The 480469-nt window shown below is 39.5% G+C and overlaps 7 protein-coding genes and 2 long non-coding RNA genes across 22 annotated transcripts; 3 read left to right on the top strand and 6 right to left on the bottom strand.

Moving 5' to 3' along the window:
- Positions 1-278: 278 nt before the first annotated feature.
- Positions 279-25939, bottom strand: tweek (transmembrane protein KIAA1109 homolog tweek). Of its 9 annotated transcripts, none has more exons than XM_033334869.2 (50): positions 25797-25939; positions 24801-25111; positions 24570-24713; positions 24162-24481; positions 21812-24087; positions 21464-21750; positions 21091-21394; positions 20689-21012; positions 19856-20228; positions 19282-19785; positions 18944-19202; positions 18518-18865; positions 18365-18441; positions 17958-18294; positions 17705-17883; positions 17402-17627; positions 16942-17330; positions 16704-16865; positions 16505-16630; positions 15390-15528; positions 14437-14679; positions 13731-13987; positions 13162-13465; positions 12680-13075; positions 12094-12603; positions 11595-12010; positions 11072-11513; positions 10747-10994; positions 9985-10679; positions 9745-9905; positions 9463-9671; positions 9026-9255; positions 8712-8930; positions 8557-8628; positions 8330-8485; positions 8077-8256; positions 7797-7998; positions 7294-7676; positions 6817-7226; positions 6404-6733; positions 6026-6334; positions 5746-5938; positions 5428-5657; positions 5060-5344; positions 4791-4979; positions 4494-4700; positions 4277-4300; positions 3494-3624; positions 3211-3407; positions 279-3139 (listed from the first exon to the last, which is right to left on the bottom strand). In XM_033334869.2, the coding sequence occupies exons 2-50, from the start codon at positions 25051-25053 to the stop codon at positions 2920-2922; spliced, it is 15075 nt and encodes a 5024-aa protein (XP_033190760.2). In that variant the 5' UTR covers positions 25054-25111; positions 25797-25939; the 3' UTR covers positions 279-2919. The 9 variants fall into 9 exon arrangements, with proteins under 9 accessions (XP_033190760.2, XP_076478095.1, XP_076478094.1 ...); XM_076621980.1 differs by having other exon boundaries at positions 9475-9671; XM_076621979.1 differs by having other exon boundaries at positions 18530-18865.
- Positions 25940-27019: 1080 nt separating this feature from the next.
- On the top strand, positions 27020-29979 carry LOC117156965 (uncharacterized). Of its 2 annotated transcripts, none has more exons than XM_033334536.2 (9): positions 27020-27207; positions 27414-27584; positions 27722-27966; positions 28025-28251; positions 28318-28581; positions 28657-28848; positions 28928-29169; positions 29267-29581; positions 29651-29979. In XM_033334536.2, the coding sequence occupies exons 2-9, from the start codon at positions 27502-27504 to the stop codon at positions 29769-29771; spliced, it is 1689 nt and encodes a 562-aa protein (XP_033190427.2). In that variant the 5' UTR covers positions 27020-27207; positions 27414-27501; the 3' UTR covers positions 29772-29979. The 2 variants fall into 2 exon arrangements, with proteins under 2 accessions (XP_033190427.2, XP_033190426.2); XM_033334535.2 differs by having other exon boundaries at positions 27020-27222.
- A 665-nt stretch (positions 29980-30644) lies between these two features.
- On the top strand, positions 30645-35922 carry LOC117156963 (ATP-dependent DNA helicase Q5). Of its 2 annotated transcripts, XM_033334531.2 has the most exons (13): positions 30645-31677; positions 31799-31923; positions 32046-32210; positions 32293-32469; positions 32547-32726; positions 32827-32932; positions 33014-33125; positions 33203-33430; positions 33505-33699; positions 33786-33909; positions 33980-34252; positions 34332-35544; positions 35619-35922. In XM_033334531.2, exons 1-13 carry the CDS (start codon positions 31590-31592, stop codon positions 35666-35668), a joined length of 3036 nt encoding a protein of 1011 aa, XP_033190422.2. In that variant the 5' UTR covers positions 30645-31589; the 3' UTR covers positions 35669-35922. The 2 variants fall into 2 exon arrangements, with proteins under 2 accessions (XP_033190422.2, XP_033190424.2); XM_033334533.2 differs by lacking the exons at positions 30645-31677; positions 31799-31923; positions 32046-32210 and having other exon boundaries at positions 32347-32469; positions 32527-32726.
- A 1414-nt stretch (positions 35923-37336) lies between these two features.
- LOC117156964 (scavenger receptor class B member 1) lies at positions 37337-54817 on the bottom strand. Its single transcript, XM_033334534.2, has 8 exons — positions 54039-54817; positions 43964-44219; positions 43494-43635; positions 39862-40062; positions 39391-39615; positions 38991-39153; positions 38281-38525; positions 37337-38069 (listed from the first exon to the last, which is right to left on the bottom strand). The coding sequence occupies exons 1-8, from the start codon at positions 54250-54252 to the stop codon at positions 37722-37724; spliced, it is 1794 nt and encodes a 597-aa protein (XP_033190425.1). The 5' UTR covers positions 54253-54817; the 3' UTR covers positions 37337-37721.
- A 10431-nt stretch (positions 54818-65248) lies between these two features.
- LOC117157107 (uncharacterized) lies at positions 65249-68217 on the bottom strand. Of its 2 annotated transcripts, XR_013059386.1 has the most exons (4): positions 67500-68217; positions 66965-67129; positions 66720-66878; positions 65249-65677 (listed from the first exon to the last, which is right to left on the bottom strand). XR_013059386.1 is itself a non-coding variant. In XM_033334843.2 (3 exons), the coding sequence occupies exons 1-3, from the start codon at positions 67879-67881 to the stop codon at positions 66793-66795; spliced, it is 633 nt and encodes a 210-aa protein (XP_033190734.1). In that variant the 5' UTR covers positions 67882-68217; the 3' UTR covers positions 65994-66792. The 2 variants fall into 2 exon arrangements, 1 of the variants encoding a protein (XP_033190734.1); XM_033334843.2 differs by lacking the exon at positions 65249-65677 and having other exon boundaries at positions 65994-66878.
- A 265-nt stretch (positions 68218-68482) lies between these two features.
- On the top strand, positions 68483-77741 carry LOC117157110 (uncharacterized). The gene is made up of 5 exons (XM_076622271.1): positions 68483-68848; positions 69587-73140; positions 73228-73282; positions 73338-75356; positions 75710-77741. Exons 1-5 carry the CDS (start codon positions 68483-68485, stop codon positions 77558-77560), a joined length of 7845 nt encoding a protein of 2614 aa, XP_076478386.1. The 3' UTR covers positions 77561-77741.
- A 718-nt stretch (positions 77742-78459) lies between these two features.
- On the bottom strand, positions 78460-422001 carry Fas3 (fasciclin 3). Of its 3 annotated transcripts, XM_033334474.2 has the most exons (11): positions 421675-422001; positions 99567-99893; positions 98567-98701; positions 98287-98475; positions 97747-97931; positions 96131-96272; positions 94027-94140; positions 83076-83106; positions 82622-82720; positions 81085-81253; positions 78460-80599 (listed from the first exon to the last, which is right to left on the bottom strand). In XM_033334474.2, the coding sequence occupies exons 1-11, from the start codon at positions 421757-421759 to the stop codon at positions 80399-80401; spliced, it is 1677 nt and encodes a 558-aa protein (XP_033190365.2). In that variant the 5' UTR covers positions 421760-422001; the 3' UTR covers positions 78460-80398. The 3 variants fall into 3 exon arrangements, with proteins under 3 accessions (XP_033190365.2, XP_076478579.1, XP_033190368.2); XM_076622464.1 differs by lacking the exon at positions 82622-82720 and having other exon boundaries at positions 78462-80599; positions 421675-422000; XM_033334477.2 differs by lacking the exons at positions 78460-80599; positions 81085-81253; positions 82622-82720; positions 83076-83106 and adding an exon at positions 83423-90695.
- On the bottom strand, positions 142299-228306 carry LOC143303293 (uncharacterized). Its single transcript, XR_013059443.1, has 3 exons — positions 228138-228306; positions 174843-174921; positions 142299-142467 (listed from the first exon to the last, which is right to left on the bottom strand). It is a non-coding gene; the product is annotated as an uncharacterized LOC143303293 (long non-coding RNA).
- Positions 241791-242798, bottom strand: LOC143303246 (uncharacterized). The gene is made up of 2 exons (XR_013059366.1): positions 242351-242798; positions 241791-242266 (listed from the first exon to the last, which is right to left on the bottom strand). It is a non-coding gene; the product is annotated as an uncharacterized LOC143303246 (long non-coding RNA).
- Positions 422002-480469: the final 58468 nt, after the last annotated feature.

Genomic DNA, 480469 nt, shown 5'->3' with positions numbered 1-480469 from the left:
GATATGGAATATTTATAACATCAAAGGATATATTGCGACTAAATAGTCTCTAATGACTTCTTAATCCGTTGAGAGCATGTTTTATTCTATTTTACTTAGATGCGCATAAAAAATTGAAAGGTCCGTAAAGCTAAAAGAAGTAGAGAGAAACGGACGATGTATAATTAAAAAGAATAAATTAACAAATGTAAGTTTCAAGTAAAGGAAATAATTGAAATACTCCCATGATCGAGGAACTGCAAATTCGATAACTTTAATCCATGTACGTATAGCGATAGTTTCTTTTTTTTTTTTTTTTTAATATTTTTATTGATTTGTTCAAATAGAATAACAAATGTACAAAGAAAGTAGAACAACAGTTGACAATTCAGTAAAAGCAATTATACGTCGAAATGAACAAAGACTATACGCCATAAATGCTACGGGGAGAGATGTTAAACATATCGTATCTCAGGCACATTAATATATTTCTTCTAACTTGGACATGTACCAATTTCACATCTATAGATACATTATTTTACGCGCTGACACATTTGGCTAATGAACGGAAACATTTTTAGTACACTGAAAAATTAACTGTTGATTCAGTTGCTTTGTAACTTTCGATATCCTTTACTCGAAGCAAATTTTTATCATTCGAGTATGGAAATAAATAAAAAATATTTATACAAATACACCATCTGTTTTCGTAAATAATACTAGTGTTGTAATGTAAAATCCACTATTCTTGTACTGGCTGGATCTACGAAGTCTTTATACATATATGTATATATATCTTTTTTATTAAATAGAGAATGTCACGCGCGAAAAAGTCGTAACTGTGAGCAAATATACACGCACGCGATACAAGTTCCGGTGAAAATTTATATTTTTTAAATCAATTAACGAGCAACGTTCGATACGTTGGATTAACTAAAGAGATTATTACATTTGCTAAATTTTTTTCTATATATTACATTTAAAGGAACATATTTTCCGTTACTTGAACATTTTTTTAATTAAGTCAATTCAACTATATAATATTTCAGGTGCAAATATACACGATAATCTTACTTAAATCTATTAACTATGTAGAAAGTTTCTATTAACATTGTAAATGTCAAAGTCTTATAGTATCAATATAAGAAGTTAATACTTTCAATAGAATTACGTCATTGCCGGAACTTGCATATAAAGTTATACATATATTACGATACGAATTCAATACGTACATAATATACATATACATATGTTTTACGACAAATTTTCTGTAGTAAATAGGTATTATTGCGATATCAGCGGTCGCGAACAATAACAAGCTCAGAATCACTATTTGCAATTTAGGAAAAACGTTTTGCTTTCTTCCACATTTCATAGAAATATATCGACATATGCTAAATATGCATTTAATTTTATGTATAGAAAAATTCGGCTGATCAACTTAATTATTGCAAGTGATTGAATTGCGGTAATTTGCACTTAAAATTAAATAGTGCTCTAGGAAGACTGAACCGAAGAAACTAATCTTTGTGATTACATCGGTGGGTCTATAACGTGTACACGCTCTCGAATGAAAAAAGACGCTTGAACGACGATACAGCGATTGTTTGTTCTTTGCATACCCTCTACGTTACATTTCTAACCGATTTTTACATTTCATTTAAAATACAGTATATGTATACATTGAAATCCATTATCCTATAGTAACAACTTAAGTCTAATATGTACCACTTTTGTTATTTTATCGTTTTAAAGTGCACATTGCAATTACAAGTTGGCATCAATATGTATATATGTATATATCAATATGTACTTATACGAAAAAAGTCGGGCGATGTATACACAAAAATATATTACATTACATTACAGTAATAGTTTAATATGCACAAAAGCGGTTCGTAGATTGTAGAATTAAACAAAGACCTTATTCCGCCGTACGTTAAAAGATAAATTATCGTTATGCATAGGATTCACGTAAATTATCCTGAAAAATGAGCAAAAATGCCGCGACTGGTATCGATTAACTATATATAAGTTTTAACATCCTCCCCTCCTATTCAAAAGAAAGGAGAACAGGAAAAGAGAATACAGATTATAACTACAAAAAAATAATTTCAAGAATCTAAGCGTAATCCCGTGAGCAGTTTGTAGAAAGACAATTCTTTTGAAAGTAGTACGTGCTAATAAAGCTGCAAAGTTTCAAGCTAGGAAAGCATTCTGCTTCCATGCATAGATTTCGATATTTCTAACACGTACAATCGTTTCAGTTTTCATCTAGGCTCGTAAGTCTGCTTAAAACGCTAATATCTACACATAATACGTAATTTATAAAATTCTAAAGCTGAAAACTCGTTAAATACTTCCGATATACTATAAACGTCGTACTCGAAACGCATATCGATACGATGATATATATAGATTGCGATTGCGAACGGCTTTTGCGACAAATTTCCATTTCCTCGAACAAAAATTCTTTTGTATGACTTTATGAAAATATAACGAAGCGTTGTTGAACGCTGTTAATACACATATGTTTCCTAACGCTCGTTGCTGTGCCCTTGGCGTTCTGTGCAATATTTAACACGTTCGAACGAAATATCGATGATGATAAACCTTTATCTATATATCTTAATATACAATTGCTTGATTACATGTTGCACATTATTAACACACTTCTTACAAATGTCCTTTTAATCATGCACTCTCAAAATATCAATTTCACGAGTAAGAGTTTTTTCCGATTCCTACACTGAACTGATCTGATCTGATCACTATAGTTTATCCTTTTATTAGCAAATTTATATTATTCAACGTTCACTTTATACAATATAAAGAAACAGTGATTTTATTGATATTACCGCCTACCAATTTGCGCAAAAAAATTGCGGACATTATTATGTTGGACGATTATTGTACGATTCCACTTTCTATTTGTGTTAATTATTTTTCTCGTTTATGTTCTTTTTGCTCTTCCGACGATTCTTCTCGAACGGCTAAAACCATCCTTAACATTAGAATGGCCAGTAATTTGTCTAAAGGATCCATAAAACCTCGTTGAATCCATTTTGGTATCGTTGTACGAGCATGAGAAAATCCTAACTTTTGCAAAATGTAATCTATTCCATAAGGCTCAATGCTTTTACCAGCCCACGAAAGTAACCTTTGGTATCAAGAATAAAGATTACATCACACATAACTTAATAGTAAAATAATGACAAATGTCATCATTACCTTACAGTTGGTTCAACATGCCACGTTTTACACCTGTACGATCGCCAATCTTTTATGAACATTTCTGCTGGATCAAATTGCTTACGTTTCTTCTCGTCTTCGGAAGTAATCGTTGTTGTAGCGGAAGTACTGCCAGTGTTTGAAGTTCCGCCTTTCTTTTCTTGAGGATCTGGACTGTGCGCTCGTGCACCCATATTCTATAAATGGTTACACAACAAATACGATTGAGAAAATACATTTTCATAACATGTAATTGCTTCGAAAAGATATAAGATATATTTACCACTTTCTCTTTTTCTTTTACATATGAAGTAATTAAATCATGAAGGAAGAAAAAGGCCTCTGCGTCTACCGTAACAAAAATGTGGTCCTCAAATTCCGTTATGAAACTACATTCAACTAGTGGTTTTTCACCTGTTAAAAAGCGATTTTTATATAATAAATTTTATAGAATATTCATCTTGTACTAATTTTAACATTGCATTTTAGAATATGGATTAATACTTCCATGATGATATACATATAACTTTTTAAATAGTCCAAAAACTACGTATCTATGTGTCAATACAAATTCGTCAATTACAGATTCATCTAATTTATGTAATGAATTCTATACTACATTACATGATTGTAACCTTTATGCTTTTCTAATATAATACTGAAATATAATATTTCACAATGAAGATGTTTATAGAATTATAACCTGTTATAATATTGGACGGCATTAGTCTTATCCTTTTATATTAATAAAAACTATATACTACAACTTCATTATTGTAAGAAATGTATATTTAAACATTAATACCGCATTAATAATTTTATTTTGTGCGGATCATGCATACTTAATATGAATTTGATCATATAGATTAGCAATTACAAAAATTTAAGTCTAGTCTTTAGCACTTATTGAACATTTCATGCAAAATAATTTTTAATATAGTACTCTATATGTTAATAAAGCATTTAATAACCTGGCATAGTGTACAAATCAACCCATGTTATTAATTCCAAATTAAGAATGCTTCTTACCAAGTTTTATATAAATCAATTCTCTTTTTATACTTACTATATAATATATGTTTAGGTGCTCCTAAAAATATACAAAGGAAACAGTTGCAACACATAATTTAAAGAGAAAAAGTTCCTACTGCAGCTTTCATATTTATAAATACAATAGTATTATATATTAAACATGTGTCATCAGACACATATTTTGTTATATCATTAGAATTCTTAAATATTTTGACTTAAGTTGGATAACAGTAAATAGAGATGTTACGTACCGACAACAACTGGAGTTTTTGCGGTTTGCAGATGTTCCGTTTTTAGATGTAACTGCAATGATGGTAGAGCAAATATAACTTCTCTTCCATGAGAATGTTCTTGTAATTTTCCAGAAGTTGTTGATGTACTTCTCCCACGAGTTATATTACTACTATCAGATGTACTGTCTGTTCGTTCTCTTTCAACACACGGAAACCGATCTACAGCTGTACATTAAAGTGACAGACATTAAGGCACTTTCATTTATATTCTACTACTATTAAAATTAATTTATTTTCAATACATTTATAGCGTACCATCTATTTCACTACTAGCAAACGCATAATGAAACCATTCTTGCAATGATTTAAATTGTGGTGGGAATAATACACTACGACTGAATCTGCAAACAGTAGCCATAGAGTGGTGTCTTGCATGTTGTTCTTGTTGTTGGCCTAAGCTGATGGTCAATGTTTGCACAACATGAACATCACGTGTATTTGGGGCTGTCAAAAATATCATTATTAAACCATTTTGAACAAAACACAAATTTTAGTCAGTTATACTTATATAAGATATTTCTTACATTCAACGCTTGGAATTTCTTGAGCTTCAGTAGTGAAACTAATACATGGTTCTTTTAGTGAGAATAGTGCCCAACTTTTACTTTTGAAATTAATTCCATGGAAACACGCTAAACTAATGTTGCAGCCATGAAGTTCCATTGTTCCTCCAAGTACAGTTCCTGTTGGTGGTAAAGAAAAGCTTAAACTACCTAACTGCAGACCAGCTACTTGGGCTAATACACCTTGCCAATGTCTGTGATGACGAGCATCCGTCACTGTAGTTGTTTGATTTGTGTTCCATGGACCTGTAGTATATGAATTTAGAAATAATTCCATTATATTGATTTGAAATACACATAGCTCAACTATATTAAATATGTAGATTTACCTTCATTAGTAATTTTCCTTCTTTGAGTTCTTTTTCTAAAGCTACTATTATTTACTCTTTGATGTCTTGGTTGTAAGGAACTAAACACTCGTTTACTACTTTTAAATTGTTGACTGAAAAACTCATCTAATTTATAATACATTTTTAATAGATCTGCTGTTGTAGATTTACTAATCATAATCTGCAATTGATCCCAACCCAAGTCTCCATGCATAAAAATTACCGCAGGTCTGTTAGGAGTGATATTTAAATAAAAGATTATATAAAGATCTGTTTAATTATTAACTAGTAATTATAAAAATATAGATATAAAATAACCTTCTCGTTGGCATAAAGGCATCTCCATTATTGTTGCGATTAATTTTCCATTCATCCCTTAATGTAACATCCAGTGAAGATACTCTAGACATCAATACACTTGTTCCCATATAATCCAATCGCAATTCTAATGCAAACAGTTTTAAACCTACAGTATGATCAGGTTCTATACCAGGTTCTTCTCGTATGTGTACTACAAGTATATACATACATAAGTAATACAATTAAATTAGTAAAACTAATATATTTTTTAGTATAAATTTGAATATCAATAACATACTGTATGTATCAATTTCACTCAATTCAATGACACCACCAACAATACCACCCTTTGCATCCAAACTAGAACCTCCTAATCCAATGCCTATATATAAATTCTTATGTCCAGTGCTACCTATAGACAGTCTTCCATCAGATCTAAAATCCTTTGTCATCCATGTAACATTGCCCATGACATTACCCATGTTCATGTGAACATTCAAACGTGTGAAATTTATGGCAAATAGTACTAATGTTTCCCATGCAGATTCTCTTAATTTAAGCTCTGACGTTTGTTTATCAGAAGTAAAACTCCATCCTCTACCGATATCTAGTATTAACATATGTATATTGGTATTAAAAATTATTAGAAATGATTGTTAAACATTTTATAAAGTACCTTTCAATCGTGCATGTTTCGGTATATCACTTTCTAAGCTCAATCTTAATTTATCCCTATTCAAAGTTGGACTTCGTTCTGGAGCACTTTTTGATAGTACATCAGTACCGTGTCGATCATAGTGTTTTAATAAAGAGCTACCCATAACTGCCTCTTCTTGATTCAGAGAAGGACTACCGTCACCCTCAGAATATGCTGTACCTGAACTTAAATCTCCTAAAAATAATCGACGTACTATACTACGTCTATACCACGCTTTTGGGAAAGCCAATATTTCACTTAATCTTCGCATATCATATTTAAACGAAGCAGATCCAATGTCAACAATTGCTGAAAAATTATGTAGAAATATTTCATTAATCCCTTTGGCATGTGTTAAATAACATTTGGATATAAGAAGAAATGATACATACTAGAAAACCGAATAACTGCACGACTAGTATCTGACATCTTCTTCAATTGTTCACTTTGAAAATTTAATTTACGACTTCTTGACATATGAAATTTTACAAATGCGACATTAATACTTAAAGAATCTTTTCTTTCGCTATCCGATAAAGGTGACCATTGTGCTTCTTTTAACCCAGTTTTCTTCCCACCACCATAAGGATGAAAAATATAAACAGAAAAATCAGCAAGACATCCAGTAACTGATAATCCACCAATCGCTGAACCAGCTTCTTTACCAGTAGGTTGTGTACTTGGAGATTTGTACTCTCGAAACTCTATGAGCTCTTCTTCTGCTCGCTTGGACGAAAACACTATATCAAGGGACGGCAATTGCAAAATACATTCCACCCGAGAAACCGGTAAACAAGAGAATCTGAAATGATGAAAAATTATAATGACTAATAATTATAAATAAACTAATAAAATTATTTGAAAATTACCTAAATGTAGAAGGTTGCATATGAAAATATACTATCACATCGACAGGGAAACTCGCATAAACGTAATTGCTGTTTGCTGCAGTAGCAGCCCAAGATGTGCTCTCCGCATTTTCCAATGGAAATACTGTATTTGTTTGTGCATTGCTATGAAAATGGGTTTTACTTGGAATCGGTTCTAACGTTTGTTCCAAAAATTCAAGGATATGTGGACTTATTATAGTTTCTTCTGGTATACTTTGAAGAGTCATCCAAGCAAATAAACTAGCCTTCTTAGTACTAGACTTTCTAAACGCAGTTACTGATGAAGGATTAAGCAAGCTATTGTCTGATGATACACGGGGAGACACAGATTCTTCTGGAAGTGTTTTAGATTCATAATGTACCTGTAATGAAATTAATTTAAAAAAAATTAATTTAGAACATGTAAATACAAAAACACGTGTACATATGTGTACATATATGTACCTTTAACATCTTATATATATGCAACAACATATTTTTACCTTTACATCTAAGCCAGGAATATGAAAAATTGTTAAATCTACTAAAGGTACATTCGTGTGTTGTAAATATCGTAGTCGAGATGTACTTGCAGTGGATGATTTTTCTTTGCTACTTAAATGTTTCCTACTACTACTAGGACTGCTTGGTTGAAATTCAAATGTACCTCCAGAACACGATCGCTCCTTCTTCATTCGACTCATACTGTAAAAAGATATTCATTTATATCAAATGCATAAAACACGCGCAATAAACATTAAATTAGTTAATAAATATATATACATTTTAATTTCATCTTCTTTTCCTGGATCTTTTGTGTGGAGTACACATTTGCCACTATTAATTAGAACTTTTACATCAAGTTCAAAGTCTATATTAGGTTCTTGAGTTTTCTGAGGTGTTATGTACGGTGACGAAGTTGATGAGGATTGTTCTTTTCCAAACGAATCAAGTAGTGGTGCGCTATGAAAATTAAAACTTAGAAAACATAATATATTGTATTCATATCTTATCTATATCACATGCTCATACATACTTTCCTTCCATGCTATCATAACTCGATGTGTAACTAATATCTCTGCTTTTTTTTCTTAATTCAACTCGTTCTCCGTCTATTTCAATAGTTTCTGGCCACTCTAATTCTCCTTCTGGCAAACTTAACTCAGAACCAGCACTCGGAAGCGATGATTGTCTACATAACATCATTATTTTAAAAATGGTTATTTTAAAAATAAATATATTAGAATTATTTGATAAACATACCTGCCCATTGTATGTGTGTCACTAAAAGTAACACGTGGTCCGCCTAGTCCTCTTACACGAAGGGAGGCAGATCTTTAAATTAATATATATCACCACATAAAATTTTGCGAAAACAAAGATAAAATATAGCTTTTATAAGTGAAAATATACGATACCGGCTTGGACCGCTTCTAGGACTACTTTCATAACTAGCGGAATTTGCTGAATTGACTTCTAGATTCATATCTTCAGGACTTTCGAGCTGATTTTCGAGTGTTGGTGAAGGTACAATAAACGAACGCGATCGATACGTATTCGGTTTTCCACCCAATCCTAATTTTCCTTTTATTCCTGAAGCTTTAACCGACTGTCTCCTTAACTTCTGGATCATATCTCTATAAAATTTATATAGAAATTTTATTTTTACGTACTTAGTAATGTACTGCATTATATTTCATAGCAATCTAAAATGCGTTTCACAAGTTTATACCTTCTAAAATCTTTAAAAACCATAGCTTCCAACTCATGTAGACGCTTCATTTCTTGTTCTATTGTTCCGTGAGAAGCACCCAGTGACCGTAGATCGTTTATAATTTTTGCCTGTTCATTCATCTCTTTTTCTATTAATTTTGATCTCTTCTTTGCATCAAGCGTAGGATCAAAAACAAACGCTGGTAGACTGTCTGTCCAATTTTTAGATTTCTTCATAAGTATACTCTCCTACAAACATACAAAATTCGATTAATGAACAATACACATACCATTATGAAGCTTTAAATAAAAAAAATTTATGGATATAAGAAAATAAAAAAATCATGTATTCTGTGAAAATAGTCTTAATAATTAATATCTAATTTCTAATACATTACCCAATAAAAGGACCGAAAAAAAGTACTATAGGATGAAATAAATATAATTAAACCATACTTTTTTCTTAACCTGGCTAGTACTATTATCTGGCTGATCTGCATCATCGCTATCATAATCTGCAGGTACATGAATATCATCTTCTTCAGAACCAGTCAACATTGTTAGTGTATGTCCAAGTGCTGACAGTTGTTGTCCTACATTAACATCTAGATGAATATCGACACCTTCCATTTGCCATTGTACATTTAAGATCCACTTGGCATTATCTGAAAATAATTACATTGCATTATCCATTCCCAACAAAAGAACAAACAACAAATAAAGTTTTATTCTTATTACCAGACTTATCTTGTTTTTGTGCAATTGTTCTACTACATACTTCATAAGTGCCTTCAGATACCATACATAAATTCATTATACTACTATCAGTTACATCTGGTTTCCAATCATCCAGGGAAGTTTCAAAATCATCAGCAAATCTTAAGCACAAACCCATAAATCTGTAAAATGATAATGTATTCATAATCAATTCGTTCATAACGTTTATTAAGAATTGAATAATTAATAATAATATTATACCTTGCTTTACTAACTAAGCTACCACTGCTGCATGCTGATATGCTTGTATTTTCTAATGTCACTACTACAGCACCCCTTGATTCGCCATCATACAGTCCCCTGTTCATACCCCAAGTGGGTGGCAAGGGATTAAGTGGTAAACAAATACCCATATCATCTACAGTCAATTGCAAAAACAATGTCCCCAAATGAGGAGCACTTAATTGACTCGTTATTTGACCAAATGGAACTTTTTCAAATACTTGCTGTGTGGCGGTCAAAACCTCTTTATTTAAGTTAGCTCTCTTCTCGTTCCAATATTCGTACGCGTTTTTATAATTTAGCCAAACAAGTATAGCCTTATCAATAGCCATTGGCTGAATATATATTAATGGACGCTTTAGCGTAATTAATACTACTTCCTTATCTTCACCTTGTGCCGTTTCTTCTTGAAAAGCGTTTCTTAATCCTACTCTGGTATTAAAAAAGGCAAATTGCTGAAATTCTGGTTCTGCTTCTTCAAATAAAACATTTTTTAATAATTGTCCAAGACTTAAATTAATGTCAACTTGTGCTTTTCCAAATAGCTTCATGTATGGATTTGGTTGTGTAGCACCAGAAACATTTTGTACTCTATTAGATAATTGAAGTTCAACAGCTCCAGTTTCCAGTCGAACTGCCGAATTCGTTGGGGTTGTTGCCGTCAATTGTATCCTCTATATATAATACGAAGAATATTAAATATTACAAATTTCAAATTATTGATATTAATATAACACTGACCTTAATGCGAATAATTAAAGTAAATAATATCCTTTTTACAGTCGCATTACTTGGCTCTTCATCTTCTAACCACAAAGGAACTGGTTTCTCTCCACCATAAACTTTTTGTACAACTTCATTTACTTCTTTCATGAACACTTTTTGTACGAATACTAAATGATTAAGGAGATCTGTAGTCAATGAATGTTCAAAAACACCGATATCTGCCGTTGCACTAAGATAGCTGCCTTGTCTTAATACAACACCATCTACAAATTACAAGAAATTCAATATATCTGTATCATAAAATGTATTACACAAATCTGTAAAATATTAGATTACTAACCAGCTAATTTACTATCATTCATGTTACTGTTACCATCTTGAATATATTCTGCAGATACATGTACTTTGGGAAGTTCAATGCTAGCTTCGGAAGGTAAATTTGCTTCTGTCACTTGAAGTTTCGTCGTAAAACTCAAGGTATGGTGAGGCAGATCTATCGTGAACTTAGCTTTACTACCAGTTATACCAGAACTAGTTACCTGATCCATTTTATATTGTGCTTGTAGAGATGGTAACAGCGCTGCTGTTATACTCAAACTTTGAAATATTATGTGAAATTGCATTACGATTGGTTCTAACAAACTAGATACAACTTGTGGTTTTTCTAAATCAACTGATGGTGCTGGCGCATAATGATGTGGACTACCAGGTACTCCAGTATCCACCTCGTCCTGTTGTTGACCTCTGGACATTCTTGAGGATGTTCTTGTTACCCTAAGTTCCTGAACATTTTTTATTATTTAGGATTATAACGAATTTAATTACCATTATTATCACTATAAAAGAGGAAATTATATATTTACTTGTAAAGTCGATGATAATTGTTTACTACCTCTGGTCATCATACCATGTAAAGCTACTGGATGTTGTGGAATATCTATGTTGACAGCGCCGACAGTCAGTAATCCACTATTCTTATCTTTTTGTCGTCTGCTAATACTCGAATACAAAGCTTGTGATTTGCCCACAGTTACTCTAACAACCGTTTGTTGATTAGGTGCAACACCTTCTAGTAAAACAATCATTGTTCTACCAATTTGACCAGTCAAGCTACATTCTAAGCTGGCAGGCCTTGATTTCTTGCGGCATGTAAAACTTGCATGAAGACTCGTTATTTCTGCTTCAAGTTTCAATCCACTGAGAGTAGCTAATAATCTGGTCCTGTGTATTCGAGCAACTCCAAAAATAACTAATCTTGTCCGTTCTCCCGTAACAATATCTATAATATATTGTTATGTACATACAATTAATAATAAAATTTAGTTTTAAGATAAGTATTAAATAAATTAAATTAGTATTAACTTAATTCTCGTGGAAGTGGCACAGGTGTTGAACTATTTTCAGCATTCAGTCCTTTCTCAATATCTGCATCTTTTGTTTCATTTAATAATTCATATTTTCGACCACTTTTATAATGTTCTGAAGCGTCCGCTGGTATGGAAAAACGATGTGTAATAGTCTTAGTCTCTGGTCGAGTAGCATATAAATCCAACAAATAGTAGATCGTTTTCCAGCATCGTGGCGTTAAATGTGTTGTATCTTTACATTTATCGGGAAGTACACAAAATTTGTCTAAACCAGATCCACTTGGACTCGCTCCAAAATTGGGAGTTATTACTCCTTCGCTCAAATTAATGTATCCTTTTACACTTTTTCCTGTACTACGTAGTTTTTGAGCAAAACTTTGCGGTCGAGATCGAATACTCGCACCAGGTGATATAATTTTCGAAAGATTGGGTTCAAAACTATTACGAAGTAATGGAACATCTATCTTTTTACCTTCTAACAAAAGTTGCTCTTGTAAATCAGATGCTGTTAAAAAAATAAGAATATGTTACATTCATATTTAAGCATGTAGTTAATAAAAAATAAACAAAATAATATTTACTTGAAGATGATCCATTTTTTACTGCTGTATCATTAACAATTAAATTATTGTTTCGTTTACTTTCTGGTTGTTGTTCTTTTAGTTCCATTTGTGTTTCTTTAACATTTTGATACATATTACTAATTTGATGCAATAATCTGAGAAGAGGCATGTTTACTTGTTGACTAATGTATCGTATATTTAAACTAAAGTTCACAACTGTACTTGTATGTTTCTTCAATTGGCCCCGAGATATATATAATACAGTTTGCTTCTGAATCATATCATCTACCGCCATATCAGCCATTTTCTTAACATCAATATCAATGCCGATTTTTTCGCACAAAAATGCTGGTGTCTCTGGTGGTATATCCAAATGAAATTTCGAATTTCCTTTCTTTGTTTGGTACTTATTACCTAATACATTGGTTTAAATTCGCGATCATTCCCATTTTGAACAATATTTGAAATTGATTCTCAAGCAAATATTCTTTTTTACATACCCTTTCTTTTATCTGTTACTTTTCCAAATTCACTGACAACTATGTCAATACGCATAGTTTCCATATTCCCTACTAGAGATAAATTTGATCCTAATGAGTCTAAGGAAGATACATTGTTTATATTTCCTGACCCAATGGCAGATAACATTTGTTGTGGCATAACAGATAAGGAAGATAGAAGTGGTTCAAAAATTAAATGTGCATCTAAAAGTCTAAGTGAATCTTTCATAGGATAAAGAAGAGTACCACTTTGAACATCAGAATCTTCTGTGTCATCTGTTGTCATTGTATTGATCTTAGAATCCTGAAAACATATAATCATTATATTAAATAAAGAAACAAGCAAGTATACCCTAAAAATAGAATAAAAATTCTTAAAATAATTCATATAGTAATATATAAAATAGAGCTTGTTAAAGGCAATACATTCAATTCTACAATAAACTTGAAGTACCTTTAAAGACTTTTGCTCTGCACGAAAGACCTGAGATGATAGGAGTAATGAAAATGTATTGTATTATAAATATCTTTTCTTGAACCTTTTATGTGTAATAGGAGATTTTGCTTACCCAATTTCCTTTTAAATTGTTTTTATCATTATCCTTTATAAATTCTTGTTGTTTAGCCATCCAGCTATACAGATCTTCACCAGTATTTAAAGGTTTATTGGAATGATGACTTGTAGGAGATGTAACTTGATCTAAGCTTCCAGTACTATGTTGACTACCATGTCCACCTCCAGAATAGATACTTGGATTAGAACCCAATTGATGAGAATGGGAAATGTGAATTTGTGGTGTCTTCTCTTCTCGCAATGTGCCATAACCTAATGTAAAACTCTACTTGTATATACATTATTTTTATGCTATTAAAAAAGTACAACACACTAACTGAGAAAGTAAAGCACAAAATACTGTTAGAGGAATAGAAATTCAGAGTTAGATAAACAGAAACAAATATAAGATAGATACTTGATAAGCGCTACAATGAAGTAAAAAGCAATACACGTGAGAAACAAACAAACTGATATGATATGATAGTGCTAGTCATATAGTGTTAAAGTTGAAGAGCAAGGCGATACAAACTACAAAGAAAATTAATGATATATATTTATTGCAAACAAAACAGTCTATTCACTAGAATATTCATTTCAACCATTTTAATCTTTTACTTTCTTTGTCCAGGTAAACCTTTCATCAATAAACTTCCAATTTACTTATATCATACTAATGTATAGACTGTTTGTACATAATCATTTAATCGTCTTGCACTTACTTATATTATTTGGTTCCCGAGTTTGATTGAATAACCCACCACTTGCAAGCAATGGAAAAACAATACTCGCTCGTGTACTAGCAGGCATTTGCGTGGGTTGAAGTGATTTTCCTTTCTTTAGACGAACTACTGGTGGAGAAGGGGAGGTTAGTGAATCTGGGCCTGGATCCGGTGTTGCTATGGGGGTTGTATCTTTTCCCCGAGGAGAACTTACAGGAACCGTCAAACCATCACCACAAATACCTGGTCATTCCATATCAAGCCATGATTTTTGTTTAGAAAGCTGATGACTATACTGTTAATATATGTTTGAAGAAGCATATTGTAACTTTAATATATATAGTGCTATATTTATTACAGAATGTATTTGGTACTTCAGTTTCTACAAATAGTATTCTAAAGACTGTAATTAAAACTTAAGTAGGAAAAATGTCTTATATGCAAAGACTAATAAGGACCAGTATACTTAAAAATTTGATAAATATTTGATTTCAAGAGTTTTTTGATATTAAATATCTAAATAACAATTATAAAATAAATAACTTGTCCTACATGTAAATTAAGAATTTTGATAATAATATTAATGAAGAGAGAAAATTGGACAAAAGTAGTATAAGCAAGCACATGTTATACATATTATACATGTATACATAATTAATATGTAAATATCATACAAGTTTTTAATAGAAGATTAATGCTGTTGTGTGAATACTTCACAATCACTAATGCTAAAGACACATACTATAATGTGTCTATATGAGAATGCAGATTAAGATATTAAGCAATTATTAAAATTATTATTTAAAGCAGATGCTAAAAGCTGCAGGTGTATTAAATTGAAGTTTTGCAAAATATCAAATAATCTAATAAAGTTATATCAATAAAAAGCTACTATACCAATTATCTTCATAGATTATATGATTAGAACCTTGTTTTAATTTAACTTATAGTACCTGTACTTTTATCTTGTCCAGTCTTGGCATGTGTATGCTTGTGCATATGGTCTGTGTGAATTAACATAGCACATTCATCTGTGACTTCCTGATCATCAACTTCTCCTGCGCTACCCTCACCATCAGTCAGCAAATTTTCCTGTACATGAATAAGTCAAGTCCAAAATGTTTATTTAATATCTTCAATAATGAAAGTCAAAATACTTTATTTGATCATAATCAATGATAAATGAAATAAATATCAAAGTTTTAATTTCCAATAAATCAAAATATAAAATAGTTAATGGATAAAGAATTGTGAGAATAGTTTTCAGAAGATTTTGGTTTCAGAAGTTTTGAATTTCACAGGAAGTCTTAAAATTATAACATAATTTTTACATATATATAATATTTTCAGTTAAATATTGCATAAGCCCTGAAGAAACCTCCACCACTTAAGATTCATACTGCCAAATACTACTAATTTTTACTTACAAGACAAAATGAACATTATCTTATTTAAACACAATATAAATTAAGTAAAATACATATGTCCATGGCATACATATATAAGTTCTGTTAATAAACACATATGCATCATTGCAAAGTACATTATATTACATTAGCACATTATATTACATTAAAATAGAGTTAATAGTTATTAGACAAAGCATGTAAGTATAAATTTATTAAAGTGAAAGTAGATTTTTATATAAAAATAGTTTGCAAAGATATTGTGTTAGAGCTACTTCTTTGAATATATTTTGAAAATTCTTACTGAATTTTACATTGCAATCATCATCCTGTACATCCGTGTTTATTTGCTGAAAAAAAAAATTCTCTACCAAATTATGTTCCCTATAAAATATATTATGAACTTCTGAATGAAATAGAAAGCTTCCTTTTTGATGTACTATAATGCTATTAATATAAGAACAATTATATTTTAAAATTATTGCCTAATAAAGGATAAATAAGAAATATTACATATTAGAAAAGTAAAATGTTAATAATTGTTTGAGGAAAAATATTAATGTAAGAAATATAAAAGGAACAAAGTTATATGAAATTCCATTCCCATTCTAATTTAATTTTTAATAAAGACATTTAAGTATAAAAACAAATAATATCCATACCTCATCTGGGTCTGAGACTGCAAATGTGACATTCAATGGTTTAACATGTTTGGTTTTGTAATTATGTTCCAATAATAGTGGAGTATAGAGAACATTCTTCCATTGTCTGCTCAATACTATAACTCCCTAATAATATATAGATGAATGCATATATGAAATAGCTTAAAAAAGATTAAAGTATATTTATAATATAACTTACTTGTCGAAGTGTTGATAATAAAGGTAAATCTGACTCCTTTAAGTTAGCTTCAATGCTTTTTAATTCATTTAATAAAACATAATTTTGTAAAATTGTACATAATTGACAAGATGGATCTTCTTGTAGTGTTTTTGCTAATGGGGTTAATCTTCCGTAACGACTCTATAAAACAAATAATAACAATTTTGCTAAATATAATAAATTTAGTTAAACATACAACACATAAATAAATACATACTTTAGTGGGCATGTGTGTCGCTTGAACATCTAATGCTTCTGCCATGAGACAAGCAACTATAGCAGTTGATCTTCGATACATAGTTCTAAACATATGTACAATTCGAATTGCAAACTTATTGCTAGGATTCATCCAAGCATTTATAGCAGGTGATGCAGTACTTAATAGATTCCAATCTAATCGAGTATAATCAATTTTTCTTGTTATGGGTGTACGGGGTGGTGCTGCAAAATTAAACCATACCGTTTTTAATTCTATAATACAAGAAACAGTATTTCCATTTCCTGCTTTTGAGGCGAGACTAGCACATGTTGCACTAGTATTTATTTGTGCTCCATTATGCAAGTTTGTCGAAGCTGTTTCTGGATCACCTATAGGTGCAGTAGAAGCTGTAATATAATAAATAATGTAGATATATAATATTTATTAAGAATCATTTAATTTACAAAACTGAATATACCAGCTGCATTGTCTAATTCTTCTTGACTCTTTACACTATCTGTATAAAATATTTCGGCATCGACCTTTTTACTATCGTTTCCGTTTTCTCCTTTTTCAAATTGAGATCTTTTTACTACTTTCAATTTGACACCTTCTAAACCACATTCAAACATTATAAAACCCAATCTATCTTCCCCGCTACCGAGGGTAAATTCTTCTGTTGCTTGTGGAGATCCAAATTGTTTCTGGAATAAATACACTTCTGATGAGTTTTAGACAATATATAGTACTAAGAATAAATTAGAAAAGATAAAAAACATACACTTTTCTCTTTGTCATCTGTAAATTGATGTAAATAATAATCAACACACTTTAGTGGAGAAGTTATTCTAGTACATGTGAATAACACTCTTGAATAATGAGCAGGAATTGCTGTTATAACAGCATCTTTTAATATTGAAGATTCATTTCTAAGTCTGCGTAATTGTGAATGAGCTTTCCCTATTATATCAATTATTTAAATTAATGTTATACGATAGTTTACAATTATTACAGTAATATGTTACGTAATTTACCTATATTTAGTGTAACTACAATTTCTTCTTGCTGTTTCTCAGAGGTTTCTATGTATACTGTTTCACCACTTCCAATATCTGCAACCACAGCAGCAGTTTGATGCCCAGGTAAAAATGCCTTGCTAATTTTGTTAACTTTCTTTTGATTCGGCAATACAACTGGTTTATGAAATGTTTGAACTACTTCTCGGGCTTGTTTTCCAATATAGAATCTTGCTGTCACATCATCAAAACAGATGGCGAATAACGATACACATGTTAAATCACGAATGTTTTCAAGAGCAGAAAAAGATATAATTTCTTCAACAACCGAGGCTTGCAACAAAGTTATGCTCATCTAAAATTAGACATTAATATACGCATAAAATATTTCATAGAAAAATTATATATTGTAAATTATTAATCACCTTTGGTAAAATAATACTGCCCTGTACTTGTGTCATAATACTTTCTTCATATACGTTTGTTTGCAATGCAATTTTACCTGTTATTAAACAGTATGAATGTTAACAAATACACATTTATGCATTACAAAAGGAACTGAATGTAATAAAACTAACGTTTATCATCACCTTGACCATTTTTTATATTTCTTTCAGCAGTGGATCGTTTTGAACTAGTTTGTACTTGACTCCAATAAGATAAACTTTGGTCTTGTTTTAAAATATTAGCATCTTCAACCTTTCCAATGCATTCATGATGAAGATGGTTTAGAATAGTTAGTGGGTGTAAAGTAGCTAATGTTGGTATAATAGCATCAATGAAACGTTGTAACGATTCGAGTATCATAGGACTTAACATGATATCTACATCTCCCTTAAATTTTACGATAACCGTTGTTCGTGATCCATTTTCATGTTGCACAGTTAATAATTCTTCCTTGTTATGAGTTGTATGATCTCCTTCTCCTTAATATAACAATACAATCTTCAGGTATACATATATGTCTTTAAGGTAATTAATAACATAAAGCTACTGTTTATTACCTTCCATATGATTAATAGTTGTATTATCCCAAAGGTATGGATGTGTAGGAGTTTTATTAGATGAGTTGGCTACAGGTGAACCATCAGATCTTGTGATCATTTTTAGCGAAGTAAATCCTTCAGCAACAGTTTCAAATTTCGGTACATATCTGCCACCAACATAAACTAGCCTACCATCTTCAGTACGTTGAAAAAGTGGTGTAGTAAATGCAGCACTTCCTGCTGGTATTGATGATTGACTCCAATTTGAACAACGTATCTAAAATTGATTGTATATCCCATATAAATTGCATCTCTCAGACACATTGAAAATTTAAAATTCACAAGTTTCAAACTACCTGAGTTAAATGGCTAACGTAGCTTGACATGAGAAGTGGAGAATCAACAATTGGCTTATTTACTTGCATATGTAAATTAACAAGAGTAACATCTTCTTGCGAAGATACAGCTGATATGAAACTAGTAGAAGAAACAGAATGGCTATCGGATGAATCACGTAATCCACCATTTCCACTGTTTGAATCAGTTTCGTTTTGAAAGCTAGTATTTCGATTTACTCTAGGACTACGTTTCGTACTTATTGCCTGTGGTTTTGCTCTCTCTAAAGTATGTGCTTTTTCCGATACGGTAACATTCACATTTGTTGAACTTTCTACAATAGACAAGTCTGATGAAAACTTTTTTTTCATGCTATCATTACGATTTAATACTGAGCCAGATCCAACAATAGATTGACGTAAACTTGATGTGCGACTTCCGCTCAAACCGTGACTTGTGTCCTCATCAGCAGAATAAAAAGCTTCTGAATGATTTTCTGAAGACATAGATATTGTCCGTTGAACCTGTAAACATATAGAAGATTTAAAATATAATTAAAAATATTATTTAATTATATTAATTTATTAATCTCACTTCTTGTTTTAATTTTTCTTCAGACTCTGATTTTACATATAATGAGTGGCGAGAATCAGAAATGTTGATACTATCAACAGTTTTTATGCTTGTTTGCATCGATTCAGAGAAATTTATTTCTGTAGATACTACTGGTAGTGATTGTGGACTATTTGATTCAAATGGTTCTACATCTGATGCATTGAAATAGTCAACCGCTAATTTAGAATCAGACACACTACTTTTTGGAGCAGTTTCGATTTCAGGAACACTTAAGATTGATTTGCTGCGTTCTGTATGCAATTTTGAATCTGAATCTAATTTTTGCGGTAGCTGTACAACAGGACTCGCGTCAACTAATCTAGAATATGGAACATCTTTTACACTGCTTCCACTGCAATAAAAAGTTAAAAGTTAAAATTTATTAATATATAATAAAATAAAAATTAAATGTCTAATCTGTGAAATTTGGTAGCAATTTTTATATTTATTTTTATTATTATATTATTAAATATAGCATATTAGAAATAAATATTAAAAAATAAGATATTTTCTATGTTAAAAAGATAAGCTTGCACGAAGCAGAAAATTTTCATGGAGACAGAACCCACTGAAACATAAGATACATTAAAAAATTACATTAACAAATAGCAGCATAAATGATATATAATTTTTATATTTTTGTTTATTATTACGCAAAATTTTTATTTGAATTTTTATTATTTTTATAGTTATTCTAAATATAAATGAGCATATTGTAAATTCAAAATTTAGCGTATTTGTGCAATCATGCAATATTTAAAGAAATTAATCAAATTATTAAAAAGCTGCTTCAAAGCTATTCCAAAGATTACCGAATCGATGTATACGAAAATCTTCTGCCCAGTAGTTTCCGTTCCCCACTGCATGCGAATGGACTTGCTGATGCAGTAATTAATTTTGTACTACTAGTTTCTTCGATACCGGAATCTTTATTATGATCTGTCACAGACCTTGGTCGTTCGACACCCTTTCTCGAGGTTTGTGATCCATCCTGCGTGGCAGTTATTTTTACTCCAGTAACAGGATAATCTTGTAAAGATACATCTTGTAAATTATAAGGTGATGTATGGAACACCAGTTGACCGTTGTGCAATATAGATTGTCCAAATCCTTTTTCTTTTCCGGATTCGTTAATTCTACGATAATATATGAAAAAAGTAACAAGTAGTTCGCCGATAAGTTAATAATTACTAGAGTAATTAATAGATTTGTACCTGTATGCAGCAACATTTATTCCATCTTGAAAATCATGGTAGCTTGGTTTAAAAAATCTTAACCCATTTCGATTATTTCCAAAAAATGCGCAGCCGCCTATACAACCACATCTTGTTGCTTTCACGCCACTTTCTCGAGGCCATAAAAACCACAAACGTTTTGTGGCCTCATCATGTAGTTTTAAATATTTATTTTGTATTAAATGTAAATTATGTTCAGGAGTTGGAAGTGAAATAGCAGCTTCTAAGATTACTGGTCCTAAAGCTACAGATCCTACTTCTAACCAAATGTCAGATCCATCACCTAAGATATATAAAACAAATAGCATTATCTTTAACTTTGTATTTCTAAAGTTACATATATTTGTCATACCTGACATACGACTGCTTGCATTATTATGTGATCTGCCACTACCAGCTGTGTTGGTATTACTTGTATTTGCAAAATGATCAGCAGCTGATACAAATTGTCTTATTAATATTCTTGGTAAAACACCAGTTACCCCAGATTTTACTTGTTGACCATGAAGATTACAGGTTGACATGCGAATTGGAGATATCCAGGTATGGATAGTAGTTCCTACTTCTTGAAAATATAAATCAATTGCATCTACTGCTACTCTAGTCATTCTATATTTTATATCTTCTGAACTAGGACATCTGTAACAATATTATAATATTATTGTCTTTAAGTCTACAAGCATTAAAAATTATTGCATACCTGTAATGTTTGTCAACATCACTATCAGGACATTGTAAAGGTGGAATACCATGATGGCAATGATGTGGTAGATCTGGAGGACGTAAACTGTTTTCATTATTTTTTACCATTAATAAAAATGTTTCCAAAGATATAATAAGATGATGCAGTTGGGGTGAACTCATTTTCCCAGTCAATTTTCCTAATTGCACTTCGATTAACCATGCATACTCCAAAGTCTCTTGATCTAAACTTCTTCCTTCGTTACTGAACATTGCATGCCCCCTAACCTGCAATGCACTTAACATTAAATGTCCCTGATTTAAATGACGTTCTTTATTCGAACGAACGACGTTATCAGTGACTAATGCGATCGCTGGCGATAGGAGCAGCTGAAGCTCTGTTTCCTTATATTTCTTTTTCATTTCAAATCCAAATCGTTCCAAAAGTATAACTGGACAAGGAGGATCATTTTCTCCACAATTTTTCACTAAATGAGCTTGAATATCATGCATAGTAATTCCAACAGTTACTTCTAATGGTCGATAATCTCTTGGATCAAATGGTTTTGATTTTGCATCCTCATCTTCTACAGATTCAACACTACTATTTTGCACATCTCTGTCTTTACTTCTTTCTGTACTTATCGATGTAGGATTTGTTCGACTCTGTTGCATATCGGTAAACGTTTGATAATCGCCAAACAAGTTTTCTTTTAAGTGCATAAAATTTTTTAAAAGCGATCCATATAAAATTAATATAGATGGGCCAATCTCAAGATCTAAACTAACTTTATCAGGAGCTATAGACTGTGGATCAAATTTCTGATTACCGTTTCTTGTCCAATGAAGACCTGGTGATTTCCTGCATCTAGGAATTCTCATTGGAGATAAAAGAATTTCTTCTTTCTCTGGTGTTGTTATATTTGCTTGTGGCGTAGGTCCCAATGGTGGACATGGATGATATGTATAATTGATACTTAATGCCACAATTGGTACAGACCAACAGTCAACCCAGCCTGCTCCTTTCTGACAAACATTTCTCCACTTTTTGTTTTTGTTCAATTCTGACAAATATATATGTGATCCATCACGTGTCATAATCTTTGCATTTTTATTCAAAGCTAACAAAATTGTACGACTTGTATTGACTTCAGGTAGATAAAACGAAAGATCAACACTTTCACCTTGAATCCAGAAACGCAAAGGTATTGTAATGGGCAAATAATCCACAAATGGAAGATCAAATGATAGTTCAAAAAATTCCCCACAAAAAGCAATGTGCGCATTTTCTTGATTCTGTGATGAACAATCAATCCAATTATATTCATTACATAATGTAATTATTTCAAATTCTTTTAACAATAAATTGAACTTCCACGTATAAGGTACAAAATGTAAAATGTCAGGTCTGGCTTTACTGGCCCAATCATTAATCATATCTTGAAAAAATTCTTTGTGCGAATAAACTAAGTTAGCTGTGGCTTTACATCCAGTTAAATTTAACATCCATTCTTGATGATCGTTCCACTTTATTGGGTAATGACACTTAACACCAAACTCTAGCGTTTCGCTTTCAACTAAACTTCGATATTGCAAACTTGTAGTGGCTTCCAAGTGTAACAGTTGACCTGTTATTTTCGTAGTATATCCATCTTGCAAAACTATCCATGGCATAGTGATCTCCAGATATGATCCAGGTCCTACATTTATATGAACTGCATTTGTTTCCCTGTTTTTACTAAAAAGTATATCAATTGTAGCTTCATTTAATGTTGATAATCTTATATCAAATGATTGAACTTGTCTTTTCTCTCCAGTAACAGGGGTTTTTGTAACTTTCAATGGTTGGTAATCATTAGGGAAAAAGAATTTAAATAAATGTTCTCTTTGTCTATCAGCCCACGGTCCATAACTGAAATCAGTGCCCTTTCCACATTTAATATCAATGCCCCAGATTGGTGGCATAGCTTCAACCATGTCTCCATTTACTAATTGAATCATTTGTGGCTGTTCAGGAACAAATCCAGGTTCATCCATGTAGTAATAAACTTCTATGTTGTTTGAACTTAATATAACAAACCCTTCACCCATATATCTAGGTGGATCATCTACCATTCCTGTATACTTTGGACTAGGTGCTAAAATAACTTTGAAATTCTCTGCTTTACATTTTGTAAAATGCATGAAATGATCGTATCGAGATGCTGCCGGTTTCGTAGAATATACAAAATGCGCTTCTTCCACAGTTATTGATAAGGTTGTTGGTATTAACCGATTACCAAATACCAATCTGCCCTAAAATAACAGAACACTTTAAATAACAGCAACCGGAGATATATTGAAAAATATCAATTAATTTATGTACTAACTGTGCAAACATCTAATTTAATAACAGGTATTAAATCTCTCCATGTTCGAGCTATAACATGAGCTTCTTTTTTCCTAATATTATCAACGTGACGTGAAACATCCATTGCATTTATTTGTTGACGTGTTTCATGAGTAGTATTACTAAATGATTCTGCATCATGATCATCACTATTAACATTGTGATTTTCCTCATCAGGAAACATTTGTGGTGTAAGACCAAATGTTTTTTCTAATTGTGCATATAGCTGACAGCGATTATAAACATGCAATTCAAAGCCATTTAACATAACAGAAAGTCGTGTATCAGAATGTGAAAGATCTAGAAGAAAATTTATTAAAAACTTTAACACAAATTTATATGTTATAATTTCAATCAAACATAATATAATTGTTTCTATATAAAATACCTTCAGATACATCTTTGGGAACATAACTCCGCCACCATCGAAATATAAGCCATCCATCCTGTACTCTGATACTATAGTCTGTTGTGATATAAACTATATCTCGAAACATTATTTTTCCACTTAGTGCACTTAAAGTGAAAGAGCCTAAAAATAAACAGTACATATCACAATTTATAATGGTATGTATATTAATATAAAATAAATTATTCTTAGTATTTTTTAGGGACTTACCTACTTTAACATATCCATCCCTAATAACAAATCGATTTAATAATTTTGTTAATATATAACCAATGACTCTGCTATTATAGTAAGCTATATAAATAATCCATGAAATAGCAGATACTAATGAACAAAGTAAATATATAAAACTGCTATCCATCTTAAGGTCATCAAGGATGACATGATCAGAATAGTTCCAAAAGGCTGGTTCAATTCCAGAGAAAGATGGAACTGTAACATTATACAGTTCATTCTCCTCCATGGTGATATTGTTTCTTTGTTACAGAATCAAGAAATATTAGTCATTTTGTAATTAATCACTGAAACCATAAAACAAACATATTTATAGAAATAGTGAAAATACAAATATTTCTGTTTAATATACTTAAAATGCTTTGCTTGGAATTTCGAAAATATAATCTATAATTTATCATAACTTACTACTTTCATATTAATTTCTTTCATTATAATGTTGTTCAATTTTTATATATATTCAAAAGTTATTATGTACATAATTGGAATCAAAAACTTAAAAAAAAAATTTGTAAACATAACCTAATCAACTGACTAATTAAAAAAAATTTAATAATTTATTCAGTAATCTCTGTAAACATATTATTTCACTATATTTAATACCTGCTCCTTACATATGATACTGTTAGCAGTTAACAAAATATTATCTACTAATGAGTAATAAAGAATAATGAGTAATAAAAGAAATAAGGTTTAAAGATTTGTTATCAACATAAAATAGTGACTATCACAAAAGGTAAAAGATAAAATATGTACTTTGTTATACATTTATTGATACTTCGGGTTATTTAAATGATTATCTACTTATCAATGAAAGCAAAATATCTATTGTATGTGTATGTATGTATGTATGCATGTATATATGTGTGTGTATATATATATATGTATATATATATATAATACAAACTACATATTTTAAAAAGTACTTTATGAATAAATACCAGGACAAATTAATTTATTCAACTAATTTACCTTTATTCGATAATTATATAAGAATTACACTCAATTTTTGTTGTGTCACTCATGGTTTTGTGTTTATCGGTACATCAGTTTTAATAGATGTCACAAAACTGTCATCGATAGACAGCGACACACATAACCATACATAACCAGTTGATTACCAGCACTAACTATAGATTTGGTAGCGACACCATAGATAAGGCACAAGATAGAGTTCACATCAGATAGAGTTAGTAATGTTCTAGTTGTCCCTTAGATGGCATGAGCTGTTATAAAAACAAAAGTTCGCGGGAAAAGACAGATGCTTTAAAATACTGAAGTATTAAACTCCAGTATTTATCGACTTTTTTATATTTACCCAACTTTATCGAAATAAATAAGAATTAAATAGATTTAGAGATTGCTCTATATCTTATTCGTATCGAGACTAAAGTGATTGTGGGGATTCTCTCCGTTTCTTCGTTACAATTCCTGATTTAGCAAAATGTAAAATTCAGGAGGTTCAATTTAAAGGATAGTTCCCTTATTCAAGGAGGCATCTTGTAAGGATTCCAATAGAGAATGTGCAGTAGACTCCCTCCTCCACGTTCTCAGATTTGTGACTTGATCGAGGAGGCGTTATCGAGAAGAACCTTGTCAAAAGATCCTTTTCTTATCGCTGTCCTCGATTAAGAGGATTATAAAGTTTATAAGTTTCGAAGATCCATTTGAAACATTACAGTTGTCCCCTTTTACTGTTTCTAACTGCATTCTTGTTTGTGAATTTTTTTCTGCTCAAGTGATCACTTAATCTAGTGGAGTATTTCACCAAGAATGTCTTTATTATTGTTGAGTCAAAAGCTAAAAGCGATTCTCACGTTCTTCAAATATTTAGATAATGAGCGCTATTTCGACGATGGAAATTATTAAGATGGCGATATCACGTACCAATCTCCAAAAATTCATAGTGTTTTTTATACCTCGTCAGTGTTTTTAAAAATTATACGTATTTAGGCCAATAGTCGAAAATGATAAAGTCTATGGTAAAATTTGGATTGCAAAAAATTCAGTATTGATTAAGATAAATCATTTTTATACATTTTTATAGTAAAATAAGTGAAATAAATAATTTGTCGGATTTAATTTTAATTTCAATCACTGCTAATGCTACCAGAGATGCTATAAATTTTTTGTATGGTGAATCGATAACGTTGGAAATTGCATAAAAGTAGCAAGATGATTTTCTATCTTACAGTTTGTCTATGGGCGTAAAAATTGGGGCTAATACTGCGCCGTTAACTAGATTTGAATTAAAAAAGAATTAATTTTTCTACACATTTTTGTTTATACGTTATTTTAGTGATTTGTGAAGTAGTTCATACTTATTTAATTCATATAACTTGTTCTATACTCACAAAATAATGTATGATCAATTAAATGTTTGGTAAAGATCTTACGGGTAACGGTTTAAATAACTTAAATTTCATTCAGTTTTAACAAATTTTTTATTTTTATATAACACTGAAAACAGTTAGAAATTATTTTTACAATTCTATTAGGTTTTGCATATTAAATAATATATTTATTTTTTATTTTTATTGTATCTATTTCAAGATTCAGGGTAAAATTATATTTATATTAACTTTTCAGTTCGACGTAAAGGTGTAATTCCAATTAAATTTCTTTCGGTTATGTTTATAATATATTTTATTGTGGATATAATTAACGTTTTATAATTATGGAAAAATCTATGGATGTATTTACATGGATTTATCAATTAGAATGTCCACCTACAATATTCAACGATTCAGTAAAACAAATGTTTGTATAAAATTTTATAAATTTATTTTTATTTACATATAATGTGTCTTATAACTTTATTCTTGATCATGTATGATATTACTTAAATTATGATTATATACATATTTCAATTTTAAATTATTTATTATTTGTGATAGATTGTACTCAGGCCTTGCTGGATTGATGTGGGATGATTTAGCTGAGGTTATATTTAGTGCTAAAGAAGCAAAAACAATAAGAAAAAATGTCTTATTATATCATTTAAAACAGAAAACATCTAATAAAGCTGTTCAATGTATGAAAAATTTATTAGAATTAAAATCAGAAAAAAATAATTTAAGGGATCAAATATCTAAGTTAGAGGAAGAATATGAACAACAAGATTTTAGAGTTAGGCAAAAAGGTATGTTATTACCAAAAATATGACAGAGAATATATATTTAACAAATATTTTTATTTAGTCCAAAAACTAAGAGATATTTCATCTAAGCGTTCTGTCATAAGAGCAAGAAGAGATTTACTTCAGATGAAATATGATCAAACTAATACACAACTTCATGATTGTAATAATATGAGATTAGTTTGTCAACATTTAATGCCACAAACTTGCAAAGATTTAGATCATAAAGTACTAATGGAAATGTCAGATGTAGTGACAAGTCTTTGGACCGGAGCAAATAAAAGACAAGTATGTATCTATATAACATTGAAGACAATGACAATTATATCTATATTATTTAGATTATATTTATAGGTGTGGGATATAGTATCAAGTAATCTTAGTCACATTGAAGTATCTACATTATGGCATTATTTATATCAAAGCTTAACTGAAGATCTGGATATATTAATTAAATCAGAAAATATGAAATCTGTGGAGCCAAATGGAAAACACATAAATATTGGTATTGCTAAAACATATGGACAGCATATTTCCATAGTCTCCAAACGATTATTATATAATGCAAGAACAAGTAATCATCAACAAAATGTTTTGGAATATATAGAAAAGATTGAGGTATGTTAAATATTAGTTAAATATAAAAAATTAAATATTAAATATTAACTTTGTTAATTTTAATTCTAATTTTAGACAGCTTCAAATAATTCTTCAGATATAAGTGAGTGGTTAGCATTAGCATTAGAAGTGCACAAATTAGAAAGTGAGCAAAGAAGTTTACAAAGAGAAATTGATAAAATTCGGGATGATTTATATGAAAGTAACACATTTGCATTTGATCTAACACAACTAGTTCTAGAAATTCAAAATACTAGTGCTGAAATTGTATGTTAACATTTTATAATTATTGTAGTGTGTATATGTATACATGATTATTTTTGCATTAATTTTAAATTAATTCTAGGCAACATGTATACAAGATATACAGCAATCGTTAAACCTTTTGAAATCTGCACCAATGTTTCTCATGAAAACAGAAGAAAAAATAAATGCGGAGTTACAAAAAATAATAACAATGCGAAATGATGGTTATGACTGTACAATGTTAAAAAATGATTTATCTACTGAATTGGATATATTTCATAATGTTTTAGATCTTAATGCTTTAAAGAAAGTCATGTTAAAAGGAGAAATTGGAATTTACAGGTCAGACTTCTTCCATATTGTAAAAATTTATTACTTTCTATTTCTAAATCTAAAATAAAAATTGTAAATTGATTTGTATATTATGCAAATGTTTTAGGCATACGAAAAGTTGTTTCAGTGAAGCATCTGTTTCAATTACTAACTCCCAAATTTCAAATCTTGCGTCATATTTTCCATTGATTCAAATTCCTATATATTCTTTAATAGAATGTTATAAAAATCTAATTTCAATGTTCATGTATAAAAAATTAGAATCCTTAGAAACTGAAGAATATCTAAATACATTTCATTTACCCCCAATAACATATGAGGAGAATAATTATAATACAGTGGAACTTTTGAAATTATCACAAAATATTAATACGCAAACGAGGACAGAAATTGATGAATTTAATGAAATCTTAAATGATTGGTAAGTATATCAATTACAATTAATATTTTGACTGTGGATGGCTATTAACGTTTGTATTATTACTAACAGGGTGAATCAACCGGTTCAAAAAGTAATGGAAGTTATTGAAAAAGCTGTAGATGGTGCAACTTTCCCAGAGTGGATCGAATTTTATGATTTATTATTATATAGGTTACAAAATCCTACATAGTTATGTGTATAAATGTATTTTATTTTTTATAATCCAAAATTTTTATGACATAGAACTACATATGTATAATAGAATAATTTATATATTTTGTTATTAAATTTTGTAATATTAAAAATATAGTTATTATTTACTGGGTTGGCAACTATGTGATTTTAAATAAGAAGGAAAATTCAAAATTTTTGATTAAAAATATAACTTTATTCAATTAGGTATTGTCTGTTTTTGTTGATGACCTTTTGCCATCTTTCAGGCAGTGTCATAATTCCATGTACATAAAACTTCTGATTTGTGCCAGCAAAAAACTGAATTAATTGTGATTTTACATCAGCGTCATTAAAAATTTTACCATTTAAGGAGTTCTGCATGGAACGAAATAGGTAATCTGAAGGCACAAGGTCAGGGCTATATGGTGGATGTGACAACACATTCCAACCTAGTTCCAATAATTTTTGGCAAGTCACCAAAGATGTGTGGAGCTTTGCATTATCATAATGGGCTACCTTTCTTGAACTGCATCTCTCAGTTTGGCGAGTTGTTGAACGTACATGTTTGAAATAATCGTTTGGTTTCTTGGTAAAAGTTCAAAGTACAGAATTCCTTTATAATCCCACCAAACTGACAGCATAATCTTCTTTTGGTGAATCTCAACTTTTGGTGTCGTCTGGGCTGATTCATCTTGCATCATCCACGATCTTTTCCAATTAATGTTGTTATAAACTACCCACTTTTCGTCGCCAGTAATCAGTCGTTTCAGAAATGGATCAATTTCGTTGCGTTTCAAAAGCGAATCGTAGATGCTAATGCGTTGCGTCAAATGAATTTTCTTAACCTGATGAGGGACCCATAAATCGAGTTTCTTGACATAGCCAAGAAACTCGATTTATGGGTCCCTCATCAGCTTGAGAAAATCCATTGTTTTAATTTTTTTTCAATGCGTGTATGCGATACATTGAGCTTCTCTGCAATCTCACGCGTTGTGCTATGACTATCTGAATAGATAATGGCCTTGATATGGATCTCATCAATTTCAACTGGACGGCCAGATCGTTAAACATTTTTCAGTGAAAAATCATCAGAACGAAATTTGGCAAACCAATTTTGACACTGCTATTCTTTCAAGGTTTCATTCCCATATACGGCACGTAACTTCTTGTGTGCTTGCGATGCGTTCTTGCCTTTTCGGAAATAATACAATAAAATATGTCTGAAATGCACGTCTTGCTCTTTCATTTTTAAATTGGGGTAAAAACGAAACTAAATAACTAATCGATACAATTTTTTTACTAAATTAAAGGTGGAAGTCCAAACAAAATAAACGCAATACAGGTTAGGTGCTTTGAACACGCTGACAAAACAAAAAAATGTGCTAAGACCACCTATTGACAAAATCCGCATACCACTTAATTGCCAAACCAAATTATCATAAAAGAACATATGAATCCTCTAACGTATGCATATACAGTCTGTTCAACGAGACGAGGCATTAAACTTAAAATTTGATTGCTACGACTGCAATAGCTGCCGACTAGTGATTAGTAACTAGCGTCGACAGAGTTTCACTAGTCGGCAGCCAATAATTGGAGTCACAACGTCATATTTTGTTTAAGTTTACTCTGGTCTCGTTGAATGGGCTATAGTATTCTAGTATTTATAGTGACTTTATCTATACTCATAATCATGGCGGGTTTTGTAAGTAGCGTATTTATAAGTTTAGTCTACAAGGATAAAAACTAAAAAGAATTATTTTGCATAATGTACAAGCAATAATTGTATCTCTGCACTTTTACGATTAAAGAATTTAATTTATTGTGGGATAAAATGCTGTCAGTTGTTCTGAAGTCTGTATTTGGTTATGATGATTTTAAAAGTGATATTCAGAAACAAGCAACCACTGCTGTTTATAAAGGTTGATGTCATTTATAAATAACAAATATGTGGAATTTACTTATTTTTTTATCGGCATTAAAATTTGTTGTTATTCTTAATATTTCTGAATAAATCAACTACAATAAATTAAACATTTTTAGCCAAACAAGATGTATTTGTGTGTATGCCAACTGGATCTGGGAAATCACTTTGTTTTCAATTGCCAGCTTTAATGAAAGAAGATAAAATCACAATTGTTTTTTCACCATTACTAGCTTTAATAAAGGTATATATATATATATATATACACATATATGTTACAAATATGTATCATACATGAGCATCATATAGAAATGTAGAATATCCAAAAACAAACTGAATCTATCATATAATGTTTTCTTATTGTAGAATCAAGTTGACTTTTTAATAAGTAAGAAAGTTAATGCAAACTCATTGAATTCAAATACATCCACTAAAGAAAGAAATGCAATAATGAAAGATTTGGCATCTAATTCTCCAAAAATCAAATTATTATATGTTACTCCTGAAATGGGCGCACAGCAACATTTTCAAGTAAATGACTAATTTACAATTGTGATAGAATTTCCAATGGCTGTATGCATATTAATTGATTATTCAAATTACCTTTCTACAGGCCACAATAACAAGATTGAACAAAATAAAAGCATTATCTTATTTTGTTGTTGATGAAGCTCACTGTTTGAGTCAGTGGGGTCATGATTTTAGACCTAGTTATAGAGAATTAGGAAAATTTAAAAAATTATGTCCTAATATTCCCATAATTGCATTAACAGCTACTGCTGCAAAAGAGGTAAGTATGTATACTTTATAAACTTAAGGTATTTACAAAGGTTTAAAATTTAAATAGTGTGAAATATATTATTATAGGTGAAAGATGATATACTCCAATGCTTAAATATGAAAAACCCTGCCATATTCTCAGTTCCTGTATTTCGACCTAATCTTTATTATGATGTATGGTTTTTAGAAATATTAGATAAGCCATTTGAACATTTAAGAAATTTTGTTATAGAAGCTCTTGATTCCCAAGATAAATCCATTCCAAAAGTAAGTTATTGTGCATGATAAACTTATAATATATGTAACATATGTTAGGTAACATACATAAGTACATAATATGTAACATATATAACAAAATTAATTGCAGGCCAAAAAAAATTGTGGCATTATTTATTGTAGGAAAAAAGAAGCAACTGAAATAATTGCACATAAATTATCCAGTTCTGGTATACCTGCTCTAGCGTATCATGCAGGTAAATGTTATTATTATCCCTAATACTCATGAAACTAACAATGATAAAATAACTAGTAATATCTAATAATTATTTCTACAGGTTTAAAAAATCAAGAACGTAATGAGGTTCAAAATAAATGGACATCTGGTGAAGTACCTATTATTGCAGCAACATGTAGTTTTGGGATGGGTGTAGACAAGGGCTCTGTTAGGTAAATTATTTTATTTTATAGGAAGTGTATGTCACTTTTACTGACATTTGATAGTAATATTGTAATTTTATGTGCAGATTTGTAGTGCATTGGACAGTTCCTCAAAATATAGCAGCATATTACCAAGAATCTGGTAGAGCTGGCAGGGATGGTAAACCAGCATTTTGTAGGATTTATTTTAGTAATAAAGAATATTCAGCTATTGCATTTCTTATTAAAGAAGAAATTACGCGAAAAAAGTCTGAGCTTGTAAAATTAAATTGGAAAAATTTTGAAAAAGCTGTTTCTTACTGTCTTGAAGCAAAGTAAGAATTATTATATTATCTATGAATATCCTCTTATATACAAAGATTTAAGTACGGTTTAATGGATTCTACAGATGTAGACATGCCGTGTTTTCTAAATATTTTGGAGATAATCCACCTCCATGCAAAGATAGGTGTGATGTATGTAAAAAGAAAGATGCTGTTCAAGAAAGAATATCAAAGTTTGAAATGTGTCAAACTAGATCACAATCTCAACCTAAGTCCAGTAGCAATTTAGATGGTATTGCTTTACCAAAGTATGATGTTGAGTAAGTAATATACTTTAAAATGTTACGGTTATATATATTTTTTACTAAATTATAATTATCTCAGTCTTAATTATTTTTATCTACAGTGAAAATGAATATGGAGGGAGATTAGACTCAAGGGAAAAATTATTAGCTGAAAGTAAACGGGAAACAAAAGAATTAATTGAAAAACAGTTTGCTATTCGGAGAAATAATAATAAAAGCGACGAGGTAAATATATCTAAAGGGTAGACTTATATCTCTTTTATCGTTTTTCTTATCTGTATTTTTCCTACTTTAGTTAAAAAAACAAAATCGTGAAGATGCTAAACAATCTCATGTACGTGCACCTGAAAGTACTGATATAAAAATAAAAGGTTTAGCTGTGCAAATTCGTGAACATTTCTACAATCAATTGAGATCAGCCTTACTGGATAATTATGAAGCGGTTTTTCCTGAATCTAAAGGACAAATTCAAGAGACTGATATGCATGATTTAGCATATGATCTTGAATATAAAGAGTTATGCAGCAGTAAAATTGCAAATAAATATAAATTTGATATGTATAAATTGGTATGTAATTTGGCATTTTATATAATTCATTCATACTTTATTCATGATGTTTAATAACTTGAGTTTTTGGTAAATACAGATTTCTTCGATACGGAAATGTACCAGTTCTAATACGTTACATGAACATTTACGCGATTTTAACGCAAAAAGTAAACAAAATAAGCGACTAGAATATTTTAATGAATATGATAAAGAAAGAAATAATAGTCATTTAGAACATGACACAGAAGATAAGTTAAGTAAACAAGCAAATAAAAATATTTTATGCCCTACATTTAAGACTGCTCTAGAACTAAAAAAAAGCGAAAAAATATTGGAAAACAAGCCTATTAATAAGAAAAATATATTCGAGACAAGTATTTTGCAAGACGATAATAAAGATATCAATATGATAGAATCAAAAGACAATGTTAGTAAAAATTGCTTCTCTTTTACTGAAGATGTGGTTGTTAAAAATAGTTATCTCACAAAAAAAGACAGTGAAAAAGCTATAACACAACACAAGACTACTGACTTTCAAGCATTAAGTGGTTTCACATGCGCTCGAAAGATTCACGAAGAAATGTTACTAAAGGATCACAATAAAAAGTCACGAAAATTTTCGAAAGAACCCGCAAAGGAAAGTCCCAAAACTAAAAAAGCATCTCCCGCAAGTAAATCAGTTTATGAGCAAATTTTGCAATCTACAAAATCAAATTCTGTTGTAGTTATAGAAGATAATGAGAGTAACGGTAGTACTAATATCGAGGTTGAAAAAGAATCAAAATGTCAAAATAAAAAGAAACGTAAAGATGTAAATTTATTTGAAAGTAACGTAAATACAAAATTGAATAAAAAGGTGAAGTTTGAAGAAAAAAAATGTTCTGTAATTAACGAGGAAAAGGTTACCAATACTGAAGACATTGAAATAAATGAAATCTTTAGCGATAAAAATAATAAAATTAATCATGAAAAAATTGAAACCAAAGACATTAAAGATAAAAGAATATTTACAACAATAGAAGATATAGAAAGAAAAGAAATGTCAGAACAGGAAAGCATAATAGTTGAACATGTAGAAATAAAAAAATGTTTGCAAGAGAAACGTGATAGGAAAGACCATTTAAAGCAATACACAGATAAAGATAAAAAGAAACTTGTACCTGCAGATAAAGCTACACAATTTAAAACTGTAAAAATTTTAAAATCATATTTAATGAAGTATTACCCATCTGAACGTATCCCTGATCGAACGGCATTTTCAAAAATATGTAGAGAAATGCATTATACTCTCCTTGGAAAAAAAATATTTGGTAATGTACAATTTTAAAAAGTTTTCATCTTTTTATGTTATTCAATTACTTTGAATTGACGGTAAATGTTTCAGATAAAGAGGGAATACAACAATTTGTTGCAAAATATATGACACAGAATTAATAGTCTTTGTCACAAGTGTCCATTTGAATATTATAAACAATTACACAAATTTTGTATATATACCTGTATAGATATGAAATCATAATTTGATTTAAGAAAAATTTTTTATTCATTATATATATTTATATCGGTATTGTAATTGTAAATTAAAACTCGAATTTCTTAAGTGTATCATTAAATGTATCTTTTTATTGAAATTTTTGTATTTGTAGAATCGAACCGCTGTAGTTTTTAATAAAGTATTTATGAGCCTATGCTTACAGTTTCTTATTTTTGCTTATAGAATATGTTGGCATTGTATTACAAAATAAATTTGGGGCCCTGTGTTAAAAACATTATTTATTGAGCAATTCTTACAAATACTTATATGTATCATTAACATTTCACTGGCAAGAATTCAATATTTTTGTAAAGAACATAACATTATTCCCATTAAATTGTGCAGAATATATAACTCAAGGAAATAGAATTTATGTATACAAAAAATTGTTATTGTTTTAAAGCTAAACATGATTTATAGGAATATATTTATTTGCATATTATAAGAATACTATTTCCTTAGTTCACTACAATTATTATTTAGATCTATAAATGAGGCAAGAGTGATGAAATATTTAAAGAAATATCCATACTTATGTTATGGGAACTTCAAAAATTTATACACAATGTGAATACTATATATGTTGAAAATTCGTAATTAATGTTGTTTGAACAATATTTACAAGTAGAGAATTAACTGAAATACTTTGATATAAAAGGGGAAATAGTACATTTGGTCATATTTTAAGAATAATGTAGTCCTAATCTCAGAATTATAAATTTTCTTTAGAAAACTCAAATCTTAGTGTTAGAAACGTCTTAATAATTACTTAAAACTAATGGAAGACTATCACAAATTTAATTGTACATACGTGAAATTACGAAATAAATGAATATGTGATAACATTGCAATCTGGTATCATTATATCATATCATATGGATATGGTATCAACCAATTATATTGAAGTTCAATGACAGAATTTGCACTTAATAATAAAAATATAAGGATCTTTTTTATCATTGATAAAAAAGAATCTATGATGATAATATGTATATTTTACCACTTTTTATGATTAATATAATATAATACTTTTAACAGCTCTTAACAAAAGAGCAGTATATAGTTATTTAGTATATGTAATTAATAATAAAATTCTATTACTATGATATCAATAAATATGTTTTAAATATACAAAATCAAATAATCCACAATCCCCTTTACCGTTTCCTAAATCCATTTCAATTTTAATTACAAACGATGCTATTCAAACTTGATATTTTTTGTATATTATATTACATATGATAACATGATTGGTTATGTTAATGAAGTACCAACTACCTCATGTTTTTCTTTTAATATTTATATGTATTATAAATCACTTAATCACTATACCAGTCTATAATATCAGTCTTAATGCACTTAATTATCTATATAAAATTAGAAAACCCCTTTATGCAAATTATTGTATCCTCTTGTGCTTCTTTATCTATAAGTGCACCGGTCTTTGAGAAATTTATTATAAATATAAAATACCATCACCAAAATATTAATAATAAAAATTTCTGCACCCATCAACAATTTTCCAATAACAAAAGATGTTAATTATACGTAAAAGTAGAAACTAATAATTTCTGAATTAGCACCGTTTGTATTGTGTCGTTTAATCAGTAAAATTACAATTGTTTAACAAGATGTCATTATTTACCACTTTGCGATTCCATTTGAAAAAGGTTATCAATTATTTCATATTTTATACACTATGCAACTATATTTTCATTCTAAGATCACAGTGCATTAATAAATAAATAAAATTTCAATTTTACGATACTATAACCAGTTTAAGAAATATCGAAGATAAACATATTTTCTTACTTATCGATGTGGAATTCGATATTTCGTTTGTATCGACCGCAGTATCTCGAGATTGAAAATAATCTGTATGCTTCCCATTGGTTTCGAACATCAATTTTACGCGGGAAATAGCCTCTCTATAGTTTTCCCGGATGTTGATGGTTACACGATATCTTCTTTCAAAGTTGGTAAGTCCGTTGTTAGTTCGGATTCTTTGCTTTCTTCTTTTGATTCAATTAACGAACTGTAATAAGTATCCATTTCGTCGATCTTGCACGACATTCGCCTACTGTTAAAAAATTGTAATTTTTTGTTTTTCATTTGAGAGCCGAACCATTGGGTAGTCAACGTTGATTCTTTCGGATGTACGAAGATTTTGCGAACACCGAGAGCTATAAGTATAGGGCCAATGAGCAACGAAGAATAAATCATTATACTTTGAAAAACCGGTAAGAAATTTAAGTAGAACCAGAAACGAATAAGCATCGATGTTGGCAATTTGGACATTCCCTGGAAAAAATATATTGAAAATTAGATATATTTTTATGGGAAATTTTACAAAATTTATATTTATAATGTATTTATTATATTATATTGACAATATCATGGATTATTTAAATTTATTTGATAAATCCGAATGTCGAGATATCAATGCTATTGATATATTCGATATTGAAGGTATATGTTCGATACTTGCAATTCGATATTTTTCAGTACTTACGATTTCGAACCACAGTAATGGTAAGACGAAGTTTTCGAATTTTTCTACTCTGGCCATATGTCCGATATTTTGCAAAGCCATGTTGATTTGAAAACGGAAAGCAAACTCTACCGGAAGACCTGACTGTGGTTGAATATATACGAAAGATTCGTGAGCATCACGGTTTGGAGTTAACCCTTCGATAGATTCCAGGATACTTGGATCGGCCTTGTAGAAGTGTGGATACGAGAGAGCAATTGGAAATCCTGCATCATTGTGAAGGTAAGTAATCAACATGAATATATAAATTAATTTCCTTTCTTTTCGTTCTTTTAACTCCATATTCTTAATGTTAATGGTTGTACGAAGATGTCATCGATTGTTTATTATTACACAGTGTATTTACTCATGTATCTACTAATTTTTTAATATTTACTAGTATGAATGAATTATTCATTCTTCTTTGGTAATTAAAGCAATTAGAGTATATCTACGATTGATATAGGAATTTATCTCCCTAAATGGATCTTTTTTCTATCAAACTATAACTATCAATCTGTCTATTTTGACTATGTTAATTGATACTGTTAGCATGAGTGATGGGAATAAAATTTAACGACACCTTTTGATTTAATGTTAATACGATCCATACTTTGAAACATTTTTAATATTCGTCAATGTAAAATATATATTTTTTTATGCTATTTTTATAATCATTTAAACCATTTTACCGTAATAACAGTCGGTGACATCAATTAAGCCAGGTTTTAAACAATATCCATGGCGGCAGAAACATTTGTTCTCCGGAATGTAAGCACCATTATCCATTATATTTTCGACGAATGTATATTTATATGTATGCAAACCCTTTATTGTTTTTTCTCCAATTCGTGTCTGTAAAATTATGTTTTAATCTTGCTTATTATACCCTTCGATAGTAAACATCTACTTAACCTCTAATATTTTATATACTATTTACTATATTTTTGATAATAACTTTCTTTTCATAAGTCAATGGTAATTCAAAGTAGTACGAGGATCCTTCGAAGATATATTACAAGATATTATGAAATTATTTGAATATGTAATTCTCAAGTGTTTAACGTGTACGAGCATTGAGATACAACTTACCATGGTGGCACTGCGACAGAGGCTTTTTCTAAAGAATAATACGGTATCGTTCGGCTCGATGTAATTTGCATACTTTGCTCCATCGCTAGCCCCCTTCACATTTGCACATTTTCCTGTCCATTGCGGCAAATTTACATCACCATTATACTTCTCAATCAAACCTGTCCGCCGTATATCCTTCTCGCCGGTATAAACGTTTATGTAATCACCCTCAAAATCGTACATCTGTAGTAAAAAGGAAACACTAAAATCTCTGCAAAATCAGATGTACAGTCGAGATTCGAAGTGATACCTAGCAAAAGGGTAGCGACTTTCCAGAAGCTTATAAGATTGTTAGTTAATATTTTTCAAGAGGACCTGATTAAAATTTAAAGTAATAATCGTCTGTGAATTAATTTATTAATATAATTGCGAATTAATAAATTTTCAAAAGAATTGAACAGACAAAGTTGTTAAGAATTTGAAACTCACTCTGTCAATAAGACCTAGTTTGTCAAATTTGATCCACGATGGCATCATCTTATTGCCAAGTGTAACAAGAGTGGATTTGTAGCCAAACATAAATTCTTTAGCAGTCATTCGTACAAGAGGGTACGAATTCGTGTTAACGATTAGTAGATTTAATGCTAATCTGGTTAGATAGGCAGAATTCCTCATTACGTTTGTGATACTCTGAAATGAAAAAAAGAGAATTATCTCATAAAAATGTGAAAAATTATTTTGCACTTGAATCCTTTTATAAAGATTCGAAGAGTCGAATAAAATAGCTTCCTGATTATTATCAAGATATACATATAATCGGATTCTAATAAATAAATTTGACGCTAGTGTAAACATTTGTGAATGTTAGCGATGAAACAGTCTAAGCTCGCTATTAATTAGCTATTTATTTTCTTTTCTTCCATTTGTAAGCTCATCAATTTTTGTGTCGCGATATAATTAATCTTCTTTATTATGAAATGTGATTTTTCATGGTCGACGTATTCTACAGTTAATTAACGATGACTTGTTGTCGGAAAATGTTAAAGAGAACATTATTCATTCCCGTATCTTCTGTTAGGCGACTTAATTATGCCGTTTCGTTTTGTCCTCGTACCGAACTAGGGTTTCCCTCATCTTCATTTTCTGTCTGAAAGTTCATTCACGCGGCTGCATTTAATTACATGCATTTACCGATCTATGTATACGACTAGAAGATCTCGCTTTGCGTTAACTATTTTTTTTACTACATATATACATTTGTATGCATGCGCACTGGTACATGTGCTACACACGAATATACATTGATAAATTTTTTCTTTATACTTCGACTGCTATGAATAATTACTGAAATGTTCTGAAGAGGAAATTGCACTTTCGGTTTCACATTTAGCTTTCCCTCTTCGTTGTTGTACGTAACAATCGTTCTTTTTGATGTTTCTAAGAACATAATTTAGAACCGGACACTATAGAGGATGTTGTTATCCGTGTTCATTGATATAGACGTACTTGCAATAACGGAAATTGATGATTAAGTCACTGGAGAGGACTGGTCATAAAACACGTTGTGTACGATGAGAATATTGCATTTCTTGGATTCTTTGGATCTTATTATTATTTGGTTTATTTGTTTTTCTTTGATACAAACTTGTTAATAAAAAGTTTATAGAAGATACAAATAATGCAAAAAGATAATAACTGATGTTAGATTGATCGTAATGTTTGTTTAGTTTTTATGATCATGCAATAATATGCATAAGTTTTTAATTGAACGTTTTAGTCTTTTTTGATTATTACCAGTCCACTAATGGCACATTCAATATTTTAGAATTACTTCACTTTTTATAAAGTCATTGTCAATATGCAAGTAATCGAACGAAGTATGTTATTATGTTGCGTAAAGCTAAGAAATCTATTGATGAAATGTTTAATTCTCTTAAACAATTTGTATAAATTTTGCCTTAAAAAAGCACCCTAAATGTATGGTGAAACATTCTCTTGATTCAAGTACTTGATGCTTTCTTGCTTTAAATATGATGCATTCGTCAAGAATGTCTTCGTGCGTCGAATGGAAATTTACCGTGTATGCGTCGGCGATCACGGTTTTTTTCGAATGCAATACAATTCTAGGGAAACAGAGATGTGTCACGCGGAATATTTCGTTCAACCGGTATTTTTCTGTGTTTCAAGGAAATGTTCTTTTATAAACAACACATATAAAGTTGAATTTTAGTATTCATTGTAATGGAACATGATATAGCTGTAAAATTTTACGACGTCGTTGTTAGTTACAACTTGAAATTTTTCCTATCGAGAGAATAGACTTTTTTTGCAGTTAAAATTGAGTATTTTACCTTACGGCATTATTCCACCTCTCTACCTTTAGCTTTCGTGTCTTTAGTAGGACATTCTTTTAAAGGAAATGAATAGATTCGAATATTCTCGATTCCTGGTGAACCACCTTGGACCACTTTACTTAACCAAAGTTTTATTTATCACATATATCAAATATGGTACTCTTTTACGCCTCAATCTTGCTAGAGTATCTGTATGTTTTTATAGAAGTGGAGATATCAACGAATAATACCAAATACACTGATTCAATTAATCGTGCATTACTGAACAACATGTAATTTTCATGATTAGCTTTCTTTCTGTATGCAGAATTCAAACACAATATTATATAATACTTCCGTCTTTTTTGTCACGATGACCTGTAACCTGCTTTAACGGTAGACCTTGAGCTTTCTGCTTCTAATGAATATCCTATTCAATTTCTGTGACGAAGACTCGATTGGGATGGAATATATCTCCATTCCAATTATTTACATTAACCTGTTCCGTGCTTCTTTTCTTATCCTTAATATTGTAAGATATGGTATTTCTTTCATCTAATAAAGAATTTGCTTTAAGAAAAAAATATTCTTCTTCATTTCAACGAAGAATTCTTTAAAGAGAAGAAAACGGAAGTTTAGCCGTGATACTCGTGAAGGAATCGTGCTTGATGAATCATTGACCCTATTGGCAGCTATTCTACGGCTGGATGCAACTTATCAATATATTATTTCTTGCTCTTGAAATTTTACTGATTCTGAGTACTATTAAATATCTCCTTATCAAATATTGTTCTATGTTGACAAATAATAATTTCTCTGCGCAATTACGTTGCAATAAAGTTATCATTTCATAATAAAGAAAACGAGTATAATCAAATGATCTTATTTGAAAGATTGTTTTCTAATTTTGATATTTGCTGAGAACTTGCTGATACAATTAAAAATATAACACGATACTACTACAAGTTCAAATGAATTATTAATGATGGATGACTTACTTGTTTCTTAACATTTTAAACTATGATTATGCGATTATCAGATTAAAGGAAGGTACATAAAGGTTCATAAGGCTTATACATTTATACTCTGTTAGCGATGAATTTATATACTAAAGCGCAAGTGCTGAATAAATATGCTAAAACACAATGTAATTAAGTAAACTCGTAACCTTGAAATTTAATTAAGTTGAAGTGTAGAGAATGATTAGTTGTAGTTGATTCATTTGAGCCTGGTAAAGGTTATCATATGATTTAGTATGTGTGTGTCAGTTATATGCGGTTATATAGGTTTATAGGAACACCTTATAGAAATTCTTTATAGGAACAGTTAGTGAATAGAAGCTAAACAGATTTAACTGAGTGAATTATCCGATGTTTGTGCATATGCATATTATGAAATATTAATAATTTTGGAAATATTTATGAATATATATTTTTGTTTGCATTCTGTAAATTAATAGGTTTTTGTAGTCGTCATGAAAATATGAAAATTCAAATATCTGCGAATTTGACGATTTTTAAATTCGAAAATGCGTAAATTAAAAAGTTTCAGATGGAATTGACATTTAGCTTTTATATTTATCGAATCGCATATGTCGATTAATAAAACCACCGAAATTGTTCATTCATTTTCGAGATTTTCTTCGCTATGATTCAACGTGCATACACGTGTACATACTGGTGTAGATTAATCAACATTAAATAAGACTGTCTTGGTAATTGTGTGAAACATTCTCATCCGTTAGTTTCTCCTTCCCATAAAAGTATATAATTAAATAGTTTCGCTTACCAATAAGGCGATGTTCGGTAATATCATTATATCTTCTTCTGTTCCATTGCTCATATGTGGTATATATTGCAACGGGTGATGTAGATATGCCAGCACCGTACCATTGTCATTGAACTGAATATCTTTGTGCTCTAACGATTCCCTAAAAATCAATTATTTTACGACATTAAAGAAAGATATTGAGGCTTTCAAATTGAAATTAAATATCTATGTACGACTGAAAATTTTCATTTTTACGTGTAGCACCTTTAAAAAATAGTCTGTTGAAAATTTTATCTAATTAAACAAGAACGTTACAGCTTTTTAACCTTCCAATTGAACTTTTAATTTGTTTTCAACAATACTGGTCATGGTTAAATTATAGAATCGAATAATTTATAATTAAATTAACTGTATATACTTAATGTGCTCGAAATAATTTCTCTAAATCACTTAAGTTTTATTTAGGTATAATAACTTGATACACTTACCGGTAAACGTAGGGTCCAATTTCCTGGAATCGTAGCTTGCTTTCCTGGCCAGATAAATATTCCTCGTGGTTTGTTACGTTAAAAAGATAGACTTTCAGGTAGAGTTCGATATTCGGTCTTCGCCATATTTCGAATATTTCACCTCCGGGGCTGAACATCACCTTCGCGCGGAAAACTATTTCGTATGGATCGAGCGCCATAAGAACACAGCCGATGGTAATGCCAAAGAATCCCAAAATCATCGGCATGAGAATATCTGCACGGTTTTGAAAAATTAACGGAGTGAGAATTTTAGAGCATTCGATTCGCAATAATTAATATTTGATTCCATCGGATGATAAGATTGTTGATTGGATCGTTTTATCATGTCATTTGTCGACATGGGATACATAGTAGGTGTGAAAATTTCTTGATCGTTATATCGTTTTTATAATGAATTTAAAAAAATACTGATCTATTGAATACGTACAGTATCATGACTAAAATATATTATTATATTCGTCGTTAATGTATAATTTGAACTAAAATAACAATAAAATTTGATGGAAAATTTTTGACAGACTCTTTTGTGACTTCTTTAAATTTAGATAATTATAGTTGCAAATGCCTGTCGAATGTAGAAAGCGAACTTTCGGTTTGTGCATAAATACATCATTTGCGGCTGAAACAAGACTTTTTTCCCCTGTTTGGTAATCAATTGCGTCAACATGACTCTTCTGGATAAAGTACGATCATCTAACTTTTTTTTCTAGATCGTCTTACGTAATTTCACAGCAACCCGCTTTTCCTATTTTGTATGACATTGTGAAAAACACTGTTTGGATCGAGCTACGAGCCCCAGTGTAATATTTCGATTGGTGAAGTTACAACAAAAATGATTCGTATGTTGGAATCGACATTATAAAAAGTGATCTATGTCTTGATTTATCGTCGAATGAAAATTAGGCTTGTGAGAATTATGTAACCATTTTTAAAATTATGTTTTTTATTCATTTCATCATCCTTTTACTTATTAATTTTAAATTGTGTAATTATATAATGAATATTGTCCGAATATATTGCTTATCTAGAATTTAAAAGTATCGAGTATTCTCTTGCTCGCTCGGGGAAAAACAAACGCGGACAAATGTCATGGTATGAATCCTTCCATTTTTTAGAGAATCGTATCCTTCAAGAGCTTCGAATTATACAGTCTAGGACCAGAACTTCCGACTTGTTTCAAAATATTACGTGCCGCGAACGGACGACAATTTGTCGAATTTGCATGAGATATATGTACTTGGAATACACGAGAATTCATTCTAAAATTTGTCGCTTGTGCACATGAAACTGTTCGATGAATTTTAAGAGAATATTCATCAGGCCTCGAAGAAAATATTCGAGGTTTTGCGTCCTTTTTAAAGGAATTTACCTCCGTATTATACCTTTTTTCATAAACTGATGTTTATTTCGATTGTGAATATTTTTAATATCAATTGGAAAATATGTATGTACATTACGCAAATGTTCACCTATTCAGTCTTACGAAGTGGTTAAAGTGCATCTGCTGATGCAATTCAGGTTGTAACATGTACTTGATTTCGATGTTTAAGGTCTCTAACTATACTTCTGGTTAGTTTTGGGTCGATATTTTAATCATTTGATTGTAAATGGCAATTTGAAAAATTTAACAAACGAATAATTAAAAGTTATTTTGTATATTTTCTTTTGCATCTCGATAATGATAATTTCCGATGAAAAATAATTTTCGTCATGCCTAAGCGAAATCATCTAAATTAAGATATTAATTCTTTAATATTAATATAAAGTGTATATAATATTAATATAATACTAATATAAAATTCTTAAATACTAATGGATTGATATTGAAAGGGACACTTTAAAAAGTTCATTTTCTCATGGAAGGGAGCAGAGATCGAAGCATCGATGCACGATAATCAACGATCTGTTCAGTTTTATTTATTCGTCAAGCATTTACGTGTTAGCGTGATGTTGTCGGAATCCTTGGCGGAATAAATTTATTTAAACGGTATATTGTGATATATCAGGAATTTGCATACATGTTATTTATCGAGCGAAAGAAAAGAAGATTACGTAAGGCTTGATTGTTTTCGAGATTAGGAACGAAGGACTCGATGGCCCTGGATTTTGCATAAATCTCTATTTTTGTTTGATCACGTTTACGCGGCTTTGATTTCTTTCTTATCTTCAAATCAAACGACGATGGAAAAGTAGCTGTAGTAGAAAATGACGAAAACAATTAGACAGTGATTTAGGCGTGCAAATGATATGCTAATTTAATGGCTTAGTGGCCACGTGTAATATATCGCATATATGTAAAATCCTACGGATAAAGATCGTCTAGATCTTTGATTACTTTTAATTTCTGCGCATTTTCTGTTTCCTGTTTTTCTTTTTTTCTGAACTTGATCACGAGACTGACTTAGTTGAACCACCTGATTTACGTAATTGTACGCACTATTACTGTCTGTGCGTTACACACCCATGGTATTCATCGAAAAACGATGAACGTGTAACCGATTGCTTTGGTAACCGTTAAGTAATCTTCTCGTAGGTCACCAGGAATACTAATGTGTCGCGGAAATACAATCGCAAATATCGAACCCCGTGCGTTCCTTCGAAGGACGTGCATACCTGTCGATCGATATAGGTCGTCTTCAATCATATTGAATTTTTTGAATACGATTTAAGTGTAAGACTGTCCAAATATCTGTAAAGTATTATGAAATTAGATCCTGTTCCTCTATCGTTCGGTAACGTATTTGAGACTTCAGCTAATCATGGCAATTAGACAGGTTAGACTTAGAAATTGATCGTTATAAATAATCGATTGGTATAAATAACTTCAACTCGTAAGATAATCGCTCAATTAATACATCGTACGATGTTATCTCCGGCAACACGCCGTGCAATTGTCACGTAGTACGTGATAAGAGAGAAAATGTAAAAATAAAAGTAGCGAGACGCGGATTGATCATACGTCATTTTCTCGGGAGATGAAAATTTAATGAGATGTTTCGAGTATCAACACCTCGCGGCGATTGTAAGCTAGAAAAAGACAGCTAACGATAAGTACTTAATTATAAGCGTGTGCACGAGAACCTTTCCAACATCATAAAGAAATGAGAATGATTTCCTAAAATGATTTTACGTAGAGGAACGATTATTTTATGTCATCGAGCTCGTTGATGATTGGAAATTATTTCTGACATTTCAAAGTAACGAACACCGCTAAGTTCGATATATGAATACTAAAATTCTGGTGAGTGATCGAAGATTACCAAATACTCTATAGGCCTATAGGTTTCGTAGAAGGAATCGTTTTGCTCTCGACTATTGCAAGATCGCTGGCAGTGCGGCACGATGTGGTAATAATTTTCCGGCGGTAATCGGGACGCGACTGCAAATACGCCATCCAATAGAAAGTGCATATTTGCCCCGTGTCTCGTTATATTTTATATCCAGGGAATCGCGGCTCTTTTGTGGATGTTCACTTTGACGAAACATCTAGCTTCCATACACGGAACAGGAAATTACAAAATACATATCTATTCGTGGGCAACGACGCCGTCTTATAGCAATCTTCCAACAAAATGTTACAAATCATCACGTAAATTGTAGATTATTAATCACAAGACTTCACTTACTATTATATCTTACATGTTACTTTTATAAAAAACGTAGTTATTCTTTAGCAAGGTATACATTAAGCAATATGATAAAAATTAATAAGCACATATATGTAATCATGCTTCGATCTCCATAAAATTAACGTATACTCGCATGTGTTTAGTAATTGCTAAAACAGCAAATTTAATAGCAGTCATTTTCACTGATTTGGTGTTAAAATTGATATAAAAATGAAATACTATAGTATCATATTAGTGGAATCAACGAAGATTCTATTATCTATCGGTTAGAGCAAAAAGGTATATTAATATTCAATCTGATCTCATTTTCGAATTAGTTCCTTGTACATTGATTAATACGTAATTACAGCACTTATCGTCAATGCGAAATGCGAGCTCGTGTTCATTAACTAGATACATAGCATTATCGGTTAACCGACGCCTGCACGTGTGACTGCACACAATTTATTGTCAGATTAGCTGGTTGATGACTTCCATACGATCATTTGCTTGCAACGAACAATGCACTTTGAGACAAAAGCAACCTGAAGCATCGTTCGTTTAATAGTTTATGGATCTTTTTATACCGGTCGCGACTCGCGAAGTTGTGTAATGTAAATAAATCCAACGAAGGTATGGCACGTGCGAATTTTTCTTTTTTGTAGAACCTTGTTCGCAATGTGAACAAGGTAATAATGAAATGTTTTAGTTGCGTGCCGAGTCTACCTTTCTTAGGTTCCGACTTCGTACTGCAGGTACTTTTATTGTCATCTTTCTCCTCCATTTTATTTATGCAATCGCCACTTGAATGAAAGATCAAGATCGCGATTCTGAATGCATCGTACGTCTTTATAACTTTTGTCTTCTTTTATTTTTTATTTTCTTTATAGTTACGCACTCACTTGAGAGACTTCTAAATATATTCGTAACTTCATAATTTTCATTCATATGTAATTTTCATTCAGATTGCAGCATTCATTAGCGCGTGTATTCAATATTTTGATCTTTCATAGTGCGTATTTTTATATTCTTTATTCTTCTCTATTCTTATGTAGGAATTCCCATAAAATGTGCAGTAAGTATTACTCGGTAATCTTGTCTAAGAGTTAAGCTAAAATGCTAGATAAAATGGCCAGATAAAAACAAGCACTTTGCAGAGGTATGTTGAGGATATTGTTTTCACTGTATCAGAGGAGATCGTAAAATTCTAGAAAGTGGTAATTCATCTGCATGCGTAACAACGTTGTTTCGTAGTTTTGAAATATTCGCGTAATGACAGATTACGAGAATTCATTTACCGTGATCTTTCCCCTTTCTATTATTTCACAAGCGTTCGATCAATTGAAAAGTTCTATAGATCCCCTATTTCATGCCTTCCACTATTCATCATTCCTATTCTTTTCTCGTGTCTTCAGCAGGTGCATCGTGTGACCTTAGGTGAGAGATTTAGCAAGACACGTTCCATTCGCTTAATTTAGGATCTGACTTTTTTCAGTGAGTAAAAATCGTCAATTCTCATGCGTTGAATTAACATTCCGATGGGTACATCAAATGCCAGCAACGAACGACCAAATTACGAAGTCTCGCGTTGGTATTTTTAAGTGGAACCACCTTGCGCAAACGCCATGTAAATGAACTGGACGTACTTTGCAATGCGATAAATTTATGAGATAGAGGTAGTACCATATATTTTCCTAATGTAATTATCAGGTGGTAAATAATAGCTATTCCTTGACTTTATCTATCTACTTATTTATTTATTATATTTATGATTTTATGTATTGATTTATTTGATTTTATATTTCGATTTTTGATTTGATCGGCGTTCAATTTTTTATTCTTATGATGTATGCAAGATTTCTTGAATATTAATTCAATATTAAGGCGAACACTTTCGCGAGGTTGAGAAATCCGGGCACTCCTCCGTAGTAATGTACTAAACAGGGCCGGAGGGGTGAGTGGGTTGATGGTGGGCTTAAAAAAAGAAGGTGATAAATAACAGGCAGGAAAGGATATAGAAAGTGCGAGAAACAGCGTATTTGTCATTAGAAATAGCGAATTTAGGAAACAACTGAAAAGTTTTCAACAACTTCTTAACGTTATATCGTTGATATAATAGATATCTTTCTGATAGATACGCGTGGAAATTTGATTTTTAAATTTAAGCATTTCTAAATTTGATTGTTTCTTGTTTTCATATTTTTTGAATTTCAAATGAATGTTTTTACTATACATCCCGATTTATGTGGACTACTCTACAATGCGATAGGAATTCCTAACACAATTAATGCACTTATACGTATTCAAATGTATCAGAATAAAATAGCCTGTTAGAGATGGTAAATTTTTGTTAAAGATCGTAAAAAAAGAAACGCATTTCTTTACAACGATATGATTGTTATTGCTGCTGGTTGGTTCAATAGACCCAGTTGTAAGTATGATATAAATATCAAAAAAGAAAAAGAAAATGATTGATAAAGACGATCGGAATGAGTTCTTTCTGTAAAATAACTCGTCAAGAAGCAAAGCTCGATCTAAGGAGAGAATACTGTTCGACGTTAATGGTTTTTCATTCTCCGATTTTGCTTTCATCTTTTCGTCTACTTGTATAATTTCCTGCATACCAAGCAAATTGGTCACTCTTTTTATTATCTACCTTGCTAAACCGCATCGGGAAAATGGTAGATGGCAATGTTGTGTTGCACCGGTTACAAGAACAGGTTTATCGAAGCTAAGGCGATACGAAAGAATAACCTTGCGTTCGACAGGAGACTGCCTACTACATTAAAATACCAAATTAGAGAAGCAACCACTATAATAACCGTTATTTTTGAACGTGTTGATAACCCTACAAATCAAACGTTAATGCAATTAACCCAGTCATCATAAGATAGTATCTTTTTCGGCCTCGATTGGTTTTATTTTTATCCATCCATCCTTTTTTTATTTTTTATAATGTAAATATAAATGCTAATGAGTTAATAATAGATTATACCATTAAAAAATTCCTTAAGCATCGTTTATCATGCTGTTGGATAGATACGTGCGAGGTGTCTGGAAGTTTCTGATACTTTATTTTTGTCCCTTTTCGTCTCGATGAACCGGTTTTGGTGGAAGTATCCGGTTGTTCTTTTATAAACGATTTCAATACCATTGCCAAGTTATAAGAACTCCGAATCGAGGCGTTTGAAATATGTATAAATTAGTTTTTACTTTGATGGAAAAGAAGCAAGCTACCGACAGCTTCTTTAGAGATCTTTAATCTTTCGTGCTTGTCAAGAACAATTAAATTTATCCTGTGTGAATCTCTTTAGCATTTTGCATCGTTTTCGTTACCTTTTATTTCTTAAAGAAAGAAAACGTTCTCTAGAAGTTTAGTAGAAAAACAATTTTGGAATGCCATTTTATGCCACTCGAATATAGTACATAAGATATGCACCCATTTTTCTAATTAAACGTATCGCTAGTCACGCAAGGGATTGTTTATAGTTCAACTTGAGTGATTGAAAATGTTTTGACATTTCAACTATCAAGTTTGAATAAGTATTCAACAAGTAATCTTAACCACAATGAAGCTATACACAGGAAAAATGCACCATTCAGTAACGTTACAGATAACTTTATCAAAGGTTTAAGGGCAAACTGATAAGATATGAATGCACACTAATACTAACGAAGCTATGATGCATTTCTTGAGGAACGCGGCCTCATTTGTAAGTTTCTGGTAATACGTATTACATGGGAATGTGATAAATATTCGATAACTCGATTACTTCAGTGAAAAATGTTAATACCCTGAGATGAGAGTGGTCAATATTTTTGTACATATTGGTTACGTTACTACTTATGCTATCTGATTTCGAAGAAATGAGTCACGTTAAATATTGCTGCAAAAATATATGTTAATAGATTCTTGTGGTGTATCGAGCCGTATATCGAAGATCTAGCTATTACGAGTGACGAGTAAATGTTTTGAATTCGAAATAAAGACCCGTTGGATGTTCTTGTTTTTTTTTATCAGATATGTATTTTACCGTCGTTCAGTGCACTCTGAATGTTTTCATCGATTTTAAAGTGAACAGATTATCCGTTCGAATCTTCAAGAATTCGTAATTTCAAAAAACTTTATTTCGAAGAAGTTCGAGTCGTCGCCATTTGGAATGACAAATTGACTGTTATTGCCTGCTTATCTTTTACTGGCTTACTCATTTTTCTTGCCATTCTTTTTCTTCTGAATTATTAGGTATATTAAATTACTTTATAATAGCATTCAGTTTATTAATTTTTTACAGGTCAATTTGCAAATGACAATAAGCCACATAAAGTCGTTAGAAAATTTCATTAGTGAATCATTGCAGTAATTCATCAGAAGGTTTATTCTCTCGAGGAAAAGCTAGATTATCTTGTTACTTGGAATATGCATTCAGTTAAGATTCTGATTAGAAGATTACCTTAATTTGTATTGTTAAAACACCAGTTTATACGGCATTGAACGAAGAAGGAAGCTTTTCATATTCGAGGATTCTATGACGTTCTTGCGATTCTCCGACGCGTGTGTCCAGGAAGGATAATCATTATTAGCATAAAGTACGCGTGCCGTTTTTTTATTGCTTCATTGAAATCTTCATATGGAGACGGACATTCTCCTTTCTTTTTCCTTTGTTCTCAGTGAGTAGGAATTGCGATTGCTTTGTCACACGTACCGGCTATCATAAACGAATAAAGAGAGAATGAGAACCGCTCATTTTCCAAATTAAAACTTGTAACCTGTACTAGCTGTAACTCATTATGGAAATTTTGTTGTCTTTAATTGATGTTTTTTAATCTACCTATTAAGATATTTGAAAACTTTTCATAAAATTGGTTTAATATCTTCACTATTTCTACACTATTCGCTATTTTCACTCTTTTAAATAAGAACCATTAATTTTTCAAGCAATAATAGTAATTTTACAGCATTATTCTTCATTCATTTCTAATAAACGAATGATACATACGTAGCTGTACAATATTAATAGGACATAGATAAATGATGAATATATGGCGAAAATAGATTATGATTTTTAGCGTATATTTGCAACGCATCAAACATATAATCTGTTTATAAAATTATCAATTTACTAATAACCATAAAATGTTTTATTGACATTTGACACAGAAATGAAAGGCGATAGCGATATCAAAAGTAAATTCATTGATAAACTACCCGAGTGGTATATCACTCACTTCGTAGACAAATTTTTATAATTTTTTATTTGTATTCCATAGTCCGAATGTCATTTAATCTCATGTTAAAAAATGTCGAAACGGGGTTGTTAAACTTCGTAATGTCCTAAATTTAATTTTATCGTTCCTCTAGATAAATATAATCTATGAATAGATACCAGAAATCTTTGGAGTCAGAAGTTACATGAGCAAGTAACGTCCAGAATAATTGCAGTGTAATTTACGAATGAGTGACAGAAATTTTTAAAAGTTATACAAGGCATATAATTGACAAAAAACAATACGAAACGTAAAAAGCACTGTTTTTTATGATCTCTTAATTCTTCTGTCATTTAATTAGCTCCACGATATTAACATAATTCTTTCTTCAATAAACAGCTTCCCTCTTTGTTAACAACGATTATTTAGATCTATCTAAAGTAAAGGATTAGAATTGATGTGACTTTACGTAATAAATAAAACGTTGAATAAAAATCAACAAAGAATAATCGAAGCATAAATAGCCGGGGGCGAATTCTATCTCACGAATCTCACGTGTAACTGTATCAGATACGGTAATTCGATTATTTTAGGCGATAACTGAAACGTTGGCATGAAGATGTTGCACGATTATAGATTTATACTAGGAAGTAATTATTATTATATTATTATATATTATAATTATTCTATAAAAAAGAGTCGTGTCATACCATTCCATTTCATTGCATTACTTGATGTTGCATCCACTTGTCGAATAACACCATGATAATGCATAATTTACCGTGAATGCGTGAATTCACTGATATTTGCTATAAATACGTATCATTTGCACTGCGATCGTATTTTTAGTTAGATACACTCGATAATTTCAGGAAATTCTATAAATTGGCGTTTTATGGTAGATTTGTAATTGCCTGATTTGTTGCAGCTTCGATTCGTCATCGTCATTATCAGCGATATAAACGTATTTATTGTATGAAATTTAATGTCTTGAATGGAGAGTAATACAAATTTTATCTTAATACTTAATTTTATCTTATCTTATAAATTTTTCACAGAAAGATTCAGCGTGAATTAATTTTCGAATCAACAATTCAGACTATAGTATATGAACATTTATAAATTCGTCCCGTCGAATGGAAACTTAACAAAGAGACAATTACGAATTCACCGTGCAGCTTTTGAATTTACAATTTCCGCATTTAAAAGCAATTACTTACTTCTCCATCGACTTGGCCTTTTATGCGTATGCACCGAGAGAGCCGTATTAATGAAATGATTCATGACAATCGAAGACTTTCTTCTTAAATCGCTTGCCCTCCGACTCATCGCCATCTCCTCGGATTCGCTGGAGTCGCTCTGATTTTGATTCGCGTTGACGTTCGAGTAGCGTCGACCGGTGATTTTGCTCCATATCATCGTAATTTCCTTCATGGCGTAACAGTAGGCACAATCTCTTTTGTGTTAGCGAAGAAAGTCCATAACAAAAGGCACCCGCACGAGAGATTTCGTATTATATATAATTCACTTGGCGTGTTACGAAAATTGCATGATAATAATTTCAGTTCTTTGACAGAGAATTCACGAAAAAAAATTCGAACAAATCAGATGTAGAAACGAATCAACATCCACGTAACAAACTTTCGACTCAAATAAAGTTCAAGTTCAATACACTATATAACGGTTCCTTCAGTCACACTGTATGATAACTTTAACGATACTATGGTGTCCAATAGTCGATCGTGGACAGTTCTCGAGTCGATTAAAGATTCTTCTTCGTGAAATTCGACGATTTGAATTCGTGAAAACGTTACCAACGAATAGCTCGATTTGGACGATCGTTGATTGATCACTGAACGATTCTAACTCGTCACGCTACATAAATGGTCAGAAGAATCGTGCACTCGATCGTTCTCGGTCGACAATCAACTGTTCTCTCGGTCTCGGTGCGAACCGTGTGCGCTTCTGTACAAAAGTGACGAAACCATGGAACAGCAGAGTTCAAAAAATGTATTAAAGTCACTCTCGACCCCCACTTGCCTTTCAACCTGCTACTCGCGGTTCGTAGCACGTGGAGTACTGGCCACTCAGCAAGTCGTATAGGTGCCCCACCACCAGGTAGGAAAGATCAGTTGTTGCTTGAGAAAGATGAGGTGAAGGATAATGCAGCGCGACACTTACAACGTACCACTCGGTTGTACTGATCAAAGGTCAATGGAATATTGTTGCGATCGATCATATATGCCAGTCAGGGGATGTCCGGCCGTTTCTTTATCGTTCAGGGCAGGTTCGTAACGCGGGGAAAGCTATTCGACGCGCGATTTGTTCGAGATTCTATAGTTCGAGAAGTAGGCAGTTTGTATGCTGGGGTCGCTTTCCCGTGTCTCGCTTCTGAAAAGATTACAAATTGATTTTCTTGTGTTGGTTAGGCTTCTGTTAGTGTATATGCCAGATTTAGTATGAACGGTAAAAACAATCGAGGAAATTGGAGCTAGAAAATTACTGTTTCACTTATTTGTGGAACAATGGCGTCATTAGGGCAATGTTTGTTTAGCAATTGATATCGTACGTGCAACTTAGCGAAGAATGATACAATTTACGAGATCAGGAAAAATAGTAGGACTTGTTTTATTTAAAGTACATAAAGATTTTTCTCTTAAAATTTAACTTTATGCAGTTTTTACTGCAATTTTCTCAAATCAAAAATTTTCTCCGTCCTTGTTCCATTTCGTCTCCGAGTTCCTCGTGTATGTTACAAAAACGATAAAACAAAACGAAGCATTCGCTCATTTATGGCAGAACATAATGTTCTGAGAATGAAGGAAAAAGTTTGCCAAAATGTTGCGTATCGTTCCGAATCAACCCAAACGCAGATAATCTTCGTTTCGAAAGAAATTTATTTGACGCCTCGGTTGATTTTCTACTAGTGGGAATATTATCACAAATTCCACTGGCTTCTTTTCGATTAAGGATTCATAAAGATGAGATTCGAAAGAATCTTTCCGCTCGTCGGATTCCTAAACGACAACAACCGTTTCGTATAGGAATTTTTTCTCGATCGAATGATTAATATGTTTACAGGGTGTATAATGATGTATAGCGTCGCGGTAAAAGTTTTTATTGATCAGATTTCTGCAAATTCACGCTATCAGATGTAAATGATATCTACATGTATACGTCAATAATCAACTGTGGACATACCTTTTTTATAATCTAGTTTAAAGTACTGCCACACGTTGTAACGAAGACATTCATCAACGTCAAGGAATAAAGGAATTTCTATTTACATAAATAAGTCATGACACTGTCCTGTGGCTGAATTGTTTATTCAGTTACTTGGAATGAATTATTGAATGTTGATAATAAAAGACAAGGATTTTTTGCTGTAAAAAATTCAGACAAAATAAAAATTCAGGTAAACTAGATTTATATTAAACTTTCTATGAGATTGTGTTTGGCTGTTTTCGAAAGGAATAGTCTGTCGTATCTATGCTGTTGTATGTTGTATGCACTTATGCGTGTATATATGCATTTCGGTTGATCAAGTTGATTAATCATACTCATATAAGTTTATGACCCGTGATCGAATAAATAAATGATTACAATTATACGTGTCATTTGTGACTATGATCTCATGTGAATTACAAAACTTTCAGTCCAAGTTGGTTACTCGTTTAACCTTTTATGGGCTAATTTGCAAAGATTTAGTTTCAAAAAAATTTCGCCACAGCGTGCACGAATGTCAGAATACTTAAATTCTTTAACGAAAGAAATAAAGCACTCTCATAACTGGTTATAACAGCGTGTAATGCTGTGTATCCTTGTACATGCAGGCAAAGTTTCGTGAATTGTGTCATTGTTCTGTCTACCTTATTATAGTAACTCATATAATTATTAATCTATTATAATTATAATTTATTTTATATTACTACGTTAACCAACATGAAAGTCGCAAGTTTTTATTCGTACATTATTACATTTAAATATCGCAGTGGAGGAAATAATAAACATGATTAATAATACGTAACACTTGAAGATCTTTTGCGTCCTTTGCACATGATCAGCAATAATTACATTTCAAGGATACAGTAAGAATTAAATGTCGTTTCGTTGCTGGTATCCAATTACGTATGGTGTATATATATATATATATATATATATATATATATATGTACATATAAAAGATAGGATTAAAACAAAGGTGGTAGGATATGTATTTCACCATGGATAAATTTTGAAATAGACGATCGAACAAGTTTATATATGCCTGAAGTCAAGGACCTGTAATACATCGTGCACTTCAAGGTTAATCATTCCATGAATGTTCGTACATAAGAAAGAATCTTAATCTTAGTAGAAATGTATAGATTACGAAATCGATTCTACTTATGATTCAAGAGTGAGTGTAATTCTTTTACGTTTAGGTTCCTTGGAAGTAATTCATTCATTTGCTTACCTTAACGGATATAAACACTTTATGTAATGGTAAATGATAAAGGCTAAAATTAGACAAAATAAAAGAGTTAGCCACAAATTAAAGGAGAATAGCAAAAAGGAGAAATGGTAGTCGAGAATCGTCAATGATTATAAGCTACAAATAAATCGATGATGGGCTATGCGTGAACTCGGTGGAGATATTTTTGTGATCGTCACATTTCCACCTCTTCAATACTGGTTGGGGTCAGAGTTTCTATCTATGCTCTGGATAGAGAAATCACGCAGACTGTAAGTTCAGTACCAAAGAAAAGTTTCTACGCGTCAGATAAAGCAATAGCATCGTAAGTAAGAAAACGAAGATAAGCTGACACGCCAATGCTCGAGGAAAATAGCTTTAATTTTAAATCTTCGATACCCTGGTAACACATATATTCAACGTTTATTCAATAATTACATTTATTACATCATTTACCAATCTATCTAAGGGGAATCGGTATCAAAGGTTAATCGTTTTAAATCTTTGAATCAATGTTAATGTATGCCATAAATCTCGACAAAGAGCATTCTACGTTCGTAAGACTATACGTGAAAGGAGCAAAGATAAAAGTGGAAATTCTTGAAGTTATTGAAATAGGAATATCTGAGGTGTTGTGCATCGTCATTGTTTATTTCGGTCTGTCTCGTTGCAATTTACTTAGAAAACTTCTTGATTTGAGAAGATGATCGATAGAAGCTCCGTGGCGTACATTCGCTTACTGAATATTCCTTGCGCGCATATATGTATCATAATCAAACAAGAAACCAAAAATTAAAGTAGCCAACGTCGTTTGATTAATAATTAGTCACGAGCAAGCGTGCTTCTTTCGAATTGAACTCTTCCAATAAAAATTTCCATACGTTTACTGTATGTACCGAAAATTCTAGATACCAACGTTCTTCTTTGTTTCTACCCTGTTACATTAGTTCGTCTTCTTTTCGTTTGAGATGAAATTAATTCTAACTAGAAGCAACGGGCTGTTTTTATCATTCAATTAAGAATCACATTAATATGAAGGAATGGGAAATCGATCGAACATCCGTTTCCTTGATATTTTTCTGTATCTTCCCGCTTTCAATGCGTTATTATGTTTTTTTACTCGTAATATGATTGAGACCTTGTACTACAATTCACAACCAGGCTGCAAATTGTACGCGAGGTGGGGGGGGGGGAGCAATAATTCGTCATTATTCCATTCCATTTTGTACAGTTACTTTTCCCTTGATCAAGTTTAATGGTTGTTGTCCTTACATCTTACTGGTTTACCTTTATTTGCAAAACTTGATGTACGATTAATGCAGTTTAATATTATAAAACATTCTAAATTTAGAAGTAATTGATACTTTCGGCTAAAATAATTAACAATTCAGATAATAGTATCGTGAATAACACCGATTCACCATACGTTTGTCTGTATTCCCTGGCAATAGGAAATATTACGGAAATTAATACGGTTATCAAGGTACGTTTCTGTGAATAAACGAAATAGATAGCGGCATTGCTTTGGAACGTACATAATTCTGCGTATTGTTTTATTAATCGAGCATTAACGATTACCAGAGCTCGAATTCTATCTGTATTCTAGAATTGCAACGATAATAGAAGCAAATGACGAAGGACTACATTCTGTTATACATCTTCGATATTGATTCTATCTTGCACCCTTTTGTCTTTTAAAACGGTGGATTTTAATTGGTGGACGATGATACAAGAAATTTTTGGTCAATGAAACGAACAGTAATGAACAATTGATAACCATATCTATAAAGGAAAACTTATAAATCAGTACGCTTTATTATTTTAGTGGATTATTGAAGTATTCTTATCTTAATATCGTTATCTTAATGTTTATGTATTACGTACATATATTAGGAGAGGAATGACATTTTACAACTTTCGTAATCAGTTTAATTTTTCTTTTAGATCCTCGCAAGGTAACAATGATTATGATTTCTGATAATGATGATTACTTTCGATCATACCACAAGAATTTTAATACGGAATCATGAATTTTAAATAATTTTAAATAATTTTAAATAATAATTTATTTGGCAGTATTATTCTATCAATATTAATACTATAAATATTAATCCAGTGATTTGAATTTCGGGTAACTTTTGATGAGAATACAGAATGAATATTTATCTTATTGAAGAGATTGACAATTCGATAAGATTTGACTTTTTGCCATTAAATACTTACAATACAAGTAACATGTTACTTATTAAATTACAGTCCTGCGCAAAATGTTTCTCTCAATGTTTTTTGTATATCAAATTACTTGTGTAATTTGCATATTAGGTCCGGAAATCTTGAAGTTATTCCGGCGATAGACGTGACGCAAATCGTATGATCCACGAATTTAATATGAAACACGTTCATTTGACGCTTATTGCTAATTGTAGTGCGAAAAAAAGCAATGTTTGTTACATTTTCCTTTAATTGCTGCCAATTTTTTCTTCAATCAAGGAAACAACTACAAGATAGATAGACGCAATAAATAATTGCATGTTATGGACAAGAAATATGCCAGTATGCGATTGATTACTTAGAAACTGTGATTATTCGTTTTGTGGGCTATCTTTGAAGTTTTCCACTCGTAGCACGATAAAATAAATGAGAAGAACAAAAGCAGATAAAAGTATTACTAATATTTTGCATTGGTACGCGATGCTAATACAATTGCTGTAAAAACCGAATTGTCTTGAAAGCTTTTGAGTGAAACGATCGTATAGAGATATTTTAGTTACTGATTTTTAATTGCCTATTACCAATCAATGTCTCGTTCAGAAAATCCTACAAATTCCGAATAATTAATTTAATTATAATTAATTATTAAATTAATTAGATAGTTTAATTATAAAGTGCATCTCTGGTAGTTTTTATAAATATAATATAATTTGTTAAATAAAAAGGAACAAAATCATTTCGCGACGCGTAATTTATTGTTGTGAGCAATTGCACCTTTTCCGTTTATTGAAGTTGGCTACTTGCTAGTTCGCTTTAATAGTTCGTGATTAATAGGTTTTCAAGACTTTAAACGCTTGCGATCATTCATTCTTTGAAATCTCGAATATGGGATATCATAAATTATACTACTAGAATTGTGGCGCAATTAATAGTTTGTATATCATACGTAGTGTGTAACAACACGTTTGCTACTTAGGCTAGAGCACAAGTTATCGATTTTTCAAGTATCTTTAAACGAGAAAGATGGGTGATTTAAGTGAATCTCCGTCGTAACCGAATTTTTTTGCTTATTTGTGCTATTTACACGATATACCTTATCAGCGAACTGATAACACGATTTCATATTTGAATGTATGTTATTTTTATTCGTAGCGAAAATTAGGTCGGGTCTAGGTTAAATTGTAGGTTAGATCGAACAGTTTACGTATTTTTATGTTACGTATTTTATTCTATCGCTTCTATCTGGAATAGTAGTGGCAGGTTTTCACATATTCTTGCACGTACGATATTATTATGTAACAAGACCTCGTAAGTGCAATGCAGTGTAAACATATACAGGGCTGAACCTGGTACCATTTAATTGCCAACCACTTTTACCAAACGTTTAGGTCGGTATCAGAGATATAGAAACTTCATGTATATCTTTATTTTTTATCTACTTTTGTTTTTTCATGCAATATTCGTGATAATTTCGAAATAACATTACATACGCTATGTGTAAATTAATCAATATTTCAACAGCGAACGAGAGTCAGATAATAAATTTCATTATGCAGATAAGGATGTCTAGGTATATAGGATAATTAAATTAAACTGAACTACAAATTAATTGTTAATTTGGTCGGTGAATTGTTTTCTTAAATTCGTGTTGTTATTTTATTGAAAAGTTTATGGAAGAAATATTGTAATTTATAATTGTGCAATTAATGTTTCTTTAATTATCCCAAACAGCATATATCCATATAAAATTATTTTCGGGAAACATCGAATCCTCAAGATAAAAAATGTACGATGCGTTATTGCCCACGACATAATAAAGGCGTGTCTAATTTTAGATGTTTTATTCAAAGAATCTACAAAATATTTTCATATGTCCAGTATCCCAGAAGGTAAAGCAACTCGTCGCAGGTCCTAAAAGCCAATCTTTCCTTCGCATTTCTGTAGTGAAAAATTCCGATTGGTTACTATTTGCATACTTGAAGTTTGCTCGTGTCCAGTTCGGTTGCTGGCCAAGATAACGATGCAAATACCAAGTTTAGCGGGAGAAAAGGGTTTCGCCCGTGACGTTAGTGGTTATGAAGAAAAAGGAACTAAAGTGATTTTGGTGCTTATTTACGTATATATCTCGATTGCTCTTCAACCAGTTTCTCGTTATAAAAACTGTTAGGTTTTAAAAAGGAATCGCAGAGTGCAGTACTTTTTAGAGGCGCATATTCCAAATATATGTACATTCGGTTATAGTGGTTGAATAAAAAATAGCCATAAAAAGGTTGAATATACAACTTGAGGATCAATTTAAATGATAGTTGGTCAATGAAATGGAGCTTTTAAAATAAATTAAAAACAACTGTCATGTAAAAAATCTGCTGAATATATAAGCATATATTTTACTGTTGAACTACTTGAATATATCATATTTTAGGATAATTATTTTTTGGTGAATACATAATATAATAATTAATAAATCAATCAATAAATCAGCGTGAATCTATTTAAAAACATGATATAATTAATTTTATTTTTTTTCTTGGAAATATATGGAATATTATATCTTACTTATTCTATGAAACTACCCTATTTGTATATTGATTTACAATTTTTATTACAATGGATGTTCTATGTAATAAGTTGAATATTCTTTAGGGACTCGCCAAAGTGAATGAAGTTGATGCTTCGTACAATAAAAACGTGTGTTCAGTTGATATCGCAGTATATGTCTAATTAAATAAATGTGGTAAATATAAAAATTTATACGTGATCATTTGGACTGTACTGTATTGTACAAATATCATGCTACTGTATTTGGAGTGTACAGTAGCATGATATTTGTACTTTATAAATAGGTTGTTACGTTGTTTACTTTAATCAATATGGCGTATCTAAGCAGGTAATAAACGCGATCAAGTTCTAATTAGTCGAGGAATCTGATCACAGACGCATTTAATGCTAATCCATATAGATTCTGCGAAACAAATAATTAGTTTGCCGTCAGATTTTTTTCTTACAAATATCTATTATAACACAAACTTAACGAGATCTGGAAAATGTCGTTCAAGGTGTATCTTAATGATAAACAATCGTTTTGCAGTTTGTGTAAAATTGCGAATCATGTTCGTTCTAGGATAATAACGTAACTGCAAATATTATATGTTAGAAATAAAAAAGAATGAAAATTAAGCAGGTTTTGTACTATTATACTAACAGATCAACTATTTCATCTATTTTTTCCACCTGTTAATTGTATAATAATTTTACACGTTGCACGATACCACATAGTTTAAGAAAAATATGTTCTTATTTTTTTCAGTTATGCGCACCTGTCGTGTAGTTATTTCTCATTAGTGATAATGTTGAATGAGAAAGAGTTTGTATTTTGAACAAAGGTATTTGGTAAGTTATTTCTTTCCATAGAATGAATTTGCGTAATTTAAGGATTACACAATGTATGAAAATATTGTGTTTATTCTGTGGATAGAAAATTAGCTCGCATCGAGATCGTTGATTTCGTGATCTAGATCAAAACGCACGGCACTACATATGAGATTGTCACCGCAGACTATCACGTGGGACAATAATTAACTGATATGTTATACAATAAATTAGTATTCATATCACGTACGATTTACATAATACATATCCGATTCTGACGTTTTGTGGAAATACCTGTTTTCTAGTATATCCATAAAGTATGTTTTAATTGCTCCTCGTCCTATTACATCCGATCATAACACAAGTTTCATGAAATTATACTATTCGTACTTTATTCCCTTCTTCAATGTTGTCAGATATAAATTATATAATTTTACACATGCAAGTATGTCTTATGGAAATTCTTGAGTATGCAAATTTGTTTCATAAGAGAATGGAACCGAGCTAAAATAATCGATGAAACGAGGTTGTTCACAAGAACCTAGTGACAGATCGCTGTAAAAATGTACACATTTCACTTGATTTACAAAAAATTTATATACGATTATTTTTTATTGCATAAGAGCGACCAATTTCGCTATACAGAAAGCGCACTGTTGTATCGCGTTTAACAATCTATACGGAACTCTGTGAACAAGTGCGTGTTTGTTTCACCATGCGCGTGCTTTATATCAACAAATATCGAAATAACAAATTTTTGATAATTTTCTTTTCAGAAGGTATTGTTGTACTGTATTGTTGTATTGTATATTGAACGTGCATCCATTGTTTTTCGTGACATATCTTTATTGATTATTTTCGCAAGTTTGGCGTTCCATAATAATTCTAATCGTTGGCGTCAAGAATGTTTTCACGTTAAAGCATGATGGATCCTACACTTTCTAGTAATTTCACTATTGTTTACAATAACTTTTTTACGCAAGCCTGAACAGTTGTCAGTGATTTCTACACATATGTATGTTACATTATGCTACCGACTATACTATTTACTCTTTATCATTGTTATATCTCAATAATAAATCTCTACATCTCTAATATCCCATAATCATCGAATTGCAACAACTCGTTCCCTGAAGGAAAATTTCGTTCCACCAAACCGATTAATATCAGAAGTTATATACTGAGACATTTTTTTCATTCTTGCTACACCGATTTACCATTAATCATGACGTGAAAATATTACGTATTATAAGATATATAGATAAATCACACTGTTTGTTTGCACCATTTTTGTATAAGTTTGTTTTTCACGTTCGTTACTCACGCTAACAAACCTATTAATTATTAGTCCCTATTACGTTATTTACGTTATTATATTTCCTGGTTATATTTTTCCAATATATCGACGCGCGCAATGTATATTTTCTTGATCTTTCGAAACTTAACGGCCACTTTTAACGGTTACGATATTTGCCTGTGTGTTCGTTATGGTGTTATATTCTTTCGAGGCAAGATCATGGTATATACTTACATGGAAGTGTAAGGTGGAACGTTGCAAAAGAAATGCGATCGCTTTCGGGCGTAATGCGCAACGTTTACTCGTAAGACTGTTATGTCTACACGGAAGTTGCTTAACAATGTGATTTTAATAAATTGTTACCCGTGAATTCACGGTATGCGTAAATCGCGTTTAGCATAACCACTGTTTCGTTCACGTTCGGTTGACGCTATAACTCCTAAATTTGTCAAAATGACAGATGAATAGCAACACAAACTCTTTGCATTTACGTCTAAGCGATAACATACCGAATTTTTAAACTGTCTGTAAAACGATAGACACCGTAACTTACCGTGTTCTTCCTCAAGTAACTGTCAAAATCTATGGAAAGTAATTTGAGAAATCACGAACGACGTTAATAGAAGATTGAGCGATAGCGATAAATCGAAATAAATAGCAATGAATCGTGGTCATCCAAAATGTGTCGCGATTGTGCGGCAGTCGCGAAAGAGGTTGAGAACCTGTAGGAAAAAGAAGCTCTTTTCTTGTTACAGGATTCCAAAGGAATTGTACGAACCCAATTATGTCACGACGCGTCTTGTATTTGTCTCGATCCGGTGACAGGAAGATAACGTTAAATCATCTAAGAAACGAAAGCAGCTCCATTTATAAAATTTCTGTGGAAGTAGGTCTGCAATTTTATTCGAGAAATCTGTACCATCTCTATAAAAACGAAGTTGTGCGATATTTTTTCAATGGACTTTATGCTTGTTCAAATTGAATGCATTGTTATCCAGCGACGATTGAAGGTAATATGTTTCTTGCCTTCATGGTAATTATATTCGGAATTATCATAAATAATTAGAGCATTGAATATATAAATAAATGCCTTTCAGGATACGTGTGTTATCTCACATAATAAGGGAGATATAAATCTATACGCTTGCTAATGTTCTGCGGTAAGTATAGTCCACTTATTAATTTTAATAAAAGATATCAGCATAACGTCAATAATGTCGCATTGCAATAATTATTTCATTTTTACTGCGGCAATTTAATCGTATGAAACGTTATAATTTTCTTACTTACAAATTGACCTTGGTGTCTTGGTGTAGCAGAACATTTTCATGTGTCTAATCTCGTTCCTGTGATGACACTAAGTCCGATCACCATCGAATTTCGGAAATTTTTAAATATTTAGATTTAGTACCGTCTTGGGCGTCTTCGTCGACAAACGTTCACACACTGACAAAGACAGTTCAATTTATCGCAGACTTTTTCGAATCGGGTTGAAATCATCGAATGATAACTACTGTTGGTTGCTCCTACTAACAGATAAGATGGTTTGTGTGAAGACACATATTGTCTGTCATTTGACTTAGGGTGATTCGCTGCAACAAACTTGTTTCCAAGTCACTTAACAACTTAATTTTGTTAGTGGCATAAATAACCACGCCGTTTTATACGCCGATTAGTGAACTAATTAGAAATTTCTGTATCTATACTGTGCTAATACTCAACCGGTTTACGATTTGCTAGTATTTTTTTTAATTTGGCCACATGTGTAGTGCATACGCTGCGCGGATAAATATATATATATATATATATAAAGATAATAAGTCAAAGTATAATTCAATTCAATGCTTAGAGAGATAAAGAATAAAGAGAGATAAAGATTTCAATTTTAAATCTTCTTTCTTGTTAAATCAATATCTCTAACTTCTAATTGAAGATAATAAATTGGTTTCTTTATTTACAAACTTTTTAAGAAGGAAATCTCAATCTATATTATGTTTTTCTCGATACTAGATCTGGATTTTAGAACCATTTCTCCATTACATATTTCAAGGTTTGTTCTGTTAACAATAAATTTCTATCTTGCAATCTCATTATTGATCGAAGCAGTAGTAGCAGACATGTTTCTGTAGTTCTGGAACTGCTTTCAGTTTTGTTAGAATGTATCAGCCTCGTCCGCTTATTAGTAATAATCGATAATTATCGACTATTGATGTTGATTATAAGCAACATTCTTTTGTCGTGAACAAGTCGTGCAAATCGCCTAATTACCCGGTCATTCGTACCTTTTACCGTATAGTCGGATTAAACGGTTCACGGAAGGATCTTCTGCTCAGCAGAAGCTAGTGGAAACTCGTTTTACCTTTACGTATACGGTGTGTGAAATACTTTCGGATCATCAACTAGGGTTGTATCGTTACGCGTATATAAGATGTGTAAAGGGCGACTATTATCAAATTGTATTTTTGAACATTATATTCATCTCGTTATTTGTTTTTGCTAATGTATTCCGGTAAACACTTTTTCAATCCGGTTAATTAGTTTCTATGATTTGTCAATTTTTTTTTAATTTACCATCTTTGTGCCTTGACTGTTTTATTTTTTCCTCATTTGTTATGTTTCTATGGCTGCAATTGGGAGAAGGAAATTAATTCTCTGTTTTAGAACTGGATTGATGAGCTTCGCGTTGATACTTTTTCATCTCCTCTTTATCCTTTGCTGTTAACTTTACACCTAATTAGTATAATACATTTTTCGCAAATAAATACTGATTTTTAGTGTGTCGTTAATATTATTCTCTTTAATGATATCGACAATACCTGCAAGATATATGCGACTATCGCAGGAACAAATGCTGTCACATTCACTGTCTTCTGATTCCGATTCTCCTAAGGCTCTACGAGACGACCTTTCCGTACAGGATTTTGTACAGATTCTTTTCCTTCCGCGGCTTTTCTGTTGGCTCATGTAAGTCTGGCTTGTTGCTACCACAGAAATGCGTAATATGAACGAGAATTGAAATTATTTCTGTTCCTTTAATTACTATTATTGACGTAATTGCGCTAGTTTGCAAAGGAACGATTAAATGTAAATAGTCTTATGTAAAATGTAAAAGGTGGTATAAAGTATTAATAAAGCAAGTTTATTGCAAAAATGATTTGCATTCGCACAGTTAGCGGTTGAACAAATGTGCAAAATATCTTTGATAGGAACGAATGTGTTAAAAATTAGAAAAGAGTGCATGTCGTTTAAAAGAAGAATTCAGCTCTGTATATGAAATTACTATGAAAGTACCTTTGTAACTTAATTTAATTAGCGATGTTTACATTCAAAAGATCGTTACTTTCATCTTACCTGGGCTTTCCGATGTAATATCCATTTTAGATACACTAAATCCTAGGCAACCAATATGACGTGGATTAAGAAGGAATTGCCTCTCTTCTATCGAGGGTTTTATACATCCTAACACTAGCTCTGCGAACGAAACTCGTTTAACCAGTTTCCTAATCAATTTCTTTGACTTCTTTCTCTTCTTCTTTTTTCTGCATTTTCGATATTTCACTTTCATTACGGTTTTAGGCATAACTTCTTCTATCTCGCCTTCATTGATACAATCGGTTACTAGTTTTCTGCGTCTTCGTTTTTTGATTTCTTTCTTCGTTCCCTTTGATTCTTTTGCTCGTTCCTCTTTCCATTTTCTGTATTTTCGACAATCGGCTTTACGACGAAGATCCATATTTTATATAAAGGTAAGTTTATAACAATACCAATCTTTTTAAGAGTTCAATGTGTGTTGTATTGAGAAGTGGTTTGATAGGTGGATGCGCCTATTTACATCTTTGTATGGGAATATTCTGATTGATTTTTGATAATCATGATTAACTGGCTACGGTAAATCCATGTTGAGTTTTTAAGAGGTTCCTCTGGTGTGGATTTTACGTGAATGCATTTTGTCAGGTCTATGAATTTATTAGAAGAATCACGTTAAACTTTCTCGCTTGTTTTTCGTTTGAGATAGACGTAACATTGTATGCAATCTCTGTACGTAGTAAACTTCATGCTATATTTTGTATAATTTTTGACAGATAATTTACCAAGCATGGCAAAATTTTAAGTAACGTAGAAAGTACCTGAAAATGTTAAAATATTATCACTTCCTATTAGAAATAATCGTGTAAATGCACAAAATTATTTGATACAATTTTTTTAAGAAAATGTAGATTATATGCTAAATCAAGTGTGAACTTAAAATGCTACAACCTTTCTTTCATGATTCCTACTGTCTTAGAATCGTTCAAATTCCATTGTATAAACCAGTAACTTGGTAATTAAGCGCAATGGTTCAAAAAGATTTGAAATCAAAATCAGGGCTCGACGTAAACCGAAAGAAGCAAGTACAAAAACACAAACTGAAGCAACTCGCAGAATGCGACGAGATTGTTTCTTCGGAAACTGTGAATGCTATCGGTCGAGTTACAGATGTTGTTCGAGCCGCCGATGACAATGCACCGAGTAGCGATGAGCTCGACGAAGACCTCGAAGAGCAGCACAAAGACCTAAATTTGCATCTCGATTTGCCAAATGATACGTATTCCCTGACCGCGATCAGGCCAGAGCTTCCAACCTGCGTTAGATATGGTGTTCGTGAAGGGATGACTCATATTAACATGCCAAAGTTTTCACCATTGTCCAGGGGTCATCAGGTAAATAAAATTTTCGGGACCATCGTAAACTTAGCTGTATCACAATTGAGGAATTTGAAAATTCACCGAAGTTACTTTCGTTGAACGGATTGTCTTTGCAGATCTATAAACTCTTTTGACAAAATATTGGTAGCATATGAAGACTACAAAAGAAGAGCATGACAAGCAATTTAAAAATTCGATAATCAATTCCACGTAACCAAAATTATCCATTTATTTGATCAGAGAATGAAACATGTCTTTTTGCATTCTGTCAAACATTTAAAAAATCATTACTCGTTTGATTTTGCAGAAAATTTCACACATTTGTCAGTTATTTTCAGGAATCTTGCCACCAAATGACATCAGAATCACAAAATCAACAAAAAATTGTCTTGTCATGTTCATCTAATAGTATATCTGCAATTAAAATAATTTTATAGATATTAAATAATATCTGTAATTTAAGATAATCATTTTAACTATTAGGCTCTACCATTATTAAATATTTCATGACCAAAGTATTACGTACTGTGTAGTTATAATATTAAACTTGCACAACTTAAAACGAATTATCACAATCTTCATCTACTCATTTAATGGTTTCCGCTTGAAAGAGCTTTCTTTTGATCAAATTCAACGAAATCGCAGGGTTTATGCAATTTTATCTACTTAACATACCTGCAAAGATGCAATCTTAATCGGTGCAAGAGACTTTCTGTCGCAACTTATCGCTGCTACCTATTATTTCGATGATAGGGTGGAGCAACAGCGATCGCGGCGTTTGCGACAACAACAGTTTATAAATCCCGTTGTTGGAACGAGGCGGTTATCGATCAGATTATCGAAGATGGAGATACGTTTTATTGTGAATCATATAAAGACATAAACACGGACGATCGACGAATGCTGTCGATTCTCGATTTAAAGAGGACTCTATGCGTGCAAGGCAAGTTGACCGTTAACGTCAGCATCGAGGAGGCTGCATACGCTGGCAAATTTCGCTCCACAGAGGTGACGGAATTGCATCTGGTCAAAGCCTTGGATTTATTCTTCAAACGCTACAACGCTGGTATTTTGGCATCATCAGTATTGAACGTGGCGATTTGGAAAGACTCGAAGTATTATAATCTGTTCGATGGTCAGCCAAGGAAAGAGAATTGCGAACCAGCAGGTGATGGAGTCAGTGGAATAGCTAAGCTGTTTTTGGTCAAGGATCTAATAGGACTTCTTTTTATTATCCTCGAGAAGAGCAACGTGAAGAACGAGCCTTTCGTTCTCTACGCGATAGCGATTAGTGGCGTGGATCATTACACTCAACCAGTGGATGCTGAGAAGCAGGAGAGAGCCAATCACAGAGCACAAAGACGACCGAGTGGTTATAAAATGCAGGAGAAGTATCGAGCTGTGGTCCAAGGCTCTTATCACGTTACACATCCTGTAATTCCAGCCCCACTTCGTAGTCGAACATTCCTGATTATAGCTCTGGCAGCTCTGGTCTATTCGCGACTGGTGAACGCCAATAAGTGGACCAGTGCTCTGATCGATCTAATTTTTAATCAATCCAATATATATTTCGTCGATCTGGTACGCGTTCTCGATAAAGATTTGGATGATAAAGAGTTCGAGCTTCGTTTGGACGATATCATGGGTGACATCATTCTCGGAGCATACTCCGCGAAAGTGAAGATTCGAACGAACGTTGTCCCAGGTCACGGACAGAAAAAAGGTAAACTCGGGATTGACGATGGTATACGTGAGTTCTTTCAGACTCAAGTGACCGGTCTGCTCGAGATAAAGAATTTCTTCTATGCAATTTGGAGACACGACGACACGTACTATTTCATGGATCCCTTTGCCTGTGACGAAGAAGGATTCCGAAGTAGTTCGGCTGAGATAGATGGTTCAGCGAATCCTGGGGAAGCTGCCTGTGTGACGATGAACAGCTCGATCAATCAAGTGGTGGAGACCATTATGGAGAACACGGGTAGTAGGGACAGAGATCCTTTTGTGATCCACGGGGTCCGAGTCCTGTACGTGAAGACTGGAACCACACCTGGCGGTCCGTTGGAGAAGGTGATCTATCGAGAGAAAGGTACGAACCGCAGGCCGCAAGCATTATCGCCATTACCGACGGTCAAGGACGACGCGTTAAAGCTGAACGAAGTGGTCGATATGAAACCAAGAATACGACCGGATGTGGATAAAATGAGGGACGTGGAGGTCCAGGTTCCAGATCTGCTAACAGACGCGGAGAATTATATGATGACGGATGACGAGCCTACGACTTACGTAATCGTGCCACCTGAAGAGAAGAAGGAGCCAGAGGAAGAACTTTGGGGAGAAGAGGAAGAGGAAGAAGAAGAAGATATAAGGAGATTGCGGGCGGAAGCTGGCGACATTACAGAAGAAGAGGAGGAAGAAGGTCCTGAAATAATCGAAGAGAAAGAGCCTGTTGAAGAACCAGTCGTGAAGTTAGTCAAGGGTTACAAAGTGATAAATCCTAATCGTTTGATCCTTCAGGGGTCGAAGAACTGTTTGGACGAAAATTTTGACGAATGGTCGAGGGGAAAGCAAGGACTGATAGCAGCTCTCGCGGTTTTGGCTTATAGAAGATTGAAGAATCCCACCAAGTGGCGAAACATGGATATCGATCAACTGGTCGACGTCAGCAACAGAATTTTCGACGAGATTATAGATTGGATTAGAAAGGGACGTCCTAAGACGAGAGATCCCGAAGAAATAGTTGAAGAAGAAGCGGAAGAAGAGGAAGAGGAAGAAGAGAGAGAAGGTGAAGTTGAAGAGAAATTGTTACCTAAACCAAGTCACTTGGATATGACGATGTTACCCCAAAGAATAAAGATGGGAGAGAACGATGTGTTCTTTAAGACGAAGATGAAAATTATTCAAGGTGAAGCGAGTCCTTTGGCAAATCTTGCAGAGGCTCTCGAATGTTACTTCAACCGATATCCAGAATTAATCCTGGAGAACAAGAGACTGATGTATGGTATTTGGAAAGAGGGGCCGAACTTCTTCATGTTCAATCCATACGGAAGCGACACAGAGGGTTGGCGTCTTCGCGACTATCCGGCTTCATTTGCAGTAGTAGCTAGTTTGAACGAATTAACCGATCTTCTTTACGGCGTGTTGGAATTCAACGATCCTTCCTTTATAATTCACTTCGTCGGACTGGACTCGATACAGCCTGGCCTTTATGCTACTGAGGAGGAAATAATAGTTCCAGAAGATGCCGTGATCGAGCAATTCAAAACGAGATTTCTACCGATCACGGACGACGATCTAGAAAAGTTACAGGCTGAATTAAAGGAGGCAGAGGAAGTTGAGGAAGAACCAGATGTCGTAGACGTGGAGGTTATGGGCGAAGAAGAGGAAGAGGAGGAGGAAGAGGAAGAAGGTAGGAGACCTGTGAGAAAGTTATACGAGGAAGAGGAAAAGCCTTTAATCGATCCATTGCTAGAGGCTCAGGAACAAGATCAACCTGATGCACCCTATCGTTTGAACCTAATTCTACTTACGTCCAACATGAAGGTCTTTGACGAAAACGAAGAAACCATTGACCAGGTGCACGAACAGATAGCCTTAGAGAAGTTAAAGTACAATCATCCTCCTCCTTACGTTATGCCATCTAGTAAAACATTATTGAAGCTTTTGGAAGCGAAACGAGCCAAAAGATCCATTCCATCTTTAGTATCGAGATTCTCCATAGACTCCAGATTAGATGTAAAAAGGAAAGGCGGAATTTCTATGATTATCTTGGCTAAGTCGACGATGATCGTACCGTCAGGGGTATTGGAGGAAACGAAACCTTCAAAAATGATTAAACTATCTCCGAAAAAATATTTATACTCTAGAATTTTGCCAATCTGTCTGATGCCTCTGAGAGCTATTAACGACATGTATATACAAGATGAAGATCTTGCCACGGCTCTCCGATTAGAAGATCTACGGAGGTTGGAGGAAGAACAGAGGAGGGCCGAAGAATATGTTCAAGAGCTTGTACCGGAAGTACCTGTGGGAGTTCGTATACGACCAACGTTGATACCACTCGGACCGATTATTAAAACGCCGATTTCTGAGAAGAGGACGATTACTTGTATTGAAAAGAAGAAACGTAAATGTTTGTTGAGCAAAGCTGACGAAGGCGATGCTTTGATGGAGAAGGTTCTCTGCAATACGGAGGATCTATTGTTAGAACTGTTCTTCCCTGACTTTAAAACAAAGGATCAGGTTCGTTTTAAAATAGTTATTATAGAATGGAAATTTATATATCTATTTACGATGTTTTCGTCGTCGTGATAGCAGACAGAACCAAAAGTTATGGAGACCAAAATTTCTGAACTTACTAAACCGATGGAGTCTGAAACGACGACGATTAAAAGGAATACAGTGGGTAATCAAAAGAAAAGGTCTGTGCAAGATTCGCGTGGTTTAAAAGTAAGCTCCATTCTTTAAGTGAAATAATGATTCGTTTAAAGTAAATATCGAACAGGAAATAATTATTATAAACTATTGTATGAATATTACTTATTTTCATTCTAAGCTGACGCAAGATGGAATCCGAATACTTCATGGTAACATATGTTTCAAAAATCGCGACGAAGTCCAAATCTGTCACTTCAAATCTTGCTTCTTTACCGCTCTGCTGTGTATTCTGGCGAAGATCAAACTGGATCCAGATCGTTTCTCCGGGAAGATTTTAGATCAACTCATATTTCTTGGAGACAAGATCTATCAACAAACCGGGAAACTACGGTATAAACCATATCGATGGTTCCATCATATCGAAATTCTCGATACAGTTTACAACGTGATCACGAAGCAGGCTGTTTACGCGGATCCTAAAAATTGCGAGGACGACGAGCTGGAATTCGTGCTGGACAATTTCTTCGAGAAAGATAAGACCGGAATCATTGTGTTTATCAATTGCTCGTACGCCTTTTGGACGGCCAACGATCGATATTATTTGTACGATCCTTATCCCTGTGACGAGAAGGGTAATGTTTCAGAGGAAGGTTACTCCTGTCTTATGGAATTTTGCAACATGAGCGCGATGATCGATAAGATCGAAGCTAACGTCGGTGAAAATATTAAGAAACCCTATCGAATATACACGATATGTATAGCTCACATGGAGACGAAAAAGAGAGCGAAGAAGAAACGAAGAAAAAAGTGGGTTCATTGCGTGGAGAAGCAAGTCGAAGAAGTTCGCATCGAAGAGCCCTCGGAAATGGAAGTATCCACTAACGCATCAGAAGCATCTCTAATCGAGTCGGCCGACTGGGTGAAACAGGAATCGAAAACTAGTCTCGTATACGATATGACGATTCCTGGTTTCGCTCCTATTAAACATTATAACGCCTCGATGTTCGACGTAGACGTTCTGGAAAATGAAATCACGGCTCCACGATTGGCACCTTTTAAAAAATCTTCTGTAAGGGAATCGGAGAAGGTGGAGGATGAGTTCGAGGCGATAAAACTGTTGGTCAGGAGGAAAGTTTATGAAAAAAGGTTCAAGCCGCATACAGCAATCACTACTCCTTTGGATCTTTGCATCATGGCTTGGTCGTTGATTCACGATCCAGTTACCTGGTCTGTTAGGACGATAAAGGGACTGTTCGAGGCGAGTACCGACTATACTTTCGACAGCATGTTGGCCGCGGAAGATTCAACGGTCAGTGAAATGACTGATGGTTTATTACCCGAGTTTGAGATAGCCAATTACGTGTTTCGAGTGGTGTTCGTACCTCTGCACTATGGAACCCTGTACAGTATCGAGGGTTGGAATCTCTCGATGTCCTTGCAGAAAGTGTTCGACACATTCAACTACACGGGCGCGATTATAATTTGCGGTGATTCTCATATGGGTGTTTTAAAGAAGGATGAAAATCATTTTGCTTGGTGGACAATTAGAAGAACGAAAAAATTGAGGATCGTTACTTCTATAGATATGAAGGAATTTTTGAAGTTGATCGTTCAGGAGATCGATCAACCCGAGGAGACGGTTTTTATGATGAGAGTAATTACGGTTTCTTATGCCCAAAAAGTTGATCCTGATTGTAACGATACAAAAGGTCTTCATGAGCCAGTGATGCCAACCAGCTCGCTGGCGGAAATTCATAGAATGCCAGCTAAACCTTACGATCTCGAGGCAATATTCAGGCCTACCGTGCCAGAATCAAATAAACCGATCTTTATACAGGGAACGGTTGCCCTGAACAATAGAGATACTGTGACCGAACCGAGAGTTAAAAGATGTTACTTTGTCGCTGCTTTAGCGGTGATGGTGAAAAGAGATATCATTCAGAGTCCCATGCCAGGAATGATAGATAAAGTGATCGAGGTTGCTGAATCAGTTTATAGAGAATTTTCGGAGCCCAAGTTTCATACGGAACACATTTTGCGTAATGTTACTGTGATGAATAGAATCTTCGATTTTCGCGACTGTGCATCTCCTTTGGTAACGCTTACGCTAAACCCTCGAACTTTGAGAACCGACTTTTACGTTCAGGTTAGCAAATTTATGTTTTATTTATTACGTTAGATTAGCGCGTATGAAATGTCGTTTTCCCAAGATTATCCTCCAATTCTATCCTATTTTTCAAATATTCAATGTTGAAAAAACATTTCATATAATGGTTTACGAAAGTATTCGAATTTATAAAAACTTTTTATGAATAGGTATATTATGTGTATTCGAATTGTATGATGGAATTTCAAAATAATTTATATAACGCATACGATGTATATAAAAGTTTCCTATGACAAGTGTTCAAATACTTTTTTGTCAACCAATGTACGTACTAATCTAACACGTTAATTAAATCACACAATGAAAATCGCTTTTATTCCCATCCATCACAGGTAAGAAAGCATTTACGAAAATATTTTAAAACGTACGCAAGTGGAATTCTGCATTTCACCAACTGCTGTTACGGTTTCTGGTATTCGAGAGCCACGAACGCGTATTACTATTTAGATCCTTACCAGTGCAATGAAAAAGGAAGGAAAGTTTCAAACGGTGGTAAAGCTTGTCTGTGTATCTTCCCCAGTATTTGTCAAATGGTGAGAAACATGTGCTTTAATCAGTTCGAAGACACCTCAGGCTTCTTTATTCATCGTCTGCACGTGGACTCGGTAAACGTGCCATCGTTCAAAACGTTCAAGGAAGATCCTATGTGGTTGTACCTGGATTATCATTGGAACTTCAAACACGCTCCGGACATCGTAAAATCAAATACCAAGAAGAAAAAACAAGTGGAAGAATCGGAAAAGAAAAACGTCAAGCAATTCTGGAACAATTACGCTGTCGAGGTGTCTAATCTTATCTATTCGGTTTGGGGAACCATTGGCTCTTACGATTCCCGATTCGGTGATCGGGCTGGAAAGAATCAGGCAGCCATTTGCGTGGCTGTCTTGGCCATGCAGTATCTCAGTCATCCATCGAGATGGGGTCCGGCCATTTTGGATTCAGCCGTGATCTGCGGAGACTCTTATTATACGGAAAGCTTAAGAAGCTCCATCCAAAAATGTGCCAAGCATTTCAACAGGTTCAATTTACAAAGCTCTTTCAAGATCTTTCCCCACTTGTGGACTATTGACTTCAGAGATGGTATTTGTGGAATTTTATACGGTGCTCGAAATAGGATGACTCTCGCGACTGCATTGCAGAAAGCTTTCGAAGAGTCACCGAACGTTCTCATCGAGTGCAACAAAATCACGTTAGCAGCCCTCGCGGCGAAAGATGGATACTACGTCGCTGATCCCTGTTGGGTCGGACCACCCCTGTTCAACAAGGACCATGGAGCGATCTATGTCCTTCGTTGTAAGAACATGAACTCCCTGGTCTACGCGGTGATCAAGATGCTTAACACTAATCAGAGACTCGATTTCCGTTTGACTCCTATCATGTTCACGTTTGAACAGGAGGACTTTAACTTTGTTGAAGGAAAGAAACGCGAAGCGAAGAGGAAGGTCTTCTTGGATCCTATTAGAACTACTCCAGGGAAAGTCACTGACCCTGGTATGCCTATTCCAGGCGCTCACACGGCCCCAGACGGGGTTTCTTATCTCACGTATCGCAAGAATCTTGAAATGGGCATAAGCAGAGCCCACGAACTGGAGAATCCTGAGTTGCCTTCGGTAGAGCCAGTGTTGGAGAAGGATAACATGACCAGCACGCTCATTAGTACCACCTGGCATCTGAATCTCGGCCAGGCCGCTCCTTTGGAGAAATCTACGCCTGTGTTCGAACCTCGGGTGATCCAACATGTGCCGGAACAGTGCGAGGCACGGGTAGTTGATTCATTCGAGCCAACTCGCCACGTGCAAATGTCTATTACCGACCTGCTGGCAGCCTGTGACGATTATCCAAGAGTGGTAGATTTCACTGGCGAACCTGCTCCACAGCTAAGACCGCTGGAATGCACCGCCGCGCGTAGTTTTCTTAGCGACGCTACTCGTCAAGAATTTCGTGCTCATACCGCGGACATGGCCAGCGAAGTTTATAAAACTTACAAACATCGGCTTCCCAAGATAGCAAAGGACCGATCAGCCGCCGGCGATAGCGGAATACCTGTCGAAGACATTCATCCCATCACCGAGGAGGAAATGGAAGTGAAGCAGAATTCTCCTGACACCGAGGGAGAGACAGAGGGCACAGAAGATGAAACGTTTACGGAAACGGAAGCTACTGAAACCGCGGAAGACGACTAATGCACTGATAATTGTAACAAAATTCTGAATTATTGTTTTTGGGTAATTTATTTTATTTGTTTCGTCAAGGATTTTAGAGGAAGCCAGGTTAGTGCCTAGTCTCTAGCATTTTGTAAGGTCTGTTGTTTTATTACGTGATATTTAAATGTAGTCGACATTATTTTGTGGCTAATGATTTTTTGATGAGACGTCTTTAAATTCTTGTAAGTAAATGAGTATTGTGTTGTTGATTTTGATTTTGATTTTGATATAATAAATTACATGAATTTTAAACATCAGATATTTTATGTTTTATTGAATTTACGTCTCGATGTAGGTATTTGTGGTTAATAAAATATTCATAGAGAGATATTGTAAAAAATTTAGTATGATTTAATTTCGTATTCTATGCTGTTTAATGTACCATGTTTGTTTCTACAGATACTTGCTCGTTTATGCAGTCTGGGATGTAATATAGAGATGCAGAGAATTGATTTAGATACACATCTAGTTCTTTATGACTTCTCAACAGTTATTGAGTTATTGTCCTTTGTAATCCTACAATCTTCCAATTTGGAATCCAAAATATGAAGGTGGTTCACCTTGGGCTCCGTGATGTGGAATTTTTTAAAATTTCAAAATTCTGCAAGTCAGAGTTACTGTGAAATAAGTATTCAAGAAAATGAAGAGAAATATTTATCTTATGGATAGAAGCATATTTTCAATAACATACTATTTAATAATTAGATAGAGATCTACATTGATCAAGTCGTAATTTATTTGACAAAAAAGGTACAAATCAGTAAGAAGAATATTCTATGATGGACGGCAATTAACATTAAAATTACAAACTTACAACAATATTACAACATAATGATATATAAGTAATGTATATTATTTTAAAAAAATTTATTCTATGATGATAATGACACAGGTTTTAAGCTTAGAATGACACAAATATCAAGAGTTTCTTTAGTTATGATAAAATACAACTAACTTTCATAAGAAATTATACAAATATTTGTAATGTTAATCAATATTGAAATATGCGACGCAATTGGTATAATGATTTGTCGCATATGATGATCATTAATAGATATTTGTTATCGATACAAAATGAAATTAAAACAATTTATATAATATATAATATCTCATTCAAGCATACAAAAATTCACAATATACAAACGCAGTATACACCGTTTTAAAGCAGCTTGGTTCGTTTTCTGTTTGATATGATTCAAAATGACATGGACGCATCAAAATTACTATTTTACTTGCAATTATATCTTATATATAAAATGTAAAATATATTGTGCATCCTAAATCAGTCAAAACATGTATAGAGTCAAAATTTGTTATTTATTTCAGCTATCAACATTTACTTTTATATATTTTACTCTGTTTCAACTTTCGTAAAATTCGATAGATTCGATAGTTCGTTAGCATCTTGCACGTATTCACAGCAGTTTATAGGAAGCGAACTTTTCAAGCGACTTTCAAACGAACAGCACGTACGATACAAATATTACATTTAGATTACATTTAAATGCGCGATAACAAATATTAACAAGAAGATTTAAGTACGTGAAATCTCTGACTTTCTTTCGCGTTTAATGCACTTGATTTTTGATAACTTGATGCAATCATCGAAGATCTTTTGTTTGTCATGGAAAATATCGACCGAACGTATGAAGAGGCATTCATGAAATTTTACATATTCCGATAAAACGGTGCAAGTAAATTGTTACTTTTGCTTCTTCAATCTAGTAGTTGCAAGTGTAAAATTCTTATATTTTTCTATCTTTTAGTCAAAAGTAATGAAAAATGACCGTAATTTATTTTACGATTAACGTTTAATGGTCCATTGATTTTTATTAATGAGCGGAAATGTTGACCGTCGAACGCCTTCGTACTTGTTTGCATCAAGTCATATAAATCCTGACGTTTTTTTACTTTCCATAAATTATTTCCATAAATTATTATTATCCATAATACATTTTTACGGCGACCATTTTATTTTTGCACACGAGGTATTTCATTTTGCTTGTTCAACTTTGGACGTTATACCTTTTTCAACCTTCTACAGGAAATGGACGAGTATTAGAAGGCAAACGGTTTAACATTAATGGCTATGGTAACAAACGATTGTAGTATGTTGCCGGTTGAATACCGGTTCTTTGTTTCGCAAAATTATGGTAAATTAACTCCAGATGAACTCGTGGCCTCGAAAGTATAAAATTTTAACGATTCTACAAATACACTAACTCGTTAAAGTAACTGAAAGTAAGTACGAAGTTACGATTTCGGTTGTTCTCCTGATTTGTAGAAATTATCAATGGTCTTTGGAAGTTTCCTCAATTCCACCCCAAAAATGTAGTTTCATTTTGATATTCGCAAAATTTATGAAAAATCGAATCTTCCTTTGTTAACCATAGAACGACATTCCTCCGATAGATAATTACGCATTAAATCCTTTCCAATTTTGATAATCTTATCAATCTTAATGTAACCTACGAAATAATTCGTAAGAGAAGAGAGGGAATGATAAAATAATAAGTAGAACGTTGGATCCTTTTCAGCCGAATGTAATTGCACGGTGAGACTCGTTTCTGACGTATAATAATTATCACTTTTTATTATCATTTCTCATACTAAAAAATTCCCATCGTATGCTCTTACACCGTATTACAAATAAATGAGAATATATAAATTCTAGATGATAGAATGGTTTTATATTCTCGTTATTAGATCGTAAACTGAAAAGGATCGAAATCGTTTAATAATGGGTACAATAAAAAAACGTAAACGTTTGATTATTTTGTAAAAAGTTGCATCTTCTTGTACGAACGAGCGAAGAGTTTACTCGTTGGGTGTTTGTTGCTGTTCTTCTGTCGCTGGTTTCGTGTATAAGATTTCGGCGTACTCCGTTTTGTCCTCGTTTAGACGACGTGGAACGCTTTGTTGTTGCTGCGTCAAGTCCAATTCTGCATAAACTATTCCTCCTTCGCCCGTGGTAGGATTGAGTTTAGTTTCTTGTGCACCCGGCATTCCAGGTTGTAGCTGCGGAATTTAAACAATTTTATCAATTTCATCAAAAACTTGCTTTGTAGTTGTTTGGGAAATTTCGAAAATTTTACATGGAAATTTATTTTAAGCGTGAGGAACTTTTTTTGCGATAATAATTTAAATTGAAATATGGTAAACTGTTAAATTTGTTAAAATAACTATACATATATGCATATGTAATATAATTAATGAGTATATATTTTTAGAAATTCAATAGGAAATAGGTTCATACTTAAAATTAACTTTTGACATAATACAATGAATTGAATGTCAGTGATTTCTTAATTTGTTTATCGTCTGTTGTATTAAATTTGGATATAACGTAAAATTAAAAGAAAGTATCGATATCATAGAAATTATTGCATTGTCGAAGCTTCTACTATTACTTAGGAAAAACGTAAAAGGGATCAAATTTGTAGAAACGATTAGGATAAACGTAACGTTTGTTTTGAAACAAGAATATTCGAGAATGAAGTCACCTTTTCATCATCGACTGTGACGACAGTTCTCACGGTGTCTGTGTCCGCGCCAGACACTTTGTCCTTGTTGCGTTTAAAGAGGCGGGACAAGCTGATTCTCGATTTCCGTTCACCTCGAGATCCATCGACTTCTGTTCTGGAGTAACGGCCGGCACTCTCCGTATCACTTCTAATTAATACAATTTATTCCCTTTTAAAATTTGTGCAATTGTTACATTTTTATATTACCTTGTTCCTTTAGCAACGAAACAAATTTTGTGAGACGATAATTACATAGACAGTAGACAGAGAAACAAACACAAGAAAACAAATACTCGAAGTGATTATTCTGTAATCATGTGAAATTCCGATAAGCTACAGTGTAATTTCTAGAAAGTTATAAACTTATTTCACTTATTTATATTTTCTTCAAAAAGAATTGGCGCAAAAATTAATAACGACAAACGGCTCATGGAATTATAAAGTGGCGTTATTAATTGAGCGGAACGAATCTGGTGATCACGATTTGCATATCGCAAGGACATAATTGAGTCGAAAACAAGCATTATATGTTGAATAATGCACACGTATTCGATTACGATGCGCCTTTTTCTTTGACTTCAGATGATTTATGAATCACTAATGAAGCTTTAAAGAAACACTTAATAAATACCATCTCTTAAAATATAGTTTTATCTTAATATATGAAGACAGAACCAGCCAATTGATTACGTTCAACATATCTTTTTGAAAATGTTGATGAAAACAAATGAACAAAGATGAAGAAACGTGCATATTATGTACATGTTAAAGATCTGAAACAGATTGATTGTTAACTAATACGTTCAAAATTCACTTGTTCAAAAATGATTTCCATCTTATTCATTACTGTGTAATACAGACACGTACAACCTAAATAAGTAATTTTCAGTTTTTGTTGTATATAAACGTCATGTATTAGGAAATTTTTGATTTGTAAGAATTAAATGTAATTAAGAGGGCGCAGTTAAAGCTGATTAGTAATAAGCATGCATATGGAGGAAGGGGGGAAAAAAGAGAAATGATTAAGCAGACACGCAAATTATATGATAATAGGCGACAATTTTAATTATTCCGATATAATTTCCTTGAAGAACTTGTAATTACTTCAGAACCAGTAGTAGTATAGAGCAATTTTTTCTTGAATATTAAGTTTAAAGAAAGAAGGAAATAAGTGATTTAATATCAATTTCCATGTAGAATTTATAATTATTTATATTATTTTTTTTCCAAGATCTTTTTCTTATAAGTCATAAAAATAAGCGATTATATAGCCAGTAAATTTATCGGAATATATGTTTATGTGTAATTATCATTTCAATAAAATAATTTTTTTTCCTCGTTACAATCGTTGTTACCACACGTGACATGAATTATATACGAGGTACTTGTTACATGCGAATTCAATGAAAATTATCTCGGTATCTTCCATAAAATGATGATTCCACGTTTGATATTGGCGTAAGCTTGAAATTCCATGTTTTCTTTTTCCATGAGAGAAGTAGAAAAAAAAGCTTGCCTTCGCCTATCGGTTTCGTCTGCGCTTTTCGATTTCTCAAAACGAAGTAGACTAACGCTTGCTGCCGGATCCGCGAAGTCTTGGATTCTGTGCGATTTCCTGGTAATATGGTAAATACCGACAGATAAATTTGCTTTGAACGGATAATCAAACGTGTCCATTTTTTATTCGACCGTTTTTCAGCCGTTTCTATTTGTTTAAGGAAGTAGAAGACATAATTATATGTAACTACGTTTGAACGGCTTAATTAACAAATTTTTTTCATCTATCTTGTTCATTTGAATAAAGTTTCATATCAGTGTCAAGTAAACGATTGAAGTATCTCTACTCAAAGGAAGCACCAGCAGAAAAAAGAATATTAGTTACGGAATTTGGTGTAGAATATTGAAACACTGGAAGTGCGTTGTGCTACTAGAGGGAAACCACTACAAAACCTGTAGAAAATTATACTCACGACTCGCCAAGGTTCCTAGATGTCGTGTTACCTGTAAATAATCGACGAAAATTCAGATCTCGCTTAATTAGAATCTTGATATTATCGGAACAATGGCACGAATTAGAATTTCTAATTCCAAGTTAAATAGTTTCACTTGACCTGATTAAAAAAAGTATGATTGATCGATGGACAAATTAATTGAAAAACACTCGAAATATGAATGCACTTGAAATAAATTCAATCGATTCATCGTCGATGTTACAATTTCATCGTGAAACCGATGCAGGTTTAACGAAATTGAAACGCGAATTGGAAAATTATTTACGATGCGATGACGGGATGGCATATTCTCGTGTACGTTCGTGTGTATTTAAAACAAATGTTTTATTTCAAAAATCATATAATACCTAAGTATAATATCATAGCGATGAATGAACTTACAATTAATTACATACAGCTCTTCTATATATTAATTTCATTTGAATTCTTAATTAGATTTACTTCTGCCTATTGCGTTGTATCTACAAGTACAGATACAAAATGTTCATATTCTTTTCTCGTGTTCGTTTCTCACATGGTCGCAGTGTAAGTGTGGAGATGCGGCTGTGTTGGTGTAGATTTGTGTATTCGTTATTTTATTTATCGACCGTATAACATTCAAAATCTCATTGTCTTTTATCTGTTACTTCTTTTTCGTATTTTTTTGTTCGTTTTGTTAAACAGTGATTTTTTAAATTGTTTCTCTTTCTCCTTTCCTCTTCTCGTTTTTAAACTTTAACGTTTAAACTAGTGATCTCTGAAGTATTCTTAAAGTGTTTCCACCGCTGTGATGCTGTTTGCATATTGGGCCCTCGTCACGAAAAGATTTTGATAAAATCAACGTCATTGCGTCAAATTATATGGAATATCAAAAGAACTGAATTTTCCGAGCGTAATCGGTTCTTTTCAATTCTATATTATAATGTATGCTTGTGCTCGTCCTATCGATGATTCACATTCTAAAAATGTTTCAGAGAACACCATACTCAGGTATTCGCGATCGTCAATATTTCGTGATCTTTATAATCATATCTAATAGCTAGACTTAACATAAATATATGTATATATATATAATATATATATACTCCATTGTATGGCCAACGATCATGCTTTCTCATGTTAATATTACACTAAAATCTTCGTCGTTAATTTATTAGAAGTTTTACAAATCTTCAATTTCGCCATTTTGTCTCGTTTATCGGTCGTATCTTATTTAGATTCTACAAAGAGAAAGAAAAAAAAAAAGATCCAATATCAATAACCTAACAGCAGCATACTTATATGTATCTTGATACACGTATGTATACGAGTGTAATCGCAGCATGATCATCGTTGCATTTAAATAATTAACCATTACAAATAATGAACAATAGAAATGAATTACAAAATAAGTGGCTTAATATCGTTTAAAATGTACCGCAAGGAATTTTTTGTACATCAACGTATATCCGCGCGTAATATCCTTTAAAACTTCCTCCTCTATATCTTAAAACTCCCTATTTCCCTTTTTCCATCGTTTTCGCGTTAATCGATTATCGTTTCGACGTGCTTTCATTGTCGTAGTCGCGTTGTACGCGGGCCGAACAGGTCGAACACAGATTGTACCACAGACGGCAACGAATGCCCGTCTATTTCTTTCCTTTTCTTCTCTGCCATTATTCTCTTTGCTCCGCACGTACGGTAGCAAGTTCTTCGACAAATTCGTTTCTCGCGCGTAGGACTAACAATAAGACCGAGAGGGGATTCGAGCGAAACGGAGAAATCCTTCGTGTCTCGAATTATCGTGGAAAAGATTCCAGAGGTTTTCAGTGTATATTTTGGCAGTGATTATTTTCGACTCGGCTTCTCGCCCTTTGCAATCCGCTTTGTGCTGATCCTTTCTTACTCCCGTCATATCGTTCTGCTATGATTCGCTGTAAAATCATAAGACGTCCATTTTTGTTCAAACAAGATATTTCATTTTTATTTAACGTTACTGTCACCCGTTCGCAGGAATTTATACTTTGCACACGTTTTTAAACATTCGTAGAATCAGAAGAGATCGCCAAAGATATGCTTCATAAATTATAAGAAATATCCTCGTGTTCGAGCAATTCAAACATTTGCTTTTCTCTTGTAAGAAATGGTTGCCTTCGTTACAACGAATCACAAGGGAAAGATAGTTTCTTCAGATATGAATATGGTAAAATGCTTCAAAATCGTATATAACCTACGCTGTATGTGTGTATAAAAAAATTCGGGCGGCCCTGGTCTCGTTAGTCGTTTGAACGTATGATCGAATCATCCCCTCGCGTGTCTATTATGAGTTTAGATTAACTAGACGCGTGTTTCTTCCCTTTGCGTTAGGCTCTATTACATACACTAATACGTTTAATCGTTCGTACACATAATATATACCACAATAGTTACATGTGATTCGTTGGGAACGCACGAGGACGCCCATTTGTTCTACCAGACGAGACTTTTATAAATTAATTGGCAGCATAAAGTGACTTCTTTGTACAATAACCAATGGAAAGAATGCGTACGATAACTCAATTTAAACAGATATATCAGGTTTTCCCTTCCTCTCCTTAAGTTTGTCCTCAGACTTAGCGGAACAAAAGGTGTCGGAACGTGCGTTGCTCACGGCACATTGACATACGGATGCGGCTCAGCCTCTTTAACGGCACAAACAACGCTTCGACATCGCGAATACGATACAGAATAGTACTTAATTGGCAACGTACATCCACGTTTAATCGATTTACTTTTTAAATAATCCAACGCTCTAGTTTCTTTCCCGCACTGTGTCTCGTCCGATCGCGTTTCTCTATTCACGATCGGACGATGATCTTCTCTTTCGCGTTAAAACTCACGCTTAAGTTGTATATAACCTTATTTCTTTGCCCGATAATAGTCTTCCTCTCAAAAAATTCACGGATAACGACAGGTCGCTCGGCAATTGGAGTGCAAGTGGATAAATAAGTATTCAGTTAATATTTACGAGTTGCAAGCCAAGTGCCCTCGACACAGAATATATAATATATTCATTACTATTATATTCAATCTCGTATCATAATATTTATAATATATTTATATATATATATTTATTTATTTTATATATATATATTTAATATATACAACATGTAATTTTTTTCGATCGTCTTCGCCCGACCAGTTTCTTCGGTAGATTCTTTCCTTTTTCTTTTCCTTTAATTTTTGTCTGTTAAATTTATTACTTGACGCCCACTGTTCAAATTGGCGTTAATTCCTTTTATATGTAAATTAGATCGACGAGAACTCGTTGGACGAGACGATCCCTCTTTGTAAGTGAAAACACGATCGCATATGGAAAAAGTGAAGGAGTGTATGTGCAGAATTCGGAAATGTTTCGTCAACGAGTGACACACACAGGGTTCGATACTCTCGCTTCTTCTCACCCTCTCTTTTCTTTCTCTCCTCTCTCTTTTTTTTACGTTTTTTTCTATTTTTTCCCCTACTATTCTTAATTTAATAATTCATGTTTACGACGCCGTGGACACCTACGTTCGTGAACTTGTTTCTTCCTGTCTGCGAGTGTCGTACAACATATGTGTATGATTGTGTGCACGTGTATGTGGTTACGAGCGTAGAATCATAAGTTCGTTCCTTTCTTCTCGCGCGTGTCTTCTTTCATTTTCTTTTTTCTCTTTTTCGATGACGATTAAGCTAAGCAAAGATTATCCGTACAAAAGTACAAAGAACACTTATTGTCGACGGGAATGATAATGAAATCACAAAACTCACTAGTCGAAAAGTATTCCAGTCGCGGTTGATGACTTCTGTAGTTACTTTATATTATATGTATATCGTTCCATCAACTTTCAATGTTGTTTTTTGTATTCTTCAACCAGAAACGACACTTTGAGAGCGGACTAACACTCGATGAATCGTATGTACTCTTATAATCAAGAAATTCGCGATCGATAGTTTACGCGATTCGTCTACAAGAACGACTGGTGCTCGATGAATATTCCGTCAAGATTATCGTCGGTTAGAAATTTCCCTCTTTTTCTGAATTCTATTCGCACAGAGGCGAAGGTGTAGAAGTGTTAAATGATCGAACCTGTTAGAAACATCTAAAGGAAAAGAAAGGATTGTCAATGGAGAGAGCTCGGTGACGCGCGAGAACCGACGTCAGGACGTCACGATGGAGGAAGGAAAAATGGACAGCGTCCTTTGTAATCTCGTTAAAGCGAAAAATACTTGCAAATGTTGTTTTTGTCGCGAATGAAAAGGAACCAACGAGGTCTGCCTTCGCCTTCAGAGGGCACTGTGACGCTAATGAATCTGGTTGAGCTTATCGAACGTTTTTATCATCGTTACGAGTACATCCAATGATCAGATGATTCGTATCGATCGTAGAGATTCGTATCAAAAGTCATTTCTTTACATTTAAAATCAGACATCGTCTGATGGTGGGCTTTGTTCATCGGTGAATCGACAACGTGACTGTATGATATAAAATTCTGGCTGAAAAACTCTCCTGTAAAAAAGTACGATAGCCGTAGAATGCTTGCAGTGTTTGTTGCGATCTTAAGATACGAAGACGCACGATAAGTGGATGCACTTCCGGCTGAACTGAAAACGTGGCAGCGTTCGCGTGATTTATTTATCGCGTTAACCCTTCGGATAATTTTTTAACTTTTGTTTCATTTTTCCAGTACATGTTTTAAATTATACATATTTTTATAGGAAATTTTGTGTCCATTTTATTCTTAAAGAACGTATCTATCCCACTTGTAAAAGATACCTTTAACATGAAGTCTCGTTATAAAATCGTGGTAAAAAAGTTTCAGTAAAAAGAAGATTAAAAAGCAACGATACATTTTCGAGGAGTTAACAATTGTTAAGTAAAAATTCTCTTGCGAAACGTGCGTAACCATTGTTACTGAGTCACGGTATATCCGAGTATTTTAAGAGTATTATAAAGATTGTTCGTTTCGAACAGTCGTTGGATCGTCGATCGAACGTGCAATATCGATACCGCGTTTATACATAGAAAAAACTATCGCGTTACAAGGGCGCGTATCTATCTGTGAAAAAAATCGTGGTAGAACACGCCCCGCTTCGGGCCAGTGAATCGTTTCGAAACGTACAAATAATACTGTCTCCACTAAAAATATGTCTAAATTACAAAACGCGAGATACGATCCACACGTGTCAGTCAGCACGTGCACGTCCTGGATTAAAAGGGTGGGCGCGTCTAAGAACGAAAGCTACATCGTGGAATGTGTTTGTCTCCTCTTATCTTTGTTTCTGCTGTTTGAACGTGGTAACGGCGTTATTTTTAATAGATTCCGTTGCTCGTGCACGTAAAGCATTTCTTCTCACAGCGATAATTCATTCTCCCGCGTCGACCACGCCGAGTTGTTGAAAGGGACACGTCCCGGAAAGAGCTTTGCAAAAATTCAGTCGGAAGTTTAACGCGTTGGAAACAGGCAAGTTTTCATTCGTTTCCGTATACGTTTGTTACTATATCGTGTAATTCGTTAAAACGTTCGGCGTTGCATATGTTTAAAACAAACTCGCGGAAAACGAATTGCGAAAGGAAAATTGTGAATTACCAACCGTGGAAAATCTGTGTTTGTCGTGCACGCGCAATTCCTACCTACGATACCTTTTCTCCCTGCTTCCTTTCTTTTTTTCTTTTTGCTCTAGATTTTCCTATAGCCCCCTCCCGTCCCGTTTCTTTTTTTTTTATGTCGATGCGTCCTTTAGAAAAAAACCTCGACTACAAAATTTGATTTGTTCGCGCTAGCATATGAGACATTTTTCACTACTCGGAGAACTCGACTCGTCCTCTCCGTGTCTTTTTTTCTCTTCATACGCTTAATCACTTTGTTTCAATAATTGCTAGACATCGCGTTCAAGTATACGATAGGTTTCGTTCGCGTCAGAACGAGACGACAAACCGCAAAGACACAGCTCTCTTTCTCTCTCTTGCTTTCTCAAGCTCGGATCTCCGAATATCGGCGTTCTCCTCCTCTCACGCGGGAAACTCGATTACGAAGATTTTACTTAGAATAGAGTGGTATAATCTGAGGACAGCTCGCAAACGCGTGTTACCTAACAATGATACCTTAGCGATACTTCGATCTTTCAACTTCTCGAGGATACAGAACGAACGAATCAATTCTTTCTTTCAAGTAAATTCTTAAGATAAACATTTGAGATTCCTGTTACCATAATCCCTTGCTTCGTCTTTTTTCCGCTTCGTTGAAAAATCGATCCTCGAAAAGTTAACGATCGTACGACGACGTGTGTGGTTGTACAAGTAGTAACGTGTGAGTAACTCGATCGAAGCGAATTTTTCTCAATGTGACGTGTGTGTGAATGTGTGTGTTGTCGAGAAGAAAGAAAAGGCGGCGTAAAAACCGCCAATTGGACGACGGTGGATCGCGTCGCGAAATCCTATTTACAAAAGATACACGGCGACTGAGGATACCGAATGTTCGCTTTCGCGATTGCATATCGAGGCATCGAGGGATCGTTCCCGATCGTTGACGAGCGGAGAATCGTGGTTGATCGCGATTCGCGCACGGTCGTTTTTCCGGCTACGAACAGAGCTGCCATCGAAGAGACGGAAATCGTAGAAAAGTGAAAAAGCGAACGGAAAAGTGGATCAGATCTAACGTGAAATTCTCTTTTTTATACTCTGCCACGCGAACGGAGTTTCTCCGACGAAATAATAATACTACGTCACGTAAAATAAATACGCAATAATCGTGCGAAAAAAAAAGAAAGCAGTTCGTTTCGATAAACTAAAATGAGATTCGCGTATGACCAGACAGGGAGGAACACGTGTACGTACTTTTGGACGAAAACACGACAGGTGTACCTCTCTGCTGTCAATTTCAAACCCTTTGCACTTTCCGCGTATGTTTGCAGTTTCTGTGAATTTAATCCGAAGTTACTGTATCATTTAATAAGCAGTTTCAGAACAACTGAAAAACATAGCGTGTTCTTGTTCCCAAGATACGTTGGATCGAATTGACATCAATCAAGAGATTTTAGTTTCTTTGAAATAAAAGCTATCGATCGACTATTAAACTCGTAATATCATAAATTATCGTATACTTTAATGACCGCCTCCGCGGTCCTCGATAATCTGCATAATTTCAGCCGATAATAAATATCGATCTGACCCTAAGATGACTCGATCCAATTACCTCGACCTAAACGCATCGAGTATCGTGCAACAAGATATATCCCAAAGATGTTATTTTTCACGTGACTGGAGATCGATTTGCAAAGGGTTATCGAACCGAAACGAGGGGTGGCAGGTTATTTCCGCCGCAGAAGAAGGAACGACCGTTGAATGGACCGTCAAACGGATGATCGGTCTTTAAACAGGCGTGTCCGTCTTCTCGTCCTTTTTCGGCTCCTTGATGTCCGTGCGGCCGTTCACGTATTCCGTGCTCGCGTGTATTGGATTCTCCTGGCCACCCTGCGGTATTTTTTCATCGATGATACGCGGGTCCTCGTGATCCTCTTCATCTTCGTCCCCGGGGGTGATGTGCGCCTCGCTTCCGGCGCCGACACCGCTCGCAGCTTCCTCGTCGCCCCGACGCCTCGCTGCAACAAGCAACGCCACGATCGGTCAAGGCAAAAGTGCGTGTGTGGATCCCTCTTTCTTTTTTTTATTTTTTGTTCTGTTCTCTCTATTATCTTTTTTTTATTCTTTTGTATTTCTTTTTTTTTTATTTCGGTTTTGTTTGACTCGATTATTCAAGGGTGGCGTATTTTCTTTGGTTTTATTAACGGTTCTATTTTTGCGCTCTGAACGATTGTCACGGGGTTAGTTAGTGGCGTCTCTGTCGTTTCGCGTTACTCTACGTTCCGATCGATTCTCATCGTGCAGGACAGACTGTCTTTTTTTTTGAGGAATTTGCAAACGCGCGAGCTATACGCCGAGGTAAGAGCTTTTCTTTCGTTTGCGCTTTAGCATCACGATAAAAGTTTCTCATCTTGTTTAGATGATTTTTAAGCGATTAATTTTCTAATGTGTTTTTATAGTGTGATTCGACGTTTGTCATACGTACCTCCAAGAAATAGTATAGATAATAGTTTTGCTTTTCTATCTGTCTTAGTGTCAGATACGAAAAGATATGACAATTGCTCAATCTCAAACGTTAGTTTAATCCAAAAGCTGAATTAATTGTCGATCGAATTGACTATTTTCATTGACGTTTGTTGTACATCGTCGTGTGGCCGCGTTGCTCAGGCGTTTGCAATCGAGCGCGATTTAATCGGTCGTTAGAGCGGTTAATAATCATAAACATTCACAGGCAAGTCATCGCACTAATGTATGTTCCAATCCAAGCAAGGTAAATGTGAATGAACGTGAACGTGGTCAAATTTCAACACGTAACCAGCTAATTATCAGCTAAGATAAATAGTAAAAACATCGAGAATCGTGAAAGGTTCGAGATGGGGTTGGATTGTAAAAAAGGGACGAGCATGCTTGTGCGGTCATAATCTAGGAACAGATTATAGAATTAATAATATAATTAATTAATAATCACTGTTCTAATTGGGCAAAAAGAAAAAATATAGTCACGACGGAGAAGCAAATTGAAAGAAAGATAACATCGATAAAGGGTCTGGTCTGGTTTCACTTCGAACAAATGTCACCACACTTGCCTTCGCCGATTGTTCGTCGTTGCTTGTCGCAAAAAGAAACTCGCTCCTGTTTCATTTGACCCAGCGGGCCTTGAATTTAGAGGAATTCTCGCCGGGGATTTCTTGAACAACGTATCGCAACAGACAATCGTGGCCTGAGTCAGTGTTTTTCAAATAGCTTTCTTCTCCCTTACGAGCCGTTATTCGATCGCGAATGAACGCTTTTTCCCTTCAAAGTGTCGAATTAAATGCTACAGGAATACTTTTATCGAGAAGTTGAGCCAAATATCCGTTGAAAAGGAATTTTTTATCTTCGAAGTTCTTTCTGTCTTTTCTTAATACATGTCTCGAAGAGAATTTATGATTTTTGCTTTTTGGTAGGTCGGAAAGCGAAGAATTTGAAAAACACTGCGCGAATAATAATGAACGGAGCATAAATTAGGCATCGTATTAGTAGTACATGCTGTATGAAAGTCGTAAGCACGATGTGCATGCACGAATGGCAGAAATATGTATGTTTATGATTTAATGCGATCGACTCGATGATATTCATAATTCTGTATAGTTTCGGGTTCTTTTTATTGCTCTTAGTAACGTTTGAAATTTTTAATAAAGAATCGTATTCAGATCTGTTCTAATCTTTAGATTCTTTGGAATCTTAGATACAGAGGTATTGTGTTGCTACTTTAAAGAAGTATAAAAATCCGATTTATATTAAAATCTTTTTAATCGAATCATGTTTAACGATCGATTGGGAATATAGCAACTTTTAAGCAAAAATATCTTTGCCAGAATTGTGTTTATCGACTCACAAACCGATAAATGGATCATTCCGAACAATGAAATTCTGATTTGTTCATTTGTCACGCGAGTATCGATTATACGCCAGATTTCTGGCATGAATAATCGAACTTTAACTCTGTTTATTCTCTTCTACATACTATCGGAAGTTTAACCCCTTTTTTTTTGCTTTTCTAGTACACTGTGACACTGGTTCGAGCAGAATTTAAAAATAAATGGGAATCGACAAAATTGTAAAAATCAAATCGCCGTTGAAGTTCGTTCGTATTTGCTTTAAACGCATTTTGAAGTTACATACTTTCATTTTTTATCCTAATAGTTCCTAATGAAACAGCCTTAACGATTACTAGAGTAACATAATCGTTTGATTCGTTTCTAGATTTCTAAATTCTCAAAATTTGTATTAAATTTAATATCGATTATCTAATCGCATGTTAACTCTCGTTACACACATTTATCCAAGGCAAATCATCTCGTAACATCGCTTTCCATTAATTCACGGCACGTATCGGAATCTATTGCAGGGATCGAGTATTTCCACGATAATTCGAGACCAGGTAACGACGACAATGTGAATGTGTCAGGAGAGTTGATTAAAAATGGTCTGACACGGATATGAGAAAAGTGGCGAGCAGACGAGCTGATGATGAACGAGGAACGAGCAATACTTTTAAAAAAAGGGGTGTTTTGCTGCCTGAGGTGACTTACCCCTGGACAGTGTCATGCCTAGAGTACGGAATCGCAAGGTAATTGTTGCTGTTTCTCCTTATTCTTTACTTGGCCCGACTTGCATGCTGTCCTATCGGTAGCGGCACAACACACAAGACATTTGTATACATACAAATATAGAGATATAAATTAAGAAACATGTATAGTTTTACGATGGAGTACAGCTAGCGAAGGTTGTTTGCTTCCTACACACGTACAACCGCTCATGATTTCATTGGAATTATTATAGTGTGCTTATTAAGAAACCTTCTCTCAATTTTTCTAGAGTTTCATAAATCGTTTTGTACGAGTTATCCAACAGACAATTTCAGCAACTAAATTCCTTTACAATCTAATATTATGTAAATGTCTATTATTTTGATAAAGGAGATGGAACACAAATAAGAAAAATTAGATATATAGAGGACAGCTGAAAAAAGAAATTGATGTAGTGTATAAATAACACAGTCGCTGCTGATAAAAAATATCGCTAATATCCTATCCATCGATACAAAAATAATATAAGATCGATTTTATCTTATTGCGTTGTCTGTAACTCGATCGCGAGTGGCTGACTTTAGCCAATTAACTTTTATCTTCCTTCGAGTCTGTGCATCGCTCGTTTATTTACTTTCCATTCATCGTTTATTATATTTGTTATTATCCTTGTCAAATCGAAGTGACAAAAGTACACGAAAAATCGCCAAAAGGGATGGGGAATCGCGCGGTACGAACGAAGTAGTTCGTGTGAATTATTGAAAAAATAGATACTCACCTGCGAAGCACCAGCGTCCGGTCGCACGGGCAAAAATTAGTATGAAAACAGTGAGAAGTAGCACCAGGGCTCCAACAACGATGGCGATGATAGAACCGGCATCTAAATCGACGCCTGAAATTTTATAGAAAGTCAAAATGACGTTTGTTGTACAACTTGTTTTTATCGATACAAACAAATTAAACTAATCTTATCATCGACTATTTCGCATGAGATAAATTTCCGCGACTTTTGTATAATATCTTCATCGCGATTGTAGTCTGCAAAGTTTCGAGTTCGAATATGAATAAGATCAAATGCAGAGGACACACGTATATAAAAATATTAAAAATATCGAAAATTGAATTAGAAAATATCGAATTAGAAATCATGCGCCAGTAATTGAATACGAATGCACCTCTATCGTTGAAAAATGAAGAAAAGCCAGCTTAACGAAGCTTTAACATTTCCAAGACACAGTCGATCGAACTTGAATATCTGTTAGAATAAAAATCAAAGTGTCATTGTGTCTTGTATATACTCATGTTAAAAAATGCGTTTCATCGATAATGAATGTACAAAGCAGAGCGTAAATATGTTCGTGTTGGATAAAAAATATATATATACGTAAAAATATACATATATACGTAATGTAACAAGAGTCAACAAGCACTCTGAAGCCTTTGGTACATTTAATGTCTATGAAACTTATAATTCTAATGCAGAAATGTGCAAGAGAGGTCGGTGACGCGAAATCTGTGTTCGATATCGACAAAAAAGCGTTGATTCATGTAAAGGCGATCGCATAAAAATTTAGTCACGTTTATTTGAAAAATACAGATTTGCCATTCATGTTTGCAGTGGTATCAATAACAAACGTAACGTTGTATATATAACCGTATCCCGTAGCGCGGAGTTCCATTTACGTGATCCCTCTATGAATCTATCGTGTGACTTTCGTATGAATTGATGACACGGTTTGAAAATCGCGACGACGAAAAAAGAAAAAAAAAGAAAAATAAAGAAAAATAAAGAAAAAAGAATAAGATGTTACAGCTACAGTGTTTGCACGATCTTTAAACAAACAGAGAAATATTACTTGGAGACAAACAACGTTTGGTAGATTAATAAAAATAGAAGATCGTTACGATTCTGCCGCTTCGAAAAATATCGCTGTTGTTCTTTAGCATTTCTTTTTCCTTTAATTTTTCACCGAATTCCCTTCATTCGAAAGTATACACAGACCGATAAAATAAATTTAACAAAATAAAAAATATCGTGAACCGACGTAGCGTAGTAGTAAAAATATGGCGATAAATGTTTCGGCTTTGGGCATAGTTTATCAATTACAAAACGTGTCGTAATCCACTATTTTCATGGAACTTCACGCGTACGGAGCTACATCGACTACTTACTACGTATAATAATTTGAAAGAATGACATTACCTAGTGCGTGCATGTGTTCGGAGAGCTTACCATAGAAGTGACCGAACGGCCCTGCGTGAAAGCATGCGGTGAAGGATCGATATGGTTAGAAATACATAGCGCATACGGACACAATAGAGAAAAGACACGCAAAAATATTCTAATTCGTACATATTCGGTGTAATTGAAAACGTAATGACGGCCGTTGACTAGCGCGTGAAAGTGACAACGAATATGACATGAATCGGTAGACAGATGGTGAGTATGCTTGATCGGATGAAATGATGGTGACAAACACGAAATGTGAAAACTAACAGCATGATCGACAGCTACCGACGAATTTCAAATCAGTTTTATCGTCTTTCTCTATAGCGATATCGAATAATCAATATTCACCCGACCATACGAATGAAAATTAATTCTGTTGCTATTTAATACTTTTTCTCCCGTCAACATCGTTGATCGTGCATTTTTTTTTTTGTTTTACGCTTGCATGACTGATATTTTTAAAAATCTATTTTAATATTACGACCACACGATTAATGCTTGACATTTTTGCCTCTCTTCGTCTTTTATGTTTCTGTTTTCCACTTTGACGCAGATAAAAGTTCGTCGTGATTTGCACGCTACTTTGGTGCACAGTGAGATTAGGTGATTTTTTTCACGATAATTGAATTCTGAGCGTTTCCGTGGTTTTTACCTGCGGGTTCTGTGGCTGTCGACAAAATGATACGATATTCGTAAGCCCCTTCGTCGTTACGGGCTTCCAGGATATAGTCCTTCTCCGTGTCGGATTTTTGCACGCTGTCGATCGTCAGGATCACGCTCCACGCTCCTCTTCCCTGTAAAAAACAAATTCTTTGGTCACTTAATTACTCGATCTCTTACCAACCAAACGTTCTCTGATCCTAAAGGCGATTAATTTTTACCGTCATAAAATTGTAAATATAAAGATATCGATATTTTCATTTTTACTTTTGGAATGTTTTCGAATTCGTTTATCTAACGAGCAGAGGCCAGGATCACTTTTGCATTTAAACGACGCTGTAATTTCAATCTCCGACATTCTATGGTCCGACCAAATTCTACCAACTGATATTACGCGTATTTCGATGAATTTTAATTTGATCATATTAATATTATGAATTCATTGCTGAATGTTTAATTTCGTATGCTGCATTATTATGCTAAACTTTTCACTAGCTGTGGTGTCCCTGAAAAAATTTCCTTAATGGTAATTTATCTATAAAATTTCCAAGCCTTCTGCATTTAATTATTTCAACAACGAAAACAGAAAATCACTTTAATTTATCTTTTTTCGAACGAGACGAATAATTCAACAGTTTTACTTATTTTTTCCTGTTGCCTCTTTTATACAAAATGAGACAGTTTTTGATACTGATAGTCGAATTATTTCGCCAGATTTCACTGCACGAATTTTAGCATCCGAATCGGCCGGAATTTCATTAAAGCTGTTTGATTAGCGAGAAACTTTGCGAGTCACGCAAATGTATAAAAAGCGCTAAGTGCACCGTGAAAATCGATGCTCTGGAATGCGGAATCTTTGTTCCATTACCCTCACTCGTATTCTCCTCCATTTCTCGTTCGTTCCTCAATTTACTCTTTCGCTGTTTTTTCACGAGAAAGCTCCCTTGGCAACTCAAATTCTACTAGCAGCTTCAGTATCTATTCCATCATTTTCTTCATTGATAATTCGATTCGTATCTCTTTTTACGAATTAATCTTTACATACTTCATTTCTATGTATAGCTTTACCTTTTGCTTCGTAGAATTCAATGTGCATTACTATTCAGGCATCTCGAGGAACGTTCAAAAAAATATTCAACATTTATAGCTAGAATTTTCATGCTGTGTTCGTTCGACCGAGCGAATTGAGAGAACACAATCGACGCGAACCTTTTACTAGTAAAGTCTATCAGACTTTCCAAGTGGAAGAATATTTATTTATCTGATAATAGAAGCTCGTTTACGTGGAAAATTTTTTAAGACGGTTTCGTACGGATTTCTTTCGATACGTTTCTAGTCTCGAATTAATGCGTGATGTTTCGTATTGATTTATACGTATCTCTGACTTTCGATAGTATTCGTTATTTAGAATAATGTGATTCTTCGATTTTTTAAACGTCTGTTGCAATAATTACAATATCGCATTCTCCATCTTGTTGTATGTTCGATATTACATTTTTTTAAATATATAATATTTCATATTAAATAGATATGGATCATAATAATAAGAAGAAGATATATGTACAGATATTAATTTGATAGAAGGTATAAGAAATTTCGTTAATTTACCAGATCCACAGCGGTCGAGGTTTCGAGTCGATTGCTTTCGTCTGGGTTACCCTCGGTGATTATTTCATTGTTCACTCGCCATTTGAAATGCGGCCTAGGGTTTGCGTAAACGGTCACGTTCACGATACCCTGGCGTCCAACTACGTATCCAAAACGCTCGATGGTTGGTTGCGGTTGAGGAGGATCTAAAAAGAAAATTTTTATTTTAATTGTTCCGCATCTTCCACAGATTTCAATATTCCGTCGTAATTCGCGTCACTGATAGAAATTCCATGCTGAAAATAAAATATTTCGAACATCTGCATATATACCCATGAAAGATTTTTAATTTGGAAAAATAGAAATAAATCGCTGGCAAGCTTACGGTTGAGTAATTAGAATTTATTTAATATCTCCAATTAGAATTTTTATTCATTCCTTTTTTTAAGTTCCTTACGTTTAGAAAGTGTTTGTACTTTTATTAGCAAAGAAGGAGTTTCTTGTTACATTACGTGTTGAGATTTGCAATTTCGTATATCGTTCGAACAATCGATCGCTTACAGAAAACTTGCAGTTGCATAGTAGTTTCCTTAGGCCGGTCGAGTGCAATGTGGCTGGCAACGCATCGAAGGATTTTTCCATTGTCCGTCCAATCCAAGCTACGCGATGCATTTTGCACGGCCAGTGAGTTATCGTCCAGGTTCGAGTCGTAAATCGTAGGTCTTTCTTCGTTGCCAATAGGTTCGTCGTCTAGTTATCATAAAAAGGACACAGAACTGAGTACGGTATAATCTCTGACAAAAAGTTAATTAAAAATCCCTCTATTTCGCCGACTAATTACCAAGGAACAAAGAAACATTGGCTGCTGGTCGTCCGGCTGGTGCGCTGCAACTCACTTCCAATTTTTCTCCTTTTCTATATATATTTCTTCCATCGGATCCAGGACTAGCGTGAAGCTCTGGATTATTCGGCGGTTCTGAAAATCCAGTTGCAAGCATTAATTATTCCTTAGATGCAAGAACGACGTTGAATTTTCTATTGAAAGTCAAGCGTTAAAATTGCCCAGCTATGTCGATGCTCGTTAATTTTCCACGGTTCAAGCAGGAGAAAACTTGCAGATCTTTATTTAAATTCGCTCGAAACATCTGCAAGTCTCCATCATGACCCGTTTTCGTCATTTATCTTTATCGACTTTATCTGAAAATAGTAATTTCCTTTCGCGCTACCATCCCCTCCTTCTACAAACCCGTCGCGTAAGCAATTCTCTTAACGAAGATTAATTAGCTCTCGAATTCCCGCACACGTATATTCCACACTGTAATATTTTTCCCTGTACGGGGGAATACTTTTCTCAGACAACTAACGTCGCGAAGTTTTACAACGATTTTCTCATTAATTTCCAGGCTACGCGTAAAAACGACGACGATTAATTACGCGCGCTCTTTTAATTATGCTTCGACTCCTTTGCAATTAAGGATTAGCATCTGATGCATGTGACATACACTGCTGTTTTTAACTGCTATCCGTAACTCTTGTGTTAAAACGAATTCTTTAGCGATTCTTTCCAACGTATAAGGCTATGATAAGAGTAACTGCATCTTTCTGATGAACTGATTGACGAATATGCCAGAACGATCAGACGTATAGATTCTTATGAGAGAAGCTCTAACGTTCTTCGGATGTTTGGTTCGTCAGGACTCATATCAACTGTAACCATAGCCTAAGAAAGATACGAGGAAGAGGAAACTGCTACTTCTAGTCTTATTATTAATCTTAACGCGAGTTGTGAAATTAAAATTAGACCTTGAAGAGTGAAATGGATAGAAAATAATAATACATACTGGCTACGATAATTCTCGTAGATGCCTGTGCCTCCGCTCGACGTTCGGTAGTTGTCAGGGTGCACTTGAAAATTCCATCGTGACTTTCCTTGATCTTGGCAATGTGAACGCCGCATTGGCCGGCCTCCGTGCCTTCTCCGTAATACTCGATACCATCTTCAGACGGTTGTCCCTTGGATAACACCATTCCACCTTCTTCGCCAGGTATTTCGACACGGCATACCCGTAGTGGTCTACCCACTCTGCACAAAATTTGCAAACTTTCGCCCAGTCGCACGGCAGTCTGATGTTTTGGCTCGATGTCCACGACTAGGTTCGGTTTCGATGCTGGAACCAAGAGAAAGAATAATTAGATTGTCTGATGAAAATAATTTCAAAGGCATGCTATATTATATCAGGTGAAAATTTGCGCACGAAACGGGACGAATTTAAAAGAATTGCAACGCTGATGGTTTTCACAGACACTAGACATTATGAATATATTATACTATATGGCGAAAATTCACAGCGTAGTATACCTATTATATAAAAACGCGTATGTGAAACGTGATGAATTTAAAGAGATTAAAATTCCGTTAGTTTCATCAGACGTTGTTTCAAAGTCTGCCTGAATTTTTCTCCCGGCAGTTAATTTTTTTGCAACCCGCCATGCAATTGAATTATCGCGCAAAGGAACAGGGTTGAAGCTCCATAATTTTTCTTAATCTCCGCGTTACACGTTACTTCTTACCGGGTACTGTGAATCCTCCGCGTTTGTGGCACTCGCTTTCGAGAACATTCGTTATAATTTCATTGAAACGCGCGGAGATTCACGGTGCATATAATCGGCGAAGTAACGAAGATACAGTGTTTTAGCGAAGAAGTGACAATAAGTGTAGCCGTTTGTAGTGGACGATATCGTGCTATTTATATGCGAATGGAGTTCTTGCGAGGAGAGTTAAGGGAGGTGTTAAATTTATGGATACGTGTCCGCTTTCAATGGCTCGTAACTTATAATAATCAAGAAGACGCGCAATAAAAGCCTGCCTTCATCGACTACGTGGGCGACGAAGATTTAATATCAGCGTCACCTTGAAATTGCACGTCATCCCACGACGTTAATTTTAATTTCCAGTCGATTCGTTGCACGGTATAATAATCATCGTCATTACGCTCGCGGAGAGGCGTAACCATGGTTTTTCGGCTGTGCTTTTATACTTGCGTCGACTCGTGCTTTCGACTCTTCGTAAAGAAAATCGTAAAACTCATATAAGACGTTTCATTTCGAAGAATGAAACTTGCACTGTATGAAAACATTTTATACGATTTCATACTTTTTATATTCTTTGTACTTTTTTTATGACTTTGCTCGTCCTGCTTTCCAACTTCGTGAAATTGATTTCTTTAATCTTAATTCCTAAAAGCCCCTTTTATATTAGACTTTTTATACCTTAATTCCACTTCTACGGCTTCTTATTTCAAATTCTTAATCTTCCGCCATCGTTCTGTACACTTTTACAATAAACTGACGGAAGCGTTTCCTACTTTCTTATACTTCTATAAATAACACTTTCGATCGTTTCATATTCTTCGAAGATAATAACGGTATTACATTCTACGGAACATAAATAAGATTTCAGATTCTTTCGAGCGACAGACGTAGATACAAATATCTGTGTATCGTTGTATCGTTTTATCGAGTAACAAAACGACGTGAGATTACGTTTCCCATTTTGCACGGCTACCTCTTTTCCAATCGGCTTTCCCTATTTGCTCCCCACAACGTGGCTGAAACTTGCAGCGCGATCGTTCATCTAAAACAGCGCGGAAAAAAAGACGGGCGAGCTTCGAAGGAATTTCCTTTCGAACCAGCGCACCCCATCCCCATCGCTTTCCTGAAACTTTCCGTAATTGTACTGGTATGTAATGGATAACGAGAACTACCTACAGTCCGCTTGTATCGCAAATGAACAAAAGTTTCGGCGCAAAAAGCTTCGAAAGTATCGAGCTGTACCTGAGCCAGCTCCAATGTCTAGGAAATGGACGAGAGAAAGAGACAGCAACGCTTACTAGGAAAGCGAGAACGTGTAACTGCCACGTTCCATTAGTAATTGCATTGTCAAACTGGTGTTAGAGTTACAGTTTGCGTTATAAGACGCGTTATGGATTCATTCAAAGTATTGTAGCGGCACATGAGTCAATGGAAGATACGAGTCGGGAGAGACTCGTATTGTTGTGACTTGGAGCGTCAACGTTGTTTTGGTTTGCTAGGTTCAAAGGTAAACGAACTCCGGACAAAATATTATTTGTTATCGTCAACTGGAGTTACATTGGAACTTTTTATGATACCACCGGTCGATACAAATAGACGAACGCCTCTGTAGGACAATCAGTATAGCGAATCATTAAATAGCGAGTCATGCAGTCGAATAGCGAGCGTAGAGTTGAACAGTAGCATCGAGTGAGCGACGATTACGACAGGTATACAATATCTTTGTGCTTGTATTTAAAGTGATTCTAATATAATCGACTATCACAATTGTATCACTCGTATCTTTAATAAATCAACACGTTTAATAATCCATCTGAGCATCATTGAGCATTTCAACTTTCTGTGTACATATAATATATGTTTGCAACGGGGCTGTCTTTAGGAATAAGAATTTATGTGGATGACGGCTAATTGAGAATTAGAAGACCGTTTATTGTAGAGTATCGAACACGCAGTAGAAATATGCCTGAATGTATGTGTATGCATCGTTTACCTTGAGTAATATATTGTAGTTAAAGTTTTTCGTTTCGATAGCATTTGATATAATTAAATCGAAGCAGAATTCTCGTAGTATGTTTGAAATTGGGAGAAAAAGTAATCCAATAATGGGTGGATTAAAAGGCGGACTTTCAGTTTCTGTTTCCATGTTCCTTTTTCAATTGGTCATCGTTCATACTTGTTTAAACGTAAGCTGTATTATGTTCTCGACAGTGCAGTGTGTAAAAGCGGTTGCACATTAAAAGAAAACTGGATTTCCCTCGGTTTTCGGCTTAGTTCGTTATAAACAGTCACGCGTGCTCTTGTGCGCGATGCTCGTGAGCAACGCCGCAGTGAAAAACGAGAAACAGGCTTACGAGCGACTGTTCTGCAACAAATTAAATTTTAGAGAAAATTGGTTCATTATCCGTGCGAACGTTTCACAGTGTAACGCAGTTTGTTGCTATAATTGAATCACGAATCGGGCGGTAGCACCGTTGCCTTGTGAATTTATTGTATAGAGACAGATATAAATTTTATATTCTTCGTTACATTTGGAGAAAATTTATCCTATCCTCTGAACAATTATTTTGTAAGTCCTTTTATTTCTTCTCTTCTTGAGAAACTGTCTGTTTACTACGATTTACAAAATTTACTGTCACTTGAACGCTGTTCTTAAAAGAAATATGAATGCAAATTGTCAGCTATTTAATTAAAGTATTTTCTAATATTCCTCCCAAGCGCTTCTCTGTGTAAAGTTAAGTATGTACAAACACAATCTTCCGTTTCTTTATCGCCTTGAAAATTATACTACGGTTGGTATATCGTTGCATAAAGAAAAACTAACGAGCATCTGATTTGTCGGCAAAACAAAGTCCCGCGCGCGACAAGGGATGACGAAAGATGCCTGTAAGAAGAACGGCTGATACAATTCGTGGGTAGTTATTATTCGATGCGTCAAGGCGAGATGAAATATGATAATCGTTATTCGCGCCACGCCCGGTTTATCATATTTCTTCGGTCGCATTATCATAATGGCATCGTGCACGAGATCGGCCACGTTCGGCTCGATGTGAGACAGGCCGTGTTCCTAACTCGACAGATTGATGCAGCTTATGATCCCTCGAATGAAATTCGACCTCGTTTCTTCCTCAACGCATTGCCATCTAGTCAATTCATATGTCAGCGGCAACGAATTAGATGTTTAGAATTTTCTTATGTAGCAAATGTAACTGGCCACGCTTAGATCTAATTTGTATGATGATGATAGAGTCACCGTGCCTCCTATGACGCGTTAATTGCGAGAGGGAAAAGGGAAACGAGAGTTGCTAATCGAACAAGATCGCAGTTCTTCTTTTTGATTGAGTTATTACAGGCAAGTGAGCAATAAATCAGAGTGTAACGAGGAAAAAGATTTGTCGTGAGACAAAGTGGATATTTTCGGATTTTATCGATGTAATCGCGAATAGTCGTGCCTCGTTGCAATGCAAATGGAATTTTCGCAAGTTACGTATAGTATACCATACATGCATAATACAAAAATGTTCTATGGTTAGTGTTTCGTAAATAACGTTTACGTTCGCGTTTGCTGTATCCTTTGAAGATTACGCTGGGGTTTTGCATACAAGCGTTCTCTCCTACATAAACGTAACTCACGTCCACGTAAGAAAAGCTACGTCGCGATTAACATATAGCGTGTAAAACACATTAATACCGTAAATTACATACGGTAGGGCTTAAAACAGAGGCATTCTCGTAACCGATGAAAAATCATCATGAAACTTCTTCACCGGGGGGTTGAAAAAAGGTATAGAAACGCGGTACTGCAGAAACGACTTTGTTTCTCTGCTTTGATTTATTTGCACCACTTAATTAAATCCCGTCTCTATTCATTCGTGATTATAATCTTTTTACTGTGACGAACAAGAAGGAGCTTTTATTTTGTCCAGTGAAAGAACTCGCTAAGCGATTTCCTTAAGAGAAAGAAACTCCTTTCAACGTCCATTGTTCCATCAGGAACTTGATATGTACCTTAAAAACGAACATTTTTAATCACCTTTATTTCTTTAATTTTTTCTCCTCCGAGCATCTTTCATCATTTTTCTTTTTTCTCTTGATTCCACGGTGTCAATCTTTCACGTAAAATTAATTCTTATCGTTTATTATCTTTCCTATGTTCCTGTATTCTTCGTCGAGATGTACTCTCCGATGTAAAAAGAAAGTAAAAGAAGAAGAAGGAAAGTAGTAGGAGATTTCAAAAGAAATTGTCGAGCCACTCGAGGCTCTTTCAGTCTATCCTTAAGAGTCGTTATGCTTTCCTTTGTGAGAATCTTTCTTAAAACAGAGACAGTTCGCAAAGTAGCTCTTTCAATCAGCGGAAACGATACGCTCAAACCGTTGAAGCCACGATATCGCGATGCTACCGATCGATTAAACAAAGAAACCAAGTAACGATATTAAAATAAGATTTATTTCGTTACGATTCGAGGATTGGTTTATCGTAACGTAATTTCCTTTACAGCTCGGGAATTCACGAGATTATCTGCTTGATTCTTCTTTAGATCGAAAACACACGCTGTAAACGAACGCGTTCGATGCTCTCATTAGATTAGGACACCGTTCGACTATCGTAAGCACATAAATCCAATTTGATTTTCCGGCCATCAATTTGTTATACGGCTGACGTCGCGATCTAATTTGAAACACCTCCATTTCACCGTCCCGTGCCCCTACATTTGCCGCGGAGGTCCGAAAACCGCAGCAACAGATGCGATGATTTGTGGACAGTGGCGTGCATCAGTGCACCTATGAGGCTGATGCACTTTGCAGCCCCGCATAATGAATCGACACTGTACTCGTCCATAAATTAAATTTAATGAAATCCTGCTTTATCTTTTTAGAGCTTCTTATGCGATGCCTCGTTTAGGAAAGTTTATTGAATATCGATTTCCTGTCAACATTCAACGTATCGTCAAGCAATTCTACATCAGAATTTTCATTATTTCGTGTCAAAACACGTCTGTTTAGCCAAGTGATATAGAACTTAGAAATGATGTTTCACGGTAGTTGCAAAGTACGTCTGGCCATTTGCGATCTGCTTCTACTTGGCCGCTTATACGTATCCTAAGTGCAAGTATTAATCATATATCTGTGTATTTTATTGTTTCTTTAGATATTCGTCTTATTCGGAAAATTATTACGATCAACAATCATATTGAACGTCACCAAGCGTTTATAACTCATCGTATAAAGCTTCTTGAAAATTTTTTTTTATGATTCCAACGTAATTACTATTTTTCGATGCTCATTCTGCGATTAATTTTCTCTTCTACTTCGAACATTCAAATTCTTCGAAAAACCAATGTCGATTCATACAAAGGGGAAAAGAGCGATGGCAGGGCAAGATACCGACAGTCTAGCAGAATCGCGACAGAGTTTCATTGTCGAAGCGACTCGAACGATTCTGAAGTATGCCCCCAAGGTTGAGCCGCGTTTCTGTTTAAAGTTCCCTCGTAGCAAGACACGTTGAACCGCGAAGAAAGGAAAAACACAAAGCGATCCACCAATAATCATGCTCGCTCGTTCCCACGAGATACTTCCTTTCGAACTGCAGTTTTCGCCGAGAAGAAAATGCTCGTGGCGGACAAAGGGCGGAGGGAACAAGTGGACGGGATGAATCGCTGCCAGTTTGAATTTGCGTATCGATGACTGTCTCAACCCTTCCAAAAATGACTGGTAAACACGTCCTTTGTATACTGAATTCTTATTGCCGTCTATTTTTGTCGCGTTAAAGCAGGGAATCGCGAGACCTACTTGGGAACACGTGTAACCGCGAGCAGAAACAAAATGAGACGTAAGAGAAATAAAAACGAAGAGCTCAGAGTTATGAAATACGAAGGAGAATTTAAAGCGCTGAAAATAGGTCGTAAAAATATAATTCTTGGTAATTTGCGAAAGAATTAAAATTCAACTCCAGACACGTGGAAATTTAGAAGAATTCCGGAAAGTATATTTTAATAAGAAGTAAGCATGGACTTCTGCGAACAATTGCGAGTGACACGAATGATAGATAGCGTCATTATCTGGCCAAGGATTCGAACGAACGAACCTAATTCCTTCCTGAGAATATTGAATAGAGACGAGAAAAAATCAAATTAATAAAAGCATAAAAGTAATCGTTTTACCATAAATTATAGACATTTTATTTGATACGTAATGATACGATTGATAAAAGTCCATACGATGAAACAGTCGGTTGACTAATTTAAATATGGATTCAATTGAAACTAGCAATTCGTTGTGCACACGTTGACCCAGTAATTTTCAGTCGTCTGGTCGAGTAATTAATTGAAAAATATGGCGACAAGCGCAACGATGAATAACCAAAGTTTTAAAAAAATGGACAATTCCCTGAGAGAAGTAGCAAAAATGATTTTCCTCGGTGAAATAATTTATAAGGCCATCCAATCCTGACGTCGTAAATATTGTTTAACCGCGATATTTTTTAACGTAGAACATCTTCCTCGTCTTCGGCGAGCACGTCGCCACGACACGGACTCACGAAGATTTATATTCTACTAAAAAATTTATTTTTTCTTATCGTTACCATATCTGCGCTTACATACTTTCTGGGTGTGGCGTAAATTTCTTTCAGAAGAAGACGTAGTACACGACTCTTCGGGAATATCGTCGGCACCAGTGATCCGATCGCGAATCACGACTTTTAAATTTTAAAGGACGCGGTGAGATAATCTCGGTTATATGGAAATGCGATGCGCCGCACTCGTTTCACGTGTACACAATTTCCCACTGATTTCCAATTTTCTTGACTGTGTATTTTCGCCTCATGAAGTGTGCGTCACGATAGGAAATGACGGAGCTAGTTGGACGAACATATTCGGACAAAAGTAGAAGCGCGAGGGCAACGCTGGTTTCTGGAGCGATGAAGATAAGAATAAGAAAAATTAGATGTTAGAAGAAGATCGATCTATTTTGTCTACTTTATGTGGATTTTCATAGAACGACATACACCTAATTCTAATCTCTCTGTTCGTCTCGGTTGGTAATTTCTAATGAATTCTAATGCACGAAAACATGCATGAAAATCTACAGGTGGTTACAAGCAGACTTTAGATTTATGGAAAATTAAAAAAGGAAAGAATGCATAAAATGCGCGATATGTTACAAAGTATAGTACTCGTTATAAGATTCAGCGTGTGAAAGGAATGTGTGTCCAAGTTCCATCTTTTTAGCTCCATTCATAAAAACGTGAATATGCATAAAGAGCTCCAATTATAAATACTAAAGCAAAATTACAGCGAAGAAGAAAACGAGAAAGGAGAAAAATTAAAAGAATCGTACGTTTAATAAGAGTATCCCGTTTCTGAAGAAAAACATATAACGCGATATTTCTTTTCGAAAATGTTATTTTCTTAATTGTCTGGCGCAAGGGGTAAAAAACGACGAAGAGCAAGAAGCATGGAAAGACGGATACGAGGAAAGGAATACAGAGCAGGGAAAAAGAAGAGGAAGGAATAAAGTAACCGTACGAGGCGAAGATACGACAAAGTAGAAACGGATGAAGGAAAGCGGAATTAAAGGGATGCACGAGGACAGTGTCGGAGCAAACCGCTGCGGCTACCTACTATGTGCAAGCTGCAAGGGGTGGAACTAATCCCAGCCGGCACTTCTCGTATTAGATGATATTCTCTAACATTGCTAATTTCGCTCTCGGTGTGTCGCTACAAAATATGCGAAGCTACCCACTATGCCGTGTTTCGTGTTCCTGTTCCTGTTCCCTGTGCCTGGTTCACCCCATAGTTGCAGACGAGAGGACGAAACTCGATTTTCGTCGTAATCAGAGCGAAGTGCAGGCGCTGCACGCGGCTCGTATGTTAAAATTCAGGGCAAGGATGTATTTAAAGGATACGCTGACGTGGATATTAACTGCTGGCAATCCGTTGCAACGTGAAGGCCGCCCTCGAGAAAGGGCCATAATAATAAGGGCAGTTACGCGTTTCTAATTTTTATATCGCTTTAACTTGTTCGACTGCTTCTTCTTTCTACTGAATATAATGAAATAGTTTCCGACTGTTCGTGCGTAATTGTCAAGCTACCGTCGTACGATGGTTTTCAGAGTTGACATTTTTCCCTAGTTTTTCAACTTTTTATTAAATTTTCTCTTATTGCATTCGTATGCACGGGCTGCTTTATTTACCGTTGTGTGATAAAACTTGCCCGGACAAAGTAATACTATTTCAAGGGGCGCGTGCGACGTCGGATGAAATCGTTTTTCGAGATCATCCTTTCATTCTAAATCTGTCGTTACGCATGCCCATTGAAACGGGGTAACATAATTTTCATGAGTTTCTTCGTGAAACAGTAAGTGATAGAGATATGTAGGTGCCTTGTTTCTCGTGACTCATCCTATCCTATCAAGAGAAAGTAAAGTTCTTCTTCTCTGCCTTTCACCGATTACGATATCGTCGAAGATCGACAAACGAAGGGATTAAAGATCTTTCCCGAAGACTGTTCGTCTCCGCCGTTCCTCGATAAGAATGATCTTAATTCCAGTGGAAAAATCGCTGGCCTCGTTTCCTTGCTGATAAGCTGCATGGAAAGGTATTGCATAGACAGACAAGTATATGCAAAAAGAGGATCCAGCGAAAAAAGTTGACGCTTTATGGAAGGGAGAAACACGACTATCGAGTACGACGGCAGAGTAGTTCTCTATGTTTCAAATCCCTAAAGCTTTTTCCAGACCAACCGAGCAAGGAAAAGGGTACATCATTCAAGCCCGGGGAAAATAGAGCAATCTCGTGACACATGGGAAATCCATGCATTACTTGTACCGATGGAGCAGTTGCTCTCGAACGTATTGCATTTTTGTATGGTGCGTAGCGAAGCGGCTAGCGTGACTTGGCTGGTGAAAGAGTCGTCGCCCCGCGATCACCAAATGGATCCATTTGGCCATTCATCGTGGCCACGTATTTGATGGTTTAATGACGAACGTCCAGAGTTAAAAGGTCCCTTCGACGTTTTAGCAATTAGTAACCTGTGAAATATTCGGAAAGTGACCGCGGCCGAAAAGAACTGTTTCCGGCGAATGATTGATAAAAGAAAGAGGGAAAATGATTTTTTCGTCAAGCGTCGTTCGATTGCCGCGAATTAATCACGGCTGGTCAGTTGAGAAAGAAATTATATTTTGAAGGAGCGTGTACGTGGTTCGATAATACAATAGGAATATTTTGGAAGTATTTCGATAAACATCGCTTTTTCAATTTAATTGAACGTGGCTTTGTATTAAACGTTGTTTTATTTTTCATATTCCATAGATAAATATCCCCCATGTAATTCACATTTTACAGATTATTTTATACGTATAATATTTATTTATTAATATATTTTACCGTCAGTTAAATAAATAAATAAATAAATATTTAATCCCCGTTTGGAAGTTAATCATGCGCACGTTACACGATATTAAAGCAAAACCGACGTGTATAAATTTTTGGCGGGTCCACGGTCGCGCGGATCCAACCATAATTATCATCGCCTTGTAAATCGTACCTCATGCATTAACCACATAAATTATTCTCTATGCGGGGGAGGAGCAGGTTCAGAAACTGCATTACATCATCGCGTGTATGCAAATAATTAGTCATTATCGAACAACGACGAGTATCGTGTATAATCATACGGATTAACGCGACCGTAAAAGAACAATCGAGTGTTCTCTATCGACAAAAATTGATAAATATTTCCTCGATTCAGCCGTTTCGTCGCGTCGACGAAATAACCAACGTGAACAGTCGAGCGCGCCACCATTTTATTGATTTTTAATTTTAATTGCCCATCCTCGTTAGCCTGTCGCAGCGACGAAACAGGATAAACACAAAATCCGATGTAAATACATTGCTTCGACGGATCGTACGAGGGATCACGCGATTTTTTTTTTCTATAATTAATCGCGCGAAACACCTCGATTTTTGTTCATGAATAATAAAAAATTGAAATTCGAGCGTGCTACGGGAGGCGTAATAGCATCGGTATCTCGATCACAGTGATTTTAATAAATTCCTGTAACTCGACGGAAATCTCTCTGTTCCTCTTACACGGCGTTGTTTTACAGGCCGACGAGTTTTAACGTTGATATCACGCGATAGATCCGAAAACGACAAGTAAAATAATTAATTTCACGTCCCGTTCGCAACGAAGGCTTTAAATGAAACGCTTCGCAATTGGTGATTATCTACACTTTTATTAAAAGATCGGCGAGAATGTCAGTTTCGAATTAAAAAACGATTTTAATTGAAAACATTTGGGAAATACTCGTTACTACGAAAAATGGCACCATGATACGATAATCATGCAGAAATAAATTAATCTTTGGATTTAAAAGATATAATACAATACATAATGATTTACGAACATTTTTCAACGCCTATTTTCCGATCTCTGATCGAAATACCTACATGCGCTAAACGTTCCTTAACTTCTACGTATTATACATTTTCAAATTTCTTTCAAACTCTATCGACATAATCGTGGATCATAATCTGATCTCATTACTGGTGCCAATGAAATTTCACTACGATTCATGAAAATTAATCCAACGAATCGATCATCTCGTCTCGAGAAAATATCAATCTCTAACGTAACGTTCGATCAATAACGACGAAAGAAATGACACAGGGGGAAAAACTTAGATCGTCTGAAAGGTCAATGTGGTAGCCGATGGAGCTGCTTGAAGCGGTAATTTAGGTGAAATGGCCACAAATCTTGACGGGGATTAAGGTTGGTTTACACGACAGTAAATCAACTCATCATCGTTCGTCCGGTCCGAGAGCATCGTCAGCCTCGATTCACCCCTTTTTCCAGGTAGTTCGCGAACGCAGGAAGAGAAGCTCGTCTCAAGCACGATACGAAGCTTCTCTACCCTTCACGAAACTTGGCAAATCGGTTTTGCTCAGCCGATGATGGCGTCGGAATCGAGTTACGCAAAATGGATTTCGCGTTAAATAACTATCGCGTTTCTGCTCGTCGGACACGACACGGTCACGATCTTTGCATTTCTTACCTTATCCTTGTCCGTTGCTTGACTGTGGATATTTATACAAATTCATATTTTTATAGAACGGAGAAGTGAAATTAGAATAAAACTGCGTATCTTGGTGCATTCCAACGAAATTTAATACCGTTGGGTGGATGGACCGCGAAATAGAAGAAAACAAGGGTAGAGATTCCGAATTCGTTCGGCAACGCGAGTTCGTAGTTTGTTTAATTAGATTTACGCCGACTTCGTTCGAGATAGGTAAGAACAGCGTCCGCGAACTGCTGCAAATGGAAATTTAGTTTGGATGAGTGTACTTCAGCCTTGAAACTTCAGCTTTATCCCTGAAGTATCTCTTTTTCTGGAGCAAAAACAAACTGCTGGTTGGGCGATTAGTGTCAGAAGTGGAATATTTTGAAATTCCTTGGTCTTTCGATAAGATCGATCGAATTTATGAAATGGCGATCAAACGATGCCAAATTATCAAGTAATTCTGTTAAATTTTAGTTGCTTTACGGGTGGTCATATGACGATTTGTAATTAAGAAACATGGGCGAAATTGTAATTCCTATTAGACAATCTGGAAGATTAATAGAATATTAGCCACGAGAGTCTAATATTCTGAGAAACTAAAATTTACAAGAGATAATGCAACATTGCACGCGCGCCGAATAATAATAACGAAATTCCAAAAGGTGCATCGAACGTTCGATAATGGGGTAAAAGATACGCTCGACACGTTCGAAAGTTGACCGATGGAACAGACGTAGCTTGCCGCAAAGATGATTGTTGAGCGGCAGTTATCGCCGATCTGTTGTCACCTTACAATGGATCGGTTCGTAACAGTTCTCTCTCGTAGTTGCGCTTCCTTCCACTTATTCGCCAAGTTTCGTCGATTTCTACGTTGTTGTAGCCTCGCTGGCAGCGACGCTACGCCGTGAGTATTTCTGTTGCAAAAGCAACCGGTCGCACGGTTCGTTAAACTGTAACAATTAAACAGGGGAACAGAGTCTTCGGGCTTTCTGTTCCTGATTATTAACGATCCCGTGCGAAAAGAGCCTCTCTCGTCCCCCTGTCGTCCGGACGCCGACAGAATTTTCAATTTACTCTAATATTTGCTCCCCTTGTTTTCCCCGTTGCGCGTAAATGGAACACTTTAAATGGGGGAGTGGGGACGAAACGGTGATGCAGTTTCGCGAGGGTGCACCGAAATTGATCGAAGGAAATATACCAGATCTCTCCCTCGTAGCGACGACCGAGGTTTTGTTAAACGAGGCGTTCAAACCAGCGAATTTTGCATCGATGAGCGTAGACGGGTTATTTGGTCGATACGAATCGACAGACTCGTCGTGTGTCTCTCAATGTGTGCAACGGTATAATGGAGAAACGGGAAAGATCGAATCAATCAATGAAAGTAAAAAGAAATTGGAAAACGAGAGAAATTGAACGAATGGTTGAATGGCAAAATGTGATGACGACGATGACCGTGCGATCGTTTAGACACGTTTTTAAAATCTTTTTACAATATGTCGACAAAAGTATTCGAACGCTTGTAGGAACATTCGATGAATATATACGATTGTTGAGAATTTTGGATCTTAATTGCCGAAATACTGGTATAGGAACATTAAATTTACACTTAGAATTTGTATTAGAATAGTTATATATTTATTTGATAAACGATTTCAAAGATATTCATCGATACTCACTTGCACGCGCCTCACCTTCTTCCATACCAGACTGTTAACTCAACAGTTTACATTCCTTTGTTTTCGAGACGCCGCGCACACACATACTTCCACACACTGATATTCACATACAAGTGTCACTACTACGCAGCTAACCTAGTCTGGCACATAAAATTAAACATATCTCGATATACGAATCGGAAGAGACTCATATTGTTGTGCCTTGGAGTGTCAACATTGTTTTCGTTTGCTAGGTTCAAAGGTGAACGAACTCAGGACAAAATATTATCGCCGTTATTTGTAATCGTCAACCAGAGTTCTTATAACAACAACTGTAGTTGTAAACAGACGAACGTGCTCTCTAGGACAGTCATTGTAACGAGTCCTTATAGCGAATCAGTATAGCCTGGCATACGACCAGCATACAATATCTCTGTACTTGTATTTAAAGTGATTTTAATATACACTGACTATTACAATTTTATTACTCGTCTCTTTAATAAACTAACACGTGTAATAAACCACCTCATCGGATGAGAGGGAACTGGGCAACTTTTTCGACATTGTGCGTATACAGACACGCGAACAGTGCATTTTACCGGATACTTATCATGTAGATATTGCAGGACAAAATTGAGACGTCCAGGCAGGCATGGTCATTCCAGGTATTTATCTGCGAACGCGATCTCGGCTCGAATATAAAATTATGACTGTCCACGAGAGCACGATGCCGGACCCAAAGATGTAAACACGACCCGAAACATTATCGTTAAGCCCACGCAACAACAGCTAGGGATACGAAATTGCATGCAATTGGAGCCGATGACGCCTGTTGTGGCATCATTTTGCGCTGTTGGAAAGCCTGTGTTTTCTCGTAATAACCGCGTCAGTTCTTCCACGATACTTGTTTAAGCGGTTCGAAACTCGACGTTAACGTGGCGTTCGATTTTCAATAGCTGCACATTTTCTTTTCTTTTGGGTTGGGAAAAGGTACAGTTATGCTACGTACGATTCTGCAAATCAAAGCATTCCGCGAACACTTTGTTCGTTGAAGTATTTTTCTGTGCAGGATATTTAAATTACACAAACGTGTCGGGTGTCAACCGTGTAAAATTCAACATCGTCTGTAATTCAACATTGTTACGAAATTTTTCCTCAAGCAAATCCGAAACCTCTGTTCGAGAGTTGCAAAAATCCTCATTAATTGTAGCTGGAATACCGCGCCGAGTAAATTCCATGTTTACATAAACGCGTATTCTAATTCACAATTAATAGATCCAACACGATTCTCGTGCAAGCTTAAGGTAAATCTAACTAAAATCTGCTTGAGCTTTCGGCTAAGCCAATAAACTCAATTGGACATTAGCCAAAACTGCGTTAGACTTAGCGCTAGATTAATCTCTGTTTAACCAAACGAAAGCCAGATAGTCCTCGAAATAATAATGAGGTGCAATTTCTAGATCTTTCGTTTGCGTTTCTACATATCCTCGTCCTTTTTCTTTTTTAATTTATTTAACTTCTGTTTATTCATCTCCTTTATTATTTTTATCTATCTTTTATTCTTATCATTCTTTCTTATTCGTTTCGTTTTGTATCTTTTTAAATTTATTTAATTTATAACATTCATAGAAATTCGTTCATCTGTACGACACGTTATTCTACGTGCGTAGATATTTACGAGTATCGGAAATTTTGGTAAATCAAAGTGAAAAATAGTCGCTTGACTGAAAAAATGCTTATTTTCATTCAGAAGGAAACAGTTAACGAGAAACGCTCGTATTTGTCAATATGTATTTCGAATGCAAAATTCGCATCCGTCTAATTGATGTAGAATCCTATTTATCGAGCTTTTGTTTTCCAACAACGAATCGTGAATGAACATCCGCTATAAATTAAATTCCCTAGACAGAAGAATAACATTTGCTCAAGCAATACACGTATTGTGCGTAATTACCTGTTACACCGAGCCGTAGCTTGATATTTGCATGCTTTATCGGTAATGGAATTTTGGAAAATTTTGGGCGAAAATCTTAATTAATGTTGTGAAAATTATGATCGCAATATTCTATTTTGTAACTCAGCGAATTTCACGAATTAATTATTTAAAGCTTGTTTATATCATCGACAGGCAACAAGTCAAAATGCGCGCATTATCGAAACAAAGAGAATTTCCATTCAATTTTTCGTTTGATAATTTTAAAACGTGAAACGGCCAATCTATGTTTGACGCGTGTTTCGTTAAAAATAATTTATGGATATGAAATTTAAACAATTAAACGCCGTTGATATAAAATCCATCGTGAGAGATGATTTTTAAAGAATAACACGCAAACCGTATACATGAAAAGTAAGTACATGGGAAAAGATATAACGGAGAAAAAATAAAATACGAGAAATATTGAGGAAGTGGAATTTTGTCGACACCGTCGAAATTAATTAATAAAAACGATACACATGTTCGTACAGCTCGTCTATTTTATATACATTTTAAAGTACAAACTCTATTCTACTCTTTCGCGAACATGTTTCATCGTAATATTTGCTCAAATGACAGAAGCTATTTCATTTTCGACTCGACGTGTTCCTAATAGCGTGGCTGGGAACGTAAAATTGGACAGAGTAAAATTAGTCGGTGTACAACGTGCATAAACATTAAAGTACGCACAAAAGACAGGTATAATCAAGAGTTGCGACGCGACGCCATCCATGAATCCATGGTGTATTACCTTTCTGACGAGGGGAAATTGTCCGCTCGTACGTTTGTTCCCAAACTTTTTTAATAAAGAATTTGTTGCGGGAAATGAGGCTTCTCTTTCACCATAGAATAACAAAAGCTCGCAGGTTATATTACGCCGCTGATAAATTGCCACGGTTGCTAATACAAAGACAGTGAATGGATTCTGTAAAAACAATAGCCCCGTATTTGCATCGGATATTGGCGTGTTCGTTGATTGAAGTCCAAGGCAAGCACGGCTAATCTTTACACCAACGCTTCCTGTACAAGAACCACCATGAACAAGATAAAACTAATCGCAGCAACAAAGAATACAAAGCGGAAAAAAAGATGTTTCCCGATATTTCTGCTTTTATGTGCAACAGCCACGATATGTAAGATAAAATTAATCGGAGAACAAAGGATGGGAGAACAAATTTTCCTCGTGATATTTCCGCCCTTATAATTTTACAATTTCTCTCTTACGGGAAAGAATATCGAAAACGCGAATTAGACAATAATACAGAGTTATTATTTTATGAAAAAGTTTGAAAATTATAATTCAATTTCTCGCTAGAAGGATTGAAGTTTTTACAGTGGATAATTTAAGATTCAACATTTCTACAGAATATTGCCAATATTTTTGTTTTTCTATAAATAAATCACCAAGAGTATCAGAATCAATCTTTGCCTTATTTTACATGAATCAGTCGACATCAGAGATACTTCGCGTCTTAATAACGTGAGCGTCCTGTATAAGAACGTAAGAGCTGAGCCCAAGTGCCATTAATCTTCAACGTGGCTAACAATTCCTCGGTATTTTCCATGATTCCAATGGATTATGCGACAATCTCTGTAATCAATTATAGAAGCAAGTATCGGTGTAAAATACGAGAGGTATAAGCGGTCACTGCGATACTTCGATTCCCGAAGAAACCACTCGAGGCGAAAGTCAATGGAGAGAAACCAGTGAGGAGGTAATCTGACTGCGATTTTTTCCCCTCGATATTCTTTGGTTTTAATGGATGGCTCTTATACCGGAAAAAGGGGTTTGTCGAGTGTGCTTGGCTCGAGTATCTCCGTGGCCAGGAAATGAAAAAATCATTGAACGAGGACAACGAGGCGAAAAAGAAAATGGTGCACTGTCGAATGAAAGATGAACGTAGCCGAAGTAACGTACACGAATAAGACAGAAGTGACCCTTTCCCTCTTTCGTTTTCTTCTTCTTTCTTCTCTCTTGGCGATGAATTATACGTCGACAGTCCCCTTCAAGGTGTGAACAATTTTAGGCTACGAAATTTCGCAGTCTCTTCGCGATTTTCACGTTCAGAAGATTCTCCGGGGACGATACGTTGGATTTAATTTAACGAGACGATCGAAGTTGAAGGAAAGTTTGTGAAAAACTTTTATTTTATTTGGGATTTTAGTCGGTGTAGAATTTGTAGAGTGTAGAATTCAACGATTTCGTTTGGGACTTTAAAACAAGATCGTTGATTTATTGATGAAATTTCTAAATGAAGAAATAGACTTTTCAGTATTTCAATGCTCGCTATGATTATCCGAATAATATATATGTTTTTATTTCGTTGTAGCGTGAAATTGATTACACGCTGTTACACCTTATGTGTAATAGCAGCAAAAAGCAAACTTGTTGAAACGAAACAGGAGATATTTTAGAAACTGAGAAGCTATAAAAGGGCAAGAAAAATCGCACGAGCGCAGAACGTTGAAAGCTTTTTCACTTCCAAGCATTTAGGATATTAGGAAAGTGACGTTTAGATGGTTTAAGTTGCAAACACACAATCCAACACAACTTAACGCATTAAATGGCGTGAAAATACCGTACAACAGGAAAAAAACGTATGAAACCCTCTTATAGTTTATTCCCTGCGATTGTAATTAGCATTTTTATTTCTGAAAATATACAAGTAAAGACGAGTGTTGCTATCCAAAAATCTTCAACTGAACCATCCTATCTCGTTGTTAATTCAGACACTGTATATTACATTCTATTTTTCATACGCATATTAAATCGGCGTCAAAACTGTAACATTTTCGATATGATTGAAACTTGTTTTTAGGATTCGGGATAGAGTTCGACATAAATTAGTTTGATACCATAAACCTTCACGAGGCTTTAAACGTTCATATTCCACAATTCCATAAAATAAGACAGCGTAATAGAAAGCAGCATAGACCAGAGATTAACATTGTTTCAATGTGCTTTTTGCACAAAGTTACTTTTAACGAGGCACATCCACAGACAGGATCGAAACTCGATAAACAATCTCTCGTCCTTTTCCATAAATTTCGAAGTTAGCTTAACGCCGGTTTCGAGCCGTCCATCCCTCAAGCTGGTGAAAATGGCTTTTGCTCGCGAGAATCGAGAAGAATACCAGTTTCCAAGGGAACAGTTGGACATTAATTCGAAACTTCCCCGTGGAGATGCACAAACTCGCAAGAGAATGCCGGAGTTCGAAACTGCGCTTGCAGTTACACGGCTCGGAATCATCGAAGAACAGAGAACACGTTCCCTTCGGGTTCAAAGGGAGAGTAGCTGTATAGTCGAGAGCTGTGTAAGACATCCGTAATCCGCGGAAACGCTTCGGATTAGCTGGCGGATTTTCCGAAAACGCGCCTCACCCTCGTTCTTGATAATCAGATAGAGCTAAGTTAATGCCTGCTTGCTAGGCTGCTTAAAACGCAGTCGAATTTCATCTCAACCGCTCCAGTCAAAAGCGGTCACGATGCTCGTTTTAATACTTTCCTCGGGATCGCCACTTATAATCTTCTTGCTATTTCAAGAGTTGTCCAACTGACCCTAATACCGGCCTATCGTAAATCGCGACGCGACGAAAACTTTCTTCTTAATACTCTGGTATCTCTTTAGACATCTTCTATTCCTGCAACGTTTAATTGTAAGCAGCGTGCAACAGGGAAGATAGAGAATTATACTAAATACCAGCGAATATTTCAAAACTGTTAAATATTTACTACTAGCGAATGTAACATCTGTGACGGCACTTGGCAACGATGTATATCGCCGAGGCGAAGTGCCTAATGAGCTATCAATATCCCAGCGGTCCTTCCGCCGAATGTTCGAGAAGAAGGCGTGCGTGGCAACGGTCGCGGACGCTTAACAAACTGAGGGGCGACAAAAAGAAAAGAATCGAATCCGATCGACAGTTAGGTTCGAACCAGGAAGCGATAGAATCGAGTTGTAACCGGGCAGCCAGATTGACTAGAGAAATCGAGAGCGATACGCGACGCGATCAAATGAAGACACTTGTTAATAAATATATTGTTGAACATTGAGAGTTTTTCTTGGGCACTTACATCCAACTCCACCTCACATCGATTCCTGATCCAATAAATTGAACGAGACGAACAGAGTTAAATAAAGAATAGAAAATGTAACGCCTGAAAATTGATCAAAAATATTTCCAGGATCGAACAAATACTAAACGATTGCACGTGGCTAATGAAACACGTTGAAAGTTGAAACGAACATTGTATACACTTTTAATCGTCTGAAGCTTACACGCCGATTCACGAGTCCAACTTCCATGATTCATTAAACGCTGAAATACGTTGAAGGAATTTTATCCGTGGAAATCCACGGATCGCTTAACCGACAGCCGAGCGCATCGCTCTTACCTGAGCGGATTAATTCACGATCAGTAAAGAGAACGTCTTAGCAGTCGGAGGATGGTTCATTAAAATTCCATCGATACCAACCAAAAAGTGACACGTGCAGGACAGCGATGGTGAAATCGTGGAGAATATTGGATCCCTATGACGATGTCGGCGCAGGTAGTTAAAACTGCATCAAGCCATGTTCTCGCAGGAGGTGCCGCATCCATCGGTTGGCCAGAAAGCCAGCCTCGCACCAACCACGCCTTCCTAATGCTGCTGCCAACGCCAAAACCTTTCCACCGTGTCTATAGCCCGAACACCGACTCAATATCGGCTGCGACAAACCGAGAATCTTTTCCACTGCGCCGTCTAATGAAGTCCCATTTGTTCCAAGATTTCCTCTTTTTTCCTTTAATTTTTTGGCTCGTTGAACCGTGGATACTGATTCTTCAGCGTAGTATTGGGTTGGCAACTAAGTGATTGCGGCTTTTGTCATTACCACCTAATGACAAAAGTCGTGTCACTTAGTTGCCAACCCAATATATTCGACTAGCGTAGAACAAATTCAGTTACGATTGAAACCTAAATGCTAAAAGCGGCGGATTAGTTTTCGTATTTCGAGCGAATCGTGTTTGAATACGCGCTTTTGTTACACATCGTGATATGGGGAAAACAGTGGAACAGCCTTTAATGCCAGTTCTACTTTAATATGACGAGAACACGTAGCAATTATCCTACGATATTTTACTCCATGATATTATAATATTTATAATCCATAGGAATGAAATTACGCGTAACATCAGCGAAATATTAAAATCGATTTTCAATAATAATATCCCGTGATAAAAGAATATTTCATAAAGAATAATTCTCTTTCTTCTTTATCAAATACTCTGCTATCGTTCCTTTATTTATTCTATTCGTTTCAAGTGTTGGCTCGATGAAATATTTCCTCGAAAGCATTGCAGACAGGTCGGCAAGCGTTTGCAAGGCGCATTCGTATTTTTTTCAAGGATAGAACCAACGCTTTCAGAAGTTGGAGTAATTAATGCGATACTTTGAGAAAGTACAGTTCGTTTGATCTCGTAGCTCTTTTCGTAAGAAAAGTGCAAAGTAACCGGACTTGTTTTATCATCGTCAGAGTACGGGTTTTACGTTTGCGGCCGTGCTGCAGAATTATTTGCATGCCCGAAATTACCAGAGCCTTACGGGATTATAAAAAGTTTCGAGGTCGAACCAGCAATGTGGCTTTTCATATTCGTGTACGTTTCTCGCACAGACATTTAACTACATCTGTCGCGTGCTATCCATCGAATAGAAATTCGACGATATCGGCCTGTATTTTATAATAATAACGCTAACTCGAGATATGATAAATTGAATCGTTTGCTCGATGGCGAATTCGTAAGATAATTTGTAAGGGATGTAGTAGTCCAGAAATCTTTAATTTTATTATAGCATTTGAAAAATTCAGCCAAAGCATTTTTACATTATTCCTCGAGATTATAGTAATTCTTTCTCACATTTTAAAGATTACACGCGTATTCGGGATTTTTTAAAATTTCCAAGAATGAATACACCGATGATAAGAAAATTTATTTTCCATCGACGAAAATAATTCAACGAAATGGTATCACGTTCGAATCGAAAGAAAATTGATACACCAGTTCGAAATATTATTATTCGATTGATCACATGAAATTGCAGCAACGATCGATTATGAGCCCAGGAAGAGAAGACCACACATTCGAAGGTTGGGATCTGGAAGAACAGTGATCTAGAGCACAAGTTTCTTGGTAACCGCTGCGAGATATTGGATTCAGCGACTGTATCGATGTGCTGTGGCCACTTTAGTCCAAGAGGAATCCTCTTTAAATTGCTTCGTGCGCCGCGGTTGCACGGGGTCTCCGTCGCTTTACAACCTCGACTCCTCATTCTTTCCTTTTGTCCTCGTTTAATGCCTGTTTTTCCCCTTTTCTACCTTTTTCCGAACGTTATCTCGCTCTTCTTCCGACTCCTTTTTATAAATTCACGAATAGAATCCCAAACTTATCCCTTTAATAATACGGTTCTAATAATAATTTGTAATAGCTTTTATTGAATTATTCAAATGGAATCTACCCTTCTAATAAATTATACTACTTTCTGACGATATAAAATCCTGTATCTTTTTTTTGAAGATCTCAACCACTCTAAATTAATTATTTTTCAAATCGTCAATCGGATAGCGATCAATTTCTCTTCTCGAGTTTAATTATCGGTAGATTACGGATCGAAAACGATTTTCAGGAAAAAACTGTGATTTATTAGAGGCTTGTGCATCTGTTCTCTCGCGATGACATCGTCCAACGACGACAACGACGACGTGACAACTCACGAGCTACATCCGCGCGATGCAAGAACGAAGCAAGCAAACGAATATTTATACCTTTGTAGTCGCGCGAAGCTATCACAAATTACCGGCTCAATGGCCGCGCGACTAACAATCAGCCACGAGGAAAACGTTATATTAATTAGTAGGTACGACGAGACGAGGCGGACACGTAAAATGAATCGTTCTCGAAAATATCCCTGAAAATCCGCTCCCGGGTCCAGAGAGTTCAACAGTCCGAAACATATGTGCCAACGAATGTTAATTAAATCACCGCCAGAAGCGACCGATCCGCCTCCATTCTCGTCTCTTCTCGTCTGCCATGATCTCGCCATGTTTTTAATCCTCCTTCCACCCGTTTCTCCATTTCCACTCAGGTGTTTTCGTTTTTTGACGAACTATCGGTGGTAGTTGGGACACGTGACTCTTCGTAAATCCTCCCAGAGCAAGCTGCGAATTAAATTACCATTACAAACTGTTTCGCGACCGGGTGCGGAATACTCTTCAACGGCTCTTGTGAAATACCAGAGGAAAATGGATGTATGAATGCTAGGAAGGCAAGAGCACCCAGTCGTTGCACCTACCACCTTATCGCGCGTTTCCTGTTTTTCTTCTCTTCCTCTTTCATTTCTCACTCTCTTGACTTCTAACTTCCTTTGTTTCCAATGTTTCCATACCCTTTATTCTCTTTCGTATCTTTTGATATTCCGTCAGTCGCTCGAGTGTTCGATTACCGCGTGTTAGCGTTACGATAACGTGTTAAGTCGAGGGTGGTGAGGTAAAGCAGCAAGGTAAAATCAAGCCGTCAAATTGATCCGTCGTTCGCGTGAGTTGTCAAAGAATCATAATTGATATAGTAAGGGTGAACGAACGATTGTCGGGCGTCTAAGTAAATATTTCGGTCTTACAGTTGATGAACGATGGAGCGTTTAAATTGTAAGAAATTGCACATGATACGGCGAAGGCAAATTTTTGCTCGACCACGAACTCTTTTCTTTCTTTTTTTTATTATATTCAGAATAATGTTCCGCTCTGGTAGATATACTTTTTTGTCTAATTTCATCGTCTAGTGGATTAAACGCTTGGATTACCACTCACGCGTCACTAGGTCAAAAATAAAACCTACGCATATCGAAACGCAATTTTTCCAACGAAAAAGTAATTTCCTCGTACGAAGCAAGTATCAGTATCTAAGCGTTAATCCAGCCCGGAGGTTATGATAAACCTTCCCTAGGCGAAAGAGAAAAGGAAGTCCGGTCACCCGACGGTTTCTTCAAGAATTCGATAAAACGACGTCAGTCTCATTTCCATCGGGGGGCGTCAAAAGGGATCAAAAGGGATTACTTTGCGGTTGATTGGATCACGGATTTTCCCACGGATTTTCCTGCGAGTAGCAGCACCCATCGCATAAATTTCCACGGGGGTATCAATTTTACAACGGAAATTGTACGAGAAATCATGGGGAAGTCTCGTTACGAAAGCAGTATAACTGAAACGCGAGAAGAGAAGAATAAACCACCAACCGAACTTCCAACTGTATAATTTCTTCCACGATCGGCGTTTCTTTTCAAGGACGAAAATTTATCCGGTTAAAAAGAGTATTCAGCCGTTATTTGCAAACGGAATCTTCTTTTATTCAATCATCGCCACCGCGATCCTTTATATAGCGACAGCGGAAGCGTCAAAGGGTGGCAACGAGGTCGGCTACGTTTTTACGATCGATCGGATTAAATCTTTTTCTTCGCTCGTCTCTCCCTCTCATAAATTTACATCGACTGCCGATACCGACGAAAGTCGTCCAACAAGAAACGAGGATCGAGGAATAACGGCGCGGATAAAGATGAAGAGGTTAGGATCGAAAAGAGAGGAACAGGGATAGAAAGACCAGAGCGTCCTTGCAGAAAGGACGAGACCTCAAAAATCTCGACGTACGCCATTACCGGCGTCGTTGGATCCCATTTGAACGGAGCGCACCTCGGCGCTCTTGCAGTCTGGTCTCTCCTAATGAGACCGGCTTTTTCTTTCCTCCGTTCGTTCCTCTAACCCTCGTCCGGACTTTTCGCCCTTTCCCTCTCTTCGCCCCTTCCCGGTCCTCGTGGCCCTGGCACTCGTTTCTCTTTTTCTCTTTCTCTCTATCTCTCTCTCTTTCTTCCTCCTTTTCCATCCTTTTTTCTCTCTCTCTTTTTTTTAATCCCCCTCGCGCGCCGTTTCAATGAGGAGGAGGTGGCACGAGGAGAAACCCGGAGCGGCTGAATGTTATCATCGCGCCGCCAGATGCAGTCTGAAATGGCAACGAGAGGATACGCCAGCCAGACTACACCCCGGCATAATTAAAACTTGTACCGCTCCGGTAGCGTCTCGAAGGTTAGAAATACGCGTCTTTTGTGAATACGTACACAGGCTCGAAACCTCTATAACCATTCCCTGTGTTTACGCGTCAGGCATTATCGTTACTTCGTAGCGCGAGCACGTGAACGCACATGAACGCACGTGAACAAACTCGCAACCCCCCGTTTGCTCTGTGAATAAGGCGGCTCATTGAAATCGAACGTACCTGGCCGATGATGCCGCTGGCTATGTAGTAAATTAACTTCGCGTGGCTCTACCACCGAGCACGGACGTCGCTCGTTGTTACGGACACGTTGACCGTAATAGCGGTTTCGCGGTGCTGTCGATTGAATCTACGAATCTACGATCTTTGTCGAAGGGCAGTCTGTGCGCGTTTGTTGCTTCGCGAAGCTGGAAATCAACGTGGTATTGTGATGGCCTGTTGCGAGAGGTGCTCGGAAAATTCGATGTTCCCTGTCGATACGTATTGAAATTCATTGCGCGATTTTACGTGTTAAAAATCATTTTATATTTCTCGCCATTGCGAAGAGGATTTATTTTTTCCTCTTTTTTTTTTTTTGTTTTGTTTCGACATCGCGTTTCGGTTTTATAATTGCAGCGCTGCCCATGGGGAAGTGGTGGCAGAGGTGACGCCTCGTGATTGACGTGCAGCACCGGCAGTTTGGTAAATTATAGATGAAAATAATATGTTCAGAGCCGTGTGAAAACACTCAAAGGTAACGCGTGTGTCAGTCGTGCGATTCAAACAGAGACGGCACATCCATCTGGAAAAAAGCAAACCGTGAAATATTCATTTAAAAGCGACGCACACTCGTTTGATATTTTGCCGTGCAGGAACGAGCTAATGCGATTTTCGATTCGAATGTCCGATTTCATCGAGCCGTACCGCGCACCTGTTTACTCGCACCGTCACGATTCATTGATTAACACCTTCGACGTTCTGATCCTTAATATTCCATAGGAAACGTTACGCCGTTTAATTAATTCATCCTGCGATTAGATATTCGGGTAAATACTTTCTCGATTGAACCACGTGCAATGAGATCTTTATTCCACGTTGCTAATTCAATTCCACACGGTTCACTCTAAATCGATGAGTCAATCTAATTTAACTGGCACAGAATCGATGATTCTCGTCCATTTAAAGTCGCTTGTTAGAATCGATTGGTCCAATTTCATTGAAAGTTACGAGTCACCAATAAAATAGTAACATTATACGTCGCACTAATTCACACAATACAGTAACGAAGATATTTGAACACTTTGCACGTACATACAGGGTGGTTGGTAACTGGTGGTACAAGCGAAAAGGGGGTGATTCTACGCGAAAAAAGAAGTTGAAAATATAGAATAGAAATTGTTTTTAATTTTTCCATCGAGACAACGATCTACAGTGAGATCCGTTATAACGAGACGTGATAAAGTGCACGCGTACGAAAATTCAAAGTCGATTTTCTCGAAAACAAAGCCTCGAACGAAAAATTTTTATTCTATATTTTCGACTTCTTTTTTCGCGTAGAATCACCCCCTTTCCGCTTGTACCACTAGTTACCAACCACCCTGTATATATATACATTTCCAGATTTCTTGCAAATTTCACGAATCCAATCACGACAATTGCAATTCTAAGTGAGGTTTCAAAATCTTCTGTCTAACGCTCATAATAAATTCGAAAAGGATTTCTATGTGTACTAATTTGTCATAAAATTCCATTTTGATATATACATATATATATTTTTTTTTATGGTAATTCATAAATACATATATTTAGCAGTAGCAGCTTCAGAGCTTGTCGTCCCAGCTGAAACGCGAATCCACCAACACGCGCGCGTAATTGCCATCTAATTAACTCTGTTTGTCGTTTGTTTTCGCATGAACGACGTTCCCGCGCTACGACAATAAACTATTAGCCGACTTTCACCGCGTCGATTCCATACAGCAAGCTGTTTCGGTAATCTTAATAAAGTTTATATGAACCTGCAGAGTACAGAGTTCTCGTGTTTGTGCTCGCAGGCAACAGCTACTTAAGCAAGACAAGTGCGATGTAAACAGAAACGCTACCCCCCTGGGGAGGGGGCGAGGGTTCGTAACTTTCGAATGAAGGGTGCAGCCAGCCATATTTCCAGCTAACGAATCCGCGTAGGGGGAGTTCGGTCAATGTATGACACCCACAATATTTTATTGTTCGTTGAGGCGTACTGGTTTCGTATTAAGCCGACGTTTCTGATTTACGCGGAAATTAGAGAGAAGAAGGGTACGAGGGTTCGTTACCTCTCTGATATTTCATTAGCGGCCTGGTTACGTTGAAATAATAGAATTTTTCACAAAAGCACGAAGTTCGATGAAAATTGTATTTAAATCACGGAAATTTTCATTGGTAATTATACAGTTTAATGGATTTTTCCAATCTGGACGTTAACGTTGAATGGAAAGGTTAAGCTGAGAAACATGAAGTTTCAAAAATTTCTGGTTATTTCGTAAGAAGAAGTGCTGGCATTAAATTGAAAAATTCTCGAAATTATCAGGTGATTAGCTGAAGAAACTAACATATAGTAGAACACAAGGAACGAGAGAAAGATATTTGCAACTTTTTCGATGTTCGTAAAAATTAGAAAATTTGACAAAATATTGCAGTAGTCGATTTTATATTTCGATGATTTTCTCGTGGCGCAATCGCCGTTATTGTTTTAACAAATATGTCGTTCTAAGATTTTTGCGGTAAGTTTCCATCGGCTTAACGCGAAACAGCTTTTAAGCTCATATCGGCGTACGTCGAGCGAGATAAGTTAATTATAACAGCGGCAGGTGCGTTTCGCTATATAAGCCGGAGTTAATTTTCAATATTTAAAATTACGCGAAACTTAAACGGCCGCAGGCTGTTCCTTTACGTACCGGAGGAATCTTCAATAATTTATTGCATCTACTAACGACGGATTAGCTATCGCATAAAATCGTCCATAATTCAAATTGAATGACGACATATCGTCTCTGGTGTGAAACCTCGTACGTTATTCATCCAGAAATTGTTATCGCGTCAAATTCGCTGATTTTATACTCCCAAGTTTCGCTATTAATTAGATAATCTCACACACGCGTATAACATGAACCGGAGTACTTTTTTTATCCTCTAAGTTTCATACTATATTCGAATTTTTGCTGCATTATAAAATAATGTTAAGATACTCGTATCTCAAATAGTTATTTAATTCTATGAAATAGTATTTTCTTTCTATTCTATTGTATTCGTAGGGAAACTTAAGGAAGGTTCGACCAGAATTAAACTTTTTCCCAGCTGTAATTTTTCTTGAAAAATTGTCCCTTTCCATAACAATGAAATAAAAATAAAATACGAAATTCTGGCGAAATTTTCGAAGGATAACGCAAGTGAACGACTTTCGAGTACAGTTAGACAGGTGTTCCATTAAATTTAAAGTATAAAAGGAGCTAGCCGATTTCTTGGGACGATGCGCTAATGACATTTCGCAACGTAAGACAGTGGCGAATAGGGAAAGTGGCGAGCATTGTCAGGTAAAAGCAGGATAACGCTAGAAGCTAAAACGAACACATCGAAGGATAATACCGGTCTATGAAATGAATTATATATTTGTTGCTTACTTAGTTTTCGTGTCTAATGACGAGTGAAGAAGAGATAAAACAGGAAGAGAGACTGGAATAAATTTCATTGTCCAAGAAAGCTTGCATTAACGAGCACAGCTATCATGTTCTTTGTTTTCGTGGCGTCTTATCTTCATTTTTCGCTGTTTAGGAAATGATAGCTGACAGAAACGCAACTGCTGTTCCTTATGCACGGCCCTGATTCGTGTCAATAGCGTTGATTAACAATAGCGATCATTAACGGAAAATTTAACCGTGTAAATATGTACAGAACGCATGTAATATACAGAAATGGACACGTGATTATCGTGGGATCTATTCGCGGATCAGAATTGAATGTTTGTTAATTAGTTGAAATATTTCAGCTAATTGTGATCTGGTAATTAAGTAGCTTTATTCATTGGTCTTGAGGTACCAAAAATTCTGATCCCAAGCATTAGTTCGGTGAGTCGTGCTGTGTTTTATATCGCAGACTTTCCTCTGCCCACGTGCGAATCGATCGATCAATTAATCCATCAGTGTTCATTCATCCATGCTGTGATCACAAGCTACTATGTTTACACGTAGTATGAACAAAAAAGAGTAAACTTCGCTATCAATGGATCCTCAAACTCACTGAACTTCCCTACTAGAGTGGCATCAGTATAAAACTTAGATCGAAAAAGTTCTAGCTTTTTACACACACATACACGTAGACCAGTGTATTTTTCAGTTTTAAACGATTAACGCTAAATCTCCATTAGAAATTGAGATTATCAAAGAAAAAAACAGGACGTACTACGTTGCACCAATCTGGACAGTGGTTTTCTTCTTGTTTTAATTGATATCTGCTTGTTCATCGGTATGTTTTCTGGGTTACCCAGGGACGAACAAACACATTTATCAGCGGCACGTCGACCCGTATCGCACGTCCGCTGTGCTTTTAACATGGAGAATTAGCACGTTTGTACGCTCGCTCGGACTTTTCGGGCCAAAATGCAATTAACTTTCGTCCTCCCCACACCTCTTTATATAATATATTTCCTCGCTTAAACGACACGCTTTCTAGGTCACGCGTGACGCATCGGTTTCACCACAATTTACAAGCGATAGTGATGTTGCCTTCACTATCGTTTGTGGTCGTTCCTTTTCATTATAATGGAATTACATGAATTGTGAATGAAAATTATAATGAATAATTGGATATACGAATTTCTCATCTACCTGATTATCCTACGGTCGAATGTTTCATTTATTTCACCGCGAAAACGAATCTTTCACAATTTTACGAGATTTCTTTGAATCGTAATATTTATTATTGATTCATTTAACATTCGATATCTCTTCTACTACGCGTAAAGGATGGATCTGCACGAATGAAATAAAAATTTAAATTTTTGTCCGCGACAGTGCTTCCAAACGCATTTCCGTATTTACACGATACGCATTGACTCGGATCCATTGTCGTATCAGTGGCCACGACAGTTCGAAAATCGATTCCCCGTAGACGTTTTCTCCGCTTTCGATCGCGGAAACTCGAGCATGTCGTTCCGCGACAATCACGTTTCCTCGACGTGGCATAGATGTAGTCGTGGTCGTGGTCGTGGCGAAAGCAGAAAGTCTGAGGGACCGTAATGTCGACGGATGTCATTGCACCTTCGTCTTCTCTTTTTCCACTCGCAAAACAGATCGGAGCTTATTTCAATACGAATCGAGAACGGATTGCGGATATCAACGTCAGGAACCTGAATGAAATTACCATAATAAAGGGGCTACGCCCGCCAGAGAAGACGGTATCTGGACGACAGCCTCCGCTAGGATTCGGGAGGCAAATGAATTATCGTATCAAACGCAGAAAATCGCTTATCGATCCCTTACACGTCGACTTCTCTTCAACTTCCTAACCAACCCTTTCGAAGTAAAACGAACCAATTACTTCTTCTTACTCGGTTTATTTAATGCAAATTGGCCAACCGAGTCGTATCGAGAATCTTGTTACAAGATCTACAGGTATTTCTGTAGCTTCAGTTCGGTGACTCGTTTGATCGAGGCAAGTTGCAATGTTAGTTCAAGTTTGCAGATGTTTCAAAGTCATTATAATCAGAAATTCTTAAAATATTGTAACATTCAACACACTTTACTGTACGTTTTAACCGATGCAGTTAATGCGACTTTCGAGCAGTTTATATTCCATTACTAAAGCTACAAAGGAGTATGTTAAAGAATGGCCATCTTTAGACCTTCGTGCGAACGACAATGCAAATTTTTTGTCCTTCTTTTCCAAGGTTATAGTGACCAACTCACTCCCTGATTAGTTTTACATATCACACGCGTTTATCTATTTTCTCCTGCAATTAGCTTTGCATTTCACAACCTATTTTTAATTATTATTTCCGCTCATGTTTCCCTTTCGCACATCGACGATGTCCGGAGTTGCGCGACCGAATCTTCCCCGCGGCAGCCTGTTAACGCGACGAAGGCTGCAGCCAGCAGACGATATTTCATTCTCGTTCGATGGTCAGAGACGATCGCGACGAACGAAATGTAGTGGACGGCGACAGAGAGAAAGGAACCATCCTAGCGCGAGGATACGTCGATTATCGGGAAAATTCGGGCTTTTTTTCTTGTTCCTTTTTTCAACGACGGCGCTCACTCCAACTAGAACTAATCTTTTTTTCGGGCTGAACGAAACCGTTGGCCTGTGAAGAGTACCAGAAGACAAGGACAGCATGTGGCGACGTTGGTAATACGGTGACGCGAACCGGGAAAGGGGTGCTTTCTGCTCCTCTCAAAGCAATCCCCTGCGCTGTGCGTTGAAACAATGCCGCCTGTGAACTTGCTCGAGCACGGAATGGAACGGAACCTGTTGCAGCGCGCGACCACGGCGTCACGGGAAATTGGATTTTTTAGAGTGCTTTGGACCCTCAGCCGGCAGCGACGCTGCTGGCTGGATGCGATTCTCGTGTATGTCGACGCATCGTCAACCGGGTACTCAGGATTTGGCTCTTCTATGCGCGATACGCGAACGAGATACGCGACCGGTCAACTTTGTTACAGCTACGTTCAGCCGCTTCACGAAGGGGTCGAGCGGACAATACTCGAGTTATGAGACAGTGCCGGCTACGTGTCCAGACTTCGTTGACGCTGCTCTAATGAGCTTTACGCACTTTTCCCGAGGACAATGGAATTTGACCCAGGCTTCGTGTGCCTGGGGCAGGGAATTCTGTTACGATAGCACTTGGTGGGAGACGACACGTAGGAAGCGGTATATCGATTCACTGTTATTTTCGTCCTCAAAAACTTTAACAATTTTACGCTGAATTCCTACTGCTGTGTTCTCGAAAGAGTGAACGAATGTTGATTAACTTGGCTCCACGCTATTTTTCTAAATTCAAACAATAAATCCACGCGAAGCTCTCAGATCTCCATATCAACGTCGTAGCGAATATTATTTTTATTCCTCTAATGAAACATTGCCAATAACGATGATTCGCATTTGACCTGTAAAATCTGTATATTTTGTTGAAATGGTCACCACTTCTAAGAAAACTCTACATCTGGCCTTTTTAATTTTCTCAAGCACCGAAGCCATCGACAGCCTATAGACAAAAGACAAAAATAGCGTATAGAAAATAGACAAAAGCTTGGGGGTTTTCAGTTATAGGGTAACACTGCTAGCGCGCGGATCTGGACCAGCTCAAATTATATTCCTACTTGTACTTACACTTCTGTGTTAAAATATATTTTCTACTTTACAATTTATCCACGCGTTTCTCTGTTTATACATCTAATAACCTCAACATATTTCAAGCTGCATATTGCATATAACGAGGAGCGATACATTTCCATTTTCACGCGTTCGTCTCTTCCTTCTGCAATCGTAGAACGCGGTGAAACGAAGCGAGGCGAATCCGCGTAAAGGATATTTAATCGAACGAATGAACAACAGTGAAATAAGACGCGCGATGGAACACGGGAGTAATTAATGTCTCGTCGAAATGATTAATATCCGCGTAGCAGACTCAGGAGAGTAACCGTTAGCTAGCAATCATTTTGGTAATGTATAATTCCGGCGACGTAACTGCAATTATAGTTCGCGCGTAATCTTCCTGTCTCCGTTCTCTCTGTTCCTAACGATCGAGCGGCAGCCATGCTGGCATATCTCGGGCCCAGACCGACCTAATCTCACAGGCACGGCTAATAACAAGCCCGAGATACCATGATGCGTGCACATCAACAGATATTACCGTGAACGTAACGTATTTCGGTCTGCTTATCGGTCGATAGTTTCGTCTTAACGACCGTTTCTCGCCAAAGAAGACGACGAGAAGCGTACAGCTGTTTCCATCCTGTGACTTTCAACGGGGAGACTCGATTTTCCACGGGAAACTTTCCAGCCCATCTATTGCCAGCCAGAACAGCAACTTGTCTGCGTGGGTGATGCATCGCGATACGGCCACGTATCTTCGTACATAGCTCCGCGATTTTTATGTAAAAGGACTCGGCGAACTTTTGGCCCCCGAAGACGCTCTACTTTCGTGTCACTTCGTATGTATGTACTTTGCTGGATTGAACGGGAAGAACTTTTCGGAGAGCGCCGGTGTACTTCGACGTTGAGGTTCCGCAGATAAGGAAACGCGTGTTCTGGTTGTTTCGACTTTATGAGAACGGATTTCAGATTTTGGATACTCGACGCTGCTTACGCCCTCTTTCTGTTTTTCTGATACGGTTGGATCGATTCTCGTAGGAAAATAAATTCTCGGATATACGTAAAACGACGGTGCTTGCAATATTATCGATTTCTCTACTTTTCTACTTGCCGAGTTGATCGATGTGGCTTCTCAATAGCTCCATTATCGCATCTTTTATGAGAGAGAAGAAAATGCGTTAACGGAGTGTGTATTCTAATATCTTCCAAACGATGCCAACTACTTTCTTCCCTCCGTTTCTGTCGCATCAAGTCCACTACGGCACCCTAAATAATTCGCCGATACGTACGCGTTGAACTGCCTCGTTGGTAAAAACAAAAAGATGACTCGAGTCGTATTCGAACGAGCTATTCCGCGTTCTGACGTGTCCCGACGTCAAGGTGCAAACTATATGGCACATGAATGAGAACGAAAATGCAACTGAAGTCGTGGAGTTTGTTAGAATGCCTCCGACATGTTCGTAACTCGTCGACCTGATATAAGTAATACCGACTAAGCAGCAACATTGTTATTGCGGTTGGTGCAGGTAATTCTATCACGGGAGTAAGAGGGGCCGCGTCGCAAACGGAATGTGCAACCGCCGCACGCGAACGTAAGCCGCGACTCGCGGAAGCCGCTACACACAGAGGGGCAAGAGAAACGAAGAGAACGAAAACGGAGACAGACAGCGTGGAAACGAACAAACAGGTATAATGCAAGAGAGGAACGTTTTATATGCACGACGACGCCTCGTGGATGCTGTCGCGCATACCGATCGCCTTTCCACGTTCCTGGAAACGTGTAAACGATGAGTTTTTCACCGACTATACCGTTTCGATGTTCGAACTTGTGCGCGCCTCGGCCGACGACACTCGCACCTCGTCTCTCTTTCATTCTCAACATTCATCCCGCCGAATTTTCCACGCTTTTTCGTTGTTCAGTTTTGCCCGCTATTGCCATGGAGTCCCAACCAGATAACAATTTGATAGTTCCAAATTTGAGCGTGATTTTTATGTACATCGATCGATTTTGTCGTTATTGTTGTCGTCGTTCGGTTTATTTTTGCTTCCCCTTTTCCTTTTTTTTTTTTTTCAACATAGTAGATATTTTCGTACTTTCATTTCGCTGTCGCTTCAACTACCCTTTTTGTTTATTAGATATCGGTTTTTACGCTGTTTGTGTCCGAACGAGATATATTCATCTGGCGTGACGCATGCCACGAAATGATCGGCTTTGACACACACACTATTTGCTCGCCGCTGAACGTTTGAATATTTTGTCAAAGGTATACACCGTATGTTACCGTACGTGATTCCCTGGCAATGTTTCGTCGTATAGGGAATTGTGAAAATGAGAAACGTAGCGCGATTGTTTTACGATGGAAATAGAAGCTTCTGGTCGTGTATTTTAACCGAGTTACAGGATTTTGGCTCTCTGATATCTCGATGTTGCGATTTTTATTAGTTATCTTGATAAACTATTCCGATGCGTTACTTTACGAAGATATAAATTCCATTTATATAAATTTTACACGCGTTTCACGTTCTTCCTGCTCCAGGGGTATACCACGCGGTCAACGTTTTCTCATCTATTACTTCAACAGCTACTGTTTACGTTTAATTAAGTCTCACACAACATTTCTATATAAATGCCACGAAATAGATTGCATATTCACATGGTGTACCACCAAATGCTACAATAATATTCTCTGTTGATGCAGTCGCGTTACTCATTGACAGATCGGTGTCTATGCAACTCGTGTATTAGCTTGTGGCGGCACATGAGTCAACGGAAGCTTCGAATCGGAAGAGACTCGTATTGTTGTGTCTTGGAGTGTCAACGTTATTTTGGTTTGCTACGTTCAAAGGTAAACCAACTCCGGACAAAATATTATCACTGTTATTTGTAATCGTCAACCGGAGTTACATTCGAACATTTTATAATAACAGCTGTAGTTAAAATAGACGAACGTGCTCTCTAGGACAGTCATTGTAACGAGTCCTTATAGCGAATCAGTATAGCGTGGCATACGACCGGCATACAATATCTGTGTACTGGTATTTAAAGCGATTTTAATATACACTGACTATTACAATTTTATCACTCGTCTCTTTAATAAACTAACACATATAACAAACCACCTCAAACTTTTCAGCGACTTGCAGCGTCTTCACCTCGTTTCGTGTAATTTTTCATAATCGATAAGTTAAAATGGTAATCGACGTAAGCGTTGTTTCAGCTTCCATGTAATCGATCTTAAATTCTACTTTCGAACAATTAAGGATGCATTTCCGATCAAGGATTGCATACACCTCTATCAAGGATGCGCGCAAGGAAGAGTTAACGCGATTTAGAAAGAATTCTCCAAATTGTCCAATTAATGAGGTGAAATGGGAGGAAATAAGTTTGCAACGTACGATCGGATCAAACGAATGTCCACGGGCAAACCCCGCGAGTTTCTCTAATTTCCGTGCTGATATCATGGCAAATTTGGAATTCGGTTTGACGAGAAGCCGAGTAATTAGCTGTTGAATGTCGCGACGCAGTTCCGAGGATACGAGGTGCGCGTCTTGTTTGCTCGTACGGGCCGAGTATTGCACTTTGACAAGTTGCCTCGTCTCTGTGCTGAAAACGTGCTGTGTTTTAGCTTTCGTTGCCGGCAGAACTTCCCCTTAGGCGCGCTGCACTCGAAAACCCTCCTCAGAATGTTGAAACTAATTCGACTATCGAATTTTTGAACGAAACGTAGACGAGCAGTTTGATAAAAATTGTTAGTTGGCGAATTTATAATTCGCGGGAGAATTTTATTCGAATATTTTCTCTTTATTCGTAGTAAAAATATATTTGTACGTTCAGGTTGTAAAAATTCCCAGATAAATACTTTTTACGGTCCTGTGTAGACTCGATATTCCATTTTATTGCAGGATTTTTGCTTGCAATAAACAAATTGATTCAACAGAAACGAATATAATAAAGTTATTGGGCGTAAAAGTTACTTTCGCGAGCCACTGCGTTCGCCGAGTATAAATCATTCGGAACAAAATGTCATTGGGCCACAAAGGGTTAATTTCCAAGTATAAACGCACAGAATATAAAATTCCAAGTTAAAACCTTTTAAGCGTGTCGCGGGAATTAAATGGAGAAAGATCGACGAAAGGAGATCGGTTGTGTAAGAAATTCAGCGGTGATATAACCGAACCACTTGCCAGTGAATTAAGCAGAGAGGCAACGAGCAAAGCTTTTATTCCGACAAGGACGATCGTAGGAAATTAAACATCGATCGGGTTTCATGGGGAATGGCTGGCGGCTATGGCAGGCCTCGTCGCTTCTGCATTAAATTCGAAGACGTTACGGTCCAAGTCGTATAATTCTCTCCGTATAATCCATATATCCACTGCCTATCTATTCTCGGATTGTTATTCCCGACTCAGCCACCAACCAGTTCAACCTCTGTAGTACTAAAATCGAGATATTGCGCCTTGTAAACTGACTATATCCATCGGACGGATTATGTGCTAACTCAAGGAGCTTACGTGCTGACTTAATAATCCTTCTTGTAAATCAACCCGGTCTCTCTTCCACCGATTCACTGATTCACCGATATCGTTTCGCATTTTATCGCCACTTTCGTTATTACGCGTCCCCATCCGTTCTTAAACTTGTAGGTACTTGAATCTTGAGGATTACATTCGCGTCTCGAAATGACTGGCGAGATGTTTTGTCCGATCCATTCGGGATATTACTACTGCCTCTTGTTGCGTAACATCCGTTTATCCAAGAATAAATTACCGACTCAGCAAAATTTTTATGTTTTACGATCGTTCAATCGTTTTACCATTTTTTTTTATACAACAACGTTAATAAACGATTCGTGTTTTTACCAAGGTTTTATAGCCAACGAAATATACGTTTTCCGAACGATCAGACTATCGTTATTCTTGAATTTAAGAACGCGTTCCGTAGGTTGTTTAAAAACTAAGTGGCAGAGAAATAGAAATTTAAAGGAGAAAGCGAAATAAAAAGTTTAATCAACGTTAAGAAAATTCAGACGTTTTACTGCTGCTCCGTTCTATTTTTTTTCTTACCAAAACAACGCAATAAAAAGTTGATGTTTTTTAATTCACAAAAAAGGTATGCCTACTAAAGTCCAAGGTTATCATCGCGGTTCTACGCGTGTATCCTGAAATTGCACGTCGTTTTCATTTGTTCCAAAGTACGCTGGAAAATTAAATATGAAAAACGTATATATCGTTTCGCTTTCTCGAAATCAGACGTGGCTACGGAATATTTCACAATATCCGACGACATCTGTGCGGTAAAATATTTACACGCGTGTGTAACTCGTACAACTTGAAATTATCATGCAACCGTTTGTAGCCGCGCGTGTCGTTCGTCTTTCCATCTTCTCGTTTCGCTTCCGTCCCCCCTTTCCGCTTTCTCTTTCTCTTCTTTTTTTCTCCCTCTGCCTTCTCTGCCCGACGCGACGTCGCGGTTTCCGTGGATTTGCATAAGTCCACGAAAGCGTCAAATACCGTATACCGACAGGAATATCTTATCAGGTCGCGAAAGTTTCCCTCGTTACGATACGAAACACGCCGAAGAATTTTTCTTGTTGGAACGCCATCGATCTGACTGTTTTACATTGATTTCTGATTAATTTAACTTCCCTGTATATCTCGTTTCTGAAAATGCTGTGGCGTCAAAAAGTATCTGCACACAGTCTTATTTCCCAATTTTCAAAGTTTCCGAAAGTTTCTCTTTTTTCTTTTATCAGGTTCTATATTTCGTTTTCCTTTAAAACTTAAAATTCAACCTCAAAACTTTCATTAAAAAGTTATATAATTTTTTTAATAGCAGTAGTAGCCAAATACAAGCAGACAGAATTTTTCTCGTCGATAATGGTTAGCGGTAATCAAAAAAGAAATTGGAATTATTCGTAATGATTATTCGTAATCAGAGCAATCAAAAATGAATATTTTTTAGTCGTTTCTTTTTTTTACAAATTTCTTCCCAATTTATCGCTAACTGGCTTCCACGTAAATGAAAATTAATGTTTGCTCAAACACTGACTTTTTTCTAAAAAATATTTAAAATGACTGTTATTTTTCTTTATTTTTTATTCTTTACAACTACGCTGTAATTCGTTCGTTACGTCGTATATGATATAATTAAATTAAACACAATATAATTAAATAATACATTCTTTCTGTTTTTTCGTAGGGGTTGACTCATGTCACGCATTTGACCCCTTTTCTTTCTTTACCGCGTGTTTCATAAAGATTAGTCACGATTACGGGGTGGAAAATGATCCGAGAACGATAAATGGATGGCATGCTTGCGACGCATAATGATTTTACGTCGTATTAAAGTTTAATTTATCTGTCGCAGTTTCATTAGAGTATACGATCTAAATGAATGGATAGAATTTCTTTCTTTTTCATTTTTTATTGCCAACGTTATTGAAGTTAATGGGAAACGAGGGCTTGTTTCGTCAAAGCGATACGATTTCTACTAAAACATAATTTGTATATTTTGCACCGTAGCTATTGCTCATAGTACAACCGTACTTGTACTGTTAGAATTACGAAATAGAACGAAAATTGCGTGCGAATTGCTATATGAATGATATACCTTTCTGTAGTATACAAATTCGCGAGCTTGTTAATTCTAACAATTTATTTTACCAACCATAGAATAATAGTTGCTGCCTGTATGTATTATTCAGAAAATTTCATAACTACGCGGCAATTAAGTACTTTTTGATACGAAGTGAATGCCAGACTAAAGCAGAATTTCACCTATTGTATGTTCAGCCATTCAACGTAGATGCATTTAATTTTTAACGTGTGTAATTTGTAATTTCTTTTTTTTTTTTACCGTATCAATTGATTCTGTGTTTTTCAATGAACATTCTCTTGTTTTCAAGTTTGTATTTAAAATTCATTGCCGGAAGAGAGAGGTATTTCGCGGGACGCTTGTATGTGCAAACGGGGCATAATTTCCAACGAAATGAATATCTCATTAGGTCACAGAACTTGCGCATTCTTATCGTGGTTATTATCATAACGTCGGTGTCGCGTGTGCGCAATTAAGCACGAGTGCTTTCCTATCTCCCTGTAATATAACATCTCTATAATACTTTTACTGTTTTCGTTTCTCATCCGTTGATCCTACTTCCTGATTTGCATAACTCCTAGAAAATTTCACCAGTCCACATCTTTTCTTCTCTGTGCTCTGACAAAATTTATCTCCTCGGCTGGACGTTGTGGCGAGACCAAATAAATGTTTCAAATTGAAAAAGAGCGGGGGAAGATTCGAATAGAAAATTACTCGGACGATCCTTCTTCTACTATACGAGACACGTTTGCCTTAAAACGGATCAAAAGGCAAGAAATGAACTCGTCAAGAAACAAACAGAGAAATAATCTGTAGAACTTGTATCGGAATAACAGATACGTTAAAGAAGCCGACAACACGAACCGGAGGCACAAAAGGAATTTCTATAATCTGACTAGAACAATTTATCACGCAGATATGTAGAATATTTCAACTTTTTCAAACTTTATAAGGTTGTAGAATTTATATAGAAAAAGAAATAGTAAGGAAAAAGGTATTGAACGAATTCGTGGAATCCCTTTTTGGTGATCACAATATAAATGCAATCTTACGTGAATTAACTAAACTGAAATTACAAACGAAATGAAAATTCCATTCTCTAAGATATCATCGAGCGATCGATTTTCTTTCTCATAGCCATCCACTGATTTCACAACCACAATTACACTCGATCGCTCTTCGATCAAGAACAACGATATCAAACTACGATCGACGATCGTATCATTCCCGTCAGGCGCAATTAATATAGCAAACTTCCGATTCTTACAAGATGCTACATTTCTCTTCTCGTGATCTCCGTTTCCCTTTGACGACTCGCAGGTCTTTGGCCGTTTTCACGGATTTGCATAAGCCGCTGCAACGCCGGCAACCTCGAAGAACAAATACCGTGCCACACCACGAATACCTTATTAGGTCAGAAAGTTTTGATTTCGCGGGTCTGCGACGAAGGTAGACAAAGGAGAAATAAAGGCACAGAAGGAGAGAGAGAGAGAGAAGAAGAGAGAGAGAGAAGGCATGCGCCTCTTAAAACCGATCCCTGCTGAATATAATTATTCGCTGGCCAAGCCAGAGGAGGATAAATGGATTCCGCTGGCATCGAGCTGGCGACAGATGTTTGATCTGTTGGAAAGTTCAGTTAGAACGACGTTCCTTGCTTACGGTTTCGCTCCCTGTTCACGCTGAAACGTGAAACGCCTAGCGAATACTTCTCAGAGTTCTCGATACACCCGCGCACCTGTGTTTCGCGCGTTTCTTTTCGAACAGGTTTTGATTGAAGCTTAAAAGCATACGAGAAGCTCTTCTAATGAAAGTTTTCGACGATGTTGGAATTATTCGAATGGGATGTTTGGTTCAGAGGCTCGAGAACTAGTCTTCACGTTTATTAGGAAATTTTAGTGAAGATTTTAATGTCTTTCGTGTTCCAGTGCTAAACTTCTTTCCGAGGTGAGAGGTCGAAATTGATTATTTTTGTATAATCGACGTGATATGGTTATTATGCGATTGGTCATGTTTTTGCAGGTACCGTAAGAAGTAATTACGCGATCAGAGCTCGTAGTTCGCCGAACTAATAGCTGAACTATCGCTTAGCAAAGGGTTCTATTACAGAGAGTGATGATGCAACATACCTGCGCGGGGCTGATTTATAGGGTGACTTGTAACATTGCGGTCTAAATTTCGATGAAAAATAGATTCTGAATACCGAAAGTATGCGAATTGTTACGTTGGTTTTGTCCAATTACCGAATATGATTTAATACGGTCGTGTCTGATTATATTTCGTCAAGTATTAGGTTGTCCGAAAAGTGTCTTTCTTTCACAGACACGTCTTTTATAACGATGCATCTTTATACAAACACGAAACCTAATCTGTCGAACGTTGTAATCTTTATTTTGATAGAACAAAATGGATCATACGTGATTCGATAAAATAATATAAAACGGGAAATCCATTATTTCCTTATGAAACGAAAGAAACTTTTCAGACGACCTAATACATACGTATTTCCAGACTTTGGTAAGTAATTAAATACATTCGTTAAATAGCTAGTCTTCGTGGAAATACGATTAGGCTACCCGAGTACTCGTACCAATATACGTTACCATTACCACGTCTTTGAATCCAAAGCATTAAGTATGTTTAATCGATTCTAGATATGTTTGTTCAGTCTGTTGAGCATACGCTGCCGCTTATATTGGATCGATCCCGTTTACCTTCAAAGCTACCTAATATTGAACACTGATAATGGTGATCCAGCATTTCTATATATGATATTCAACCAGTTATAGTAGTATATTAATCTCAAATAAGATAGAAATAGAAATTATGCAACCGCTTGTTCGTTTTTTCATTTATATACCACTTAATCGTCCATTAGATACCAAAATTTCGTTCGAACAAATGATCTTTATATAAACGAAGTTTCACTGTACTCGTATCTTGACGCGATCTATGCAATAGAATATGCGATAAAGACGCTGTAAACTAACAACGTTTATCCAGTTTCTTCTCACTCAAGCATTGACACAACTGCATTACTTCTTAAAAGTACAAAACGCGTTTATCATTCTGGAGATCTTCCCCCCTGTCCCCTTCACCTTCTAAATTTCAATTACCAGGCTCCAAACGAGGAATTAAAGTCGGCAATCCCGGTGGCGAAGTTTCGTGAAGCATCGTCACAAAATCCACTCGGCAGTTGCATGGCGAAGGTAGAAGGCAAGGTAAACAGGCCGGAAGTTCGGTCGTCCTCGATAAGTTTCGTTTTCAATAAAGGCGAGAGTCAGGTTTACCTTGGCCATACAGCCGACAAACGGCTCGCATTATTAATTCGCAGGTAAAACAAGCGAACTCCCAAGGAGCCTGGTTCCATTCCTCTGGTTTTTCCCTCGACAATGAAATATCTCGATTACCTCGAGAATCGGCGAGTGGTTCTGTTTCCGATATCGTCGCGCGATCGGTTTCGGTTCGTCGCAAAATTCCACGTGCCGTATCGGTGGAATTAGTTTTTCCAACACGCTTGCTGTATCAAGTCGCCCGCAAACTCTGGCCGTTTTTCCTCCACGGTGTTTTTCACGGCGGCAGAAACCGCCCAAGGGAATTCCAACGGAGAGCAATCCAACTCGATACACGGGGAAATCTCCCGCGTGGAAAAACAACGCCCGGATACCTGATCAAACGCTCCGCACGATCGTGCGCCGGTTTCATCGCCGTACGTAGAATTAACGGGAATTGGAAGCTGTTTCTTGCGCTGTCCGTGAATTACCAAGTATCAGAAGATATTGTCTCTCATGGGAGAACTTTTGGAACACCCCATAAATGTGCACAATCGATTCACCAAACGTTCTGTGAATGATTGTCTCGATCGGAATTCTCGTTAAATACCGTAGCTGCAAAATGTATCTCAAAGTACATCGACGTGTTTATCGTACAGCTTACGTGTTAACGTAACGTGTAACAATGATAGAAATTGGAATGTTTCTAGTAGAAGTGGTGGTTGGCGATAAAGAAACGATAGAGAATGTGTGATGCGATAAGAGTGGTTTTTAGCGATGGACATTTATATTACCACACGGTTTGACGATTAATATGCTAAATAAAAATCTTTGTACGCTCATCGTTAATATTACTGTGAATATTCTATCGCTGCCTCTGTCTTCGCAATGAATGTTTCATAGCAATGCGTGTAGGATAGGATAAAGCTCGCGTGTACAACCTTCTAGCTTTATTATCAAGCTGGAACACAACGGAGTTACGAGGATTTCGAAATACAGACGAATGATCTACTTTATGCTCTGTGTCACGTAACGAAACGTAGACTGTTTTAAGAGTATTGTATATCACTGTAATAGCGAATGTTACGAGTTCATGACAGGTGTTCCGGTTTTAGATTCACTTACGTTATTCACGTGCATTCTATCCTCTGATGCATCTAACTTGCTTTTCGTAATTGGTTAAACGAACTCGATTACCTGAAACAGAAAGAGTTAATTAATTACGGAAACGAGATATTTTTATCGTTAGCCAGTGTTAGAAAAAAAGATTAAGAATTTTTAATAGGCTAATGAATTGAAATAGTAACTTTTGCCAACAATTTAACGCAAACTCAAAATAATACCAGTTAGGTTATTACGGGAGAAATGAAATTTCATTAAAATTTTAAACTCAAGTTCCGCATTCAGTGAAAACAAAAGGGAGGAAGAAGTATTTCTTGAAATTGTAAAATTCTTCTCTCGTCGCGCGGGAAAACTGACGACAATGATAGAATTTTCAGGTTAAGGACCGCGTTCCCGCTTTCTAACGGGCTTCATTCTTATTCCTGCAAAAAGTTTCGACCAGCCGCAAACTGGTCAATTGCTCGTAGAAGTTAGGCGAGAATAATTAAAAGATTCAACAGGGCCTGAGAGCCATGGGACGTCGAAAAGTACGCGGGATAACTTCGTGCTCCAGGCTGTTTGTTAAATATTCATAAGCTTTTTCTCGAGTTGACGTTTCAACATCGCCAACGACTTGCCGTTTTTGCAATTGAAACTTTATCACCCTTGTGAACTATGTGTCGCCGCCTTGCAGTCCAAGACCTTCGTAAAAATATCGTCAACCGCAATAATTCTCTTCCACGAATTTACAAGCCGCCAGCCACCGTGCGAAATATCCGTTTCTTTCCACCAGTTCATATAAGTTTTCCACTATTCTTCCCGCTATCATATTACTTACAACTTTTCTTTCCCTTTTCTATTTCAAGTTCACAGGACGAAAGAATAATAAATCATATCTTTCATGTTTTACTGCAGAACAGTTTTAAATTGTAATATATCGTTAATCAATTTTATATTATCAATTTCTTTTCTGTTATTTCACTTTAGCATCAAACGTACGTATGTACAGTTTTGTCAGTTCTTTGAACGTTTCAAAAATGTCAACTACGTGGATCTATCAGCTATTTCTAAACGACTTGTATCTTTCGATTTAACGAGTCTTCTTCTCAATTATTAGGTACATTAGCACTAACTTTGCCAGTTCTTCTTCTTCTTATTCTTATATTATCTGTTTAATCGATTTATCAATTTTTGTTGATATAGAAATTTACATAAAGTTAGACGAACAAAAGAAATAACAACGAATGTACAATTTTTAATTATATTTTCAAACCGGTCACTTGACCAGTCCTGGTATGGTTAACGTTAAAATACTGTCCTCTAGTTATTAAGTAGCATAAAAATTGCAGAATCAACAAGAATAATTCTTCGTCAACTTATTGAATTTCTTCCCATAGTTCTCGTACATAATTACATCATTCGTCATTTTTTATTAAAAAATGCCTTTACTCTACCTAACGTTCGCCCTGTGAGATGCAGCGCTCGCGCGCGTTTACCACTTTGCTCGACAACACAAACGAGATTTCGTATCCGCGCGATACGCTCGCCTCTCGACAATTTCCCACGAGAAGTTACGCGAGCAAGCACGCGCGATTATCCAGCCTGTTCGCTCCGATTGTGGCAACCGTATGGAGATACACGTACGTACACTGCTGCATAACCCGTCATAGCTCGGTTATGGGTGCGCCGAAGGAGAGAGAACCGGAGTCGGGGGACTACGGCATTAAGTTTATGCCTCGCGCAGAATTACGTAGTTTAACACGTTGATAACCAGCTAGACGTTGCCACGGGTCCCGAAATGACAGCAACTTTCAGCCGGCGACAGAACGGCCGGTTCAATGTTTCTCGGCGATACTTTCCATGGACGATGGAGAACGATCCTTGCCACGCTACGGAATTGTTCCGCTGTTTATCGACCCAATGCAAATCACGATAACTCGATCGTTGCTCCCGGCAACTGGTCCAACGCGATCAGCTCAGTTTGCATAGTCGATACGCGGTTTAAATACGTTGTTTAGCTATTATGCAGTTCGATTCTGACGGATCGTACGTGGACTCTTAGCAGTTGAGAAGCCTAGGTGGTTATAGGTGGATGATTTTGTGACAACGACCATAACCAAATCTACGTCATTCCATACTATCTGACAGCGAACCGTTAGGCTTTGACTTGATCTTTGTACTTGGCCCAACGTTACACTTTCCCCATTACGTAGGGCAGTCAGGATCCTCTCAACACCTACAAACGCAACGTATAAAAACCGCAAGCATTCGACCACGAGACTAATCTTGTGTGCAATTTTGGCCGTGATTTGAACAACTATTTTTAACTTCGCTACTTCATTGTAATATTATACTTAATCATTTTCGTGAATAAAAGTCTACAAAATTATAAAAGCACAGTCAAGTTAAGTTATTGCTCAGCTACTCCTTTTTTATCATTAATTTTACGTGACAATTTCGATGATGGAATCGTTTGCAAGTATTAAAACACGTATGGGAAACGATGTCTAGCGAAATTGTTGAAGCCTTTAAGAATTATTATGTGGCTTGAAACGCAGCTTATAAAATAAGAGTAGTAAGAAAAGAAATACAAAAGCGCACGTGTAAATAAAAACGTGTTATAAAGTACAAACTATCTGATCATTCTATTTGGCACAAAGTTGAAAAATTGTAGAAGTTTATTATAGCCTGGAATTTGTAACTCGTCAGTTCTCTAACGCTGTTGATTGGTAAATTATTGCGCGAAGAAACGCTGATTAAAAACCTTCCAATTCGACAATTCTCGACGTTAATAAATTCATAAATTCATCGAACCAACCGAAATGATTAAATGGTTAATTCAAATGCCACGGACTACATCTCTTGTGTTATCCTCGTAGAGGTTGCTTTGTTGTTTTCGTCGTTTAATTATGCCGTGCTGGTAATTACATACGCGATTATTGAGCAATAACTTGTTAATGGATTGCGTCGGTGATCGGCCAACTTCCGACAGAACGCACGATCAAACGTATATGTACATTATACTTCAGCACGTGAATTAGCTGTGTCTTTTCGCGTGTATGCGCACGCCATCGTACGTGGCGCGCATATGGAAACGACGATATTTCCTACTTCGTTCCATTTCCCGCGGGAAATTTTCACCGCTGCTCAGTGTAAACTCTATGAACGTTCCTCCCTTGAAGGGTCAGTCGAAACTTAATATCGCGGTCTGATAGCGGGCCATCGAGCCCGGCGTCAACCGTGAAATGCAGTTTTACGATTCTTTCTTCAGGTATCTGATCGGGGAAGATCAGTAGTCTTTGTGATATGGCTGGGGTATAAATCAAGTAGCTGTTCTGATTGACGCAGCAACGTCTTGGGTCACCGTGGTATTTTGTCTTTGTCTGTAGAGACTGACTCGGTGCTGAGAGATATCTAGGACTTCAGACTTTTATCCTCTCAGTTCTTTATTATCACAGGATATACGAGCAATAAGATAGAATATATAAAACGTAGAGTAATATTTGGCAACAAGAATCCAACGTTGCACCAGAGAGATCAAAATGGAAGGTATATGACAAAATATCATTCAAATGAAGAAGAAATAAAAATTATCAAGTTAGAAACGAGTTGTAGGTTCGTGACGCAGTTCAGTTACGATTTCAACCATCCTCGTTACTATTTCATAGCTTCATCAACGTCAAATTGATGTTTGCAATTTAAATGTAAGCGACTGTAAGTAAATACATATGTCCTGAAAATGTGACAAGCGCGTGACCATGTAAGTTTTCGAAGGATCTCGCGCGCGATGGCTTCTTCCGAAATGTAAAATGGACGATTCAGCGAAGCCAGGAGTCGACGATGCGTAAGCGGCACGAGCAGGTAATCAAATAAAGCAAAGCTTCCAGTCCATTATTCTCGTTCCACTTGCACTTCAGCCCGGAAATCGTTGACCTATCTATCCAATCGTTATAAATTGGAGCAAGAACTGTCGGTCCTTGCATTCCCTCGACAGCTGATCGATAAATCACAGCGTCGTCTACGAACAATAATTTCGTGCAAGAAACATGCGGATGATAATTCATCTATTTTTCAGAGACATTTCTCGACGAAAGTGTGCTTTAAGCAGAGATGTATTTCGTTAAATTACAAATCTACTACTCTGAAAAACTAATGGAAATTCCTGACATTTTTTCTTCCATTCACTTGCCACTATACTATTTTATTAACAACATTGAACATTCGTTGCTTTGATATCTTTCGTTTCTGCATAGCCATCCCTATATCCTGTCCCTGTACGATCCACGAAAGAATCTCGGGAAATGGCAAGATTAAATATGTCCAGTGTCCACGCTTTTCTTCATCAGAGGATGCTTTGAATATGAACAGCGAACGAAGAAAATTCTGGCGGTTTAAAGTCGTCGAAAGGTAAAACTGACAAGCTGTAGCTACGTTACGCTGTGGCTTAAAGCATCGTTAGCGTAGTCGTATACTAAGATAGTATACAAGGATTGAGGTTCGAGTTGCAACCATAACTTCGCCATTATCCGACTTGCCAACTTTCTGTCGCTCTGCCTTCGTCTCCGTCTTATTCTTTCAGCCTTTTCCAAGTGTATCTCGACAGTGTTCGTGGCTCCTTCTCTCCTTTTTCCCACCTCCCTCCTACCTTTCTCTTTCCATTTCAGACTATACTCATTTCTTGTTCCTTAGTTCATTTTCTTTTCTTTCACTTAAGTGTTCTTTCTTTCTTTTTGTATTCCTAGTTTGTCTCTCTTTTTCGCTATTCGTTTGTCCGATTGTTTGCCCGCGGTTACATCTTGGCGAACGATTTTCGCACAGGTTTACTCTGTTCCTCTAACTTTTCGTTTGCTCTCGTCCGTGTTTCTACCAACCACAAACACAAAGATGTAACAATGCAATGATGGACGGGGGATAAATATTGGTTGAAAGAGCGAGAACCGTGGGACAAGACAGCGGAACGTCGAAGAATCAGCTGCGGGGCTTGTTTGGACTGTGCGTGAGAGAACGATATGACAGATTGCTTTCGATGCTATGTTTAACTAGGATTTCGCTTCGAGAACATCCTAAGTAGAAGATAAACGCCGAGACGAGGGAATCGATCTATTTCCTGTAAGTTGTCGCTCAAGTTAAGGTGCTGTTCGTCAGAGTTGTTATTGGTTTGAGAACAAACAGGTATTTTCTCTTTCATTATCTTCCATGTGAAGTGTGTTTTTCTTATAATTGAAACAGTCATCGATATTTTAACCTCGCTGTTCTTCCCGACCTTACGTAACCCAAAATCGATGTCACGTTTCGATAAATATTATTACAAATATAAATAGCCTTTAAATGCCCGCTTCTGGTACTCGATATTTGCATTGAATTTGTGTGTTCACAAAACGAGAAAGATATTCGAAGAGACGAGGAAAACGACAGAATTGACTTGATCGATCGCTGTAATCTTATTACAACACAGTTCACAAAAATCGGAATCTTTTCTAATTATATCGAGACTCATCTTAGCAAGTCCGGTCGAACGACCGATTTCGAAATGCAATTTAAAATTGTACATTCATCGTTATTTCTTTCGTTCATCTAACTTTATGTAAATTCTTATACTAAGAACAATTGACAAATTGATTAATCGGATAACATAAGAATCTACGTAAATTTAAATGAACAAAAAAAGTAACATTGAGTGAACGATTTTAATTAAATTTTACTGGGCCTGGCAAGCTTAGCATTGAAGAACGATATCGCATGATATTGGGTTGTCCGAAATGTTTCTTTCGTTTTATAAGGAAATAATAGACGCACAATGTTTTTTATTTTATATTAGCTTATTGAATTATACACGAACATAATAATAGAAATAGAACGAAATGGATCATATCTAATTCAATAAAATAATATAAAACAGAAATTTTTGTTCGCCTATTATCACTTTATGAAACGAAAGAAACTTTTCGGACAACCTGCTACATACGTAATATGTCATCAATTACATCATCATACATACACCATCATCGTTACTGCATTAAAACCCAATCGTATTACAAAATTCCTTTTCCCTGATTAACATTATCACTAATGTAATAATGCAACGTCGACGCAATGAATTTTCCTCCAACATTGTCTCCTAAATTTCTCCATTACATATCGTGCAAACTTCCAATAGGAGAATCTCGTGACGACGCGATAAACGTTGAAAAATTGAACGACGGATTCGTCGAAAGTTTCTGGAAGGGGGTAGATATTTGCGGGGCAGGTCGTATAACATCGCGGTTAATTGAACCGGAGAGGCGAGAGATCGGCGAGGATAAGGGAAAGTCGCAAAACAGCGGCGCGAACTCGTGGGAAAGGGACGATAAGCGTCCGTTCCCTCGGAACCGTTCTCGCGGCCCGTTATCGCCCGAAACGTCAACGAAAGTTCGCCTTATCATGAGATTCGCGGTGCCTTTTTCGTGGAGGGCTCGTTACCAGAGCGAGCCTGCGGGCTCTCTGAGCAACGTCTCGAGAAGAAGTGGAAAACGCTGGATGGTCGTTGAAAGATGGAATCTCAGACGGGAAAGAAAACGAAGAATTAAGTGGATTTAAACGGGATGCCAAGCCACCGCGGGCTACGCGCAGGAAGTTTCGCCTGGAACGCCGAAAATGGAGAATAGGTACTTATTGTTAATGAACATCGTAACTACCAAGTTCTCTTGGTTCGTTCGTGATAATTGCCTAATTTGATCGCGAAGATGATAAAGTTCCAAGTCGAGTACGAATAATCGGCAATTCTTGATTCTTCATTTCTAATATCGTGTTCTTTCCTCCCAAAGAGATTTATTCGTTTAGATATTTCTCTTAGCTTGAGGGTATCCTCGCTTAACAGTTTCACTGCCACGTCGAAATCACATGTTTCGCTCAGGACGTCACGAGAGTATTTTTATTATTCAAAGCGTATAATGGCAAAATAATAATAAATTGATGATGTAAGACGACATTCTTCCCCAATGGAACGTTTACCTTATTGGTTGTCGCGGGTGACCACCGTGGCGCCTTGGTAACAGTTGATAGCGACATATCGTAACAAGGCTTCGTTTATTTCAACAAACCATTCGCATTCGTTATTTCGTCGTAAGCAAAACATGCAGGATATATTGTTGAAACACGTAGAAGATATTACTAAACAGTATTTGCTCGTTCTATATATGATAGTAAGGTATGTGCATACTTCTAATTTCAATTATACGATTATAAATCAGCATTTACGATTATTTTCTAGCTTGTGTTTATAATAATATTCGTAGATTACCCCTCAAAGATATGGACGCAAACACAGTGCACCGTTAGATGCAACGTTTGTTCTCATTTTTTTCTTTATTGATGTTCTAATAAAAGTGTTTAATTGTTCAATGGGGCACTTTTTATTTCAAAGTATCTTCTATTTGTTGATTATATTCAAAATGCCCTAACTGTCAATTTTCATTCAATTTTTACAATTGTAAGAAGCCGTAAATAGTTCTGGTTGTCTAAGGAACTTTCATAACATCGATTTGCAAGCATGTCTGACGAATACGGCCCATATCTACTTAAACTTTTCTATTCCTCGCAATTCACACAAAACGAATGTAGTATTCGAATAATAATTCGCGTTTTTAAGTTTGTATATACACACAGATTCGCATTTCTATCTGTGAAATACACAGAGGCTCAAAGAAGATGACACAAAGAAGGTAATTTTCAATCGATAAGAAAACGAGGCGTGTTGTTCCTTCTCCGCAACGTACGTCGCCGACGACACAGATCCAACGCGTTATCAGTAGTCAAGCCGTTTCTCCTTCCAGTTCGACCGACGATACCTTCAGCGCCAATAAGTGCCGCGTTATAGTTCGCTATCAAACGAACTGGCATGGTGGTACGTTCGAGTCATTGGTTACAAAAGGCGGACCACGCGATTGCTGCGGGAAAAAGAAATTTCGCGGCCGATTAGATCCCCCGCTGTAAACGAGATTCCGCCTGGAAACGAACGCCGCGGGCCATGCGATCGAAAATCGCGGCATCCAACGATCCAACTATCGTATCTGGCGAGAATCTCGAACGTCGCGATGAGAATTGTTATTTCTTTTTCTGCGCTGAATTGATAGGCTCTGTCATTAAAGTTTAGGATTACAATAAAATTCTTGCTCTTAAGTTGGTACGTGTGAAATGTTGTTTTTCTGAAACTTGATCCTAAAAAATCAACGTATATCTTGTTCCTAATCGTAAAGCACACCAATGAAGAGCAAGTGCATTAAAATCATCAAATTGTTATTGGCAATTGGGGAAATTCGAATACATGCCACGGCCATGTAGGCAATTTTGTAATATATAAAACATTTTCGAGGAAACTGTAAACGAAGAAACTTTAATAATATCATTACAAAAGTTGTTGAACTCTTGGACTAGATTTCTATAAATCTGAAACAAACAAGCAGAATAAGTCAGTTGCACATTTAAAGTTTTATTTGGAAACAACCTAATATAAATTGATTTCCGATTGCGCTCATCGCAGTTTCAACGACGTCAATTTCAATCCCTAGCGGCTAAAGTACGACGAAAGGTAACCGTAAAGAGTTGAATGGCCGAACGAACAACTATTTATTCATTAACGTCGCATTTTCTTGTCGTTACGATCAAGAATGAGAACTGGCCACGGGACAATTACATTTTATCGTCGAATTAATTCGTTCGCTTCGAATTACCGGGAAAACCCGGTAGCAATTTCGACTTGTGCAATTATACTTATCGCGCAAGGAGGAATAAGGTTCGAATTTCCGTTTCCATTTGGCCGTGATTACGGTTTTATTTTTCGGTAACGCGTATAGCTCCGGACACGACCGGGTGAAACTTTCCTCGCAAACGTTTAAAAATTAAATAATACGCTTGCGAGCGGACTGAAGCGGGAATTAAAAGAATTCCTACGAGGCACTCAATTTGTCGTGGAAACGGGATAGAAACGGACAAAGGCAGAGAGAGAAAAGCTTCTTGTCGGTAGCACTCCGTTTTATTATTAATTTCCACCGGGCAACAGATCTCACGGGAACGCGGGGAGGTGATCATCGAATTAAACCGGATTTTATCGCGCACGCGAAATTCCTTTGAATTCCCCGCAATCTTCCGTTCCGCTCGAATTACTCCCGGTGTTAGAGAGTTGAACGAAATTTGTACAGAGAAAAGCTAATTAACAACTTGATTCAATGTAAACAAGATACGGGTCTTGTGCCTGTTGAAGTTTCAACTCTTCTCGACAGGGCATTGCGTTCTTACTTTGTGACTGTACGCCGAGGTATGCGTCTGATTACAAAATACAGGAAAACCGTAGCAAAGCATGTAGTCAAACAATTCATTTTCTTGTTCACGTTTTACTATAATTTCCAGAGTGTATGACGAAAAAAAAAAATGTAGGTTTTCGTACAAATTTAAATCTTTGATCGTGATAAAGGGGAAACGGGTTAAGTGGATGCGCGGCTTGTTCCTAAAATATAAATTTTCAAAAGGGACAAAAATCTTGTGTTTCTTTTTCAATACACGCGCCGCGATTATATTGAGAAAGAAGAAGGGAAGGACGGAAAGGCGGATGCGAGGAAAAAGAAAAAGGGAAGAAAAGAAGATACAGAACGACAACGCGTGAAACGTTGAAGCGTTATTATCCCTTTAATCGTGATGATACGCGTTCGCTATCCGTGTTATTACGTAGGTCGGTGTTTAGAGGCGTGAATGAAACGCAGAGCGACAACGACGCGTGTCGTCCGATCCTTTTTCTCTGCCGTTCTTCGACCGTGGATAATGAGTCGGATGTCGCGTAAACGAATGGCACGAATATTTCACACTGACATACTTCCAACGTAACGACGAGACGCGACGAATAAAACCCCCGGCCGGTGACGTACGATTGCATTAATCTCGTGACTCGTTCCGCCTCCTGTATACGCGAATACGTTGCGTGGTACGCAAACGTGATGCACACGCAACTCGTCTCGAAACGAGTATCGATGAAAGCAAAGAGAGAGAAAGGCGAATGGGTTCGACGTGAATGAAATTCACTGCTTTTCATCGGTTAAGAAAAAATACTGATAGCGACGCACAGAAAGGGATGAAAGCGACCCTCGACGCGTTTCTGCCTAGCGAGAGCGACATCATCCACCGTTCCGTGATTATATTTTGCCCCGTCATTAGTAGGAAAATAATTTTTTTTCTCTTTCTCTCTCACTCTCTCTCTCTTTTTTTTTTTTTTTTTTTAATCACATTATGCACGTGAAACGAATGGGTGGAGTGTTCCTAGAGAGCTTTGGAGAATAGGCCGAAGAGCGGTAAGAGATTCTTCAGGTTTCAAGTGAGTCGTTTCACGTTTAATCCCTTCTGTGTGGTCACTTCTTTTTAAGGAAAAAGGAAAGAAAGACATTGATATGGAAATCAAAGGTAATTTGGCAATTCGTGTATTTATTTCTATCTCACGAAAGGTATTTTATATTCAATCTGGATGTTCCTCGTGTCTATATAATCCGAGATGGATGTTACATTTCAATGGATATTATTAAAACATAGATGTTTTTTAAATGTTTGATGTTAGTATTGAATTTTACCGTCTCTTTTATATTCCATGCTCTTTTTGAATAACGTAAAAACGTATCGCAAAAAGAACAGGAGATATCTGAACAGGAGATGCAAATGTGAAGAGGGAGCGAGGTTTCATTCTCTCTCTTTTAATAAAAAGTATTTAATATTCCGTTAAATATTTGGTCTTTTCTATAAATGAAAATACTTAAGCGATAATTGAGCGAATTTTACCGCGTCAAGCGTTAATTCCCATCGAACTCATCGACTGCAGGGCAAAACAAAAATGTCGTGGTGTATCGTAACACGAATTCGGGCAACAAACTGCCGGCGGATTTGCGGATGCAACGGTGCCGTCCACATAATTTATTAATTACGTTGAAACCAGGAACAAATTTGCCCGGACGAAATTAGCGCTAGTCAAATTCGAGATACGCGGACAAACGGACGAAATGAGCGCGTAGTTAGCTCAAACAACGACGAGTATGATCGATGCATGACTCGAATGTTAACTGAAGTCTGGAAAATGTTTTCATCTGCCCGATGCGGCACCGCGTCGTCCATGTTCAATTTCTGTTTGACAGTTTCAAACGTTTCGTTGAACCTGCTGATTCGATTCTATCATAAAGTTTCATTTACCTAGTTACATAAATTTTTATTTGAAAATAAAAAATTATAAAAATCCACTACGGAGTGCTATATATAGAATATTCACTATTTCAGAGATTACGCGTTTTAACAATTTTTTCATCAGGTCTACATATCGTGTCGATATCAGAAAGTACGAATGCAATGTGTGAATCAATGAATAACGTCATTTAATCTTAGCATTTAATGGTATTATCGATTTATGAAATTCCATCGTCTCCTTGCGATCAGGTACGTTCGTTTTGCGTCGCGTTCGTCTAAATGAAATCGAAGGGAGTTTCATTTTTAATCTTCCTATCGATAATCTCCTTAAAAAATGTTCCCTCATTATCGAATCATTCGGCTTTCTAAAATTCAATATTCTATTCCAGCATGGTCTCACGCATAATTACATTTATCCTAAAAATATGTGTCATACTAGAAACATGAAAAATTTCAATTTCGAATATTATCGATGATTGAGAATTGAAAAACGATTACGTTGGATAGTTACAGAGAAAAGCCTAGAAGGGATAACAAAATTAGGCGAAAAGTGTTGGAAACGACGACAACGTTAGGGAAAACGTAAAAGAGCTAATCGGACGTGTGATCGTCCTTTTTCCTCGATGGAAATTCGACCAGTGACGTGCAATCGGTGTGCAATAAAAAACAGTTATCTGCGAAACGTCGGGATTTGATCGACCGCGGTGTCCGTTTTTATTTTTATGGTCAATACGGGCAGAGACGTCGTTCCCTCGAAACGAATCTTGATATCGTTGATAGCTAGCGAGTAAAATGAAACGAGGACAGAAAAAAAGGAACGAGGGAAAAAAGTACAGAGAAAGAAAAAAACAGAAGAAAAGGAAAAAGAAGATGATTTGTTTACAGGTGAAAAAGCTGCGACGCGATTACAATGAGAAGAAGAAGAACGAAACCATGGCCACTAAAAACATCGGGAAACCAATTTCTTTTTCCGTGGAAAGTCCGAATTTCAAGGCTGGCCTGAAACGAACCTCGACAATGGCGTTCGAACGAACCGTGCAGTGGTGCAGGACTTTCTGGAATTTTTCAAAACTCCGATGAATACCGAGCCAGAATCGCGTAAAAACAGTTCGCTTTCTCGTGAAAGGACCGCTCTCATCGATCGATTCGCCTGAAATTTTCTGCAATATTCTGCATGATGGTCTCCGACCGACAAAATAGATGGTCCTCGAACGAATAATTACAGTGCGTTATTCGAGCTGTTCCGTGCTTTTTCCATTCGCGTCTCGCCAAGATTTTCCGCGCTTCGCCGAGAAAAATTCGCGGGTTTTAGAAGGGACGTGCTCGCCATGGCCGGCGAGAAAAATCCTGTGCTCGGCAATGTAAGAGGAATCGGATCTGAATAAGGTTTTCGTCGATTTATTCGTGACGCCAGGGACGAGCTCTATTCGTGATCTGTGCCATTATGTCGACGGATGTCCAAGTTTGTACGGCTTCTTCCGACGTAACGGCCCGGTGTACGATGACACATAACTGTATTATGTGAATCACGGTTTGCAATAACGCGACAGAATTGCGCTGAAATTTAGGTTAGTCGACAATGCCCGGAAACTGGATTTCAAGCGTATTTGATTATTGGAAGCCTCCTCCGCCATATCGGCTAATAATATTCGCGAAGATGTAAGATTATTGAAAAATTAATTAGCAGCTATTGTTAATACGTTGGAAGATCGTAGAAGAAGAGATATCATAACTTGAGAAATTAATATTTTTTAAATTTAATAAAATGGTAGTTTTATTAGGATGTGATTGGTTGAAAAGGTATTGAATTTTAAAATTGTTCTCGTATGAGAAATAAAAATATAGCTCGTCGTGTCGTTCGTCCGTGGTCCTCGTATAATATAACCATACTGATGTAGTACAGAAAATAGTAAAACGTTCTTTTTCTCTATCAGTTAACGAAGAAATTGGTACAAATAATTTAGAAAGAGAATATCACACTTAGAATTTCCTTTTTTCCAAAAATGGACAAACCTTCGATCAACGAATGATATCGTCTACGAGTCGCACGCAAGCCGGAAAGAAAACAGGGGCGATGGAATATTTGAGAAGACCAGCTGGTTACAAGACCAATTAAATTGTAAACGTATCTAGGATAATTTATTATTGAACGACGAAACGACACGATTGAAATATCTACGCGGTGGCGTTCGTGATAACACATAGCACGCAATCGAATGTGTGCACGCTACAAAAGGCAGTTAATTTAACAGCGATACGAGGCGATGTGTTGTTGAAATTTTTGGAACCATCTCCCTCTCTATACCGACGTTGCGCCGATCTTGTTTAAATTTTAACAAACTTCCGTGGAATAATTAACTTGGATTGGCCGCCGGACCGGTTAATAAAGAATGACCAGACTGTAATTACAATATGGTCGGGCGAGGACTTTACAAAAATAATCAGCATCGCCGATCGCGGTACACCGCGACTATCGATCGGCAAACGAATCCGAGTTGCGATATTCTTCGGAACACGAATTACGTGCCAACGAAAATTAAAATCGAGAAGGTGAAATAGCAGATATGAAAAAGTAAATAAAAGATTTTCTTTAGCAAAAAAAGATGTACATTGTCTAGAAAAGTATTGGTCATATTATTCTTTAGATTCTACATCTGATTTTCACAGAGTCAAATTCATAGCTCAGCCGCGTGAAATTTAGTAACCGATCAAGAATAATTGTGTATCGCTATATTACGCACTTGTAAATCCCATTCCTTTATTCGCAATATTAATTAATGTATTATAAAGGCAAAGCATGCTTCAGTCACTGTTCATCGTGACACTACAACTGTTGGGAGAAGTTGCTCTGGAACTTCAGTAACTCGATACAACGTCTCTGTGTGTACCAGGAATTTACGTCCTACCTATGCTATCTACATACACTATGAAAATTGCAATTATCAACTTTAATAATCATAGTTATAATATCAAAAAAGCCACTGTGTAATTCCAACTTCAGAAACCATTCAATTGCCATTCCATCAATGGAAAGAATGTTTATTCCAACACAAATATACATCGTGCATACCCGCGCATTATTAAATCGCCAATATTTATATAAATATTACCAAAGTATTATTCGAAGCAAATATAGTTATTGAAAAGATGGAAATCGAATATTGCGCAGTATCCGGCTATTTTGTATACTTTTGTCTATCACATGCATTATATGCATTTCCACTTTCGTATTTCCTGAAAATACCGAAAAATTCACTACATACCGTCGATACTCTAAAAAATTCACATCGTGGGCGCACCTGATACGCCTTCCTCGACATCGGCAGCCGCAATCGACACGTAGTAGGAAGCGTCATAAAGCTGGTTTCCGCCGCGTATTGGTCAGCGTCAATCTGCTTTTTTTACGGTTATGTACGCGCCTTCGCGTGGTCGGCATCGTTATGGACGAGACGCGTTAACGTCAGCCGGCTTCTCTTGAAAAACGACGGGCTACATTGGACAGTCGCGCGGATTGAAATTGTGGAAATTGCGGGTCGTCGAGCGGTTAGTCGGCTACCGATACAGATTCATCGGTTGTCGCCGCGTAAGTGGCAGGAAAACCGCCGATACCGACATAGGCTGTGATATTTAGAGACGTGGGCGCCGACCGTGAGAAAATTCTACTACGAAGAGTTGAGGGTGAAAGAGCAACGCCAGAATGGAGAGTGGAAAAATGGGATGGAAAAACGAGGAAAGTTACGAGGTAACGATAAAATAAATATTTTCTGTTACGCCCGACGTCGTTACCGGTTATGCTATGTGGCGATATTCGCCCTTTTAGTGCCTCTATAAACGGCGCAATCCGCGCGATCCGCCGTTTTACGATTCCGTAAACGTGTCGCGATATTCTTCGATTTCGCCGCTAACAAATTGCTACATGTACATACTAACGGCGAGAGCCTCGGTTTAGAGCTGTAAACTCGCTCGAAACTGTCCCGTTTCGACGGTGAATCTTTTGTGCAAAACGTTCGTTTGTTTGGCTGCGTTAGATCGTAGGGATTGGATTGAATGGGCTTTTTTTTCTGTTGGGAGGAAGTTTGTAAGCTACAATGGTTTAGCATCGCAAGTTTTTTTCGTTGACGACCGACGTACTTGGGTGTGAAGCAAGCAATCGCCGGTTTTCCTCGTTGTATGCAATGCCGCTTGCAGGTGTTTGGTCACCTCCTGACATTATATAAAAGGCGATGAATCTAGATCATCGATAAAACGACATACGACTGATCAAACAGAACTTTGTGCTCGAATTGCAGAACTGAGATTCTGTACGTGTAGCGGTAATTTAGTAAAATTACTTGCAAGAGTTACAGAAATATAATAAATCTTGTAATTTCCTATTCTAAATCCTACGCTATATCCACATAGCTTCGTGGGCCATTGTATTGTATTGTATAGTCGAGAAATGACTGAAATGTATTGCATATTTTGTTTAATTTTTCCTCAAAATACAGCAAACTTGTCATTAACGTGCAACTGTCTAACAATCGGATCTATCTAGAAGTAAAAGACTGAAGTGAAAATGAACATACTGCGGAAACGGCCATAGAGGAGAAGGATAATCTATTGGGATGTGCATCATCAGTACAGATTCATTGGGCAACATCGCGCAAATGATCCGAAAACCGCGGATACAGAGCTGGGTCGTGTATCCGAGGCACTTGCCGCCGAGTTTTCCGCTTCATCCGATTCTGCACGCGATAGGAAGCGGTCGGCGCACAGACTGCATCGTGCGCTGTGCTGCTGATATTCCCATGAGTGGGCAGTGTACACACGCACGTTCCCTGCCTTCGCTCGTCTCTCTTCCGCGATATGATTCATCGCTTTTTGCCGCTATTCAACTTTGTGCATCTCTGCAGAAGCTAAATCAAATGCTGCAGAGGAATTAGCCGCGTCCAATTCTCAGTTTAGATTTTCAGTTTCCTGTCATTGAATGCTTTGAGCCAAGGTAGGTACTGTTCGAAAGATTGTTGAAAATTATTTCCACTTTTGTCCTGTTTGCCAGATTTCATCAAACGGACGCTATAGAAAGCTTTTTCCCCAGTTTCAAGCTGAAAAGTTTCATTAAATAATATCGGATATGGATATATTGATACTCTTGTAAATAAAAATGCCGCACGTCTATTGCGATTAATAAAAGCTACGTACGATCATTTAATGATTGATTACATTTAATAATTGTATCTCAAATGTACAATAGATATCTAAGAGTAGCGTTAATTCTGCTCTTCGATTCTACGTTTAATCCTTCCGGTGTACATATAACTTTAAATAATATGATGTTTTAATCAACGTGTATTTTCAATTTGGATAAAGAAAAAGCAACTTTTTAATCATGTACCTAATAGAACTAGTCTGAAACATTCAAACGATTGTATATAACATACACACGTTATTAACAAGCAACGTTTTGATCAATTGAACCAACCAACAATTATCGCGAGATTTTGTTTAATCTACGTCTCGCCTGGTATCGCTCATTCACCAACAAGTTTTCTCTTTTCTCTTTTTTTCTACCTCGCGGAATAATAATGGCTTGTCGGTAGCGCGTGTAACGTTTCTCCTTTCCCAACATTCCGGATAAATTTGACAAGAATGAAATTTCGAAGCGTGCCAGAGAAATATACGGATTCGGTGGAAACTTGTTGGGGTAATGGAGTTTCCGTTACGTGGAAATAACGTGCGCAAAGGCAGATCCTATGGCGAGAATAAAACACTTTTTTCTAGCTACTCGTCCTCCCTTCTCTGTCGAACATTTTTAGTCATTAAACGTATACACACTCTCCGCAAACTCTAATTTCCACCGACGAAATCGTGTTAATGGTCGCGAAGCGACGGAGAATTAAAAATTGATCGTATCCGTTTCTACTGCGCTTCATCGAATCAGAACGAATCGTGAATTGTATCGCGGCTAAAACGACGAACATTGTATATACCACTGACATATATGCAGGTACTCGACGTGTCTTTTGTGGAACGTGATTTATCAAATATTTAAAAAAAGAAATTCCAGCTTTATCGATTCCCGCACGATATTCAAAGTTAAATGATTTTAATCAGAGTTTGCGCGTTCCATTTCATATCGCGTTCTACGATTTTTGTGAAAATAGAGGTTGGGTAAAAAGGTGAAATTATTTGTTTTTTTTCTCTTTTTTTTCGGAAATGCGAGAATGAAATTTATCGTGTTTCGATTAAAATTTTTATAGACCTCGTATCACTCCAACTCGATATCAAATTTACTCGTTAGTTTACAGATCATTCTCAATTACACCCAACCATGTCTCTACGCCATAGATATATTTTAAAGAACACGTCCGTATAGTTATGGGCCGGCGTTACGACGAAAACCCCAATAACGCGTGATCTCGAGATTTACGGACGGACCGGGGCAAAGTAATTGCGAGGAGAAGCCGAGGGAGGAAGGTGGTTTCGTTCGAGGATTTCGTGGCGAATTCGAGGCGTTCGCTTTCTTGCTGGCAGTGAGGCTAGGGAAACGATGAATGTATTCCTTCCCTTCTTTTTTTTTCCACCTCTTTTCGCCAGCTCGAAGGAGAAGCAAGGCCTGAAAACGACGACCCCACCGGCCCATAGAACGTTTTCATGCGAGCCCGGTTGGTGCAGCCAAGATGAGCCGGCGCCCAGCTATAGTTTGTTACGCGCGTATTGTGGATTTCCTTTTTTCCCCCGTTTTATTTCCCTGGCCTGACGGCCTCCGAGGTTCCTTCCCAACTCACCCTCGATTCTTCCCCTTCCCTCGTCTCCACTCTGCTCTTCTTTTTCGTCGACGAACGGGATGATGGCGCCGCGTTTCTCCGAGCGCTCATTTCCTTCCCATAAATTTAGCCGCGTGCGGTAATGGTCGACACACAGACGATCGCGATTCTTCGCGGTAATTTGTCGCCTCGCCGAAACTCCGGTATCGAGTGTCGTAACAGGCAATCGAACTTCCGGTGACATCTTCACTTCGCCTTAAACGCGCTCCGCTTGAAGAACGAGAAGTTACAGTTTGCTATAAATGAACGCTTTGCTGGCCGTAACTCACTTGCATTGAACGAACAATAATCATTATGGATTTTATGAGATATTTAAGGCCGCAAAGATGCATAAAATACACACGAGGTAAGAATATATAAAGCATCAGTAGAAGATACAAATCTCTGCAAAATGTTCGATTATTCGTTTTCGTTTGTCATTGTAAAGTAACCGTTATTGAATATTTTAAGAAGCAAAAATGTCTAACTTGGCCAAAGTTAGTAAGGTATTATTAAGAATTCTATGTATCTTTGTTTTAGTGATTAGGAGTAGATTTAACATACGACTGGAACGACGGAAGCGTTTTCGTGATTGAGATTAATGGCGTAAATTGTGTTTCTTTATTGGCAGATCGACAGATAGATCGATAGATATTCTGTATTCGTGTTTTATTTCGACTTTAATTCGTATATTTATGTCGTTTTCTTACAGAGTTGAATAAAGGTGTTCCTAATTTTTTGGAAGACTTTTTAAGGGTTCTGTTTACAAAGGGAATCGTGAATTCTTGGCCGGTGTGCTTGGTGGAATTTTTTACACGAAGCCAGGAAGCGCAATTCTTCCTTCCTGTAAAAAAGACCGCCTACGTTTCATGAAACTATTCTTCCTTTTTTTTTCCTCACAACACAAGCGGAAAAACTCCTCAAACTCATGGTACAAGAACGAAAGAATACCCGGTCTCCTGTGCGCGAACATTATTCACTTTTGTACTACGGTGCAAGTATTCTACGCAGTATAATTCAAAATTAACATCATTGCCTTCTGTCGTCGTGTTAAAAACACAAATAATCCACAACGACTCGACATATTTATTCCTCTTCCTCGCGTAAATCCCTGAGAAGCTTTAGAATCATCCTAAGTAGGATTGAATTGCGAATTAGGCTCGCGAAGAAAAGAAAAATTCGCTATTCGACTTTGCTGGCGGCTTTAAATTTCGCTAAAAGAATTTCATTTGATGACCAAACTGTCGCTCGATAACTTTACCGATTCTCTTATTTTGAAATGAAACAATGAAATGACAATGAAAATTAGATACCAATGATGCAACTATCCTAAAAATAATCGATGAACGAAGGAAGTTTTGTAACAGCCAAAGATATAATTATTCGGACCAAATCAAATACGCAGACAAACTTGCCAATATTGCATTGATTGACAACGCAGTAGATCTTAAAAATACTTTCCTGTATAAAATAATAAATATGATTTGTCGCGATCTCTGCCTATTGTCTTCAATTGTAAGCAATTGGAACGTCAGGGAAATTGAAAAAGAATTAAAAGAAGGGAAAAACGATGCGAAAGACGGATAGAAGGTAGATGGTGCAGGTTTACCGCAATGCATATGCGGTAAATCAGCGCAGATGAGCAGATATACGCGCACACGGGCGGTCGGTGGCCATCGGCCATCGTTGGGGTGGAAAAGGCCGGGCGCGAGTACACTGGGGTGCACGTTGACCGATAGCAGGACGGAGGAGGGTCGACGGATGCAACAACGTACCGTACACAGATTATATACGCGTTTGCATACATGAAACCCATGTACAGGGTCCCGATGGTGCGGCCGGCCTGCGCTTGGCTTATATCACTGTTACCGTTCGATGCGCCGGACCTAGCGCCGGCCTATACTACTGCCGCCCTGTCGGACGAAACGTTTCCACGAGCTTTGAATATGTACGAGCGACCATCTCCTTCTATCGGCTACCCTATATTGAAAGTCTATCGAATAATTTGCTCGGTTGGTTAACGTACATCCTAACAGTGTATTTATCTCTCCTCCTTGGGATTTCACGCGATATATCTTGTTAAGCAGAGGTATGTATATGTGCATCTGTGATTCGAATGCATCGTAATCGGAACGTTCGTGTTACCTCGTGAACGGCAAATTAGAGTTTTATCGTCGATGACGTTATTATTTTTACAAAATGTGATAAATTATAGACATACAATTATAGACGTTGTAAATTATGGACGTTTTATCGTAAGGTAGCACGCTCTTCATAGAATGAATGTACGAGTACTACATACTCGAATGGAATTAACCTTGCAGCCAGAAAGCATTGTAAATTCAAATTTTCTACTTACGCATAATCCTCTTAATAAAACAACATCCACAATAGCAAAATTCCAAATGATTACCGTTCGTTTTAATAAATTTTCAAGCTCTTCAACTTTCTACAAACATTATTCCAAACATCTGGAATTCTCGATTTATCAAACTTCTCTGAACATCATCAAACATGTTTCACGGCGCTTGTATAAAATTTTTCATTCAAACAAAGCTTCTCAAACGAGAGGATAATCGTTGTTTCTCGTTTCTACGCGTACGTATAATTTCTCTCTCTTGCTCTTACGGTCTTTTTCAGCAACTTGTACTCGATTCACGAGCGACAAAAGGGGAGCATAAAATTAAAACGGCAGAGATCGCTAATTCGACGAATTACAGTGATAACAAGGTCTCGCGTAGTATTTATGTCAGAACGCGTAGGTGCACGTAGACGTGGCAGCCGTAGAATTAATAGTGCGTGTACACCATACGCACACGAACGCGGCCAAGCGGCTATAAACTAAGTTGCTCCATAAACCGAGCCGCGAATATGCATGAGGAAGGTGTGGCTCGCGTTGTTGTTGCACCCAGCAGGGTTGATTTCGGAAACGTTATAAGTCGGCCGCGAGTGCATCATGCACGTTGCATCGCATTTGCAAAGCAAAGCACACAGACGCGTTTCCACCTGTCCCGACTAGATTAGCCGGTACTTTGTTGCCTGTTTTAAGGAACATCGTTTCCGCCATCCCCCCTCCATTTAGAAGCGCCCTTTACATGACGCGGAGAAACCGGATAATGATTCTCCGGGGCTTTCTGCGCGCAGCTTTCGACCATGTTATGAAACTCAAATACAGAATCTGATAAAACGACGTTTCATTGGAAAATAAGGATATGTGTCGCTACTTTGTGTAGTCGTTGTATCCTTAATAACGAACAATTACACGCGTAAAGAAACTACTTACGAAAGCGTGCAAAAGTCACCGTTAATTATCGTCATCGTGACTGTGGTAAAAAATGGGAATTATGAGAGTCTGTACTTTTTGTTTGGCCTGTAAACGTAGTATGAATGTAGAAGCGATTGAATTATCAGGCAGTGAATTAATGTGCTGGGAAAGAAAATGTATTCGAGAAACGCACGTAAGAACTTGGTACTATTATAAAAACATGTGAATAAATAATTATATTTGATACAACGTTCTACCGTACGACGTAAGAATATACCGCTTTACTGGTTTTGTAAGTGGTAATTCTTAAGCGGCAGCGCAATAACTTCTTTTCTACGGGACACAATGACAGCCTGTGAATGATTTAGCATTAATTCTTGAAGAAAACGGCAGGGCAACAGCTTTATGAATGCGATATCCGATGGTGCTCGAATGCAACTGAAATGTAAATTTTAAATCGGCTCCGACGAGAGAACGAAGGTTATTTACGTGGAAACGGAGACATTGGAAAACAGAATGGTAAACTACGTGGAAAGATAACGGTGTTCTTCATGCACTTCACTTCTGCGCTTTCTTAAGTGCTTAAAGAAATTCTCTTGCTACCGCATTCAAGTGGGCGTTATTGAAGTCGTCTTGGCCTCGACGATGTAATTCTTCTTATTCGATACTCGAACGATCAAATTTCAAAGACCACAACCTACTGCTACTATTGCACTGCGACTTAGGGACATTCAAAATTTGCGATATTTTTCATCTCTTTAATAAAATTCTTTTAATAAGATTTCAATAAAATAAAAATTCGCCTATAGATATTTCTCGCTAATTTCCATCTTTTTCTCATCAAAATCGGGATAATTAATATAAAAAGAAAAACGCGGGAGAAAGAAGAGGAAATGTAGAGACGTTCGAAATTCGCAGCCGAGAAATCGACGTCGCTTGGTCTAAGACGCGACGTAATTTGTTTAGGTTAAGGTTGACGAGATTGCGTAATGAATACAAAGTTGGCAGGGAGCGTGGCCAGCGTTCCAACGGTTCGAGAGCCAGCGAAATTGGAAGAAAGAAATATTTACCCCGAAATTGGTACATCAGCCGGCTAGCGCTGGATCGTTCGTCCAGAGCCAGCTCGGCTAGCTTCTTCTTCTCAGCTAGAGCCGGGATAATATCTCAAAGACACTTTAACCGGGATTTGGCTGGGTTCCTCCTGCTCGAATTAGTCGGACAGCCTTGCACGAGCTTCCTCGAGGAAAAAGACCGAGCCCGGCTCCTCCGTGTTAGATGCACGCGGTTAATATGAAAATGAAAAAGGAACCGACCGGAGGACAACCCCTCGTTATCGCTTACCAAGCTTCTACGGCAAATTTGTATCCTGTCTCCTTCCCCGCGCTATCTCGTCCTCTAGTTCATTCCGAGATAGTTCTACCACAGTTTTCGTCAATTTACGGTAAATCACTACGTTCGAAACATTTTTCAGGCAGCTTCTCGCAGCGAAATTTTAAGGATGGAAATTTTCTGGCTCGCACGTTTCCGAATAAGACGATGGTCGGTTTTGATGACGAAGAATTAGTTGAAGTATTCGAACTATTTAGAAGTAAAACTGATCAACTGCGTCGAAGTTAATCGTTTGATTTCTAAAGAATGGAGCCATTATTAAAATCGATCGTGTATTCTGACTACGAAAATCGAGAACTCTGTAGATAAATGAAATCGATCAATTTGATTTCTGCGTTTACAACTATCAGAAACTATTTTCTTTCTGTTTCTATTTTCGACTGTGGGATTTGCAGCGAAAAACCGATGAGGCGAACGGCGCTTTGGAGGAGAGTGTTTTCGTGGAAAAAATTCAATGGCTCGGGATTATCTCTCCGCGATGAAATTCTTTTTCTTCGGTGTTAGGGCCGCAAGCGGAACACGCTCTTGCACTTTCCTCCCTGATGAGACTGCGTACCTCTCGCTCAATAAGTCGATCCCTTCCGCTATTCTGGATTTCGTATGTATGTATGTGAAAACTAAGTAGAACAAGCGGTACTCTGTATTTTACGTCACCATGGGAAATTGAATTTTTTCAAAAATCTCCTCGAGCTTTTTACGTGAAAGCAAATAATCCTATAAAAGCAAATATTTATGTCCGCTACATCTTTGTCATACGAATTTTTCTAATTCTCGTAAAACCACCGCGACTAACTCTCGATTTCCGACTCTCGCGTCGGAAAGATCTTAGACGTCAAGGAATTTTTCCACTTCCGTATAATATCACTTTTCTTGCTTGTGATATTCGATAGTATCGAAGGAAAGATAAAGGCGACTGTGGATTATTTCCTATCAAATGATCTTTTTACTTTCCTGCAAGATTGATTCATCGATCCAAGAAATTACTAGCTGCCGGTAAAGGTTTCAGATCGTTGGTGGAACAATCCGCCGCTACAACAAAGCGTTTCTATCGGACAGGTGAATAATCGGCGCAGGTAATCGCTGATTTACGTGACGAGTTTATTACCTCGTGCTCGCAGGAGTCGCTTTACAATCGGCACGGGTTTATTTCAGCGAGCCACACACACGTTCTGATGATGGATCGAGCGGAAATCTGTCAAAGAACGGGGCGGAGTCGAATTTAATAGGAACTCGATTTCTTTGAAATCGACCAATTTTTGTAGAAACAAAGCCTCCTGTGATTTATCTATCTGATACTTGATATCATAAAATCGATATTATAATATGATCATAAAGCCTTTTGCAAAATTACACCTTCACGTTCCGATAATTATTTCACTGCAATATGCTATTATAATGCTATTATTCATTGTAAATAAAATCCTATTGTTGCTTGTCATTATCATTCGAATGTGATAATTCTGGAATGAGAATTTCGTTAAAAGAGCATCGTTTCCAAAGGAATCGAATGTGCAAAGTCGATGCTTATTTTTCTTACTAAAAAATGATAATCGAAAACATTTGGAAACGACAAAGTTAGCAAACTGTGATCCAATCTTCTTCGAGGATAAAGCCCTAGGGATAGAATACGTTAAGTAATTATATGCGCAAAGAGTGGAACGAAGACTCGATGTTATTCGACATAATCTCGATTCCGTCTGCAATAACAGCAAGAGTAAACATCTATAACAGATACGAAGCCTTTATTCGGTGAATTACTCACGGTCTCTTGCATCCGCATCGCTGAAACGAACAGAATGCTCGATCGATAAGAAACGACGTCGCGGGGAGAGGCCGTTCTCGCAAGAAACCCGGAACATCTTCGACAACCTTTTCCCTCTTCCATCCGACGCCGGAGATGATGGAACGTCAATGTCGCGCGTTTCGTTCGTTCGAAGAAAAATTCGCGACAGAAGAAGAATGAAACATCGGTTCCAGCATACGGACGAAAGCTTTTGAATAAGCAATACTCTCGACCGACAAGACGTCTTCTCGTTAAATGTATTATTATTCTTCCTATTCAATTCCTGCAACCCTCTCTCTGCGCACAAGCGACGTACAAAGATAGGTTTCCAGTTTATTTGAAAATAATAATGATCTCGTTTCACTCTCCGTTACGCTCGTTATCCTCAGATATTAAGGGGACATTATGACCATGAAACAATTAACTTCCACGAATAGTTATTGGCGATTCGAAATTTAGAGGAACACGATATTCATAGCATTTTCATTGTCCGCGGCAAATATTATAGAAATCGGGGAATGGGCGATGAACACGGGATTTGTATAATTCATTCGCATCGAATTGAATATAATTCGTGATAATAGCCGTAGTAATAATGCGTGAAAATAATTATTCGATCGGTAATCGTGTACGCTGATTCTTCGTTCGTTATGGGGCGATTTAAAAGTTCCCACGTTCCTCGAATCTTCGTTTTTCTAAATAATCTGCTCCAGTTTGATTAACGACATGTTAATATCCTCCTCTTCTTCGTTGTAACAACGTTATTACATTTCAAATGATTGTCATTTATTTGACCAGTAAAAGAACTCGGCAAGCCTATTTGTTCTCTTAATTCCCTTTTAATAACTAAATTACCTCTGAAGTATGATCGACGAACAATTGTAACAAAATAACCGCAACAAAGATTCGCCTGTGTCTGAAAGGCAAACCAGTTAAAAGTTGGTCGAGGAAACAACGATCCGTGAATAATGGCCAGACCAAGAAAAAGAAAGACTCACCAAGACTACGTAACAGTTCAATTAATTACAGGGCATCGTAATATCGCTAATAGTTAATTTATTTATCGAAGCCTGGTCAAAGTTGCGCCGACGATAGGAAACTTTTCATCGAGTCCCTGGTCGATCGACCGTTTTCGTTACGATCGAAATGTAATTAGCGAAAAATAAATAACCGAGACACGATGGAAAGGTGTTCTCTCCGAATATTCCTGGGCTTCTTTCTCTTTCTTTCGCTCGATTCGAATAGGAACGAAAGAAACGCCGGGCAAAGGACTTTTAAACGACGCAAAGGAGCGCCTTAAGTGCGATGCAATCGCGGATGCAATTCGTTCCGTTGAAAACGGACGATGTTTCAGGCCAGATCAAAGTCCTTCTTGCGGAAAGATGAAGGATACTCGAGAACGACCACGCCTACCCTAATTTCGTGCTTCCACTATCGACGGTTCCCTTTGAGCCTTTCATCGACTGACACCACCTTTCCGCTCACAACTTCTCCTCTATGCTGCCTGTTTTCCCATCTTTCTCTCTCTCTCTCTCTCCTTCTATCTCTTTCTCTGTCTCTCTTGTCGTCTAATTTCATTCGATCCACTTTCACAGGCCGTTCTTTCGCCGACAAAACATGAGACCTTTTATGCATCGATTTTTGTAGGTGCGTGTATCGCGAATTTCCATATTACGAACGTTTGAGATTAAGAATCTTGTTATTATCGTGATTTAAAAAGGTAATCGTGAAGAAGCAAGTAGTAAATCATCGGTGGGTCTATTAGATGAAAATAACCTGCCGTGGATGTAATAAAGCGACAGAATCGCATAATAATAGCTCCATTATATCAAATTCAATTGCTAATGACAAATTCAACTGTAACGTGCGAATATTATTAATTGTTTATCCAGTGCAGCATATGAATATAACAAATCAAGTTACTAATTCAAATTTATACAAACATGCAATCAAGCATCTCTGTTGCATACATAGATTATTTTATATTTGCTACGTGTATAATTCTATTTTTCTGATGGTATTTTCTTGTCGATAAATAAATAATATACAAGATACCGATATACATTATTGATATATAAGATAGTAAAATCCTTGGCTAAAAATTTTCAGTGTAAATGTTACGTATCAACGGGGAGACAAGTTCTTACAACTTGTCTTCCAAGTGCCAGCAAAATGTTCCAAGGTTCCTTCCCCAAATACTATAACCGATATACAAACATGAATTTCCATCAAATAAAAAGCCCAGAGAAACACCCGTACATATATTATTTAGGGAAAAAAACACACGATGAAATTAAAATGTACGATCCTATCGGGACTATGGATCTCTTATCGGATGTTTCGAAACGCGGTGTGACTTGGTCCCCTTTAAATTTCGCTTTCCCAAGGGTGATCTCCCGGCTACGCTTCAATTGACTTTGGAAATTGATCGGAACGAGGTAATGCTGTAACGAACCAGCCCTCTTTTTTCTAGGATACTGTCGCGAGCAGTCACATGAATATAAATACCGTTGATCCACCACCGCGTTCCGTTTTTTCCTCCTCACCCTCTTGCTACCCCGTCGTCGTTCTTTTTCTTTCTCTCTTTTTTTTGTTATCTATGAATTTACATACGCACGCTTCGATACCAATCGTCAATCCCTCGTCCACCCCTCTAAAGAATGGGAAATATCCATCTGCCTCTTATTGTGGCGACCAAAACTTCCAGGAGTCCAAAATTCATCAATCGTAGTCGGGCGAACTTGTTCCAGGAAATAATATCGACGATCGATGAAAGAAAAAAGGAAAAATGAAATTTGATCAACTTTTTGAAATCCTAGGATTGATTTTTTCAATACGATACATTGTAATTTTGTAATTTGGTGGTAAATTGATGGAGTGTAGAATTGGCAGGAACAACGGCTCAAAGAATTCCTAATAAACAAAGTTTGTATTATAGGCAGAAATAATATTACGCAAATTACTGAACCGATTTACAGTTTTGCCCTCTACTCGTTTAATTGTCGCGAGTGAATTAATTCGTACTAACAGTGTAATTCATTATACGTTACGCTCCACTGCATAACTAAGTTATATCATATGCCAATTAATAATGCTTGCGGAATTTCTGTAAACTTGCAACTTCATTAGCAACAACAATCATTATTTCTTTGTAACGTTATGACAAATTATTGTTTACGCAACGCAATGGGTTAGATAATTCATTCTGCGCGTTTTGAAAAACGTGTTCAGATTCTTTGATCGAACATCTCACACTCGAAATTCAAAAACGTAAATCCAAATTTTCCAAAATGAAAAATTTTACCGTAACAATTCCACTGAGATCGCGAACGTTCAAACGCAAGATGAGTTCAAAAGGTTGGCTAAAAATCGCTGGAGAAACACTATCCACGTACGTATTATCTACACCGAAGAAAATGTTATCTCTATTACACATTCCCTTCTGTATCCTTCCCAGAGGATAATCAAACGGCTAGCACGAGGTTCACGAGAGAAATTTCGGGAGGACGCGTTCTGGAACGCAAGGATAATAACGTGTAGGATCCATCGCGTACCGGAAGCAAGAGAAGTCCCGTAGGAACGCGCGTGGACCGGCAAGTTCTCTGTCATGGCAGATAGCTCGAAGCTGTCACTCCCTGACCGCACGGTCGTTTGTCTAGATCACTCCCGTTTTGCGGCCCCCGAGATCCTCGTTACGCCCGGTCCGGTTCGATTTTATCCCCCTTGGACTGAACCGCGCAGTCACCAAGTCGGGTCTGGAATTTCTGATAAGACACCAGGGCTATCCACAACCTCGGTGTTTAGCGTGACTCGACGAATTTTTCGAAGTTCATCCTTTTAAGTATCCCAGTTCTGTCCTAATTTCTTTGGCAATTTCGATCGCCAGATTGTTGATTTTTGATAACAAGCTCAATGTCCTTTCTATGGCGTTTCCTTCAGGAATTTTATCCAGACATTTGTTTAATGGATCGGACATGAAAATCGAATAAATTTACTGGTATACAAGATGAGACTAACGACGACAAGACACGAAAGTATTCAATCCTCGAGAAACTTATTTTCCATTGCAATTGATTTAGAACAACGATCAACGACCTTCAGCTATAGTCCATTGTATTGGTCTGGAAGCATTCTATCGGAAGATAAATAAAAAATTCATTCATTTCATTCAGGTTCCATCCTGTATTATAGCAGGAAATCTGAATTGGATACAGCAAAAAGTATCGCCCCCAATAAATACACTATTTCGCGGATAATTTTTCTGCATTCAGATCACGAAATCTCGATTTTTCCAAGTACCCGAAAGGAAGCGTAAAATTGTGTGCGAAGGCCGGTAACCAAAGACGATACGAGCCACAATGACATTCACTATGAAATCTTCCGAACAGCGGAACAACGATAGAAATAGTGTTTGGCCGATACCCGGTCATGGGTAAAAGGGGTTAGTGGCCGGGGGTGAGGGCCACAAACCGATTTCAAGCGCAATATGTATGCACAGGCGACGCGAAACGATTTCCAGAACACACGAGAGGGTCGCGCCGTAAAAAGTCGGTGTCGGCACAGCAGCCTTCTGAAGTAGGCATTCAAATAAACCATCTAGGCGCTGGCTTCCACTTTCTGTTATCCAGCAGCGTGGAAGCAACCCTCTTAGAATACTTCCGACGCGAGCAGTAAATTCCATCGAGGCACCGACGTTTCCACTCATCCCGCTTCTTCCTTCGCCTGTCGTCTTTCCCGTTCTCTTTCTGCCACCACCTACAACCTCTCTGCCACCCTTTCCCAGTGCACAGCCTATCTCCTCCTCCACCTATTTCTTTACCCCCTTCTGCTCCCCCTTCGCCAATCCTCTTGGTATTTTGTTTTCAACGAGAAATGTCTCCTCGCCTCGACTAAGATTCGAGTGGTCGAATCGTTATCCAACAACCCCCTTCTACCCTCAGCTTTCGTCTTCGCTGTTTCTTCCACCTTTCCTGACCTTCTTCCCCTCCCTCCTCCTTTCTTTTATTATCGTTTCTTTTTTCTTCTCGTTGCCCATCTCTCTACTTTGTCTTTGTTCGTTCGTTCATTCGTCCACGACCGACCGTCGCCATAGTAACTTTCAGTTTGGCTTCGTTTTATTCGGTGAATTAAACCGTTCCCGCTGCGATTCCCCTGTTGTTTTATTTTGCTAAATTAAGTCGACTCGCTTTAAGAGCGCAGCTGCTACGCGATCCCCTGCATCGGGACGTAAGCTCCGTCACGGTTCTATCTGTTTTGTATTTGCTCGGTTTCTATCTTTCTTTTTTTATCCTATCTCTGTCTCTTTTTTCCACAACGTTATAAAACGGCCTTTTTCACAGTGGAATTACGCGAACATGGTCGCTTAACGTCCTCCCATCCCCTGTTCGACGATGTATCTCCGTTAGTTTCATATTGGCTATTTTCCCTTCGTAAGATGACGAAACTTGCTCGAGGATTTCTCGAACGAATGGATAAGGGGGTGAAATAACGTTTTAAGTGGAAATAAACGACACAGTTGGCTCTCTGATGTGCTCTACACAATAAGAATGCTTTCAATGATAATTTACTTCATTCGTTTTTCTTTGGCTGTAATAGCACTGCACCGTCAGAAGATAAGTTCTATTAATTCGCAAACAATTCTTCGGATAAAAAGTTACGACTATTGAACAAATCATGTGTTCTAGATTATTATAGTAATTCAATATTTGTCACTGTTTGGAAAGTAAAAGTTTTAGAGCAGCGCAACTCTAGTGTGAAAAGTTTCAATTTGCACATTCATTCGTTTGCTACAAGAATGCGACTATGTATTATAGTATTCGTTTCGAATATAGTTTACGTCTTGCGAATCGGCGAACAAATAGCACGAAAGCTTCGTGCAAAAAACTACAGGTTTCTTGGTAGACACGTGTCTCCTATATGCTATTCCACGCGTTCTGCGAACAGGGTTGCTCGAGTTCATTCCCTAAGTAAACCGAATTCATTGCAGTTTCTTGTTACGGGAAGACAAATAATTTACCTGAGAATTTAATTCAATTCTCTACAGCTTCCAAACAGGACTACGAGTTTCAGGTTACGACTACGTATGTTGTTACGTGTTAGCTTTGGAAGAGAACTTCTTGGAGGCGGAAAGATATCGTTTCCCTTTTCGATAAAGTACCGTTTAAAATAACAGAAATCCAAGAACTTGCGACGTAATATCAACTGAAAAGCCAATTACTGTCAGTATTTATCAAACAGTATTATTAACCTAATATAATATAGTTCGCAGAGTTTCTAAAGATATAAAATTAATGAAGAAGAATTCATCATATTTAACAGCGGAAATTTGGAAAAATTAGAAATCTTATAACATGGAGCATATAGAATCCGATTATTTGAAAAGTTAATGTCACGTTTATCGATTAAATGAGACATTCGGAGCGACGATAAATATGGAAAAAGTCAATCGTATCTCAAATCCTTATTAAGATCCTAAATTGTTTCGTTCGCAAAAATAAAATAACAAATTCGTTGATATACAACTGAACTGAATATAATAAAATCCAATTATTTTAGAAATCAGCGACGTGCTCGACGCTTAAATAAAAGATTCGTAAAAAGAGATATTAATGAAAAAGGCAATCATCGTTCGATCAATATTAAATGAAATTGTTTATACCAAAAGTATTTCGTTTTTTACGTTCAGAATGTAATGTTATAAATTGTTTAACGTAGATAGAATAAATACGATAAAACTCGATTATTTTTAATGTTATAGTGATACTTCAAATTTAAACGAAAAATCAGTAATTTTTCGAGTATTTAATTCGTGTACAGGAAGCTCCCGTAATTTCCCAAGCAAAGTGGAACAACGACTTCTCAGCTGACGCCGTTTCGCTCTTCTGCGTCTTCCGATAGAATTCAATAATGACCTAATACCATGGTGTCGTAAATTAATGGAGAACGTGCAAGCTGGCAATACCCATCGACCGGTATTTATTGTTGGCGATCGATAAAACCTTGTGCCTGCGAGACGACGATATTGCCAATCTGTTTTGGTCGGCTATCGGAAAAAAATGACGCCATTACGCGATTTCATCGACTTCCGACATTTGCATGCTGCTGCTATATTATTACGAAAGATTTCTACGATTGTTTGAATACTTTACGTCGGCTACTTTATATCGGTCGATATATCAATTTTTATCAATCCTTCATAGCAGGACTTTAAACGTCAAGGGTTCTGTATTTGTACTAGATATTACATTTTATACGATAAATTGTTAAAAGAAGAATTGAAAAAAGAATATTAATACCAAAAAAAAAGGAAGAAAAAATGGCAATATTAATAAAACACGAATACGTCGAGTGAATACATAAATTTCGACATTGCCCGGAAATGTACCTTTACGTCCATTTTAAAATCCGATCGAGAAAAATTATTATAAACTGTAAATTAAAAATTGTCAATTCGATACTCGCGTAAATTAACTGTTAATTAGAGATGCGCGCGCACACACATACACACACACACACACGCACACGCACACGCACGCACGCACGCACACGCACGCACGCACGCACACACACACACACACAGCTAGAGATAATGTATTATTTCATTTAAAAGTCTAATTTGTTCCATTATATCATATATGGAGCGATTTATCTGTGCGATCATAAATAACGCAATATTGGATCGCACGTAACGATGCAACAATTATTAATAGTGGTTTAACATTTACTATGCAGTGGTCACGAAACTGCTTCGATTAAATTGAGCTCCCAATCGATACAATATTGACGGCTGGTAGGTATTTATGCCGCAATGTTAAACTGCTCACGCTGTAACATTATCTTAACAGTCCTGAACTCCTATGCTTAGAAATCTGTCAATATCTTAATATTCGTTTCCCATAATAATTAATCTTAGAGATTTAAATCGGAGTACACGAAATGAGCAGAAGCAATATTTCTTTAATCGCGAACTCAGTTTTTAACTCGGAGAATATAAAAAAAATATAATAATTAATTCATATCATCGTTTAAAAATTCATATCACATATTAAAAAATACTTACTTTTTGGTCGAATATCGAATGCGATATATTCGTCGAGGAGTTTATTACCTGTTTGTCGAGTGATACAATGGATACGTACCTGAAACAGAAAAGTTTACACTATTAATCGAAACGCAACGATGATGAATGACTTTACAATAAGCGTTTGAACACTGCGCGACCAATTTGCAATAAATATTCAATAAACGATCGATATTATCAATTGAGTTGGCCATTGTGAGCAAGTACAGTTTTCCAAAACGTTGAATTTCCAATAATCGCCTTAAACATTGCGCGACAATTTATAATTAATTAATTTATATTATGTCTTTATATTTATTTAATATTGTAAATTATAAATTATATTATATAAATTTAAATTATAAAATTAAATTATATTTATTTATAACGTCTACATAAATTAATGTATTTAAATAATTTATAATGTCGCAGGTAGCTGACAAACATTAATTCGAGCACAATTTTTTTCGGAATTGTTTCACAATTTCCTTCTTTACATATTACACAGTGGCTTTTTACAGAGTGGTATCTTTTGCCTTATCACGAGATTCGATTCTCTCTCGACCCTCAAACGCAAGGCAATAAAAGTCGATGATCATTTACGAAACAGCTCACAATAATCGACACCTGCAAAATTTCACTTTACTTTTGTTTTTTTCATTTTAACTCGACGAAACGTTCGCGAATCGATTCGTTTCAATACTCATATACATCTCGCCATGAAAATATGTATCAATTTCATGAATCTCGACCGTTCGAGAACCTTTTGATATACGAATGCAAATTCAATATTTAGTAATTATACAATAATCATTTAATATTAACCGATATATATCTCCTGCGTTTCAAACAGAATAAAACAGAGGGAGGAAAAAAGGGTAAAAAAGAGGAAAGAGTAGCCTTGAAATTCTCGTTTGCCAGTTATCATGTCGGTTTCTTATCGTTGAAATTTTTCGCTCATTCACGGCAAAAGTTTCTCATGGTTGGCGGGTGCAGCGTGTGCAAAAAGTACGATCGGCCTGTCTGGAGAACATGCCGGCCCATATGAGAACCGTATCTTATCCGAATGCGGATGGTGCAAGTGTGACAAAGTACCGTCCGGCTTCAGGAACCTGTCTGCTTCCACTTGACGCGCAGACACATACATACGCTCAGCTTGGGCGGCCTCGATGCCGGACGACACGAGTTATGGCTACGACAACGGAATTACTTTGGAAATGAGATGGCACGGCTGATAAAGTCGCTCCGGACGAATGTTATTTCCACCATATATTTCCTTTTACGGTGCTCGCCGGGACGATCATCGTCTCTCATTTACGTGGAGCATCTTGCGCGATGTAAATGATAGCCGACCTCTCGCAGCGTATGAACAGATCGATTGAACGAAAATAGAAAAGCCCGATGGCCAGAGTTAAAGTTATATAAATGATATGGCAAGATATTAAATGAAATTATTAAATGAGGATTCAGATTCATGTATACACGAAACAGACAGATTAATATAAGTAGATTTTTTCATTTCCTATATTACATTTATTTTATTTAAAGTGAAGATTAAAATTGTCTGCATCAGGATATAAATTCTGCGCAAAGTTTTCGCCTTGTCGAAAAGCAAATAGGACATTAAAGCACATGAGGCAATTTCAACTAAAACTGAAAGCTGTATATTTTTATAAGCAATCTTTTATAACGTATTGCAGCGTACATACGTCCAAGAGGATGCGCGACATTTCATAAAATAGGTCAGATGTTATACGAGTCTGATTAAATTTCATAACGACCTGGACAGCAGCACAAATATTGCATGCACAGCACTATAAATATAGAATTATAGTGTATACACGCGCAGATTTTTAAATATCGCCAACAGTTTCCCGTTTATGTCAGGTGGATGTTGATCCAAATCTTTATTATCGGTTATTGCTTAGAAGATATTTAAAACGTGTCTTATTAAAATTTTATAGTGACTTTCTTATCAATTTAGTCTTTCTTTCTTTCCATTTTAACTCGTTCAATGATTCTCTCTCATTCTCTTACCTACGATATTATTAAATAACGTTTAACACCGATGAGTTTAGATAGATATTTCGATGAAATCTTACTTGCGGACATTATCAATTCAAATCGCATCAAATTACGATTATAATATCCAATTTCAGCATCGCTCGAAAGTTACAGCGCCGTGAATATTTGTAAATTCGATCCCACTTTTTTTATTTTCTATAATATTAAAAGAAAAATTGACGACGTCTTTCGTATAATTACATATTATGATAGAAAACAAAACGAAAGATACAACGAACAAAGTTTTCTTCTTCCGAAGTCTGGAACAAATTTAACTTTCTGTCAAAATTATGTTTTTGAAAAAATAGAAACCTAATGTTAATTTTGTTACGTTTTCGCTCGATATTTAGTGGGTTTCTCTTTACTTTTCATTGCTTCTATTAATCTCTTAGATACGTTATTTATTTCAAATTTCGTTTTGAATATCCGTTCATACGGTTTTTATTTTTTTTTTCAAGTTTCAACGATATTCTCTTATTGGTGGTTTCTCTCCGTCGTAAACTCTTGTTAAAATTTCACATTTAGGTTCCCGATCGGATAATAATCCTATAGCGAAATCCTGAAACCATTTTTTTATAGCTGCGGCCGAATGAATAGGAGCCATTGTCTTGTTGAAGAATTGTCTTTTTGTTTTCGATTTCAGTTACGAAAGGCAATAACTCGCCACGTAATTCTCCTGATATCTTATAGCGTTCAATTTACCCTTTACAAAAATAATTTCACTCAACATGGACATCGAAGAAATAATGCAGAAACTGTGCTTGAATCTATAATTATTCGCAACACCATACCATAAATCGATAAGTATCCGACTCGAATATTGTCGAAATATTCATAAAATATTACTAATCTTGATCGTTCATAAAATATCAAGTTATTTTACCTCATTGATAGTATATCGACGTATTTGCATATTTTATCTTACATCTAATACTGCTTTCCTTTAAATTTAAATTGATTTTTAGATTTTGATTCTGGATCGATTTTTGGTAAATAGATTTTTAAAAGGTAACACAACGTTCTAAGCGGACTTGCTGTCAAATTTTCTCTCAGCTACCGTTCACTTTCCACGCAATCGTCCAAAACAGACGTATTTCGCTGTTCATATAACATTGACGTTCGAATTATCCATTTTTCCATCAAAACAAGCTCGACTTTTTTGCAAAATTCCTGGATTTTACGGAACACGCGCAGATCGCAAACTTTCATCCGCCTTTCGCCTACCATTCATCCACCTTGCAGTCTTCCAAATCTCATTGTGCATACGAAATTCACGTTCTGGCTATCCATCCTCTCAGCTCGGTTTTTCATTTGGGTAAAAAGAACCGTCGCAAGTGTCTTTGGTCAGATTTAAATTTGTTGGAAAACCGATGGGCGAGGCCTTGGCATAGAGCAGAAGGGCGCAAAGTGGAATTCGGGCTTCCACTCGAGCTTGTAAGACGTGGCAGGTGGTCTCGAGGGGCGAGCCACTCGGCTAGAGAAGGCGTCACGGCTGCAGACGAGATGGAGGCATTCACGGGTCTTGATTTAACACCTTGGATTAATTACAGTCTGTGTACCTAGCTGGTAACGCGTACGTATGCGAGTAAAGGGCCACGTTCGCGTCATCGTGCCAGAACTTGCCGCACCAATGCACCGAATACATCACTGCGTTCCATATATTTGTGGCAGTGGAAATTTCGTGTGAATGTTTACAGCGAGTGACTGTGTCCCGTGGATTAGCAACGAGCGGAGGGATCGTGTGCTTGAGAGATTAGAGTCGATTCAAATTGCATCGAGTGACGAATCAATTATTGGAATTCTACAAATATTTGAAAACAATATCGATAGATATATAAAAGCACGAAGGAAAGGTAGACTTGAGAAAGCAGGAACCAATGAACAATGTGGTGTGAGTATTTTTCATTAAAACAGCGTTCTTGGTTTGTTGTTATAAAGACTCGTTATAGTTTCCTCAAATCACGAATGAAGTTATAACTTGATTATTTCTGAAATCGAAGGCGGACGATGCTTCTGAAAGTTGACTTACACCGCTACGATTTCCAGTGCACTGTGCGTATATTGGGCGATAGCTGCGCAAAGAACAATATTTTTTTCTCAAAGCACTTAATTCATGAAAACAGCGCGGACGGTCTGTAAAAACACGTACTTAAGTTGAGTATTTAATGGCGGTTCGTAACTGGCGGCATTCCATAAAGCTAGCCGTCACGTTCAAATTAGTTTCGAAGGATCATAATCGGAAGGACTACAAAATCCACGTATTAAGTCGGCCATAAAAATGCTAATGCGGCAACGATCGAGCGGTTTTATATGCCGCGACCGTATTACCCATTTTCCGGGATTATATACGCCGGAAGGTTAACGTAAATGAGTTTTTAATTTATGAAAATCTTCTCTTCTGCCGCGTCGTTAAAACCGATACATTCACCAGCCGAGAAACCGAATTAACGCGAGCGGAAAATTTTCTTCGGGGCACAGGCGAAAAAGGAGAACTGGAAGAAACGAGGAGCGTGAAATAGAAAGAGGGAAAATCGACGGATGCAGGATAATTAATCCATCGAGTTTGTTTAGCGGCTAAATTTCGATGTGAAATTCGACTTCTATTGGCGTCAATCCGTTCGCAACTATCCTGATAATTTAACACAATAAATTTTAATTAAAGCAACGAGGTAAATCGATAAAGCTTTAATTTTACAGACAATCTGCCATTTCGCCAATCTCACATTGCCCATTCGATAAATCTCATATTACTAAAATTGTCTTTATATTTGATACTAGATTTAATTAGTAGATTCTTTTATCCCCTTTAACATTCTCGAAATATTGTTCGTCATAGTATCGGAGGTTATTTTAAACATTGCATTATTGGATTCCATAAAACCACTCTTAATAAAATTAACGTTGATTTTTACCAACGTAAGAGTAGTCTTTGGATTACAATTTCTATCGAGCGGAACCGAGAGACAAGAAACACCTTCGATCCACGAAAATGATAGGCCAGCAGGAACCTAAACATTTTCCCAACGGTCCTGTTACTCGACATCGCACTTAGCTTCATTTTTCACGTTAGAAAGGATCCCCGGAAAGCTCGGGGAAGCGCAAAAAAGCACGATGGTCAGCCGTGGTGAGTACGTTCGACGTCGAGAGACAAGGTGAAAAAGGAAGCCGACTTTCATTCTCGTGTTTACTGCTCTGTAACACGTTCCGTCCATTTTTCAATTCCACGACGACCAATTCCTTCACTCGCGCGAATTTCGATATTTTTTGATCGTATATACCCGCCCATTTAAGTATAAATCCATTCCAAGTTAATTCAGCTCGAAGATAACGCTTTGATTGGAAATTGAAAATCATTTTAGGGAATAAATCAATTGTGGGAATATTAAAATTGTTATTGAAACTATATTTACGAGACTTGATTTAGGAACGTGACAATGTTCAGTTTGGCTGTCAATCGTTGTGATGTTGATTTAATATTTGTTAACAATGTTTATTAACTTTCTAAATCTAGGAATCGTACAAGATTTCTTGAAGCTTGAAGCTTAAATCAGAAGCTCGCACAAGCTTCTTGAAAAGATCCCTATATTTATTGATCGATTCCACGTGACCGTTCGGATAATCCAGCGAAGCAAATCGTCCCACATCGTCGATTTCGCTTCCATAAAGTGAGATAATGGCACTAATGACGCTTAACGCTTAACTCAAGTGCATCCACGCCACAGTTTATGGAGAACACTATAATGGCTTGTCGGTACGAGCTTTTATCAAAACGCGTCCTCCCAGGTTTTTGATAGATACAGGTGGGCGATTTATCGCGACACCTTTATCCGCAATTAAGAACCCTTCCTGGATGAACAGAGGATATTCTTACCAAGACGGGTAATACCGTGCAAAGAAAATGACGAAAATACTCAAATCCTATAGGATAATTAATTTATCGAAAAACCGACCGTATATTCTATAGTTAGGAAAAAAATGTAACAATTTTAAAAATTGACCGAGACGCATGATTTTTTCTTTTTCACAAATGAAATTATTTAACAGCGGAAAAATGATCTTCATTTCCATCCATTGCTTGCCTCATCCATTGAACATTCGTTCTGCGACGATCATGTTCCAGCCTTGCAGGTTCCATAATAACAGGGGAAAGCAAACATCCGGCGTATTACGCGCATTCCACTGGTTCATCGCCACCGCGCATTTCAATATTCTCAAACAACGGAGTCCCATTGTCAATGAAAACCCGGGCAAACGTTTGCCCGCCACTTTCGCCTAATTAAACCAACGTTCGGCTGTAACAAAGGCGTTGCTCTTGATCGTCGAGATCGAATCTCGTGCTTTAGCATGCAAAATAATGGCTCTTTTAGCGAATTATTCGCCGATCTGATGATCAAGCCGCTGCAAACTTACGGTTGCTCGCGCATAATCACAACAGTCGTGTCTCATTACGATGCTAATGAAATTTCAAGTTGTTTTATATAACGCATCCAGTGATAAGTGGTCGAGTAATTTCCTGACCTACTATACATGCAAATATATACAAAGTAACATGCAAAGATACACGAAATATTCAAATTAGGGAACCTCTTAAAATACTTAGAGAGTGAGCAAACAATATAATGCATGTAACTGGCGGTTCGTGACGCGTTGGACATTTTTCAACAGTCGTTTTATAGGTCGTGACGAGTTCTGCCGAGAAAGTAGCGTGCTTACATTTGCGCTTAGTTTTCACCTGGAGAGAACTTGGCTGACACTGTTCGTTTTTATTTTTTCTACTGGTAGTTGTGTGAAGATTGATTAGGGGAAAGAAAAAGGCAGTTGTGTAGTTTGAGGGTTGATAATGAGTTTATTGCGAAAGGCTGGTTTTCTTGCCAGCGAAACTCGTTAGATCCGAAGAATTTTAACCGTAGATAATGGAAGACTGATTAAGCTACTTAATTAGCTAGATTATGATACGATTTTTTATGCGTAATTATTAAAATTGTACATACTCGTATTATCACGATATTACAATGCTGTGTATTTTAGCTAAAGTTTCTCGTTAAATAGAAATAAGGTAATAAAGAGGAATTAATGCGCAAAAGCTACTGGAATTATCGTGTGAACGGTACCTATACAATTAAAATGTTTCTTGTTAATGTGCCATAACGTCGAGATTTAACGAATTATTCCTCGTTTTGTCGAATTTATGATACATTGTCGGGAGATGAATAGGCACAGGACTAATTAATGAAACTTCACGTTAACTATAACGTAATTAATTCTAACTATGAGCAACGATAGTGGTGGAAAAGTTCGGTTGGGCAGAGCTACTGAATATTTGAGTGCAAATCCTCTGGAAAAGCCTTTCTAGACGAGTAACTATGCCGTTCTTCGCGTGTAACAAAATTCATCCATTTATTTCCCGACGTGGAAACTTCAAACGGTGTTTCCATTCTCGTAATATTCAGTATTCGCGCAGCGCACTTTTACTCGCTGGTTTACATCAAAATTTCACTCGAATAATGAATACAGAGAACATGCTGGTTGTGCGTGGTAGAGACGAAACCGCCATCGCTACATGTTTCTCCATGAAATATAAATTTTCACTGCAACTGTTTTTAACCGTCAAATTCAATATTTAGGGAAATGTTGTTGTTACTTCGTTGGTGCATCCGTGCCCTCTGTAAATAATTGGCGAACACACGCGGTTTCATTGCTATTTAATTGAAACACGCCTCAATTAATACGGATACCAGTTTATCATGTTTCCGTTGACGAAAAAGATTCTCGTTGCTTTGCAATCAACAGCTGGAAAACAATTTAATCGAGCTGCCTCGCTTAATGATAACTCATAACAAATTCCTGTAATAATTCCTGTAATATCGTATAATAATTAATATAAAATTACCGTTATAATCGGAAACCTCCGCTGCGATATCAGACTTCGATGCAGTTTTCAAATTTCCAATTTACCCAAAGCGAATATAACTTTTATTTCTGTCTCGCGAATGTTATTTTTTTTAATTATAAAAATTCATTCTCAGTCAGATTATCGTACGTAGCTACGCGATTGTTCTTCGAAAGCTGATATTCAAACGATTCCTCTTGGTCGCGTTTCGTCGCAGCTTCAGTAGTATAGGCTCGCTTTAGTCAGACATCCATACGCGGCGCGAAAAATAAAGTCATCCTCGGGGGAACTAACCAGGAACTGAAGAGTGCAGTACGTGGTGTAAAGATATGAAACATTGGCTAATTAGGCAAATCGCGTTACAGCAGACGCGACACATTTTCCGCGTTAAAGCTGCCGTACATGGAGGACACTGCCGGAGGCTTAGTACACGTTCGTAACATGCAAAAGATGGGGCTGCTAATGGACGACGAGACTCGACTTTAAACTGGCTGCCGTCTAATGTCCTCATAAGTGCTAATGAACGCCGCTTGTATCCGACCGACATTTATCCTTTGAGTCGAGAGTCGCGGTTACGTGAAAGGCGGTCTAATACACGAGGCTCGCGTGCGCGATGCTTTCAAAAACGAGCGACCTGTCATATGTTACCTGTCATGGATCAAACAGCGGAATTAGACTCACATGCAGGCGGAAATTGTGCAACAATAGAAGTGTAATACCGTTGTAAGTTGTATTCATTAAGTTGTAGTTGTTTCGTAACTGTTTTTCACGATGAAAAGGTAGATTTCGTTTTGTATAAACACGTAACGCAAAGACGATTCTAGCAAAAGAAGCCATAGACTGATTTTGTTCAATAAATAATTCGATCTGGTTTTATAATTATTTCAGCAATATACATTTAAAATATAAGGTTTCAGAAACCTATCAATTCGCTACGCGCCGATCGTTCTCGTGTCGAGTTTCGGGAAAGTTCTGAACGCAAAACTCTCCGAATTTATGTATGCGAAAACGAATATATTCCAATATACGATGCAATATCTATTATGTTCGATATATTACGAAATTTGTAATTATCCCCGATCATCATTTTCTCCGCCTACCTGCAATTCTACTATATTTCAATATTCGTTTCGACAGAAAATTGAACAGACGGTGATGTCTTTGGATATCGAGATTACACGAACCGAGCATCAATTTTCAATACCACTGTAGCAGCAGCGGCGACTGATAATTTCCACGTGATCAAGCCATAAGTAGCTCATCGGTTTGCGAGGAACGCGGTCTGAGGAACGCGTAGCAGCTAATAAATGTAATCGGCTCGTCGCCAGGTGAGCGTCGATGCAGTCGAACGGGAATTATCGACATAACGAGTTCAGAATAGCGACCGAACGTTCGAACTGCGAGATCACGCACTCAGACTGATCGCGTTAATTAAAACCAGCTGAGTTCTCACTCCTACTCAGGCCGCGTGGAATTTATCACTGAAACGCCGGGCACTCCACGCTCAACTTCGCCGTCAGGTAAGTAGCTACTCGACTGAAATTACCGAAACAACCTGGAAATAGTAATGGTTCTCCAGCTACATAACTATAGCGCCTCGAGGAACTAGTTTCGAAACTACGCTGTATATACCGACACACGGCTGACTATGGATTGAATTTTAACGAAAAACACTTTCGTTCGTCCTAAAACACTGCGTTCGTCCTACGTCTCGAGCGACAACTATCTCAATAACTGCAGCATTCTCGAAGGAAATTTTCGCGACATTCTGGACAAACCGTCCTCCACTCGTTCTGGTAATAGGTCGGTACAGGAAATAGTTTGGATCCCATTGTTGGATTTGTTAGAGGCACTAAGATTCGCATTCAATGGCTATTTGCTTGGGTACAAATGGCGATGAATGGCGTTTTGAATGGAGAAAGTTTGGAAGAACTGAATAGTAAATACGAGCGTATAATGCATCTATCGGCCACACTTTGCTTCTATTTTCCTTCGTCCGATCCTTTTGATAGCTTTCGGGCTTATATTCAGTCTTTGTAGGTATCAGACATGAACGATGGAAAGATTACCATGCGCCGAGCTCTCGCGCGAATTGATTATTAAATAGATGCTAAGATTTTGATGTTTTTCTATTTCCTGTTCCCTTGTAGTATCGATCTCAGGGACTTATCCGGAACGTGGAATTCTTTTAGTAGAATTCTCTGCCAACGAGACGAACAGATTCTAAAAATCTGTCTAGAATCTGGACGATGAAAATTCGCTATATGCGGAATATTGCCGGGCGGAAGAGTTGGACATAAACCGATCCAAATCACAGAAACGCGAGTGTTCCACGTGTAAAAAGCTTCGCGGGAAATATGCTGACGGTTAAACAGTAAAACGAATTCTCTTCGTTTTATGTCTGGACAGAAAATCAAAGTTTATTTCCCCACACAACGAATGCCATTAAAAATCATAATCACTGAGTAGTTGGAACGAGTCGAACCAGCCCTCTGTTATATTCTTAATTATCCCGGTTTCCAAATTACGCGGAATTAATTCGTTTTACGACGCGCCAAAGCTAGAACGTCCGACGATCGTAATTCTCGCGGTATTTTATGATCCGCGAAGTATATTAATTCGTGCGTGGAAAAAAGGCAAAGGGTAAAAAAGACGAAAAGGAAAACACGAGTGGAAACGTTAAAGAGGGAGAGTTAGAAAAAAGGAGTGAAAAGGAGTGGGTGGCCCGATGGCCCATTAGAATTCGCATGATGTAAGCGGAAATGCGGAGGCGGAATGGAGCTTGCAGGCCACGACATAAAACTGCGCGGTGGCGGGGCATAGAACAGGAACAAATCGCTTAAAAATTTTATGAGCGGTAACGTTTCTGCCTCTCCTTTAAAAGCTTTTTCTTAAACTGGCCATTAAGCTTCCTGCAGATCTACTCTGGATGTTACGCTAATGTTCTTATCCACTTATTGCGCCATCACTACGGCTACGATGAACGAGGTCCGACAGCCGCGACGTGAGCAAACTACGTGGTTTCGTTTTAACGTTACAATCGTTTCTCTTACCGTGCCAGTGTTTCAGGCGTTTCTTCTTTCGCCATCGAGTCGAGAAAAAATCCCACCTTTTTATTCTTCCAACTAAATTTCATTTTTTATAAAGCTGAACGAACCTGTGCAGGTGAACCGTTTGGATGTAAATCGTGTACTTATGCGTAAGTAGTGGAATTAAGAAGATCTTTTGCTCGTGCGCTCAATTCTCCAATTTACCACGGATTCTTGGCTGGAACAATCTTCAAAAGAAAATTTCCCTTGTCGTAAAACTAACCTCGAGGAAAATATCATCCATCTCGACCTAACTGATCAAAAATATTCCACTCTATATTCCCATAAATTAACCTCTTCAAGCCAAAAACAAATCCTCTTGGTTTCCCCATTTTTGGAACGTCATATTTGAAATGACAGCGGCGAACAATACTCCTCGACTTGGAAATCCACCGGGCGAGGCACGCTTGATATCACTGCTTCCCCGTGTAGAAAAAAGAAGGGAAGACAGCCGAGGGATGGAAACCATAGAAGGAAACGTACGCTCATTCGCACGCATTTCCGTGTCCGTGGAACGACAATTCTCGCTTGGCGTCGTCGAAGTGGTTTGCTGCGAGTAGAGAAAGAGAAAGAGGCTGCTGAACAAAGTAGGGAAAAGGGGAGGGGGCGGGAAAACGGAAGAGAGTGGAGGAGAGCATTTCCTTTATGAGGAAGCCCGCTCTTTACCGGCGCGAGCACAAAGTGGAAGATGCTAGATAGTGCTCGCAGCGAGCGCTAACAGCGGCTCACGTCTGCCTGAGACTTTTCTACGTCGGGCCGGAAGTCGTTGCTCTATCTTCGTCACGTCAACCGTCGCGAGTCGGCCGACAGTCTGCTTTCTTGGCATGGCGCGCGATTCCGCCAGGAAGAGGAAAGAATCCTTCCTCCTCTCCTGTTAGTTTTATCTTTCATGGTTTCGTCTCATTTGCGTCGCTCCGACACGAGCCAACGTAGATAAGGGAAATCTGTTCCGCGAGGGGAAACCAACTGTCTCTCGATTCTTGATACGAAGCAGCGTGATGCTCCTTTCAAGCCTCGCGAAAGGTAGCGTTGGCGATGTTTCGAGGATCCAGGGATCTTTTATTAGTCGATGCTATCGGTATGCGTTGGCTCTGTCTCTTCTTTTATCGACGGGTAACTGACTCGACATAAAGCGAGTTGAGTACCGTCGGAGCATAAAGCGCAGATTTAGCGTAGAAATTTCTGTTGACGTTTCGAGGGAAGATAATTTAACGTCAAATTTTAATATCTTGCGATATCCATTGCGGTAGATGTTGTCCAGATCGATCACGTGCCTGTATTTCTCTATACTTTTACGATAAAACTTCATTGTTTCGTCATTTAACGAGATACAGTCGACCGGTGAGTTATAAAAGCATTATGAAAGAAACGGTTGTTCGAGCGATTCGGATAATTGTTTTATCGCGATAGGACTAGGGGCAAACTTTATATTCTCGGTCTTCCTTTCAATGATCTGCTAAAAGTGTTTGATCCAGAGAAGACAGGTGAAAGTCAATGATCGTGCGAAGAGACACGGCCAAAGTGGTAGCGAAGAACAGAAAAGGAAGCGAAAAGGTAATCAGTTCGAGGGGTAAAGTAACTCGATTTATTCTCAGAGGACTCCATTTTCCTTTATTACCGTCTCAAAGCGATTTTATCGCGGAAGAGAGGAAGAGGCAGGGACAAGGTACACCGCTCCTGCTTCCGGTTTTTTCCCTTTTAAGGGATAAAATAGGTTGCACGAAAAAGAGGCGAAAGGGGTGGAGGGCTAAAAGTCGGAACGTCGTAAGATCGGCTGAGTTACGATTGGACTTCCGACTATAGAAGACACTCATAGTCGTTAAATCAGCACACATGGCGAAACTTCGTGTGTCGTGCGGGGCCACATGCTCGTTATACGGTCACTTAAATTCTGAACCGTTCCATACCGAGAGCAGAGGAGCGAGAGAGGCGGACAGAAAGGGAAAGAAGCGTGACTACCTGCTGCGAACGGCACACGCTGCACCACCGCGAATAATTACACCGTTCAACGAGCTTTTTGTTGGCTACTCGCTCCTCGCTGGTAACAGATTGTACTCGTTGAATATTTTGAGAACCAATTTGCCAGACGAACGGAGTATGTTCCGGTATAAAATTGACCAACCTCTGCGGAATCTCTGTCGTTTAAAATGCTTTTACGTAATGCAACGTTCCACGATATGTCTGCAGCGTGTATTTTGTCCACTGGCAAATTTGTCCAATTTTTGACTAATTTCTTGCGTAAATATTATACCGGCTGTACGCAACTATTGTGCTATAGTCGAGAACATACCTGTTGAAGCTTTTTAAATCTATTGCGAATCTTCAATTTTTAGTTACATATTATCATCTCGCTCTTGTCTCAATGAATAAGAAGACTGAATTTGAGATGTTTAGTATAAAATCGCATTATTAAAAATTATTCGATCGACCAATAAACAATCGTCGACGATGCTTTACACGGTGGTTTCTCTGGCAGTTTCGCGCGAAAGCTGGATCGATCGGACTTCATTACGATTGTATAGTAGCGGACTCGTGTTTATCGAAAACGCGAACACCATAGGTGGACAATAATCAATTGGTGTCGTCAGAGTTTTCGATACGTCACGCTCAGTGGCCGTGGAAGTTGCAGGATTTTCCCGAACCACGTCCATTATTCCGTATAACGGCGCTGTGATTCAATAGCGTAGCCTGCGCACGCTTGTAACTCGATTATCAACCATTATCGCCAACGATATTATTTCGCGTAATTTATGGCGGAACGCTTAGAATCGGATATCGCGTAATTGCACGGGCAACTTGCATGGAGACGTCGCAGACTTTCGCGATGATATCCAGTTATTACCGAGCCGCGTTTAGGACTCGCGGGTTCAGTTGCTTTCGACGACTGAATCGTCGTGTTATTTCTGTTTCGAAGATACCGAGAAGCTTGCTGAAAATATTCCGCCAGTTATATGGATACGAGAAGAGTGGAGATGTGATAGAAGGCTGACATAATTTACGTTGGACAATTCAAGAGCATTTCGACCACAAAAATAGATGAAATGAAAAATTTCCATTGGATAAATGTAATAGAGGAAGCAGAGATTGCGGAAAAAAGCGAAATGAAATATTAAAAAGGCTAGTGAAGTAAAATATTGAATATCTATTTTCTATGATTATTTGCAACGAATGGAAGTGACGGAGAAAATAGACAGAAAGAGAAAGGAAGCAAGAGAATATTTATGCGATGGAAAATCACTGTTGAAGATTTAATTGAGAGCAAGGAATTGAAAATAAGCGAGTAAGAGGTTTTCTTCACGTGTCCTTTATGCATGGAGCTATTGTACAATAACTTTCGCAACTTTGTATTTTGCATATGTTTGTTCGTACGGAAAGTTATTTAATACGATAGCAGTGAAAGGGAAAAATAAAATGCAGGGTAAGCGTTATTCGATGAATCGGTTCCACGGTTTCCAGAAATGCATCTTGTATGTCCAATTTTCTCTGGTTTCCCCTTTACGGTCTGCTTTCGACCGTTCCTTTGTGCAAATATATACTCTTGTATATCTCAAGTACATATACCTACATTTTCTCATATAAAGGAGGGGCTCTTTAATGTAACATAAAATTAAAGCTACTACCGTTTCAGTTCAAAATACGCTTTATACCCAAGTTTCGCACCAGCAATTTCCAAGTGCTGTTCTAAATGGTACGATATTATTACTAGGGTTAACTTAATTTATTGAGTATTGTATATCTCATTATACATTTCGTTGTAAAATTCAATATCATGCATTTGGAATTAATATCTTTCAGTGTGGAATTTTATATTAAATAGGAATTTTATACAAAACGGTACGATATCAGAAATTAAAGAATAAACGTAACGGTAAATTACGAGTTTAGTTTAATCGAGATATATTTACTGTCGAAATTCATTTTATCAAATGAATTCTTTTTAAAAGGCTTTTTAAAAGCAAAATAAAAACGGCCGGGATTAACACAATCCTGAATTTATAAACGAATAGATAGAACAGAAGAGACATAAAGGAAGGATAATGAATCGGCGATGAGACTTATACTTCGCATTTAAAAATGATTCCGTGCCAAAAAATCCTATTCTGTTCCTCCAATGAGAATTTCATTACGTACGTTCAATGTAAAAGTAAAGCAACAGGACGATTTTACATTAAATTAAAAAAAATTTGACATTCCTCTTGCCGTGTGTTTTTTGTAGTGGGAATTTTTATAATCAAGCGTAATTTTTCCCTTTTATAAATGGAAAAAAGTATATATCCGTATAAAACTGGAATAAATGAGACAAACAATAAAGAAACGATCTATCGAGAACGACAAAAAGAATCAAGAAGCGATCAACAAGTTATCGACTTCCCATTAAACTACTGAAATTTTAAACACCGTCCGTTTAAAAACCAATTTCTCATAGTGTTGAAAATGAAAACTTTTTCAAGCCACTCGATGTCGGCTCTGTTTCTGCTTCGTTTCACCAGCTTTGTAAATCAATTTCACCTTGATGAACAACGGAAAACAGAAACCAGAGGAAAAAGAAAGGAGGAAAAACTGGAGACCGAAAAGACACAACAGTTAATAATATCTCCCTTTGCCGGAGACAGAAGAAAAAGGGAAATCGATTACCCCATAACATATCCGACCCACGCAAAAATGTACGTAGGAAAACGAGTACGTCCGGCCGGAAGTTGAAGCTCGATGGACCGTCAATATTAAACCGGCGATTGCTTTTTATTCTGCTCCGATGTCGGTCGGACATGTCGTGGAGAAGAGTGAAACCCGTGCAAAACAGGAACACAAATGGGAGGATGAAAAACCACAAAACGAAGATATAGCGATCTGTGTATGTGTATGAGACGGGGAGGGGATAGAAAAAAAAAGAAAAATCAATAAATGCGAACCTTTCTAATTTCCCAAGTGTACGTGAAGCGAGGCAATTTCGCGCCAGCCATTCGAATCGGCGCAAAATAAAAATACCACTTGATCCGGAACGACGTGCAAACCGATGGAGAGTAACGACCAGAAAGATCAAGGGGAACGAAAGGGAGATTTCGCGGGGAAAGAAGATGAGAGGGGGGAGGATCCTCGACGAGTTCCAATGACGGAAGTTGGACTTAAGTTGGACGACCCCCGGGCGGAAATAGAAATTTCTTCGTCCTTTGTTCATTTTCACGGGTGACGACCCTTGTCCCAGCCGGGATAAACGCGAAACTTTCCTTAATAAATAAACATTTTTCTTCTGCCCCTACCCTTTACTCTTTACGTTAAATACAAGACACAGCGACAAGCAAAGGAAAAGGTGAGGACACGGCTGCGAGATAAAATTGAATATAAAGACGAGAGAGAAGTTTCAAGGCCCGCTAACGACAATAGATCTTTCCGCCTGTGTTCCCTGAAGCTACTTTGATTTTTATATTCTTCTGAACGGCGCTCTGCGTAAAATGAATCTTTAGTTGGCTTCTTCTTGCTGCTTGGTGCTTGCTATGGAGATCTTATTATGATTTCTCCAATGTTAATGTATGTGATTTGATTTAACTTGCGCGGCGACGAGCTTGTTAAAGAGTCTCATAGATTTGAAAATATTTATCCATTTAGAAACACGCTTGATTTATAAAGATATTAAATGAAGTCTCTCGAGAGATTAACCAAATTATCGTTGAACGATTCCACAATTTTTATCTGGCACGGATCAAAAGCTTCTCCGAGACGAATCTTTAAAAGACATTCGAGTAGTTTCTGAAATTATCGGTTTCCAAACGAGCGATTCGATATTCTGTAATTCACACTGTTCGAGCCCTTTTAAGAATTAGGGGATTCAAGCCACATTTTTGATATAAAGAAAACCATCCTTTCACTAATATTTTGTTTAATGGTAATAGCTCAGCGTAGAATTCACTAGGATCCTGTTGCATTTCCAATTCTGTCATTAAACCGGATAGAAAGGACAGCTTAGTCGGGATCAAAATCCTTTAATGCGATTGAATGGAGTCAATGGAACTGTACTCGCGGTCGTACTATACGATAAATTCGTGCGAGCTCGCGTTTCAGCTCGCGAAATCGCTCGAGTTAGTATGATAGTGCAGTTATGAAAAGAACGGTCAGTTCAGTGGAAAGTTCGAGGAAATATCGTTGATTATATTCCTTTTACGAGCGTTTACAACGGCGATTCACCGATGGACCGGGATGGACCAAGGCTGGCTTTCGATACACGAGCATCTCGTCCCTGTGTACGTGGATATACACACGTATAGGGCTGGTGCAAAGACACGGAGAGATTGAGAGTGGGAGGGAGAGAGAGAGAGAGAGAAAGAGAGTTTGCAGCGGGCGAAGAGATTATAGAAGACTGAAACGAGAGAAAACTCAATTCCAAGGGGCAGTTTTGCGATCCAATCTGGCAATTGGCCAATCTAAAATGAAAACTTGCCGGACCCGATTCCATGCTCGTTCTACGGTGCGAAAGGACGCAGAATTGCTCCCAAATAGAACGTTAATTTCACAAATGGTCCGAAAACCGGGGATACGCGTACAGGCGATCGTGAGAGAAGAACGCGAGTTGCAGAAAATCAAAGTACGCGTATAACGCTGTAAAGAGTAATTCAAAACATCCGCATGCCACAGATTCTTAATATATTTTAGAAACAAATACCTACCTGGACACAAGAATCAACACGGTAGTAGTTGAAGATTAAATTCGAAACTTGTCGTGTCAGAGAGACGCTGGAAACTTTGCGTCCTAATCACCGAATTCTGGCAATACGTGTCTCCAACATCGGAAAACCCTTTCCACCCGATACGTTTAACGAAGTACAAACAAGCCTACAACCATATCCCCGCTGATATGTATTCAGTCCGAGTCGGCGTAACGAGCACCGGCCAGGTATTCCCATTGAATGCAATCAAAATTCACACGTAAGAATTTCCAATTTAGCGCGCAGAAGCGGTTCGTTCGTGCTGGCACGTCGAAGCGGCAATGACGGCCATGCGAGGAATTTCGCCGCAGTCCTTCGCAGTGCCGGCAAAAACCAGGCCGAGAATCAAGATACTAAGAACGTAAAACGGATCCCCTGCCCTGTTGGAACGAATCGTTCTACCCTTTTGTCGCAGGTATTCGACTCGATAGAGCCGTGAAACTCGCAAACTGTGGAACCAGTCGAATTGCAGCCTGTCTCCAACTTCTATCCCTCTCTCTGTCTCTGTCTTTCTCTCTGTTGAAGGTTAGAGCAAAACGCCCTCGACGAAGTCGCAGACGGTGTTCTTGTCCACGGGGAAACACCTGCACCGACACGACGAGGTCGCACGCGCGCGCTACCGTGTTCTCATCTCGTCTAATTTGCGCTTAGGTGGGGACACTTTAATTTGGTCAGGTAGACCCGCCACCACCTAGCGACAACTTCGCCTCTAATTTACCATGCCCGCCGGAAGTGTCGTTCCAACTAGCTGCCTAATACGTTCAACGTTGTACAGAGCGTACGGGGGAGGTGAGTGCTCGATGACGAGAGAAACAGCCTGGCCACTGGGAAGGATGAGCGTCGAAAGCAAGAAACGTCGCAGTATGGTCTTGTTTGATGGACTGTGGGAAACAATTAAGCAGCTGTGTCCTTTCCGTTGGTCTCCACTGGACTGTATAGGGTAGAAGGTAGAGCTATTTCAGTCAGCTAAGCTCCCACATCTTAAAATTTAATCATCAACTTTACATGGAATAATCAAGCTTGTATATTACGTTTGTAACGACAAACTGTTAGTATTATCTCAGCCTTCGTGTATCTTAGGTGCAACAGGAAACGTAAAAAGAGATATCTCGTATATCAGTATGATACTATACATAAAAGAACTAATAAAATATACTAAAAAAATTCTTATCTTTTGACGAATTAAAGTATACGTATACTATGTTAGAAACACTGTCGTATTGTAATTTCGCGTGTAATTTCACGGTCAGAGATGTTCTGTAGCGACGTTACAGTATGCTTTTGGTCATTTCGAATGGTATAGAGCAAACGTGTCATATAATTGGTGACAAATTCGATAATAATAACAATTGATAGTTGTGAGGGTCAACGATGCCTCGTTTATCAATTTTATGTTATACGAAACTCATAGAGATAATTAATACGTTTCAGACGAAGGTATCGATTGTTTCAACAAATGGATAATTAATATTGTCAGCGGCATGCCTTCTATCGGCATAATCGTTAACAAGAAAGGTTTAATTATATAATTGTGGTTAAAAAAAACCGGTGACAAATTAATTGCGAATAACGGAACAAAATGAAACAACGAGTTAATAAGCGGTTACTTATGATAAATGTAACTGGAGGTTCATAAAAATGGAAACAGGTGAATGTGTATATGTATGCAGGTATTACGCACATTTAATCAAACTGACAAACATCAACGTGTAGATTAAATCAAAGTAACAGAAGTTTGTAATCTTTGCTGAAACATGACACGGGATATTTCGAATGTATAGCGTCGAGTTGCGCTAATTTATTACGCAAATGAAAGCTGCACGCATATCAGAAACGAAATGGAACAGACACTTGTATTTACGATTTCTATATCGGACTCTAGGTAGATGATTCAACTAAAACGGGAAAATTGTTTTTCAAATTGAAAGCAAACGTAATTATAAAATATGAATCTGAAATGATGAGAAAAGAAATAACATAAGATAATCATGTGAATTTCAAATGCATACCACAAGTTTCCGCCGCTATGACAATATTTAAAGTATCTTCCTGGGGAAAATCTAAAGCGAGTAGATTTTCCATCAGGCTGCAGACATTTTGCCTATTGCATAGCGAGCGGTGTGGTTCTTATTGCTGTCTACTTCAATCTGTCTTGAAATGGCTTATAAAACTTGCCTTGACAGCAGATGCATACGATATTAGGTTGCCCCGTAAGTTTTGCCTCTGCACTTTTTACCGGATACAAAGTAAGAATTTTGTCGCTTTCAAGCAACTCTTGCTCCACTCTCTGCTACTAAACGTAAAGCAGCTTCTCTGATATTTATCAAAATGCTAAGAAGAAATAACATAAAACACCATTTCTTCTTTTCACTAAATTTCCAAAACGAAATCACCTTATTAGCAGTTAACTGGGTTTATAGTAAAATTAAAGTAGAATTATCTCCAACGATGTTCCTCGTGGATATCAAAGACGAGCATCGTACATACGTATTTTGTATCCTATATACGTCAAAGTTGTCCCACTTTATTCTACGAAATTGGCCCTACATCAGGGTAGAAACTTTCGCCAGAAAATCTCGCTCGTCGCTCTTCATCTTCAAGGAACGCTATCCGCAGACTACGGTGTACCAGAAACCCTGATGTCGAGACGTACAGGGAATTCGCATTAGGGATCCCTGGTTGGTGTAACATATTTGTATTTTCCCGGTAATTACGAGATCCTCGTCTGCTCGATCATCGTTGCAGACGGCAACATGGGACGGACGAGGGTAAACAGATGATCGCGCGCGATCTCGCTCCACTAGATTCTCGACTAAACTCATTCTGTTCCAGCGATAATTTAATTGGATCATTTTATTTGTTCGGTCGTGGAGGTGCGACAACGACGCGCAAAGAGAAGGAAAGAAAAGAAGAAATGGAAAACGCTTGGATAACGAGAGAACGGAAGTATGTAGTTCGACGAAGGCTTCAGCAAAGATACACCAAGTGGCAGTCAACCTACTCGAATGCCACGTGAACTTTCGATTGTTTTTCGTTAATTGGACTTTCCCCTTGCCTGGATCTCTTTTTCCTCCTTTCCTGTGTCACGTGAGCGTGTGCGCGCTCGTGGGTGTTCGTCACGTGGCCGATAATTAAAGCAATTTCATTTGACGTTGCTGGCTTTCGCTCATCGGTTTATCGAATCTTCATCGATAGAGGATCGGATAAGCGTGAACGAAGAAACCGGGATCGGTACCGATCGAGTGGCAGTCTCGCGTATAATTCGCACCATTTCTTTGCGTTCAAAGATATACTCGTGGGCTTTATTCTTTCTGTACTTGTATTTTTTATTTAACAGAGTGTTAGAAAATATTGTATGAAACTGTTGCTATAGTTACACTATACATGTAGTTACACTGGATCGCAGTGAATTATAATAAAAGGAAAATTTGGCAGAAGCGAATTTCTGTTGCGATTACTGTGGCTGGTAAAGCAAGTAGAATAGCCACGGACGTTCAGACAAACGAAATACAGTTTCCAACGGATTCTACATTATTCAGCGGGCTATATTAGGATAATACGATGAAATTATGACATAATTTACAACACGATTACCAACCTTTGATCTACCGTAACCTGTTTCTAATTATGATACATACAGCTTCTAATTATGATACAGGCAGTTTCCTATCCGCAAAAAGAACAAGAAATTAAATCTTGTAAAAATGTTCAGCCTTCTAAAAATCTTTCTAAACTTCCAAAAATGCTGACGACGATAGGATACGGTCAAGAAAATTCTATTCTAAACGCGTCGTGTTACTATCAAATTCGTCCAATCGGCCGGATTTCGTCTATCTTATCAATCCTACAAATACCGGATCAAACACTTTCGGATTAAATTATCAGCAGCGGATTGAACAGCCGTTTAAGTTAAACCTTATAAACGAGCCACAATCGAGATCAAAGTGAAGTTCGTCGTCGCGGATTGCTCGACGTTTCATCCAATTTCACGACCACATCCCGTTCTCGTTATTATATCAATCGGCCCAGCGAAAACGCGTAACAATCGGCTTAGTCTCTCCGGAACCAGTCGTCCTCATGATCGACGCGAACAATGGAAAAGGTCGCGTGGGAAATACCGATCCTACATAGACCGAAGAAATTTTTACCTTTTTTCTACTCTCTGTATCTCTCTCTCTTTTTTTTCTGTGCTAGTCGAACGCGAAGAAAATTCGATTCGCATGTCGACGAGCCACGAACGGGACCTGGTAAAAACGAGAGCAGAGAGAGAGAGAGAGAGAGAGAGAGAAAGAGAAAGAGCTCGGGGAGAGCTGACCACGAAGAGAATCGCAATAAAATATTTATATCTCTATTTGCATTTTAAAAGCCGGAACTCGGTTCCTGTCCCCGATGCAGTCCGGCTTTTAATTGCGGAGGCACACCAGCGTTATCATTCCTCCTGTCCACGCTATATCGATTATAAATCCTCCTTTTTTTTCGCCCTGTTATCGCTTGAAACGCGCCAGCCTGATTTAGGGCGACGGAACTGTGTTTCAATTTTCGATGAACGTTTCCTCCTCGTTTCTTTTTCTATCTCTCTTTTCCCATTTCTTTTTTCCTCGCGCGTTTTCTTCTCTCGAACTGTCTTGTTCGCAAGTTATACGAACGTTGATATGACACGGATGGGGAATATACGGTGTAACGGAAGTTTAATATTTTATGCTTGCGAACGATAGAATGAATGGAAGTGTGAACGAATATAATGAAGTGAATGGAAGGAACGAAAATGGTATTCGACGAACGAATATAATCAAGCGAATGGGAAGGATTAAAATAAAATTGTACATTCGTCGAAGTTGATATGAGCCTTCTTCCCTAGTGATTTGCATTTTCCATTTTTCCTCAGCTTTCGTTCATTCGAAAATTAGAATGAAATCTCCGTGTATGCTAAACATGTACCGAGAAATAAGCAAGACGTACAGAACACTCTCTCGTTTACAAACAAGCGCAGATTTTCGTAAATATTTGCAGAACTTTACGCATTTACATGAATTCTACTTCTGGTTCGATATTATCCGATAAAAACCATCGTTCTCCAACTGCGGTATTATTTTATGATACACTGTTATTACCGTATCGCATGGCGTGAGAAATACTCGATAAAAAAGTCAAGAGCAACTGGAACGCGATTTGCTCTGTTAAACACACGAAACAAATATTCGTAAATATTTGCACGTTAGCTCGCGTATATCTTGTAACCGTATATTTCTCAGATTTCCTATTTTTTTCTTTCGTTTACTTTACTTTTTATCTTTTCATTCCTCTCTTTCCTTTTTTTACTTTTTTATTTTACACAAGCAAATCCCGTCTGCTTTATCGTGATCGCGGTCTGGATCGTCCAGATAAACCACGTGCGCGTACAAACGTGTCATACAAATATTTGCGAATCGTTAGATGTAATGCTTCGATGTTCAAATCGAATATGATTGACGGAAAAGTCGACTTCGTTTCGAGACCAGACATGTTCGCATTTTACAAATAGTACGTGAAATGAAATCGATGTCAAGCGACGACGATGCAATTCTCTTTGAGAAATTTAATCGAATAAAATCCATATGATAATAACGAGATATTTTTAACGTTAAGATCAGTTTCATTGACAAATGAATATATTATATTCAAATGAAAAACGTTACTAATTGATTGCTTCTATAACTGCACTATAATTTACCAGCTAATTATATTAAAGAAACTAGAAGTTACAGGTTGTAGGGCTATAAATTTCTTTACCATAATTTTACACAAAATGAAATAATTGGATAAATTGTATTAGTTCGATCGTGTGTACAAGAAGGGCAAGAAGTCTTGAAAAATTATAAAATCTAACAAAGTGAAAGAGCAGGAAGATGAAGATGGAAGATGTAGAAACAAATGGAGAGATGAAAGCTCCTGTCGTGGACAGTACGGTTATCGACGGCGAGGCAGCGAGAAAATTAAAGCATCGAGTTTCATCTGGAAAAAAATGCGGTTCAGCTCTCCGGCGCTGCTTCCTCAAATAAAATAACCAACGAAGATGCGTTTCACTCCGGCGAACTTTTAATTAAAAGCAACGACGTCACGACGGAACACCGTTACCGAAACTTTTCGTTTCCCTTAGAAATTGTTGTTACGACGGCGATTTTTCATGCAGCTGATCCCAGCTGAATATCACGAAGAATCCTCCAAGATTCTTTACCAGCCTTCCGAATCTTTTCGATCTGTCCGGCTTAAATCCGGGTCGAACTTTCGTTTCGACTTGCAGACGGAAGAATTTCACCGAGAGGAAAAAAACCCTGTCTCGCATTCCTCTTATCGAGAAGAACGGCACCGCTTTGATATTTCTCAGAGATACCAGCGAATTCTCGATTATTTCGTACGAAAATCGGATTTACTTTTTACTTCGATGGCTCGAGCGAGAGGAAACAAAGAAAAGAAGATAATAAATTTAAGGGACTTTTTTTACGCATTTAACGACGTGAAACGTGTAAATAGATAAAACCGAGAGTAAAGAAACGAGTGGAGGGTCGAAGTACACGCGAAAGGAGAAACGCTGATGTCTTTAGTATTCCGAGCGTAAGCCGAGACTTCGACAGACGGCCAAGTTCCGCGCAACTTTTGATTGCTTTCGCAATGAGCTTTGTTAAATGTTAAACAGGATGACGCGTCATTGGCCAACGTGCCCAACTTGGATTCCTCCCATTTGCTACCACGCAGACGTCTACTCGATTTTGCGAGACAACGCTCGGCTGGAAAATACGAGATCGTGGAGATGCAAACGGCAGAGTAAACGAAGGTATTTCACATAGGCGAAACATGGTTTTTACCATTTTATGGCTTACTGTTAGAACACCTGTAGATTTAATTTCTAATTTTGACGAATCGTGGAGGAAAGAAGATCGAGCAACTATGACACGTAATTAAATTAATCGACTCGAAGATCACAAGGGGGAAGACGCGACAAGTTAAAATTAAACTGAAAAAATGTAAGTTTAATATATTTATCACATAATCATCACATATTATCGAGATCTTCGAACCGAATAGGCTATTCCTCTTTTCATATTAAAATATATCCTTTCAAAGATGAAATAACATCCAACTCAGAGAATCAGAGAAATTGAACTTTTCTTATTTTTCTGCTGTAATCTTCATGCGTGCCTACATAGCTGTATCATTAAAAATGACTCGTGTATGATTAAATAGAGCATCGAAGGGAGTAATTTATCATCGCCTGAGACTAATAACGAAAGGACTATTTTACGTACGAAGAATGTTTCGCAATAGGTTTGACGGTTTGCACGTGTATACTTTGCAAAAGCACTGGTTTCAATCAATTTAACCGAACAAACGAGGCTACTCGTATTCGTGAAAACGTCAAATTACCGCGGATTATAATCCAGCAACGTGCTCGCGTGCTACGAAACTTTTAATACTCGTGCCAAAAGCGTTAAGCTTGAAAGCAAAGTAAACTTCGACCTAGCGGGCGTAATTGTAGCGCTCATCGATCTCGTACTCGGAGAAATCGTTAGTCCTGCCCAAAGTACTATTGAAACTTTGTGAAAACACTTCTCTCGGCCCACCCTTTCGTTTTCACCTGCTCTCATCGAGATCGGATTCAAAATTTCAATAAATAGAATTTCGAAAAATGAAAAATCGTTCCTAAACTTAATTCGATACTTTATTATGTTAGGATGTCCCAATAGTTTCTTTCGTTTCATGAGTGAAATAATAGACGCACATTTTTTATTTTATATTATTTTATGGACCTATGTATGATCTATTTTGTAGTAACAGAATAAAATGGATCAAACAAAATTCAGTAAAATAATATGAAACAAAAAATGTTGTGCATCTACTACTTTCTTATAAAACGAAAGGAACTTTCGGGACAACCTGACACTATTACATTATACCATAATAGCCTGAAAATTTGCAGAATATCAGAGGAAATATATATGGGACGATAGATAGTGAAATATGTATTCTAGAATATGAAATATATACACACATTCACACAAATAACGTAGCAAAGCAATGTGACGCTGTACGTTGTCGTTAACACAGGAAGCTCGTTTTATACGACCAACAATGATATCATCGCTTCGCAGCTCACGAAATTCAATCTAACAGATTCTTTCAGAACGATAGAAAATTATTTGTTTAATAAAAGATATTACTTTGTTAACCAGATTATCCCTTAACGAGAAACTTCTATGATCGTGAGATTTAAAAAATTGGTAATAAAGACAAATGAATTTTGATATAAACCTGATATAACTTGTTGTAAGAAAAATGTTGATTGTACATAAGAAGACAGGGGATTTAAAAAAAATTATTATCCGAATGACGAGTTAACTCGTTTTATCCCGTTAAAAAATTAAAAAGTCTTATATAAATGACAATATTTTATATTGGATACAATTAAGTTGACATGGTTATAGTTAAATTTTAATAGTGAAATTCCGTATGTTTCGACATGTTGGAACCTATTACTATACGAAAGTCGAAGGAAGCGGGTCGGTGACCGAATGGTAATGCGACGACGATACTATTCGATGGTACGGGCCACTAGATATCGGATCCCGAGGATATTGGTTTAATACACAAAGATGAACGTTATGGATTTTGGATGGCGGCTTTTGCCAGAGTCAAATGACCTCGTATCGCATCCCAAAGGAATCGATGCCTCCTTTCGGACCGCTGCCATCCTATTTGTCTCTCTTCTTGGCTAGCAAGATTTCGGCGACAGATGAAATCTCTGATGTTGCTACGCTACATTTAACTCTATACCACGGAAAAAGTGCCCACAAATCGTGAAAAGAAGGTGATAAGCAATAGTACGCAACGTCCATTACGAAATATTGCCAGAGCAATCAATTTTAAATGGCGAACAAACGGGGCATTTGAAGCAACCAAGTTCCAGAATAATTTAATATCGGAAATGTAGATCTTGTTGGAAATATCTCATTCATACATTCCAGTATAAATTAGTAAAGAATGATTAATAATTTAAATAAATAAAATGTCATCGTTATTAACTATTGGCTTGACTTAATTTGAATTATTAACTGTCATTGGCGAATGTAAAATCGTCATAAACAGCGACAGACATTAACTTTCAACAAACAAGAATTCACTCATAAAATCGCAACAAATATCGATACGTTGTACGCTAGAATGGCACGCGAAATCGGAATTTTCCTTCGTGTTTATTGAACGCATCTTTCCTATACTGCGCTAAAAACAGACGAGACAGAGTGAATGGGGAAAATGTTATTCGTCATTCGTCGACGATATCGTGTCTAGCGTGTTCTAAGAGACACTCGCGTATCTCCCAACGTTACATATGTATACGTAACTATTCTCTACCATTTTTCCTGTTCTTTTTCTGCTTTTTTTCATTTTTCTAGGCTTCTGCTACGTATGGCACGCGTGCAGTCAACGTATAATCTCGTCACGATTCCGTTGGACGCGACGTTATAAAATCGTAGGCACCGCTAACTGTCCGCCATTTAAACACAACGTGAATAATTAATAGCAGCCCGTTGGCCTGGTTTCGCGGGATGTACACGAGTCGCTTTTACGCCGGGACGACACGTGAGCGAACTGGCAATTTATTCGCCCTTTACTGCCTCGTAAAAAAGGCAGAGAGAGGTGGAAAAAGAGGAAGAGGAAAAAGAGTGGAAGTAAAAAACATAACGGTAACAACAACACAGAATACCGGTGGCACACGTACACGTAGTAATTCCGTGTACGTGGAGCGGAGGACGTGAATTTCCATAAAATTTCGGCCATCGTCTTGATCAACAACGCATAAATTGCCGGCTATGAAAGCGAATCTGTAGAATTCATGGGATTACGGGTGGTAAAGGAAAAGAGAAAAGGGAAATGGAAGAAGAGAAACCGTGGGGAGGAAAGAAAGGAAACGAGGGATGAAGCAAAGAGATATACTGCGAGCAGCCCTTTTAAAGATTCATCAACCGTGGCTGTAAATAGGAAAGTAAAAAAAACCGACATTTCATCGCGAAGCTCGTTTCCGCTTCGAGAAGAACCGGCCACCAAGGAAATTGTGACTCCAAGTTTGATCATATCCCTGGAATATTCTACGGTGTAGCAACTGTTTCAGTCTTCTTAGTATCGGTCTTGAGAACAGTGGACGATCTTTTTCTCATTTTACACTAGCAGCGAAAGTTTCGTATCTTACGGCATATTTTTAATATCTCAGAGTTAGAACGTATTTTGATATAATTACAAGATTGTAGAAGATCTCTCGACTAACTTTTTTAACTTAACTAAAATTCCGCTGAGAGAACTAACTACGTGATAGAAAAATAAAATCGATTATAGAGACTAATGGGTACTAAAACTGCGTAACAAAATTCACAGAGTTCATCCTCTTAATTGTACAACTTAGCAGATTTCTGTTACTCAACTTATCATTCGTTAAGTTAGATCGCTCGCCTAGTCTGAAACTGGCTGCAAATAAATGCAAAATACTAAAAGTAGAAGATTCTAATTCGGTATTCGAAAGATTTCCTCTATTTCACGGTAATCTTAAAATCCAATTTACCTTACAAAGTTCACGAGCCGGATCTCTTCACTGCATTTCTGCGCGCAAGTGGTCCGGGAACGCGCGTTTCCCATTTTTCTATGTCGACGCGACACCGATCGCTTAACACGCCGTCTTTCAAGCCGAGAAATACCCGATTTACCGGGTTTCGGACATTTTTGACGGGAATCGACAATATCGCGTGAAATAGGGGCACAATGGTCGATATAAAAAAAGAGAGAAAATAGGTGGGAAGGAAAGGAAGGAAACTCAGCTGTTTCCTGGCAGAGACGTGAACGCGCCACCAACATTTCGAATGCGCATGGGTTCAAGCATTTACGAGGGCGATAATTTCGTGGAAAACCTACGGTGTTCTGGCTTTGTAGCCCCCGCAGTTTCTTTTAAAGCGATTTGATTTTCAGTCCCTTAATCTAAAGTTCCGATGTTCCTTAAAGAAGCGAGAAAGTTATTCTTCAAAGAAGCTTCTTTATGATTCTCTCTAAAGCGAATTTTTTAATGAAAGTGTACGATGATCTCCAAGTTATATGATTTTACAAAAGAGATTAAAGTAGCTTATAAAATAACAAACAAAAAGTTTGTGTATTTTTATAAGAAAGACAGAAAGCAACGTCGGCATAACTAAGTAGCCTAAGTACATTATGTCTGACTATAACTAAGTTTTACTAATTTACTAGTAGATTTTATAGATTTTATCCGATACTTACACGCGCTATCTTCTTTTTATTCGCTAAATATTAATAAAAAAGCTTTAACGAACAACTCCAAAAATTCCACACAAATTCCAGCGGTCGCATAATATACACAAAATAGCTTCGAGTGCCAAAGTACCACATCCTATTAACATATCGAGTTAATCGAACCAGCTTTAAAGTCCAATGGTGAATCTTCTAAGTACTTTTGGCACGATTTGGAATTACGTAAATACATGATAGGTCAGAGAATCTTTTGACGGTCATGGAAACACGCCGGTCGGGGATATTTCAAACGAAATCGCGATTCAAACTTGCCAAGAGGCGTTCTCATCGACGATCATCGATAATGGTTTGCCGATTCGGAAATATAAAAATTCGCTGGCGAGAGAACATACAACAAACACCATTTTCGTGCTACTAGCGATATGGTTCGAGAAACTTTTCCTGCGTTCCTTCTTTTTTCGCATATGGCGTTTGGTTTGTGTGTAGTCATTTGTGCACTAAAGCTTTCGTCGTATCGACGCCACCGCGTTCCTCGCGGTAAAAGCACGCGAAAATGCGACAGCATTGCTCGCCTTACGGCTTTTAAACTTAAAACGATTTACCGCGATAGATATGTACCGGCGGCGATGCGCTTCTATTGAGACCTACCTATATGCGATATTAAGCTTCCTACGCAGTCGCCGAGATCCAGTTTCTTGCATTTTTATTATTCGAATAGCGTTATATGTAACGTTACGAGAAGATAGAGTTACTCGAATCGCCATCTTCGACATCTTAACATTCGGTCTGGAACTTTGGACGATATAATGAAACTTGTTGTATATTACGACGAGCGTCGTTATTTTAATTAATGTTTTATCGTTCATATCACGTTCATACTCTATATAGATGATATATCGCTGCTTATTAATCCACTATGAATTTATAATGGAGCTGAACATAGAAATGAAATTGAAAATTCCGAAGAAACGCGTAACATCTTTCAGGAAATGTAGATCGCGCGATTTCGCGGTTCATCTACGTCTTTATTCAGCAAAATGAAAAGCGGTGGCCGTCGTTTCGGATTCAATATGCGGCATTGAAAAACAATTACACGTTGTGGCTCCTTTAATTCGCCTCCGAGCGGCAGGATATGCGAACGTTCGCTGTATAAAATCGCAATAAGGAATATTAATGAGCGGTATAATGTCCACGATCAGGGGCCGTTCGACGACATCGTAGGCGCGACGTAGTTTGAAAATTGGCTGGCTAACTCAAAATCGAGCACAGCGAATTCGTGTCCGATATTCCGGACATTAAAATTTCATGAGACTTGATAACGTTTAATAACAGGAAACAGTCCACACGTTCTGCCATGTTGCAACAGAAATCCAGATATCCTTTGAACCTTTCCCTTTCTTTCTCTGCCAATTTAAGCGAGCAATTGTTTCTTTTCTTGCTAGAATTTGAAATGATATTAGTAGATCGGTCGAGAGATATGTAACGCTTTCCGACAATAGAGTTTTTATTCAAAAAACAAAAGAAAAAAAGAAAAAAAAAAGAAAAGAGCGTTGATTCACGAGGCGTTGGCTCGCACCAAAAATGTTCTCGCGTTCAATGAATCCGATTATAGCCGAAAAACAAATCGAGGCAGCGTCGCGAGAGAACAGAACGTATTAAAAGCATCGATCACCTATTACATCGATTGGTTGTTTACGCGAGCCGATGCGGGGGTATCTCGCAAGCTGGCAGCGATTTAAACGAGTCGTTTGAACGTGGACGCGGAAACTTCTTGTCGATAACGTTCGATTCGATCGAAATGTTTCAATTCACGACCGGGAACATGACTAATTTCACGCCATAAAATGGAATAAACAACGTTTGTGAGAGCTTAACGCGCGAAAGCAATTTGTCACTCGAGTGGATTATTTATTTTACAAAAAGATGGAGCGTAGCGTGAGATGAAAATAACGGAATCTGTCGAAAAAATATTCGAGCTCGATGAAACGCGAAATCTCGACGATCGAAAACTTTTATAACGTCGTAATAACCGCTACAACGATCCGTGTCCGATGTCGTTTCACGTGTTCATCGATAAACCCGTACGATCTGTTGTTTTTATTTCGTAATCTATTTCTCTCTCTCTCTCTGACTTTATTTTTTATTTTATTTCGCCGTTTTCTTCCACCAGAGAGCACCGGGTTCCATCCAATCGGATAGCGAATACCCGACACGGATAATATTATTTCAACGAGCGGGGAAAAACGATTTGGGCGTCAATGACGATTCGATTGTTGACTGAAAACAAATGACAGTGGGTTGGAAGAAGGGTGGCTGACGCGTTCGGTTGGATGGACAAACGATTCGACAGAGAGGTATAGGTACTGATTTCGAGCGTCACCGATGTCCAGTGAAAAGCGCAAACGCGCTCAATTAGTTCATAATTTCGCGCGTATCTCACCCCGTACGCTTTCCAGCAAAAGCTGAACATTTTCGTTCGACACGCGACCGATTAATCGATCGAAAGTAGGTGAACGATTTCGCACCATTCGATGCTTTGTAATTTGATCATTTGGAATTGTAGATCTGCCTCGGAGGATTGATAAATGAGAAATTTTAAATATAAATGATAAATGATAATTATTAAAATTGATGGTGATTATTAAAATTGAGAAAAATAAATAAAAAGACTGAAAAATTCATTGAAATCGATTTTCAGTTCTTGAAATAATCATAAAACGGAAGTCGATCGGTTTATGTAGGTACACCTGGAAAATAAAATTAAATAATCGAATAGAGAGAAAAGTAAGGTAATCGAATTATTTGGAATGCAGCAATCTTTTCTATTTTTCCAGTAGAGAAATAACGACTCTTCGATGGAGAAACAGGATATACGAGCAGTGCCTGTAGCTTTCCGCGTTCTCTTTTTTCAGTTGGGAGAAAAAGAAAGAAAAAAAAAAAAAGAGAAACAGTGATGCAAGGAAAAAGCTCAGGGGACTGAGTGGCTACAAGCAAACGCTACCCTTGATCTGCGGCTTTTAACTTTCCGGAAATCACTTTCCTCCATTATTTCCTAACGCTCTCTCCTCCCAGACGCTTCCGTTGAATCCCCAAGCAAGACACCGGGCATTACTTACGTTCTGAGCCTGATACTTATAAAATACTTATTTACTACCACGCATTTCCGCAAACTCTTTTGGCCTTGGCCATCTGGATTACGATCTAACTAAAATTCATATCGTTTCAAAAAAAGTGTGACGAAATTACACGCTAAATATGCATTCTTTCGTAACTACACTATCTTTCCATATATTCGGTGGTCATATTAACGAGGAACAACTTCTTTCTCTCTCTCTCTCTCTCTTTCTCTCTGTATATATATACATACATGCATCTCCGGCTTGATTTCAGATTTTATCAACATAATTACGATAGTCGTATCACATTGCAGCGTTAATTAAATTTCAAAGAGTCTCGTATAACTCACATAGCATATTCATGAACATTTTCCGTGGTAAATATTCGAACACTGTTGCGAGTCACCCGTAGATCGCCGAATATCCCCTGGAAACGAAGCCGGATCAACGAAATAAGACTTCTCCTTTGCCAAGAATTCTACGCTCGCGTTGTAAGGGAAGAATAACACGAACTCACGGCGAAAAGGGGCGATAGCCACGAAAGAAATCGCGTAACGCAGGAATCAGCTAAGAAACCAACGGCTATCTAAAGCAGGTCGTCGAAAATGAATTTGGCGTGCGGCCACGCTGTCGGAGGATCGAGATGATCCTCAGCGACGTAGAATGGAAACGGCAGCGAGGATCATTCGGAGCCGGAAGTTTTCTCGAGGACCGTATCGTTGACCTTACGTCGGTCCGTATACGTTGCTTCGATGGAATCCAAAAACAAGTTTCACGTAGCAGGCTGTTGCCGCGAAAGTTTAAATAATCCAATCTTCCTTCTGTTCCCTCGGTGTTCCGGTGGATATGGCGTCGACATTTCGTCGGGAAGAAATCTCCTCGTTGAGTTTCAATTTCATTATCGGGAAACGAAAGGGATTGGCCGTCGGTTACAACGCAAAGAGAATGGACGTGTAAGGGAATCTGTTGTGCATAGAAGCAACCTCGTTATTCGCCGACCCGTTGCTCGCGAACGGAGCACGCTGAAAAAAAGCTTTCAACCCTCTTCCTCCGACTGTCGCCGTGTCAATTCGTTTTCGTGTTTTTTTAGCGACACGAGCATCCGGGGTGGAACGATGTTTCTGCCCTATTCGAAAATTATACGTCGTCTCGATCGTCTGTAACAGGTCTGCTTCGAAATTAATTTCTTTACGGAGTTAAGAAGTTGGTCGTTTGACAAATTTTAGATAACTTTCGAGTGAAAAGTTTCTGACGAAGATAGTTGAAATGAAGAAATTGCAGATGATTTAAAATAAAATATCCGAGTGCACTTTCGCGTGGAAATATGGTGAATCATAGTGGTACGAGTCAAGATTTTGAGAACTGAAATTTAGTCACGTATTTCAACGCTGCATGCATTTTTTTACTTAGAAGGTAAGGTGAATTTTTTATAACAATGAACACGGAACATAATTTTATGAAAAATAACAGTAGACTGGTTCGGATCGTTATGATTCTCGGACATACAATTGAGTGCTTTTTAATACATCCTCATTTTTCAAGTGCAATTATACGCTGTACTTGCTAAAAAATTCCAACAATTATAGGGTCAATTAGGAGCATTTAATAATAAATTCAAACAAGATTAACGAGGCTTGGAATTTCAATTAATCGTAAAATTATGACTGTCGCGTGGATCTAATTATACGAGCACGCGTACAATCGGACATTCTTCTCTCACAGAAACAAATTAAAGAGAGTATGAAATCAATTTGAAACTCATTTAAACAGCTGGAATTCAATCTCATTTTCGATACTGAATGAGAACAAAGAAGATTTCTACTGTAATTTGACTTTTAACGTGCAACAGTGGTCCTAACCGCTAAACCTACAAAGCTCGATATGAGAAACGTAATAGTCGCTTTAAAACCTTTGTCTTTAAAATTCCTTTTTGCCATTTCACATCGCGCTTCAGATGTTTAACTTCAAATGACCGACCTTCTGGAACGTGGCGTTCTGTTTGCGAGATCGAATCGTCCACTTTTCAGATTCGGCACTGAACTCCCGATATTCGTCCTCGATTCTTTGTTTCTTCGGTGTTTGACGTTGAATTAACCTCGAATTATGCTGGACTTCCAGCTAGTTTCAAATTTGACGAACATTATCACGATAGTCGTACATCGTTACAGTGCTGTTGAAATTTTGAAGAGATTTCTACAATATACACCATATGTATACTCGTAAAAGCTTTGTATGGTTGCTCAAATAGAATCTTGAGCCACTAGAATTTTTATTCTGCGAATAATGCTATATTTTCGAAGTTACTGAATTAAAAGCTATTAGTCTGGATACATGGGGAGATTTTCGTGATTTCGAACGCGCATGTTCAAGGGATAACTATTATTTAGTCATGCGTTCGGTACATTTTTCCCCAAAGAGATTTCGTTACAACAAAGTGTCTCGGATTATCCGACTGTTCTCTCTCCAACATGGGCATAACCGAGTGAAAAATGTGCGATGTGCCTGCACGCAGCAGGTACAGGCGTGCAATAAATTTTCGTTGTTCCAATAGCCACGAAACGGCAGCAACTATGATGGACTATTTGATCGAAGTACAATGCATGTTTTCATCACGACACACGAGATCTCGATTCGTAATATATGTATTAGTATTAGTATTAGTATAAAGAGAGTCGAAACTCGAAGTGTAGCAAAGATTTTTTTACTACAATACTGTCTGTTTAATCTACGACACGCGAATGTACGAGAAAATGCGTTTTATCAGGGAATGCTCCTCGTTGAAAATTTACCATGAAAAAATATTTCGCCATCACGTAACGTTTAACTAAAAAGTAAAAAATGGAACGAAGATTGATGTTGCCTGAATGAATGAAAAATACACTTATTACTAAAATATTACTCGATACGATAAATGATACAACCGTCAGACTGTATTTTAGAAAGCCATATTTTTCCTAAATTAATATTTATTTCTTAAGTAATGGTATAAGGCGCGCTTTGAAGATACTTTAGATTTTTAATAAAATTTAAAACCGCGATAAAACAGATACGTCGTAGAGATATTAAATAACAATATATTTTAAATTCTCTATTCACGAATCCGCTGTTGTTCCAGCGTTTTATACCTCAAACTTAACCGACATTTTTCCCAAGTCTCTCTGGAGGAGGAACGTGTACAGACAGATTCTTTCAGCTTATTGTAAAAACCATGTATACTTTATGAACGTATTCAAGGAGCGTGGGTTGCATAAACGAGGCGATATGGACGCAGGTGGACTTCCGTAGAAACGACCAATGAATTCTTCCAGGGAAACTGCTGCTCGTACACGAAAATGTTCATAGACACTTTCTTCATCGTGCTGGTGTAAAAGTCTACCACAAATTTCCAGACTTATACTCTTGTAAAAATATTATTGACGGCCGATGCGCTAAAGTTCATCCAATGAAAAGTTCCGACCCACTTGTTGTTTCGTTACGAGGCCATTCTGTAATTTGTCTATTCCACGTTCTTTTCCTTTTTCTTCTTTTAGAAACGAAATATTCCGAAAAGTAGGATATCTAAGAAGACAGAAAGTTCGGAGAACAGCAGAATTAATCGTCGAAAAACTTCAAACTCATAAATAAATCATATCCTCTTTGCTATAGTACAGGCGATGTTTCATGCAACTGGATCATTCTACTGTAACTTCGAAGCAATAGAAGACAGAAAGAAATGTAAAACCGACAATGTATCTGTACAAATAAATTCAAACATTCAACGTTCCTAACTCTTTGCAACGCATCGTAGAAGCTTCTGTAAATCGAAGCTTTGCGAACGACAGCTTCCAATTTAATAACATGATCAGGATAGATAGCGCGACGAATGTTAAAGCCGCTAGCCGGCTGTTAAAGCGAACGCGGTAATTTTAAACAATTCCGTTTCACGCGTTTCGCCTTCTTCCATTTATTTTTGCGTTTTCCCCATTCGCGTAACTTGCTTGCTTTCCATCTATGTCCAACCGTTCTCTTTGTTCTGCTTCCCACGAGTCTTTTTTCGCCTTCTTATCGTTTATCGTCGACAACGTCGCGGCACGGCGCTTCCTAGTCTTTTCCGCCGCTCGAGATTGCGGACGCCTGCTTTCATCGGATGATCAAAGTTTTCCGCGCGTATATTGTTATGATTAAAGTTCGCGGATTTTTACGCGCCCTTTAAGTGCATTCTTATGTTACGCGTCGATAGAGTGGCGAGAGACAGGGAACAGCAGCTTCGAGCAACTCTTTCACTTCCAGTCGAGGATGCGAGGAAGACGTAAGCGTCTTCTGAGAACTTTTGTTAAGGTGTCGAGAAACGACGCTTTTTTAATTGTTCTTTTCTCAAAATAAATGTACTGTAAGGTAGATGTACTGTAAAGTATTCGAACACTTATACAGAACTTTTATGTTCATGTTGTACGTGTTACGTAAAATATTTTGCGATCTCTGTGTAAACGTATTTTTAAATTTGTTCCAAACTTGATCAATATACTCGTGATAGATGAGTTCAATGACGATGCTAATGAAATTTTGGAATGTTTCATATCGTACACGTAATACAGGGTGGTTGGTAACTAGTGGTACAAGCGGAAAGGGGTGATTCTACGCGAAAAAAGAAGTCGAAAATATAGAATAAAAATTTTTTTTTAATTTTTCCATCGAGACAACGATCTACAGTGAGATCCGTTGTAACGTACCGCACGCGTACCGTGCGAAAATTCAAAGTCGATTTTCTCGAAAACAAAGCCTCAAACGAAAAATTTGTATTCTATATTTTCGACTTCTTTTTTCGCGTAGAATCACCCCCTTTCCGCTTGTACCACCAGTTACCAATCACCCTGTATATTTATAAAAGGTGTCTATAAGCGTTTGACTACTTCCTTGAAGCTGTGTAAACATAGCGTACTTATTTATTGCGTCGCGTTTGTATAATAATCTCGATAAATATTTGTTCATTTGAGGCGTTCTCAATTCATTGGATAATGGAAACCCGTGGAAAATTGATCGAAGTCGTATTTATTCGCGACATTATTATTGTACGTGTTGCATCTCTTTGCAAATATCTGCGCGCTGTGTTTACAATGTCACCTCTTGAAACTTCTTTTCATGTTTTCCAGCGTTTCCACGTACAATATGCGTTTTGAATTATTATACCTCGATGTAATATCGTCGACGAAAAGGTACGGTCGAATAAATAGGTGAGATATCAAACTCTCTATGGATGGTTTCATCATCACGAACAGAAAATTAATATTATCTTTTCCGTGTGCATTGCGTATTAACTATCCAGTATCGAGTTAAATTTCTCATAGCTGCTTTCGTTCCTGATAGATCAACCTTACGATACTCTTTCTCAAACATTAATGATTCACTTTCATTCTTCGCATACGGAGCAAACTTTAAATACAACAACGAGGAAATTAGCTCCGTATTAATACGATGGCACGATACTTTGACTTTTAATATCGTTCTTGTTTCATCTCGATACTTATCCTGCCTCGTATATAATTCTAACATATTATCGCTTAGAGAGATAATCCTGACTAATTTACTCTGCTCTCAGACCTGTTCGCTTCGATCTTTCTCGCGTACTTTGTCGCTGACCTACCTCAATCTTGCTCTTGTCTGGATATTGCCTACGGTAGACGCTGAATCAGCGGCTTTTTTTCTACTATCACCAATACGTACGTATTTTACAGAAAAAAAGGTGACTCAAGACGGCTTTGATCTTTTCGATCTCCATTCACGTGCTACAAACAAGCGATACTTTCCATACGATATCCAATACTTTTACACATTGACCGTTGGAGAAATTTTATAAGTTTCAAAGGCTTTATTTGTCCCTTTCTTTAGTACTGTAACTATAAACAGATTTTATTTCGTTCCTTCGTTCAGTTTATTTTACCGTTACTTACACGCTGTCACCTTCGATTTCATCCCCAATTTTTTTATACCATTTGTTAACGTTTTGTATTCATAAAATACATCGTATCAGACGATATAATGATATTATTGAGAAAAAAGGAATACTTAAAGTAGAGTAAAATTCAGCCACTACATTTGGCCAGATGATCGCCACGCAAGTTACATTTGTCCCACGGTATTTCGTCCCTTTAAATACATTGTAATACCACAATCGAGGGCAGCGGCGATCCAATAATAATTTTATCGTAACTACCTCGTAATCCTATTGCTACGTGCGGTTAGAGTAAATGGAGAATCGTCCGGTCAGCTCCGAACTGTAGCTGAAAGTCGTAACATAGAAATTGAGGGCTTGCGTTACCGAAGTGTCTTGCAGCATTTTAAAGGATTATCCGGTGGATCGGATCGGATGTCGACTGCCGCTAAACTTCATCCGGATGGACATAAAGTTCCAATAGTGCAGTCCGGACATCCGAAGATGTTCGACGGTTTATCGCGCAGTATAACATTTGACAGGAAATAACTTGGGACAGTTTTTCCATCCGAACAGGTAAGTCCGCCAGCCTAAGTTTTTTCAGCCTAAACCACTAATGGAAAAGTACGCCAGAACCATAATTTTTCTTATGTATGATCGTCGCCTACAAACTTTCCAACTATATACACGGATATTCATTTTTACTCGAATATTCTTTTTTCTTTTACGGTCTGAGTTTCTTTCACGGAACGGGCATAAATTAAATAAATAAGTTGACTGAAAATTCTGAGTTGCAAGAATTGCTGCGTCTGGTTCTCATCTTTGTGGCTGATAATTATGTGTTAGTTTCTTTTTACGATGTTGAAATTACATTATGGTTGTACTTATAGGGTTACAAAATCAATACAATATCGATACAATATTATGGCAGACTTTGACGGACCAACGAAAAGCAAATCATTCTACTGTCTTATAAAATGATGTACCTTCACAATTATTTTATAATCAAACAATATTGAATATTTTACTTTGCTCGCTGACACGATGATATTTAGATATCGCTATGTAGGTTACAGATATTTCTTTTATGGCAGGTTCGATAAAGAAGAGTCATTTCCTAAATCCACACATTTTCCCGATTACCGGCGTAAACATATTGAAAGCATCGAACGAAAGATCCATCGTCACCCTCCGTTAATAACTACGTAACCGTGAAAATATAGCGACGAAGGGAGAGACAGAGGCTCGTACGCTATCTTCGAGCCGGATGATTAATTTCGTTGACTTTAAAGATCGATAATGGAACGCCAATCTTTGACGAAGAACGCAGTGGTTCTAATGGAGCCGGCGGATGATAGAGAAACGAATAACGAACGATGGAGCTGCTCTCGTTCCATGAAGGATGAAAAAAGCGGTCCGTAATTCTTCCGTGGAATGGATCCGACGCGAAATAGAATTAAACGGCGCTGGTGGCCGCGAGCGATGAGTCGTGACTGGGTTATTGAAACAGAAACGCAATGATCCCCGGCAAGAAGTTTCAGGATATTCTCCGGAGATTTAACGAATTCACCACCTGCTATCCAACTATAACTATAACGGGAAAGCTCAATTTCTCGATGCGGTGAATGTATGAACATTATTTTAGATCGTGCAGAGAAGCAGGTTAATTCCGCCAAGCGGTTCGATTGAAAATTTAATATCGATCGTAATTGAGATCGGATCGATCAAAACTCGAAAGGGATTCATTGTTAATCGTAGAATATCTGTCTGGGAAGAATTAAAATAATATCTATTTCATTCGTCGCAGCAATGAGTTTTAAGGATTTCAATGTTTCAACTATATTGAATTAATTTTGAAATCACAGTGATTTGGTAGATAAAATTATCAAATAATATTTCTGAGAGATTATACATCCACGATAATAGTAAAAATATAGGACACCTGTGGTTGAGAATTATTTCCTCGAAAACTGAAGAAATCTCGCAATCCATGTTGTCATTTTTTGAAACGTACCATCGCTAATTGTCGGACCAGGCTAATCTGTTCCTCAATTGATTCATTACCGTATTCCATGAGGACTTAAAGCACGAGACGATAAAGAAGAAGGACGAGGCGAGCAACACGGTAGACGAACGAGGCGTGCTGATATGATTGATGACGGATTTTGTCCGAGAATCAGCAGGTGCCCAAGAGTTTGCTGAGTAATTCATCGCGTGTACTTTTAGCCCGCGTGGACGAGGGATGCTTTCCAAAGAAGGACAAAGAGGGTAATAATTAATTGCTTCAAGGATCAACCCCTCTATTCTACTTTCTTGTTTTATCCTTTTCTTTCAAAACAACGTACTGTGTCAGCTACGTCAAAACACTGTGACGAGTGTGTATTTCGTTCAGAGGATAAAAAACTGCTGCTTGCTTTCCTCCACCTCGTTTCTTCTCCTCCTTCCATGTTATTTTTCTGTCTTTTTACGACCTCGACGAGCACACCATGAACATATTCTAATTGAGTCGTGTCGTTTGCAAAGTCGACTCAAAGAATTGCGCAGTCGCCGATTGCGTCGCGATAGAAACAATTTTTCTTTTCTCCCGACGTAATAATGATATTTTAAGACTCTTTTATCGTGCTTTGCTTTATATCACGCCGTGTCCCTGTTTATTATGCCTCATGATTAATTATGTATTTCGATCATGCAGCTGGTAATTAAATGGATTCAGACTGAAGGTGAAGGGAATTTATTTTCTTCACTTTTTACACGATGTATGATTAATCGGGAAAGCAGAGCATGAGAAAGATCGTGTGTTTGATTTAATTGCAAATTTAGGTGGGCATCGAAGAAATCTATTGAATATATGTAGAATTCTAAATCGACTAAACTTCAAGCATACCCCGCTGGATCGTATCTCTTCGACACTTGAATAAACCATCCGCGATTGCAATCCATCACTCCGCTTGAAGGTTAATATTTCTTTAACCCTGTCGAGGTGAAATACTTGCCACATAACCGATACATCAGGGTTAGCTGGATCTCGAGCAAAGAGGTGGATAGCGTTTACGAACAGCTCGCGAATAAATTCACACACACGGTCACGAAGTGTAAAATATTGATAATAGAAATTAATTTGTCCTAACAAATTTCCCTGCTAATTTTTTGAAGGATCGTCGATATCAAAGATTGTGAAAATGAGCTGACGTTGAAACATAGATTGGCAAATAAGTGATAAAGATCCGATACACAAATGAAGAATGAAAATACATCGTCCATCATTGACAAAAGGGAACATACGATCCGAAGCAAAAGCGAGAAAGGAAACCGAGGATCAAGAGAGAAAGAGGGATAAATCCACCCACCCGCATAATCAAGTTATCGTCGCGACATATCGCACATTAATCACAACTATCAATGACAGCCGCACACCAGCCATCGAGGTCCTTTAATCCCTGGCTGGCTCGTGTCTCACCACCCACCGTCACCTCGTCCGCTTCGTTTCGCCTCCATCGCATCCGCTGAACCATCCTCAATCCGCTATCTTCGCGATTAATGACTGGTCACGGCAACTTCCGTCGTTGCTGACTCTTCCGGTCTCTGTTATCGAAGAAATCGCTTCGATCTGCCAGTTTCCGAACCTCCATTGTCTCCAACAACGATAAAGAAGGAGATAATGGTAAGTGGAAATTGGCGAAAATCGCATTTATTACGATTAAATCTTAGGAAGTCGAGAGAGCTTCCGACGATGAATTGTCGGTTTCGAGATCGCGAATTTCAACGATATTATCGATAATAGTCCGACTGTGATTTAGCGAGATCACAGAGTAGAAGTTCAAAGTAGACTTATCGTTGGATAACTGTGCATAAATTTCTATTTTCACGTATAGAGCTACAGAAACGGAATACAAGCAGAGATTTCGTTCGTCTATTAAATTCTGCAACGAGTACTTTGGATATTTTCATGTATTTCTGAATATTTTACGCATTATGTGTATTCTTGTGTCTACCCATAAATTCACGAACATCCACAGTTTACTGTCTCGGTACGTTTCCACGATTTGAAAGAATACGATGGTGAATTTCTCGTAACGATAAACGTAGGCTACGATTTTATGAAAAGCAGCAGCGAGAACCGACTTATATCACGTGTATACGTCCAATTAAAAATATCCACCAAATATTCTAGAATCAACCGACGATAATAACAGGCAACTAAAAAATTCCAATTCAAATGTGAAAGAGCTGAAACTGTTCATCCAGAAGCTGGGTTTTCCGTTCGATTGCACGATTCCATGAACGATCGCGGAAGCGCGAACGAAAGGGAGCTGGTAACGAAGGGATCCTCGCGAATTTAGAAAAAGGAAAAAAAAGAAAAGGAACGTTCCGTCGCGTCGTTTCCTGAACGTTTCCTGTTCGGGCTCGCTCTCGAGAGTGAAATTCCTTTTCTGTTCGGGGAGTCACGAGCCTCGAACGCCACTGCACGGCAATTTCGTGTATCGTCCACGGTCAATTAGAGCGGAATAAGGGAGGAACGAGTAGACAGACAGTGTTTCGGTCGAGCAGAGAACGCGAGTTCGATGGTGTGGAAATCATTGGCCGCGGTGTACGAATCAACAGGAGGAGGACGTTTCGCTTCTGCTCTTCTCTAACCCCGGACCGAAAGTACAACAATGGAGTTTCTAACGGCCAATAGAAACTTGCCGATCCACTAACGAGATCGTCGGAATTCCTGGTGACTTCCGAGACCCTGGTTCTACCGATTTCCTTGCTACGACCGCATCATAAAATCTTGCTTCCGATGTAACGCAAAAGTATCGTCCTGAAGTACCTGTACTCGACGAGCTGTTTCGTTATTCTTCGATGTTCGATTATCGTACGAATCTATTTGAGCTCCTGAATTCCGATGAAATAAGAAAATGCTGGAACAATTAAATGGCATTTTTGAAATTGAAGCGTACGAATGATAAAACATATAATAAAAAAAAATAACCACGGACGTTGCTACTAACTAAACATAAATTTGACGAGAAGCGTGTTTAATCATCGACATGACATCGTAGGATATTTAGAATTGAGACAATCGATCGATGATAGGATTCAATCTTCGCTGAGGTGCAGACCAATAGGTCGATGCTAAGATATTAAATTCGTATTTGTGTACGCCGACGTGTAAATTCCATCGTGCGCCAATATTAATTATTTGCTCGATCGTGCCAAGATCGTTAGCTGACCGTTAAACAAGCCACAGATTGTTTAGGATAATAGCCAGAGTCTATTATACATATTAGCAGTTGTGTATCTGACTAACTCATTAAGCGTTTAGGAAACACTATGGGTTTGCACGAACGAGATCCCTCGATGACGTTGTTTCGTGCCATTATTTCGAGACAACATTGATTTTGAACGCTTAGAGACAAAGTTAATAAAGAATTTAAGATAGATGATCATATGTCAGTGGAATAATCTGGTAAATTTTTGATTTGTCGACATGTTAGAACTTACAGAATGTTAAGTATCATTTTCCAAAATTTCATATGGTTAACACTAGAACTACCATACCAGTCAAATCGACTGGTTTTACAATTTTATTTTAAAATTCCTACTTCACGTTATATTTTCTTTCCGCAATGATGTAATGACTTTCGCAACAATAACTAAAAGAATAATACAATGAATTTTATTTTGTTTTTTTAGTAGTCAGGCTTAAAATAATTTTGCATTAAGGCCATTTATACCAATATTAGTCAAAATGACTGGTACTTGCCAAAGCGTAAAAGGGTCCTGCAATCTGTTTATCGAACCCCAATTAACCAGTTTCCTCGTTTTGTACAACTTGCCACACGTTTTTCAAATTTTCACTGCGTATCATCCAATATGATGATATCAGTTATCAGGAAAACTCCAGATCGATGGCTAGAGCGCTAGATGCTAACACTAGAAATGCCATACCAGTCAAAATGACTGACTCTACAATTGTATAAATGTGTCAACTCCTGTAAGAAAATAATAAATCAATAAATAGAAAAATATTCTATTATTACGTATTTTTTAAAAACCAGTCAAAATGACTGGTTCTGATAAAAATAGCTTCGATAGTTCTAGTGATGATCCATGCTTAATTTTCGCACATACGATATAAATCATATTTTCCTACCTGACGAAAGGAAACGTATTGTTTGAAAATCGGACAGAAATTCTCGTTATACAACCGGCGACAATAACATGCAAGAGCCAACGAACGTCAACGACTGCAGTGGCTCGTCCAGGTCTTGAAATCCGATACCGATCAAAAGTTACGGTACGACGAGCTATCCTCCATGGAGCAAAAGTTTTCGCCGGACACTCCACTTGCAGAACACTGTCCGAAACTTTCGTCAGGAAGCCGGGATTCGATGAAACGGGACATAGATTCCTCGTAGTTTTTGTTTTTCCACCAGCGAGTAAATGGAGTATTTCGTTTTGCCGATCGAAATCAGTGATTCTTCTAAAAATCGATGCGATAGAAACGTTGGAACGTGCGAATATGTGTCCCATTACTGTTTTTATGAATTAGTTAGAGTCGCAGATATCGGCTGAAAGTGTATTAGTATCGTAAAAACAATGATTAGTCGGAACGCGAAAGTTGGAAACAAAATAAGGGAAATCCGAGAATAGGTTGGGATATGCTATGAAGGATAAAATTCCAATTATCGTCGATATTTCATACGTATTAAATTCCCAAGCTCAGCCTCTAATTTTCACTGAAAAAAACCGTGCGATCGGCTTAAACGAGATTTATCGTTTCACCGGATGTAATTGTCCGTATCGTTAAACAACCGTGTGTCGATGATTCGCACGGGCTGCAAGTATTTTAAAATAATCGCCAGAACGCGTCGCGAAGCCGCAAATAAAACATCGTAATGGGCTGGCGAGTAGCTGATCAGCAATTTAGCGGAAAGCCGCCGTTTCCACGGTAGATAATTAATTAATTATAAAATATCTGTCGCCGTAAATCGTTACGAACGATATCTCATAATACTATCCTGTAGGCATTTACAAAAATTAATGTACTTCCTCTTCGTCTATATTGGTATCGTCTTAGTATATGTTTTTCTTCTTGTCTGCTGTTCTGTACTTTTCCGTAACGAATTGTGTTCGATATTGGATGATTGTCATTGAAGCAAATTCTAGCGAAAGAACAAGGTTTTATTACTCCGTATGCGAATATTTAAAAAACGTACAAACATATCCAATCGGTTATTAAGCTATAAAAATCAAAGATAAAGTTTCGCGGTGTGCTAACGAGTAAACGTCAATTTCCGATAATAAACGCAAAAGGTAAACTCGTCCAATTTAACTCGTTTCACGAGACGAATTATTTGAACGAGATAAAAATTGAAATTGAAGAACTTCGCGGTGTCAAAATCGTTTGGTCTTAATCCAAATGTATCAGTCGCCAAGGATTACCACGTAATGACACGCGAAATTTCACTCTGGCTCAAAACAGTAATTTCGTTTCAACTTACCGAAAGTTATCGACATTTTCATTTGCGGAAAATCGCTTAGCTTCTCAGACCACTTTCGTCTCGATCCATCGTCGTTTCATGTTATTTTTCCAAGGACTAATTCGAAATAACAATTGATGGACGTGTCGCTCTATCAATTGATCACCTGGATTTTTGAAATTGATTGAAAAATGCCCGATATTTCGTCGAGGAGAATTCGTTTGGACAAATGGCCGACTTTCATCGATCGATGCTGTGCAGTTGCTTTTCCGAAGAACGAAGTCGATGAAACCAGAGGGAAGTTGCAATGGATTTTCGCGAATATCGGTCTTTGTAAACCGCCGTCCCGTCGTCGACGAATTTTTAATGAACTTGCGCGTTAAAAATGATGTTCTACGGATAATGCAAAGATCGCAAGAAATAAAATGTTCCGTGGTAATGAGATATTAAAAAAAAATTCCATCTGGTATTTGCCTGTGTCCGGTTGTACTGTTCAATAAATTCGATTCCGTGGTTATTCCACTGTCCTCGTATAATATAAAAATAATTACGCGCTGGAACTTATTTAATTGGATCAAAGTAATCAAGATACAGTCGTAGTAACAGGGAAAGAGAGAGAAAGGAAAGAGATAGGAAACGACACAGTGTATTCTGAATATAAAATAACGATCGTTTTTATATTAGACAGACGTAGCTTCATATTCAATGATAAAATGAGCCATTAGTTCTGTTTATGTAAAAATATCCGCAACTAATTAATTCGATACTATTATATTTTATTATTTTATATTTTTATAGTTGACATTTTCCGGTTATAAGGTGAACAGAACATAAATATAAAGCTCTAATTTTATCAGATGCTTCAGATTACAAGAAAAAGATTCTTTCGTGACAAATGCAAAAACAGAGGGTATATTTGATCGGTAACATTAAAAACAGGTTGAAAATAAAATTCAATTATCGATGAATAACAATATCTTAAGTATTAGCCGATGAATACGTCGTTGCAATAACTGTCACAATTTCAATCGTCAGAACAAGCGAGACGTTCGTGAAACATTATTGCATACAATATGCGTTACGATATGTTTTGCAAGGACATAGATCCAGACTGATTACTACGTTGCTATGAAGCAATTTCGATAAATAGGTGACTCGCAATGGTTCAACAGAGAAATTGATAGCAAACTTGCGTCTAATTTGAGAGAAACCTCCCGTCTGCTTAGTATCCTAATCATGTTCGACCTCCTGGGAGTCTATGAAGTAATTAAATGTGGAGTAATGAGAGTAATATCCGATAAGAGAAACTTCAGCATCCTGACGTTGCATTAAATAAAAATTGTTATCGGTACAAAACTTGTGAATGGAAATGACCGAATAATATCTGTAATTTAATCTAATTGATAATTAGTTATATTCAACGTGACAAATTTTTTACACAAATAATGACTTCTCGTTGCTATGAATTTAATAACAAAGATTTCAAAGTTAAGTTATAGATATTTTGGTATATTCAATGTTTAATAATGATGAACTAAAAACGTTAATTATTTTATACCGTGCAGGATTTCCCGAAAGCAGGGCTTAAAGTTTTCGGTAAATGTTGATAGTCACAAGACACGACGTAACAGAAATTCTATTTTTCCTCTACCATTAGGTTTGTACTCGAAAGCCACAAATAAACATGCCGCGAATAATAGAAAAATGCTCGTAGCTTTTGATGGAAGAAGAACTCGCGAAGAATATTGTTGACTCGTTGAAGAATCCGGAAAAACACTCGTAGGATGCTTGTAGAACACTTCTGCGAGATTTGTAGAACACTCGACTTGTTTGGAAGAGAACACTTGCAGAAAGCTGGTGGAATGTTAGCGGAACGTTGGACTTGTTTCGGTTCGTAATACCGAATCAACTTCCAGATTCTGCAAGAAGATAAACTTCCTTCGAACGAAGCTATGGTTCGATTCATTTTACCGCGCAGTCTAAAGACCTCTGACGATATCTAAAGACCACCATACAGGACCTTCCGGGGATGTACGAGATCATAAATCTGTGTCCAGGAGTTTCGAGAGTACGGTAATATTGCCCGAGGACCGGAATTACAAGAACTGCCAGCTGAAGCAGCTCACAAACGAACCTTCGTCACGAATAAAACATCCACGTCGCTATTTTCATGAGAATCTTCTTCTACGATGGTTAATAAAAGAAAATTGATGTATTTTTCTAATCTTGGAACGTCGAGTTTTTCTATATTGGTTTATTAACGAGTTGCGAACCCATGTCAAGGAGAATCAAATCGTTAGGAAGCTGACGATCAAACATGTGCAACGTCTATCTTCTCGTAAACCAGGCCTCAAACTCCAAACTTAATTCTCCACTTTCGGCTTATTTTGATCATAGAATCTCCTGAACTTTAATCGTACCGCGAACGTAGAACCACAGTGTATAATAGTAGCTTTAATAATCATAGCGTTTCGTGAAAAACCGAGGTAGAACAGTTTTGATAACGACTCGACATTAGCCATACTGACTAAACACGAGATTCGGGCAAAGACGAGAAGTTATAAAACGAAAAAACAAGGAAGAAAGCAGCTAAAAAAGAAAGAGAGAGAAACCTGAAGATTCGAAAACGAGAGGCAGCTAACGGTAAAAGGCTCATCGGAGGGGATGTAAGGATAATTAGAGTGGCCTGCGGATGGGCGCAACGGAAGCCTTATATTCCAAGCAATGCTCATTAAAACAACCGTTACGTACTGATAGTGGCTCATTAACGGAAGTTTCGGTTCTACGATTCAATTACCTCGCCGGTTTTAATTGCGCCTGTCTATCTGGTCAGGATATTTCCTGGAATTTCGACAGAGCGACTTTATAATTATTTCGACCAAAAATCTTTCCACACGCCCGAGCGAATACCGAGTGTCGACGAATAATTGGGAAAATAGAAGCCTCGGTCTGTCGTGCGTGCGCCTCTGTCTCTTGACTCTAGCTTTTCGCTCCTCTACCTCCTCTCCCTAGATCTAATTTGCCCGTGTGCACCCTTCTACGCTCGAATTCCATGCCATCGTGCTTCGACGATCGCCAGCTTACACTTGGTGAATTTCTTCGAGACAGGGCTGCTGTGTTCTTGAAACTTCGTTAATTCTCTACGAATTGGCAATCTTTTTCTTTCCTTGCTTTTAGAAAGAACAACGTTTCTTTAGGATCATTGTACGAAATTCTAAAGGTTAATCCATTGTGGAGTTAGCGATAGATTTTTGTAAGTAAAAATTAGCTCCAGGAATCCTACGAAGCGATGGAGATCGTACGTCTAATCATTCCATGAATTCGCTACTCTTTAAATGATTTCATTAAGAAAGAAGGTATGTTCCTAATAAGATTCCTTTCAAATCCCTAATCAATTTCATCCATTGCTCATTCTTCAGCTAGTACTCATTAGCAACGGATGGAAATTACAATCAATCGTGTCCCATGACGCTTTATCGACACGAAGATTGCTGATGAAGAGGAGGGAGGGGACGAAAGTTCGAACGAACGAACGACTTATCACAGAGGTAAATTAGAATCAACGAGTCCTCGGCTCTGCACGAGTTCCTCGTCCCCCAAAAACGGTTTGGGTCTTAAGGACAGGGCTGCCGTATAATTAAATGAGTTAATTAAGCAATTTGCCTAAGTGGGGCCAGCTTAACGAGGAAAAACATGTGACGCTTCAACCCTTTGTTTCGTAAGCTTCGCTTTTTGTCCCTGGCTGCGAGCAACAAAATGCGCCGTGTTTCTGCTGACTCGTGTCTCGCTTCCGATTTTCCTTTTTCCACCTCGTTCCTTTGTCTTCCTCCCATCCCTTCCACTTTGCTAGCCGGTTCTTTACTGGTCGAAGGCTCCTTTGAACGATAGCCTCAATAACGAGGGCAATTTGCTACACCAAAAATCAACGGGACAAAAACGCGAACACTTTTTCCTTTCCTGGAAAAGTGCCTGGCCCCTTCCACATCGGTGAACGTCTATGAGAATTATTTTTGCCAACGAAAGAAATGATTTGTTTCGTTTCGTTTAGCGTTTACTTTTGATATTCGATCGTCGTACAGAAAATAAAGCAAACTTTCGGAAATAACCAAGTCGGAGTTCGCGAATATTATATCGAGGAATCAGACGATTGGTTTCTATCGTTATATCGTTTCATCCTCCTTTGATTTATATCTTTCTGTTTGCCTCGTAGCTGTTCCGATCTTGCTCTTTGAAGAGAAATCAGAAGCGTGAAGTTACACATGTTAATAATGATTCTGTCATTCCAGCTGGACTAAAAGTAAACCAAACAGCGAGTTAGGGTTGCTGATCTATTTTTACTCGATCTTTACGTAACCAACATATCTATAAATTAATCTCTAAATTTTCTGCGTATAAACGTCTTCAAACCCTTGAAAAAAAAGTGCAAAGTGGTACTATTTCACGATCTAAACTGCACATATCAATTTGACTCAATTGGACAAACATGGACAGGAGAAAAACACCAGTTTCATGCGAATTTCGTTCGAAACCCAGACACGCTGTGTCGAACCGTTCAAATTGCAGGGACACATACAGGTGCAGTTAGCCTAGGTGCAGGTTTAAACGAGGATCGTGCGAAATTCGCATTCAACGGTCGCCAAGCAGATGGCGCGTAAACAGAAAAACGAAGCTCTTGCTGCGACTCGTCGCGCGTTTCGCAAACAGGTCGGGAATTTGGCGTCGCTTTTGCAACGGGCAAGTAAACTAATGAAAATGTAATTAATGGCGCAGCGTTCGTCGTCGACGCTGCTCCCTTCTCCGGTCATTTGCATAGATATCATTCTTTTAAACAAACGCGCGAACCCGCGAAATTATTCCTATACAATGGCTAGTCGCGCGAGATACTCCGTTCCTATGATCGAATAATTGGTGCCCTGTTACACACGGCAGCGTATTGTTCGACGAAAATGAACCATTTTATCCGCCTTCCGCGCCCCCATTCAACCCTCCTGATCATGCGTTCGAAACTAAAATCCAATCGACCCTGACAATTGCCGATTAATAATTAAATATTTGTACACGTATATATATATATAGTCCATGTTAAAAATGTAATCGCAATAAAAAATATTTACACCTCTTCCGAGTCATTCCATGGTATTAAGTCTTCTCGAAGGACAGCTCTATCTTTGAAACGCAGCACACAGTGATGAGAGTTTTCTGAAACAATAACCGATATCCTCGGTGCCGTTCGATATTTATACGGACAATTAAGTCGCTTCTCCGAACGTATCTTCGACGACATTCAAGCGTTGACACAACGTCCTTGTGTTTGTAGTTAAACTACATGCTGCCAGACCATTTCTCTTGAACCGACGAGCAGCTAGTGTGCACAACGGTCCCTTCGAGCGAAGGGTCGAAGGCGGAAGAACCGGAGGTCCTATAAGTTCCGCGTCTTATCGCGAAACGTAAGCCACTTAACGATAGGGCGGGGGGAAGGGGGCGAGAGACTGATATGGAAATCGAACGAAGTTATGGCTGTGAACGAAAGCAAGTTTAACAAGGTAAACGTTAACTGTAAAATAGAAAGGAATTAACTTAAAAATAGAAAGGAATTTATTTGGGAGAAAAAATATGACGAGAATGTATACGTGTATAGACATAATAATATATTTCTTTGGACATTTTCTCTTTTACTTCTTTCAATTTCACACTGCGAAGGTAAAAATCTTTTGTACAAAACTTTCAATGTTGCGGAGCTTCGACGTAGAAATAAAAGCAGAGACACGGCTTAAAATCGAATAAAAAGAAAGCGAGATGGGAGCCAGATCTCGAAACGAGGGCGTCAACAGAAGTGGCCATCGACGCGAGCTCTCCGCTTGAAATATTCCCAACGGATGGCAAAGGGATTGCAGTGTCAACGTAAGGGGCGGGTCTCCATTGGATTCTTACGCGCAGAACCGCGTGCACGTGCACGGCGACGGCTAATTAGTAAAATCAATACGGAAAATCCTGTGTATAAACGGGCAGACTGTGACAACGGGTACCGTTCAACCGACGTTAAATCTAATAAAACGGTATCCTCCGCCGTGTCTCGAAATCCACTCGCGTTAACGATCGCGAGAAACTCGTCCCTCGCGTTCAATGTCCTGTCATTACACGCTTCGAACGTTGTAGTTTCTGACAACTCGGAACGGTGTATATCCTCTGCCAGCGACCAGCTACGCGTTGAAAGTAAAGAAAGAGACGAAACGAATGGAAAAATGAATCTTTCATTGTCACTGGAAATTATCCCGGACCGAAGTATTCCGTTCCCAGCGGGATTTTTGGCTGATTTTTTATTGACTATACCTGGACAGTGGGTTTATTTGAAATTAGTTCGAAATTCGAATCCGATCCCCGTTTGATGAAATTGTAAGTGGAACAACTGTGATGGATCGAAGTACTCTCTTTCTCTTCCGTGACGGACAATCCATGTTAAAAGTGTAGCGTGCTGTTAGTAGAGAATATATGGTGTATTTTGAGATCCATGCAAAGGCCGAGGATTAACAAAAGTAGAATCAGATATCATGCAGAATAAACGAAATACAATGTGAAGCGAAACTATCGTTTATCGACTAAGACAGATATTTTCGATAGAAATCATTAAACGATAAAGGAAGGAAATTCTTCTCTTAAATAACCATACGTTAAAAAATATCTTTCAATAGGAAAGAAGAAAAGACAATGCAGTTATTAATGTAATAACGTAATTATCAGTACATTAATTGTAGTTGTTACGTTTCATTTTTGCACCCCATGCGCAGGAATATCAGTCGAAAACATCCCGCACGATTAGGGGTAGAATAAAAAGCCTGTTCGATTGTTTTATTTAACCGGCACTGTCGATGGTCATTCATTATTTTATCGGAATTACGAGAGATATCTCGAGCCAGTTCCGAGAGGCGGAAGCACGAAGAAGAGAGCGGAAAGGGTGGCTAGGGGGTTGCAGGTGTACGCTGCGGTGTGCGGTCAGCATTACCCACCCAAGCGCTGTCAGCACCTCCCCTAATCGCCGTTTTTGTCGTCGCACCGACCATTTCTCTTGCTCTAACCTCTTTCGACCCCTTTCGACCCCTTTCGACCCTTACCACCGATCTCCCTTTATTCCCATTCGTGCTCTCTCGGTTTCTCGTATTCGTGTTTATGCTCCAGGAAATTTTCGTTCGTTTCCTTGACCACTGTTTTCCCTACGTGTCCCTTTCTCACACCCCCGTTTCGCTACAGCTCCTTTAGTCACGCTCTTTTTTCCTTCACGAAGAACGTCTGCGGCGAGAGATCTGGTCTTCGAGCAAGCTGTTTAAGCTCTTCCAAATGGCACCCTTAATAGCTTTTATTCGTAAAAGTATTTGAAAAGGTATTTGGATATTACACCTGGTATTACACCTTCCTTTCGTTCGATTCAATTAATTAATATACTAGAATTTTTTACTGAAAGAACGATCGTCTTTCTATCGTTTCCTCTTAATAATCTAAGAACATTAATATCAGGAAAAATACTTGCGTAATTTTATTAATTGCGAAAACTAAAAATTTGAATTACCGAACGTATTAAAAGTAATACGATAGGATATCTGCGACAAGTTATCAAATACTTGCCACGTTGTATATTAATATCCTTAATATAGAACGCGGCGAAACCACAGACATTCTCAACCATCTCTTTCTTCGAAATTAAAACAAATCACGGGTCCAATAACCAACCCACGATCTCATCCCTCGGGGCTTTCATCGAATGACAAATGATCTCATCAACTTACGCGCGTCTCTCAAATCCGTGGACCGAGACATCAAAGAAGATTCGCCAGCAACAGTAAACGAGATTACGGAAGGGAAGCAAAAGGGAAGTCGCGAGTTGAACGCCTGCAGTCACGTTCTTCACGAACGACGACGTTTCTTTTTTACTCCGTTTCCTCTTTCGTGCCGAAAGCTTACCTGAAACAGAAAGGAGAAGGAAATATTAATGACGCTCGTAAAAGTTAGCGACAGCGCGGCGTGTCTCGCCACTTGACCTTATAAATCTCTTTGCACCCGCGGGGAAAGCACGATGCCGAGATCAACATCGACGATCCTCGACAACGACGACGAGACGCGACTCAAGGTAAACGGTGTATCGCGTACGGCTATCGCGTCGACGTAACGAATGCATTGTTCTTAATTGCACGTCGTCGAGCTTTACGGGGTGATATTCATCCTTGGCGTCGCGTAACTGCGAATTCGTTCCGGCCGGATGCTAATCGGCACTGTGGCTCGCTTGCGTTTTATGCTTGTCGTATAAACTAAACGACTTCGAGGTTTCTGTCGGTGAATATTAAGGAAAAGATGCTCGGTAATAGAGGGTAATAAGGCGAAGAACAAATTGTACAATGTGAGCTGCGAGAAGGAAGGTTTCTCGACTCTCAGAGAGGGCAAAAGTGTGTAGATGATCTAGTGCAAGATACCATTTCCCTTAGACGACAATTAGTATTTCCATAGTTGAGCATCAGATTTAGAAGCGATAAAATCTGCCTTTGATTATTTTAACGCGTCATTTAAATAGACTAAGTTAGCTTTTTAAATTTCTAAACGTCTTTATCTACGAAGGCATATATCGTACGATGTGGCTTTCCGAAACACGCAACTTCTGTATATAATAATTGTTTGTGTAACGCATAGTCTGGAAGTTATCGCGTATGTTTAAGTTAAGCTACAACATCCTGCACGATATATAGGGCCAGATCGATAGAAATTCGATTCTAGGATCGCTTGCAAGAACAATCGATACGTTATAAACGTCGGAGCCAACTAAATTGGTCTTACCAAATGTTAACTAGTGCATACCACAAGGTACCGAAGTGAAACTAACTCCACGAGGCTTTAACTGCAGACTTGAAGTTCCAACGCTCAAATTTTGTTACCTACAATTCGCAATTTCTTCGAAAACCGATGTAAGCTTAGCATTGGGAATATTAAGTATTATTCAAAAGCCAAGTTTCGAATATTATTCAAAAACATGTGAAGAGCATTTTGACGACCCTTTCTTCGAAGGTCGAAAATTGTCAAATCAGCCAAAGCAACGAATTCGAGTATCAACGATGAGAATCGAGGAAATAGAGCGGTGAATCGAGATAGGGAATGGACCACTTGACGCCCGACTTCCGGTTACCGTAGGAAAGGGCTAGAAAATCGGAAATCGGACGTCCGGCTGGTCCTCGAGAATTAGAGCTCGTCCAAGGAAGGAAGTCTCGGTGAGGACGTGGTCTTGCAATGCAAATCGTCGGACAGAGAGGTTGCACCGCGAAATTGCGGACACCCCTCGGCGATTCCTTCCTCTCGTCTGTCCGAGAATTGCAAATTCGTGCACGAACCAATCGAACGTTAACCCCGGAACCCGGCTCGTGGTTGCTTTCAGACGCAATTATCGATGTTCTCGGTGAAAGTAAATTGTTAATGTCTTCTAGAGAGATGGGCATTGTTCGGTTGCACGTATTTCTGATAAAAATTTAAATTTTCTGCGAACGAAATGGATATGAGAATTATATATGAAACTACAAATTTGAATATTGGCTTTGGTAGCTTGTACAATAATTCTACAGAAAAGATTTAATTCATTTGCAAACGATTCATCAGTCATTGAAATCACTTATTATCGAACAAGCTTATTTGCATATTGATACATATCATGTATCTTAGATTTCTTATTCCTGTACGTTCGTGCACTATTAAAGTTTAATTGGAGCTAGACCTTTTAATAGACGATGGTACGATATTCCTCGGGAATATTTTAAAACAACATATTCGATGAGACCAACGAACTATCGACCTGAAGAAGTCTCGAGGAAATTGCCTCAAATATTGAAGAAGGTACGTGGAGGAACGTTCGAAGTGGATAAGAATTATAAGGAAGACCATTCTCGCTAGCGAAGAGTATCATCTAGCAATTTGACCAGAAAAACATAGAGTTAGTCGTTCCTCTTCGCTATCTTCTGCCTCGGCTCGTTATTAACGCGGTGCACCTTCGTTTTTTCGTAACTCGAAAGCACTTCAACTCGTTCCACCTTTTCCACCCTTTCGAGAACCGAGTGGCGAACATCTGCAACCCTCAAAAAGAGATGGAGGGTTGCCGAGTATTAGCGTGCGTACCACTTTGTGTCTGTTGCCGTTTCCGTTCTTTTGCTTGTTCGTCCTGACGAGGAAAGCCTCGAACGAGTTTCAAGCTACGAGGGGTTTCAACTATTTTCGCTTTCCCTTCTTGTATTTTGATTATAGCCCCGGGCGTTGGTGAATCAAGAGGACTTCGAACGATCGTAATTTCAAGGAAAGGATACAAATAAGAACCGACGCGTCGCTTTGTGCACGAGTACTCGTAGCAGGTGATGCTCTTTGTTTCATTATTAAGAGGTTCATCTTCGTGTCCAGTGGTTCTTTCATTAGTTTCCAATATTTAAGCGACGCGTATATTTATTTTGATTAAGATCTTGATTTTGATCGGTGCATTAATCCTGATTAATGTCGGAAGACATTAATAGAGATTGATAAATATCTTTACCCATATTTCAAAAAGAAGATAAGATAGAGAACAATAATCTCGGTCGGAATCTTCTAAACGGAGCAGCCGGAAATAATTTTCATTCCTTCGTTACAACAAAATTTCTCTTACGTCCTATCCTGGTACCAAATTACGTACCAACTTCCTCGTACATCGCAATTTTCCCTAAATAAGCAATCAAGTTGATCGAACTCGTGCCATTTGACGAGCTCCACCGCAATTTTGCATCGTCGACGTCTAATCGAACGATTTATTTTGCGTGGTAGCACGCGTTTCCACGGGAACTCGATTCCACTTCGATTCACCGTCCAGAAGAGATCACGATGTTTGGCAAAGTTTGTTGGCGGATCGCGATACGTCGTCGAACAGGTCGCGGATGGGACGCGGCAGAGGGCGATCAAGGCCGGCCCGAACGAAATTACACGAGGCCATAAATCTCTGGATATAATGCGGCGAAATAATAATGACAATGGAAACTTTCGACAATAAGCGGCACGAGGGACAATCGTATTGAAAGCAGCGAGGGCGGCTTTCACAATGGCGGTCCGTCTTACGTGGAACTCAGCGAATAATTATTGGCCCGAGACTAACAGCCCGTGAATTTTGCCAAGCGTGTTTCCCACGGACAAAAGTTTTGCGATAGCGTTGTTTAGTGTCTTATTTCGTGGTTGAACGCGCCCTGTTTAAGGGATCGCCATTCACACCCGAAACTTTCGCACTGCCTCTTAACGAATTGCCATTCGGGTCGACAGCTGCTGACGTTATTAGACCTGATAATGAGGCTACTTTCGTCGAGGACGTTTGTGTGTGAAGTAGTTTCCAGGTTCTTTGGATTTCCTATTGCGCTTGCTCCTTTTCGTAGAACGCGGAAACACTAGCGGACATACATTATGCCTTAAAACGGAACACCAAGGGGTTGAAGTTGTAACATCGTTAAAGAGAATTATTACCTTGTGCGGTTAGCTAATTTTCATAAATTCCTGTGAAAATATGTCCACTGAAAATCCATTTGCAATTTTCACCTTATTCGCTATATTTATTTACCATTTATATCGTTCATATATTTTAGTTCACGTTAATATAATTGAAAACGAGAGAGCTTGGTCGAGCAATAGAAATGGAAAATTTAAAGGTACTCGAGACAATGCAACGTGTGGTTCGTTCGTGAAAAATAACAAGCATCGAAAGCATCAGATCCAGCAACCACAAGACTCAATCGAGAGATGTGTCTTGAGTTTGTGTATGGATTTCCCAGTCGGTGTACTAGGGTCGTTAATTCGCGCGGCGCGGAAGAGCGAACGCGTGGCCTCGTTTACGTTTAATTACAATTAAATTAAAACCAGCCGCCGCCTAATCTTTGCTCGTGCGAGCAACGTGCCGCCAGACACATTTAATGATACTCTTTTGTTGCGTCTGGGCACAATGAAAATTGTTCGAAGCACCGGCTTGTACTTCGTTAGAGATTGAAAGTAATATTTCGTGAAATAATGGCCAGCCTGTTAGAGGCCGTCGACTCCTTCTAGGATCCAATTATTATTATCTTCCCCCGCTTCTCTTCCTTTTTTATCACGTCTGACTCTCTTCCTTCATCTTTTACACCTTATCTTACTCCCTTCCTTTCTTCCTCTCACTTTTTTCTCCATCTTTTTTCTTCCATCGTTCGTTCAGCCGTCGGTCACGACGACTGCAATTCAATGGAGGTATTATCTATGCGGGACGGCGGAAAAATATCAATCCTCTTGTTTGTCCGTAACACCGGTCCAGAATCGAACAATGCGGCTCGAAGGCCGATTCAATGCAGATTCAGACGAATTGCATCCGGCCGAGTCGCAGCCGATCGAAGCGACTCTGGATGCTTTCCACCCACGAGGAACCGAGGAATATTTCCTTCGACAGCTTTATTGGCGACCGACGAGCTTCATGGGAATACCGACTGCTCAGCTGCACCGGGGTAACTTCCAAGAACGAATCCATTTTTTTCCTTTCACAGCGATCTTTCGGGGAACACGAATCGATCGGCGAGAGCGCGCCTTTGCTAAATTATCATGCAGACGTCAGAAGTTGTACGGTCAGGTACGATCGAAGTTTCCTCTGGACGAAGCAATTCTTGAAAATGTCGAGCGTAACGTAACGACGGGATATTCTTTATCGGATCGATCATTAAAAGTATGCAATGCTACTTTCAACTTTATTCCGGTGCACACCTATACTCGTCAAATTAAATCGGAATCGACGAGCGTTTAAAGCTTGCGTAGGCAAATCCATTAAAAATATAGGCGAAAATTGACATCGCTATATCACATCCGCTAATAAAACAAAACACAACAGGGAAATTGTTCCTGGCCAAAATTGATCCTGGTGAAAAAAAGGGGAATATTTTTTCATAGGCCGGCTAGGATTTATTTACCTCGATGAGAATCGCAATATTTCTCTACCAATACAATTCGCTGCTAGCAGGAGAAAAAAAAAACATCAAATTGATTTGGCATCAAGCGTTTTCGATATTGAATCCGCTCGATTATAATTATCGAATAAACGAATAGTTTAGCCGGGATCGCGAGAAGAGTCCTCGATACGTGTGATACGATGATCGTGAAATTTGCCTGTCGTTCATGGCCGCGAATTGTTGGAAAATCGGCCGAAACAACGGTACCAGCGTTGCCTGCTAGACATTAGACTGCGAACACCACTTAGCGGTTATTATTCCTAGTAATCTCGGTGATTAAAATAAATTTAGTGCCGGGCATTAATTACACCGTATGGGCGTCGCGGTTATTTCCATTGAAGGGCGCTTTACGTGGAGCGTGTTGGTAGTAGGCGCAGCTCATATGCACAAATTCGCCTATAAATTTTCCAAGTAGCGGCCCCGTTTACCCTGCAACTACGTTAAGCTACGTTCACACCTAACGTCTCTTCCGCTTGACGAATTGTACCGACTATTCGTACAATAGAATTCCATTTATCTCAGCATATTCATATGGACAAAGCAGTTTGAATAATTTCCACCATTCCTATATACGATGGTAGTATTCGCAATACTTCCGTTTAAATGATCGAAATTCATGTTTGAACAACCGAATTTATAAATGAATTGTTCTTCGACATATTGATCGTTGGACGAATTTCTGACTTTAGTCGTAGCTGTACCGTTGTATTCGTATTGTATTTATCGTGATTTTATTTGAATTTAGACTGTGTACGGATTATAAAACAATGCAACTTTATAAATATCTTATTGTAAAGAAGGTATAAAAAAAGAATCGGAACCTAGAAAATGAGAACTAAGAAATAATACACGATGGAAGCAGAGACGATTGGGAATAAAGACGAAAGCTGGGAATTTAGAGAGGAGACAAAGCCCCGAAGCGCACGGCACGAGCTGAAGCTTGAAATAAACGACACTTCAACGTCTGGTATTACAGCGAAACAGCGTCGACTTAAAATGTCACTAACGCAGGTTCAAAATGCCTGAAAGCGATGAACACGAGCAGTCAACTCAGAACCAATGTAGACATCAAACGCCGTGGATCTCAAAGCAAACTACGCGATTGTATTTTCAAAATTTGTTTCACCGGAAGGGATACGAACAGAGACAAGTGACTTTCTAAACAAGCAATTCTCATATTAAACTATAAACAAAATACGTATTTTCATTCATACAGAAACTATTATGTAGACAAATTTGCGGCCAAAAAACATTTGCTTCAACGATATTTAGAAATACAAAAGGTCGATATCTAAAAACTAAAATAAAAGGCGTTTTAGCTACGAACTTGTATTCTCGCGAGACGCGTTCATCTTTCGCGCAATTTCATTGCATGGACCAACGTAAACTTTTGCCGATATTTATCTCTTAGTATCAAGAGAAAACAGTGGCACAATAAATGTCAGCTCGTAAAACGGCAGTCTGGATTCCTTCGGACCTAAATTAAGGACGGTTCCCTGTTTTCTATGCACTTTGAGATTCTTGCGTTACTCGACCTTCCAGTATGCATGGTAAAAATTAGAATTGTCATTATTATTACTGTTCTTGTTGTTACTTTCTACTATTATTCTGTATTATCGTTCCTATATCTCGGCAAAAAAGTAAAAATCTTATCTACAGATCATTCGTCTCTCACAGACGCCCGAATTTTTATATCATTTTTATCAGCTCCAACATTTAAGTACCTTCGATAGTAAGACAGTTTCATTAAAAAATTATTGCGATCGGATTGAGAAATTTCCTTCTGTAAATCAGCCATATCGTTTCTCGTACGGTTTACGGACTATTTCCTCTGAAAATCGAGCATATTATCCTGTCAACTCGAGCGGCGTTTCTCTTTGGTGGAACCGCAAACAAACTGCAGCAAATTTTTGAACGTGTAGCCGATGTTTTAAATTTGTCTGCTCTCTGAAACCACGTGAAGTTCTGAATAAATATCGGCAGTTGTTACTTTGTCTCATGACATGTTACTCGAGAATTCGTTTGGGATTCACTTTCTCCCGAATCAACAAGTGTATCAAGCCAGATCGTGAGGATCAAGCTGCAGAGCTAATTTTACGCGCTTTCTTATCGCGGTAGGACGTTTTCCTGCGACGCGTAAAAGATGTGGTAGCCGCGATTCGCAGCACGCGATCGTAAAATTCAGATCGTTTAGGGTCGCCTCGAAATGATTTTTTTCCCCCTCACCCTTCGACTCGGTTTCACGAGCTACGAGGAAACCTGTCGGCGACGTGAAACTTTTCCCTCGGATATGAATTCCGAGAGGATCGGTGTCGAGCTGTCGCGTATCGCCCGCCGTTTTCCAACTTCACGCCAATATGGCCAACTGCCGACAGTCATTTTGCGCTTATTTGCACACTCCGCCGCGATGTTACCTCGCCTCCGCCTCCCGCGTACCTGGTCGTTCGTGTGCTCGCTCGCTTTGGAAAATGTGCGCCAAGAAAAGACGGCTGCTAGGGTTTCATCCGATTCTTACTCGCGAAATTTACCAGTGAAAAATTCGCGAAATCGTTTCCCAGAAAGAGAAAAGGGAAGGAGAGAGGAAAGTTTCGCATCGAAATACATTTTCGAACGTATACCGAGCAATCATATCTTTGTGAATGGACCATTCGAAAATAATATCTGCGATTATGTGTTCATTCAAGTTGAATCTTCGTCATTCTGTTGATAACTGATCCAGATATGTTTGAAACAAGATCAAAGTATTTTAAATAGATAAACAGTGCAACTACGTTTTTACTGCTCTGTAAGCTAACTCTGTAAATGGGATCTTGCTTCTTTCGATTAACTCTGTCATAGTATTCGGTGAACTTTTCCACGGTACTCGAATTTCATTTTCGTACTACTCGTAAATTATTCTACAGAATAAACAAACTCATGAATGATTAACATGAAACTCTATGAAATCCACGTCTTTTCACTACTATTTAAATGACGAAAGTACGTCTATGATATTATAGTTCTTAAAACCGGAGGCAAACTTCTAATGGGATTTCTAATGAGCTGAACTAGCAGCAAAATTGAAGGACCTGCCCTCGAAGGACTTGAAGCACCAAATAAATGAGGTTCGAAGGAAGCGAGGGAGTTTTCAATATTTCCTGTGGTCACGGTAGAAAGCGGCTTGGTAGGAAACACGGAGGAGAACGCTCGTCGAATGATAAGCTAGCAAGCGACGAGGGAATAAACGATAGTAACACACAACGGGCTAGGTACTAAAAGAATATGAACCCAGCAGCTTATAAGACGGCGAACTTGTATACAGGGTGAACAGCCGTTAAGAAGGTAAAAAAGGAGAAGAAAAGAAAAAGAATGAAAAAAGAAGAGGTGGAGGAGACCGAGCTTGGTAGCTTCTACGGGAAACGAAGCAGCCGCACAAAGAAGCAGGCGGGGCAAACAAGGAGAAGGAAGACGGTGTACTGGTGCACCCTGTAAAATTGAAAATACAAGTCGGAGGGGAGTTTCATTAACAGCAGCAGAGGGTGTCGCGTCGTACGTTGTCAGAACTTGCCAACTTTTAAATTACGTTTCGGCGGAAAACTGGCGCTAAAACTGCGTAGACCGATGATAGATCACCATCCTTCTTCCCTGTTTTATTCTCTGCTTTATTTCCTTCTTCGATATCCTTCTTCGCTTATCTTTTCTTGTCCTTCGAATATTCTATTTTTATAGAATCTTTTCTGAAGATTTTATTCTTCTTAAGTAGCACGTATAATACATCGTTTGGGTCTTTTTCTTTTTCAACATCCGTTGAACGCGAGCTTTCCTCCTCTGCAATACTCTACCACCCTTACTCTACCATACTTTCTCCCTTGGCTCTCCTGTTTCAAGAACTAATATCCTTTCCAAGGATAATACTTCCTTCTATCTTTTCTTCCAGTGTTTTACATGTGTACGTACCATACTTTTCTAAGATTTCTCGTCTTTTATCTTTTTCTTCGATCTCTTTCGCCGTCGAATTATCCTCTTATCGATCGCTTATGGTATAGAGGATTGTGTACGATTCCATAGACAATTCTGTAGGTTGCACTTAAGGGATGATTCGCCATGAGTATTTGGCGAGATTCGTTAATAGCGTAACAAGCTGACACTCTTGTGAAGTTTCACGGACGGTTAAATCGCGGTTACTCTTTACGCCCAAGTTTTAAAGGGATAATTAACAGCTTGTTGACCCAAGGACCGGGTAGCCTAAGTTCTGCTCGGAAGCTGCGCGTAGTAGCTGTTTACGTTGTATTCTGGATGGATTAACTGATTTTCTACGCCAGTCGTTATATGTATATTCCTGTAAGATATTTCAGAAATCAACGAATGCGATATTAAACAGGAATGAAGCATAATCAGCACTGTGAAAATTAAACTTCATTACCAACTTCGTTACCGTTGTGCAGCAGAATTTGTTAATCCTAGTAACTTGCGTCTCGTGATTTCTACAATCTTACTAAAAATATTATTAGCTGAATTTTGCAAGATAGTTCTATCGAATATGTTTGTTATTGATCTGATTATTTTCTCATTCCTGGTGTCTTCTAATATTGTTGAGAACTTGATGTTTCGTTTCATAATGTGATACTTCAACATTTTCAATAGACGTCCCATTGCTTTCTGCTGTGCGATCAATTCCTGAAGAGGGGCTTACATAATGCACCCTCTATAAGAAGAAATAGAAAACCGAAAACTAGAAACGAGATTTTTCTTACTTTCATTACATCGTTGTCGAAACCATTCTTCTATTCTATAATGTGGTGTTTCAGTATCTTCGACGGACGTTTCATTGTCTTCAGGCGTAAAATCAATCCCCGAAAAGGATGCCACATATTACGAGACGCTCTATACAAAAAGAAATAAGAAACCGAAAGAAAAAGCGAGATTTCTCTTACTTTCGTTAAATCACGACGATCGATCGAATAAGCAAATACCAATACGACCACACGAATTCCCACGAAAGAAGAGTGGGAGAACGTTTCGTCTACAAATTTTCCACCATTATTTCTCCATCTCCGTTCGCGATACGGGAGTGGTGCCATTACACAGGGCTCATAAGCGGATCACGCGACCATTTCGTCTGCTTATGAAACTTCATAACGTGAGAGCGTTTCGTCGAACAACTGGACACTACGCGTCTCCCTTACTCCGTTACTCGCTTAACCCTCGCGAGCATAAACTTTTTATCGATGCTGCAAAGCAGCCTGCTTGATATAGGGAGCATCGCAACGTCGGGAAATTTCATTATCAGTACATGCATTTAATGGTGTACAGGAGTAAACTCGGTTCCGGTCGAGACGGGCGTCGATAAATTAATTATCTAACGAGAATGAGCCCCTCGTCGACAGAACGTTGGTTGCCAAACAAAAGAAGAAAAAGAAAAGGAAGCAAGAAATAACCCACTTTGTCGTGCTGTTACGCAATATCGCGAGAAATTGGATTACCCCGTTGCCACGAAGGGCGTGATACTTTCTTGGAATAAACGGTGAGAAAGAAGGCAGATTTTCCGGCGGTTTCCTCGAGAACAGTCTCGCTGATGCTTCTTATAGACTCTAATAAGACGAGTGTAATAAACGGTTGCCATGTCAGGCGTATGTACATTACGGCGGAAAATATCTTGAATTTTGATAGAACCACAAAATGTTACAGAACATCTTTAGGACTAGTACAATTTTTTGTACTCATCGTCGACCCGAACGAAACAATTTGGCTAAAAAGCGTCGAGTCATAGTCGGATGCGTGTTCTGAAACTTGCTTTACAATATGGGCAACGTATTTATCCTATCGTTCGACTATATTCGTTCTTGAGTACTTACACGTAAATAAATAACACATTTCGGCCAATAAGACAATTAGGCCGAAGATACGATTGAGTAGAAAGAACGGTGCTACGTAACCATGCTACGTAAATAAGTAGTACAGCTCGATCAGAATTCAGGCAACGATACAATGCGATAGGAACAATGGACGTTCGATTCGATAGAAATGGAATAAAAGCGAGGTTCGATAATGAATAGGAATAAAACTCGAACAGAACATTCATCGAGGACCAGCTCTCGATCGATAATCCAACTTGAGACGAGAATATACATGAGGGAAGAGGACGTGGTTCAATCAAAGTTACCACACACATGTCTAACCACCTGTTTCTAACAGGAAACAAGATTCAATCAGAAACACGGTTCCGTTTTCAGGCACGACTATGTTGAAGATAGTGGTGTTGAGATCGGAAGCTCAAGTCGATGAAAGGCGTGCAGTCCGATGAAAGAAACAGCCCGATCAAACAGAGAGTCTGTGGTTCGAACGGGGAATCTTCTAGGTCAGAGACATGATTTAATCAAGACCGCAACTCGATTATATCCATTTGAAATACTGAATCGACTCGATCGAGCCAACGTGACGCGACGTACAGCCAGTTGTCCGTCGAACAATAGACTGGAGGAAGGTGCCGGTCGATTACCGGCACGTGAAAAATGACGACGAGTTAACCCTGTTGTCGGTGGTCGTCGACCCTATCGAGAAGAAAGATAGAAGCTTGAAAAGATCGGGGAACGTCGTCGTGGCAATTCGTCACGCACGGCGTGATGAGAAAGCGCGGAACACGCCCACGAAACAAGGATTACGAGCACTTGGCTACGCTTCTTTGTTAATGGTTTCATGGTTCAATCGGTGGATCGCGATCGCCCGTAGTAAGAGCGTGGTAACAGCTTTCGTGGCTGTCAACGAGGAGTATTGGAGATGCACGCGATTAAATGTTATTAAAGATGGCAATCTGGAGGCAAGGTGATCGTGGTCGGTCATCCTTGAAACAGGATGTTCAGGATGAAAGAAGGTAATGAACGAGTGAAAGGCGACGCACGGAGAAATGGAAATGTTGCTGGCAGAAACTGTATATCGTATAGAAATCATTTCCGTTTTTCGACAAACAGTCCTCGCAGTATGCAAATAAGTTTACAGACAGCCGTTCTACCCGCTCATAGAAATGAATTTCGAAATTTACCTCGAGATGAAAGTTTCCTCTTCCTCTTTAGTCCCTACTTTACGCTTCCCCTCCGTCTTCCTCTCATTCTCTGCACACGGCATACAGACACACTTTGCACTCTCTCATCGAGCTCAACTTTCCTCTCGAATAAGCCAGAGAGTCCCCCCTGCGGGACAAAATGCATAACTCGCTTATGTTGGTAACGCGAGTTTCCCCCGAGTGGTCATAAAATTGCATATTCATATTATACGTAACTGCCGCTTTTAGCGTGGTAATAAAATGGCGCGAATAAGACATTCCAAATAAGGCACGTAACTAATAAACCGAGTAACAACATCCTGCGGCTGATGTCACAGGCGGAATTCCGTTGAATTACAAAAATGAATGGTCAAGAGTCGACGTCTGTACTGAATTTGTAGCGAATTAAAGTCCAATGGATAATCAAGGTTCGAGAGGAGATAAGTGAAGATGTATTTTCCATGCCAAAATAAGCTCTTCGTCTTTAGAAGATCTATTTCCCTTTATAATATAATCATAAGCAAACTATAGCCTATATAAGCCTACCTAAATTTTATCTGTTTCTTCAATTTTACATTCGTTTAAAAACAGAAGAGAATCATAAACTATATACGTGGAAGCGTTTGTTATCGGTAAATGGAAAACCGTGGATAATCGTGATCTAAGTTGATCATGGATAATCGCGATTCGCTCGATCAAGATCCTACTGTAGTTTATTTTAACTGCGCGTAACACCTTAGACTAATTGTAAGGCTTGTCTTTCCATAGAGAAACGAAGATCTTGGTAGGAATTTCGGTGAAAAGTGACAGTGCGCTGTGATTCGTTCTTAAATTCATTCTGTGATATTCTTTCATCCGTATCCTAATATTTCTATGTAAATATTACAATGCTCGAGCTTATCACGCATATATACAATATATGCCAATAGTCAGCATTATCGCATATGTCACATCGATCATTCGCATACTTGTCAGCGTGATAAATGATTAATTATTGATTGTTAATTATTATTATAAATTGTTAGGTACATGCGAATGTGTATGTGTAAGTGTCAGAGGGCGTCCAGGTCTCAGTTGAGACAAAAGACGATTGGAAACTGTTAGAAGAATCTAGAGGAGTCGGTTGACAACAAACGCGCGTGCAAGAAAGTTATCGAGGTCTTCAGAGTGTAATATATATGTATAGCTATTGTGTGTGAATAAAGTAAACTATTTATATTTCCGAATCCTCTCTATACTTTAACATAAATGATAATAATTAATTTATTGATTTATTTAGTCTGGAATTTTCGTTTTGAGGTTTAGCGCTTTAGTTTATTTTTTAATTGAAATGCGGTTCTTGTCGATAACATTTGTGTCTTTCTAATGGTTTTCGGGAATTTTTTGCTGCAGGAGAGATAGGAAAAAGGATTTTTCAAAAATTCAAGCAAGATTTATTTTATTAGTAATTATTACTGATTACATATTATTCATTTATAAAATCATTTCTCGTTCTTTTGTTTTCATAAGCAAGTGGAGAAAGAACCGATCATTTATGGCCGCCTATGGTAACATGTATACACCTAATCAACATTCGTGTAAGATAATAAAATTAAATACAGGAAACGAATGATAGAGAACAAACTGCTTAACCTTGATAACATAAAATTGCGGAATAGTCAAGATAAAAGTATCTCTTTTAAAATAAAAATAAAAATAAAATGTGGTATTATGAAAAGACACTTAAATGTTCATAATTACGCTGTCACTACGATTGTAAATGTAATTATAAATCACCATAGCCGTTTGTATTTTTCTTATTAACGAAACATATAGTGCAAATAGTGCAAATATCATCGTGGCCAATAAATCACTGAAATTCCAAACATGATCAAATCCTTTGCCAGTTTTCAACAATCTACGCCAAAAAATATATAATCTTTTGCATTTTCCACTTTTTAATAGTCGTTCAAATTATTATGTGTCTATAGTCACTTCTCACCTAAAGCGAAGCTTTATACATCAAAAGTGGTATTTCCTTCGTTGTCTTCGTTATGATCCGTTCCACAGCAGCAACAACAAATTATTTTTCTGCATTTTATGATGAGGTAAACACATTTTGCGATCACAGCTATAATTACGGCGAATATCTTACTAGCAACTTGTGGGCTGATATATATATCTGGAGGCTTTGTAACAGGAAGTTGTACATTTTGGTAATCAAGTGCATTTCGCAAATCATTTTGTTTTATTTGTTCCTGACGAAGTTTGTCTAATAAATTCCATGATGAAGCATACGGCGCAAAAATGATGCAAATAACAACACTGACCAAATATACGTGATGCATGTTGGGTACTTGAATACAAACTGATCGGACTAACACGCGACTGTAAGCTATTATCGCTGTAATAAGCATGTGTTGAGCGTCGATAACACTTACGGCTGTATATGTGGCATGTGGTCAAGTGTGCGGCAAGAAGATGGAAGTCTGCGTCTGTCAATGCTATTACTAAATAGAAAGCTAGAAAATAATTTGTTAATAAAATAGTAAACGCAGAATCGCATGGCAAGAACGAACAGACGTAGTGTCGCTGATCAAAAAGTTATTTAAATGTTAATTGTTAAAACGTTGGATCCTCGAACGTTGAGGAGCGTCGTCTGAGATCCTCTATACTTTTTCTTTCTTTCTCTTAAGAAAACCAATAAATAAATTCAACGTTGTCTGATTGTTCGATATCAACGGCACCAATACGTACAACTCAGTTTCACTCAACTAATGATCTTTCCTATTTTTGGCTATGGAAGTCGCTATCAGTTAGAAGATAATCAGAAATCAATAGAATAGCCAGTTTTTTAATCATCGATCGTTTGAACGTTCATTCTTTCCACTGAACATGTAGATAATGTCCATGTCACGACAGAAACGTGAATTCGTCGAGCTGTAATCAGACCCATTGTCTTTTGACGGTGTTCAATGATAGTTAAAACGTGACAATGCTCGTTGAAACGGGACAATTAGTAACCAGGACTACGTCAGCTCCACTTGTGTATCAATTACATTGTGTGCCGATTACGACGGACGTTTACCGGGAACGTCAGCCCGTAGCCCGTAAATTAATATTTTGTAAATTAATACATTTCAACGAGAATCGTAATGATATTTGACGCGATCGTGTACAAAACGCGAACAGCTCGCGATACAACTTCAACACGAACTGATTAATTCCTCCACCGTTTAATGACTCTTTTAATGGCTGTTGCAAACATAATACAGCATTTCGCGATTCAAGTAATTTCACAGATTGATTATTACATTTTACAATTGTTACTATCGCCCCTTGTTTACCATCGTCGTTTACATTTACCCCCGTCTTTATGCAATAGTTTTACGACCCTTTTATCGCTTCGTTGCTGTGCAGTCGTTTTCCAACCACGTCTTTCTGAAATCTTCGCCACGAACGTTACGGGCTTAGAAATTCCGAGAACGAAATTCCACACTAGGAATAAAAAATAAGAATTTGTAACAGTAACTATACAACAACCATATGCTCTGAATATATTATAGTTCAACTAGACTTGCAAATCTCTTAACACAAGTGAGATTTATGACATTATATTATTAATAAAAATAATAATAATAATAATTGTAAATGTTAAATGAAGGTAAACTCTGTTTCTAAGAAAACGTATCACGCGACAGTAGCGAGCATAGAATACAAATTGGTTTCGATAAACATTCAGCGTGGTTTTTAATGACAATTACGCATCGATCGACAGCGTCACCTTCGAGGATACTTGTAACAACAGCAGCCACGCCTAGCGACTTTCAAGACGAAAAAGGAACGAAGGGAACAAGTTGAAAGTTGGCCAGTCGGAGAAAGGAACTAATTATTCAATGCCAATGCCAGAGTATTCAGTGAGTCGTGAAAAGCTGGAAATCCGCGGCGAACTTTCATCAACCTCGATGACGAACAGACGGTCCATCGAATTCCGTTCGATTGTCTTCTCGGGTCGCAGCGATTGCTTATCGAAACGTAACAATGCTTATTGAGACAGCATAATTACAGAGTTGACTGACGCGCTCGCACGGTTCGATGTTTACGTGACGTGCGTGGCAACGTGTGTCAGACGGGCCACGATGTAACACAACCCCCTGTTTCGCGAACAATCGACGAGGATAGGGGTAAGAATCAGACGCGACGCTCCATGTGAATATCTATTGCAGGCCCTTTCATGTTGTGCGGTCGTATGGCAAGAAACGACCCCGTTGTTACTTCCTCTGCTGTCTTTTCTACGTTACATCGGAGTAATTGACGCGGAAAATCAGGCCAAGGGGAGATAACAATCGCCACGAGGAAAGTCGGGGGAAACGGCCGAATTAAACAAAATTGAGGTGTAGGGGGATATTTGGTAAATTGGGTTCATTGGTTTCATTCGTTCGCTCATTCGTTTTCGGAGATTCGTTTCGCATTATTGGAGATGTAATGGCGACGAAAGAACACTTTTCGCAGGAAATTTTCGTAAAGAGAATTTGCAATCGTTACAAGATTCAATTATTTTCAGTTTGTGTTTTACAAGTTTTATATTTCGTAAATTTTGCAACGAAATAAAGGAAGAAACTTGATAAAAACAATATCATACACACACATGCCAAGCATATTAAAAAATAATTTTAATTTGCGGCGCGTCCGTTGAATGGTGTAATGGAGATTTTCAATAAAGATTGTAATCTTTTCGTAATTAAACGATACGAAATACATCGAGAACGTTGAGTAATTGCACTGTAGCGAGTAATCCTTTGCGAAATATTTAAAGGATTAGTAGATGCACAAAGTTCATCAGAGTAGCTTGACTGAGTTCCATTGATAAAGAATTCATGAAAAATGATCGAGAGTAACAAGTTTGTTGGAAAGAAACTAACTTTTTACGAGTAAACGCTCACCGAGAAACTTCGACGCTTTCCGCCATCTAATTGATTTTACCATTAATTACATGGATCAAATGGAAGAATCTAAAAAGTAAATTAAAAGCCCACATTTGTTTTTAATGAACAGAGTAATTATAGTCCGTTAATTAACGTAGCAGCCGACAAACTTTCTTAAAATCGTCTCGTTTTATGGCGGTCGAACGTCTTTAAAACGGATAACTAGAAATCGATCAAAAAGGTAAACGGTATCGTTGACTAGAGTTTCAGAAAACTGCAAGTTTCTCGTTTCCGAAGTTTTCACGGTTCGACGGACAGAGACGAGAATGAAGGAGCTTCCTCCTCGCGGCGTCGATAGCGAATAAGCAACACGGAAATCGAGGGTATCGTTGAGCTTCGATGCAAACATTCGCAGCCTTTCACCCACTCGACGGAATAAACAGCACGGCGGAAGTAACTTATTCATGCAAATTTATCACGATGCCCTCTTTTCCCTTCAAAGAAACCAATGTTGTTCTTGCTTGTGTCAGCGATCGATTCCTCACGAAAATCTTGACATTTTGCATATGATCCCGGGTTACGTGACCTCTTTATTTCGCGAACGAAACATCCGACAAACGAATATTCGTGCATAACTCGATAATTCCTTATTTCCCCTTTCTCTCTCTTTCTCTTCGAACCACGTGGAAAAGATTTATGCGTCAAAGGATTCAAGAGGAACCATATTTCATACGCGGCGATGTAATGAAATTTTGTAGAGGCGCATCGTGGCTTCCCAAACGGGACGGAAAGTAACTCGCTCACGGGTTCATGTATTAGGCGCGAAACGCGTGCAAGCCACACGCCGCGCCGGCGAAACTTTTCGTCCTTTGACGCGCACTGATTGATCGATACGGGCAATTTGAAGCTCACGCAGCCATCTGATAAAACAGCAGATTTATTGTGGCGGAACCGCGAACAGTTAGTTACCGTGCAGTTAGTTCACGACAAAGGGAGGCCCGGTGCCGAAACTCTGCCTTTGGTGCAGCTTTTAATACTAATGGCCAACTATGTGGCAACCACCTTCACCCTCCGACCCCCCGAATGGCAAAGCATGTTTCTCACTCTTGCCAACACGCATACCGTTCCGCTGCACTCCACGTGATTGTCGAACCTCCCTGTAGATTCAATTTAATCTTACGACCGGATTAAGCCGCGAGGTTAAATTGCGCTCGTTGCCGGCGATGGAGCCGCAGAAACCTTCATATCCGCTCGCCACGCTCCCTTTCGCATAAGGAATCTAATAATAATTAGATTGTTGCATGTAGAAACGAGATACGGTGTCTCATCAAGCCGTCGGCGATTCGTACAACGATTTACTATTCGTTCAGGATTGTCTTTCGTGGCTGGACGAAGGTGAGTTTATAGAGGAGCCAAGAAGTGGATTCGGGCTAGCTTTGATGAGTTTGTGAAAAATGGCGAACGGTAGATGGAAAAGTTTCGAGAATTAGGGTTTCGATATCGGGGCGTGTTACGTGATTGATGGGAAAAATTAGGCACGAAGTTTAAAGATGTTCCACTTTTTAATAAATTTATAATAAAATATTCTGTTGTCGAAGAATAAGGTTTTAAAAGATTAAGAACTTATAGTGGTCGTTAAGAAGAGATAAAAGAGAGGTAAAAATGTTTCAACGATATCGAACTTAAAATTATATATTTCATAAGGGAAAGAGTATAATTTTGTATTTGTTTGTTGCACGGTAAAGTAAGGAAGCATTTTAAAATTCGGGGATATATAAATATCCCGTGATAATATATTTAACTAAATTTCTTTATACGAAGACATCAAATGATGGCAAATTTTCCAACAGGATAGAAAGCCCGAGGAGCTAAACGCTAAAATTTTGTTTGCGCGAGCGCGAGAGCATCTTTTTTTCCCACCCCTTATCTCTTATTTTCTAGTCGACGGTACCGCGTTACCTTTCCCTTCACCGAAGCTTTCAGCATGAAAGAGTATCAACACTATCACGGTGACACGTTAATCTTCGAAGTGCCACACTTTTGAAGGAATACCTCGGTGAAACTTTTCGAAGCGCCTTTGAAACTCCCTGTCTTTTACAAAATGCTTTGAGCCACGCGCATCACCCCTTTTCAACGATGCAACCCGCTTGATTCAGTTTTTGACCCAGAAAAATATTTCACCAGATACATCATTGTCCTCCGCTGTGCTCATTGGCTTCGTGAAATCTTTTTTTCTCTGCCATACGAATTTTCCTCGAAAAAGATTTCAAAACGTCAACCGACCGTAAATTGTTTCACTACTGAAGTTTCGCTATAATTTTATACAATGTGTCATTTGCAAACGCAGCTTCGGTCACATTACGTTAAACAGCAAGGATTTTTTCTAACTAAAAACAACCGAATACGTATAAAATTTGGATCGACGATAATGACAAGACAATTCCGAGTTAACGTTCGCTCACATTTCGTATCACACTCGGCCAACGTTCTTAAGCAATTTCCAGAACGATCTCGTTCTATCCGGCTGATCCGGTACATTTCACGATGTAAGACAGAGAATCGAGAGGCATCAGGATGATGGTGAAGGCTTTTAAAATCTCGCCAGTTAAGTTTACGAGCGTACGGAAGCGACAGTCGCATCCTGGCGAGGCGTCGATATCCTTAAATACTCGTAAAACGTTAAGTAGATATTAAGCAGTCAGTAAGTCGACGAATGATCACAGATTAAGGACCTCATTAAGCTTTTCAAACAGCCACGGTTACAAGCAATCACGTCCCACTGTAAAATCCACACCTTCGTGAAACGACTTTTATATTGACGCGCAAGACACGCGCTACTTCGGGTCCGGTCCAATCTATCAATCACGAGTTTTACAATCATCTAAGCAATCTAGAAGAAAATGCTTCTTTCACGCTTGTCGAATTTACAGTGTACATAGTAAATTGTAAGATATAACGTACAAACAGGCCATATGGATACTTAGAGCGATAAAATGCTCTCATTTCCAATGAAACGATCTCAAGGTCTATTAAAAGACCTATCTACTTGAAGACAATTCAATGTAAAAGTATATCTTCGCATTACTAATTTAAACTTACAGTTGAAACTCTCTTAACGAAGCAATCCAATGAACTTCGATCATTCTCGATTCCTGTCGCAAAGCCACGATTTCTCGAATCTACTCGACCAGAGAAAGCCATTGAGCGTAGTGCACCTTACCTTTGCCTAGTGTAATTAAACCGTAAGGACGAGCAATCCTAAATGACCAAGCATTAAGAGCAGCGCTGTTGGCATATTCCAAGCGTTGCTCGTCACAACACGAAACAGAAATCCTTTACCCACGAGACTCTCCGTAATACCTTCTACGAGAACATTTATAAAGCCAAACTGCCTCGCTAGCTTCCGTTTGAACATTTTTCCATTTGTCATTCGCCGCAAGCTTCGCAAATCGGCCATGAAACGGAATTAACTTTGATTTGTTCATCGTCCCGGTATTTTCGACAGAATCTTCCATCGATCGACTTTTATTCTCGTCATCCATGCCAACGCTCCTCGATTCAGAGCACTTTTCCTTTCTATCGCTTCTGTTCCATTTCTCCGACCCGTTTTTCTCATCCCCGTCGTCCCGGTTGTCGACTGTTCCTCACTTTTCTTTTTTTCATTCTCATGGCTCATTTGTTATTCTGCCAGTTTGTGTTGTTCGCGTGCTTTCAGTCGATTCCTCTCCTCTACCCTCTTTTTTTCAGCGCAAGCTACGTTCACAGCCTTCTACTCCTTCCTCGAGCCTTTCACCCCTTTTACCCCTTTTCACGGAGCCCTTTTCTTCTTTCTCGTAAGCAGGCTTACCGTAGACAACTTCTCCGAGACGGTGATCGATATTGCGAGCGGAACCGCTCAAGGCGAGCTTGCGAGTCTTGTGTCAGCACGCGACTGCAAAACGCGAGTTTCTTCTCGCCTCCTCCGAGATCGACGACACGTGGAGTTTCTGCGAGATTTGCTTGCTTTGTCGCGAATCCAAAAGATTTCTCGCATACGCCAAGCCAATCTCTCGAACCCACGGTATAGCGTAGATATTCCCGAAATTAATCGTAGCGTTGCGAACGTTTAGTCGTTTATGGGAAATTGTAAGATGCAAAGATGTACGCGATACGCGATATTATATAAAATGTATGAAGTAAAATGCGCGTTATAGTGTTTAATAGGCGAAACGAACAAAGATTCGGATACATGAAAATGTATCTTATTATCAGATCTTATAATATCGTTGTTAATTGCCTTGTATCGGTAACAAGTGCAGAGTAGAATAGCAAATTACTTTATAATGGAAAATCTAATCCAAGATAAGATGGAAGACGTATCAAACGAGGAAGAAGAAGAATTCCTGCTATGTAAATTGGCGTGGAATTCGACTTCGGTATAATTCGAAGGTAGTTTATTTCACGGTGACATTGTTAGAAGCTAACGCGTGAAAACGAAGCCGGTTCTCCCCCGGCGCCATAATTCCACGGGAAACAGATATTTCAGCTCCAGAGCTTGGATTAACGTCGTTGTTGCTTAATAAATTTCGTACCGTTCCCGTCGCTCGACAAACAAATCGCCATCCCTAACTTCAAGGTACCTGTAGCGTCCACTTCATACCCGGCGGCCCCGCGAGAACGCGATTACATTTCAATACTTAACAAGGCGGCGGAAATTCACAGCGAAACCCGCGATTACATCGTGCGGAACTTGCTAAGCGGAAACAAGCCAGTCGTAACAAATTATTTCGCACTTCGTAAATATTTTTCTGGCGAATGAAATACACGCGAGCCCGCCAGAACCAACGTGAAAACTCTTTCAACATCGTTGTTCACGGTAGTACCGCGATTATCGTAAAAAATCTGTCGCACGATTTCACGAGAAACAATCGGGAGTGCGCGTTGAAACGGCGTTTACAAGCGAAGCGTGGCCCGATAATGCGCGGCTAGACGCCGCGATAAAATAATCCCATAAATTCACATTACGTCCGACCGGCGTGGCAACTTGAAAAATCGTGGTGTATCCTTGAAAGGTTTTTCATCTTCCATCCACCGAGAGTCCGCAGAGGGTTCACATATTGCGCTATGATAAAATCTTTTTGGCCTGAGTTATTTCACGCGATCGTCCGCATTTCGCCGCTTTTTAATCTTCGTTCCACGTTGATTTCTCATTTCGGTTTATCGCCGATTGTATCATTTTTATCTGTAGGAAAATTCGAACATGAAAATTGCTTGCTTTTTTCTTCTTAATTCGTATACTATGTTCGTATAAATTACAATATCTATATTTTAGGTATCGTGATGGACAAATTCGCTGTTTAATTTAAGCGTTTTAACAACAGATTTATTAGTCGAAACGAGCCCTTGATATTCTGTTAGGAGAGGAAACAGATGTAACCAAGTGGGGATGAAATTGAAACATAAATCGATGTTTCGCGAGGACGATGATAATCAACGCGCTCCAAGCGCTTCTTTCTTTTCAATTTTGCACCAAGTGCACTTCAGCTGTAGGACTCTTTGCGAACCGTTAAGAGGAACTACGAGTGTTCTCGGTTTCAGCAATCCGCTTCATTTCCTATCTAATTTCCGGTCCTTCCATGAGGATTATATCTTTGAAGTGTAACGAGTGTCTCTGTTAAGCCCATCCAGTGTTTTCAGATATTAAGTAAAATTACTCTTTGACGCTCAACAAACGGATATCGCGTGAACGAGACACAACTAATTGCTCGCGACATGTAATTCTCGCTTAAAAATGAGACGACTATGCTCTGGTGACGAGCAAGAGTCGAATTTTCTCTCACACAGTTCGAATCAGCAATCCTACCGTGTGATTCGATACCGTTGCAATTACATTTTGACGAATTTTCGCCGTTAGTGTCATGTGAAAACGCAAGAATAAATTAAATGAAATTTTTATTACATTTACGATGAATTCATTTCTTCGATTAATCGCGAATTACGAAATTGTTTAACGAGACTTTAAAATTCCACGAGACTCATAATCCTCATTTCTCAGCTCATTTTCCTCGAGGTTTCCACAGAACTCAGTGACCCTTGAAAATTCGTCAAGTCAATTTAGTCTTGAGACGTTCGTCCTATTTTGCGCCGTGACAAGGAACTACGAACGCAAAGAAATCCCACGACCGTGAAAAGGCTCCGACAAAAGCAACCGGAAAGTCCAAGAGGTTGAAAAAAGCTAATCCCACGAACAAACGTAATCACACTGTCGCTTCAACAAATGCACAGCTAGATTTCCCTTCCATTTCCTTCGTTTCCGTGTATTAAGAAGGAAAAAATCCCACGTAAAAGCATTCCTGTTTCAATCACACAATGCTGAGGATATTAATTTTTAAATTTCATTAATTAATTAATTTATTTATTATTTACTTTCAAGAATTAATGAATAAAAGAATTAATTAATTAATTAAAAGAAAGAATTAATTAATTTCAAGAATCTACTTATGTAGCTACATTGAGTTGTATTACGCGCATTTCGATTTTCAGATGTTTCATCTGTGTCAGTACGGCAACAATCGAAGAAAAACGGAAAAGGAATTATGACCAGCTTGAAAAGGTAACCCAAACGAAGACTGCGATTACGACTGAATTTACAGCCCAAATTGAAATTCCTATCGTCTGAATTTCGTTTTATTTCCTGACAGCCATTAAAAAGGAATTAATTAACCGCATCGAACGCATACGTTGGCCGTGTCTCGCGGAGAATAAAACGACCGCGCCCACGCAGTGTCTCGCAACTCATCCTCCGTCTCATGCAACCTTTCTGCAGATCGTCGATGAGACAGAACCAGTCCCCGGGAACAATGTTTTCCGCGTAAATCAAAAGGAACTTGGAAGGGCTTCACCGCAAAGAACACTGGTTAATGGCGTCGGGAAAGTTCCATTCGTGGAATATCGAGTTTCACCCGCGAATCAATCGACTTTGTTCGACTTGGCCGACACCAGACGAATCCGTCCCGGGGAATAACTGACTCTCCGTGAAAGTTAACGACTTTCTTCAAGACCGAATTTCCCGATAACGAAGTTTCACCCTCTTCCACCCTTCGTCCTGCTTGCCCTCTCCACCGCGACGCTTCACGAGGCCGTCGAGATTCACCGGAAGCAACTTCTTCGTCCGTTCCGTTCGGCATATCCTTCCTTCTCGTCGTTGGCCCGCATCTCGCCGATTTTCCTTTTTCTTCGCAATCATATTTGCCTCGACAAATCGAGAAGAATTAACGGCTCGACGACGAAAGTAGAATATAACGGGGATTCCATAAATGGAATGGTTGGAGCAGAGATGAAAATTGCAATAGGAATGCTTTCTACTTCGTCGATTTTAAATAAAAACTGGATCGACGAAGAAACCGAGTCATCCTTTTTAACGTAACTTAATTTTTCAAGACCTATCAGGTTATGTATGTAATTGAATGTTCTACATAAGCTTCTTTCACGTTGATATTTTCGACAGGACGACGTGTTCGATCGAGATTTTTGTGTTAGAAATTGTCGTGTATTTAGTGAACAATGGACATCCTTCTTAAGGAAGAAAGAACGTGTGACGTCTGTGTGGCCAATCCTCGGTCTTTGGTAGTGCTGCTTGATGTGTCCTGTCAAACGATAAGACTAAAGTTATTTCCGTGGATAATCGTTTTGTCGGGAATATTTTCAGGAAATTTTCCCAGTTTCTTTGCTTCTGAATTCGTTGAAAAATTGTTATGTTTCAATGTCATATGGCGATAGATCGAATCGACAAAATCATAGAGGAGAACGATCGATGTTAGTGTGGTTATCGTTGGAAATTTCATACCGCGAAATTTCATATCGCGAATTATGATGTAATCCGAATGTCTAGCTTATTCGATTTGTTCTTAAGAACACGCTCGTTAGATTAATAGTCGGACGTTAAAAATGTAACATCAAAAGTACAGTGATATTTTGCCGGTGGTTGTTGTTCGGTTGGATCTTAATAAAGGCAGGATCGTGTGTGCAGCATCCATCATGATCACTTTTGCGCCGACACTCCATTAAGTTTCATTTCTTTCTTCTTCATAAGGGTTTATTATCGGCCGCGACCAAATTACAAACACCGTTATAAAAGCGGGCCAGTTCCCTCCTGAAAATCATTCTCATGAATATAAATTGTTGAATAGCGGGGATGAGCGATAGCGTCGGAACAAAAACGATACTCTGTCTTCCCTTTCTCTTTCTCGATTCTTTTCTGTCAGCCATGAGATCCCGCTATCGAGCAACACGTTGTTCGCAAATACGTAAAAAAGATTTGCAATTTCGGATCGTACAACGTTTTAAATGGAAATAAGTTAATCATCATCGTATTTTACCTGTACTACACATTGCATATTCTACAATATTTTTGGATAAATATTGCTACTAAAAGTTAACTAGTCATCTGTCAGTGATGTATAAATAACGTTTGCATTTTGTTCATAAAAATTGCTCGTTTGTATTCATTACCATCGGAACGCTGATTAACTTTCGAATTGCAAACTGACGGAAATTTAGATTTCATAGCACGCGTCTAACGTGTCAATTTTTCGGTCCCATTAAAATTATTCCAGCAATATTAAATCTATATTTATTATAGCAATCGCTTCTATATTTATAGGATTATCGAATTTCTAAAGATAGCAGGATATATCGAATAAAGCGAACTTCTTCGACGATTATTCTGTAAAATCTATAATCTAAAAATACAATTAGCTCCTTAAAATAAATCGCATTTCTCGTTTTATCCCCCACGCGGGGACTCGTTAGACTTCCCAATTGACAAGCGGAGGGTCGTCATCTTTAAAAACACGCATAACGAAACGTACCATCGAGGTCTCGCGAGGATTATAGATTACAGCCCCGTTCTAAAAGGGTTTTCTCTTTGATGTGACGTTAAGCTGCCATCAGCGGTACGTGTTTATGTGCTGATTAACATTCACGATACACGTGCGACACGAAAGGGGTCTCTGGAAAGGCAATAGACTAGCCAGGAGGACCGAAAATGGAACGAGACTGAACCTCGCGAATGGAATTCTACGAACCTTACGTTTCGTAAAGAATCTTATTCGAAGCTATCAGATTTTCGAATAGCTGCTTATACTTTCAGACTCTATCGACTCTGACAAAAGGCTCTCGAGCCTGTGAAATTTTCTTAACCAAATTCCACGACTCCAACGGTATATTTATTCGCCGACTTCCATATTTCTCTTGCACAGTGCGCTCTTTGCATGCTACATTTAAATGCATACAATGCCAGTGAGATTGGTCAGAAAGGTTTCGAGCTTCGTGGTATCGGGAAGAAGGATCGTAAAGACAAACAGCGGGATTTGAAATCGTAAGTAGGAAATACTTTAGGACCTTTATCTCTGTCGGTAGCACGATTTCTCGTAAAACGTTATTCATGTCGTCATGGATAATTTTTATCGTCGTGGCTTGAAAGGAAATAAAATTAATTATATCCTGTTACTCGGGAATTTCTGGAAATTTCATTTTACCGAATTTTATCTGTGAAAATAGTTTCGAGCGTAAGAAATGGGAACTGTCAGCTTTATTTTTACCGAAACGAAGACGGAGAATCAGATTCTGAATAGAAAATTTCATTATTTGAAATTTTCTATGCTACAATTTTATGAATTTCCCTTCCGTGCAGGTTGCGATGAAACGAAAAATTTCCTCGTTCAGTTCGCCAGATTTCGCAAGAACTTTCGAACCATAAACTTTGGAACTTTCAGAATGGCTATCTCGTCAAGTGCGAGAATTTCGAATTCTTCGAGAAAACTTGCGCCAACAACCCGCTTAAAAATTGTCGCAGACTTTACGACCAATCTTCGTTCGTTTCATAAAAAGCCGTAAATAAAATTTTAATCGTTCAGATTGCGAATAAAAACGAATCTACGGTCTTAGTCGTTTCGTTTAAGCCCAAAGACAAAGAAAGCTTGCCACTAAAGACGAAGAAGTATAGCTTATATCAACCCTTGCTTTTATTTCAATTCATCCCTCTACTGATATCTACCAACTTTTTAGTCTGCAATATTCCATCTATAATATCCGAATAATTATATTCTACTTATTATTTTCTTATACTTGTAATGTTCCATATCCATTCACCATTAAAATACGTTTCCCAGGTTGAAAATCAGAAGTCATACGAAGTGAAATCATCTACCACGTTATTATTGTTTTGCGTAGCAATCTAATGTAGTCCGCCTTGGATAACACAACCCTTGAAGGAAATACGAAGATACAATGTCTTCTCGAGCCATCCATTCTACTCCCACTCAGGCAGTACAACAAAATTCAGTAGCTAGTAATGTTTATGAATGGAAAACATCGTCCGTGATCTTGTTACGCGGTCGTTGCAACGAAGTACCCCTGGGCGCCGCTTCTCATCCCCTGTCGTTGCCTCGAAGTCTGTGTTCTCTCCTATCGATGAACCAAATCAGCAAACATAATGGTCTCTCGATGATGTCGCTCAGAAGGAAAAGTTCGATAGTCGTGGAACGATACGACGGAGTGGCGACGATGGTATCTGAGACTGGAGGGTTGAAAAGATGGCGTATGTAAATAGGAAGGTCTGGGCACATCGGTTGGAGAATGAGGTGGCAACGATCTCTCTCGCGGGGGTTGTTCGAGTAACAGATAACTCGAGATCCGGATCTCAAGAACAGACTGACGAGTTAAGACGATCGAGAGAAAGCATCGGTGGCGTAAGTTTATCTGGAAAGGGTAGAAAAAAGGTTGGTAGAAAAATGAGAGGCACGATCGACCAGTTCCGCAATAAGAATTCCCCTCGTACTGTGACTGGATCGTGAAGGTTTTCTGTTCAGGTTATTAGATGTATAAACAGAGAAACGTGTGGATAAATTGTAAAGTATGTAGTATCGTGAGCTGCTTAGCGCTGCAGATGTCGTCGATGCTGGGTACGGCCGCTTTTCTTCTCTTTCTTTGTATCGCGGAAGAAAAATCGGACTCCGGTCGCCGGGATTCGAACCCGAGTTCCGAACGTTCGCAACCTAAGGCGCTAATGTCCGACACTTTTTTTTTTTAATGATGTTTATTTAGCCCAAGATACAGTTTTAGATACATATTGGTATTCACAATAAACGGTGAATCGTCATCCGACACTAGTTAGTGTCGAGTGATGGTATTTGCTATCGAGTGCCGCCACAGGCCTTTTTTCCACGATACTACAGGTAGAAAATATATTTTAATACAGAAGTGTAAGTACAAGTAGGAATATAATTTGAGCTGGTCCAGATCCGCACGCTTACTCTACACGCTTACGCCGTGTTACTCTATAACTGAAAACCCCGAAGCCCTCGTCGCCTGTCTACTGTCTATGGTCTGCCTTCGCCCCAGTCTTTTGTCTATACGCTGTCGATGGCTTCAATGCTTGAGAAAACTAAAAAGACCAGATGTAGAGTTTTCTTAGAAGTGGTGAGCACTTCAACATTTTCGATGGTTGATACGACTCGTGGTACATTGTTATTGAGAAGGTTGTTACTTTATACGCAAGATGAGATGGGTTCTTGATTGCTTTAATCTGCTCAGATTCGCACAAAAGAAGTTAAAAACGTAATATTCCGCGATGAATTTCTTTCTATTTTAATATCTCCATCCCGTAAGTATATATAATATAATATAATGAAATACGAGCCGAGCAGAGAGAAAGTAATAAGCTTTAAAATTAAATACCTGAGATTAATAAGAATTAATTTAACATATCCTGCTGCGTCGAAAGCTGAAGCTACTGTTCGAAACACCGGAGAAGCGTTCAACAATCGGTAGAAAAGAAAAAGAAAAAGCTTTGTTACACCGGCAAAAGAATCCATTTATAATTGCCCTGAGAGTCTCATTCCGCGCGTTACATTCCATTCCAGGATTAGTGTTCCATTTCGAAATTACATTCTATCTCGCATGCCGACTCGGCCAGAAGCAACCGGCTGCCTGTGTCTCCGACGATAAATTCACGGTGCTATAATTACAACTTTAATCTACCCACGAATTAATAATATTACATCATCGTATCGTCCCTTTCTACTTTCCCCGATAACTTCTAGCAGCATGCGTATTTTCTCGCGCCATGGCCGGATAAAATCTTCCTGCTCGTGCCACGAAGCCAACGAAAACGGTGTAAAAGCCACGACGAAGGACAAAGAACGATAATCCATTTCGGCGACCGTTTCGTTCCGCGGTCGAGGGTTAACAGAAACGGAAGTGGGAACCGAGGTAATCAAACGTTGGAATATTACACGCTACGCGAAGCTGACAGCTGAAACGCTGACTTGCCAACTGTTCGACTTAACCGTGTTACCGACATTGCCCGTTGGGCAACGGCCAGTATATGGCCAATGGGGGTCGGAACTGGGTTAATTTAGAGTATTAAATACACCGGAAGCGAAGAAGAGAACGGTTGCGAGACGGAGGGTACCGACCGATGAGACTAGGCCGCGTGAATGCGTCGCGGTTTACGTTGTACGGTAAGCTCCGCAATCTGATTTCCAGAGAGACATTCGTCGTCCTCGTTTATTACTTTCGCGCAAATATTTGCCGCGCTAGCAAATGGTTTTATTACTGGAAAGAACATTAAAACGCAGCAACCGACTAATCTCTAATTCGAAAGGTCATTCGTGGCGTGTAATTAGTGATAATAGTAATAATAGTAATAACATCGAATATCGAGGAAATATACGTGCCTATTAATGTGAATTTTTTTCTCGTAATCTAGTGGTAAATCATATGGACGAATGATAAAATTAATTAGTTTGCGACTCGTTAGACAGCGAACGTTTTGCGTAATTAATATTCGTTTCTGAGGTATAATTAACGCGATTAAAGATCATTTCGTTTCTCGATGAATTTCAATCGCAATCGTACATTGCGCCGTATAGGAAAATTAGTTTCGAATCCGAAGTATCCGCGGTCTTGCACGTTCGGATCTTTGAACCGTTAATTACGCCAATTTCATCGGTGCCTGCTCAGCCATGGGAAAACATATTTCCACGAGGCGATGTTCCGTTACTGTGTTAAAGCACACCGACGCGACGTTAAGCCTCCAAAGTAAGTATTTGAACAGAGCTGATGCGAAATTGATGCAGTTGCGGCTGAAATTTCTCGAGCAATGCGTCGACAGCCGGAGTTCCTTCCTACCGTTTCTGGTTTTCCTTCGTCCCAGGAATATTTCGCTGTCGGGCATTCGTATCGACGTTTTCTACAGTGTCAATAGTAGTTAAGAGGATGATCGAGTTCAGTTGACTGCTACTCGATCGCTCGGCATTGTTCCCGATTCCTTCGTCATCAATATATGCCATTAAGGCAAAACCAATCGACCAGCTTTCGTTTCTTTTTTGTCCAGTTTTCGTTACCACTCTATTTAGATCGGCCGCCTCGCGATCGATATCACCGTCAATCCGATTCCAAAAGTTCGATTCAATCGACATCAACTTACCCGAAGCGATTGAGAGCTTCGAGCAAATTATCCGCTCGTTTGGTAATTTTATATTCCAACGGAGCTTTCTTCGTGTTCCGCGCTGCCCCGTCGATTAGGGCAACCAAATCCTTTTCCGTTAAAAGAGAAAAATCGCGTACGGTTTTATGGTATACTACACTCTACATACCGAGTCGGAATTTCATCTTCGTTTTTGCTTTTTACATCTTTATGCCTTTATGTCTTTATACCGTCACGCTTTTATATTTTTATGCGTTCAGGAAATTCTGACTCTTTTAATAACAATAACTTTACGAAGCCAGTGAACACGTATTCCATCTGTTGAGAGATAGACGTTTCCCTGTTATGGCGAACGACTTAAGATTTTCCTTCCAGCTTTGTATTCCTGGTATGCATTCTCGCGAGTCAGAGTGCTTCATAAGGGTTTATTGCATACTACGGTCGCTGGGTAAGATTCACTCAGGAATCTCGGTACGTATCACGCTCAAGAGCATCACTTAGCTGGTTGTTGCCATTCTCCAAAAAGAGGGTACGCAATCGCGGCAAATTGACCATTACTGTTACAAATTCGAAATACTTCGATAGCCTATGCGCGTATCATATTTCCGCCAACGTGTCTCCGTACGAAATGTCTCGAGACATTTTCCCTGGACGAGTCGTCACTCACGTTTCAACAATCAAACAACTCGCTTCTCAATCACAAATTATTCACATCGCTACAATACTATCAGACGATTAACTTCGTTCAATATTCGATTAGTTATTATTATTATATTATTATATTATTATTATTAGTTAATATTCGAATAGTTTGGACATTCTCTTCTTTGTTCTTCTAATCATACAAATTCGCAGTGTATCTTGTCTAATCGTTAGTAGAAAAAATTAAACTTTAAGCGTTTCGTTAATCGATACAAGTTTCAATAATTTCAAGAATCGTAGGAGACTTTAACGTGGCCAACGTGGCGTCGATAAAAATCGTAACGAAGATTTACAACGTTCGTTGACTTCGTTTTACCAGTGGACCTGCTTCGTCGCGGCGCGTTAAACACTCCATTTACCTTGTCGCTTGTACGAGCTCGGCGTATGTTTTTTAAACGGCGAAAATGCGTTTTGCTTCTGGATTTTACGCCTCTCTAGTTTCGTCTATTAGAAGCGTATCGGTGTATGAAACGATGTTGTAGAAGGTAATTTAAGAAGCGGAGATAATGCAATTTTCGGCGATAAATGAAATTGATTTAAAGAGGCAATTCACGATGTCGGCTCGGTCGTTAAAATCAAGGTTTAATGCCCGTGGAATTGAATCGAGTCGATCAAGATCCCGTTCTCTAATTCATCTAATCGCGCCGATGGGGAAACACTTCTGTGCTCGATTTTCTAATGAACCGTTCGCTGCAGCGCGGAGAATAAAACGAGAAAACCGAGCGAGTGCGTTGTACCAGAAAGGTGAAACTTCCGTTTGCACGCGTCATTAAATCCGTTTCTCGAAATCAATTCCCGACTTCTTCTCCCATCGTCTCTAAAATTGAGTTTGCCAACAGAAAAACGGATTATCTCCGCCTCTCTTCAAACATTTTTCAAATAAAAAATTTCTAATTAAAAATTTGCAAGCAACCTGTTGATTCAAGAAAATTTCTCAGTTTATGAAGGGCAGAGCGCATGGATAAAAAACTGGGAGCAAAATCACTCTTTACGTTGCGTTGGTCCCGTCGATGGTCAGGTTCGTTTCGAAATCGTCTCAATTTGATTATCCGACTTGTCCACCTCCGTCCCCTCCATCCTCGTTCCGTCGCCACTATTTAATTTGACTCGCGATTAATTATTAAACGACATTAAAGTAGTACCGTTGACGAAGAATGACACGGTTTCAATTAGCCTGTCCAATTTCTCTAGCGCGAATGTCAGACTCGAAAGCGCACCACGAGAAAGTACTCCACGGGTACGTTTCACTCGTCGATCTGATAAACTTTCGGCAAAGATCAGCCACGTTAACAGACACTTCAACGTATTTGACAGAGATAAGGGCGCATATCCGTGCGTGGTTCCTGAAATTTCTTGACCGAGTGTTAACACGTAGCTAGTTCTCAGCACGTCTCTCGTCGCGTTTCTACGTGTTCGTAGTTAACCCGAGCGTGCAGTTTCTTTGTTATTATATTACGTAAAATGGATACTTATGCAGGTGGTGCACCTGTTACTTAACGTTTGCCGGCAGCGAATGAAATGAAACTCGCGACACTCGGCTACGAGCGAATGGTTTTCCTGAAAACCACAGCCGCCTGTAACTTCTGCGACTTCTGCGAACGACCTCCGTAACGATATCGTACGATCTTCTCATAGATTTGCATACTCCTTCAGCTCGTAGAAGGAACAAAATTTAACAATAATTTTGGGAAGAATTCGCTGAAGAAATGCAACGAGATCGTTACTTTTTGGTAAAAGAACGGAACTTCCGTTGTGTAACGATAATGAAGTTATTAACTGTGACAAGAGCGTCAGAGACTTCGAGGGATCTTGATAGAAACTTTCATTGTCCCGTAATTTCGAGACGCTCGTTTCTTGCTCTGACATCATTTACCACCGTGACCCGGTAAATTGAATGTGTTAAAGTAGCTAGATCGCGGCACTGATTTCACGCAGTTAACTAGATTATGCCGCAGTTCCTTGAATCTAATAAATTAAGTTTCAAAGGCCTGTCTGTCCTCTCTAACTAGGTATGATTAAAATATATGGAAATTTTTGAATCCGAATTAGATAATCGGTTGAATGACGCGCGAGACAATCTCGTTCTACCATTCCTATTTAACTACCATTGCACCCCGATCAACAGACATAATTTCAAACAATTTCGTGCCGAAACACGGTAAAAACACTTGCTGCATTGTTTCGTAACGATCATTGCCATCGTTCGATTAGCTTTTCAATTGCAGCCGAGCAGCGATTTAACTAGCAATACGTCGTTCGATTCCCAATGTGAAACGCGGTCGATCCATTTTTAAGATGGCCGGCTGGTGGCGGAAATGCGGCCAGCGCGTTAACGACGCGCAATTCCGATTAACTCGTACACATGACGCGCGATTTGCACACCAGCGTCCGTTGGTACTTCGAAATTGCCGATAGCGAAAAATCAAATAACGCCCGTGTCCAGCGGCGTTACAAATTAACCGCCGGATATTTTCTGTGTCTCCATACATTAAACGGTTTTCGATAATGGCGTCAACGTGAAACAATTTGTACATAATTCTACGGACCGCACCGATGTTCAAAACAATGGTCCAACTTGTTTCTTCTGTATCCTTGTTCTGGATTCGAACGAGAAACCATTATGAATAATATAACAGTAAAGCGAATGACTGGTTAGAATGGCGATCAACTTATCGTTGTTATTCATGTAAAATTGTATAGAATTTGGAAGATTAAATGAAATAGTATTAACGGTGATTGGATAATTAATAAAGTTGATAACGTTTGTCTCCTAAGTTTCTTTTAGTAATTTAAGTACGTTCAATTAACCTAACGCTAGCGCGAATAATCGTTTTTCTCTGCCCTTCGTCTACTTTATTGATTTCAATGCTCCCGTCTTTATTTTAGCAGCGTAAAAGGAAGGGAGCTAAAGAAACTTAACGATGACAAGTTTATAAGGTTTAATCTTGTAAGAGGCTTTATTTTACATGCTTTCGGGGCTTTGCTCTTACTAGCTACGGAACGCTTTGTATCGATTTCTTAAGGTGCTCGAAGCTTTATTTCTAATTTTAATTTTAGAATAAGCTTTTCTCCGGCATAACGATCCTGGGGATTACTAGTCTACGTAGAATGAATATTTACAATTCTACGCACTATGAATAATTCAACAAATTCGCTAGCAGGATTCGTAGAGGCCTTTTTATGTATTGTATACCCACTCGAAGGTTTGCTTCTTTAGACAATTAGGTATGCAAAATAAGACTTTTATTAAATTAATCACTCTTTCCAATTTAATTCACCAGTGCACTAAAATAATACGCGAAACAATTTGCGTAATGAAAAGATCAGAGCGTCTCTCGTGTAGGCACCTGCTCCAGTTGAAATCTGATAATTGATATCATTCGCCAAAGAAAAATTAATCTACGAAGAGCGATGCCAAGCTAAGAACCACGTAAAGTTTAAGGTATATGCAATTTATTCTACATCTTAGGAGTTTCCTTTAAACTTTAACTTAATATGCATTAGGGATACTACGACGAATGAAGTTGGTGTTTAACTTTTACGCTGGTCTTTACATTATGAAAGATAGTTGTCGATGTCTGCGAGCTTTTCGTAAAGTATAATAAGTCATTTAAATTGTAAGATTTAAGTAAACTATGACGACACAAATGACGTTATATCTTTATTCCACTTGAAAATTTTATTCTAATTTATACCGATAAAACAAACAATATAATAAAAGCAATCTCCGAGTCCGCTTCATCTTCCTGACGACTATATCCTCATTTAAATGTCCTATTTATATAAAAATCTCATTCGTAATTTTTCATTCGCTTTCGCCAAGCTAACGAATTACTTAGAACAGAAACGGGACACATCTAATCGATGTTCGCGGTTTCTAGCAATTAATTATTCTGGTTTGCATGTGGAACGAAAAGTAGGACTGCCGGTTCTCAAAGGAGCCCGCCACGGGTTTCTTTTATACAGGCGTTTCTCTGCCATTTATTTTATCGCTCTTTACTTCGTTGAACGACGGCACACCTATGACGGTGGTATTTCCTCACCCCATGGTCGACGCCCATCTTAATTCGTATGTGTGTTCATCAGAAACACCCCTTTAACCGCGCCTTTATTTCCGACGCAGATTAAAGAGATAAATAGCACACGTATGTAATTTATCGTTGCAAACGGTGGCGCGTCGAGTAAATAATATTATTTGTCACACACATATGCGAAATTGCGACGATTCAGCAGGTAGAGGGATGCAGATGGACGATGTTGACAAAGGACTCGCGGTTCAAATGGAATATAGTATATACGTAACCGTAAATATTTTCTCGTCTGCATAATGTGCATTTTGAAAATTTATAGATGACGATCATCTAATCTTGAATTATGTAAAATTAAACTAAACCCAGTTGTTTCGTTCACTACAATTCACAGTGGAAACAGAAATAAGATAATATTGGAAGATCGCCTCATAATTCGTATAAAACTTTTGTAGAGTAAGTTTCTCGGTCTACTATTCTTTTATCAACAAATCAACAAAATTGCCAGTAATTTTGACGCTTTTAACATTCTTTCCACTTCGAATTACATCGAAAAATGTCCCATCAAAGAACGATATTCGCGGAACAATTAATCAAAGGACGTCTAATCGATAAGATCGAAGGGCTGAGGGAGGCAAAGGTGAACAGACAAGAGAGCAAAATTGAATGGATTCTGTAAAACGATTTGTAGAGATGCGGGCCGTGGAAGGTCTTCCGTGTTCCGGCAAATCGTATTATCCTTGATAATAAAGCAAACCCGCCGTTCGTGGATGAGGTTACGTTCTTCGTATCGGTTTGGTCGGTATCGTTCTTTTTCTCTCCAGTGCCGCGGTTTCTCGGTGTCCTTAAAGGGAAACTCTTTGCTCGAAAGGTCGATACAGACGCTCGATTCTATCCGGAGAATTATAGGCGCTTTAACGTTCACTGTTCGTAACCAGTTAGAGTGGTCGAGCAGAAATAAATCGTCGGAGTTTGAGAAATTAGGTCCAACGTTTGCCATCGTTCGATTTTTTAATTTGAAGATACTCGATCTTCCTCGCCAGGTTCGTTCAAATATCTTCCTTTCCTTTTTTTTCTTTTTTTTTGCTTTGGAATTTAAGTTCACATCACGAATACTTGAACTTCAATTTGGAACCTCTGAATTTAATGTTTCAATTTTCATTCGACAACATTGAACTCCATTGGAACTATATCTAATCTTCAACGTGAGTTTTCTTTCTAAATGAAAAGGAAGCTGGCTAAATGAATACAATTTTCTGAACAAAATAATCGCACGCGTATACAAAATGAACAACGACCTATGAAATTCGAGAAAATCTTTAACCTTTCTCCATGCTCGACTGGCTTTTCCAATTTCAATCGTACGAAACGCGCAAGATAATAAAAACATCAAACTATCTAATCTATCGGATCTATCACGGTCGTAATTATATCAAGTAGCGGGACAAATTGGAAGTCAGCTTAATCCGTCGAGCTGCAACGCGACATTTCCGACAGGCCTGTTCTTCCACCGTAAATATACGGATTTCTAGCTCTCTGCGAAGACACGGCCGCGCAACCGTCGGTACCCCGGCAATTTCCGCTTCGTATACACCGCGCAAGATTTACTCTGACACGTCGCAATGTTTGCCGATAGACAGCGTCGGATATACACCAGGCTCTCTTCTACGCGAATGCTCGTCTATATGGCCAGGAAACGTCGATACGACGACGCCGAGAAACGACGCCGACGACGACGTCCCGACGATTCATCGGAAACGCGAGTTCGCGATAAATCACCTCACTTCATTCGCTTCATTCGCGATCGATTCTACGGACAAGTCTTTCAAAAGTCGTGCAAAAACCATAACTGTGATCGTAATGTTATAGAACGTGCATGAAATAAATCAGAAGATTTTAGAACTGTCCGGAAGAGAAACAGCAGCAAAGGACGAGAATCAACTTCCTGCGATACTGAGAAAATGGCAAGAAATTGTACAGACGGAATAAAAGAACTTTTCGTACGAAATTATATAGTACTTGAGTAAAAAAAAAAAATTAGTAGCGTAATTTTGATATTCAAACGAGATAAGTTCATCGTCGAGGTAAAATGGAAAACGATGTTTGCAGCAATTCGTTCAGAAAAACGTAACTTATACCATGGGATTTCTAGTTGGATAATACCCAGGAGAATAAGGCGGAGAACAGACAAGAAAAACCGCTCTCATTTGTTTTCACTATCGTGGTCAGACAGACGTCCTCGGGGAAGACGATACGAGTATTTCAATGTTGAACAATTTCTCTTTACGATTTTCTCTTTCCATTTTTTCGTTATTTTGAGTGCGTTGTTCCGCTAAAGGCACAAGGACTAACCGAAGCATACCCTAAATGAATTTCTAGTTGAAATCTTAATTGGTTGATATTTGCGGTAGCAACAGCAATCTTTTATCATTATACTATTACCATTTGCTTTTCCTTAATAATTATTAAGAACTCTCTGTGTCGTGACGTTCCACCATCCTCGAAGATTACTTTGCTAAGCATCCAACATATCAAAAAATCAAACAAAAATTCCACCCTTCAAACGTACAAACCTCTGTCTACAAACCTGGCTGATCGAACCCTCGACCGAACTCTCGTTAAACAGAAAGGGCTGGGAAATTATCCTGCAGTTGTTTACTTGCCCAAGACAACCACGCTGTGTATTAACTTCCGGAAGCTGTTTACTAATATCCGCAACAACAATTTGACTGAACCAAGAAGGGCAACGCGCTCTCCGCAAAACTTGCACCACAGATACGTCGAATCCCGTGTATTATTCCGTGCCGAAGCGTTCGTGTAAACAAAATAGTCACGTCAACGTCGTAAACTACGCGGATAGTTCGCAGTCTAATTTCCGACCAGTTTCTCGTCCAATGGTCACGTTCCTCTGTTTTATCGAAGAAACAAGCTGACCTCGTTCCCAGCACGTTTTCACGGACCACGATAATACAGCCTGCTCGTCGACGTTAACCCTTTGTCTCGATTGAATGGCTTGAGGCTCGAGAAGCCAACTTGAGAACACTCGCGTGGAATCGTTGTTCGAGGCGTCTGACGAGTTTCCGGTTGGTCAAGGGCTGGCCAAAAGATAGCGGAGTTACTGCAAGGCGAACTGTTTAGAGCGCTTCTTTATGCGGAGTGGTTCGATAGTGTACGGACATTCTTCATGCAAATTCTTGCTTAACTTCGGTCTTCATCATCCGCAAGGGTTTTACGTTACAACGACGACACGCAGACGAGATACTCTCACAGAGACGTAGAAATTGCTTATTAATTTGGACAAGTTATTAATAATAGCTTAAACTTCACGGTATTCCTTTCCGGTGGAACACGAGATGCAACATTTATGAGGGTTAATTGGAAACGCAGCGCTGTAGGATATTATTGGACGAACTGAACTAAGCTTTCTCTTCCTCGCTCTCTCCATTCTACCTTGGCTTCTGTAATTCTTTATAACTTCTACCTTCCATAAATTCCGTAATCACTTTCCTTTGTAAAACTGCTCGACGTAAGCGGAAAGGCGACGCAATATGACGGTCGAGTTCTTTTCCTCCGGAGCATTTTTTCTTCCTTCTTCGCTTTTCTTCTTTTTCTTTCGTTCGTTGCAAGTCCCAACAAGGTGATTAAAAGCTTCTTAGGCGGAACTTTTGAAACTCCACCTTTACCCTTTGCCGCGGTAAAGAATAGATACTTTTCAGTTTCCTTACAATATCAGCGGCAATGGCAATAAATTCATAGGACGTAACAATCGAGTCTTTGAATGTTTCGTGCAACGCGACGCAAAGACAGAAGAGAAACGAATCCAAACGGACGAAACACGTGCAAACGATCCTTACGTATATTATCGTTTCAACTGTGCTTACCATTCGTTGTATTACTTTGGTCCTTTCGCGTGCGAGTCATAAAGGTAGTCCACGAGATGAATGAAATTTTAGTTTGCATTATACGAACACGGGTGAAAGTATGGCTCTAGATTCTAGAAGAATGAAACGCAAGCTTGGAACCGTACAAATAGATATTTTAAAAATTCTATTGTGTGATTACACTGTTGCATTTAAAGTGAAAAATAGAGAACCATTGTTTTTATTAAACACGCGGTTACGTTGTGCGTTTCTTTCGCAGTGCACAGATTATTTAGTCTGGAAATTTTACTTCTAGTCCCGCCTATATAACCCCCGCCGTGTTACATAAATAATTAAACGAAAAAACTTGTCACCGAAAAGAAACGTAATTTAGCTGAACGTAACAAAAACAACTGTGCTTTCACTGTTAAATTTTACAGAGATTTTACGTACGAATTCTACGTACACTCTACATTCCAACTTCGTTTCAGACTTTCTTGAATTTGTTGCATAAATACATTTTAAGATAAAAATTAGTAATACAATCTGCCAAACTCCAACACACCGAATTAAACCCTTCGCATAATTAAGAATCACACCGTGAACGCGTCGAGCGAAGTATTTACGCTAGTAGCCAGGCTGTTCGATCCTATCAAAGAAATTTCCAAAGTAATTATAAGTACGGCATCACGTGAAATTACTTTCGACGATATAGTGTTCGTTACGTTGAAAAATCATCGCACGTCCTTCGTATAGACGGACTGATGAAGCACAGGGTGCGCGTTTAGGTGGTCGAACAATTAATTAAGTCCGCGGACTATCACGAAATAACGGAAATTGTTGGAGAACAAGAACGAAAATTTCTCAATATCGCGGACGCCACCACAGTATCCGCAGCGATGTAATTCAAACCACTGGGAAAAGAAGCGCGCGTTCCAAGGATGGTGGTTGGTTTCAAAAGAATACGAACGAAACGACCTCGTGACGTCTTGGTAAACGAGCCGTTTTATTAAGCCAACAAAAGAAAAATGAAACAACGCATAGAGGTTGCAACGATGCGAATATAAAAGACCTGATAGTGCATATAAGATAATATATAAAATGAACGATCTGCTTATCGTCAAACGTGAGCAGATTATCGCATCGAACGAATTCTTTCGAGCTTTGATTTCCGATTCGGATAAAATCATAGCGAACAGCATCGTCCCCAAACGAAACTAGCCTGCAATAATCCAAAGCAGAAAACAATCAAAATGAGCCAATCAATTTTCACATAAAAGAAAGACAGTAGAATTATAGCTTTTTCGAATTGGCATCTCGACCTTCGAATAAAAATATCTCCGATTTTACGAGGCGCTCCTCGATTTAATCCGGCGAAATTTTTGCTGGGCAAGCTCCCAATTAAATTTCACTCGGCTGCAGTTAAAAGCATCGTTGTACCGGCATCGGTACACGCCGACCAACAATAAATATCCCTGCGACGATGACTGGCCCTCCGACGAGAGAGAAAAAAATAATTCCATCTCGAACGATCGGCCGGTGTAACGTTGCCGTTTATTCGCGAACATTTCGCGCGTCCAGCCAACGGCAAAAGTGAATGGAGCCGGTGTGTCAAAATAGAGAATAAAAGATATTTACTGGGCGAAGGGTGGCGTTGGGTGCGGTGGCTTGATAAAGTGGAAAAATGCAGCCGGATGGCACGACGAGTTTGAAGGGGTAGCCAACGGGGTCAAAGGGGAGGGGGCGAGGGTGGTTTTGCCGAAACAACGGGACAGTCATCCCTCAAGCCAGCGAAACCCATCAGCTTCGTGCTTGGCCGGTTTTATCACGGCGCCGTTTATCACCGCTTGCGTAGACAATGCCGTTGTTGTTCCCATTGTGAGCCGCACAGAAACGTCCTGACCTACATCCGCCTCATCGAATGGCCCCACACAGAAAATCGACCGCATTCAGAGAGAATTTTTCGATATTTTCCACCAGTGGTCGACAACGATCCGGTAGAAGGTCAATCTTTTCTTACTGTCGCGTCGATATTCTTGAACTTCACGGTTAAGCTCGTTCCGTTCTGCCGTGATAAACACATCGTCCAAATGGTTTGATCTGTTCTATGATAACGGATATCGATTGGTAAGGCTATCGTCCTAATTGATCGACTATATAACGCATATTTAGCAGGCCATAAATTAAGGTGGTAATATCGATCGATGTATGTATATAGGTACATACGTATGTAGTAGTTGCACCTAATGCAATAAATTTCTTTATAACATATAGACGTAGATTACGTGAAAACGTAAGAAATTGTACTGCGAGTGTATCGTAAAATTTCCTATAATCCTAACAAGAGTGTACATCTGGCAATGAAAAAGTCATTTTTGTTTGGTGGTTGCTCGTTGGACGATTCCAGTTACGAAGAGCTCTTTTTCTCTAAATTAGCGATACAGTACGTTTACCGTTCTGTCGATAACAGAAGATACGATGCAAATAAAGCGTACCGAAGAACTTCTATCAGCGAACGTTCATCGCATTACCAAATTCGATTGCTATGAATATTGCACGCGCGTCGCCGTTCAACTACCAAAACGACCGCATAAGGTCCTTGGGACGTCAGTTCTGCTGATTGTATTGCAATTCGATGCAAATTCCCCACGCAATCTTACAACCAATAGCACGTACTATTTCCTCAATAGTATTTCCTGCAACCCTCGGATCGTGCGATGAATCGAGAAACGATCGATTCATCGCGTTTTATCGGAACTCGTGATGCCGCTCGATTATATCAAGAGATCTACGTGATTCGTAGTGCTTCTAATATTTGTTATATCGTCTGATTAAACTGACGACAACGACGAATATCCAATAAATCATTTTCACGTAACCCGTGCATTCCAATAACATACTGTTAATCTTGGAGGAAAACTATCGATAAAAGATTCATTTGCATTGCAATTTCACTTTTTCGTCGTGTTCGTCATATCGTTTTGGCGAGTGACCGAGGAACGTTGCAATTTATCCCGGAAACGGCGAGAAACGTATGCCGCTCAAAAAGAGTTATTGTAAACGACGAGAAACGAGGGGATTTTCTATGAAACCGCACGCGTCCGTTTACGCGGTGTTACGCGACTGAAAGTCGCTCGCAAGTTCAACGAATTTACGAGGGCAATTTGCGTAAAACGATTTAATGCGGACGGAAGACACCAACGACATGGCGCAGAAAGATTGCCGTGGTCGATCGATAGGACGACCTTATCGTAATTTTTTACAACTGTGATAACGACACTATCCGGAGAATACTCGTAACGCGCAACGAGCCTGGTTTCTTTGGCGATCGCGAAATATTGTCGCGATCGATCGACAGTTTTGCTATCGCGACGTATTTCTCTATTTTAGAATCTTGGAGAAACTTTTCGCGACGAGCTTAGTTCTCATTTTATGGAAGAATTTATTCCATGGCGTTTAAACGTCACGTATGCTCGTTTTATTTTCTAGATCGATGAGATCTATCGTCGAACGAATGATGTCGAATAAAATTCCAATAAATAGTAATAAAACGAAATATTGAAAAACAGAGAGACACAAACAGAGAGTTATGGATTTTTCGGGCAATTTAACAGTGTAAAAACAATGGCGAAGTTATCGGAGCATCGTATAAATGTTTGCGATATTTTTTTCACGATTTAAAACGTTTTAATGCGGGGCAAACTTTTATATGCTACTAAATTTGAAAAACTTATACGCCGAGTAAATGAAAATGTAGACGGCGAAATAAACGGGACGAGTGGACCATTTTTGCGTATATGTAATTGACATTCGTTGCAGCAAGTTGCTTAATAATACGAATAAAAGACAGAGACAGATTGAAAGATTAATACGCGAATGGCAAACGATTTAATGAAGATTCTGTTTCACCGAGTGTATTCATTAATGATGCCATTTACTTTTACCCTTCTATAGTAATGAGGATTATTAATTTGTCGCGGCGAGCGAGAGTAGTCCGTGGCGACAAAAAGGGAATCTCAAGATTTCTCATGGATTCTTTTCTCGCAATTTCATTTTCTACGGCGGAGCAGAAGACTTCATTAAAGTGGAGATTCATTAAAGATTTAATAATTATACAAAGATCAGCCGTTTCATCGAGTGGTACCGAATCAACAGGATGGCATCGTCGAGTAAGATAATGAAAAATTATTTACTTCAATGAAGTGAAAATTAAAATTGTTAACCGTTTGCATATTGAATTTATAAAGAATCAAGTAATGAAACAGGAACGAACAATAGTTTATGACGATTAAACCTTTCGCTTTACGTAGAATTACGAAACTATGTTTTTATTCAATTGAACGTAGACATAAATACATAAATGCACGTAGTTCAGATAATCTGCAATTAAATACAGATTTATTCGTAAATTTCCCTACCTCGAACTATTTATTTTCCAATTATTTACGATACTTTAAAATACTTTGCCGCCAGGAAAAACTCATTTCCTCAAAACACTCGGTATAACAAGATTACGCGTATCGACGACGATCCTATTATAACCATCCAGCGAGCACATCCCGAAATTCCATTTCCAATCACGACCATCCAACAACGCCTTTCTATTTTTCCATTTTCACACGGTCCACCCTTTCCAGCCTGTTACTTGCTCGTTTTTCCTCTGACCGTAGTCGTGGCCATCCCCGATGGTACGGCACCGATGAATCGATAATGATCGATTTACCGTCGAAAAACAACAAGTCGACTAATTGAAGGAGAAAAAGTGGGGCGTCTCGTCGATAAGGGAAGCCGGTGAACAAAAAGCGACGACCGTGGAGAAAGTGAGAGGCGTATCGAAAGAGAAACGTGTGCCAGAACCACGGTCACTTAATTGCCACCTCGAGGAGCTAATAAAAAGTATACCGCGATAGGGTGGAAGCAAGGGCGGGGGTGTCGATCGACGGCCAGCCACTCGAAGGCTGTTGCCACCCTCTGGAGCGCGCGCTCTGCCACGAACAATGCAATGCTTTTTAGTTCGTAGCTGGCGAGAACCGCTGCTGGATATCGGGAAACATTGGAGCAACAGGAACGAAATGGAAGTTGCTAACACCGGATTTTCGATATCGCAACCAGCATTCCCTTTATTACTAGTCGCGATCTTCAGCTTCGTCTACTACCCAGTGTCGATTAACGCGACTTTCCGCAATTTCTACACGTGTTCCGTGATTTCATCCCCGTCTCAATACCGAATTTCAGTCAGCAGGTATCATGCAAGAACTGATAAAATAACTTAGAGATATAAAATAATATACACAAGCCACCGAAGATATTTATTAGGTTGCAAAGATATTTATTTTTTACAACAATGCACCTTCATACAAATGTGAAACCAAGTCTGTGAAACGTCGCGGTGTTTATCTCAACAGAACAAAATCGATCGTACGTAATTCGACAAAATAATATAAAACGAAAAACGTTGTGCGTCTATTACTTCCTGATAAAACGAAAGAAACTTTTCGGACAACCTAATACATTGGACGAACTTCGTTCCTTTCGATAGATAGAAGTCAATCCTCGTAAAAACTATGACAATGTAGGTGCAAACACGATTTACTTCGTTGTTTATCACGTTACTAATAACGAATCGATAGATCGCCTAAGTATCGTTCATAACCGAATTTAGCGAATTGCTTATCTTCGTTTATCCTATTACGAATTCTACTTAATACTGGCTTAATACGAGAATTCAAAATAGATGGGACTAACAGAGTACGTGATTTCGAGAAGAAGAGCTATTGACAGGGATTGAAAAATTCTTTATCGAATGGCGAATGACTGACGAATTAACTGGCACGCGTCGCAGTAAGATAGATACGGGTAGAGATTTAAACACAAGTCTGCGGAGTTTCCAGAATACGTCTCCTCGTGGCACAAGATTGCACGTTCTATTCACGATAAATCTTGCTCCCACACATGGTTGAGTTTCGCGCAATGCACGCGAAATCCTCTTACCGTCTTCCTTCTGCCCAACGGCTGCGCCCTTTACAAGATTGTAAGCACATTATGCCTTCTGATTATACATTCGATCGGCAAATATATGGAAACCGGCTATGCGTGTTCCATTTTGCACCTCCGTGCACCAGTGCCACAAGAGTTCCTTTGATTTCGGATTTAAATGCGCTCTGTCTAATCCGCTCCGGCAGTTTGTAGAGGGTTATAGTCTTTCATTAATCGGTTTTCAACGCTAATGATAATTCCACGCGTTTGTTCCGCGCCATAATTTCACGGTACGTTATTCGATTATACCATATGGTGAGCAGTTTGAGGCACGCGAACTTTTATTAAAACTGTGGAATACTTAGCGATATAATTAATACGATCTTCAAAGATTCTCGATTTTTAAAAGTTCGCTCTAAGAGTAAATGTTTCCTCGGTGATTTTTTTATCGTACTAAGATATAGCAAATAACTGAATTGCGAATAGGAAGGAAAGAATGAATTCGAGAAATGAATTCCGATTCACATAGTTTCGGTGTTTCTGTTCCTCTCTTATGTCTTTATCGATTTGATTTGTTGATCAAAAATGTCATTCCAACCGGTTGGAATATCTTCACAGTGGCAACGAGAAGTCAGTCTGGTTGAATAATATCGGGACTCATATATGATACAGTGCAATCTGTCTAGCGGGCGCCGCAAACGAGCCCTTATTCTTCGAAAATGGCGTAGCCAGCGTAGCACGAAATTAAACCAATTTGTCGTAGCGGTGGGACGTTGGTGCGGCAGGAAACCGCCGCCCATTTATAGGTTTCTAATTACATTTAAGTCTTACGATCTCTCAGGATTAACGAAGTAAATGCAGCTAAATGAGGTTACCCGATCTCACGTTCGCGCACAATCTTCAGCTAATTTGAATTTATACTCGACCCTTTACACTTTTCCTGTCCGTTTCACGCTCGTGACCCGCATGCGAAATCGCGGATGCAACCTCTTGAAAGCTGAGAACGCCAACAAGGATGAACCAATCCGAACCAGATTTTTGTTCAAGTTTCTCGATAATTGAAGGTAATTTTCAATTTTCTATTTTCCATGTACACGAATATTTTTCGAGTTTCCTGAAAGACCTAGACTCAACCAAAGAGATTAAGCCGCGTTTTAATTTAGCCGCGTTTTAATTTAGCCCCGTTTGCGATAGAGTTGCGTGAGAGTTTAATATCCCCGATCGCGAACAAAACTGGAACAAGTTACGAAACAGAACGATCGAGTCTCGCAGCTTTATACAGAACGCTCATAAATATTTCCGCGTGACTGTGATTGAATTAAGCGTAAGAATTGTATTACCGAGGTGTTTCTACTGTTTCTTTGAATAAATGATTTTATGTCAGTTAGTCGAGGACAGGTTTCGTGAAGGAAATGCATCGTTCCGGGGATAATTAACGCTGACTCGATCGTTAGTCGAAGAGACAGACGTTTCCTGTCTTCTAGTTACCAGTAAGTAATCAATTATATTCAAAGAGGTTATTTGTCATTAGTTCGAGTACGAGCAGAAGCACATTTTTCTCTGTAGTTTTCTTCCAACGCTGTTACTTAATTATTCCGAAAAGTTAAAGATCTTTTTATTCTCCTGTAATAAAATGTGGATTCTGTACCTTCTCAGAGTAATTGCGTACTGTTTCATATTCACCTAGGACTTAGTGCAACTTATGGAAATGTATTGAAAGTCATCAAATGTGAGCGTTGGTTCAAGCGATTTACTGTGCCAGCGACTATGACCTGTTTGACGGGTCTCGAAGTGGACGACCGGTTGAATTTGATGTTGATGCTTTAAAATCTGAAGTCTGATCCGAGGTTAAGTATACAGGAATTATCAAGAAGCCTTAGGTTCACATGGCCAACTGTACAAAGGCATCTACGTGAAATTGGCAAGATACATAGACAAGGAATATGGGTTCTATGCCAATTATCCGATGCCAACAAAGATCTTCGACGAACAGTTTGCACTTCATTGCTCGCCAGATTACGTGCAGATCCATTTCTATCCAGGGCCGTCATCGAAGACGAAAAATGAATCCTCTGCGATAACATGAGGCGTTCCAAACAATGGCTATCTTCAAACAAGACACCAAAGCCAACCCCTAAACCGAGGAAAGCTTTTATTGTGTGTTAGATGGGAATGTAATGGTATAATTCACTTCGAGTCATTGAAACGGCTGCACAACGGCTGCATTCCAAATTGCTAGAAAAGAGGGCAGTTTTAGAAATGATAGAAAATGCGTAATACTCCAACAGAGCCACATGCAGTAAATCATCCAGGAAACAATTAAAGAGTGGGAAGGTCTATTGTACCCACCATACTGTCTAGACGTTGCACCGTCTGACTATCATTTTTTCGGATCTTTGGAGCACTTCTTAAGAGATAGAACTGTACTGTACTCCTCAAGAAATATAAATGTAACTGAAATATGCTTCTGTAGCCGATATAAGAACTCATCTTGAATTTTACTTTGCGTCACGGACATGAGATTTCTACAAGAGGGATATTGAACTTTTGCAGAAGAGATGGCAAACTGTTATTGACAATGACGGAGATTATACAATTAATTAAAAAATAAAAATGTCATTTTCTTGCAGAAGAGAAGCTTCTCAATGAAATAAATTTATCGTATATTCGTACATATTTATATTATGTATAATATAATACGTTAAAAAGCGATTTGAATGTTTGGAAATGTAGAAATCCAATTTGACCAATTCTATTTCCAGTAACGATCAAGCTGAAATTGTTCAGCTCGGTGAAAAAAAGCCGAGGCTAAACCTGATGATATTGTAAAAGCAATAATCGAGTCACGTCGATCTGATTGGCGAATTCCATAGATTATAATACACAGTCGCAATAATGCAGGGTATTGGTAATTGCGATTTGGCTGATTTGTCTCGTGGCCTGGTTCATCGGTTCGTTGGTTCCGAATCAGCCCCAATTACCCGATAAAAAATGAATCAATGCGGTCGGGACGTGTCCCGAGATTTACGTTGTACAGCTTGTTGCTAATAGTTGATCCTGCTATCTCTAATTGCCACGATAACCACACCTTTCTGACGCACTTGCGCATACTGAAATTATCCTGAAATTCAATAAACAACAAAAACTCGGAGAAACAGGGTTGAGGAGAATTGAAACTTGTTGAGTCATTATATTATACCGAATTATTTCCATTGCTTTGTTACGTATAGTTAAATAATGAAATTAAGAGATTTCAAAAAGTTGACTTGCTCAGATTGGTTTCCTGTTGAAGACTAATGGTGTTTCGTGCAAAGTTTAACACTGAATTTTAATCTGTTGACCCTTAGCTGATTTAAATAACCCTGCCTTACCCTATGTCTAACCTGTTAGGTTACACCTGTAATGTTTGAACTCGAATTATGAAATCCTCTAACCCCAATTTCTTACCCTAATATATAAAGACACCACCGAAAGATAACGATATCAGAGAACATATGACGCAATCTCCAGCTAAATCACCCTCGACCCAAATCAGCCACGATTCATCGCACGCCCAACGTCTCTTGCCATCACGAACTGCGCGTGGGCGTGTGGAAATTGTTTGGACGTCTCGACAGGGTGGCATTCATTTTTTTTTCTTCGCCCTACAGGCGCCGTCTGTGTTTCAGCCGCTGTAACATAGGTCGACGTAATCCTCGCCACGTAGCTCCGTCTCGTTGCGTCAATAACGTATCCCCAAAGGACAAGAATCAATGACTGATCGTTTCGCTGATCGAATCGACCCGCCTCGTCGTGTCCCGATCGTCAAACGATGAAGATTGATCGCGACTCACGAGCTCGCAAGGGTCGCGCGGTGATACCACGCTCGCGATTATCGTTTTCGGCAAGGGCCGATAATTCTTACGGCCGTATTCTGCGACTGGTAATCCTCTTATCGTTCGAGCGCGCCGCGCTCGTCGACTTCGCGGAGTAACGAGATACGCAATTAAGATCCTGGGGAAATTCGTGAAATACAGGACGGATAAAAGTCTCGATTAATCGACCGCTTCGAAGGAACTCGCTTGTACCGAGAAAAAGGGTTTCTACCACAGCAAGGTTCTGATACTGCATTCGTGAAATTTTTAACGCAAATGGTTTGTTGCGAATACGATTTTCCTTTTTAATTTCACGAAATTGTGAAATTTAGATGGAAGAAATGGTGACGTGAACAAGTTCTTGAAATTTCTTTTTAGCGGAATTTCAGTCCTTAATGGTATTGACGGATGAAACACGCGTGAGTCGATGAGGAAGTAACGTTGATTATCGTCAGAAAATTTTGTTTCACCGCACTTACCTTATTAAAATCGATCTAACACGCGTCACGCCGGTTAAGAGTTACAACGCCGGAGAAAGAAACATAAAGATACAGTATACGCGCATAAATTGGCATAAAAATATCGTTATAGGCCAACAATGCGATAATACTTGAAGCTCTCGATCCAACTCCCATGCCGTAACAAACAAGTTCATTTCCTGATGTCACCGGATCCGCCACGCGTCTTCAGACGAAAAGGGGGGAAATAGTTCTTCCACGTTGTACATTCAATTTCTTCCCATTGTCATCTGAGAGTACGGGGGTGGAAGTTCTCTCGGAGGTCGTTACGTCGTGCAAAACGACCCCGAATGAACGTTTTCTGAATTCACATGTTCAAGATCCCTGGGGTGACGTATACCGCGTTTCAAAAGAGAAGATCTAACAGAGGCACAGGATGGAACGTTCACGTTTTGCCACGCGTTTTACCGATATCGTTAACAATGTATGCAAGCCCTTTTTTATGTAGACTGACGCCGATAAATCGATGGACATTTGAAACTCGCTCAACCCTACGACGACTTTATAACCCGCTTTCGTGCGTGTTTCGTTCCCGTGTTTCGATAGCTCGTGTGCCACTTTTTATCTATGTCTCTGTCCCTTGAGCATTTGCAAATACTTTCTTTCATACCAACTCATAACGGGCCCTGCTTTACGGTACATTGTATCGTTTGATCTTCAACGTTACGCCCTTCGATCAAAGAAGAGCTTCGCGAGTCAGTATTCATTCGTGTAACGGGTAGATGAAAACCTTTTAATCATTAAAACGTCCCAGTTATACGTAGCAACGTTAGAACTAAAACTTTCAGTCGATTACACATATAGCAAGACAGCGAGTATAGAATGTTCTACATTTCTGTATATTACAAGATACCGATCCCTAGTAGCTAATGCTTCCTTACGGCAATACATCGTTCCTCTACCTTTTAATCTTCTTGTTCCCTTTCTGTCTACCAGAGAAATTATCGACATCGTCGAATTACAGCGTGTTACGCTATCCCATAATCTGATAATCTATGACAGCGATATATCTAAGTGTTCGACCAGCCAACAGCGTCTACGGTAACTTCTTCTATAATGACACGGTAATTCCAGTTTCGGGAGTGAAAAGGGGAGCTACGTGGACCGGTATCGAGCAACTTTAACTTTTACTCGTATCTCATAAAAATAACAACTCCTCCGGCAAACTTCAGACATGATAATTCCCTTAACCACGTCGTAGTCGAACTTTGCTCGCTCAACTCCGCCGCAGAAACTCTTCCACGGTAGTGAAAGCGTTAACGTGGAGTTAAACCTTCGTGCCAGAGTTCTGTCCGCTTGTACGCCTAATATTGACTGACTGACTAGACCGACGATCGATAGATTGCAGAACACTTGCCTGGCTGTGTCAAAATCGCGTGTAGTCGCGTACAGGCGAGCGTACATGACGGCCAGTGTTATAACAGAACGCGGATGAACGCGCGGTTATCGATAGATATCTGTGAATAGAGAAACGATTCGCGGAGAACTAGACGAAAGAGAGAATGGTACATTCGCGGATTAAACGTTTCAACCGCGAGATATCTTGTTAACACACGGACCAAAGCGGACATTAGTCGCTAATTAGGATACAAATCGGATAATCTCTACTGATAGATTTCAATCTCTGATAATTATTAGACAAAACGATGAGAGGTAATGGGTCGATGGTGATATAATAATAGACTGTTTGATGTTGTTAGGTAATCGCGTTTGTAGGCTGTTTAACGCGATGAATTGTGTATTAACCTGTGGGTACGCGATAGTTTGGCGAAAGGTATTTAATTTTAAATGCGACCCCGCAACCATACGCTCGGTGTTTCGATAAAACTGATTATCGGCGGGTTTATCGACTAAACGATGATTTTGTGTGTTCTTTAAACAGGTTCGTACAAAGAGAGCCGTTCAGATAGATCTGTGCGTGATTTTACAAATGGACTGTCTTCCAAATAAATCGAAAGGAATTTCGATAAACCAGATTCTCGTTAATGTCGATAACGAGTTCATTGCAACTTTCCCGTTGAGAAAGAAAAGCTGGAACTGAAAATTCAGACGAATAAGTTTCATTCAGTGAGTCACAAGCTAGAGTACGCAGCTTGAGACTTGATAGTGAAGCTAATCCTGTAAAAAGTTGGCCGCTTGTAACACGATCGAAGTGCTACCGGCGAAACTTTGTCGATTGGTTCCACGTTTCCGTATTGAGGGGAAAAATATAAAAAGCGGAAAGACAAAAAAATATATAAGGGAGAAGGAATACAGAAAATTGAAAGAAGCTTCATTATATCAAACGAGGTATATACGTACTTTTAAAGTTCATCAGCTCGTTCACCCAGAAATCGGCTTTACGATCGATATCAACATCGAGTGGATATTTACCTGAAACAAGGGAAAACGATATTTATTAAAACAAAGTACGCTAAAAGGAAATACAACGACACGAATGTAAACATTCCCGGAAATCAAATCTCAACTGAGAAATAAAAATCACGTTTTCCTGTACATGCACGTATAGTATATCTTACACGGAGTTAACAAAAACACAGATATTTATTTCCTGGTGTATCGTTCGCGTCGGAACTCGTTATGAACAATCAATTTTGATACTGATTCCCTGCTAACAAACGTTTATTAATTTTGTATCGCACACCCGCCCTACACCGTTCGTAACGGAGAAGTTGTACAATTAACGATCGTGTTGCCAAAAGTTCGTCGAACTACTTTCCAGGTCGTTTGAATGGGAAAAGTTATATTCGTTGGCGTTAAACACACACAAAAAAAAGAATTAAAATAGTTCAATTTTTTCAACTAACGGTCCTTTCTCCAACACTTCCAATAACGATGACTCTCGAATTTACAGTTCTACCAGCTCTATAATAATGCGAATACAAAACCCGATACAAAACTCACAAATATTGTGTTCCCTCGAATAAGTTTCGATTTCGGATAGAATTTCGTTATACAGGCAACGAACGTTGTCCCCACTCTGGATAATAACGTCGTGGCCCATGATACTTGTTAATATCGTGTTACCACTTGCCGAGTTAATTCGACGGTATACGTGGCACGCTCGAACACAAACCGATAGCAAATATAAAAGTCATCGATGGAATACGATCGAAATCGCAGCGATAAGTAAGGGACGAAAGCTCGGCGACGCGGCAAGGAATCATTGAACCGCAAGAAACCGTTCGCACTGCGCCGACGAGAGGAGATAATTTGTTGGTTCAGCGACTTCTTTCCCCGGGAGTCGAGCCACGCGATTTCAACTACGTGGCTTTTTTCTCTTTGTCGTCGCGGTCTCGAAGGAGGAACAGCCACGATAATATCCGAGCCAAAGGGATTCTCTCGCCCTATCTACGACCCTCTGCCAATTATTTGTCTCCGATCAACCGAAACACGCTATTTAACGTGGAAGTCGATGTCTCCGCGATGTTCGCTCAATATGGAGGGGATTTTCGACCGTTTTAGTTAAATACACGTTTAATTGAATGGTTAATTCCAGTCTGGTGCTATTCACATAACTGTAATTTAGTAATTAGACTGAATTAGGAAAGAAGCTACTTTATATTCAGAAGCACCTTTTGCAAGGTCTATAGGTTCATGTCTTAAATCGATAAACGCATCAATATTGGAAGATCTCCATTATCTTTTAAACTTAGGTGCTATTTTCTGCTCACGTTGATAGAACGCGGTTATTATATTTCTGTCTCGATTAAATTCGACTTTAAATTACGTTCATGCGAACGCTACCAAAGGAATAGTTAATAAGCTATTATCTCGCAGCCAATCCAAACCGAGGTTCTTCCAGATTCTCGCAGAAATCCTGGGCTTCGTACCGTTGTTCCGTAAAAGATGGCGGAAAGACGAGGGTAACGAAGAGAGGATGAAATAGAATGTGCTTTGCGGTCACGGCGGGTAAGTGCAATGGTCAACCACCGTCTAACCGGCCAACTCGGAGATACGTGTCCGTACGTGAAAGGAACTTCTCCGAGAACTTCTCTAATTAAACGACCGTTCCTTTCGTGATTAGTAATGTTACGCTAATGAACTCCCGCCAGTTACTTTCGGGTTTGTTTTCTGTACAGCTCGCACTCCGTTTTGTCTTCTATGATCAAGTAACCAGTAAGTAATTTAGTACCTTTTACATTTGCGATAAAATATTAAACGAATATAGAATATCTTCAAACTTTTCCTAAATTTCGCTATCAATTTTCCGGACAAATCAATTTTAACCCAAAGCTATACATGTCTGGGATTACATCCATTCGAACATTTTATACACCTTGAAAAATTCAACAGCTCACGTATATTCTAAGGATTCCCTGGTTCTATATATTAATTAAACATTTCTCGTTCGTACGTAACATATTCCTGAAAGCGATCATTTCCGAGTACCTTGCGTTCAAATAATCATACAATCTGTCCCATTTCATTTTGAAAAATTCACGTTCCATTCATTTGTCGATCCTTAAAAACTAACGTCAGTCAAAGACAATGACAGATTCACCGAACAAAGGTTTTTCACCTCTTCCGAGTATTAACACCGAATGAATTTCCGGAATCGTCGACGGGACAGATCGAGAAATTCCTGGCCGCGCAATAGCCGAGTTCGTTTATAAAAATGGGAGGACGAACGGATCCCGAGATATGCAGATATCGGTGGAATTTTCATTGTTTCCCTATTTCAGCCAGCGCCGAACGGTGCACGCGTGTGCACGACCGCGCGCGCGCGCGCGCGCGCGTTTATGCGACTCTTCTGGCGACACGCCCTTTCCAACTGAGGTATTCTCTGAGAAAGGTGAGATAACGGAAGTACGTAAGGAATGTGAGACCGAAAGGAGAACGCTTAACGGGATTAGAATCGGTCGCGTGCCGAGCATATCTTTCCGGTATTACGTAATTGCGTCGTTTTCGCCTGTGCGCAGTCGCCATCACGATTCGCTAACCTGCACACACGTCTCGAGTTTCATTGTTTTTCCACGATAACTGGAAGTTACAGCGTGAGGAAAAAGAAAACGAAATTTTGGATATTCGTCGAGAGAACGATACTGGCGGCTAATTAAAATAAAACTTGATCGACGTGGAAATATAAAATAGGATGAAATGCGGTGAGTTGCTCGCAACGAGAATTTCACTGGGTTTTTTAATTATCGAAAAGTTTGACTCGATGGATTTGAAGGGTTGATGGATTTGTGACAGTGATTCAATGAAGCTACGTGAAATTCGGTAGCATCGGGGTATTATGGATATGAAGGGTGAATGAATCGAATAGGATTGATCGACAGTCAGAATAATTGTTACGCTGCCAGTTGTTTGCCTTAGGCACACATTGTTTAAAAATGTATTAACTTTCATTCAAATGTTTCGGCAGAATCTATGGCAGAATAAATGAAATGGTTTCGAGTTTTTATATAATTCGTTAGTTCGTCAGTTCGAATAGCTGCTTCGAAAAGCGAGAAGAAACCATTGACCATAATCGAACCATAAGTCAACGTTTCGTTGGCTTCGGTCTCGTAAATCGATCACGATAAATCACGATCAAATTTTCGCTTATTTTCTCGCATAATTAATAATCTCGTGTTCCTGTTCACGTTGATTTTCTCGCGCGAAAAAGAGGTCACGATCGAAAGCGTTCTACAAGCTTAGCTCTGGATCGAAAACGAAAGAACTTAAGCACTCTTGGTGGCCACTTAGAGCCTATGGATCGGGAGCAAATCGAACGGTACGTGACATCGAGATTCCACGGGGTTGCTGTCAAAGGGGAATCGAGGGATGTGTTTTATTCCATTGGAATTTCAAGAGAAGCCCGAGGCTGACTAGGCTGCGAGAATCGGCCTGATACACGGATGAAATATGACGCTCGAGGAGTTCGTACGCCGCGAAGGAGCAATAAAATCTGTCCTGGGTAACCGAACACCTCTTGCTCCTGTAACACCCTGGAACAAGCTTCCGCCGTGTCTCCGCTGTCGGGGAGAATGATACGCGTTGACGAGACACAATGAAATTGCCCGTGGAATACGTCATGTAAATTTTCAGCCTGACATCACGATACGCGACCTCCTCCTAGCTCTTGCATTATCAGTTTGCAGCACGTAGCTTCTTGCGGATGAAGGCTGAGTTTAAGACGAAGGGTTCCTGATGGGGATATTTAATATCAGGAATATTACGAAGATTCAATTTCGTGGGTTGGATACAGGGTTGGAATAAATTGAATTTACTACGAGAATAATTCTGATAAATAAAATGAATGGTTGTATGTGATCGGACTAATGATGGATCTAGCTATAGTATGTGAAATGTGTAAGTACTACTTTAGTTGAGATTGATTTAGTTGAGATATATGTCAGAATAATTTTCAAGTAACTATAACGCTATTTCAAAGGGTTTAAAGGTTATAAATGAAGCCTCGATATAAAGTACCTTTCTATCGTCTCTGTCAATTATTGAACACTTCAAAGTAACGTGAATTATTTATCTTTCTATTGGCTGCATGTTTCCATACTAAAGAACAAGTAACATCCCTACCTGACCATACACTACTCTATAATCATGCACAACGTCAAATGCAGAACAATGCACCGCGTGCCATAATACGAAGGAGGTCATCAGTGACACGTAATAAAGAGTCTCGCGTCGACATAACAGATGCACATCGTCCGTGCAACACGAGCTTCGCAACATTCTCGTTTTAGGAAACTCACAATCCTAACGTCGTTACGCAAGTAAGGTTAACGACCTCCCAAAGTAATATTACTTTCGTCGATCGAGTCTGTGCTGATAAATCCAGACCTCTTTTGTACGTAGAGTCTCGTTGCAGATGCGGATGATGTCCTGCGTCATGCAACATTTACGACTTACGTTGGCTCCTGTCGGTTTTTACGACGAAACGCAGAGCCCTTCCATCATACTGTCGACTAAACATACGACAAGCTGTAAATTTCACAAACTTCACGAGACCGTAGTAAAAACTAAGCTCCCTTTCATAGATCAAATTCCTATTTATAGAACTCTCGTTTTTCGATAGCGTATTTTATTTTGGAAGCTTTAACAAATATCCACTGTGTTTGGCAACATTTTCGTATTAAATCATATTTATCTTTCAACGAAATAACTGAGTCCTTTGATCTGACTTTCGTCTAAATTCTAATAAGAAAATATGAAATTTCACATAGATAGACTATACTTAAAACTATACAACTTATTTATTTCAATCATTTTGGCACCTTCTTCTTGTCGACCGCTTTTTCATCCCGAAATCTCATCCCGAAAAGAGCAACTTGTACAATTCCATGGAGAATGAATGATGCAAAGGAAACGAAAGGATTTCGGTGTTTTCTTTGGGGCGAAAATGAACGACCGGCCGGGCACGGAGGAACCGCTTCCAGGCTACGGGGTCGATCCTTAAAGTTCTTCATACAAGCCGGGAGTGGCATTATTCCAAGCACACGCTCGTGGGCACGGGCCTTAAACCGCATTCTGCGCGACGCCCTGGGGTGCTTTTGTCAGATGACACGCCGGTGAATAATTCACCTGGCGCGCATACACAGCGATGACGCCGCTGGACGGAAAATCGTGATACCACAGCTACCCATAAAACCGGCCCTCCGCCCACTGTTTTCCATCCCCCCGAAATTTATCTTGGCTTATTGTGTTCCCGTTTCTTGGGTAACCTACCCATCGACCACGTACCAGCGAATTGTACAGGTTTCTCGTAACGTCGTCGAGATTTTTGTCTTCTATGTAATAACAGCTTGAACGCACGAGAACGACCGTAAGGTTCGCATTGCGTGCGAGCTGTAAAAGAAATTAAGAAATTGCAAATGTTTTAGAAGCATACTCTTTTCAATATACATTTTCATTGGAATAATTCATGGCCTGATTTAACTTTTCCCTTAACGTTGGGTATATTTGTCCGCAAGAATAAGAAACAAATGCAAAAGAAGAAACGGAATGAACTGCTCCGTGGAAAAACGTTAAAACGTAAGATAGTAATATGAAGATCTAATTCCTTGGAATTTTAGTGAATCGCCCTGACAAAATTTCCTTGTAAAGCTGCATTTACAACTTGAATGCATCAAGATTCTCATATCTCTCCTCCTCTCGCATTCCAACCACCAGTAAACCAACAAACTCATCTCAGAAACAGCTTCCACGACTCTCTTACCCGGACCCATCAAAAATGCACGTCGACCCACAGCGTGTTTTCCATTCTTCTCAGAGAATTTCACCAGTCTCGACGGTGTTATTCCACGGGAAATCCGGAAACACGGAGTGACGCTCTTTCCAGGGGAACTCTCGTGGATGGAATCGAAAGACGAATAACAGGTATTCCAGTGGAAGAGAGGTTTGCCCGATCTGTCAGCCGGCCGAGTACCAGCCAGACTCACTTACGTATGCGTTCCTGTTGAAGGTATTAAATCTCAAATATTTAATATCCTCAGATTTTTGAGCGTATCCGTGGCTGTTGGGGAGAACGCGGTACGGAGATCGCGTTGCAAACACAAACGGAAAAGGCATTCGTACCCTGTATCCTTGCGACATTATAAACTGTTGTACCCGTTTTCGAAGATCGAATCGAAGGAAGAGACAGGGAGGGAAATGTTGATCCGTTAAAGTCGAAGTGGCGCCGGATCTGAATGGTCTGTCATGAGAAGCGAGTTTGCGTAGATCGTGTGATTCGCTGGTTATGAGCGAGAATAGGATAGTACAAGCATCCGTAGACGGTCTCTCGGGTAATGGAATTTGGGAGCTTATCATAGGTCAGGATCAAGAGGAATGGCACGTGTATCATTCAAGCAGAAAGATAGCAAGTCGATGTTATTAGTTTAGCAAGTGTAGAGGATTCTAGTCTAGTTGTATTTTCGTACTTTGCGTTAAAATCGTTCAGAAGAACGATGGATTGGCTAGACAAGTTGGATATTTTTGTTCAAGGTATCGACAAGCAAGAAACGTCGAAAATTTCAGAACCTGAGAATCCCGACGGTGTATCAAAATGTTAAGAAGGGAACTTTTGACGAAACATTGCTTAACATCTGAAAGATGTTGAAAGTTAAGTATTTAAAACGTTTCAAGAAGGCCAAGCAGGAATAAGAACGAGCGCTCGGAGCAATCTATCTCGAATACGCCTGTTCTACGGGACGCGGACTAAAAGCAGAGATTCCCCGAGGAATAATTCCTTAATTCCTCTATTTAATCTTCTTAATTAACCGACTTTTCGTTTGGACGTTTTATTCAAAACGGGAGACGAACGACGATGACCCACGGACCAACGACAATGCTTTATCCGACATTATCGTCCAGAACTTGCCTCTACCTTTGAACCGATATAATTGGTTATTAGATGCCGACCGAGGATATCGATCAGAGCCTGGAACGTCACGACCACACAGAGGGGCAATTATCTAAGTGGCAGTCCGCTTTAAAGATCATTGGCGATGTATTCGTATCCGTGCTTCGCACCACTGATCGATGAGGAAACCGTTCAACTGGCAACCATCGTCAAAAGGACTCCACTAATTCCATCTCCAATTATCTATTTTGATCTATATCGACACATTTTCTGTGACAAAATTAATTTTGAGACTAAGTCTTCGAAGCGAAACGCGAACCGAATTAATTCTAGACGATAGTAGAGCATACGGTAATTTTATTTTAGCATCCAGTTTCTAGGTCCGTTTTCCACCTGTGCCTGACAGACATCCATGTGAAATTCTATCTATACCAGTTCTATAATCCTCTTACATCATCCAGATACACTGATCATTCGTAATGCAATCACGGCAACATCAAATTCGACCGATCATCGATCATTTACCAAAGTCAGAAGTGAGACGGAGGAGGATCGTCCGATAAATCTAATCCAGGCGTTTCCAATCGAATTACGACAGGGACATGAAATCCACGGTAGAAACATAGTGTCGATGGAATGAAACTGGAAAGAAAAATATGGTACCCGGAGGAAAACGTCGTTCATGGGCAGACAATTTCAAAGGCGATTCTCCCGTCTGGCGTTGGTGAGCTCCGACACGAGAGACGATACATACTTCGAATCGGCGAATGCATCGTTTAACATCGCTCAGGTTGGTCGAGGTCTGGATAGGGTCGCGTTATTCCCAGAAAAATGAATTTATATTCCCGGCAGTGCCGACACCTGCAACCGCTCTCTCTCTCTCTCTCTCTCCCTCTCCCTCGTCCCTCCTCTATTCTCTTCCCTCTTTCATTTGTCTCGAGGCAGAAGTGGGTGGAGCAGCTTCAAGAGTTGATAAATGCGAAGCCCGAAACTCATCCTACCGATTGCGTCTCGCGTGCGACGAAACAGCAGCCGGATCGCTTTGTTTCCGTCCATGCGCGTTTCAAGAACTTGATGGACAGAAAAAAGGAAGGAACGAGCTATGAGAGACAAACGGTAGAAATTCTGGGGCCGGGTCGCGATAAATGACGCTCTGACAGCGAAAAACAGGGAGGGAGGATCTAGGAATAAAAATGAAGCCTACTGTGTCGGTGCTACTGTGATTACAAGAGTTCAGAATGCAATTACTTTCAATTATTTCACATTTTGCCTGAACACCGACGTGTTAAAATAATAATGTTAGAATCTGATACGTTGAATCAGGCTGAATGTTTAGGTATGGCTATTAGAAAATTACTACGATCAGAACGGCCAGAAATCTAACAGTGGGAAGTACAGGATAAATGAAGATTTGACTACATTACAGACCACCTACTCCATATAGCTGATTCCACTCAGGTTCTATAATAATCTGTTAATCTAACTGTAATCCCACATCCTCTGTATGATCCGATTAGGTAGCCGTGCCCTCTGGGTGCTCTAAGTGCATTTTCACACAACTCCTATCGATCATAGGAATCCTATTGCTTCTAAGTACAGTCTGATTAGAGTGAGTTCAATTGCTTTTGACCGGGCCAATCGGAGAACACATAAATATACTATGGTTTATATTAGGTTGTCCAGAAAGTGTCTTTCTTTCTCAAACGTGTTTTTTTATACAACAGTGCACCTTCATACAAACGTGAAACCAAGTCTGTGAAATGTCACGGTGTTTATCTCAACAAAAGAAAATGTGTCGTACGTAATTCGACAAAATAATATAAAACAAAAAACGTTGTACGTCTATTATTTCTTCATAAAACGAAAGAAACTTCTCGGACAACCTTATACCAAATTACGTTTTCGATGACGAGTCTCGAATTTGGTATCGCGTGATTCCCAAAAACTGCGACTTGAGAAAACATTTTTGTTCTTCATAGTTGTTGAGAAATTTTCAGAAATCAATAAGATTTCTACGCGTTCCCTCGAAAATGGTATTATTATACTATAATATATATAGGTTGTTACTTCACGGTAAACGACACAGCGCTATTTTCACGTATCAAGAGTCGATAGGTCCTGCCATTAGGATTTCCGAAAATGATCGTCGTGACGTTGAACGAGACACACTCCAACTTCAATTTCTGCGACGTTGAAACTCGCCGGAAGTTTGAACGAGAGCTTTCCCGAAGCTTGAAGCTTGGACGGCGCCTTCACGCGCTTTCAACTCGTTCCGGTGAAATTGCCGTTCTATTGCTGTTCCATTCGGCCTGTTGGAAAACTGACGTTTTACTCGGTGAAAAACTTTAGCGAGTCATTGAAAAACGCTTCTAGCCCTTCGATAAAATTCCTGGCCCTGGACTTTCTAGTGCTTCACTATTAAGAAACAGACAGGAAAGAAGTGGAAGACAGACAAATAAAACAGCGCAAGGAAGCAAGAATAAAAAAGGTGGTGCGATATGTAAGCAACGGAAAGTTGTTCCGTAAACAAACGCTGTAGAAACGCTCGTAGAGAGTTTCTTCTCTCTTCTTTTTCAATTCTTTTTCCATGCTTTTCAGAAAAATTAATTGATCTTAAATCGAGAACCATCAACTTTCTCTTAAAAACACAAACATTCACATCTTCGAGACCAACGAAACAATTCGATCACGAACCCATTGAAAGAATCCATCCGCGTGTACAATGAAACCTGAGCTCTACGCGAGGTGGTTCGATCTTCCATTCCCCGAACGAGTCTCGCGGCTCTGTCACAAATTTTCCAAACCTATTTTCAACCTGGTCTCGACGGGTGCGACGAGAATGGCTCTCGTATCTTGACCAGACTCGTGGCGGTTTTTCCAAGGCGGACTTTAGTCCCCGCTGTCCCGTGAATCATAGCGGTTTGGATGCCCCAGGATGCGGCACGTTCTATAAAGTTCGCCAGAATTTCTTCGTGGGCGTAACCGATCCAACCAGTTTCTACACGAGCGTGGAGGAGGTGGCGCATTACGATATTCAATATCCGACGTCGTAATTGCGGTCAAAGTTCCGTTTCGTAGCCCCATGCATCGTCGAAATTTGCATGTATATCACGATTTAGCAGCCGACGCAGAGACGTGGCAGGCGCGGCGCGGCGCCACGTGAAGGCCCCTCAACGGTCACGAGGAATTGTTCTGCAATGCAGAGAAATCTCCTTCGAAGTTTCGATCCTGTAACCGCGTTTCGAATTATCGGCTGTCCTACAGGTAAAGTGTTACTCTCCTCGTGCAATAAGGTCCGAACTCGGCTCCTATTACTCGGCCGACTTTCAGCGTTCGAACTTTACTCGCTGTGTCACGGAATACCGTGCGCTGTTGCGACTTCGTAGAAGTTGCGAGGTCGCGAGGCAGTAACTCGTGGATTAATAGTCAATGGATTGCAAATGCATTTACGAGAATTTTAAATATGCAGACACGTAGTACTCAATATGAAAATACGTAGGAAATGCACAAAATAAAGTACTTGCGGATGGAACAAACTGTTATTTAAATTCCATCTCCTAGTTGTCATCGTAAAATTATGAATTTGCATAAAAGTCTGCAGCCCAATAGTGAGTTAATCAACGATTCGACTTGAATATCGTAATCGATAGTTCTACCTCCCTTTTCTTTCTTTCTCGAATTAATTACGCTTCTACAAATATAAAATATCAAAGTAGATAGAATGCCTTCTCGATACCAATTATCGATTATTCTACTTGAAACGTTACTTTACTTGGAATTTGCGGTAACACGAAGGAAGGAAAGAGACATTACGTAACCTTGAAGTTTACCAGAACACCGGATCTCTTATTTTCTCGTCGATCTTTCTCGATAGGGAGTTCTCCTTCGCGAACCTGTCCAAGCGTATCGATATCTTTCTGCTCGTAGTCCATACGATTCGTTGCCATGGTGGCAACCGACGATGCTTGTGGATTCCATTCTTTAGATGTCATTCAAATGCGGGGCGAAGGATCAACCAGCCGGAAATGAGACGGCCAAACACAAAAAAGATCTCTTTACCGAGCGCGAACGCAAGAGATACCTACGGAACGACTGCCCCCACATCGTCCAGACGATATCCTTTTCCTTGCAGCCTTCTGCCAACGTTCTTAAACGCATCGTCCTCCACTTATCTTTCGAAACATCTCGCAAACGATCGAACCTGATAACGAAAGCTTTCTGTAGATTTTTCACCCCACGTTCTACCGAAAATCTAAAAATCTTTGTGCCTGGAAAATCCTTAGTAAATTTTAGGATTCGTAAGTTTCGACAATTTTTAATAAATTCTTATTCTCTGCGTTTCGGTTATTTTTTCGGTAAATTTTAGTAAAATATATTTACACATTTTTCTAGCACGATTCCGTGTCTAACTTTTTAAGAAGGAAATTTTTATATTCGATTTGCAATTTCTATTCTCAAACTATGGAAAGTTAAACGCGTTGCAAAATCAGGTAAGCAATAGCTTTTTCAAAAACCAAAACTGGAACATTAACGCTCCTAATTTATTGTTGATTTTCATATAATCGATACGGCTGTCCTGTGTATGTAACGAAGTAGAGATATATTACAGATTAAACATAGCTCTTACTATGGTAATGATTTGTTGTTGAATAACAACAATTTATCACGATAAATGTTATCGTATTATAATAGCATGCCATGATATTTCATTGTGAATATTGCATATCAATGTTCTCTGGCTATGTTCGCTTCGGTGACATGGATGAAATTTTACCATAAATGAAATTGATTACGATACATCCACCCACGGCTGATGTTTCACCGTGAACTATTAAGACTAATTAAGGTCGTGCAGCTAGTAAAGAGGCGGGAAAAAGATTCCCACTCGTACATAGGCACTCGTATTCTTAGATGCGACAAATTAAACCATATGAAGTAATAAGGCTGCTCCTGAACCTTGGCCCCGCTACCATTACGTATTTAAGTGGTATGCCACGATGACGTTTGCCGCAATAATTGTAGTTCCCTCTGCTTGCGTAACTACGTAGTCGTGGTTCCTGTCTTTTAGCGTTCGCCCCCGTCGATTTCGTCGTTTAATTAATTAAAACGCAATCATTAATTAAATTTCGCGATTTAATTAGCCGACCACGTTCGTCTGTTGCAAAGGAAGATTTAGTTTTCATCCGGATTTGATATTTTGCAGCAAGAAATTATCTGAAGCGTTTTAGAATACTAATTTGAGATACTAGAATCCACATTTTGCTCAGAAAATTGCCGGGAAATCAATCTGTAATACGTTAAGATTTTTCATTCGATGATAATTGATAGATTAGATACTTTGTGGTTTCGGTAACGTGGAAAGTATTTCGGTCGTTAATGATACATACGGAATACGTTGGAATTAATATTCATGGCTTGGTAAGTAGAATATATCATCCACGATTGGACAAACGGAACCACCCCTAACTAAACAAGCAGAATAGAGACCATTCTAGGCCACACAAGTAGAACAAGGACTATCAGTGGCCGCCCAGACAGGTATTATTCGTAGTTAGACAAGTAGAATGTAGATCGAACAAGTAGAACAGATCCCATCCTTAATCAAACAAGTAAAATGAAACTGTCTAGTCGAAGTTGCATTAGGACATCAGAACGTGCAGCCTTGATATTAGTTTCGAAATGCTCGGAATAGGCTTCGAAAGCTGTCTATTACGTTCGTAAGATTTATTTTCAGCGCGCAATTGTAAGTTCTATGATACGTAAGCGGCGAAGAAAGAAAAAAATGAAAAGATGAAAAAGTGCGATGTATTCCATTTCAGCGACGTTCTTGTACGATCCGACGTGGTCGTCCACGTTCATTGAACATGGCCCTATTGTCGTGGTTCACTCACCCTCGAATTCACCGTCGATCGGCTACATTCGTGAAACGTTTTACCAAATTGGGTTGAGAGACATCGTGGAGGACATCGAAATTATATGTCCAATAGACGAACGTAGCTCGCGAAGCCTGCAGAAGCTTACATCGAAGCTATTCAACTGGAAAAAGACTCGCTGTGTTCCAAGTTCCGACAAATCCTTCTAACAATACCAAGAAAAATACCTTTTTCACCAAATCAGGTCGAAATCGCGCGGGATAATACAATTGCATTTAGAAACTGTCTTACGAAGAAACACACCGAACTGGTAAGCACCGTAGTGATAATTTCAATGAAAGTTTTTGGTCTTCTCTAAGGATATTCTTCGTAATGATATTTATCGGAAAGTTTCCACGTCGAAAGGATAAAAGTTGCCCAGAAATTTTAAAGGTAGTAGACATATTCAGGCGAATTTCGTACATTTGGACAGCAAATTGGATCACTTGAAATACTATATCCCAGAATATTCCTACTAAATTCCTTTCAAAGTTCACAAATCGTTGATATTTATCCGTATGAAGAAAACAAAAATTCACAGCGACGAAATACCATCCAATTAGCGGCATTTTACTCAAACGTATCGTCGCGCAAAGAGGACCGCATGTATACCATTCGCTATTGAATTTCGTTGATCCGCGCCAAGTATCTTCGTGCTGTGCTCGCAAAGAGGAGCAGCTCGACGGCTGTACACGAACGTACAGGTGCAGCTCGTGTCTGGCGCGCAGTGGAGCGAGGACTGCGTGAGGCAGTCACGTAGTTGGGGACTAGGTGAAACGGGTTCGTGAGACAAGGATCGGTCGGTAGTCCTGCAGTTAGGTGGCTTCTCCCTGTCGATGGGTATTGTGGGTGCATTGACTTATCGACCAGGCTAGGAAGCATGGTTCTGTCCTACGATGGATTGCGGTTACGTCTGTTGTTCCGGTAACGAGGCTCCCCCTTTGCCCGCCCACGCGTCTGCCGCCAACGGTTCCCTGTCCGTCTTTGTCGTTTGAACGCGTCTACCGACGTTCGAATGCACGTCATTACCTGTCAACGCCGGGATACCGTCGATGTCTCTGATAAGGAGCAACGGGGACGGAGAAAACTGGAGAGAACCTTCTCGAGACGCGTCGATCCGGTGAATCCCACGTCGGACGACGGGATGACGTCCTTCAATTTACGACGTGCTCGTACAGTCCATGATCTTCGCTTCTTCGAGTCTCCTCTGTCTTACTGTGCTACATTCGACGCGGGCCGACGCGGCTTTTAAGGCTTTCTCACTCGTACGTATCGTAAATATCGTTCATTGTTTCGATTTAAACGAGGATACACGTGAATTGTTCTACACCTGGCATTTTGACTTTTCTGCTAGCTGCTTGATGATTGTCGGATATTCACCATCGTATCGTCGTAGTTGATGCAAAATATCGAAACGTTGCATATAATTTGCAATTGGAAATCTTGAGGGCGGAGGCAAAATTACGACCTGTCTTTGTTAAATAATTATTAGAACTATCATCGCGAGCCAAAGGATTAGAATTTCATTGTAAATTACATTGTGATATTATAGCGTAGTTTACGTTTGTAAAATATAATCTTGACAATTGATTTAGATAATATTTATCTGAAATAAGGATGCAAAATGGGAGGTTTTATAGATTTAATTGACACATGTTCGTAACGTTCGATTTATATCTCACATTTCCAATCCAACAGTTCTTCATCTATGCCAACGTGGACATTATCATGCCTCGATCTAATTATTATACCATTATTCGTCTCTGTCATCCGTCTCTCCTTAGCAGGGGTTCGAATGCACGTCATTACCTGCCGTCAACGCTAGGATATGTCGGACATATCTAAGAGGGAGGATGACGTATGTGGAAAGGGTGAGCGAGGAGGACTCCAGAAGAGCCGCACTGACAGGATTCTGTAAATAAGACAGCACGCAAGAGATAATGGATGCCATCGGTACATGATGGATGCAGAACTATACGGTATGAGATATTGCAACTCGATGTCACAAGATATGGACGACGATAATTTTCTTGCCAGATTTTAAACTTCCTATTTCGTTGCAAATTATTGTGCATTTCATCTTTGTTAAGTCGATCAAAATTTTTAAACGTAATGAATAGCGTGATAGCCACGAGGTATTTGTATAATTTTATGATGGGTACTTAGTTTGATGTGAGCTATGATGATAAAACTTCGTATAGAAGAATCCGTAGCAGAGTATCGGAGAACAGTGATAAAAGTAAGTTAAGTAGATTTTGTTAACGACGAGGTTCAAGTACAATATTATATTTTCTAAAGAAACTTTACCGGCCATTGAACTTTTGTTAACAACTTCGTCAACGAGAAACGTTTATTTTCTCCAATTATCTAGGCCAACGAAAGAGTCTATAATAATCTTTGTTTCGAACGTCACGCATTACGGCCGAATACAGATAATACAATGAAAAATTCGAAAAAATACACCACATTCTTTCGACCATCTCGAGGAAGGAATTTGATTCGAAGGTCAAAAGCATTTCTCTTCCCGTATTCGCCATGATGCCAGATAAAATAGACAATGTTGCTTATTTTTCTTCATCCTGTAATCTTTTCCGCGACCTTACAGCTTCGCAGTCGACGAATAGCAGACGCGCGCGAACCAAGGATACCGCGATTCTGTGATCGGAATCGGCAGGCGCCGAGATGACGGTCGCGAAGAAATTGCTGAGAAAATAGAAAGAGAAGAACGACGATATTGATGGAGAGCAAGTCTCGATGGTAGCAATGGGAGGATAGTATTTTTACCTTGACGACAGCGGGAAATGAGAAATAGCGGAGGGCCAACAGAAGAACGCTCTACCATTCCTATGCATACCTCTACTTTTACCACGCCGACTATGCAACCAGAGTATTCCTCGATCGTGAAAATGGACCAATCTTATCGTGTATGAAATGTTCGGAATAATCGGACTGTGGATATTCATTCATTCGTGGGGATTTAAAATGTGTAACAATGTAGAGAATATGTACAATATATAGAAATTTACAAAATATTTCAAGTTAAATGTTTCATAAAAATGTGAATAAATATCCGCAATCTAGTGACAACGCCATAGATCGAATCGATGCGCCACTACTTCCTCTGCGAGCAAAGGAAAGAATTAAATCAGTATCCGTTAGAATTTTTCGAGAGAGCGAAGGCAATGGTGTTAAAGGACACCGTGCGACAAAAGAGCTGTTAGGCTGATGGATGTCATTGGCAGTGGAAATGGAACAGCGTTGTCAGACCGTGGAGAGTTCCTCTGGATTATGTTCATCTTCGAGAACGTTTCTCAACCTGATAGAGGATGAACGGATTTGAAGGATACTTTAGAGATATTGATTTGATTAAAAACGTGTCTGGGTTCGTTATTCTCGAGATTAAGAAAATAAGCAAGCAATTTTTCCAACACAAAATATCATATTTTGGAAGTAGAAACTTCAGACATCGTCGATTTTAGACCAATCATTCAAAAACCAGATGACTCACGCAGCCTGCAACAGAATATCACGTAACGTGACTCACTGGGTGACCCACATTGCATTACACACGTCGAACGACATGTAATCAATCACGTTCGGTAGAAAAGAATCTGCCATTCAAAAGATTACACAACTTCGTCCCACGCTGTCGCGTGACGCTTTGCTTTTTCCACCTAACGGCGAAAAAATTCGAAAAGCAACGCGTCTTATTGCAAGAACGTTTTGCTATCTGGTTAAGCGTTTGTTAAGTAAGTTCAGGATTCTATAATTTACGTACTTAACTCGCTTGATCGTGATTCGCTTGGAGAAATGAACTCTAAAAATCGACAAAGATAGCGATGCCAGTTGACCGGCAAAATCGAAGCCAATTGATGCAACACTACAAACAACAATATCGTACAATGTCGTACATCCACGTGGACATTTTTATAACGGAACGATGTCTAGTCGCCGCTCCGTCTTCCTGAAATATCATCGTCGTGAAAAGAAGCCTTTGGAGCGTGCGAAAAGAGATTGGTCCGGCCGTGGTGCTCCAACCACGCGTACGTGTGTTACGTGTAGGCGTGCATCGAATGCAAATCGATACGTGGAAGAGAAAGCGGATCGAACGAAGAGAGCTCGTCGAGACAGACAACGAAACGAGATCGTAATGGCGAAAGGAAATGGTCCAAGCAGATGCGATGTTTGCCAGCCGCCCTTAGCTCGATTCACGCCACTGCCCCTTTCACGGTGTTTCCAAGCCCGGGGGATCATTCGATCGCCGACAGAGGCCAAAGCGTTCGGAAAATCTATCGTTGATCGTTTTTGGACCCGGCCACCGCTCGATTTCACATCAAGGAAATGAGTTTCCTCGCGCCCGATCCGTGAGACCGTCGATTTCTAGCGTTCGCCACCATTTTACTCTTACCGAACGGAAAAATGGCGCGGAACATTTTCGATCTACGTTCTTACGAATATGTCTCTCCGCGTCTCTTGAACAAATATTGCTCGTCGTCACGATTCCTTTTTAGCGTCGATCGAATCGTATCTTTTTACTGCAATTCTAAATATTATTGACCATGTTACATTGAACGTTCTTCGCTTATCGTTGTGGAGGAAAATTGCGGTTAAGTTAATTTGAAACCGTATAAATGCGATGGAAAATTGTATAATGTAAAACGGAGAAACTAGGTCTTTGATTCGTTACAAAACACATTTCTTTACAAATGATTAACCGTACTGCGTTGTTTCAATAAGTTACTTCGAAAGCAGCCAAGCTTGAAATTCTGAATCCGCTGAGTTAGCTTTAACGCTAAACAGAACCGTGAAATAACGTTCTCGTGTAAAGCGCAACATAATCAATTGATTATCGCCAAATATTCAGGGTATTTCGCGTAATCTACAGTACACAGACTTTTAGTCGACGGGTTTTATTTTCGCGTTACCTTAGCCGGTAACGTTATTACGATCGTCAAAGCGATATTAAAGGTTTTACGACGCGAGGCAGGAACAGGGGCAACTGTAGAGGAGAGAAATTGAGAAAAAAGTAGGAAACCATTGAATCGAATTGTTGGCAAGCTGCCAATATACCGATATTTCGAGTACGTACGCTGATTGAAGCACGAGAGCCCGTTATCATACATTATGCGTGAATTCTGATTAATACATGCGCTGTTTGCCATTCAATCTACCGAATTTATCCATTAGAGCGAATAGAATTTTTCGTGCAATGACTCGTGCGTATTTACCAGAATCTCCATGAAGAAAAAAAGGAAAACATCGATTGTATCGTCGATCGTGAATAAAGCGAGCGCGTAATGTTGTGTTAATGCGAAGAAAGATAAAATAAAATAAAAGAGGGCCGCAGGATGAAAAATACGAAGAACGACCCTTGACAAGTTCGAATGGAAAGAGAGAAAATACATTTTCTGGCACAAAGCGTGAAGGCTAGTTAAACAAACGCCAGGGAAAATAACAGGTTGAAATTTATGTTCGAAATAACCGATCCTTTGAGATTTATTTAGCAGCGAATTACAAATTCGTAATTAAAGGTTGTACGCACGCAAGCAGGAAAAATTTTAATGGAAATGCTTCTTAACAAAACGTTTGCGCCACGCTTTTATAGATCATAACGGACTTATAATTGAATAAATCAAACGAAACGGTTGTTTCCTCAGAAACTTTCAAACGTTACTGCAGAATGTTGTTATAACAAAATTCTCCAAAAGATGTAATGTAAATAATTAAATGAAATAATTCCAGAGAGACCAGGTTAATTTCAAATTATTTTAGTACACGCTTTGTATTTTCCATTGAAATTAACGTTATTGAATACATTTTACAATGTTTTCTGCCTCAGAATAATTTCGAAACCCATTCTTTGCCAATAATTATATTCTTTCTATGTATTTACTAATTAAAGTGAATTTTCTTCGTAGCATCGGATAAAATAATTTGAAAAAATCCATCGTAAATCGCTAATTAAAAATTCTACTTCCAAAAATCTTCTTAGTCAAACTCATTAACACATCCTAAATGTACCACGAATCGTCGAAATCTGAAACATCGTGAACGGAATTCAGCTACGAATAATATTTAGAGAACGACCATACACCCGTGTGTATATATATGTGTGTGTGTATGCAAAGCCTGTTCGAGATGGTGTCATGAATTTAAATTTCCACTAATTGGGACCGCGGTTAAGGCGGATCGACTAATTGCTGTTCGATTCCCGACGAGATCTCCGCGTGGTAGTATGTTTCCTCGAATAATCCGACAATGATTCTTCGATCGACCGCTTCGATGGGATTCAACGATATCGCGGCAGATATTAATTCACGTGCAACGCTTTCCACGGTATTGAACGCGATGTTTATAGAAATATATCTAGCTGCATGAAACTAACGAGCACCGTGCGTGATCTGGCGATGTTCTTCATCGTATAAATCCCTTGAAATAATGATAACGTCTGTATCATTACTCCGCTGCAAATATATCTGCGATTTCTTCTCCGAGAAACGAATCCCCTGGATTTATGTGGTTTTAGAAAATTGACAGGATAATAACGAAGATTTGTTGAGAACCATCTTTCCTACGGTAGATTTCAGGATTTTTTCGCTGCCGGCTGTCGCTTTGTACAATTCTGGATAATGACAAACGCTTTAAACCGTTACAATTTTCAGAGGATTTCTCCACAGGATATAGCCATGATCCTAAATGAAAAAAAGTAACGCGATCAAATGCTGAATGCTTCTTTATCAAAGATCAGTCACGCCAAGTTTCTAAAAGATAGCAATCTTTTTATCAACTTCGTAATCGTCAAAGTTAAACTACGAATCTAGATGTTACCCTGCGATATCCTATAAGCTTTTGCTGCAATTAAGGCGAGTAATATAAATCCGTAATGACCCAGACGCTTCTGTTTTCCGATCGTCGGTTTTTCGGCCTTAAATTAGATGGTAAAATTGAAATGACGAGATGCGGCGCAACGCAACGGTTGGAAAAGGGAAAAATCGTATTGAAATAGGCCGTGGTGGCGCGTGATCTCGAAAGGGGAACCAAGCGAGAGAATCTCTTTCCACGTGTCATTTTCAGTTTTCGGTTCGCCGGTTATCTACAGCTCGGCTAACTAGAATTCTCGTTCAAGTGGATCTAAATCGTTCGTTCTCTTTTTTCTTCTCTCCCTCTTAGCCCGGCGCCGGATTATCCGGCCAACCAAAAAGAGCTTCACCGAATCGCTTTTAAGCCCAATTATACCTAGAAAATGGCTTCCGCTGCGTCTAATTACCAACCAGAAGCTTCCGCTCATTCGATATTTCTGATATTCGCGGTCGTTCGCGAGAAAATTATCCTTGATGTTTGCTTGCGAAACTGGCGAGATATTTTATAGAATCCATCATCTACATATGTTTTGCATATGACGATCAATGATGCCTACATCTTTTCTTTCTTTTTTATTAATTTTGATTTTGTTCTTTGAGATATTTCTCTTTACCAGCGTGAGAATCTACATCGCGCTTGGGAAAGATTAATTGGTGTCAACGTCATTCTCTTTATACTTAACTAGCAGGCTGACCGCATCTTCGTCCGCACCATATTTCTTTCTATGACAATCTTTGTTTAGCATTCTCTGTTCGAGCACCATCTGGGAATTGCATTTCGAAAAACGCTTTTATTCGCAAACACGAGTTTATTTACTTTTAATGAGGTGTTTCTTTGCCGAATCCCAAAATCTCCAGCTTCAGTGGATAAGGAGATACGGTTATTCTTCGAGAAAACAACTCACTTCTTTTTCATCCGTACAAGGACTGAATTTCAAACGACACTGAAACACGTGTTTGTTTATTTTTCATGAGAAGTTCATATGCCGAATTTCACGTTCTCAACTTTAGCAACTCCTAGGATATTGGTATCCCCTATAAATAATTTTATCCCACTTTTTTCACCGTTAGGATCCGTATTTCCAGAAATTCTTCCTTGTGTCATACCCACGTCATGAAGAAAATATAAATATGAATGAGTCAATCACGTTTGCATTTTAGATGTACGTAAATATTAAGACGCAAGTAATACGAAGGTAGAAATTTAACCTGACCTACGACAAAGCCAATAAAAAAACTTCTCTTGCTTCCATCAAGGATCATGTTACAATATTCTTCCAGATCGATGTAATTGTTTCTAAATCATTAACCACTCGAATCTTACTACGTTCTGTTCGGAAGAAATTCAAAGTGTAAACAGTATCGAGACACAAATGGGGATTTGCCGCGATAGCGCGCAATAAAGCCAAGCAAGATTTTCCTTAATCCTATAAAAGATCATGTAGTCTTATGGCAGTCATTAGCTCGCTTTTTTCGCGACATTGTCGATATAGTCTCGTCCTTACGGCCCTGTAAAATTATACAGCTGCAGTTTAGCGTACGTGGCACGTGTGCACGCATTATCGAAGAAGCATTATGCAAACTTTCTTCGAAAACAATTACCGGTCGCCCCGGACGACGATACCCTGGCGGGTGAAATTTTCCGCGAAAGCACCATGCATCTACATATAAACGCGTTTACGTGACCGCGTTTAATTTGCCCAGGTTCACGATCAGCTTGTTTCCTATCAATCGGTTTCGATTCGCCCTTCTTCCAACGTGAAATTTTATCATTTCTCCGCACCATCGTATAAATGTTTATCGCCAATTTATACAACGTGTTCCACACTTTCCTGTCCAAGCCTCGCCCATATCATCTATTATACAAACAACAATGAATGTGAACTGAAATATCGCGCAACAAAAAGTCCATAAATTCTTCGTTAAAAAACTACAATAAAAATATGAAATAAAGAAGATATCGGGTACAGAATACACTCTTCGATAGAAGACAGAAGTTTTATTAGCTTTGTCGATAGACGAAGGTGTGTTAAGTATACTTACCAAACATATATATACCATGATATGGTCTCTTATCATATAACCTATCGTCTTTGTTTGTTCCAATATCAAGGATTAAATATTGCGACACTTGTAATTAGTCGGAGCGATAAAATAATTGAAAGAACATTGGAACACCGAAGTCCTGGAAAATTGGTGACTCGTGACAGCGCTGCATAAAAGGTGTCATTTCTTCGCGGAATAATTGCGCATCGAATTTTACGACGTGGATACTTTAACAACCGTCGAGCCAATTTCGATGGTAATAAAACGTGTCATAAATATTGATTCGTCTAAAGCCTCTGGCCGATTCTTATAAAACGATGGTCCAGCAAAGAATCCATATAATCCGTTGGAAACTTTTATTTCGCTATTATTGAGCTCGCTCATCTCTATTCGCCACGACGGATTTTTATTCGTCCTGAACCAACTTTAAAAACGTTCGCAGCTTTTTCGCAGCGCTAACGTAAATTTACTGCCGGCCACCACTGTCCAGATCAATAAATCCTCAAAACGTTTGAATGCCAGGTTAATAACTAGCAAACTACCGGTACGGATCGATATTTCTCTCGCGATCGCTCGTAAAAAGTGCCGCGAGTTTGTCTACTCGAACCTCCAGTGGGTAACAATTGACCCAATTAACGGCGTGCATGGTTCAGGCTTCGTTCGAGCATGAAGACTCGCAACGAAATAAATTCTTACGACGTATCGAGGCCTCTTGCGCAAAGAAACCATCTCCGTACTACATGCGGTCGCGTTTGGTCTTCTACGTCTTCTGGATACCGAGCTTTTTATTTTCGTAGCGAGCGTTCTATTTGAATCGCAAGAAGCAACGAGAGAAATGGTAGTAGCGTTATTTCAACGATACGTTTCCGACGATGGAGATTGAAACGTGAGAATAGAAAACTTTCCAGATTCGAATTTCATTTTACTGTTAAAATGCATCCGCTTTTAAAAGTTTCAGTCGGACAGTTATAAAATTAGTTTCGGTTTAGCTTCAGCAGTTATAAAATTAGACGAGAATAAAAGTATTGTACGATAAAAGCACTAAGAGACCTTATTTGTACAATAACACGGAAATCACCGCAATGCTTAAACGCGGACGAAAATAGAGGATTCTATTCTGATATATCATCGATTTATTTAAAACTTCGTGTCTCTTTCTTCAGGTTTTTGTCCAAGTTTCGCTAAGAATAGATGGCTTTAGAATTTTGGGCAGAGGTGTAAATATCTGAAATGTTAACATATAAACTATTTCATTCGTTTCCGCCATAAAAAAAATAGACGGAATCTGAATAAAACATGTATACCGTATTAATTTCGAGTGATCGACGAGCTCCAAGCAAAACAGGAAATTTCATTCAGAAAAGTTTCATGCAGCGAAATTGGCATAAAATAGTAATTTTACGTTGAGAGCTAACTCTCGTATTCGAGTGGTTGCTGACACCAGGGTGTCGGCCGAATGACAGGCTTTTCCTGTCTTTACGACAAATCCGATCTAGCGGTCGCCTCTAGCGGATCTGGCTTAATCGTAAATGCGGCGCGTTTAGACGCTGCCGGTTGAATTACACGATGGATGCGGGTGCCAAACAAGGGATGTAACTGCTCGGATTCCTGGGATTGCAATTGCATAATGCATCTCGCCGCAGAGTGTCGATCATTTGGCGCGAACACGTCTACCAGTCCAACGGATCGTCGATGGTTCACTACTTGTGGTGAAACGAAATGGAGATCAATGCGAATCAAATATTACGAGTAGCTTCTGATCGATCGAATTATGCAAATAGATTATGAAATAGTTCCAATATTAATGCAGACCAAATTTTCGATCAAACACTTTCCTGAAATTTCACAGTTTCAAGTGTGAAACAGGCGCATCGTTCCAACTATGCTTTTTTTTCTAAAACATTATTTGTCGCCGCTTTCACACACATAAATTTTCCATCCCTTTGTTAACTGATGGATCAAATCAATAGATGATTTCTCTATCATCGACCTTCTTCCAGATATTAGCACAAAGAGAGATCGTTGAGTGAGATACACGTAAGATTTCGCAATTGCCCAGAAGATTACTCATCAAGCACGTCGATCCTTTTTTCTATCGACTATCAATTTTCCAAATGATCCGAAGGTAGCTCGTAAATCGCCTATGAGTATCCACATTCGAGAAATTTCCTCGTACAGCTCAGCCTGTAATTAGTGAAATTCGTTTACACCGCAAGACAGGTAGTTTCGTGACGGAATCGTTATAACGATCTTTCTCGACGTTTCTGTACCTGAACCTGTGTGCAAGGAGGAGTGAAATGGTGTGAACGAGGTAGCAGGCCAGAGAGACGAAGAGCAATTTCTGATGGGCCAAGACGTCGTGGTCTCTGACCACTTTAGGTTACAGAACCTTCGAAATATCGGGCACAGAGAATGCACCTTTCCCCGATCGCGTCATTTCGCGTTCTGCAGACCTATGCATCGAGTGGATGCGATTTCTGAGCGTCGACCAGCGCGCAGGATAAATGCAGTTTCGTGGGGTGGCTGCATCTAACACCGGGAGGACCATTGAGATTTATTATCCAATTTATGTCGCTATTCGGACCGACGTCGCTTGAAAGTAGAACGTTCCCGGGGAAATTAACGCTTCGTTGTAGCTAAAGACGAACGATATCGAATATTTCGAATATTTAAGATCGATATATTTAATTAATCGATATACTGATAATCGAATAATAATAAATAATCGACTAATTAATGTATTGTAAATATTTCATGTACTTTTACGTACTTCGCGCGTACTGTACACTTCTACATTTTCAAATCTCCATGTACGTTGAGAAGCTCGTAATCCTATAAAACGATGCCGATTAACACACGTACAAAGTTCACGGTGATCGAGGAACGATGCCGATGTTCGGAAATAATTATAATTGATCCGAATACACGGCAATCGGCGAAGGTCCATAAGACAGTTCGAAGACTCACACCGACACGCTCCACGAATATTTGCCGACTAACTAGAACAGATATTCTATTACCACCGATTCCGGGGCTTCCCTCGACGCATTTGAAACCTAATCCAATTTCATATCCAGCGTACGTAGCCCGAGCGTGCATCTCGAGTTCGTCGAACTTTTTCTTCTTTCTTCGCTCCACGATGGCTATATTTCTTCTTAACGGTATTTCTGTGTTAGCAATTTCTACGTAACTTACTCTTTATATATTTCTTTATATATCTTTCCTCTTCTGGTTTTCTCTTTTTTTCGGTCAAACTTAAAAATGGACAAAGTAAGAAGTATCATGGAAAGACGTCGGTGACCCAGATTTAAGTAACCGTTTTGTTCGTATGTATTGGAGCAAAGAAAGGGACAAAGAAAGAGAACGATCCACAATTTACTAATCTGCAAGAATTGATTGAGCGGTTAGCTGACTGAGAGAATACCAACTTCTAGTATTTAGCTCTTCGTATTTCTCGTTATCTTCCATCACTCTAAAAAAAAAAATTCCTCCAATAAAAGGAATTAACGGCGGCAACGTAATGTATTTACGGCCCAGCCAGACTAATTAATCCCATTAAAGCACGTCGATCCTGTCGCCCTTCTTTCGTTCGCAGAATAATCACGTTCGTAGGTATCGGGAACAAGTGCCACGACCAGCCGTCCGTTTCTTTTCTATCTCCGAAGATCGACCGATCCGCGCACCCGATGGAAAAACAATCCAGCGAGTTTGCTCTGGTCGTTAACGCCGGTGAAACGAGACTCGGGCGCAGCCGCCCGCCGGGAAAATTCATTCGATTGTCAGAAAAGTTTAAAACGACTTGTCACGGGCCGACCGACGCCCGTGCGTCTTAACTGCTTCCCTGTTTCGAGTACTTCGAAATCCTTCGAGGCAACTCGACGACATAATAACGACAATTATCGTTATAAGTTCGTGCGAGCAACTTTCAACGAACTCACCGTTTAATTTGTCGACGAGGCTCGCAGACGAGGTATACGAAATAGCCGGCGGTACGCAAAATTTTTCGTGGCAACTTTCTCATCTCGGACTGTCGAGAGAACATTTCTCCTCTTTTTCTCTTTTCTTCTCGTTTCTAATTTTTTTTTCTCTCTTCCCTTCCTCTACGTCGCAAATTTCGTGTACAAATATCGCAGTAAAAACAGGTTCGTTGAAGCACTCAGTCGCGAGGGACGCAATTTCACGTGAGAAACTTTTCAGAATCGCCGCAATTAACGAAACTCGTTTAGAGCCGCGGGGAAAATCCGCCTGGCTACCGATTAAAATTAAAGCTTCCGGCGAATTTCCGACGGCTGATTCTTCCGGCAGTTTTTTTATCATTTCGAAGGTCGAGATCGACGTTGTGTCTGACGATTTTATTGGCGCCGAAACGAGAACGATGCAATTAAAACGTCCTAGGCTCACGAGAACTGAGAAATCCGGCGCAGTAGATACGCGCGTGACTGGTCAGACGAGGAAAAAAGTATTGCATCGCGGCATTGACTTTGGCTGCGTCCACGAGTTTCGTTCTGGTACTTTTCCACTTGTACTCGTTTCAATTCACGCGTAGTAGGTAACTTTTGTCGGCCGTTCGATTGACATCGCGTTTATGATAATGTTCCTGTGTAGTGTATCTCGTTAACGACTGAAAGTACTGGAAACTCTGCTTCCTTTCCATTGCTATTTCCTTCTTTTTTCTTTTTTTCTTTTTTCGTGAGTTTCAACCAGAATTGGCCGTACTTTCTATTAAATTTCTACCATTAATGGATTAACTGGGCTACGCAGTCGCGTATAAGAATTTCGCATTAGGCTGTTTTATCGTTTCCTCGATAATTCGAGGCGTCGTTTAAAACGAAACGACAGAAAAACAAAGAGTATATATTCTTTTATTCTTGAAAGAGGTTACGGGTTTTCTTTAATGTTTCAACGTTTCCGTTTGGCAACCGCTTTCGCGGAATCAGATCTTCTTACGGTAAGAAGCTTTCTCCTCGTAGTTTTACCCATCATCCGCGTAATTAATAATTCAATTTCATTATCCGACGATCGAAGTATCCGGCGAAGAAAGTTTTTCAACCAGCGAATAAATGATAAATCGATTAGAGGTTGATTCGGTGTTTTAGGTGACATCGACTTTCAACGTAACCACAATTATTGACAGAATATAACGACGAACTTTTAGTTAACTAGAAATGATTACTTGTCTAAAATATTATGATTTATCTTTCTTCTACGTTTAACTGGAAACTCTAAGACAGAAAATATATCTCTTGTTTTACGAATATCCTACGTGTTTCCTTTCCTTATCCATCGACGATACAGAAGAAAATTGTCGCTATTAAGAATTGGAAAAGTAAAATGTAACGCGTTAGAAGCTAGAAAACGAGTTAATAGCATACGAATGCACTGGCGTTCTATCGACGTTACACGAGAATTCACCTTATCGCAGTAAATCGCTAGGATTATTCACGAGCTCAGCGATCACGAGGCAAAACAACCGCAATTACACGCTCTGAATCATCGATGATCACTGTCATTCCGTGGTTAATCGAGATCTAAACGTGGAAGCGTCTAATTATTACTCGGTCGACATTTATATCCACGTATTACTCTCGTCTCATCCATAATTACTCCTAATCTTCCTCGAAATATAAATTGCCTCGGGAATACCGCAAATAAACAGCTCGGAGAAGGCAAGATGAAATAAATGGCAAAGAAAATACAACCAGCTTTATTTCGATAAACCTACGTATTGCGAGAATATTAATAAGATAGGAAAAATTGGAAGGAAAGTTCCTTAGTACGACGAGGACTGTCAATTTTCTATCGATTCGATTTCCAAATTTACGATGAGAATGTGCAGCGGTAACGTGATTCTAGGGCAGTAAGATAATCGAAATCCCGTTCGGCAGTGACAGAGCATGAATACTTGGGTATAGGTCAGCCTGACATTATCCGCGGCAATCAGAGACACTGTGCGCGCATCACAATTTCGCAAACGTTTACGAGCGGCACGAGCCACTGTAAAATTGATTTCGCAAATGCCCGCGGAACATGTCTCTTCGCACAGTAGTACAACCATTAAAGGTTAGCTGGGTAGAATTTCAGCCGCGTATACGAAGCATTGTTTAACTTGGAAGGAGAAAGAGACCAAGAAACTGCGAGTATCTAATTGTGCTAATAGCGCTAAGAAAATAAAGTTTGCGCGATAATTGGAAACTAATGGAAATAAATAAATGGTCTTAGAACAATGGAACTTTTTTACAACAGAAATTTTTATCGTTGCTATTTAATTGGCAATGTTCTTTCCCGTTAGATATTACATTAAACATTAATCTTGTCGGATTAATTAGACGACCGTTTTATCTTATTAAATGTCTACCATTAACGATATTTTCAAAATCTTCCTACCATTATTGAGTTGCGCAGCATTATCACAGCACCAGTCCCAATTAAACGTACCATCGAACTTTCGTGACAATTCGACGAACTTGTATTGCTTCTGGTAGTGCGGGGCCCTCGCTGTTCAAGCGCGTTAATAATTGCCCCGGTACAAGCGAAAACAGTTACAGGATGCAAACCACGATTTCCAAGCAACCGACGATCGTGAACTGCGCCCGAGGAACAACCGCGACGTCCACTGTTTGAATAGGGTTAAATTGAATCGTTCGCTCGGTCGCGCCATCGTGACAAAGAAGAAGAGAAGACGTCGAAATTCGTGCAAGTTCACCGAATGAACGTCGATGAAACGAAATCCTTTTTTTTCCTGTCTGTCTGTCTCTTTCTCTTTTCCCTTCGTTGTCGCATCGACGAAACGCGATGTTCGGATTTCGCTGACTACGACGAACAGTTTGTCCGGCCGAAATTACGAGTGTTGGGCCGTGTTCCATCCGCAGTCAAGAGGAACATATCGATTGACGAAACATCGGACAGGGACTTTGCACCGTGAAATGGATCCCCGCGTTAATGGAGGCTTTCAGCGTGCGCGTAAACATTTACAGGAAATGCATCCTGATTTCCTGCGCGTCGTTAAACACCCTGATCATAAATCATAACGCGTTGTGTATTTATCCTTGCGCTAGCGATGCACAAGGACGATGCTTTTCATTAAATAATTGCCCGTATAGAAAACAACCGAGTACGCGATCACGTTCGACCGTGTGGAAATCATTGTCCGCCAGTTTATTTCCGTAATGAATTCCTTTGCCCCGTTTGGTTCATTTGTCTTGGCTTACCTGTAACAGAAAACGGAAGTTCCATTTGATTAATTAACACGATAAATGGAATACGCTGTTTTTGGGCAAAGTAGATTAAATACACACGGTGTTTCGTCTAATTCGAATGCCTTAAACATTTCGTTTGTTGACGGTGGAAGGGAACGCGAGAGAAATATGTTATTTGCTTCGAAAAGCTAAATACCGTAGTATTAAAAAGCATTTGTTAAAATATTTGTTTCAACGAGAGTTTGCAATTCCAGAAACTTTTCCAAAAAACAATAATTTCCGAAACTCTCGTATTCTTCATTCCATCGCTGAATCAACAACGTAAGGCGAATAAAATACAATCGTCTGAATCAAGAGATAAAACGATGTTCAATTCTCACTTTCGGATTTGTCAGTCAAAGGATATCGGATGAATTATGGAGAAATTTTCGCGAGTAAAAAACCATCGACAGGATGGAAATGTTTTCGCGTGTTTAGCATAACTGGAAAACCGATCGAGGATGCGCAGCAGGTAACGAGTCGGTGGCGTTAGATCATGTCCGGATGGCTCGAAAGCTACCACCGGCGCAGCTACACCGACACGGATAAGACCTGGCAGGTGGCCAGCCTTCGAGATATTGCACATGTTTCTTCGGCCGCATTTGCATACCAAAGCCCCGTAAAGTGTGAAACTATTGCCGGCGAAGCCGATCCGTAGATCGCAGATTAAACGGTTGTTCGCGGGCTGCAACCCCTTCGCGCCCATTCTGCTCTGCTCTTCTTCCTCTCTCCTCTGCTAGATTCTCCTCAATTTTCCATCCCCTCCTTATCTATCACGAAAAGAAAACCTTGACGGAATTATATCCAACGCCTCTACTTGGTTACGCGTTTTTCTTCGAAATACTCACTGCACCGGTAAATATTTACGCGTTTGCGTACGCTAGAGATATCGCACATATCTTTCTCAGAGTTTGTTATATTATCCGATCGCTTTTTGCCAGACGAGCTCGTGAATGGAGCCGATAAGAAACTGTTGGGGTTGACTGATTGAAGAACGAGTGGATGAATTTGTAATAGAAAAGTATATTGAAATAATTAAAGGTATAAGTATAAATTTATGCTGATTCAGATCCTTACTCTCTTAGTGTTACTAGAAAATGGAATGATAGGGAGCACGTTCATATATTTATAGCAAAAAGACATTACCAAAAAAGTACAAGGTACATAAACAGAAATCTGTTTATTAGTTCCTTTGTTCCTAGACTTTGCAACCCAAAACATATTGTATATTCAAGGGTACTATAATATGCACCTTTCCTTATTCAGAATATTTCTACGTAATAGCAGTCTCCAGGCCAAGGATATACATAAATAAAGACGTAGAGTTTTTCTTGAAGTAGTCACTTCAACAGAAACAAACAGAGAGATAAATATTTCAATGAATTCTATTTTTCAAAATTTTTCTTGAACGTACTCGTTGAATATACGAGATGGTGTGTACGTATCCATATGAGCTTGAAGGAGACACACGACGTTGCTCTGATATATAGTTAAAGTATATCGAAATTCTATTTCTGACAAGTACAGGAAGTTTCCGTCCTCATATATATTTAAAGGGTCGACCCTACTATTTTCGTGACACGAAACTCAAATTTGTTTATGTCTGAATTCTATATATGCTCAGAAGTTTGGTCAAAGGCGCATATTTTAGCGCCAGTATATTTATACAAAGTGAAAACACCCATTACGTTTCACGACCCATTACGTTCGATTAATTCGTCACAGTTTCGCAAGCGTTACCCGAGGCACGCCACAATTAACCACAATTAGCCCTCCCTCTTTCTCTTGGTAACCACGTTAAGAAAGGGTTACGGGATCGCGAGGTGTTGCCGAACGAGCAAACGAAAATCTCTGGCATCGAGCGAGTGCCGGAGACACGCGATCGCATAATGAACGAACGAAGCGTGGTTAGCCCCGTGTTATTCGCGTTAACACGTGAAAGTAACTCGGTGGCGCGGCCCACGATATTTCGTGGTGTTTCACGGCCAGCATATGGTCGTCTCGCCAATAATAGTATCGCATATACGCGGCGCGATAGCACATGTTAACGTTTCGTATGTAGCGAGATTGGTAGAGAGCTGTTAACAGAATTATATCAAGTCGCTGCGGAGAATCTTCGCGGTCGGCACCGTTGCTGAGTTATTAGCTGTTTCCCTTCAGAATTAGCAGTAAATTAGCATACCATTAACGCTAGGCTGCACGCACTCGGGACACTCGATAATCCTCTAATCCCCGAGTTTATCTTCGCGTGATCCCATTATCGCCATGTGAAACGGCCTGTGAGTACGTGTTGCTTTTCGAGCACGAAGAATACTTCGAATAACGGGAACGTGTGTACGTGTACGTATGATCGTTCGTTTCGCCGGAACTACCGCTTGGTTGGCACCAAGTTATGTTCTTTCCAACGATCCATCACACGCTTCATGGGCGTATCTCTCATCCGGAAGAATTTCCAACGGGTCGAGGTATCTTCTGCCCCACAAAAATTGATTTTTTCGTTCGCCATTGCTATTCCGCGTATCGTCTATTAGGTCATTCGGCAAGTTCGTTTGTCATGCTCGCGCGTGAGGATGAATAGTCCCAGTGATACGATTAGAAACGATTGAAAATCGAGCGAATGTTTATGATATGGATGTCGGAAACGATCATGAGAATACAGGTGGATATACGATGTCGCGTGAAAATTTGGCTGCCGCGTGGTAAAAATATATGTTATATATGTGAGAAAAACGAGAGAACTTTGTGTGCGATATTAAAGAATTACGACTCGTAGCAGTCCAGACTAAACTGAATTAGTTATTGGTGTTAAATGTTCTTATTGACTGCTGTAACCTCGCTTGGAATGTTCCTAAAATGGCACACCGCTGTGCTCGACAGCCGTAGGGTGGAGTTTCCCAATTTGGGGCTTTTGGCGATTCTACGGTCGTAAATTTAGTTAAGCACCCGATCCACGCTTTACAGAGAAAGATTTGAACGTAAAATTGATTAATGACTTTATAAGTAACGATATAATAACGATAAAATAATTATTTTATAAGTTATTTAATTTATTACATTCATAGAATATCGTATTTTTAATAATTCACGCGCCAAATCACGAAATGTAGGTTTCGAGGTGCACGAGGTGAAGAACATAGATCAGATGACTTTAAAAGATACACGTATGCCGCAGACATAATCTTCGCCTCTCATCTATTTCAAGATTATGAGGGTTATTTAATGTTCCCTTCTAATGGAAGCGAGTTCCTTTTACGTCTTTCGCACGAAGAAGATAACCTCAAGATAAAGTATACCGAACGTTACATCTCTCTTATACATCCTACTTGGTCTTTTTAAATTAAAAACGATATTTAGAAGCGGTTCTAAATGTCACGTTGTCCGGTGCAAGATAACAAATCTTCGAGTCTTGACAATTACGGTATTGAAATTTACAAACGCTAAACGAGATCCACGTAACTTTTCAACATCTACAGGACCATAAATATTTCTTTATCAAGATTGCAGTAGCAGACGCATGTTTTCGTGACAATGCATTATTTACTCTCACCCGCAATACGATAGACCAACACACACGAAACTGCGCAATAATACGCTTTTTATGCGGAAGACCGCCCAGCTATTTACACGAAATAGTCGCGTTTCAGTAACTTTACGATTATTGTTTCGGTTCGATGACGCTTTACGAAGCACGTAAAGACTATCACAGCGTTGAGAAACAACGACGAGGCCGCCTGATTCCCCTAAGAAAACCTATTAACGCGTTCCATTTTACAGCAGCGAGGTTATCGATTTTCGTTGCACTCGGTGACTACAGGAAATGCCGACGAAGAAACAATAGCGATCATCGTCGTGAATATCCATGAAACATTATTCGAATGGCAACAATACCTTTAAGCTTTTTTCCTCTTTCGATACTCGCCCTCTGTTCTTTCGATTCTCCTAACTTACAGTTGCGTAATAACTTAAAGGAAAATTTTGCAGGTTAGATAAGGATTTGAGCTCATGGAAGGTAACAGAAATTGCCAGCTTAATACATTTAATCCTAGCAACGACAGATCACATATTGAGATATGTATAATTTTGTGTGCTAGACTAGATTGGCCGCGTGTAGTGACACACGTATGTGAATATGAGCGTATGGAAGTATGTGTGCGCGCGGTGTCTCGAAAAACAGATGAATGTAACTGTTCCGTTGGCAGTGTGGTACAGAAGATCGTGAGACAAAGAAAGTGCTGAGACGCGTGCAAATGTACATCGACGAAGATCCTGGAAATCGTTTATTAAATAAATCTAAAACTATTTTAATATGAATTCTAAGTGTAACCTTAGTGTTCCTTTACTTTTATTTCCGCGATTAAGATCCACAATTCTCAACATCACAAATAAATAAAAACTGCTATTCTCACTCTTCCGCGTTATTGCAAATATACAGATACATTTCTCTCGCAAATGAAACTGCAGATGTAAGTCCAATCAAACATCGAAGACATCTCGAAACTTGGAAACATTTCCGTCGTAACGGGTTTACCTGGTAAAATCCCGACGGGAAACCGAGGTATTAATCTGCTTGTAAGCAGGCCGCGCAATTCCTCGTCCCAGAGAATCGTGCTTAATTCGGAAACGTCTTCCGGGAGGGCGTTTGAGGGCGACCAAGAAAATGGATGTTTCGTGGCGTTTAGCTCTCCTCGTTCACCTCGAGGTCTACGGGTTGTGAGAGAAGCACCGACGACGACATTGGATGCAATGTGGATGCTGTGGCGAGGCCGCGAGCTCGCGCTACGTTAAGCGAAAACGCGCTAATTTCGACAGGTAGAGTCCTGGTCGGGTGTATTCAAAGTTTCAAGGTCTCCGCGGGGATGTATTCTGACGACGAGTGGTCAATGCAAATTTTGACCTCTTGAAGCATGAGGTTTGCTGCGCAAGAAAAGTTCAACGAGATGAGTGCGGGACACTGAAACGAATCGACGCGACGAATGACGATATCAATGTCGAGGCATTGGCCATTGATGATGTACGGCCTCTTCCTCTTTAATTAATTTTAAAATAAGCGATCGATATTACGAAACGATTGGACTGGCATCGTACCAGTGTAGATGTACCACTGTATCTATACAATATTTCTGTCTTTCGTTATACCTCGTTACATGCGAATATTCGACAAAGATTTTCCTCCGGAAAGCTTGACAACCTCCATGTCGTGAAATTCGTGCGGTGTACTGCAGCGAGGTGAAGCGTTAATTTTATCCAGAAAGGAAGGGTGTCAGCGCGATGCTAACCCTGGGGACGTAGCCAGGGACGAAATGGACGCGTAACCTTCATCCATCTGCAACGAAGTCGTTGCTGGCAGCAACATTTAACCTGCCATTTCTCTAAACCTTCTTCTTCGCTCTACGCCTCCTCTCCATCTCTCCCTCCCACCCTCTCATTCGCTGTTACCTCTTAACTCGTTTCCGGAAATGGAGTTCAGTCGTGGGTCACGTTCGCCGCTATTTCTCTGGATTGTCGTAATTAGGATTCAGCCCAGTTCGGCTCGGCTTCGGCGAATTTATCCCACTTCCGCCACTCCGACTCTTTCCCCGGGTTTCGACTGCAAGAAACTTCTGTGCCCGCTGTTCTCCGTCTGCCGCGCTCGTTTCTCGTCTCCCTCTTCCAGTGGCTCGGTCCTCTTGGAAGGAAGAGGAGGACATCTTCCCTGAGAACGAATCTGTGGGTACCATCTGGTAAGCGAGAAGAGTCGAAACGTGTCTATTCGAGGCACACGTACCAGAAGGATTCACTGCATCTGGCTCCTTATCTCGCGAATAATCCGTGATTTAAGATTCCACTAACGATAACGATTAACTCACGACTCTGTACGTATATCCGTAGGAATTAGGAAACTTTCCGATTTTATGAACTATTCGCCAACTTCACGTGCCATCGCAAGAGAACTGCGATTCACGCGATGAAACCACGAAAGAAAGACGTAAATGGTTCGTTGCTGATATTAAAGGAAATTGTGCTAGTCGTAATCGATTTTGTCAGTCAGTTCGTGCGTTGCTGCAGATCCTATCCGAAGGAGGTACGCGTGTAATTCGATTAGAAAATCTATGATATATCCGGAATTGTTAATGCTTCGCTATCACGTATTGCAATTTAGGCGCTCCGAATATTAATTACATAAATAATTCGGAGATAGATATGAACAGAAAATAGCTAGAAGAAACGTAATATCGTTTATATAATATCGTTTTCGACATAAAACACGAATCTAAACGTCGTATTGTATTGCCGAATCGTCGCAGTTTCTAAATTTGTTAGAACTATTGAATAATAATAATGAAATTAAATCGATTTAAGGTACGAACCGAAAGTTATCTAATGAGTGTAAAAAGTTAATTCCAGAAACAAACGAAAGGCTGATACTCGAGGAGAATAGCATCTGCGTTAAAAGTATTTTCGATGTTCCAAGGAATTGTTAAGTCAGATGTGTATCTACAGATAAGGCACATGCTGCGTGTGCACGTATCGTTGTACCGTTTGTTTTTCACGAGTAAATATCGTAGATCCTGAACACGGCGCCACCGTTGTCGGGGAAATTTTTCGATCGATACGCAGATTGGAACACCGTAAAATAACGTTTATGGGGAGTATCCGCTTATCGAACATCTTACTCCGGAGGCTTTAATCAGAAACTTTAATCGCGCACGTAATTCTCGTATTCCTCGTGAGGTATGCACACGCTTTTCACTGCTTGGTGAAACTGGTACCGTCTGGATGAATGAGCGAAGAAATTCTTATGCGTGGTCACGCGATTCTCGAGTTATCACCCTAAAATAAGTCAAGCCTCGTTTGCAAACATCGAGGATAGTTGTTCATTTGTTGGAATCGCTTGATTTCTTCCGACGATTCCAAGACGAAGATGATGATCGCACCGGCTGATAGTTATTATCAAGCCGATGTTCGTTTCTTTGCATCATAAGGGTAAAAATTATTATGGTGAAAGCGTTAGAAGTGATCTACATTCACAAATATTGTTTACAAGTGTTCAAATGCTTTCCTGAGCCAGCCGTATATAGCTCACGGTGAATAATATTCGAGTATCTAAAATATACCTGGAATATATAAATATCTACATTTCCTGGATCTGTTACATTTCCTCGACGAAATCTGCATCGACCTTCCAGATTTCCCGTGCAAAAGGATACGAGAGCGTAGAGGATGAGGAGGATGAAGGTGCTGTATTTCACGCGAAATATATTATCTTTTATGGGTTGCATCTAAGCGGCGTTCTGGCCCTAATGCCTTTTATCCGATAAAGAGCATCAGGTTCGAGGAACGAGGAACAGGTTCGAGAAGCAGAAAGAGCTAGCCAGCTGCGAGCTGCCGTAAATCGTCGAATGCAGAGTCCACTTGAATTCGGAGCAGAATTTCCTGGCTGGTTCCGCGGCCGACGACAGTGAAAAAGCGTTAAACGTTTCCGAGATTTGCGAGTGGTAAAAGGCGGTTATCAAGGGGGCAAGCGATAAGATCGTCGCCGACCGATACACCAGACTCTCGTTTAAAACTGTTGGTGCCCGATGCAAATGAAAACAAAGGTTTGTATCTCTGCGTTCTAATGCGAGACGAATGCACCCCTCGGTTGAATCGTATCTAACGGGAGCTCGTCGCTTTCAGTCGAAGAAAGGTCGCGTGTTATTCGCGGATATCTTCGCCCAGAGATCTTAACAGAGGATTTAATGAAATTTATTAGAGACTGGAATCGCCGTTTTATTTTACAGATTATTTAGTACGCGATTAAAGAAATAACCGGGTTGGTATATCGTTCTTAAATCGTGCAAGTGCTTTCTTCGGTCTTCGTAAAAGAATTAAATAGCGATCGCATGAGTGGCGAATTAACTTGCGAAAAGGGTAACAATAACGACGGAATAAGCACAGGTATTTGTTAAAATTTCATACTGTTTGTATTATATTGTTATGGCGAAGGACAGATAACAAATTGATAGAAAAATATCTTTTTTAACTTGAGATAATATCAACGATACAATAAACAAATTAATCGTTACGAAAATAGGTATTGAAAGAGGTTATAACAAAAGAAATATTATCACTGTTTTATCGCGCGTTCCGGCAAAATCCTTTCGATAGAAAAGATCTAAAATTCCCTTTGCCGATAGGAAGGGAGAAAACAAAGGAAATAGATAGCGGTAGGAAATCGCAAAATCTCTGTAATTCATGAAAGAATTATTTTTTCGCTTGTCAACTAGCTTGATTATTCCGCGACACCGATTAAATCGCAATTGAATATTATCTGTATGCCAGATACCTATCGGATCCGGGAAACACAGGAACTTTTCCAAACGAATTCCAGGCGACGTTCCTGTTTATTTAGACTCAAAGCACGGAAGTTTATTTTCTGCTTTCGGTGTTTTTCCAATCTGCATACCGCGGAATCTCGCCGTGCAGATTCTGAAATCCCTGCGTTTTCATTGAAATAACAAAACGAGCCGAACCATTCTCCAAATAAACCGGATTCCAGTGTCGGTATTACGCTGATTTCTCGTGTCCTTTTCCCCGCTTTCGACCGCATGCTTTTCTTCCTACCAACGATAACACGAATCGCCAATGTTTTAAAGAATACGAGCGGAGAAACAATTGGCCTGGGATTGTAAAAAGGCTATAAGAACGATCTCTTTTGTTGCGAACGGAAACAGGCGACCTTAAGTCGCATCATGGTTGATCTTTATTACGCAAATCGATAGGTCGTAAAGCGGTTCGATCCTTCGTCGTGCTTCCTAGCCCTTTGATGGACGGTGTATAATGCATAAACACTTGATATTAAAGCACGGTACATCGCTCGTGAATAGACACGCATCGTTGGGGAGTTTTACGACCGTAAAACGAATCGTAAAGGCACGTTGACAATCAGATTAGAGGGCGGCAAAGACAATTGCGTGATTTACTGGCGTAGGTATTATCTTATCGTACGAAAAAGCTCTTTAAAGATATAATTAAACTATGAAGAAAAACAATTTTAGCAAAGTGTAATGAGTTGGGAAATCCCATACTTAACAAAGTAAGTTATGTTTGTACTATTACTTTACATTACCAAGTTTTTATTGTTAGCACAGTCGATATTCGTTAAAAAAATTGTGCACTGTTTCACTACGCATTGTAAACGGTTATGAATCAAACGAAAACCTATTGTAATAAACGAAAACCTTACTAAAAATTCCATCCGTTTCCGCATACGAGATGAATCTCTAAATGTTTTCGCATGCACGTTAACGAAATAATATCGTTTCCAATGAATGGCGAATTTCATAACGCGTTTTTTTGCGATAAGGGACTGAATTCTTTTATATAAAACTTTGGGAATTATCGCATTTTTGTTCGGTTGATTAAAAACTTGACTAGTCCGGCATAATGAAAATAGAACGTCTGTTTAAAGAATTGCCAGGAAATAAAAATCGAGTCCATCAGTACGTCAGAGGCGTGTTGTCGCGATAATTCTAGTCGAGATTAATGCCACTTCATATTCTCCGCGTGCAGTGCAATGAAAATTGCCTCCGCGTTGGTTCGCCATTGTCCCACTTTAAAAACCACGCTTACCTTCTAATAGCTACAAACAAACGGACAAATCTAATGCAACTAATGTCGACTTTATATCCTTAACATTTAACGCGATGCACACGCGAGAGTGGATTATCAACGCTAGCAGCAACGCTCGCAGCCATCGTCACAAGTACGATATCAAAGCTACTAATTACTCAAGCGAAATACCTTGATTGGGGTATAATCTCAATATTTTAAATGTCCATTCGATCTCACGACCTTTCGCTCGCGGAACCCGATTGTAATTACAACAGAGCAGAATTACAATTCGCCTCGATTATCGGCGAGTATAACGCCGCGGAGAATTTCCCCGAGCATTATCCGCGTTCTCTATCCGTTGTTAGCAATTAAACCGCGACACCGATACTACGGAAAACGCGCAACCCCCGTCGCCGGCAAACAGATATTACGTCGATTAATTTAATAGCAGACCGTATTACCGGCGTTGTTCTGCCAAGTCTGTCTACACATTGACACGGTATTGTCAGTCTCGCTAATTACAGAGATTTTGAAGCTACTGGTGTCACGTGCCCAACGGGGTAGCAGGACGATGGCAACTGGAGGATACGTCATAAAGCAGATCTAAAGGCTGCGTTACGCAAATATTGATAACTCTAGCACGCATCAGCTGCCGCGATTCCATAGTAACACACGTTCAATCGCCATAGCTATCGTTGCGTAACACGCGCTCAGTGAATTCTCCGTGACAGTCCACTCGACGGCTATCGCGCGTCCTTTTAGACCTACGGCGCATACAGAATTTCAAGGGGAACGGAGAGAGTATAGTACACACGATAACTCGGTTGTGAAACCTGCCACAGGGATAACAGAGAACCGATGCTTCTCGCTTTTTGCCTTCGTTTACCTTTTTCCTTTGCAGCTGGTATTATTTGCGTGGGTGATGGTACCGATGAGGAAGGTGAATCGAGGCAGAGTAAGATCGAGCAGGTTTTTCTCGGGATCTCTGAAAGGTTTCATTCCATTCAAACGAAACGTAGCTTGTACTATTGACTTTAATTAATGCTCATACTTGCGTACTTCCTTGTGTATTAAAGCTAACCGAAGATTCTTTATAATTCAAGAGAAACGGTTAATTAAATTCTATTTAATCGATAGCCATCGATGTTTTTTCTTGAGGATGATCTTCCAATCGTATTTATAGCCTTTTACGTTACGGGACAGTCTAATAGTTGATTCTATTAGTTGTACAATCGTTATTCAGTTGACCGGTTCGCTTAGCAATCGCAATTAATCGTTCGTCGCGTTGACGCCGAAGACGAATTGCTCTCTCTCTCTCTCTCTGCCTCTCTTGTTGGTCGATCGGTGGAGGAGATTAATCAACGATTTGCGTGCACGCGAGCACGCCGATGACTCACCGGATATTTTCAAACGCGCCAAACGCTGTCGATAAGTTTATTCTTCGTGACGTTCGCGCATATCATTTCCTCTAAGTGGTTCTGGTCGTATATCCACATAATTTCCATAAAAGGATGAAACCGATACGCTAATATTTCCATCGATGCCTATATCTATAGAAAGATCTATAAAAATCGTACGAAGAAAACGCGTTCCACGCAAAATGTTTGTTTTCATTTAATCGTTTCAAGGCGAAAAGGAAGTTATCGAAATGAGATTACACGAGAAGAGTCGTCAACGGTGTGTGTAACTTCCGGAATAGACGATGAATGATATTCTGCGCGCATCTCGCGAATACGCCTCACATAAAATCTGTTTACACAGCTGGAAAACACACCCCTGTGGTCGACCGAAGTACCGTGAACAACTAAGCACTCGTTGGCTCCGGCAGCCATCGCCTCCGGAATTTTATTAGCTGGAAGAGAGCAGGGAATTTGCATCAGATGCTCAAATCCTCTGGTCTTTTTGTTATTGCAGATATATTCACCCCGGCCTGCAAACCGGATCGCGCGCGATCCACCCCGCAACCGATCCTTCCTCCTGATATATTCAAGCGAATTTATCAGGTGCATGCACCGGTCTCGCCAAAATTTGGCGATTTACGGCCAATTGTTGGAGTTTTATTGGCCATTCGCGGGGGAAATTAGCAGCTGAATCGTGGTTGCTGCCTAACTTTTACGATAGCCCTAAAAATTGATCAGTCGCTCGCGTTTCCCGCCGACACAAATTGTCCGCTAATTCTTCCTGGCACGTGTCATCGACAGCGTGAAATTGATTTCGCAAGATCCTTTAGGAATTCCATTACGAACATGCCATTGATTTTATGCTCACGTTTTACGACAACTATCCGTAAATTTCGGTTTCACCGTGTACGCGAAGAATCTTCAAAACTATAGTTACAAACGACAAATGACAAAAGACTCGCAACGTCACGAAAATTTCACTTCGATTCGTTAAATTCTACTATTTAAAAATCGAAGTCCCAATGCGCTAAAAAGAAAAATCCCTCTGAATACCTTGCTGCACGCGTATCGTAACTCTGGTCGTGGAAGATTTAAGTAACTTAAACTTATGCAGCGAGATATAAAAGAGAAGAAAAAATGTAATAAGAGGATACAACCTACGGAATATTCGGTTTGAATTAACAGACGCGATGGCGCATAAAAAAAATGTACGAGCTGGAGGGGCAGGTGGGGGGCGGTGCGAACAACCGCAGAATCTGGAAAGCTTTACACCGACCGTAAGACGGCGCTGTATTTTATTAGCAGAAGAAGATGAAATTTGCATGAGATCTCTGAACTTTCGTCCCCGTTACCGCTCCCCTGGCTTCTCAATTCCACCTTTAAGGACTCGCATAACGCCCTCAAGTTACTTGCTAAGTTACGAGCCGAACTTTCGGCTGGTTCTACAGATTTATCGTATACGCACGTGTAATAAGTGTCGGATAAAGAAAGAAACACGACCAGCCGGTTTAAGCGAATACTTCACCGCTAGCTATAATTCGATACACTTGGATCAAATCCTTCGCAGAACGCTATTTACATTTCCTTGAACCGATGATAATCACGATGACTGTACCACGGCTGTAACAACAATGATATTGATTTTATGATTTTCGTATCGTTTGTTCTTATTGAGCTTTCGAGACGATGACGAAATGAAAAATGCATCCTGCGTTTAGATAAGAAAAAGGCGCTTTAATAACTCTATGGTTGGCTCGTAAATGTATTTATACTACTAGAGAAGAAAAAAAACGGAAGGAAAAAAATAGGAAAAGAAAACGCATAAGAAACAACAGTCATATCGTGCGTCCTCAACTTTTATACGATAAGTCCGGTTTATTATCTGAGAACGCGACATATCTACGATATTCCCGTACTCATTCGCGTATTGTAACGATTGTCCCATCGTAATTTAACATGTTCGTTATATAGCTGTGGCTCTTTCGAATGATCCTCGGAAATTCTTGCCAGTGCGACGGTAGCCGTGGCTCGTGCACAATTTATACGCGAATCGTGAAATAAATTCCGCTACACTCTCCCGTTATTCTGTTGAAAATATGGAGGATGGATTAATTTCTCTTGCATCCGGCTAAGTATTTGCAATTACGAAAAGAACTCGTGTCCGACAAGGGAAAATTCCAGTTCGTCGATGTAATTATATTAATCCGTGCCGTTCGTTACGATTTACTGTTAGGCGAATGATTTAGGCAGATGTACGGACGAAAGTTTTGCCGGAACCTCGAAAAATACGTTGTTACTTCTCAACAGCGATCATACAACAGTACTTTTAGCGATTAAACACAGTAAAGTATGTTTCTATTGCCTCTTTTTCACTCGTAACTGTTTGATATAACTCGTAACTATTTAACGTGCAGGTTGCCAAGTTGGACGATTTACAATCGGATAAGCGTCTGTAGAAAAATTAGCAAAGCGTTCTATGCCATGAAGAAGAAACTTTATTATATCCGTCTAGCAATATCGTGTAATAAAATTACTAATTTACCGCGAAGTGTAAAGTGAAAAAATTGGCAACGCGCTAATTATTCTTCCGTTGCATAAAATTGTTCGTAGCCTGGATATTTTAAAGACCCTAAGCGCAAGTGTAACCGAAGCGAAGAAAATGAAATGAAATTCACAGTGGAGAGAGATATCGCGTTCGACCCTCCTTTTTTCGTATTCCGAATGATCGTTCACGTTACGTGGGCATTCATGAGGCAATATTTAGCCCCGAAATTTTATTGAGGTCGATAAATTTATCGCATACGCACACACGCGTTGGTTAATTCCGAATGCATGGCCGAGCAGATTAACGAAATCCTGTCCGAAAGGGTGAGCGTTGGCGCGTGATTCTTTTGCATTTTCCGTCGAGTGGTTTAAGTGCCCCAAGGGCTGCTTCAGTCCGAATGGCTGCTGTGTGTACGGAACAACACTCGTCGAAACCACGGGGGACTTCCGCTTTAGAAGGACTGTTTAAACTTTCACCCCATGTCTATACTCGATTTCGCGCAAAAATCTCGCCTTCTAACGAAATTCCGATAAAGGACACGCTAAAACCGAACTACTTAAATTTTATATTAGATTGACTACGGCTATTCAAATGTTAGAAATCGGACGAAATGCAAAATGTAACAATAATTTCACGAGACTTGCGATAATACTTCATCTCGTTTCGTATTTATCAAAGTCGTGTCGAGATTCGAGTAACAGAATCGTATCGAAATTTATGCGATGTACCTATCTATATAGCGAAACAGTCATATTTCTTGCTATACCGAAAACGAAAAAGAAAATGGTTATCGTTCCATAATATTAAATCTCTAGCAGAATTCTGTGATCAGATCGTAGAGAGATCGACGTTTCATAGACAATGTCTTTTTATGCTACGCTATGGAACAAAAGAGTCAGAGTGTCAAAAGGGTGGTTAAATTAGAAAGCAATCAAGATGCCCTCTTGCGTGGTTACCTCCCGCTAAGAACTGGTAATTGCGATCGGTTTCCAAAGATTACTTGGCGAAAAACGTTAGCAGGTCAAGAACTTCTAACCAATCCCAGAACATAGGAGTTCTTTTTCAACTTTCAAACTTCGAAATGGATTACGGATAGCAATATCGAAACATAGACTAAGATAGATTAAACTGGCATGTGAGTTTACTTAATTCTTCGCCATCTACTCCATTCTACACCGTTACGTTCAACAAACAATATATCACAAGATATAATATTACCTGACAATCGTAGAAAACGATACCCTAGAAATGTTTCATTCGTTTCATCGGGAAAAATTTATTGAAAAAAAAAGTTACGTGAGAGCTACCGATCTTTGCGATACAGAGACGTATTAGATATTAAATCTACATTATCCAATTACCAAATGCCAGGTTAAGAACAAGAATATTCGTCCAGTGTACGAAAAGAGGCCAAAACATTTATGGAGGAAAACTTTTTATACGACGACGAGCTCGCTCTGTCAGGAAAAGATGTTCTCGGCGGAGACAGTTCCTTCTCTGTTGAAGACGTGGAAAAAATTTTAAGACCAAGCTTCGTGGCTTCAAATAGCGCGGTACATTTTTAAGAAACGAGGCTGACCTCGAAACTCCTCCGAGTTTCCATCCAGAGGTAAAAAAGAAAAAAAGAAGAAAAAGAGAAAAGAAGGAAAAAGGTATATCCAGCGCGTGCAAAATCTTCCTCTCGGCTTCGTACATTTTTCCTGCCACGCCATTTGTCCGCATTGCCCAAAAGTAAGGAGAGAAGATTTCAAGCCGAAAGTATCGTTGGTCCATCTCCTGTCTCCATTATACACCGTCGGATTGAATTCTCAAAGATCGTTTCGCGATCGTTTACAGCCAATTGTCTCGCGTTTATCTCGAGCGCGGACGTCGAGCAGAGACGATAAAACAGTCCGTATATCGTCTAACTTCGCGGATAACTTTCGCCTTGAAGTATCCGCTCGATTTTTACGAACAACATCGACAGATCCTCGACTTCGATGAATCGCCGAGATATCGGCAGTTCGAGTCGTTTCTGACGGTCGCGGTCGTTCCATCGACGATTGCGACACGCGACACATAATCGCGTATCTCGGTCGTTTCCCGTTTTTTACGAGCCGAAACGAAGGCGATTCGACCGCTTAGAATCGAGTTTGCAGAGTTGGTAGTCGCCTCGTAAAGCAACCTGGGGTCAGACAGTATGTAATTTCCAGTCGTGTTACTTAATAAAAACCTGCAAGCTCGCGGGTGTACCAGCTGTTTAATCTAGTGTCGGTGAAAACGATCTTTGGGAAACGATAAAGAGAAAGAAATAGAAGAAAAAAAAACAGGAACGCGAAGAAGTTAATTATCTTGGTTTAATTCGCACGAAAGTTTACTTTTCGTAATCAATTTATCGTCCTCAACTACTTGTTTAGTTCGACCTATTTCCGTGAAAATACTCATTTATTCACCGTGCAATCGAATTTTCCCGTGGTTTCCGCCAGAGATCAAAGTCTCGTTTAACTTTTTCCATATCTACTTGTATAATCGTACGAGAAAAAAAAAAGAAATATTACAATTAATACATCTTTTTAACACCATAAACGGTTCGTTTAATTCTCGCAAAAATTCTACGGGATCAGTTTCACCGTCGATTCAAAGTTTTCACGTAAGCTTGTCCCCAATTATTTTCAATTTAATCTCCACTACTGGATATTCGCAAGTTATTCCGAACGAGTCCGCATCCGTATCAATTGGTCTACCAACAAACAACCGCCACAACCAAACGGTACCAGTCGCGAACCGACAAGTTCCCATAAAACAAACTAAAAACGAAAAGCAAACATGGACAAGAGAAAGAAGGAAATATAAAAGAGAAAAAGAAGGCTTGCAAACGTGTTCGGATAACCGCTGGAAATTCTCGTGTATCCCGTTGAATTCGACGCGGGTCTGTATTTACCGTGGCGACGAACCCGTCAATATTTTAGGACAAGCTACGTGATCCGAAACTAGTTACCGGCAGGCTCCATTGTGTTACAAATGCTGGCAGGATGTCGGCGAGCTATGGGGGTGAGGACAATGTAGCGGTGCGCGAAACCGGAAGCTAAACGCCATCGCAACGGGGTCAGTTTCGCCCTTAGTGCAGGGTGCGTGCGCGCCGCGCGTGTCATATAAATAAAGTCGTTTTACATTTTTATGGTAGCACGGATATATATTGCGGCGCGTTTATTTAAGCGGCAAGGGAGGTCGACTTCTGACTGTTCTAACGACGAGATAAATATTTAAGCGGACCATTCAGTCCGATTTATTTCCGCTAGGCCCAAGACCAGAAAGGGAGATCATCGTAACAGCGATGACGTTTTCAAGTGGAAGGCTCGTTTGAGAAACGAAATGGAGCGGTACGTGACACACAGCCAACGTTATAAATTTCGTTGTTTCGTTTACACTGGTCGGCGTAAAGTTGACAAACTCGGTTAATGGACAGGCATTTTTCACGACACCGTATAAGTCGCAGGATGATGCGATAAAAAAGCTCCATACGTTTGTAAAAAAAAAAAAATGTTTCCAGCGTGTGAAAAGGTTGACTCGTAACTGCGTGTAAACGTGTTGCGTATCCTGGTGATAGAAGAGATATCAGTAGCGACAGCTGTTTTAGCCACGAAGCTCGTTGGTATGTAAATCGTCCGTTCGCGATCTACGCTGTCTCCCGTTGCGAGAACGATCGACTGATAAGAAACTGGGTAATCCGTATCTTTCGTTACTTCGTTTTAATTAGATTTACGAGTAGTCTTCACGGAACACCGCGTTAAACTAAAACTGTGCTAATTGAGCACGTGGTACTGCGATTAATCGTAATCTTAAATATCAAACCTGCTTAAAGTGCCGACGAAAGAGATGGATTTTGACTATCGAACAGGATAGGGTGGTCCATGAAGGATAATGGCATATCCGTCAGAAAAGTCATCTTCCAAGAACGATCTTATAAATTGCTCCTCCTAATTATTCTCAGAACATTGAACAAAACAATTTTCCGGTGGACTTTTTCAGCAGTTGTGCCACGCAGCCGGAAATAAAACGAGGCGTGGCGCATAAATAACTTTGGTTTACATAGAGGAGGTCCTCGGTTCTTATTTCAAAGATCGATAGAGCGTTTCTGTTCTTCGGTTCGCGGACACCGCCCGCCCGACCCACTGTCGAAAAAGGGGGGAAAATGCGAAAAGAAGGGCAGGAGCGCGTGGAGCCTGTGGAGCTAGGCAGCTCGAGAGCACGCGTGCACGCGTGCGTTGTACATCAACGAAATAACGTATAAACTCGTAGAAAGCACGAAAGTATTATTTACGGATAAAACCTCGGCGCAGAAATGGAGCGCTGGGCGCGCATCCACGGTTTCTTTATACTGGCACAATGACTCCGGCGTCCTTTTCATGGGGGAGCCATTACTATCGTCGACGGCAAATGTATCCGTGGAAGCAAACTCGCACGACTTCGCCGGAAGAATCCTGTAAACGATCCGGAACGGGTCGACGCTTTTGTGTATATACGTATATATAGCAAGGAAATGTAATTTCGTTCGCGGCACGACGAGATTTTACGCGGAAAATTAGATGCCGATGCGACGATATCGTTTCACGCGAAATTAACAGAGAACCGACGAACCCCTCGGCTTCGGGATAATTGTAATTGGAATAGAAATTTGCTGAGTGATCGAACCGAGCTCGACGATGAATAAGGTCTCGGGTCGGTCTTGGGTTGTTAGACAGGTTGAACGAATTCCTTTCGAAGATGGGTTTCCAGGTAAAATTTAATGATGATAGAATCTACGATATCGAGGATACGAGCTTACTTAAATTTTCTTTTCAATTTAAAAAAGGCAATCGAACGAAGAAACACGTGAAAGGTGGAATAAAAAGAATGACAAGAATTTAAAACGATGGAAAATTAGAAATTATCGGCGCCTCGTCGTCTTGTACCTTCGATCTTGTTGCTTTCGCTTCGTGTTTCTGCATCGTACACAAATTGTATCGATGCAGATAGATGAGAAATTAAAATGTAAATATTCAGAGTGTCGACCGAGAACGTACACGTAACAAGTGGAGAGAAAATTTCATTAATCAATCGATTTTCTTTTTGCAGGAAATCGTTAATTTCCCATCGGCCTCGGGCGAATATTCCACGAATTTCTAGTCACGGATGGGAACGTCGTTCGTTAAAAGGGCGGTCGTAAACGATGCAATTTCGCAAAACTGTAAAATCAAAATCACCAGCTAACGAAGTGGAGAAAGTGGCGTGGAAAAGGAAGGATTGCGCGAGACCGGTGCAAAGTGGGAAAATTGGCGAATACCCGTACATCGCGTTATTAACTAACCCTGAATATTTTGAGTGCTCGATCGAACGCAACTTTGGCCACACACAGTTCCGAAAGTTTTCATCGCGGGAGTTTCCTACCGGTCACATTTTACTTCGTTAATGAATTAAACTAGCACGTGGCTCGTTACCCTTTAGCAAATTATCCTTCGAAGGTCGACGATTTTACGACGCCTTGGGCGAATTCACTTTTTATTTCAGAAATATGTCAATTCAAATTTCCTTCGTAATACGTATAATAAAAATACTTGAAACTTAGAGTATGAGAACGCAATCACCCAACAGCAAACGGTTGATATATCGTAAGGAAAAATTTCTATCTGGCGTATCTGTGGACTTTACTGCGATACAACGATCCGGACGAAATAGAGTGAAACTTACGGCCCATGAAAATTATATACAGCGAGTAAACCACGAGCATCGACTCCGATCTCTTCTCTATCGTTCCGTAAAAATCTCATCTCACGAATCAAAAGCTCATTACTTCGTAATAAATGCTTCAACTATTCGATATTTGAGCTTCGTTCTCCCCGTGGAACGATCGAGTAAAATCGTATCTCGTTTAAATCGGAACGCTTAATAAAATATTGATTTCCTACCGTAACGCGCTTTCGTAACGACTTCCAGTTTTCGGGAAATCTTTTACCATTATTTCACAGAAATTCGTTCTATTATTCCACGGAATAAAGACGTTTCGTTCGTATACGAATTTCGAAAGCATTCGCTAATTCTTTATATATCGCTTTATGCATACTTTAGACTGCTTTACATAATCTATTCAATTTCCGGCTGGCACTGCTGCTAAATTGACTCGGTCCACTCTATTCTGCCAATGGGACTCGGATGCTTCGTTAAAATACAAATTCTTTTTTGTGTTCCTGTATTCCCTCGTTTCATCGAGTACGCGAGCACCACAGGGAAATTCTTGAATTATTGATTCTCCGGTACTAAGTGCGGGGATGCTTCAAAGAACTGCAACCAGCCAGTGTAACCATGCGCTACCTTCGCTTCCGACAAAGATAAAAATTCTGAAAACTCGGACGATGTAAGGAAACCTGGCTTTAATATATGCGCTTCGAACCGCAGTTCCAAATATCCCGGAATCTCATTAACCCTCGTGTATATAGATGCAAAGTTTTGTCTTGGCAAATAATTTACTTTCTTTTTATGTTCAAAGAGAAACTTTTCTTGGCCCGATACTTCGGCAATTCTTGGGAAAATCTTGTTCGATGGAAATATAAAATACTTACAGGGTCGACGCTCGAAACAACGAAAGAAGTTCGTTTAGAAAAATCTCGTTTCAGGCATATTTTTCGAGTACGAAGCAATTTAATTTTACTCTATAGATGTCTCTACCTATTTTGTGTGTTGAAACAACTGACGAAAAAAAAAGGGACAAAGGAGAGATTTTTCATGAAAACCTCGGCTAAATTCTCAAAAAACAAGGACTATTGTCGTATGTAAAACTGGATTTTTACGAAACGGATTTTCCAACGTTCCGAAACTGCAAGTGTGAAAAAGGATCGTCACGTTTGATGCTGGAGCGCGAAGAGAGAGTGGTTTCTCGCGAATTTTCCGCTGCCACAAAAACAGAATCCCGAAGCAACGCAACAGTAAATGGAAATCTTCCAGTAATCGGCTCGTGTGCCGTGAAATTTGCATCGGGAGTGACGCGAATTAACGCCGGAAGAAGTAGATTTTCACGCGTTAACACGACTAATCCGACGAATCGTGCGTGGTAAAGCGGACACTTGTCAAAGTGGAGAGACTTCACGCGTACACCCGCTAAATTAATTTTCTCTCCCGTCCCGACTCATTTCACATTCCAACAGAACGGCCAGCAGTCGACTGGTCGACGCGACACTGCGACCGCATGTCGAGTTGCGAGCGTCGTTTAAAGTGAACTCCCCCGACAAAGTGCCTCGGATTTCATAAAACAATTGAAAGCTCTCTACACAGACGTTTTCCATCCGCTCTCGCTTCTCTTCTGATTCTTCGCCGTTCCACGCCGTTGGTCTTGAGCGAGAATTTCTTACGCGTTCGAGAAGAAAAGTAGTAGATATTCGAACTGCCTAGAAATTGAGTATCTTTTTTTTTACCATGAATACTTACATTCGAACTTGAATTTAATAATTCTACGTAACTCTCCAAGATATTATCGCGCTCTGTTTGTTTCTGCATTTTGTTTACAATCTCCTCGGCTGCTTCTTAAAATACGTATCTCCACGAAGTTGAGGTTATTTGAATAGTTGAAAGTTTAAAAATATGTTGAACGATAGATCAATGCGATGATTGTGGCAATAGAACGTGTTCGGCATATTTAACTTTGGTATATTCCCGCGATATTCCTGCAAACATTCTTTTTCTAAACATTGGCTTGAGAAGTTCTCTCGTTTAACTTGAACCGTATATCATGGCGTTATGGTGCACTGACCGCTCCCAAGAACGCATTTACCCTACACATGTGCATGCACATTTATCGCCGTTCTCCTCTATTGCGAAACATGCACACGTTTAAAATGCCAGTTTTCTAAACATGTTAAACACGCTTGACACCTCTTTGTTGCCTAGCTTTCACAACAATTTTATTCGCCTTCCGCCGTCTTAACGTATTATCGTCGCACGTGTTTTCAAAATTAAAAACATTTGTAGAATATTTTTGCGAAATATATCTTAAATATATCTTAAAATACCATACCGACGATTATTCGCTATTTTTCATTAAACACATATCCTGGAAAAGATTTCGTAGTCCGTTTGTAACTTCTTACTGTTCCCTCGTATCTTTCTGCTATCTTACAAAACGATGCAGTTTTGCGGCTGCTGCGACCAGTCAAAGCTTATGAAAAGACGTAATTTTTACGCCGCTGCTGTGAATGTGACGATTCGCTTCGAATTTTAAAAAATGCGAGTAGTTTTAAATCGTTTGGCACGTGCGAAAAGAAAATTCGCAATATACGTCGAATGAAACGAATGTTTGTCGGTAAGCAGAACAGTGACGCAACAGGATCGTTTCATTGGAGAATGTTAGAAATCCCACAGGGATTTGCAAAGAAGTGATTCGGGCCAAGTGACGCGTAATCCAGCTCCATTAATTCACCCATTAAAAATGAATATAACCTCGAAACGAGGTCGGGAACCGGTGCTCGCGTTGCATACATGGATCACTCTAATCTCCGCATTATGCGTGGAAAGGTTCCAAGCCGCGTATCGACCATCGCTCTCTCGTTTCCTACGCCTCCGCCCTCCAACCTTTTCTTTTTCTCTCGCCGGTAGTCCCGTGAAAATTATATGCAGGACGGGGTTGTACGTTGAAAACCAGATAAGATTTCTGTGGCGCTTGCCGGGAAAGAAGAAACGAAAGGCCACCGCGAAAGTGGTAAGGTGACGAGCGGACAAAGCCCGTGAAAGGGATGAAAGGTGGGATGGGGCGTGATAACGGCGGCCGATTGCACAAAGGAATCCGACGTAATTCGCTGGCAAAAGTCAGCAAGAGAGGGTTGACGGAGGGTACACAGATGCTCCAAGCCGTCGCAGAAACGAACGTAGATTGGATTCCACCAAGGATTAAAACGCTCCATGGTGAACAGACCGTATTTCTATCTTCAAACATCTGACTTGACGAATCGATCGACATTACATTAATTTATAAATAAATTGCAAACGTCATATAAGACGCGTATTTCTCCTTGTACGATATGATTTTAGAATCAGGCAAATTTCAAATGCAGAGACACTTAAAAAGTAGTCCCTTCGAACTTTACTTTACTTGCAAATGTAGATTTCATTGGACTTAATAAACTCTATATTTTGTCATTAAATATTACATCAAAGGTACCGACTTTCAAAAAGTTCAACGATCCCTTATGAACGAGATTAATCTTTTTAAACGGTTTCTTGGCTCTTTCCTATCTTCATACTAAAATACTTCCAGAGAGATATCTTGGCTAAGGGGCGATAAGTTTGAGATTCAAATTTTACGAGATTTTGAGCGCTCCCTATTAAAGGATGTTTTCGAACGACCTCATGAAACCTTCGCCTCTTTACCTCTCGATACTCCAGAACGAACCTTTCATTTCTGAAACTAATCACCAGATTAATCGAGCTTGCTAATAGATAGCAGGCCTATGGGTTTTATCATAAAACCTGATTAGATTCATCTCTGACGACTCTTTTGGGTAAACGCGAATACGATATTTAAGAAAGAAAAAAGGTAGAGAAAAATACTATTGGGATATGTATAATTTTATACGTGCTAGACTAGGTCAGCTGCGTAGTAGTGATACTTGTATGTGAATATCAGTATGTGGAAGTACGTGTGTGCGCGGCGTCTAGAAAACAAAGGAGTGTAAACTGTTCAGTTAACAGTTATGGATATGGAAGAAAATGCTGAGACGCGTGCAAGTATGTATCGATGAATATCTTTGGAATCGTTTATCAAATAAATATACAGGGTGGTTGGTAACTGGTGGTTCAAGCTGAAAGGGGGTGATTCTACGCGAAAAAAGAAGTCGAAAATATAAAATAAAAATTGTTCGTTTGAGGCTTTGTTTTCGAGAAAATCGACTTTGAATTTTCGCTCGGTACGCATGCACTTTATCACGTCTCGTTACAACGGATCTCACCGTAGATCGTTGTCTCGATGGAAAAATTAAAAAAAAAGAAAAAATTAAAAAAAAATTTTTATTCTATATTTTCGACTTAACTCCAAGTGTAAATCTAATGCTCCTATACCATTATTTCGGCTATTGAAATCCAAAATTCTCAACAAATACATTCTCTTGAGAAGCAAGAAGAAACCGAATTCACGGTTTTTAATAAAAGTTTCCAAAGTTTAGCCTCATTCTATCAAATTTACTGGAAATTCGTCAAAGCTTCTTTATGAATCTCTCTGAAAAACTTTCAGAAACGCTTCCTATATGAAACACTTTTGCGAGGGCGGAAAAATCTGCATGGTGAATCGGAAATAAGCCAACGGAGTCACGTAACACCGGTTGTAGACAGAAGAGAAACGGAGTATCGATGGATTTGCCTGGTGAACGAGGTGCAAAGGGAAACCGTGGATTTAATAAAGCGCAAAAATGAGAAGTTCTCGAGCCAGTCGATTCAGTTAACGGTAATCCATGCCACGTCAATTATCGGCAGGTACGATTATAAATTGTAGCAATCGGCTTCCTGTGCAACGACAGACCGTAATTCGCGACGCGTAAAACACGCCTCGGACAAATCAGTAATTTAATCCTTCGTGACGTGGGCAAGATAAAAATTGGTGAGAATTCGTGATCGGTTGCCCTTTACGATTTTTATTTACGACAGTATCGTTTGATAATGTTGCGATTAATTCGTACGAATCCGTGTTACTTCAAGATGCACGATCTTCGTCAAACTTGTCTTCGCCATTCGAATGACGGTCTTTTCTGAATTTTTCCGTCGACGCATTATCGAATCTTCAATTTTTACGTAACGTCGACATCGTAGAATTACTAAAATTCGTAGAACGTAAGTTACTTTCTGAAAAGAAAGGATTCGGTAAGCAAAAACGCGCGAAGAACGTGGACCGTATTCATTATCGTTATGCGAATCGCTGAAATCCGTTAATAATCGCATTTTTCGAGAAGAATAAAGAAGATAGTGGATGATTCCGTCGAATCGTGTGAAGCGTGAGAATCGCAATAAGTTGGGACGGGCTGGGCAGCGCGGTGGTAAGAAATTAGCTCGGTTCGAATGCCTCGTATCTTCGCTGACCATCAACGAGTCACTCAATTCACTCGAATGACTATTCGTCATGGGCAGAAAAAACAGAAACGAAAAAAGAAAAGAAATGGAAGGAACGTCTAACGAGGATATCGAGGAGCGATCGAACTGCTCGGTTAGCTAGCCCAACTGTCCGAGCTTCTCCGAGGACTTGTTCAACCTTTTTGTCGTTTCGTAAAATTTCAGTCCGATACGTCCGCCTTTGCCGACTTTGTTCTCAATCCTCGATCGATTCATCTTGGTCGTGCCTAATGTGATTTCTACGAAGAACTGTAGTTAATTTACGCAAAAAGCTTATCCTTTTAGCCGGTTAAACGAGATCTTCGACCAGAAATGCTGATCGTTCAATTAGAAGTTAATAGAGACAAGTATACCATAATTAATCGAATAAAAAGGAAGAGCGAAGAATCGAGTTGAGCATCGAACGAACGAATTACAGCGGGAGGCCGCGAAATCTGCAGCTCATCCGTTGCAATTAAATCACGGTACAACTCTCGCAGCGACGAAATTAGAACGAACGGTGCGTCCAATTACGTGCAGGATCGGCGAATACGTGACGAATCAAGTCCATAAATAAAGCACGAAACGAGAGATTAGAAAGGAAGTGAATCGGCTTAAGAAACCGATCTGCGATTTCGCATCGGAAGAAAGGCTATTAGAGGCGGCGTCGACGGTGGTCGAAAGGCGTAACGAGGGTTCAATTTGGCTCGGCTTTCACCTTATTTACAACGGCCGTTTAATCCGCACGATCGGCACGCCGCTATTGCAGTCGCGCGATCTCGCGAACAGATATCACGATCGACCAGTTTCCCCGTGAAGTCGCTTTAATTTGTCAGCGTCCGGTCCATGACGTCGTATCAACCGTGATATCTTCGATAAAATTATGTATCGAACGGGACCACGATCTCCGGGATCGGTGCGGTTTCTCCAAACAACCAGCCAGCCTCTCGATTCGAACCTTGCAATCTGCGATCGAGAGAAATGGCGTGGCTCGATAGAAGGATCCGCGTCGGATTACAGCTTGCGCGAGGAATAACGATTCGTTGCAGTACTTGCGAGCACGGGATAACACGTACGAGCAGAATGGTGCATGCCACGCCAGCATCCTCGTTCAGGAAAGATTTTATTAAATGTAATCACGCGGCAAGCTCACCGCCGCTCGAGTGTTGGCTGTATGATCGACACGACGCGAACACGTGTATCTCGCGATACGTATTGACTCAATTGTTGTTCGCGAGCGAAGTGCTTGTATGCCTTTTGTTCGTGTTCTCGCGTTACGTTTTGCTCCTGTATCTGCTTTCACGTCCAATTGCATTTCGACTAACTGTTGCTGCTCTTGATATGTATTCACAGCTTTCTACCATCGTTCACGATGCGCGTATAACGAGCGGAAAATTTCATTTCCATCCATAATCGAAACGTTTCTTATGCCAATGATTTTTCTTTGTTATAGAAGTTTATAACGTCTAGCTTTGTAAATTCCGTCTACTTCGCGACTATTCCCATATCGTAAGACGCGTTCTGAAAAATCAGAGTTGCTCCGAGAAAATCAGCGTTAGGAAGTGCAGAGACAGACAAAGGTAGTTCGTTTTCCGAACTACCGTTTCAATCAGATTTTCCTCGAAGAGACTAGACGATCCACTAAGTTTCTCGCCTTGGGCGCAACCCGTTCTTTCCGCTGGAAAAATCCGCACTTGCTTGGCCAAATCGGGCTCCCTCTCTCGTAGCCTAGAGACCGCAGAAACTTTAATCACAGATCATATGATTCAACCGCGATTCCCATTCGTCACGCAAAACCAAGAACAAGGTTGGACCGACGCTGCCACTACCATCGCTTTCGTATAGTTTCGCGGAGTATAAAGGATGCGACCGTAAATCTTCCGTAGACCTCATTTCGCCGTGGCAACACAATAGTTGGTCGCTGCGTGGACGGGGCTGCTTGTTCGGAAGAGCCCTCGGCTAGTGGTCATTTGATCGTAATACGATTTACGGTTGAACCCTCTCATCCTTTCCTGCATCCTGTGATTCATTTACGCGTATCGTGAATTCGTCGCCAAGCTGATTTCTTCCTCTGATTAAACGAGACTCTTCGTTATCGCTTACCTGTAACATAAAACATGTTAAAATCAATTAGAGAATATATTTTTAAAATTCCAATAATATATTTAACGTACGTAACATAATATTACCATAATATTATTTAAAAAGAATGAGAGTTCAAAAGACAACAAGCGAAACGAGTATTTCAAAAATTAACAAATACACTATGATATCGGTAAAAAGGATTGCAGATGGAATTAATTTTTAAAATGAACGAGGATAACGCAGATATGCCTTTCCTAAGGCTCTTTTAAGGACCTCTCCGCACTACGACCTTAATTACAGTCCGGCACTTGGTGCGGTCTTGGGGTGGGCGCAAACCGACCCGACAAGGTGTCCCCCCCGGACCCAAGTTTTTCCTGGCACGTGGTACCGATTAAACGTAACGAAAACATCCGCGTAATTACACGCGAGGCGTGCTTCCACGGGGGCTGCAATTAACTCGAAACCTCGCTCGCGTTCCTCGCGATTCAGTAGTTAATCACTCAGGAAGTTATACGGCATTGGGCCTCTGTGTCACATCCATTCCCTTCGAAGCCGAACCCCTCTCTCGCTTCATTAGGCCAGCATTCATAAACAATCGTCGTTTCCTCGATTCAATTATCGATGGTTAGCAAATGCAAAGTAAAGAGACTGATTGAAACTCGCTCGTTAGATATATCCGATATGTATACACGGTTGTATAAGATACAGCTACGCGTTACGCATACGTATGTCAGCTTTGCCGTGGAGCCTAATTTTCCAGTTTGTTAACAGCCAATTGTCCTATTAGCGAGAATTTGAACAGCTGTATATACCTCACATTCGCTGTGAATTTTATAATTTTTCGTTTACACAGTTTTGTGTCTTTTCCTTTTTTTTTTCTTTTCTTTATGAAGGAAAAAGATATAAATTTTGTATCGTAAAGACCCTGTATAACGTCGAGTTTCTGTTACCTTCGCTGTATCGACATGCCTGGCGTTTTCAAAGTCAGAAATTTCGGTTTAAGAGATAGGTTTTACGAACAGGTTAAGCAGTTACGACTGGACGATGGATGAAACCGGTGGTGTTGCAGGTATTTATTCGAATAACGTATGTTAATGTTTCAGAGCTAGGAATGTAGAAACGATGCAGGTGAATGCGCCAGGCTGTCGATTTTCAGTTTGTAGATTACAGAACGCGATTTCAATGCGGTTCTGCGTATTTCCATCTTTAGAGAGGAATTCACGATGTAATGAACGTTGTTATAACGAAGGTTATTTTCTCTGTACGAAATGTATGTGGAAATTACTTGTCCGAGGAGCTGGAATTAATTAGAGAATCGTCGATTCCCGTTTAAACGAGACTTGATATTACTATCGTGGTAAATTCCTTCCGAAGAAATTCGATTCGATTGGCAGCAATTCCAAGTCAATTTATATCTTTCTATCTAGTTTCTTTTTTTTTTCTTTTTTCAAAATTCGTAACGATCAACATCGGTTTACGAAACAAACTTCCAAAAAAATGTATAACAACGATCTAGAAAGTTCGTTGTGCATATTCGTTTTGCAGAAAAGGACAACTCGTACACGTTTTACGGGACGGTTCGAAGCGTGCGGTTTGCTTTTAATGTTTTTATCCCGAGGGCCAAAGCGAACGCGCCACTGTAAAATTTTATGGTAGCTAATTGTAAGCGATAACGTCCGGGCATAGCGTACGAGCAAGATTTACTCCGGCGATTTGCCGCGAGTTATCGTCTCGCAACACGAAAGTAGATCGCGCGGTTCGACCGAAGGAGAGAAGGCTGAAACCCATTTGCACTCTTTAGTCGTTTGACAATTTCCTGATACGATCGCGACGTTCCATTTGAGAAACCGTCCGCGAGGATCTCGCGATTGCCTTTTGCCGGAGCATCGTTTTTTGCAAGGGGAAACCTGACGTACGTATTCTGCACGGTGCTCGCGCCAATGTTTCCTGGATAACAATCCATGATCCGCGTCTCGAACCAAACCACCTAGCAATAAAACTCTGCCTCGGCCAAGTGCTCCTTTTTCATGCAAATGTACCTCTAAACGAACTTGCACGCCCGGATTTCGCTAGCAATCCGTTTGCCAGACGAGTTTCTATAAGTTACAATTCCCAACGTTATTGCCGATGATATCTTCCAAAACTTTTCCCCACGTGTCTCCAATCTTACAATTCTCCCGGGTGTAGGGCTTTTTAATTTTCAACTTTAGAAATCTTCGAATTCGTAAATATTCAACTTCTTCAACTTTCAAATTTTCAATCGTTTACAATGTAGCATACGCTTAAATCTTGATAATTACAATTAGTTGAAAGAGTGTTAGTTGATGTTTCTTAACGACAACCTTTCGCTTGCTCGTCAGGGAAAACCTCGAGTTACTGAAACGTTGAGAAAGAAAAAGGGAACTCGTTGAACGATTCTTGGGTTAAACATAATGCGCCTTTTACGAACAGCTCCGGCATCGCGCTTCACCGCGATTTCACACCGTCTCGTTCAATGGAACTCGTTCGCGCGTTCTAAAATACAAAAAAGGTTAGCGTCGCGATCGAAAGTGGTTGCGATTCGCGGTTGACGAACGCGTCGTCCCGATATTTCCGGCTCTGTGAAAAGCAGAGCCGGCAAGGCGACGAGTCGATGGCGGCGGCTGGCATCGTCAGACCGCTATCGATGGGTTCGCGTGATCGAGTCGAAGCGGAGAAAACCGTTCCGTGAGCGCTAATGGATTAAGGCGGAAAACGCAGTTAAGCCGAAACCAATCCCTTATCTCTCATCTGGTAAGTGTATTGCGGCCGTGCCGCGGCGTAGCTTCCTTTGTGAAATATCTTCCTTTATTTTTTATCCGGCCCTCCTCTTTCCGGAGCACGTATTCCCTTTACGAGAGAAAGAGAGAGAGGGAAAAGCGATCGTGCCTTCGAAATTTCCTCGTACCGCTTTATTCCCTTCTTCCCTTATATTGCATTAAAACACGTCGATGCTCTCCCCATCAACACGTCCCTTCAATGGATGTTCCAATTTTCCGTTTGACGACGTGATTATGAATTCGTTGCGATCACGCTGCTCTTTGATCAATTAACGGTATGAATTACGGCTACACGTATTATATTTTATGTTTCCATTTCTCTCGATGAACATGCGATTGCTATTACTTCACATTTTGCATCGTGTCAATATTCCCTTTCGACGTTAAGTTTCTTCAACGATATCATCGTCGATTCTTTGCGTTCATTTCGCGAACAAAACCAGGTCCATTCGCTAAAATCAAAGGCTTGTATAAACCTATAATGCTAATAAACGCGTGTATTATTGAAATTTTACGAGTAATAAAATACTCTGAATACGTTGAAGAACGAGGAAATAACGTGTATTAACTCTAATTCCTCGCATTAAGCTTTCTGATCCCTAATCTTTCCGGGAAAGTCGAGTTTCATCAAGAGCGAGATTGAACTGGAAAGAGTTCGAATAAGACCGCGCTTTATTCTATCTTTTATTTCCCGACGACGCGACATGGCGTGTGAGGAAACGAACCGCCGTAGCGAACAGGCTTATCGTCGTGACGTAGAAAAATATTGCTTCTAAAGATATAGTTGGTTCCGACGCAGGAAAATATCACTTCTTCCATTTCTCAACAAGTGGTGATTAGCGGAGAGGAGTGGAAAAGGCGAGAATATATCAGCGAGATGTTTAACAACGAAGGGTGAAAAATTACCAACGTAGGGGGTTGGCTTTTATTCCAAGTTTTTGCTCCGTTCCTTTCGATCGAGACCATTGAACTTTCATCCACGTGACAATGCCTCTACCTCGGCTGATCGATGATGCCTGCGATATCTTAATGATTTTCCGCAATAGAAACAACTGTTTTTTTTTCACGGCTTTTTGATATTAATCGTATTTTTGTACGACCATTTCATTCATTAACTATGCTAATTTTTTCACATTAACGATAGCGTCAGAACTCAGTTTCGATGATCCAACGAATCAACGAGTTCAACGTTGATTACAGAAAATCGCTCATCAGCTTCGAAATCGATCATCAGGTTCGAGCCTTGCCAAGAATATAATATTTGCAAAAAATCTATCAATCGATCTTCAAACCTAACAAGAAACTTAAATAATAGCGTACATAATAAATTTAGATTGGTAAGAATTAAAAATTAGCAATTTCCTATTACTCTCTTTTACCACCAACGAAGAATTAATAAATTGTAATAATTCCAATACGAAATATCAACGGTTTGAAAATTGCTTTCTCCAATTGCGTGTAACAGATTCAGCCAGGAAGATAATTCCTGCGAATGTCATAAGGGTCGAAACAAGTTTCCAATTTTCACGGTTTGCGTCGTATTAACATAAACCATCAATCACGCCGCATTTACGGGGAACGTTGGAAAAGAAACGAATGTATGTGCACGTGTATCACAAGTTGGATCAACGACGACAGTCCGGGGGTTAAATTGTCGCGTTACGACGGGCCAGGTGTCCAGATTTAACGTCCCTCTCGTAACGATCCATTCTCATCAAGTCGTTGCTGCAATACCAGCAGCTCCGCCCAGCGGGATAAGAAATAGCGAGAGGCGAAAAGGAATTAATAAATTCCAACTACGACGATGTGTAGCGACCGGCGTACCCTCGTTCGAGTAATTTTTTAACGTTAATGTATCGTGCCTCGATATTGTAACTAGTTTGTCGGCAGTATGTAAATCGAATCGGCGAAAAAATTTATTAGCTTGTTGCCTCGCGATTTTCGTTATGCTCGCGTGCAGGCGAGGCGGCTTGTTAGACGCTTGAGTGAGTGTGACGGATGAAACACGTCGAAGTATGGAAAATTTCTTTCTAACGATCTTTTGGACCTGTAGTAACATGCTAATGTACACGCGTTTCTAAAGGATTTTTTCTTTCGATAAATTAGCGATATTTGATTAAAATAACGAATGCATAAAATAAAAAATTTTTCCTTTGCATCATGCAGATGGTCAAGCATCTACGATGATCGACCGCTTTGCAAAAACGTTAGACAACCAGACCACACCCTAAAAGAGCATTCTACTCGATAATTCGGTGAGTTACATCAAAGAAAGAAGCAACCCTGCCTGGGATTGTGCAATCAAATAATCGTTAGCATACATTCATCAAGATGGAATGGCGAATGCATCCATGGAATCGACCACCCTTGACGAAAATAAGTATAACGCAGACAGCAACAGCGAACCTCGGGATCGTAACCGAGATTGAGTCACTTCGGTGGCACGTATACGTCATGAAAATTCAATAGACAACGTCCCCTTGCATATGTCCGGGTTATAAGTGGGAAAGAGAGAGGTGGAACGAAGCGCGAGACTGAGAACGAAAGGGGGAGAGGAAGCGCGAGTCAAAGGGGATGGGAGGGAAGGGAAAAATCCGTCGGAGATGCAATAACGGCGCCATGGGGCGCTTATCCCGGGGATCTTTGTAGCTCGTGCGAGGCTTGCCCTTTGTGAGTCGCTGCCCCTTATCGTGATCGACGACCTCTTGGCCGCCGCGTTTCGAAATTCACCCACCCCAAAAAGCCATTTCTGGCGTGCTACGTCCTGTGGGACCGACGAAAAGGCGCGGCCGAACGGTCGTGCGTAATAGCTTTCGCCCTGTCTTTGAAACCGGCCCAAGGGACTCTTCCGTCGTAACATCGTCGAAAATAGAATTCCGTAGCATCCATCGGCCATCCACCGGTGTTATTATTAATTAATACGCTTACGTACGTTTACGTTCGCTCTACCGTTCGTTGGCTATCGAGCCACGCGCTCTTGGAAAATAGTTACGATACGATGGATAAAGTACCGTCTCCCTTGAGCTTTGTCCAAGCATCAAGATACAACGAAAATTTACGGACGCAGTGTTTTATTTTCTTTTATTGTATCTTGCGGGCACGACCAATTGCTTGCAATTTAATTCGCTAGTCCATTCGCCAGACAGGCGACGGGATCTTTCTTCGAGGAAAGATTTGTAAATTTCTTCGATTACACGGTGAAACACAGCCACTGTTGTTCTCTAGCTGATCCAGCGAACGCGGCAACTCGTTGCTCGCGGTTCGAACGGCGTGGAGAAAGAAAGCTCGCGGCAACTACGTCTAGTCATCGACTCTTTTATCAGAGTCGCCTTTCGATCGACTTTGATTAAAATCCGAACGGTCGGTAGAGTGGTTTCTCTACTCCTATGCCGGTTTAGATCGCGTGTATCGCGCGAATACTTTGTGCGCCGCGGTGCATGCGGCTTATCGTACGCGAAATTACGGTGCATTTAAAGTCCCGCATTCACGACAAATGTGAATATGGGCTCTCGTGACAGGGTTGCTCCGCGATATTTCCGCATTAACGTTGCACGTCATACATCCGGTTTTCGTTCAACGTCTACCGTCTCTTGCCTCCTATCTCTTTTTCTGTCCGGTTAAATCGTGATCCTCCCTTTTTCACTGACCGTGTGACGCGCACGGAAATTGCACGAAAAAAAAGCAGGAAAATAGAAAAAAAAATATGCGTTTCAATCAGAGAAATGTGCCTGGCGGTGACACGAACACAGCTCGACGTCGGATAACACTAACTGCAATTACGAATTATTTCATTACCGTTTTCACGATTCGAAAGCGACCAACGAATTTTTTCTCCCCCCACCTAGGCGAATAGCGAGAGGAACAAAGATAAAAGAGAAACGCGTCCGGCGGAATCATTAAGATTATTACCACGCGGGAATATAACGGATGGGCATTCGACGTGCGTCGTATCCCTCGCCGGTGTGTTCGAGGAACTGGCGTTTCATAAAATATTCAAAAGTACGAGCCTCAGTTCTCTCTGGTGGTTTTCGCCGGACGAAGTGCAAATACGAGGGTTCGTTGGACGACGGTTGTTTCTCGGGGAAAACGAAATTGAACGTTAGAACATATACATATTTTTTTTAATAGTGACGTCCCTACATATTAAGCTAACTGCGACGATAAATGACGATCTATATTCGTCAGGCGAACTTCAACGTTCTTTTACCTTTTACCGCTAAATTCTAGTAATTTTTTTCCTTTCACTTTACGACGATCGGTAATGAATTAAAATCGACTGCATTTCGATTGTATCAAAGAGCGAATACAGTTAGATTGCAGGAGGGAAAGACACTCGAAAAACGATTGTCGCAACGAAATCTCCTTCGGTTGTAAATTTCCGCGAGGCTATTCAATTACCGTGACAACATCGAAGGATGGTATCGTAAAACTAACGACGGTAAATCAAACTAATTGAAACAAATTCTGTATACGAGGTACGCGTAACCAACGAGAAAGCACGATTAATACTCTTTGTATCGGGGCTGACAATGCGCACGCGGCTGCTTTCGTAGAAAAGACAAATAACCAGCTGTCCGTGGAGCTGTACATATGGCGGACCTAAATCAGTGCACAATATGCGTTACGCGTATCCGATGGATCGTCCAATGAGATATGTTACTCACGCATACACGCTCACCATCCACCGGGAATCCGGTTATCTGTCCGTGTTCTGATTGGGCCTATCAGCTCGACGCAGCACCGTCATTCACCATTTCGTATGCGAGCCAGCGAGTTCTTTGATCTTTCGCGATTTCAATCCAGTTATACAACGGCTCGCCGATGTATGTACCTTCATCCACCCCAGGCCCTTAACCGAGTCGTGTCGTCCGTGTCGTTCATCCCCTTCTCTTACTTTTATTCCCCTGTCTTCGTGTGTCTCTCTCCCTTTCTCCCTTTCGTTCCATTCTCTTTCTTTCGTTTCTTTCTTTCTCTTTTCTTTTTTACAGAACACTTTCAGCTCGAATGCACGTGTATCTTCAGCGAGAGTTGTGTATTTGCACCGATGGGATTCAACGTAACGGGGACAACTTTATTCATTCGTTCGACGAATCCGACACGGATCGCGGCTGGCTGAACATCAGCCACGTCCATGCACCGATTCGCCACGGTCCTCGAACGACACGACACGCGTGTGCACTCGTCTGCTGCACGGCCAAGTTTCTAAGCTGAAAGGCAGGGTAGATACGCTACGAGGATCAAGGACCTGTTAAACTGCCGTAGCCCGTGACCGATACTCGCCAGATGGGAAACCGAGGATTTCTACGAGATCGGAGGAATCTCGTTTTGTCGAAGCTTCTTCGACGAGAGATTCACCGGAGAACTGGTTCCGAGAATATGTTTCCAAGACATTTTATCAAATAAAATAATTTATACGATACGGCTTAAAGTAAATTACATTAGTTCTAAAAGTTCCCGTGGTTGTATTTCCAGTCTTACGATATTATACGAATCGTGTGGCAAAAATATTCCATATTGATTTAATTACGGTCTGGTTAACCTCGTTCGAGTAACTACGGTTGCACAATATCGTGTAATAGAGCGAGAAAAGACCGAGAAGCGTATAAATCAATAATTAAAACATTACTCGGGACATACGAGAAATTCCGTCGTATCCAAGGTACGGAGAATCCTTGAAACAGCAAACAACGCGTCTCGTATATTCTATTCATAGCTCGGTTTTACCTGTGGTAACGCTAAAAAAGCATAACGATGAAATCCATCCTCGACAATGGTGGACGTCAATTCCAAAGCGCGAATAAATCCGAAACGCAGATGCTCGTCGTAGATTTTTCACGAGCAGCCGTTCGCGCGTTGAAAATTGAAAAACAGAGAACGGAATCAATTTATCTTCGTTCGAATCTTCAACACCGAGCGTGCAGAAAAGACATCGAGCGACACAAGCAGAACGCGCGAAAAAAAAAAAGAAAGAAGGGGGGCAAACGTATCCAATAAATCCTCGGAATAATAGTCGCGAAGAAGACGAATAATCGGCAACGGCATAAATCGCGACCCGGGACCCAGTGAATCCGGACGAACGTTCGAACGCGATAAGATTCGTCGCGCAACGCGTCGAGCAGATTTTCCGACGAGCCATCGTCGATCTACCCTCGCCCCCGATACATCGGATAATTGGCGTGACGATGCGTACACGTGCTTCGTCAGTTTTAGTACACAAAATCACGAGAGGGCAGACAGCGGGCCGGATTCGGTTGAGTGTCGAGTTTTCGCGGTCCGCTCTGTTTCATCCGGTTAAAAGGTTCGATATTTGGTTACCCCAACACGTTTCAACGCTGCGCACACCGCTTTGAACCGGACACACATTGAAATTAGTTTGTTTCCGAACGAGGCTGGCATTCATCAGGCTGGTCTTTTTTTTACGGGACGAGCTCTCATCGTCGACATAGCTGGACCGAGGCTGAAATATTCCGACAGAGATATTCATACATATAAGTAGGGAAATTTTATCGTCGTTAGAAATGCTGGTCACGCCGGGGGGAAATCGCTCTCGGGAACCACGGCAGATATAATTTAAATCGTACGCCGGCGAATCTGCAAATTCAGCTCGGCTGGCAGCGTTCCGCAAGGTGTGTCCGGCGAAACACGAAATTGCCAGGACGAATCGGGACAGGCCGTGCTTTTCCGCGGAGTTAAACGCTCTAGGAACACGGGACAATCATTTTGCAGCTACTAAATCCCAATTTTGAAAGTATTGTGATCGCAGTCGAAATCTGACATATTTGCAAATAGGAATTTCACTAATATAGAAGTGTGACGTAATTGCGAGGGAGGAAAAGTGAAACATATCGTTTCGACGATTTTGGTGGTCCTTTCGAGCAATGTCTCTTCACACGCTAGGGTCGCGGGCACACAATGAAGCAAACGTAATTGAATTTCGCGTGACGATCGACGCACGTTACCATTCACGTATCGACTTCGATTTACGGCCGAACTTGTGCCAAAAGGTATCCGAGAGTAACGCGTGAAACGTGAAAATTCGATGGGGGAATATCAGAACATCGGTGGACTCTTGAGAACCGGCGTGGCGCGAAGTTGGAACTCGAGGCGCGGCGAATTTGGCAATGTTCCATAACCGATATGCGAGTCGAGTTCGCTATTTGAAAGCGAGCTGTTTCGTACGTAGAGCGTGCAGATCGTTATCCAATCCCGTGCATGCGTATCCCATCCCCGTGGGTAATAAAACACTCGTCTACGCGGCCAGCTCATTTTGCCATAAAGCCCCGAACAACTAAGGATGCGCCTTTTGATTTTTCCACCCCTCGATGCTACTTATCGAGGATATACAATTCGAAATAGGCTATTTATGGTAAAAAAGGGTAGCCAGATTTTCAGACCCCGCTTCGTCGCCCTGCTTATCCCGTGATCCTCCTCTCCCCCTGTCCCTTTCTTTGCGCCCGATGTTTCCAGCTCCCTTACTCGACGAAGATCATCCTGATCGTCCTTACGTGCAATAAATCACGTCGCTTCCGTGAGAAGCACCGCTCCACACTCTCTCTGAAACGCGTCACTACGTTCAGCCACTACGTTCACGATGATAAAACGCGATAGCGTGCCCCAGATTAGGCGAGTTCCTTGACTCCGACCAATTGCCCTTTTAACGGCGTTACAGCATGGTGAGAACGCGCAAATGGAATATGGAAAAACTGGTGCTCGACGAACGAATGAGCGTAACTGGCGCTAACAACCAAGTAAAGCTTTCTTCCCTCGTTCGTATTTGGAACGGTACTTAACACGGACCACTCGAATCAACGCTTCGATAGTTCACCTATCGAATTCAGTTCGTGCTCGTGCGGCTTCGTTCGCAAATTCTTCCGGTCGACGAGCGCAGGAATTAAGCGGCGTCGCGGGAACGTATCTCGGAATCGAAGGTCAATCTTGGTGGAAGTAGGGCGGTGCGATAGAACGATCCCCAAGCCGCCGGCTCGGTGGGACGAAAATGTTTTCGCAGCGGACTATCACGGGAAACTCGTCGAGTCAGAAGAACCTAATCCGACCGAGCAAAGGGCAAAAGGGGAAAATATCTGGCGCGCGACGAAATCCCGGCTCGACTCCGCATCGAGGGCCACTCCAACGTCGGAGCGTCTCTTATTTGCGATTCTTTCGAGGGGGCGAGAGACCCGACACCCCGTGACCATTCTCGCACCCCTACAGTCGTCCTCGCTCTGCCCTCCTCCTCCTTGACTACGGTTCATCCCCTAACCGAGCTAATAAGCAACCCTAAAGAGACGTCGACCGGCAACTGTGACATGTATATACCGACGCAGGATGCCAGAGGGCAATTTGTATTCATATTCAGCATGGTAATTAGACCGAGGGCATAATAATCCTGATACTTGGACGGTACGCGCCCAGCGCCTGAATAGATTCGGAATAATCGGCCTCTGACTTTAATAATAACGCTGCGGCCCGCGAGGGGAGAAACACCCAGCCACCCCTTTCGTGTCGCTCGTGCTTCGACCCTTGGAGCGATTTATTATTTGAAACGTACGAAACCGCACGCTCTCGATTCTCGTACACCTCCTGACGTATCGACTTCGCTTGCATTGTGTACGACAGCCAATTTGCATCGAGAACATGCGATTCGCAAAGCTTTACCGGAGTTGCTTTGTCAGGGGGGCGAGGGTGAGACGAAGAAGCGAAACAGGATTGTAATATAGTTCAATTAGGTACGAGTGTTTGCTCTCCATTGAATTACATTGCTAATGCTTGCGCGTAATTATTAACCCCTCAACGACAGAATTCGTACGGATGCAGAGGTTTTAGGGGTGAAAATTATTTCCAGCTTTCAACGTGTAAATCGTTGATGGCGAGTATTCGGACGAAGTGAAAATATTGTTGTTGAAAAGCTTTCTGTACTTTAAACTAACGTAAAAGCATTGGATGATAAGAAATTGAATATTCATGAAAAATTGATCTATAGGTACGACCGAAATTTTTTATTGTATATCGAGATTGAACGACCAAGTGAATGAAAAGGCTATGTAAATCAATCTGATTTTGTAATCGGCAGGCAAAAATTAATATTACATACAAGAGAAACTTTCTTTTTGTCAAGTTACAAATATATTGTCTTTTATAGCTTACATTTTAGAAATGCCGCGTAATCGATAACAGGTGAATAGAAAGTTTGATTGTATCTCCACGGTGTTAGGCGAAACAGCGTACAAACGAAGCCCGAAAATCATAGCGAAAAGTGCAAATCGGAAACGGGGGAAAAACCGTTTGTATCTTTTGGTTCGCAAGAGACGCCATTGAGGTGCGGAAACTGAGTATTGTCCCGACTCGTTTGCGTCTAAATCCGCAAAAAAAACCGCGTTGACAAAAATTCAAAAGAACGAGCTACGAATGTAAAGCAGGATGCACAGAGTGGTTCACTACGCGCGACTGAACATCGTCGAAGCTCCGCTTACCAAAACATGCGTGCGCAGTTCTGTAAACGCGACTCGTCGACAAAAAGCGAGATCGGATAAACCATAATTTTCCAGCGTTATTTTCGCGTTTCGACGAAAGTAGCTGATCCAAACCTAATTCGATCTTAATGGATGGCAACGCGAGAGCATTCGAATATACGCGGGAAAGTTAACCAAACGTAACGAAAAACAAAAATGCGGTTCATTTTTCTCCCTTTACTGTCTAGTAAACGTAGACGCGAAGGCTTCCGTAAAAATTCCCGATCGTGTTTCTGTATCTATAAACGAGAGATTGGGCCGAGTTTCGAAATATTCGCGAAAAATCTGTCGCCATGAAAAAAAAATATTCGCCGGTGCGCAATGTATTTCTGATAACGCGTCTGATCCGCGATTTTACCACGAGAAAAAGGGCGGAAAAAATATTTCCCTGTAACGAGCGTGTCTTCAAACGAACACAACCATCGTCGAGTCACAGAGGGCACCAAAACACCGTATTCCAATAAAGCGGCAACGCGATTCGTTGAACCGAGTTTCCAAGGAAAATCGTCGAGTCGTTTCGGGTGGAACGATGGCCCTTTTATTCGGGAAATTCGTGGTTCCGCGAGCGAAACGAACCTCCGTGTGATTACTTACGGGTTAATAACGGCTTGCAATCGATGCACCATGGAGACGTAGGGATTGAAAATGTCATCGTGACAACGAACAGGTCCACGCCCCGTAGCATACGGACGTCAGAAGCGATTTAGGGTGAAGCCACGGGGTGAGAGTCAAATAGAAACCCCGTTGCTTTGAAATACGACATTAGGACATCCCACGGTACGTTAAGGAAAGAAACGGGACACGAGTCTCCTATATAGGGTGCGCTCAAACGTTGGCTAATTTAGCATGCGTGTACCGTACGGAAGCAAATATCACATAAATTACGATGTACAAGTATCCTTTACTCCATAGGGATTTCGCGTCGTCCCTCAATGTCAACTAACTAAGAAACGTTCTGACACAGGTGTAGAATCTTCTGCAACATATACGATTAATTTATTACGATATTTCTAATATAATATTTAATTTATAATACCGTGTATGACGTATAATCGATCAACGCTTTCTAAAATAAATATTTTATCAAAAGCATCGATAACTCCCTACTTTTCCGATAACAAAAAGACCATACATAGCGCGATGCGTCAAGCACATCCGCCCATCCAGGCCACCCTGTATATACGTAAATGTCGGTTTCCATCCCCGCGAGTTCGAACGGTTATAGGCACACGAAGGGAGTTCGGTCGCATCTTTGGGGGAACGTAGCCTCGCGACATTATGTATCACTTAAATACCCTGCCGGCGACAAATAGCCTGACTCATGGGATTTTATTAGGCTACCGTGGGCACATTCTATCGCGAAATAATAGCGTCTACCCAGCGTCGACGCTCAACCATACAGGATATCATGGTGTATGCCAGCGCGTATATACACCACGTTCATATATAATGTACATACGTGTATTCCGGTTACGTTAGCACACACACGCTCGTATTTGGCCTAGCACTCGAGATGAGGCGAGAGACTATCTCCGGGATACGGTGACAGCGAGAAACGGCCATTAAAAGGGAAGTTAAGAGGCAAATGAATTAGTTAAGACTTTCATTTTTTTCTCTTCTCCTTCTTTTTCATCATCTTCTTTCTTTTCTTCCTTCTTCTTCTTCGCCTTTCTTCTTTTTGTCGTTTTCTTCCTCGTTTTCCACCAACGAGTTGAACCGCGGCACTGATTTACTGGCAACGAGCGAACTAACTCGGCCGGCAATCGGACGACTGAGAAAGAACACCGGAAATGGCTGCTTTTGTACGCCACCAGCGGATACGAATTATGGGTCGCCGGCAGAAATTGGAGGACGTTTGTCGTTTCCGTGCTCCATGTAAAGCTTCCCCTTGTTACGCTAACGGCAGTTTCGTTACTCGGATTCGCGTTATTCCCGCCGTTGGGAACCTATTTTTGGCTCGGCAGCGACGAAATTACGTTTAGGTAAATGAAAATAACGAGACTATGTAATGCGGCCCTAAATTAACCATGCTGCACTCTTTGGGTCATTTCAATCGTATTTCTTCGTCCTTAGAAAGCTTAAGCTTGATGAATCGATAGAATATACGCGATCTTTCGTTTCCATTTTACCCTAACGACTATCTTGAAACGTTAAAGGCGTTTCATTTGCCAAGACGAGTACGAAGTTCTCAAGCTATAGAGTATAATATACCACTACTAATATAACATACTATTAACAGCAACGTGAATTCGAAATACGTTCGCTATGATTTGACATCGATTGGTACAAGCTAAAAATAGTAGCCTGTTCTTCCATCAGTTTCTTTTAATAACACTTATTATTATTACATATTGTACCACATTATACAACACTGTATAGAGATAATCAGAATTCGAGATGAATTAAAGATGATTTTAAGACTTACTTATTCGTTGAATAAGTAAAACTTGGTGTGAATCTAGTCGGTGAATTGGAACGTGGGCATAAACGAAGGAATAAAGTCGTGCTGACCTAGAACTAGATCATACGTTCACCGGCTATGTGAATAAATAAGTATCTATTTCAGATCGATCGACGGAAATTGGATCTCTTTTAAACGCCACGAGAAGATACTTCGTGTCCCGCGAATATTCAGTTACGCAAATATACAAGACGTTCGATGGTCTCTCGGTATGTTTCAAATCCGAAAGCTTGAAACGTGTCGCCGACGTTGACAGCGTGTTTAAATCTCCTTTCGTTCGATCGCGATTCCTATCTTTCTCGCGTGGCAAAGTCGACAGAAGAAAGAGGCATCTAAAAAGGCGGAGAGACGCCGGACGTCATTCATGATTTTTCTTGTTGCTTTTCAACGTGTCTCGACGACGTCACCATAGAACGAGATCGTACGAGAAGGTTCTTACGGCTAACCAAAAACCCCCAGCGACCTTCTTAACATTTCGTACGATGATCATAAATACCTATTAACGAGTATCCCTTTTATCCTGTTGCCGTGTTACGGAGACAGTGGCTTTTTACCCAGGCAAGTCGAAAAGTTTCTGGTCAAAGGGTTTCTCAACCGCCATAAATAACTGGCAAAAAAGAAAACGAATGCGAGTGTCCGCGGAAACTAATAAAAGTGGATGATCGATGCGGTGTGAAACGAGCTTTCCAGACCAGAGTGTAACTGCTGTTTCGGAATTGCGGTGAATTTGAATTGCGTCAAAATAATATCGCGTTGAATTTACATGAAATTTTGCGTAGAATATTTAAAAATTCGAGAGATAAAAATCAATTGTCACTTTCCAACAACTCTGCCACCATTGACAGACGAATCTTCCAACTTTAACTCTTCCTAATTGTATTTTCATCCATAGATCACTCTCTTCTTCGCACAGCTTACGATGAGATCCGACGCTCGCTTAACGCATGGTATTATTTTATATTATCATAAGGAGAATCTTGGACTCGCACGTTATCCAACACAGTCCCGCTACGGCAGGTCGATCGAATTTCAATATTTATAAGATTCTCTTGAAACCGGAACGGATGCGTCTGCGAAAGATGAGTCTAACGTTGTACCGAAAACTCGCCAACTAACAATAGACAAGCAAACAACGGTATCATCGAGCACAAAAGCAGCCACTGGGAAACGCGAGGTCACCGTGTACGTGATTTCCACGTAATAATTCAGTAACCGTGATAGAGAGGCGCGTTCCAAAACGAAATGATGACTTGCTGAAAATCTAAACACGACTCTGTCCTTGTTCGCCGTGTCGCAGGTGGTCGATCTGCCGCTGAAAGCAGAGGATTATTCAAAACTACCGGCCAATTTTTTCTCACCCTCGGCGGACCCTTTTAAAATAACGTTGGCCCTTGATTAACTCGCGGTTCGCGATATGAATATTTATGGGACGCAGAGCGTTCGCAGCACCAGGCCAGAGAGTAGCTTGTGCCGGTCATATTTTTGAGCAGAACCGACAGAGAGGTATAAGTAAGTAGAGCGCTGCCTCACCGGTCAATTTCCGGAGTCTGTCGAGACGAGTCCGCAAAAAGCTAACTTTATCTTGGCTCGCGTCCACCGACCAAACCGAACAAACAAATAGCACGAATCTACGTATCGTAAGATTGAGCGAAGTCTTTGCGAGATAACTCACAGCGAATAACGACGAGATCGAGGCGAGATAGAAAAATGTGGCACGAGAGCGGGAAAAGCGTCTTTCCGCGCTTTCTCTCGCTATCTTTGCGGATAGTTTCCAGGAAAATATACAGAATCCCAATTTTCCAATGTCGCCAGTTCAAAATCTAACTCGTCCTCGATTCTTCCAATTTTCAGAGGTAAAAAAGACATCGTTCGCCCGTGCGTCTGCGCACCTGCCACCTGCAGAGACATTTCTCGGCTACGCTCGGTTCGGTAACGCGAAAACCAAATATTTTTCGAATAAAGTCCATGGCTGAAAAACAAACGTATCGAGGAACGTTCTATCTCGCACGAGGTCCTTCGACTATTCGTTGAATAATATTTTTTTGTACCCACGGAAACTGTTTTCTTTCTCCTTTTTTCTTTCCCAGTTAGACCTTACAAATTCACTCCCTCTGTTCCTTCGCTTCCAATTCTCGTTTCGGCATTCACGTGCGCGTTATATTTCCGTCCGATCGACGTTCTCATTGCGATATTCCCGCTAATATATCGAAAATATATCGAAAACTGTTATTTCGACAGCAGTTATTTCGATGCGCTGGCCGCGATCTCTTATACATATTTGCCGTACGCAAACCATCAGGCAAATTATGCTATCCACGTGAATTAAGCTGCTCCAAAAAGCACACATATTACAAAATGTCTCGATTAAATATTTACCCTGAAACGGTCGGTCCAGTCAGTCCCCAAGGCACCGGGTCACAAGTTACGACTTTGCCTTGCTCTACCAAAATGCAGCCACCCCTCGAGCAGTGGATACTTTAATGAAAATTCGTGCACATTTGTGTCGTGTCTTGACGGCGTCAATTAAGCATCGTTAATCATTCATCGATATAGATCGATTTCCTGCCCGGACTGGGAAGGGAGGAACGCTCCATCGCGTACTGTATTTAGTCTCGACGGTTCTACAAAACGGCCGAAAGGGCTGTGAATTTTTTATCGAAAAAAGGTAGGGACGAGAGCTATCGAGATGGAATGGATGATGTAGACGGATAAAGTATAACGACGTTTATGCTGCATTTTTTGTACAAATAGGCGTGCTTAATTTGATTGTACAATAATACGAAAACGCAGGCAATCGTTAATCGCGTTAATTAAATTCGGCTTTCCTCGATCGAAGGTATTCGTGCATTCAAATCGCTCCACTCTCATTAATACGTTTTCTACGATATTGATCGGTCATAATCGCTCGCTTAATTTTGCACTAACCGATTCAATGCTCGAAATTCGTGCTTGCATTTCAATTCATATTCATGGTATATAGATAGCGAGAAGCTTTTACTATCGTAGAATATGACGGACATTGTACATTAAGGATTACTTGAAAAGAATTCTCGTTACCATTGAAAAGTAAATACATCGAAGACTATCGGTGGACTGAAAATCTGAAAAGCATATTAAGAAAGCATGAAAATAAATCTAAAATCATATTTTCTTTGGAACGCGATCACGTTCCATTTGAAACGATTTGAAATGACAAAACGCTGCGTTCTATCTGATTCTAGCAAACTCGATTTATCGATCGTGAATTTACTTTAAGCGATACCGCGTTTCGATTGAATCGTTGCTCGACTTTTCCCAATGTGTTGTACGAATAAATCGATGTTCCAACGTTCACACGCGCCTTTCAATGCCTATATTTATATGTACCGGGATTTTTTCCACGCAATACCAGCGAAATCACGAGGAGAGGAAAAAAGATGCAGGCGAAGAAGAGATAGTCGAGGGACGAGGTGGAAGGAAAAAGGGAGAGAGTGGGATTACATTTTCCATTAGCGGTCGAGCCGAGCTTTCTTCGGACTTGTCGCGTTGGCACTCGTGCTGATTATCAACCTGTTCGGGACAGAAGCTTTTTCCCCGCGTTTTACCTCATTTCCCATTCCTTTATACGGTGAATCACGTGCGCGTAATAATAAAGCAGCGAGAGCTCGTGCGACATCGCGCTAATGCATGCTATCTCATTCCTTTCCTCTCCCTGTCTCTCATGCCCATCCTCCTTTTTTAATTTTTTTGGCTAAATCGCCGAAGATTACCTTCCGAATGTACTCGGAAGTGTTCACAAAAGCGTCATTACTTCTACTAATATTTCGTTGGGAAACAAAGGGAAGCGGATTTTGGGTGAAGTTCGAACATTTCAATAGAAAATCTGTGTTCAAAAGCGGATAATTCCTTGCGACTTTATAGGATTTTAAATCCTGTTTACGCTTTAACTTTTATGAAAATCCTCTTTGCGCTTTGGCTAATTGCCCCGTGATAATTTATTTTCATTCTGAAATTACAAACAAAAAGTTACAGTTACTTTAAAAAAATGTCTAAACGGATATATCGATCGAACACGATACTCGATACTAAACCCGAACATCTATTAATTTATTTAATTACAGCAATATACTTGTAGCTGCACAATTTGTTCCACATAATCCACATCGTGATAAATTATAGATTTAGATACTCGCATGCGAACATCCTAATCTACGATAGAAGCGATCTAATTCCAAAAGCCTGGAAATATTCGGATTTTTCAACCGTCCCTATCATCGACAATCAAAATATCAAAGACCGCGCATTCCTTTAAATAGCCTCATTTATTATACAAATTTAATACGAAGGTCACGCGCGCTGGGAAATTCATTTGTTCGCGTGATAGGGCAACGCGTGTTCGTTTCAGCCCCCGTCTCGCTTCGAATCTTTAACGAAATTGCCTGCTCGTCTCGCGCTAAGATACGCGGAAATTGTTAACGAAATACCGAATGTTTATGAACGCGAATAAATTTAATCGCCGGTAGTTCGTGCGAACCGCTTGAGCCAGGCAATTAGAGATAGAGCCCCGCCAAGCGGTGCAGAAAAGACCGCGTTGATTTTAATCGGCAAACAGCGCGTAGGCGTGCGCGCGCGCCTTCAAGATCTCCCTTTCAAGATCCGCCAGAAGGCTGGTTTCCCTTGTGCTCTGAACTGATAGTACAGCCGTCTCAACACGAAGTTTCTATCATTTTCACCGGATACAATAACCACGCGATCTGTGCGAACGAAGAACGAGGAAACGACTGAAACCAGCGTCGAATACGTTTTCTTATCCGCCTTTGTTTTTCAACAGTTTTTCAGACTTCGAAATATCGCGCGACTCGACATTTTGTCGTTTACACTTTTACACTTTCACGTTTTTCATTGCACGGTCTTCTCGTGGCTGTCGTTCGAAGAAAGGATACAAGAATGATATCGCGAACGAACCTAATTTGCCTATTTACTGGATACTCGAGAGATAGTTTTGCACTGGAATATTTGCGTGCAGCATGCGTTCCGAAGATTGTTGGCGATGTTATCGCCAGCACGCTCGCAAGTAAAGGAGCTCCATGAAAATGGAGAATAAGCAGGAGGGAAATATCGGTCAGTCCGTAAGTCGTTTTTAGTTCGTTTCTTTTTATAGCACTTCGGGGAAATTATTATTTTCCGCTTGTTTATGTATATAACATATACTGTCTGGGAATTTTAGCGACGGATCCTCGTGTTCGGTATCGTTTCGAAAAATTCCCGCGTTATTAAACGTCGTGTCTGGAGCACGAGCTATGGGATTCCTCGTCGTTGCACCGTAATTGCAATTCCTCACGGTACATCTTTGCTTCGATGTTTTTACTCGAACGTCACGTACCTACGAACGCAGCTTCGTTCAACTGCTGCAAAATGGTTTTAATAAAATCTACCAGAGAAGTTACGTTACGTAATTTCTCTTTCTATCTTCCTATTTTTTTTACCACTTGACATTACGCTTCCTCCATTGTCTTTACCGTGATAACACAGCGACGTTTCCGGGGAAAATTTGTTCTACGAGTCACGCAGACTTGTAGTCGGCGCCGCGATATTTCAAAACGTCCCATTGAAAATCGCTGTATTTCCCCGATAAATTCGCGGAACACCTTCAAAAATCCGTTTGACGGCGATGCAAGATACGTACAAAGAACACGCGTGTTCTCTACGAATTTAGCACTTTCAGTTTAATCCAGAAGGGTGGCAGGCGTAGCTTGCGTAGACAGAGCATTAAAAGCTAGGAATTTTCGTTTGTACCGCGATTCCCCCGACAGAATTGAGCACTTAACCATACACGTGCGAATCTGTCGTGCGGAAAAATATCAGCGACAGGCGTTACACTCGGCCGGAATGGAATTCCGCCGGGATCGTGGTGTTCCCTTTCGTCAAAAATTCAAAATACAACCCTCGTTGCTTTCCTCTTTTCGGGCAAGCAAGCGTGCACACCGAGCGTACGCCCATCGTGCTACGATCGTGCGCGTTTAGCTTCGTTCTTGGTCTCGTTTCCGTTGAACGAAAAGGGGTGGAATCGAGAATCGAAAATGCGTCACGTGTCCCGCGTTTCAAATCGAACCGGCCTCGTATTCGTAACACGACATGAATGGAAGGAATTCGATGCCTCCTAATGCCACTGAACGAATGGAAGGGGGTTGCTAAGTTGCTACTTCTCTCGATCGCTTTATCTATTACGATCCGTACTGAAACTTTCATCCGCAGACGCCGCCAATGTTCTTTTATTGAGCACGCTTGATCGATCAATCGAGGAATTCTCTTAGGCGTCTCTCTCGTACGATAGCCGAGGCGTTCCCCTTGCTCTTCCCTCTCGGTTAAGTATTTGCGTTAGCGTTATTTATAGCGAGCTGACTCTAAACGCTTTCGTCTTTCCGTTCTCCTTCCATTTAATTTTTAATTTGTTCAATCGAGTTTCGAGAACCGAAAGAACGCTTCGTATTCTTCTTCCAAGGATCCTGTACCTGTAAAACGGACGATACTCTTTCGTCGACACGTTTTTACGCGTTGATTTCACGCGTTATGAGCTTCGTAACGGATTAATATAGAATTAATAAGTCAACATAGCGTGCGACTGGGCATTCTGTTAAACAAAGAGCGCGTAGAGTCTGTTCTCTTGATCGACGTTAAATCGATTCCGGCCTATTAGTTACGTAACGGGCATTTTACCTTGTTAATTGGATTCTTTGATGTAAACATGTATACCTATTTAATGCTTCGTTTACTTTAATCGCCGATATTTCCATCGAGCGTAGACGAGTGAAACGAACAGCGTAAATTGTATCTGAAAAAAGTGAACTGCATCGAGACAGCGACAGGGTCAAAACTCTCACGACGTTCCTTCCCCGTCCCTCCCCCGATCATAACGCCGAGTCATCGTGGTTAACTTGCAAACCAGAAACTTTCTAGCGCACAAGATTACTCGATCGAATCACAGGGCAGTCTGAAATGTAGTCTCTCGTTTGTTTATCGTTCCACGGAAGTTCGGCCAGATCGTTCGTCGTTTTATTGCGCACGGTCGAGTGGTCAGCGAGAAATGAAATTAGTCCCGTTTGATCCGCAACCGTGGAATCTTTCGCCGACTCGAACGGGGATCAGCGTATCTTCTAATACAGAAGCTTCGGATGCAGCAAGTGGCCGCGGGGGTTCCGTCTGTAAACTCCTGCCAGACGAGGATCTCAATAGAGGGGGTTGAAAGCCCGAGGGCAAAGTGAAAGCGAGTCTCTCGTACCCTATCTCGCTCGCTCGCTCGGCTGGTTCCGCGTGTTATGTAAATACATGTGTGTTCTCCGGACGAAGGGATGCACGCTCGTGCCTCCTTAACGAATATTACCAAAGTTCCGAGGGTGAATGTTCCCGGAGATGTGTATGAGCCCGTGGATTTGGATTTTCCAGCCAGGACTCGCGGCCAGAAGCACGATTGGGTCTGTGAGCACGCACTTGACAGAAGGAACGGTTCGTTGCCGAATCGAAGAGATTTTAGTTAGACAGAGGATAGCTAGTTTAGAAGTTAGGAAACGAGGATCTGATTAATTTTATACGCTGCTGTATCGATCGTCGTGTCACACGTTTTTTAGTGAGTGAAGCCACGTGATATATCGACGTGCCACGCTGTACTATGATGTATTTTTCTAATTTTCACGTTAAAAAAATATTTTAAACTATTTTGACAGTTACATGGCACATGTAAAATGTTTGTTTTACACTAGTTCAGAGAAACGTGTACAACAGAAATCCAATGCGACGTGTATCCGAAAACATCGCAGATTTCAGATAGCAAATATCAGGGGTTTCGGATAGTAAAGCCAAACTTTCGCACGCGTATCGGAACAATTAGCTTTCCAGAAGCACGAGTATTCGATCGAGCATCGCGACGTGCACACTTTTTTCCCCAGTTTTTTAATCACGAAAATAGAAATTCCCCATTGTACGTCAAACATTCCGCGCGGTAGAGAAACGTTGATTCCGCTGCCCATATTGTTACGCGTTACACGAGCTGCTTCGTGAATAGTGCCAGAATCAGTGTGTAGCTGGTGATAGAATAAAGCGACAAGCTACATATATATGCCGATGTGGCAGCGAGTATTGTACACAATGCAGCACTTGAATCTTTGAGTGTATTCGCGCACAAGCGTATCGTCACGGTGACTCGTGGCGTCAAAGCGATGCTTGATCTTTTGATTTTGCCTACAGTCAAGTGGATGCAGCTGATTATCGTCGAACAAAACACGGTGTCACGTTTTCGAGTAAACTGAAATCGAAATCACATGGAAACGTTCCTTTCTTTTCAGTTCGATACGAGAAAAATTTGTTCCTTTTACATTAATTGCCACGTATTCTAAATATAAGGATCGATAAATTTGCGATAAGATTCGAGTATTTAAATTATGACGGAAATTTCATTTTTTTTCGATTTTTCTAATGACTGCGTTCGTCGACTGCTCGCTAACGATCCGCCAAGCGTTTCTTATGGATAAACTTTTGCTGTGAAACGAAACTATGAATTACGCTTTGATATCGCGATCGAATATATTTTTAATAAAGAAACAGAAAGGAAAAATGGAATTCTTGAGAAGAAAAATTTCAATGCCGACCATATTTCTAAAACTACTATTATATTGCCATACGTTTCATCCCTCGAGATCTCGAACTTTGTCATAATGTCGCACCCGCAAAAAAACACCCTGATTTACGAGAGCCTGGCACGCACGTTTTTCCCTTATCTCGTGTACGCACAAGCCCCAGTCACGCGCCTTACGAACCGTGCGTTATCAGTACTATCGTGCCGGTCACGTGGCGATCCACCGCCATTGTCATCGTTTGCCTACCTCGAGACGATTGTTCCAACTTCGTCCTGTAAAAATTCCACCGACTCTATTTCGTATTAAATTTCTATTAACTGTGCAATCGCGCGTAAGAAAATCCAGGCTAACACCTCCAATGACATTTTAATTTGAATTATTCAAGAGTGAAAAAAAAGTGGAATGCCTCATACGACATGGTAAAATATAGTTTTAATGCATACGGTGTTAAATACATAGAAGAAGCTAAAATCTGGATTAATCGAGGATTAGAAATCTCGGGTAGTTTTTATCGAAAAACGGAGAGCAAGTGCTACTACGGCCGTAATTTATACCGTGTTTTTACGGTTACGTGAAAGTTGTACCGTCAGGAATTAGAAAACCGACATCGAACCGACACCTGCGAATATTCAGCATTTAATTAATACGATCACTTTCACATAGGCACATTCCACCGAAATGCCAATTTACGTCGACGATTCGATCATTAAACTCTATTTTAACTATTAAATCAGATCCACATACGGTATAAATTCTCTTTTACAAGTATCTTATAAAATATACAGAGTAGCTCCATCGACTGATTAGCAAGTGATTAGAAATTTAACGATTTCCAGGGGCGAAAAACCGATCGTACGACTGCTGATAGTTCGAACGCGATTAATTTCGCGTCCTGTCTCGTTTCCTCTAATGGAGTCGTTTCTCGTGGTCGTTTTAACACCGCCAGGCATCGGCGAATGAACACGTTTTACCGTATTTGCCTGTGGAAACTTAGTTAAAACCATCTATCCAGCTGTGCAGCTGTTATTCAATTTGCATTCAACGGTGTGCCGGTTAATGCGTCAAGAAAGGACTGTATGCTCGTGTTATAATGGAGGATCTGGAATATCATTACAGGTAAAGGGCTAATTTAGAGCAACGCGCAACGGAAGATGAGCGTTTCCAGCAGGGGAATGCAGGGCGTTGTCTGCGATGAGCCGCCCGGTAATTCGATCGAAATTTAACAGGATTTCGCGTAAACAGTTCGGAAATCTCGTCGAATTGGCTGGATAATGAGAAATTGACAAGATTACGGTCTATGTGTCTTGTACACAAAGAAAATAGGTAAGAACCTTGGCGAAACGTTAAATTCTAGCGAGATAAGGATACCTATATCAGAGTATTTAATCGGAGAAAAAGATCGGTGGCGCGATCGTTCCATCGAGTAATTTTATTCGCGAATAAAGAAACGACATAATAAGGAAGCGAAAAAGCGAGAAAAGTTCGCGATAAATCATCGTATAAATCGTCGAATTGCCGGATTAAAGCACGAATCTGGGTCAGCGGTCGTTCGATTTTGTCTTTTTCAAATTCGTTTTTCACACGAAGCTCTTCCAGGCTCTTATAATTGATTCGCGATGTCATCTACTCGATATCAAACGCGAGAATTCTTCGGTTATCGGTGGGAATTTTCCGCTAAACGAAAATCTAGACTGCGGGTCGAGATTCTAGATTGAAGTGACGCGACGCAACGCTCTTCGTCAAACTCAGAGCTACCCTTACGAAAGTCACAGTTTACCTTATCGATTTGCCTCGATGCCTGTGAACAATTTGTACGAGCAGATCCGCCGCTATGACTGTTAATTCTTTCTGGAAATGCACAGCCGAATCGAACGAGAGAAGAGTTCGTGTGTGCGCACAATAGAGCATTGTGAAGCCACCACTTTCCCTCGTACGATACACGCTCGATATAAAATGGATCCACGAAAAAGATCATCGTTAACGACCGTCGATTGCCAGACAAATCCACCGAACAACCAGATCGTGTTCTAATTGGCGCATTCTTGCATAGATGTTAATTGAACCATTGAAAATTACGCCAAATAGCCTCGCATAACTTTAGCACCCGTGAATGTCTCATCGTGGAATGAGAAATCCGCAAATCGCTATGGGCCATGTTTTTCAGCATGGAAATTCCCAGTCGGGAAAGGTACCGAGCTTTTCCACCTGAATGTTTCCTCGGAATGACCCAGCTTTTGTTCCCCTACGAGTTATAAATAGGCGAACGAAATGGAAGAGTTGTTTAATACATTTCATGCCACGCCAACTTTACGTGATTTGTCGTTTAGTCTGTCGTTTAGTAAGTCAGTGGTAATTCCTTGTATACTCATTATACGCATGTATGAAATAAATTATATTTCTGTAATGGTTACAAAATTATAAAACTTATTATTGTAAAGGGCAATGCCTAGCGTACGAAATATTTCAATCTGTCGTAATTCTTTACCGACAAATGATCGTAATTAAAGTATCAAGAAAATTGCTTAGAAGATTCAACGTATAGTTCATGAAGCAGAGAGTGCGTTGGAAGAATGCGAATTGTGGAACGGGATGCACGACAAAGTTTCTCCATTCTGTCGACGCGGATGCCGTGTATCATAAACTGCGTATTTCCACGTTGCGGTTTCTGATGAAATTGAAAGCGCATCATGACTGAGAATCAGCTCCATGCTGCAACGTTTATCCATCGTTTCGCTTTCGCGCGCAAGACCCTTAGACGTCGCGCCAACAAGACACCGGATAGAATTTTACGCGTACGTGCGCGGAAAATCGTTCTTCGTTTCACCGTTCCAGGTTTCCACGGGAAGACATCGGAAAAGGGGATGTTGATGCTCTTAAGACGTAATCGAATTCGAGAGAAAGTGGACGGAAGGAAACGAGAGTCTTGAGCGGATCAAATGGTGAAAATGCAGAATTTTACGAGCTCGGCTATAAGAATGGCTCGGTGCAGCGTGGGAAATGAGATTTCAAATTCAAGAAGAAAAACATGTGAATTTACCTATGCGAATAGCGAAGAGAATAAATTATCGCTAGAATATGGATGCTTTCAATTTTCTTAAGATGAAAATGCAATTTTCATTAATAAAATTAACGAAAGGATAAATTGGTATTATTGATAAAATTTTGAAAACAACTTGAAATGTGAAACTGAAAATTAATCTGGGATCTGATCTAAATTAACGTCGATAGTGAATTAACGTGGAAACTATTTGTAATATGAACGATATGATACGTGATAGCGAAGCTTAGGAAAATTTCTTGGATTCGCACGGAGCTTGCAAACATCATGTATGATTTAACATAACCTACAGCAAAGAGAGTCCTCGACGCTTTTCGCACTTTTTCCGATCTTTGAGCTCTTTCCGGCCCGGAGTTGTATTTAAAATAGCACGAACGGCGAGAAGTGCGTTACGAAAGAAAACACGAAAACGTTCGAGTAAAAAGTACGAAAATTTTGAACGACGATAGTAATCTGCCGTGAAGAACTCAAATTACAATTAATCGTCGACTGTGAGTACGTCGATTTTAATTTCTTTGAGAAACCTGCTTCGTGATTGATGACTGAACTTCAGAGCGATATAAAAATTTCGAATAAAAGAAACTGAATATAACCCTTCGCGTTATAAAATTCATTTTTACAGAGCATGGCGCTCAGGACACGGCCTCAATTACGTAATTAACAGCGTTATGAACGCGAATAGAGGTACATCAAAACGAAGGTCGCAGTTTACGAAATAGTGCCACCCCAATTCCCATTTTCAGCCCTCGCGTGTTTTCCGCCTCGAGTGTCACCAAGAAGAAAACGGTGTACATTAAAGGGAGGAAGCAAAGGATGAAGAAGGCGAAAGGGGATGAACGAGCCACCCTCGAAACTCGGACGATAAAAATAATCTCCACGGAGAGTGGCGCAGTTACCACTGGCAAATAAGGGTGTCATCTTTCTGATTGCCCCTAAGGAGAATACCGTCTGTGTTGTACGGCCAAAGTGGGGCTGTTGTTAGGCCGAAACAGGGAATGAGAGTGCATCGTAGCGCCGCGTTTAAACTGTCATCGTCTGTGGACACGTTTCACGCGACGACGACAGTGACGAAGATCAAAGGAAGCAGCGATCAGACGACGAACTCGCAATAGTTCCTTAATTAAACGAACAAGAAGAAACTGTCGACCTCGACAATGAAACATCTCGTCGTGGGAACCCTTCGTCGAAAGACGCCACCAAAGATAATCTCGACACCAGAGCACGTGTCGATTATTCGCGTTCCCTTCGATCGACGCGAGAACCCTAAATAGTTTGAAACTCTCTGAATAAACTGCACACCCTCTTTTGTATTCTAGATTACCGAGAGTATCTGCTTGTACCTTCTCTATTTGCACAAGAACCAATCAGATTGAAAAGCATCCTTTTCCTCGTAAAGGAATCGTGAATTATGGTCTTACGTCGGTTTTGAGTCAACACGCTGTTAGACCGATAAGATTTCTCTTATATCTGTGTACTTTTTGATTATTTACTTCGAACTCGGAGCTCGTCCTGTTTATTAAACATCATAACGTAAATACATCTTGCCGAAATTAAATTCCTGAATTTATAATATCTCATACTTCTCTGTATTAACCGTAAATCCTCTCCTTCAACTTTAAATTATTTAGCAACGGAAACCAACATTAAGGGATTTTTGTTCTTTTTTAAATTTGAAACGGTAAAAAGGTGAAATGAAAAGAAACATGGTTCAACATCAAAGTGAAATACAAATAATATACAAGTAATGCTTATACACAGGGTGGTTGGTAACTGGTGGTACAAAAGAAGTCGAAAATATAGAATAAAAATTTAAAAATTTAAAAATTTAAAAATTCGAAAATTTAAAAATTCGAAAATTTAAAAATTTGAAAATTTAAAAATTTGAAAATTTAAAAATTTAAAAATTTAAAAATTTTAAAAATTTAAAAAATAACGTCAATCGAGACAACGATCTACAGTGAGATCCGTTATAACGAGACGAGCGAAAATTCAAAGTCGATTTTCTCGAAAACAAAGCCTCAAACGAAAAATTTTTATTTTATATTTTCGACTTCTTTTTTCGCGTAGAATCACCCCCTTTCCGCTCGTACCACCAGTTACCAACCACCCTGTATATTGAGAGTTAAAGCTGCAAATACTCACATCGAAGGAACTGTAACCAACAATCTTAATGCAAAGTAAATCAAAATTTGCTATCGTGCAGTTGCTGCAACGACATCTCCCTATCCAGATGCAGTTGGTATGCATCTAATACGCGCGAGATTAACCTGTAAGACGGTGGTATCGGTGTCGAATACACAATTGCGCTCTCGTTCGGTGTACCGCAAACAGAAGCACGGAGAACTACATGGAACTACGTAAGACTATGTATGCCTGACACGACGGCCGAATATAAACGCGTGTGTCGGTCGTGTGTACAGAGCCAAGCCTATACACGTACAATGGACGGCAAGTTTGTCCAGTTACCATGCAAGGAAGCCTCGCGCGACACGACGATATACTCCGTCGGCTGCTGCTTAGTCGCAACGGTGCGTGGCGTTAATTCTGGCAAACACGCCAGACAGAGAGAACTGTTTGTGTTTGTTTCGTGCGCATGACGTTTGCGCGACCGCAAACTATTCTGACACGAGCGCAGAAATTCGGGAGATCCGTACAGCCATCGTCGACCAAAGGGGGATGTTACTCTTGTCACGGGACGGTTGTGTCGAACCAGTTAAGTCTCGATATCCTGGCCGGTTCGAGACGGATTCACAGATATTTACGATCAATCTTACTTCCACATGGACGATAAAACGAAAAGATTCGGTAAGCAGGAAAGTTTGGATTCAAGCCGTTTGAATTCAAGTAACACGAGTGATATGAGCGAGACTCGAAGGTTTGAATATTTCAATAACTAACATAGAAAGATGCAGTGGCTATAAAAGCTATTGAATGAATTTACAAATTTGATGTTATAAAAATGAAATGTGGATGCTTCGTTGAAAGAGTGTCGGTATCTTTTGTAGCCGCGATAAGAACGTGAAAGTGAATAATTTGCAAGCGTTGCTCAATTATGTATTTTTCACTGTGTCGCGCGAAAAATTACAATGGTGTTTTTTTATGTAGGTGCGCGTATTAATCCGATTCCTATTTTTTCTTTTTTTGACCGCTTGTCACGTCGAAGCATAAGTCGGAACGATCGCTGGACGAGCCGACGTATTTGTTCTCGATACAAATTGAATATCGATCAACATCGGCCGGTACACGAGCCAATATGAGAATACACGCGTCGCCAGGAATCGAGGTCAGAGCAACGATAAATCGTTCCAATTTCACGGAAATCGATGCCGGCCGCACTTTTATTAAAGTCGAACTCGCAACGCCGTAGACGGGCTCCACACGGCATTCATCGATCCGTGGGTGATTAAACCGATGGCAACACAACCGATGCCTACTAATTAAATAACTCTGCCCCATATAATTAACTGGACACACCGACGGTAGAGGGAACATCCACCATCGTGTCAATAACCTGCTTTGCACAATGGTGAATTCCGTTTTCATTGTTCACATCGGCCTAATTGCGGCCACGCTTGCCCTGCCAATTGTGAGTTAACGCCGATCATTTCCAATCCATCGTTTCTATCTTGTCAAACATCGACCGATAACCTTCGGAGCTACCTGCTACGTTACAAACTTATGGTATCAGGTTGTCCGAAAAGTGTCTTTCTTTTACAGACCCGTCTTTTACGACGATGCATCTTTATACAAACATGAAGCCTAATCTGTCGAACGTTGTGATCTTTATTTTGATAGAACAAAATGGATCATACGTAATTCGATAAAATAATATAAAACAAAAAATGTCGTGCATCCATTATTTCTTTATAAAACGTAAGAAACGTTTCGAACGACCGAATATTTTAAAATGTAGCAAATTCGTATCAAAGTGGGGATAATTCGCTATTTCCTATATGTATGTCGTTCTACTTCGATATTATCGCTGCTGATGGACGCAGTATACAAATACGACTATTGACATAGTATTATATCAATTCACGATCAAAGTCACTGATGTTGCAGATATCTTTAGTGCTGCGGTCGATTTATACAAGATAACCATTACTTGATAATGTTATCTGTGATAATACCAATGAAAGGATAACACACTTGTCAAAAGGCGTGTTGTCTGGAGTAAATAGTGACAGTGATACGATTCAAATATGCTGGTAAGAAGTGGCAAACAAAGGTATACAGCATGAATCATCGATAGTATACGATCACTGAATCATGCAAGTGAAATCTGCATTCCTGAATGTATAGATTAATGGTATGTATTTCCCTATAGTTAGTACCCTCACACTACACTTGTTCAATTTATTCTTTCGTAATTTTCTAACGACTCTGTAACGACTCCCTGATGACTCGCGACTCTTCATCTTCCTAATCGTACCGAGCCTAAAGATTTCATACGTCAAACACGCAATCTTGCCACGTGACATCATACACATAAATCTCCACGTGGCACCATGCATTTTAGTCTCTACTTACGTTCGAATCGTTCCTCGTTTGCATTCGAGTCGCACTTTTCCTCCATTGAAATTCGTATAAAGAGAAATGTCACTCGATGATCGATAATTAAAGATACAAAGAAATTGACACAATCAATCTCATAAAAATACTCGTAATCCACTTAATATTCAGAGATGGTATATCCTTACGAAAGAAAAACTGGCGACTACCGTGGAATTCGGTCTGATATAACCTGTCTAATATTCTTCAGCCTTCCCAACGAATATCCAGGGATTCCTGTCAGACGGAGTCGAATGTCAATCCGTAGTAGGAAGTGCTAAAGCGGAACAAGGCAGCGAATTCCAGGCAAAAGAATGCGACGTGTATGCGTGTTCGGGATTGCCGTGTACGAGGTTGGAGGGACGATGTTCGACGTAAACCGGGCGACTCGCGAGAACTCGTGCGCTCTGGTTACGTATTGGAAAAGCTCCGCGTGGAATTCACTGATTTTACGCGCGTTGCAGAAAATATTTCTGGGAATTGGCCGGGTAACGACCATGGGAAAGCTGCTATACGTCTGCCAGGGCTACGACCGCAGTTGGAAAGTAGTATAGGCAGCAGATAACGCCGAAAGAATATCAACGACGCCCTTTTCGTGGCACGCGCTATCGGGAGTCGTGGTAACGCCATTTCTTGCAGAATTCGGACTCGTTCATGAATGCATTACCGCCTTACTTTTCTGCAGTTCTTGTTTATTCTTTTCCTGCCACCTGTCTATTCTCCCTCGAAAACTTCTGGAAACGTGATATTCATGGAAAAAACGTGACAATGTTTTGTGGCTGTATCTCGTTAACGCTTGGCAAGCTCGTTGCGTCGTTGCTACGATCCTAATAACGTTGATGGTAACTATCTTAATTTTCGTTGTGATTGTAAGTTGCACCGATCGTGGTATCTTCTATTCTAATTTTAAAGGAATTTAATGGAGAAAGATGTAGAGAGATATTCGAAGAACTCTCGAAAGACTTGAACCACGAAATTCTAATTACAATATAATAAAAATGAAATTTCACGTCAATCGCTTCTCGTGCTGCCCGTCCACGATCAATTTCAACTCGCTGGAGAAAATTACATCGAGCCGGAAACCGTACCGGATAAGAAGAAGTAGGTACGAAGGCGAAGAAAGAATCGGTGATCGGCGAAGAAACGTGTATCGATCGTGTAAATGCTTGGAGTAGGAACTGGGAATTCATCGGTTGGCGGTTCGATTCGGGCTCAAAGATTCAAGAGTAATCCGAGGTCAAACTCGATTTAAATCGCGGAGAACCTGGAAAAATTCAGCCATAAATGCGGCAGAAAGTTCGCTACTATCTTTTGTAATAGTATTACCGCAACTTCAGCGGGTCGAAAGATTTTCTTCGTGGCCTATCGATATTTTCCTGTCTTCGGGCCAGAAAGTACCTACAGATTTTCACGGAAGCACACCGAGATTCGCTGGGAACCGATGAATTGCATCCGCATCGCCGGGGTAGTTCGTTGCAATGGTTTCGTCCGTCCATTTCCGAAGATTTCCAAAATACTGTAATCTCCGCCGGTATAAATAGGTTTAGCCGGATGGAAATTATCCGACGGGAAAGGGAGAACCAGAGCGGAGCCAGCGGTACTAGAGAGCCATGTTCTGGAGCGAGGTTGCCTTGGCGAAGGGATAAAACCGTTCTCGTTCCATCAGGAACCACGCGAACGACGATGTTCCAGATTCGTTGGAATTCGGCAAAGTTGAATCCGGCAAAGTTGAAATTCGACGGAGTAAGATGGAACGGGAGAGAGACTTGTTTTTCACAACTTTATCGCCGCTCTCCGGCGAAGATTATTATTGCCCGATGTACCGAGACGACGCTCGTTTTGGATATATGTAAATAGAAAATATCGTGAATGGAAGTTTCAGCAGGGCGAAGCTTCTGCCAACTAGAAAATTCTGTGCAAACTCTCCGTTCGTCTGTTCGTCGCTGCATTTCGCGTTTAGCCGCGTGGCTAGTGCGCCGTAATTGTCGTTGAATTTTCTTTCGTCAGAAAATATTTAGAAAATTTCGCGTCGTCGCGTCGGCAAGTCGAAGGTTCGTGTTTGCATTTTCTTGGAAAAAGGGAAACAGAGACTTTACGTTGATGGTGCGTGCAGAGAAATACAAGTCTCCTGGCGGAGTCGCAGACGTTGTTTTCACACGTCGCGTGCAAATAGCCCGGAGGTATAAACGTTGAGAGGCATAAACGGATGCATTAGTAGAAACGTCAATACCATATAACGATTGGAAGAGCGTTGGGGGATATAGGGCGGGCAAATTTCACGTTACCATTCACCGTTATATCCCCGGACATAGTTTCTATCTCCATAAAGATTGCGCGTCCGCCCACCACGTGCGAAGAGTTTTCAATTTTCGATAGAAATCAAATTTCTGTTGACCGATCTGTAGAAGCATACGGCAGGGCGTCAAAAACAGACAAGAAATCATTCAACGTTGTTGCGTTGACAACGGTATTTCATGGATCGTGTTTTTCCACACTTTCAAGGTGCAAAGAAATATCAAATTTTTCGAATGTAAAAATACAAAGAAAATATTTAGTTACTAAATATACAAACAGCAATCAAGTATGTTAGCATGATCGGTTAATTTAAGCTAGTATAAGTTAATATAAATAAATCGTATCTCCCTTTAAATGTTTGTACGCTACTATAAACACATTATTGGAAAAATCTTAAGCGCTACATGTTTGTTCCAATTCATTTTCCAACGTTCCACACGAGGATAAAAAAATTTGCAACACAGGATTAACTATTTTATGTTGTAAACAGATAAACGATCCGATAAATTGTTTTCCCTTCAATTCTGCGTGTATTTACGAGTTCCAATCAAAACTGGTACGCACAGATTGTTATCCGCGGGCCATAGATATCCTCCGCAACGTCGCGTCGCGTCGCATCGTTCCGAAACGGAGAGAGATTTAATCCGCTCTCAAACGTTACATCGACCAAGAACGGAATTGCGATTCTTATCGTAACCGAGTGCTTCTCCGTGGACAGATTGAAAATCTCTGTTGCTGCGTTGCGGTGGTTTCCACCACATATACGTACGTATATAACCGGCGACTTGCCGGCGAAATACCGGACATAAAAATCGCCGTCGCCGTTCAAAAGCTCGTTGTCTACCACGTGGCACGAAGAAACAAAAGCTGCAACAGCGGTGAATTTGTCTCGGCCTCGATTCGTTTTATTCACAAATTGCGTTTCAATCGCTGAATTGGTTTTAACCGTATCGCATGACGAATGTTTTCCAAATAATATCTGCCTGTTTATTCTCGTTTATTCGCAATGAAATATATTTCACATTTCTATTCCCTCTTTACATAGCCACATCTCACGATTTGAATACGAAGGCTTTACAACGCGGAGAAAATCCGATAACCCTCAAGTAGAGCCGTGCAAAACGTCGAATATCTCGTTTTAGCACCGAATATGTATGTCGGATAACCGATTCATGACCAGCGGCGACTATGTTTAATCGCAACGTGATACGAGTGCCCCACCTACGCGTGCGTTCCAACCACCGCAGACGATCACTGTTATTGAAATTTATATTAATGCCCCGTGGCTGAGCCCGTGGCCCAACGATTTTCGTAATTTTCGAACGGAAGCGGGCACGTGCGCCACGCCGATTTCCAGGCAGAAGACCCACGACAGCGTGCCGGGGGTCGTAGGTCACGTGCCGTCGAGCAACGTCGTTAATGTAAAATGTGGTACGGCGATGTAACGTTCCTTAAACGGTAGTTGGATCGGAAATACGCAAACATGGAACGTAGTTGCAGCGGTCCGATGTTATGATTGGGTGGATCGATATTGAACGCGAGATGGTTCTACACGCTGCAGGCTAAATTCGAGAACTGTTATATTTTTGGCTTGATTAATACGACCGAAGATTGATACAGGCATAGGGCGAAAGTTTGTTCGTGTATGGTAATATTCTTGGAGAGATGGTAATATTCTAAAAAATATACTTTGTCTTCCTTTAAGTACAGTAAATTTCTAAGCTCTATATTTTCAATAAATGTAGAGGCAACAAAGCGACAGAAGCAGACAAAAATGTATTGCACTACGCTATGTTACACTACGCTATATATAGTATAGTATAGCTATATAGTATTGAGTGTGTTTGTATGCAACGTTTTAAACGATGCCTCGTTCAAGTTTGCAACTGTGCAGCAGTTTTGTTAGCAATTTGATCAGACTGAGTGACAAAAAACGATATATGAGTTGTGAAAATGTTGAAACGATTAGTAATATTTCATTGCGAAGAGAAAAAGTCAATTTGTGGGGGAGCGGGTGTGTTAAAGAACAATGTGAAAAATGTTTAGAAGAAGAATGGAAACAAATCGGTGTTGATTATTTAAAAAACCTTATTTCTACTATGCCGAAAGGTTTACACCGTGTCATCAAACACGTGGAATATCTAATACAATTTTAAACTTTCATGAATAATCATTATTAGTTATAGATTATTATGTGTAATTTAGTTGTAATATAAAGTAATTTAGTTGTTGTTTAGTTTTACGCGTACGGTTAGTATTAGTGTTCGATTTTTGTGACATAAAAATTCACTCTTTTTCGGTGTTTTTCTTAATATTTGGACAACAACTTAGAAATGAAAATTACACAGTGACCGACTCGATTAACCGAGTGATTGAATCGAAATTAGGTTGTTGTAAATTTCACATTCTACGATCTTGTATCGATAGAATATTTACAGTTTCTAGACGATATAGAATCGAATAATACGCTGTACTTTATTGCTGAATCACGTTTGAATGCTGAACATAATAGAAATCGAATGAAAATTGTAGTTTCCAGCGTAATATCTAAATCAAGTGCCATTGATAGATGCAATCGTTAGTAACGAGTGGTCAGCCAACGATAATCTGTCTCAAATGTGAATAATAGACAAAATAATTAGCGAATCATTAGCATTTAATCCCCTGGAACGGATGTGCCGATAACAACGGTCATAAATGTTTTACGTCATAATAAACTGGATTATAACGTTTATCCAACGTTCACGTTGATTTGGCGCCCTAGAATATCGAACGGAACGAAATTTTCCATTGGTACGTCAAACTAAATATCCCGCATTAATTTGCATCAAGAGATTACCGTTATGTAACGACACGCCTCCCGATAATTCGTGATGAAAAATTACGATAAGTGCAGGGCCCGTGTACGTGGCGTTCGGGGTCGTTTTTGGTTTTAACGCGTTCCACGAACCGTAAAATTGTTTCAAGCGGCGCGATTAAAGTTTCTCCGATCCAAGGGCTAAATGTTAATTTAGACCACGGATTTCTCGATTACGCCAAGGATAATTAACTTTTACACCGCGTGATTGTCGTCCCTTTATTCGTACTTTCACGGCTATTGTCTCTTCACGTGCTAGGTAATAACATTTTAGAAATTTCCAGAAGAAAATCTAATGTTTCGTTTGCTTCGGAGAGAAATCGATACAGAAATAGATATTCTGTTTGTACAAAAATTATTTCGAAATTCTAAAACTTGCAAACAGTTTTCTTCCTGCTATTTTTCGCACGATGCTGCAATGCGCCAAACCACGCGGTACAATTAAACCGTTCGATTCACAGTAAAATCGGTACGAGCTTTGCGTACGTCGAGTAAGGCAGAAGTTGGAGAAAGCCCGAATATAGAGATTCAATTTAATGGCGCTGACTGATCGTAAACCGTTTCAGCGTTTCGATTTGAGTCACGCTCGCGAATTTCACAGTCTTCGAACATACTAGCAGTGAATTCGTTTCGCGAGAAAACCAAGGTGACCAGCTAAGAGATTAAAGAGATGCGCTCGAATGGCATCCTCTCGTGAGACTGAACTCGCCAAAACGAATATCCTATCGAACCGTTTGCCAATCCGTGAATAACAATATCAGATGTCTTGCAGTTTTACGTAAAAATAAATATCGTAGATACATGTAGATATATGAAAGAAATATCATAGAAATTACAGACATCTGAGCCGTGACATTAGCTAGTTTGCAAGTTGGATGCATGCAGTGTGCTCCAAATAGGTACACGAGAAAGTTTGGTTACCGTGTTAGAAGCAAAGTGTTTAAGGCTTCCAAGCTCGGGATGTAAATTCCTAAATTTCCTGACAGGCAGTTGCTGTGCAACGCCTTACACGCAGTCAACTAACCTCGAAGAGAAATCTCATCTCGCTCGGATGGTACTTGAGCCCTACTATTCCCGGCAACGACACGAGACTCGCTCGAAAAGAATTGCAATTTACGAAGCAGCGGCGTCGTTAAGCAGCTTTAAGCTCGATATGGATGGCATGGGTTAAGGGCGTCGTTCCCGGAATCATACGAGGTGCTACGGGCAAAAAGGCGTGCCAGCAGTTGCCTTCTGTGATTTAGCAGCCAACCCCTGCCATCGTCGTCGGAGTTGTCCAACTGTTGTTCAGACTGTTGTGAGCACGGCTTGCGAGCCGCGATATCAGCCCGAGAATTATGAGCCCTCGTGACGAATAGCCGTTTCGCCTTGTTGAAAAAAGGATCGCGAGGGCGGTCTGTTCTCTTTCTCCACAGCAACGTTTGATTAAATTAACGGGTTATTTATGGACTCGATATCGAAACGATTCTAAGCCGATCGTATCGAATTTTCACTCAATATCGCAATTTCTTCAATTTCTCAAATATTAAATAACTTTTGTAAATTTCTCTACAGAACTATTTTTATATTACATTACATTATACTATATCAGTATTTTAATGAGAGGTTGTTCTTCGAACAAATACTTGGAAAGCTACTTCGGTGCAATAACTGCCAAATAAAAGGAACAAAGATTCGTAAACAGCGGGAAAGCACCTTCCCCTCGACCATATGTATACACGCTAAAAAGCAAAAAAGGGAAAGAGATGTCCAGCATCGATCGTGCGGAAACACAAATTTGACAGACGAGTACACGACCAATGGGTGTCCTGGTCTCCACTTGTCTCGTTCGAAACTGGGAAACAACTATTTAATGCGGATAACAGCGACCATCCCATCGTTGGACAACAAAGAAGGACAACAACAAAAAAAAAAAAATATGCACCCTCGACGGAATATGGGGGATTTTGCCACACGGATAGTCGAACAATTTCCATTCGATTTCACGCCTCTTCTGTCAACATTAGCGAAAATACGCTCTGCGATGGCGCAGCAGATGCGAGAGTTCTGCAATGTGTACTTACATAAATTGCAGGGGAATCGGGGGTACGGGACATATGTCGTCGATGCATCTCGCGCGACGACAAAGGCGGAAAATATCGGCGGCGTAAAATTAGGGCGCGTGAATTCAGAGTGCACGATCGAGCGTGAAATGACGTAATATAAGGGGAGTGACAACTCCGCAGACACGATAGTCCAGGGAGAAGAGATATATATATATACACCGTGTGCCAGGCCTAGTATATAGCTGTAATAGTTAGGCTTGGACGCCCCCTTGGGACGAGTTCGGTCATTTCCGGAGGCGCTATATTAACCGATTAATTAGAAATCTTGGCTCGTTGGGGCGCGACTGATCCTAATCTAAGGGGAGTCAACGGCAAAGTGACGCTCGCTACTCTGTAAATTACGTCCGTGGAGAATACCGTCGCCGAAATTACGGCCATCGATTGTATCAGCCCAACCCATCGCTTCTTTTCTCTTTACCTTATTTTCTAGATATAACGCAATTTTTCTGAGAAACTGCAAGCATCCTACGAATAACGGAGTACTTGAAATGTAAATGTATAAGTTTTGAATAACGCAATGAAAGATTGTTACGTCTCTCGAACTGAATAGATAGAAATAGAATAGATATAATAGAAATCTTCACTCCTAGGATTTCATAAAAATCACATTATTAACGTTCGGATTGATGTAATAGCTTTTATGGGCGAATGTAGGATGGAAATATAGTAGTCACCTGTAAATGCAACCTAACGAGTTTTCACGATATTAGATGCTGCAAATTGCCGTGAATAATCGCGTAAGTTGCACGAAAAGGAATGGCGCTATATTCCGCTGAACAGAGACGTTGCTTTTGAACCGAACAGCAAGCAAAAACCTTGTTCACGCTCGTCCGATCGTTAAAGTAGAAAGACAGTCGAGCGCTCTTTCGTTGTTCGATAATACAGGCTGAAAGGCGAGGGGCAAAATGTTGCGGTGTGAAAAACGTGATAATTTGGTCCGTGCACGGAACAGGTGGTCGAGATTTTTTGCCCAGCGGGATCCGTGTCCTTTACGCTAGGGGTTGGTCGTTTTTTAACGTTTTAGCTTTTAACGAAATTAAGAACGTTAAGAAGCACACGCCTATTTCAACAAGACGTTCATCGTTGAATGCTATTTTAGTAAACGTGCACGGGAATCAACAGGTACATCGTCGCGGATGCCGTTCAAATGATGTCGATTGATTTAAACGTACGAATGATTAACGAAAGCGGTTTCGTTGCATCGTTTCGCTGCTTCGTATTTATTTTGCATATATTCTGCGAAATACAATTTCCGCGATGTACGGAAATTGCTATTATTACAAATCCAAAATGAGAAAGTCTTGATATGACAATTTTATGTAAGACTTCTAAAAATAACTCTGACGATCGTATCGATCGATTCTTTGATGGCGATTCGGATAAGCGACGTGAGTAAGATAAAGTTTCACGAATGATAACGCGACAGCTGAAGCTCGATAAGATAACAAACCGTTAGAAACGATGTCGATTAAACTAACCCGCATCTAGGGACCGATGCAGCTGCGTTTACAGCCAACGCGAGTGCGCTATTGACGACACCGCGTGCATGGCCAATGCATATAGCGCAATTGTACCCACGCAACGGTGCAACTAAGGTGGTCCGAGTAGAGAAGAAGTTGCAAATGTGGACCAAGGTTAGAGATTGTGCACGGTAATGCGATAACTCGGCGGTCAACGGATTTTGCATGCGTACCGCAAATCTTCGTATGCGTTTCGCCTTCTATCTACTCGCCATCGTTCGCGGTGTTCTTTCTTCGTTCGTTCATTCCGTAGGAACAATTCGAAGCATCTATTGCTTATCAATCCGATGATTTGCGCTACATAGCACTTCGTTACGTTGAACGGGACATCGAAAGGAATGGAAATAAATTCTCCGGTAGCCTGTATCCCGGCTTTTCGAAAAGGTTTCAGATCGAGGGAGTAGCACGATAAACGCATCTGTTCAAAACTTTTCCAATTTTACCTGGGAAGACGCTCCACCTTTGTTTCTGTTTCGTCGCTCGAATGGGGTAGCGTCACCGAGAACGTTAAGCATTTTATTCCGCATTCATATCGAATACGACGAGGAAATATTTTAGCCTGCTCACTTGCAAATTGCTGAAAGAACCTCGCAAGGGAGGAAATCTCCTTTGTTTTTCCAACTTGTGCAATTTTACGTCTCGCGACGCGCTACTTTCGTTTATGCCATCGTTCTCGATCGTCAAACACGCCTTTCGCCGAGGCAACGAGCTTTCTTTCCTACGAAAAAGAAACAGATTGCACTGTTTGCCAAGATGAATCGAACGCCGTTAGTAAAAACAGCGATGCCACGCGAGTAGACGGTCGATATCTCGTGATCCACGATCTCGAGACGAACAACGGAGCAGCGTCCCAATTTACGTGAGACGCGGTTCGATTAACACAAGCATCGTGGCGAACGCGCACCGTAGCGAACTTAGGAGAAGGCAGAGCTACATCGTCTATAGGAATGCTCCTTTCATCGGTTCGATTTTACAGTTAACCGAACGGGCAAAGAAACGATAAAAGGATACTGACAGAAGGAATTCGGGGGAGCGAATATCAGGCTAACGCTCGACATGCCGGCTATCAAAGCGTACAATAAAAGTCAACGAACCGTGAATTTTCCGGCCTCACGCGTCGAATACTTTTCCCGCGCGTTGCTCGCCTATGGTGAAAATATCCAGAGACGACGAAAAAGTAACTCGACCGATTGGTGTGCCCCGACTCGATCGACGCGCGTCATCCTCCGCGCGTTCAGACATGCAAATAACTCGTCGGCTTATGAGCTTTCCGTTCGATTTCGCCGAATGCGACGCGCCATCGCTTCCGATCGATACCCGCGCCCGTAACGCTAATTCGATCGCTAACGCGAGCGTTTATTAGTTTTCTCTCGATCGAAAACCAACTATCGATCGTATCGTCGATATCCACCGGGACAAGTCAGCGTCGATACGTCGAAACGTGTGCACACCGGACACCAATATTCCCTTTCGTTATCTGCCTATTTCGATTTTACAGCCGGTGATTCGCGCTCCGATCATCGTGTAGCCCTTGTATCGCGATGCCTCGAAAGTTTATGGATCGTACGTCGCTATTCCAAAGTCAAGCCTGATATCCAGACGCCTCTAAATAATCATAGAAATCGGTGGGACTGACGGGTCGAAGCAGAATGCGTATCTGGAATCGATATAACGGATCGCAGGAAGTCAGAGCCTCTGGACAAGGAACCACTTTCAGCGGATTTCGCTCCATTTTGGTGCAGAGGCTTCAACGGGTTAAAGGGTGGCGGTTACGTACGCGTTACCGTTTGAACATGGTTTTACGAGAGTCTAGCTGGTGTATATGTGTTAGCCTACACGTACACATGTATATTTGTATATGTATGAATACACGTAAGGGAAACGGAGAAGGAGCAGAAAGCCTTTGAACGGTATTACCTCGAGACAAAGCCATCATCTCAGCATTGTCTGGGCCAAACCAAGCAAATCAACCGCCAACCGCTTCTGCTGCTTACCTCTCGTCCTCTTATCCTCTCTCGTTCCTGCTCTCTTGTCCGCTCATCCTTTGCTCCACTTTCGCACCCAGACCCTGCGGACCAACCCCCTTCGGGTACCTACTAAAGAGAGCATTGCCTCCGTTGATCTACCGTGTTCAACTTCCAACCCCGTTCTCTATATTTCTCTAGTCAAGCAACGTCTTTCGGAACAGGATCAAGATTTTTGACATCTTTCTTATCGAGTCGTCAATGTCCCCTTTGTAGAATTTACATTTGTTTACCATATGGGGAAAGAAGAAATTCTTAAGTTAAAGAAGTTTATGTATTAATCTTCTTTTTTTCTTTTGGTTCAGCATCAAATTAAACGAAGCGAGATAAGAAGGAACATTTTGATTCTCAATACGAAAACGGGATAATATAAGTTTCCAATGAAAAAGATCTTATCGAATTTTCATGTATTAGAAGTGATCGACGCGTGACGGATTGCTTTCACTGCAGGAAGGAAATTTTGGAATTTACGGGTTCGTAGTTGCAAGAAAATGTGTACGTGTAACGTTCGAGTATTTTTGGCATGCGAAGAGTGCAAGGCAGACCGATAATGTGGGAGAATGACTCACGCTGCTCACGTAGGAGGAAGAAAAAATCAACTGGATGTAATTTCATCACGAGGCATCAGGTTCATCTAGATGTATATTATTATTCGCCGCGAACTCTTGGGAATCGCAATAACCGAAGTGGATGGCACACCTTCGTGGCATCGCGCTAGCAGGCACGCTAACGAACGCATCTCACGACCGCTGTTTCTAATTCATCTGCTGAAACTGGACCGCGATGCACGGCGCCGAACAAATGTCGCGTTTAACAAACGGCGTAATTAAGGATTTCAATCAGGGAACGTTGCTCGATAAAAAGCTAATTACGTACGCTTCAAGAAGCGCCAAGGTTGACAATTAAAACGCTTAAACAGATTTCATTAGGAAATGATATACACGCGCATGATTTACAGTGCAGTTAGCGCGTGTGCTCGCGATCGTATCGTATCTTCATGCTAGAACTGCTTCTTGAAATTCTCTCAAAAATAGTCGAATCGTGGAACATCGAGTCAGGAAAGTCTTGAATTTTTTCATGAGTCTAAAAGGTCTTGAATTGCACATGTACGTACCTACGTATGTTTGAAAAGTTCCAGTCTCGTGCGTGTCTTTTGTCAAAGTAGGTATAAAAGCGTGATTTGGCATTGGGCTCACGTTTCCAACCACTGCTATCGACCAGCAATAGCAGACGGTTGTAAAACAATAAAGTTTATCTACTTCTTGTTCTATTCTTTTCTTACATTTTCATGCACAACTTTCTTTTCTGTGAAACCAAGACTGCGGATACCTACTCTATAAAATCTTTCGCGTCCTTTTACTATTACGAAGATAGGAAATCCTATTACACAGATGCAAAAATACAAGCCTTTAACTTCGCGTGATCTAATATGCAAATAATTATCGTTGATAACGATCGGACGATTAAAATCTTCTTCGGATGGAAGGCAAAACTGACGATTTCTTCGTACTTGGTCGTAATACGGTAAAAGCGTGAGTAAAACGACGAGTGGCACATTAACCGGAAACGCTGACCTCCGAACACAGGTGGTTGCATGAAACCCGTCTCCACCCAAACCACCGGAGTGTTCACGCTATGTTACGCACATTCCACTTACTGCACGAATAGCGTACATTCTTCGTGTACACGCAGCTCTATCCGCATGCGTTTCAATATGCTATAAAATACTGGCTTATCAATGAATTTCTATCAGAAATTTCGAGTTATCATTGCCGTAAATTATGCAAAGTGCATATTACGATAGTTCCATGCTACGATTTTTCAGATATATTACACTGTCGTTATTAATTTCCACCGATAAACAGAATATTTATTATCGCTATAAATAAGAAATTATCTTCGATTATTTTTCACTTATCGTTACTCGTTTCCTTATATAAGATATCTCACGTGCGTCTCATTTCACACTTACGAAACGTCATTCGATCTTTACACCTACCTTACCGGAAGAATTAAGATAATAATAGGATTGAAAAAACAAGAGGAAGTAAATGTGAGACGATACAGCAAAGTACGTATAATTAATAGAGGCAGTAACTACGCGAATAAATTCAGAAGTAGAGAAAAAAAGACACCGAATATCTATACATTAAAAGCAGTCATTCGACGAATTAATGCGCTCTAATTTCATCTAAAACCGATCGATCAAACTGCTCGAAGGGAACTTTTTCGCGGAATTAAATGTAAGAAGAAGACGTTGAATATCCGAAAACGTAATTCACGCTGGCAATACCCGCGCACCTGTGCGCGCTTATACGTCAGATAGATCCGTGCGAGGAGGGAAAAGCGAAGACAAGCCAGTCGTCGACAGTTACGACGATGACTATGACGAGGTCTGCGGGTTTGCGGTTAACCCTATGCACCAGCCGGAGAGAAATAGGGTCAGTGCGTTGCATGCGAATAACAGCTAATCGCTGTCTAATAAGTTTGCCCGCATAATCGATAACAGACGTCGCCTGGAGCGGCGCTACGCTCTCAAACAGAGGGGCAAAAGGGGAGGAAACCGCGGAAGATTTCACGGTAACGTTCAATGAATGATATTCGATCGATTCCCGTTTACCACGGCGATAATCAATTTCGAAGAGCTGACAGATTGCTAACGTTGCCGAATTTATGTAGCCAGAACGCCGACGCCAGAGCGCAAATTTATAATAGGCAAACCAGTTGATTCGAGGATAATCATACGGACGAGTTTTCGAAGTTACGTAACGATAAACTCGATTAATTTCAAAGGGAAAACTCGCCGAAACTCTCGGCGCCACTCTGAAAGCTGTGCGCCAGTTTTTCGAGAGCATCGTGCTCGGAAACAAAAATGGTATACCCTCGATGTGAATCCGGCACACGTTATACGCGAAATACGCTCTACTCGTGCCACTACTCCCGATCAACAGCAATATCGACAGGGTTATACACGTGCTATCCATCGATGCCATTTGCAATCATACGTTCGTAGCTGATGGCAGATCCCGTTTCAGTTTCGACGATTATACGCGGTGAGTCTGCAATAACGGCGAACGCCACGATGTTTTCTCCCTACTTCTAGCTTCCAATAACCGACAACCTGTTACGGTTTCATCATAAAGCTCGCTCGATTACGAGTCGACATTCAGACCTTACCCTCGTTCTGGCTCGCGAGGGTTCACCGACGAAGATGCGTATTTCGATTCGCCTTAAACGCTAATGTAACTCGAATCAAATGGCAAAAGGCAGCTAAATCGATAAATCGTATATACTTTCCATCTGGAACTCGATTGACGGTTAAAGAGGGAAGGTGCGATGGAATTACTGAAAGTCGGATTGCCAGTTTTAACTGGTTTTCTTTTCTCTAAATTCCACGAGAATTATGATTTCATTAAGGGACGAAATTGTCCGATGGCTAGCGTGCAATCGTTTGCTCATAAAGGAAATTGCGGTATATTTATAAAAGAACGGGCAGACAGCCGGGTAAAAATTGAACGAACTAAATTATCCAAGGAACGTTTATTTCCAGTTACGAGAGAATTAAAAGAGGGAGAGAGAGGGAAAGAGAACGGAGACGCAGAAGAGACAATGATATCTAAAGAATTTTACCCGATACGTTTAAACCACTTTTTCTCGCGATGCTATATTTCCCCTTTCTTTAACAGACTTCGGATTATTCATCGCGACATCTCGTTCTTTCCCATCTGTCGCGACGTTTCTAAATTCGGTTCTGCTCGAGCACACAACGTACAAATATCCTCTTAATGAATTCAACGACGTCCCTCAATTAAAATAAAACGAAACAAAACGTTCCCTGGTATTTGCAAGGAAAAGAAGCGGACTCGACTCGACTGGCCTTTCTCGGTTTGCGCTGTTCACTCGCTCGATTTCTTTCCACGACCAGCACCAGGCCGTGTCGTCCCTGAGAGCAGTCTCTCGCGATTCTATACTCATCGCGTGGGCGTCGAATGGTTAGATGCGTGCTCCCCTCGCCTCTCGCCCCAGGCCAGGGCAATCCCCCTGCAACTCCTGTGCATTACGGTGTCGGTTGGGTATCGTAGACAGACCGCGTCCGCCGTCCATCATGTTGTTAATGTACGTCGTTTTCTCTCCTACCTCCCCGCCTCATCTTCTCTTTTTCTCTTGTCGGGCTATTCCTCTTTCTTTCCCGTGTCTTCTCTCATAAACGCATTTATCCGTCTTGCCTGGACGATTCCCTTCCAGTTTCTAGCGCCGTTTTTTCTGCACGTGGTCTTCTTTCCTTCGTCCTCGGCTCATCGCCACGTTCTGTTTTACGTTCCACGTTCTATGATTCTCCTTTTCACGTTTTTCCTGGGAACGACATCATCCAGCCGCTCCTTAAACTCTTGCTTTCCCGCCGGTGTACTTACGAGTAACTGCACTTCGAGTTCCACCTCTGAAGGAACAACGTTTCCTCTGCTTCCTGGTTGCCTCGTGGCAATACTCGCTCCGTGATTTTCGTTTGGCGTTGAAATTACATTTTGAAATCGTGGAAAGTTCGTGCGGCGTGTTATCGTAGCGCGGCTTGCCAATTTTTATAACGGTTGCTTGATAAATGACTCGGTTAAACGGTAACAATGCTAATAGCATTCGTTGCACAGTTTCGCCGCAGGAATTCTACGACTGAAAGTAGAATAGGTCCGTCCTTACAACGAGTATGGAAATGTCTTAATTAACGGCAACTCGTAACTAACCCCGAGCACTTGCTTTCTTTTCCTGCGACCGCGGAGTCGCTAGCTCGTCTAGCAATTTATTATTTGAACGTGCCACTTTATAAATTATTCATATATAGGTAGATGTATATATATAACCATGGCTGTGAATATACACGACTCCCTCTCACTTATCTTCACTCACTTCCCCGCCAACAACTTTCTCGATATATCATATAATATTCCGTTGGTAGACTGGAAACCATTATCCTGATAAGCTACAGGCTATTTTCTCAAATTTCCTCCTTTATTCCTTGTTTCCTCTCGTTATTTTCTTTCCACGTCCTTAACTCTTCCATTGTGCTCGTATCTGATCGTCGATTTCGTGATTCTTCTTTCACTAAAAATTCTCCATCGATAATCGGTGAAAATCGTTAAAATGCTATTCATTATCTGACTTTTTCTCTTTTTCCTTTTTTGTTTTTGTTAGAAGGATGACCTAAGCAAACCGGGCGTTGGAAACATCGAGGAAGCTTATCTGCGTTCAACGATGACAGTCATCAAGGAAGAGAGCTAGAATCATGTCGATTGTTAAGGTCATTACGCGCCTCCCCCGCGTCCCTTCTTCCGGAACCAGATTACAACCGACCCAGCACAGTTTCGCCTCTGCCGACAACAATTCCGGAGTTTACGATCGCGAAGCCTCCGCTGCAGAATCACAATGTTGAAATGTTGTTCGATTCGAAACGCTCCCAGGCTGAGTCATTCCGAGATGCCGAAAGAGCAGAACGTTGTGCTACTTCGTCTTCGAAGAAATCTATGCGCTTAAAGAAAACTATTCCAAAGAAAAGGATTAGATACAACAAGTCTTCTATGAATCGAAGAGTCGCGCGAAAGTTGGCGAAATGCTATCAGAATTTTGCAAAAGAGTACAATGAATTCAAGTTGCTCGATCAAATATTTTCACGACATCGATCGAATCGCCGTTAAAGTGTAGTGTCAATGCAAACCATTTTTGTCTTTCAACTGTGCCTTTCAATTAAAACTTTCGTACGACTTTTCAAGTGTCACTACTTATATTCGCGCGTCAACCAGGCAACCGTAACTCTTAATTCCCAAACTTCTCAGTCCGGGTTCGCATGGGAGTCTTAACGCTCGGGATCAACGTTGTCGGGACACAGAAAGCGTTTACGTGTCGGTGTCGTCTCCGAACAGACACGTTCATGGAAGCTTTTATAGCCGGTTGCTTGGACGTGCACCTAATTAACGTCGAGTTCTATACAAAGTGTGAGAGTACAGAAAAGTATTTCATATTTGCAGAACGAAGCATGAAATCTATGGTACAGTCAGGGTATATCGAGGTCGTAAATTAAAGCATCAAGCAGCGGTACCTATTGATGTCACTACGCTTATTGTTAGGGCCGTATACTACGTATATTCTCTTATGGGGTTCTGCATACTGCGAGCGAGACGATTTATGTCTATCGGGGGTATATTTGTTGCGAATAGAAAAATTCTCGGCATAAAGATATCGACATTCAGTTTTATGCGATGAAGACAACTTATTGTTAATACACTGAACTCGTCTTAAATATTCGTTACGTGATATTACGTTTGTCCATTCGCTCCTACTGACATCTGAGAAGTGATCACGTGCTTTAATGTTCGTCTGATTTTACAACCTCGTTAGATCGTAGCTGTTACTGTGCTACAAGGAATAAAGCACTTTAAAAGTAACAATAAGATGGAAGAAGAATGACAGGCTCCGAGATCGTGGACCTTTATTCTCAGAAGAATCACGAACATTGTCACAGGCTATTTACTCCTTTGTCGGGCACACTATTTCCTTCTGAGGAAGTTAACAGACCTTGACTACAAATGTTCCTCTAGGTAATCCACAGAAATCCGCTATGCAATCAACGACTTATTCCTCCTGTGTATTCCATTTACAAATGCAGCATCGCGCTTAACAATTTTACGATCGTTTAATCTTTCTCCAGCCTGGCCAGCTCTTCGCATTTTACCGTTTAGTTTATATCTCGCTCAAAACGAACAATGTTTTTCAAATCTCGCAGCATGGCGCAACATCGTGGCTAACGTATTCAAGATCGATGACCCGTACGAGTCATTCGGTGTCTCACCTGTATGATATATTATGTCGATGACGAGTGGATGAGCCCGTTTATTCCATGCTGAGACAGCATATACATATGTAAAGTCGTATCTCCGTTTCTATCCTCTAATAATACTCCGATGTGGAGTTCGTTATCGCGTTTCCGTGCAACGAATTAGTTTTCATCAATTCCGTCCCCTTGAAGTGGTTCGTTTTACGAATTTTGGAACACGAACAAAATTCGTCGATACGCGTTAATAAGCTTTCCCTCGTGAAACTTCTGCGAAACGAACGTTCATCGTAGTTGTCCACTTTCGAAGTGCAGTTATAAACTCGATTCGACGAACGTTTTACGCTGGTTTTAGACAAAAACACGTCATAATCACGCAACTATCCTTCAGGCTTTTTCTACTCTTTCTTCTCTCCTTCCGCCCATCTATTTCGTGAAGACGAGTGGCTAATAAAACGCGCGATCGCGGAGGTAATTAAAAAACAGAGAAATTGTAGGATCGCGAAAACCGAGAGATAATTCGTTAGATAAAAGCTCGTAGAAATTACACGGGCTGCTGCTTCTTCGATTTTCACGTATTTTCCCGCGATGCTCCAGCTTTTTCCTCTTTTACGTCTCGCAGCATTTACGTTGATTAAACCGCATCGACGTTTTTCTGCCGCTGTTCCCTGGCCGTGAACGAGTGGCAAGAGCCTTCCTAACCTACTCTCGCACACGCTTAAAACGAGGTGTTCATTTATCGCAACAGCAAATTCGTTGTTAGACGAGAACTATCGCGCGCTTAAATTTCATCCTTGTATGTAAGTAGAACGTCTAAAAAACAAAACAAATATAATAATTTTTTGCTTTCATTAGTTTTTCTTTACCGTAATGTTAATTTTTCATTTCCCTTTACTAATTACACATCTCCACGTACCGTTAATCACGCAACTCTAAAAATTTAGAATAATTCGTTCTGTCATGATTCGACTATTTCTATGATTGCTGAAAACACGCGCTATTTAACCAACGGTGAAGTATCTGCAAATGCCATTTGCAATCTCATGTATCGTGTCGCTTTTTCTAAACCAACTATCTTTAGAAAGGCAGTTTAGTAAGTGAGAATTGGCGTGTTAGTGTGTCCTACAATTTCACTTGACGATGACTGTTCATAGCTTCGACCATGATTACCGTAAACGAGTGCAGAGTAGTCGCGTGACTGGGTGAAAACAGTACGAAAGTCTGGCATAAATCTCGAGCGAGAAGGTGCGAAGAGAGGAGAGGCCAGAACGAAGCAAGAAGGCAAAGACGACAGGACAAAGTAACACGCTTCCGCACGCCGGTTTCGTCGAAATTTAGCTCTTCTCCGGGTCAATTTCAGCATCCATAAAACGCGGTCTTGTTACTGTTTCTACCACAGTTGAACCGCGACGATAAACTCCGGGCGAAAATTGAGTCGTAAACTTTGGGCAACGCGTTTCTATGAATCCCAGTACCGTTACACGCCGAGTCCAGCTTTCTTCTCCCTATCCGGCAAGAACGATGACATCTTGTCGAGTTAATTAGCAGCCCGAGTCGAGACTTAGGGACTCCTTAATGAACCGTTAATCATAGTTCGCTACGCTCCAGGAAGCTGTTGTCACGTGGGTTTGGGAGGAATACGTTTTTTTGGCAAAAAAAACTTCTTCGTCAGTTGATGCGTTAAACATAGGACACGAGGTTCAGCTGCTTCAATTAACGAAAATCATGCAACGACTGCAAATGGTTTTTGAAAAGCGCAAGTATGCTGTTAGTACTAGTCTTTTAAAAATGATATGTAACGATCGCTACTTAAGTGGAAGATTACAGTCTTCTTTAAGTTGTAGATTACTTCTCTTATTGATTCTTTGAATTATCATAGGGCAGGGTACTTCTATCACAGTCATAATTGTTGGTAATACGCTGTTCATTAACAAGTCAACATACCGGCTTATCAATAGACTGACGAACAACTGCGTTATCTTTTTAGACAAGTTTTATTCTAATTATTTATAACAAAAGCAAACTACCGTCGCGCCTCTATTGTCGGTAGCCTGAAACTCGAAAAAAAATCCTACATCGTGTCAGTGCCATTGTGTAATCCAACGTTCCGAAGGCCGAGATAATGGAGGGTCCCGGGTAACGGGGCACCACAAAAGAAACGTACACCGCATTGTTTAAAATTATGAAATCTACAAAATTCATCCTCCCTTTAGCGGAAAGTCATGCGGTAAATGGCGAACGGACGAGGCCGTGGCCACGGAATCCTTGCTTGCGCAGCAGATGATTAATTTAACCGGGCCTCTTTCTTCTCGACGAACGGAAAAAAAGGAAAGAGACAGAAGGAGAGAGAGAGAGAGAGAGAGAGAGAGGAAGAATCTCTGCCGTGCAATTATCTCTTCTTGCGTGGACTATTGTCTCGTGGAGGCGAAGTTGAAAAATGCAGCGCTTGCACCGCGACAGCCACATCGCAGTTCGTGCTCGGTTTCGTCCACTGAATGAAACTCATTATTAACTAAGGAAGACAAATTCTTTTTTGTACGGGACCTCGAAGCGCGAACGAGAACCAACGAAATATACTCCCTCTCGCTCTGTCTCCTTTCATTTCTCTCTTATCTGTCTCTCTTTTCCCCTTGTTCTCCTTGTGTCCTTCGGCAAGGATGTCGAGGTGCGAACAATACGCGTCTCAAGCACCTTTGTCGTCGGAGTTCGCCTGCATTCTTCTCGAGTGCGCCACCTCCTTTTCGATACAGTCCCCCGATACGTTTCGCGATCCACAAAAGACAAGCTACGCACAGAATCTTATCTCGTTTTCGCGTGTAACGCGACAGAGCCCCGGGCGAATACTTAGGCGCTCGCGACGAACCTTTTGTTCTTCCAAGGAGAAGAAAAGAAACGTTCAACATACTTTCGAGGTCGAAGCTCCAGGCGATAGCATGTTAGGTGGAACGAGGCACGGTCCGATCATTGTTCCCTAGATGCAACGGTTCCTTCGCAGACGTTCCCTCTCAGCCACGGATTTTCACGAGCTTCGCTTCTTAAAATCGCTGCACCAATCAATCTATTCTAAAAATGTTGTCCAATTTTGAAATCTCCGCTGACTTCGAACGAACGAGAATTCCCACATGCGGCCTTTGATAAAAACGGTTACTTCGATCGCGACACTCTACAACTGGTCTGAAAATTTAATTCTCCAAGAACTCTTTTTCAAACTACGATTTCCGCCTCGACATGAAGGAAAGAACTGCAAAGTCCATACTTGCATCGTGGTCGATAGCGGCAACGCACTTACCAAGCGGTAAATGGTTTACGCAATGTTCGGCAGATACCTAGAAGAAACTTGACTGGATTCGGCTCGCGTACTTCTGCATCGAGACTAGTACGTTATGCTGGTCATGCGTGCCGACCAAGCGAGGTTCTCGACTAAGGGGAACTCCCGGACTAACCACGGCGAAACTGTAACGGGACATGCACACTGGGACTACGGTATGTTTGCCAATCGCAAATGACTTTAAAAGTTAAATATTGCGCCTGGTGTGTGCGCGAAACGCTTGCGATTCATCTCGCTAACTCGACGTAATCTCATTTCGCGAGTTTCCCTTCAACGTGGAATTCAAGCGCTCGTGAAACGCGTTTATCGCAACTTCAACCACGGTAGCATCGTTCATTGATGCATTCAGCCTGAATAGGGGAGAGCCTGTTAAACAACGCGACGGAAAAACCGCCGGACGAACGCCGAATGAATTTTCATGATTTTTGTCGCGTATCTTCGTGTCTAACCGAGACCGGCGGAATTCCCGAGATCGTAAAGCTTTCCTTACGGGGACTTATTACCGGGCAAGGATCCCCAACCAGGAATGAATCGAACACGCGACACCAGAATCGCATGCACGGCATCGACAATCCAAGTAACGCGAACGAGGTGGGAAATAAATGAGATTCCGCATAGATAAAACAGGATTCTGGTTCTGGTTCATTGAAACAGGGAACCTATACTTTAGGAAGGAACATTTTGTAGCTCGAAATCCGAGCGTATTGAGTCTCCTCCCACAGAGGAACTGGGGAAATTCTACTTTGAGGAAGAAAGAATAATACGTACACGTACAGGCTTGTTCATAAGTATCAGGACATTTATTGGAAGTAAGATATATACTTATGGAAAAAAGGTAAACGAAGAATTCGTATATTCGATATTGTATGTAATAATCATTATGTGATGTAACAACGTTTGATTTCTTCTCGTTTATAATTTACATAGATCCAATTACGTTGACCAATTTTGTCACCCGTGTACTTAATCCTTTTTAACGTATTTATTTTTGTACATTTGTTTTTAAGCCTCAGGTATGCGTAATATTCGACGAAACCGTAAAAGGAACGAAAACGGTTTGGACTGACAAGGACTAACGATAAGTCGGACAAAGTTCAAGCAAGTTCGTCCACCTTAGCCCGGTCCGGGCGATGCTACTGAAGAAACGTTTCCTTTGGCCTGCGGCTTACAAACCATTCTGAATGAAACATGCATGTACAAGGTTAGGCAGCACAATTTTCGCGGAAAATAGCGGTGCCGTCCTTGTTTTCCCGTAGCAAGTTTCCTATTGTATATGTAAAAGATGCGCCATGATTCCGGTAGCTTGGCTACCTACGCCGAAATCACTTCTTTTCAGCGTTTCGGAAAACATCGACTAATCTACCGGCCGATTAAAAGAAGAACCTTGATACTTTACCTTTTTAAGTTCCCATATCGTTCCGAATTTGATATCGTAGAATATCGTGGAATTTTAAAACGTAATTGTTTCAACGTTTCACCGGAACAGTGGAATTTCGTAAAATACGAGAACGAAGGAAAATGAATAAGCAGCGTTCAATTAAGGATCTCGAAACGAAAACCGCTGTTATCGAAATTTTGGTGGTTTTTATAACAACGCATTCTAACAAAGACACGATAGCATAAAAACTACCTATTGTTTGGATTACCGTGAAGCAAGAATCGACAGGTTTTAAAATAGAACTTCAGTGAAAATTATTTTCTAATCGAGTCGACGCTGTTGCTAAGATTGGTATTCCATCGACGTGTCATTTATTTATTACTCATGACGCTCACATCGAGATGATTCACCCTCATTACAACTACGAAGTAGTAGAATACTGATGTTATGTATTCAGAAGCCAGCAACTTTATGATTCAATTGAAATCTATCGAAGAAAAATAAAAGACATCGGTGTATTCTTTTACTCCCCTGATAAACGATAAAAATTAACCAGAGCCATCTCTCTGTTACGAGCCCTTCAATTTATAGAACTATTCTTCCTGCAGTATATCCTTAAGGGCTGCAATCAAAGACCATAAGAGCCGCAATGAAATTGCTACGTCGACTCAAGGTACGTACAAAACATTTGCAAGGGGGTGATTGGAACGGTGTTTCCTACAAGTTATGTGTTGCCAATCAAACGTAGTACCGACCGGTGGCCCCGGATATGTAAATAGCTGGCGCATAAAAAATTCAAGCTTGGGGGAAGTCGTAAAGAAAGCGGTGTAGCGCAGCAAGTAAATATAAGTGCAGTCTGTAGCGGATGTGTCGATATTTCAGCCATTCGGAGTTTTTCCCGAACGTGGCTGTCAAGTCGTTCACGTTCCCGCCACATTTCAATTTCGTTCATCCGGCTGTGTTGGAATTCTTATTCCTTTCGACGCCAGCCACGCCGTATCCCCTCAGACAGGCTCCAGCACAGTCGATTCTCCATGACAATTTCGGTTGCTGTGATCCAAACACGCGAATTTTTCCAGTCGATAGAAAATGTCATCGAAACGACGCGAATCTTTTTTCGAAAATCTTCCGACGAAAGAACGCGTTTATTCGACTACTTTCTTTTAAAGAGGCTTTCGGCAGAAAATGAAATTGAAACCGCAAGAAAAATATATCATCTTTTCCCTTCGTGTTTCAATTTTAGCTTCTTCGTTACTCGGTATTTCGAGAAGAACGCTGTTAACGACGTTCCCGCGGACTTTCTACAATTAAAAAACTTGGTAAAACGTCAGGGAGCGCAGCGATTACCGCTAAGAACGTGGTAATGAACAAAATCCGATTAATTCGTCATGCGTCGGAGACAAGTTTTAAAACGAAAGTTTCTAATTGTCCCGACGCGAAGCGCGCCGCTTAAGTTTTTAGTAGACACCTTCTTCTACTATTTTTATCTTAATTAATCGAGTTTCCCATGATTAATAAGCGAGTCGCAACGGACAGCGTGGAGAGATCGCGTGAAATCCGTCAACGAGGTCGATGAGGCCAAACGATCGAAGAAAGACAGATAACAGCCGGCCGTCGGATATGGGAAATTACGAGAAGCATTTTCCAGAGGGAATAGTCGACAGGTGGAGTTTACTAATGCCGAAATGACTGGAGGATAAGAAGCACGAAAATAAAGGTCTGATAAAAATTGTATAGTATCTGTCCGCGGTGCTTTGCCCGCGGCGTTAATAAATAAAATGCCGAGACTTTTTTTGTCGAGTGACGGATACGAGGAGTCATAATGAATGTCATTTGTCTAGCGAATAAAGAACGGACGGCCTGGACGTAGTGATCGATGGCCGTACACTACGTACCTAGTGCTTCAAGCACACGCTAACCGCAGTTTCCCATAATTTAAATACGGTATATGCACTTGTGATATTTTTCTTTTTCGTTCCGTCCCCGGTAAAAAAAAAAAAAAAGGAAAGCTGGCAGCAGTTTAAAACTCGGTAGACACCGGCGAATTGCGACGCAATTGGATCTGGGAATTCGCTATAAACGAACGGATCACGTGCAATAAAACGACGAAGTTTTGATAATCTTTTCGTAACCAATACGATACACATATTTGAATGGTACGTAAAAGCTGGAAAAGTTATAGGAACCTGGGGACCGAGCGGAGCGATTTATTGCGAAACAGTCGATGATTTTTTGCACGCACGACTGACAGGTTCCTTTCGGATAGAAGCACATCGTTTAATGAAAAATGAGCGCGAGTTCCTCTTTACGTCGTACGGCCTCAACCATCCATCTATGAATCATCCGTTGTTTACTAACCGAGAATTCTTGATCGAACGCGTCGATGATTCGATCTACTATTATTAATAATTATAGTGGCGTTAATAATTTCCTAGCTACGGCTGAACGTACGTTATACCTCGTGCACGTTCAGCACAAAAGGAACGTGATGCCCCGATGTTCACGGTGAAGACGATCCGTTATGTCATTACGTGACCGAAATACAAAAATCGTCAGGTCAAAGAAAGGAACCGACATTTTCACAGGCCCCTGGTTCCAGATGGAGAGACAGATTATACAGAGATAGAAGGATCGTTGGCAAGAGAAACAGAGGGAGGTAGGAGCAGGGAGAGAAGCAAACGGAGCATACAGAACATACGTAACAGTGCGATTCATCAAGGTTGTGTCAGGCTAATCCTATCGACTTTAGCCACGTGAATGCGCTTCCAATCAGTTAAAGGATCCGTATGTCTGTCCCAATCATCCGAGAATATTTGGCACAAATCATCGTTACCCACTGACAAAGTAGTAGTTTGGAAATTTCGGTGAACTTCATTATACGTCCGAACTAATCGCAAAGTCCGGTAACTATGCTAATATCGTACGCTAGTTAGGCCACTGAAGCACTGGTTATTAAACGCAGTATCGTTTTATATCTCTATATCGATATCAAAGTTCACATATTAATATTTCATCGTTATTGTTTTAGCTTAAGTGTATAACTGTTCGTTAATTAAATCTGGATTTTAATGCGTTAATATTATTATTAACATTACTAACGAATAATAATCTGTTATCAATTTATCGATAAAGATAAATGGACAGATATATTTGCAAAATTTCCATTCGATTATGTTAAAATGAACGGGTAAATCACACGAGAGACTGTCGTTGTTCTATATCAATTGCACTAAAAAAATTACGTTACGTAAAATACAGATACAAGTATAATGGAACAAACGGAAAATGGAGAAAATTAAAGAAAAGGAACAACGAGGAAAGAAGCGACGAATCTATAACGCGATTAACAATCACGTAATGTTCGAAACAAATGTCTCATGAGTCGAAGATTGCACTCGCCTTGCATTCGTATGCAGCTCTCGATTAAGGCTTGTTGCGTGTATGCGAAAGGCAGGAAGGCCGAACTCGAATTGGCTGAATCAAACATGCGGCACGAGTGTGGCTGCCTTAACGACGGTTGAATGCATTTTCGGTGATGCATCGGCGCATCGAACGTGTAGAACGCAGCGCGCACCGACTCCAATCTAATCGACTGCTCGTCAAACAATCTCGGTACGTTGTCAATCTGCTCCGTTTGACTGTGACCACGATTCGGTGTGAACCGATCGATTTAACGATTCCACAGCTGATCCAGTACCTCCGGTTATACCGAGTGATTCGGTAACCATGTTTGTCCAAAAGACAATGCGAATGCTAACGAACATCACGTTTCCTCCATAGATTCGCAACGACGACAGATCACTGTCTGAATTTCCGTAATTCTATGTTACAATTTAATTGTTCGCTTGAAAAAAAAAAAAAAAGAAAACAACGAGCACCAGTTAGTGACGTAATATATAATAATGACATAACATATAATGACATATGACGCAACATATAATAATAGTAACATAATAAAAGAAATAAAATATCGCCTTCTATTGATCTTTAAATCAGAACGTATTAGCTACTCGATGTATCGTGTCATCTTTCGTTTCAAGCAAATGAAATTTTAATCGTCGCTCTGTCTAATCAGCGCCAAATAATCGTATAGATTGTTCCACAATACATTAATTCAACCATCGATTGATCAATAAATGGCACTTGGTGTCAGCGAAGCGTAAATATACAAATTACTCAACGAGCATTATTGCCGGTTAATTAATGGAAGTCCCGTAACCGGTGGTTTCCAAACACCGGTTAATAATTTATCTAGCGTACATTAAAACGAACGAAACCGTCAAGCAGAAGAGGGGCGGGAAGAGGACTGGGGACCCTAATTAAATTCAATTAAGCGACAGATGCTCAAGGAGAGGGTCAGATCGCAGCTTTAAGAAACCCTATCAATACGAGTTTCCATTAATATTCAGTCCTCGGCTGAAAGTTTTCGAGACCGACACCACTCGCCGGAAATTGAGTACCCGCACCGTAATCCCCTATTAATATCAAGCTTTAAAGTTGTTCCCTCGTTAGGAAGCTCAGACGGCAACACGTCGTTCCCCTCGTACCTAGATTATAGGAGTGACTCGACTGACGTACCTACGATTAATGCACGTTGTCGCGTCCGGAGAAGAAATTTCGTGCATCGTGTACGACGCAGCTGCGATATGCACCTGCTCGCGTCCACCCACGGAAATTTACAACTGACTCTAACTTTGTGTCAATGGTACAAAGTTCCTCTTCGAGAGACTCGGTTAACTATTCGAAACAGCGAATTGCTCGAGAATATAGAAACGCATGGCTATTTGGATTTCAGCGTCGTAGATCATAAATGGACACCTTTTGTAGAATATGCGTATGATACGTTGAGTATCCAATTGATTAACCTGTATAGTATTGATCGATCGCGATTTGATATTTAATTAGGACAATTTTTGTATATTACTTCCGAATGACAGGGAATGCGTTCGATGGCACAAAGGGGCCCACTGTGCCAAAAGTGTGGCTGAAGTATGCAAAAAAGGGAAAGGATTTATGGCGATTGAATAAGAGCTCAACGAGTCCGGGTGCACTGGCCTCGTTACAAAAAAGAATCGGTAATTTATCGTAATCCAGTCCGATGACTTGAAATATCCCAGAGCATTTGGTCGAAACGTGAACGGACTCTTGCACAACGAGAACGTAAGAAAAGCCGAACGATGCTCGAGCCGAGTCGAAACGAACGATAAGAATCCATTTTGCTCGCGACCGAATCGTGCATTGCGCTGCGTTTCTTTTTCTTTCCGAGAACCGATCGTAATTTCCGATAAATTGTGGCACGGTGAACAGCGGTGAATTCGATGATTTTCCAATTTGCGTTTCACACGGAATTTATTCTCTCGATGATCGCGCTAAAACTTTCCCTTTCTATGAAACGCGAGAGACAAATGGCCGACAGAAGTCGAACGTAAAAATGATACCAAAAGCGAAATTAGCCATCGAACGATTACGAGTTTTTTTTTTTTACTATACGAAGAAAGAAACACTGAAAGATCGAAATGTGGTGCGATAGCTCGCGTTAGCCGTTGAGTTTTGGAGCGGCGCATGAATTATGAAAAAGAGACAGAGGGGAAGAAAGGACTTACGAAGTGTTTAAACTTTAAACGGCCGGGAACCATTTTAAGAGTTCAAGCTGCATGCCCTGCCTGCTCCCGTAATGTATATAGACTTTTCGCGTATATCACGGGAAGATTGCGCTCTTCAGGATCTTACATGGCGACATTCGCTGCGAGAGGAACGCATCTTCTTCTGATGTGAGAGGGCTCGACGCAATTCTCAAACCTTGCACGTTAAACATACCTGCAACAAAATGAAAAATATCGTCGGTTATTGACGAAAAACCTTCGGCAAAATTACATTTCGAAAAGATACGTTTCGTGCTTGTTTAATGTTTGCGTGTTAAGATTGCGCTAGAATATATATTCAGTATGGCAGCAATGATACAGTACGCTCGTAAAGCACGCTGACGAAGGGGTTTGTATAAAAAGGAAAATGTACAGAAAATAGATTTGTTTATTTAAGGTGGCAATTCGAAAGAAAATTACGTTACACAATCTGTAAAAGCGTATTTGCAATAAAAGTTGAAAATATGAAATAATCAATGTATTCGTGCAAACGGAGAATTATTCCCTGATTTTAATTCGAATTACGGGTTAGTTAGATTTACAAATTTTCATCTATGTTTTACAAACATTGACTGTTGGAAAAATATCAATAGCAGTTTGTTTTAATATTACAATGCTACGTATGGTGAAAAAATAATCGAACAAATTTAATTCGTTAGAACCAAACGTCAATTCATATAAGTTTTGTATAAAAATAAAATTGGTTTTGCGTAACGAATATTTCCATTGATATCTACTGGTAAAACATTATACATCACTGTTATATTCGGCGCACAAATACCTCGCACATCGGTTATCTCGTAAAGCACATTAATAGTTGATCGGTCGAATGGAAGCTAACAATTACATTTCCACTGAGGACGTTTTATGAGATCGAAAAGTTTCTTAAACGGATAAAAAGCAGGGGTAAATTGGAAAAATTTTATCGAGCTCGGCTCAATTCCATTCAATTATTCGCTTTTATCGTCGTGTGCGCTCGAGCACCCCCAACAGCCGACACAAATAATCGGACCGAGATGTTCCAATAATTACTGTCGTCGAGATTCCACGATAGAAAACAGAATTAACGTGACTCATCGTTGATATCTCGACAAGCGCAGATTAGGTTCTATCTAGCGGTATAAAAGGCGAAAGTAGAGGGAGCGACGGTCGCAAAAACTTTTCTTCGGAAGTTGAAGTCAGAGAGAAGCTTTCAGGATATCGAGAAACTTCGGTTACCGGGGTCTGCGTTTCCGCAGAAAATGATTAATTGCACTCCGAATCGAGGCGAGAATGCCTTCATTCTCCAAAAGGGATCCGGACTTTCAGGTCGCTCGTTTTTCGTGTTTCTTTTTTTTCCTCATCTTTTTTTTCGTTCTTTTTCCCCTCTTTTCACTTCTTTTCTACTACCCTGCTTTCCTTTTCAATGAGCACCTTTTCGAGCCGACTACGTCTCTTTATAACTGCACAGAAATTATCCATTCACTATTCTGTCTATCGAAGATGATCATCCTTCTTGATAATTCCCGCGGGGATAATCAAGGATCGCGAATGTAGATCGAACTAGATCCGCCTTTGAAATTGCTTCGTAATTTATCATTAAAAGAATTTGAAGCAACTCGATCCTGTTAAAAGATAATATTAAAATTTTTCTCTATAAACATCCAATAATCTACCTTCCAACCATTGCCTCCACATTGAACGACTTAAAGACTTAAAGGGATCGCGGAACAGCTTGTGATCAAGCTCCAAATATTTGCAAGCGGCAAAGGAGCAACGAGCGTCTCGTACATTTTCGAGCACATAGAGTTAGACGTCGGTCAGATGGTAAAATGCAAGAAGCTAGAGACGAGAGGTAGAAAGAAAATCCGGCCAAGTGGCTGTACTTCCTTCAGGGTCCAAGAGAGCGAGTCGGCCACACGAAACAGAATACGAGGACATCAGGTACGTGTAAACGAGGAGCCGGCCGTAATAGCCGGCTGGGAAGAAGAAACGGAAGCTGGAAAGCCGAGACGTACCGATAAAATCTACCGACCAACAGGCTCTGTGCGCGCTTATTAATATTCACTGTGTCTCCTGTTGGTTCCATGAACGGCTTCGCTCTCCGCGGCCTCAGGTAAAAGCACATACGCGAGCCGCGCACGTTGCCCTCTTCGTCTCTTCATTCAGGATAACATCGGTAAACGTTTTGCTGCCGGGAGTTGGCATTCAGCTTCAAAGTTACGAAAGAGCCACTGGCATTTCGCGGTCACGCGAAAGCCAGCAGGAAAAGGGAGCCACCCATGTTCCTTTTCTTCGTCGTAGGCTTATTGGGTTGCGTCGACTAATTAAAAGGCGTTCTATCTAGATGCTAATGGCGCCAGAGTGGATTCATTCCTTTTCTCGCGATCGAATCTAAGGAAGTGATTCATCGTTCGGAGCCGTGCAGGAGGGCAAGAAGTTGCAGATATTGAAATTAAGTCGCTCATGTCGCGTCATCTCGTTTTTCGCATCTACGCGTAGCTTATAAGGAAAACTCGGATAATTAATCGTATTTTTCAAACTGGTAGCAACACCGACGACACTGATTATCGTTTTAAGGTGGCGAAAATTTGTGAAATGGGAACGAACCAGAGACCGTGGCTGTGTAACGAAAAAACGAAGATGCGAAGGGAAGAAAATAAATAAAGAAAATTAATCGCAGGAAAGTTCTGCCATCTCGCGGCAAAGCGTCCTACAGAAATACATCGGATAACCTGAATAACAGGTGGCGCACCTGCCAGGTGCATGGATATTATCAGCTGGCAATCACTGGCCAAGTAATGCATGGCTACGGCGACATTCGCTAGAAGCAGCTTGACCCGGTTACAAATGCGCTACGTGACCTAATTTCCGCCAATGAATCATATTACACGTCGGAACGTTGAATAAAAGCATACATACAACATACACTGCGAAAGAGAACGCCTCTAATTTGCATTCCGCGACAGACTTCATCGCATAGAAGAATTATGATTTTTCTCACGAACACAGTTACCATTTTTCATTGTTTTGTAGCTTACAATCCGGCCGAATAAATTTATCTCAAATATCGTAATTAGCTTTTCAGAAATACACGATTTGAAAATCAATATAATATTTCTCAATGAATATCGAATAAAGGACGACACGCATTTTCCATAAGTTGGTCCGTTAAGTGATTAAATAGCCTCATGGTGTTCGGTAGCTCTGTTCACGAGACCACGGCTGACCATGCGTTTGCTATTCATATTTGTCCGGTGTGTGAAATCGTATTATCTCACTTTCCGTTTCAACAAACCACTTCTCAGAGAACAATTCCTATTCCTAACACACGTCGAGCCTTTGTGCCTAATCTCGCTTCTCCCGTGAAACACGGTGCGCATTTCACGTTGGTCACGAATGGATCCACGCTATATTTTCGCTTGGATGCTTTGGAGTGAATCATCGCGTTTCCGCTCCCGGTTATCGATAGTGTTATTTTTCTTAACGAGTACCTCCATTGTACGTACAATGGTTTTCGTTACACCTGTGTTTCTACGGGTTCTCATGGCGTCTTGTCATTAAGAGAATCGGCATTCAAGTACGAAAAATATAAGCAACGCCAGTAGCAATTATCTATATTCGAGTTTCGAAGTTGGCTATTAAATTTACCACGCGAAACGTAAAAGCGCAGCGGAAGCGTTTTGTCAGACATATACCAAACTGTTTCGTGTAACAATGAATAATTCGTACAAAGCTAACTTAAAGGCAACAGAATCGACCATTAATTTCATTTACCCAGCTAATTATGCAACAGAAAGATCTGTTTCCTCCCAGATGTCAGGAACTTTCAGAAACTCAGATTTTTCCGGCACACCATGTTACGTAACCATCCCCTGGGGGACGATGTATGCATCGCAACAAAACTCTTTGCCGCGTAAAGGTATCGGTGTTAGTGTGGCAGCGCCTGGTGAGCACACGACCATACCGCTGATGTACAGTTGCCTTAATTATACATCCATCGTGCGGAACAACTTTCCTCTAGCGAATCGTAATTTACCCCGAACGATTACTTCCAGTGAAAACAGTTAGTTCGCGCGTACACCGGCATTTAAATAGAATCAGACGCGATACGAGAAGCTTCGAGGAACGTACGCTAGGGTGATAACTCCTCTCGCGAAACCCGGAAATGGTCCTTGACTTGTAAAATATGTTACATGCGACTGCATACTTTTCTTACCTTCGATACTATATCAATCGTTACCACGACAACATCGATACGATACATTCATGATGAAAAAGGAATGGAGTAGGGTGGACGAGCAAGGAATAGAATGGGAGCGAACGATTTCCAGGGCCAAGCAGCGCGCGTATAATGTCTCATAAAAAATACAAAAGGGCTGTCCGAACGAAACGTAGTTCGGCCGCGAAAGTCACGCACGCCAGGACACGATGCTCATCCACGGAATGCGAAACAGTCACACATGTCGTCATAAATATTAATGTTTCGTGTGTGTATATACACAGCAAGTATGTATACGCACACTGCGACGAGACCATCGTGTTTGACGCAACCGCTGAGCCGTCATTATTGGACCAACTACCGAGCCCGCCACCGCCGATGGTAACCTAAAACTTTAGCGGCCTTCCATGGAAGCCCGCTTGTTATACAATAAAATGACGACACCGTTACTCGCGTGCAACGTGCATATAAAAAATTATCCTACCTACCGTGGCCGTGGAATTTTATTTTTAGATCTAATTGGTTCGAGCGAACGACGTCTCGCGTTCGAATTAGGAGAGGCAAAGGCGTATTGACACGATTTTATGCCGTTTCAATTACAGCTCGTGTTCTACATTGTACATTATCGTTTGCGCGCGTAAACTAGGGAACAGGAGAAAAAAACGAGAAAACTCTGTTTTTATATGGATTCTATGAAATGGACGATCGTTTGTTTGACGGCGGTAACGATAAGCCTACCAGTATTCAACTGACAGCTGGTAACGCGGTTACAAGAACGAGGGACACCGGCAAATTGATCGCGAACGAGCGATCCGTTATCGTACGATGGTTGTAGATTCTTCTTGTCGGCGAAACTCTAACGGCTTCTGTCTTACGGTGCACCGTTACGTCTACGCTCGAGCAGACCTCGAAACAGTCAGATTCTGAACCACGATGACTGTAAATCTCTGCCCCAGCTAAGATGAATAGCCGTCTAAACGCGTTTTATAATTTGATGAAACGCGATTTCTACTATATAACTAATAGCAGAAGCGGATCTTCCTACTTATTCCAGCGTACGATTTAGAAACGTCATTGAACGCACGTATAAATCTTTTAGATAAAAAGTTGTAAATTTCGTTGTCAGATTCGACGTAGAGGTATAGTTAAATATTCCGGTTCACTGTAGAATAAAGCCAAGTTTATAATTTGTTACCAGATAGAGTTCCGGGAAGTACACGTGAGTACATGTGCTTTTCGAAAGGGATACACGTTTATCCCATGGTGGAGAAAGATCTGTCGGCAGGAAGTGCGTTGAACCGCAGTGTAACCTTGATGCCGTCACGGCTGTTGCATCCTCGTTGTCAGGTGTAACGACGAACAAAGAGACCCTACACTAGCTAGCGTTCGAATCGTTATGTTCGTTCTCTTCGACCTGTTTCCTCCGAGTCTTTAAATTAACGACAATTTTCTTTTAATGTCGTTCGTCGAAACGCCCCTAAAAATGATATTTAAATATCCTTTCGTTATGTTTAAGCTCAAGTTTATTCCATCCGCTTACATGTCGAGGCTTTAAGAATAGAAGATAAAAGATGTGTAATGTATAAATAAAACAAATACTATCGCGTACGGTGTTAATATCACAAACGAACGAAAGGATCGCTCGCAACGAGACGTTCGCAGTGGGAATCGTATAGAAAAATTACAATTAACCGGTCTCCAACCGAGCAAATGGCTATGTGGGAAAAAGTACGTGGTAAAACCTTCTGAACAGAGAATCCCTCGATTGATTGCGCGAGAGAACGGTGGCTACAAAGCGAGATACAAAGTGAAATATTCCATCTCGGGGTACCGGGTATCGAACAATTCCTCTCAATTTTCATCGGATTCGAACGATCAGCGGATTTCTTTTTATCGATGAAAAGAAGAGGCGTATATATCGGTCGACCGTGTCGTATCAATTCACGACTAAGGCTTTCCGATATGTGATAAAAACAACCAACGACATAAGAAGAAAGCAATACGTTCCTTTCTTACATCAATGTCGGATCTCTTTCCCTCCCGCGATAAACCTTTGCTTCTGCCTCTTTCTTTCTCTTTCCATTACTCCCTCGTTCTCTTTCGTCCCCTCTCGGTCTTCTCTGCGCACAGCTGGTAGTCAGAGGTGTCTGCAGCGGCTCGCTGACCTGTTGCATGCTCTTTTGTCCGGGACCTAGCGCGATTCTGGTTTTCTGAACCGTTCTATATCTCGCTTATTCTTTCTGCCACTCCTGAGCGACACCCGCGAAACAAGAAACTGTATTGTTCCGCGCTGCGAAATACTGTAATTTCAGTAGATCGACAGTCGGCCGAACTACGTCCTGTACAGCCGCTTCTTTACGTACCAGAATACATTCGTTGCTGAATTAAACTGTACGTTCAGATGAAGATTTTCAGAAGAAGCAGTTGTATCTCGAGGCTTTGAAACGGCACGATCTCGGTATCGAAGACACGCGATGCACTCGGCCGATATCTGTCGAAGAGAATAGGCGACTAAAATGTTCGCGACGAATCGCATTAACCAGGGCAAAAACGGTGTACCAGTGCGTCGAATTACGCGGACTTGGCAGGGATACACGGCTGAAATGTTATCCGTTCCGGGTCTCTAATTACGATCCGAGCTGCATGCGCATTAGCTTCGCAGTGTTCTCCTTTAAACCGGCAAGAAAAACAATGCGATAGGTGTAAGAATTAGAAAGTAGATTAATGCCGTCTATGAACAGGCTTCGAACGGCAAGCATCGATGAAAGTAGAAAGAGACGAATTATATTCGTACCGATGCCGGGCTACCGTTCAACGTAATCCACTTTCATGCTCCAGATATCGTCGAATAATCGCGACTCGTTCCCTACGTTTATTGCCATCGCTGCTGGGAACTCGTGTGTATATTGAGGAAAAAAATCGCCGAACAATGCCTTGAAGATATAGGTCGAAGTATACGTGCGTCGGTCCCTGTTTCTCGATTACGAGGAACGCGTTAATCATGCTGCAACGATCGAACGACCACCCGTAAGCTAAAACCTGGCTACGCGAATATCGCGAGTAATTGTCATGTAAATGGAATAACGTTCGAGTTTAAAAGGTTAACGCTTGTTATTCGTTTAAATACTGGATGAGTCACGAGGCATCGAGATCACAAAGACGCAAAGGTACTAACTCAATCGGATCTTTTAGAGACAGGAATGCTACATGCAAACGACGTCCTCTCGCTAATCGAACGAAGCGAGTCTCGACGAAGCCGCGTTTTCTCCATTCGCGATCATCGAGTTAAGTGAAATCGACGTAACGGCCCAGAAATATCGGTCTGTTAATCGAACGTTGAACGAACCGGTTGATTTCAATTTCGAAACACCTGATCGTAATTTCCGTAGCGGGCGTGCTGGCACGTGGCATTCTTTCACGATATTCTTTGGCGATACGTCGTTGTTTGTAACGAGACCTAATTTCAATTCGATCAAATTCCGTGTACGTTTGCAGATTCGGATTTCGACGTTGCTCGCGCGACGTACTCGCGCAACTACGAACGCGCCGAACGATCTTAAAACCCTTTATCGAGGAAAATATTCGAGGAACGGGTAAACGCGTAGCCCTCTCGCAATCTCGTTTCCACGGCGTTTTCTCACAAAACCGTGTACGCGAGCTACCTCCTACTTGCGAGAGTGGCACTGGTAAAGGTGCATATGTGCAACGTCACTTGTTCAAGGCGAAGTAATATTTTCTCGTCACGTACAGAAGAATGCGCTCTATTACTGCATAGCATCGGCTGCTGCCTCCGTGGCGGCGCGAGTCAAGAATTACGCGAGTAAAACCTCGCTTGCATCGATATGCGGTTACGTTCGACTTCCCTGCGGCGTTTCAGAAATACATTTTCAAGTGTATCGACATTACTTTGCTAAATGCAATCTACTTTCCGCGAGCGCCTCGGAACAGCCACTGCGTTCGCGCATTCCGCACTCGCGGAATTCGACCGGCTATACATAGTGTTCGTGATCGTTTTCCTTGTTTACGAGTTAAAGGGAATTAACCGGTCAGACAAACGATAAACGATAATGAATGTTTCGATGGTAATAATCCGGAAGCAGCTGCCTTTCGTACGAACGCTTCTATATAATATATTTTCATTAGTAGACGATAACAGCAGCGCTCCTTTGAAGTTAATTTCGTACCGGCTTATACGTTCGTGGCTGAAAAGTTGGCTGGCAGGAATCTGATTGGTTAAAACGTGACAGAATCTTCTCCGGCATATTCTAAAAAACAGGGCGCGCCTATTTTCGTTATTGGCCGAAGTGATAGCATCGCGAAACGAAGAGCGCAAAGAGACATGTGGAAACCGACTGTGTATAGAGCAGTGACTAGCGTTGCCACCAAGTAAAAGCATCGGAGTAGACGTAGATTCAAAGCGTTACTCATCACATAAGATAAAAACCGTGACTACGTAGTCTATCTTACCGCTAGCCATCTTTCCAGCCACTCACGGTAAAGACATCCATACTTTTTTCATGAATAACAGCTTCCTTTCTAATAATAGTAATGATCGAAACCGACATATGCCGAGATACACCCAGTTCACCGCCTTCTTTCTTTACCGTGCCACCCGTTATATTCGAAATACGCGCGGCAGTGCGGCAGATTATCCTCGAAGCGTGGAAAACAACTTAACGAAAGGAAACACTTTCTCGGAGTTCCCGCTACAACGATTGCGGACACGTTGAATGTAAGGAACGAACGGTACGTACATCATGCAATCGCATATACACACATATATACGTGTAGTATGTATGTACGTAGACCACGGCCAGCAAGTAAGTACGTCAGACTGGAGGAAACGCAGCTATCTTCGCAGCAGACGGAGGACGCGGCGCGCCGTTGCAAACGTCTCCACCCGATCGTGAGAGTTTGTCGCGTTATAAATGGTGTCGAGTCTACACCATTGAAACGTGACGCTCGTTTACTCTTTCAGACGTAGCTGGCACGTAGAGAAAGGTTCCTAACAAGTCCTCTCCGGCTTGGCTTTTTCCGTCGACGACTAGCGGCGCAAAATGCCTTGCTGAAAGTCGATTCCTTGACGTGTGATCAGGTGGAATGTTGAAATACTAGGAATGTCGAAATAATAACGGGTCTCGGCTGTCGATCAATTATACCTCTATACGTTACGCGTGTGCTCCGTGTGTAGCCTTGTTTCATGTACATCTCTCCGGTTCTTTGTTTGATTGGCCATTAATGTTTGTACGTTAATGTACTTTAAAAGATTTCGTCGGCGTACCTGGCTGCTAAACGTGCATCAGCAAATTTGCAAGAACCTCGTGTAACTGCAATCGGTCGGCTATTAATACGATCTAGGTACTAAATCGTCTATTATCTGATATTGGATTATTTCAATACCAATACTTCGCTAGACAGCTTCATTGGAATGAAAACTGACGTTGATACCGACTGTAAATGCAGCATCCAAATATTCGCATTGGCGCGATTTATCTTTGGATTGGGTGGCTATAAGCACCATATTTCTGTCCTTGATTTAATACCGCTTTGTTATTATTATCGAGCGTATTGTTTAATAATACAAATATCCCAGAAAAAGAATCCCGTAAAATCGTGAGAACGTGCGAATGTCAGTGTTCAAAAGTAATTTACGAACACGAAGCAGATAATAGAGGACAGATCGTTGAACGTTAGTAACATCCAGCGGTAAAAGATGGTAATTCGATGGAAATAAAAAAGGCAATTGGGCCATGACCGGTCGTCTTTTCTTTCGTACACCTTTGGCAGGTAGAAACAGCTTTCGCAGGTGTTTTCGGTCGCTCGTCGTTTCTACAAATAGACTGTCGTCAGCGGCAGAAGAAGAACGTGACCGACAATAATAGATTTTCAGCTTCTAATCGAGCTAGATATCGTGGCAACCTATGATTCATTTGCATGCGCTAAAGCCATCCGAATGGATCGTCGATGGCATCGATGGACGTCAAAGTTGTATTCCTAACGATCATTTTCCTCGCGCTCGCGTTTTCGCTATCCGAGCCAATTCGGAAACGGTCAATCTAGAGGCTGATTGGAAAATTTGTCAGGTAGAAATTGCGAGATCGTCCAGGGAATACAAATGCTGACAACATGAGACAGGCTATCGATAATCTGACTAAGCGTCAGCTTCCGTGACTTACGTTTAAGATCACGAGCTTTACTGCAGTGAATGTGCGCAACTAGATCTGCTTGTTCAGCAGGAAATGCATTTCGCCGAGACACAACGGATAGCTTATAGCCGAATAACAATCTCGAAAATAGGATTAGAAATATCAAATGTATTAGATTTTCAAACTGAAAATATCAGCTTTCTAATATAACAAATATTAATTGTGGAAACTTTCGATATTTATGACAAAATTCCACTGAACGAGTTTCAGAAGCTGCCGCTTTCCAAAAGAACATACCGAAATCAGCGATTCATCGAGGAAGAATTTAAAAATTTCGACGGATATTTGCCTTCGGTTGCTCCGTCTGATTCATAAGATTTGTCTTCCTTCTTTTATTCTCGAATGTCGACCGTCTCTCGACCGTGTCACGCGACGAAGGTCTAGCGCGATCAGTTTGTTATACGAACCACGACTGGTTCTCGTTCAGAAAGATCGTCGAGAAAGAAACACGTTTATTACGTAGCAAATCTCCGTTGAAATCGTTCTCAACCTCTTTCGAAGAAGAAGCAACCGAAAGAAGGGGAGACAGTGCAACACCAGCGGGCCACGAGATGCCGGAAATCAGTTCGTCGCCACCGCTGTCGCGATTCCGGGCAACAATTTCACGTATTCGTGTTACTTTGTATGCATGTGCATACGCGGCTCGCTTGAGGGATGAAATTTCAGTTGGCACGGTTACTATCGCCCCACCGTTGTCTCTGTGAATTCCGTTACAATATTTCTCGACTATCAGCCCGTTCGTTCTCGTCAGAAAGTTACTGGGACGTGTTGCTCCACGGAGAAACTATGTCTGATACAGTTAATCGGAAAAGCTCGTGAATTTTACGCGACATTTTTGTCCACAAATCTCAACCCCGATTTATTACGTCGCTTTACCTTCGGAATAAATCAATGAGATACGAATCGTTGCAGAAATTCGAAGCGTAGCAAACTTGGAAATTTAAATTGTTCTTTCGTGCTATTTCTTCAACGATATGGTTATATTAGTCCGATGAAAGAAGGTGAAACTTTTGAATACGACCGAGCGACGACAATCAGAGCAATTATACTTATTAAGAAGCAATCGAGGCTAAAACTTTCCTAGTTTCATATCAGCAGGACGAATTCGTTGCGAAGCCAGCAGTCGTCGCTTGTATCGCTCTAAATACGTCAAATTAAAGCCTTAGTGGTCGGTCGACTCGTTGCCACGTTTACGGTTACAACGCGTGCAGCATAAAAGTCTTCGCGTGCGAATTCGCGGGGTCCACAAGAACAACGAGCGATTCGCAGGTCCCTTGAGAACGATCGTCGTAGCCCGAGTAGAAAGTTTAGAAAATGCAGTTGATTAATTCGAGGAGAAGGTTTCCACCGAGTCTACTATGCTCTACTATGTATACTTCACTTTTGTTTTTACTTTCGAACCGGCGGAAAGAACGTACGCGCCAAAACATAGAAGTTGCATTAACATTTTATACAACGAGGTTTGCTGGTGAATGAAATTTTGAAAATGAAACTTCGCTCGGTCCATGGATCAAATACGTTGAGTGACAGCTTCGGAAAAAGTTTCGATGGTTTGCCGTTTCAAACTGAAAGGGTTAACGAGTACCGTTATCGGTCCAGATATTCCTATCGTTTAAAATCAATTAGAAATTTACGAACATGCGGTGCGCCACTGTTCCAGGGTCACGGAATCCTTTCCAGTCTCGATTCAAAAACATGTTCCGCAAGGGAGCGTTTCTTTTTATTCGAATACCGCCGTAATCAATATACTCGACACGCCGCTAACTGTATTGCGAGTATAAACCAATGAAAACGTTAACCGGTTTCGATTGGATAAGATCGGTTTAATTCAATTTACGCGATAAGTATCGTTGATAGCCGCGTTCTAAGCACGCGACCAAATATCAAACGCAAAGACACGGTCGCATCTGCGCAAGAGAAAAAAGAGTTTCTCCGTGCAAATTGATGGGACTTTAGCCTCGGTTGGATGACGTGACGGGACGAATTTCCAAACGAAAGGAATCAACGTGGTGAAAGGGGGCAAATAAAAATAACGGGAAACTTTTCCACGATAACTTCCTCTTTGTCATTTTTGGCGTTTGTAAACAGAAATCTTGGCAAGCGTCCCGAAAACCAGTCGTTATATTTCGCGTCCAGTTTTCTCCAAGTTCGCCCAAAGACCGAGTGTTTTTGCACGGAAGAGAGAATCCATGGAAAATACACACACGTCCCTTTGAAGTTATTGCCGACAGAACACGTAACTTCTATCTTATCCACTGACTATATCCAACGCGCTGAGACTTTCTATTATCGTCGACAAATTGTATGCGTCGGTCTATTATCGATTTCAAATTAACTGGCAAAAAGCTGGAAAATCATGTTTTCGCAAATGATATTTTATATAATTTTAATACATCTCGTATTTTACATATAATGTATACGTAATGTATTTTATCAAAGCAGGAGGAGATAGAAGGGAAAGGAGAACCGAGAAACGAGGGAAATTGCAAAATCAGGTGAAACGGGAGAAGTCGTCGGGCCACCACCGTTCAAGTGGTTCGACATCGAGGCAAGCTTAAAACCTAGGTCGAGACGAGTTTGCGCACCGACATACCAGTAGATTTAACGTTTCTCGATACCAGCAGCCATTCGATCGGATATCGTATCGTTCCACGATATTCTTCGTTCCTGATCAATGGTGCAGAACACGGGGGAGGTAGCTTGGACAGTCTTTATAGAAACACCGACCAACATCCGGATCGTCCGCCGCATTCTACCTTTTACCGTACCGTAAACGAAATCCTCGTTGGGACTATAAAACACGAGCTATCGTTCCATGTCGTCGAGATAAGTAAAATCACAGTTGGCGAGCTTTCCTTCGACCAAGTTCAAGATCTAGCGATTTTCTTGGTTAAAACAGCCTTCCATTCCGATGTCGTCCACCCAAACTACTATCTCCAATTTGAATATGTACATAGAAGAACGGAACCCCGGTTCCAATCTCGCATCCCGATCTTTTGTGCTTGATCTTGGCAAAACGAGCCGGTGCCTACGAAGCATGTTCTTGGAATTTCACGCGAGTTACCTTCGTCTGCCACGTGATTGGCCGAGAAGTCTCGGAGGTTCATACAGGCGAATACGTTCCGTCGTTAAACTATAGAAAAATATCGAAAGAGGAAAATAGTATAGAAAAGGGAACGTGCCGTCTAATCTTCGTGTATACACTGCTAGAATACAACATGAACTGGCAACCGGCACGTTTCCACTGAATCGCTTCACGAAGAAAAATGTAGCTAGACGTGTGGCCCGACGTCGCTTCAAACGGCTCGCAAGCGTCCGTCAAAAAGGAAGATTCTGTTCCCGTTTCTAGGGACTCAACGAACGTCGCCTCCGAAGACGTTTACAAACAGTGATCTTGGCAAGTTTCCCAAAAAAGATGGAACCACGCCCCGACGACCGCTTGAAGAAAAGTTCAGAAGGTAGATATTATATAGAGGCTGCTGTGGTAAACGTCGTACAATCGCCAACCATGTCTCGTCGGTGAAAAAGAAATGAAAAACCGTACAACGTACACGATACAGATAACTTCGCAAAAATCTCGATGAGACGGAAACAGCAGTCATGTTAGGTTCGCTGTTCGAACCGAAGCAAACGTGGAGTTCAAACGATAAAATTGCTACTACTGGCGGACAACCGCTAGCCGGTTGTTATTATTTTACGATGTAACGATCGATATTTTAACTGGTACCTCGGAAATACTCCTGCGTGTATTCTTATCTTATTTTACGGGTAGGATTCATTATTGTCAGCTGTAAACATCGCAGTCACGTTGTACGGTATATTCTCGACGATTCCCAGTGAGTATTCGTGGATACAGAGAGCGGAGGTGTCCGAGGTTCTCTCGAAAGTCCAGCCAGTGTCGAGCAAAGAAAGAGGCTAACGGAGTAGAGGCTTTCGCCTACTCGACCCAAGAAACCTGTTCGACCGGTCTTTCCTGGCCAACCGCTTCTCTCTTTCTCTTCTTGCCCCTCTCTTTCTCTCTTTACGTCCGATTCACGTAAACCCACACGAACTGAGACGGCTGCAAGAACACAATGTTACGTTCGATGCAACATCGCTTCGAATCCTTTCGTATCTCGGGACCGAAGTCTCTGGAGCACGTTGGTTACCGAACAACGCCATGTATTATATGTAGAGCTTCCAAGCTGACCATAATAAAAACTCTTTACTCTCTCTCTCTCTCTCTCTCTCTCTCTCTCGCTGCTTCGACTCATGATATATTAGAATTATACCGTATTTGGACGATTAGTTACTCATCGCGTTAATTAAAATCTCAATCGACAAAATTGAGCGCCTTTCTCGAGGATGCGTCGTGGAATGTCAATTATCTTAGATCTACCATTATATGCGCCTACTTACGATGCACTAAGGGTCGAGGTACAATTAACAATAGACATTTTGAGAAACTTCCATACAAAAGTCATTAGAAAACCATGAAACAATAATAGAGAATCATCGGTAATTCTGAAAAGGTATATCGCTCGTAGCTTCGCGTAGATGCGAAAGAAATAGCAGTTAACTTAATAACCCCAACACGCACTACATATTTCCCCTGACGCCGTACTGTCTCTCGTAAATAGTTAATGATTCTCAAACTGTCTGATTCCTCGCAAAGAGTGGACCTTACTTCAAGGATCGTTGAACTCTATAGGCAGCCTTGAACTCGTCGACTGGGTTTCCTTGCTGGTACCTTCGCGAAGGTTCCAGGAAGTATAACGATCACTGGTAAAAGTGCGCCCCCTCCTACTACGTCGCTTTGTTCGTTCTTTAGTTTCATCGAGGCCGAAACGAGGGTCCGTTACTCGTTAGGATCAACTTAGGGCAAATATCATCGGTGGGCCGGAGACCTCGATATAATGTCCGTAATAAAAGGAAAGGACCCTGCCATTTCTCTCTGGTCGTTCGCACCGTTCCGTGTCTCGTCTCGGGAATATCAATGACGAGTAAAATAGATTATGGTGCACGTGGCATACGATATAGTGGAATCTAATAAAACAGAGAACTTATTAACCGATCGATAGTTGAAGAACGGTTTAGCCTTCCTGCTTCGATTGGCGACAATTCGTAATTGCTCCCTCGTACATATCTCGGGGATTCGACGAACTGCACAGACCTCGAGCATTTCGACATTTGTCAGTGTCAGTGCATCGTTCATCCGGCTTGGTGCGCTTAAACTTCATCCACCGTCTTACACATCGATATCCCCAACAACCACTTAAATCTTCCAGCCGGTGGATTCGGCGGTTCGAATGGAGTAGGTAATTGACCAGGATTCTCTCATAGATCTCCGTTAGGAGATGGCCCGCATTATGTGTACTACAGACACCGTCGCCTACGTTCAGGTTTGCCCTGTGTCCCTGTGCGTCTCGGTGTGAAAGTGTCCGATCAGTGTGGTAGGCTAGTGGCCTCTGGAGTGCACTAGCGATGGGGTAATTACGAGCAGCACACCGTCTCCACCGTCGACGATGCAGATCTATGATCGCAATGGATGGTTCGATGAGAGCGAGAGAGACACGCGGAACAACAGAGAAGGAAGGAAGGTGGAGTAAAAGGCAAGAGGAAAGAGAAGAGAAGCAAAGCGATGGAAAGGAACATTGGTGGAAGAAGAATGGCTAGGGGGATGGAAATTCACCAGCTTTTGGGCACAAGGGAGACGCAGAAGACTTTATTAACGTCTGAAGAAGGGAGGAGTATCTTTGCAAGTCGAAATTGCGGATCGACATATAGGCGTATACCTCTATACTGCATCCTTCGGCATCTTTCGACTCGTTTCCATTACCTTTATCCCTCGAAAACCCTTCTCGAATCGACGTTTGAAGGATTACGATTGAAGGAACGTTTCTTCGTACGACACGGAGATTACGTAACTTATTAAAATACATATCAGACGCGCGAGGCATTTTTTCTAACGAAAATTCGTGACGATATTTAAGCTCCGACAGTTGTGCATACGAGCATCGACATTTGATGAACCTTGGGAACAACTGATTCGTGATGGAACGCGCGAGCCGTCGGTAATTTTGCTCACGGAACGCACATCCGGTGTAGAAACGCATTCGAGCGGCAAGGGAACGATACGGAAATCCATCTGTATATCGAGAAACAATTTTTATTGCTTCGAAAAACCGTTGAAATTGTAAAACGCTTCAAGTGTAAGAAATTATTGGATGTACGAGCACGTAATTCCAACACGCGAAGCGTAGATTAACGAGAATAATGCGATCTGCTGTATCGAAGAAGAAATGGAAAAACGACGACGAATCAAGGGTAGGAAGACTCGCAAAGAAATTACATCGAACCCGCGCAGAGAGTTTTGCACGAACGAAGAACGAAAAATAAGAAGTATCATCGAATAATGGAACGACGCGATCAATTTTCGTTTCAATTTTCCCGCTGTCTCTCCCGACAGAAATTACAAAGATGTTGCGACGCGCGGAGACTTGCCATGACATCAAATCAACAGCGTGGAAAATTCTAGCTGTAAGTTATGCAATATGCGATACTCGCAAATATTCGCATCGTCAATTGATTGCTTTGTTGTCCTCCGCTTCTAATTGCATAATAAAGTACTCGGATAATTACAAAATTTAATATTCATCGCGATTGATTCGCGGTTGCCAGGATTTTTGCTAATTACGACCATATCTTTTCGGTCATGGAACAAATGCGTGCGATATTATAAATTATGATCTATGCCATGTAATAACAAACGACATTAATTAGCATAATTGCAATCTATAACGAAGGTGAATGAAAACGCAATTGCACGGCGCGCTTGTGTGTACTTACTTTGCGAAAATAGGAATTCTCAAATGTAAATTACACCGTATACGATCGTAAAAATTGCTCCATGCTGTTTCAATTAGCGGAATTGGCGATTGTGCGACGATTGAGGACATTTTGTCTGTTCCATGAAATACAGTATGATTATATTTTATAGTAAACTAAGAAATATAAAGTCACACTCATGGGTAAGAAAATACAAATACAAACTAGAATAACCTGGCGTCGCTCTTCTTTGATCGAATTATTTAAAACAAGAACACGAAATTCACTGCTCTGATTCGCATACGCGAATCGATACGTTTCATGAAAGAAAATAAAAACGTTGGTCGTACCTTTCTATTGTATAAATAGAACGTCGATCAGAAGATAACGATAAAGAAAGTATAAGGAAATTCGTTCAAGTACGTCGAAAGAGCATTGAATCGCGAAACAAGAAAAGGCAATTATGTCCGTTTGAAAAGAAAGATGGTAAGTTCTAAACCGAGTCTCATCGAGGTTTCGTCACAGCGCCAAACGAGGAAGTATCAGAGTGGAAGAAAGAGTCGAGTCACGACTTTCATCGTGGCGTGGCACGGGGAGATCCACCTTGCTCGTCCCAGCAGACATAGAAGCGACAATACTCCGTTGTTCTTCCTACTTCTCCTTTTCTTTCAGCCCTCTTTTCGCTCCACTGGCAGAAACTTTCTGGCTTTTCGGCCGAGAGCTGGCTAACGACGTAACGGCGCTAATTTATCAGATGCAACTAAGGTGATAAGAATCATCGTCTTCGATTCGTGGAATGCGGTTGCTGAACCGAAACCTCGGAATCGATTCTCACCTAATCGCGATAACAAGGCCCGTTGCCTAAGAAAGACAACGAAGCTTTGTACTTGCTAATGAGATCGCTCGTATGTCAATGTCAACTCCAGTACTTACATGTATGGCAATAAAACAATAAAAATATACAGTCTTATTCCGAACACGATATTACGAATCAAATGAAAAATGCACGTGTTTCCATATAGAATGGATCCATTACGTGGAACCGATATTCGTGCGTGAATTCATATTTCCGCGTTTACCCCTCCAATCAAAATAAATAGAAAGGTTCGATCATAGTAAGAGAAACTTCAGTATCAGGCCGTAGAGGCAATCCTTCCCCTGTATGTTAGCTTCTAAATTATGCCAGGCATATTTTGCGATTTCCCGTAGAACGGCAACCGGTTGATCGATTTTCTGTCGGAAAAATGATACTGATATACGAGGTACGGTCGATTCCAATTCCCGTGAAGTCTAGTCTTGAAGAATATAATAGTGTAGCGATCTGTAGGCATGCTGTTGCCTTTATCGGCTACGTATGTAGCACGTAGATGTCCACGTAGCCCGTCCACATCCCGGGTATGTAACTTATATGCGCAACCTTGTCACTAAAAAATATTTGCTTGTGTTTGTCTTTCGAATAACCGCGTGGCTCTTCATATGACTTCTTACAACGGACAAGACACGAGAACGAATTGCTCACGCAAATTCCGCTAACATTCTACGTCGAATTAAACACGATTAGCGGCCATTACTCGGTCGTATTAATTAACAGTCAGTGGCTCCGTGCGGGTGCCCTCGCGTAATTATTTCTTCCTCTTTGTTCCTTTTTGCTTTCTTTCCTACCGGTCGAACTTTTGATTAACTACGATTGCCATACTAGAAATTGAACAATACGTTTCGTTGGTTAATAATGTCAGAAATACGCTCAGTGGTTCGACCTTGCTTATTGCTTCTCCTCCGGTTATAGAATAGATTTCGTGCAACCCGTGGGTATTGCTGACGTGAATAGATTCAATTGAAAACTATGGGCGTAACGCAGAAACTATCGAAGCGAGGACCAGTTCATCAACGAGCGCGAGCCGACGCCGCCGCTTGCCGGAGCTCGAAAGTTTTCCAGGGAACAATAGGCCTCGACCTGGTTCCAAGAAAAATAAATTCCACGATGATAAACGCGCCGAGGGCCTACGGAGTCCCCATGCAGATTTACACAATATAAACGGACGCCGCTCGGAACTAGCATTTTCTAGCATTAGCGGAGAACTCGGATCGAACTCGTGGCTCGATTTTCCTAAGACCAAGAGAGGTTCTGTATACGAATCACGTGAATTCACGGGTAAATCTATCGCTAGCCGCAACAGTTACATGGTTTATACTAACACGCAACACGTGTACATGATACTACGCACGCACGTCTACTTGGGTAAATACCTCTATTCTACACATTTTCGAGAAGTGACGTGCATAAAAGACCCTGTCAAGTCGTGCGTACAATGTTCAGATAACGACACATACCCGCGGTTCGACGTTGATTTTTTTTCGGAACACGACGCACGTTTTTCATGTCTGCATGTGTAAGCCACTTCCTTCTTTGCTCGCAAATTACGGCATTTTTCAAAACGGTAGTAGATGCACACGACACGCGGATTACGTTGATTTAATTGCATTTCAAACAAGCGATGCTATCGCGGAAAATGTGAAGTCAGAACAAGACTCGTTACGAACGAACTCGCGATCAATGGGAAAAACGAGGTACATACACGCTGTAAAAAGAAAGCGCCGATTTCGAATTGCATTTGCAATTCAGATAGCACGGCCGATATTTATCTCGTCCAATATATATTTTCGACACGGACTACCTACAACAAATACCATTAAATACAAACCAACATCGGCTATCGTCTTCAATACACCGTTAACTATATATCTCTTGCCTTTTCACTACTTTTTTAACCATTGTACAACGTTTTATGTACATATGTGTAGCATAATCGTTTGGACCGCGTAAGAAGCGCGAAATCGGATGGAAATTCGATTAAAAATCAATGACGTGTACGCATGAACAAAATCCACTAATGAGATTATCGGATATAGATAATGATCACGCGTATTCGCATGGGTATTGCGACTGAGTCAGCGTTGACTGAGAAGATTTGCTGGGCTTTCATAAAATCAAGACGGTCTATCGCGCGAATCTCTGATCAAAGGAAAACTTGGCAACCTGCCTATGTCGTGTCGTGATTCGCGTCCACGACTGCATTCGCTACGAGAAAAATCGACTCGGCACGATTGCGAAAACCGTACTGCGGTTATAATTGCCTTGATATTCTTTCGTGGAATCTACAATTTGACAGCTAAGACGTGATTAGATCGTTTAGAAAAAAGAGAAACAGCTTATTTAATTACATAGAAAACGTATCGAAAATAAAATACTTGATCTAATCTCATATAAAGGAGGGAAAGGTAAAAGATTTTGACGATTCGTGTTGTCCGCGTTAAAGCATTGTTTTGCAACTAATGAACGACTAAATAAATCGATACTTACGTCGAGCGATCTCTCGAAAATAATTCCTGGAAATAGTAAAACTTGGAAAGGTTTCATCGGTCTAACGAAGAACTTAACAGACAGCTAACGGAGCTGCGTACAATGGTTTCTATTGCGTAACTATTGGGAGGGAAAGTTGCGAGAGACTGCGATCGTTTGGTTCGCGTGCACTTTACGAGGTCCCTTTCCGTGACCATGTGCTCTTTAGGATCGGGTCAATATCCTCCTTTCATCTATTTAGCCACGTACAATTAAGCCCTTCGCGAATGTCCGTCGATTAACAGAGCTCGCGCGTAACGTTTGACGCTGTTAAATTAGCCCGGTGTTCTTTGACCGCCATACTACTACGAACTTAAATCGATTAAGCAGCTAATTTGCTTCCGTTAGTTCTAACCATTTGCCACCCACGAACGGTGTATCGCCGGAGAATCAGAGTCCACTAAGTGTGTTGTACACGAAACTACGTATCAACAGGAATTGAAATTTAACTTCGATCGGTTGAAAAGTAGGTGAATAGTGGAACAGCGCGTTTACTGCATTAAAACAGAGTAAGTACATGGTACAACTATGTATCGATAAGTATAACGTACATTTAAAGGCGTGGTATCCAAGGTTTACATAGTATCACTCACAGCAGAGAAAATAACTTTTGGTTTACTGCGACCTAAGATATTCTTCGTTATATTAGAATATTGTGGTTTTCGTAGCTAAATGCAATATACCGCTCGATAAATCTGCAACAATGAACAAGTTTTTTTCGCATGAATCATCGTTCCACCGAGTGACGGTCTCCGTTCGTTCCAATCAAACGATATCTACGTTGAAATCGTCAACCGTAAACGTTAACCCAGCAACGGTAATAGCGCCACCGTATACAGAACTAATGCGTATCACCCTGAATCTCGATTTTCATTAATTATGCGTAACTGTACACAGTCCAACACGGCACTACGTATTTTCGTGGCAGCTTAACGGCCTGACCGCTTTAGAAAACGCTCAACCACGTATCACACTGTATGAAATACGCTGCACAGGCCCGCACACGATCACCTCGCTATGCATATGCGTGCATAGGTACGTGGAAACTCGTGTACGTGTTTATATGCGTCCCTTGTATGCATCACTTGAACAGCGCACTCATACAAACTATATAAATGCCTTTATTATGACGCTACCGTACACAACCATCGCTCGAATAATGTATTTTAATATGACGTGTATTTAGACACGCGTGTGCAATCGTGCACAACCCTGTTAACGTCCTGCGATCGAAGACAAGTTTATTGCGCCAAAATATCGCGAAAACTTAATTAATCCGACTGAATCTGCCAACAGATCGAAGAACTTCAACCGATTAGCCAACTAAATAATTCAGTAACTAACTCCGTTTTGACAAAGATACTCCGAAAGCTATTTTCTCCATTCCCTCTAAATTATCCAGAAGCTAACAACCTCCAACCACGGCCGACTGCACGTACTTACGGACGGCGTTATAATACATAAGAAAAAAAATGCCATAATCCACGCGTTTTAATTACGCACGGTACCTGCGCGCCCTACCGAAGGTTGCAGGAAAGAAAGGGCGATCGTAGCTTGGCTGAGCGTAATTTGAGGAGTTTAGACAGCGAAGGAGGGCCGAAAATAGGTACCGAAACCTGTTTCAAGGAGAACCTGTTGGTCGTCATAGGCGTATATATAGTTCTCTACTCGCACCTACGTCGAGCGAACGTGTGTTGGACATCACGCACGTCCGTACACAGAAACAAGGAACGCACCTGCCACGTAACTTTTCTTCACGGGGCGTTTCACCTTCTTTCCGCCGCATCTAAATGACTTTCGGTCTGTATGACTTTGACCGTTGGATCTTTATGGCTGCTTTGACCCTTCGACGTAGGTCGTCTGTAACATAGCAGTCCCTTTGGCCCGTGAGTCCTTTGTTTAATTTGGTCGAGGGAGAACGATTCGACGAAGGAGAGAACCGTGTCAACGACCGTTAGAGTAGGTCGTACTTGTGACGAAACGTTACGTGCCTTTACGCAAGCCATAGTTAATCCACGTACCGTTCCATCGCTTGGTGGTTATGCAAATAAATACACCGTAATAATGGAAGAATCTATGGGTATTATTATGGATATGAAATCGACGAAACGAGTTGTTTAATTTCAGTCGGAAGATATGTAAATGTTCGTAAGTAACGATAACTTTGTTAAGAAACGAGGCTTTTCGGTTAAGTTTCGGGAATATCGACGATCGAGATTATGATAAGTAGGGTCGCTAAATGAGCTAAGCATTTAATGACTTACCGTGTTACGAATGTAATACGTAAGTCAGGATTCCGCAAACGTGTCTATAAGATGAATCATTTTACCGCGAAGTAGACGAATCATCGGTAAGCTCGTTACGTACTTCCTTTGCTATTTACTATTCATATTGACACTAATTACGAAATTCTACGGCGAAGCGTCTGTCTATCATTTTACTTATTGATTTATTTTAATTTTGTCATTCGCTCAATCACTCGTGGATTAATGATAAAAAATGACGCTTTCATAAGTAAAAGTGTTTGTTTCGTAGAAACCTGCCATAAAGATTAAGAAATAAACGTAATATCATTGCTAAAATTTGTCTACTGTGTATCGTTTTGTATTCCATTTGTAAATGAAAGAATATAAACGAGTGAAATATCTGTAGAAACTAAAAAATCAAATAACATTGAACGTCTATGTAGCAGAAACTGTATATGTCATAAGCATAAAAGAATGTGTGGTACGTAGAGTCTCTCTAGTTTCATCAGGAGCGTAGCATAATTAGGTCGTCAATTTGTTCTACTCTCAACGACACCCTACATTCTTCTGAAATAAATTTCGCTATGTAATGGGATAGTTATATGTACGGTATCAATTAAATTGATAAATTCTTTGATATCAGAAAGCAAACTATACGTTACACTAGTGAATCATTTTTTCAGCTGCCCCGGAAAAGTTATCAGCTTATCAATAATAATCATACTTTTAAAATGTTAGATAAGGTTGTTTTCGAATTTATTAGTGCGATAATACATTCATGACCTTACTTTTGAACTACTGCAACTTCCACTAAAAATATATAGATACCAATTTTACTCGAACACTAATTCTTAAAAAACTCTACTTTTATTTACTACTTGCTGTATTTGTAATAACACATCGTAACGTTTCTATCTCTTGTTCAATTTGTAGGCCGATTGCCTAGATAAAATCTTCTTTGACTCGGTAATTTTCGTCGAAATTATCCGGAGGATTGATGGGGTCTCTGACCGACTGTAGGTCGTGCATTAACTATGTCTACTATTGGTATGCGTGGGCTACGAAACTGGATTATCTAGAACCTGAAACGACCTGTATATATATGTATAGTCCGTGTATTCGCATTGAATGTGTGGCAGTATCGTGTTCGGCGTAAAAGACAAATGCTCCGGACCTTATCCTTGGACCGATGACTCGTACTCATCGATCAACGTTGACTCACCGAATCTTTAGAATCGAGATGCATTCTTCTGGCGAGAGGATGTGGTCGTGTTGCAGATGAATCGCGATAAAAAAAACGTAGAAGGAATATTTTGCATCCTGGCATTTGCGACTTTCAGAATTTCGGATTACCAGATACTTAGCTACGATACGAGATTTCTTAAAGATCGGCGTTTTATGCAAAAAATGTCTAACTCGAATATGAAAAGCTGATATCGGAAAATAAAGGAAACAAGATCGATTGTATGTATGAGCTGAGATTCAACGAGATATGAATCTCATACGAGCAGCGTTGTAGGAGCGGGAAACTATCTTTAGCATTTTCAATTACATCATTTGCATCGACCTTTCTTTACAGCTCAAGGTAAGCACGAGTTAAGTTCGCGTCGCATAGAGGGAAAGGCATTTCGTGTAAATGTAACCTTAAACTTTCCGTGTATACGAGGCGTATCCCTCGACGCGTTCCACGATGCCATGCACGTGGCCAAGATTGTAATTCTCCGACGATAATTTTCACCTTGACTTTCCACGCGTCAGGTAGTTAATTTTCGATCGGTTTTTGTTCCACGAGGGCTGTCGCGAGGAAGCTCTTTGTCAGGCAAGCACGTCTCTGTCGTTGTCGTGGTGACCGGATGTATTAAACAAATACTTCGTCTTCATCACACGAAACTTTCGTCTCGTGTTTTCTGCTCTTACCGGTAATAAAGTTTATAGAGAGTAATTATGATATAACAGTGTATTAATTAGTACACGAGTTTCTCCACCTCATCCACTTTTCTCTCCTTTTATTAACTTTATCAACTATCTGATTTAATCTAGAGCTTCAAAACGGCGAACCTACGCGAAATTTCAGAGAAAGAGAGAAGAAAGAAAAAGTAATGCCGGAATAAAGATATTACTCAATGAAAAATTGTTCATAATTGCTAAGTACGTTGTCATAACCGTGCCGATATCCTTGAATTCTGTATATAAGCAAGAACTATCGCAAGAACTCAATCGGCAATAAACGATAGTTCTATTCGAGTCGTTATGTTACTATGTACAACAAAAGCTGGTGTTGTGCTTGATACCGGGCGTTATTCATAACCCTAGATCGATAAATACCAGACTCTCGCTGCGTTTTATACCTACTTCCAGGGAAAGTATCTGTTTCGTTTTACTTTATACTGACATCGAGAAAAATAATATAACCGCGGGAAAAGCGGACGAGGGTGGTCTATTTTGCATGGTAATCGAATTCAAACAAGATACCATCCGACCACTACAAAATTTATAAACCATCAAGGGAAAATGTCCTAACCCTGAACGTCGCAGCGTCCTAACCAGGATAACAAGCTTCTTCGTAGTAACAAAAGTTTCCATTGAAAAGTTTACATCGAAATTCCCTCTGCGAATTTAGCCCGTTCTACGATACGTATCGAAAGTCGAAACCGCATAACCGGTTTCCAGAGTTTCGAGATCATTGGACGTTATAATGATTTAGAGCATGGTAAACTCGTTGTGATTACGTCACGTATATTTAATGAGGACAATAAAAAATTTCAACCATGATGATTGCAAAGCGAATATTTTATACGCAGTTATCGTGTATCGATCGCAGTTGAATGAGCACGAACGGATGGAAAAGTAAATAGCAACGAACGTCAAGGTTACGAAAACTGAAAAGGAACGTCGAAGCGCTTTGTAAACCACAGCAGATACATAATAGTAATTCTAGAAAATACAGAAAATATCTACGTTACAGACCACTAGTTACAACACCGTACCATAATTCCTGATTATACGGATACGAAAACATCAGTTCTATAAGTAATAATAAAAACATTCAAACAGGTAAAATAACAAAATTGATATTATTATCATAAGAAGATTACGGATGTGTAAAGTGGCGTATCATCAATGATAAATCTTCCATTATCGCGCTAGAATAATTCACACGGAACATTCTCCCCGTTCAGATAAGTGCTCAATAATTTCTTCGAATCTCCAATTTCCCAATCTCTTCCCTCTATTTCCAAAGAGTACAATCGTTCCGTATCTATTTTAGAAAATAATCCCGAGATAAGTTATCAGCTATGAAAGTGTCGAAGTTACAAGAAAGATGACTATGTTGCCCGTTTTCCAACCTTTCAAGGAGAACGTTTGAAGGAGAATCCCGATAACTTTCGACTTTCTAAGCTACGTATTTCAATAACCCGATACCGACTTCATTCACGCTTATTTTACTATTGATACGGCCGTGATCTCGGTGACCATCGGTTGACCTTAACAATGATCGTACAAATTATCGTGCCGGTCAACTAGGCCGAGCAAAGGAGCCAACGAACGTTTAGACGTTGCTTTTGCAACTTTCTCAGCAATAATTCACCATTACAGACCAGTTATAATTCGTTTAATCACATCAGTACGGCGATGCGATGAAACCAAATGTCAGTCTGGCACCAGTCTGTCTTGGTGACTAATCCGACCATGATTTCAACAAGGAACGGTTTCGCTCGTGATCAATAGAGGTATCGTTAACGTTACACAACATTCACCAATTGATCCATCATAATATTTCGTCGTAGGCTATACGACCTTTCTGTGAAGTAGTTTGAAACTCGATCGATTTTGTTTACTTCTTACCGTAATAACGACGTAAAATTACTGCGTAAAAATCGTACGATTTCGTACATTTTGTAGTACGCTCCACGTGAACACGATACTTTCTACAAGAATTATCCCCGCCTTTCGCACGCCATTTTAACACGAGATTTCAAACCGTTCGATAGATCGATTGAAAGGAATGGCGGCGAGAATCGTGCGCTGTCGTCGCAGAAAAAACCGTTACACATACGTCACTATGATATTGTTCCGATAGTCGCGACGTGCAATTACAATCTCACGAAATTACGTAAAACCGAAGAGATACAGAAAGAAAGTACAGATATTGTCGCACCTTTAACAGCCGTAGAACACAACAGGCTGATGAGGCAGACCCAGACGATCGTCATCTTGAAGTGGCTCGTCAATTCCATGCACATCACAAAAAAAAGCACTGTCTAACTTCCTTTGAGAAAACGAACTGTCGGTGATTTAAACGGCGCGTTCCAACCGGACGGTGCACAAAACTCAGCGACGAAACTGGCGCGAGCGCGGTCAGTGTGAATCACGAGGATAAAACGAGGCAAGAACGAGAGACGTGCGACGTCAATTCGAATGTAAGTGTCCGACTCGACGTGAGTGCCAACCAGATAGCTCGGCGCGCGAAGACCGTCTGCCGCGCGCTTTGCTTTCGGCCCACTTCGTGAGACATCGGCAGAAGCCGAGATCGCCCGAACGCCTCGATCCCCCGATAGCGCCGTTTGATATCGTCCACGGTGTACCTACTTTCGTACTTTCGTGCCTAACCTACGTACACACGCACTTTACCGTATACCTGTTATTATGTGTTTATTTCGTATACACGTCCGCATCCACGATTTTCTACTTGGAGAATGGCTTTAGAAGAAGACCATGCACCGAACGTACGTTGCCCTCTCTTTCGTTTCCCAGCTTTTCAACGATTTCGATCTCGACGTTCACGCACCTAATTTAGCAACGAGTTTTGTCATTTCGGTGTAATCAGTGAATCTTTAACGTAAGTCCGTACCCATTTTTGATGACAGTCTTTTGTTAACGAAATCTTTGTTGGTTGTAATTGTTTTATAATCGGTCTTGGTTAAGGCAAATTCGTTTGTTTGTCAGGTGTATACAATATGTCTATGACTGTTATACGATTATAGGTTATATAATTTCTGTAATTTCTAAGAAAACCTTTCTCTAAGTTGAAAGATGGATAGAAATAAATGAATATGAGGTAATATTGTATAGAGTATACAATTATAACCAAGGATGCAATATTTTCGTGCCATGCTAATCGATTGTATTGTGGTTCATTATTTTATGCGAGTTTCCACATTTAATTTCTATAAATCTTTTGTCTTTAGTCTTCCATTCTTCTCTTACTGTTTAAATACAAGAAAAAGAATGTTATGAAACATCTCGCGCCATGTTTTTTCTGTAGCTTCATGACAGGTATGGGCAGAGACATCGATATATAGTATTTACTTTTGAAAGGAGAGAATAAATATTTAAATATTCAAACAGTAAGTATAAGTAAGTCTTTTGTAAGTAGACAGATATATATCTACTATGGCATGCTTAGGGTTATTCATAATATTCATGATAGTGTCACTCTTTCATTGACCTTTTTCATTTATTGCGCATTAGCACTTCTTATGTACAGTTAGAGGTTAGGCAGAAAAATTGAACGTGCGTTTCTTTCCATACTGCATACGCGAGCGGATTAATTTAATCATCTAATTCCTTTAGATCGTACGATAGGTTTTGTGAAAGTTTCACAACAAACTAGGTTCGGTACGCTAAATTGTAAAATTATGCTATATGTTCGTATTCAAAATTGTAAAAAGGAAATTGGAACTGTATCTATTCGCAGTTATTAATAAATTTTTACTTTGGTAAAAGCTTCATGTTCAAGAATTATTAGCCATGGTTAAAATAAAAACTTAAGACCTCGTTTCACGGTCTAGAGGTTACACGTCGAGGAAGAAATTATTAGTTAAGACACGAAGAAAAGAAGTTAAAGATATGTCGGAACAGGCACGGCCTCGTATATACGCAGTGTAATATTAGTTTAGAGAACATAGTTTTCTAATTACCGACATCTTTTTCGATAAAAACTTTACGCTTATAAAACATCAAATTATGAAGTATACGAAACGAATACTTTACAAATGTGTTTATAACCCACAAGAATATGTAGCAGGCGTCATGAAGAAATTATCGCGGCGTAAAAGAAAAGAAAAGAAAATTAAAACCTGTGTCAAGATAGGAAGGGTCGTACACAGGTACATAGAACGATATTGTGAAACGAGCGACACGGTTAGAGCAGATGTAGCCACGAAGCGTGCATGCAAGTGTATCGTCATGTGCATTATGACAGTGTTTTCCTATCGATGTTTACTCGACGATAACGTTGCTGGGTCTTACAAATGCGATTCTATATGATGGTGTACGTGACCGATATGTCGAAGGCGTGCCGTCTGGGACCACAGAAGCTGCAACAGCATATACCAAGGAGACGCACTAAGAACCGTAGTTCCGGAATTTATCAGGTAAGATAGTACCCACTTCCAGCGTGCTCGATACATGTTATGTGGATGAAAATACAGGCCCTAGGGAATGTACGCGTATACTCTTAACTGGTGCACTTAAAAGTTTTACGTTCTTTTTACAATGAGTTTTAGCACGAAATGTAAATTCATTTCCTTTCCCTTAAAGTCCAACTTGAGAGAGATAGCAATTTAAAGTTCCGCAGCACGTACACAGGAACATCAAGAAATTTTTCGTCGAAATCTCATTTTGAATTTCATTACTTTTATCCGTTTTGAAATGTACATAATTCCTTCGGAGAAATTGTTACGATCAACGTTTTGTCATTAAAAGACCAATAACAATTGATGGTAGTTCGGCCAGGTGAACTGGCAAACCGTTACAGACCGTTATACAAACTTTTTACGTTTGTTTCTCTTTAGGAACGTAGAATTAGGTTTATCGTACAGTTGAGTTATAACGAACGGTGATCATGCTAACGTTAACGTTATCGTTAAAGTAGTTATGGATAGCAAGATCTTTAAAGTAAAGTTCTAGTTTGCGGTCAAGCAATCTCCATACCAGACCACCGTTTCTGTATCACGATAGAGGGACACTTCTATGGATTCAGCTAATCGAGTTGGCAACTATTGTGTAGGCACACACGTACACATAATCATGTTACCGGCAGGCAGTCGAACCCGTTGCCGTCGTCCAAAACGACCATACGAGTACTAACATGTAATAACACTTTTATTGCATGCACATGCTATAATATAAGTACAGTGTACCTGAGAGCCACGTACATATGATAAACACACTGCATTGATTATTTAACTAATAAACAGAGAAATTTTTGTCCTTGTGATAAAATTTAATTTCGAAAGAAAGCACCTGATATTAGTAACATTCTTATTTATTACAATGTGTGTATGTTAAAGTTGAATCGTGAAATAAATGTTGATGCAAAAGACGCCTAACTAGACAGAATTATACCGGTACACTGATGTCCTTCGTGATGAATACGGTGAACCAAAATCTGGACTCACTAATTTTCTCTTTGATTAATCACCGGTAACTACCGCCGCTGAAATATGGGCTAAGAAACGAGCATGGACTCTCGTGTAGCTATGATATCTATCGACTACTCAAATATGTATCAAAGGGGTTTACATCACCGCTTGTTCACGCAAAAATAACCGACGCCACTAATTTTTCGATGATATATCGTTCAATGTTCTTTCTATTACTACTGAACTCGTCATTACCGTAATCAACGTCACTCATTTAATCAACTGGAATTTGTATGGCCTAGCTATTACTTTGATTGACAGTGGAATCCTTCCAATTTAAAGCAAACAATCGTAGACCCATATCTATGATATTATATATATTATATATGATGCTTGCTTTTGATATAAATACATTATACATAATTACAATACGTTTATGATAATATAATGGACATGTTATACCATATCTATGTACATTAATTTCTCGTTAATTACACCGTGATTAGAAGACCGTGATTAGAATTAATTGCGATCTTAATGGCTGCATTATAAAATGTAAACTGCGTGGGATAAAACGCGTGAAATAAATTAACGCCGGTTGGCCGATCGAATTTGGTTGTAGCGTCCGTAACTTTTTTTAACTGTGCATATTTTTCACGATGCGCGTGTATCGACTTCAGTTACATGGACCATCGTGAAGTTACTCTCACGATGGAAACCGTAAAAGCTTAAAAATTATGTGTTGTGGAGCGCTGACAATTTTATTAGCGCATTTTAAAAGCTGCGTACACACTCGCGTATCTATCTATATATACAATGTATACACTTTGCCACCTATATATCGGCCTTAAAAAGTTATTGAGGTGAGGATTACGGGTATAAAAAAGTTTACGATAAATACTTTATTCTTTGATGAAGACTTTTTTCATACAAGCATACACAGTTTACAAAATACTTGATCTTCCACCAACGAAGTTAGATTTTTATAGGACGTGTAAGCTCTTCCGAAAAACGTCTTATGTCCTTTAAATTAGTTTAGCGAACATCGAAGAGCATAAAGCCACGGCTCTTAACATGTAACAGGTACGTTACCCGAGAAGTTAATTCTAATGCGAATATGTACACGGCGATGCTATTAAGAATATTAGCATTTATCATCATGGTAGGAACATTACGCAAAAATAGGTTAACTGTTTCCAGGTTGTTCTGGTTGTTCTGTAACTGGATTATTGTTGTGCTCTTTACACGCTAGACAATTTCGGAATCATAGTTAGTACCGTTTCCGCGGCTTTGTTCGCTTAGAGAAATTAATCAGAATTGTTAGAACTCTAAAATTAGTATCGTGAAAAGTTATTTGTCTCTGCTTTGAAATATCATTAACAGGATTCGTAAAAAATGTGTTAGAATTAAAAAACAATTTACTAAGTTTCCTCTTAAGCCTTTCGCACGCGCAAAAATAATGGAGATACAATTACACCGTGTAAAAATCCGTATAGAAAAAAGTTAGTAGATGCAGGTTTTAACACGTATCGGTTACACCAGTAACGGGCAAATAATGGCGAAACGTGGATCGATAAAAATCGGGCTATTTCGTCGTCAAATGCCCGGGTATCGCTGGCTTAAACTCGAACTACAACACTTCTGTCATGATTTAATTTAAACCAAATTAAATATCGGATATACATGAATTACAAACGTACAATTAATGTGCATTCGTTTCAAATGTTCGTTCGGACGTTTTAATCTCGTTTCCATGTTCATTTAATTCTCTGTTCACTGAATTTATACCTTAGTAATGACAATGTTTTTGAAGTTCCAGCTACGAGACGGACATACAGATCACTGATTGATGTATATAGCAAGACAGATCATTCGTCATTAATAATGTCTCTGTTTCAAGCATTGACTATCATCCGGCTACCAATAAACATTGGTTCCATCTTGTTTAAACAACATCAAATTATTACGTCTTACGAGGAAGGCTAATAATTTCCGTTTTGCAATCATATGGACATTCTAGGTATACATGAAGAGGCATTTAATATTGCTACAAATATTTCCCTAGTGTATACATAAATCGTGGATTGCTGCCCTCTGAGTTAGTAACGCCGGATGTAGATATTAAAATATCCCGCATACCTATCGTGCAGATATATATAATATATTACTTCGAACTCAGGGTCGCAGTTTCCTACGAATTGAACGTCCTGGTATTCGTCGGGAAATTGGATATACATACATACATAAAAGGAAAGAAAGCAACATAATTCAAGAACTTCGACTCCGTGACCACCGCGTTGTAATGTTTTTTTTCATTTGCAACTAGACTAGATTTTTCTTCTCTACATATCTTTCTTTCTTTTTTTTCATCGGAGTTCAAGCAGTTGGGTTTTACAGATTTTACGTAAAATCGTTCGTTCTGGCCTATCGGAATTGGAAAGCATAATTAGATTGCATGTACGTACTAAATTAAACCTATAAATCATAGAAGGATCGATCCACCCACTCGCGTATAATCTCCAGTGATTAAGAACCAGCTATACGTAGCTATTACTAGGGGATTCTCGCGTTCGCTCTGCATAATTTTGAGCTGTTTATTGTCTTTAAACCAACGTAACGATCAAATAAACCATGACAAATCTTTCGACATTATGTTCGACGATGTTTCCGACTTCACGATACTAGTATAGAGAATTTAACAGGAATTTATTTAATCAATATAAAATTCAATAAATCGTAATTCGCGAAACGACAGGCAGGATACGTTAAGAAAATACGAGCGAATGAAATTACATCGGGACAGCAGGACATGTTTTATCTGGTGACGAATGCGTTTATCCCTTGGAGCTCACAAACCCGTTAATTATTTCTAACAAGTTAGCCAGTCGCATAGTTGATTGACGCAACCACAGACACTGAATTAGAGTTCTCGGTGTACGTTGACCACCGTGCGGAAATTGAATTTCGATGACAAGCGCAAAATATTAATGGGCAATGCGCGGCTGTGTCGTTACGTAATATCTGACTACTTCGACGTGGTTCCCTGTAGTGCTAGAAATTGGGCGCAATTGTGGAATAATTGTGCATAATGACGTCGCGAAAATATTAACGATTCAGTGGATACGGCCGCGCGCTTGCACGTCGTCGAAGCACGTGAAACTGGTTGGTGGAGCGAAATCCATGAATGTCAGCAACAGGATGTGCGTTTTGCAAATCATAGATCGCGAACACTTATGTATGATAGAATTGAGCTGGTAATCAACGATTGTTAATGTTCAGTTGGACAACTGGTCTGATTAAGTACCTACCCTTCGTTTAGTATTGTAGCATAGTAAAAGTAATGTAAATTACTTTATATTTTAAACCGCTTGGTTATGTCACTCATTGCGAATGAAAGTTTTTACATTTGATACTGGAATGGTATTTCTGAACGAGTGTCTATCAATCGAATCTCAATTTGTTGAAATCGAGCTGCGAGACGTACAAAAACGTAGGAATGTCCGCGAACTTTACGCGACAAAAGGGAACATTAACTGCGGAACATTAACTGCACTCACTTTAAAAGGATACTAGTCCAGAGTCGAACGATCGATCCACTCCTGTATCGCATGGGCATAATCGCATTTGCATGCTGTACTTTGATACAGCGCGCCCGTAAAATCCTCTTTCGAATGTTCAATGAATAGTGCTATTACACCGCGCGCCGCGATCTCATTCCTCAAATGCGTACAAAATTGTTAGTTTTCGCTTGTATGGATAAATTTCGAGGACGTTGTCGAAATTCCAAATTGCAATTCGCGACACGCATTCTCGGTTGCCAAAATCGATCGTGAAATTTACGTAACCGATAAATTCTGCTTTTTTTTTTTCTTCCTCTCTTGAATTTCCGTAGTTCGTTGAAAGTTCCGTTTACAGGGGCAATCAACGAAAAAGGAGCGAACAGAGAGGTCGAGAAGCACGTACCGCGGATAAGTTTGTAACAACTTCGGGATCAAGCTCATGTCGGATAATATGACGAATGTTGCGGTTAAAACTCGAGATCGTGCATCAAGGGGATTACGCGTCGAAGAATGTCAGAAGGTTACACCGACTGTTTCGTTGCGAATCGAAGTTCCATCGGAGGGTGGGATTCAATTTCACGGCAAGTGAGGGAATTTACTTGAAACGGTCGCACGAACTCGTAGGAAACGGGCTCGTCTCTAAAAAGAAAATTCACTCGTTCTAATTCCGAGAAAAAGATTAGCGAGCACCGAGTAATCAGATTACCTTAGTTTAAAACCGTGACTTCCATTTGTTCCTTCTCTTGCTGTCTCTGCTAATGACTAGGATGTAGCAATTGCTAACCGGCGTGTCGGATAGCAATCGTTTTCTTTAAAGTTAATACGGTTCGTGTGGAAATTCGTCTGTATCATCCGAGCGATATATCTCGCCGTTAAGCTTCTAAATGGTAAAACTCTCCCGTTGAGTTTCCGAATTGAAATAATTTTGGAATATTACTAACTGCGAAGTGGATTATGAGCGGAAATGGAAGCAGTTAATGAGATTCCAAATCTCGTTGAAAATCGGTTACATTGATTGATTCGATATTGGCCGTGGTGTAAACGATAATAATAATTTTTAACATTAAATTTCATGGGTCTTTTTAACTTTGCGCGAGAGAATATTAAATATTTATCGAATAAACTAGCCATGATCTATAAACCACGCCAGTATCAACACCCATCCGTATAATTTTGATCGATTATCTGACCGAGTAGTGACGGATACTGGCCACGTAACAATGTAAATCGATAAACGTAAGCTGGAACCTAACAAATACACGCTAATAATTCTTAAGCGATAATGAGTTAGCTAGAAAAAATACTAGATAAATAACTGTGCAAACTATCGTTTCCACAAGCAACATATTATCTTTCCCATGGCATGTTGTTACATGAAATGTGACTTTCTATCCACTCAACGATATACGATGTATAATTCATACAATGTGATCTTATAAGGAAGCCGATAATTGGATATATGAAGGCCCTATTGAATCCCATGTGCTGTGCGTCTGGCTTCGATTTTCAATATTTGGTTTTGACAGGAACTTGCCTCCCACGACACAATACTTCACGTATATACGCATAATACGATCGATTGGGATTAAATCAAATTCGTGCATTTCGCGCATATATGTTATTTTCCTCCCTCAATTCCAACGCCTTCAGCCTTACGAAGCTTTCTTAATTAAGCGATCCTCTCTTTATTTCGACGAATATTGTGTTGCGTTTGCTTAAATCGGACAGACGCGAGCGATCAAATATGAGAAATCCATTTAATTTACACAAGAGAAAATATTCACGATAATTTACACAAGGGGAAAAATTGCTACAACAATTGATAAGCTACAATCCGCGAGACACGGATCGGTATCTCCGTTATTTTTTTTTAATATACCAGCCACGTTGCAAGGTTTAAATGTATCGGAACAAAAACTGGGAAGCATGGGTTGGTAAAATCGATCGAAACCATGTCGAGATAACGCACCGGCGAAACCACGAAAATTATATCCGACCGCTGTGGTTTTCTTTGAACTGCGAAAATGAAGCGTTAATATACGGAAAAATTCAACGGGAAGTGCTGGTCAAGTCGGAAAAGGGAAAGAAAGAGAAAAAAAAGAGGAACAGCAGCACAGAAGGCACGCTAGCTTTTCCTTATGGCCTAATTATGCGAAACTGTTAACTAATTCAGCTTAACCACGAGAAGAACCGCGGTACAACATAAATTACGAGGCCGCGGTCAAATTATTAAAAAATCTTTCTTAATTCCACGCGGAGAAAATTATTTGAAGTCCTGGTTGAAAGTAACATAACAACCTCTAATGGTTAATTTACGGTTCTCAGGTCGTGATATTTAATCCAAGTCGCTTCGTTTACATCAGAAATTTCATTGGCATAAACCGTTATTATTTTTCGTTTCGTTTTCATTCCTCCCTTGCAATGTTAGTCAATTAAACTGATAAATAGATTGGTTGTTGACTTTAAAAATTAGTAGAGGTAGCAGCTTTATAAAAGAGACACCGTTGATCATTAGTCGTGGTGGAGGGTCGTGATATTTCCTTCGTTTTCATCGGCCCGTGAACAACTAATAAGCGGCTTCGGACGAATCGAGTCCGAGTTCTATCAATATAGCACAACCTCAGGTGCATTATTACTTTTCGAAGCGCCATTGAATAAATCCGTGGCCTACTTTTATTGTCCGTCTGGTACTGCCGTGATTTCCACAAATCGAGTAAGCAGCAGATAACAGTACAATGTAAAAATCGATCCTTCGTTCGAATGCTGATTGGAAATTATTTATACGGTTGTGATTTCGATTCAGCCGCTTAGATGCGGCCGATAAATTTATTGAAGTCGTGGATATCGATCGGAAATGTAGTTTCTTACAATAATAATTAAAAATGTTTGGATCAAATAATGATATCCATAGGTCTTTGTCGTTACTTTGTCGTTTGTATTTTCTGTAAAAATTAAACGTATTGAAAAGAAGTAATAGTATTGAGTAACGTATAGAAACGTAATTTTTTCCAACATGATCCTCCTTTGCCGACATTATTTCACACTGAAAATACAATCAACATGCTGTACGTCTAAAATCTAATATTATTTTTATTTCATGAAATGAAACTTCCTTTGTTCTGGATAGTACAATATTATTCGTATGCTGATTCGTTTACTTTGGTGTACGATTCATATTTCGAGAGTAAAGATGTGCTGTAACGAGATCATAGTTTCATTTAAATCAAAAACAGTTTTTACCGCATTTTCGTTCAATATCATATTCGTTAGTATTTCTAATTAAGAGAAACTTAGGAAACACAATCCGTAATATTGCACGACGGATATCCCTGACCTCTTCAACTAGAAACATGCTCCTGTGTGATATAAGAACAATGTACACTAAATCCACGAGGTTCTGCTCAATCATGGATTACGTATCGCAACATGCTTTGTAATTAACGCTTCCGCCTGACAGAATGCAACTTGTTGTCCTTTCGTATTAACCTATGTCCATACTTACAACATCACACAAATGCAAGTTATAACAAACAAAACCAATTCTAAACCCAATTTTCTTTACACCATCAGAAAAGCCGCCACAACTTCAGAACCAATTACTGTGGAACGTAAATTTAATTAACTTTGATTAACTAAAATAACATTGGGCCATCGCGACAAGAGTTTCATGAATAATAATTAACAGTTTCAAGTGACCTCGATCACCAATGACACGTCATTGATGACCCTCCATGATTTTCAAATGATTTTAAGTATCAGTAACACAACTTTGATAACCAGCCAAAATTTTGATGTAAACTTCGATATTATATCACGTTCCTTGATCGCTTATGCGCGGGGAATAAATTTCATTGTGCTGGCATTAATACGGCGGACAGAAGAGCCTGTGACTTCCAAGAAGGCGGATGTTCCTGCACGCGCCGATTCCACGTGCAATTCTCGCGTGAAGATTTACACGCGTGTTCATTCAGAAGAAAGAATGATGTCACCGCACCCAAAGACAAAGTTACGCGTCAACATCATAAATGCATCCTCAAATCAGAGAAAATGTTAGTCGACGGTCAAGCAGTCGAGCGATTTATAATCTTGACCGCTCGCTGATTTATCACTCATAAATTGTTCCTTCTTATTATACAGAGGGTAACTAAAATTGAAGTAGTTTGTGCATGTCAGTGGTATAATTGTGTCTGAAGAGAGATTGCCAGAAGAGAATTTCAAGGGAAAAACAGAATGTTAAAAAGGAATCGTGTAACTTTGGTAAACGAAAGGGCGACGGGAAGAAGATGGCAAGAAGTACCATCGATTCCCTGGCAGTACATCCGTGTAATCCAGGCTATCCGCGAGTCGACTTTTTATTGCCAAGTCGACTAATTTATCTCTCTAAGCCCTGGTGGCGTCTCATACATAAATCCTACTGACCGTCTCTGTACCACCGTCCTCTTCCTGCACTGGTCATCCTGTGCACCAGCTGAATCGCGTCGGCATTCACTTGCCATCTTCTCTCTTCCTCTTTTCACCCTCCTGCAAATTAGACGAACTCTTTTAAGTGAACTCGGGTGGTGGCAAAAAAGCAGGATAGCTCTCCATCCATACTATAAGGGGCAACGTTAACCCATTGGGACGCTTAATTTTCTTACATCGTTCCTCGGGGATGTCCTGGAGACCAGCTTGGAAAATCGAAATTACACCACTGCTCACAGCGACTGGTCCAATCATTTTGCGTACGTGTTTCGACTACGTGGATTTTTTATTCTAGTAGAATAGTAAATATAGTATATAGTCTATAAAATATAGTAATAATTTTATTTTTGTTTTCAATTGTTTAAAATAAAATAAAATATTTGACTCGTGATAAATTAATCGTTCTGTAATTTTATTTTGAAGGTAGTTGTTGATAATTTTCGCATATAATTTATGTTGCAACGGTACCATAGTAACATTATTTGACCTGATTTCCGCGGTAGCGACGCTTGTGACGAAAGCATTAAAATCTAAAAAGGAAGTGAACGAGCAAAACGTAATGAGAACATTATGACGTGCCTGGTAGGCTTTTAAGTATCCCACCCCTTCTACTCAGCGATGCTTAACTCCAACCTCTCTTCATGTCGCGCGCTCTTCTCTTTACATGGATGTTCCGAATCCTGTCAGTCGAAAACAACTATAATTCCATTATACAATGTAATCGACCACGTATAACAAACGTAGCTGTATTCAAACTTTTGTGCAAGGATTCATAAGTTCTCATGCAATTTCAGCTAGACTACCTAGCAATTTAACTACAGATGTTATGTTTGTTAGGTAATTTGTTTTGTCTTTACTTTTGAACTGGAAATTGAATTACGTAAAGTTGAAAAAATTATTTATACTTGTTAGATATTCGTTTAGATTAGTTTATAGTATCTTTTATATTCTTTTTTACGAGTTATTCTTACGTCCATAAAGGATAAAATTAACAATCACGCGATAAATACAAGGTGGGAAAAGTATGAAAAGTTTCTGGTGATCTCGCGTAGCACAGGCTGCGAGTGCATCGTTTCAATCGTTCTGCTTTAATTTCGGCGGCAGGTCGAGTTCATTAATAAAATTCGGGGGGTAAATTCCATGTGAACGAATTAATCAACGAATATCGTTGATTAATAATGACGTTAAAGTAATAGAGTACTGTATTTATTCTAAAATGCAATATTCTACTAACTTGTTGTTTTGCAACTAGGTTTCTCTAATTTCATTGATCCATTATCCAGTAAACGATTTCTTTACACAAGACTTTTACGAACATTCCTTACGTCTAGATTGATATCATTATCAGCATTAAAAAAATTTTTAAAACCTATACAAAAATGCGATGAAGGCGTAATGGTTTTTCCGAATCAAATTATACCTGACCTAAATGCTTCCTCGATGTCATTTATAGATGATATTTTTTTATGTACATCGAACGTCGTTAGATAATCGGTGTCCCTGCCAGACCTTCATCAATCACCAATATCAGCTGCCAAAACTAATACTATATAGAGCTGTGCGAGCAAACATGCTGTAAAAGCGTTTCGTCCTGGCTACAGTTCTCGTACAACGCGTACCTTTGATAATATTTATTTTTTCAGACACTATTATAAAATGTATATTCAAGAACGAGAGTAATAAAACATTATACAAAAATTCTCGTGCCCGATAACACGATGATGGGTTGCTTTCTTTCAAGGAACTTTATGAAACAGCCACTGAATATGTTATAAACATAAGTGCTGATAACGCGTGCTTCATTGGTGCTTGAGGAAAATGGAGTAACTATCTAAGTTGATAGCACGTTCCATGTGCCCTTCTGTCTTAATTTCATACCAGAGCTTATCGTAGTCCACTGTTATTCTTTGCTCACCTCCTCTCTTCTTTCTTCCTTTCTTTTTCTCTCGAATTATATAAAATGTAAGACACCGGAGAGTCACCCTGGTGGTTGCGTTCGAGGTTGAAGAGCCCTTTTTTAAGCGGCCCTCACCAGTTATCTCGAGCAGAGTACAGTTTTGCATAACGATTATTACTTTCTTTCCAACGAGGCTTTGACCGACTGTATAGAGTTCATATCTTTTTCACGTCTCTCTGGATCGACTAACTCACGCGTCCAGTATTGTTCGAGCCAATTTTATCGGGAAAATTAGTCATTTAACTATCATATTATTACTTGTAAAACATCATACTTGGAACATCAGATAACCTTCCGGGACAATAATTTCTTGCCAGCACGATAAGGGACGTTTAAACTTAACGACTCTATGTCGTGAATACACGCGAAAAGAATTACACGTTCGTCAAGTTTTGCAAGGATCGTTGTATTGTACTGGTTTTGTCACGCTGATACATCCCTGACGAATGTTCTGATAATTAACGTTCGTTCACGAGTATAAAGTAGGATAATGATTCGCTCCGTTAAAGGGGAAGAATAGTTCATTCAGAATTTCTCAGAGTATACATCAAACGTGTTAACAACCGTCGTGTTTTGTAACGTATTACCGCGAACTTAACCATATTATGTAACAAAAACGTACATAGTCGTACATGAACCAGTTAAACATATACCTCCCACATGTTTTTCTCGCGGTAACAGAACACCGAGACTTGCCACATTCACAAACATTTAGCCGAAATATACATCGTGTGCACGTCCGAAACTGCGAACTAGTCAAGTATATCGGATAGGTGGTAGTTAAATATCGCGATTTTGGGTAAGCGTTTTCACGCGATCGTTGCATGGATCGAGTTTTCAAACACAAACTTCAGTGCGAAATTGCAAATTGAAATCCTTGCTAACCGTATGATTCTCTAATTTCATGTATTCCAACGTTGTCGCTGCTGGATATATGTAAGTGTATGTCTATGTGTGTTTTATGTTATATTCGTATCAATTTGCGCGTAGTATTAATTCGAAATTTGAAAATTAATTTCGTATTTCGACAAATATCCTTATCTGTTTTAAAAAATCATTTGCGCAAACGATCCAGGGGAAATATTCCATGTGTTTTAGATACGTGACGGGTAACGCTATTTATTTACCGATTTATCAGCTTTCCTCCAAGCTGATCGTTTTATAAACATTTGTCATGAGCAATCCGGACATATCCGACCAACGATCGATCAACGTTTCAGCTATGCCGTTTTCTATGCCTCTTGAACTATTTCGACGCAAAACAGTGCAGTATGATTTAAAATTAAAGTTCAACGTTCTGCAACGATAATATTATGTCTATTCGATCTTCCTCGAAACCGAGAGATAAATACCAATGAATCTGATTTTTCGTACGCGGGAAACGACGAAAATTTTTTTATCGAACGAGAGTGGCTTTTTTCCTTCTCTGGTGGCTATACGTGGCGATTAAATATGAGAATGAAATGTTTTTTTCCAAATTATACAAGATCACTTAACGTGTTTACACACTGTGAAAATCGCACGTCAAAATAATAGGTGTGTCCTGATTGGTGCTTCGCGTGTAGCTTTTAAAACAATTCGCGTGGCAGCTTCGGTTCGACGAGCAACGAGACTCGGTGCTTCAGAATCGATAGTCAATTTTGCGATCGGCCGCAAAGCTCACGCTAAAACAGATCTCCGTTTCGCCGATGAAACTTTCCATTAGCTTTCTCGTTTGAAATTACACACGACTCGGCTGTTCGGCATCGATCGTTCTAGACTTCGATGATAAAAATTTCCGGTCCCCCGTCTCTTTCGCCTTGCCTCTCGACTAATTGCTCTCTACCTTTATTCGTGATACCGCGATCTCGCGACTATGATGGCTCTGCGAAATTTCGAGAACGACGACAGGGAAGAAAATTTGGTCGCCTCGATGCAACCAGTTTTGTTGATTATTCTTCGGGTAAAATGTATTTTCGCGATGAAAATGGAATCTGACAGAATATAACGGGTGGCGAAAGCTAGGTCCGTATATCGATTCTGTGTTGGAGTATCTCCATTTGTTACCATTTATTTTCGTTCGCGTTCTCTTCATACATTCTCTCTCCACGCTTTCGCGCTGTACTTCTAACCCATATATTTTTTTCTTCTTCGTAACATTTATTTATTCAACGTTAATGAACGGGACTGGCGATAAAGGCGACACGTACTTCGATTTCGCGCACCACTGCTGCCGTCTATAAATCAAACGCTTGACGGTCTTTCGAGGTTTTTTCTCGGTCTGCTTTTCCTGGTGCGCGCCAACTTTCATTCACTTTCGGTATATGAACCGAGACGCGCATGTGGACGTTTATCATGGAAGACTTGCCGTCTTCCTTTTCACTTTGCCTCCGCAAAAGCGGCCAAACTTCGTGCCAGAAAAACACTGACTTCCGCTGAAAGTAATGCGACGGCGTGTAAGATACAGAAATCGCTGATACGTATAGGAAGTCGACGCTTTCATTGAACATTTGTGTCGCTGTAATTTTCTATGCCAATGGCATCATTTTCTTCAATTACATCAAAATATCAAGCATATCAAAATACAGAATAACAAAATATCAAAAATGATCAAAAATCCTTTTTATAGGAAATAAAAAGAAGATTCGACAAATCAGAATAACGATGTAATTCGATATACTGAATTAACAGTATTTCGGCCTGAAATATCAGAAGATCCGTAGTAACGGAATCCAAAGTTCCGAAATAACAATCGAATAAAGCGAACAGTAGAGACAATCTGTGTAAAATCGTTGGCTGAAAATTATCTTATAGTTGAAAGAGATTGTATGTGAATTTTTGAACTCGATAGCATAGAGTTTAGAAAGGAAATGTCGGTCGATGGCTGGTGAAAAGTACAATTGCAAAAGTCAGTTTCTGTTCCATGTTACTGCTTAAGATCCTAGTCTCTTCCGGATCGGTGGGCAAGCAGGTAGAGAGAAAGAGATCAATCTTCGACGTGCCGCACCTCGAAATGGATATTACCCTGGTTTCACGGCCCCGGCGGAGACACCGATCCGATACGGGAGAGTTACGAGCGACTCTCACGGGGAAGGTATGGTTTCACGTGATACCTTAAAGTTTAATCTCGATACGGTGTACGTCACTTCGAGCCGAAAAACCAGGGCATCCGAGTGTCTGTTCTTTTCTTTCAATCCCGATCCTATTTTCCATGTGATTTAGAGTCTCGTTTGCATTAAGAAATATATTTGGATAGAGAAACGAACGTTACGATCGATACGAGTATACTGAACGTTTTCTCTTTTATCTTTTTCATGTTTACGAATTATTTATGCTACTATACTCTTTTTCAAATTCGCTTTCTCTTTCTTCTCGATGTTTCCAAGCTCGCTCGAATATTCAGCACGAGAATGCAGACGGTTCCGCGTGCGCCGTGAAAACGTATAGCTCGAAGCAGTGTATCGCAGACGAGAGTGTGGCAATTTACGAAAATAATGCGGCGGTGTAAGTGAATACGGTAAATGGCAGAGAGTAATAATTCATTGAAGCTTAAGTGCAGGAGAGAAGAGCGACAGAAAGGAAGGATTCTGGCGGATCAAGATTGCGGTTTCTCCCTTCGTCTCACTGTGATCTGCATCGCTTAACCGTAGTGCCGCGGCTACGATGCCATTCCCACCAGGCATGAAACTTTAAAGAGGGTACCAAGAGCAGCGAAGTAGAGTACGTAGCAAAAAAAAAAAAAAAGAGAGACTTGTCGCTGGCCGGAATCCCATTTAAAGACGTATTTTTAACGCATTTCCACGCTGGGAAACATGTCCGAGCTCGTTCATGCCACCGCCGCGGCTGAAACACGTTGAGCAGATAAGCAAACCTGCTTTTCCTAAATCCACTGTGCCTCTGTTTCCAAAAGATAATATCATATAAGATAAAAAGAACTGTTCTAGGTATAATAAAGTTATATCGTGTGACGCCATAAATATATCTTCGTCAAGAATGTGTTCGATTAATTTTTCAACAAATCAACGTAATTAATTAAATTCCGAATATATGCACTTTAAGGTACAAAATACAGGAACGCAAAATAGGCGTTAGTAGTATGTGAAATGCATACCGAAGCATGAATATTATGCGGTTGACGCGCAAGTAGAATAGGTCGCGCATTGATCAGACAGCACGAGAGAGAAGAATCAATTCAATGAATTTTTCCTTCTTCTACCGAACACGTACCTTTTACAAGTTAATTCATCTTTCTAGATCTTTTCTAATCCTCTATAAATAGCGACATTTTATTTAAAAAATCGTTAAATTCATTGCGACAACTTCTATCATTCTTTTGCGAAGAAATTTTATCTCAAATTGGATCCATGCAATAAATCCTCAATTATCGATATCAATAATTTCTGGTAACTCTTAATTGAAGAAATAACACAACTTTTACCATCCATAAACTGATTAACAAACTGTGATGTTCAACATAACTTTCATTTTGCCTAAGTTTTTGGGGATGGGAGAAGGTTTTTATCAATTGCTTTATTACAGGCTTTGATATACATATTTGATCATATCAAACGGTTAGGATCACCATGATGTTATCTACGTCGCTGTCTGCTCGGCCTGATCTAATTAAAATTTTCCTGTATGACATTAACTACACATACTTTATTCTCGGTGAAAGTTATAATGGTATTCGCGTGTATATGTAATTTTAATCGATGCATGAAAACTGCCACCGCATATCCGGAATAACGCGATAACTATCGAGAATCGCACATTATTCGGATGGTTAATGAAATTCTTCCTCGAAACATTGACACTGTTCACTTTGAGGTAAATCTGAATTAAAATACTGTCGAGTTACATTTGGGAAAATGGTCTGCAATTATGACGATAACGCGGCTACCCGACAATAACCATACAAACTCGCTACTTATTCGACATTTTTTCGTTATAAAGACTCTAATACCTGTTAATTCAAATACCTACGACTTCCATCGCGTTATAATCTCGGTTATCTCGACTACTTTGTATCTCCAACATCCCAAATATCCTAATATTCAATTGAACGCGTCAAATATTATACACATTTTTCTATAATACACAAAATATAATAATAAGACCGTTTTATGTTCCTCTATTATCATCGTTTGCTTTGCTTATTATTTTTACAACATTTTATAAGCGCAGTTGATTAACTTGGTTTATAATAAAATTCTGGTTGCATATTTCGTGCAATGGACTTAGCTTTCATCGTAATCATACACAGGCTTGTGGTAGTATTCGATGGTATTGAAGGGACAAGAACGTCGATCGATCGATAGTCGTCAATCGAGGCTACGAAGACACGCGTTTGACTATATTTCGACAAGAAGATGTACTTTTGTAGGGGAACACTCGATTTGCACATTGAAGAGAGAAACGCTGATAATACGGAAACGGATGACATATTTTGCATTTTATGTGAGCGCCATGGTACCGTGACGCACTTACCTAGCTACGTTCATATGCGCCAGCAGGCATTTCGTTCGTAATATTTCTGAAAGCGCACTCCGATGGATTGTGGCTAACGCATTTACATTTTCATAAATCGGTCTTTGTTTTGCTCGTCGCTCGTCGACGTCCCATCGAAAATCATTTCTAACGTGTCTTTCCTTTATTTCCTATGTATCACGATCGTGCGATAGTTAATGTCTCGACTCGCGAGTTTCAGTTCAAAGGACAGAACGTATTTCACAGTTTAATAACGTCGCGTGCAACGAACTGCGAATGGGCACTGGCGAGATACTATGAAAACGTACGAGCTCCAGTCTCGGATTAGAAGTAACTGCTTTTCTTCGACGATATACTGTTATCTTCGAAATTTAACGAGTCCTGCGCCGGATAGCTACATAGTTTCATTTATCGTTGTTTTTTCGAACGTAACGTTCAGAAAGTACGTAAGTCAAAGAGAAACGCAAATATCGTCGAAATTATTTCACGCTGTCGAAGAAAAGAATCTGACTTATGTAGCTTCCACGCGATTTAAAAATCTCCTCCTATCTTTCCATGAAAAATGTCCCATGTTTCCAAGGACTCTTTTTTTTTTATCGTTCCCAACAATTTTGCTTTTTCTTCGCTAGTACATAACATCGTTTTCTATGAGAACGTATCTCGAATTTGCGGATGCTTAAGACCATAGAACGAAGTTACTTCTGCGAATGTTTTGGCTTAACGCTCACTAAAAAAACCTACAAAACAATAAACTCTCGCGCTTCCCGTTTGCCTGGAAAGCTTACGGTTTGACTTTCGCGCTACCGGCTATATAAAGCTCCGCGGCAGACTAAGTGTTTTACTCTGTTATCCTCTTACATTTCGCGCAGCCACTTCCACGCCCTTGGCCATCATGAAACGTCATTTTATCCACGATATTGTCACGTATATTTTTCAAACAGGATCGCCGTCGACTCGACCTGCTCAGGGAGTATTAAGTGATTTTAAAATAAATTACATCGCTCGACGCTGAGTGAAATCCACTCCAATAGCTGTCCTTCAATCCAATCCAGTCATCGCCGAGCTAATCGTTCGGCTCCCGAAGTTCGTAAACTTCCCCTAATAACTGAGAATTCGTTGAAACGAGTTAGGTTACTGTTCGCTCTTAAATTTGAATAAGACGAAAGCGCCTGCCATCGGAATTCCAGAAAAACTCTAAAAAGACACTCGATAAGTTGATGGAAAGAATCATAAAAGCTAGCAGTATCGCTTTACTATACTCTACGAACTCTGAAGGGAATAACACCAGGTGATCTTCCGCTTTGGAACACCCTCGGAGATACAATAGTCGGACAACATTTATCACACTGCCCCGTTCTCTTGTATCCGTGGCGACTGTGTGTATTCGCGTCTCTTAAAGTGGTCGAAAGCATTCTATAGGTCTTGTAATTAACGACAGTGCGGCACATGAAGTGGGTCATAAGGAACTAACCGTTGACCCTGGTAATGCGAGAATGACATATCCGAGCACTATATTTCCTCGTCTTCTACGTTCCTTCCTTTCATCCGGTGTCTCTCCGACCTGGCGTATACGCTTTTCACGTTGCGTCGACCTTTCGAGTGGTGTACTTCACTTTTAACGGAGAAATGCCAGCGAATATGGATCTGACAGCATTTCTGGTCGTGCTTGCGACTAGCAGCTGCCTTTCGTTGGATCGTCCACGAAATAGTACGGATACAGGAAGGTTAGCTGGAACAGGGACACGCATGGAAATAGCTGGTAGCCGCATTTGCATCTTCAAATCCGTTGTGATCCTAGAACGGCGAGGACGCGCGTTGACACGATGTAGACTGAATTTACTCGAGATAAGTAGACAAATACCGGGCTGTATCCGCCTTCGTGTAGCTACGTGCGTCGTTGCGGAAGATCGGGACTACGTCTGTATCGATTGCCGTGCTTCGAAACCCCGTAATGCAATTCCGACGAATTAGTACGCTAACGCTTGCTTGCGTTTCACAAATACCTTAAACGCTGATTAGAAAAACGCAGTTGCGCGCGGTTAAATGCGCGACCATTTCGTCCTAATTATACGGCGTTTCCAATTGCCATAAAAAATTCCATTGTGTTTTATCCATGATAGCTTCTCGTTGGAATACCCTTTTTTTCTTTTTTGACTTTTTCGTTGTTCGATGTCAACGGTTACAATGAACGACGTCAATTTATTCCATCAAAGTGATCCGAATGGACTCGTTCCGATTGATTCAATTCACAGAGCTATTCGAAGTATATTACAGTCGACAAAGCGGAAGATAATACCGCGAGGTATTTACATTTGCTTTTATCAATTTTACATACACAGCCTATTTTCCCGTTGCCGTTCGGCTAGGCGTTACGCTACATTTAGCAGTTACATCCTGATTTGCGAGCTGTCTGTCGAACCGGAAATGAGAAACGAAGGTAACCGACCTTCTTTCTCTGCCAACGATAGCTACTGTTTTTCGAATATCCCCTATCGAACGAAGTATAACGAACCCCGACCCTCGATCGAGAATTCTCCCAAACTTCTTAGCCCACGTAACCATAAAGCATAAATACCGTGCAACGTACTATATTTCAAATACTTTCATCACGCTCACCCTCCAAATTATAATTAATCGACCAACGTGGCGAAGAGGATGAGAATTATTTCACGATCCATCACTCGTGTTCCCATAATTCGCACGTTGAATTCAACCGCTGTAAATATTATATAAGCGGACATTTATCAGGAACGTCGTGAGCCGCACTTCACGGAATATTCAGGAAAATCCGTGAAATCGATTGTCGGTTTTTTCCTCCGGCGAAAGGGTCGAACATCGCCGCGTGTCGATGTTCAATCTACCGGCCAGGCTCGTGCTGCCTGCTCGTGTATGTGGTCGTATACAATCGTCCGACCACGAGCTCGCACGTACACACGGAGTGTACGCACGGAGACTCGACGAAATTTCGGTGTTCCACGATACGGCGCGGAGTTTTAAGGAAATTTAAAATTCCGCTGACGATGCTGCCCTATTCACGTATACGTTATGTGTTGCTACACGTGCGGACGGCAAAAAGGGAGAGGAAGACGATACACGACACATATACAAGCGCACGTAAACGTATACGTACACGTGCACATGGCGGAACGTATCTTAACAGAGGAGGGAAGAGTTCGATGTGGGCCACTGGCGAAGGTTATTCCTTCGCCGCCGCCAGCTCTAACTCGTATCTGTTCAATCAATGAGGGTTGGCAGACTGTTACGGGGTTATGAAATACTGGCTGGGGACGTGGCAGTTTTCTAGAACTACCGAAAAACATGAGAGGGGACGCGCGGTCTAGGAAAATCTTACCCGTCCTATATACCGTGATTCTGGCTTGTAGTTGGACGTACCAATTCTTTGAAATGCGCCGTTGGCGATCTATCTTGACGATTCGACGCTTTCTCATCGACTCCGCTATCATCCAGCCCATCACCGATCGGAAGGAGAGAAGCTTCGTGAAAGAATCCTCGCTTAGTCGGCGAAACTGTTGGCCATGATACGTATATGATTTTGCTTCGAATGTCATTGTTTGTTAATATCGTCCTTTAAGTGCTGGTTTTTTAAGAGACATTGAAATTCTACTTTGTCATTCACGTTCGAGGTTTTCTACTGTGACAAAGGGCAAACTATCTGCTTTAGAAGGTTAGAAATTGGGTCCGTTAGTAGGACAAGTATCAAAGTTCTCTGAAATATTTCGGCTTTGCTCGTTGCGAGAGCGTTTCTCTCCACGCGGTAGACTCGTCTTTGTTTACGTCCCACCGACGTAAACGAGTATCTTGCGTAGAGAAGATTCTTTGTAATATCACCGAGTATTGTCCTTACCTAAGAAAAAGCAGAACGTGAACGAGAAGGCGCTTGCTTCGAGCCGCCATCAAGTTAACCGGATTACATTTTCTCTGTGCTCCTCTCATCGTTGCTGCTTTCCAATTACGAATCGCACTTATACTCTTGAATTTTGCCCGTTTTATATTGGAGTTCGCGCGACGCGGCTCGAAAAACGCTCGTACCGAGGATGGGTCGCGCGAAACCGGCCACGAGATTTCTTCCGAAATGCTCGTTAGCCAGTGAAATGAGACGAACGAGCAGCCATATGAATATGTGAGGATGTAAATTCACGAAGATACGTTCTCGTACATTCTAGAATCTTTGGAAAACGTATGCAAGTGTGTGTTACAAAAAAGAGAAAAAAACTATCAACTATGAGTTTCCTCTAAAGATAAAGTAAAGTCGGCTCGCCGCACGTTGAAGTTTTCACCAAAAAATTATGAGAAGGGATAAAATGGTAGGTCGTAGAAGAAGCGTGTCCCTGTTCGTGCACGGGTATCGACGTAAAGGGACAGTTAATTTATGAAACCGGTATCGATCGGAACGTTTGTATTCAGCGAGGCACAAAGAAACAGCGAGTGGAAAAAGAAAGGAGGAGCGCCGCGAAAAAAAGAGAGCCGAAGAAGCGGTCTACACGGGTTGTGTGGCGTGCCACGTCGATGTCGTACACCTCACCAATGGCAAGTGGACGATTTTTCAAGCAGATAAAAGTTGCGAGTAAAAAATCATCATTGCCTCGGTCAATGGCCATCGCAAATATACAACGAAATGCCGTGGAAGTTGTTGCATTTGCCGTAATCTGTCGAAAAATTCGATTTACCTCGTAATTTCACGGCGGTTGACAGCGTTTTAACACGCTGACAGAACGCTGTTTAAACACGGCCGTCAACATAGGCAGGCGCTGACATTAAACTCGGCTCGCGGGCTACGCGCTAAAATCAAGCAAACGTGCCTCTGACAGTCATTTAACACCGGTTGAAATAAACGCGACGTACGGCGCGAGGTGAAATAATTAAAAGGACGATTATTCGCGCCATAAAGTAAATGGATCGCCACCGTGCGGGATCGGCACCGTGCGGCTCGGCGCTAACTTTAACGACGTCCTCCGAGTATAAAATATCGATTCTATATTATCAGGGGCCGGCACAACTGTGGTAGGAGTGCAAGCAGCATGCAAATTCCATCCGTAAGTGGAACTGCGGCCGTGCTTCCGCGAAACTTGCCCCACTCGCAATAATATTCGAGTTTTCAACTCAATAAGCGCTTGATTAAAATGTGCCCTTACCCCTCTTTCCTTTCATTTCCTTTCCGTTCCTTTCCTACGCTTTCGCCGCTGTCGAGCGGTGCCAGTAATTTGAAAATGAGACGCGCCACCGCGAAACTTTTCAATACGATGCCACGTTTCCAACGTTGTTCTTCTTTCCGCTGCTACCACCGCTGCTTCTGCCGCCGTTGCTGCTGTTGTTCTTCTTCTTCTCCACCTTCTTGCTCTTCCGTTTCTTCTCTTTTGTTCAATCCGACTGAAAAGTCGTGGAAAGGTAACCGCGTCATCGCGTCCTCCTTTTCTCGCCAGTGTCACCGGCCACGATCGCATAAACACCGTTGTACTCTTTCACACGCCGACCTTTTAACGAACATTTTTCAGGCTTTGTAATCTCTGCGAGAGAGAAATTGTACGCTCATTGTTTCGCATTTCTTTCTGTCATTTATGCGAAGAAATTGTTGCTCGAAACACGCTGTGCGAACAGAACATTTTCACGTAATCCTTGATGTAATCGGATTTCGAAAGAGTCAAGGCGACAGTCGGTCAGACGTGTCTGTTAATTTCAACGTAGCTATTAATATAGAATTTGTATCGAAAACCGAGCGCTTCTTAGCGCCATGATCGATTGCTTATAAATTGTTAAAAGTATCTTTCAACTCTCTAAGACGCGCGATGATATCTTTCATAAATATCATTTCGCGTTTTAATGTCGTATAATAAGCGCCTGCAAAGTTAATTAACGCCAGTCGTTAAATATGTAGCTTGTTTAAAACATCATTAGCGGACGGCCTGCGATTGCTTAATGGACCGTTATCGAACGTTAGTAATTATGATTAGCTGTCAAAATTGGAGAATAAAGCACAGGCGATCCGCTTTATATATAACACTTTTAGCAAGCGAAATATCCTTGTTACCTCATTTCCCCGGTAAATCGATCTTTTCCTCAAATGCAATTTATAAAATTCCCGTTTAATTTCGTGCTTCGCGCTGTGAGGAATAGCATTTTTTTTGCGGGGCGAAAATTCGTGGCGCGCGGGCAGCCAAAATGGACATTCTTTGCCACGGGGCTGTAATTGACACGTAAATGTTTTATCCGGGAAATGATAACAATGGCATCGTCGTTTAAAGTACGCCGATCGCTCGGCGTTCGATGAAACAATGAAACAATTTTCAGCGCGCAAGGTAATTTAAAGGTATCACGGTCCCCACGTTGGTCGTGGAAAAAAGATTTATGCATTATATCATTTTGATACGGACAGCTTGGAAATACGAGAACGACGAAAATGCGAGCAATGCGAGCATCGAGTTATTAAAGAGTAGCCGAGATACGCGGGGGGAAAAAAGAGAGGCGCGAAATTAAAATAATGCATTACCTATGTCGTGGACTCTTTTCCCTGTCGCTTCTTCTTCGTGCGAAACACCGCGCCGCATAGCTCGCATTTATTACGCGCATTGTTGCATAGCCTGCAACGAGCGCGCCAAAGGTGGGACCAGGCTGCTTTAGTAAATAAAAGCTTTTCACGGGGAATTATTATGCAAATTTTGTTTAAAGTATACTTACCTGTTGTCTGAGCCCTTGCCGTTTTATGCAAACTGACAGAATGACTCGGAAAATGGAAAAGTTCAAATCTTTTATAACAAAGATCCACTTTCCGTGAGAAGCGCTTCAATCGTTGAAGAACAGGATTCTCGAGTGTAAACAAGTCGTCGAGTTTGCCAACGTTGAACAACGTTGTAGACATAGATAGAAATTTCGAAAAAAGATATACAAAGGAGACGGTCTTAGTCTTAGTTAAGCTTTAGTTTGTCTTGTAATAATAGGGAAACTGTGAGAATAGAAGACTTTCTTTCGACGCATTAGATCGACACGCAATGGAGTTGTCGCGGTTTAACAACGGGATCCTGACAGATTCGATGCAACAGGTATGCATTTGACAGATTTCGCCAATTAATCGTGTTTAATGCCTGTCTAGCGTGATCCATTCGTGACGATAAAAAGCGAGAACCGTTAGACGAGGCGATTGAATAATTCCGAGGAACGGGACGATTGTTTGCAAATCCTTCGATCGATAGGGAGCTACGCGGCTAATTATATCGTCCAGGAAACGATTAATCATTGCACGACGAAGCAAGTATCGCGTGCAACCCTCTCCGACCGACACGATGGTTCCTGTGTTTTTATTTGTCCTGGCTGTACCCTTGTCTGAATGGTGGCCGATACGGATGATTGAGTTTCAAAAATGTTGCTCATAGAGCGAAACCCAGCTGGAGGAAACTCCTCTACCATGAGGACGATCCATCATTGGCCTCTTCTTCGCGACAACTCCTTCTTCCTTTAGCAGAGCCGAATCGCGAGTGTAATAAAATCCGAGTCAATTAACAGTACGTCCAAGGATGCCATTAATAATTTCACAACCTCGACCGTGCTTCTTGGAATCCAGATAGGAAGGGTTGGCCCATCAGAGGAGAAAAAGAGAGGATTAGAAGCGAGTAAGAGAAAACGAGGAGGTGAAACTAGAGAGAGAGTGGAACGTTTATCTGGCAATGCTAACTTAACCGGAGTCTGGGTCCCGAGCAATAAAATTACTAGATTCCTTGCTTTCCTCGAGAATGACACTTAATAAAATGAACTTTCCGTTGGCACAAGCTGGTAAAAGGCAGTCGAGAAAAAGCATAGAAGCTGATTAAAGCTTCCTAACGAATACCAGCATTTACAACTAATTACGTTAAAAATTTCCAAATATCTTCGACGATGAAAACATTTGCATTTGTATGAAAGAAATAATTTAACATTTACCATCCTTCGTTTACATTACGACATATACTTCGATGCCTGGGACGCTTCAACTCTCTAAAACGCGCTTTCAAACTCTAATTTACTTTCCAACCTGTCGTATGCTTTACACGTAACGAGTTCCACAAATCCTCTGACAAGTTGAACGCGTAAAAGTAGACACCGATAAGCGCGATTTAATTTCCACTATACCATACAACCGTTGAACGCACAGTTATTCCTGTAACAGACTGGTTCAAGAAAACGGAAAGACAATACACACAGCGAAGGTATTAAAGCTCCGCCGGCTGAAAGAGCTACTCCACTCGCAGTGGAATATGACCAGCATTGATCCGGCACAGGAAGGTCGGCGAGCGACGGGAAAGAAAAAAGAAGGGCTGGAAATGTAAGCAAATACGTCTTTCGAAAGGATAGCAGCATACCTGTATAGGCTCTTCTCGTGGCCCCTGCAGCCCTTGCTTCGTCGCGCACGTCGCAGCTACTTTCTCCACCGTCTTTTAAGCATTCGCTATGCAAAAAGTAGTCACGAGTCGTTACTCCCCGTGGACTTTCCCGGACCTTCCTTGCGTCGATATATATATATATATTTACACATACGTATGTATACGTGCACGTGAATCCAGCCGGTTCACTTTTGTACGAAATCGGGGTCGTTTAATAGAGGGTAGTATATATCGCGAATCGCTCGATATCGATTTCATTGAAGTAGATAAAATTAAACTTGAAATTGGACATTTCATTGTTGTTCCCATTATAGAATGAAAACCTTTGGTTTTTTCTAACATTTTCTTCATATTGAAAATATATTATTTTAAAAAGCAGTTGTACATACCCTTATTTTCTAACGAGACATTTTTTTAATCAGCTTCTACATTTCACTTTCGTAGCATCATATTCCCGTAGCCATACGAAAGTATTATACTTCGAAGTACTAGTATAATACGAGGTATTGATATCGAATTTAATATGTTTCGAGCTAATTGATTAACACGTAAGTGCTCGCTTTTTGTAGTCGCTCTATCTCGAATAGAAAGATCGAGTTAATTACATTTGTAATTTCATTATATAAGTTTGATAAATGTAAATTATATGCAAGTTATTCTTAATTCTCTATCGTTGGTATTTCTCTCTTGATACCGGCGGTACTATTTGTCTGGTTTACAGCAAATGGATAACCAGAAAATTTCCATCTTTCTCGTTTATGTCGTATCTGAAACATCACTGAGAATCGCAAGTGCTCGTTCAGTTTCACGGCGAGGGGAGCTTAATCGCACGCTACTATCAAGGCGAGAGCATCGTCGGAGTGAGTCTCGTTTACAGAAACGACTATGGAACATTAGTAAATTATCAGGACGCTGTTCGGTCGGCTTCCGTTTTGCACTTGGCCAAGGTCTTCGTGTCGCCCTGCTTTACTACACGATACATTTTCCACGATGTCAGCATAAATCCAGAAATATGGTAGCTGCCATGCTACAAACAGCACAATACCGCATACACCAGCTAAATTCTACAAGCGAGTCGTTCTCCCCGATGTGTATACATTTTATCTCTTGCTAAATGGTTCTGGTTTCTCTGTTGCGCTTCCATCCGTCTTGCCCGGAAGGAATCTCACTCCCATGGCCCTTTCTTTACTGAGCAAACAGCAAAAAAGCGATTCAACGGCCATTGCGCCGTGTCTTTTTAAATAACAGTGCGACTACGTTTAGTCCCTTCTTTTTTACATCGAGATTAACCTAATCTAATTTTTCTCACTTTAATAATTTTCGAATAATTCTGAATTACTCTTTACTAACCGAAGGAGAATGTCAATCTTATCTACTATCCATCTCGAAAACGTCATCGGAAATGACGTGTGCTTTAATGCTTTAACCGTAGAAAACGTAGTCGGATAAATGCTTTACGGTGTTCCACCGTGAAACGCGCACACTTGATATGGCGGGAAAAAAAAGGAGAAATGATTAAATTAGTGGGAATCGTACGATAACGAATCATTGGTGAAAAAAAGTGGCGGTGTGATAGGTAGAGCGAACATTGGTTCGCGTTATCGGTTATCTATCGGTGGAACGTCTTCGAAATGGGACGCGGAGCACAAAACAACATCAATTAGAGCAACGGAGCGATGTTGATTGTTCTGACTCGGTGAGGGGTTGGGGCAGGCGGCAGAGCGACGCAAAAACCCTTTAATTAATTCCGCTCACGGTACGCAAGAAATAACGCTCCGGGTTACACTGATATTACTAACTTTCCGCTGTGTAGCCGGCGAGTCCGAGTGCGAGCGTTTTATACGCGCCATAAAGAGTCACTCTACAATGAAAGAAGTATCCCAGCGCGAAACATTTGGTCACCGAGTTATTACGCTCGTGGAATTTTCGAACTTTACGATCGAGTCGCTGGAGAAATTTTTCAGCGACTGGATCGAGCGTGTGGGAAAAGGGGACGAAGAGCAGCAACTAACCAGTCTGGCACGTTCACGGGCTCGTGGTTGATCACGCGTCCATCAAAACGCTGCTGGTTCGCGGCTAGAATATTCAAGCTTGAAATAACGAGCCTTTCGCCGAGAACATTAACTTTTCTTCAAGATGTTCGCGCAGTCCATGAGAATGAGCGGCGCCGTCGCGCTTTAGCTCGATTGCAAAATGAACGCGGCATAAAATTCCACGCTAATAAATCATTTATTAAATTGGCCTACACTTCTAGCAACTATAATACCCACTCCTTGTTCGGCTAATCGATCCTACATTGTTTATTACAAGCCTTGCGACAATGTTGGTCAGTTTAAAAATTGGGAAATGTTGCCTCGCGTACCGAGTGGTTCGCGAATGTTACGAAGAAGCCTTGTGAAGCGATAAACTGTCTTTGTCTTTTGTGAACAAAAGCAGTTGGCTCGTTTCGGACGGACATATCTTCAGGATAGAAACGGAAAAAGCTTACACGGCGTATCTGCGCGCTGCGCTGTTGGCATCTTGAAGAGAATGAAAGAGAGAGAGAGAGAGAGAGAGTATTGTCGTCCGTTTGCGTCGCAGATTGCACAGGATCGTAAGTAAACGCAAAGCGATCTTGTTGCTGGTAATTAACCGTTTCTCAGCGACCGTTACGACGACGAAAGGACTCGTTGGCGTAAAAGAAGCTTGGCGAGGAAGCTTTCCTCTCGCTGTGTCGCTTCTGCCATAACTAACCGGTTGACGTTGCTGGCTTTTCCCGGAGAATCCAGATGCTCCAGCGAACAGGCAACGTGACAGACAATGCACCGCTTATGCCGGAAAGGTCAATTCCCTGTGAGCTTTTCTAATCACGGCGACGCGCGGAAAGCTCCCGAGCGATCGTTCTTTAAAAGTTCCATCGAGAAACACGCCTGCTCGTATCCCGTTTCTTCTCGAAGGAACAGCCGGGTCGACGGCTATTTTTCGGACGCCGAGCGACGAATTTGTCGGCCGGTAATTTCCAAAGAGTCGTGACGCTAAATCTTTACGGCTCGCTCGGCGCTGCTATCTTCGCTAGTAGATTTATAAGATCGAACTTTCGAAGAGCTATGGAATTTCCTCTCTTCCTTATCGTCCTCTTTAACTTTCAATATCTCTTTGGTAATCGGCGCGACACGACCTGCTGGTAGCGTATCGCGACGAAAACTTGAATCTCGATATCTTGGAAAAATACGGCTTTAACGTTGATAATTGCTGAAATATTGCGTGTGTGAACCGCAGGATGAAATCGATGGACAGAGGAATTCCTTCGGAGCGTGCTCGAGCCGAAGCAACATCGAAAACCGGCAAGCACATAACGACCTCAATTACCGGGTAATGTTACAACATTTACGCTGTGGAAGCTCTCGGTTACGCTGTCTCTGAAAGCTCTGTCCGTCCTGTGATCGTTGTTTCTCATAAGGTTCGTGGTAAAAGACTCCTTTTGCATCACGCTTCGTTGCCACGAGGTACTTAATTAAAAAAAGGAAGGAAAAACTCTTTTACCCGGACCAGAGGTATAGCTATACGCTAAATTAAACACGATATCTCTCGCTAGTTACTAGCACCCTCAATTTACGAAATTTACTTGTCACTTTTACAAATTTATTATTACTTAAACTAACTCTAACGTTTCATTCAGGCAATTCTTAAATTGAGATGCGCCGTAGCTTGAAAACTTCCACACTGATTTCACTCGTACACGCATGATCGAAAGGAAGGCCACTTAAGTTTCGTTGCGAATCATCTGAGAATTCGCAAAGAGACCGATATTTGCGGCTCGTTCACGACCACTTAGTACACAGAGGATCGTACGAAATGCTTGCCGATAGTCTTGACAACGTTCGCGCGCGCTCGTTTTCCACACGAGTATGTGTTTCAAACGGATTACGCACTAGAAAGGCTCGTCAGGATTTTTACTCTGTAAAGTTTCTCTGATATTTCGCTTCTTTCTTTGCGCCCTCATTAGCCTTACCTCCGCTCTGAGGATGGTACAAACGCGTATGTGTACTTTTCATCGAATCTTCCGTGCAAAAGGTTTTTCTGCCGGTAAATTTAGGACAGGGAATGTAGGTTGTATCATATGGATAAATTATACTGTAATACCTACGCGATAGAATTTAGAAAATAAAATGATTTAAGGGGAAGAGGAAAAGGAAGGATAAAAATTTCCCTGAAAACATATTTGCCAATTACAAAATTCATAAAAGAGGTCGTGAATTATCAAAGCGAAATTAAGTATCGTAGTGCTATGCAATAAAAGATACTATACAGATACTATAACAAATATAATAAAATACTATACAAATATATACAAGTACTATATAAAATACTATACAAATAAAATACACTATAATAAAAGATACTATAGTGTCAAAGTACTATACAACTTAATTCTTCATTCTCTGTCAATCGTTGAATGGTTGCCGGAATGCATTGCGATAAATCACCAAAACAGAAAAGTAATTAAATTCTGTCGTGCTATAATTTGGAATTTCGACGAATCGAATCGGTAGAGATTTTTTCCCCCGGTGAACAACGGGAACAGTAGGCGTCGTATTTAATTGCATTATCGCGCTGTACTTTATATCCAGCGGGAGGAAGTAATGATCGTACCGTGACCCGCGACGACGAGGTGTGCAGAGAAGGAAAATCAATCGGGCCGCGTTTCTCGTTTTACAAACAAAGCTCTACTAATTGGACAATTTGATTTAATGGAGTCACGTTTACGCGCGCATGTTCCCGCTATAAATTATGCCGTCGCGTTTAATTGCCGGTTCCGGTTTTTCTAACGACGCTCGACGACGAACCGTGATGTCGCTCAAGATAGCGGCGTCCCGTTGAAACGCCTCTCCGTTTTACTTATTTATCGCCGTCGCCAATGCTATATAAATAACGCATTCGCCACTGGTCGTATTTCACGCGACCTTTCGTTCACGCCGATTGGATTGAAACGAACAAACAGAATGTGTAACTGAATGCACAGTCTCGAACTGTGGAAAATGTAATACGTAACGTATTTCACGCTCTCCTATTATTACGCTTCCAAATTGTTATTCAATTATCGTGTTTAAAATTTTTCAAGCGTAGAATTTCCCTCTTTTCGATGCTGATAATTATAGAGACATTGATCGAACAGTTATTGAACGCGTTAAATAATTCATCGATTCGTTTCCAACTGAGAATGGCTGCGTTCCGAGGCAAGACAGACGTTTTCTTACGCCAAATTATTCTGCGTCGCAATCACACTGACGCTTTCGTTGCCATCGACGTTGGCCTGTAACGACAACGTGTAAATATCGTTTTAATAACGAGTAGTTGAAGTACACGATTGTTCCAAGTCCGCCGCTTCCCGTTAACGACGTAAACGGTTGAAGTGGCACGTACTGAAAATTTTGCCGGCACTTTCGCGTCGTCTTATCCTCGGAAATAAAAGAAAACGTTCGTTGCCTTGTGATAAAACACGTTTCCTACTTGCTCCTTATTGAATTTGCAACCGCGTCGCGAAAACGTGTTACATTTGGAAGGCACTAAGATAGTCGCGACTCGTGTAGTCGGTTAACGTTATCTTCTCCGCGTGAAAGTCTCGTATAAGGATGATGTACGACTTCGCGAGACGGTTCTTCGTTTCATGGAGAGGATAGGAGACAGAGAATTGATAAGGATTTAAGCGAATTAAGTTTTAATTGCGATGCAAAACGCGTGGTCATTTTATCGCGATTTGGTCGAGTTGATTCGAGATCTGGATATGAACCGAACGAGGCAAGAACCAAGCAACGAAAGAAACCGACGTGGCGTGGATCTTGAGATCTTTTCTCGAAAACCGTCCGAAACAGTCGGTCGGTGTAGTAGGAAGAACGCGGACTTGCACGATGGAGTGCGGAAGAGAGAGCGACGAAGAGAAGTAGAGAGCGCGCGCATGACCGCGCGACGACATAAATCCTGAGCTTTTAAACGGATTTATGAGCCAGAAAGGGGAATGGAGGCAGGACAAAGAAAAGAAAAGAGGAAAAGAGAAAAGAAACAAGGCAAGAGGGTTGAACGGAGAGAATGGAGAGGGTGAAGAAGAGAAAAGGAGTAAGAAGAGAGAGACTGAAGTGGCGAGGATTTTTGCGATGGACCGTTGTCTTCGTACGATGTCTCGACAGACTGGTCGAGCGTGACATCAACGCCGCGTATCTTATTAAACTCCGAAACGTTTCGCCTGGCGTTTTAGCGCAGCTGACACGTAACTATGTCAACTGGAACCTTAAACGAGATTCGATATACTGCACGTTCATAGATAGAGGACAAACAGGTGCACGTACGTACGAAGGACGCGGACTGGTATACAAGACACGGTTGGAAGGCTGCAGGCACAGCTTTAACAGCTGGATTACACGAGCTGAGCCAATGATTAATCAAACACTCTGATGTGCAACGTAGTAACAATGCACGGCTGGCCGCTCAGGTGCCATTAGACGTAGGGGTTGCGGTCTCACGGTTAACCTGTGATTAACCATGTATCCGTATAAACACAGACCTGCTGGCCATGGACCAACTTCAAGATGATTCTGGGATCGAACCTCCGACTTATTAAAGGGGAAGATCCTTTCTACCGTTGAAACGTTTCATTATGGTTGAAATTCATTGCTGATCTAGGATTATAAATTAAAGAGAAATTTGCTTTCGGTAAACACGAATTCTTCGTCAAGTTCCTTGACCAAAGTACATGTACAATAAAAGCAAAACGTCAAGAATGCAGGTTTGTCGCTGTTATTTTTGTACAGTTCTTCGATACTTCTTCAAATTTCATTGATATTCCAAATTATGAACCTGACGAACGGTTCGCTGACACTACATTTCGTTATCTTTGAAATCTCATCGATTTACGCGCGTTAGTGATAAACTCGGCGTTATTTAGTATTCCTGCGGGGTTGGCTGATTTTTAGATGGTATGTCTTAGAGTGACTGGAAGCTTGAATGGAACGGTGGTTTCGAGAGTTTAGAAGTAGATCGAAGTTTGGAGAACTGTGCGAATGTATGCGTTTAAAAGCGAATGAAAGATGCGCGTCAAGTTTACGAACTGCGACTAACTGCACAATGGACTTTAATGTATCAAAGTGTCGTGGAACACTGAAAAATGTCTTTTAAAGTCTTGAGGGAATAAAATCGAAAAGTATTTAGTATTTTACTTGATTTTATAGACACGAAACGCCGCTTGCATTCTGCATTTTGTCGCATCGTGAGTGTATCTCCAAAAGATTGCTAAAAAAAAGTTGCCTAATAATCTACATGAATGATATATACGATCGAAATTAAACGACACAGTAGAAAAATTTGTAATTAATTTAGATATACGTCCGTGTGGGTAAACTTTCTTGAATTTCGTTGGCGCAACATTAGAATTAACGATAGTACATTGATAGGAGATCGCCGTTCGTTAATATCGTTATAATAACATCGTTACCGCCTGTTATTTACTTCTTCATTGTCTTTCATTCATGCTTTGTAAGCGAAACGCTTCGATTCCATTATAATATTATAACAACGCTTTAATTATTCACGTGATTCATTAACGACAGGGCAGCGTTAATGATCATTATGGAATAATGCATTAATCTATGAAACCTGTATCTTATTAAGAACAGGAGATTGCACCCTCGAATTACGTAATAAAATTAATTTATTTAAATTTCTGAATTCGTAATCCTATATGTATTAGCGTAATATTTCTTACCGAATGTTCAATTTGCCTTCCTTCTCGCGTACAAAAATTCCATAAAATTTCCTCTGTCGCAAGTTATAATTAAACTTTATTCCTACGTAAATTTTTAACGATGTTTAACATTTCATCGACGAACGCGTATACGTTATATCTCAATCGCGAAACTCTCGTTTCTCTACCTTCATTTTTCCAACACGTTTGGAAGTAGATCGTGAAGTGTTCATTCGAGGACCAACGCGAATCTTCGCTTATAGAATATTATTATAATCCGTGGAAAGGAAGGTAAGCACGGTCGGCGGTGTAAATGCATGACGTGCGTGCACCGTTACCTTTGGCTCTTGGTCGGTTTAATAAACCACAGTTTCGCGTTAGTAGCGTCGTTTCGTTCATTGTCGGTGACGTTAGCCCGGATTGCCTTCGACATTCGGTTTACGGGGAAATTAGTATTCCGCATCGCGGCAACTGCAGGCCGGTGTACGGACGCATTACCCGATTCTATCTTCGACAGGAGTTTCGCGCACAATGACGGATGACGAGCGCACTCGCGTCGCTGCGAATTCGTTCACGACCGATTAACGTGTCTTCACCTCCGCCATGAAACATTACATCCAACGGGTCGCCTCGTCAGTAGGTAAATTTCTTCGTCTAGGCAAGTTCGTTAACGATGATCGGACAGAATTCAATAAAAACTCGTTAAAGCAACGAGCAAGAATGCGGAATGGGCAGGAAGGTAAGATGTTCAGACGAGAAAAGATGAACTACCAAAAGCCTTCAGGAGACCTTACGAGAGAAAAGTACTGTTAACTCGCCAGCAAACAAGCTATGTTGTTATCGTCGATTACACCGGGGGAATATTTACCGAGATACGGCGAGAGTAGTCGAGCGTTTTTTATATCAGGGCCGTTCATTGCTTGGAAGTAATTCGTTCAGGCTTTATGAATTCCGCGGAAATTGAATAAGACAGGGAGCCGGTTGCTCGGCGATGAAAACCTCGATGTCCCAGTTTCTCGTGCGTATTATAACGTTAATTTTTATTCTCGTTCTTATTTGCTAACCGTCAATCCTACGATATTCCATTATGAAAATTAGAGGATAGAAATTAGACGAGATGGATAGAGATGAAAGAAGAGAGGGAGGGAAAAATAATAAAATTTTATAGCGTAAAAGCATGCGAATGGTTCGAGCCGCTTTTATAGCGTTCCTAGCCGCAAAACTTGTGAATCAAATAAAATTGTGCGACTGACAAGTCGAGAGCGACGTTTGTTTTGCCAGACCGGGCTACTCGGCCGAATTTGCGAAACAGTATATAAAGGCGAAAGGAGATTTTGGGGATAGAAAGTCGTAAAAACAAAGGAGCACGCTGATCCCTTTTCTTCGTCGTCCCGTAAGAAAAGGTCGCCATAAATGTTTCTGCTAAGTTTCCTTCCTCAGCGAGGGAAAGTGAAAACGATTGTGGCGTCGTGACGCTTGCGTATACAAGCCTCCTCTATATTTCTCTGAACGGCGATTTATCTTCGGCTTTTTGCCGGTGTACACCGTACGACGAAGAAAAATGTATGTGAATATGTTGCAAAAGATACAAAGTAGTCCACCCACGATGTTAAACTAATCTTCGCGTCCAGAACCGTGTGATTTATGTCGTTGGCAATGTTTAGGACATACTGAAAGTCCAGCCGATGATAATCTCGACGCCACGCTGCAAATGTTCTTATTTATCTGCTGCGTCGAGAATGACTATTTTTCTTCGGTGCATCGTGCAACTTACTTACGACACGTTTAAGGGTGTTCGTTGCAAGTACCTTTGTAATTTGACGCTAAAGACTCTCATTAAAAGACCTCGTCTTGTGCGTTACGTAATATAGCAACTTTTATGTACGGCTATCGTAAACACACTATCGCATCGTCGTTAATCGCAGGCAAATTACTTATTAAAGTAATTCGCTCTTAATATTCTATAACACTTTACGCGTAATATTGACTAACCTCATTTACGGACGCTTTATCCTTTGCATTATTAATCGTATATCTCGTAGATAGAAAGAGGATAATCCCATTTGTCGAGAGATCTAGTCGGACGAGTTTCGACGAGAACTATTCGATCGACAGCGATTAAAAATTTTCATCATGCGAAAAGCGCCTCGCGAATGTCACGCTTATGGCTCGATTAATTCCCCGCAAACTGCAGGTGACTCGCGGCTAGTGCGGTAACAATGGCCGTGTTCATGGTCCATTCACGATTGTAACATCGGCACTGGCCTGACCGGCGCTATTTCCAGGACAAAAACAAGACAAATAGGCCAACTATCTAGAGCAGATAGACACTGAACGCTTTCTCCTGGTGTACGGCTCTGGGAATCAAGCACGAGTGGTTTGACCGTAAAAAGTATCCGCCTATTGGTTGCACGTGAACGTGGCCTGATTTTAGTCCCTTTTGAATTTTATCTGGTTGATCGAGAGGGCCAGTCGAACCACGAGTGCATTTTTTACATTGTCAGCCTGTAGAATGGACGATCCCTTAGTTGGAACATTTTCTAGCTACACAATTCGGAATTTTCAGTTCGCTGATTGAAAAGAAGTTCAATGGATAGCAGACATTTCCGTGGATGCGAAAGTAAAATAAAGTTTTAATTAACAGCCATGTAAATTCTAAATAGTTATTTCAACCAATTTTTTAAACGAACGAATCAATCGTATATCAATTCCAAAAGCAAATATTCGATAACTATTGTTAGGCGATCCTTTTCTAACAGTTGCCTGTATTTCGTATTTCTCTCGCTGTAAGATGACACGCGTATCGTATTTCGAAACCAATTAAATCATTCTGAACTATCCCGAACTCGTTTCTACGAACATTCCTACGAATTCTCGTAGCGTGCGCCGGCTTGACCAAACAAATGTTGAACGTAGCGTATCCTATCACGCAAATTAACTCACGAATTGCAAACGTGATTGATGAAGGTTTACTACCAGTGCCACGTCCCGATCAATGTCTAATTAATTATCGCCTGGTAATACGCGTTGCAAAGAAAGTTCATCGACTACGGTACCCATACTTGTTTCGCTTCAACGATCGAATTGTAATTCAATAAATCTTCGTTTTCTTTCCCTTAACGCGCAACCTGTTCTGATACGATTTTCCGTCTACAGGGAAGTCAGATTACACAGCGTAGCGTTGAGAAACTTTGAGAGATGCGGCGTGTCTGAGAGTAGGCAGAGCGGGCGTAGTTGATGGTCAAAGCTTGTATTAATTACAACTGTCAGAATTTTGAGTACACTGACTGGAACAGAAGCCAGTTACTGATACTGTTCCGAGTTTCGTTATACCCGGCCAGTGATTCTCAGTTTCAAGTAGACGAATCGTTTCACTCGAATGCGTTGCGCGGGATTCTTTCTTTGCTCGTCAATCAGTTTCGATAATAGTTCTGTCACGACTGTTCGGCGAACGAATCGGTTATTTACCTCGTTTCGCTAGTCTGTTTTTATTCTACGCGAAAATATCACGTAACACGATCAGTAGAAGGTAATAATTGTTTTAATCAATTCGTTTTATGCACAGTAAACAGGTCTCTTTTAGCCCGCTTATGTTGTATCCGAAACTAAAAATTTCCTGTAATTGAAATTTGTATCGTTTCGGACGTTCGTCGATTTTTTGTGGAAAGTTTACCGTACGATTTAACAGGAAAATCCAGATGAAGGTTTAAATAAAGGATAACAACCTGAACGCGAGAAAGCGATTAAATTTGCATTGTTTAAAAATGGTCCAACCGTAATCATCCGTCAAGCAAAGAACAAATGATATCGGTAATATTGGAGTTTACCTGGCAATATATTTTATTCGCTTTGACAAGTATTGCACAATTACTCTTTCAAAGGCAATTTTAAACGACTCTCCGGCAAAGTCTTTATTTTTCTGTACAGTAATAATATCTGCGATCGTATTCGTTAGAGAAAAGAGTTCAATATTTACAATTAAAGTTATGATTAATATATCGTAATTCCGCAGTCCCGTTGAAATAACATCGTTCGTTGCATACTTTAACGCGGAACGTTATATTTTTTTATCAAAACACAATAAAGCATCGGTTTATCGGTTCAGGATCGTTGTGCAATAAGAAGTAATAGAAAACTGAATTATACGCTAATTTACAAGCAACCAAATCTCGGATATAAGTATCAGTCATAGCCCATACTTTGGCCTCGATGCACGTCATGCGCCGAGACTGATGACTCGTTGGAGACTTTGAACATAATCAGAAACACCCAACCTAACCGTAGAGCCCCATTATTCGATGTCAGGCATCCATAATTGTGCCTGGTTAACCATCTCGTCCTAATGAGAAATCAAGCGTAGAAGAACGATGCTTAGACAGTTCAAAATTATCTCAGACTTATCTCACGACATGAATAATGTTGATATAAAATATCAAACAAAGACGAGCACTCTAATTATCGTGTGAAGTGCTGGCAATTATTCAAAATCGTTAGTGGACAATTTTGCGTTCTTGTAATCTGTTAAAATGCAAGTTCCACGATTTCGTAGTTGGCTACCTTGAGATTCGAGGGCTTCTGGATGGGCCAGGCCGTGTTCCAGCATCCTTTGGTCAATCAAGTCGCGACCCATTCCTTTGTGAGAACTCGTGATGGACCATTTGCTCAAGGATATTCCAAATGTAATTCTATGAACATCGAATTATCCAAATCGTGTCCCGTTGCCTTCGAGTATTTCTTTCCTAGTTTTATTTATCCCGTTGCTTTTTCTAACGTTTAGAGCAATTTTGAATATTTTCTCTGGCTCACGCTGCGCTTTATTTTCTTACGAATCTACTAGCACCTACTGCAATGCTAGAATTACTTACCACTCAGCACAACGCATCAAGAATTATTTCGCTTACAACATTCCGCAGCGTAGTCTGAAATGGTTCACGCTTAGAGTCTTGAGAACAATAAATATTTTCTTATACAGGGTTGGAAGCTGTGCTCTTGTAGCGGAGAGCGCATCAATCATGGAAAGCTCTCTAATATTAAGCAACCTAGGATAATCTATTATCCCGTCTGTTCCACATAATAAAGACTTCGTCGTGCTTTGTCTAGCTCCTCGCGCAAAATCCACCTCTGCTGCTCTTCTAACGATTAACGACAGCCAATTTTATTTTCCTCAAAGATAATCCAATTATTCGAATAAATCGAAGTTGACCATATAGCTACGAGGAAGCACGCTTTTAGTTTTTCCATGGATAGTGCCTGAGTCCTTGATCTACTAGCCTCGAAAAGTAGTCGAGATTATTCCATCGCTCTCCGTTCTGTCCCAAATAATTCACCCCGGTGTCAACCACCCTCGACGCGTTAAGCCGCATATCAACCAACTCAATAAGAAAGCATTTCAACAGGATTTAATATGACGTGTACTCTGTTATTGCCAGCGTTGTCTTCACTTTCTCTCCTTTCTCTTTTCTTTCGTTGTCGGACGACCGACTACTCTCGCGTCTTTCCATCCGACGTTCGATACAGAGCAGCACGCGTGTGTACGTGTAAGGTACGTTCGAATTTCGTAGCGCGTTCCATGCTTCCTCGTTTCTTCGCACGAACGCCGGCAAATCCTGATATTTCAATATCTCCGCGTCCTTAGACTTGCCCACTGCAGACTTTGGATTTTAATAACATCGTGTTTCTCCCGGCCATTACTCTCACTCTCTTCCGCGTCCTTGCTTGCCTTGATTTTTATCTCTTCCGAGAATGCGCTCTAATTTGTAAACCTCTTCCAAGACCGACGGAGTAACTGCGTTTGTCGGTCGACCTTTTTACCATAATCTTCGTTGCTCGGTTAAAACGTACTGTCCAAAGCGGATGGCGAAGACGCGCACCGCGAAATCTGCCACAAAATAAAGTAAATATCCGAGGGAAGAGTCAGAAGGATTGAAGTTGCTTTTGTTCGTCGTTCATCGATGACGCCCGGGGGGCATCCACATAATCCTACGAAGTACAATTTCGTTGAACAGACGATAGATATTCCAGTTACGCTAGACAACCTTCGCTTCTCTTTCAGAACGTGCGTGCATTAATTTATTCGCATTTTGCAGCTTATCTCCGGTGACAAATGACGAATATCGAATAATCAAATAGTTGGTGCCGATACGCGAAATCATATTTCATCGACTCGATTTGGATATTTTGCTGGTGGCTACGCGAATGGTCCGCATATTTTAATGACACATATTTCCTGCAAGATACATCTGTGCCACGATACTGCGGAATATTTATCATCGAAAATCGATCAAGATTCACGGTTTGCGAAACCGCTACAATACGCGTGCTTCTCGCTTTGCACATCGCTGTTACTCGTAAAAATGCAAATACGAAGACGAAAAGCGTTGCCGCAATCGCGCGGATGAGCTTTTTGGGACAGAGCGAAGCCTCGATATCGGCAAACGCTAGAAGTAATTTACAATGCGGTCGATCAGTTCGTCAAAGTCATCGTAAATTATGACGTGGAATTCGCGCACATCGGCCGAACAGCGACGTTATTAAAGCGCTGAGCGGTCGACAAAAAGACCAACGCGAATACCATATAATTTCACGCTATGTCAGCGAGGCCGGTTCGCATTGTCGTTGGTCATCCGACCGTTTTACACATTTTGATTACGTCCCTACACCTGAAATACGTCGCGCGCGAATAGAATAGATCCAGGGAGCGCGTAAAATACGCATATTATCATCGGGCGCATTATTGAATTTCGCGCGAGATCGCGCTATATTTTATTAACCCTTTTACGATATTATAAATTTCGGGTTACTGTAACATTCGTCGAGTTCGATTTCATGGGTGAATTCGTCCGACGAAGGAATTATATCACAATGGAATAATTGCACGTCCGGTTAGACATAGGAATTTTCCATGATCCTGAATTTGTGGTTGTAGGAATTAGTATCCAATTAATATGCCCGTTAATTGAGATATACGTTTCGCTCTAATTACTCACCGTGATCTATACTTCGATTGGCTAATTGACCGGGACATGACTGATTATAATTGGCTGTCTGGCACAGCATTCCAGATTCCATCCCTGACACGCTTTCCCCTATAATTATTAACGATTCGTCATTCGGTGCACCGATATTTTATTCGTCAGCTTATAAAAGAGCTAGGATCTTCGAATCCATTCTAAATAGAATTTAAATTTCCGCTGGCCCATTCGTCTTTCAGACTCGCCAAGAATTTGTGGTCCTCGTTCGTGTCCATATGGCGTGGAACCAGGCTGTTTCAACGCCTTACAAATCGCATTTCAGATAAAAGTTAGAAGCAATCCAACTTAGAACGAAATGCAGGAGGCGCGAGTCGAGGGACTGGCACGGATTTCGGTGTACGTATCTCGTAACCGCGAAAAGCAGAGTTCCCTTTTCTACACCGACTTTCCTCTCGTCCGGTCAATCGCTGATTTATGTATCGCGCATAAACCATTTACAATGTCGTATCTTACAAATAAATCAGTGCCAGCTGTTGCGAAGCAAGTTAAACGTGGAGCGATAAATATGAGATTTAACGCGCTATCGTTCATCGGACAAACGCTTTCACCCGTGGACGCTGCTTTCGTTACTTCATATTTTTGGAAATCTTCAATCTTTTCAATGGTTTGGAAAACAATTCGTCGATTATAAATAAAACTCGCTGATTGCATTGTAACGCGTTCTCTTTCAAACGCTCCTTGCTTTTGCGAAAATTCGAGGAAACATTGACTTGCAAATATACAGGGTGGTTGGTAACTGGTGATACAAGCGGAAAGAGGGCGATTCTACGCGAAAAAAGAAGTCGAAAATATGGAATAAAAATTTTTCGTTTGAGGCTTTGTTTTCGAGAAAATCTCGAAATTTTCGCTTGGTACGCGTGCGGTACGTTATAACGGATCTCATTGTAGATCGCTGTCTCGATGGAAAAATTAAAAAAAAAATTTTTATTCTATATTTTCGACTTCTTTTTTCGCATAGAATCACCCCCTTTCCGTCTGTACCACCAGTTACCAACCACCCTGTATATATAAACCCTCTACGTTTTCGAATAGTATTGTACGAGATCATCAAATCATTAAGATTCTCGATATCGCGAACCCTTTAATGTCGTATGTCGCGAAACAGACTTTCGACAAACGACATGAATAATCCAGGTACGATAGAACTGGACAGAGGCGCCAGCATTTCAAGCAAACCAACTGCGGACCTTCACGGACACGTAGAACGTGACGCATAGGGCACTGGACCCAAGGGAACAGGTACAGATAACCCCATACACGTGGGACACGATACAGAGTTCTCAGATTCACGTAGAATTCAACGCAAACAATCCGGAATCCGACGAATACAAATTCGACAAATACACTTTCGTATTCGTGGGATTTTTATTTGTACATTTTGATCAAATTTATACGATTTACAGAATCCTGTTGCAGGTCGAATGCCATTGAATGCACTTTTGATCATCAAAGCGGTAATTTTAACGCGTGCAATCGACACAATTCGATATCCATTATGCTAGAAATTACACAGGCGTAATCTGGTCGATCGGTCAATCGCGTAAATGAGATTCAGAAACAGCAGAGAAAGGAACAATGACAAATTGACCTGTGTTTCGTGGTTTTTACTTTATCGGCGTTGTAGTACATGCAAGTTGTGCGTGCAACTCACCGGTCCGGCAGGCGGGTCGTAAGAAACGTTCCAGAGGGTTTTAATTGAATAATAAAACACACGTATTATCCAGTGAACGGCAATTACGGGGACGTTTAGCGAATTTACGCAACCCTAGTGCCACGCGATTCGGTAGCAGAATTTACGATGCATATCTCGATTTTTATTCCCTCATATTTCGGCTGGTAATAAAGTTTCGAGCGTGTTAAAACTGCTAGCCAACTATAAAAGGCTGGTCCGTTAATTTTCCTAATTTCGCTGCCTGGACGTTGACGTTTTCCGATATTGAAATCGTTATCACGTCGTACGTTCACATCGTTTATTTCTCCAATTATTAATTACTTCCTGGAAACGGAGAACTTCGACAAAAATAACCGAATAATTGTTATTTTTACAACGAGTCTCGATAAAATAATGAAATTTGCCCGTGCTATGTAATCGCGAATACAATAAAAATACTCGCGTCATATCTTATCGCGCGAATTAGACGACAGTAATCCGTGCAAGGTTTCGCTGGGAGTATTACCGCGATGAAAAATATTGCGAATTATAAAAATGAATTCAGTTATACGCGTAAGCGTGGTGATACCGGCAGAGAGCAAGGGGCGAGTGCCGACAAGTAACGATAATAAATTGAGACTTCAGCTCGAGGAACAAAACGCAGAAGCGATTTTGTAACCTTGCCTCTGCGCACGAACTGTAATTTCGTCGGCAACGAGAGCAATTTATCCAAATTAAAATAGCAATAGGAAGTTATTTAAACTAACCTACCGATTAGGAGATTCCACAAGGGGAGCAGGCCACTATTTTCTTGGAGAACGAGCGGATTTCAGTTTCAGAGTGCCTCCGAAGGGGCTAATTTCGTATTAGACTAAGCACAGAGGATAATATGGATAGCGGCAGATAGGGGCAACGGTTCTTTCTACCGGTTGAATTCAATTATTCTTTTATACTTTCCAGAGCGTGTAAAACTCGGGGAGCAAGGAGCGTAGTAAAACGAAACGCTCCCCCGGCTAATTTTCCCGCGATCGTTCCTCGAATTTAAATTATCGTCGTTTACTTACGAAGAAACGTCGTTCCGGGACGTCGTTTCTTCGCCCCGTGTCGCCTTCGCTTCAAGGATCTTCGTAGAAAAGGAGAACGCGAAAACCAAAGTGGACGAAGCTACGAATAGAATTACCGATAACGCCCGTAAATTCATGGCGATGCAAATCGTCAGATGGCCGTGACGTTCGGGTTTAAAATATGTTTCCCGATCTCGATCCCGAAAAGGATGTGCTAAATCATCGTGGAAAAATGTCCGATTTTTTCCACCTGGTCGATACCCCTCTTCTATCTGTACAAACAGCCACGGTCAACGGCCATTTTTCACGCTTCAAATTAAAGCGAAATAGTTCCACCCCCTCGCGTGCCGATCTTTTTTACTCCCGCTCTGCCACTTCTCGTTCCATCGTTGATCGCGTTTTCTTCCGGACCCTTAATTGAATCGGGCAATCTACTTCCTATAGACGAACGAATTTAACAAAGAATTTAAGCCGAAAAATTAAAAGCTGCGGTACCGAGAATCTATTTTTCTTCCTTTTTCCTCTCCTTTCTTTCTTGCGCGCCAGTGGCATCGGCAAAAGTTACGAAGAATGATAAGAACGGAGCAACGGCGTTAAGCGGACGGGAGCGTATTTCCCTGGACGATGTAGAAACGCTCGCGGCGTATCCTACTTTTTAAGACTCTAAAACGGGCACGCTTAAATCAGAAGAACGATTGGAAGCGCAGCCGTTCAGGTGGTGGGAGTCGATGAAATATAACGGCAAATGGAAACAAAAGGAGAAGAGGAGAGAATCGAAGCTGGCGTTTCTCGCTCGGCCGATACGTTGTAAGCCAGGAAAACGCACGATGTACACTATATTTTCACCACTGGTTGCACCCACGTTGCATCACTGCATCACCGCCATGTGATATACACTAGGTATAACCTATACATCTAGAGGCTGTTTCAAACGGGGTCAACTATCGGTGGAATTAAATGACTCGTGCGAAAATAAGGACGTTTTATCGATTATTGGCCTGCACTATGTGTATACTTGAAGGAAAAAATATTTCTATTCTGGCTGGTTTGTTAAGGTTTAAATTGTGATGGACAGAAGGAAGCAGTCCGACTTCCTCTGTTGATAATTCTAGTTAGATGCATTGATTCTGCAATTATCTTTCGTCAACCACTTGTTTCTATATTTTATATTCGAAGAAACGATCGAAGAAACAAAAATTCTCGTACGTAACATATCTTATTTAGCTAATTTTTGCAACTGATTTACAGTGTTGCGAGTCTTTACTTAAAACGTCCTACCTTTCCCGATGCATTAACAACCATACAACAGTTGCACGTTGCATGTCCTTAAACTTCCCGCGCATAAAGGCAAAGTTTAACAAGCACGATACACCGCGTGGCATGCAACGAAACGGTTCAATTATTTTTCACACGAACGTCGCTCTGGAATAGAGCCAGTAGATCTTTTGAATCGATCTGTACATTTAGGCTTCTGCGTCTGTGTCCGTACGAACAGACGCGATAATTTAAAGCGGGTAGCGAAAGTGTCTAGATAGATGCGCCGTAGAAATCGACAGGTATGATGAATGCTCAACAGGCGCCACCATATACTGCTAGCAGAGATTATTGCGTATTCCTGTCAAATGCGCCGTCGGTGGTAGCATAACAGAAGGTGAGGGAAGACTCGATGGAAGCCGACGTTGGAACATCTGCATTTTCAGAGACACGGCTGCGATGAAAGAGAGATGCCGCGTTTCTTCCCCTTTTACCATCTTTCTTCCTTTTCTTCTCCTTGCCTCCTGGCTCGTTCGCGGTGCTTTCCTATGCTTCTTCTCTCTAACTCCTTTTTTCCCCTTTCTAACCCCCTTTTCCCGCTCCCCCAGCCCCGCTGCCTGCCCATTTCTTTTGCATTTTCCTTGACGCTCGACGCCTCTATCGAAATCCTTTTAGCTTCCCCGTTCGAGTGATTCCAGGTTTTAAGCTCGCCGTTCAATCATCCGACACTTCACGTCGGCGGATGGCGTTCCCGTTGAACGAAGAAGAAGGCGACGACAACGACAAGAACGTACAACGTGGCGCGTCGAAGTTCCGCCGATGATTCTGCCGCGAAGTTACGAGGCAGCCACGACTAGGCCCAACGTGAATTGTCGGAACGAGTTTTGATGGATTATCTGCCGGCACCGGGCAAGTCAGTCGATACGAATTTATCGCGACTACACGGCTAACACCGCGTAACGCGGCCTATCTACCGTTCGACTCTTCGTCACGAAGTTGAATCGTTACGGTGATCGCGACCGAGATAAAAGTTTTCCATTTACACATCGCGCAGCCTGCTGCTATTACGTTCTGACGATATCAACGATATCGATCCAGTTTCCTAGAATTCCAACAGTCTATTTAACCAAATTTCTTATTTTTACGACAGACTCTGCTAGCAAATCTTCGTCTTCCTTATCGAGTAGTTTCCTTATCGAGACTCTCGCTGGTTTATCTTTTTTCCGTCTATACGTATGTTTAATTAATTCCCGATTCGAGCACTTCCTGTTTTAATAAATCTCCATTCCGTCTGTGTAAAACGTGTCATTCAAGAGTTCTCACGATTACCAAATGTCACGTAAGTGTCATACCTACGTAGATGTACGGAGCGAAATCTTCGTTATTTACGATCCATTCTCCAAATCTCGCATCTCCATTAGGCAAGCGCACAACCGTCGAGACATCCGCTTCTTCGACGACGGAACCTCGTCGACACTGATCCAAATTACCGGCGACAGAACATTAAATAATTTAAAGCAGAACATGCGAGTGGCTTTCGGTAAATCATTGAAAGCGACGTCATTCCTGTAGGATGGCCGGCTTGGTGGATTATCCATCAGGTGTAGGTAGTTCCTCGCGCGAGGATAGCCAGGTTGGGTGGCGGGAACGTAGCGAGGCGAGGCCTAGATGCGCCGGAAGGAAATCATCAGTACCTGACTCGCAGACTCGCGAAGCAATGGACAATGAGTTATTACCTTCTGGCCTTGCGATAGTACCACATGCTAGGCGACCCATTATGTCGTCCACATTGAAACATTTCCACGAGGGCCGCGTTTAGGTACGAAATAACCAAGATCGTCGCGCTTTGTTTCCGCGACGTTGCGTGTCGCGAGTGTCCTGCCGCTTCCGGTGTCGCGGCGGAATCTCATTGTCGCGATAATACTCGACTTCGTATCGAGCTTCAACCACCACCACCCTTCCACCGTTCTGGATCGCTCAATTTCGACCGAGAAGTGCGCGGCACCCTCGATTCTCGAATTAAGCGATTTACCTTGTTACGAATTTAGGGTGATTCGAGAAGGGGCTGAAAATCACAGACAGGCTCGTTCGTCTCCGTATCGTGGATGATTGATCCGATGTAGGTACGTTCTGTAGTCGTAATAGGTATAATGGTTGGGACATTATTTTTGGAGATCATATCCATCTGTGTTAATTCACTTGTTTACTTGTTCGTTTTTTGGAAGATGATAATCGGTCGGTTTACGTAGACAGCCTGTGTATCCATTATTCGCTGCTTACGACACCTGTTTTCCATAAACACGTTTCAATTTCGCAGAGTAGAAGGAAGAGGTTTCGTAAACCGGGACATATCACTGGCGAAGGAGCAGCAGATCCGATGAAATCGCATAATGCAACGCGATATACATTTCTATAATATGTATGTAGAGGAATATATATGAGGTTGAATGTCTATGATGGTTGAGGGATTCGCTGGCATTTATACATCTTCTGATAGCGCGTCCTAACATTTGCAGGGGTTTTAAATCTTTACGATTCGACGCCGTCCGATTCAGGTTATCGCGTTTCTGCTAGCTCCTGTAAATAATAGAGGAAACAAACGTCGCTGCGAAGCTTATATTTTATATATGGGTGAAGCCAATCCGGTTTATCTTCGTGTTTTACACAGCGATATTTTTTTCCGCGTAAAACCGTCGGGATACAGAGTTTCGATAGTCGCTGAAGACACGGACAAATAAGATATAGATGTTTCGCAAAGTGACAAGCTCGTGATTATTTAGGGTGTGATGATAAAGATCGAGGACCATTCGTTACACGGATAAACGTTAACAAAGATTATACAGAACGGTTTAAAAGTCCTCTTTGTATTTGCATTGTGCTTAGTTCGAACGAAAAACCGGATGATAAAAATACATCGATACTAGACCGAAAACGAAACGTTCGTATTTTAAAGGATCTTTTTCTATTATTTCGACGAATGAATTCGATGCGAAGGAATATTATCAAATTTGTTGACGTATAGGTAATCATACGTAAATTTATTAACAAGTTCCGATCGCGGTTGATAAACGTTTGTTCGATACTGCATGGCAAGTGAAATAGGAAAAGGCGTTTTATTTCATTTGTTCGCGATTTTTACGATTCGAAATGCTGCAAAGCATTTATTTTTCCAACCAGGCACGTTAGACCTAACGCGAACTGGCAACGGGCGAAGGTAATTTCCGGCAACCGAATGGAGTAGATTGGTTTCCTGTTACTGATATTTAAATGGACCAGCTCGTGCCGGAACGATCTGAAAAATTTATGGTTCCTTCCAGATTGGAATAGTGGACGGCAATATTGAATCTTAAATCCGCGGTGAGCGTTAAACGGACACGTTTAACGCGTTCGCCGTCTGGACGACTTTTTTGCAGATATAATCACCGGAAGTTTATTGCTACCTAAATAAATCCGTAAAGTTGCCTTACATTCAGCTTCATTTTTACTGAAATAGGAGAATAGATAATACGAACTGATTAGTTCAGCCTATTTGCAAATTATGCGTAGAATATATTCTAAATAACATCGTCGTAATCGCATAATACGAATCAAATGTTTTTCTGTTCTCGATTCTGTGTCTGTCATTATGGAAATCTGCGTAAACGCGAAATTTTACATCAATGAAATTCACCACATACGATTGATCGGAATTATCATATTGCTGAGCAAAATAATCTCTTGTATCGGCCAACTCTCGAAACACAAGCAATTTATATCACGAAAGCTTTTTACGACCAACCGTTTTGAAATATACTCGGTCGGTAAGTCGACCGAAGTTCCGTTTACTACCAATGCGTGCTTTTAGCGACTTTAATCGCACTCATTAGCGGCGAACGTAAATATACGCGACTGCACAGCCGGTTTCTACGTACGTACACGCCGACTGTGCGTTAATTGCTGGCGCATCAGCACCGAAACACTAATCGAATCTTGGCTTCCGTTCCGCTGCCTGTCGCGTATAATACGTTAATGAATTCGCAGCTTCACGTACCTACGATTAATCAGTCCTTTCGAATTACAAAGTTCGTGAGATGGTAACACCATCGATTTATCGAACAATTTGATCGACCAAATTTTACTACGATTATATTTTATAGAATATTTCGTTTATAGGTTGAAAGGTTTAACGATCGATAACTTAAATTTACAAATATTGCCTGTCCTGGTAACCTGAAAAGGTAAGCTAGCATCATAGTCGATATTTTATCAAGCGGTCAATTCCTTGTCAATTTCCTTCGCTGTTAACCATTTATCGATGTTTCATTAGCCGCTTTCGCGGACGTCAGACGTTTCACTCAATTCATATCTATACTGTTTTAGTAAGTACATCCAATCTTCTTCGACAGAGTTTCGTAGTATAATTACGGATACATTTAAATTACTGTGCCAATGAACGCGTGTATGCGATTATATTCCTGATATTATTTTTTAAATAAACTGTACTTTTTAAAATACATTCGGCTTAAATGTGTCACAAATAGAAGACACAAAATTCTGGTAATCAACCGGTTCGAAATTTTTCCAAGCTTTTACTATAAACATAGCATCTCCTGTCGTGAAAATGGATCGCATAGTAGAGGCGCGTTTCTCGATTGCTTTTTTCGTATTTTCCAATGCGGCATCGCTGGCGCACTTGGAGCCGACACGCGGCCGCGGCGCCGGGTAATAGACGTTCCAGCCTACATTTTCGGTGGTGTTGGTCAGCAACCGGTGTGAATTCGCGTAAATTTGTTGGGGGCGGCAAAAATGGTGGTCGGGACGGAGGGGAGAGTGGCGCGGAGGAACCGGGTGGCGAAGGGAGAAACGGGGTAACGTGAATAATGCCGCCGGTTTAAACGGTGGCCGTCCGGTCATCGGGGGAGGACCCCGTTTATGCCGCATCAGAGTTCGCCAAATTTATTCCATTGCTCGGTGGCCGCGTTCACGTGACTTCCACGATGCCGTACGCTGGCCCCGGTGATGAATGCGCGCATTAAAATTGTCATTGGCGTGCGCGCCGCCGCTGTAAAGTGCACGGTTCGGTGTGCATCCCTGTGAACCTGTTCCCTCTGTTCTCGTTTCTCTTTTCATCCCTCGTGCACCAGCTACGTGCCCTCTTTCCCTCCCCGTCGTTAGATAATGCGTTCGCCGCTAAATTGTCCGCGGCACTCGTCGTTAAATAGATAATAACAGTTACTATTATTTCGAGCTTGGACAGGGTGAGATCGTGGCACGCGGCCTGACACGTCGCTGACGTACAGTACGCGCGCGTTTTCACGATGGATTTCGTTCAGGAATTTCTGGCGATCCACCGGTTCAACGAGGGTGCGGCGAAGTTTCGTTGTTATTGCTGGTATAATAAATCGAATGTACGGTGACTCACGCAAGTATTTCGACATTTAATAGAAGAACCCTTATTCCGTATTTTCGCGGGACATTTGCTTGATCGATATGTTTGTTTCTTTTCCAAGAATATTCTTTGGGACTAAAGTGTTCATTCGGCAGAGGGATCGGCAAACTGATCATTTTCATCCTGTGGATCTTTGCCCGTGGGGTGCAACTAGTTAACGTCCTTCGGGGAGCCGACCCAAGGCGTTAGCAATCAAAACACACCAACGAAAACAAGCTATAACAGGGATCGTGTGTATGCCACCCCAAAGGTGAACCCATCCACTCTACCCTGTCGACTGTTATTTCCCCACATCGCCACTTCGCAATCAACAACCATTTGAAACTCTAGCTAACCGTCTTGAGTTACGCACAGTAACGACTTTCAACCAGTTGAACTCTCGAATTTTCACTTAAGAAAGAGATGGAATAATTTGTAGTTTAATTTCCACTCGACTAAACTTTTATATTAAGTTCTATGACGTTTGTAAGGGTTCTATAAATATAGATAAAATATATTTCGTTGTCGCGGTGAAAGTATAACGTTGCGTATAATTTGATGGCAGAGGAGAACGATGTTTATACGTAACTGTATATTCGAAGGAAACGCATACGTATCCAAGAAGGAATATTTGCAAGGATTGAACGTGCGGGTAAAGTTTAAAGAGCGAATCTTTAGGGAATACAGCAAGAAAAGCAAACATCTTGACAATACAGGAAGAGGGAGCTGTGTAAACAGCCTGGCAAGTTTACATTTGTTTTATTACCCTGGTTTTATATGTAACGTAGAAAATTGTTGATGTATTTCCTGCGCGGGTTATGTACAAACTATTTACACGAGTATCAAAGCACGAATGGTAAGAGGGCAATTAAAACTCGCTGATCAGATAACGTCGCGCATTACGTGCTCGGTGTACGATATATGTAAGCTCGTGGCTCATTATTCATTTACCTTGTTTTAACTTTGCAAAAAGTTGGTTAATTAAAATTAACAATTTTGTTACACACCCCGTGGTATATTTTATGAAACCGTGTAACATGCGGTATGATGGGGAAAAAAATGCGCTTGAACTCGGTCTAATTCCCTTTGTTACAAACTACACCGCTAACTGTATCAGTTAAAACTTGATCACGAATTACTCCATGATATCACTGTATCTCCTGCCAGAAATAATACATAACCTCGAAATATCTCAATTTCGAATTCCGTTACAAAATACGCCGGAACACGATTCTGCCATCCTCTTGTCCGATAACAACTTCGTGTAACCACCAGATAGCCAAAGCGGACGAGTGTATTGTTCTGGAGCAGCTACGATCAATTTCCATCGGACGCCCTGGTGCGGACCGTCGAGTACGCGAGACCCCAAGCATCGACCAGGATTCTCCCGCTAACCAGCAAAATATTTTCAAGCGAAAAGAAGTCACGGTGTAAATCAAGATCAAAGACTGCAACGACGAGTCGATGGTTCCGACATGCCGTCGCTCCATCCCACTATAACCATCGAGAATTATAAATAGACTTCGCAAGTTTCGATGCAGATTATTACGAGCTCGTATTCCAGTAATAATTCAAGAGGAACCGGTCGAAGAGGAGTGGGAGAAAGATGAAGACGGGGCGGGACAGAGAGAAGTTAGATGGGTGAAAGTTATTGGGCCACGATCGGTTAGAAAATCAGATATGCCAGAGAGTTTCGCTTCTGGGAGGAAGTGGCCCAGCCGGATGTTTACTTGAAACTCCAACCGCATCTACGGCGGAGCTAAGTGAAGTAAGGTGGGCCCGGAAGCTTCTTAAGTAAAACCATCCCTATCGTTCCTCCATCTCCTTTCTGCCTCCCTCCTTCGAATCAAATCAGCCCACTCCAACCGCCGCATAAATCCCGCGGATGGCGTGCCGGAGATTTGTTTTCTCGTCGTACTTCACGCCCGGACGAGAATAACGAAGATTAATCCTGATATTCGGCTCACCCCCGCTGGCCAAACCCGCTGGAGACATCGCATCGTTACGTTTCGTTGGATCCAGTCTCTACGATAGATTTCCTAATTTCATCAGCCACGAAACGATAGTTCTCCTTCGACTCACCAATGAGATTCGAATTTTCCTCTGTCCCACGAACCATCTCTGTAAAGCGGGATATTGAATTCAAATGAAAAGGAACATGGAATTGCCTGGTAATTTATTTCTTATGCTGAAACCACGTAAAGATAATCCTCGTGGAAATCTTCAAAGAAGAAACGGATATAGCGTGGCATTTACATTGAAACAATGTTAGATTAAATTTCTCGTAAAGGAGGTAAAATTTCATTCTTACTTTACTCCGAAACGAATATTTATGTATTTTTTATAAAAATAGTTTCAAACGTTTCACTCAACGTACGATCGCGTAATAGAAGAGGGACGTTAACGAGTATCCTAGCATCTTCACAGATTTTCCGAAAAACCCGCAGTAGTAATAAAGTTAGGTTCTACGAAGTGCGAAGAAATATCTTTGCCTATAAAGTGACCAATTATTCACTTATACTATCGCAAATAGTACGAATATACAATAAGTAAGATTAATATTCAAGAAGCTCGAATTAAATTCTCATTAAGCTCGAATTTCAAAGAACCAGCGGACACAGCCAGTGTTTTTGACTCTCTGTCGACGAAACTTGGAATCTCGTTACCACGTACATCGCTATGAGACAGGTTTTCTACGAGCAACACGACGAGCCACGTCTTACAGGCTCTCTAGTATTCAATTTTATAAGCTACTTGTTATCTTGTGGCGAGGAGGGCAAGGGAAAAAAGTTACAGTGCAACGGCGGATCCATTGGTCGGGTTCCAACTCGACGGTTTTTGCTGTTTGCACGAAATCCGAGACTGCCGATTACCTTCGCATTGGACAACATCCAACTTCCCATTTTCACCAGTTTAAGGTCTCTCGTGCTCATCAGCCGTTGTTTTTCTAGGTTGCTCCATGAATTCGCTATCTCCTCGAGCTGCGGGTGAGCTTCGTAACCGCATTTGCATCTATCGCGATCAACCGCGTGCTCCTTGATTCGTTGGATCGCTACATCCTACTCCGCTCGTTCTGCGAATACGTAATTAGATTGCTCAGAACATTCGAACGAAAATCTTAGAGAGATTATGGGATTAGCTGTTTGTTTAAAACGCTTTGTCAACACAGGTCTACATACAAGTTAAGCCGCGGGAGATACAGGCCTTTCCGTCTGAATTTTGTCATACCGAATACAGGTGTTTCTCTAGTAGAATTGAATTTCAAGCAGATTCGAAAAGAGAATCGAATAATACATCGGTAAGTATACAACGATTGTTTTCATCGAGATCGTTCATCGAAAGACTAAAATGAAAAGATACAGGTCGCTGGATCGAAACACGATCAGGAAGGAGCGGCGAACAAAAGCTGGCGTAGGATATCTTATCGCGGGCGTTGAAACTTGACCGGTTCTGTGGAAATTCTTTAATTATCATCGTCCGTAAAACGGTAATTACTTTGTGCTCCATTGTTCCGCTACGATCCGACATCGCGTTAGAAAAACTCTGCAGTGGCGCAGTGTCGTCCGTTCCCTCTTCCTCCTTCCCCAGCGAGGTATATATAATCGTTCGTTACGTAATCACCGTGTCATCGACTTTTCAAGAAGCAGGAAAGCCGCCGTTTTATGTTTAGCCGGTTTCGACGGTGCATCTTTCCCCGCGGAAAACAAGCCGCGACGCACTCGGTGACACGGCGTTCGCGAAACACGCGACGTCCTTATTAATTTCCTTTTGAACCCGTGGTCGTTTATCTGGGTCGCCGTGCCGCTCTCAGTCGCGTGAATAATGACGTGACGTGACGTGATGGGAATTTCGTGGCTGTTCGCGTACGATGAAAGGGAAGTTGGAAGTGAAAAATAGAAGAGGTACGCGGGTTAAAATGGCGGGCGACATTATATCGTGGAACGCGGCCGTGACATAAACACGACTGTCGGTACATCCGGTGCTATAACCTGCGAGCACGCTTCGAAAAAGAGAACGATGAAAAAGAGAAGGCGAAGCGAAGGGCCGCTTGGTCGTCGCATGGTAAATTTTTCATTACTGCCTGACACTTTCTACGTACGAGAAAATGACGGGGGCACTCGCGTATGAAATTGAAATACGTCTACCGATCGAACGGCCGATCCATTTTCCCCGGCCACGTTCCAGAGTCTAGGCGGGCTTCGCGTCGACGACGCGTAGCCAGTCGCCCGCGTAAAAATGACATTGGATCACGGCCGTACTACCGCCATGGACTCGGCACCGAATTCTTTTTCTCGCGTACGCCCATTCCAGGCCAGCCCAGATATTTCTTATAGATTGCGTAACGCCAGCGATATTTTTCCGAAGGACCGACTTCCGCAACCTTGATCCCTCTCGAGTTTATCGCCAACGAATTTATCGAGGGATGCGACGGAGAGAGAGAGAGAGAGAGAGAGAGGCCGGCTACTCTATCGGTTCGCTTGAATACAGTTTACGTCTGTGCGCGAGATTAACTCCGAGTATGAGGCTCTTTCACCGAAAGGATTTCTCGTTAAAGATTGATATCGCTGGTGGAAAGCTTGTTTCGGGGGCAAACATCTTTCAGCATGCTAGTTTTATTCTCATACATTCGGCGCGAAATGGAAACGTCGAAACGCGTACCATTCATCGAATATGATTTACGAATATGTACGTTGCGTTTATGACCAAGAGATTCGCGATCGATCTCCTGGAACGAAGCTTCGAATAGAAACGAGAAGCACATTTTCTCATTTTTCGAGTAATATTTTAGGTAACATTTGGATTATAGATATTCGCAATATGTCGCAATAGCTTGAAATTTCTGCGGTACGGCATGTCATCGATCACGAAACGCGAAAGTATCGTCCTTCGTATTTCAGTCCTAAGCTGCAACGCGAGAAAGCCGACGATGTTAGCGAACGGTTATTTCCGTTGTTTATTTTATCCCTCGTGCTGCGACTGCTTTTCTTTGCTTATTTTCTCGGCCGTTCTCAAAGGAGAGGCTTTCTCGAAGAAAGAGTCCAGTGTCTCTGTTCGACTTCCGTAAAATCAAGCCCCGGCTCTGCTTACGAACAGATTTCCGCGAGGTAGTTGTCGTTTTCTCTTCTCCCAGCTTCTTTCTTTCGCTCAATTTCTTCTAACGGCCCTTCAAGCTCGCGACGAGGACCACTTCCTCGAAATCGTCGAGAATGATGATCCCATGGAATCCTCGTTCGAAGTTTCGACTCGGTGAAACTCACGGAGGGAACTCATAACCAACCGACTCGTTTCGCGTTACGTTCGATTAACGCGGCCGCGTTTAAAATTTCACCCGGTGAACATTTTTGTGTTCAACGACGAGTAAAAACGAAAGAACGGAAACACGGAGAACAATGACAGTTTCGTACTTTCAACAACGCTGTTTTGCGTTGCACCTTCTAAATCCGACCCTTTTCCACCGGCCTCGTGTTCCTCATTAATTATTCATATTCAATTAAAACTTCTTTCCCGGGTTTCGAGAGTGCACGGTAAACGTTTCGATTAGCTTCGCTGCCGACTAAATAAAACTAACTCGGCTTCGCTGAAGGGTGCACGAGCACCAAATACGCCAACGTATTAAAGCCATTGTACCGCTGCTTCTAGCGAATTGAAGGAAACAAAGAAGAAGAAGAAAGATATTGATATTACGTAAATACGGGGGCTAGGGCCACGCAATTGTTCTTCAATCACCATTCCCCAATGTTAATCGAAAGGAACCGGCTTGTTTGGACGTTTAATCTTATTTGAACTTTGTAGGAACAACCCCGTTTATTGATATTTGATGAGCTCGCGCTACTATATTAACTGCCTAATGAATTGATTTGTAATTTAATTGATTGATAAAGTCGCTTGGTTCAACGAAACGCTGACATTTCGATAGTTTCGACAATTGGTCGATTTGATCTCTATCGTCAAAACAACGTAATTTCTTTTATTTTGCAGGAGCCTTTACCAACTAACGCGTATACTTTTTGGCAAGGCTATACACTGGAGAAAAGAATCTGTATAGAAATGATTTTCGCTGTAGTTGCCTCGAAACCTTCGACGTTTCGGCACAAGAATTGTCAATGAATCAGACCTTGTCGCTATCCTATAACAGAAATTTCCGATGTGCTCGCCGCTTCATCCCTTGCCATCGATAGAGCCCTGTTCCAGGAAACGGCGATTGCGAAAGGGGGCACGTTTCCATTTTATCTTCTGCCATATCGTTCCAGCCCCCGAGAAAGAAGAATGACGCCGAGCAAGAATCGCCGAGGGTTGGATGAAACGAAGGGTTAGCAGAGCCCGATGCTTCGAACTTAATTGAATGCTGGATCAACAAGGCTAACGGTGACGTCAGTGACTCGTTAAACGCACGGTTCTTTAATTAAAGCATCGCTACGAATCGATAGCTTATCCTTCAAATTACAATAGGCTTATCTTTTTGTAGAAATACGTAATGTTGCCACCTCTCCGCTAGCTGGCGATCAGTTAAATTGTAATTGTTCGTTGGAGTCGTGAAACTTGGACGATGCTAACGCTCGAGATGGACGGTTGATTAAAGAGTTCGAGTATGATCGTGATTTTGTTGAATGTTTATTTTGAAGTATACTAACAGGATTGTGATTTTGAAGTGCCTCGTTCTCTGCCAGACAGGAATCTGCAATGTGTCTTGCAATTTGTGCGTCATGTGCCTACCTGGTCGAAGATGCGTAGCGTAACGTTCCATTATGGACATCGTCCTGTGGTCTGTTGTCGAGTTCTCAACCGGTGTCAAAATTTACGACACGTCGTTTGCTATTGAGCGGAATGGTCGAGCGCTTAAAATGCTAATTAAGTTGTTCCGATAAACCGAGCTAATCCGAGATAATGATCCGCGATGTAAACTTTATGCTGTGCAATGTGGAAAAATTCTAACTTCTCAAAGATAGCAGGTGCGCTGTCCGTATCGTAAACTTATGACAACATTATATCCTGAGCAAGTCAAATAATTAATATAATCGAATATATACATGTATACAAGAAATATACAGGATCAATCTTTGAACTCGATTTTTTCTTATCTCTAATACGATTAATTCTCAATAATTGTTATTTATATACTCGAAGAAAAGATATTTCCTGCAAATTAAATCGCTGTCGTATATCCAAGTTGACGACATAGGTATACGTTGTACCAATTCCTATCTCAAACGCGTACAACAATCGAAAAAGTTGGCTGTTCGCGAAACTAGTACCTAAAGTTGTCGATAGCGGGGGAACGTAAACTGGCGACAATCTAAACCATGTTACGTTCAAATAAAATGTTAAACGTCGTCCGTGAAGTTTCAGCTAGAACAATCGATATCTCGGTCCGGTCATTGAAGGGAAACTCAAGAAAACATTACCCTAAACTTGGTGAAGATTCCTCGACTCCGGCAACTAACTGGATCACTCGCTCAAACCACAAATGGTCGTGAAGCCAAAACGGAAGGAAAATTTGACGTTAACCAACGATTCGTATCGATCGGGGATGCAGTCAGAAGTTACTCGAAACCGCAGCACCGAACGTCGTGTTTCCCGCTCCAAGTTCTCCTTGGTTTAAGTCACTTAAACTCGACGCTCCTTCAAATTATAAACTTTACACCGTGTGAAACG

Source organism: Bombus vancouverensis, chromosome 10 (genome assembly GCF_051014615.1).
Source record: "Bombus vancouverensis nearcticus chromosome 10, iyBomVanc1_principal, whole genome shotgun sequence".
Lineage (NCBI taxonomy): Eukaryota > Metazoa > Arthropoda > Insecta > Hymenoptera > Apidae > Bombus > Bombus vancouverensis.
The sequence above is the reverse complement of the archived record's forward strand: the minus strand, read 5'-3'. Positions and strand labels throughout refer to the sequence as shown.

What these genes read in the sequence shown, in the direction of transcription:
- LOC117156965 (XM_033334536.2), top strand. Translation starts at nt 27,502, where the DNA reads ATGGAAAAATCTATGGATGTATTTACATGGATTTATCAATTAGAATGT. An exon ending in CCGGAGCAAATAAAAGACAA is followed by an intron (nt 28,252 to 28,317) that starts GTATGTATCTAT and finishes TTATATTTATAG; the next exon opens with GTGTGGGATATAGTATCAAG. An exon ending in GGAGAAATTGGAATTTACAG is followed by an intron (nt 29,170 to 29,266) that starts GTCAGACTTCTT and finishes CAAATGTTTTAG; the next exon opens with GCATACGAAAAGTTGTTTCA.
- LOC117157107 (XM_033334843.2), bottom strand. Translation starts at nt 67,881, where the DNA reads ATGGATCTTCGTCGTAAAGCCGATTGTCGAAAATACAGAAAATGGAAA. An exon ending in TATTACATCGGAAAGCCCAG is followed by an intron (nt 67,130 to 67,499) that starts GTAAGATGAAAG and finishes TTTCTGTGGTAG; the next exon opens with CAACAAGCCAGACTTACATG. An exon ending in TAGTCGCATATATCTTGCAG is followed by an intron (nt 66,879 to 66,964) that starts GTATTGTCGATA and finishes TATACTAATTAG; the next exon opens with GTGTAAAGTTAACAGCAAAG.
- LOC117156964 (XM_033334534.2), bottom strand. Translation starts at nt 54,252, where the DNA reads ATGAAGGAAATTACGATGATATGGAGCAAAATCACCGGTCGACGCTAC. An exon ending in AAGGCCAAGTCGATGGAGAA is followed by an intron (nt 44,220 to 54,038) that starts GTAAGTAATTGC and finishes AAAACCGTGCAG; the next exon opens with ATATTCTCATGCCGATGATT. An exon ending in TACCGAACATCGCCTTATTG is followed by an intron (nt 40,063 to 43,493) that starts GTAAGCGAAACT and finishes TTTTCATTTCAG; the next exon opens with AGTATCACAAACGTAATGAG.
- tweek (XM_033334869.2), bottom strand. Translation starts at nt 25,053, where the DNA reads ATGGAGGAGAATGAACTGTATAATGTTACAGTTCCATCTTTCTCTGGA. An exon ending in TATTATCAACACTTCGACAA is followed by an intron (nt 16,631 to 16,703) that starts GTAAGTTATATT and finishes ATATATTATTAG; the next exon opens with GGAGTTATAGTATTGAGCAG. An exon ending in CATGTTGAACCAACTGTAAG is followed by an intron (nt 3,140 to 3,210) that starts GTAATGATGACA and finishes TTGATACCAAAG; the next exon opens with GTTACTTTCGTGGGCTGGTA.
- Fas3 (XM_033334474.2), bottom strand. Translation starts at nt 421,759, where the DNA reads ATGTGCATGGAATTGACGAGCCACTTCAAGATGACGATCGTCTGGGTC. An exon ending in CAATGTTTCTTTGTTCCTTG is followed by an intron (nt 98,476 to 98,566) that starts GTAATTAGTCGG and finishes TATGATAACTAG; the next exon opens with ACGACGAACCTATTGGCAAC. An exon ending in GACAGCCACAGAACCCGCAG is followed by an intron (nt 94,141 to 96,130) that starts GTAAAAACCACG and finishes ATAAAATTTCAG; the next exon opens with GCGTCGATTTAGATGCCGGT.
- LOC117156963 (XM_033334531.2), top strand. Translation starts at nt 31,590, where the DNA reads ATGCTGTCAGTTGTTCTGAAGTCTGTATTTGGTTATGATGATTTTAAA. An exon ending in CATTACTAGCTTTAATAAAG is followed by an intron (nt 31,924 to 32,045) that starts GTATATATATAT and finishes TTCTTATTGTAG; the next exon opens with AATCAAGTTGACTTTTTAAT. An exon ending in ATAATAATAAAAGCGACGAG is followed by an intron (nt 33,910 to 33,979) that starts GTAAATATATCT and finishes TTCCTACTTTAG; the next exon opens with TTAAAAAAACAAAATCGTGA.
- LOC117157110 (XM_076622271.1), top strand. Translation starts at nt 68,483, where the DNA reads ATGGTTCAAAAAGATTTGAAATCAAAATCAGGGCTCGACGTAAACCGA. An exon ending in CATTGTCCAGGGGTCATCAG is followed by an intron (nt 68,849 to 69,586) that starts GTAAATAAAATT and finishes TTTCGATGATAG; the next exon opens with GGTGGAGCAACAGCGATCGC. An exon ending in AAGATTCGCGTGGTTTAAAA is followed by an intron (nt 73,283 to 73,337) that starts GTAAGCTCCATT and finishes AATATCGAACAG; the next exon opens with GAAATAATTATTATAAACTA.